The sequence below is a fragment of the Catharus ustulatus genome, chromosome 2 (genome assembly GCF_009819885.2).
Source record: "Catharus ustulatus isolate bCatUst1 chromosome 2, bCatUst1.pri.v2, whole genome shotgun sequence".
NCBI lineage: Eukaryota > Metazoa > Chordata > Aves > Passeriformes > Turdidae > Catharus > Catharus ustulatus.
In genome coordinates, this window is record NC_046222.1 from 41,082,146 (window position 1) to 41,658,861 (window position 576,716).

Here is a 576,716-nt window from a genome sequence, read left to right on the forward strand (position 1 = left end):
GCAGCAAAGGTTCATCTTCTAAAGTTATTTTTATCAGTGCTTTCCTCAGTCTCTCTCACTGGCTTGCAGTTTAATGATGGAGAGTCTTTTTGAGCACAATCCTTATTTTATTAATAAGATGTTGCTTGATTTGATAAAATAATAACCCTTTCTTTATAAAAGACTGGTTGTTGCTTTTCATTTGTGGCTAGTGTGCCAATATGGATATTTTTACTTACTAAGACCAAAATCTGGGATTATTTATTTACTACTGTATATGTTATCAAAGCAGTAGATGAAGATTTTAACACACTTGAAATCACTTGTTCTTATTTTTCTACATATTGGAACTTTACTTATGAGTTTTACACTGGTGTCATTCAGAGTGAAAGGTATTCAGCAACTTGAAAGGTTAGTCAACTACTCAGTGTTAAGCCCTGAATGAGGAAACAATAATTTTTTTTCATTATTTAGTGAGTTGAATACATATGTGAAATACTTTTTTACTAAGTATTGATAGAGAAATACATTCTTCTCGTTAGAAGTTATATTCCTAATGATATCAAATTGCACACATGTTAAAACTTCCCTGAGAATGTAGTAAATTTACGTATGAATGCAAGGCAAACATGATCCTGTTACACTTGCCATCTTGGAATAAGAAATGCAAATTATTGAGGGCACAACTGGAAAGAGAATCTGTGTGAAAGCTCAACCACATATGAGCAGTTTGGGGAGATTTGAAAGCGTTTTTTTTTCCACCTGTTTATTGATTTTTGTTTATCTCACAAGCCAAATCCATGTTCAAGAACAGTCTTGAGCTATATTGTTTCCTCTGAGTTGCACATATTTTGCTGTTCTCTATTGCAAATAATTTTCTCCAATTTTTTCAGATGAGAAAAGATTTATACAGTAGTTTCACGAATACAAGCCGCATGGATTATAAGCCGCACTTCCGGTGCGTCGACAATGTTGCTGTCTTTGTCAATAGATAAACCGCACCCCGAATATTAGCCGCACTTTCGTTCGTCGCGAGAATCCGTGCGCAGCTTTCACAAATTGGCCAATTAGTAACAGGATCGCGGCATAGCGGGGTTTACTGGCTCGGGGCGGGGCCAGGTAGGCTCGGCCCGCTCATGGTTGCCGACGGGGCCGGGTGGCACAGCTCAGCGCCACGGCTCGGCGGGGCTGGCCGGGTGGTGCTGCTGCCGCCGCCGGGCTCGCTGGCCCCCCTCTCCCGTCAGCACCGCTCCGCGCCGCGTTCGCTCGCCCTGCCAGCAGGGCTGCCGCCGCCGGGCTCGCCGGCCGCCCCGCGCCGCGTTCGCTCGCCCGGCCGGCGGGCTGCCGCCACCGCCGCCGGGCTCGCCGGCCGCCCCGCGCCGCATTTGCTAGCCCTGCCGACAGGGCTGCCGCCGCCGCCAGGCTCGCCGGCCGCCCCCTCCCGTCTGCACCGCCGCCACGTTTTCTCGCCCTGGCCGGCACTGCAGGCCCCCGCACCGCCGGGCTCCCCCACGCTGCTGGCCCCGATTCTGCTGGGCTTCCCCCGCTGCCAGGCAGCCCCACCCGCCGGCCTTCCTGCTTCTGCCATGCTCCCCTGCACTGCTAGCCCCAGTTCTCCCGGGCTCCCCCGCCCTGCTGACTCAGGCTCTGCCGCCCGCCCCCCACACTGCTGGCCCCGCCTCTGCCAGGCTTTCCCACCTCTGCCGGGGCCGGCCGGGCTCCAACTTGGCTTGGGGCTGCCGCGGGCTCTCACTTCCGTGTTGGCAGCTTTTAGAATTTTGTTAATGTATTAGCCGCCCCGGAATATTGGCCGCACTTCCGGGTTTCCACCAAAATTTTGGTCAAATTGGTGCGGCTTGTATTCGTGAAATTACTGTATTTTAAATTACTCTAATTTTACCATTAATATCATTAATCATAAATTATCATTTATCATTAATATAAATGAAATAATGTAACCAACCAACAGAGAAGCAGTCCTCTGTTCTGAAGACATTCAAAAGGAAAATTGGGATGACCAATTTCTTTAGGGCCTAGAAGGAGGAGAGGTTGGTACTACGGCATAAAATCCTGTGGATGGACTGTTTCCTGCCTCTGAACAGGTGGTATGTGGAATGTTTCCTTTCTTCCTCCAGATTTCTAGGATGGTTAATTTGCAGGAGGTGATAATACTAGAAGAAACACATGCTGAGAGATCAATTCTTACACCCTCCTTTTGTTACTAATTTGTTGCAACCAAGTTACAGAACAGGGCGTTTAAACTCCCACCCATTTATTGCATTCAAAATCTTGTTATAGGCAGAAATAACATGCTTTGTATGAATAGTTGAGTTTATGATTAGTTTAATTAATGTCTTAAGAGCATAATGAGAGAATTATTATTACAGTAACGCTGACATAAACATTTACAATGCAAATTATATGCAGCTAAAGCTATCTGAACACAAACTGGTATTTACCCCACTGTATGAACTTGCACCCACCTCCTCTGCTGCATCTCTGGGGTTAGAGGTGGAGGGTACTGACAGTCATCATCATCATGACTCCTTCATGGAGAAGAGCACAAAACTGTTGGTGACTGTTTCTTCCTCCTCTCTTTAAGATCTTCTTGGGTTTATTTGTGTGTTTAATAATATGATATGATATGATATGATATGATATGATATAATATAATATAATATAATATAATATAATATAATGTAATGTAATGTAATGTAATGTAATGTAATGTAATGTAATGTAATGTAATGTAATATAATATAATATAATATAATATAATATAATATAATATAATATAATATATAATTAATATAAAATATAATACACCTTGCTCTTTATTCAGTAGTCTGCAAGCCCACATTGCATCTGTATTTGCTGTATATCATGCATGTGTTTTACACACCATGGAGGGTTGTTTGTTCTTTTTGCTACCCCTTTTTCTGCCCACATTCTAGGGTTCACCATTCATATCCTTGGTGCCATCCCATGCCAATACTTTCAAGCCCATCTCATTCTTTTCCTCCTTATGGGCTGTGTTTTGTCCTAGAGCCATGGGTAAGCATTTTTGCAGGCATTGCTTTTTACTGTTATCTGTTAGTTTAAAATTCATAAAAATATTGCAATGCACAGTCTTGCACATAGAAAAAGTAAAAGTAAAAAAAAATATGGTAATCCCTGAACATTTGATAATTGCCATTACTGATTTAAAAAGCTTGTACAAAGCTTGAGGAAGACCAAGACAAGGTCTGACAAGTCACAAAGTCTATTTTGTTAAGCTAATGCAAAGCCTGCAGCTGTTAGAAACAGAAGGAGCCCTACAATTGCCTTGCTGTGTGGATATAGGTTTGTGTAGGGCTTGTGTCCTCTACAACAGACCCTTCAGCACTTTGTCATCTCTCTCTTCAGTAGAAAGTGTCCAGAGGAGCACCCTGGGAAGTAGCAGTCTGTCTCACTGCTGTTCCCAGTAATATGATGGAACAGCTCCTCCTGGGAGATTTGTTGGAGCATACGGGGGACAGGGAGGTAGTTAGAGACATCCATTGTGGCTTCACCAATTCCTACCTGACCTAGTGAGCTAAGATCGAATTGCATCAGTGAGTAAAAAGACACCTATGGATATGCAGATAGACTTCTCTAAGGCTCCGGATGTGGTCCCCCACAGCATCCTTGCCACTAAATTTAAGAGCTATACTTTTAGATACAGATACTTTTAGATGGATAAGGATTTATCATAAGGACTGAAGATGAGGGCAGTGAGACACAGGAGCATATTTTCTAGAGAAGTTGTGGATGAGAAGGCCAGGTTGAGTGGGGCTTTGAGCAACCAAATGTAGTGGAAGGTGTCTTTGGCCATAGCAGGGGTGTAGGACCTAGATGCTCTTGGAAGACCCCTCCAATCCCAACCATTCCATGCTTCTATGAAGGAGCAGTGATCTGGTGCAGGCTCCTCTGTTCCTTTAATGCAGGCAGCTATTGCCTGAGTGCTGCAGGCATAGCCTCTCCTCTGTCTTTCAATATGCTCAGCAGAGCTAAATTTAATTTCCAGTAATAAGAAGCCGAAGTTAGGCTACACAACATAAATGAAAAAGTAGCTTTTGTTTCCTTCATTTCTTTGTCACTTGTATTGAGGGAAGATAAACATATAAGCTGCTCTTCTTTTATATTCCTTGACTTTTACATAACTGAGCTCTGATTGCTGATGTCTGATTAGCTTAGAGTAGGAGCAAATAACTGGTGAGGAAGGATGGTTGCTACAGTGCTGAATGCTAAAGCTTTACGATTCTCAATCCTGAGTAAAAAGAGTATTTTTTTATGAAGGGTTTTGTTTTCTTGTTTGTTTCTTTGAATTTTGTTTCATTTTCTTTTAATTAATGACTCGTATATACACAAAACTTTCCCGTATTTCTCTTGGTCACCGTCTGTTTTTCTCTTTATCCTTTTTTTTCCTTTTCTTCTCTGAATTATCTCTCTCTCTTCTCCCTCAACACCTGTTTGGTTAAGCAGCCATTTTCGTAAAGTTTTGTGACACAAATATGAGCTGACATTACTAGTCCCCTGACAAAGTATTTTTAATGCTTGAAAAACTTCTGGCTGGAGAGTTAAAGCAGGAAAAAAAAAAAAAAAAGAGAAATTGTATTTCCCTTTCTGACAGAGATTCAGTCCCAAACCAGAGAGAAATCACATCTAAATAATTGTTCTGATTATTTAACATACCAGTAATTAGCATGCTGATGATAGACAATACTATTTTGTGCATCTCGCAATGGCTTTATTTGCTAGGGCAATTGTGCTAAATAGTTCTTGCAAAGCATCAGTCCTTGATACTGGTGGGTTTTTTTCCAAAGGACTGGTGTTTATGATAGCTTAGATTCTGACTTCTTCTCTTTTTCTTTAGGCTAAAGTGTATTTGTTCAGGCAGCAAACAGAATCCATTGTGCTTATTAACGCAAAGTAATCTGGAGAGCGTGACCAGTTAGTTAAGCCTATTAGCTATGATCACAGGCATTAGGATTTCATCCGCTGGTATTTCTTCAAACAAGAATGCATCCTGTAAATAGCTCCACTGATGTGAAAGGTTTGGTATCAATTTGTATCAGGTGAGAAGAAGGAGGAATAAAGCAGGAATTGAATTCAGTTAGATATGATGAAATATGACCAAAAAAAAAATAAAAATTGAGCTCCAAGTGTTTTTGTCCTTGTTGCTTTGCCTAAAAGTTGATGATTGCAAAGGTGCTAGGCACCTCTCTTTGTATCCTGACCTTTAACACATGAAGAACTGTCAGACTGAGCAAGCACCAACATGCTTATTTAAACTGTCTAGAGACAAGGATATGACAGATAAAAGTCTGAGGTCTGACTTTGCTTTTAGTGTCTATCTGAAGCTCATTTCCCTAGCAAGGTAAAAATAGCCTTGGGTTCTTTCAAGTATTAATTTCCAGAATTTCTCAAGGTGATCTCTCTTAAAAGGCACCTCAGTTTGTAAGAGTATCTTCTGGACAGTAAAGATTTGTGAATGTCTTTGAAAACATGGAGCAACTGAATGTTTGCTGTTGCAGGGATGTTTTCACATGTTCCTTGGCCAAGAATTTCACCAAGGAGCTGGATCTCCAATTCCAGTGGTCTAAAGTGGTACATTGGCAGTACAGAAAGGATTTTCCTTTCACAGTGGGCAGTTTCTCAGCACATCTGCTGATGGGTTACTCAGGCACATTACAGACAACCAAAATATCCATTTTTGGGACAATTTATCTATTGATTATAGAAGAAGAATATCTTATACCTTAAATGGATAAAATGTATTTAGTTTTAAACAAATAGAACTTGAGTATACTCTTCTAAAAAGCAAAAAACAAAAACAAAAACAAAAACAAAAACAAAAAACCCCAAAAAACCAAAAACCAGAAAAAAAATGCTGTGCTTTTCCTTTGGTGTTTCCTACAATGTGTAAGGGCTTTCCAGTAATGTATGTCACTCAAAATACTGAATGCCATGATCTCTCATTCCTGGGGAAGAACAATGAACATGTGTGTGAAATTATCTTTTTGAGGTTTTGGGGGTTTTTGAGTTTTTTGGTTTGTTTTTTAATTTAGTTACTAATTTTGCTGCTGCAGTACTTAGAATACTCTTACAAAGTCAGGGCCATAGTGGGTTAAATGGAGTTTAAATGAGTAGGTAAATGCTTTTCTGATCCCAGAGAAACCATAACCTAAACATTAAAGGGAGGCAACAGACTCTTGATCATGTTGGTACTTCACTTCCCAGCTCCAACTGTGCTGCTTAACTTGCTCTCAACAATCTGATATTTCATACAGTTTTCTCCCTTCTTGATTCCACTTCTAGTGGTTTATATCCAGCTTTGCTTTTACTGCTGTAATCTGTATTGTTTATGCTATCTTCATTTTCTGTCAGTGCAGCTTTCCCATCCCTGCTTTGCTGTACTGTATTGCCATATAAATAACTAAGGAGGAGGCAGCTGTAGCAAAAACTGAGCTGTGCTGGGTTTTATAAATTCCTCTTGTGAAAATTAGAAATCATTTGACTTATACAAATTGCTTTGCTGGAGGAAGCGAAAGCGCCTGTAAAGGAACAGAAACAGGCACAGAGCTTGGTGGTGTTGTGCCAGGAATATATCTTTCATTATTTTGGAAGGATAAAGCCATAGTTAAACATCTCATCCACAGATGCATACTTCTTTGTCCTAGAAACAAAAGGAAAAAAACAAACATAAACCAAAACCAGGCACCAAGTGAAACAAAGCCAGCCAACAAACAACATAAAATCAGGCTTTTATCACATCAATGTGAAAGATAGACTCAAACAACTCAAGGTAAATTACTGTGAATTAATCACCACTTCAGTGAAGACATTGCACAATAATTCTCTAGGGTCCACTTCTATAGCATGCTTCCCTTTTATAGGAAAGCTTGATGTTTCTGGGAGATGAGCACTTTGTATTGCTCATAAGAAATCAGTGGGATAGATATCAGTGACTGAACTGCTCTTGTTTAGCATTTTCAATACTTGAGCGTTATCATTATAGAGAGACCTGCAGTACTTCAGAAAGCAAAGGGGATATTAAATTGTGGGGAAAGTGGAAGAAATTATGGACCATCCAATGCATACACTTGACAGTACACTGTTGAGCTTGGAGGAGTGAATTTGAAGGATATCCTTGATTGGGAATAGGTCTGGGATTGTAACCCAGATGTGATGATGAGCTGTACCTGAGCTTGTACCACCAGCCTGGACCCCTCACCTTCCTCACCTGAGACAAATGAGATATGTCCAAGGGGGAGCATGAAGCACATCCAGTTCATTCCAATTCATCATGATTCAGGTCTGCCTCACTGTACCAACCCTCTTATGGGCCTCTTTAATTAAGCAGAATACTCCCCCTCAGTATTTAAGATACTTATCTGGATTGCCCCTTACAGGTCTGTCAGATAATATGTAATTATCATTTGTTGGTCTCTGTCTGTTGTGGAAATAATGTGGTATTACTTTAAATATCTCCAGGTGGACATAAAATGGGTAGCAAGGCTGCAAACAAAAAAAATATTAACAAGCCTCAAGGTGCTTAGTGGCAAGGAGGTATAACTATACAACTCCCTGGAAATCCTGGCTTGATTTAACAGAGGTGGTTACAAAGAATTATTGCTCAGGATGTACCTCCTGTTTATTTCCTTGTTAATGCTCTCCCGTTGCTGGTTTGATTTTTATTTTTTCTATGCTTGCCTTTAGAAAACAAGCAAGATGGAACATAAAGTGGGAAATGCTGCATAGAACTCCCCAAATGCTTACAGCCTACAAAAAGAGAAAAAAATATTCTCAGTTTCTGCTTTAATTCTGCATGCAATGCCAGCTTCTGCAGCTTGAAACTTGCAGATAGATGTCTGGCCCAATTAAAGGCACTGAGATTCTCTGCTGTGGAGTCCAATGCCCAAAGTATTGATCCAAGTGTCTGACATACAGGCTGTAGAGTTCATACTTCTTGAGTCAGGATTACTATTCTTTACAGAATGTTTACAAAACATCTTGGAAAAATAGGATGTCTATGTACATATTACCAACTTTTATGAGACAAATCAGATAAACCAGATAAATAAGAATGGTGCACTTTGAATGAAGAGATAATCAGCTTTCTTCTGCTAATGAATTAAAAAAGTATGCTCCTAATATCTCCATAAATAAGAAATTGAAAAACTAAATTTGTTAAATCTAAGATAAAAATTGTTTGGTTTACCTTGTTTTTTTCCCTAGGAAATGAATGAAGAGGAATGATCAATCTTCTCATAGTAGAAATGTAAGTGAAAAGGTTTGATTTGGTCCATAGAGAGATCAAACACAAAAAACACAATAAAGGGAGAACAATTGGAAGAAGCTGAATGAGTCACAGAGCAGTGTAAAATGATTTCCTTTATCTCTACTGTGTGTTTCTGCTAAATAACTCCTTATTTTGCCTTTTATAATACTGTGACAGGTCTTAAATTGTTCATCTATTTTTTTTCAGATTCTAGGAAAGATATAGAAAATGCAGCAGGATGTACCACTACTGTAAATGCAGCTGCTACAAATGAAAGATCTGTTACCAACTCCACTCACATATGTATGCTCTAGACATGAAAATAATCTTAATAGTTTCAATTATACCTACATAAAGATAAGCAAACACATTCTTTCATTGTGGGAAGGATCATTTTTTGCCCAATATCTAGAAGCAAAGTAGAAAGATTAATATTTTTTCAAGGTATTTCACTGAAAGTATTCATTCCAGATATTTCATGTCTTTAAAGAATAAATTTTACTAGTATATTAATATAAGGAAAAAACAGATCTTTATCTTTTAGACTAATCTATTTCATACTAATTTCTATATCATAAGTGTGATATAGATATGGATTCACTGAGCATGCATTGATAGAAATGTGTAATTTTCTGTAGTATGTATTAGGTAAAATTGCATGAAGATTTTCAGTTGATAGCTATAAAAATTCTGTCTGCTTGCTGTCCAAATTCTGTGTGTGCTGGCCAGAAGATGGTGCTTTCAACCATAGATGTGCAAATCAGGAAAAAAACCCATGAATATGAGCTGTGTGAATAATATGAGCTGCAGTGAATAATAGAGGAAAACAGAGAATTCTGTGTATTTTTCTAAGTCAAACACAGATTAATAAGTGCCACAGGCCATAAAGAAACAAGTATGATACAGAATTGTCTTTCTTCTTTTACACTTTTCTTCACCTTACTATCTAAATTAGGTTTCTTTTCTTGTTTGCAGCACAGTGGTAAATGCAGCTTAGAAAGCAAGAGTGACAGCTTCTACCTGTGAGAGCAAAGGGACTTTCACCTGATTTAAGAATCCCTGTCAGTCACACTGTTACACAAGTTAGGTTTAAGAAGCATTGAAAAAAAGCAGAAAACTGATGTGTTTGTGGCCCCTGCCCTTGAAATATCTTCAGTTTTTGAACATCTGCTTTAGCTTTCACTGATGGTCCTCAAAAGCAACAGAGGAAAAAGTTTGCTGTTATTTCAAAATGTGTAGGTTCCACGAAGAAGAGGAGGAAGCAAAGGACAAGTCTCACCCTGTAAATGGTTTTGCTTTCTGTGTAAAGAGAACAATAAGAAGAAACCTTCTAGAGAGAGCTTCTGAATAGCTACAGGATTACACTCACGAGTGTGCACCCCATGCCTCTTTAGACTCGTGTGTGCTGCTGTTCCATTGCCCTCCAATGACTTCCATAGGTCCCAGGGAACTCCCTTGTTCTTTAAATCACTGCTGCTCAATCCCTGCACCCTCTTTACACTTATCACCATATTCTTTTCCGTGAGTAGTTGTATTGCCCCCAACAGCATTATTCGCGTATGTAAAGTTTATTCACATACTCACCTAAATGTTTGCAAATTCAGACCAAGAAAATTATCTTCCAAAGGTTTGATTTGAAATTGCACTCCTTTGATTAGTACTCTGCTCTTAGCCTTTAATATCTCTCATTGAGTTGTTTGACCTCTAGATGATCATCCTAATTATCGTTTCTTTTCACGTTTATTAACTACTTGATGGGAGATTTCAGATAATGATGAAATAGCAGAAAATAGGAAAATTCATAACCAGAAGAATATTCTGGTGAATGTTAATTGTATTAAAAACAATCAAGTAAACGTTTATGAACACGGTTTATGCACAAGTTTTTTTTTGTTTATCTTGGTTAATTAAGCAGTTTTTCTGGAAAAAAACAAACAAACACATGTATTTGACTATCAGTAGCTAGTTTTATTCAGACTTCAATAGAATTAACTTTCTGTTACAGTTATTGAAAATTTCTTTAAATGAGATCTTTAGTTGTGCTCTTAATGAACATGTTAAGTTTTTAGCTCTGTTGATTAAAGCAAATTAATTTAGGGCTTTGCAATTTGGGAAAGCTGTCAAATTTACTCCAGGGATGAAATGAAAACCAGTAAAGATATGATATCTTTTGAAATCTTTGAAGGTTCTTAATCCTTGAGGTTTCTATGTTGCTGTCTTTGGGTATTCTGTGAGTGAATTTTTCCCTTTCTCCCCCTAAAGAAAGTTAGTGTAAGTCTATGAAAATTCAAACACTGTTTTAAAAATGTTGGTATATACATGATGTAGATTTAGCTTACAGTGAATCATAACCCATTGGTCTAGTCACAAAGTCCTTTCTCTCACATCCTTTTCAGGGGACTCTGCCTTTGTAACAGCTTCAGACTGAGATATGTGGTAATAGAAACTTCGGCATTTTCTATTAGTATGGATAAAGAGATTATTACTATAAAGCGATAGAAAGCTAAACAATGTTATCACTTTCTGAAGATTATATAGTTTATTAAATTTATCTAATCCTTATTAATTCCACACCTAGGGGATTTAAATTGATGAGATGCTTTGAAATAGACTTTGGATCCAGGATGAATTGAACTATGTTCAGAACATGCCCAAAAGCCTCTATAGGGAAGATCCCTTATCTTTCCATTTGTAAATTAACACACATGCACACACCTATCTCATACTTTGGACTATTAATAAATAAATTTTAAAACCATGGAATTTGCCTAACAAGAAAAGTCAAACACAGTGAAATCCACACTGTGGATGAAATGGGACTTGCGCAACCATAGCTTTGTAACATAATAACTTACAGCATAAATGCCACACTAACTGTGCCTAATAGAGCTCTATTCCCCATGCTCTTGTTAAAACTGCACCTGTTCGTAAGAGATAGCTCTGTCCTAGGGAAGGATTACCCAGCTTCATAATTTTTCTTCATCTTCTTTCTTGTCACTGTCATAGTTAGTGCTGCAAAGGCTGGAAAAACAAAAGTCTCCAGAGGCTGGCATGGAGATATTTCTGCCTCACGTACAAAGAGCACTGTAAGCCGCTTCAGTTTGTCACCTGTCCAAGCAGGGTCACCCTATCTTCTGCCTATGTTCAAAGGAGGGTACTAGCACCTTTACAGGGTGATTAAGCCCAGCCAAAATTGTCTAATGGAAATGTGTTTTTCTTTTCATTGCCTGTAGTAAACATTGAGGATGAACTATTATTCCCTGTGGTAGCAGAGCTCTGTTAATCACAGGATGAAATTCAGTATGTGAACTCAGAAGCAGGCTGTATGGAAAGCATCAGAAACACATCAGAGGCCAGTAGAACTGAATCAATTTACACTAACAGAGATCAAACCCAGTATGTTTGGCATGGTCTGGTGAATGCAGTTGATGAAGGGCAGCCATTTTAAGGATTTCAGTACAATTGCTCCAGGATTTCCAACAGAATATTTTTTTTCATCTTAAAATTACTTTTTGATCAAACTCAACTATTTTTCCAGGAACTGGTCCATCTAGCTGAAATTCTGAGCTAACATCCAGAAAATGCTCTCAAAATGGAATACAGTAAATTTTGGGGGAGCTTTTTTGCTGATGTTTTGTTTTTTTGTTTTTCCCAGAATGAATTTTCCATGAAGATGTGTACTTGTGTTATAAACGTTACACTTTAAACACAGAAATAAAATAAAAAATTCAAGTTTCTCTGAGTGCAGGCTTCTGAGTGATTAATCAGCTTCTTCCTTTTTCTGGGAACTACCAAATTGCCTTGTTTCATTAAGAAATGAATGAATGAATGAATACAGCTTTCACTGTAACAAGTCTTTCCATGAATAAAAATCTGGGGTCTTCCACAGCCTTGTTACTGTTTTTCCCAGAAGAGAGGCTGATGCAGGCAAGGACTCTCGCAGGACATATGTGCAGATGGGAAAAAGCAGACTCAATCTGCCTTTGCTTCATGGCCATATTTGCACAGGGCTGCTTCCCTGAAGACAACCTTTGGGATCAGGACAGTGGGGCTATAAGCTGCTGAGACTAATCTTGGGAGTTCCCAGCTTGTGCTGCTGCATTTGTATAGGCAAGCCAAATCCCACATCCCAGGTTTCCAGGCAGACGTGCCATGGATTAAATGAGCAGTGAGATTTGGGGCTGAGGTGAAGTGAGATGGCAACAGGGCATGGAAGGAGGAAAAGGAAATTTGAACAATTTTGATATTACTTTACAGTGCCTGGAAAGGTTAAGATTGCCCATGGGAGGAAGCAGAGCTTGGTTTGGTTGCTGGATTTGGAGTCCACTTGTCTGTTTTTGTTATTTTTCCTTTGACAGCAAGTGTTGGGAGCTAATAATAATTTTGTGAGGAGGAAAAAAACATCTAAGTTGCTTATGGAGGAGTTACTGGAGGTACCTGAATGGACACTTTGCACTGCACACTTGCCAGCAGACAGGTATCACCAGTTATTCTCCTGTGGTCAGATGGGAATTATCTTTATGGATCAGCATCACTTACAGTCAGTTGCTGCAAAGCCCTGCAGTGGTTAATTTCTCAGCATTTGCTAAATGCTAGCAGTCAGCTCTCTGCTGTAGTAGATGTGGCATGGGAGAAAGCAGACGTAATCCCCACTGCAAAGGGTTTAGGATCTATATAATCTGCAGCAGTTTATCAGGGACTGAGTGTGATAGCAACGCAATCATCAGCAGCTGAGTAGCTCAGCGATGGTTATCAGCAGATGTTCATCCTCAGCCTTGTGGGATTGAACACTAAATGATTAATAATTCCCATTTTAAAGTAAAACACATTAACTGAGAAATCAGGATTTGCTTAGCTTTTGCTGAGCATTAGTGTAATTCAGATAAAAAGAAATAAATAAAGTAAGTTACAGTGCTGCAAGCAAAGGTTAGCTATGATTCTATTCCCTGCTTGCTGAAGATAAAGAATATTCTTAAATTCAGAAAAAAATAAGAATGTGAATTTAAATCTGGTTGACTGATGAAAGTGGCCATTAGATTAGACCCAAGTTAAAGGATTATCCTTAAATACTAGATCAAGGCAGATGACTGGCAGTTGCTCTTAAAAAGGTATTTAATTCCTGGAAAATTGTTTATTTGATTCAACTAGTGCAAAATGAATATAATACCTTTTACATTAAAGAAAAGTTTTCTGCATTGAACATCACATGAAATTACCTGTGGAATTAGTGAGGGGACGTGACAACTGATGAAACATATTTTTTGGCACAGAGGGAGAAGGGAAACATATTAATCTTTGTGAAAGGACAGACATAAGGTATTCTGCTGTCTTATAGTGCATACTTTTCTGAATGATGAAAAATATAATGCATTGAAAGTGTTGATGGAGCATTAATATAAAGTTAAGGATATCCTTGTCAGGAAGCACAATCAGTCATTATTTTTCCGCCATGGGCCCAGACTAGAGCCATGTGCTTCTAACAATGAAGTTATGAAGTCATCTTACCTTTTCTTAAATCTCCCACATCACCTCTCTCTCCATGAAGCTTGGTACCTTGTTCCCAACACCTGTCAGTATGGCTCCACAACTGCTGGCTGGAGCTGACATTGCAACATCTGCTTGTGGAAATCCATACAAACATCTCTTCAGTGACATATGGCAACAACAAAACACTGATTACACTTGGTTGGATGAAAAGTACACCTGACATAGCATCATCAAGTCTGGCACCCAGAATTCTGCTTTTTCCTGATTTTTCCTATCAACACCATGGTACTACCATGGAGACCCTGGCAAGTTCAAGAATGGTTTTGGGGTGTAGGCATAGAAGCTCAGGTGTAAGCTTTGCCCTTCGTGTTTGGTGTTGCCAAGAGGGTCTATTTGGCATCTTGAATGGAATTGTCTCAAAAAACATGAGGGTTTCTGGGGAGAGGCAGAATCCACCAATGAAGTATTGGTCTCTGGGCAACCTGTTACAGCGGTTTATCAGCCTCATTTCATGACCCCTGTTTTTCAATCTTTCACATATCATGACAGTTGACACAGATTCCTGATGAAAAGAAAAAGCAAACAGCATGCCCACTTTGAGGATGGTCAGCATAGAAGACCTGGGTATCTGCAGGCTGGTCAGCCTTATCTCAGGTACTTGGAAGGTTATGGTGACAATCCTCATGCAAAGGAGTAGAGGATGACAAGGAGAAATTAGCTTGGATTTATAATGGTAAAATTTTGCCTGAACAAATGTATTGCCTTCTACATTTGGAGAGGACTGGTGCGTAAGCTGTGATCAATGGTCTTGGCTTTAACATCTATGTAATCTCCATGAGCCTCAACAAATCTATTGTTGTCTGATGTGTTGTCTAATGAAGGTTCTTCATTTCACTATTCTGAATGTACTCTGTGTTATAAGGCTACTCGTGCTCATTCTCTGAAGCAAGCAGGCAGCTGCCCAACCATCTACTGCTCAGACATGAGAACTATTTACTTTGATGGCATGGATGTGGTCAAAATTGTATGTAGACATCAAAAGCTGGTACACAAAGAAGAGCTTATAAACAACATAATGAGATTTCACCAGAAGAACCTTCTAGCCTTCAGAAACTCACAGTTAGGGACTTCCTGAGTGAGGGTGAGTCCTGGAATTCAGTGTCAGTCAATGGATTCTTTTCTCCCATAGATTTAATCACCTAGATTGGGGTATGAGTCTAGTAATATAAGTGATATAGATTGTATACTCAATTTTCCACTTTGTTCAGAGGTTAAACTTCTGTTCCCTATTAAGAGACTGTGTCTAGAACAAAATGGATAAGACTTTGTAAGTGGATAACCAGTATTTGTCATGCATGTCTTGCTTTCCATCTTTCTGTGATGACAAACACGCTCAGTAGAGCAGTCGTAAATTACTCACAATCCTGAGATTATTTTCTTTAATTCTAACTTTCAAAACCAATGTTTTGTAAAAAAAAATTAAAAAAAATTATGTGATTCCAACCGTGGGATTGCATAACCAAATTATTGCCATAGCAATTTTTAATATTTGCCCATTTACGCTTTGCTGCCACCAAAGAATAGTTGAATGTTGTTAGTTCTGTTACTTTTGTGAACTATAAACAACAGTTAACAATTTATAGTGTGTCCTTGCTCAGAGTTCAAAGTGTTCCACAGTGCTACATAATCTGTTCAGGGGATCCTCATGGATTTTCCCAGTAGAATATATTTTCTTGGCTTGACTCAAAACAAAACAAAATCATCACTGGAGGTTTATTTTTCAATGGTAAGAAAACCATCCTTGAGCCACAATAAAACACATAATTTGTCGCACATTTTGATTACTTTTATCACGCAGTACCAAGCTTGAGGGCTAATTGTATTTTGTAATTCCATTAAAAACATAATCATTTTTGCATGTCAAAAATCTCATATTTATCACAATGCTGAGCTACCAGCTGAGAATTCTGCCATTAGAAGGTAGAGTACTTTACAAAATAGGTGAAGTACCAGTCCTGATTTACTGATGGAGAAGTTGAAGTAGTGAGGACTGAAGAGATTTGCCTGTGCTAAGTCAACAGACAAGTAGCAGCTGAGGGAGTGAAGCAGTGCCAGTAGGGAGCATTCCTCATCAGGTAACAGCATCATGGTGTTTCGGTGGTCATATATTATTTATCTTTTATTTTGATGTTATTTCATCTTAGTGGAGGTGTCATTTAGGATTTTCTCTTCTTGCAGACTGGATGGTTTTTGTGTGTGTGTGTGTATGTTTTGTTTTGTTTTCTGTGCATGTGTGCTTGTTTTTTGTTTTTTGTTTTTTTAAATATATAATGTGATTAAAACAAGATTATCCAGAAGTGGATGAAAACTTTGGATCACAAAAATGTTGGAGAGCCTATCTGGGGAGCACTTGAATTTTCAAATCTTACTGAACGTGCTTCTGAATCTGACTATTTTTACCTAGTGTAATTCAAGAAAATGTTAACAAAAGGTTGATCCTGGCTATATTTTATGATAGGAAATAGTTTTTCTAATATATAGATTTTATTTTCTATTGTAACCTTCCATCTTCTCCAATTCAACCATTCTGATAATCAGTTCCTTGAAGTCTTGCAGCTCTATTGTTTGTGTCCACAACAGTATTTTATAGGATTTATGACAAATATGAGACTTATTGAAAGAAATAAAATATTTCAGCCTCTGAGTCTGGCTTTATATATGACTTTCTTCATGGTAAATTTGTTTTGTTTTGTTCTTCCAAAGTTACAATTGCCCGTTACCTTTATTTACTTCTTCACTTCCTTGCTAATTAATTTGGTTTATTTGAAAATTAATCTCAGACTTGAGTAAAGTTTCAAGGAATAACGTTGTAAAACCACCATGGATAAAAGAAAACCAGACTCCAGATCTTTTCCTAGCAGTTCCTAACCGACTACACCTTCTCATTGTAGCTTTCTTGTTTGCACCTTTAAAAATGCTTATACAGAGATGAAGTTTCCCTTCAGGTTTGGGAAGTTTTTTTAAGTATTACACAATTATTGAATTAACAAGTACTGTTTTAAGAGTCTATGTTTTCAAAACCTACTATGTACTACTAATAGACCTAAATTAATTATTAAACTGAATTTTTCACTTGTATCCAGCTACATAAATGCTATGCACTGAAGCCAAGGTCTATTTAATCTCTTAGAATCATAAAATCATTAAGGTTGGAACAGATCATCAAGTCCAACTTAACCCAGCACTGCCAAGTCCACCACTAAACCCTGTTCCCAAGTGCAACATCTGTATGTCTTAAAAACACCTCCAGGGATGTTGACCTGTTGACTCAACCACTTCCCTGAGCAATCTATTGCAATGCTTGGCAGTCCTCTTGGGGAAGAATTTTATTCATATCACAAAACCTGCACAAGTAGACTGAGCAGTTTACACCTGAATTGGTTTTAAATTTTTGTTAGATTTAACCACACGTTTTCTTCCCAGAGCAGCACTGGAACTTGTGGAAGTTGTCAACACAGTGTGTTCATTTACTGTGCATCAGGGAAGTTGAAAAGCACCCTTTAAGAATAGAAATATTTGTGTTGAAGTTATTAGTAGGGAGAAAATAACCTGGGAAGGTTTCAAGCAAATTTGAAGCCTCAATGTCTGTGAGTATTTGGAATGTTGCTCTATATGTAAGAAAACCTAATTAGTTTGGCTTTATTTACAAAAAATCAAAAGTTTGTATATTTTTATTCTGAAGTGTTAGTCAATTAATTTGCAAGCACTGGACAAAGATTCTGCCTGATTTTTTATTGGTTTTTTCCCCCAAGTATGTGTTCAAAGTGTATTAGTAAGACAGATAACATTTTTCTTCAGAGACCACTGTGGCCCATCAACTAAATTATTTATATTTTGCACTGTATAAATATATTACTGTGTTTTCTGCAGTGAATAATAAAGGATCCAAGTTTTCTCTCCTCTTATTAGCTTTACAAAAACACAAGGAACATCCCTCCAGAGACAAAGGTGAGGGAACACAGAGACTGCATTTAGTTAAACAACGTACATTTTAACTTCTGCTTCTTTCTCTATTTATTGCAGAAAAATACAAGAACAGAAGAGAATATTTTCAAGACTATGATGCCTAGAACTTAAAAGATAGAAAATTATAGAATTAAGATTGTGCATGGGTTTTATACACATGAACTTTCCCCCTCACCCACAGGACTTCCACTTTACCCAAAACCTTCTGTGAACACAGGAATATTAATTCTCTCATCATCTTGGCTACTGCAGTCATTGCAATAGTACCCATGGACTTCAAAATATGAATTAATTTATTCCTATAATAACTTCATGGAGCTAAATTATATCCCAGTGTCACAGTTGAACAGTTGACTTTTATCTGCTGCATAAAATAAGCAAGCACTAAGTTTTCACTAATTTATGTTGAATGATTAGAGGCTCTGAGATATTTTCCTATTTTTTCTCCATAGTAGAGTACTTAGCTCTACTTAGTGTCCACTGTGGTTAAAAACAGCTCCCAATGTCTTTCAGTCCAGCTGTGAAGGATTAATATTTCTACAAATCAGATCCTTGATCACCAATTTTGAAACCCAGAAAATGCAGGGTTTCCCTTAACCAAGTTAAGCCGAGGGGCTCTCAGTTTCCTTTTACATGGAACAACTCATTTTCCCTTCCTTTTCCTCAAGTCCATTTTGTCAGGCCAAAGACTATTATCCAGATGTACTAGCATGATCAAAATTCACAACAGACCCTAAAAAAAGAGAGATTTTAGGTTTCTCAGAGAAAAATCAAATTTTGGCTTTTTTAAACTTGGTCAGAGACAATAGCTTTTCCCTTAGAAACAATGGATTGTTTCCCTTAGAAACACTGAACTTGAATCAGCCCTTACGCATGGAAAATTTCAGCACCTAGGAGCAGCATCTGGAACATTATTTAGCCTTTTACCTGTTGTAAGGATTTACAGAGCAGGGTTGTCTGTGTCTCAAACTCTGTTCTGACCACAGAAGGACTTTGCCATGAAATAAGCCCAGAATGGAGTGACAGGATGGTGCTAACGCCAGGCCTGGTCTGGCTGGCACATCCTGGTAACAAATCCAGACAAAAATTCCCACTGGCAAAATGTGCAGGGAAGCAGCTGTTCATAGACATATATCAGTCAAAGAAAAATCACCCTGAGTTATGGGATAGAGGGCGCCTGTGACCACTCATGCCACCCCCTCACCCCCACCCTCTATCCCTCTGTGCATACCTGGAACTTGGACTGTTCTAAGCCACTCTGACAAGAGCTTCAGATAAGAAAAAGATGGAGCTATTGTTCAAGTGATTACACAGCTGGGGGAAAATAATGCATTACTAATAATGGACATCAAGAATGCAGAATTTAAGGGGCACAAGGAAAGCAAACAAACAACTCTGCTGAAATCACCACCACCTTAGTAAAAAGTAGTTCTGGTAGGGGAAAAGTGCAACCACCAACCACAACCCACTGACTCAAGAAAACTGGGCATTTCCTAGCCTGTTTAGAAAGAGAGAAATTTATAATTATTACTCATGTATTTTATAAATGTCATCCTGTTTATTTGCATGCAAAATCTTTTTTTTTTTCTGAGTACTACTTTGGAGCAAGGAGGGAGAGGAGAAGAAGGTTCAGATTCCTATTTTTTTAACCTGTCTGTTCAAAAAGCATGTTTTTTTCTCTCACAGACTGCAAGCCTGTTTTGTCAGTAAACTCTGCCTCAGAGACCTTTTTGTTCTCATTGTCAGTGCAGGATTACTGAGCTTACTTCCTATGGGTATTCTGTGTCTCTCAAACACCACCATGGCTGCTGCCAGCCACATTTGTAGCCTCTTAACAACCACTCATTTCTTGTTGCAGAGAAAAGAGTAATTTTCATTAAATCAAGTGATGACCTATGGTATTGAACTGTAGCTTGAATAATTGTGTTAGTTGCTCTTCCTTTACTCACCAATGCTGTAACTCCACAAGAAGGCCACCAGATTTGTCAGACATGATTTGCTCTTAGTGAAACCATGTTGGCTGTCACCAGCCACTTCTTCATTTTCACTGTGCCTTAGTTTAGTTTTCAGGAGGATCTAGTCCATGATCTTGCTGTGCAAAGAGGTAGGACTGACTGGCCTGTAGCTACCTGAGTCTTCCTTATTTCCCATTTCAAAACAGGGATTATGCTATATAATGTATTAAGAACCAGAATCTCACTCTGAATATGTCCTGTTGGAATGGAGTGTAGCTCAATTCCTTGCCTTTTCCTTGCCATTAAGATAAAAACACTATTTTTCCTTGCTATGGTTAAACCTTCACCTTTATTAGGCAAATCTGCAATGGCACTTGCACCTGAAAGTAAGTCAAAAACCCAGAGGACCACCCCACTTAGTGTTTTTTTTATGAAAACTACTGTTTTGCCTGGTGGCTTCCCATTCTTTCCAGTTATTACAAAATGAAAAGCATTCCACTACTCATTAATGAACATCAATCAAAAATTCTATCAGTTCTGTCTGCTTTATCAAGGTCTATGATTGACAGCTGCAATTATTATGTTAGAATTGTAGAATCAAATAATTGTTTAGTTTGGAGAAGCCCTTTAAGATGTAGTCCATTAACCCAGCACTGCCACGTCCACCACAGGTGATTGTTTCCAAGCACCATATCTAAGTGCCTCTTACATCTCCAGGAAAACTGGCAATAAACCCAAATTGTGACAACAATGATTATGTGAAGCCGCATATGCATGTAGCATTTCTCTTGGAAATAAGACAAAAAATGAAGGTGTATGTCCAGTGGAAACAAGGTCAGGTGTCATGGGAAGAATATAAAGATGTTGTTTGCCACCATAGGGAGAAAATTGACAAAATTTATCGGTGCATTGTGCAAATGTAATTCCTCTTTCTGACACTCTCCTTTTCTGATGCAGAATATATTCATATTCACTTTCAGGACTGAGAGCTTCTGAGCAAAATATTCAATGACCAGACAATAGGCAGGACACAGAGGAGTTGCCAAATTGGAATTCTAAGTCTAACAAAGGAACAACAGAAATTAACAGTGAATCAATGAGCTATATGTGAATTCAGATAAAGCGTCACTCTTGGCAGAGGAACTAAGAGTAGGAAGATACTTGGAAACCCAATGTCAGATTTGTCCAGATGTCATATCAACCCCTACACCTTCACAAGAGATCTGATTCCAATTTCTAAATGACTCTCTATTACTCCTACACTGCCTAATTTTGCAGGTCTTTTTCATGCCTTTGCTTGAGCATCTATTACCCTTCAAAGAAAAGAAATTAAATTTTGTTCTTATACTTGTCCTAAGAAATCATAAAATTCCTTCAGAAGTGGAAGTCTGTGGCAGCTTTATTTTAAGGACTAATGGGTAGAATGGAAAAAATATTCTTTTTTCCATTCTGTAAAGAGGGTCTTTTTCAGATGTGGAGGGGTTCATATCAAACAAAAAGGTCTCCAAGGCTCAAGAGACAGGAGAAAATATTCTTAGATTACTTTTTGCCATTTTTTCTAAAGAATAACAGGACCATGATACTTCCAGAACCCTTAACTGTTAAGATTTGACATTTATTCCAATTTTTTCAAGTCAAGTTTGTTTCTTTTTTTTTCCGTAGTACTCTCAGATTCTAGAGAGGAAGTGACTCTGCAGAACTTTACTCCTTCAAAGGGGGCCCAGAGACGACAAGTAAGAGTTGTTAACCTCTCCTTTATCACCTTTATCCACTGTTCTTCTTTCATATTTTGATTTCAGCAGTCAGACCAAACACTTTCTGTTTGATTTTGACTTTTTCATTTCAAAAGAGAACTCATTTCTCTGAATACCTTTCTCTATTTTTTTGGAGTAACTTTATATTGAGATTTCAAATTACAGTGACTGCTATTTAAACGAATTCTTACAAGTCCATTGAGAATAAACTAATGACTATTAGTTTGACTCTGCTTTATGAAGCAACTTATGTTTGCCTGACAGAAATTCACATCTTGTAAATGTTAATGAAGTCCTGAGGACATTATATCACAAAGAACATAAATGCCTTCTAGTTCATAGGATGAAGGCTTCAAGTGGTCTGTAGAGCCATTCAAATTCTCCTTTATGTGATGGAAAAATCTCAATTTTTGTGAATGCTTAAATGTAGCAGTTGCTCTGGGTTGAACATTTGAATTATTTGTCAAAACAAAATTGAATACAGAGGTGGTTCAATAGCCCAAATATTTGCCTTTGCCACACTTTGAACATGTGCTCTGGAGACCTAAAACTTAAAATCTCAATGGTAAAAATATGTCTAATAATTTTCTTTTTTTTTTAGTTACAATTATTTAGTTACAACTTAGTTACAATTATTGCTATCACAAGCTGTATCTGTGGAAATATTTTTCAGTGACTAATTCTTTCTTAGGAAGATGACTGACCAAGAATATATTGTAAGAACAGACGAGGTTTTTTCCTCATTCCACCAACTTTTGACACAGAGACTATGGCCACTAGGTGTAATTTTCTGCCATGTCAGGGATACACAAAAGGTCACACTATCACTTTGGGATACTTCATCTAATCCTTAGGAGGTATGTTCCATAATCTTCTTAAAGCTTTGAGTTTTTTAATGTTTAACCAAATGGGGCGTTAAAAATTGTCCTTTAAAATACATTCTCTTCTGGAGGCTGGAGGATTTTTTTTCTGTTGTTGTTAGCCTGGTATTTTGTAGACAACACTTTTGACTTCACTAAATCAGTCAGTTTTCTCCACGGCCTGATTATTGCAGGTTCATCTGTGGCAAAGCCACTCTCCTTCACTCCTGTATTCTCTGTATTTTGTCCTTCTTTTGTATTTCAAACTGATTTAGAGCAGGAACCCTTGGGCTTAGTACCTTGTTTTTCTTTCTTTTCCTATAGCAAAATGTCATTCAGATTGTAGTCTCAAGTTCTCAAGGTCTTCCATTGCTTCCACTGTGTTTATCTTCATCTTTGCTATTGATAATGCCTTTCAAATTTTCTTCAATGAAAATATTCACTAGCATAGTCTTATTTTTGGTGGTAAAGATCATTAACAAAAATACTCATAGGGTGGCAAGATAATTTCTGCACTGGTACTGTTTGCTCAGTAACTCCTACTTTGAAACACTTGTTGCAAAACCTTCTTTATTTATTTCTATGTCTTCTTTCATTCCATCCATTCATGATCATTAGGAATTTTTCATGTGACATTTCTCAAGGATTTTGCTGGAGCCTAACCATGTTCAGCATATTGCACTTTCTTTCCCCCATATCAGTTATTTATCAAAGGTACACAATATGAAATTACAACATGTGAAACTTCAAAGCTATAGTAAGAATGGATGTGTACCACAGAAAGCGAATTAAGTGCAATACGAATGTGTTTTTTTGTGGCACTAAGTAATTAGGTTGTATATTCTCTGAAAATAGCTAGCTTTGGTGCCCAGTATTATATTTACTAGGCTGTTACACCCCCCACAAAAGAAAAAGAAATCTTTATTTTTGCACTTGTCAAGAGAAATTTCACTAAGCATAGCTGTTGGAACACTGAGACATCAGGGGAAGTACTTCTCACTGCCAATAAGCTCTGAGAAGTATTTTAAAGCAAAGCTTTAACTACATTTATCATTTCTGAGTGTCTAACCTGAAAACTAGTTTAGTTTTGATGTTGCAGCATGAACACAATGCAGTTATCATGCTGAGATTTTTACCTTTTAGAAAAAGCAAGCGGGAGGAAAATTAAGTCTAAAAAGCATACCATGTGTAAGTAAATGAACTAGAAATATGCTGATATTGGAGAAACATTATTACTCAGAAGTCTAAATTAGCTTTGTATTTTATCAGAGAAAAACAAAGAAATGTTATTTTTGTTAAGTTGAAACATTTGGTCTATAAATTACAATTAGGTTAGTAAGCTTCCAGAAAATAAAGTTGTAGTAATGAGAGCAGAGCGCTAAGAGTACTGTTTCACTAAGTATAAATGAACGTTTTGTTCCTGCAAGTGTCAGATGCCCTGTGTTAAGCCTGAGCTAGGAAATGTGTGGGGAATATAAACACATCCACCAGTGTGCTGTGCTGGACCTGCAACTTTATGTAATAATTTTTGAGTAACTGGCCTGAGTTAATTTGTGGTGGATTTGTACCATATCTATTGTAGAAGTGGGAGGTGTTAGCAGATGAGGCGCAGTCAAAGAGAAGAGGGAATAATGCCAATGGTGCTGGCAGTAAAAGGAGCGCAGTGTCAAACCCTGGAAACAGGCTCATTTGAGCAGACACTGGGCACCAAAATGGTGATGTGTAAACAGGTAATCCTGCTAGTCCTGAAAAACTGTCAGGTACAAAGGCATGATTGATGGGAGGGCACATCTAAACAGTAAGCGTGTAATGGAGCTGAAAAGTTGCAACTGCTCCAGTGAGTAGATGAAGTTCTTGTTGGAGGTGATTTAAAGGGAAGGAATGTGAGTGCTTAATGTCTAAACCATCTTGAGCACTTTAACTGTTCAGTTTGTGTATTTCAACAGAGGATTGGGCTTGCTTATGCCTACGACCTGAAGGTGACAAAAGTAGATTCACAGTGTCCTAGAGATGGTCCTGTGGCTTCTGCAGGAGGAAGGAATGGCTTTGTCTTTACACAATGTAGGCACTGGGCATAACTCTAGTTCATGTTCTGTGCCATGAAAAGCTTGCATTGATGCTGTTTCTGTGGCAAATCTTGACACAAAAATCTTGACACAAAAAGTGTTTGCTCTGGAGGAGAACTGAGCCCCTTCTTTTTCTTTAATATGTTTTGTATCTTATCTGTTTTGAACAAAATTTTCCTTTCTTTTCCTTTCCAAATTGTCATTCTGCCTAGTTGAATGAAATGAATGAGTTTTGTTTTGGGGAAATTTATATTCCTTTCGCAAGTACACAGTTTTAATCACATAAATAATTCACAACTCTCCATCCAGACCAACTTGTAAGCCTTCTTTATACACACCATTTTAAGCCTACCTAGCAGGGGAGTAAGTCTGTTCTCAACTGCTGTTGAAAGTGAGTGTGTCTGGCCTGCATTAACCTATTGTAAAGATAGTGTTTACCATCTTTGATGTGTGATAGTTCAGGTGTGAGAAGTCTACCACACAGCAGGAAAGAGCTCTTTGCCTGTGTGCCACTTTGATAACTGGACTGCAGTCAGAAAAACAAACTCATGACAAAGGTCCGTGTGAGGCAGTCCTGAAGGGAAAAGAATTGCCGGAAGGCTGGACTTTCTTCAACAAGGAAATTCCAAAGGCTCAGGAGCAGGCCGTCCCCATTGGCAAAAGATGTGCTGGAAGAGAAAAAGATCAGCCTGGCTGAACAGAGAACTTTGGTTTGAACGCAGGAAAAAAAGGGAAGTGTATCACCTTTCAAAGAAGGGGCAGGTGGGTCAGGAGAAATAGTGATTTATATTGTGAGGGTTTAAAGGGAGATAATTGGAGGAAAGTCCAGCTAGAACTTAATGTATCTTCTGCTGAAAATGACAATAAAAAGTACTTCTATAAACACACTAGCAACAAAAAGAGGGCTAAGGAGAATCTCCATCCTTTATGTAATATGGGGGGAAATATAGTAGCAAAGGATGAGGAAAAGAATAAGGTATTTCATGGCTTCTTTGCTTCAGTCTTTGATAATCAGACTGTTCTCCAAGTACCCAGCAACTTGAGATGGAATACAGGGAAGGCAAGCAGAATGAAACCCCCATAATCCAAAGGCAAATGGTTAGTGACACTGTTACACCGCACAGACAAGTCTGTGGAACCAGATGGGATCCACCCAAGGCTACTGAATAAGATGGTAGAAGAGCTTGCCAAGACACTCTATGTCATTTAACAACAGCCACAGCTCACTGGTGTGGTCCCACTTGACCAGAAGTTGGAAATAGGGCACCCATCTACAAGAAGAGCTGAAGGAGGATCTGGGGAACTATATGTCTGTCAGCCTGACCTTGGTTCTAGGGAAAGCCTTGGAATAGAAAATTCTGAGTACCAGCATGCAGTAGGTGCAGGACAACCAGGACATGAGGCCCAGACAGCATGGGGCTGGATGGTCAGGTCCTGAGAGAGGTGGTGAGTGGTTCCACATCCAGCTGGTGGCCAGCCACAAGTGGGGTACGGCTCACAAGTGGCACTTCAGGGCTCAGTATTTAAACTGGTTCTGTTTAATATCTTTATCAATAATCTGGATGAGGAATCAAGTGCACCCTCACTTTGCAGATGCTACTAAATTGGGCAGGAGTGTCAATCTCCCAAAGGATAGGAAGACCATACAGAAGGATCTGGGAAGGCCTTAGGTCTCAGGATACCTCTCAGTTTTAATTTTGTCAATTTTACCAGTCCATTCTCTAGCTATTGTCTCACAAACAGAGAGCCTCAACACCCTCCCTGCCTACCCTCATCACTATTGAAGAAGTCTCTTCCACACATAAGTTCAAGACACTGATTCACATTCTTCCCAGGAGGGCTTAGTATTTTGGTCCTTTCAATTTCCTTGCAAATGAGTTCGGCACTTCCATGAGAAGCTACTTCTTGTTCAAACCTACAGTGACCTTGTATACAGTTGACTTCTGGGCTGGGAGCTTAAAAGTTAGCTTGTCATGGACAATTAAAGCAAAGTCAATATCCTCTCAGAAAGTCTCTAGGAAAGCTTCACTGTGAAATGTACCTTTTGCCTTTAGCTCAGTTATTTAACAAGCTATTAGTAGTTTAGTCAAGCAGAGGAAACAACTGAACTGTTTAAATAACGTTAGCAGTTTCACTGCAAAGGGATGAAGTTCAGGTGATGAAGATTGAATCTGTCTCCTTAAGAATAAATCAGTTCTGGAAGGCAGGAAAAAGGATGAGAGAACTTAAGCAGTAGTGAACCCCTGAACAGACTTTAAGTAGTAGTGGAAGCATAAAATCCAGCGTACTTCCTTTATTTTCTTCTACAAAATCCAGTTGCAGCTGTGGAATGTGGAAAAAAAAAAAAAGCACAAAGATCCTTACTATGTAGACTAATAAACATCTTTAACTTGTCTGCTGAATGCTGGAATGAAATGCCTAATAGACTTAATCTCAGTATCAATAACATATTAAATACATATTTTTTATTCCTTTTTGATATACAATTCCAACAAGCCTTTGGAATCTTCAGGGCCATTCTTCCTGTTTTATTCACTAACTTTTTCAAATTAAAGCTTTTTTTATTGTTTGATTTTACTGACATCTGGATTGAGTGACAGGCACTTTCTGAACAGTAATCTCAAAGGTTATTGGAAGCTTCTTGAATCACTCTCCAGCCTAAGGTGATTCTCCTAGAAAGGTGAAGGTAACAAGAAACACACAGCTGTACAGACTAGTTTAGGAGCTGGTAGTGCAAGTTACTCAGCATATGTGCTTTTCAGGGCCATTACTAGCTTAAAAAATTCTTGGCATGAGCTGTGACAGTGGGAGCAATGCCAGAGTCCTGAGGGTTAGGGAAAGGTTTGTAGAGGTTTGTACTCAGCACTCTCTCTCTCTGTAAAGGTGTCACTTTACTCCTCAAGGACCTGCTACAGCTTTGCTACGAACCAGAGGTAACTCCTGCTTCTGATGGTCTACTGAAGTTAATTTTGAGCTGACAGCAAAGTGCAGTTAGGTCCCCATTCAGTCTGTCTCAACTTTCTCTCAGTTTTGTGTTAGAGACAAGCAATTTTCTTCAGGGAGTAAATTAAAAGAAACTGTGGATTGAAGTGATCCTAAATTATTGAGAGAGGTTTTATTCTCCCCTGATTTCACATGTACTCATATTCTACCCATCTGTGCAATGCAATCTTTTGTCTTCTAGCCAGTGCCACTGAAGAGTAGGTAAGTGTTTTGGATTGCTGCCTTAAAATATGTCAGTCAGATGCAGCCAATCTAGTTCTCTTGTACCTACCTATAAGGCATATTAAGCAACTTTTGTGTCCTGCTTATGTGTAAACAGTTTGGCATTGAGATACATATTTACACATGTTAACCTGGTAATTTCACTAGTTTATAGAATTAAAAATATATGACAATGCATTCTACTTTGGCACCAGGCTAATGATAGGAAATTAAGACAGAGAAGAACTAAAATTCATCTGGACTCTGGAGGTCTTCTTTGGTTCATGCAAAGAGCTTTTTAGTCTTTTCTGACAGTAAAATTTAGATTGAAAGGTGTCATATGTATTGTTGTATCTTGTCTGGTAGTCTGAAATTTGGAAAAACCCTGTTGTATTAAATCTGGATAAACCCACATTGTAACCTACTCATTGCCTGTGCATTCTTCAGATTTGCAAAAGGTCATTGAGATCAGAGTCTGGGCAACAGTATGTCAAAGAAATACCAAGGAATGTCATTTACAGATAGCTTTTATTTTCTGCTTTCAGATGTTTGACCAAAAGGAGCAATAGTTTATCTGATCAGTTTCTGAATACTTTAATATTTATTTTACATTCTTAACCTTCCTAAATTTTGTTTTCAGTTCAACATGAAAAGACAGACCACCAAGTGATACCCTTTTTCTATGAATTAATCATTTGTTCAAATTACAGTAATTTCATGAGTATAAGCTTCACCTGATTATAAGCCGCACTTCCAGGGTGTCGGTAATGTTTCGTTCTTTGTCCATATATAAACTGCACCAGATTATTAGCTGCATTTTCGTTTGCAGCGAGGATCCGCGTGCAACTTTCACAAAGTTGCCAATTAGTAACAGAATCACGGGATCGCGGGGTTTACTGGCTCGGCTTGGGGTCGGGTGGCCTCTGGCTTGGCTTGGGGCTGCTGTGGGCTCTCACTTCCAGGTTGGCAAATTTCTGAACTCTGTCCATATATTGGCCGTTCTGGAGTATAAACTGCACTCCCAGGTTCGGACCAAAATTTTAGTCAAAATGGTGCTGCTTATACTCGTGAAATTACTGTATTAGGAATCTGACAATTAAAAAGTACACCTATTGGCTATTTAAAATATTTGTTTCCTGCTCACTGTTTTTTCACGTTGTTTGTTTTTTGGTTTTTTTCTAAAGGCTTGATTAATGTCTGGAATTTTCTTCTAATGAAGACAGAACTGCACCATAAAAAGCTTACAGCTGAAAAGATTGAAATCATCTATGGTCTCAGAGGAAGAGTTCAGGAGCTACTGACAGCTATTTCCTTTGGTATATCCTGTTGTTTCACATTTTTTCCAAAAGTCAGATATGAAAATACTATGTAGAATTCTCACATAATTTTCATTATTTTTATCTCCATATTTAAATTGATCTCCAAAATACATATTACTTCTTTGCTGAAAAAATTGGAAGAAACAGCAGAATTTGCTTACCTATAAATGTCTTCTGGGACAAGTAGATATGCCTCCTGAAATATCAAAATATTTTCCAGATTAAGAGTGTTCAAGCCATAAATTCTTCCTTCTTAATGTACAGTGTTTCTATGTGTCGAACTCTAAGCCTGGTTGTTTAAAAGAGGTTATTTTAATAAGCCTCACTCAATATGTCTTTCACTCTTTTCTTTGTAATTAACTATGTTTTCAAAGGTCTTTTTTCAATCCACACCTTTTATCAACATTTATTTGTGATCCACTTCTGCATTTTGATAAACGATTTTAACAAGTCCCTAATTCTGATTGTTGCAATATCTCTGCAGATACGTGATCTGTAGATGACAATCTCCCAGCTTTTGGGAACTCTCAGTCTGGTATTGCTGCCTTTCATTTGTAGTGAATTTATATTGCTAATGTGACATCTTTAATCCTAAAGTAATAATTGTAAAAATCAAACAGTTATAAAGCTCTGAGAAAACTCTATACACTTACCTATTATCAAACAACCAGTATTAGCATCAAGGAATTAATTTCTATAGTTGTCATGTTGAAACAATGCTTTTTATGTAATTGTCTCTGGACACAGAGTTCAGACAAAATTCTTCCTTCTCTGAACACACAATAAAAGAATATAATTTCAACCAGTGTGCAAAGCGGTGCATCTGCACATGTAGAACACAATTCTTTCACTGCCCTGTACACAAAGCTGATGCATGATTTCTCATCTGCCTCAGTAACTAAATAGACTTTTGGTGTCTTTTCAGTACATGTTGTCTGACCTCGAAGCTCTCTACCTAAATAAGAAGACTTCAATAGGAGGTACAATTAATCAGTTGGAGCACAGTGCAACCGTTCTAGTTTTCTAAGACCAGTTTTGACATTGAGTTAATATGTTTTGCTAGGAGAATCCTATCTTCTCTGGTCAAGAGCGAAATAGCTTTCACATCTACCTATCTATCCAATATATAATAATGAAGAATCATTCAACATTACAAAGTAGCTTGGGAGACTCAGAAAAAAGACTGAAAATTTAGGTGCAAAATATTATCTAAGATGAACTGCCTCAAGAAATGATGTCCAACATCACTTTCTGAACTAGAGCCTAAAATACACCCATTGAGGTATGTCAATTGCAGAGTGCATATTTAAAAGCAAATGTCATCACATATAACTACAAAAATCAGGAAAAAGGTCCATGTATAAAAATCTGCCTCTAGAGACATGAGAAATTGAATGTGTCATACTCAATATATGTTAATTTTATTGCCTATAAAGATAGCTGTAATCTTTTAGATGTTGTGGTGATGAGTAACATGAAAACAAAGTAGATCAACACATATCAATTTCTTATTGCAGATTTTTTTTCAGTTTGTTGAATTTCTTATTTCAAAATGTTTTGTAAAGTTAAGAGAAATGTTCTTATACACAAGCTAAAATAGGAAGAAAAACGGTTTTAAATTATTTGGAGATTTTTTTTCCCTTTTCTCCTCTTCCTTTCTACAGTGTGATCTTTTTTACATGATTTTTGGGAAAACAACTGAAGTTTGGACATACCTTGCATTTAACATGAAAAAAAGCGTTTTGACGGTGTGTTTAAAATCTGTCAAGTTTCTTCCATATGAATAAAAAAGAACTGAAAAATATATGAGCTGAATTGGAAAGCAAAATGTTTCACATTTTTGTAATTCTTACACACAGTTTTAATGACAAAGGAAACTCAGTTACTGATACTATGAGATAGGCCTGACAAAACTTTCTTCTATGTTTCTATGTTATTGTTCTACAGTAACTACACACAGATGTCTTCTGCTAAATAAGACGAAATTAAAAAGTGCAAAAGTAATTGGACAGAATTAAGAAGGGACAAGAGAAACAAGAACCTCTCTGTCACTCCTCAGAGGGAAAAGGCAGGGAGAAAATAAGAAGGAAAAAACCTCATGGGAGATGATAAGGCAGTTTAATAAAGACAAAACAAAGTTTGAAGTTGTGAAAGCAAAGGAAAACAAAAGATTTTTTTTCCCTACTTCCTATCAACAGGCAATGTCTTGTCACTTCCCAGGAATTAGGGTTTCAGCATGCCTAGTGGTTGTTCTGGAAGACAAGTAGCATCACAAAAAATGCCCTGCCCACACCCCTATTCCTCACATCAGCCTCCTCCTTTCTCCTTATTACTGGACAGATGGCTCATGGTGCGGAATATTGCCTTTGGTCAGTCGGGGTCAGCTCTCCTGGCTGTGTCCCCTCTCAAGATTTTGCCCACCCTCCGCCTAGCGAGAGAGGCTGTTTGAGAGAGCACAGATGCTGTGCTGAAGCCTGCTTGTCCTGACCTTGTGATCGCCAGAATTTTCAAGGGAGTTGGAAAACACATTAGTGGTACTGTACAGAGACAGATCCAAACGAGGTGAATTTTGTAGGGAGACAGATAATCTTTTACTGCAGCCACTGCAAGTGTCAGTGGTACAGTTTCTAAAGTGAAGGGCCCAAACTGTTTAACCCCGTAGATTTGTTGAGATTTTTGCTCATTTTCCAATCTGAAATGTTTATCTGATTTTTATCAATATTTGTTTTTGCAAAAAATATCTATTAAATGTCTGTGACGAGGGACCTTTAGCACACTCAAGTGGTTATTCAATTACTTTCTAAATGGGTAACACTATCCAGGATGGTCTATAAGATCTTTCTGTGAAACAAGAACTTGAATTTATTTTGTATGAAACAATCAGAGAATAAAATTTTAAAAGTATCTGTTAAGTGTGAACTAGAAGATGCCTTCAGCTTTGTGCCTTGTGTACTAACTGTGGTTTTTAAGGGTGCCACCAAGTTTGGGGGCTTTTCATGGGAGGCAGTATCTATTTTCAATTTGCCAAGAACCTTGGAGATTCTGTCAGAGTACTGGAGAGTTGGTGTAGCTACATTCCTCAGTGTTTCTTAATCTTAGAATAATTTCCCATAAACAGAAATGTCATTGCAAGTATCAGTTACAGATTACCTTCTATTCCAGTTAAAATTACTTAGTGAAGAGTATCTTCCCATCTTATTGATGCCTTCCTACTACTTTAGAGTTACTACAGATTGATAAAGATCCTCTGCATCACACTTAAAATCTCTCTAACTCATAAAAGTATGGCAACTGAGCCTTGAGAATATGACAGTGCAGCTCACTCCATAAGTGGTCTCAGACCAGGCAGATAAATGTATTTTCAGGTGTATCTCAAAGCAAATTTTAGTCTCAGTAGTTTCAAAATAACAATTCACCAAATTTTACTATTTTTTTTTTAGACAAAATGAGATTTTTGTTTAGGAAAAAAAAGTTTAGAATGGAATAGAGCTTTTTTCCTGCTTTAAGTAACGAGTAACGACTGATGATTACAGACATTTGAAAAGGTCCCAGAAATTGTTGGCAAGCTGGAAATGTTATTAACAAAACAAGTGGCAAAACATATTTTCATCAAAGCACCACTGTCCTTATAAAAGGACCTTTTTTTGTTCATCTCAATGATGGCATATTGTTTATAGGTTGAGTAAGAAATGAGAAGAAGAAAAAAATATCTCCTGAAGTGCTTTTTTTATACCTCAGAAAATGTTAAATAGGACTTATGTTTTTTTGTTTGTTTTCCTTTATTTTTCTCTCCTAAGAGCAAGGCACTGAGCCTCATATTGGAGAGAGATTTCTGAATAACTGTGGGGAGGATTCCATTTTAAGAAAGAGATAAACGACAAGGATAATTTTTGCCACTTCTGGCTTTTCTGTTTCCCTCAAAGATGTATTTTGGCTTCAAAGCTGAATGTAGAGGACAGTGAGTAGTTTTATTGGCTTGGGATGGGAGCAAAAGGCAGACTATTACTTTGTGATCTGCATCAAGCTCTTCTTAGGTAATTTTCCCCTGCTGACATATATTTTTCCTTTTTTTTCTACAAGTATTCACATTTGCATTCTGTCTGATTGGCTGAAATATAACCAAAATTTGAGTGTGTAATCAGCTCTATTCAGACAGATCTTGCTACCTGTGCATTGCTTGTTTCCTTCTATCTTCTTTGTATGTGCCTTGTTTCTTAACATCCTTACAATATGCATGCCCAGTAGCACTCAGGCTTGATTTAAATGTACAATGCATTTGTGCACCGAGGAGCAATCACAACGAGTTTATACACAAGCCATCATTAATCTGTTCTGCAGTACATTCCCATGTTAGTGTGGAGACACAATGACTTTCCAGAATCACACAAAATTTGCTGTTTTTGCAAGGGCTTAGCACAAGTTTTATCCTCTGTGATATGTGACTAATATCCACTTAACATCAGGAAGCTGTAGCTCTGAAGCTCAACACATTAGCATTTGTAAAATTTATAAAAACTTGAAGTGAAATATGTTATCTGCAGAAAAAAAATGGTTACAAAATACTGACCAAGTGAATTATTCTTTTTCATTAGGAATTGTGCTTCTCTATTTCTGTATGTCTGCCATCCTCACATTTTCTGAATGTTTTTTGGTCTATGACATCTCACATTCGTTTTCTTGTCTCATTTTCTAGAGTCAAGCTCAGAATGTTTTCCTCAAGTCATCAAATAAAACTAAATGGAAGTGGGAAGTGGCTGTAGCTTTAAGCTCAAAGCAGCTATTAGGAAAATCATTACTTTTGTTTGGTAATTGTTCTATCATTCCCCTTCTCAAAAAAAATGTCCCCATTATATTTTTTCCGCAAGCTTTGAGTCAAACTAAGAAACCTTTATCCTGATAAAAATCTTCCAAGTTCTCTTGTCTACTGGAAATGGTAGAATTCCTTGTGTAACAATGCTACTCATAATTCCTTATATGTTAAAGTCTCATAATCTACATTCTTACTTTGCTTTGCTGTTTTAGATGCTTGTGTACATTACAACCAATGCCAAGCTGCTATCAAGCTGTCAGCCATATAAATTTCCTTATATATCCTAAACTTCTCCATAAGTGATGGGTTTTTTAGACAAAAAGGTATGATAATCTTGTGAACCTTAGGGGCACTATCCAAGGGATACACAACAGAGAAGAAATTATATTTTCATGAAGATCCTTAATATGAGGAAGAAACACTGAAACATGTTGCCCAGAGAAGCTGTGAAAACTCCCTCTGGAGATATTCAAGAACCATCTGAATGAAAAGCTGTGTAATGTGCTCAAGGATGACCTTGCTTGAGCAGAGAGATTGGACCAAGTAGACCAAGTAATCCCCTATGGTCCTTTCCAACCTTATTCATTCTGTGATTCCATGATTCTGTGAATCTCTGATCATACTTCCTTGATACGAGACAGTAATCTTGTCCTAAGATTTACAATCCAATTTGCATAAACATTAATTAATTATTTTAAATAATATTAGCTATTTCAGAATGTTTAAATATAGCCTTTTACTTGTCATAATTTTTCACAAGACTTGATTGATCCAGTTTAGAAATCCATTTGTTGAAGTGCTTGCCGCAGTCTCGATCAGTGGTGGTAACCAATGAAATACAAAGTTCAGTGGGTCAATACAGTCTCAGCCTAGGTGGGAGCACTCAGGTACCCCTCTGAGTATGGGGAGTTCTACACTGTCTGTTGCACCTCCTAAGACACAACAGTTGTCTGTCATGTCAGAGCAGCTGAGCTGGTTATGTCCCATTGGAAGGGATGAATTCCTTCAGGACTATGTGTGAATGTGTGAACATCCCAATATCTCCTGCAAGGGGAGTTTTCACACCTGAGCTCAGCCTGTGAGGAAGGACTTTGGCATGACAAAAAACATTATCTTGCCTCACAGGATCCCCTTCTTACTGCTTCCGCAAATGGCTGATTGTGTCGAGTCATTAGCTGTTAATATTCCAGTGTCTCACAGCAAGAGAAAAACTAGCCATAACAAACTCTATGAACTCTGGGAGATTAACATAATGTGTATTTGAAGATGGAATTTCAGTCTGTCTCTTAAAACACTTCAGAAGTTATGTCCATACATTATTATCCTTCTTAGGACACAGAATTCTTATGCGGCCTTTTGTCAAGTCTTAACCTTTCCATAATGATTTTCTTTCATTAAAAATTAACAAGAAGGATAAAATGGTAAAATCAGGTTAAAATAATTTTTGGTTGCTCAAATCCTAGTAAGTAGTCAGGCATTTAAGAACAGATATATTGCCAGATGTAAATATGTCTGTATTTTTTAAGCTTTATCATTACTCATTTCTTAAAAGAAATCGTATTTATATGTCATAATTTGCCACCATTCTCTTAAATTAGATCAGAATGTTTAAAACATTGAGAACCTAACTCTTCTAATATAGCTAATCAATCACAAGCTGTGGCAGTGGGCACCACCGCTTTCCTGCGACCGCCTGGGCCGCGCTGCTGCTGCCCCGATGCCGCCGCCGGGCGGGCTCTGCTCGGCTCGGGGCTGTTGCGGGTTCGCACTTCTCATTCTCCCCGCGTCTGGGCTGGCACCGCCTGGCTTCTCGTTCCTCCTGCGCCCGGAGTGGCACCACCCGGCTTCTTGTTCCGCCCGGGCCCAGGCCGGGGCCAGCGGCAGCTCCCTCCCTTCCCGCATGGCTCCTGCCGGCCGTGGCCGCCCGCTCCTGCCCCCCCTTGCGACTCAGCGCTCCCGCGGCACTGCCCCCCCCATTGCGGCTCACACTTCCGGTTTGGCAAATTTCGCAACTTTGTCCATTATATAAGGTGCACTGTACTATAAGGCACACTTCGGGGTTTGGGGGGAAATTTTAGTCAAAAGGGTGTGCCAAATTACCGTATTTTGAAAAAGGTCACAGAAAATCTCTGACTTCTCCATCATCATCTTCTTTAAGAACTTTGAAACTGCAAGTCTGCAATTCTCATTAAGTCACTTTACCAAACTGCTCCCATGCAGAATTAAAGTCTATAAACTTCAGAAACAATTCTAAATTAATTTTCTAGGCTTTTTTTGCTTGTTTGTTTGCTATAAACGATCCTCTTTGAATGAGTCAGGTCCTTCTCAGATATGTCCATTTCTCTCAGTTCATCTGTGGCAAAGAGATGCTTTGTGCAAGCAGCTGATTGAGGTACACAGGATATTTTCCTTTGCATATCACAGTTTTTTGTGAGTTGAAAGGTCTGGAACAGCTCATGGTTAAGCCACAAACCCTCATACACAAATGTCATTTTAAAAGCAAAGTTTAAGCGCAGTTTTTATGATATTTATTCTGGACAATATTTCTTGAATTTTACTGTGAAGAAAAAATAATAAAAAATAAAATTTATTAGATTTATGTACAGTAAATTCACGAATACAAGCCACACTGAGTATAAGCCGTATCGCCGGGTGTTGGCAAACATTTTGTTTTTTGTCCATAAATAAACCGCACCCGAATATAAGCCGCTCTGTCGTTCGCAGCGAGGACCTGCGTGCAACAAAGTTGCCAAATAGTAACCGAACCGCGGCAGGGCGGGGTTTACTGGCTCGACTCAGGCCATGAGGGCTCAGGGCTGCCGACAGGGCTGGGTGACCCAGCTTGGCGCCGCCGCTCGGCGGGGATGCTCGGGGCCGGCTGCCGCCACCGCTGGGCTCGGTCACCCTGGCCCGGCGCTGCCGCTCGGTGGCAGGGGGGGTACAGAGCCTACCGGCACCTGCGGCGGCCATGGGAGCCGGGGATGTAGCCTGCCTGCTCCTGCGGTGGCGGCACACGGGGACGGGAGCCCCCCAAGTCGCGGGGCCAAGCAGGAGAGAGCTGCCCTGCCTTCCCCCAAGCCGTGGGGCCAGCAGGAGAGAGCCCCTGCCTCCTCCGAGCCGCGGGGCCAGCAGGAGGGAGCTGCCCCGCCTTCCTCACTCGCTGTGCTGCCTGCATAGAGCAGCTCCACCCGCCGCCCAACAGAGTAACCAATTTGTAACAACCGCGTAAATGCAGGGTTTTACTGGCAGGAGCTTGACTTTGCAATTTGCGCTGACTTGGTTTGCACTCCCAGGGTTGAAAATGACAGAAAATTATTCACATATTGGTCACACCTGAATATTAGTCGCATTTCCGGTATGGAAGCAAAATCTTGGTCAAAATAGTGTGGCTTGTATTCGTGAAATTACTGTAATATTAGTGCTAATGTTCCCTTTCACCATATAAGGGACATAAGTTCAAGAAAAAAATGGTCACCTCCCAGGAAAAATAGGAAACATCTATAAAAAGTTTATAATTAAATACTTTGTCCATCTTATAGGATCAAGAGTTAATAAAGAAGGGAATCTTGGATAAGAGTCTTCAATGCCTTTTCCTGTCATTGACCAGGGGGAGACTTAATTGCCATTTTCGACATCCTCATGAGGGGAATTGGAAAGGCAGACACCTGATCACTCATTGATTGGACTCAAAGAAATAGCATGAATTTGTGTCAGGGGAGGTTTAGCTTGGATATTAAAAGTTTGTCACTCAGGGGGTGGTTGAGCATTGGAACAAGCTCCCCAAGGAAGTGTCAAAGCACCAAGCCTGAGAGTCTGGACTGATTAGATGGTGTGATTCTGATGATTACTGATGATTACGTGGTGTGACTCTTGGAGTGGTCTTGTGTAGGGCCGGGAGTTGGACTTGATGATCGTGATGGGTGCCTTCTAACTAGACATATCCTATGATTCTATGATTTTACTTCTTTTATTTTTTTTTTTCTGGTCAAACTTAAGGTATGTTCTCACAAATAACTCCTGGCTTGTTTGTCGGAGGGTTTTCCAATTCAATGGTCATTCAGATATTTTATTTAAAAATTAACATGAAAAACAGAGCATCTATTTCCTTCAAAAAGAAACTGAAACACATAATTTTATTCTGATTTCACTGTTTCATTGGGATTAAATTACCTTAGCTCCTGCTGTATACCCTCAGGACTGTCCCCTGTATACCCTGGCTGTCATTTGCTCTGAATATCAAATTTCACCAATAATTCTTGCCACCAGGAGAGAAAAGAAAATAGAAGCATCACTCATCCATATTCCATACTGTATGAGATCATGGTCAGCATAGAAATTTGGGGGAAGAAGGAGGTGGAGGAGGGGACATTGAGAGTGATGGCGTTTGTCTTCCCAATTCACCATTAAATGTGATGAAACCCTGTTCTCCTGGGCATGGTTGAACTCCTGTGCAAATAGTGAATGAACTCCTTCTTTGATTTACTTAGATGAGTAACATTTGCTTTAGTTCTTAAACTGCCTTTATCTTGATCTATGAGTTTTCTCCCATTCCCCCATCCCAGTGTATTTTCACCATCATACCACTGATTTGTGGGATTTAGCTGCTGCTGGGATTAAAGCATGGCAGTATCCCAGATCATCTCCATCTACTAGACACAACTGGGCAACCATATGTTCTTGAAAGTGAGTGAGGTCACTCCATGTCATTGTTTGTTCATATTAGTTGTAGAAGAGGGAAGACATTTGGTGTATGTGTTGGAACCTATATACATATATCTATATGCAAGTATCCCTATCTAGAACTGACTCCCACATAAACTTTCCCCAAAATAAGATATCCTACAAATTATGGTCTGTGACAACAGCCCTAATTCACCTAATATCTGTTACAACTATTCCAACAGTCACCTTCTTTGTACTTCATCTCATCTGAGTAGGTTAAACATTCTCATACAACATAATAGCAAAAAGATCTTCTGAGGACATTGGCAGACAGTGGATGGGATCACAAAAGAAATTATTTCACCACGACCATGACAATGTCCAACCGAGCAGGCCCAGAACACTGTTGTACTTATGAATATGCAGTTTCTTCACAAAACCTGAAATGCTCTTTAATCTTTAATTAAAGGTTTTAACTCTGTTAGGCAGACTTCTTCCCATTTCAATATTTTTTTATGATTCATACTTTATCCTGCAGTTCTGCCTTTGAAATTATTGATATGATATGATATTATGTTATATTATATTATTATTGTCTTTGAAAGACAACAAGATTCTCCCTGTAGTTTGTCACAATGGATTTAAATGATTGATGCTTTCTATTCTAATTGTATTAATATTGGCTCAATTGACATCCATTCAACTCAGAATGTCACTGGGCCTTCTGCCTCAAGGGAAAAATGGTGGCCAATTTTCTGTGAAAAAGACAAAAACCTAATACATCTACGGAGGACTAATTAAGTACCAATTTTGTTTAGTTTCAGAGTCTGGTTCTTTAAATATAAAGTTTGAAATTTATTCAAAGAGCACTAATAGGATATATTACAATGGCTATTTGATTATCCATTCTAAACGCAAACATCTATCACTAGATGGAGGGAAAAATACATAAGGATACTGAATCCTTGGGTCTAAGAATCAATTACAGTTTTACTCCTGACCTCATTAGGGACAAGATTTTCAGTGCAGCATTTGTTAACAGTAGCAAAGGGACAACATGGAAGGAAAACAGACTTTCCTGGTACCCTATGAATAGCTAACACGGAGCAGCCGTGTATCAGCTTCCTGATAATGACAGATATTTACGTACCCTTTTCAATAACGTCCCAGGCTTGATATTTTTGAACCTACATACTTTTCAAAGCAAGCTGGCAACTTGGTTTGTGCTGGGTGAGAGAAATTCTCTTGGGAAAGGATCTGAAATTAGGGTTTCCATTCATAAGCAAAGGGAAGCAACTACATAAAAATTACATGAAAATAGAAGAGAAAGTGAAAATCTTATTTTCCATTTCTTTTTAAGCTTCTTGAACTTTCCGACCAGCTGTAGATGGCAGGTGTTTTGGGTCACGCTTCATTTCACACTAGTGAGTACGAGAGAAAATGGTTTATTTTCAGGAGTGCTTAGTGGCTGTGGAGCCAATTACTTCAATAGGCTCTCAGCAACCCTGTGAATCAGGCCAATTTTTTAGGCTCTATATCATCAGCTTCATGTCTTGTCCAGATCTCCAAAAGTCTTCAGCTCAGCACATAGTGACCAAGAAAGGATAATAAAGCACACAATCTCCTCAAATAGTCCGTACAATAATACCCTGTAAGAAGGCATTTAGTATATTAAGAATACAGATATGCTTTGTAGTGTCGTTTAAGTGATTCTTCCCCCACATACAGCTCGTTTAGCCACTTCTAATCTCTATTAGATATCTTTTCTATGCTTATAGCAGTTAAAAAGACATTTCAGCTAGGTGCAGTTTTGAAAAGATTTTGCTGATACATTGTTTTTTAACCTTGAAACTCATGGCTTCAGATTTTTGCTTTTAAGTGTGGATCTAGGAAAAGAATAAGTAAAACCATATGTCACAATAAGGAAATCCAAGAAGAAGAGTCAAATGTAAATAAATCCATAAACAGTTTTGATCTGTGCACTCTAGACAGTCTAAAGGACTTGTCTCAAATCACCTGCATTTTCCAGCACGGGGACAGCCTATACTTAACTGGCATTAAGTCGAAATGCCTCTTCCCCGGAGCTTTAGTGTTTGGTTCCAACACACTTAATTGAAAGTGATCTAATGTCAGATGTTTGAGTGTTTGCTGTCAGCAAAACAAGTAATACACTGTACCACAGGGAACGAGATGAGTCTGGAGACAAAAGTGAAAGTGTTCCAATATCATCATCAACTGGTATATGGAATTAAATATTTATTGTTCACTGTTGTGGGTAGCTAAACGGGTACTACATGTAAATTGTCTATATGTAGATATTCTTTCCTAAAAAAAGTTATTTTCATAGTATGTTTATTTGTATGGATGTTTTGTTTTAACTGAATTATTTTTGCAAATGTATGTATGCCTTCAAAAAAATGCAAATAAGCAAAGAGATATAAGCACAGACCTTGTGTGGCAGATGAGAAGCAATGATCACACATAGAAAATTACAACCAGAAAATTTTATTGGGAAATAAGTCGGGAAGGTTGAGACCAAACTTAACAGAGGTCAGCTGGAAATGTATTTCCTTGACAATATTTCAATGTTATTCAAATTACTTTAGAATGCCTTATGATGTAGAAAGAAGGAGTTTAGATAATTTCTGAGGGTTGTCAGCATTTCACCTGTCATCTTTTCATGTCTGACTTCCCTCAGCCATTTTATCTTATATTTTACCCTCTAGTATTCTTGGGAAGCCAAAAGTCAAACAATGTACCTCTTGCTTATTAATTATGTTGATGGGATTTCAATGTCAAGATTTAAGACCTATCATTATTTTGTTCTAAATGACTTTTTGTTAGACTCTTTTCCTTTCTGAGAAAGAAATTATGACATTATGAATTTGTCTTCTAACATTTCAGTACTTGAAAACACTATGCTTGGATATTTGGATACATATTCAAGTACATAACTTGGTCAACCGTGTAAATAAGAAATATTTGAAAACCATACTTAAACATATCACAACTATATTAAAGTAGAAACTTAAGATTGTCATCGACTGATGTATCTATAGAATGTTCTCTTTCTATCTAACAAGTCTCAAAACCAAAGTCTGAATTTGTAAAAAGAGTAAAAAAGTGTACAACTTAAAGAAAAAAGAAGAATAAAAGGCAAGAACAATGAACTGAAATGTTTTGAGATATATAACTTTAATGTATTTTTTATTTCTTGCCACGGTTCTTTATTTCTCTTGTGAATAATTTTTAACAATGGAGGATGCCAAATCATTGAGAATGCAGATTTCTTTTGAACTAAAGTATTCAAAATCCCTAAATTATGGGAGCTATAATGTAAAGAGATTCCAACATTAGTAGATCAAAAGGACTTTGAAGAATCACATGGATAAAGTAGTGTAACATTATTTTGCCCATTCAGAGGATTAACCTGGCATAAACATTTTTTTATTAATATGCGTTACTCTCCATACCATCCATTTTTTTTCGGAGAAAAACTGTCTGCATGCCATAGTTGCATTTTAAAATCAAAATATTTCCTGGCCTGGAACAAGACATCCTTCAGAGAATAACAGAGTTGAAATGAGATGGAACATAGTGTTTCTCCTCTTGTGTCAGCAAACCTGCTCCTCCAAAGTGCACAGATATCTGTGAAAGAGTTCCTAAGGGGCAAATAGCCTGAATGTTTGCACCAGTGTACTGAGGAGTATGCTGCTAGCCCTAATATTTTAATTCCCTGGTCACTTGGATGAGGGAGTTTCTGACTCTGGCCAGCCAAAATTGGGTCCTGAGGGGTACAGATTTGACAGAGTGGCAATAGGAGCTGAGAGGCAGGAACATTCGGTTTGAGGGACTGCAATGAGAACTACTGATGTACTCTATCTAATATCCAGCCCGGCTAGGAGAGCCAAGATTCTTCCATGCATCTTCATTTGTAGGCACAGACTCGTGTACAGACCTGGATGTGACTCACGAGAAAGATGAGACTGACGCATTTGTTGGCTAAGAGTCAGTCATCCTGCAGTTCTTCATCTGGAAACAGGGTTGGGAACCCATTCTGCATGCAAGGTCGCTATGATTTTGGCTGTCAAATTCAGGAAGGGTGCCTCCATTCAGAATGAATGATCTCATCTCTGGTGCTCAGTCCAAAGGATGAAGGACAATTTAGGTCATTTGCAATTGCATTATATTGACAACTCTGAGCAGTGGTTAGCAACATTCCAGCTTGTATTTTGATGGAGGAGATCTCCTTCTCTCTTCTGGACATATTGTGCAGCTCTCTTTACTGTTGCCAAAAGGTTTTGTTCATAAAAGGCAACTGCTGGACATCAATATTTTTTTTCTTCCTGCATGCATAGTCATAAAATGAGAGGGGCATTGAAGATTGGATCTGCATACATACAGAGAACCACTAGAGGCCATCATATATCTCTCTGTATAAGCACTAATGGGTTTGACTTTTAATGAATAACATTAATACAGAGGAACCTGTTATGTCCACAAAGGTAGAATTGCCACTGCTGGGATCTCAGAAATGGAAATGATAAGAGAAAAGGGCAGGTTCCAATGACATAGAAGGAAATAATGCAAATTTTAAAAAATAAAAAATATAGAGAGAGATGAGACAGAAACATTTGTAGAATAATCTTTCAAGGAATTAAGGCTGGAAGTAATGTATGTGTCTTTACCAGCAGTTATAACAGAAGGACAAGCAGTTTCTCTGCATAACAAGAGTGAGGGAGTCCACCGCAATTGCTTGTGAGCAGGTGGTTGCTGAAGAAGTGTTTTTTCACACATTAACAGCAAAGTCAAGTGTCTGTGTGCAGTTTGGTATCCAGGTAACATTACCAGAATAATTTCTTTCCCAGAACTAAGAACCAAACAGTATGGCTTTGACCTCCAAATGTGTTTGATGGCTCACAGCAGGTTTCTAGATTTTTGCATCTATTACAACAAATTACCTGGCATAATTTGTCACATCTATTTGTTTCCCAAGAAAGACATATTAAGGTACAATTAAAATGAAAACTTAAATGCAAACAAGGAAGAGCATTTGTGCTTTCTAATGAATTTATAAATCCTATCATATAGTAATCACACTCTGTCTTTCCATTTGGTCCCATTAAAGTCAGCATGACCGCATTTGACATCAGCAGGAAATTAATCCACACCTTTGCATTATTACTTTCTCATCCGTGGATAATTTTTAATATCTGTATTACTGTAATGCCTTGGAGTCATCTTCTATGGACAGAACTTCCACTGTGCCAGACACGAACATGATCTAATGATTAAACTGTAAATATTGATATATTTGCCTGAGTTAGAACTTCCTTCACTGATTGTGTAATAGCAATTCTGCTCTAATAGGATACAATCATGCCAGACTTATGCTTTGGAATCACTCTTAACACTCATGAAGCCCCACATGGAATAGCACCCTCAGCTCTGGGGCTCCAGCTTGAGAAGGAGATCGACCTGCTCAGGCAAGCCCAGAGGAGGACACAAAGACGATCAGAGGTCTGAAGCTCTGACCTCTCCCGTGAAGACAGGCTAAGAGAGTTGAGGGTGTTCAGTCTGGGGAAGAGAAGGTGCCAGGGACACCTTAGAGCAGGCTTCAAGTACCTGAAGAGAGCTACAACAGAGCAGAAGAGGCACTTTTTACAAGGCTGTAGAGAGATAGGGCAAGGGACAACACCTTAAACTGAAAGAAGGTTTAAATTAGTTATTAGAAAGAATTAGGGTGGTGAGACACTGGCACAGGTTTTCTAAAAAAGCTGTGGATGCCCTGGCACTCTTCAAGGCCTCTGTGGATGGTGTTTTGAATGATCTGGTCTAGTGAAAGGTATCCCTGCCCACATAGGAGGGCTGGAGCTAGTGACATTTAAGGTCCCTGCTACCCAAAACCTTTCTATGATTTTATGATTTGTATATATAAGAGATAGCTAGATACATAGAAGATTGTTATTAATGGTCAAATACACTAAATTCAAATAAATCTCAATACGGAGAAACAGGATCATGAATTTGCACATTTGTGCTAATGCAAGGGCACCCTCTTCCATTCAGTGTTAGCTCACTTCTCTGTCTGCCCATGAGTCTATGAGTGCATCTGCAGCTTACTGTGTGATTACTGTGATGTTTCCTTAAATAAAACGCTGCCTGAGATGTGTCTAACTGAGCTATTTTGTCCTATTAGTGCTTGTATTGACTTGAACTAAAACTACTGCTTTGATTTTTAAAAAAATAAATTAAAAAATCCAAGAATAAACGTAGGCATAATGTACAGATTCTGGTTCTTTAACTTATCAGAAGATTCACCCTGCTCCCATACGAACCACCTCTATAAACTGAATCCACATCAGAAATCCAGATTCTCAGAATCAGTGATTTGGTCTGAGATTGGTATCTTTCATGACTGGGTTGCTCAAAGCCTCATCTGACCAGGCCATGCACACTTCCAGGGATGGGGCATCCACAATTTCTCTGGGCAGCCTGTGCCAGTGCCTCATGGTCTCATAGTGAATTTTTCCTTTAATCTAAATCTACTCTCTTTCAGTTTAAAGCCACTAGCTCTTGTGCAATCACTACACGCCCTTCTCAAAATTCCCTCTCTTTTCTTTCTCATAGGTGCTCTTTAGGTTCTGGGACGTGCTCGAAGGTCTCCCCAGATCCTTCATATCTCCACATGTTTATTGGATGCTGAATTAATTTTCCTACCACAGTATATACTATCTATGCCCATATTAATCCTAGTTATGGCTCTGAAGAAACTCACAGTTAACAGTGATTGACAGTCAAATCTTTGACACACCTGCTCTGCTTGTTCCTTCCAGTGTCTGCAGGGTCCATCCAAGTTCTTGATCTCTTGAAGGCTATTTTCAAATCTTCCTCCTGTCTCTTCCTGTTGTAAAAATATTGCTTGCATGAGAACATGGGCAAGGAAAATCTAACCTTAGAATTAGTACTCGCCATTCATACAAAAAACAGCTTACTTACAAATTGTCTTCTGGATGCAGTGATATCAACTTGAAAAGCAACTTCTGCTTGCTCCTGCTTCTTACTGGAGGTTACCACAGCTCCAATCTGCATGATTTGTCACTTTTTACTCTGTTTCAATTTAAAAAAGTGAGGGGGGAAAAAAAGAAAAATTAAAAGGATGCCAGTAGAGTCCAGAACATGCCATTTAAATTTGCTGAGCAGTTTTAATTTTTTTTTTTTAGTTACTGAGCTAGCAGACTGGAGAGGGTAGCAAGGTCTGCAAGGGGAAGTGACCAGCAACCAGCAGCTGTGAGGGCCAGTAACCTCTCTAGTTACACATCTAAACCAAGGAAAAAATATGTGAAGTTCTTACTCAGCTTGTTTCAAGGACCTCAGTGCACTCATATAAAGAAAGATGTGCTTTTCGGTGCCGTGCTCAGGCCCTCCATTTGCTGTCAAGTTTAAGCAAAGAAAATGATATCCTTCTTCACCATTACAGTACGCAAGTTAAACTAATAAAAATTCAGATGAATATCAGTCCTATGCTTCCATAAAGGGAAAATGTAGTAGGAATCTATTTTGGTAGGTTTCTCTGATCCATTTGTCTTTTGTTTTGCTTAAAGACTTATATTTACTTATCTGTTCAATATATTTTTTATTCCTCACTGCTTCAGAGGCAGCAGAGGGTAGCTGTTGCTTTCTTCTGTGTTTTTCATTTAAAGTTTTGCATATAGCCTTCTTATTTTTTCTTTTTAAACTACTTCAGTTAACATCAATCCGCTTTGATTAAAAGACCTTTAGTATGCCCCTTGTGTGCCCATTCTGCACTTGCTCTGTGTTGGTTTGTAGTACCAGATTTAATTATTGTTCCTTATTGTTCTCTGTACTGGTACTATTTTAATTAAGTTGACTTAAATTACAAGGTTCATAACTTACCCTAGAAGTTAAAGACCATGGGTGGAAATCCTAGTCACTTGATCTGTTCCAGGACTCACCTCTCCAGGCTTCAAAGCCTTGGTTTTGCTCTGTGGGTTTGTACTTTGCCTAAACATTCTTGCAGAGTAAGTGGTGCTGCCATGCACCAAGCAAGCCCAGTGCTGGTGAGAGCAGCCAATGAGGAGCACTAGCAATTTCAGCAGGGCTTGAACAGGCAGAAGGCTTAGGCCACAGCTGATGGGCATGTTGGGTGAGGGGCTGTGAAAGTAACTGGTGAGAAAGCTGCTTTCCTTTACATTATTCCAGTGGCTTGGGAAATTTCTTAGAAAATCAAAGAGCAGCTATTTTAAGCCTGTTTCAATCTGAAGGCTCTCAGCTCATTATTCTTTCCTCCCATACATATCCATTCTGTGCTTCAGGAGGACAATTTGGTTTTCCAAAATTTACAACCCATGTCAGTTGCTTCTTTTTTACAGAGAGACATTTTCTATTTGATTTTTTTGAGACAACGTTTTTCATATTAAAAAAACAGATCACCATTCAAAGGAGTCTCCAAACCTCTAATTCTTCTAGAGCTGCCAGCCCATCAACTTGTACACCTACTTTCTGTCAGTCTTATGCAAATGCTTTTCCAGAGTTATTCAGAAAACAAAGCAGGCAAGCTTACAGCGATTAAAAAGACCTAATATTTTAGCATCTCAGACTAGGTATCAGTCCTGAAGTAATCAAAGATTTAGTCACAACCTAGTATTAAAGACTTTCAAGTTACATTTTACCAATGATAATAGGTTGTTAATAAATCATCCTACCCCCTGACCCCTACAATATTATTATATCATATAAGCCTGAAAGTTTCTGTTTAACACAACAGACTGTTGTGTTACTCTTGGTATTGTAGTAGAACTTGAATTTATTCAGAGAAGTACACTTATGAAGTATTACTCTGTTCCCATACTCCCTATTTATAGTCTTTATATCCCAAATACAAAAGGAAAAATACAGTCTCACAGTCTCTGTTCCTGAGTTAGGGAACTTAAATCATGGAGTCTTGGCACGACCCTCAGTGTCAAAGTGAGAGTCTGAGGCAAGCCCAGTACTGAATACACAACTGAATCCTGTAATTTAATTATCAATTTAATAACTGATACAATGTAAGAGGGTAAACTGGGTAGTTTATTTAAGTATTCCCTTAAATCCAAAATAAAATATTAAAGGAATTTTTTTTTACGCAGGAAACCACATCCCAACCCTCTTGTTTTTCATTTGAAAGACATAAATCTACTATTTGTCCTTGCTCTGCATCTCAAATGATCAGCAGTGGAGCAGTGTTGTTTTCTGTTATCTTAAAACTCACGTTATCATTATAAAGATCAGTTCATGTTAAAAATTGGGTTAACATCCCCAGGAAGCTTTGTAGTTCTGGATTGCTTTAAACATATGTATTGTAGAAGTGATCAACTGGACACTGAACAAAAATTCTTTTCTCAGACACGGCTGTGTATTTTAACTGGTGTTAAATAAATGATTCAACTGATTAAGTTGATGCCAGTAAACAACCTCCACTGACACAATAGGGGAGAAGTGTTACATTGCACTAGGGGAGTATGGGAACAGAGCGTGGAAGGAAAGGTTATTGTCCCACAGTGGTATATTGACTTCTGCAAAGAAGTAAAAATGTTGAACTGTTTCTATTACATGTGTTTCTGAAGTGAATGCAAAATCATTATAGCTGTCTTCCAGCAGTGACTACAGGCTTCATCTGAGATTGGTATCCTCATTACTAAACAAACACAGTGAGATGCTCTGCTCTGCACAGCTCGCAGTCTAGACACACACAATGGTAGTAGGATAAGCAAGAATATAAAGATGGGAGGTAGGAAAATATCATATCAAAGCAGAGGTTTGTAGAAACAACACCAGAATCAGAATGTCCTTGTGATTAAAAGTAAAGCCGTCACCAGCATTTCAAATGCTTCAGGTTCTTTGAATATTCCCATTACCTGTTTTCAAACACATATCACTTCGGGATGATATTTTCTCACTTTCTTTTTTTTTTCTCTTCATGTATGTGCCTGTATCCAATTACTGCTTCAAATATTCTTCATAGTGAAGCAGGATGGTATATTTGTTCCATACATAGGTAAATGTGTCACAGAAAAAAGGGGATGAGCAGATAAATAAACTGCTTATAAGTTGGTTATAATTATGTCAAACCCTTATGATAGCTTCTCATGTAAAAGTAATTTAGTTTCCTGCAGTATAAAAGGCCTTATAAGAAAATAAATATGTGACTATGCATAAGTTCATAACTATGCTTTACATGTCCTTATGCCATCGACTAAAACTCACAGGATGCTATAGGTATTTAGATCCCATCTAATCTTCACTATCTAATCTCCACTATGTGATAGTCAAATGAAAACATAATATTCTCAAACTTCTGCTCTGTGCCCATGAAGATTTACTGGCTATGAAAATCTACAGCACTCAAAGCTTTTCCTTTCACTCCCTGACTGCTCCCAGTGCTGTACCTGCCCAGCAGAGTAGTTCCTTGCTTTCAGAATGTATTCAGCTGTACATGACACATTTTCCCCTGGGAAATAAAAGGTGTATTTGTCTGAAAACATACCTTAGACCAGCTCTGCAAGTCATGAAATATAAGGAAACTTCACCCCACTCTTCAATCCTGGTAAATGAAGTACCTTTTCTTATTATATACATTAATTCTGCTAACTGGATATCAATTTCAAAATAAATATTTGCTTTCTGCTCTAAAATTCTCCAAGGGTCTAACTTAAACTCGCCATTTTGTTTTTTCCAAAATACAACATAATTTTCATGAAGTTGTCTTAATTGGTTAAAATCTACATATGTGATCCCCCAGATAGCCCATCAGGCTGAAAATAATTCCATCATATATAGGAAAAAAATAGGAAAAAACAAAATCCCAAACAAACCGTATTTCTACTGCTTTAGAGAGGAGTGAAATCCTATTCATAATAATTTAGAAGGAACACAGAGAATGACCTTCTGGACTGAAAAATTTTAGCTTTTGATATTGCAGTCAGCCAGGTCATATAATCTTAATCATTAAATAAACTCAGTTTGAGATGCCTGTTTTTCTCCACAGTATCCTCAAGAAGGCTATCCAAAACCTTATTTAACCTATTGCTAAAAACATTTTACCAAACCGATTTGCACTGGACCCACTAAAAGTCAGATATCTGTTTTGGGTCCATGATTTCTCCAAAATCCTATCTAATGAACAGTAATTTCACAACCATAAGGGGCACCGGACTATAAGGCGCACTTCCATGTTTGGGCCAAAATTTTAGTCAAAAGGGTGCGCCTTATAGTCGTGAAATTACTGTATTTAAAATGCCGGATATTGAACTATCAGTTTGACTCTGATGCATTTTTGTTTAAAAGAATTTCACTTACTGCCACAGTTATACCTGTCTACATTCTGTCTTGATGTGTTTTAATGCAAGGATGTCAATATGTCTTAAAGGAATGGGAAAAACCCATGTTACTAAAAGTGTTAATCTTCATTTCAAAGAAAATTTACAAGGAGACTGTCAGGTTTATCCATTGAAGAAAGTAATTGAAAGAAAGTATTGAAAGCCATTGAAGAAAGTATTGAAAATATATAATCTGATCAATAACAAGTTTCTCTGAAAGCAGTTTATCATCTGGTTGTTTATCTATACATTAAAATGAGCTGTAACAACCTGAAACAAGATTTCACAGTCCAGCCACAAATATCTGCTCATTTCTCCTTTTCAGTGAGAGGACAGTGATAGTTCTGATGATAGTATATTGCTTAACATGCCAGGAAAATCTATTTTCTGAATACCTGCTGAGAGATGAATGAATTATTTGCTAGACATTCAAAGCACAAATGATTTAGCTGTGCTAGCTTAAAATGGTGTTGGTCAAAATAATTCATGGAGGTTATTCTTGTGAAGTGGAGCAAACTATAACAAGCTGTATCCGAGCCTGGTATTTATGATTTTCAGCAACTGTGTGAACTTCTTCCACTCCAGGTAAGCAAACACCCTGGGTGTTATGCAGCTCTGCAGGAGCTCTGCTATACTGCCAATCATATGCATGCAGTGAAAAAGAAGGCTGATTAAGGAATTTGGTTTGCCCATATTTATTTTGACACTTTTTCTTGGCACATAGTAGGATAATAAACATATGACAGATACACTACAAAGAATGATTGTAAGTGGTTTAGCCATTCAGAGATACTCAACTAATCCCCTCACTTCCTCAGAGTAGGCTTATCTCTGTTTACTTCTACAAAGATCATTGCTGCAGTTGTATTTTTTAAGGATTAAAGCAAGCCTGACAGGTTAAGCTTTAGTTTTAGACAAGAAACAGCATGGAGTATATGGAAATAGAAGACAGATATTTTTATTTGTAGAGTTGGTTCAGGAGATTACTGGGTTGCTTCTCTTTTCCAGAGAACGCATTTTGAAAAGCCTGCATACAGATACCCACACACAAGCTGCCTAAAAAAAAGAGGCAGGAGAGAAATGCGTATAAGAGATATGCATGGTAAAAAAATGAGAAGAAACTTAAAGGACAGTAAACAGGAAAATGTACTAAACATGTATGGTGATCTATAGCACTTCTTTTATTGTCTAAAAACCAGTCAGTGCCAAAAGATAATTATTTATCATGGAAGCTGGAGGGATGGCTGGGATCATGTAGTAGGCTCTAGACTCATGGAAATGTCTATTTAAGATCACAAATAGGCTAGATTCAAGTTTCCTGGAGGACAACTGCTTAGAACTTTGCAAAGGCTGACAGGCTTCAGTGGATGCTGAGCAGTCACTAGCAGTATCCGTTTCCTTGGATGTAGGAATAAAACTGTTTTCTGCATATAGCAAGACAAAGACCCAGGTACTGACCCAAGAGACTAAGATATTATAGAGGTGTAATTCTTCTGCTGGTTACTCTACTGTATGAGCGAACATGTGATGTCCCCAGGTAAGCACAATGTTCTAACCACCAGCTGATGAAATGTTTAATTAGGACTAAGATCCATCCTTGACACATGCAGAAAGACTATGCGTGTTGGTAGACACTGGAGTTCTGCTTCACAAGATGTGACTGCTCTGTATCTTTTCCACAAGTTACAGTACAGGTCTGTGGTCCAAAACATAAAATATTTTCAGTAACCATGTCAATGGGGGTTGGTGAGTTTGCTCAGTGCATAAGTCAACACATTCAGGTAGAAAAGACTGAGTTTGTTCAGCCAGGAGGATTAAAACCTCTGTGGGGGCTATACTCTTCTTTCTCATAGAATCTTCATACCACTGAGACTCCTAGTCTGAGCCCTGTCACACAGCAGCAGTCAGCTTGTGAGCAGGTGCCAAGGCTTTGCATAGACGTCTGTTTTGCAAGCACCCTCGTGTACACCGGGACTGTGGTCTCCTTAAATTTTCAGACTAGCACCTGTTTGCAGAATGATACATGTTCATGACATGTTAAAGTTCCCTCTTGTTGGTGATCAGGGCATACAGCTCCAGGCAAGAAGACTTGGTGCACCTGCATGTTGTTATGTTCTGACTTGGAGGTGGGCACACACCCATGGAAGGGGGAAATATTTTTCAGTCAGGTATCAAGAAAATTTCACCTGGAAATTACTATCAATAGGAAACAAAAACCCACAGGGAGAACAGGAATATGTCTTGAGTGACCTGCAGTAAAGGTCAAAGAAAGTGCCTTTTCCTCTCCACAGGCATGCTGTAGTGCTGCTCTGCTTCTTGCCATGACACACAGTCTAAGATCAACATGGTAAAAAAGATCCAAGCAAGGCAAGAAAAACTTGAGAGAGCATGGCAGTTGAGTTGTCACTAAATTATGCAGTTTAATTAATTAATATCTTTCAGAGACCAGTTGTTCTTACTGAGGGAATCCAGTGCCACAGCAAACAAATAACAGCAACAACAGCGAATTGGAGAAAAAATGACGGGCAGCTGTTTAAAAAAAAAAAAAAGTTAAAAAGGGCAAATTTGAAAGCACAGCTCAGGGAAAAGAGTTTCACAATTGAACAGAACAGGAGTGGGAGCTGTATCTGTGGGATAGTAAATGAGGTCTCAATATGTCTATGACATAGAAATTTGGAAGGAAATATAGGAATTTCTTGTATTTCTATTAATCCCACATAGTTCTTTCACCCAAGGATTTTGACCCAGAAATGACCTTAATACAGCACTTAAGATTCTTAAAAGTTGAACAATAAATATTCTTTGCAACAGATGGTGGATTTCTGTGGTAGCAGAATAAAAATTTTAACTTGCAGAGAGGATTGTGTGGGCAGAAAACAAAAAGTAATAGAGTACACTTGAATATGAATCATAGAATAAATGCATCAAAGAATCATAGAATGGTTTGGGTTTTAAGGGACCTTAAAGATCATATAGTTCCAACTCCTCTGCCATGGGCAGGGACCCCGGCCCCATCCAACCTGGCCTTGAACATTTCCAGGGATGAGGCAGCCACAATATCTCTGGGCATTTGTGCCAGTGTCTCACCACCCTCATAGTGAGGACTTCTTCCTAATATCTAATTAAATCTTTCTTCTTTCCCTTTAAAGCCTACATGTCCTTTCAAAAGTCCATCTCCATCTTTCTTGGAGGCTTTTTTAGCTACTGAAAAGTCCGCTCTATAGTTTCCTTGGAGCCTTCTCTTACCCAGGCTGAATAACACCAACTCTCTCAGCCTCTATTCATAGGACAGGTGCTTCAGCCCTTTGATCATCTTTGTGGCTTCCTCTGGACATGTCCGTATCCTTGTCATGTTGCCCAGAGCTGGACACAATCCTTGAGATGGGGTTTCACAAGGGTAGAGTAGAGGGGCAGAATCATTCACCTTGACCTGCTGGCCATGCTGTTCTAGATTCAGCCCAGGATGGGACTGGTTTGTTGACAAAAAAATCATCATGTACCTCAGCCATCTCCATGTCCCAGATAACCAGGAACCTTCCAAAGAGGACCCATATTTTCCCCAGCCTTCTTTTTATCACCAACTTCCCTATAGAAACTTTGTTTGATGCCCTTCATAATCTTGGACAGATTTAAGTCTTTCAGAGCTTTAGTTTTACGCAGTGGCTTGACCCTGGTTGGATGCCAGACACTCACCAAAGCTTCTCTGTCTCTCCCCTTCACAGACTGACAAAGAAAAGACAAAAAAGGATTCATGGGTTGACATAAGGACTGGCAGACATCACTCACCAACTACTGTCACAGGCAAAACAGACTCAGCTTGGAGATATTAACTGAGTTTATTACTAACAAATCAGAACAAGAAAATGAGATGTAAAATTTTAAAAACACTTTTTCACTCATCTGCTTGGTCACGTTGCCTTTAGCAGATTCTCACTAATGTCCTGTCCCTTCACCTGTCCCTGTCTTTCCTTTAATTCTGGTCTTGGTCAGCTCCTCATCTGTCCCCAGGCAGAGCTCCATGCATTCCAGATGATTATTGACATAAAGTGTCGGTATCTTTCCATTCCAATGCTCCAGTTTTAGGACTCATCCTCCCATGTCTATGTAGTGTCATTAAGGTCACAGCTCCGTACGGACCTGTGTGTCTACAAATTCTATTTTAACTCTCCAGGTTACATGTATTTGCAGAGAGATACTTATGTCGGCCTGAAGAGGTAGCCAAGCTGGAATTTTTTTATGCTGCTCTTCAGATGCTTTCATGTTTACCTGTCATCCCTTTACAGACTCTGAGCATCTCTTGTTGGTACAGGCATTACACTGGTAGGAGAATGATGTGATGAAGTTTCCCTCTCCTAGCAATTTGTTTAAAGCTTTCCTCACCGTCTCAGCAAGAAAGTGCTCACCCCATTCTCTGACAGATGGAGTCCATCAGCCCCCCTAGATCAGGTTTCTCACAGCAAGTCCCATGGTCTAAGTAGCCAAACCCTGGCTGTGGCACCAGGCCTGCAAATGCTTGTTGATTCACCAGGTTCAACTGACCCTTTCAAACACCTTCCCTTTGCCCAGAAGGACTGATGAAAGACTGTCTCTAGTCCAGAGTACCTTACCACTGCTCTCAGGACTCTGTCACTCTTCTTGATACTGCCCCAGCTGTACTACTGGTGCCCACATGAAACAACAACTTTAAATGTATAATATGCTGATATACATTGTATTGCACTGTACAGAGAAAGACAGTAAATTTGTTTATTTCTATTGGTGGGAAACTAGCTTGAGATCCTAAAATCTACATGTCATGCCTGTTACACCATCTGAAAATCTAGTCCAACATTTTCTGTCACCACATTTTCCTGGGAGCATAGCTTTGAATTCAGACTCCTGAGTTGCAGGCCCCCTCATTTGGATCAATTCCTTGGAAGGTGACCACAGCAGACATAGAACATTGTTGACAATAATTTTTTGATGTTGTTGCTCTACAGATACCAGTGTGATTTAAAATAAACTCCAGCTGCAGCAAGCCCTTCAGCTGATTTCCCTAATGAACTGTGAACCTCCAAAGTTTTTTTAGCAACCTTGTGTGGAATATGCTTTTGGATAGGAAAACAATATCATTTAGAAGTGAAGCTCATTTACTTACTATGTGAACCGTCTGTCACTTACTGGCAGAGCTCAGACAGCTGTCACAGTAAGGACTAGGTCACACCAACACCCTTTCAAAGAGAAAGTGGGAGAGAACCTATGGGAATTCAGAAAATAAAATACCTGAAGTGCTGAAAGTGTGTGATGCGTCTGTTCATGAAAATTACGGTTGAATGGCCCATTCAGGCTTTGGCATTAGGGATTACAACTCTTGTGTCCTATTCTCTTCATGAACTCAATTACTTTAGGAAAGTCTATGAATGATGGGTCCTTACTGTGAGTACTGAGTATTTGTGATTAAATTAACCCCATTCAGAGACAACTTTTGGCAATATTGCAGAAACCATATTGATGACTGGCTTTTTATTAGTTGAAATGGAAGAAAACCAATAAACAAATCTACAACACGCATTTCCCTGAGTATCTCAACACATCAGTAAGAATGAAGTGTATGTTTCCTGGTATTGTCATGTTACAGCTCCAGGCTGAATATATTAAACTAGATAAAAACTGCATGGGAGAAAAAAAACCATACATCATTTAGTAGAGTTCTGCTTTACCTAAGAGTTTTCCAACTGTCTATAAAAGCAGTTTCTAACTTTTTTACATATTACAAGGCCATATCCATTTTAAGACACTCCACCACGGTGACTCGCATCATAATGGGAGCAACATATTTTAAAAGTAATGTCAAAAAGAACAATAGGAATTTTGTCAATAAGAACAATAGGAATTTTCAAACAATAAGGTATTGATTAAAAGGAACACAGATGTCAGACTTTGTTTCCTTTTGCAATAACCTTTTAATAACAAAGTACTGTTCTGCGACCTACTCCCACTTCCTTTTTTTCAAATGAAATTTTCAGAGGCAATTACAGTAATTTAATGATTACAAGCCTCACCGTTTTGACTAAAATTTTGCTCCCACCCCGGAAATGCGGCTTACACTCAGGAGTGGCTAATATGTGAATGATTTTCAGACATTTCCAACCCTAGAAATGCAAACTGAGGTGCCGAGTCGAGCAACGTGCCACTAAAACCCAGTTTTACGCAATTGTTACAAATTGGTTACTCTGTTGCATGGCGGGTGGAGCCAGGCTCCATGCAGGCAGTGCGGCAGTGGGGGGAAGGTGGAGGACTCCCTCCTTCAGGGAGCGCAGCCCGGGGAAGGTGGGAGACTCCCTCCTTAGGCAGCGCAACCCAGGGGGGAGGCGAGGGGCTCTCTCCTGCTGACCCCGCGGCTCAGGGGGCTCCCGTCTCTACCTGCCACCGCCATGGGTGCCAGCGGGCTCCATCCCCGCCTCCCACCACCTCCACGGGTTCTGGCGGGCTCCGTGCCCCACTGCCACCTCGGCGCAGTGCCGGGTCAGGGTGAGCGAGCCCAGCGGCGGTGGCAGCCAGCCCCGAGCAGCCCCACCCAGCGGCAGCGCCGAGCCCTCATGGCTCGAGCGGAGCCAGTAAACCCCACCATCCCACCATTCTGTTACTATTTGGCAACTTTGTTGCACGTGGGTCCTTGCTGCGAATGACAGAGCGGCTTATAATTGGGTGCGGCTTGTGTATGGACAAAGAATGAAATGTTTGCCAACACCCGGAGATGTGGCTTATAGTCTGTGTGGCTTGTAATCGTGAAATTACTGTAAATATAGACATTGCTATATTCCTTTTCACTTCTATTTCTTGAGCTGTTTTTGTGTTTTACAGTATCCCTTATCAAAGCACAAGAATTGAGTTTTAGGGATGCGGGAAGGTACTCACAATCATAAGAGCAATACTCTTAACAAATGTCTTCACTACCCCATTTTATTGTGAGCAGTTTGTCAGTTTACTTTATACTTTCATGTCATAAATGATTCATGGTTGGATGCACAAGCAAAACAGTTTACTGAAACTAATCCCAGCAGTGTGCAAACCTATTTGTATTGCTCTGGCAATGTTCCTTGCAGTAGCACAGTCAGTTGTAAACATAGCAGGAAAGGGATCTGTAACTAATTCTCATAATATTCACATATCACCAGGAGGAGTATCATCTTTGTTAGTATTGAGGTCTGCAGCTGGAATCTCCTTCAGCTGACCAATTTCCCCGTGCTCCAGGAGAGGGATTAATTTCCTCTGAGTATCTATACCACTATGGTGGAGGCAAAATGGTCTAAAAAACCAGGCTTATGTGTAGTTGTTACCATCTTGGAGGTCTTCTTAAGAGTTAGCAAAGAAAGGAAAAAGGAAAAATAAGGAAAAAAAAGACAAACACCCCAAACAAAAACCCCCAAACAGAACAGAGTACAAAGCTCCTAAGTCAGTTTCCATGGAGAATTTTTGTTTTAAAGGAAGATTTCCATCTCTTTATGGAAGAAAAACATATTTTGTCTAGGTTCCAGTTTGAGTGGCATAAAGGCAAAAGTTGGACTAAGTTTTACACTTCATTCACCACTGGTAAATAACGAGGGTTCCTACATAATGAATGGAGAACAACAGCTCTTTGAAAGCCTCCAGAGGGAGAACCTGTTTATCTTAGCACCTAGATGTGAGCAGGCTGAAATTCAGCCTTTGTTTCATAAACAACCGAGAGAACTGGCTTGCAGCTTTTACATCTGTTACCCTCAGGGCTTTTTAACCTAAAAACTTTTTAACCTATTCTGGAGTGAGACTCGCAGAAAGAAGCAAGATTGCTTCCTAAAGAGGTGGGCATGGTGGAAGCAGCCCAATGATGACACAGGATACTTAATAGCTGCAAGACGCCTCTTAACTTTTTTTAGAATCACAAAGGGAGCTTTTAAAAAAACTGTAAGAGAGGAAAAAAATCCCTTCAGAACAACAAATACTCCCAGCAGTTGGCCTGAAATATGAACAGAATACCTAGCTATAGAGCTGAAAGTTCATGAAAAAAAAATTACAATGTTTACAAAATTCACATTTGTCCTGTTTTTATGGACCTCTTATGAAGCTCTTGTCTTACATGCTGAGTGAGAAGCACTGAAAGTATTATCACAGCATGGTCGTTTAGTTGAAATTTTGAGCTTGATACTGAAATAGTTATGCTATCCTCTTAAAACATGAGATATGACTAGAAGTGTCTCATTGATAGTTGTTAATGGGAATTCATTTTTATGTGTTTGCCTTAATTTTGCCCAGCATTTCCTTTCTATAGATCTGTATTTTATCCCTTGTGGTTTCTCCAGAAAATTGTCTGAAGTCTCTTATTTCAATTTTTAAACCAAATTGTTTTTTAAATGTGTATTTTCCCCAGTGAGTTTTATACAAGGCAGATGCTGCAAGAGTCTTGTTAGATTACAAATACCTCTTGTTTTTCAGAGTCTCTGTGCTCTGTATTCAGAACTGCACTCTTTTCCTGATACTAATCGTGCACTAAGGCTAACTAATGCATGGATGAAAAAAAGGTTTTCATGAAGAAAGAAATTTTAGTCAGTATTTTTTCTTAAGTAGAATATAACAAAAGAACTGAAGGAAAAAAATTCCTACTGTACTTCAAACAAATATGAGCTTGACTCTCTGTTCTTTTATGCCTCATCTGTAGTTTCATGAAAAATTGCCTTTCTCAGCAAGTCTGGTTTAAGAAACTCAGAATGCCACCACCTTCAGCCAATTATTCTTACCCCTGTGCAGCACTTTGACACTGCTTAGTTATGCCAACACAGTTGATTCAGGATGCATAGTGTAAATTAAATGGTCCAAGGTAGAAGCAAAAACCAAAGCAAGGATCAGTGAAATCTGATTCTGTCACAGCCTGTAAGGGGTTTGGGGTGCTGCACAGGTGCAGCTACTACAGCATTGCTGGTGTGCTTTGAATGATCACTTCAATTACAGGCATTCTTTGATGTTAAAATGCTACTTTGAACATTGCTGTCGCGCCAGCAGTGACCCTGGCAGTTTGGCTTTTCCAATATATGTCTATTTCAGGAATTAGCTTCCATGAAAGAGAAAAATCTACCATGACAGTAAAATGGTCTCTGCTTGAGAAAATGTTTTGTTCCTTTGAAATATGTTTTACATTTCAGCAAAATTTCAATGGAACATTAAACCTAAGGAGATTCACTTAGATTGCAGAAGCTGTGCTGTCTTTATGCATGAGTGTCAAGCAATAAAGCACATACACCCCCTGTGCATTCTCTTGGTAGGGGGCCCATGGAAACTGCCGCTTTCAATTCTATCTAATGTTTACACGCTAGGCAGTCTTCCCTCAGATATTGAGGGTTGCTTGCTCCTAATGTTCAGGCATATAGACCAATCCATCACACGAAACTGTCAGTGACATTTCTACCCCTTTTCTTGGTTTTGTCATTAAAGTGAGGAAATAAACATGAGACCTCTGCTTTATCCCTTCAGTTTTTCCCTATTAGGGGATTATTCATTCCCTTCTATGTGTAAAGCCACGAATTACAAATGAATGCTGATATATTCATTTTGTACCTAGAGTCTTATAATTCAGCTAAACTGTATTTGAATTTACTATGCATTGGTACTTCCACATGATTTGGACAAAGATTTTTCTTCAATCTATGTTTCCAAAAGTGTCCAGAAACACAAAGACTTCCTCGTCTGTTCCTAGTAGCAGGAAGATTATGATGATTAATTAAACTTTTTGTATTTTTTTTCCCCTGCTTTTTAGCAGAAATTAAAAAGGTACAAGGACATGGATTTCAGCTGTAAAGAGTACCTAATTTTAGATTACCCACTATGAAAGATACCTATACACCTATACATTTCCTGTACTTTTAGATCACAGAATCCCGGAATATTCTGATTTGGAAGAGACTTACAAGGACCATTGACTCCAACTCTTAAGTGAATGGTCTATTCGGGGATCAAGCCCACAGTCTTGGTGTTATTACCACCATGCTCTAACAGATCAGATGGACATTTATAGCACATTAACATTTATACCTAAATCTTCCTGCAATGCTGTCCAGGAAAGAATTCTTTGCTAATACTAAATGGTGAAAAGCAGACGCATATTTCACTCATTTTGAGGTAGGAAAAAAATCAAGTTTTAGAACAGATTTCAGCTAAAGAAGACCTCCTAAAATGGATGCAATTTATAATAGATTCTGGAAGACATAGAAATGTGACCTTCAGAGATGAAGTGTGGACTACGGGACCATGAGTTACTTAGAGAAGAAGCCTAAGTTCTCTACTTGATTAACCAAAAAGAAGCAGAGGCTGATAGGAAGCCCTTTATGTTATTTTTCCAAAGATCTTGGGAGAGTCAGAGACACAAGGTTTGCAGAGAGTTTTAAAATCCTTTACTAGATCAATTGATAAAAAGTCAAATAGACAGGGGTCAGACACACCTCAGGTCTACTCTAGCTCACTCCATAATCCTGAACACGTCACCTGGAAGCGGGAAGCACAAGTTTTCAAGAATAATCTCCTATGTAATTTTTAACTGAGTGACCAGAATTGCAGAGAATAATTTAAATTTTTAACCCAACAGAGTTTTATGTAGCCCCACAGTGACTGTTTTGTTCTCTGTTTTTCTTTTGTAATTTCTAATAATTTCTTAATAATGCATTTTTACTGTGCTGTTTTCCACTGAGCCTTCCAAAAGCTTTTGTCATAAGATAACAGGTAATTTGAAGACTCAAATTGTGCATATGCTATCTTTTTCTTCCCCTCCATTTATGCTGCTTTGCATTTAGTGACATTGAATTTGCCTCATTCAGTTTTGTGAGGTCTTTCTGCAAACCTTTGCAAATAATTTCACTTCGGAATACAGTAAGTAATAATTTTGTAATCAGCAAACTTTTCCATATCATCTTTCCACAGAGTAGCTCTTCCAATGAACATCACAAGTCCTGGTTCAAATCATTCAGACACATCAGTGGCAGTATCCTTCCACTGTGGGAAAACTCTTTATTGTCATCTTGTCATAGATTTCTCTCTTTATTCAGGAATATGTCAGAAGGTTTTTCAAATCCAAACCACTTTGCCAATTACATCAAAGTTATCTTCATGCTTATTGATTCTTTAACAACTCCAAAAGTTTTGTGAACCACAATTTCCCTCTACAAAAGCCCTGATTTCTATCTTATTGCTCCATGTACATTTATGTCTCTGCTAAATCTACCAAGAATTTTTAGCAATTTTCAGACTACGGAAATCCAAATGTGCAGACCTGTAATTTCACATGTCTTCTCGAATGATAAATTTATAAATCTGTAGCTTTTGTCAAATTCAATTCTTTTACTAATGGTGATGTTAGTAATAAATTATATACTACAGTTAACAATTACACAATTTACTACTTGAGCTCCTTCAGAGCTTCCGAATGAATAACATATGGTACTGGAGATATTTTACTCTTTATTTTACTAATTTATTCTAAAACATCCTCCACTGGCACTTCAGTCTGAGGCTGTTTCAGTGACTCACTTGTCACAGGAAAAACTCCTTCCGATTTCCACACTGATGTAAAATATTCAGACAGTTTTCTGCTATGGCCACAACTTTTCCATTCTTGTACTATCTTAATCATCTCTCAACAGGACAGGGAGAAAAATTTGTTTGTGCAATTTCTGGGTCAAAATAAGGACAGGGAGACCACCCACTGACTGTCATCATGGGCAAAACACCATTTACTTTGAGGAAGCAAATTTAATTTATTTATCCAGCAGGGTAAGATAATGACAAATAAGAACAAATATAAAACCACCTTCCACCTACGCCACCACTTCTTCCCAGGCTCATGTTCACTGCTGACTCTTTTACCTTCATCTCTAAGTCATCTCTAAGAAGTTCTGTGGGACTGGGAAATGGGGCTAATGTTGCTCCTCATGGTATTCCTCTGCTCCATTCACATTGGAGACAGTCTTACATGAACTATTTCACCATTGTTCCTTTCCCCAGGGTGCAGATCTTCAGGAACAGACTGCTTCAGCCTGGGTCTCCTGAGTTAGAGGTTCTGCCAGGACCCTGCTCCAGCAAAGGTTTCCCTTGGGGTCACAGCCTCCTTTGGGCATGCACCTTCTGTGGCTGGGATTCTCCAGGGGCTGCCAGAGCTATTTGTTTATTTGCCCCTCCATGGTTCCCCTGGGCTACAAGGCGCAGCTGCCCCACCATGGGCTGCACCAGGGGCTGCAGGGGAATCTCAGCTCAGTGCCTGGAGCACCTCCTGCCCCTCCTTCTGCACTGACCTTGGGGTCTCACTCTTCTCACACCTGCAGTGCAGTTTTTTTAAACTTGTCTCAGATATGTTATCTCAGAGGTGTTACCAGCATTGTTGATGGCCTCAGCTTTGGCCAGCAGTGGGCCCTTTCTGAAGTGTCTGGAATCAGCTGTATTGAACAGAGGGACAACCCCAGTCTTTTTTTTCTCACAGAGACCACCTTTGTAGCCCTTTTTCTACCAAAGTCTTTGCATATAAACCAAATAATATATGCATGTTTTAATACTAGTTTTACTTGTCTATAAGTTTATTCCTTTTTTATCATCCTTTCTTACTTTTACTTTTAAAAAAGGTAGACCTTATGCTTTGGTTTCTTTTCATTTTCCTCATCTGGATACAAATTTCACTTTTAATGGATACTTTATTAATTAGTGATGTGCTCTGTATTGACTGGTATAATTCAGAAATTGTATCTTATGATGAATAGCTCCTTGAAAATGTCAGCTCAGTGTTCAGCAGTGGTCAAAAATAAATTGAATGTGAGGAACCATAAAGAAAAGAGCAGAAAAGAAAACAGAAAATGCAATCATATTGGTAGAAAAAGCTCTTATCCCAAAATCTACAAAAGGATGTAACAGAACTGGAAGTTGTTCACAGAAAGCCACCAAGAATAATCAGAAATATAGAATGGCAGTCAAGGGAATTCATAAATAGCTCAGGACTATTCAGTCTGAAAAGTGACAATTTAGGGAAGGCTTTGACAGAAATCTGTCCTATCATAAGGGAAAAGGAATAGATAAAAAGAGACAGATGGTTCATTTTCTCTTCCAAAGTGAGAATGAGAGTATTGCATGCTGTTAGGTGGTAGGTTCGAAGCAAAAAAAAAAAAAAAAAGAGGAGGTAACTGTCTATATAATATGTAGGTGGGTCACTGTTCTTTCAGTATTGTTTACTTCACACAAAAAGTTACTGCAAGCAGTATATGAACCACTTGCAAGCACACAATGATTTAATGGCTGGTTAGGGCACTCAATGGGGAACAAAAATTACCATTCCTGTGCTTTCATGCCATGTGATCATCTCTGGATCAGCAGTCATATGATGGTGAGAAGTGTCAGTCAGCCCTGTTGTGCTCTGGCATGGGTTGGTCTTAGGTACTGCCAAAAAGCAGATCCTGTGTTTTTTCCATGTAAGTATTTTTCTCCTGAATTTCTAAATTTCTAATTGTTGCCTCTCACTTCAGTTTGTGTATTTTACTTTAGTTACTCTGTAAAGCATTAGCTTACTTATCTCCTGACGTCAGAAAGACAGGTTACTCTAAAACCAAGCCAAACCTGAGTGTTAAGTTGGAGGCAACTGCATCTTCATGGGATACACTTTGAAAGAATTTTGCTTAGGATATTTTGGATGCTAAAAGTTTGCATATATTGAAAAACGAAGTGGGCAAAAATATCAATACCACTATAAGATATTAGATAAAAATATCAGAGACCTGATCTATTAAAGGTCTGTTTCAAGAAGCTCCTGAGTAGTAAATCACTGTGGACCTCAGAGAGCTTTCACAGCATGCTTCATCATTTTGATCTTCCTCAGAAATCTGCTTGTCATCATTGATGGAAGTGGGACATGGGGCTTGGCCAGCCTTTTGCCCGGCTCAACACAGCTGCTCTTGTGCTCTGAAAACCTTTGCTCTGCCATAAGAAGAGTTGTGGTCTGAGTTTAGTCCTTTGATTTTTTTTAACGCCTTTTTGCCAGAAGTTGCATGTTTCTTCTGGCAAAATACTTTCAAGCATTTCAAGCAATGTCTGTAACATTTTTTTTCCGTTTTAGTTCCTCTCAACTTATTTTTACCATGATTTCTTGGAGGTTTTCTTTTCTTCAGAAGTTTCTTTTATATGAAGATGATGGCATATGGAGAGGAAGGAAAACTTTTCAATCAAATTTTGAATGAGTGAAGTTTGAGACAACGTACAGTATTTAAAGAGGATGTCAGTGTAGATTTCCTTTATACAGCTACTTCATATTCTCCTCTTAGATATTTCAAAATGCAGTCATTTTGGTATCTCACTATTTAACTGTTTATTGTAACTCATTATTACAATTTCCCAGATAATGAGTATTAATTAAAGCATCAAATTATGCTTCTCTTTTCATTCCTTGTAGTGACCTTAATGTTAGCATTTCTGAGGCACTATCATGGACACATGATGATATAAAGCAAACCAAATAATATATTCTTTAATCTAAGCATGGCATTTTTGTGCATAAATTGTGATAATTGTTATGGTTAATTCATTTACTGTATTTGACCTTCAGTTTTCTTTAAGCTCTGAAATTTTTCTCTTGCAACCCAATCTACTTGTCAGTGCTATATATTATCTTGTTTCCAAAGGTACATAAATGATTCGTTTCTCAGTTTAAGTTTTTCTATGTTTGCGATGTCCATATCCTCACTTCCAACCAGTCCCTTCAGTTCATTTATCTTACTTTATTGTTTTTCAGCATTTATAGACTTTTACTATGAGAAAAAACACATTTCCCTTTGATCTCATTGTCTATTTTTAGATCCATACTTTGGGGTGAGAAGATTCTTTGATGTTTCTTATCTGATGTTTATTGAATTATATCTTTCTTTGGAGACTGAAATTCTTGCTCTTAGAATATGAATAATCTCAGATTGTTTTCTTTAATTCACTTGTTAGATTCCCCCTAATATTTATTTTAAAAACCCAAATCAACAGCTTCAACTATTTTATATTTTGAAGTCAAATAGCACCAGGCATATTCTGTATTGACCTAGACAGAAATTATCCTAATTTTATGGGACTGATATGTTTCAAAGGTTTCTGAAAATCTTTTCATTGCCTCACATTACTTCCGCGAGCATATTTAAACACTGGTCCTTGTCAACCTGCTTGCCAAATCCTGGAAGCCTTCTAGCGAGTACTATTGTCAAAATTTTATGTCAAAATTGAAAGATCAAATTTTGCATCCTTCCTCTCCTTTGCTAGTTGAGGGCACTTCGTTGACAATGTAAAACAGGTAGAAACGTTGTGAGGTTCCTTGCTTTCAAATGCAACAGAGAGGTTATGGGCATTTAGAGCTGACTGTGCTCAAGTGTTGAAAGGAATCTTAACGGTACACGTTAAAGAACTTCTAAAGACTGCTGCTGGTCCTCTCTCCACATTGCCCTAGGACAGACCTGCAAGGTGTAATTTTTTCCTTCCATTACCTCCTGAGCTCATTAAATAAGGGGTAGGAGGACACAGTCAGCTCTGACTAAAATCTCCATGCGTCTCATGGGGGAATAATGATGTCTCACCCAGCCAATTGCTCCCAGTTTTTATATTGAGCATGACATTCTGTGGTATGGAATAAGATTTTGGCCAGTTTGAGTCAACTGTTCTGGCTGTGCCTCCTCCAGATTCTTGTGCTCCTCCTCACTGACGGAGCTTGAGAGACTGAAAAGTCCTTGGATTAGGATAAGCACAGATCAGCAACAACCAAAACATCAGTGTGTTTTCAACATTATTCTCCCCCTGAGCCCGAAACACAGCGCTGTGCCAGCTACTAAGAAGGAAATGAATTTTATCCCAGCCAAAACCAGGACACCCTCTCAGCATGGTGTTAAGAAAGCAGTAACACCTACAAGGACCCTGAGGGCTAGGCATGAGATAATCTCCTGCTTGAGTAGCTTAGTCTAGAATGAAGTGAGCTTGGCCTCGGTTTAACCTTAAAGCACAGGCTGGAGGGAACAATTGTATAACTGCCATTTATCTGACATGTTGGAAGTCTTACTAATCATGTTGATGTGGTATTTTTTGTGCCAAAGGGGAGCATTGCTGGCAAAAAAAGCAGCCTCAACTAAATAAATGGAAGGTAAATGCTCAAAAACCCCTCCCAAAACCCATAACTAGAAAGCTCCAATTGGGTAAATCCATTCTTCTTATTAACTGAACATTTTCATTACACCTTTTATGGTTGTCATGCTTCATTATTCTTCATGTTTGGTAATGAACTTTATGGTGTTGTCGAAGTGATATTGATCACTCCCTTGAAATGTTTTTAATTTAAAAATGTGCTGTGCTGTTCTATGAGAACATTGCTTTGGTGTCTAAGGCAACTGTCTTTTATTATAGGTCAGCTGGTGTGAATCTCATCACTGGTAATGGAGAGAACTACATTAAGATGAAGGTGATTGTATGAAATCATTACTATTTATTAGAATAAAGATCATTCATTTTCCAGAGTTTACACTAGATGAATATGCATGTACATCTAGTAGAAATCATGCCAGTTCAAATAATTTGAAGTGATTATACTTTTCCCTAGCAATTTTTTGTTAAAAAAATAGAAATTGAACTTGAGACGAAATGTACTTGAAAGATTTTCCACCTTAAAATCAGTCATTGTGGTTTTTTTTTTTTCAGTTTCAATGTCAATTTTTACTTTAGAAACTACATTTGCATGTTAAAAATTCATAGTTAATATGAATACTGATTACATATTATTCTTAATCAGAAGGTAATGAAAGTTATTCTTGATATAAATGACAACAACAAACATACGTAGTTACAGCATTACTCAAATATTGAAATCGTGACACATGGGAACATTTACTGTATTGCTAAAGCACAAGTTTCAGATTGTGTCAAAGACACTAACATGTCAAAAAAAGTTTTCATGTTGAACTTAAAAAGTTTTATAACAAATAGTTTATTCCATTTAACTTGAAAGTCTTGTTCTAGAAATATATACATATTAAAAAATACAATAAATAGAGTCTGTTTTAGTTTTATCTCCTTTGTTTGTTTGTTTTATAGCTGATTCTTATAAATAAATGCATAATATCTTTTTCAGAACCATGCAATTTACTGCTGAGTAAAATAAAAAGAAGCATGGAGGCCAAAGTATATTCAATAATGGATGTCAAAGCTGCTCTCTCACACTCCTGTCAACAAAATGGGCGGAGGAGAGAAAGTTTAATGAAGGGTTCATGAGTTGAGATAAGGACCAGGAGAGAGACCGATCATCAAGTACCATCATGGTCAAAAGAGGCTCAACTTAGAGATATGAAGCAAATTTATTACTAACAAAATCAGAACAGGATAATGAGAAGTAAAACAAGCCCTTAAAACACCTTCCCCCCACCCTTTCCCCTTTCCCAGCTCTGCCTCCATGCCCAGCAGTGCAAGGAGACAGGGAAAGGGGTTTATGGTCAGTTCATCACCTGAGGTTTTCTTCTGGTTCTCAGGGAGAGGAATACTTCCTCTGCTGCATTGTGGGGTCCCTCCCACAGGAAATTGTTCACCCCAAACTTCTCCAGCACAGCTCAATCTCACAAGAATAGCTCCCTGCAAACTCCTACAGTCAGGGTCACTCTTCCATAGCGTAAGGACACCTGCTCCAGCATTGGCCTCTCTCTTCATGGGTCTCCTTTGGGGTCACTGGCTCCTCTCTGGCATCCACCCACTCCAACGTGGGCTCCTTCACAGGCTGCAGGTGGATCTCTGCATCCCCATGTATCTCCAAGAGCTGCAGGGGCACTGCTGCTTCACCATGGTCTTAACCAGGAGCTGGAGATGAATCTCAGCAGTGGTGCCTGGAGCACCTCCTCACCCTCCTTAGTGTCTGCAGACTCTTTCTCACATGTTCTCACTCTGCTCTTCTCTAGTCACAATTAAGACTATGGCACAACTTTTTTTCCCTTTTTTCTTAAATATGTTATCGCAGAGGTGTTACCATCATTTCTAATTGGCCCAGACTTGGCCAGAGTCACAGTGTCCATCTTTGGACCCACCAGGGATTGGCTCTGCCGGACACTGAGGAAGCTTCCAGTAGCTTCTCTCAGAAGCCACCGCTGTAGCAAGTAACCCTCCCATTTCCAAAACCCAAACCATGCAAACCCAATACAGTGTCACTTTGCATTCTTATGGGTTCCAGCCTTTCACCATATCAAGCTATAAATCCATCATCTCTTTGCGGCTATTGAGGGCACTGAAATACCAGGTACAACACTCTCCTACTGAACTCACAAATATCGGCATCAGATTTACTCTCTTAGGGTTTTTTTGGGGGTAGGGAGTGAGTAATGCAATGGACTTTTTTTTAGAACAGATAACTGAAACAAAAAAATTATTTTCCAACTATTTTTCATCTTTTGTTATTTGATAATATTTTGTAAAAAAACTACTTTGTCCTACAGACTTACAATAATTTCACGACTATAAGGTGCACCCTTTTGACTAAATTTTTCCCCTGAACCTGGAAGTGCGCCTTATAGTCGGGTGCGCCTTATATGATGGACAAAGTTGCGAAATTTGCCAAACCGGAAGTGCGAGCCACAATGGAGGGTGATGCCGTGGGAGCACTGAGTCGCAAGGGCGGGACGGGAGCGGGTGGCCAAAGCCAGTAGGAGCTGCGAGGGGAGGGAGGGAGCCAGCGCCAGCCCAGGTCCCGGCAGAACAAGAAGCTGGGCAACGCCACTCCGGGCGCAGGGGCAGGGGGAACTGGAAGTCGGGCGGTGCTGGCCCTGGCCTGGGCGCTGGGGAAACGAGAAGTGCGAGCCCGCAACAGCCCCCAGCAGAGCCCGCTTGGCAGCGGCATCGGAGCAGTTGTGGTGCGGCCCAGGGGGTCAGGGAAAGCCGGGGCAGCAGCGGTGGAGCCCCTGCGACCACGCAAAAGCAGTGAGAGGCGGCGAGAGGCGGCGAGAGGTGGTGAGAGGCGACGCAGCCGCAGTCACCGCTGCCGCCACCACGGGAAAGCAGGAAGAAGCGTTGCTGCCGCAGGCTGGGTGGAAGCCGGGATGCAGCGTGGCCGTGTGGTGGGAGCCGGGAGCCATGCCAGACGGCGCCGGGGGCAGGCAGGAGTGCCGGGGCCCGCTGCCCGGGGAGGGCGCCTGGGGCTGCGTTTAAAGGTTACATTGATCTTTGAAAAATGTTTGCAAATTGAGCACCTGCCAGTAATTCATTACTTTGTTGCGTGCTGCGCGGCTCCTCACTGCAAAAAAAAAGTGCGCCTTATAGTCCGGTGCACCTTATATGATCTACAAAGTTGCGAAATTTACCAACTCCTGGGGGGTGCGGTGCGCCTTATCGTCCGGTGTGCCTTATGGTCATGAAATTACTGTATGTGAAAAAATTAACCAATCACTACATATAGGTTAGCCTAATGACTACACATATATATGAAGCTAGATGTACAGGATCCCCTTGCAGTGAGTGAATGTTTTATGTAACTACAGAAAGGAATCAAACTCCCTTAAGGATTAAATATACTATAAATCCAAATAATATAGTACAATTAAGGTAGTATTGAGGTTTCCAATAAGTAAAATGTCTAAGTTCTCGGTGACAATGGTCCAAAATGGGAATTTTCCTATGCTTTCACTGCAATATTACTATACTGTAATATTATTATCATTGCAAACTTATTTAACTGCAATATTTCAGTTACTCAGAAAAGAGGAAAAAAAAAAAAATTTACATGTGGTGTATTCCACTAATTATGCCAAAGACAATAATGAAAATGGAAACTAATTTCACAGGTGATTTTTCTGGTGGAGGTAGTGGTCCTTGTGCTCAATTCCTTTTCTTCCCCCCTGTATATGCTTATCCTGATCTGGAATTTCATGTCTTACAAAAAAAAAAATATTCTCTACCATACTTTCATATTTGAAAGTGATAATCAACCTATATGTATTATAGATGTGTTTGGTTTATGGTTCACTTGGGAAATCTGTCACGTTCTGAGGTTCATGAAAGGTCATTCTAAAAAGGCAGACTTTCTAAATAGTTTTACTGTCCTGAAAAAGTGTTATGTAGTTATCATACTTAGTAGATCAGATGGTTCGTATCAGCACTTCTGAACCACAACACCAGAAATAACTTGTTCTTTTGAGAAAGCATATCATGTGTCATATTTTCATATGGTGTTTGTAAGAAAATGAACATTCATTATAGTCAAACAATATTTTAAAATCATGCCTCATGAAAAAATGCTCAAGAAGTTTAGCACAAGATTGGTTACTAATACATGAAACCACAAATAAAATTGTGCATATAATCTCTAAAAACTATTTCTGTGTTTTTTTGGTTTTTTTTTCCCAAACATATAAATTATCAATCTGAGTTTTATGGCATATTATGGAATGGACAGAGGCTGCATGTAAAGTGAAAGTTGTGCAGTGTTGAAACAAATCTGTTACAGGCACTGTACAAGTAAAAGAATTTTGTTTCATGTTTTCAACTCTGAAATAATAAAAAAAATGCTCTGTGAACTGGAGAAAACGAGGCCAGACTTCCCATATGTAGACCTATGGAGATATTTTTTCTGTCAGTGTGAACTTCTGCATTCAGGGCAGAGTACTGTTGGGGGAGGTTTGTGAATATCACTGCTGGGTTCGATGTCTCTCATTTGGAACCAAGAGATTAAGAACAATGCCAGCTTCAGGTTTGCTACTAAATTTCCTTTATCTAAAATGAAGGCTTAGCTCCTTCGGTGTCCTGCCAGAAACCAAACTGTTCTTTAAGCTAGGTTCAATGTAGTTGCATGTGTATTCTCTGTAAGTAGTTTTGTTGAGCTGAAGTAATTCTTATGCTAACTGTAGGCAAGATAGAGCAGCGAATCAAAGAGAAATATTATATTTGGGGATTCAAATAACTTGTATCTGGAAAAATTTCTGTTTGTTGATGTTACTTTTGGAAACACACTCTTGTTTTTTAAAACCTGGTCCCCTAGGGTCCTTCATATTTTACGTATGAGGGAAGAAATATTCAAGCGAATCCTTATTTCTTCACTATTTCTCTCCATGAAATGGCATAAATAAATGCAAAAGTGAGAGGAAAGACTTTTTGACAGCAAAGGAAAATGGATGACAGAATAAATGGTGATTGAATGAAATTGCTCATTCTGCATTTGTCAGTCCAACAAAATGTGGGCATGACTAGAGTGCATCTATAAAGTATATATGAGATTTAGTTTAATTATTTGTTATTATATTGTATTAATTCTTTTCTGAGATTGATATTAATAAAATTTTGGAGGATCTGCCTGAAGGCTTTACCTCATACTAATCATGAAAACTCCAGCAATACTCAAAGGAACAGCTTATGTAACTAATTACTACTTGTGAGGCAGTGCCTAGAGGAAGTAAATTTAGTCTGTTACTCTCCAGGTCCAGCTTTAGATTTGTGAGCATGGATGCTGGGTCTGAGCACAGTCATATGAAGAAATGGTTGTATCTCAGTAAATCAGTGTTAGAAAAAGAACTGGTTTCAAAACCTGAATAATAGATAAATAAGGGAAGTGGGGTAATGAAAACACAAATGATGTACACTGGTGCATGAGCATATATCACACAGTTTTGAAGTAAACTTTCACATATTTTCTGTGTCTTCTTTCACTGGTATTAAATCCCATGGTTTTATCATGTGTCACTCAATCCCTCTGCCATGTCTATGTTCCCTTCTGAGTGGTCCAGACTGTGAAACATGCATGCCAACCCACTGGATTTATTATCTACATTTTCATCGCAACTGATGCATTCTGTCATCTGCCTTGGGAAGCTCAGCCATCCAATATTCCACATGGTATTCAACGATACCTTGCAGAGGGATATTGGTCCAGTTAACTTCTGTCCTAAGGTGTTCTCTGTCCTTTCTCTTCATCCACAGTTGAGGAGCTCCAGGAAGAAGAGGTATGGCAGTGAGTCGCCTGATATAATCTACTGTCCTTCCTAAGGGCCCTTCAGGTATGAGCAGGGATTACACATCTTCCCTTGGTTAACTGGATACAGAGTTTTAAATTGGACTTTCCTGCTGTAATGAATTGGATCTCCAAACTAACACGGGTGTACTCTATGACCCTGAGTAATCTACTCAGTCTAACTTTATTTATCTCCTGTGTTTGCTCATGTTTGTTGAAACTATAACATTTTCAAGGTATCTTGCCTCTATCTTACTGTCCAGTATCCAGCATGATGGGGTGTTGATCTCTGGTGGAACCTCTACATACTGTTTGGTTACAGATAATGAATAGAACATATTTGCCATGCAAAGGTAATGAATGTAGAATACTGAGGGAGGAAGACAGGCCTTATTGTTCTTTAATGTTTGTTATATAGATTGAGAAGAAATGAAACATCTTTTGCGTGGGATTGGAAAATAACATTTTTATCCTCAAACAACAGCAGTACCACAATCTGCTGTTTACACAGTAAAGAAGCAGAAGTCCATTCATTTTGTGCCTGGTTACCTGTGCTCCTCTAAATTTCCTCACAACAAATTTTTCTCTCTTGGACTTTTGCTTGTATAGTCTTTAGACAATGGAAGAATGTAAATGTTTTTAAGTGGTTGGGGGGAACCTTATAAATATATAAGGTTGGAGTATTCATAACACTGTTTTTGTGACCCCCATAAATGAAGAGCAGTATATTTTGTGGCTATAGAGCTGTCATGGATTCATGCTGCTGAGTGCATTTTTATACAAGAGATAAAATTGCTTGAGCAGGTACCTAATTTCTTTTATAGACTCTGATTCTCATCTCCACCCTCACCACTACATTGAGCAAACAACTGTCATTCTTGTAAGTCTTTACATACAGTAAATTCACGAATACAAGCCGCACTGAGTATAAGTCGCATCTCTGGGTGTTGGTAAATATTTCGTTCTTTGTCCATAAATAAGCCGCACCTGAACATAAGCCGCTCTGTCATTCGCAGCGAGGACCCGCGTGCAACAAAGTTGCCAAATACTAACAGAACCGCGGCATGGTGGGGGGTTTACTGGCTCAACTAAGGCTGTGCAGGCTTGGCCCACTAGGGGCTGCTGACGGGGCCAGGTGGCCCAGCTCGGTGCTGCCGCTCGGGGTTGGCCACCGCCTCTGGGTTTGCTCACCCCGGTCCCGCTCACGCCGCGGCGCCGGTCGGGCACAGAGCACCCCCTGCTCCCTCCACGGCGGTGGAGGGTGGGGGTAGAGCCCCCCCACTCCTCCCCGAGCCGCGGCAATGGCGGCGCGGGCTCCCCCCCTCCTCCCCGGGCCACAGCAATGGCGGCGCGGGGCTCCCCCGTCTCTCCCCCGGGCTGTGGTAGAGGAGGGAAGAAGAGAGCTCTCCTGCCTCTCTCCCTGCCCCCAGTGCTGCCTGCAGGGAGCCAGGGCAACAGAGTATCACTTTGTAACAATCGCGAAATGCCGGCTTTTACTGGCAGGTGCTTGGCTCGGCACCCTGGCTGGCACGTCTGGGGTTGTAAATGTCAGAAAATTATTCACATATTGGCCGCCCCTGAGTATTAGCCGCACTTCCGGGTTTCCACCAAAATTTTTGTCAAATTGCTGCGGCTTGTATTCGTGAAATTACTGTACTTTTAAAATATATAATTAATAATGAGAAGTAAATGAGGCACAAATCCGACAACTGAATAGCAGAACCTGATGCAGCTTTGACTAGTCATGGATATTTGCAGGAATGCCCCATGTTTCTCACTCTCTTGTGTCCCTAACAGAAGACTGGGGCAAGAAGATCCTGCTGTATTGGGAAATGCAGCCAGGGGACTAAAAAGACTAAATATTCAAAGATATTTGGATATAGACTTCCTATGGAGTTTGATGGTAGACTAAACTGCTTTGAAGATTTGAGATCAACTGCCTCCATCAAATCCATGTCAAACAAAGTTAGGGTATTACTAATAAATTTTCTGTCTGGCTTTCTGTATTTCAGTGGCTCTGAATAAAGAACAGACATTTCATCAGATCTTACCAACGTGAATTGCTTTTTGTTTGGAGTACAGTAATTTCACGACTATAGGGCGCACCCTTTTGACTAAAATTTTCCCTTGAACCCGGAAGTGCGCTTTATAGTCTGGTGCGCCTTATATGATGCACAAAGTTGCGAAATTTGCCAAACCGGAAGTGTGAGCTGTGAGCCATGGGGGGAGCCAGAAGTGCCACGGCAGCCGGCTGGGGGTGGGCCCGGGGGCCCGCAGCACCGCCCTTCCCGGGTCCAGGCAGTCCCTGGGGCCCATGGTTGCCGTGTGAATGAGGGCTAGGGGGCCCGCAGCACCTCCCTTCCTGGGTCCAGGTAGTCCCAGGGGCCCATGGCTGCCGGGTCCAGGGGGGCCTGGTGGCTCACGGCACCACCCCTGCTGGGTACAAGTGGGCCCGGGGGCCAATGGCTGCCGGGTTGAGGCGGGGCCTCGGCCAGCAACCGCGTGGGGTGAGCTGGGGGAAGAGCCTCGCTGCAAAAAAAAAGTGCACCTTATAGTCCAGTGTGCCTTATCTGATCTACAAAGTTGCGAATTTTGTTGACTCCCGGGGGGTGTGCCTTATAGTCCGGTGCGCCTTATGGTTGTGAAATTACTGTAATCCTAGTAACTAGAGGACATGCCAAGTAAGTGGGAATGTATGAAGGCACACAGTCACAGGTCCAGGAGGCCACTGTAGTTTCAAAAATGTATTTTAGTAGAGATAATTCCTAGGCAACCCCAGGTTTCATGTCTTCTCCTTGATTTCTTGCATGAGAAGCCCTTCACAAGGGAATCTTCTGACTATGGCAATGGCATGCTTGTAGAATAGGTACTCTCAGGCATGCATCTTCATAGCAAAAACCCTCATGCAGTTGAGGGGAGAATTTTTCTAATAGAGCAGCTGTGAAGAAAGAAAGAATGAGAAAAACATGAGTAGGTCCAGAAATTGTTCTAAGGGAAGTGTTTAATGAGTGGTGAAAATTGTCTCCTTGCACAAGTGCAGAGCTATATGGTGATCTCAATATACTGCACAAGGGCAGCCTGACTTGAAATTGTTAAATAATGAATTACAGCAAGCAGATATCTAAGCCAAGTTCTTGAATCATGTAAAGTAGCTCCATTCTGTTGATTTGAGTGGAGTTACCTTGGTTTTCACCAGCAAAAAGATATAAAAGCAATATACTTAATTTAGCAAAGAAGCTGAGCTGTATTTACATTTTATTAATTGTTTCACAAAGTCTGTTGATCCCTAAATGAAACATATTGGCCATGATTTAGGTAATATACAGTTTCACAAAGGCATCAACCTGCCCCAAAACATCTAATAAATGAAATGGCCAAAATATATGGTAAGTGGTTCCTGTACCAAAGTATTGGATGACAGATAAAATATGTAAGAGGATTAATGTACACTCTTTTAGTTTGTTCATGCAAGTTTATAATTCTTAGTGACATGTGCCATTTAGGAATGGATTGGGACAATATGGCTTATGATAAATTGGTTACTCAATTGAAATTAATAAAGGCTTATGCACATTAATTTGATTATTTATAACTTCTTGTGAAAGTGCTGGAAAATATTTTGCCCTCTCCTTATAGATGATGTCCAGTCACCTGGTGTTCAAGTTGAATAAATCATCTTTGAATTGGTCTCTTCATTTAACAGTAGTATATACTTTGTCAATCAAAGTATTTTGTTCACTCATGTAGTAAGATGCGGTCCTTCTGTGCAATAATTTTCTTTAACTACTCAGGGAGTACTGATTTCCCTAGAACCCATCACGACACAGTATCATCCCTTTCACAAAAGATTATTTCAGAGAAACAGAAACTCAGGTGTTATCTTTCTAAAGCAAAATATATTGATTAGACAAGCATAATAGAAAATAAATGAAGAATTCCTGCAGCATCATGTGCTTCTAATAATATTGTACCAAAATAAAAAATTGACACTTTATGCAGTATTTTAAAATGGCAATGCAACTCATGTGGCTATTTGAGTATATAATTCAAAACTGAGTGACAGTGACTGGTTAATAGTCAGTCACCCATCCATAGTATAAAAAAATCAAATGGAGGGAAAAATAAAATGAAAGCCTATTAGTAAAATCCAACATGGATGAATGAATACATTTTTGGTTGTTCTATTAGAAAAATGATGGTATTTGTTGAATTATAAAACAGCAACTTTCATATTCATTAAATAAGGAAGAAAAATGAAAAAAACCTACAACTCGTGACATTAAAAGCATGCATCATATCCAGAGTTTAAATTGAAATATGTATTTATATACATACTTCAGGTTGCTCTGATATTTAAAGCCTTTAATTTAGCTGAAAAATTCAGAACTGAGTTTTATCTACTCTTTGTTTTACTAGGATATATTTAAAAAATCTGTTTAATACAAACTCTCTCTCTCTATGTCTCCCTTCATAGAATAAAGATAATTCAGGAAGATACAAAATAATGAATGCCAGGTATACTGACTCTTGTTTGCTTCCCTATCTGCTCCATAGTCTTTAGTTATTACTGTCTTTAAAAAGTTTAGATCAAAATGCCATTGTGTTCACTGATTTAGAAACACAGGTGCATAAAATGTAGATTAATGGAAACAGAGGTGGTTCCTTCTCTGCTTACCCTAAGGAGAAGTAATGCAAACAGAGAATTAACTCTGCTCTTGGACTAATGGTTGTAACAAAATATAAAATTAATTGGCATTGAGTACTTCCATTTCAGGAGTGACAGGGTTTTATTAATTTGGTTACAAGAAGGCTAGGAATTGGAAACTATTTTTTGAATGTTTATGTATTTATGTATGTGTTTGTATTTAAACATGGTTAATTATTTGCAGAATGGAATTTTTACTTTTATTAAATACTTTCCACTTGAAACATTCCTTAACCCATACTATAAATGGAATAGCTCGATGCTGTAGAATTATCTGAAGATGAATAAGAAGCTATATTAATCACCCAAAGCTGAAGTTCCTTCAAAGGGAGGCATGTTTATTATTTTTCCCTTTTAAATAATAGCAAAATAATTTCTAATTTGAAATGTAATATTTTATTAATCAGGTATCCATTTAATCATGCAGTAGATTTTGTATCTCAGGCAAGCTGAAGCAGAAAAACAACATCTGAAAAAATATGAAAGATCACAGTGTTATCACTTAATATACAAAAGTGTTAGGATTGCAAATTGTCACATTGTTGCTAGCACACACCAATGTGTGAATGTATCATGAAAGAAAACTATGCAGCCACTTGAATATGTTGAAAAATATAATTATTAAAGTTTTTAATTTAAGGATCTCAACTGTGAAATATTACAATAAAGGCTTGCTATATTAGTTTTGTTTTATTTAAAAAAAGAATTGTTTTGCTTCAAAAGAGCATTTATACACAAAGAAACAAAGAGTTTGTGCTACCTTTCATTTATCCTCTTGAAACCAGTTACCTAAGTCCTCAGTATTTAGAAATGTAGAAATAAAATATTAGACATAGACAATGAAGTATTTCAGACTCATCAGAATGCAGACCTGTGTCCTAAGTTTATGTGTCACAATTTGCAAGTAGCCTAGAACCTTGTATGTCCAGCTCATTAGCTGCATACACTTTGTTTTCTTCTCATTCAAGAATTAATCTTACAACTCTACAACAAAATTGATAGGTGCAGCCCTCAGAATTTTATTTTCAGTCCTAAAATAATTTCTGCAACAAGTAATAAAACCTTAATGTTGAGATGGAATTGCCTTCCCTCTGTACTATGTGTTTGGATTCAGATATTGTTCCTGTCCCCATGGACCACTCTTGGGTCTTTTGTTTGCAGGTAATGTTTTGCCAGAGTAATCATAAGGGCTGCAGGCATGAGGTATAGCAAGTGGTTTTATCTTGTGTACAGCAGAAGGGTTCCATACCAGAGCTGAATGTAAGACAGATTTAATTAGAAGCCGGGGGGGACTGCAGGTTTGTGACAGGAATAAATCAATGTTTTTGATCATTAGACCTTGTGTAGATTCTGCTGCTATAATGGAAAAGTAGTACATACTATTTCCTGCAAAACCCTTGACATAACTGTGATATATTTCTCTGACGTCCTGTTAGACAGATTTCTTTGACTTTCACCATCCCTTTTTTGATCTCACTTGGAATTATTACTAAGGTATGAAAAAAATTGTATCCTTTTGGTTGCTACAGTAACACGTACTATAACCCCCAGGCATGTGCTAGCTCTTTATCTAATGCTTATGGCAACAGCTAAATGTAAATCCACAAGGAAATAAGATAATTGTCATAGTACACTTAGATTACTGGCCCCTCTGTGTGCCACAGAGGTGATGGACCATGTCCTCCGTGGGAGCTAGACTAATTTGTTTCAGGTGAAGATCTATTCCAGTCATTCTAATTTGCGTCAACATAAACCCATACTGTTTTTGAATGGCAGCTTCTGCCATTAATGTCAGTGAAGATGTTGACAATGACATTGAGTTCATGTTGGGCTAGGACTGACATTTTGTCCATTGTTTGTGTGTCATCTTCTTCTGTGAGATACATGTGTTGGACTCGGGGACAATAAATTATGGATTATTCCTCTCTCTTAGAGACAGCTGTATTGGGATCGACCACATAAAAAATATTTCGTCTCTTCGTTCTCTAATGCTAATTATGCAAAATCAGATGCACTTTGAGAGACAAAGTGGTTGTGTGTCTCAAACTGTGTAACTATAAATGCAACTGTGTGCTGAAAACAGCGTGTGAAGTTCTGTGTCTGTGCTTGTGTGCATTTCTCAGTGAGATGAGTCTGTTCTCCCACCTGGGGCAAATAGCAGATAATACAATTATAGAAACAGTTAACTCCTCACTGCTCATGAGTGGAATATTTGTGTTGACTATTATTTAGGTCAAACTTAAAAAAAAGCTTTTCCTTTTCACAAGCGCAGATTGATTCAGGTATAACTTTCATATTCTCAAAGGTCCTCTTCAATAAGTACTCTCTGATTTTAAAAGCCAATTTATACACATTTTGTATTACACATACTCTTTACTGAATTTACCTTCATTCAGAATGTTTGCAGCTATATTGAAAGCTGTTGTTAGTTTCCTTCTACTGTAATTTTATCCTAATGAGTGTTATGAGGACTGCAAAAATCTCCAGTCACACTTGTTTAGATGAGAAGTGCTAATACAAATAATGTTTTATTTCTGATAGAAACTGCCTTTTGTGCTCACATACATGCCTGCTGGGCCAGATGAATGATAAACTACAGAAAACAGCAAAACTTTAAATCATGAAGGCATCTGGAGGAAACAGGTTTCTCTTCCTTCTCTGTGGTGTTCACTCCACACTTGTTACAGTATTCAGCACTTTTATGGGACAGAGTGTTATGGTTAACCCATAAATAGGACTTTTCCTGCACACTGCACTCTCTCAAGCTTAGGAATTGGTTTTGGAGGTGAAAGGTCCAACTGTGTTCACAGGAAAACACACCTCTACCTACCAGTAAATATGATTGTGGCTTTATAAATTGCTTCATATCATCAGTCTACATTCTAGATTAATGGAGTGAGGAGTATATGGCTCTCTATAGGGAAAATCTTGTAATTGTCATGCAGAATCTTTTCCAATTCAGTAGTGGTGGTTTTTTAATAGTTTTGGTCTGGCACTGACTTGGAGGAACAGATGATATTAGTCCTCCACAGCATCTGCAAGACAGAAAGTGATGATGATGATGAAGCAAACACTATTAAGCAAATCACTAAGTTACATGTACATGCAACTATTGCTAGCTATTAGGAATATTTTTTAATGGAAATATTTAAAGGAAAGCACTTGGAAAACTAATTTTGTCCATATATTAATCTCAGCTTCTACAATATAAAAGCTGCAAAAGGACAGCCATTTTATGCCAATAATTTTCAGTTGACATATGACATTTTTTTAGGTAAAGATGATATCACTCAGAACATACCTCTGTGTCTGGCACCAACTTAGAAACTGCTGGACCTGAGGTTTATCAACATAGTGCTTAAAAATCCATTTATTTCATCATCATTTTTACTGAGGTAAGGCTATTTGATTACTTTTGGTGTGGGGTTTCTGGTTTGGTCTGGTTTCCTTACTTTAGTCAACTTCTTTAAATTCAACATTGTTTTCTGTAGGTACCTTCTTTTTTTTTTACTTTGTGCGTGAATGACCCCTGACTCCCTTTATTTCAATAAGATGTTTGCCAAGAAGCAATGCAAAAACTTTGGGCATTGTGCCAGCTCTACCCCCAGACATTCACCTATATTCTGTTGAGATAATGGAAGTGTCCATAATAAGATCATTTAATGTCCCTGAACTGTTTGATGCATTAGAAAAACAGAAACACATATAAGCATGGAAGACTGAATCAAAATATAAGGAGACATGAACTTTAACCACTTTCCATTTGGCTTATCTTGCACTTAGCTGTGGCATTGTGGTTTTGGGCTGCTGTGGGAGACATGATATTGGACCTGAGTAATAACATCAGTATGTTACTTTTAATGTTTCTGTGATATATATAGCCTCTCAGAAAATAAATAAACAAAATTGCTAAAAAGTATTATTCAGGTAATCAGTGAAATCTTCCTTTCAAAAATGAATGATATTTTACAAATTTAGGTCAGAAGGCTTACTGGGAATTACAACAAAATATAGCCGAATGTGTATTTATCACAGATCCCAGCCACCACCCCCAAGTCCCTCCCAAAAAAAAAAAAAAAAAAAAAAAACAAAAAAAAACAAAAAAACTGATATTAAGGGAAAAATAAAACAAACCACCTGATTTTCAAAGCCTAGGGCTAGTACATTCTTTAGAAGAAAAGAATGCCATGGAAGTGAAAGAGTCACACATATAAAACAGAAAGGAAATGTAGTTCTGTAGTTAGATTGTCTCAAATAAACTTTATGCTTTCTTTGAAGTACATTTTCATAGCTCCTTTCTTGTCTAACAACAGTTTTATATCATAGAAAATCCCCTGACTTTGATAGTGTGATTCCAGGTTATGACCTCCCTGTAGTCTTGCACTGAACCATTTGACTATTGATTTAGAGACATGAACAGAGCCAGCCATTGTGTGGAGGAAAGGAAGCAGAGGTCTGTCCTCCAGCACTCTCAAAGGATAGAGGGCTAAGCAAGTCTGTTCCCAAGACAAGATCACATCACACACAATTACTAGTGCTCCAAAGAAATAATTTAATGCATTAAACTCTGGTATCCCCTTTGTCAATCACTTAAGCTCTTTTAGTTCATATTCATCTCTCTTAACTTTTTCCTTTATTTTCCTTTTCCTTTTCTTTCTTGTTCTTGTTCTTATTCAGATTCCTTTTTTATTTTTTTCTATTTCCATTTCTTTTTGCTTTTCCTAAAAACTAAAAGCCTTAGAAAAAACGAACCTTCAAACAATTCCACAACTGTAACTCAAAAAAATATTTGGGGAGACATTATTTGGTCCTGTTTTAACTTCTTTAAATCAGTTGATTCAAACAAAATAATTCAACTGACACCTTGGTATTTCAAAAGGTCATTTCTGCACCTACTAAATCTATGATGCCATCTTATTTGACTTTTATACAAGGACCTCTCTGTTTTAAATCCTGCTGTCTTTTGGGAGGATGTCTCTGTAAACAGCTGAAAAATGTTTCTTTTATCCTTTTCCAAATTCCTCCTTCACTTTATTACTCCAAGGAGCTCTTTGAAAACAAAGCAAAGTGAAAGCATAAGTCTCCTGATATGGCAAGATCAGCCACGTACCACTGCTTCTTCTCTGTTCCTTGTCTGTCTACACTCATCTTTTGTTTCAGCTTCTATATTTAGATTGTGAGCTCTCTGAGACAGGGGCTGTCTTGTTTTGATCCATGTTCTGTGCCAAGTGTTAAAGCAGTGCAAATAAATAACACTAATGATGTACTGCTCAAGTGTGTCAGGATATTGTAGTGCTGCACTCAGCTAATCTGGCTGGTGAGCCAGGCGATGCAGGTAGGTGCAGTGACAGTGCCTGCCACTATGCACTCTTGCATTTTAACAGCCATGGAATCTATCAAATTTCATACAATTCACTAGTTTCCAGAGCTTGTTCTGAGGTTTAAAAAAATCTTTAACTCTTCTTAATGTGCTGTGGAGGTAAAAGCAGCTTGTAAACAGCAGTATAAAATGCCTAGAGTTTTCAATTTATTTTATTTTTTTTTCTTTTTTTTTTTTTTAAGGAGGAGGAATAAAATCTACATCAGAAGAAACTTTGGGGCAGAAAAAATATTTGGAATGTATTTAACAATTTAGTTTTGATCTTTTTCAAAGCAATTTCTATCTAATTTTGAAATACCCTTTCCTTTTAAAATTATGAAATTGTAGGAGCACCTTTGAAAGAGAGGCAAAGAAATGCAGATAGTACCTGTTAATTAAATTAATTTTACCAAAGCAAATGTTAGAAAAATTACTCAGGTACTGGTATTTGTTTCTAGTTTGGAAGTTTAAACATTACCTTGTGAGAAGGAGATAACTCACCATTTGAATTTAAGAATATTAATATCAAAATCATCATTTGCAACTAAAACTTTTGTTTTAATTCTGTCTACTACATCACTGTCTACTTCCATACTATGATCTGCATGATTCTTTAAAAAGAAATACATACATAAATGTGCATATATGTATATATATGTAATATTTTTTGTTCTGTGATTTTAAGTTAATGTATTGAAATTTTTGCCTAATTATTTTTATGCTTTATAAATTCTTTCTAAGACATACAGAAACCGTTATACCCTTATATTTTGCTGTGTTTCTGTTAATAACATATACGCTTATTGCCAGTTCTTAGCATAACTATTTCCTTACCATTTTAGAAAATAAATGTTTTCTTTCAAATATATTCTCATATTTCCCCCCGTGTTCTCCAGTACATAAAAAACATAAATTCAGTTGCTAATAACTAGTACCTGTAGGGTCTTGCAGTCAATACCAAATTTTCTGTTGTTTTTTAAGAACTTCAAGATGGAAATTTACCTGAGAAAATTGCATATCACTTCATCTACAAGAATGTTAGAAAGAGTGATTAATAGTGATTGCTTTCCAGTGCATTTTCTCCATTTTTTATCCCTAATTATTTTATTATATCCATTTATTTTATTTTATAATAGTTCAGAGTTAATTTCTAGGTTTTTGTGGGGTTTTTTGCTTGCTTTGCTTTTTTTTTTTGTCTGTTTGTTTGGTTTTTTTTGTTGTTTCACTTTTTTCTTTTTCTGTCTATTTTGAGTGAATAGAAGTCTTGGGAGGACTAGAACAGAGAATTCAATACTTAAACATTCTGTATCACTGTATCCTCTTATTTCATTCAGTAGTAGTCTCACTTTCTTCTTAATACCTTCGTAAAAGTCTTTCTTGTCTAAGGAAAGGACTGCCATAGAAAAGCAGGAAGAGATGTGGAAGTATTATGGATGAGACAACAGAAATGTCCTGTTCACTGGTTACAAGAAGGTTAGTTGTCACACACTCACACTGATATTTTTAATCTCTGTCTGTCTGAAAATTCAGTGAGAAATGGATATTTGTCAGATTTCAGCCCTGTTTCTTTGAGGGTATCTCTAAGCATCAATATTCTTGGACAATTCTGTTGCATACAGAATTTTAACAGGACAAATCAATCTCTTTCTGTGGAATTACGGCGCAAATACTAGCGGACGAGATGGACACTGACAAACAAATGTAAATGCAGCTCTGTCTGGATGCACTGGGATCCTTCCACACTAAACAATACTATAAGAGGTCTCTTAACACCTAACTAAGGTGCTAAAACAAACAAAATACCACCTTTGTTCAGCTTCCCACATGTGTCTGTACCAGATGAGGACTCTGGATGCGCTCTGTGCCGTATCAGGACTCTGATACACTCTGGACCACAGCTGGGGCCCCTGGGGCCTGCAAGAGTGGGGTCAAGAGCTGGATGTTCCTCTGGTCCAGAGGTTTTCCAGATGCCTCGATATCATGGCAGAGTTACCAAAAATTGATGCCTTGAGAGGTACCTGGAACAGAGGCTGGACAGAGTTAAGGGGTTAAAGCAGGCATTTATTAAAAGACCTTCAAAGGATACACCTTGGGCAGTGCAAGAGCCTGGCTATGGCTACACCCAGGATGGATGACTGGTCATGAGTTTTCACACTTTTATAAGTTTTGATGCATTTACATAGGGGGTTATTTGTCCAATTACAGCTTCAGGCAATGAAGTCCCATCTTCCCAGACTACTCTCCTCAATTTGCTGTTGTTTACACTTTTGGGGCCTGAAGCTGCAACGGGGCCCTTGGTTCTCAGGCTGGAAAAGGATGGTTTTGTCTAACTAAACTGTGAAGAGAACTTGCTACCATTTTATATGAAGTTTAGAGTTATGTACTATTGCAGTACAGAATCTGGAAAATATGAAAGATAAAAATTAAGGCATCAAAAATAGTACAGTTTATAAATCAATATACAAGTTTTGGTTCCTGTCTAATTACAACAGTAGATCTTCACAGGATTTCTAAATAGTTTAACAAGAAGTATTTATCATCAATTTTTTACAATTCAAAGCCTATCCACTACTCCAAAGTCCCATATTGTCAGTAAATTTATGGTCTACCCAGTTAGCAAGGCACTTTAAACCAAAACTGATCCTGTAGAACATTATGTAAGAGAGGAATTTTCAGGTTGAGATGTATCACTACATAAAAACAATTTTTTTGTATAGAATTTAAAATTATTTATTGAAAAACAGGAAATAGCTTTCAAAAATGTTATTATTTTCTGTCAGGGAAATGTTACACTTATTAAGTTTGGATCGAACTTGACCTTTGAGATGAAGAATAGAATTCTCTTCATAGACTCACAGGACAAGGTTGCAAAACACCTTTAAGGTCAGGGTCCAGCTGTTATCCCAGTGCTGCCAAGTCCACCACGTCCCCAGCTGCCGCATCCACACTTTTAAATATTTTAAATACAAAACTTTTAAAATACAGTAATTTCACGAATACAAGCCGCACCAATTTGACCAAAATTTTGGTGGAAACCCGGAAGTGCGGCCAATATTCCGGGGCGGCTAATCTATTAACAAAATTCTAAAAGCTGCCAACACGGAAGTGAGAGCCCGCGGCAGCCCCAAGCCAAGCTGGAGCCCGGCTGGCCCCGGCAGAGGTGGGAAAGCCTGGCAGAGGCGGGGCCAGCAGTGTGGGGGCGGGCGGCTGAGCCTGAGCCAGCAGGGCGGGGCAGGGAGGGCGGCAGAGCCTGAGCCAGCATGGCGGGGGAGCCCAGGAGAACTGGGGCTAGCAGTGCAGGGGAGCATGGCAGAAGCAGGAAGGCCGGCGGGTGGGGCTGCCTGGCAGCGGGGGAAGCCCAGCAGAATCGGGGCCAGCAGCGTGGGGGAGCCCGGCGGTGCGGGGGCCTGCAGTGCCGGCCAGGGCGAGGAAACGCGGCGGCGGTGCAGACGGGAGGGGGCGGCCAGCGAGCCTGGTGGCGGCGGCGGCAGCCCTGCCGGCGGGGCGAGCGAAAGCGCCGCTCACGAAAGCGCCGCCGCTCGCCGCTCGCGAAAGCGCCGCCGCTCGCGAAAGCGCTGCTGCTCGCGGCTCGTGAAAGCGCCGTCGCTCGCGGCTCGCGAAAGCGCCGCCGCTCGCGAAAGCGCTGCGGGGCGGGGCGGGCGCGGCGCTCGCGAGGCGCGGCGCAGGGCGAGCGAAAGCGGCAACGGGGCGAGCGAAAGCGGCAGCGGGGCGGGCGGCGAGCCCGGCGGCGGCAGCCCTGCCAGCCGGGCGAGCAAACGCGGCAGCGGGGCGGTGCTGACGGGAGAGGGGGGCCAGCGAGCCCGGCGGCGGCGGCGGCAGCACCACCCGGCCAGCCCCGCCGAGCCGTGGCGCTGAGCTGGGCCACCCGGCCCCGTCGGCAACCATGAGCGGGCCAAGCCTTCCTGGCCCCGCCCCGAGCCAGTAAAGCCCGCTATGCCGCGATCCTGTTACTAATTGGCCAATTTGTGAAAGCTGCGGACGGATTCTCGCGACGAACGAAAGTGCGGCTAATATTCGGGGTGCGGCTTATCTATTGACAAAGACAGCAACATTGTCGAGGCACCGGGGGTGCGGCTTATAATCCGTGCGGCTTGTATTCGTGAAACTACTGTACTTCCAGAGATGGTGACTCCACCACTTCCCCAGGCAGGCTGGTCCAGTGTTTGACAACCAGTGTTTCAGTGAAGAAATTTCTCCTAATATCTAATGTAAACCTTTCCTGTAGCTTCCATGCATCAGATATCAGGTGAATGGTCAGAGAAGGAAGAAAGAGTTGAGTGCGAGTACCTCTCTGGATGGTTTTTCTAAAAAATCTTGAACATATGTTCATTGAAATCTTTGTGAGTCAGAGATCACTTTCCTCTGATCTGCTTTAGCTAACTTACCTTGCAGACATTCCTTTTTCATGATATTAGATTTATTTTTGATTCCTCTCTGTCTCAGTAGAGATACCATTTAGCGCCTTGAGTTTACAATGTCTCTTTGACAAATTGCCTGCAAGTTGGACAGTGAAGTGCTGAGCCTAAAATCACCTTGTGAATCTAACACAAACAGCTTTGCTGCTTTTTCCTAGGACCAATCCTGAGAGTTTCAGTGGATTGGAGACTCTGGGTTTATTGTCTGTTGTCTGTCAAATGCACTCTGGCAATAAGAGGCTGTGAGAGTGCTCTTGCAGCTCGGTAAGGGAGCACTCTGCAAACCTTTAAGGACTTTATCTTATTTGTGAGGTGTCATTGCTTGGCAATAGATGTGCCTTAAAAGGTCTTGCCATGCTCTTGGAGTACCTATTGTTTGACATCCCTCCTCAAATCATTATAAAAAGTATAAAAACATAATAGTGAAACTGAAAATGATTTTACTTGCTGAAATGCAAACATTGTGAAGTGATTTACTAGGAAAAATAAGAAGTGAAATAGTAGCATACTCTTAATTAGCTTAGTCTGATTTAAATTTAAGTCTGTTTTCACATCTCAGTTGGAGTGAAGGCTCTGAAGCCTGGGTAATTCTTCAAGTGATTTTCACAGATCACACAGACCCTGTCCTTTAGAAAGGCCAATCCTTAGGCTTTGCTTTCCTCAAAGAGGATCATAACTCGTAGTAAACCTGCCAATCTTTTTCAACTAAAAGTAAATTCATCTCTATCCACTTCCTATAAATCCTACATCCTTACAACTGAGTCAATCAGAACATCACTTCTGTGCTAGCAGAATCCTGCCTGACACTGGATTTATCTTCATTAGAAAAAGATTTCCTTGTCTGTCTCCATGGGATCTGCCAGCTGGATGGGCTCAATTACATTTAGTGTCTAGTTGACTACAAGCAGATCCAGCCTTCAATGAGAACAGAAAAATGGGGTTTGGGCTTGGATATGGAAAGATCATTTAATATCTTAAATGAAATTCATCCTCCTGAATGACTTAAGTTCATGGTGTGTGGTAGAGTGTATGACAGAAAAAACAATTTATATAAAATTGTAGTGAATACAATACACTATGCATATGAAGGAAAGTGTAATGAAACCAAAAATGTGGAGTAACTTTAGATTTCAGTCCAGATACCCTTAGTTATTTAAAAGTCATTTACATATACCGATAATTTTCTATACTTATTCAGGGAAAGAGAGCTAGTTCCAACAGGGTTTTCACTAAATTCTTTAGTAGATATCAAGCTGAATAGAATGGCCCTTCACTTGATGAGTCATTTACTAAATAAAGTTGTTTCTAGATATCTGAGGTTCAGAGAGGGGAAATGCTAAACCCTGAAACTACAGAGGAGTGATTCCAGGCACCAGTACACACTGGGATTCACAAGTGTGAACCTGTGAAAATGTGTTTTATTAAATTGAGAGATTAGTTAACTTGTTCACCATAAAATAAAGATGAGTAAGTGAGATCGTTATTAATCATTAAGGAATGCCAGGTACAAGAAATATTAAGCTTATTTAGGAGTCACAACATGTTTGAAATATATACATTGGTGGAATTGATGGAGGGTAGTGTTTCAGAATGTTTATCAAATGGAAAATAAATAATATTCAGGAGTTAGATTGGGGGTTTTAATTATTATTATTTTCTTTTATTATTTATTTATTTTTGTAATACTCTGTTGAATAATGTAACCTGCAGGCTTTCTTTCCTCCTTGTGTTTTGTTTAAAACCACTGCCTAGGTACTACTAGTTGATGGATAAAAGATTACAAAGCTTTCCTTCACCAAAAGGAGGTTACTAAGTGTAAGGCAACTGATCAGTTTATATTTCTCTTTTTTCTTCTGCCTTTATAGCATTTTGTAGTCATTATAGTGTTTTTACCATCCTTGAGACAAGGCGAGGCAAACAGTCAGTGATTTAGTCTGTGGGGTAGATGTGATTCAGCTGAGCAAAGTCTGTCCTGAAAGAGGGTTGTGTCTAGCTAAAGTGCCATGAGAGAATGTTAAACAAAGTTTAACCACTTCTCTAGGACTGATCTACCCAACAAGCTTCACAGCAAAAACAAAAAAGGTATTAGTGTGAATTTACAATCTGATATTTCACATTATAAGAAAAATGGAAGGAATAAAATCTATAAAAACAAAGAGAACATGTCTCTCACACCCCATAGCTGTGTGAACCCCATCACAGCTGAGCTCCAAGGATAGAAGTGAGCAGAGACATTGGCATAAATAAACTAAATTTTGTGTAGCCTGTAGGCATGGCTGGCTGTAAGACAGAATTTCTACAAAATACTGAGTTGTCTTGTAGAGAAGTGCAACATCACTGTATTTCTGCTTTTGGCTAGTTTTCAAAACAATAATTCTTTCTGAGGAAGTATAGTTTCAGAGAACCTAATGCAGAATTTTATCCTCAGCTTGAGTCTAGCTAGCTAGTCTGTATTGCCCCTTACTCAAAGCGTTAGATAAAGCCTTTTCTTGAACCTCAATAGATAATCAAAATGCTTTGGATGATCTGACTTAGAATTCAACACCTTTCATATGCCTTTGTGTCACCAAATACATTTCTTAAAAAAGGGAAAACCATGCAGGCCTTACTTTAAAAAAAATAGAACAAGATTAATAAGACAAATTCACTGAAAAGTCAATATGTATGCCAAGATAAAAGGAGGAGATAGTAGTAAACATCTGTGTGGAAAATGGAGGGTTTGGTGATTAAAGGCCAGAGCAAGCACACAGCAGGCACATCTATAGGGGTTTAGAGGGTAAAAAAACTAATTAGTGGAATGGATTAAGAAGCCAAGGGCAAAAGCAAAATAGTAGTGCAGACTGCAAGAATAAGGATTAGATCATTAATGTAGTTATACTGTTGTTTCCACCAGTTTTAAACCTGCGCATTTGAAACAGATTTGACACATGCAATATTGTGCTGTATGAAGTAAAAAAAAAAAGCGACATTTTAACTGATAGGATGCTGAACCAGGACCTCAACCTTCTCTTATCCAGGGAAACACAAAAGAAGGAAACATACCTTCTCCAGATAAGCTTATTTTATATTTTGTGTTTTCATTTATAAAATATCCCAGAGAGAGATGAGGTCTGACAAAATACTTGGATATCTTTTATTTATGCAAGGCTCAATACTGAATAAAGTTTTAAAAGATCAGTTTAGTTCCTACTAAAGTATTTAACTAATCTTCTAAGTGGTTATACATGTGTGCTTTTCCTGTTTCCCAGCTGCAGCAGGATGTGGTATGGGCACATGATTATTTATGAAGAGTTGCAGCAAGGCAGACATTCTTAATACTGAGAGTTGTACAAAAACCAGTGCTATGAGTATGGCTAAAAACAAAGACAAGGTATTCACAGGCACTCAGGAAAGCTATCAAATATCTTTACTCTTGCAATTGCTATCATTTTTTCAATATAATCACACAGGAATTGCAATGTTTGAAAAGAAAGAAAAATCTTTGGCTTTATGATATTGAAGCCTTCTACTGTAACATACTTATAACTCTTCATGTATATTCTAAGCTTTTAGTAATACTTATATTAGTTCATTGTCTTTATCCAGAAATAGTTACAGACAACACTCTTTTCAAGTAGCTATAAAAAAATTTGCGGGCTAAATAAAATTGTAGGCAGAAAGCCAAATTTGGGAGAAGGAAATAGATAATGAAAATTTGAGAGGTAACAATGAGTTATTTAAGAATGCTTTGGTGAGTACCAGAAAAGCTACAGTCACTCTGGAGAAAGAAGGTCACACTGGTAAGAAATTATGCAAAAGAGAACAGCTACACGCCACAAAAAAATAAAGTTATTAAATATTTCTTGTATTATAGGAGTCTTAAAAGAAATATATAGAAATCTATGTCATACTGGACTAACTTATGTGTATTATAAAAGTAATAATACAAGGATATACTTTCATGTAGATCCCAGTACAACAAGGTATAATTAAAGAAAAAGGTGTCTTCATCTTGATATTGTATGCAGAATTATCAGTAAATGACTGGATGTTCAATAAATGTAATTGTTCTATTTGAAGAACAAATATGCATCTGAATAATGTCACATGGAGAGATGATGAAAGCAATGAAAGGGTTCACATGTAATTTACAACTAAAAATTTAAAGTGTATGGTTAAGGATCTATCTGGGTTGTTGATGCTGATTTTTCAATAAACTTTGAAATGCTGTAAAAGCTCCAACGTCCTGAAAGAAGAAAATGCTTCACAATTTGTTTTAAAGAGGTTAAATTGGTCAGCTTTTCTCAGTTACAGGTTCGTCACCACAATGTTAGTTCACAGAGAAACAGTGATAAATTTCATATCTAATAAAAGTTTAAAGAACCAATATAATTACAGTAGTTTCACGAATACAAGCCGCACGGATTATAAGCCGCACCCCCGGTGCCTCAACAATGTTGCTGTCTTTGTCAATAGATAAGCCGCACCCCGAATATTAGCCGCACTTTCGTTCGTCGCGAGAATCCGTGCACAGCTTTCACAAATTGGCCAATTAGTAACAGGATCGCGGCATAGCAGGCTTTACTGGCTCGGGGCGGGGCCAGGAAGGCTCGGCCCGCTCATGGTTGCTGACGGGGCCGGCCGGGTGGTGCTGAGGCTGCCGCCGGGCTCACTGGCCCCCCTCTTCCGTCAGCACCGCCCCGCCGCTGCGTTTACGTACTCGCCCTGCCGGCGGGCCAGCCACTGCCGCCGCTGGCAGGCATGCTGGCCACCTCGCCGCTGCGTTGTTTACGTACTCGCCCTACCGGCGGGCCAGCCACTGCCGCCGCTGGCAGGCATACCGGCCGCCTCGCCGCTGCGTTGTTTACGTACTCGCCCTGCCGGCGGGCCAGCCACTGCCGCCACTGGCAGGCATGCCGGCCGCCTCGCCGCTGCGTTGTTTATGTACTCGCCCTGCCGGCGGGCCAGCCACTGCCGCCGCTGGCAGGCATGCCGGCCGCCTCGCCGCTGCGTTGTTTACGTACTCGCCCTACCGGCGGGCCAGTCGCTGCCGCCGCCGCCAGGCTCGCTGGCCCCCCTCTCCTGTCAGCACCACCCTGCTGCCGCGTTCCCTAGCCCTGCCGGCGGGCTGCCGCCGCCCGGCTCGCCCGCCGCGCCGCGTTCCCTAGCTCTGCCGGCGGGCTGCCGCCGCTGCCGCCCGGCTCGCCGGCCGCGCCGCGCCGCGTTCCCTAGCCCTGCCGGCGGGCTGCCGCCGCCGCCGCCCGGCTCGCCGGCCGCGCCGCGCCGCGTTCCCTAGCCCTGCTGGCGGGCTGCCGCCGCCGCCGCCCGGCTCGCCGGCCGCGCCGCGCCGCGTTCCCTAGCCCTGCCGGCGGGCTGCCGCCGCCGCCGCCCGGCTCGCCCGCCGCGCCGCGTTCCCTAGCCCTGCCGGCGGGCTGCCGCCGCCGCCGCCCGGCTCGCTGGCCGCCCCCTCCCTTCTGCACCGCCGCCGCATTTCCTCGCCCTGGCCGGCACTGCAGGCCCCCGCACCGCCGGGCTCCCCCACGCTGCTGGCCCCGATTCTGCTGGGCTTCCCCCGCTGCCAGGCAGCCCCACCCGCCGGCCTTCCTGCTTCTGCCATGCTCCCCTGCACTGCTAGCCCCAGTTCTCCCGGGCTCCCCCGCCCTACTGACCCGGCTCTGCCGCCCCCTTGCCCCGCCCTGCTGGCTCAGGCTCTGCCGCCCGCCCCCCACACTGCTGGCCCTGCCTCTGCCAGGCTTTCCCACCTCAGCTGGGGCCGGCCGGGCTCCAGCTTGGCTTGGGGCTGCCGCGGGCTCTCACTTCCGTGTTGGCAGCTTTTAGAATTTTGTTAATGTATTAGCCGCCCCGGAATACTGGCCGCACTTCCGGGTTTCCACCAAAATTTTGGTCAAATTGGTGCGGCTTGTATTCGTGAAATTACTGTAATCTGGAAAAAACAGAAAAATCTTTGGAGAAGTACACTTGGTAGATAAAGCAAGTACAATCAATTTATTTTGTACAGATTTCTCTAAAGCTTCTGACTTGATTCTGAAGAACAAATTTATGAAGAAATTAGAATGCTATAAGAACAATGTGTCCAAGTTCTGCAAAATAGAAACTAGCTAATCCTGGGCTTTTACTATAGGAGTTACCGTCTATCCAGACATCTTTTTTTAGGGTTCTACTGCTATCCTAGGATGTGTTTTGTACTGTTTTCAGAGACTTGTAAGAATATGATAAATCCTAGCAGCATTTGCAGTGAATTTTGCTGGTCTAATTAGTGAACCTTCTCTTTATTGCAATAAAATGGCGTAATAAAAGAGCACAGAATTTTTCCTTATTTGGTTTTTCACAACACATTAAAAAAAATCAGAATAAATGCAGTGCTTACAGAAAACTATTTTTCCATCACTTTAGTTATTGTGAGGATTTAGATATGTACTCCCAGGTTATGATTGAAATATGGAGAATATACATGCTCTTCAATCTGTTTGCAGAGTATCAATCAAACAATACTTCAAAAAAGTGTTACTATTGCAAGTCTTCAAATTATTTTAGGAATATTTAGGCAAACAGGTTCTTTTCACATCAACCGAGTTATTACCTATTATGTGATAGGAAAGCAACAAGCTCAAAACAACCCAACCAAAAAGTTATATTCACATGCTTAATTTTGTGGGATAGATTTTATATATCTGAACTCAAAATATTTTTATAGTATAATGGAACTTCCTCGTTCAGTTGTAAATGTGTTTTCTTGAGCTCTAATGAAGCAGTTAATCAAGTCTGTTTACTCATCTACAGAACATACATTCCTTATATCCTCACATAGTTTTGTACACATAATTGCATGTATTCCACATTCACTGAATAGTTACTGATATAAACAAAAATATTATGGTAGGGTCTTTTTGGTTTTTTGGTTTTTGTTTGCTTTTTTTGTTGTTATTGTTTTTGGTGGTGTTATTGTTTTTGGTGGTGTTGGTGTTTTTTGATTTTTGGTTTTTTGTTTGGTCCTAGAGGCAATTCAAATTCAAATGCCTAAGAATAGGAAGTGAGTAATAAGTAGAGTTCATATATTAAAAAAGAGCATGTAGTCCTTCATTCTCCATGTACAAATTTGAAATCAACCTCTCCATTTATGTCACTCCAATTGGATGTTTGAAAATCTAGGTATCATTTCACTATTGTACAAAATATCACAAAACTGATTAATGGCAATTTCAAGCTGAGAAGTTGGGTTAGGATGAGAAATGGAGAGTCAAGGATTTTCTTTTGAGGGTAGAGTCCCTTCCTGAGTATTGCTACCATTTTAATGCCCTCAACTCCTGTGACATTTCCTTTGGACTGAAGACAGTATTTTACATGTGAGAAGTTAACATACAATAGGGGGCACAACCAGGACAGTTGACCAAAGGAATATCCCAGTTGTATGTCAGCATGATCAGCGTATAAATTTGGGGAAGAAGAGAGGATGTTCACAGTACATTTGGAGTGATGGTGTGTCTAACAAGTCACCACCAGACATGATGCCCTGCCATTATGGGGATGGCTGAACACCTGCCTTCCCATGGGAAGCACGAATGAATTCCATGTCTTTCTTTGCATATGCATGTGGATTTTGCTTTACCTATTTGGTTGTTTTTATCTAAGCCCATGATTTTTCTCACTTTTAACCTTCTGATGATGTTCCCATAGCACTGTGGGGAGGGAATGTATGGAATTAGCTGGGGTTAAGCCATGGCAAAAAATGTAAGATTAAAGTTAGAATTTCTGGTTAAAAGGTGATACACTCAAATGCACACATGAACATATCTGCAAGTACTTTGGAAGATAATGGCAAAGGGTACAGAGTGCTGTTGTTGGTAGCGGTTGTTGCAGGTGGGCAAAGGGTTTTGGATGCTGGCTGACCCGGGTTTGTGCAAAGTCATAGAATCATTTAGGTTGGGAAAAAACCTTAAGATCATCAAGTCCAATTGTTACCTGAATACTACCAACTCCATCACCAAATCATATCCCTAAGTGCTGCATTAATACTTATTTAAAATACCTCCAGATATGGTGGCACAACCACTTCCCCAGGCAAATGCTTCTAATGCTTCAAAGCCCTCTCAAAGAAGAAATTTTTCATGATAGTCAATCTAAAAATTTAATTTTACAGACTGACAGAAGATCACTTCCACAAAAGCAAATCTCTACAAATATATCATCTCTCAATTACAGTGTGAGCCTAAAATGTGAAGCATGCTTTGCCATTCTTATTGTGTTACCAGTGAGCTTTTCATCTAGTATGAGACAGAGCAGATAAACTTGAGACAGAACCGTTTCTATCACACTTTCTGTCTTGAGGAGGAGGAGGCTCCAGATTTATCTCTACTTGATGTTTTTACCATACTGACACTCTTGGTGACAGAATGTTTGCAAAGGAACAGTGGAGAAAAGGTGTTCAAAATTTGGCTCATTTATTGTAATTTTAATCTTCTGAAACATGTTACATGTTAATGCTTAAATACTCCTTGTATATATATCTGGTTGACCACCTGGACAGCATTACCTAAGAAAATGTGGGGAAAAATAGAGCCATCCCTCTTCTTGTTTTTAGGCTGAGTTTGTAGCATAAAATTTGACTCTATATTATTTTCTTGGAACATCACCAAATGTTACTACAAAGCATTATGACACTGGTATAAATTAGTCACAGGACACACAGTCTGTGATTTAACAGTGTCTGTCACCTCATGGCAAAGAGAGCAAGGCAGAAAGGGTGGTAGAGCCTCAGGCCATGGATGAAAGCAGGCATCTCCCCTCATCCTTCCCCCTGGTAAAACAAATAGCTTGTCTGGTTCTGAAGGCAAAATGGCAAAGGACTCATAAATGAGAGAAACTGACCATAAGAGTATGATAGAGGCCCTGGCACTAGTAATTTCATGAATACAAGCCGCAGCAATTTGACAAAAATTTTGGTGGAAACCCGGAAGTGGGGCTAATAGTCGGGGGCGGCTAATATGTGAATAATTTTCTGACATTTACAACCCCAGACGTGCCAGCCAGGGTGCCGAGCCAAGTACCTGCCAGTAAAAGCCGGCATTCCACGATTGTTACAGTGTTACTGTGTTGCCCTGGCTCCCTGCAGGCAGCACAGGGGGCGGGGAGAGAGGCGGGAGAGCTCTCTTCTTCCCTCCTCTGCCGCGGCCCGGGGAGGTGGCGGGGGGGGGAGCGCGCCGCCATTGCCATGGCCCGGGGAGGAGGGGGGGGGGTGCCGTCATTGCCGTGGTTTGGGGAGGACGGGGTGGGGGGTGCCGTCATTGCCGCAGCTCAGGGAGCCGACGGGAGCCCCGCACAGCCATTGCCGTGGCTCGGGGAGGAGGCGGGGTGCTTTGTCCGCTCCCGCCGCCGGCGCCACGGGCGCGGGAAAGCTCCGTCCCTGCCCGCCGCCGGTGCCACGGGCGCGGGAAAGTTCCGTCCCCGCCCGCCACCGCTGCCGTAGGAGCGGGGGAAGCTCCGTCCCTGCCTGCCACCACGGGGCAGCGCCGACCCGGGGTGACCGAGCCCAGTGGCAGTGGCGGGTGGCCCCGAGCCCAGTGGCAGCGGCGGCCGGCCCCGAGCGGCAGCACCGGGCTGGGCCACCTGGCCCCGTCAGCGGCCCCTAGCGGGCCGAGCCTGCACAGCCTTAGCTCAGCCAGTAAACCCCGCCCTCCCGCAGTTCTGTTACTAATTGCACGCGGGTCCTCGCTGCGAACGACAGAGTGGCTTATATTCGGATGCGGCTTATTTATGGACAAAAACCGAAATATTTGCCAACACCCAGAGATGCGGCTTATACTCAGTGCGGCTTGTATTCGTGAATTTACTGTACATGTTAGCCAGAAAAAAATCTATCTTTATACTTTGAAAGGCTTTTGAAAAGTATTCAATATATATGTTAGGAAAAAGTACTTCTACTGCTACCTGCCCTTTGCCAAACAGGTTTCTCATGATCTCTCTCCTTTTCACTGAAGGAATGTTTAATGAAAATCACAAAAAGGGAAACTGATATTTTTCTCTCACTTATATTTACAGAGAAAATCAGAGACACTACAGAAACTACAGTGCCCTGAGTGAAGCTATTGCCATTGCTGTTCTCTGAAAGTAACAGCCACTGCAGAGTTAAACACTTGATTGACATTTGGAAATGCCTCTCCAGTAAAGCCTATATGGCTTTATTGTAGAACTAGAACCAACCAAAACAGATGCCAGTATTAGCCATGAGCCATTTATTCTTTTTTATACTCGCCCCAGAACAGAGGTAGTTTGCCACCTGCATTTTGGCGGTGTTGCAAGTAAGAAATGGGTAGTGGGCACAGAGCAAGTCTTGGTTTGTGCTTATTTCTTACTATCTAAATATTTACTGAAGCTTCCCAAAGCTAAAGAATAGCTGGAAGTTTTCCAAAATTATTCTCAACTTCTCTGGGTCACAGTTGCAGAGAGGTCAAACCACTCAAGTAATTTTTAAGTCCCAGCTTATTTCTAACAAACAGAAAAGTCATCCATTACTTGCTTCTGTGAACTGCAGGAGCACTACCATATACCTAATTTTCTTGAGTATCACAGTGTTACTTGCAGTAGAAGGGTCCACTCCTAAGCCACAGAAATCACTTTTCAATTTCAGCAATTGTGTGACCATGTTTGGAGTTTTTGGCTCCTATAAGACTTCATCCCTTTTAGAGAATTCAATCTCTGACTAATGTTTGCATTCTCTTCAAATAATTCTGAACAATTTCCTTAGTGATCTGTCTCCTGAAGAGGAATTAGGCACCAAGGTTCAAACAGGGATGTGTCTCTGTCTTTAACTACACTGTGTCAGGATCTGATGCCTAAATTAAAAAATTATGTAATTTAAAATCCAATGCTGTTTTTTCCCCAAAATTTTGTTGTTCTATCTGCTCCTTTCTTTTGTGGAGCTCAGAGATATTAAAAGACAATCAATTCACTGCAGGCACCTACTGATGTTACTACTCGATCAAAAGCAGCCCAACAAAAACCAACAACAAATCCAGACCCAACCCCAAACTAAAAGTAGATAGAGAGATCCTGAAAGTTTTTGTGATGTATTTTCAGTCTTGTTATGCATGCATGCTTCAGGCCCAGGGAGCTGAACATTTAAAGGGCCACAGTATTCAAGAAGCTTTACTCAAGAAAATTGTTTGTATTGACTCCCTCTTTAGTTGATAATTATTCTAAAAAGACAAGATACTCAAGAAGTGTAAATCAGCATAACTTTCAATTTTGCTGAAGAAATCCTATAATAATTTGCAGGAATGGGTATTTGCTTGGGTATGGCTGTTGCTGTTAGTAACAGCCTTTGCATAAACAAGGAAGATAACACATTGTAAAAGGTAGTAAGTTCCACAGACTGTAATATATTCAATCCAAATCTTGCAAATGAACATGGAAAGAAACTGATGAGTCCATCTTCTATTTATCACTAAAGGTGGTCTCCATATTACCTAATACTAATAGTATAGCTGCTAACCTTATCTGTCTAAAAGCTGTCAAGTCTGAGCTAGTCATCAAACTTCCCTCAGTAGCAAATGGAAAGGAATGGTTTCATTCATAGGATGATCTGTGTCAGCTTAAGATAAATGTTTAAGGTGGAAAGATGGAATAAAGTAAGGTGGAAGAGAGGTGAGATGCATCATTCTCTGGAAAAATGTGTCTTCCTTTTAGTATTAAAGGTCATGGAGACAATCTGGTTAGACTTGACCCACAGGCAGATAATACTATGATGAGGGAAATCACACCTGGCACTGTAGCACTTGAGAAATCATATTACTTTCCTGTGACTATTTGCACATCCATAAAATGGGCATATAACATATCCCTACATCAAAAATATCCTGCAAAATTTGATTCATAGTAAATCTTTATGACACTTGAGCAAAATGCAGCATAGGGATTGTACAGTACATTTCTCTAAGGGCAAAAGTGAATATTCAATAAATTTATATTATCATCCTTTTGTAAATACCGAGGTTTTGCATGCATCATTCCACCTTGAGCCTTGTAAACAGGTCTCAAAAAGATGAAAACATACAGAGAAAATGTGCAGAGTTAAATGAGTTTGGTGATTGTCAAACTTTTTCTATTAGGCTGTAATGGGCTTGGTATCTAGGTCATGTTTTGCCCAGAAAAGAATGAGAAAGAGCTTTAAATGCACTTTTCATCTCAGCAGAATGACCCCACATGAATGCAAAATGGAGCCAGGGAAAGCTGTTAATCAGAGATTAAGCTCTAACAAATAAGTTTTTTGCCAATAATGTCTGTGGTCATTCACTGTGATGTGTTCAATGGGATCATGTTTTGAATTAAAATCCAGTCTTTTCCTGTTCTATCTCTTTTAGGAGAATGCTGACATGCCACAGTTAGAAATTGTTCAAGGCATTAGGAAAAAAAATGGGCAAACTCAGAACTTCAGGTATCACATCTTGTTCTTTGCTCATGAGGTACTAATGTTGAGTGGGTTTGTGGAAGCTGTAAAGTGAGAAATGGTCTACAGGAAAAAAGTGGTGAAGTTGGGTTGGGTTTGGGTTGCTGCCTGAAGTCTATCTTCTTACCTAAATATCTGCCTATTTGCTTTAAAAGGAAAAGAAATAGGCTTCAGTTTTTCCCATCTGTTACTACATTATATCATCACTATATGGACACAGAAGAATATAGCATTCAAACCTCAGGAAGTGATGTTTTCTACTCAGTAGAAGGTAAGTGAGATAAAGACAAGCTGTGACTAATCTGTGGTGTTGACCCAGCAAAGCTTGGACCAGTTGCATCGGTGAAGCCCCTTGGTAATTCTCCTTTTCTGGGTCACATAAATCAGGTGACATTTGTTGAATGCACAGAGAATCTGAATGAGGATGCATTCAGAATGCATGTTAATTTTTAACTTAATGATTAATTCAAAGAGGCAGCCCAGTCCAGCAGAGCAGGACCAGTTTACACTCACACTCCTGGAGAGACACCAGTGCACTCAGATATTAGGCAGGAAGAGTCTGTCTTTGTTAACTCACGGATGGGTCTGATCCTTGATGTTTGGAAGCTACCATCCTGGAGAATCTGTAACCACCTTCTTACCTACCTCTCAACCCCTTCTTCTTATAGGGAAATCAAGGTGTTAACTGTTAGAATCTTGAATATTACATTTTTATCTGTATTTTTGCTTTCCTTATATTGCATGGATTTAGCTCATGCGCTCTTGTCACAGCTTGTCACAGTTTTCTTGGTAAAACTGAGTCAAGATCACATAGCTGCATTAAACTAGACATGATCATGGATAGCTGAACTTCAGGGCTGAGAATTATACTTTACGTGATCCTGATTAAAACCAAAATTACTGACTCTTACATGTGTTTTACAGCAATCATGTATCTTAAAAGAAAATGTAAGTAAGTATGTTGTGTATAACGTCATATCTGACTTGCCATGCTTGAGAATAAATGAATTCCTTCCTGTGTTCCTTTTTAATTATTGCCTTGAGCTACTGAAAAGTGTTCCACCCACAGTATTCATTTACCTACTGCATGAGAAATTTCATGGGATACAGGAGACTAAACTGAATCCCTGAAAAGAAAGGTAATTGATATCATGCAATTTGAACATTCTTTGTGTGTGTGTGTACTGGAAATTTGGTCTGAAGAAAGGTAGATATTCTGGAATAGTCTTCCAGTAAGGAAGCTGTTTTTTATAGCATGGATCAATATATAATGTGTCTGTTTGTATGAGCACAGGTCTGCACAGATGTCCTAGGAGAATTCTTTCCAGTCCTACATGATACCTAAAAAAAAATAGCAAAATGCACAAAGTAATAACTTACTGAGGAATACATACGAACATTCATGGAAATGAGTAATAAAGTGCCCCATGTGTATTGGCCACAACATTTCTTCTACTAGTTTTTCAAAGACTCCATTTAAAAGAGCACATTTATTTAGGATAAGTATTTAACAGTTTTATTTCAAGCATGTGCTTAAGGTCAGCTAACAGCTCAGTGTTGAAGGCTACACTGTGTGTTTCAGTTAAGATTATTAGTTTTCCATAGGTTTTATTTTTTATGAAATTTAGCAATGAGAACATATAACAAAAAAAAAAAAAAAAAAAAAAAAAACCAGCAAAAAAGCCCCCCACATTTTGATTAATTTCAGTGCTTTGGAAAATTTGGGTAAAAATTTTTATTTACCAAGTCAGTCAGCATTGTTTTATAGTTAAATTTGCAATTTCTCTTTAATTCTTCCAGAATATCTTTTTAGTAGTAGTCATTTGAACGACGAGAGATCTGTTCTGATTATGCTTGAAGGATTATTTGAGTTACTGTAATATCAGGCATGAGACATACAGATGTTCAGTCTTAACCTGTGTCATCTGTGCCACAGTCAAAACTGTGCCTGTTCTGACACCATTATAAGACTCCTCAAACATTTTATTAATTGTTTCTACTGACTGAAATGATGTTTACTTCATGCAACACAATTCTCAGTATTTATGAAATGATCAGATATTACATATTCTTTGGAAGAATAAAAGGTTCTCAAAGAATAAATGCAGTGCCTGCATATATGATCAGTGGTATAATTCTGGTTTCTAGACAATGGTGCCTTGCAGCCTTCTAGCTTCCATCAGTCTGTTTATCTTCATCTCTGCCTTTCTGGGGCCAGCAGCAGCTGGCTAGTTCCAGCGCTGTGGCACCAGTGGCACAATGGTGTGGCACCAGGACCCTGCCTGGCACACTGAAAAATGGCTATGCAGAAGTCTGGGATGTCCTTGGCTGCTTGTTCATGGACCATGTCCCTGAGAGGAGAGCAATTTACTGGTTGCTCCTTATGTTGTGTTTTTAATGCAAACAAATCTTCAATTTACCTGTTCAAGTTTGCTCTACTGATGTAATTTTATTGCCCAGAGTCTAATCTTGTAGAGTTGAGGAGCAGGTCTTTCTGCTTCCCAGCAGCATAATTTACTTTCATAATGTATTTTTTTTTCAGCTAATGCTAAATAGCTCTATTCTGGCACCCATTTTTTTCATCAGATTGAATCACAAAGGGTAAACTGGAGTTCAGAGTTGCAGGTAAAATGTTCCTTGAAAAATTATCTTGATGTGTGCAAAAGTAAGTTTCAAACTTTCTAATTATAAAAAGTTTGTATGATGTGATAACTTCTTTTTGCTTTAGCATAGGTCATTCCTTTTTGACACTCTTCTCCTATTTTTTGCTTTCTATGAATGACAGTGTGAGCAGAAAAAGAGTAGGCATATTAAATAACACTTAAGATATTTCCTAGTTTATAGCTTCATCTCCCAGAAAGCCTTAATCTCTGACACCAGAGTTATGTTGCTGCACTGAATCACATTCATTAGGAATCTAAACAGGTTAAATAAGCTACCCACAACTAAATTGCATAAATATCCCTTTAACCATCCAAGAATTAAAATTGACTATCCTATGAGATTGTCACACTTGTTTTGAAGCAAATTTCCTTTATTAACTCAGAGGATTTACAGAGAAGAAAGAGGTGGAGAAAAACTTATTTCACACCACAATACAGTTCAGTGTCCCAACTCATGCAGAATGTCGGTGATGATATTAAATATTAGCCCTCTAAACAGCAGATCAAATACTTGTGAAGTTAGAGCATGAATTGATATATTGCCACATACCACTCTGGTCATTGAGTATTATTAAACATCAGCATTTGAAATGATATTTCAGGACACAGTTTGATCCAACCTAGCTGGAAATAAATTGAAAATGGCAAATACTTGACTAAAGATTCCAAGACGATGCATGAAGAACCCTGAGGAAACTTTGTCGTATGATTTCAGAGCTGGAATTTCTTCTCGCTGGTTTTCACTGTACTTGCCATTTTTTTTCTACAAGAAAAATCTGATTGAAGAGAGAGCTGCAAAATCTTTTGATGAGAAAGGAAAATGCTTTCCAGTGATATGCATAACTTATCAAAAGTAGATTGAAAAGTGACTTAATTAAGGTGTATAAAGATCTTCACCAGAGGAAAATAGCAGATGCTAATTGGCTCTTCAATCTTTTGGAAAACAGATATTGTAAAAAAGAAAACCATTGGAAGATAAAGCTAGAACAATTCAAATGAGAAATATGACACAGATTTTTAACTATGGCATAATCAAGCCTTTGCAGGGATGGAGAGGACAAAAGACTGCGAGTGATGGATTTCTTTGTTTCTTTTGTCTTCAAATGAAACTGCCTACCTGTCTAGTAAACATGCTTTAGATAAACTAACATAAATAGACCTGGAGCAATGTAACAGTAAATTATATGGCCTGTGGAAAATTTAAGTGATTAAATCAGGTGATAGATTTGCTTCTGGTTTTAACTGATGTCAAGGGCTGGCCAATTTCTATGTATTTACACTTCCTTATAAAAAGCTGGGGCTCAGATCAATATAGCTACATTTGCACAGTTGTAGCTGATTTTAATAAATCTTTTCAGTCTGCATTGAAGTCTGTCCTTCCCCATTTTCCAGCATCCAAAGTACCCAATTTGGTTGGTTTATCCATCAGATTGCACAACCAAGAAGGGAGAAAAGTGTTCTCTCACCCAGTTCATGCTTGCTGTGGTCCATGGGTTGGTTATCTCTTTCCCAAACTGTAGCACACAGGTTTCCCCAGTGTGCTTTGTTCCCAGATGATTTTTGTGAAGGGCAGATTCTCTTCTGGTATTACTCTGAGTCTACAACTGCAAATGGCTCTAGACACTTGAATTTCTCCAGCAAAGTGAAGTGTGTCATAAGACAAAAATCCAGATCACCATCATTTATTGATTTCTCTCCCTGCTTTATTTCACCTGTTTATAATTGTCTCCGTGCATATTTCTCAGTCTTTGTTTCAAAACTGAGATTCTTCCATAAACCCTCTATCTCTCTACACATGACCACTTTGACAGTAACATTTACACATAGGGGCCAGGGTCCAACAGGCTGGAGAGGATTATGGTTCAAAGAGAGACTGAAGATTGTAAACATTGGGCAAATAATACAGAAAAATTTGGAACTGGGAACACTGAGATCAGATGACAGGAAAATATTACTCCTTCAGCTGGGTGGACTATCTAACTAACTAGCTATCTATGTATCTATCTTAGATTTTCAGTGGCATTTCCAAAATATGTAAATAAGATAAGGATTTTCTCTCAAGTGTAGTTTTGTATATTACTATTTTGTATATTCATTAAAGTTCTAGCACTTAGAGAATTCATTCTTGTAGGCTGTCACTATGAAAATAACAAGGTTTGGAGTCTTTTCAGAAAGTGTTTAGGAGGCACTGTAAATATTTTAAATTATTAATTTGCAGGTTTGAGTCCATGGTGCATTACTCTTTTCTTGTTCCTAGTTATTTTTTACTTTGAGATCAACAGGACTGTTGTTATCAACTACAGTGGGAACTGGGAACATTAGACCAGTTCCCGTTTCGGTTTCTCAAATGTATTCCTGTTGACTCTTAACATATAAGTCATAACATAAGGGAATACAACTTGCTGTTAAACCTGTAAGTGTCCCTTTTCAATGCAACATCCCCTGGACATTTCTAAGCCTTACATGTGATAATTAGCTGTTGCACTATGTACCTCATAGACCCACTCAGATCGCAAGTAGGTCGAGGTCATCTACTACTGTGTCCCAAAGCCAGATCTGCAGAGTCTGTGCCATTCCTCGCAGATGTGCTTCCAAAGTGATTTTAGAGAGCTCCAGTGATGTGGATTGCATGGCTGCTCATGGCAGTCTGATGCTGCACTTTATTGTCCTCAATTTAATAAAGTTTCTTCATTTATCTATCTAGTCTTCCTCATTGCAGTTTAAGGCAAATAATTTTTCTCCTATCCTCCCTGGACATGGAGAGCAAATAGTTCCTGCCCCTCTGCAGTAGCTTTTCTTTAGGTAAGGCTGTGCCATACCTTATTCAGTGCTCTCTATTGGCTGCTAAATAAGTCCAATTATTTTACTTTCCATATTTTGGATTCTCACCGCTCTTTATCCTCCTGCCCCCCTCCTCCAGCTTTAAGCACAAATACAAAAAATGAATAGTACAATCCCATTACACAATGCAACATACATTGCTACTTCGGTTATCCACCTCGTTAATGTTTTCCTTGGCCTGTCTGTGTTCTCATTATTATTTTCTGTGTATTAATTTCTTCATTGATATTGTCTGGAGATTATTTTGACTTAAATGAATATTTGTGTCACAAAATAATTATGAATGTCATTATTAGGTGGAAAAATGTTCTGAATTGACTTTGAACAATAAATTTCCTACATTAAGTCACTGCTACAATATATTTTTTTAGTTTTATTTCCTGGCTGAAAACCTTCTATTGAAAATTAACAGCATGTTTCTCTTTTCTTTGTTTTAAGGATCATAGTAATTCACTGTAGATGTCTCACCTTGAGTGTGTAAGCTTCAGTTTTCTTCTGGAGAATATTGATTGATATCACACAGCCTTAAAACAATCTGTATGTTAAACATTTCATTCTTAAGGTGTCTCTTCTCTCACACATTTGCCTTTAAGTTGTAAGTAGAAGCTTTTCAAGATTTGGCCTGAAAGTTTTAAGCAACTCCTTTGAGGTTGGCAAGATAGATCTAGACATTTGTAGTGTTTAGCACCTCATGGATAGAGAAAACCCATAGGTGGAATAAATTCCATTGATTCAGTGAAATAGCACCAATTTTAGCTATTTAAGTTGCAGGTCAGCAGTCCACAGGTTTTTTTTGGGATCAAGGCTGAAGTCACATTATTGTGAGATAAGGTTTTGCATTCAGTTCTACAGGGAAATTAGAAATGGAATGTGGGAAAACAGGACAGAGGCTACATGTGGACCATGAATCACAATGAGTTTTTGTACACAGACCATTCAAGTGAAAAGAGGAGGGGACTATGCTCCAGTAAGGAAGATGTTCTAAGTGTACATCAAAAGGGTTTGAATACCCCGAAGGGAGACTGGTTCATGGTAAGGCTTTTATCAGAAGCATTCCAGTTAGAAAATAGACCAAACTTTCTTTTCTTTTTCCACTGTTTTCTAAAAGTACAGTTAAAAAGGAATCTCTGGAAAGCTACTGGCTTTTGCTCATTTGTGGGAGGAATCTGGCCTTTGAAGAGTATCAGCCAGGGTGTGAACACAGGACAATAAAGTATTAAATTTGTGTGATGCAAACCCTTTTGTGAACATAGCTCTTAGTGCTGTCATGCTTGTTTTCCAGTCCTTTCAACAGCACTCAAGCTCTCTCATGAAGAAAGACATTGCTCTCAATTTACTCTGCTTTACTAAACAATAAACAAGACTCATTTTATTTGAAGACCTTATTAGGGATACCACTTTGCTCAGATTTGACAGGAATATTTCAACACACAAAGGTTCAGTGAAACAAGCAAAGACTTAGATGCACGGTGAATGCCCGTCCTGTAATGCATGATTAGTCAAGAGTCTGTGATTCTGCTGGGTGTGTGTCTGAATAAAACATTTCTGGAATGAGTTCATAACTGTTTTTGTTGCAAATTTTGAGATAAAACAAATGAAATGGTTGTGACAATGAATTATTTAGATTGTTGCCATAGTATGTGTTTTTTATCTGAAAAAAAACCCCAAATCATTTTGAATGTTAGCATCTCTGACATTTTGTTATGGTGGTTCCTGCTCCAGCATCTTGATTTTAAATTTCCATTACAAGCATGAGTCAGGTTTCCATGGTACTTTCTTTGGCATTTACTTCAATAAGATTTTTGTTCACCCACAATCTTAAATAACAAGGAAGACTGTGATGGTTCATCATTGGTGTCCTTCCATTTTCCTTCTCTTACATGATGATTTCACATAAATGAAATAAATTCCTGAAAATCTACAAAATGTGCTATGGAAAACATTCATTTAAAAACCAATCAAGAGTCTTCAATGGCAAAGATTTATCTATGATAACTTAATATGTCATTATAACCACAGATGTGATGGATGGGAATTTTTAAGTTTTCTTTGAAGGATGATTAATTTCAAATTAGAGTCATTTACAGGGATGGCTCTTGTGATGATTCTGTGTTCCCAAAGGACTGTACCCTGTGGCTGGGACACATTGGAGCCGTTGTGAAGAACTGCAGCTCGTGGGAAGGACTCTCATTGAAGGACTGTGTGGAGGACTGGCTCCTGTTGGAGGGATCCCACACTGGAACAGGGGAAGAGTGTGAGGAGTCCTTCTCCAAGAGGGAGGGAGTGGCAGAGACAACATGTGATGAACAGTCTGCAGACAACATTCCCTTCTTCCCTGGGCTGCTGCATGGGAGGAGGTAGAGAAATATGAAGCTGAGCCCTGGAAAATTGGAGGGGTGATGGAAGGGTGTTTTAAGAATTAGTTTTAATTTCTTGTTGCACTACCCTGATTTGATTTGCAATAAATTAAGCTAATTTCCCAAACCTGAGTCTGGTGGTTTTCGCTGCAGTAATTGCTGAGTGATCTCTCTCTGTTCTTATTTCAGCCCATGAGCCATTCATTTTCCCTTCCAAGCCCAGCTGAGGAGGGAAATGATAGAGCTGCTGTGGTAGGCACCTGGCATCCAACCAGGAACAGCCCACCACAGAGTACTGTGCCTTTCAGCAGGTTATCACTGGCCTGCTCTCTTCACTAGAAGCTTTTTCCTGTCTGCATAAAAAAATGGAGATATTTGTTAGAATGTTTTTAGAGACCCTGATGCCACCAGGCTTGGAAAGGGCACTGTCATGGTGATACTGTCATGGTGATACCATCGTGCTCAATCCACCTGTCCTAAGGGTTCTCCTGATTTCAGAGAAAGGGGCTCCCATTCCCTTCCCTATGCCCCTGACAAAATAAAGAGTTTGGACATGTTTGGTATGAGAGAACGAAAAGTGATTTTATTGTTTTGCTTTAAGTGGTGGTGATCAAGTACAGGGCTGCTGGTATCTACATACAGAAGGAACCAGTCTTAAGATTTGCCTGCCTTACTAATATCCCTTTTCCCATTTCTTACCCCTATCTTCAGCCTTTATCTGTATCTTTCTGTGTCAGTTCCCCTCCAAAAAATCAGTGGAAATATAAGTATTTTTTAGCTTGTCTTGATACATCCATGTTCAAATCTGATATTACTGAGATGTGTTCCTGGCATTGCAAATTCTATTACCCAAAATTTCTGCAGTACTCCCATCCATTATTTATGAAGTAAAATCATTCCTCTTATACATTCCCCTTAACCACCTGTTAAATCTGTCCTTCTGTCAAGGAGCTGTCCTTAATCTTTATCAGCTTCTTTTACTGTTGTCTGTCATACCCAGCAACTTATTGTGTCATATCCAGTAGTTCCTTACATCCTGTCCAGCTAGGTTAATCTTGATCCTCGTTAGGAACATATTCATATGTCTGCAGTCCTAAAATCTTGACTAAAAATCTAAGGATTACAAAAATTATGTTAGAAATTGAAATGTAAAAACTGCATTTGCACGTTTTTGTATAGTATTGTTATATATATGATTGGTTAGAGAGTAGTAATGAAAACTTATTGCATAGTGAAATTTTACCCTACTATGCCAGGAATGCTTGAAAGCATCACTGAAGCTGTGGAGTATGTACTCTGATTAGAAAAGAGAATATCTTATGTAATTTAGGGTATTTGGGACTAGATGAAAGAATGGAACTTGACATTTTTAAGACTAGTGAGATACAAGACCATAACATCTAGATCACATAGACACTCTGATGTCTGAAAATGAATTGTTAAAAGTGTTGACTATCAATAGATAGTGCTGATCAACAGATTTGTGTTCCTAGGAGAAAGAAGTGATGGAAAAGGCATATGGAGTAGGAACAGCAAGAAAATCCAAGACAACTGCATAAATGGCCATAGCATGAATATGGGCTGAGGTTGAGAGAATGCTTTTGCAAGAAGCAATGTTTAAGGAAATGCTTTGTACTGCTAATGAGACAAGATTATTTTATTTGTTGAGTGTATCTCTATTCAAGGTAACAGACCCATTTATCTTTTCTCACGTATTTGAAAACTTGCAATGAAGAAGTTCCTCATCGCTGGGATTTTTCTTTTTCTTAATTTTCATGATTGAGATTGTACAAAGGATCTACATGCCTCGTGGCTTCTTCAGTGAAATTAGTGCCCACTATTTCTTAGATGGAGTGCTGAAATAAAATATTGGGTACTATTAGATGAGCTAATTTATTGATCTGCACTATTGTTAGCTAAGTTTTATCCTTGTTTTATAAGGATGATTATTGATTGCTAAATGACTTTAATTTCAGTAAACAGTACAGAAAGTGAGTTAAATTGAATTATCAATAATTAATTGCTAAATGTTAGGATATGTTTTCATTGATCTTTGGCAGAGGGTTTAAATCCAGAAATGTGACATGCTTCTGTAGTTTCTTCCAAGATAGTAATTGTTATTATATTTTTATTGGATTCCCTAGTAATTTTAAAGATAACAATTAATTTCATTATATCTCGTACCATCTTTTCATCCTGTTGCTATCTTGTGATTAGCAACATAATCTAGTGACAACTTTGAACATCTTTTATAACCACCTGGTCTCCTTGCCATTTCTAATGCAAAATGTTCATAAACACGGCAAGGTTACTAATAGGTGAGAAAAAAAAATGTTCTTAAGTTGTTACAAGTTGGCACTATTTAATTAGTATGGATAGCTTACATGGATAAAGTAGGGAGGATTTGTATTACTTATTAAAGGATTGATTAGTTGTGGTTGTAATGAGTTCCCCCAAGTTCCTGTGTCTCTTCCAGGGGTCAGTGCTTCCTTGTAAGTGAGGGAGAGTGGGAAAATGTCTATGACACTTCTCTTTTCCTTGCACAACGCCAAACACAGTTAACTGACTTTTTAAATACAGCGGGTTGAGCTTGGCTGGATAAGAGACAGACTTGCATTCTGTTCTGCCTCTGCTGCTGCAGGGAGGCTTTAGCAGGAAAGATACTACTTATATACATATATACTTATATATATACTTATATACTATTTATAACTTACTTATTATAAGTGGTAAAATCCCACTGATCTCCCAGCTCCTCTATAATTAAGAATCAGCAAAGTTTGAACTTCTGTCTCTGCACCAAAGTTCCTCAGAAGATGAAAAGGTTAGATGAATAACAGGCAAGCCAAAAGGGGACTATTTTGTCTTGGAAATGCTTGAATATTTGATTTCTGGATTTATGAGATTGAATTCTCCAACTGCTTTTTCAAATTGGATTCACCAGCAAAAATTAGGGGTGAAGAAAATGTTGATGAAGGTACCTACTGCACTGAAACTGATACTCATATGGAAAAGATCTTTCAGTGCCTCTTCCTCTGGTGCTTAGCACTCTGTTTAGTCCCTAAGGTAAGCAACTTGTGCACCAAGGGAATCCCAGAAGTCCCTGGACGCAAAGCAAATTTCAAATCTTTTGTCAGCAGAGTGCTGGACAATGGGATGCCAAAGAACTGTCTGTATGATCACACACTGCATTTGGATCAAGGACATACAGATTAGGACTTTCTTTACTGCTTTTAGTGGTACTACACAAAAGATATGACACTTCTCAGAACATCCCAGTAGTATTTCTTTATTCCACATGAAGTAGATAGCTGTAGTGAATAATTTCCTACTTCCATAAGCCCAGTGTAATTCTTCTATGTTGTTCAGCTGGGTGGTTGTTTGTAATAGAGACCTAGTAAAAGAAACAGGAACAAAATATGACTGAGAAAACTTAACGCCAGTGAATTCAGTTCAGATATTGTGTAGGTATCTGGTATTAAAGCAAAAAAGAAACAACCCTACACAATCAGTGAAAAAATAAGTCAACAAAACAAAAAATGAAGAAACAAAAAAAACCAAAACCCCCCCCAAAACAACAACAACAAAAAAACCCCAAACAACAACAACAACAAAAAAAGAAAAAAACAAAAAAACAAGAATCCAGAGCCATTCATTGTGGAAGAACCATAGGTTTAGCCTAATGGAGAGGACCAGATGGGAGGACAAGATAACTAAATCTGTGCCTGGACTAGGTCTTAATTCTCACTAGCCTCAGAAAGGGATAATCTCCCCAGATCTTTCTCTCTCTTTCTCTCTCTTTCTCACTCTTTCTCTCTCTTTCTCTCTCTTTCTGTCCTTAATTCTGCTTCTTGAAATCACTTTAACAGTGGAGTATTAAGTATGAATGCAAGAAGCAGCTTTCTTCAGAGGATTTTATTATTATTCCTCACATTATAGTTTTATACATCTATCCCGTTCTAAAAGTTATTGAAATAGCAGACTTTTCCATCTACTTCAATAGGTTTTTAATTCATAAATATTAAAATTAATCTTCTTTTTTGGAAGTCATTTCAAGTTAAGTGCTAGAACATGAGTTAGGATAAGACAAGAAGCAATCACACTTTATAACACTGTAACTCTAACTATTATGCAATTAGACAGTTATTGTAGTTTGTGTAATTATACTGTATCTAAGTAATTAGTAGTATTTCTCATAGCAGGAAGTTTAGTCCCATTTCTTGTACTACTTTTTAATACAATTTTATTTCTCAGTCCTACAAATCAATTTTACATGTAGTTATATGATGCAGTTATTTGTACTTCACTTGCAACCATTTATGTACAGAACTTTGCAGTTAAGCTGATGTATTATTAATTACTTGGATGAGAATACATAACTATACTACACCAGTCTTAAAAGCCAACTACCAAGTAACTCTAATGCTTTCTGTAAGTAATACAATGCATATTTACTATCTCGGAACTTCAGATCTAGATAAAGCCAACACATTTCATTGTAGAGAAGGGTATTTTTCAGCAAGACAAAGGGTGGCAGGCTTTTGCCCCACATAGGTAGGAGCTGAATGCCTCCTGTGTAACACCAATACAAATTAAATAGCATAAGGGAATCAAAGGCATCAGTTTGTCACCAGAGCTCAAAAACTGTCCTAGTGAACTTATAAACAGACTGTAGACATGAAAAAATACTAACTGGCTTCTCTATGTTTTTTGATTACCAGAGGATAGAGTTTTCCTAAGCTTTATCCAATATTTTATATACAGTAATTTCACGAATACAAGCCGCACCAATTTGACCAAAATTTTGGTGGAAACCCGGAAGTGCGGCTAATATTCCGGGGCGGCTAATCTATTAACAAAATTCTAAAAGCTGCCAACACGGAAGTGAGAGCCCGCGGCAGCCCCAAGCCAAGCTGGAGCCCGGCCGGCCCCGGCAGAGGTGGGAAAGCCTGGCAGAGGCGGGGCCAGCAGTGTGGGGGCGGGCGGCAGAGCCTGAGCCAGCAGGGTGGGGCAGGGGGGCGGCAGAGCCTGGGCCAGCAGGGCGGGGGAGCCCGGGAGAACTGGGGCTAGCAGTGCAGGGGAGCATGGCAGAAGCAGGAAGGCCGGCGGGTGGGGCTGCCTGGCAGCGGGGGAAGCCCAGCATAATCGGGGCCAGCAGCGTGGGGGAGCCCGGCGGTGCGGGGGCCTGCAGTGCCGGCCAGGGCGAGGAAACGCGGCGGCGGTGCAGACGGGAGGGGGCGGCCGGCGAGCCTGGTGGCGGCGGCGGCAGCCCTGCCGGCGGGGCGAGCGAAAGCGGCGCTCGCGAAAGCGCCGCCGCTCGCCGCTCGCCGCGAACCGCGAGCCGCGAACCGCGAGCCGCGAACCGCGAGCCGCGAGCCGCGAGCCGCGAACCGCGAGCCCGCCGCCGCGAGCCGCGAGCCGCGAACCGCGAGCCGCGAACCGCGAGCCGCGAGCCGCGAGCCGCGAACCGCGAGCCGCGAGCCGCGAACCGCGAGCCCGCCGCCGCGAGCCGCGAGCCGCGAGCCGCGAGCCGCGAGCCGCGAGCCGCGAAAGCGCCGCCGCGAACCGCGAGCCGCGAACCGCGAGCCGCGAACCGCGAGCCGCGAAAGCGCCGCCGCGAGCCGCGAGCCGCGAACCGCGAGCCGCGAGCCGCGAACCGCGAGCCCGCCGCCGCGAGCCGCGAGCCGCGAGCCGCGAGCCGCAAGCCGCGAGCCGCGAGCCGCGAGCCGCGAAAGCGCCGCCGCGAACCGCGAGCCGCGAACCGCGAGCCGCGAACCGCGAGCCGCGAAAGCGCCGCCGCGAGCCGCGAGCCGCGAGCCGCGAGCCGCGAACCGCGAGCCGCGAACCGCGAGCCGCGAACCACGAGCCCGCCGCCGCGAGCCGCGAGCCGCGAACCGCGAGCCGCGAAAGCGCCGCCGCGAACCGCGAGCCGCGAACCGCGAGCCGCGAACCGCGAGCCGCGAACCGCGAGCCGCGAACCGCGAACCGCGAAAGCGCCGCCGCGAGCCGCGAACCGCGAGCCGCGAACCGCGAGCCGCGAAAGCGCCGCCGCGAACCGCGAGCCGCGAACCGCGAGCCGCGAACCGCGAGCCGCGAAAGCGCCGCCGCGAGCCGCGAGCCGCGAGCCGCGAACCGCGAGCCGCGAACCGCGAACCGCGAAAGCGCCGCCGCGAGCCGCGAACCGCGAAAGCGGCAGCGGGGCGGACGGCGAGCCCGGCGGCGGCAGCCCTGCCAGCCGGGCGAGCGAACGCGGCAGCGGGGCGGTGCTGACGGGAGAGGGGGGCCAGCGAGCCCGGCGGCGGCGGCAGCACCACCCGGCCAGCCCCGCCGAGCCGTGGCGCTGAGCTGGGCCACCCGGCCCCGTCGGCAACCATGAGCGGGCCGAGCCTGCCTGGCCCCGCCCCGAGCCAGTAAAGCCCGCTATGCCGCGATCCTGTTACTAATTGGCCAATTTGTGAAAGCTGCGCACGGATTCTCGCGACGAACGAAAGTGCGGCTAATATTCGGGGTGCGGCTTATCTATTGATAAAGACAGCAACATTGTCGAGGCACCGGGGGTGCGGCTTATAATCCGTGCGGCTTGTATTCGTGAAACTACTGTAATGCCAGGTGTAGACTGCCATATGCATGCCTGGTGAAGTCTGGTGATACTGCACCCTGGCCCTCGCCCTGCACCTCAAATACACTGCAGAGCTGGCCTGGGGTTGTATCATGTAGAACAGATGAGATATTAGAGGCTCTTTATCTCAGGGATGGTTCAATTCTTAGGCTTCCATGTAGGCAGAGCGGGAGAGAAGGAGAGCAGGAGAAAAAGAGTAAAGAGTAGAGGGGGAGAGCCAGAGAAGAAGACGAAGTCCAAAGAGGGGCTCAGGTTTTTCGATGGGTCAGGAAAGGGGGAGGGGATAGTCTTGGCTTCTTGCCAATCCCGTCACAGGGATCAGTCCATTGGTCTTGCAGGGGTTACAGGGTTAAAGGGACATACCATTCTTAAAGTAGCAGGGTATAGGGTTACAACAGTCTGGGACATAGATTTCCTTCAAAGTGTTTCAAATAGAGATGGCAGCTTGCAGACAGCGTATAGTGCTTACGTGCCACAACTTGCTTTGGATGAAAGAATAATTTTTTCACCTTAAAACTTTAAAAGGATATTTTTGTCAAGATCTTAAAAGCAAATGAGACTTGAGCCCCTTTGTTTTCTCATATATCAGATTGAATGATGAGCACTATACTGATCCAACAGCATACACCTGAATCAGCAATTCTATATAGCTGATATCAGTGTTGCTAAGTGCTGGTGTTGTCTTTCACTGCCTGTGGTATTTTCTGCACATCACCATACCCTTAAATCTTCATGCTAAGAAGCTACAGTTTTTACCACCCTGACTCAGTCTGTTGCTGTCCAACAGCCTGCCACTCCCTGTCCAGTAATGGGGGAAATAATCCCTTGCAACATTGAAAGGGGGCAACTGAAGGCAAGTCACATCCTCACCTCTCTGCTCCCAGCAAATTGTTAAAGAAGAAAAGTTTTCTTCACAGGTACTGCTAGCAAGGATCTGAAGGTTTTAAGAATTCCTCTGGGGATAGGTATCAGCCCCCAAGGAAAATCAGATCAGCTTACTGCTCTTACTTCAAGTCACAAGTGCTGTCACTTGTGCTCTGCTGATATTTCAGTGATTCTTGTCCATAGCGCTTAGCATTGTTGTGCCACCTGGGGCAGGTGACCACGAAGGACCCTGCTAACCACACCCACCGCCATGCAGAATGTTGGTATGGTTGCACACGCCATTAAACTGAAACACTAATCTTAAAGAAATTAAGATTTTAGTTGAAAGTTGGAAGAAACTGGGCTTGAGATAGTTATCTGAAACTTAAATAATTGATTGCCTGTCAAATTATGTTTGTTTAGCTGTGCTTGCAATGGGAAAGGATGAAACTAGGAAGCAGGTCCAAAGAACATGAACAATTGCAACCAGAAACTCATTCTTTGCAAAATTGAAGTTGCCCCAAAAGCCATTTGTATTGTTATTAATAGAAAAGGCCGAGAGTTCAGGGCAAGGAAGACTCACTTCCTCCTTTTGAGACCCCTCCCCACAAAAACGAACCCAGACTTAATTCAAGAAGCCAACCACACATGCTTAATAGCTATTCAAGCTAATTACCATAGGAAGCAGGGGATGGAGAGGCTGTTACAAGGAATATTTATTTGTTTCAACCTTTTGTCAATAAATAGACTCTGTGACCACCTGTAGTTTTGCAGTGCATATTAGGGGGCTACTCCACACTGTTGCCCAGCGCTGAATAAACATACCCTTTCTAACTTTAAATTGTTAGAGAGGTTTTTGTCTGTCACAGTCGAGTATCGTTATTAGACCAATACTCATATTTTGGTAAATCAAAACCTACAAACAGGGTCTGCAGCAGCAGGATCCAGAGGTCTGTGTAAGGTGTTTAGGGTACTGAGTGATACATCGAAGCTTCTGAGGGGAACTAAAAATAATATTTTATGATACAATAACCTAAAGGATTAAACTCTTATTTAGCCTGTGGTTGAAGACTAACATTTTTTACCTTCCTTCAGTTTATATACAACAGACCCACCAGAATTATTTGGCAAAAGATGGTAACCTCTGCAGGCATCTTAAAATAGGAAGGATCCACATGTCTTTAAATATTTGAAGAGAAAAAAGAAGCACAACTGGGTAACCCAAGTTAAAGACATTTAGAGTAAATGATAACAATAATATTGTATACATATTACAGATATGTTACCTGCCTATCTGACTGTTAATGAATTCAATTACAGTAAATTCACAAATACAAGCCGCACGGAGTATAAGCCGCACTGCTGGTGTGTTGGCAACATTGTTGCCTTTGTTAATAGATAAGCCGCACCCAGAATATTAGCCGCACTTTAGTTCGCAGCGAACTTTCACAAAGTCGTCATTTAGTAACACAATCGCGGATTGCCGGGGTTTACTGGCTTACTGCCGACCTCGGAAACATTGTTTCCAAGTGAAAAAAGACACAGACGATAGCTGCGGCACCGTTCCCTGCAAGTTTTATTTACAAGCCGAAAAAGACACGAACAATAGTGTGGTCATTTTGTGAGCATTCCCAACGGATCCGCGTTGCCTTTAAACAGCTGCTGAGCTGCGCGGGCGGGCAGCCAAGCACCGAGCGGAGCCACATCTCCGCGCCGGCACGGCCACCTACTCAGCCCCTTGGGCGAGCGGCCGAGGTCTCTGAACTCAGCTCTTTCCCCACCACACGCATCGACGCGAACCTGCCTGTCCTGTGAGCTCAGCGAGCGCCGCCCCCCCCGCCCGCTCAGCCACGCCCCCCCTGCCCGCTCAGCCGCCCCTCCCCTGCCCGCTCAACCGCCCCGCCCCCGCCCGCTCAGCCGCCCACCCCCTCCTCCGCGTGAGACCAGCTACCCGCGCAGCCGCACAAGGGCGGCCAACCGCGCAGCCGCAGAAAACTGAAAACACTTAAAAAAATACAGAAAAATATCACACTTTTATTAAACCTTTAAACAGTTTCATTTTTCATTCATCAGCCGCTTCATCAGCGGCTTCATCTTCCATGAAACCGTCGAAGTCTTCGTCCTCCGTATCGGAAACCAGCAGTTGAGCAATTGTGAGATCCAGTGAACATGAGGCGGTTTCACCCGCACCTTCACCATCAGAGTTATCACTTTCGGTACTCCCGATGGCATTGCTGGTCAGTCCAGGAATGATGTCGGCTTTGGCGAACCCTCGGCTGATAGTTCGGGTAGTTACTTTACCCCAGGCATCCAGTATCCACCGGCACACTGTAGCGTAACTTGCCCTGCGCAGCCTCCCGGTGTTGGTATAGGAGTGTTCGCCTTCCAACATCCACTCTTCCCACAGAGATCGCACTTTAGACTTGAAGGAACGAATAATACCTATGTCCAGCGGCTGCAGTTCTTTGGTCAAGCCACCCGGTATTACAGCAAGCTCCGTCTTCTTTTTTCTCACAATTTCTTTCACGATTTCCGTCGTGTGGGCACGCATGGAATCCAAAATTAGCAGTCCCGGTAACTGATTAAAGAACCTATGCAATGTGCCACCGTAAACTTCCGTTAGCCAAATCTGCATTGTGTCCTCATCCATCCAGCCTTTTGAATTAACATGAACCTTTATTCCATTTGGAAATCTATCTTTAGGGAGGGTTTTTCTTTTAAAAATGACCATGGGGCGTAATTTCTGCCCAGCTAGCGAAACGCCGAGGACGACCGTAAACGACGTCTTTTCATTCCCTGTGGTTCTTACCGGCACCGTCGGTGTTCCGCTGTGCTCCACGGTCCTCGTCAGCGGCATATCGAATGTGAGGGGTACTTCGTCCATGTTAATAATACAATGCGGCTGTATACTATTTTCAGAGATCTTGTTTTTGCAGTAACTCCGGAACCTGGCTACCTTTTCTTTGTAGTCCGCCAGCAACTGCTGACACACCGTGGTCCGTGTACGGATAGAGAGCTTCTGTCACTTCATAAAGCGGAAGCACCAAGACGCTCCTGCTTGAAATTCTTCTATATGCAATTGCTTTGCAATTGCTTTGGCTCGTATCCGAATGGCAACAGTAGATACACTTCAGCCAGCTGCCCTTCGCTCAGAAATCCACTGATAAAGTCTTTCTTCCAGCTCTGGCCATTGTGCTCTGCGGCCACGGAAACTTTTCTTTGTCTTCCTTGTGAGACAAAGTTCGTCCTCTTGCTGTCTCCATCTACGTACCATGCATTCGTTAACGTGAAACGCTCTAGCTGCAGGTCTATTCCCATGTTCTTTTGCATAGCTAATTGCTTTCACTTTAAACTCCGCGTCGTACGCTACTCTCTTCTCTGCAACCATGCCGAGGGAAGAAGTCGCCGAGGGGAGAACGAGTCGAGAAGAGAACACGCTGAGTGCAGAGCACGCTGAAAAAGAACGAGGCGCGGGAACTCATCCTGCTAAATACCCCCCCGTCCCCCAGTAATGCCGTCATCCACAGGCAGACAATAAGCTGTTCTCTGATTGGTTCATCGTCGGAACAACGGGAAACCATGGATTTCAGACTGTTTTGGCTCGGGACTGGACCAGTATGATACTAGGTAAGGGCAGATATCACTTTTTTGTCCATAGATTAGTCGCACCGGAATATTGGCCGCATTTCCGGGTTTCCACCAAAATTTTAGTCTTCTTGCTGCGGCTTGTATTCGTGAAATTACTGTAATTTCCCCAATTTGAGGGTCTTTTTGACCATGAAAATAATTGGTGAGAGATCGTTCCTTGTCCTTAGCTCAATGCACAAGTCTGTTTTTATATTTTCTCTCTCCTGTCCAGTTGAGGAGGGCAGTGTGCCTTTGATAGTCACCTGGTGTCTGGCCAAGAACAAACCACCTCACTCTCACACATTCTCACTCCTCTCCCTAGATGCATTGTTCTTCTAGCTTTTTTTCCTCTTCTTAAATATGTTATCCCAGAGGCTGCATCGCTGTTGTTGATATGTTGAGCCTGGAGCCAGACATGGGGCAAGTTTTTGGCAGCTTCTCACAGAAATCATTCCTTTAAACTCCCCCACCCCCACCACCAAATAAATAAACAAATAAATCTATCTATCTATTTGAGTCAAATGAAAACATTAGAAGGTATGATTGCAACCTGAAGTGCATTCTTTAAATACATATGTTTTCTCATTTAATTGAGAGTGGAAATTATTGGTGAAGTATCATTTTAAAGAAACACAACATAATGTCCTGTCAAGTTGAGCATGTTCACACAACTGAAGTTTAATTTTGATTTGGCATGATAGCTATAGTTGTCAGGAACTTGCCCTCTTGTTCAAGATATGCCTAACATTTTCTGAACCTCCTACTAGAGTCAAAGTTAAATTTACAGTCTTGACATTTTCCACTGCCTTTGTGACTAGTTATTAAAACATTTTCATAGTAGCATTGTTCCCTTGTGTTTCTGAAGTTTGTAATGATCTTCAAGTTTGAAGTTCTGAAATAAAGTAAGGGATAATTTGAAGGGGGGAAAGGTATGATTATGACATCAAAATAACTTTTCAAATTTAGTGGGCTGAAGTACTAAGATGAAATCTAAAATAGAGCATTATCATGTTCAGTTAGTGAGGAGAGGAAAGTTTGTGCATGCATGGTTGTGCATATAAAACTGTTAACCAGATCTTCCATTTTGTCAGGCAAAGCACAGGGAAAGTCTGAGATGGTAATTTCTCTAATTTCAAGGAGCAGATCTGTTCCATTAGTATGAAGGCACACAGAGTTTGTCATGTCTTGGTTTCTAGAGCCACACAGAAGAAAGCTGGAGTATAAACAATAGACTCCACTTTTTACTTTACCTTTCTGTGATCATCAGTCTTCTAGGAAAGATTCCCTGGCTATTACTTTGAGTAACCTTTTTCTGATTGAACTCCTTCCTCTCATTTAGTACAGTTCTAATAGGATCTTTGGCTAATTCTCCCTGTGATAAAACTAGATAAAGTTACTCTGATATGAATAATGTCACTGGAGAAATGACGTCTGGAAATTGAGCTTTCTGCACAGGATTAAGCAATAGGATTAGAAAAAGTGGCTCCATATCCCTTGGAAGACCACATTATTGTCTACAGCTTTCCCACATATCGATTATTACTTAGTGTATGTTGCATACAGTTCTTCCACTCCAGAATATTCATATTACCAATTATTTTTTAAATAATAGTTAACATAACAAGATGAAGGAGAAATATAAAGGCAAGATGAAAAACATGAGAGCAAGTTAATCTTTGGCACAATTTGACTCAAGATCATTAAGTCTACAAATTAATAACATGATTTTTCTTTACGCCAGTTGGGTGTAAAAGACTCATTTCTTCTCTCTAATACCTATAAGGTGCTTAGTAAACCCTATGTGCAGCTTTCCAACACTGCTAAATGGAGATGCTCCAGCATTATATTCTTGTTGCTATGCGCTTGAAAAATTTAGAGATTGTGGTAGTAAGTTGTGATGTATATGTTACCATGGTGATGACTTTCTTAATGAACAGAGTATGAAATTGGCTCATAACACATACATACTTTTAGCCTGCAGACTGCAGGGGCTTTGTACGAACCAGTATTCACACTTTCTGGAATGTATGGTTAGTGTTTCACACCAGGCTGATGGTGTATGTTCTAAGGTTCTTATTGTGCCAGCAGATGCTGATCAGCAGAGAATTAAGTATCTTTTCCTGAACCCGAGCCTTCCACTTGTGTATAAAAGATGTAGGAACAGTTGGGTACAGCCAACTCACATTGCATGCAGAGAAGCTACATGCAGACTCCTTTGGGCCTGGAAGCAATATTGCTTTGTTTGCATGGCACCACACTGAAGATAATAAATTCCTTCTCTCAGAACAGTCACAGCACAGCCACTCAGAATCTTCTGTACTATAGGAAAGCATTGCCCAAGGCAGGTGAGTATCTTTAGCCCATTCACTGGGAGGGAATAATACCTGCAGGAAGAGCCAGCTTGCTTAACAGCAATGTTAAGGGTCTGAAGACCTCCACAGTCATCCTAGAACTTCAATAGAAATCAAAACTCTCCAGCTGAGCACTGTGTAGGCACAATGTACTACCAATTCTCCAGTGTACTTCCTATTCCAGCTCATAGTCTCTGCTCCTGCATGCTCTGAGGACAGGCTCAGGGCTAGGGAGTCTGTCAGTGCACTGAGGACACAAAGAAAATATTATCAATGTGCCAGTTTTGGCTGGGTTAGAGTCAATTTTATTCAAAAAAGATTTTAGAAAAGTTACCAGGTTCTGGTGAGGATGTGTGATACTATCCCCAAGGTAAAAGTCTACCCTGCCCTATTTTTGGTCTAGAGAACTAAGATTATTATATTCTTGTTTCTGCAACTGAGCGTCCCCCACTCCACTTTTTGGTCCCCAGATTTCAATAAGGCAGTAGGCAATAGTCCCACATATATAAAAGTGAAAATTATAGTTAAGAACTTATTTTAAGTAATTTGTCAAAGACATCACAAAGGCAGGGTTTAAACAGAGATTATAGAGCTACTCAATCCTCTGGACAAACACTGAAGGAGAGTGATAGAATTGCCTGTGTAAAGAGTGACAAAGAAGTCATACATTTTTACGCAACTAAAAAACAAGTCTGTTAAATAATATTACATAAGGAAACTCTAGTTTGTTGTTTGTTTTTTTTTTTTTTTTTTAACAGACCAGATACAGAACACTTGATTCATTTTCACTATCCCTGGAAAAAGCTGTTGCCAAAGGACAGGCAAGTAAAGGATGACATATGAGGATCTAAGGACACTATTCTCACTTTACCACAACATCACTACTTACACTACAACTACAAGTAATTAGTATTTATCACTTGCAGACTTCAAAGTGCTTTTGTATACACATGATTTGATGGGTTTCTTGAAGGTGTCAGAGATTGATTTTTTCTGGGTCCTCAAACACAGATTCATGCATTATGCTATTGACAGAGTGACAAAATACAGTAATTTAACGAATACAAGCCGCACCATTTTGACCAAAATTTTGGTGGAAACCTGGAAGTGTGGCTAGTACTCTGGGGCGGCTAATATATTAACAAAAATATGATATCTGCCCTTACCTGGTACCGTACCAGTCCTGTCCTGAGCAAAAATGGTTTGAAATCCATGGTTTCCTGGTGTTCCGACGATGAACCAATCAGAGAACAGCTTATTGCCTGCCTGTGGATGACGGCTTTACTGAGAGGTGGGGGGCATTATCACGGTGAGTTACCTCGGTGAGTTACCTTGGCAGTTTGGTAAAAGTGTGTGATATTTCTCTGTACTTTTTAAAGTGTTTTCAGTCTTGTGCAACTGCGCAGCTGACTGGGCTCACGCGGAGAGCGGGGGAGGCGCTGAGCTCACGCGGAGAGCGGGGTGACTGTGCTGGCACGAAGATGCAGCTCCACTCGGAGCTCGGCCACTCGCCCACGCAGCTGAGCAGCTGTTTAAAGGCAATGCGGATCCGTTGGGAATGCTCGCAAAATGACCACACTATTGTTCGTGTCTTTTTCGACTTGTTAATAAAACTTGCAGGGAATGCTACCGCAGCTATGATATGTGTCTTTTTTCACTTGGAAACAATGTTTCCAAGGTCGGCAGTAAACCAGTAAGCCCCGGCGATCCCACGATTGTGTTACTAAATGACAACTTTGTGAAAGTTCACCACGAACAAAAGTGCGGCTAATAATCGGGTGCGGCTTTTTTACTGACAAAGACATCAACGTTGCCGACACACCAGAAATGCGGCTTATACTCCGTGCGGCTTGTATTCGTGAAATTGCTGTAATCCTATGGATGTGCCTTGCACAAAACACAAGGGAAAAACAAATTTATACTACTTATCTTTTCTTCAGTCAACCACACAATGCTTCTTCTCTCAGTTATTGTTTCTTTACTCCAATTCCATCCATTTTGCACAGAAATCCAGAACTTTTTCTTTATAAAACCAGCTTTGAAGAGTTTTTCTTGCAAGTCATACATGACATGTTTATCCAGAAAATTGTTGCATTGTTTTATAGTGTACATGAAATTGCTGTCACAGTATGCATGTAGGAAAGTCCCTTCAAAAGCTTTATTAATATCAGATAAATAGATATTTTCTCAATTTTGAAAAGGTGAAACAGAATTTCAAGAATGCAATAAGATTCCAATAATATTCATAAACATGAATGCATCAAGAATTTCTGTATTTTTTTTAATACCAAAGTACATGGCATACTCAGACATTTAAATTGCTTATCAACTCTGAAAGTGGTGACTCTGTAATGTACATAGAGGGAATTTCCTAGTCCTATAGCATAGTATTTGAGTATATTTACATTATGATTTCTATCATTCAATACACCCACTTCCTCCCAGAATTGTTCCCCTTCCTTTGTAGTCCAGCTAAGATCTGATTTGGTCACCCTCTTTTGTGATACTGACAGTAGAACAAATTCTTTAGGTTCTTATGGACTTCACTGTTCTGGGCAGTAATAAATTCCTAAGCAGCAGCATTTAAAAAAGATAGGTTAAAATGAATAGCTAAACCTGCTCTGGTCAATTCACATGGCACCCCTCAAAACTTTCCCAGCAATACTCAGACAAGGGATCTAAAGCCATTAGAATAATAATTTTTTTATTTAATTAATTTGGTAGGAGGGGATGGTACTATTTTATTGCAATTTCAGTAGAAATTAGATTCTATGCAAAGAAATTTTCATTTTAATATCTAATAATCCATATAGTATAACTTTTGGTGATAGCATCTTTACCAGTGACATAAGACTTTCCATTCCTTCAGGTTAAAGCCCATATTCTGTTCCTCATAATTTTACTAGACTTGGACAAAAAAAAAACTAAGGTCTTTGTCTTAAATTTGTATATCTATTGCACACAAATGCTGAGAAATCTAGTGGATATAATTGTAAGGATACTGCCTATTATCTTTGGAAGGTCACAGGGTGGACATGGGTGCTCCTGAGCAATGGCAGAAAGCAAATGTCACACGTATCTTCGAGAAGGGTAAGGAGAAATTAGGATCAAGGAAACTACAGACTGGTCAGCTTCATCTTCATGTCTGTAAAGGTGATGGAGTAAATTCTCCTGAAATGCTTTTTCAAGCGTATTAAGCAGAGCAAAATGAATAGGAATAGTCAGACTGGATTTTCAAAGCAAGGATTATGCCTGACCGATGCAATAACTTCTATGATGATGTGACTGGCAAGATGAATGAAGTAAGATCAGTAGTTCCTGTTTATCTTGGTTTAAGCAAAGCTTTCCACTCTTCCATCCATGCCATTCTCATAGACAAGCTGTGAGCATACAGTCAATAAGGACAGTGAGATGGATTAGAAAAGTGGCTGAACAAGTGGGTTTAAGTGGTGGGATCAGTGGCATGGCTGGATGCAAGCCTTTAACAGTATATGCCAGGGGATGATTCTGGGACAAATACTACTGAACACCTTAATGAATGATGGGCAGTGTGTCAGAGCATACCCTCAAATAAGTTCACAGAAGACATAAAATGAGGGAAAGTAAGTGCTGCATGAGATGTAAGAGCTACCATCCTGATCACCCTTGGCACAGGCTGGAGAAATGGACCAAAAGAAACTTCATGGTGTTCAGCACAGGGAAATCTCACCTCCTCCCCTGTGGCATTACCACACCAGATAAGTTCAGACAGGGGCTGACTGGAGGCAGCTTGGAGAAGAGGACCAGGAGGTCCTGTTTGCACCACAGTGACCATAACACAGCATTGAGCCCTTTCAGAAAATGATGCCCTGGATGACCCTTCTTTGAGCAGAGATTTGCAATAGGTGACTTCCAGAAGTTCACTCGCTCATCAGCTGTGATGGATGAAAATGTTCTTTTGTCCAGGAGAGTTGCTTACAAAGGACTTCCCAATACACAAAGGTGAAGATGGGTGTCCACAAGGCAGTTGAAAATAGGCAAAACAACTGAAACTTGAGACACTCTGTATTCTTAGTGTAGTCTGCAATACTGCCTATTGACGTGAATGCAGAGTGCTTATAGTCTGGATCTTGCTCTCTATCTTTCTCAGGGGAATATTTGCTTTCCATTCTACTTTTCCTTCCTGCAGTCACACAGCAAAGTTGATGCACCTGATAAGTTTACCATCTGCACAGTAAAATCACTCAGATTTCTTTGATGGGAACTGCGTAGCCTTGTACACATTAGAGATGTCTCAGATTTCCAACTGTCCTTTCACTGTGATGGAGTTTAATATAGCTTCCCAAAATAGACTACTTACTAAATTTCTATCTTCCTGCGAATGTGGTTTCTTTAATTTTTATAACCTTGTCCTTCTGTGCTGCGAAAAACAAACACTTCTTGAATTATTTTAAGCTGAAACATATTGGCCTCTCATGCTCTAATCAAATTAAACAGAAGATCAAGTTAAGCAGTGATCAAATCAGCTAGTTCTGCTATTTGTGAAGTCAGATTAAATTCAGAATATCTACCCAGGCAGGTATTCTCTAGCCACGTATGAGTACTTCTGTAAAAGCTCTGAAAATTGCATTTACTGCTGCCTTTTTTCATGATTTTATTGTGAGGAGTCATTTAGGATATAAAAAAATATTATCTCTACAGCTGTCAGAATCAGGTGATTACTGGAAAAGCTCATCTATATTAAAAAAGGGTAAACAAGTAATCTGCCAACCTTTTTGTTTCCAAAATCCCCTAGACAGGGTGGACATCTGCAAAATATGGATCTGGTCAGTGAGAGGAAAAAAAACAAAAGGGAAGAAAAGCCAAAATTTAATAATTTTAAGCTTCATGTTTTTAGAAAAATGAGTTCGTTATTTTGGAAGTTTTCTTTTCTTACATAGCAAGCACTTGAGATTAACAAAGTTCAATTCAAGAAACAAGCAAATGAAAAAAAAAGTTGAAATGAGATATTGAGAAACCAATTAGGTCAGTTCTCTATGGATTTTTTCTTTTTACAGATCAAGATTGATTGCACTCAGATTGAATTGCAGGAGGCAAACTGAACAATGCTGAAGATAGAGCACTGTGTGCCATGTGCTTCCTGGCATTCTAACATTACCTTTCTGGACAAGTAAATTAAGCAGTGATTTTTCTCTTCCAGATTTGATTTCTTATAACTCTCTGGGCTTCCATGTATACCAGTACAGATGCTCTTTATTAAAATTGTCTGTCTTTATGGTACAGACAAAATAAAAAACTCCAAAGGACTATATTTCATTTTCAGTTGATTTAATGCATTTCAAATTTTTAAATTTCATGACATAAGAAATAGCTGCAATCTCTGAAATCCAAAATTACTGGATGCAGATATTTTTGATCCTTTGTTCAACGGGTATACATTTGGTCGATGCATCAATGCAATACTAAAAAAAATATAAAATAGTGTAATACTACGATGATATTAGGACAACAGTAGGACAACTGAGATACTATAGATTCTTTTAAATTATCTGTTTCCTAATTTTTTTTTGGCAGAATACCTGTATTTTTAGTGTTTAAAAAAATCACTTGTGTCCCATGAGAATCTGTATGTGTCAATAATCAAACTCAGGTAACTTCCCTTTCCACAGGTTTGCTCTTTCTTTTCAAACATCCAGCACCCCAGGGGCATAATAGTAGTTTTTCCACATGCTGGTAAAACTAAACCTTTAGAAATATTCCTGTAGCTGTTTGGAAAACTGCAGGAAACTTCTGTCTCAAGAACTCAGAAAGCTATCCTTCAGAAAAAGGGAAAAGGAGTGGTCTTGTTTCTAGCTTTAGAACCTTTAGGCATTCCCTGTCTGCAGCCACTGTGCTTTGAATTTGTTCCTTCATTAACCTCTCATTCTATAAACATCTTTTGTGCCAAAAGAGGAAAAGTAGATTTCCTGTATAAATCCAAGAGCTCTGCTGTCAAAGCAATCTTAGTCTTCGCTTTGAAATTGGCCTATTGAAAAAAATCTATTCTACAAGCACCTAAAACCATGTGGCCTGAAGGAAACTTAATTTTTCAATAGTAGCAAAGTGGCAAATTGGGAAGATTACTGCAAATGCTCATCTTAATCTAGTTGCAAATTCTGAGGTCTTTCACAATAAACAATCACAGTTTGGGAACCAAATCAAAAAAGTGTTATGGAAATGGATTTTAAGGGACTTAGGGAAATCTATTGTTATTTATAGTAAAGTAAATGAGTGTCTTGAGATCAAGAAATAAACATAAGTACTGAAATGGGAGGCATACATATTCTCATGTGAGAATACTCTCCTTCAATAACAACTGCACGAAACTGACATAAGGAAGTAGCATATGGGTGGGATTAAACCCCTAATTTTAGTGACCTATGTTTTGCATTGGATGTGGGCAATCCATCCTCAGGCATTTCCCTACTTTAAGCGTCTATTTTCATCTGGAGCACTCTAGTACATCTAGGATATTTGCAAATGTGACTCAGGAACTAGAAAAGCCTTGTGCCTTACTGGAATGACCTCTGAGGGTTAGGAAGATATTGCATGGCAATTCAAATGACACTACCTGTCTTTGAATAGGTAGCAGAAAAAAACCCCCTTTAAATACTATCACTCTCTGAAGTCCATTAAGCGTTATGAGCAGACCTCCCTCAGTTATGATGGGAAAAACAGATCTGCAGACCACAAGCAGGGAACAGAACACGCAAGAGAAAAGTTTAACTGTATAAAAATTTAGAGCTGATTGTTGCCTTTTGACAGATATGATATTGGCAGGATTCATCTCCAAGAGAATTAGCCAGATTGTGGAGGGGGTCCTTGCAAACTCTCCAATGAGCACTAGTTTATATCTTCAGCTCTTTGATTATGGGAAACCTTGAGTGAATCAGTAAGGACTTTTGGAACTTTAGCATAAACAATTAAATGGTATAAAATTAATTTATATTTAAATGATTAAAATCTATAAATGTTTAATTATTAAACTGTTTATTAAATAAATTGTATATATGTTTTAGATGTGTGCTTTTCTACAGTTATTTCATTTAAAAAAAAGTTTCAGCAATGAACTTAGTTTTTAATCACATTATTGTCCTGAGTAACAAAAGAAGATATTAATAAGAATCCATCTTGTTTATTTTGAAACAGTGATAAAGATTTTCTTTTCATGGTTCCATATACAGATAAAAAATGTATAGGTCTATATACACATGACAATTCTATGGTTACACATGGCAAAGAACTTGTATTGATTTTTTTTCTTACAGTGTATTGCCAGCAAAATATTTTTGTCCATTTCCAATTAGAACTTTTAAAATGTTTCAATAAGCAATATTTTTGCTGTTTTCACTTAGAATAATGCCCTTCTGACACTGTGTTTGCTGATAACTGTGGTGTGGTTGTGCAGAAAAAGTGATGGGTGTCATTTATTTAAATGGACTACCTGCAAAGTTTGGGAATTTGACTTTGGCACTTATTCCAAATCCAGGTATAGTCGTACCATTTAGATTTAGCTCATTAATCTTCATCTCTTTAATTAGTCACAACTTATTTTGAATCCAAATAATCATCTACTCTTTTCCTTAGTTTATTGGACCAGAGTGCTGCTTTTTAGGCCTGAGGAGAGGATGCAGAACACAAGCTGCGTAGAGTGTAGCAGTGTAACAAGCTCCAAGTTCTGATGTCAGTGGTACTAGAGCTGTGCTGAAGAACATCAGGTGAGGTGGTCTGTTATGGGCATGGTTTTGAAATGTACTTATTATGGGAAATCCCCCAAGGGGTGGAGGGAGAAATAAGAAAAAGAGTCTTAATCCCATTGATAAAGTGTCATCAAATCCCATTCTTTCAAGGATTTAAAGAGATAATCCCAGGCAACCCCATTTACGAGTTTTTCACCACCTAGAGATAATGCTACTAGAAACCTTTTCCAGTGCTGTAGCATTGCAGTTGTGTGTCAGCTTAGCTGCTTGCCTGCTCATATTTATGGAAAGCTATTTGTAAAAAGCACAAAATTCTCTCACCCACTGAATATATAACAGATGCAAAAATACACTTGAGGTTATATATACTAGAAGACTGAACTGTTCAGTTTGACACATTTAGTTTGTTGGCAATGTACTTTGTTTAAATTTAAAAATAACACTTTGCTAAAGACGATGAAGTAGAATGCTGCATTGAAAGAAAGTATTAATCATAATTAGTGTAGTGATTTTCTCTTTATTAACACTGTTGCATCAGTAGCCTCAGGCCCAAATCCAGATTGCTGCCCCATTAAAGCAGACCAATGCATATTAAATTACTAGTGCATTAAAATGCACAATATTTCCTAGACACCTAATAGAACTGTTCCCTTCTCCAGAGAAGATGCCACTGCTTTTTTGTGTTCAGAGGGTGAATGACTGGGTTTCATTGTGTTTGTACAGCAGAGGAACCCTACCACCCATTAAGCATTGGTGCTGCCATTCTTGTGGTTTGGGTTTCACTGGTGGGAGAGGGCTCTGCCTGTGCTTGGTCAGGTCATCCGTGACAGCAACAGAACCACGTGGTTTTGTGTGTTCAAGGGGTCATTGCCACTAGGGGTGGTAGGAACATTTTGTACAGGTAGTGAAAGAAAAGCCAGCCTTCGCATACTCACAAGGGTAAACTGCAACAGAAAATGGTAAATAATATGTTTTACTGTGTATTAGGCATTTTTTCCCTATTTTACATTAATTATTTTGAAACATTGGCTACTCCTGCTGCATATCGCAGAGAATACACATCTAATTATCAGACCACTGTTTTTGTATGACCTTTTGGTGGTTATGAACTAGTGTAAATCCTGCTGATTTACTAATTTTTCTCCTCAGAGGGTCTCAGAGTCACACCTGATTTTATTAACTAATGTCTCTTCACTTCATTTACTATATTTAAGTAGTTTTCTAAGGCTTTTGCAAAAGGCTTGGCTTACTCTGCTAATGCAGTTGTATGAGTCACCTCTACAGTTGCAGTGGGGAGACAGCACTGCTTGGGAGGAATGGATGTGATCCTGGCCGGTGCTTCCTGAAAGTGCTGCTGATTGTGGGAAGAACAGGAAACCTTATGGCTGCAAAACTGTAAAGGTTTCCAATTAATAACAAATCAAAACAAACCAACTAACCAACCAAACAAAAACCCAACAAAGTCCCCCAACCAACCAAAAAAACCCCAAACCGACAGAAGCAAACTCAAATATTTATATTTGTAAAGCAGGATTTAAAAAACCAAAATCATGTGTATCTATATCTAAGGATCTATATGAAGTTAGGTAGGAAATTCCAAGAGAGTATCCCTGTGGGATTTCTGTGCTCTGATTCTGCTTGAGAGAAAAACAATATCAGCAGATTTTATTCTCTTACAGGAAAATGAGGTGTTTCCATCTCAGCGTGAAACGAGAAACCTGCAGGTTAGACAAATACTGCAATTCTGAGAAAAAATAAAACTAAACTTTTATTACCCCAAAACCTCTGGGAAAAAAAACCAAAAGCAATCCTTTTCTCTAAAATGTTGTTTAAGTGGGAAGCGTAGGAGAGTTTCTCTAATGTCTCAGAAAAAAGCAGTATTTATCTCCTTTAAATGAAAACACAAATAGTATTCCTTGTTCTGTAGCTTAGTGATCAGAATTCTACCCTGGGATTTTGGCCTTCTTCCTTGAAAAACAAACTGAAAATTCAAGGGAAAGATGACTAATATCTGTCTCTTTTTTTCCTAGTTTATCTTAAGGTTTTAACTTTTCAACTGAAAATATGTACATGGCTCCACTTTTCTCTCTCTTGGTTTTTGTAAACATCGTACTGGTGAAGTCTTCCATAAAAAAACATGATTCTGATTGAGGTGCAAAGGGAAAAAATGTGAGAGACCAAATACTTCACTGTTGCAGAACCATCTTTCCCAGATGTGCCTGGAACACAGAGAGAGAAAGAGACAAGGTATGCAATCTACAGGGCAATGTATCCAAATGTCTGTAAATCCAACAATAAAGTTGTGTGTTCTAAGTTTGTTGAAGTTCAGAATTTCTTTTCCATGGTGAGTCTTCATGTATTTAGAATAATACATCATAGCAAAGGACAAAATTCATCAAGCTGTTGAGTGGTGGGGGGTGAGAGTTAGAAGAGACAGGGTTGAATAATTGTCAGTGTCAGAATGTGATCTCATAAATCAAATAAGTCTGTGCTAGTTTGGGGATAATGTGGTTCGTGTTAGACAATGAGACATTATTTCGAATAGAAAGGATTTCAAAATGATACCTGAAAAAATCTAAACATTTTATTCCAAAATTTTCCAAATATTCTATTGCCTCAGCTGTGTTTTCAGACCCAATTTTGTCAAAGCTGACATTCCATTCCACTTTAGAAACATTGATGTTGATGAATTGGTATTTTTGAAAGACAAATGTTTGGAAATCTTTAAATTGGTTTCCCTGAGACTGTGTTTTATTTAACTAGTGATCTTTGATCCCCGAGGTCCCAAGCATCAAGAGAAATTAGAAGAGACTTTCCCAATAACTTGCACCAAGTACAGTAATTTCACAATTATAAGCTGCACCTGATTATAAGCCGCACTTTCTGGATGTTGGCAACGTTTTGTTCTTTGTCCATATATAAACCGCACTGGATTATAAGCCGCACTTTTATTCACAGCGACGATCCGTGTGCAACTTTCACAAAGTTGACAATTAGTAACAGAATAGCACAATCACGGGGTTTACTGGCTCTGCATGGGGACATGCAGGCTCAGCGCTGCCCCGCTGCTGGGGCCGGGTGGGCTCCGGCTTGGTTTGGGGCTGCTGCGGGCTCGCACTTCTGGGTTGGCAAATTTCTCAACTTCATCCATATATTGGCTGCACCTGATTATAAGCCGCACTTCCAGGTTCGGACCAAAATTTTAGTCAAAATGTTGTGGCTTATAATCATGAAATTATGATCTTAAGAACTTGCTACTGCACTTTTAATTTTCCATGCACAGCTGTCCTGGTGAAGTCTTCTTCACCCTTGTAACTCATATATCATTTGTGGAGTAGAGAAAGTGACTTTGCATCACAACAGTGAATTTCTGGCATCCAGACGTGTATCAACTTTATACTTGTAGAGGTTTTTACAACTAGTTGATACCTGATGAATCAACACCTTCTGATGTTGAATGCAGTCTAATATCAGTCTTTGGAAACACTTTGGAAGGTTAATCCTTCAGAAATTGTATCATCTCAGTTTCTGATGAGATTAAATGAATTTTTAAGGTAGTTCATTTTGTTAAATTATGTTATTCCAAAATGTAGTAGAATTTGGTCTACAGAAAGGATGTGAGGCATTCAATTTAAAAAGTCACTGTGCCCTGCACAGTGGCTACTTGGAAAATTCAGTGTACTGGATCCATTGCTCCAGACTTCACAGACTCCTCGGGGTTTTGATTTGTCTTTTTATTGTCTATTGAGCTGTCTTTGTCTTGATTCATAAGTTTGATCTTCTGTTTTTCCTGTTCTCCTCCTCAGTCCTGCTGGGGAGTTAAGTGAACATAGGGAGGGTTGTGTGGTGCTGAGCTGCTAGATGGGGTCAGTGCAGAACAACTAAAGATATCCTTTCATTTTTAAGTGCCAAAAGTTTCTCTTTTGCAGCACTTCTGATATTTGCATATCAGTGCTACAAATTTAGCAACAAATTAATAAAATATTTTTTAATTTCCTTGCCTGTTTAAAAAACCCAATAAAGCAGTTAAGCATCTCTGGGAATTTTGTGAAGAGTAAGAAAATGTTTTGTTTCAGAGGCCAGCCTTTGCTATTATTATGCTGTGTGCCAGGGAGGGACCATGGTGGGCTCTGTTGAGGTTGAGTTCAGGTGGGTAAGCATCCCCCAGGGGCAAGGGGATGGGGGTGATAGAGCTTGTGCTGGTGTGTCTGAGATTCTGCAGTGTGGTGCCAGCCAGGGGCTGGGAGGGAGACTGCCAGCTGTCACCTTGCAGGGCATTCCAGCAGGGCTCTGTGACATAGCTGCAACCTCACAACTGCATGTCCTGTGGGAAAATCTGCTCACGGCTCACTATAACATGAAGTGAAAGCACTCAGAGCAAAATCTTCTTAAAAAAAAAAAAATTGCACTTGTTCTTAACAGCAAAATATATTTATCGTGTAAAACTGTAAACATAGATCAGCATAATTCTGTGGAAAATTAACCATGAAGTTACAGTAATTTCACGAATACAAGTCGCACCAATTTGACCAAAATTTTGGTGGAAACCCGGAAGTGCGGCCAATATTCCGGGGCGGCTAATACATGAACAATATTCTAAAAGCTGCCAACACGGAAGTGAGAGCCCGCGGTAGCCCCAAGCCAAGCTGGAGCCCGGCCGGCCCCGACTGAGGTGGGAAAGCCTGGCAGAGGCGGGGCCAGAAGTGCAGGGGGTGGGCGGCTGAGCCTGAGCCAGCAGGGCAGGGCAGGGGGGGCGGCAGAGCCTGGGCCAGCAGGGCGGGGGAGCCCGGGAGAACTGGGGCTAGCAGTGCAGGGGAGCATGGCAGAAGCAGGAAGCCCGGTGGGTGGGGCTGCCTGGCAGCGGGGGAAGCCCAGCAGAATCGGGGCCAGCAGCGTGGGGGAGCCCGGCGGTGCGGGGGCCTGCAGTGCCGGCCGGGCAAGCAAACGCGGTGCGGGGCGACCGGTGTGCCTGGCAGTGGCAGCGGCGGTTGCCCTGCCGGCAGGGCGAGCAAACGCGGCAGCGGGGCGGTGCTGACGGGAGAGGGGGGACAGTGAGCCCGGCGGCGGTGGCAGCACCACCCGGCCAGCCCCGCCGAGCCGTGGCGCTGAGCTGGGCCACCCGGCCCCGTCGGCAACCATGAGCGGGCCGAGCCTTCCTGGCCCCGCCCTGAGCCAGTAAACCCCGCTATGCCGCGATCCTGTTACTAATTGGCCAATTTGTGAAAGCTGCGCACGGATTCTCGCTACGAACGAAAGTGCGGCTAATATTCAGGGTGTGGCTTATTTATTGACAAAGACAGCAACATTGTCGAGGCACCGGAAGTGCGGCTTATACTCTGTGCGACTTGTATTCGTGAAACTACTGTACGTTAATGAATGAGGTCTACCAAATATCATATTGTATATTGTATCACCTCTTATAACATGTACCTTAATTCTTTCTATGAACTGACCCCGCTTATAAAACAAAAAATACCTTTATGAGTTTGAGTATTGTGGATAAAATGTATGTTTTCATAATGAAATTGAACCAGAAAGAAGAATAAATCCTTCCTATTCTTTTATCTCTTGTTATTTATGTTTTTCTTCTAAAATTCTAGAACACAGTATGTTACCATTAATGGGGCTCCCACTCTCTGATGTTCTTACTTGTTACTCATCCAAAAAAAATTAAATCACAAGAGAGAAAATTCTGTTTCTCAAGTTTCAGTCAGCTCTGTTGATATTGATTGAATGCAACAGGTGAAAACAGCCTTTATTTTAGGTGTTTTAAACATAGCTCAGAAAAGTAATGTGTTAATGTCTGGTTCATCATATAGAGAGGGAGTTGAGAATCAAGGTCTCCAAAGCCAGGCATTGCAGTGTCTAAGTGTTTGGTTTTTGTTTTTTGTTTTTGTTTTTTGTTTTGCTTGTGTTTTTTTTGTTTTTTGTTTTTCTTCTTTACAGAAGTCTTTGTAAGGACATAATTACCCACAAAGTTTCAAAAAGTTTTATGAAAATTCTTGGTCAGATAGAGAAGAAAAAGCTTAATAGAACTTATGATATTAAAAGCATCCTTTTACAGATATAAGTATATTTTCATTAGTAAATGTTTGTGAATACTTGTCTTTGAACCAGCTCTTCCTTTCTGTCTTCAAACAGCATCCAGCTCTTCTCAGAAAACAGAAGCCAATGAGGGATATGTTCCTGCTACAGATAGTACAAATTTTAGGTTTAACTATTTAAGATGTGTGCTATCAGAGCAACAAAATGTTCACCAAAGTTTTTAGAGTCTGTCTTACCTCTCAGGATGCTGAAGTCTAAACCCAGCAGTATTAGCAGGGATCTCAACTGATGTAAATTCAGGCCTGACTTACGGGCTATGTACCTGAGAGGTTCCCTTGCTGGCTGTTGATCTGCTCCATACACAAATAAACACCTAAGGGGAGAGTTCACCTTTCCTGCATCCCCAGAGGGCAGGGGACCCTTCGTGACACCATGAGGCGCATGGATGTAGGGGTGGGACAGGACCTGTGTTTTAGAGGGAGAAACCACAGCGACACCTGCATGGCATGACTGGGCCTTAAGTCTGTCCGAAATTCTGAACTTATAAGAAGTGAAATAGCACCCTGTTCTTGGTAATTGTGTTTTTTTTAATTTCCTTTTTGCTTTGTTACTGTCAATTTAAATAATGAGTCTAGCTCAAGAAGGGCTTTCAATGCTTTATGAGGAGATGCATTTCCCTAGTTGAAATAGACACTTAAGAAATAAAAGAGTAGGTGACTTTTACTGGGTATTCTGTTCACGCTTTTCAGAAACACACAGTATTGTATGGATTAGTGGTTGCATTTCATATGCTGTGTAATTGACAAATGAGCCTTAATCTGACATCCATGTAAAGGAATGGAAGGGTTCCTCTTGCTTATCTACAGAGAAAAAGATACGGGTAATAAAACCAATAAGTGTTTGTTTATTTGTCATCTGACAAGCATTTGAATTTTGCTTCAGGGGTGTAGAAAATGTTTCAGATAGATAGAATTTATTGTTTTCTAGAAAATATGTTGAATCCAGGTAGTCATAATCTTTCATTTATTTCTTGATGAGTTTGTTTTTCTCATTGATAGAAATTTTGAGAACCGGTATTAGGATATTATGAGTTCCATTGCATTACATACTGGAAAATTGCATATCCTGAGGAGCAATGGTAGTTGAGGACTTTGGAAGACAAGCAGCCCTCCATCCCATTTTTGTCACTGAGTGTGATGTCATCAATCTACTTGGTTGTTACTGTGGATGATCAGCTCCTGTCTGGGAAGGCGAATGCAACATAAAATCACAGATTATAAAGATAATTTTACATACACAGCATTTGCATTTTAATGAATACAGCAGGTATTTAAAATAATGTTTAGTGTTTTAGCATATGTATTAGGAAAATAAATAAATTACCTAAAAAGAAATATTACTTTTTACTAAACTGGCTTGATTTTATTATCATGTAGCAAAACAGTAAACCATGTTTCCTATCATTCGTGAGGACTGAGTCCACAGTCACTGCCTTATATCTGTGGATAAAGTGCCCTGTCCACAGCACGAATTTGGTGCTTCCATATTGCACTTGCTATTGTGCCCTGTTCCTATGCAGGAAAATACAGTTCAGCATTGAACAGACTTGTGAAAAACAGCTGTATCCACGTTAGGCGCCTTCAGAGATGTGGTGGGTGTGACTACAGTAAACTGGTCCCTATGGGTATGTTTTATAGCCAAACACAGAGGGCTTGGTTGAGGGGAATATGACAATAAAGAGAATAATGAAAACAACAAAATTTAGGCTCTCATTCCGGTGTAGATATTCACAACTAACCAAAGGTACAGTTCCCTAGAATTGCTCAATTCTATCAGCTGCTGAAGGAGCATAAAATGACTCAGATGAAGACTAAAATTAGGCTTAATGAATCCCATCCTAATTTTTACAGGGAATTGGTGTTTGGGGAACGCACAGATTTTTTCATTTTAATTAAAATACCATAATTAGGTTCTTGAAAATAATTTGCATTCGCAAAATGTTTTTGAATTTGCCTCCTCCTTCCTCTTTTGAGACTAAAGTATTGAAATTTTTGTCTTTTAAAAGTTGAATTTCACTTGGTACTGCTAATTATGGTTTCATTATTGTGCAACATCCCCCTATTGATAATCTTTTGAGTCTAGACTATGGTTTTTCCTGGGATTGCTCAGACTGTGGTGGGGCTCCAGTAAAGCTGACTGGAGCAGAGAATACTAAAGATCTGCACTCTGCCAAGGGGCCAGCGAGGACAATTCACCACCCCCAAACAAAATAGTAAAAATGAAAAGCTAAAGTCTGTAATGAACTGTAATATTTTAAGGGAACACAGTAATATCTTATATTTTTCCTTACAAAATAAATAAACAGTTCTGAAATTGTAGTAGTGTGCAAAGTGGATTTCTCATATTTATTTGAGGAATATGAGTTCATGAGCTTTTGTTTTAATTAGAATGAGTCATAGGTTTTTCATTTTCTTTTGTGACAAAGATTTTTCATTCTATTTATAGAATATATTCTTTTAAAATCCCAGTTAGATAAGAAGCAGCATCTCAGCATGGCATGAGTGATCTAGAATTATATTTGACAAAAAAGTTTTTTAATTATAATTATGATCTGATAAATAATTTAAAAACTGTATTTTAAAGTTGTTTGTTTTGGTTTTTCTTAATACAGGAAAATATTTTTCTCTTTATGATCTTTCAAATTATTTGACTTTGTCAGAGGAATGCAGTTTACTCAATAGTTTCTCTGCACCATAAAGACAATAACACTCTCGTCAATTCATTACCTGGGTATCAAAATGGTTGTATGATCTTTTTTTTCCATAGCAGTCTTTATAATATTAAATTTCAGCTTACTATTCATGTTCAGATGAAGAATGTCAGTGCTCACATAAATAGCAACAATTTCCTGTTACCCATCCTAGCTTTAATTCTGGATCACTTTGTGGATCACTCAGTTTTTCTATTGATGAGGGATTTAGGGGTTTTACCCCTGTGTCTGCAGATCAGTGTGTATCTAGGGACTACTCTGAAAGAGATTGGAAGAGGCATCAGAGAAAAGAGGAAGTCAGTTTATATTCCATGTACAGAATAGCACTTAAGTGATTTTCCTCAGTATGTCAAAGACCCCTAAAGAATTATTAGATGCCTACAAACTGTAAAAGGTTGGAAAATATTGGATCAATTAAAAACTAATTCTGATTCTCTTAAACTTACTCCCCATCTATGTTTATAGGCAATATTTATGTGCTCTTTAGAACATGTGTTTTAACATATTTTTTCTTGTCTTGTAAAGTAGTAAATCCAAATGCCTCATCTCCTTTTAGTTTTTTCCTTTGGTTGGTTGCTTGGTTTGTTTCTTTCTTTTTGTTTGTTTCTTATTTTTTTGTTTCTTTATTTCTTTGTTTTTGCTTGTTTGGTTGGTTTGGGGATTTTTTTGTTGCTTTGTTTTGTTTGTGATTTTGGGGGAGATTGTTTTTTGGTTTGTTGGTTTTGTTTGGTTTGGGTTTGGTGGAAGTTTTTTAGGTTTTGGGGTTTGTTTTTTTTGTTTGTTTGTTTTTTTGGGGTTTTTTTGTTTGTTTTTACTATTGGTCTGATTTAATGTTTCTGGAGCCTAAGTGTGTCTATTCTGATGAATAAAAGAAAATAAAGGAGCAGCCCCTGGACCTGATACTAGGTAGAACTCTTTGGTTCACGTCTATGCTATGCCAGGGACAGCTCTTCTCTGGCATGCTGGCTACATCTACAGGCATACAGTAGCCCTTGGCATCCTCAGACTCAGTGCCCCTAAAATAAAAAAAATGCAAAATTATTATCACGTGTTGCACTAGTATTAGTGAGAATAATTTAAAGGTCCCTGAAATAATGGAAGGATTATACTGCAATTTGATAGGGAGAAGTTTTTATAGCATGAAAATGAGACCATGCTTCTGTGCAGTGGCATATGGCATATGTGAGTACTCAAAGGTATGATGCAAGTTTGGGTAGTATTTTAAGGCTAACAAGAATTTCCAGACAGACATCATGCAATTCTATACACACTGCCTTATGGAGAGAGAATCTGTATGGCATTATTCCATGAACTGGAATGGAGATAACTTGTGGAAAATTTGCTGGAGTGATTCAGGAAAGATCTGGAGAGCCAGCTGACAGTTAAGCAGTGTGGAGAACCAAGCCTGACTTGTTTATATCAAGTTTTCCAAGCTTGTTCCTGACTGCAGACAATGTAGATGTATACTGAATACTCCAGATAAAGCCTTGTCTGTGATTGGTGTTCATTTCTAGTGTAGTTTGGGAAAAAAAAAATTAAAATTACGTTACTGGTATAGTCAGGAATCCGTCTTTTTGTTGATTTTGTCGTCATGGTGATTTGCCATTATTCTCCAACTGAGTAAAAATTCAGCATCCTTTCTGTATCTGTCTCCCTCAAATTCTGATAAATTAGAATTATCCCTATGTCAAAGCAATTTAATCAAAGAGACATTCTGAAACTACTGATACTCACACAGCTATTTCTAGGGCATGTATTGTATTTTGTGGTCCTTGAATGGACTTGGGATATGGGGAGTTACAAAGATCCTCTGGACCTTTCCTTGCTTCACTAAATCATATCTGTGGATTTTTACTGAGATAAAACCAATGCTGGAAGACTTCCCATTACGGTCAGATTTGCAAAGAACCCATTAAAGATCACCAAGCAAATGCTGATAAGTTTTCACTTGGAAAAATAATGTATTCCCATTGCTGAGCAGGGCGTGTTTAATATGAATATTAGGATGCTAAGCCATAAAAAGAGGAAAGAATTCACAATTTCAGCAGACATCAGAAGTGCTGCAGCTGTTTAGAGATGACACACAGGGCTAACTACACTTAATTGCTGAAATAGATTAAACATAACTGTACTGTAAATTTTGCAAAGTTCAACTGATGAGCTTACACTTTATGGTCAAAATGTATTTTGTTCATCTTGTAAAACAGGGCTAGTTATAACTAGACACATAACTCTTCAAATGGTATTTATAGTCCCTGGAAGGCTCCCCTAGAAAATGATTTATTCCCTTGGTGTTCTGCATCTCAGTCTAGAGGTACCTGTCTCTCAACTAATTGTAGAAACAACCTACAATAGCTAGCCTCCAGACCTGTTTAAATCAAGACAATTTGAGACATATGTTCATGAATTTATGACTTACATGATTATATTTCACTATTTCACTGCTTTTCTGTATCATGTTTTCCTCTGTAAAATATATTCTGTTCTTTTTGGTGCGTTAACAATACTTCCAAATTTACAATCATCAAGAGTCATCATTAAAGTGCCAGCTATTTTTCTGCCAAAAAACTCCCACCAAACTCTCAACTATCTGCAGGTGGTTTTTTGTAACATTTGCAAGCATGTTAAACAGAATTGGCCCTGGTTTGAAAGCCTGGCACACACCACTAGTGATTGGCCTCCAACTGGAGTGGATGCAACTGATGACCGCTCTCTGATCCTGGAAGCTGAGCTACTTTTGAATTTGTCTCACTAACCACTTATCTAGACTAGACTTTATCAGTTTGCTCATGAGGATTTGATGGGAGACAGTGTCAAAATCTGAGGAGAACATGAACAATGGTAATCTGCTAAGCCAATGATTCCTTTGCAAAAAGTTATCAGGCTATTCAGACATTTGACATGATACATATTATTTATTTGACATGATATACATGATTTATATAAGATGAAAACCCAATACATGCAGTTGATTTTCCTTTTGCAAATTCATGTTGACTAGTCTCAAAAGCCTTATTTTCCTTAATGTGACTGGAAAAGTATTTTGGGATTATATGCTTTCTCACCTTCCCAGGGTTTCAGATGGGCCTGTAGTTTCCCTGATCCTCATTCTTGTCTGTCTTCAACAATTTGCTTTTTTCCATTGTGCAAGAATTTCTTGCGTAACTGCAAGTTACCATGATCTTTCCAAGGTAGTTGAGTTTGGCAATAAGATTTTTCAGTTTCATCAGCACTTGTGAGAGCCAGGTCCCATAGACTTGTGGATATTCAGTTTCTTTAAATATTCCCAAATCTGATCCCCTTCTACTGAGACTAACTCTTCTCTGCTTCAGACTTTCCTACAGAATTTGAGGAATCTGGAATCCCAGAATATAAATCTTAGCAGTAAAAACAAAAGCATTTTCAGTGTTCTGGTTCATCCAGAGCTTCCCTGCACTGTTCAGCAGTAGCTTGATAGTTCTGGTCTCCTTTTGCTGCTAATATTCTTGTTGAAGCCTTGACAGATATAACTCCAAATGAATTTTCGTTTTCCTAACCAAAACCTTGCTCTTGGCGAGTGTCTCTACTCTTTTTATATTATCTTGCTTTCACATTTCACATTCTCACTTTTTTTTTTTTCCATATACAAGCTTGGAAAAAGTGATCCTTGGAAATCAATCTCCCAGAGCCTTATACCTTGCTTCCTCCTTTCAGGATCACAAATGACACCATCTGTCTGGAGTCAAGAGTTCCCCTAGCCTTCACATTCCTGACCAGTTCATCATTTGCTGTAATCGTGATATCCAGCAAAGCAGCTTCCTTCAACTATTTCTCAACCACCTGCGCCAGGAACAATGCACTCCAGAAACCTCCCACATTGCTTGAGCCCTTCTGTGCTTTCCCTCTGCAGATATCAGGCTGGTTTCAGTTACCCATGAGGGCCAGGGCTTCCAGTTGTTTGAAGGAAGCCACACACTAGTAGGCCTCTTTTAATCTACCAAGTCTTTCTTCAAAGAAGTGCTATTGAAAGTAATTAGCTTCTATTTTTACTACCAGAACCAAAAATGAACTAAATCAAGGAATTAACTAGGACAGTTTTCAGTCTGAAATTATTCTTTTAAAACTTGGGAAAGATCCTATGCATTCTGTTAGGAAATAATTTATCACAGTTTCAGATTAATATACAATGGCAGTTCTTTGTTGGGAGTTATTAAAAGCAGTAACAGCCATATGTGCTTACATAAAAAAAAATAAATCCAAAACAACAATGCTGTGCTTCTTTTGTTTTTTAATTCATTCCTGAGTGACATTCAGAAAGAATTATAACAAGATGATAACTGGAAAATGACTTTTCTAATGATGGCTGTTAAATTTTAGAAAATTATACATAGGCAATAAAGACTTTAGAAACCCCTTTCATTGTATAAATTGGTGAATGTGAATGAACATATAGGCCTCTTTAGGAAAGGTCTTTGGAATGTGTGCTTTACCTGACAAGGAACAGAGTTAATTACTGCTAGAGTAATCAATAATCCTTGCTAATGTGTTCAGTTGGCGACGTAGACCAGATCAATAAAACCTGCCACATGCTTTTGTTTTAGGAAATGAAACCTTTTAGTTCTTAATTAAGGGAGAGACCTCACATCCTTAATGATGTTTGCAATGACTGTTGCCACAGAGGACAATAACAACTACATCTGAGGTTTGCTCCAAAAGACTTTGACAAAGTAGCTATAGAGTTGAGCCAAAACTGAACTAAATTTATTTAATTTATTTTAATGCAGCAAAATGAGGGAAAATAATATTCAAGAAGAAGAAGAACTATTCTGATAAATTACTGTGGTTATCAGAGGAAATAACGCTTCCATTACTGTAAATTGTGTCTGCAATCTGGCAACAAAAGTACAGAATCAAACCATGCCAAAGTGCTTTGCGTGCTGATTGTGGATCTTTAGACATGGCCACTGTAAAATGTAAGCTATTATTTTTTGCTTCCTCTCTTTTGCTATTATTCTGACTCTGTATGCTGGTGCGTTTTCTACAAGGCAGTTAAGCTGAGGGAAAGCACGAGTGAAGTGGAGAGCAGGAACAAACTAACAATAATGACTGCGCTGAAAATGGCTCAGCTATTTACAGTTAATAAAAAGAGAAACATATGGGAGGGAAAGGATTACTTTGAATGTTTAATCAAAAAATCCTATTTATATAATACATGAAAGATGTGAATTGATTCATACACATGCATTTTGGTGATGGTGTTATTGTCTTTTCCAATGCTAGTATGCCAGAAACAACTCACATCAAAGGTTTGTATAACTGTGACTAACACTTTCATTTCCGATGTAGTTTCTGTGATAAGATTAGCTGCAATGAAGTCTTAAAGTTTCAAAGAGGGTTTAAGAGAAGCATATCTAAGCATATCTAACCCTATCTAAGGGTTCAGATTTGCAAAGCACTAAACCTTCACGAAAATTTGCTATAAGTTCACCTGTCTAAGAAGGTGTGGGGATATGGAAGGGAATAAAAATGGAAGAAATCAAAGGGAGAATTATTAAGCATTTGCATAGCAACCTAACAATGCCAAAGCTTACATTGTCACTAATCCTGAAAATGCAAATCTATATGCCTAATTTTACTCACAGAAATGATTACAGTAATTTCACGATTACAAGCTGCACTGACTATAAGCCGCATTGCCGGGTGTTGGCAAACATTTCGTTCTTTGTCCATACACAAACTGCACCCAATTATAAGCTGCTCTGTCGTTCGCAGTGAGGACCCGCGTGCAACAAAGTTGCCAAATAGTAACAGAATCGCGCACGGCAGGGTTTACTGGCTCAACTCGGGCTGTGTGGGCATGGGGCTGCCGATGGGGCCAGGTGGCCCAGCTTGGCGCTGCCGCTCAGTGGGGCCGCTCTGGGCCGGCCACTGCCACTGTTGGGCTCGCTCGCCCCGGCCTGGCACTGCGCCACGGTGGCAGTGGGGCACGGAGCCTGCCGGCACCCACGGCGGTGGTGGGAGGTGGGGATGGAGCTCCCCCGCTCCCGCGGTGGTGGTAGGTGGGGACGGGAGCACCCCACCTCCCCTCAAGCCACGGGGCCAGCAGGAGGGAGCTCCCCCACCTCTCCCCCGCACCGTGCTGCCTGCACAGAGCCCAGCTCCACCCGCCATGCAACACAGTAACCGATTTGTAACAATCACATAAATGCCGGGTTTTACTGGCAGGTGCTCGACTTGGCAGTTTGCACTGACTCAGTTTGCACTTCCGGGGTTAGAAACGTCAGAAAATTATTCACATATTAGCCGCTCCTGAGTGTAAGCCGCATTTCCGGCGTGGAAGCAAAATTTTGGTCAAAATGGTGCGGCTTGTAATTGTGAAATTATTGTACTTGCAGGACCAAGCTCAAAGACCATCATTATTAACTGAGAAATACAAGAATCTAAAAGCATGATGATTGACAACCCTTTCATTTACACAGTACAAGACACACACTAAATGTACTGAAAGCAGTAGTCTTACAGCAGTTTAAAACCAAGAAGTTAAATTTAGGCTAAGTATACCTATCAGAACAGTGTGATGTGGCAGAGATCAAGATAGGTAAAAAAGTAAAGACATTCCATTTCATGCTCTTCCTCAAAGTACCTTTTTTTTTTAAAGTATATTTAACAGATGCTTGGGAGCAACACTTGCATCATGAATGCAAAATCTGGCCTGTATAAGGCCTACATTTTCTACAACCAATTTTTTGGGGTTATTTTAGTTTTATTTTTGATGGGTTTTGGTGTGTGTGGGGAGTTTCTTTAGGTTTGATTGTGGGTTTTTTAGGGAGGTTTAGGTTTTGGGTTTTGTTTGGTTTGAGTTTTCTTGGGTTATTTTATCTTGTTTTGTTTTGTTAATCCCCGGCTGAAACCAGGACAGGTGAAAACACCTGAAAACATGTGGCTTTGTTGTTTTGTTTTGGTTTTTTATTGTTGTTGTTGTTTTTCCTTTTTTATTTTGTCACTTGTTTTAAGCTTAAGCAAATTATAAAACAAAGAGCTGCAATTAAAATTTAAATTTTATAATTCCATATGTTGCAAGTGCTTTTTCAGGAGAATAAGTTATTCTCTTGGGAAAAGACTTACCTGTACTCATTACTAAAAGAAGTACAGTGCACAGTTTAATAGCATTTGTTACCTATCTCTAGCCAGCTACAAATGTAAGCATCTAAAGTTGGTTCAATAGCTTAAATGCAGGTATTGGCTGCTCTTCATTTTCCCTACCAGATCTGGGACACCAGAACACAGCTTGCATCTGACAGAAGACCCAAGCTAAACCTCTTACCTTTCTGGCTGAATGCCACATGGCATGTCTGCACCAGATGTTTATAGGCAAACGAGCTACCTCCCATCCAATACTAACTTCCTTTTTTGGCAGCAGAGCAAGGGAGGTGAAATGACCTGACTTAGAGACACCTCCTGAAGATGCCTATGTTGGGGCTGAAATTAAACCTCAAAGAAAAACAAGTTGCTTGTTGATTTGCCCAGGTCACATATTTCACTCCTTAAAAAATGAGTTCTACATGCTATGAAAGTAAGAGCACTTCTGTATGCCTTAATGATATATTCTCTCCGAAGCTGCTGAGGACCTTGCTGCTAACTTGAATGTTATCAAGGCTGCTCCTTTTGTTCATATGAATTAAAGTACTACGATACAATAAGTATTCTCCCACATTTTCTATTTTTGAACGAGGTATTTCAAGTCTAAGATTCCTCATACTTCCAAGTATCTTTAGATGCTCATATAGTACACCATGGGAAAATAGAAAACAGCCTATTTTAGAAGATTAATTTGTATAAAATACAAGGTAACTTTCTCAGAAAATAAAGAGGGGGAAATAGCTTTAAGAGGCTCTATTTCAAGCAGATGAGGAAGCTTAGTAAGGAAATATGATCAAAGCAATGTAATATATGCCTGCCAGAAATAATAGGTACATACTGAAATTTCCGCTTTTAACTTTGGGTATGGTTGGTTGAAGATTTGCATATATCCATAGCTGCTGAACATTTTCTTTCTACAGATTCCATGAAACAAGTTGTAACTCTATGCAATGTGCTCAGAAAAATTCAGGAAAAGGGAAGAAAGGATGCCAGAGAGATGTTTAGGATTAACATGCAGTGCTGAATATTTAATTAGCCCAGGATAACAACAGGTAATTATGAAATCAAGCAAAGTTCTATTATGCATCATTTTATAATTCATGCGGGTGTGTCATAAAATTGCAAGCATTTGTACTTTTAAAGAACTAACCATGTGTTTAATGCAAATGCAATCACGCTAATGTGATTCACATTTTTTAAAGTGCACATTGAGAGAGTGGGTAATAATGAGAGGCTTTGTAAACAAAATCACTGGGAGATACTAATAACGTAGCACTACTAAAGTGTGTTATTTATTGAAAATTTGAAGGAGAGAAAAAAATGACCCATAATCAGCTCCTCATTTCCTGTTTTAAATTCTCAGGTATTTTAGGATTGCACTTTTCATTTGTTCCTCTATTTGTTTGTGCTTCTGGCCTTGGCTATGTAATTCTGGGAGGAGGAGTGAGTGATCAGAAGGGTGAGGACATATTCATACCATTTTACTTTAATTCAGCTGGTTAAATGGAAGGAGATCATCTCTTCCTCTGAACTGCCCCTGGCAGAAACTCTGATGATTCCAAGGGGAACCTTAGCCTATGTTGATAAAATGATATATCAGAGTTTATATATAAATCATAATACATAGAAAATGAAAGGTATTTTGCTGTCTAAGGTTTATTGTTACATCAATGTCTAAACCTAGATTATCCATGGCTTCTAGTAAACCAGAAATTTTCCAAGGTATTCACATAGGATGGCAAATACAATCTGGTGCTTGGCAGCTGGAGGGCATGGGGAATACTCCAGACCTTTTTTAAATAGTACAGAACATCTGTGTTTATACAACTGAATCCTGCCATGGGTATCTATGTTTGGATAAATTGAATAGCTTGTGGTTCCCAACTAGTGGTATTGAATAGAACTAGATGAATTTTGATGTCTGGTGCACTCATAGACTTGAAAGCCCAGTACAAGAGAGACATGAACTTGCTGGAGCAAGTTCAGTGAAGGGCCACAGAGCTGATGAATGCCTTGGAGCATCTTTTGTGTAAGAAGAGACTGACAGAGCTCAGACTGTTCAAACTGCAGAAGTGAAGGCTGAGAAGGACTGAGTCAATGTGTATAAATTGCTGATGAGTGAATAAAGAAGTGAAGCCAGAGTCTTCAGTGGGGCCCAATGAACTGGTTGCCCAGAGGGGCTGAGGAATCTCCTTCCTAGGAGATGTATAAAATCCACCTGACCTGGCCCTGGGCAGCCAGCTCTAGGTGACCTTCCTCTGTGCAGAGCATAGGAGCTCTGGCTCTGGAGCTGCCTTTTCACATCAATTGTTCTGTGATATGTGCAAAAAAGGAAGAGCTTTTGAAGGAAAAGACTTAGAAATACCTCTGCCAGGGAAGAGGAGTTTCTAGTATCTGTATTTGTATCTGTATATGTAAATAAAACCATGCAGAAAACTTAACTGAAATTCCTTGATTTTTACTCACATGCATACAATATCCAGAAGTGCCTACAGTGTGGACACAGAAGTGTCTAATATGATTGCCCATAATACAACCTTAAAAGCATGATAAAGTGTCACTGCAGACCCTCACTTCTCTCCAAAGAAGTACCATTCTGTTTAAAATGTGCCTTTAATGCTTTATAAATGTCCATTGGTGAGAACATGGGCTTCCAATATAGGTTTTATACACATTCCTAGACCTCTACTCATAGGCAAAATATATCCGGAATATTCTTTTTAGTAATTTCAACTACTTGATCTCAAAATAGTGTTCAGATATTGTTCATGCCAGGGTTCCTCACAAAAGTCACAGAATTACAGACTCACTGGATAGTTCAGGTTGGAAGGGACCACAGTGGATTCACGTGGTCCAATGTCCCTGCTCAAGCAGGGCCATCCCAGAGCTCATGGCACAGGACAGCGTTCAGATGGTTCTCGAACATCTCCAAGGAGGGACAATCCACAGCCTCTGGGCTACCTGTTCCAGTGCATGGTCACCCACACTGTAAAGAAGCTTTTCCTCATGTTCAGTGGAACTTCCCAGACATCAGTTTCTGCCTGTTGCCTTCAGTCCTAGTGGCTGGCATCACTGAGCAGAGGCTGGCTCCATCCTCTTGGCACCCACTTTAAATACTTACATATATTAATGAGGTCCCCTCTCAACTGTCTCTTCTTGAGGGTGAACCACAGAAATGTGACTGCCCTGGATTCGTCCAGAGTCCTTCAAGGTTTTCTCAATGCTAATGCTCTCAAACACTACCCCAAGTGCTCACAAAAACATAAGAATGCTATATTTAGTCAACTCAGATCAAGAATGCCTTCAACTCAGCAGTGTGAGTTCAATAGCAATAGAAAACTACTGAGAAAATTCAGATAAAGCTTATAAGGTAATTTCTTTTAATAATATATCTTTCATGCCCCATATTATTACTCATTACTCCATTATTTAGAGAAAATGCATTCTAAATAAGTTGTTAGAAATTATTTTATTAACAAAGCATATTTTCTCTGAATACCTCCCAAGGGAAAGATTTTGCTAAATACTGGTTTAAAAGCTTTAAATGTGTTGTTCTTGCACCATCATTAACTTACATCAATGACTCAGCTACAGATATATTGTCACTTCTTCCTAATGAGCTTAGTTTCAGAACATTTTTCTTTAGAGAACAGTATGTGGGGCAGGTAGTAAAATTTAAAATGACAACACATCTTGTCTCATTCAGACACTTTATAGACGTTCCACCTGAATACTTTGGCTTCAGTTCCATTTTCTTTAAGATGCTGTGGTAAATAATTGAATGATAGGGAAAGAAAGCTAATTTTATATCTCTATCGGCAACTACAATTTCAATCCAAAAATTTTAAATTATGTTTTTAAACTGATACCTTATTTTTCAGCTCAAGACATTTTGTGAAGAATAATTGGTATTTTTCCTCTACACTATTGTAATCAAGACTCTTTCTAGAGCATGATCTTCCAGCATTAGTCTTAAAAAGATTTTTTTTAAAATTTTATAGATGACTCATAAAATTTGAAAAATGGATCTTATAATGAAAGTGCTGACATAACATTAACCATAGCAGCAAGAACAGTGCCAAAGTAATTTATACACATGTTGCTTTTCAATTTCTTTGCATTGTATTGTTATCATTTTTATGGCAAGTGTTATTTTTCAACAAGTTTCTGATTTGCAATTTTATACTGCAATCTTTACTGTTGGCTGGGGTTTTCTTACAAATTAATTACACTCTTCAAGGAAATTGCTTAGACCTAGAAAACTGACACAATTTATTATTGTTTCCAAAGCAAAACCTTAATGTCTTCACTACAGTACGGCTCAGCCCCATTGTAGTTTTCTTTATAGTGACAAGTGTAATAACATAAATAATAATGTAATAATAATTCTTAAAAATCATCAGATGACATCTGTTCAAGTCAGGAAAGACTACTGGTCTAATTTTCTTCTCAATTCCAAAGATTTAATATTGGTACAACTCCAATTTCTGTGAATTTATTACATATTGTAGCACTTAGAAGAGCTAAACTTATCTCTTTTCTAATGGAATCAACTAAAATCTGAAGGAATTTATATAGTCCACTGAATTTAAGCTCGATATTTATGGGGAAGGAGAAGACAAGGACTTTATACAAAAGAGAATTATAGGAAGAATAATGACACTCTCTTAGTTGTCGGTAAACTATCAAAGCACAGGTACAAGGAGATACCTCTAGACTTAATTCATGATCAAAATGATGACTTATCTGTCATCACAGAGACTGTGGGATATGCTGCACATCTGACACAGACATAGAAGAATACACTTTGTACAGAGAGACAAGCAAGGGAAAAATGCAGGAAGTGTGTTTTATATCAAAGGCATAAATACTGGTTTAGATGCTACATGAGAATAGACTGAAAATCTGTGACTAATATTAAAAAGAAAGAAGAAAAAGAAACTGCTATGACTGGGGATTACTCTAAACCACCAAATGCATACAATGACTAAAACCCCAGAGAGAAATCTTTTTGTGACTAATAAAAGAATAAGTGAACTATTTTAATTAGTAATAAGGGGAATATTTAGCTATCAGGAGGCCTATTCGGAGCAGGGAAAAGGAAAATGGATGGCTCAGGAAGATTTTGGAATTAGTTTAGAAGTAATTTAAACTGAAGGTGATAAATTAGGCAAGATCTTCTGTACCAATTCTATTCAAATGGGAAGAAATGGTTGAAATGAAGGTGTGAGTGATAATACCATGATATGATCCTTAACAAAAACATCAGATAGACAACAGCAAAGTGAGAGCAAGGGATTCTAAGGAAAATAACTCTCAGAGTTGGTAAGGAAGAAATATATATATAGATGTGTGTGTGTGTGTGTGTGTGTGTGTGTGTGTGTGTGTGTGTGCACGCGCGTAAAGACGGGGGATAAAAATCACTTCAGAATAGCTGATAGCTTTTAAAAGAAACAACTTCAAATTATTCCATTTCAGATGATGGCTTAGGGGAAGCATCAATAGATTAACTCAGCTAAATCAAGTTATCTTTGCTGTCTCATATTCAACAGGAAAGTTCACAAAATGCTAACATGAACAAATACTGGGAAGTATTAAGGGAAGAATTCACATGGGACTATAGGCCTTGATGACAAAAGAAATGCAGGGGATTTCTTAAAAAAACTCCATTCTATCAGCACATTAACAGTACCAGGAAAGAAGGTGCTATTTTGTTAGAGAGTGGAGACAAATTTGTGTGCTAACAAATAAATGTGCTTCAGCTTTGTTTGTTTCTTTGTTGTTTGTTTGTTTGTTTCCTACCGGGAAGATTCAACCCACATCCCAAATCCCACTGTGTACTTGGAGAAGCTTGCATTTCACATGATCCATTGCATTCCATTTCGCTTCAGTCTTGAGGTGAAATCACAGAAGGGCTTCTCCAATGGCATGCATGAAGTTCAAAGTGTGAGGTCTATTTATTACATAAAGCACTACCTCAAAATTTAGGCATCAATGCCACTACTCATTCTGTTAATTGTTACAGCCTTTATCCACTAAAAACTAGAAATCTAACAGGGAAAAGAGATTGTCTACTCATGTGTCAGCTATATCAAGGTAAAAATATTCTGGTTTATAGCACTGAAGGAGTGTGAGGGAGGATTTGATTTTTTGTGGGTTAGTCAGTTTCTTTCCCCCAATTCATCTTGCCTCACACTTCAGGATAATACAGAAAATGTCAAAATATCCATCTTCAGTCTTGAGATCGTCTTACTTTACCCATATTATTAGTGCTACCTGTCCTATGATAACATTCAGAAGTTGAAGAAATTACAGCAAATGTAGGCAAGGCAGCAAAGAGTGCAAGAAAGCCTTGCAGCATTCCTCTGAAGTAGATATTTTTTACTCATATTGCCTGTCCACACTCTCTACTGCAGCAGTGCCAGGAGATGAATAAAGAAACACAGAAGAAATAGTAATCTTGACATGCAGGGGAGGATTTCAGAGACTTAGCAGCACCAATCCATAATTATCTATGAGAGGGGAGAGAGTATATCTTACATGCATAAACTTGTAATTGTATTTCATCAGGCATTTCCAGGCATTGCAAGATAAGGGGTGTATCTGGGTACATCAATCTAGTGAGGCTGGAAGAAAACAATCTCTCTGCTGGGTCCATATTATCTTAAAAGAGCAGTGACTGCTTCTCCTCTTTGCCCACCTCATTGAGGTGTAGTTTTGTACACAGTGTGCAGCTGCTGACTCTGTAATGTACACTAGCTCATGCCTGCTTTATTTATTTATTACTCACCTTCTGCAGCAAGATCAAGGGAATGGACCTCAGTATGGAGTGCAGGGGAAGGGTACCTGGATTGCACAGGATTGACTATGGCATGTTTTGGGGACAAATCAAAAGTGGGAAAAAGGAGGAAGCAAGGTATCTTGGGGAAGAACAAGTGGAAAAATAGAAGTGTAAATTGATAGATGAGCCAGTTGCATGCAAGCAGGCCCTGGTCAGTGCATCTGCTTGGCTATGCCCTATGTTCCTCATCATTACTGTGTGTCTTAGCCTCTCACTAAATCCCATGTCTAGCCATTTCCCTGAATGGGGGTCTCTGTCCTGTGTGTAAAAGTGTGTGTGTGTGACTCGGTGATAGCCCTGGGGTGGGACCAGGAGTCAGAGCAGTCCTTGTGTCCATGGTGCCAGTGACATGAAGGAGCATGGCAAGAATAGTTAGTGAAGGTTCTTCCAGATAATACAGAGTAGGTGATCTGGGCTGGATGGGGCAGGACACGTGCCTGTGAGGGTGCAGCCACAGGAGGTGGCAAATGAGGGTGCCAGTGTAAAGGATCTACAGTCCAGACCAGCTGCCGGAGAGACAGTGGGATCTGGGGGTGCACTGAGATATACATTTGTGTGTGTGTGTGTGTGTGTGTGTGTGTGTGTGTGTGTGTGTGTGTGTGTGTGTGTGTGAGGGTGTCTGTACTGGCAGGTAATGGGACTATGGCCTTGAGGGTTTGTATGTCCTTATGCCACAATTGGAGAGACTGGGGACAGCTTCTGGTCAGACAGTCAGCATGGAGCTGCTGCAGCCTCCTCCCAAGCAGGCTTCTACATTTGGAAACTCTGTAACATCTGTAAACCAAGGAATTTATTGTTTTACCCAAACCAAGTACTATATGTCAAGCTAAGGAGCCTTACTTGCTTCTGTATTCCCTGAAAATATTTTGGAGTATAAAAACATTTATTGAAATGTATAAAATATAGCCTTATTAAAACTAAGACTAAGTTTATGTGCCTCCTCTCTCTGTGTATTTACACAGACTGTAGCCTTAAACTACAATCTACATTATTTAAAGGAAGGACTAATGTATAACAAGATTCTCCAAGGCATAGAAGCTAAGAAGTTTAGCAGTTCAGCTTGTAAATCTACTATAATGAACAGCTGAAATCCCAGAGTCATAATCGCTGGTTATTCTTCAGGGTCAAAGGCCATTTTGCCAGCACCAGATCTTCTGTTCTTTCTCGCTCTCTCTCTTTTTTTTTTTTGTTTTTAATGACTTTCTTCCTGAGGGATGTTAAGCAAAAATAAATTGTAAGGGGAAGAAAAAAACTTCCCCTCCCCCAAAACCTTTCCTTAGTGTTTGACTAACCTTTAAAATGTTGCTATAGAAATGACCTTCCCATTGATAATATGAAAATCATTGAATTGAGAAGACTTCTAATTTATTTTGTAAAGTCAAATTCTATGCAAATATTCCAATTATATGAAGATCAAATGTAGTCCAAAATTGCATTTTTCACAGTTCTAGAAAATTTCCACTCAAAACACCCAAAAATCTAATGTCATTTACTGAGTGCCATGTCTTAGAGATAAGCTATGTTTATTGCATGCCAACACTCTCTTGTCCTTCAAAAGCTCTGTAGAAAGAGAAGAAAAAAGAAACACAAGTTTTAAGCACTTTGACAACATGTTTGGCATTTGATCTCTTAACTCAATAAGAGTTTCCTTACTTTCATGGACTTTCTGAAAAATAAAATCCTGACCTTTTTCCATGGGAGTCCACTGAAAAAGGTCTTACTGGTAATAAATAATTTTTTCATGGCTTATAATGGTAATGTGAATGTGTGAATGTTGGGAGAAATATTTATGTATAGAAGACCAACATGAGTTTTAGGGAAAACAACATCCTTTCTAAAATAAAGCAAAAAGGATCGAGAGAAATTCATCAGATAAGATTGAGCTAAGGTGGAACCAAAGCAACAGAAACCAGATGACAACACTGGTCCTTCAGTCTGCTGCATACCTGGTACTGGGTCCTTTTTCCTGATTCATAGTTGGAAAAGCAACCAGTGTGGAGCATTTATCTTAGGTAGATCAACAGCGCCACTACTTTGATGTTAATCTAGAACATTTATTGATGTCTGCTTAGCTTGTTTTTGTGTAGCTCATCACAAAGAATACTTTCAAATGGACATTCACAATTTGTTTGCAGAATCTCACTTTTCAGCTGTGAATATATTATTATAGTGACTTTTTGGGACTGATTTAACCCAAGCAGGCAATTAAGTACCATGCAGCTGCTTACTCACTCCACTTCCTCCATGGTGGGATGGGGAGGAGAATCAGAAAAAGAGTAAAACTCATCGGTCAAGACACGAACATTTTAATAATCAAAAAAAGAAGAACAAAACACAGATGATGATGATGAGGAGAAGAAGGATGATGATGAAGATTATAATAATAATTAATAGTAAATGCAATAAAAAAGGGAGGTAGAGAAAGAGAGCTGAGAGAAACAAGTGATGAACAATACAATTTTCACCACCAGCTCAGCACGTCTCCAAATCACAATTGACCCCTACAAGGTAACTTCCCCCAGCTTATATACTGGATAAGATGATCTGCAGTATGGAATATCACTTGGCTACTTTGGGTCATCTGTCTCAGCCATGCTCTCTCTCAGACCTTCTTGTTCTGTTCCTCACTGGCAGACCACAAGACACTGGAAAGTCCTTGACAGGATAAGCATGACTTAGAAACCACCAAAACATCACTGTGTTATCAACTTTATTCTCATAGTGAATCTAAACCACAGCACTGTACAGTTACTAAGAAGAAAATTCTCTCCCAGTTAAAACCAGGAGAGGGGCTTAGAAAACTCTATTTTTTTCCTTCTGTGATTACTTTCATAATATCAACATCTTCACAACATGTAGAGCCTTTTTATAATTGGCAGCTGTACTTTCCAACTAAGCCAACTTTTGTCTGTCATGTAAAATCTAAAGCATGCTATTAAGCGATACAATGTACACAGTGGCCAGCTTTGCTGGTCATGTACTGCACTGTGATTAGTGAATGTTCTTAGCAGCAGAGACCTGAAAACCAACAGAGCACCTAAAAAATAGGTAAGATTTCTTTTCTGGACTTTTCCTGTTATTTTCAGCATTTCAGTGAGAAGAAGAGAAAGTCCACATCGTAATTTCATTTAGAAATATTTTCTTCCCATTTTTAGAGATAATTTGCTTGTCATTAACTTACAATTTTAGTCTAGATTCGGAAAATATCTTATTCTTTACTCTGTTTCACGGAAATCATGGCATGGTTCAATGAGAACGAATTTATCACAAACTAGCCATGCTGGAGAAAACCTTAGGCAAAAAATGTTTTCATACAAACCATTCATTAAATGACTGTGAATAATGAAGAAACAAATATAATTTGCTGTCTATTCACAGACAATTCAGTAACGGGCTGGATTTGACAAACTGCTTGTTACAAATAATTCACACCAGCAATGAATATGATCTCTCCAGCTGTATGTCTATTTGGGATTAATAGAGGTTCTTCCAGACCCGTTTTTCTCCCTCCATCATCTGTTTGTTTTGTTCTGTTTGTACAGTTTGCACAAAATTGCTCAGCTTGTGGTATATAGCCAGCAATTAACACCACTTAGCAGCTGTTAAATAGGGTAATCGCCTGTTGTTATCCTCATTCAGGAACTAATTGCTCTCACTGTGCCACTCATAGACCCACCAGAGCACCAGGTATGATCTGCTGTAGATGCTCTGATGTGAAAGGGCTGTACTTTTCCTCCTCAAGGATCAGTTCCACTGGCTACTAACACCTGCAGAGAGCGGAAGGATGTAGGAGCACCAGTAAGGATTTCCTTCCATGGAAATCAGGGGGTCGGTGAGCCCACAGGTATCCAGGTTTGGTGGATAAAAGAAACTGCAGGTAAAATCACTCTCAGTACTTAGTGCCTGTGAGAATGGCACTGGTTCTATCACGGCTGTGGTTTGAACAGAGCAAACAGCAAAGTGCAGCATCTTCCGTGACAGCATAATTTCTGAATGGATGGTTAATGTTTTCTTCTTCCTTTTTCTGACTACTATCCTGAAGACATTTTTAAAGGCGATGAAACCCATTTTCTTTTTGTTCCTATTAAAGCTGACTGCTCAAAACCAAAACAGTGCTAGTGGTAGAAAGAAATGGAATGAAATTAATTAATTATTGAATTATCAGAATTAAGTAATGTGATTTTGTTACATTTTTTACATAAGGAATACATTTAATATGCTCTTTTTGGTAAAGTATCGTTGAAACACCAGTATTCAATAATGTGAACATATTTCAAATATATTCACGTCTTCTCTTGGTCAGCAGCTACGCATAGAAAAGAAATATGTCTCCTAATACAAATGAAATATGCTTTGTAATTAATGGGGAACTTACAAGGGCACCAGTCGGAAACAGAAGATTTGGATTTTATTGCCTGCACATATCTCTTTGCAGCATATTGAATGTGGTTCTAGAATAAGTAATGTGAAGTGAATCATGGTGTCTTGAATGTACCTCAAATATCCTTCATGACCCTTGTGCTCATCACTTATGCTGAATACTTTAGAAACATATATTGATTTCATGTTTCCTCTATTTAGAAAAATCTACTAGTATTCTAACCAGAAAATGTAATGATGTGTACATCCTTAAGAGCTGGATAAGTACTCTAGGCCTTCCATACCAAGGGAAGATAGTTTTATCCATGCTCTTTGAGAGAACATGATAGCAGAAATACACAAAAATTATTATTCCAGTAAAAATTTCCCTGTACTTACTCTGTATTAAATCATACCCTTGCAAGATAATAGGTACATTGGAAGGAAACAATTTTAATAGTCTGCAGAGTGTTAAAGTAGGATGTTATTTGACTTTCTCTTCAACATAATTGAAATTACTTAGGTAAAGGTCCAGATAAATATCTGGACTGGAGGGCTGAGGTTTATTGACAGGTATGAGCTAACATCAGAAACAAGACAGAAAGCTTTTGTTTACACTGATAATTGCTTTTCTTTATTGCTTTTCTGTTAATCTGACATGGTTTATGGATGCTGTTTGGATGTGTGTACATGTAGTAGGGACAGGACCTATAACTTTTGCATATAATTCATATTACCAAAGAAATATATACAAAAACAAAAAGCCAAAGCCCAGCAAGTCCCAAAACAGAGTAAAGAATGAGAAGCAGCACAAGTGGCTTGCAAGCTGAAATTCACAAATACTGAATGAAATTCAAATGCATCTGTTACAAGTCAATCTCTTTCACTGTATGAATTTATACTATGACTATATGTTTACTTTTGTTAAAATGTTCTGCATCAACAGGAGAGAAATACAGAAGTTTAGCATAAATTCACTGTTTTGACTGTGAAAATGATGTGTCCAAGCATAATGTTTCTTTCTGCAATCCTAGTTCCCAGATATTACAAATCCATGCTAGGTCCTTTTGTTCTCATAGAGCAAAGGGAAAGAATTACAGCTTTAATAACAACCAGCCTGCTGATTAAGAGACCTATACTGCTTTCAACAGCTCATGCTCAGAAAAAATGGTCTGAAACCTGGATTTTGTCCCATAGTATGTGTGCATACATCAGAATTAGGTATGCATATATACATATGAGATGGTGATTTCCAGAATGAAATGCCTCAATGAACCTGCCTTGAGCATCTGTTTACAGATGACTCACACCCACTTTCACTGTTGCCTATTACTACCTACTTGTTTGATTATAAGAATACTCATCCACAGAGGAGAATGGGATTTGAAAGCTTTTCCCTGTACAAGATGGCTCAGATTTACAACTTTATCTCTTTGCAAAGTCTGGGGCCAGGTGAGTAGTTTGATGACAGTTCTTCAGGGTTCACAGAACACCTCCCTTGGTCTAGAAATTTCACACAACAGCCTCATAATTCTTCCCTTGCTCCTTCCAGAAAAGTTCAGTACTTTCACCCTGCTGTCTCTCCACTTTTCTGTGACTTCTGCAGGAACATACTTCAGCAAATACTCTCTCACAGAACTATCAACATAATATTATTTAGTAGCATGAAAACAGCAACATTCCAATTTTTCCAGCAGATGTTGCAACCAAAATACAAAGAACAGCTTTTTCTGAAGTTGTTATGCATCACACAAGAGTCTATTGCTGTAGGCAAATGCTTGATATTCCTATAGCTGTGGGTATAATATATAATCTCACAGGGAAACATGCCAAAGATTTTCCACTAAATGGAATACCTGAAACTCCATGAACTTTCGAAGAACAAAAATCCAGTAATCAACTGAGTTTTGCATAGAATACAGAATTCAGAAAAAGAAAAGGCAACCATTGTAGATCAATTTTCTCATTTGATTTTAGTTTTTTAGTGTTCTATTTTTTTAAATGATCATTTAATAAAATTTCCAGATGTTTTACAACACTGTTTGTGTAAATGCAAGAGACAACTTTCCAAAATTCTACCTATTTTTCACACAACATTGTAAGTCTATTTCATGAAGAGCATTGAAATTTAAGCAGTTATCAACAATTTACATCCAAATGTTAGTTTTATATTTGCAATTGTTATTATTAGTCCTTCTCTCAAAACACATTAAATTATAGGTCAGCCTACTAGGGCAGGATCAGTATCCAGTAGACTAGCAGTAATGCGGACTTTCTACTTCTCTTAACATTAAGTTGAAAGTAAAAAGAGATATTGTTTAAATAATTTCTCTGGAAACTGTAAATTAGGAAAAGGGGCCAAAGGAAAGGTACAAATAGCTTCAGTGAAATGCCTTGCTTGTCTATGGGGGATGACTACAGGTGAGAAATAAATGACTAGCTAAGAAATTAACTTTTCTTTAGGAACCTTTAAGGTTTTGAAAATTTCTCATTTTTTGTTTGTTGCTAAATCAACAGTTTGTTAGAGACATAATTCAGTTTTTCTCTAGACTAATAACTAAATAGGAAATATTTCAATGCACCTTTATTTTCCAAAATATCATAGGCACATACATAGAAAAAATGATGTTTCAGTTCAAATAATAAAAAGGTCATTAAAACCATGCTACGTGCTAGTATAGTGCATTAAGCTTTGATTGGTGTTCTTAGTCTTGTCCTGTAGAAAAATAGAAAGAAATAAATCTAATTATGAACAGCTGAAATGTGTCCTATAGAGGTATATCTGCCTTGCATTAAAAAAACTTCTTTTGGTATACCATATGCAATGGAGACAATTATTCTGTGGCAAATATAGGCATTTCAACTGATCTCTAAACCCGCCATGTTATTATAGTTTAAATCCTCTACCTCTTTTATATCCTGAAACCAAACTGAAGGGAATTTCCATCTGGAAGGTGCCTGTGAGACATGAGACATGGACTTCCCTCTGTAACACCTTGTAGCAAGCAGTCCTGGACCAGATTGTGGTTGAGGCTCATTAATATTCTCTGCTACTGAAGAGCAAGGGCTGCTGGCATTTTAGCAGAAATCATGTTAGCCACTTGACATGTTCTGGCCTTGAGATGCATGAATTGGTTACTGCTGTCTTATTTCCATAGCAAGTGAGCAGATGTAGGATGGGGTGGTAGGGGTATGCTTTCCCTTGCTTTCAGCTGCCAGACTGGCTAGCTCCAGGAATTTCTGTTGTCTAGCTACCTTTTCTTATTCTTGCACTTTCTTTGCAGTCATGTTGGTAATTGTGAAAACAGATTGGAAAAAGCAAGTTGTTACCCTGCATCTGTTTACTGATCTCCCTAATTCCCCAGTTCTTAGAATATCTGTAAAGTCTGAATGCAATAGGCTGTAGAAGTTCTTGTCATTGTGAAATGTGTCTGGAACAGAGACACCAAGCTGCAGTTTTAAAACATCTGTTTAAAGTTCTAAAATGTACTTTAGACAATGGAGAGAGAACTGTTTTTTTCTGAATGAGATCTTTGCTTTAATGAAGAAAGATTTTCACGATATTTCCAAATCCTAAAGCTCTTCTTTTATTTCAAAATAAATAAATGTGGCCCAAGAAATTTGTAATAGCTCTGTACAAGCCTCTGAAGTGAGGTCTGTAGAAACTCATTGAAAGTATTTTTGTTGCTCAGCTACAGAAATATATTCACTGCCTCCTACCACTCTCATTGCACTAAAACACTATAGAGTTATTAGTTTTCATTATTTTCCCATGAAGCATTTCTTCCTTTTTTCTCCTGGCTTATCTTGCATTCAGTTCATGCCTTACACTCCCTAGGTCTAGAAGATGTTGGAAAGGTGTTGAGAAGGAATTAAATTCTTCTCTGCATAGACCACAATTAGAGCATGTAATTTATTGTCACAAGATGTCATGAAGGCCAAAATACAAATAATACAAATGAGTTAAAAAAATGACTGGACCTGTGCAAAAGGGATAGGTCTCTAGTGGATGCTAAACATGATCCTAAGGATGTAACCTCTGGCTTGGAAAAGTTCCTGAGCAGTAATTATGAAAATTTGGGAGTTCTATGAGGAACAGAACTGCTTACTCTAAGCCTTATACTATTCAGGGTTTTTTATTGTTTTGTTTTGTTTCCCTTTTGGACTCTTTAGTAGGGATTAATGTCATTTCTTTATAACTGTATACAGCAGCTCATATTCTGCTTCACATATTTCCTGTGCTAGATACAACCTAGTTAATTTAAAGCTGCAAAACCATACTCTGAGTTAAAGAATGGGAAAAATAAAGGAAAGCACTGGTGTCAGTATACTCTTTGCAGTAAATTTTTTTAAGCACTTCAGTAATTTTTTTTCAGTCCCTTCTTTCTGAAGTCACTTGTGCATTAATCCAGTTGTTAAGCTAATACAGAGCGAAAGAAATTTTGATTCTCTAATTATTATTATTTTCTGGTCAAAGACATTTTAACTGCTTATACTCGGTTTTGTGACACTGAAATAAAATGCCATAGGCATCTAGCAGAAAATTTCTGAACAGACAAATTTGTTTGATTTGGGATTTTTTTTTTTTACCCCAGATTGGGTATTTTCCTAACTAATTTTCTCTTAAAAGTAGTAAATAAAGCACCTATTTTGAGATACTTTGTGCTTGCATTTACTTTATATTATTTTTCATTTGGTGTCTGGATAACCCTTAACTAATATTCATGTTGCTATAGCAGATATAAAAATATTAATAGGATAACTGTTTGGTGGTGACTTACATACAAGGTGACTTTATAACTAATTGCAAACAAGAGAACATGACATCACATCACATCCTTATAATGGACATCCTCTTTGAAATCCACTCTTGTGCATTAATAACTGTTAAATTTAAATGCTTGATATGTTCAGTATATGTTAAGCGTTAAGTGGCACCTTTTTATTTCTTCCTCTTGATTTTAGCCTAGTAGAATGAGATTCCTGCCACACATGTTTGTAGTGATCTGTGCAGATGCATTTTACCAAAATATTTCTATAGGGTTTGAAATGAGACAGTAGGTCTCTTACACTTACATAGAAGCAGCCTAAAGAGACTGATGTTTTAACCATTAAAATCTTGACTAATCTGAGCAGTGAGATATCTGGACTTTTCAGAAATTACCAAGTAGCCATCAACTTTCTCTTCATCCCTATAAGTCAAATCACCATCTTCAAAAAGGATCAGTCCAATGCTTCCTTTAGATCTGCTCTTGCTATTAATGCAGTTTGAAAACTCTTCTTGTTATATGACACAGCAGTGATCAATTTCACTCTAATTGAGCTTTGACCTTTTATCTTCTTCCTGCATCTACAAAATAGAGCCCTGTATTCTTTTTGGAAAGCTTGACCTTGCTTCCAGAGTTCACGCATTTTTTTTTTCTCTTGGTCTCAACAAGGAGTTTCATATTCAGTTAAGCCAGTCTTCTACCCTGTTCGCTTGACTTATGACACAGTGGAATTGTTACTCCCATAGGTCTATAAGATGGTTCTTAAATACCTACCAACATTCTTGAACTCCTAAACCTTCAAAAGCAGATTCTTGTAGTATTCTGCTAAATAACTTCTGAAATAGCTTAAGGTTTGCTCTTCTGGAGTCTAGGGTAACAATTCTGCTGTCCTTTTTCTTCTTATTAGTGACAGCAAACTGGAACAGATTGCCAATAGACATCAGGAGTCTCCTTCACTGGGGATATTCTGGATAGTCTGGAAACAATTCTCTGCCATACGCTCTAGCATAACCCTGTTTCAGCAGGGAGGTTGGACTGTGATCCCTTCCTATGTGACCAATTCTGTGATTCTGTGATTTCACTGAAAATCTTAAACTTGATCATTTCATGATCACTTTGGCCAAAGCAGTTGCCTACCATCACACCTCCCGTGACTGGGTTTCAGATTCACTACAATGAGTACAATATAAGTTTATATAGAATATCCTCTATATCCTCTGGGGAAAATTTCTCTGAAGCACTAATCACCAGGGTCCATCATAAATCAATATTCTTGGAATGCTTATTTATTGCACAGGTCGAGTTCCCTGTTTTCTCACCAGGATCCCATGCTGTATCAGTTTTACAGCACTAAAAGGTTCTCCCTGATGGATTCCTGTTTAAAATAGTGCTGTGTTTATACCACAAGTGATCAGTGTAAATAGCTTTATGATATTATTTCTGCAAAATTGCATAAAATAAACTTATGGTTATTCTGAGTTAGAAATGTAGTTCTAGGAGTAAATCAATCTGGGAGTAAATCCATTTGACACAGAGATACCAAACTAGCCTGAAGAATGCAAGTGGTCTACTGTGGTAGGAGGGAGCTCACTGAAGGCTAGTATACTCTATTGAGAAAAGGTGTTTCAAGTGTTGACTAACTCACTATGTTTGCTTTGATCTTTGTATAACCTTTTTCTTACTCAGTATGAATAGAGATTTGCAGGAAAAGAAGTCCAATTCTTTAGCATTAACACTTTCTATCTCGTGCTTCCTATATTCATAGCTAAAAATCCTTTAAATGCTACCCATTCTGTATTCCGAAACACAACAGAAACAGACAGGCATGGAAATTCAGCATCAGAAAATGGTTTGCCTGTTCAGGGTCAGAATCACTTTTTACTGTGTTGTTTCTGAATGACCTGAATGGAGTGCAGAGCTTGAAAGACCCCAATATACTGCCAGTATAGAAGAGGACTAGAAAATAAGTATTTTCCAGTATTGTCAGTCAATGCTTTGCCTGGTTTTTGCTAGGTTGTGAAGTGGAGAAGAAGTAAGGTGAAATTGCTTGTCACTACAGCTTTTCATTGCTCTCTGATATCTCCGTCAGGAAAAGCTGAGGTATGTAGTCACTGCAATGCATTGTTCACTGTATTTCTAGAATGGATTCAGGGTGTAGCCACTTTCAAGTAATTTATGAAAATTTTTTCACTTCAGCATACTTCTATGGGATTTCAAAGGACAATTTATTTGTTCTTGAGGAGTACTCACAAGGTCTAACTCCAGTGTTTAAGTACAGTATCTTTCAAGTCCTGCTGTCAAAGGAAAGAAACGAGTTCCACTTGTGTGCAGCTGAAATAGTTTCTAGCTTTAGCTCACCCTAAGATAAGCCTTTTTCTCCACTGACTAAAGAGGGAAACTGAAGCAACTCATCTGTTAACGTAGGGCTCTGATGGATGAGTGGTGAGAGCTTGCCTTAGAATGGTACACCCACCTCTCTATCTTGCTCTCATTTGATGGACTCTGGACCTGCTCATTAATCAATTTCTGAACCTCTCAGCTTCTTACAGAAAGATATCACTGATACCACCTTTCCTCAAGACATCCTGCTATAAACTACAGATGCTGATTGACAGGTGGAAATGGTTTAACTCAGATCAGTGGCCAGCCTCCATCTGTGTTCTGCCCTTGCTGCAGGGACATCTGAAATGGACATTAATCAAATCTTGCGTAACAAGAGTTTATGGTGCAATTTTCTGAGGGAAAAAACCTAACTGAATTCAGCCTGCAGTCAGGAGGTGGTTGACAAAGAATTCAGAAATCCCTACAGCAATTAGTTAGAATGGGCAGGACAGACTAGCAGCTGCATTGATTGTCTCAAGAAACAACATTTTGATTGCCAAGAAAACTTTTAGCTACCTAAGACAGATGTCTGACATCAGAGAGTGCAAACAACTTTTTTAACATCTCTCTAATCACTTTCTTTCTAAAATTGCATGCATATGTACTCTCAGTTCCTGTTATGATGTACACGTGTTCTACAGGAGCAGCACTGAACTCTTTGATTTCTTATGCAGAGGTTATGAAAGAGTTATGAGACAATCATGACAAGTGGCAGTCACAGCATGGCTAAAGGACTGCAAATTTTTAAAACCTTGTGCTTTGTATACTTTCATTTGGTACTTTTAAACCAAACATTCAATATCACAAACATGCATTTGCATACCTGATAAATAATTTGCAAGTTTCCAATTTTAAATTTAATTAATATTGAGTAAGCCATGAAATGTGGTGAATTCCAGTGAATAACATTTTAATTTCAATGGGTTTTTTAATATTACCCAAAAAACCACAATGGGGGAAATCAAAGTTTCACATCTGATGACCTAGCCTCAGAATCAAACTTCAAAACTTCATTATCTTTGTCTGAGGCAAAAAATATTTTTTCTGGGTAGTGTTTTACTCAGGAAAAGACTAATGAAAAAATATAATAAAATGAGTATAAAACTAAAATATAAAGAGGGAAAAATCTCATATATCTTGACCTTAGATAATTTTGTAGCATCTATACATGAGGGGGAATAAATGGAGTTGCTTATGAACATGTGATTGTTAGCTGTTAATTTAAAGGCAGGAATGTGAAATTGCCACTTTGATTTAATATTTTAAGAATGTGTTTTAAATGGATTCCATTAAACTTTGTGCTCAGCCACCACTGAGCTGTACAGCTCATGCAGCTTTTTCTGTTTCTGTGAAATATTAAAGCAATTTGAAGACCCATTGTGCTGTGATTGATAGTATTGTACATACATATGCTCATCATGTAATGGTGGAATCATATTCAATAGAGAATTTAGAGATAACAGCATGTTTATTGGTCTGATATCAGGAATTGGTACTGAGATGAAGAGTCTATCAAAAGATATGACGATTAAAAAAAAAAGCCAACAAAAAAGGCCAATGTTTCAGAAAAGTTATGAGATTTGTCTCACTTATTCACTTCTCTCAAGAGCTAGGTTAGTCATTGATCCATCTTTCCTATGCCCTAAATGTCTAACATAATTTGTGTAAACTACTCATACATGATGCCTGTTTCTTTTCTTTACCATGGAAATAATCTAGATGACCAGATAAATCTGAAGATTAAGTTTTTTTCTTTTTTTAATGGTAACAGCTAGATGATCTAAATCCCACGTTTCATGTTACATTTGATCTGAGAAATATTTTCTCTATTTAACAGTACCTCAGTAATTTACAAGTCATTTTTGACTTGTCAAAAACAAAATAAAAGCTACATGAAAAAAAAGGAGAAAGAAAAGTAGAAGAAAGATATTTTCTGTCTTTTCTCAGTATGATGCGGTAAGTTTGAGTTTTTTGCATTTTTTATTTGGTGTTTCACCTTTTCTGAATTATTTAATTTAGTGTTGCTTACTCTACACTATTTAGCTGTATGTTGATACTTCCGAAAAAATGCATATTGAAAGTATTTTGTGCCTGAAGAAAGGATACAAACCAAATACTTTCATTCTATTGTTTTAACTAAACCAAAGTGTGAAATGACAAAACTAAAAACTCTTTCAGAAATGACATTTTCAAGCTGTCGTTTCTTTATCATAGCAGAAGGAGCTATGGCCTCATTTTGGATCCCAGTGCTGGATCCAGCCTTACTCAAAAATGCCGAACTTTCTCAGTGAGCTGCCAACAGTTTGCCCTAACATCTGGGTGATATTCAGAAAACCATTTTTTCTGTCAGTAAAACCTCTAGAAAATAAAGGAAAAATAGAGAAAAATGTTGAATGCTTCTGAAAAAAATTTCAGGCATTGATGGAATCTTATGATGAAAATGGTCCGTTTTATGTTCATTTTAATGTCAGGAGACACAACAACATGTACTACGTACCATAAACCAGTAGCAAGGTGGGACTAAAATTCCCAAAAGACCTGTTCTTTCAAGTTCTCCAGTAGATTTGTGCCTCTATAAGTCAAATCAATATATAATTCCCTAAAGTCAAGTCCAAGTCCACAAACAAGGAAACTAGGAATGAAAAAAATTCAGGTAGAGATTCAGGTAGAATTTAAATGCAAATTACTTATGACTGGTGAAGAACGGCACGCTGCAGTGTTCCTTCTGAACAGCTTTACGATGGCGCTTCATAAATTACAGTAATTTCATTATTATAAACTGCATCATTTTGACTAAAATTTTGCTCCCGAACCGGAAGTGCGGCTTGCATTCAGGAGTGGCCAATATATGAACAAATTTTGGAAATTTCCCAACCCGGAAGTCCGAGCCCACAGCAACCCCAAGCCAAGATGGAGTCTGCCCGGCCCCAGGCGGCAGGGCGGTGGCAGCACAGCGGCGGCACTGCCTGGCCCTGGGAGGCACGGCGGCGGCAGAGGCCAGGCACGTTGCTCTCCCTCTTCTGGCTGCAGCGGCCGGGGACACCACTCTCCTCCTTCCTGGTGCCACCGGTCGGGCATGCTGCTCCCCTGCTTCCTGGTGGCAGTGGCAAATGGGGCTGGGGCTGCTCCCTAGTGGCCACCCCGAGCGGGGCCAAGCCAGTAAACCCCATGATCACATGATTCTGTTACTAATTGGCAACTTTGTGAAAGTTGCACACAGATCCTCACTGTGAATAAAAGTGCGGCTATTAATCCGGTGATGCTTATATATGGACAAAGACCTAAACGTTGCCGACACCTGGAGCTGCGGCTTATAATCAGGTGCAGCTTGTAATCGTGAAATTGCTGTGTATTCTTATATTAGCATTGAAAATGTTTCTAAACAATTCTTTGTGAATCATTTGTTATACTAGGCTAAAATAAATTATTGCCTTCCTTATTTTCTTTTTGGAGTGAATTATATAAGGTAATTGATTACTTAGGTTGTATTTTTATACTGGATCTGGATGTGGTGGAGTTAACTTTCCTTGTAGCAGCCCATAATAATAAATAACAAACTACTTAATAAAGTGCTTTTATCTCAGCTCCTGAGCTTTTCCATCATGTTTTCTTCCTCTGTCCCACTGAGAAGGACGAGTGAGAAAGTCGCTCGTGGGGGTCTGACAGCCAGCCTAGGTCAACCTCCCTGGCTCTAGAGTTTAATAGCTACAGAAGATTTTCAAGTGACTTACAGCTGTTCCATGTGCTATATACATAAAAAACTTGATGCACGTCTCCTTCCTGACTGCTCTTATTTTAACTCTGTGTGGAAATTATATCACTTGCTTTTCTGGATCATGCTTACAAAAAAAAGTACAGGTCATTAAGAAAATTATATACAGTAATTTTACTATTATAAGCCGCACTGAGTACAAGCCGCACTTCCAGGTGCCAGCAACTTTTCCTTCTTTGTCCATATAAAAGCCGCACCTGATTATAAGCCGCACATTACAATACAGAGTGTGATAAAAGGTATCTACACTATCACCATCTGTTGAGGGTGGGGGCAGTGATCCTTATCTCAATGGCAGATAATCTGCTAATGGGCCATCCATCGAAAACAGGCAGGGCATTGTTCTTTATCTTTTCACAACCCATCCTTCCTCCAGGGAGTCATTTTCTGCTAATGGCCCATTGAGTCCCACTGTGTGACTGATAAAAATTACTTCATCCCATTGGAAGTTGCTCCAGCCAGGGGGAAGAGCCCAACATTTCTTACCAAAATAAAAACAGAGGTTTTTGGACACTAAGGTAGCCCCTTTCTCCACTGCACTCCAGAGGAAAACCAGATTTCTCCACATCACCACTGGACCTTTAGAGGGAAACTGCACCTTCTACAGGAGCACTGCTCCAACTGAATCACATCTGTCACTGCAGGAGGATGCAGCCACCATTGAATGGGACTGCTACCAACACCCTGCCTGACGGGGTATCAGGTTGTACCCTGACTTTGTTAGGGTTTGGGGTTTGTTTCTTTGTAGTACTCTATTTCTGTTTTAATTTCCCTAGTACAGAACTGTTATTCCTAATTCCCATATTTTTTGCCTGAAACCCCCTTGATTTCAAAATTCTAATAATTTGGAGGGAGGGGGTTTACATTCTCCATTTCAAAGAGAGGCTCCTGCCTTTCTCAGCAGACATCTGTCTCCAAACTAAAACAGCAACTTTTTACTCTTTGTCCATATATAAACCGCACCTGATTATAAGCCGCACTTTGGGTTCGGACCAAAATTTTAGACAAAATGGTGCGACTTATAATCGTGAAATTACTGTAATTACAGAAAACATGTACATCATGATTGCTGATAAAAGCACAACTGAATATCCATTCAGTAATTAAGAAACCATCAATAAAAATATGCTTTTACAATGGAAAGAAGATAAGCAAGCAGAGGTCGCACTCAGCTATTAAATTTCAGAAGATCAAGAGAGTCTAGCATCTATGTCTTTATTGGGGTTCCTTGAATAGTTTACAGTAAAAATGAAGATGGATTTTCCCTTAGATTATTTAATCACATTTTATCATTATTTTTATTGGATTTATGGTTCTATATTTGATGACTTGTCTTATTTATGTTTAAAAAAATAATCATTATTCTGTGTTTTAAGACTTGTAAATCAGTTTTAAATAGAATAGAATAAAATTTTTAATATATATGTCTACTTAAATGTTTTTCAGTATTAAAAAAATTGTGTAAAATCCACAGAATCTCATAGGTTGATCTAAAAAGGAATTGGGAGCCTATGGCAAAAACTGAGAGACTGAAAACTTTTATTTATCTGGAGGCATCCAAAATACACAGACACTCTTCCTGCCCCCCTGCTTCCCAATTAAGAAGTGATGCAGTTTGCAAATTAATCTTTGGGCACTAAGGTAACTTAGGAAGACTGAAAATTTCACTTTTACATGTAGAACTGCAGGTTGAGTAGCTCATTACAGGTCACAATGAACTCTAGCAGAGCTATTTTGTATGTTGGACAGTTCATAATTATGCTATAGCTAAAACTTTATTATTTTCTTTCTTTGACTAGATAACAGTAGCATTTCTATGGCCTTTATAGTTGGTGCAAAGTTGATAAAAGCAATAATTTCCCATTATAGAGAAGTGCTGCTAAGGTGGAGGAAATATTACCTTTAATTCATGTCTGGACTTCCACAACAGACTTAAACTGAGGATGTCTTTGGAGGTCAAGGAGACGTAAAATCTGACCTTCACTCAGACTGATAAAATTAACTCTATTGCTTTCAGTCTGCTGATGGCAGATGTTAAGAAAAAGCGTTTACATTGCAAGTCTGAGTTCCCTTGTATTTTCCAGTGTATTTCATGTGAAAAACTTTCAACCCTTCCTGTGCCATTGCTGCAACATGTAAGCAATCTGTCAAGCTTCAGAGAACCTTGAGAAACAACTTTTCTTCCTCTGGCCCCTGAATAAGAGATGGACAACAGACATTGCTCTGTACCTCAGGCTGCTGAAAGCCTCAGGTACAACTTTATTTTCACAGAGATCTTCAACAGGGCACTACACTGGCCACTGAGAACTAGAAAGCAGGCCTGCAGGAAAGGTCACACCTCAACATGTCATTCCAGCAGCCTGTTTGAAGCAGGAGTGTGGGTTTTTAAAAAAGTATTTAATCTGCTACGTCTTTTCAACTGAACTACAATTAGAAATGTAGGAACATTCTATTGTCTTTCTGACAGACTGAGAACCTCTTCATTCTCCATCTCTTCACTTTGTCAGAGCAGGCAACCATCAGGAGTGTGGGAAATGGCCAGGTAGGACCTTGCTGCAGTATGCTTTTACAGGTCAGTAATTTGGAACAGTTTCTCTTACAATGCAAGGCTGCAAAATAAGATAGGAGGTAAACCCAAAGTTTTTTTAATATTGCTTTTCACAGTAAACCACATGCACCATCTGTTAACACACATTTTCAGTTATTGCAATTCATATAATTATGGTTAATTTGTTGTGTAAATTATTAATGTAGTAATCACTGCACAATACTAAAACCAACTAATTATTAATTTCTGACTTGTTATTAAATAATCTACAAAATTATTAATGTTTTCTGGAATTTAAATTAACATGAAAATTTAATATTTTTTCATTTTTTTCCTAATCAATAATTACTGTGTTGCCATTTAGGAGGAATTTGAGATTTTACAGGCCACATTTTAGTTCATAATTTCATGTTGTTTGCTTTATTTTACTATTGGAGAATAAGATATGGTAATCAGAACCGGTTTCATACTCGATCAAGACAATGGTTTAACAGTCAAAACAAAAAACCTCCAAAAAAAAAAAAACCAAAACAGATAATTGATTTTTTTAATGCACATGTAGTACACAATCCATTTGAAATCAGATGACAAATTATGGGTTTTTTTCTAGAAGTAGAAACAGCAGACTTAGAGCTGCTATGAAAATATGTGCTTATACATAAGTCAAATGTGATCCAATTTCAGCAATAAAATGTATTTTTATTCTCAGAATGTTGTAGCAGTCTAGTATGAAGCAGCAACATAATCTGGACTCCCCAAAATAGCCAATATCCTCCCTTAGTCATAACTTGGAGCAAAAGGATCAGTTAGTTCTTCAGAGCACTGTGCTATGTATGGTTCTGTTGGATTTTGTCACTACGCTCCTACTGACCCCAGTGGGAATTGCTAAACTGGGATTTGGAAGGTATGACTGTCTGAAAATACTTTATCTCAAAATAAAAACAAATCTTCCTGGTTCTTTCTACAGCATTGTTGAACATTACATAAGGAAGGAGGCACATGGCAATTATGCTAATTCCCTTCTTCCTTCAAACACCTTTCTGAATCGCTTCTTAAACAATGTGATCTTGCAGCAAAGTGCCATTGCTTTTCTTATTTTTAGAATCATTCAAATGTCCTTTGAGAAAAATTAAAAAACAAGAAAATAAAATTACAAACATTTTTTTATTGTCTCTAGACTGCAAATATGAAGACATTTTCATCTAAATGTCATGACTGACCTTCACTAAGAAAATGCTGTGCTTAACGTGACAACACTTTATTTTATTCTAGTATCTGAAAACAGAACACATACAGAAGATCACAATTTCAAGCTTTCAGTTTAATAAAGACAGAGAAAGTTTTTACCCAGTAGCAACTTAAAGGGTAAGAAAAATAGGACTGTGGCTCCAGGAATTTCAGTCATGTTTGAATTGAGTACCAAACTTGTATATGCAAGCTTGGATTCAGACTGTTAAAAATTAATATTGAGTTGTTAGTAAGTTTTTATGAATTTATTAGATTGTGCAACTTGATACTATTTCCTCATATGCTCATAGAAAAAGGTGTGAATAGAAGTTACATTACAGTGTTGAAAATTTGTAGCAGATTTTGGGATAAAAATATCATCTCATTTACCAAGTACAAGTAGGATTTTAGAGATTATATTCATTAGTTCCTTTGCGATATTCAGGCCAGCTTGTTAAGTTGCCAATATATGCACATATCTTTCTGGCAATCAACAAAGAAATTGCAATAGCCCTTTATGAAATTTCAGCATCTGTCAATAGATGCAGGCAATTAATTTACCGACCCTGTTTTCATCTTTAAAACTTTACATCCAGAACTTTTATATTATCCAGCCATTCAAAATACTTATACATAATGTGAAACCTAGTGGTTGTTTAGCTGCAGAAAACAGAGAAGTGAGGAGGGCCAAGTTGAAAAAGTGTCTCTTTTCCCCAAAATAGAGATACATTGAGGAAATCTAGATATTTCCTAGGATTCTGGATTTGTTTTATAATCAGATTGGAAATACAGAAAACAATTTTGTGCTTCACTGCAAATGACTAGAATAGTAAGAATTTCTGGACATGTCACAATCAAGCAGAGAGTCTAAAAGGAATATTAAGAGAGATTACTTTATGCCATGATAATTTCAACTTCCCTGGTCATACTGAATACCATCAGACAGTTCTGTCTGTTCTCTGCAATTTTCAAGGGGTTATGTATAAAATTTCTTGGGATAGCTTACCATAGCACAAGTAGTTATTTATAGGAAAAAAAGCAATGCATTTTTATCTGAAACTGGAATTTTCAATGCCTTACTTCACAGTTATGAAACACTGTATTGAGTGCTTGTGAATGCTATCATTTTTAGCAAATGCATGAATTTTTTTTTTTTTTTTGAAAGCTAAAATTGGAAAGTTTTATTATAATTTACGATTAGTAAAAGAACGAACATCCTTAAACTGATTCTGTCTAAGTACCTGACAGGTAATTCTAACAACAAATTTGAAACTGTCAGTATGCAAATCATTACAGTAAATTCATGAATACAAGCTGCACTGAGTATAAGCCGCATCGCCGGGCATTGGCAAACATTTTGTTTTTTGTCCATAAATAAGCCGCACCTGAGTATAAGCTGCTCTGTGTTCGCAGCAAGGACCCACGTGCAACAAAGTTGCCAAATAGTAACAGAACGGCGGCAGGGCGGGGTTTACTGGCTCGGCTCGGGCCATGAGGGCTCGGGGCTGCCGACAGGGCTGGGTGGCCCAGCTCGGCGCTGCCGCTCAGCGAGGCTGCTCGAGGCCGGCCGCTGCCACCGCTGGGCTCGGTCACCCCGGCCCGGCGCTGCCCCGCAGCGGCAGCGGGGGCACAGAGCCCGCCAGCACCTGCGGCGGCCATGGGAGCCGGGGATGTAGCCTGCCTGCTCCTGCGGCGGGAGCACACGGGGACGGGAGCCCCCAAGCCACGGGGCCAGCAGGAGAGAGCCCCTGCTTCCCCCGAGCTGCAGGGTTAAGCAGAAGAGAGCCCCTGCTTCCCCCGAGCTGCAGGGTTAAGCAGGAGAGAGCTGCCCCGCCTTCCCCACCCCCTGTGCTGCCTGCACGGAGCAGCTCCACCCGCCGCACAACAGAGTAACCAATTTGTAACAACCGCGTAAATGCAGGGTTTTACTGGCAGGAGCTTGACTTTGCAGTTTGCACTGACTTGGTTTGCACTCCTGGGGTTGAAAATGTCAGAAAATTATTCACATATTGGCCACTCCCGAGTAATAGTCGCATTTCTGGTATGGGAGCAAAATTTTGGTCAAAACGGTGCGGCTTGTATTAGTGAAATTACCTTATATAAATTTCTTTCTCTTGAGAGTAGCTTGGACAAAGAGTAAAAATAACTTTCCTGAACCTGGACCTGGTCTTTTCTGAAATAAATTTATTCATTGTAAGAGAATGATATAGCAACTTAAAATTTACTTCAAAAATATGTGAATCCCGTAGGTCTGAACTGAGCTGGGTCTTCAATTCCCATGTGATATAAGAGCAGGAAACACTCCTTATTTTTAACAGTGTAAAAACTAGGGATCCTGAAAAATCTCCATCACTGAGCAGGTTGAAACAAGAGAACAAGAAATATATTTTTACCTGAATACATACACTGTGGAAACTTTGGCAAGCATCATTCCAGATGTCAAAAGTGCAAATCGGTTCAAAAAGCAATTTGACAAACTCATGGAAGAGATACACATTGAGGCTTTAGCAAACAAAAATATCTCTGTCTCCAGAAATCCCTAGACAGTCTGCTGAAAGCTGGGAGGATAGAGCAGAAAAAACATAGGATAAGCCTGTATCTTAAAGGCTTGCCTGGTTCTCACACTCTCTGTCCTGTCAGCTACCATTTCATATTGTTAAAGACCATTCAGCAAACAGACCCTTGGTCTAGCTCAGCATGTTCTTCTTATTTTCTTTTATATTATGACCCCCAAAACCAAGTGAGTCTCCTATTCACTCATTTGATCTAGACATGCAGATTTGTTGACATAGCTGTTGAGTGGGTTCCTGACTCATGCAGATAGATGTAGGAGCCCTAAATTATCACCAAGTTAGTGAACCATTTGCTGTCATTTGCTTATAAGTACACCAAAGAAAAAGCATAGCTGAGAGGGAGGCTATACTCAAAACTTGACTTTTCTTTTGCCATGTCACATGATGAGGATCTTAAGGCTTCTGTCATTATAGTCAGCAGAGAAACAATGAGTGTGTACTAAAAAGAAGAAGATTTGAAGAAGATATGTACACTGAATGAAAGCTCTATTTGTGTCTAAAGTGTAGACACGAAGTAGACTCTAAAGTGTCTGCTTTAGATAAGGGCATACCTTCTGACATGTCCTCTAGCTATTGAGACCTTTTTCCTTAAATAAGACAGGCTGCCAGGGTTTACCAATGCTCCATACTGCGGCAAGTTATTTGTGTCTTTCTGAATCTACATGCTCCGTTATTTCTTGTGCATGTACTTTAGTTTGCCCCAAGGAAAATTTCATCTCCAATTTCTTCGGCAGTATCACAATGAATTTAAGGGGCAGGAATTTAATGAGTAAATTTGTAAAATTAACTAACTTAGTTCTATTTCTTGCAAGAATTACTCTTTGTTTTTCCCTACAGAAACTGCATCTTAAACATTGATTTATTATCTGCTTCAGTCTGACGCTGAAAATCCTGTATGTTAAGAAACAGTTATATTTATTTATAGTTGGTTAATAGAGCATGTGAGCCTTAATTTTTAAGTACAGTAATTTCACGACCATAAGGTGCACCGGACTATAAGATGCACCTCCTGGGAGTTGGCAAAATTCGCAACTTTGTAGATCATATAAGGCACACCGGACTATAAGGCGCACTTTTTTTTTTGCAGCGAGGCTCCGCCCCCAGCTCCCCCTGCGTGGTTGCTGGCCAAGGCCCTGCCTCCATCCGACAGCCATGGGCCCCTGGGCCCGCTTGGACCTGACAGGGACGGTGCTGCGGGCCCCCAGCCTGCCTCCACTTGGCAGCCATAGGCTCCACCCGGCTACCGCGGCACTGTCAGTTTCCCCCACGGCTCACGGCTCACACTTCTGGGTTGGTAAATGTCACAACTTTGTACATCATATAAGGCACACCGGACTATAAGGTACACTTCCGGGTTTGGGGGAAAATTTAGTCAAAAGGGTGCGCCTTATAGTCGTGAAATTACTGTAGTTGACTATAATCTCAGTTTTTATGTACAGTAATTTCACGACCATAAGGCGCACCGGACTATAAGGCGCACTTTTTTTTGCAGCAAGGAGCCGTGCGGCGCGTAATGAAGTAACAAATTATTGGCAGGTGCTCAATTTGCAAACATTTTTCAAATATTGGTGTAGCCTTTAAAGGTAACCCCAGGCGCCCTCCCCGTGCAGCGGGCCCCAGCACTTCCGCCCACCCCTGGCGCCATTTGGCACAGCTTACAGCTCCCACCGCATGGCCGCGCTGCGTCCCGGCTTCCACCCAGTTGGCGATGGCAGTGCTTCTCCCTGTTTTCCTGCGGTGGTGGCTGTGCTGCTTCTCCCCGCTTTCCTGGGGCTGTGCCGCTTGTCGCCATTTTTCTGTGGCGGTGGTGGCGGCGGCGGCTGTGCTGCCTCTCGCCACCTCTCGCCGCCTCTCGCCGCTTTTCCGCGGCCGCAGAGGCTGCACCGCTGCCGCCACCACTTTTCCACAGCCACAGGGGCTGCGCCACCGCCACCGCTGCTTTGCTGCAGCCACACGAGCTGCGCTGCTGCCGCTTTCCCCTGCCGACCAGGGCCATGTCACCGCTGCTCCGATGCCACCACCAAGCGGGCTCTGCTCAGGGCTGTTGCAGGTTCGCACTTCTCGTTCCCCCAGCGCCCGGAGTGGCGCTGCCTGGTTTCTTGTTCCACCCACGCCCGGGTCGGGGCCGGCAGCATCTCCCTCCCTCCCCGCGCAGCTCCTGCCGGCTGCCTGCTCCTGCCCCCACCCTCGCGACTCGGCTCTCCCGCGGCACCACCCCTCCATTGCGGCTCACACTTCTGGTTTGGTAAATTTTGTAACTTTGTCTATCATATAAGGTGCACCAGTCTAAAAGGCGTACTTCCGGGTTCAGGGGAAAAATTTAGTCAAAAGGGTGTGCCTTATAGCCGTGAAATTACTATAAGTAGTAATTTCCAAAATCAAAGGCTGTAATCAACTGATGTGGAGATACCTAGTGCTCTTGCAGATTCAAAGCAAGAATCAGAATACACAAGAGTCCAATGAAAGCAGAATTTCCCATTTTGTCTGGGAAATCTTTCAATTTAAAAATAATATTTTTGTCAAACATGAGTTTAAAATATTTTCTGTGCAGATCTTTGTTGGATCTGGCTGGGATGGAATTAACTTTCCCCATAACAGCCCATCCTTTGGGAGAGGGGACTGAATGAGCTGCTGGGTGAGAGTTTAGCTTTTGGTAAAGTTAATCCAATGCAGTGTGACTCAGTTTTATTTCCCTCAGTTCACTGATGGCTACTCTCCTTTTTATCTAATTCATCAATAGTGATCAGCTGAAAATGAACTGATTTATTTTTCTCACTCTCATCAATGTTCTTTTTATCTGCTACTTCATAGTCCTATTTTAATCCTGCTAATTCTGTAGATCTTTGCCTCCTGATACCACTTTAGCTGCTGCTCTATACAGGATGAACAAAAGAAGCAAGGCCTGTGATACACACCTCGCAATGTCATACACAAATGATCTTTATCTTGGGAAAACAAATAGAAAACCCTAGAATATCTATGATGTATTGAAAAAATATAATGGAAAACAACATGGTGTGTCAAATTTTCAATATTTTAAAATAATTATTTTTGAAAGTGTATGTTTTGTACCTACTCACTTCCTTCTGCTTTTCTCTCGTTTTAGCATTAAATACAATAGATTGAAGGACATCCATAATTCAGTTTTTTATTTAAATTTTTGTGAGTTTGTTTAGATTTGAAATGAATCTTAGTCTGTATTTTTCCATTGCTTTAAGCCAGTTCTTCAAACTATAATTAAAAAGATTGTGAAAAGAATAACTAAATATCAAGTTTATCAGATAATTTCTCTTATTTCCAATGAATAAACAGAATTTGATATCAAGTATTCCAGTGCTTTTTTCTGATAAATGCAAAAAAAACCCAAAATCAAAAGTGAAACAAAACCCAACAAACAAAAACCAACAAACAAGCCAGCAAACAAACAAACAAACAAACACAAAAATACAAAAAACCCCTCCCAGCACCAAACCCCAAACACTCAGTTAAAACTTGAACAGTCTCTTGGGAAATAAAAAGATATCTAGAAAAATCTCATTATGACATTAAAGTTCAGTGAAAATTACAGCATAGACGACACACTTGGTCCTATTAATTAGATATAGTTTATTTTTAGAGGTTTGGTTCTGTGCCCTAAAGTTGCTTCCTCCTCACTGGCAAAGAAGCTCAGATATAAATATATGCCCTGAGGAGAGGGAGTTTGCTGCATACTCTGTAAAAATACATTACCTTTGCAAATGCACCAGCATCTCATCGTTTTAATGGTGAGAAAATGCTAACTTTAAATTCATTTATTGCTTGTTTATATTCATTAATTCTTAAGATGGTGTTCTCCCTGGGCAGTATCTGGTGAAGAACTCTGATCCTGTATGTTAAGAAAGTCTTGGCTGTCTCATTTGAGAATATCATAGTTCCTTGTGGAATTTCTTTTCCTCTAACATTGTAACATCAAAATACACCTATGTCAGGATTTCAGAATGGAGACTTTGTTTTATTTTTTTCTTCGAAACTAAGTTTGGACACAGCAGGTTCTGTTTTATTGCTGTAATTGCTTAGTATTTAACTCAGTGATTTGAAAAACAGTGTAAGTTTGCTTCCTGACAAGAGGCTAAGCAGAGATTGAACTGAAAAAATATTTGCAACTGCCAGTACAAACTCATCTACTCAATAAGACATTTTATTTATTTAAAAATATTATGAAAGAAATATTTCTACATCTGAGCCTTTCAAACTAGGTGAGTTAAATTTTTGACTACTAATCACAAGTCAGTTACCATTATTACTCTAATAATAGCCTTCTGCTTATTACTGTCTGTGGAAGAGAGGTAGCGATTGTGATTCCAAAGCACTGCTCGGTTAACATTTTTCTACATAATTCTACATTATAATTACATAGTACGTTTACCATACTCTAAAATAAAAACTGAAGTTTTCTATCTTGAATTTCTGGATTATTTAGAAATAAATAAAACATGAGTTAAAAGATTCTCACAATGAGATTGGAGAGAAAAAGTTGCAGAGTCATATTAAAAACACTAGTAATAAAAGATATATTGTGACTGGTTGCCAGGGAGGCAAGGTTTTGATGTTTTGACAGGGGACACTGTGGTTCTACCTTCCAGGCTCTGTATGAAAGTAGACCAGTGCCAAAATACACACAAGACTTACTCCAAGCTTGCACTTTAGCAGAATCTTCAGATATTTTCACAGCTCGTTTTTCAATTGAGATGAGGTCTGAGAGACAGCAGGGTGAGCACAGGCAGCTGGAGCAGAAGGAAGCAGCCAATGCACAGCTCAGTAAAGGATGTGCAAGGACCAAGGCCCAGAAGAGTGAGTAAACAATATAAGGCAATAGCAGGGAAAGGAACTTGGATAAGAAAGGGAGAAACAAAGAACTATAGAGACAAAGCAGGGGAAAGAGAGCCTGGTGACAGCCTGGTGACAGCAACAAGAGTACCAAGCCTGGCTTGCTACCAGGCATCCTTAATCACCTTTCAACAACAAATATGTTGGAAAATTCTCAGTGCTGATATGTATTCCAGTTTCTAGTATCTGCCCCACATAAGGGTTACTAATAGTGCCAGGCCTGCCTCGAGCAGGTAGGTCGTCTTGTAGCCTTCTGAATTGTGGTTCTGAAATATTTGACTCAAAAAATCACAGCTTGGCTCCAGAGGAAAGGATTTCTTCTCCTTTTTTTTCCTCTTCTTTTTCTGCCTCAGCAACAGTGGCTGTTTTTCATGTTTTTAAAAGCTAATTATAATTGATACATGTGGAGTGTTAAGATTGCAAGGTCAATTACTCAGAAGTTAGAAAAATGTCAGAATTAAGGTTGCCTATACAACCTTAATTAGTCTGTCTTAGATGTTAGAATTACCATCTATAATTACATTAGCACATGCACTTTTTTCTTAGCATTCTCTACTCATTCAGCTCGCAGACTGCCAATCAAGTTTTATAACGAAAGAGACTGTCAAATGTAGGATACCCATGCAATTTTTTTCCAGAAAATGAAGATACACAGCTGATAAAGCAGGAGCTGTATATAAGATTTAATAATTGTGATTACTGGATACTTGCTGAAGAAACTGGACTTCATCATAGTGTTCCACTGTGATTCTGGAGATGTCACACTCATGCACTGGGGGCTTTCCATCTCTTCTGTGTCTGGTTGTTCTAATCTGGAGCTGGAGAATAACAAAATACAGTGTGATCATGCAAAGGCTGTTCTCATAATGCATAAATGTAGGATGACAAATTGGAATTACATTTGAAACCTTGATTCTGGTATTTATTAGTTTTGGAATACTCATCTGGAAATATTTTCATTTAGTGCTTCTTCTTTGGTGCTTTGCTTGTGTGTTTCTTAAATGTTAAATGTGACTGGGCTATTCGGACCTTGGTGCCAATCTTGATTTTTATCATCCTGACAAAAGAGTCTAGACTTCAAACATTTTAAAACACGACTATGCCTTTAACATTCTGACTGGGTTTAAGTCAGAGTTGTGAACAGTGGTGGTTAATTTCCTTACCCTTATTTGTTTTCTTTGGCCAATTCCTATATTCGCTTATCCTTCTTCCATTCTGTTAAAATGTAAATTTATTGCCATAATAACAACAAAGTTTATGTAAATTGTCTAAATTATCTCAGTTAGTTTTAGCTATCTAGCCATGAAAGTCACAAAGTTTTAGAAAAAGCAGATGTGATAAATCAAACCTGACATGATTTATGTACAGTTGCTTTTGCTGTGTGATGAAGAACCTTGGCTAATATATTCCAGACTAATTTCTCTTCACAATCAAATACCAATGGTTTTATCTCACCAAAGTAAAGAGTTTGTGGGGAGGGGCAGAGTGTGTCCTGTCCCTCACCAATGGAGCATTCCTATGGAAAGTATTGCTACAGAAGTGTTGAGATTCTTCACATAACATCAATTCCTAAGGTTCTCTCCTGCTCTGTCTTCTGGCTCCCTAGTGTGCTCCTCTAAGAAGCCGTGTAACATGTAATCCTTCCATGGATGTTCTTTCTTATGGGTTTCTGTAACATCAGTGACTGGTGAATGTTCACCTTGGGTGGTCAGAACTGTCAGGAGAAAATCTTTGAATGTCACCAGGGTGGAGGATTCTTGTATAGCTCTAATTCTGGGTGCCTGAACAAGGAAGCACTCAGCACTCATCTGCTTCATCTTTCGGCTCAGCTCTCTTTTGGTAAGAATTGCAGTGAATTTCCAGAAATAAGAGAAATGAACAGCATCTCTAAAAAATTCACAATATGTGGTTAGAATAAAAAGATATTAGAGGTTATATCAAAATCCTCCTTCATTACAATAACTAAGATTTTTTTTCCCTGTTTTTTTATCAGTTGATCTCAGGATACTTTACAAAATATTTTTTAACCATATTTTCTTTAGTGTTTTGTCCAGTTTGGATTTAATGTTCAAAAATATGCAACAATGTCAGTATGCTTTCAAAGCCCCAAGACACAGAAAATCAAGAAGTATCTGATTTTCATACAAAACTTAATGATGAAAACATCAGAGGGTGAGGATCAAGGCACACTGAATGTAGTTTCTCTTTGATAATCTCTTTTGCCATGTTAGAACCACAGGAAAACCAACTTAAGCAGAAAGAAAAAGGTAGAATGAAAATAGAAACCTCTGCAAAACTTTTTCAAAATTAAGCATCCTTTTTGTGGACAAAAAAGAGCACTTCATTTCTAAAATTAATTTTAAAAAATGAACCATTAATTTTTAAAATTACATAATGGTAACCATTAATATTATTAGTATTTATTACGTGCTAAACAAAGCCATGCAGTCAAAATCATCTAGATCCATGTCAGAGAAGTTTAATCATCAACAAATCTCATTCTTTTGCTATTATGCTGCACAGTAGTGCTTTGACTGGAGTTACAGTAATTTCACGATTACAAGCCGCACTGAGTATAAGCCACACGTCCGGATGCCAGAAACTTTTCCTTCTTTGTCCGTATATAAGCTGCACCTGATTATAAGCCGCAGGTTACAATATAGAGTGTGATAAAAGGTATCTATTCTATCACCATCTGTTGAGGGTGGGGGCAGTGATCTTTATCTCAACGGCAGATATTCTGCTAATGGGCCATCCATTAAAACCAGGCAGGGCATTGTTCTTTATCTTTTCACAACCCATCCTTCCTACAGCGAGTCATTTTCTGCTAATGGCCCATTGAGTCCCATTGTGGGACTGATAAAATTACTTCATCCAATTGGAAGTTGATCCAGCCACGGCGAAGAGCCCAACATTTCTTACCAAGATAAAACAGAGGGTTTGGGACACCAAGGTAGCCCCTTTCTCCACTGGACTCCAGAGGAAAACCGGATTTCTCCCCATCACCACTGGACGTCCAGAGGGAAACTGCACCTTCTGCAGGAGCACTGCTCCAACTGAATCACATCTGTCACTGCAGGAGGATGCAACCACCATTGAATGGGACTGCTACCAACACCCTCCCTGACAGGGTGTCTGGTTTTGCTCTGACTTTGTCAGGGTTTGGGGTTTGTTTCTTTGTAGTACTGTATTTCTATTTTAATTTCCCTAGAAAAGAACTGTTATTCCTAGTTTCCATATTTTTGCCTGAAAGCCCCTTGATTTCAAAGTTCTAATAATTTGGAAGGAGGGGGTTTTCATTCTCCATTTCAAAGAGAAGCTCCTGCCTTTCTCAGCAGACACCTGTCCTCCAAACTAAAACAGCAACTTTTTGTTCTTTGTCTATATATAAACCGCACCTGATTATAAGCCGTACTTTGGGTTCAGACCAAAATTTTAGTCAAAATGGTGTGGCTTATAATAATGAAATTACTGTACATTCAGCTGCCGGGTTAGCTTTTACAACTTCAGATATAGGGGTAACTTTTGTCTCCAAGGATTTTGCTCATGATATGATTAACTTGTAGCCCAAAATCTTTTTTTCGTTCCTCTTATTTTTTCCCTATTAACCTTAAGTGTAAAATATTGTCTTAGTGCTTGGGTCAAAGAAGAAAAGTGAGTGTAGATTAATAATTTTCTAATTAATTATTTTTAAGCAAAGGTAAATTGGAAGAAAGAATCTGTTTTGAAAGAAATTAAACTACGGTAATTTCATGACTATAAGGTGCACCAGACTTTAAGGCACACTTTTTTTTTGCAGCGAGGATCTGCGCGCAACAAAGTAACGAATTAGTAATGGAATGGTGCGATCGCAGGGTTTACTGGCAGGTGCTCAATTTGCAAACGTTTTTCACAGATTTGCGTAGCCTTTAAATGCAGCCCCAGGCGCCCTCCCTATGCTGCGGGCCCCGGCACTCCTGCCCGTCCGTGGCACTGGCTGGCACGGCTGCTGTGGCTCTCACAGTTGGCGTGGCTCGACTCGCGCTGTGCCTCGTGGTTCAGCTCCCGTGGGATTGCTGCACCTCGCAGCTCAGGGCTCCCGTGCCACTGCTGCAGCTCGGGGCTCCTGCAGGGCTGCTGCGCCTCGTGGCTTGGGGCTCCCGCAGCTGCCGCGCCTTGCGGCACGCACTTCTGGGTTGGAAAATTTTGGAACTTTGTCTGTATATAAGGTGCACTGGATTATAAGGCGCACTTCCAGGTTTCGATCAAAATTTTAGTCAAAAGGGTGCGCCTTATAGTTGTGAAATTACTGTACTTTATTTCTTGCATTTCAGAAATTTTGATAAGGTAGTTGCAACACTTTTGAAGTTTCATTAATTTGAATTTCAGTTTTAAAAACTATTTTTGCATAATTTATTCATAAACTTACTAAATAATTAAAAATGGAATTCAATATATTTTCAATATAAAATGTTTCTGCTTCTCTCATACTGTACCATTATAATTATATTTATGTAGATAAAAATTAGATAAAATTTTCATATTTTGTGTAAAAAGAAAGAAGGCTGCTAATGAGACAAAATAAGATTTTCTACACAGGTTTATTAAGCATGAATTTTACCCTAGGCAAAATTTATACATTATATATTTGATAGGCAAAATTAAATCAGATTTCAAACTCATTAATTATACTTTCCAAGTCTTTTGCTATTTTTTTTTTTAAATGCTATTCCACAACAGCACCACAGCAAGCAGCCATGATACCTAGAGATGGGCTGCTTTAGTCATATTTCAACTTAAATAATTTTGAAGCATCAGAACTTAGGTAGCATAAAACTTATGAAATATTAAAACATATAATATAAACATAGAACAGTCAATTAAAATAACTACATTATTAGATCAGATTCAATAGAGTGAATATTTCATAAAAAATATAAATCATCATCGTCTGCATCAGAGTTCCTAGCTAAAGTTTTGTGTTTATGCTGACACATGCTCTCTCCTTTTTAGAGACATACCAACTCTGTTTCATAAAAAAACATCAAACCAAGAGACGAGAAGCAAAAGAGCAGAAAACAGTTTTTACCCACCTGGTTTCTGCTCAGTTTACCCTGGCTAGAAGTCCTCCCTGTTTCTTGATTAGAAACAGGGTTTCCCTGGAGCTGTTTTGCTCATTATTCTTAGAAAACTCTTTTTCTCCTTTCTTCTATTGCCTTCTTTTTTTAAAATATATATCCATATGGTTTAAAAGACATAAGAAAAACCTTATATCTTGGTGGATATTGCACCAGTTGAGAAGATCATTTCCAATCCATGTTTCAATGAGTGTGTAGACAATTATACGGTTATGTACAGACTAATAAAGACTGTAGTTTATTATGTACCTGAACTAACTGCTCAGTGCCTAGGCTGCTTGCTTAGAAGCCTTTAGATACGTAAACATGTGTTTTTTGATATAAAGGTGGATATGCTGATTTATTTATCATCTGTCATGGAAGCAGCAGTACTAAAAAAAAATCTCCAATTTCAATTTCAATGGTGTGTGAGTAGATCTTTCAGAGATGCTACTATTAAAGAAAGAATTTTAATTGTCCTTTAAAATTAGCTTGATGAGAACCAAACAATCTCACTAGGCTCCTGTCTGACAGTCAGTCTAAGATTATTGAAGGCAATCAGAGATCTAATTCATCAGAAGTAGGGATCTGAATTAACATTCTTTTATCACTAAAATTAAAGCATCTGTTTTCCAGTAGGGTTTCAGCTTGTTATCTTCTTTCCTTTTCACATGGTCTAGTAGAAGCAGGTGGTCTGGCATTAGTAAAAACCACCCTGGGGAAAATTCTGAAGAATCACTCCTTTAAATATGCCTCATTATGTCTACTTTACATACTCATTCTCCAAGAGATCCTTACACACATCGAGATCAATACATTAGAGTGTCTAATTCTTATTACCTACACAAATCACTCTTTTCATTAATATCATGCTTACACTAGCAATTATTAGCATATTACCATAATTACATCATTATTATAATTTAAACCTGCAGATAATTTATTGCCCAAAACCAATTCTATTAAGCAACTCAGATGTTGAAACTTGTTATAAATAACATGCCTCTGTTCTCCTTTCTAGCCAACAAAGTTACTTTCTATTGCAACTTACATGCTGAGTATTAGGAAAGCTTTCTCTAATGCCATACCCCTTATTCTGTTTTCATATCAAACAAGGTGGAATTTTGCTCTACTTGGGGAACTTCTACTGGGATAGAAGACTTCTGACCTGTTTCCTTCTGGAGCAGATGCATTCATCATACCAAAACCTTATGAAGAAGATGGAGTTGCCACCTCAGCTGTGGTGACTCACTCAAAGAAGAAAAGAAGAGGTATAATCAATCTAAACAAAAGAGGGGAAAATTGTGACTAGCAAAGGAGACCTCCTCTTTGTAGGAAAACTAGAAATTAGATCTTCAAAATCATAGGATTATCTTAATTCCTGGAAAGTACATTAAGCCAATTTCTCTTTGAGTTCAGTTCCAAATGCATGAAGGAGAAAGCATCCATCAGGAATAATTAAGATAGATTCAAAAAGGGATCATTCATGCTTGTCCAATGTAAATGGCTAAAATGAAATGACTAACTGCATAGTCAGATAAGAGTGGTGTAAAATACATTTAATGAGGATGTATATAATTGAATTTACTAAAGCTTTGAACATCTCCTCCATACCCTCATTGGGAAGTTGAGGAAGTGGTAAGTAGATGGAAGATTGTCTGGTCAGCTGTATTCAAAGGAGAAAGCACATGTGTTTCCAATCTGACTTTCATCCTCCGATAAATGTTTGATTTAACAACTCCAGGGACAGAAACTTGACAGAAACCTTAATAAGTTCATCAGGCAGCAGTGACAAGTTCTACACCTGGAGTGCAGTAATTCTGTGGTATAGGACAGACTACTGGCAAGGAACAGCCATCATTAAAAGCTTCAGGGGATCACATAGGTTAGAGCCAGTTTGGGCTGGGATAGGGTTAGTTTTCTTCATAGTAACAAGTTGTATTTTGGACTTGTTCTGGAAACAAACTTGATAACACAGGTATGTTTTGGTCACTGCTGAGCAGAGCTCACACAGAGCCAAGGCCTTTTCTGCCTCGCACCCCACCAGAGAGGAGGCTGGGGGTGCACGGGGAGGTGGGACAGCTGACCCCAGCTGATCACAGGAATATTCTGTGCCATATGGCATCATTATCAGAATATAAATCTGGGGGAAGAAAGAGAAAGCACAAGACATCTCAGATTATGACAGTTGTCATCCCTGGTCACTGTCACATGGGATGGAACTGTCCTGGAGATGGCTGCACCCCTGCCTGCTGATAGGAAGTGGTGCATTAATTGTTTGCTTTGATTTGCTTTTGCTTAATGTATTAAACTGCCTTTATCTCAATTGATGAGTTTTCTCACTTTTACCCTGTTAAAGTCTTTCCTGTCCCAAAGGTGGGAGACAGTGAGTTTGTGGTGCTTAGCTGGGGTTAAACTGCAACAAGATCCAGCTCTACGGTGAAATTCCGTTGAAAATATCAATATAGTTGTAATATATTGGGCTATATTAGAAGAAATATGGATAGTATATGGAGAGAAGTTATGATTCACCAGTTGCTGACACTGCTCAGGCAAAATCTGATCTACTACAGCCAGTATTGACACAATAATGGCTCTTTTTTGACACAAATGTTGAAAACCTGTTGGACCACCAACAGAGTAGAAATGCCAGAAACTCTGCACAGGGGAGAAATAAGAAGAGGTTCAAGAAACCAAGCTTTATTAATCTGGTGTAGAGGTGATTAAGAGGTGACCTAAGAGATGTCTGAAGTAAATCTTTATAACTGGCACTTGAATGGCAGTTATAAAGAAGATAAGATCAAATTATTTTTGTTGGTAGCAAACAAGAGAAGAATGGACAAAGGTCACAAAATCTGACTTAGTGGTTCATGTTGGGCATTCTGAAAAGCAAAATTGGTAAAGTAGCAGGGCAACACTGTGCCAGATTATTCAGAGAACTGGTAGTATATCAAATGTTGACAATCCTGTAACAGAAATTTTTACAAGACAGAGATAATCATCACACCATCACATATGTGTTTTACTCCTACTAGTAAAGAGCTTGATGACCATTAGATAGAATGATGACATTCTAAACTCCTAGGTAAATGTCTACAATTAGTTTTTCTGTGGAGAATTGAAAAGAACATTTATGCTTTTAACAGGGAAATGCAAAATTCCCAAAACGCACTATTTTAGAACCAAAAATTCCTCCAGTGCAAGATATTATCTGTATATAATTTGGTTTGGTGCACTCAGCTTTGGGTTATTGCAAGATGCCATATTATTGAAATGAGAAAGGAAAAATGTTCACAGCCTTAAGTTAAACAAGGAAAATAAAATTTAAAAAACACATTAGGATAACAAGGATTTTTTTTTCACATCTGTTTGACTTGCATTCAGTTGTTTGTCTGTTTTCAGCAGTAATTATAGAATTTTTTGTTACTGATAATTGGAATATAATCATAGGCTAGTCCCTTAATTTGTCAATTATGCTTTCAGTTAGTTTTATATGAAGTCTTATTTTGTATTAAAAAAGTCACAGAAAAATGAGAAACACACGCTCTGAATTAATGACAGTCCAGTTCCCAGAGGTTTCCAATTCAAATGTTTGTCGAGGTCATAAATCAGTTACAAAAGATTCTGGCCTAATGAAGCAGGTTGCCACTGTCTTCTATTTTTTACCTCATCTGTGCAAAGCAGATAATGCCCACTACATCATTGGGAATATTAGCAACACATTCTAAGATATCTGAGAAAGGTTCTCTTATGTCTTTTTGGCTCCTTTTAATTGTTCAGCTATAATGGAAATGATAATTTGGCATCCCAGTCTTCAGAATACATACTTTCAACTAAAATATCCCACTGGGATCAAGAAATAATATAGCAGCTTTTAATTAGGATATTTTGTATGAAATGTTTTGCACAGTTAACTAATATAAATAATCCTTTATTGCATAAACTATGGAAATCAGAGTATTAATTCAACTAATGCATTAAAAATTACATTTTGAAGGACACATTAGGAAAAGCCAAATAAGCATATAAAACCCTCAAAAGAAATGTCTTCCTTTTTCTTCCTTTAAAAAAAAAATCTGATAATTGTTCCTATTTTCCATTCCAGTATAACCTGTAGCAGGATATCCCAAATTGAGGTCATTAAGACAATTGATATAATGAGCAACTATCCTCAATGTCAGAGATTGTATCATAGGGCAAAATAATTTAAAATAAATTATGATCTGTGATTACCTTTAGAATTGATTAATAAAACAGCTATGATGTTTCTGAAGTTAGGGTAACGAGAAGACAATAAAAAAGAAAAGTATACCCCATGAAAGACAAGTGATGCTCCCCACCAACTGACTAATGCCCAGCCAGTCTCCAAGCAGAGTCCCTCTGCCACCTCTCATATCATTTTATTGCTAAACATGATGACCTATGGTGTCCAATAACCCTTGAGCCCCTACAGCTGTCGTGCCGGTATCTCATCCCAACTCCTTGTGCTCCCATCCTCCTCACTGGTGATGTGGGGTGAGAAGCAGAAAAGACCCTGGTGCTGTTTTAGCAGCCACTAAAACATCCCTGAATTAGCAAGACTGTTTCCAACACAGATCCAAATCTCAGCCCCACACAACTGACTGAGAAGAAAATTAGCTCTATGCCAGACAGAACCAGCACATGGATATTGTCACGTTTATATTCTGCATTCATTATTTCTTTTCCAGTAAAAGGAAGCCTGGGTAATAGCAGTATGCAGGAAACAATATTCTACAATGGGCTCAAGTCTGGATATCTAGGCACTGGGAACTGCAGTCTTGTTCATCATATATTTGCAGAGCTGGTAGTAAGTTACTGAAAATCTCTTTTCCAATGGTCAAGAACTCTCTTTTATTATCTTCAAACTGTCTCCGTATGTGCAAATTGTCTATTCATAGTCACATTTCCATTTGTATTTGAGATTACTTGCTGTCTTTTCATGAGATAAGTACATGTATTCAATAAAAACTCCCTTTCATATGCAGCATGACCAGTAAAAGAAATTTGCTTTGTTGTACAAATTCCATTTTCACTTTCACATTTACATTGATGTGGAAACATTCCAGCTAAATCAATGTTGCAACTTCTGCATTATAACAACTTCTGCATTATAACACCGTAACATATCACTATTTAGTTTTTTATATCCTTGCAAATCAAATCTTCAGAATATCCTAAAGACATAAGAAAGGGCATTAAAGATTGTGCCTGTGCCTCAGTGTTTTGTCTCCAAGGTGAGTGTGTGTAACACCTGATGCAGAAAATATGTACACTCACACATACATATATATGTACATACATACACATAAATTTTCAGACTATTTTTATTCTGCTGTTTCTGTTCCCTCAAAACTTTCACTGAGAATGGTTTGCACATGTGTGTAGCAACACAGAACCATTAATGTTGGAAAACACCTTTAAGGTCATGAGGATCAGCACTGCCAAATCCACCACTAAGCCATGTGCTGTAGTGCCTGTCTTTTAAATACTCCCAGGAATGGGCACTCCACATCTTCAGTGTTGGGCTTCTCACTATAAGAAAAGCACTGAGGGTCTGGAGCATTTGGAGCATCTTCAGAAAAGAGTATCAAAAATGTGAAGGCTCTGGAGCACAAGCCTTACGAGGAATAGCTGAGGGAGCTGGAGTGTTTAGCCTGGAGAAAAGGAGGCTCTAGGCAGACTTCCTCTCTCTCTTGTCAACCAACTCCAGTCATACAACCATATTTACTGTGTCATGTTTTAGTCTCATGTTTAACTGTGTTCCAGCAGATTATATGTACAGACCTAGAAATTCTCAAGTGCAAGTTGAAGGATGACTAGATATCAAAAACAGAATTGGGGAATAGAAGCTGGTCTACCTAATCCTACCACACATCTTTATAACACAGAAGAACATTGACTGTTTTTTGAGGGCTGGTCTGCAGACAGGAAACCTTTCTTGTGAAAACGTCATTGCATTTGATATGTTTGAGTGGTGACATAAAGAAGCTCAGAGTGCCAATGCAGATCCCATAGCAAACTTCTTGTCTCTGTAGGACAAAAATCAGACAAAACATTCTGGAACTGGGTTGCCAGAAAATCTAATAAATACAATTTTCTATCTATGTAGTTATCTTAAATGTATCTAATGTAAATATCATAGTGGAATTCTAGGCATATATAACCATTTGGGAATATGCTATGAGAGAAAATTACCCCATTTAATAGAGAGATCATGAATCTTAGTTTTTCCATGTCTTATCTGTATATTAGATGCTTGGAAACGTGTAATGAATATCTATAATTCTAGGCAGGTGCTCTCAGTTAAAATACACAAAAATTTTAGCAACTGTAGATCTGTTTAATTATGAATTATGAATCCATAACTTAGATGTTGAGCTACCTTTTTTAAAATTTTATTAATTCCTGTGTAGATTAGGAATAACTACACTGAAGTAAAATGTCCCAGTTCACATCAGTTCACATCTGGTTTACATTATTGCAGTGAATTTCCACCTATTTAACAAAGATATATGTATGGTAGTTTTGAATCCCTGTTACACACATACTGACAAGCTTCCAAGACAGGTAATTGTTAGCTAGAACAAAGCTATTATCATGGACTACAGCACCCATGCTGTGACATTTCACAGTGATTGATGTGTTAGGCTGAGATATTTTCTCTCAGCATCTATATTTCTTGGCCGGTTGAGGAAGATCTTTGGAGGATATTACTTGTTTATGTGCCTTTGTTTTTAAGAAGCATCTGCCAAAGCCCAAATGAATAGTGATGGTTCGGTTGGAACTTCTCCGTTGTAGGAGGTGAAGGTTTATAGATGAGTTTATAGAATGTCAAGTCATATTATCAACTACATGGACATATGGCCTGATGGGAGGAAATCAGATCTTCAAAGTGTCATCCCAGTACATTAGAGACTGAGACCAACTGCCCTACCCTAAAGTTGTTTTTAGTGATACAAAAATAGCTTCTGCTCTGGATACAAAAAGACTACAGCTTGAAACGTCAAGAAATTTCTAATAATTCTTGAATAGAAGATCTTAAGCATGAGGTGCAATGCTCTGCAATTCCTTTTGTTTGTTCTATTATACTAAACATAATTGTATTTTGCTGGGTTAGTAGGATGGGCATTATTTCAATAATGACACAAGGCTGTTTCTGCAAAGACAACAGCAGAATCAAACTTCTATTTAAAGCCTCTGAGCTCAAAATTAAGGAATCTGAGTTCAGACAGCTTTCATGTAGTGTTTGGGGGTGAAGACTGAGGGAGTTGGGTAAGGCATTGCTTTCACCCAGCTACTGTCCTACATTCATCTGGTGGCTTTATTTTAGCTGTACATTCTTCATCTGTGCATTCAAAAATGTAGTTCTAGTCACACACCTAGTCAATGCCTAACCTTGGAGGCACTTCAAGCATTTAGAGGACTGCTGTCAACAGTGACATTTTCCAGGAAAGTGAAATTGGACATCTGAGCAGTCCTGGCTTCTTATTCAGTTGTTTCCCTGGGGTCCATGATGTGGATGTGAATCTGTCAATGTTACTCATGCCATACTTACTGCAGCAAGCCTTGCACACACCATACATGACACTTGTACCACTGTTTCCTGTTTAGATACTGTCCCAGAAATAAGAGAGTCAGATCTATTCCTTCCTTTCTTTGAAGGAATTACAGGTAATCTCGATTCTGATATGCTTTTTGCCACTTTTCTTTGAAGTTTCCCTGCTTAGAATGAAATCGAACGGTCACACAACTGCTTTTTTAAAGGCTTTGAATTAAGAAGGATTTGGGTCAGCATGCTGTACTTTATCAGGGTTGCTTTTTTCAATTAGTTTTTAATTCAAGGCATTAAATAGCACTTAAAAAGCCTGCAAAGGCACCCACACTCCTTTCTCTGCCTCCACCACCCTCTGCCCCTATGAGAACAACAGTGCTGAATCAGACCAGAAGCTCACCTTCAGTTGTGCTGAGCAGCAGATGTTCAGGGAACAAATATTAAGAGCAGGGTATGCACAGAGTTGTAATTTTCTTTCTTCTGTCCTTGCAGCTCCTGGTTCTCTCTGGTTCAGGGACCTCCTGAACTAAAGCCAGAGGCTGTAATCAGACCACCATGTTTAGCAGTCCTTGGTGGAGTTTTCCTCCATTACCTTGCCTAATCATCTTTTAAATGCATTTATACTCTTGGCAACCAAAGCATCATGTAGCCACACGTTCAACAATCCATTTAAGTATAGGATGACAAAAGTATTTCCTTTGAGTATTTGAGAAAATTTTCTGTCATTACATTTGATGCTCTCCCATTTCCATGTCATCAAAACCAAAATATAATTACCCATTCCACATTAGTTATGTTCTTGCAGATCTCTGTTATATCTCAATCATTTCTTGTTACAGTTGAAGCATCTCAATCATTTTAGTATTTTTGTGGGCACTCTTCACATGTCTTTTAGCCTACTAGTGGCACTATGTTTCTTTTCACGTGAGATGACCAGAATACCAGGAGGTTTTCAAAATGTAAGTGCACCAGTTATTTCATATATTTGTAGAATTGTAGAATTATAGAATTTTCATTTCTATTTCAATTCTGCTTTCTGTCCTTCAGTCAGGTGCTCTTGACATTGTCTTTTACACCACAGTTAAGTATCAGACTTTCAGGAAGTTATTAAAAATAATTTTAGTTTCTGTGGGTTTTTTTTTTTTTAATCTGGGAAGTTTATAGGAATTTCAGTGCATACAAAATTTAATGTGTAGTTAAATGAATAAATTCTAATGGAACATATGAAATAAATTATTATAGAATGTTCACATGAACTAAACTGAATTTGATGCATTGTATCTGTTTCATATGATTCTAAGGTACATAAAATCATATCGCTACTCAGAAGATACTTTCTTGCAAGACTCTACAGTAGAAACTAAGACAAATATACCCACCTGGAACCTGAGAGAGATGTATTGATGGCTGGAAGTAAACATTCAAGAGAATCTGGAGCCAATTCACTAGGGTTGTAGAATTTTCTATGGAAAATTTAAAGGCCACAACATCAGGGGCACTCAGCTTTGATTTTCTCTGCGGGGGAAAAAAAAATCCCAACACCATCACCTGTAGCACTCCATCCCATGGCACTAGGATGGGACACTGGATTATTTATGATTTGTGGTGCAAGAATACTACTCTCTAAAATGCTAACATTGCTTCCTGCATTCTTGATACACCTCTGGAGGACACATTTCTGACCTAGTCATAATATCTGCAAATGTCATAATCCATGACAGGAATTCTAGTGAGGGCATTAACAACAGCATGGAGGTTTTGTGGAAAGATTTATCACATTGTATATTTTACTTGTTGTGAATTTTATCCTAGTGTTCTCTTTGTCTTCACTCCAACCTTTCATTGGCAATATTGGAAATTCACGAGTTCTGTGAGGCTTTGTTTTCCTCTTTCTGATTGACACATATACTCAGTTTGAAGAGCAAACAGCACAAAACGTAATTTTGGGATCAATATAAATAAAACTGACACTTTTGTGATGGCAAGTTCTTTGTTACTGCTCTGAGTAGAAGCAGCAGTGGACAGGCTTGGAACACGGTGCGGCATGTGATGAATCACTTCTCCTGCGTCGATATTTTCTCTCTGTTATTTATCATATTTCCAAGATTAAGAAATAGATGTTCTATGTAATATGGTGCTCTGCATAGATGGTTGCAAAAACATGACATAGTAAATCCATTTATAATTCACCTCTGAACTTTAGATCACATGATCTCTTCCACTAATTAAGCAACTTCAGACTTATTCTACTATTACAAAGCAATGAAAAGACACCATCCTTCAGGAGTAGGCAAAAGTCTAATATCTCATTTTCTTCTCAGATGTAGAATTCTCTGTTTTACAAAGCACACCAGGTTTATGATGGAAAAGGTAGAACAGAATATTAATTAATTTGTCCTAGCATAAAGATTTCACGCATTTTAAGTAATGTAAAATCTCTGAGAAGATCTAGTTTTAGGTAGACAAAACGGAATATTATGATGGGGGATTTTTTGCATTTTAAAGTTGAAGGTAGATTGAGGGCATTCTGCTTATCCTTGAAGCTGGTAGTCTCCGAGATCCAGATTCAGTCTGAAGCTCAAATCTGAGTGACTGCAAAGCTGAAGCCAATGAACCCCATCTCTCAGTGGGACGGCGCTCAGTGTCATATTGCAGTGGACATGCATTTCTGATTTTCTGTTAACAGGGTGGATAACAAGCCTGTGACCATCTGCATGTCCACGTGAAACATTCTCCATGTATTCTAAATGGATCAAGTACTAAAGGAAAACATGGAATAATACAGAGAGCAAGATAAATAAAGGCTTAATTAGTGGACCCACACTATGATAAAGGGAAAAGATGTTCCTACAAAATGTGGATTTTCAGGATTTTAAGAAGAAGGGGAAAACTACTTTTTGCAGTTGTGCTTCTGCAAGTGATACAGAAAATCTGCTTTTCCAATTATCAGCTAGGGACTGAGGAATATATGCTAGAGTCAAAAGAAGAAACACTGTAATATTCTTACCAAGAAATGCTAAATGTGTGTGCTTTCCACACAATAAGTTCACTCATTGCCACCTAACTTCTAGGCAATTCAAAGGGTGTTGCTCACTTTAATGTTGCAGAGCTACTGTGGAACTTTTCAACCAGAAAAAGCATACTAGAAACATCATGTTCCCATAGGAGGCTGCTAAGATCATTCAGACCACAGACAGCAAGAAGAAATTTGCAGTTTTATGAGGAGTCTCTTGAGAAGGCTATAACAGTTTCATTGACATTTATAGCTAATTAGTATTAGATATAAAGGGTATCTTAAATTTCTTCTTCTACCACCAACAAAATGATGAGACAGCTTGCTGGACAACTGTAAAAAAAACTATACAATGGATTCTGTCTCAGCCTAGTAGACCTTGGCGGGACCTAATATTTCCTAGGTATCTTTGTCTCCTCAGGGAACAAACAATTTCTGAAATTAATAGAATGCTAGTTTTCCTATATATTAGTTGTATGAAAGCTATATGAAAAACCAGGAAGTTGATGGACTCAAACAGAACCAAGATGTACAATGGTGGATATGCGGTGCTGTCAAAAAGCAGCTAGAGCAAAAGCCTACAACTCAAGCAGAAGCATAACTCCTACACAGACAGGAAAAAGTTCACTGGCTAATGGTTTCATTTGGTAAAAGTTAAGCAGGAAATGAATGTAGAAAAAGCAGTTACACACAAAAAACCATTGCATATTTATTCACAGTCATATTATGTATCTGCAGAGCTCAACAGACTAATAAACAGCACAATGAGTTTATTCATTGTGAATCACTGATGGAATTTACTTGGGTTTTTTTTGTTTTGTTTTGTTTTGGTTTGGTTTTTTTTGTCGTGTGAATTACTAGCAGACACATCAAGGCTTCCATGATTTTTTTTGTTATTCAAAATAATTCAGTAAATGTATTGAATAAATGGTATTCAGTGCACAGATTTTCATATTTATGAATATTCATGTATTATTTACTGTTTTCTAGCTTATTTGGAAATTCAAATTTCATCTATTTTTTGACATGTTTACTCATGTTAATATATCCCTGTACCCTGTCTAATATTGACAATACTTACAGTTGTATTTTTGGGGTGAATATTTGCATTATTATTCTGAAATAACATACTTGAAAATCTCTGGATACTGTTTTCAGAATATATATTTGAGTAATTTTCTCTTTTTGATGGTTTATTTACAGAAAATAAGTAGAAGCACTCCAAGTAAAACTGGATGAAAACTTTCCCATCATATCTCCCTTCAGCAGTCTTATTCAAAGGTTAACACATGCAGTGCATTATGGATGGATTGTATTAGGACTCTTATTAACACATGCAGTTAAGAAACCAAAAAGAAGAATTAAAATACAATATAAACTTCATTACTTTTCCTTGAAAAGGTTTTCTTTGAGCTTTTTCCATGTACCATTTCATACTTTAAATTAGTATTTTTATGTATTCACCCTAGTCAATGTATCCAGTCCTTAAGAACTTTAGGATCCACTCTTAAATTTATGTCTCTTAAAATTTCTGGTAGTTATCCTTAATTCAACCCTGATCACTGTGTTGTGACCATAGATTTTGATGTGGGCAAAATAAAGAAAAGTGTGAGAAACTTAAATATGAGCATTTTCACCACACTGAGATCAGGGAATAAGAGATCTCATAGGTGTGTATGTTAATATAGGTGGGGTAAATACAATTAGTCTGCTATTACAGTAATTTCACAAATACAAGCCGCAGCAATTTGACAAAAATTTTAGTGGAAACCCGGGAGTGCGGCTAATAGTCGGGGGCGGCTAATATGTGAATAATTTTCTGATATTTACAACCCCAGACGTGCCAGCCAGGGCGCCGAGCCAAGCACCTGACAGTAAAAGCCGGAATTTCGCAATTGTTACAGTGTTACCGTGTTGCCCTGGCTCCCTGCAGACAGCACGGGGGGCGGGGAGAGAGGCGGGAGAGCTCTCTTTCCTCCTCTGCCACAGCCCAGGGGAGGGGGGGGGGGGGGCGCCGCCATTGCCGCTGTTTGGGGAGGACACGGGGGGGGCGCCACCGTTGCCGCGGCCCGGGAAGCCGACGGGAGCCCTGCGCAGCCATTGCCGTGGCCCGGGGAGGGGGGTGGAAGCGCGCGCAGCCATTGCCGCGGCCCGGGGAGGAGGCGGGGTGCTTTGTCCGCGCCCGCCACCGGCGCCACGGGCGCGGGAAAGCTCCGTCCCCGCCCGCCGCCGCTGCCGTAGGAGCGGGGGAAGCTCCGTCCCTGCATGCCACCGCGGGGCAGCGCCGACCCGGGGTGACCGAGCCCAGTGGCAGCGGCGACCGGCCCCGAGCGGCAGCACCGGGCTGGGCCACCTGGCCCCGTCAGCGGCCCCTAGCGGGCCGAGCCTGCACAGCCTTAGCTCAGCCAGTAAACCCCGCCCTCCCGCGGTTCTGTTACTAATTGCACGCGGGTCCTCGCTGCGAACGACAGAGTGGCTTATATTCGGGTGCGGCTTATCTATGGACAAAAACCAAAATATTTGCCAACACCCAGAGATGCGGCTTATACTCAGTGCAGCTTGTATTCGTGAATTTACTGTAATCTATATGTTGTTGATGATTTATCACGGGACAAAATTACACAAGGCAACAGTTGGAAGGCATGTCTCAAGTACTGTTGTCTAACAAAGCTTGAGGAGCACCATGGGACTTCATGTTTGACTTTTCTATATCAAACATTTGTCTAAACTCCTTTTAATTTACAGTGTAGCAGTACTATAAGTAAGAAAAACTAGAGAAACCAATAGTTGGAATTTAGATACAGGAATTTATTTTTGCAGAAATGTGATGGCCTATTCAGAAATCTACAAGGAAAACTTAATGCAAGTATCACAGTAGCAAATGTATATCAGAGAAGCTTCTGTCCTGGTTTTTGGTCTTATGTGTTGAAGAAAAATGTATGAATGAAAGGAAGATGAAATTCAAATTTAGACCAAATGTAACACTTAATTCTCTAGATGGATTCCCATGTATAGATTTATTTTTTTAAAGCTTTCTGTCAGCAAGAACAAAATTGCTGTCATATAACATATTGAACGCAAACAATAATATAAAATTAGTTCTACCTCCATCAGGCAAGAAGTCTACCTTGGTCAAAAACCTGTCTCACACATATCAGTCCATATTTTAAAAATATATATAGTATTATGGAGCATATATTATCTACTGTCAGCACAGCACTTGATTCCCTGACAGGTACAGAAGTCTTACAAATGGGGAACCCACAAATGGTTAGGGTTGGGTCTTGTGACTGGAATAATTTTTGGCCAGGAAGGCACAATTGTCCCAAATCTCAAATGACAGCCACTCCTCTTCAGGTATCATCTGTCTTCATATCAAAATGTGTTTAAGAAAACATTTTGCAATTTATGACAAAAGCAATCTCACTGATTGTCTTGCTGACATCTTGCTTGGGTGTTTACATCTCTTCTGATACTGCTATGCTCAGCTGAAGTAGCAGCACACAGAATATGAATAATAGGTTTTTTTGCATCCTACAAATATTATTATAGTTGTACATGTTGTTTTATTTTTAGATTCGCATATTCATAGACCTTTTTGTCTCAGATAGTTTTCTGTATTTAACTTCCTATCATTAAGTCCACTTATCTTTAAGGGAACAGTTGTTTACATTGAGTTTTATTCCGTTTTTTTCTGTGGAATTATTCTTGGTGTAATTGCTTTTAATTTTTTAACTGACATGGGTCTTGTATTCTAAATGTCTTCTCATTTATGATTTCATTTATAGAAGCTCTGTTTTACATAGTCCCACCTCTCAGCAGATGACTGCTTATCAGTAGAACATACCTTCTTGTCCCTTCTTTTTGATACCAATATCAAGATAATGTTAGCCTTATGCTTTTCCTTTTTTATCGCCTTGTCCTTTCCAGCTGCCTTCCTCCCCCTCTTCATCATTTTTATTTTGGCACATTAATTACATTTTCTAAGCCAATAGTTCTTAAAATGGAGTAAAGGAAAAGGTAAAAAATCAGCTCCAAAAGTTCCAGGTCTGTATTATGAGAAAAAAAATGTTTAAAAAAGTAAATGTATAGGTATAAGTAATCAAATTAAAAGAAAAAGGTTTTTTGTCTATATTAGCATATTTTTAACACTGTTAACTACAAAGCCAAACATGTGCAAACAGAAAATACAAATAACAAACATTTTCAATTGTGTTTAAGGAAAAAAAGCTCTGAAAAGGATTGATTATTTTTGTCGATAACTAGTTGAGTTTCAGCTGCTGTGTGTTATGCCATAGCTAAGAGAAAAAGTGCCTATGGTAGAATGATTTGACCTCTTGGTGTTTCAGTTCATTTTGGCCAAATTGCAGAAAACAGTGTGGAGAAAACAAAACTTAGATAGATAGATAGATAGATAGATAGATAGATAGATAGATAGATAGATAGATAGATAGATAGATAGATAGATAGACTTATTTATTTATTTATTTCTACAGGAAAGCAAACATGCTCCTCTAGAAAAGACTCTCAATAGCAGGTTTTGACCTGAAAAGTTTAGCCTTTTAAGAGTTTCAAAACTTAAATGCAAGCATTATTGCATATTAAGAATTATATTTTTCAATTTGTGTTGGTTATCAAAATTAACCCCAAATTCTGGATGGTTGCAACAGAAAGGAAATTAGACTCCCCGATAAACAAATTATTCCTCAAAAATGTTTCTTCTGTTTTTTTTACAGACATAAAATCCAAGAACATCTCCAATAACAGACCATTATATAATTAAAATAAAAAAATAAAAAGAAAAGAAAACAAAACAAAACGGATAATGATATCCACTAGATGGGAATTGTAATCAGGCAAATTCAATCCAGGAAATAACCTTCCCTTTCCTCTTTTTCCTTTTCCCTTCTCTCATTACCTCAATTAAATATCAGAATAGTGAATCACAAAATATTAGAGGGAAGGAAAGGTGCTCTGAAGTCTCCCCAGAACCTTGTTTTCTCCAGGCTAAACAATCCCAACTCCCTTGTCCTGTCTTAATTGGAGAGGAGCTCCAGGCTTCTTTGTGGCCCTGCTTTGATCTTGCTGCAACAGGTCCCTGTCCTTCTTGTGCTGGGCCCCCAGAGCTAGACTCAGCACTGCAGGCTGGGTCTCACCAGAGCAGAGCAGAGGGTCAGAGTTCCCTCCCTCTCCTGCTACCCACGCTGCTTTGGGAGCAGCCCAGGACACATTTGGCTCTCTGGGCTGGGAGTGCACATGGCTGGGTCATGTCCAGCCTCTCATGAACAAGTTGTTTCTTACAGTATGACTACGTGGAAGAAACATACTAGGGAAAAGCAAGGTAGAATAAAGCCAAAATGATATGCCATGGAGAGAGAGGTAAGAGATGCAAAAGGATAAGAGAGAACTTGTGACTGAGTAATGAGGTTGGAGGGGACCCTCTTGCTTTCTAATTTCCTGATGGAGCTTGGCTAGATCCAATTTTTATCTCAGACTTGGACAACACTTTAAACTTAACAGAATCAGGTATATGTATTTAATTAGATACTTATCAAGGATCTACTGTGATTAAGAGGTTTGCCTGTCCTGGGTAAGGAAGGATGTCCTAGTCTCAAGCAAGGAATCTCAAACCATGAGAGGCGTCTCATGTTCAAGGGAAGAGTCACTTGGTATGCAGTCCAGATGCAATTTACAGAGAACCCAAATTAGACTCATCCAAAGAAGATTGTCATTATTAGAAGATCTTTTTGCATTGAGGAGCACTTTGAGAGGTGTCCCACCTCAAGAGATCACTGCCATACCAACCACACTGCCTACCAGGAAGGGTTCAAAGAAGACTCACTTTATCATATTTATGAAATAAAGTGGTCTGTTCACAGTCAAATTGCATATGGGAAGGTGTGCATGAGATTCCTGGTACCCACAACTTTCTGTGTTTTTTGATAAACAAGTCTTGGAAAAGCACATGGTTGGTATTCCCAGCTCACATACATCAGTGACCACTGGGTCACGCTACTCTTTTGGGGATTTCCTGGAGGACTGCCTGGCCCTGCTATGGCTCAGACTCTATCGCCTTTGAAGGCAGCACCACAGCACTGATGCTTGGGTTAGGGGACTGCATCCATCACAAAAGTTTACAAAATCATTAACTCCCCAGTGCCTTTTATAATGAAAGTAATGGAAATTTTATACTAATGACAATCTGTTCTAATTAATCATACCTAAATTTTTGTGACACATAACTTAAAAACTTGTCAGATTTTGCAGCTTTCTCTCCTAAATATACTTTTGTTTCTCCTTTGCAGAATCTCACTGGTAGATGCTCCTTTTTTTCCCAGAAAAAATCCTGCAAAATTCCAGAAAATCTCACTCAACTATCAAGTGGAACTCCAGCTGTCATTACCACAACTGCATGTGGCAGAACATTGTGGAAATGGGGCTGTGACACATGTAAGTTCCCCTTTTCTAGAACAGGCAATAACTACACTAGTGAGTAGAGTAGAACAATCAGAACAAAGTTTTCTGAGGATTGTGTACTGATTTGATTTTATTTCAGACTAGCTTCTCTCTTATACAGTGCACTAAATGCATTGCAGTTGTCTGATGTAGATGCAATTCCAGAGTGAATCTTCTAGGTTAGTCTTACTATAAACAAGTTCTAATTTATTAGGTCAAAGATTACTTGAAGATATAAATTTTAACATTATAAATGAGTACCATCAGGAGATTTCTTTCAAAAACACTCAACTGCTCTGACCTAAAGTTCTGACATAAATGTACTCTGCAACATATCTTTTTTTTCCCCTCCTAGCCTTTTAGCAAAAGATTGGGAGTTCAGAGATCTGTTTAACAGACTTAACTTCAGACTTCTTTCCTTTAAGAAACAAGCAAGCAATGCAATCCTCTAAAGCAACTTAAACCTGTTAGGATTTAAAAATTAGACCTGAAAGGAACACACCTTTCTTCTCTTCTGAGATATTGAGACTGGCAGTGCTCAAGATGGTAATGAGAGAACTGCTTTTGTTCACTTGCTGCTGCAGAATATAACAGTGAAGAGGCAGGGTGATTAATTGTATGCTTTACACTGTCACAGCTCTTCCAGATGCTGGTAGACATTTCCCTACGAAATGCCTCTCGATGCAGATCAAAAATACAGATTACCACAACTTAAAAAATTTTACCCATCAAAAACAATAAACAATTTACTTGTATAACAAAGTAAACAAGAAAAAAAAATTGTGAATCAAAAGCACCTGAAACAATAGATATATTAAGGGTATTTTAATTCCTTAAATGATTATGAGATATTTTCACATTTTCCTCAGGGACACTTGCACCTCTTCTTTCATAGTTGCCTTGATTCCAAATTTGACTGGAATTCTACCTCTTTTCTAAAAATCCTCCTCTGGCTTCCTACCCTTTAGTCTTATCTTTAGTAAAGGGATGTCTGAAGCTATTGTGGCGCCTTCTTCCAGAAGTACTTTTGCATTTATTTCAGAGCAGACCTGTACTATATATGGTATGTGCACCATATAATTCATGTAATTTGCACCCATCTCCATAATCCTGTTTCTTTCCCGGTGTCCCTCAAGTGTAAGCATGCATGTGTAATATCACAGAGGCAGTCAGTGTCTGAAACACGGTCACGATCGACTGTGGAACAGAGTGTAGAACAACTGCTCCCTGAGTTGTGTGATGGTGCCATGACAAGTGTACAGATGGTGACATGATAGGATGGGACTGGAGGGTAAGGTCCTTATGAGACTAAATTAGGCCCACTCTAGGAAATATGGTGCTTTAAAAATAATTGCATGAAGTGCTACCAGCAGAAGAACAAAAACTCCATAATCCCATATAAATGCTCGTAACACAAGGCTCCTGTTTAATTCTCTCATTTTTTTCTCCCTCTGCAAATTCAAAAACAAGAAGAAAGGAGGCTGATGCTTTCTGACAAGGCTACTTACAAAATAAAAAAAATCCAGGAGAGCTGAAAGACTTCTGGAAATTGTCTAGTCCAACCTGTGCTGAGCAACTCCTGGAGACCCCACAACCTACCTGCTACAGTGTCTGACCACCCTCATAGTATTTTTTCCTTTTCTTTAAGTAGAATTTCTAGTTCTAGAATTTCAGTTTATGTTCAAATCATTGTCTAGGTTCTATTGATTTAATCGATCAGCTTTACAGTGATTTAAACAAGAGCTTAGATATTCAGCGCACACAAAGACACCTACATATAACCATCTAAATGCAAATGTCTAATCTTGAACAGATTACTATTTCATATATCTGTTATTTAAGATCTGTAAAGCTTAAGGGCATGAAACTTTAACAGCTTGAGAAAATCAAACAAGTAGGTAAACAAAAATATGGCACAGTGCACAGGAGAACATATTAGCAATGGTTACTTAGCAATGTTACTTGCTTAACTGCTTAAATAGCAAACCCTTATAAAGACTTAATTGGAACTTTAACTGGAAGGCAGCATTAAGTCATGTTACTGATAGTTATTCATTAAAGCAAATTAAATGGGTTTATTACCAAAATTATGAATGTAAGGTAGTTTCTCAGAACCTGCTCTGAAAGATTTCCAGATGGTGTATTTCTTCAGGTAGTAAAAGAAAACATATGTTTTCTGTCTTAACTGCTTTCTACTTTAAACAAAGAAAATAATAGCAGAATGTAACATAATTAAGGGGAAAGGTCTTCACCTTCATCAGTTTCATGCAGTGTAAGGATGTGCATGAGTTCCAGGGACACACAACATCCTTCTAAATAGACAAGTGTAAGTAAAACTCTCATCTTTGCATCTCTTGACAGTGATTAGGGAGTGATTAGGGACCCCAATGCCAGCAGAAACCATCAGAGGCTATGTGGGTATTTCTGACAAGGCAGTAGGTTTTCAGACTAAGAGACTTGAATTAGTGTATTAGGTTTTCACAGCCAAGCTTTGGTAGTGGAGGGCTACAGGGGTGGTTTCTGTGAGAAGCTGCCAGAAGCTTCCTCCCTGTCTAGCAGAGCCAGTGCCAGGTGGCTCCAAGATGGATGTGCCACTGGCCAGGGTTGGGCCGATTAGAAATGACTAATAACACTCTGTGATAACAGATTTAAGAACAAAGAAAGAAAAAAAAGTTATTGCACAGATGTGATTGTGGCCAGAGAAGAGTGGAGTGAGAATATGTGAGAGGAGCAGCCCTGCAGACCCAAGGTCAGTGCAGAAGGAGGGCAGGAGGTGCTCCAGGCACTGAGCTGAGATTCCCCTGCAGCCCCTGGTGCAGCCCCTGGTGGGGCAGCTGTGCCCCTGCAGCCCATGGGGGTCCATGGTGGAGCAGAGATCCACCTGCAGCTCCTGGAGGAGCTGGACCCCACACCAGAGCAAGTAGATGCTTGAAAGGAGGCTGTGAACCCATGAAATGCATGACAGGGATCTATGTGGAAAGAGGAGGCCAATGCTGGAGCAGGTTTCCTGGTAGGACTTGTGACCACATGGGGGATCCATGCTGCAGCAACCTGTCGTTGAAGGAGTGCATGAAAAAGTGATCCAACGTTTCATGGAGAACTGTTGCCCATGGGATGGAGTCATGTTGGAAAAACTCATGGAGAATTGTCTACCAAGAGAGGGACCCCACACTGGAGCAGCAGCAGAAACAATGTGTGAACTGATGCATGAACTAATTGTAAACTCCCTTCTCCACCTCCCTGCACTGCTGGGGGTGAGGAGATAGAGCTGGGAAGGAGAAGAGGGGAGAAGGTGGGTTTGATATCTGTTTCTATTTCTCATTATCATGCTCTGACTTTGTTAGTAATAAATCCAATAAATATATCTAATTTGAGCCTGTTTTCCCCATGACAATATTTGGTCAGTGATCTCTCCTACTCCTTATCTCAACTCATGAATCCTTCATTATGTTTTCTCTTCCCTGTCCAGCTGCAGAAGGGAGTGATAAGAGAGGCTTTGGTGGGTGCCAGGCATCCAGCCAGGGTCAAAGCACTACAACTGGTTTGTATCATCATTTCTCAGGATTAGTTGCATTTAGAGAAAATCCTTCATTTCTCAGAGAGCTGCAGTAGTCCAAAATAGTGTGAGGGAGCAAGATTATGATTAAGCATAATTGTCAATCAGGTCCTGATTTTACACCTTGAAGCCTTTTTGTTCGAAGATGTAGATTTTATGACCTTTTTTGTGGCTCAGTTGGTACTTAAGGAACAGCAGTATGAATGAGAATATGGTTCATTATCACCTTTAAAGGTGTTGGGATTTTTTTTGGACATAATGCAATCCACCAATATTAGGGATTCCCAAGCAGTCTCCAAGTGAGATACCAGGTCTCTGCAGAGGTATTAGTTTGAGGAGTACAGTCATTTTAGAGCAGTGATTTGTCCATTCTAATTAGCCCTGCTTAGGCAAATGAATCCAGTAATTCAGTTGTACTTCTTCTAATAGTGATACTTTGTTCAAATTATTCCATTCAGATTTCATTGCTGGTAATATTTTAGTAAAATATATGATGTATGTGGGGACAACTTCTCAGTAGGTTATAGTAAGTCTAAAACCAAAAATGAAGATTTTCTGTGTGAAGTAAATCATTTTGCAAATGGGCATCAAAGAAAGCACCATTTTAAGCCCCAATTAGTACAGAATTTCATAGAAATGAGAGCATACTTTGCATCCTGCAGAGATATAAAGCTCAGATCCATTCCAATTATAAAACACAATGATCTGTATCTCTGCAGCATAGCACACATCCAGTGATTATATGATAATACTGTCACTAGGAACTGTTTAACCAATACAGACCAAACATCTGTCTTTGTCCAAAAAAATCCATAAAACCCCTCCCTTATAAACCAAGCAATTATTCAATAAATAATATTTGAAGGTACTTTTTAATGCACGGGATTTAGGAACCATGTATGAAACTCTCAGTGACCAGATCCACTGTCAAATTCCATAGTAGATTCCAAATTGTGTTGGTGACTTGTTCTGTTAGAGCCTCACCCGTTTGTGTTCATTTAACAGCAGCTGCCAAAGGGAATCCACAGGTAATGTAGCACAGCCTATAAGCTGTAATTAACCTCCCATGGCAGTTCAGCAGACACAGAGAGTCTTGCGTTTCATTCCTATTCTGTGCCACTGTCAAAGACTCTTCCAAAATGACCTAGACACAGGAACATCTGATGAAAAGGCTACCTAGAATCAGAATGTGCTATAAGCAGCCTGCTTGCTACTGCTATTGTAATGGGCCCTGAGGCACACCGAAAAGTCACTTGTCTTCTCAAAAGAAGACAAATGTAAGATTCTATTTAAATTCTTCTTGCTTCAGTTTCCATTTTGCCTTTAGTGATATCTTTTACAAAAGATAATTAGTGCCATGAATGAGCCATCTGCATCACTCATGTTGATTTTCTACTCCTGCTGGAGCTGAACCTTTAGCCTTTAGCTTAGCCATTTGGTGCCTGTGAGACTAGCCGTATGTCATGGTCATTGACAAAGATAAATAATGATGTCTTCCTGAAGTAAAGAGAAGCTATTAATAAAAATAATGTGAAATGGGCTGATCTGAATGCTTCTCACTGGTAACATGCTTAAACAAAAGCTTCATCTTTTATTAGCACTAGAACTTAATCTATAGGATCTCAAAAATAAAAAGAGAAAAAAGAAAAGAAAGAAATTATTTAAACACAATATAGTCTGCTTCTATCTCTGCATAGACTTTAGCTACAGCATTCATGACAGGATGTATAGTCAGATTAAGAGAATGTTGCCGAATTTTTCATGACGTCAGTCAAGGTGAAAACTTTATCTTTACTGATTTCAGAGAAAAATGCCAGCTAAATGAGAAGAGATTTTCTTGTCGTCTGCCACTATGAGAACCATATAGAAAAGGGTTCAAAACAACTCTTCTGCCAAGTCTGTTGTCATTAAATCAGTTGCCTTTTAGTCGGAAGAGAGAAACACCAAAAACATCATTCAAGGATGATTCTGTATCAACATGCCTTGCCATCCAATAATTTAGTTCATTTTTTTAACCTTTGTCAAGGCTCCAATATTTCATATCCTGAAGTTTGTATCAGAAATTCTCCTGAAATCTTTAGCAGGACGGTTTGGTCTTCATATGCCTTTTCTTTCCCAAACACCCTGGAGAGTTGATAGCTGTTAAAGGAACAACTCCTCAGGGTCCAGCCCAAGTAGGTTCTTAATTTAACTGGAAACAACTGCACCAATGCCAATAGAGTTTGACCAAAAAAAAAAAAATTAAAAAAAAAAAATCACACTGATGCCTAATATTCCATACTGGAAGAGAATATTAATTGGATGGTTATAGAGATGTGTTGAGATTTGTCACAATATTATCACAAAAGAGATCTTCTCAGTGGAAGAATAGAGCTTGGATGAAAAGAATGACAATAAATTTCTGATCACTGAGAAAAAAAATCTTATGGTACTCAATGTTAAAGGCTGTGCTACACTGATGTTAAGTCTGACAGGCAATATCGACATGTAATCTTTTGACAAAAGAGAAATAAGATACTCACCCAATAATATTTTCATTGATATTTATTTTTCAGATATAGTAAATTAATGTAATTTACTTGTTACAGTAGCCATTGCATCTGAAGTCAGAAGATCAGTGAACAACGTTTGACATTTGAGGTTGCCAATGTGGTGTTCAACCCAATCAGTGGGTACAATCAACATGGTAACATAGAAAGCCAAGACTTTGGAGCTACCACAAATTCTGTCTTACCATAGACAAGTTCTGCAGTGGTTATTTTCCTGCTGATAACATTCTTATGACTTTAGGGTGAACCACTCAGACCTTTACTGGAAAGCAGGCTTAACTTTCCATTCATGTTTTTTCTTTATTTGTTTATTATTTGTGGCTGTTGAAACATCAGCTATCAGAACAAGCAATCAAATGTGTTGTATTTTAAGTCAACTTCGGTAGCACAAATTTCATCTCTTGTATACAAACTGCGGTTTTGGGAGATTAAAGACACATTGAAATTGAAGCCTGCAAAACTTAAATAAATAAAATGTCAAAATGTCTGGGTTAGGACATAAGTTAATAAAAGAACAAGGAAATAAGTGCTACCATTTCTGACAGTTCCAGCCTCAGCATCCTCATTAACGGAGCAGAGCATGATTTTTTCAAACACATTCATAATCACCTCTGAACTACTCTGAAACTGAAACCGTTTTTGCTTCCTCAGTGGTTGACATTACCTTCCTGGATGTTTTGATGCCTCACAGTAGAGACTTTGTGATGTGCCTTGGGTTTAGGTTTTAAGCTTTTTGTGAAAGGCACATCAAAATACAACAAAATCAAAGTGTCAGAACATCAGAAAGATATTACCTGATGCTTTAATTAAAGTGAGAGTGTAGAGAGGGAACTAAAGTTTAGATTTTTTTTTTCCCTACTGAAGGCTAATTTAGTCCACATTATTTATTTTTTTTAATTTCTGAATCTTCAGAAAGCATGTCTTATGCAAAACATATAAACAGCCAGGGAAACATCAGAGCTCATATTTGAAAAAATTGTGTTCACTTTTCTGAGTACATAAAAATCTTAGCCTTCTTCAAAAGGTAATAGGGTACAAGGACAAATTCAGAGTTAAAGATTACTTAACAAAGCTTGAAATTTAGCATTGTCAGAATTTCAGTAATGGTACATCTACAGATGTACATCTGTAGAACTGAAGCAATATATCAACTAAAATGGGAAATGTCCCTAAGTATGTTCTAAGTAGAGTAACATCGGTTATTAAAATATATACCAACAAATGCATTGTGCTAATACCTTATGAAAAGCCAGGAAATTTGGCAACTTTGGTTTATCCATCAGTAAATAACAGTAAAACGAGATAAATGAAATTTGTGTGTGTACCTAAATCATCTCTCTATCAAACCCAGATTATTTTGAACAGATCATTGTCTAGTCCATTTTACAGTGACTTACACAAAATGTCTTCCAAAAATAAGTCACAATTTCATGACATAATAAATCATATAGGACTGGTTTAGGATATTTCATTCCACTGTAAAATAGAAATTAGGATACAACTCAATCCATTAACAGAGTTTTTCTCTATGAGTTCTCTAATTTTTTTCCTGTTTTGTTAAGTGCCAACTTATCGCCTCATCACTGCAGCCTTTAATTACTCTTTATTTTGAATTCCCTCCAAACCTAAAGTCATTGTATTCATTGTTATACCACTCATTAATGTCATTCAGCATTTCTGCATATTCTTTATTTCAAACTGACCTTTAAATACGTTACTGGTTTTGAATAATTTATTCTGTCCACTTTTAGAAGTTTAGTATCCTAAGCAAAATTATTTTATGAGAAAGGTTTTGTTCAGCTATGTTTTGGGAGAGGTTGCTGCAGAAAAACAAAGAAAAAAAATCATACCACTAACCAGCAAATAAACAAAAACCTTAGAAAAAGCCTAGATTATTTTCTGTCAGATGTCCAGGCTTTCCAGATGGAAGAAAGATATGTAAGAAATTTGGAAGTAAGAAATTTGGATAACATCTTTTGTTTATCTTCATAGAGTTTGGATGGTATTCCTCTTCATGAATGCTTGATACTACTTTACAACAGTATTTGAAAAAATTTTTCTTGTTCTAATCTTACTTATACCAAGGAAAATTCTTTCCCTAAAATAAGGAAAATACCTTTCCCTTCCTTTTTCAATACTAAATCTGTGCTTCATAATCTCCAGTGAAAATTTGGTACATCTTTTTACTCCAAGGTCTTTCCAGATTAACCTTGGTGGATGACATCTAAAACTAGTGGAACAGGAATTTAGAATTAATTTTATAATATCTTTAAATTTTAAATACTTGTCTAAACCACATCATTATCATTATATAGTTGATCAGTAACAAATGGTTGTTCACTGTTTAGTCTATCTACACATCTATTATTCTATGAATGCTTTGTATCATTGATTACATAAGCTCATTACATAATGATTCATGTCATTGGTTATCTAAACCATGCAGTAATTGTCTGAGTAGACAATCTAAGTTTCCTAAACAGGAAGACTTTTTTTCCTACTTCACTTAGCCTTGAAATATTCAAGACTAATTTGTGCAGATTGAAAGAACTCTGTGCATTTTCTTTTCCCTATTCCTTCCAACAGAAATTCCATCAGTGGTATTCCACAAACCTTCAGGTAACTCTGGTAACATTTGACTCATTAAATCAACCATAATTCACATGTGCTGAGGCTTATTTGTCACATACAAAAGGCTTTATTTATTGAGGAGTTTAAGGGTTTGTTAGTGATGAGAAATGCACTTATTTTGTTGAGAAAACATACCCTGGGACACATAACATATTCAGGTTGCTATATGCAGTCTTGGACAACCTGTTGGCAGGTCAAAAGAGTGTTGGGACATTGGAGCTCATGATACAGCTGGAAGGAACTGAGATTCTCATTTTAACAACAACCTTCCTTCCTTCCTTCCTTCCTTCCTTCCTTCCTTCCTTCCTTCCTTCCTTCCTTCCTTCCTTCCTTCCTTCCTTCCTTCCTTCCTTCCTTCCTTCCTTCCTTCCTTCCTTCCTTCCTTCCTTCCTTCCTTCCTTCCTTCCTTCCTCCCAGAGCCTGAATGGGAACAAGTGGGAATGAGTTATGGAAGTTTTCTTGAGAAAAATAAAAAAAAAAAAATCACAAAGCAAAAAGGATAGAGCTAGGAGCATGGCTGGGAGATGCTCTTGCACAAACTGGTGCCTCCACCTTTTATTCCCCTGGTATTGCATCAGCTTTTTGCATATTTATTTTGATTTTACATAGGCTCACTCCATGTCACTCTTTTTGGCACCCATGTAGTTTCTTAGTAAAATGCCTGCAGCCTTTTACTTACAATGGCTGTCTGTTTTTTATTGAGCCATAACAAAACAAAATCCAAATATGATGGAAGTTGGAGTACTACATGAAAACAGCGGGCAACACAGTGCCTGCAATTCTATGCAACAAGACCAGTGAGTTCCTTAACAGGACCTATCAAGATCTATGTTCCGAGATTAATATGTAGATTTTGATTAAACATTTCTGTACAATTCCATTTTCTCCTTAGCATAAAACTCAGCCTTGGTAAAAGTGTTATTGAAGTTTTTAAGTTGTTAAATTTCTGACAGACATCAAACTGTAGCAATTAAGCTTTTTGTTTAAAATTTTCTGTTTTAGTACTTACAAACTGTATTAACTCTTTGCAATGATCATTCCAGACAGATTAATGCCAGAGGGATAAGGTATATGAAAGTCTAACTCAGACAGTAAAGCTTTTAATTGATAATTACTGCCCTTTTTTATCGTCATTATAAGCTTTTAGACCCTGTTGACTTTTAAGTCTTCTCTAGCTTTACTGCTTGGTTTGATACTTAGCCTGAGTCTGTCTGCTGACTTCCTAAGAGTTATTCCAAGGAGTTATTATACAAATTATTCCTACTTTGACCTTTATAAAAGCACTGTGATAATTGCATGTTTTCCTACTGTAAATCCTCATCTAAACCAGCATCATCTGCCGCAATAAGGAAACAGCTCTTCACGGGGAGGGATGGGCAATTTAGTGTGGTTCATGTGCAATTTAACTTGGTGTGTCACTTACTATAAAAGAGTTCACATCCTGGCTCCACTAAAGGAGGGTGGATGTTTGAAGCCTGGGCTTCTATGCCTGTGCCAGAGCCATTGAACGACAGTGTGCTCTAGTGCAACAGTTTTATTTGTAGCAAACTTCTATCACTTTTGTCCAGAAACCTGGAATTCTTCATCAAAATTTATATTCGCTATAAAATGTTGCAAATAAGGTGAAAAATATGTCATTTCCACAATTTTTCAATTTTTAAAGGAAAGCTGGTAGAATTTTGTATTTAAAAATTTTGTCAAGAATGGGATTGAAGGGTGCCATGCAATTAAAAAAGATAGTAAAATGAACTGTAAAACTGATTCCTAAATTAATAGATAAAGTTTTTTGCTAGATGTACACCTCATGCAGAGACTGTTATGCTACCTCTTGAGCATGTTGGTTACCAAAGGTAAGTGCAAAGAATAAAGGAGTTTGAGGGCCCAAAAGGAATCAACTTTATGATTTAAAGAATTTATGGTCCTCATATAGAGGTCTCTCATATAGAAGAATATTTTCTGCTTGGAACAAAATACTTAGAGATAATATTCAACTCCAAAATTCTAATCATAAGCGCATAAAGAAAAGGACAATTGAAATTGGTGGCACTATGTAGGTTGGGCTTTGGTTGGTTGGTAAGTTGGTTGGTTGATTGGTTTCTTGTTGTTTTTTTAACTCACTTTGCAGAAAGCTTCTATGTATATAACCATTTCTAAATTAAACCCCAAGAATGTTACATAGCTGTATTGCTATGCATAAATGAGCATGAAAAAACCTGTTTATAGTTCTGCATAGCACACTACACAATAAACATTGAGTCAAATCCTTGCTGAAATCAACAAAGATTTTCATTCAATGGTCATTGGGTTGCCTTGAGCTTGTCAGCATTAGAGATTTTCCACTTCCACAAAAGCTGAGCCACAATGTGTAGGACACTATGGATGGTGGTGAGGAGGCAGAGGGTGGGACCTGTGAATAGGTGAGAGGGGAGAATTAAGAAAGCAGCTGGACGGTGCTTAATTTCCATTTTAAAAGTGGAAGTGGCTTAAACCATGGCAATTATACATTCTGTATTATATTTTGAGTCAAGAAGAATTTTTTCCACATAAACTAGATGCTTACTTCCACAAACAAGTAGCCAAATCAAAAAGTTTCCAATAAAAATACAGTTGGTTTGACTGTCGCCTAGCAACAATGTAGGAAATAATACACTGTTTTAAAACTTCTAGTTATAGATTTCTTTTGCCCTTGAAAAAGCTGGCAGGCATTTTACTAGAAGTTATAGTGGCACTGTAAATGAGACAGCAAAGGATCATATATGAATTATGGGTTTCAGAATAATTTCCAGGACACATGTTATGTTAGTTGAAAATAATGTGTTTACTCCTTCACTGTCTTGCACCTTTTGTATCCATTTTCCCTCTGGTACGGGAAAGTTAATTGTATTAGTAGCACCTTATATTCTGTGTACACAAGAGAAATAAGAAACCACAATATTCTGACTATTTACAGTATTTTCACGACCATAAGGCACACCGGACTATAAGGCGCACTTTTTTTTTGCAGCGAGGCTCCGCCCCCAGCTGCCCCCACGCGTTTGCTGGCCAAGGCCCTGCCTCCACTCGGCAGCCCCGACTCCGCCTCCAGCCAGGAGCCCCGGCCTCGCAGCCCCACAGGCACCCAGCAGCCCTGGTCCTGCAGGCACCTGGAAGGCCCAGCACCGCCTCCAGCCAGCAGCCCTGGCCCCACGGGCACCCGGAAGCCCCGGTCCCGCGGCCCTGCGGGCACCTGGAAGCCCTGGTCCCACGGGCACCCAGCAGCCCCTGTCCCATGGCCCCGTGGGCACCCAGCAGGCCTGGCCCCGCAGGCAGCCGGCAGTCCTGGCCCTGTGGGCTCCTGGCAGTCCCAGCCCTGCAGGCACCTGGCAGCCCCGGCCCCACAGCCCCGCCTCCACCCCGCAGCTGCAGCCCTGCGGCCCCGCCTCTACCCAGCAGCCGTGACCCTGCCGGCTCTCCCCGCAGCTCGCAGCTCTCACTTCTGGGTTTGAAAATTTCCAAACATTGTCCATCAGATAAGGCGCACCAGATTATAAAGCGCACTTCCGGGTTTGGGGGAAAATTTTAGTCAAAAAGGTACACCTTATAGTCGTGAAATTACTGTAATTTTTATTTTAGTAAGTCTAAATTTGTTTTATTTTTATTTTTATTATGAACAAGGGAATCTAAAGTGAAGTCAAAGTAAAATAGTTCTTCAGCTGTTTCTACTTGATGACCAAAAGATTTATTGTGAATATAAAAACTGCTTTACTATCCTTACTATACATGTTTCTACCCAGGAAAGCTCACAGTTGAATGTTTCCTGAAAGGATTTTAATTCAATGGTCTTCTTTATTGCATAATACTAATATAGTATCAAGAAGAGAAATTTCGTTTTTATCTTAGCCTGTGATTTTATTCTTCTGTGTGAGAAAGAATACCACTCTTGATTTTAGTGAGTGTACCGACCAAGTGTACTTCAACTTACAAATTATTGTAGACACATATATATAATTGAAAAGCATTTTACACAGAAATCAAAAGTGAAAGACACTTATTAGAATGAAGGTTGACAAAAAATCAACAGCATACAACACCATTCCTTTCAAAACAAGAATTGCTTTTATACTGATTTATGTCTTCATCACAAGCAACATTTACATGGCAAAAGTATTTTGGTACTAACATTCTTTGGTGTTTATAAACTTTGTAGCCACAGGACATTGCATTCACAACAAATAATTTACCTCCAGCTAGCATACAGCATCACAGAGGTTTAGTCTCATGCCAAAGATATAATACAAATTACAGTAATTTCACAAATACAAGCCGCAGCAATTTGACAAAAATTTTGGTGGAAACCCGGAAGTGCGGCTAATAGTCGGGGGCGGCTAATATGTGAATAATTTTCTGACATTTACAACCCCAGACGTACCAGCCAGGGTGCCGAGCCAAGCACCTACCAGTAAAAGCCGGCATTCCGCAATTGTTACAGTGTTACTGTGTTGCCCTGACTCCCTGCAGGCAGCACGGGGGGCGGGGAGAGAGGTGGGAGACCTCTCTTCCCTCCTCTGCCGCAGCCCAGGGGAGAGACGGGGGGACCCCGCGCCGCCATTGCCGCGGTTCGGGGAGCCGATGGGGGGGGGCGCCGCCGTTGCCGCGGCCCAGGGAGGGGGGGGGGAAGTGCGCTCCGCCATTGCCGCGGCTCGGGGAGCCGATGGGAGCCCCGCGCAGCCATTGCTGTGGCCCAGAGAGGCAGGTGGAAGCGCGCGCCGCCATTGCCGCGTCTCGGGGAGGAGGCGGGGTGCCGCCGGCGCCACGGGCGCGGGAAAGCTCCGTCCCCGCCCGCCGCCACTGCCGTAGGAGCGGGGGAAGGTCCGTCCCTGCCTGCCACCGCGGGGCAGCGCCGACCCGGGGGGACCGAGTCCAGTGGCAACGGCGGGTGGCCCCGAGCAACAGCGCCGGACTGGGCCACCTGGCCCCGTCAGCAGCCCCTAGCGGGCCAAGCCTGCACAGGCTTAGCTCAGCCAGTAAACCCCGCCCTCCCGCGGTTCTGTTACTAATTGCACGCGGGTCCTCGCTGCGAACGACAGAGCGGCTTATATTCGGGTGCGGCTTATTTATTTATTTCAGACAAAAACCGAAATATTTGCCAACACCCAGAGATGCGACTTATACTCAGTGCGGCTTGTATTCGTGAATTTACTGTAATCTGCTCTTCCTGTGTCTCCTGTTTTCATGAAAGCTTTGTCACAGGCTGATTCTCATAGTAACTGTATTTTTTAGAGTATTTTGTGATATTAATAAGTGCCATAGAGTAGGTGTACTTCGTGTGAGAAAACAGAGAAGCAGCATGGTAAACACACTGGAAAGATCAAAGCAGTTTTCAATGTAGAGGATAAACCACAAACATTGTAATACAAATGTGGGGGACTTACAAATAATATGTTAATAAAAGGTTGTGATAAAGTAGCAAACTAGAAGTAGAAATCAGCTGAAATCTCATGTTCTTTTAATAAATTCAAGAAGAAAAGCACATAAGGAGCACAGTTGATTCCATCATGAAGAAAACAAAAAGAAAGCTAAGAGTGTGGTAAAAAATAAAACCCAAAGTAGAATCATAGAAGAATAATATTATTTCAAGTCTGAATATTGACAAACCATTACTATGAGATCTACTCTGAGATGCATTTAGTCAGATTCACGCTGCAACACAAAAGTCAGTGTGATTCCCTAATATTTAAGTCACACAGGATTTTTTGTTCACTGATAAGTGAAAAAAACCTAAAGCCCACAAAATCTGGGAATCAGTGAGGATGCTGAAACATAAGGATTCTGTATAGAGTGCCTAGAACAAACACAAGAGCATTTTTTTGTTATCTCTGTGTGTGTCTCATGGCAACAGGCATGACAGAAAACGAGAAAGTGATTGAAATGATTCAGTAGACTCTGCTTGTGCCTAGACTTGGTGCTGAGTCTCAGAGCTGTGGCTCCAAAGTCAGAGGCTGCACTAATTACTCATTGATCCAAACATTTTAAGGGTATGCTTTTGTCTGACCATCTGCATACAGAGACCAAGATATCTTGTCAAGTACTTGTTTTTAACAATCCTTCTGCCTGTACTACAAGAGGACTAGTAATGACAAAGAACTTGCTGAATCCCCATTCTAAAATATAGGTCTTTGTTATTTAGGAGATTTTTTTTTTCTACCTATAAATCTATCCAAGTCAGTATGCAATTATTGACTTCCTCTTTTAATGAAAACATTCTACAGAATCAACTAAAAATGTCAGTAATAATGGTTTTAAGTTTTCTTTTAGGGAACTGGCAAAACCAGAAACAGCTTAAGAAAAGATAGACAAATGGTAGAATTTGTTATTTCAAAAATAGTTGGAAATTGTTTTCAAAAATACACCAGCTGTTAGAAGTATTGGAGCAGTCATCAAAGCAAAAGCCTTGAAATGCAGTATCTCATATGTGATGATGGCTAATAACAGATGTATAGGTGAATGTGTGAGGAAGAACCCAGCTAAAGCAGAAGTTTTTTACTGGAATGGTCTCCAGTACACCCATGAATTTGCAGACCATGAAATTTTTGAAGAAGAGGTGTATTTTCATGTGTAATAGCACTCAATGGGGTAGTTTCCTATTAATTTCTGTGAGTTTCAAATTGCTTTCAGAAGCCTTTGGTGCCTCTTGAAATTCAAAGTAAGTTGTGCCAGACAGTTCCTCTGACAGTTTAACCTGATGCCCCCAAATGTTTATATTTGAAAAGACAGTGACAAATATTTCCCCATTCATAATCTCCATGTCATTTATGGGTTTGTATATCTCTGATGCATCTCCTTGCCCATTTTCCCCCGTACCAATTTAGCAGAATGAATATTATCATTTATTTAGTGTTTCCTTTCATGGGGAATGGTTCCTTACTGTCTAAAAGTAAATTGTTCCTCTCACTTCTTGCCTTTTCCTTTGAAAACTACTATATCCTTTTCTTAATAGGGGAAACAGATATCTTATTATCTTTCAAGGTGAGGGCCTTTGAATTGAATAGTGGGACAAGTTTTCTTTTCTCTGAAAAAAACTCCAAGATTACCCCACTCTGTTCTTTTAATTCTTCTCAAGAACTCCTAATATTTTTAGTTTTGCCTTGTTACTGATCACTGAGCTGACATTTTCACAGTGAAATCAAGGTCTCTTTCCCGAGTTCCAATTGCACACTTGGAGCCATGAATGTGTATGAAAAGTTGGGATTGCTTTTCCCTAAGGGTATGGTTTTTACATATATATGCATTCAATTGTTCTGTGTAGATGTTCAGTGATATTAGGAGACTTTATCACCTCACTGTCTCTTTTTCCTGGAGTGTTTATTAATAGCATAGGCACCAGCACAGATCTGTGGATCTCTGTGGAACCTTTCTCCATTAGTGATCACTCTCCACTGGGAAAATAGATCATTACCTCTTACTTTTGTTTCTCTTTTTTTTCCCCACATCACTTCTGTCTGTGTGCTGACTCTTACAAAAACACTAATGAGTTTGTCAAGAATTATATTCCTTTGCAAAGAGAGGGAAGACTCTTTTCTTTAATTTCACATTTGTCCTCTAATCTTGCCTTACAATCTCTTTTACAAATCAGAAAACTACAAACAGCTCTTGGGATTCGCCATAGACACCCCTAGTAAAAGTGGTAAAAGTAACTAAAAAAGTCAGATCAATCAGTGGCATCTTAGGAGCAAGTCAGCTGCCTGCCAATAGACAAGATTTGGTGCTTCTAGAAAGGGAGGGTAAACATCTAGCTTTATGCATAGACAGCTACTATTGATACCTACTTTTTCAGGAGACAAAGTCTGGAGCTGAATCTCACACTTTAAGCAGTTGAAATCTAATATCTTTGGCTAATGTCACTGCTGGCCTACCTTTGTAGTTTTTAAAAGGTGGTGAAGATGATGCAAGGTCCCTGGTGGCTGAAGAAAGGCCTTTACTGCTCCCATCTCCAAAAAATATAGGAGGGAAAATCCATGGAGCTATAGGTTCCATGATAGCTACAGCTGTCAGTTGGGTCCCTAGGAAAATCAAGAAGTTACAGCCCTTGCTGTAAACATAAAGGTGGAGAAGGCAAATGGGAGCAGTACACACAGATTCAACCAGAAGTCTGGACTAAAGACTTACTGATGTCCTTTCCAGCCTGAGAAAGTCCACAATACTAATTCTGTGGTTAAAATCTTTTATTGCACATAGTGAATTTATTTAGGAATTGTTAGAATGTTAATGACATACATTTCAGAGATTTATCCTACTGGAGCTAAATCACTGGAATATGATGTATCATAGCCTTACAGTGTCTAAAGTGTTCTGGAAATTTTATAGAATAACAGTGTTCTTGCCTCATAGACCTGAAAAACAGGTAGAAAAAGAAAAAGCACAATACATCAAAGGAACTGGGAGAAAATGTGAAATAGTTGAACTTTGATCATGTTTGCAGCTAATATATATCACATTGTTATATCATAATCAAGTAAAATAAACAGACCACATATCTAATCTTTTTACTGAATCCAATTTAATTTTGTTTAATTTTGTTTAATTTTGTTTAATTACTAATTTAATTTCCAGATTGGGCACGCAGCTATAAAGCTAGATAACCAAGAAGATTTTGTACTTTACAAAACTGGACACAAACAAATTCCAGAAAATTTCAGTATGATGAATAGTTATAATAATCTCCAAAAGAAATCAGTTCCATAATTTTTTTTCAGAATAATACCCACACTAAGAAACCTTGATGATGTTTACTCATCATATTGAGCACTGATAATAGTAATCTTTTTTTTCAGGACAGGTAGTCAGAGTACTAGAAGGTATACAGTATCTACATACTTGCTGAAGGAAAATATTTCTGCAATAGATACCTGTTCAATTCAACATTAAAATTTATAAGTGCCACACTTAAAAATGTCATTCCACTGAAAAATGATGAGTTATGGAAATATCTCAGTAAAATTTTAAAATTAAATATAATTTGTAAAAGGCAGAGATTTCTAATCTCCCCTACTTACACTCTGACAGATAATATAAGAAGATTTTCTTCTAATTAAATATAGATGAGACAAGCAGACAACATCCATTTCATTTAGTCACCTTAAATGCCCAGAGGAGTTAACAAATATCCCTAGGGAATTGTCAGTCTGGGGAAAGCAGGTAAACCACAGGTTCACAAAATGACTTACAGAAGTTTTCTGGTTTTTCTTCCATCCTGTGTTGGAAGACAGTACATGAGCACTGTTCTAGTCTGCTTATCTTCATGATGTGGATTTTATGGCTGCCATCACTAAGAGCTCACATCTACTCATAGAACAAAAAACACTCAAAAAAAATTTCTTTGGCTGAAATTAGAGATGTTAATTTTTCATGCTGTTTTCAAAAGACACATAGAATTAGATGCCTTTTTATTCCATGAATGGTTAATTCTCAGCATATCTGTCAATGGTAAATTCTCAGCATGTCCTTCCTCAGTTGAAGAAAACCTGTCTGTCAGCACTACCAACTTTTTCTTTCTCTTAGTTTTGTAAAAGTCATAGTTTTACGTGCTGTTCTATCTTGGTCTATAACATTAAGCTACAAGAAGCAGAATTAAGAAATCATCTCTGATGTCTCTCAGTGCTGTTTATTGATCCCTTCCAAGATGGGAGATGGGCACTGCCTCTCTCATTTTCACATTCACTGATTTATTTCAAGATTCCACTTACAATGAACATTTATAATTAATAAAATATTGGCTATTATAGGACTTAGAACATTTGAATCCTTCTTAAAAATGTTAAATAAGTACTGCATCTTTCTAAATGTTTTTCTCCAATTTGTCTATAATAACTCTGTTGTAATATGGTCATCTCTGTTACAATTTCCCATTGGAGCCGTACAAATCAGTGCAAAAATACTTATCAGATTTTTAATCAGAATTCTGAATTCTTGATTTTCTACATCAGTTACTACTTCACAGAGGTCTAACAACATGCTTTGATACAAATGTGTGTCAAGATATTTATTCTATTATCATCTTGTTACTTCTTAAATGATTACAAATTACTCAGTACTTTCCTTGATATATTTATAGGATCCAGAATTAATATGTATATGGTTCTGTTCACAAAGGTTTTCTTTGCAAGGCAATTACACTCATCTATGCCTTCCGGTCTTGTGGGAGTTCTTAAAGATAATTGCTAATGGGTTAGAAATTGATTGGCACATTTTTTGAGTACTTCAGTGTGGTCTCTTAGAACTTGTGGCCTGTGGACTATTGGAGATCTGTAAGACATTAGATAATAGTTATTTGTTTGCTAGGCAGAACAGGCTTCAAAACAGAAGAGTATGGGAAAGAAGACAATTCATCAGCAAAGTTTCTATTAAAGACTTAACCCCCTCACCAAAAGACACCCTAAAACCCCCAAAAAAACCAGCAAAAAAAGAGTACATAAATAAAATACATAAGAAGTTAGAGATAAGTACTCAAACCATAGTGGCAATACTATGGAAGATGTGCTATTAAAGTTTTTTCAGAAATATTGGGAGGGATAAGGAGGAGCAGGAAATATCTTCCAACTATGCCCAGTAGTATTGGTAACAGTAACTTACAAGAGTGAAAGCCGTAGCTGAGAAAGCTTCAGATACCAAAAAAAATGTATTTGCTCAGCACAGTGAATCACTTCACGGATTCAACACAAAAAATTTCTACCAAGGAATTCTGAAATGAAACAGCAGATGACAATGGTACATTTCCAGAGTTCTAAGATTGTAGGGCAAAGAATCTACTACATAAAATAACATTAAAAATCTGTCATTTATTCATCTGCCAGCTCTCTTCATGGTGCACGGTGGGATTAGATAATTTTCCTTTCAGAGATAAATATATATCTGCAGGTAATTAGGTTGACAGAGGAAAATGTGCAAAAGGGTAAGACACAGAGCCAAGTGCCACAGTTCTCTCTGCTTCCTTGGCCAAAATTCAAATTTAAGCAGAGGAATATAAAAAAAATGCACACTACCACTCAGCGTAGAGAGAGTAGAAAAAACCTAGAAAAGCGGTCTCAATTTTATTTCCTTTGTTCTTCTTAATAATATATTTACCTCAAGGAGAATCAAGACTTCTTAAGAGTTTATATTCAATCCCTCTATGCTTTTTCTCCAAATATCTGCAAGACTTCCTTCTTCAGATTTCTGCAAATATCAAATACATTAATATCTAATTTAACAGTGGGATAATTTCTCTGCCCCATTTCTCAGCTATTTAAGAATCTAGAAAAACCTTTTCTAAGTGGTATGTTCTGTTGTATTTGTGAAGAACTATGAATTATATAGCATAAAAACTTGAAATGCCATAAAACATTGACCAGCCTGAAGTGAGAATTGATGCTATGCACAATATGCACAGTTATAAAAAAGTATAATTTTGATATACTTAATTACAAAAAAGTAAAATAACTCTGATTAACTGATGTCTAAATTTCCCATAGTATATTCTTATTTGAATAACAATTTTCCAAATAAAGGCACCAAAAATTTTGCTTAAGAACATATCCAGGCCATGTCTGGATGCTGTGTGTTTTGATGATCCATATCCTGTATAGAGTTCCCAAGTCACTTGAAATTCTGTTTCAGTACACCTACAGGTGTGCTGAATTACGCAGGTAATTCTGCTTTAATAAACAACTAAGAATTATAGTGACTTGAACTAATTTAACGCTAATTTACTTTCACACCGTGGCTTGGATGTTAGATGAAGATGAAAATCCAATTTCAGGTTTCTCTTTAGCCCAACAAAGTTCAGACTGAAAACTTTACAAAACGGTGAACAAATAACTCTGACATACATTTAGATATCAAAGAAAACCTAATGCATCTATACCTCTTCTCAACACTGAAGCAAAAAATATTAGTTTAACTGAAGAAGATAAAATGATGCAGTGTGAACTTATGCTAGTTTAGCCACTCAGCAAGGAATAGGGTTTATTTCCTAAAGTTTGCAAAGGCCTCTTGACCATTTTGATACCACAATGATTCTGAGAGATAAATCAAGGAGAACTCAGGCTTTCTGGACAGATAAGATGTGGTTTTTGACTACAGCAGAGAGAAGAATGGATGCCTGTTCTACCTCTTCAATGGAAAGAAATATGCTATTTTGCTTCAGACTGGTATTATTTCACTTAATTTTAGGCAGCAAAAAAGAGGGGAATATCACAATTTGTATTCATGGCATTATAGTAAAGTCAAACATGATAAGATACTGTGGAAAGACAGTGAAATTGTCGCAGGCTCTGATCATATAAAGAGTGCTGAGCACGAGCTGCATGCAGAGCATTTCCTTGGAGTACTTGTCAAGGATGAGGTAACTGTGCTCTTTCTCAGAAATCAAGAAATCCCAAAGTATTTCCATTGAATACCACTTTTTTTTTTTTTTTTTCCTGGATAGCCAAGATCAAGTGTCTTCCAACATGAGAAAAAAAAAGACTTAACAAAGAGGCAATATTTCAACTCACTTCCCTATCCTTCTCCTGAAATTAATACTTATTTCCTTCAAAGCACACACAGATGTGATGCTCAGATTCCTGGAACAGAATTTTCCTCTCTTGCATGTGTTTGTGGATCATCTTGCATAGTAGAGAGCTAGTCAGTGTTTTGGATCCTACAGTCTTAGTTCTTTGCCAATTTTTTCCAGATAGTTGGATGTCTATCCATATTTCTTCTCTGTATGACAAGAACATTAAAAGCATATTTTTTCTGGACCCTATAGATAAAGAATACCAGAAATGACAGACAACTTGTCATAAAATACATCATACTGGAAAATGAAGATGAAAAAACACAGACCTTACCAAAGTGAAGTAGTAATACATACCTAGAAAAAAACTTCATTTGGATTTTATAATAGTATTTCTTTCCAGCAAATCTTCTGAAGGATGGCATAGAAGAGAGGAATGAAATGAGCATTAGAATCATTAACCATAATCTACAGTTGGTTTTTCCAAGCATAATTTCCATAGCATTGTGTTGATATGAGAGAAAGCAAACACAATTACTATAATTTTCCCTGTTTATTTGAAAGATTCAGAATTCTAAAGTAGTTACATGGCTCTCTCTTCAATGTGTAAATTTATCCCTTATGTCTTGGGAAGTCTAATGTTACTAAAGAATGATGAAACAAAAACCCAATGTGTTTAAAACATTTGGTCTTTTACTAATTAGCAAGTTCATATATTAAACACCCCCCGTCACCTAAAGTGAACAACTTGTTTCATTAATTGAAATTTTCCTGTCTAACTTTTCCTGAGATCAAGAATATTATATCATAAAATCAGGTTTTTTAGTGATGTTCCCCTGTTGAGGGCAGTCTCTAGGGACATAAATTGACTAAAAGCTTTAGTCGCAGTGAGATAGATATTATTTATGTATCTGGTCCAATCGACTGGGACCTGACTGAATCTTCATTTTACCAGAAAAAAAGTATGCTGACTCAGGATGTATAAATTAAATTACCTACAACTGTGCAAAATTTAATTCAACAAGAAGAAAAATGTCAAGATTTCTTTTTTCTCATTAAATACTACTTATATTTTTGATAATTCCATACTCGAGTTATAGACAAAGATAAATAATCCATGAAAACAAATTAGATAGACATCAGCAGGACAGAAATTTGTTTTTACACAATAATATTTATGACTTGTTTAGTGTCTGGAAGAAAGTAATGATAAGATGTGTTGTCTGTGCATATATTAGGTACTGAAATAGTCACACAACTGCTCCTATTTAGCTTATCACAGGATAAGCTAGGCAAAAGATATTCAACGGCAACTGACAAAGAAGGAAATATCTAACTAGCCTGTGAAATTCATTGTTACCTCATTTTACTCTTCCCAGTGAATTACAAAATTACACAGAAGAAAGTATAATGACTATCAGAGGTGCAATATTCTAATACTTCTTTGTATACAGAGTTTGCCTGAGCTTAGGAAAAAACATCATTTATTTTGAAATTTTTAGAAGAAATTCTTATATGCAAATCATAGGGGGACTTCTGACTGTCTCTGAAATTTCCAACACCTGACTACTGTCACAAAATTGACTGTCTGAATCCTAAAAACTCTTCTATCACTGAAAAAGTGTGTGGTGAAACCAAACTGAAGTGCGCAAGACAACTGCATGTCCATGGACTGAAAGATTGGACTGTAACACACGAGCCAGATCAAACTCTAAAAACTGACCTTGCACAACGTGAAGAAATTTTTCTTGACTGTGTCAAGCAGAATAAACAATTGTCATGATACAATTTTTTCTCAAAATTTATGGAATGTACAAAATTGCCATTTTGTAACTTCGTCTCTTCATCCATCTGACATAGTTAAAAGGAAGGTTCTTCCTCCCCAAAATTATCAACTGTTCTTTACTATATTTGGTCCCAATGGACTCCTTCTACAGTAAATTATTATTCATCAAATATGAGTGTCTAGCCAAAAGTGACTATCTGACTAATTCCCTCTCCTTGAAAAAGCTTCAGTATGATCAGATCTTTCAGGAGTAATAAATCCACTCAGAATAAAAAAAAAAAAAAAAATAAAAAAATTATATTGTTTGTGACATCACAAAGATCATAAAGCTACTTCCTAAAATTGGCATATTCCAGCAAAATATTTATAATATTTATGTTGTTGAACATTATTTACTTTCTTTCTCTGAACTTCCCTAGAAGGGAATAATTTTAATGCAGTTGTACAGAAAACACAAATAAAAATTACCAAGTCTGGAAGAAATAATTAAAAATTTCTTTCTCTTGATAATTATAAGCACAAAAACAAAACAGAGGTAGACACAATATTTAACTTGTTTTTATTCTTAATTTTATTCTTTATTTTCTTGTTTTTATTCAACAACAAATTATATTTGATTTACATTAATATATTTATTTTTAAAACAAAAAAATCTCCTGACTTTAAAAAGATTCTGTTATGCAAGCTCGGTCACAATAAGTATACATATAAGAAAAGATTTTTAAAGTAATTTTTGCACTTAATTGCCAATATTTTACGACATCTTCTCACAATTTCCACATCTGAAACATGAAATTGTCTAGTTTATTTAAAGTCTTAAGTTCTTAAACTGAAGTACTTAAAAGTACTTAAGTACTTAAAAATAGCTAAAATTACGGTTCATGGAAGTTTAGAACTATTTTTAAAGTTTGGGGATTAATGATCTCTAGTTGTTTAAGCTTTCAGTTGTAGATCACTGATTTTTAACCTAGTTAAATTGTGTCCAGTGCCTCAAACTTGTTACCATTTCAAGGCTCTTTGGCAGTTCCGTTAAGGCCATTTGTTAGGCATAGATTTCTACAGAAAAATTATTCACATAAAGAAAATCAGTCCAACAAAAAGAAACTTTGTTTCTTCAACTGAGGCTATGGGATAAAATAGCGTGAAGATCATTAAGGGATTGTTTACCTTGCTGAGATTAAATCCATTGAAGTGTTTATAGATCGTAGAAATAAAAGAGGTAAGATGGAGGAAAAGAGGAGGAAATACTCCACGATATACAGTTTACAGCTTCAGAAAGAAACCTTATCCAGCATACTTTTAGCAATATAAGATTTGTAAACAAAACATGTGGAAGCAATACTATATACAAAGTTACAATAAAGTATATTGAGATGTCCTGATTTACTTAGCCCACTTAGATGTTTTCTGGAATGTCTCCAGCAGCATACTGTAGGTAAATTGCAGAAATGTTCTGGTTTTTGCTACTGATATTGTCATGACAAAAAAAGCTTATTCTCTTCTTGGATTTGGAAGGATTTCCATCTGGACTTGTCCTGAAAGACACCTGTGACAAATATTCCATCCCTAGAACATTAAATTATAACGGAGTGAAAAAAGCAATGCATTGTTACTTCCCACACTATGAAGTGTTAATGAAAAGCTTGCAGAGTTCTTATGCTTGAGGCCAGTTCTAAATTACTCAGTGTTTTCCAACCAGTTTCCTGGTATTACTGTAATTAGATTTAGGAATATTGAATTAATGTGAGTGGGAAAAAATGCGTCTCTCCTGCTGAGAGAAAGAGAGAAAAAGAGACCAGAAAGAAAGAAAGAAAAGGAAAGTTCAGGAAAGTTCAGGAAAGGAAAGTTCAGTCCAGGAAGGAAGGAAGGAAGGAAGGAAGGAAGGAAGGAAGGAAGGAAGGAAGGAAGGAAGGAAAGAAGAAAGAAAGAAAGAACGAAAGAAACAAAGAGACAAAGAAAGAAAGAAAGAAAAAGAAAGAAAGAAAGAAAGAAAAAGAAAGAAAGAAAGAAACAAAGAAAGAAAGAAAAAGAAAGAGGAGTAAGCTTTTTGAAACCTTGTTTTCTTAGTGAAATGAATGTAGGAGGATTCTTTATTCTATTCTGCACAAACTCTTAACAGAATTTGCAGTAATTCAAAGCTATTCAACAGCACAACTTTCATCCTTCCAATTTCCATCCTGTGAGTTTTGTTCCTTACCACAATTATTTCATCAGCATGTAGGTTTGATTTAACCCTTCTTTCTGTCCGTTCTTGGTTTGTAAAAGAAGGATGATGTATTTAATTATTATACTCACACTTTTCTTCAGGTAGATATTATCCAGTGTTTGAATCAGAATCCTTTGCTCTCCTTATTTAAAAATCCTCACTTTCTGTTATGGACTATCAAAGAATTTGCATTTGATCCTTTAAAATATCTGTGTAGGGCTGAAAAAAGGCAAAAATCTGAGAAATAAGGCTAGAGCATTTCCACATTGCAACAAGGTATTAAATACTGGAGAAGAAAAAGAAGAATCTCGATTTTGAGTCAGAAATTAAAATTACTGGCCACCGCTTTCCTTACAGGTCCTTGAAAAGAACAGAAGAAAATAGTTCATTAATAAGATCCTGTACTCTTACTCACTATCTGTGGTAGCTATTCTAAATTTGTAGTATCCATACTACATTTGTTGGTTTTATGGGATATAGCACAAAAGTTAAACAATTTCTGCAACAAAGATTAATTTCTAAAATTCCTCAAATGTTTCTCTGCTGTTTTCTTTTTCATATATCATATTGGATCTAGGTGCTTTTCAAGTTACAGTTTACTTTTCTGAGTACAGAGGAATCTGATGAACAACAAATGGCTTAGGATTTCCTCAATGGAGTGACAGTGCATCCTCACTGAGAATCACAGCTCCACATAGATCAGTTTTGTTTAATTCATTGTATTTTTCCAGCAGAGGCTCTGACAACACAGCCTCATGCTCAGCCAATTTATGTCTGGGTGTTCTTTACATTCAGGTAGCATTCACCTGTAACCAAGATCAGAATCTTTTTTCTCTGGAATCAAGCTTTTGATGCAACAGAGCTCTGCAATTGTTGACCTTGAATTACTGATACCAGATAACAACATAATAAACCTACTTTTTCAATTTTCTTCATTTCAGTGGATCTACTGTTATCCCCATCCGAATCTTCACAGAAAAAAAAAAAAATGCCACAAGATGCTGCTTCTCTCTTATTAAAATACAATGATCTCACTATATTTTGATGATTTTATGTCATGTAGATATCAGTCCTGCTATCCACCCAAGAGAGAGATCCTTACACAACTATTGGTAACATGTTATTGACCAATGACTAGTTAATTTGGGGTTTTGTTTTTAAATCAATCCATTCAATAACAGTGCTTATCAACTGTTTTGAAAAAGGGTATGATTCAAGAAAGAGGAATAAGTTCATTTCATACTGCAGTCTTTACAGCACTTAACCTAAAATTTGGGTTTATTCAGACTCAGTAAAGAGCAGAGCACTCACTTGTTATCTAATCCAGGTGTGATCTTAGTCTATGTTGCAGATTTGAAGCCCACAAAACTTTTGCTTAGACCTGCATGCAGGAAATAAAGTGATTTAGGAAGACAATCTTAATTGTGCTCTTAGTTTATATTTAAAGTCAATACAAATTAAACTAAGTGAAATATTATTCCACTTGTGCTAAACTTTCTGAGTTTCCAGTTTTGATCTAGAAATTCTGAATGAACTTTCCAGAACATAGACCAGATTCCAAACCAGTTTGGTAGCTATGGCTCAATTCTGGAAGAACCGTGTTTACATTTATAATAAGAGTCCAACAGAATAGAAAATTGAGCTTCAATCTCCTGCAAAACCAGTAAATATACTTAGCACCATGCTGTTACTCTCTGTGAGTGTAATAGATAATAGTGCCCCTAAAATGTGCACAGACAGTTATGCGAGCAAAAATCTGCCATTAAACTCTGACACCATCCCCAGAAATTCAGAAGTTCATTAAAATATTTCTAATAGTCATTAGTTATCCCTCTCTAAGGGATACTAGTTTTCTTGCAGTGTAGACATATTAAAGATAGAACTTCCACACCAGACAAGCAATTAGAAGTGTGCAGACAGATCACCTAGCTGTTCGTTTATTTGTTAATTGATTTGAATTAAATAGGTATTTTTAAAAGGACCCAGTGACTAAGAAAAATAGTCTGAGACTATAGAAGGACCTGCAATTTTATCTTGCTGCCTATACTCTCATCCCAGATGAGTAGAAACAATAATGCACATAGTTTCCATCTTGTGCTTTAAATCCATGGAGGCTTGTAGCTTTGCCTCTAGAAATTTGTGCTGTACACGTAAAAAATTTTCAAACCCCATAGTATAGAATGACCACAAGGAATAAAATCACAGTGTCTTATGTTGTCTACTTATCCAGCACATTTGGAGAATCAAAACAATAAGAAGCTGAAGAACACGTTCTAATAAGGAATGAGTTTAACCCCATGATGATACTAAAGGGCAACAATAGCTATTCTGAATTGATGCTACTTATTATTTTGCATTTACATTTTCTTGTGTGCAGGTTCTCTTTTTTCATATCACTAGGGATTGCTTTTTCCAAATGCTGACCTGTCTTATCAAAGATAGATAATGCCAGATAATGCTATTTTAAAACAGACTTCTAATGTAGATTTTAAAAAAAATGTTTAAAGACAGCAGCTTTTGAAAATTTCATTGGCTAAAGATTTCCCTTCCATATGCAGACAGCCATCTAACTGTGCCATCAAAAATGTATTGACAACTAGATTTATAAAACATTTAACCTTGATGAAAATTCCTTAAGTTTCACTGTAATATGACTTAAGATTAATTCTGTAACTCATAAATTCGGTTTACTCAAATTGGTTTTCATATGGTTCATATATGGTGAAATCTGAGTTCAGAAAAAAAGCTGTGGTAGAGGTGCCATCCCTTCACCTATATGTCAAAGAAATCTGAACATTTTCTTTCCTTTCAGAAACATTTTTCAAACTGAAGATATATGACGTAGTGAAAAGTTATGTCTACAGGAATTTATTACTATTATCCAAGTAGTGATGTTGCTCAGTCTTTTTCACAGATTTTTCTTTAACAGATGGAATTCAGAATGATTCTTATTACTCATCTGAATGGATGGACTCTTTCATCCACACATGGGTGCATTGAATATCTAAGCTGGACTCTGGTTCCTTCATTTACAGTACTGGTATTTTTTACCAACTAGAAGATGCACATGGAAGTGGAAATGTGTATGACATAAAAAGTAAAGCAAGTAATTTTTTTTGTTTGTGCTTGAAAATGGGTCTGATAGTCAGAAAAAACCTGAAAGAAATAAATTGTTTGGTAATATCCTCACTTCCTGTGGTACTTTAACTAGGAATCCCTGGAGTAATACCAGCAATTATTTAACATTGAATCTTTGGGCAATACCTGAGGATGTCCTGTCAGCAGTTGGCAATATAACAGAGCACAACTGGACACTTATGTAAAGGGTGCAGGAAATCAAGTAAAATAAAAAAGGGCAATTAAAACCTCAGCACAAGGTGTGTTTTATACACCCTTTTCTGTTATGCAAGGATTGGTTTTGGAAGATATTTAGGGAAACTTTTTTACAATAATTTGTGTTTTCTTTAATACCTTCAATTACAGTCATATTAATGAAAGTATTTAAAGTTTGTGTTGGAATTCCGATGAGCCCCATGTCAGATATCCAAAACCTTGTAATTATTCACCATAAAACTACGTTCCTAAGTCATTAAGCTTGTGACCAAAGTAATCAAATACTGAACCACTTTAATAAGTTTTTTTCTAATTGTTCAATTAAAAAAACACATCAGCTTAAATATGTGTCTCTTGAAAACAGTGTTATTTCTCATGAACTGGAGCAGTGATTGGTAGAATTTATCTACAAAATATGCTAAGTAAAGTGGGCTCAAGATGAAAGCAGGTTATCTCACAGGTAAAGAGATGTGTCCTCTGGTTTTTTGATTGTGTAATTATCCATGTTGATGACCTGTTCATCACTGCTTGTTTACCAAATTTCCTTTTATTGCTGCCATTTTGGTCTGGATTTACCAGGGAGTGGCTAGGGAAACTATCTTGATTTAGGTACAATGTGAGTGGCTACCCCAGCATCACATGCTGGGCTAGCTGGTTAACAGAATCCAGCTGTCCTGAATCCATAGTACACTACATCCGTCAAGACCATCTCCTAGAGAGCTGAACTATTGGTACAACCACTGGTGTTATTTAGGCCCACTCTTATATGAAGTGACCAGACACAATTTAGAGCCTGTAACAGGAAGTGTAAAGGCAAACATCTATTTTAGATCTATGGGCTCAGTCTATGTTCTACCAGGTAGCCTCAAGGTCAGGTAACAATTCTGGTTTTGTGTGCAGTAATAACCCCATCAGGGTGGCTTTTACTCATTTCCTAAATTCATATTTATACATCAATTTTATAGATATACATTTTCACAAGAAACTATATTTCTGTAGATTCTATCTCAAGTTTGAATAATTTTCACTGATTTTCAGAAATAAATAAATAAGTTTAGGACAAACAGATCCTATACACAACTACTAAACTGCTGAGCTAAAGTGACCACTCATGTGTACAGTAATTTCATGAATACAAGCCGCAGTAATTAGACAAAAATTTTGGTGGAAACCCGGAAGTGCGGCTAATATTTGGGTGCGGCTAATCTATGAACAAAAATGTGATATCTACCCTTACCTAGTATCATACCAGTCCAGTCCCGAGCCGAAACAGTTTGAAATCCATGGTTTCCCGTTGTTCCGACGATGAACCAATCAGAGAACAGCTTATTGCCTGCCTGTGGATGGCGGCATTACTGAGGGGCGGAGGTTGTTATCGGAGTGAGTTACCTCGGCGAGTTACCTCGGCAGTTCGATAAAAGTGTGTGATATTTCTCTGTACTTTTTAAAGTGTTTTGAGTCTTGTGCGGCTACGGGGCTGGCTGGGCTCGCAGGGAGAGGGCTGGGGGAGCCTCTCTCCCCGCAGGGAGAGGGATGAAGTGGGCGATCGGCTCACAGGGAGAGGGCTGGGGGAGCCGCTCAGCCCGCAGGGAGAGGGGTAGAACGACCACTCGGCTCGCAGGGAGAGGGCTACAACGGCCGCTCGCCCCGCGGGCCGCGAGGGCTACAACGAGGCCGCTCCCCCCGCGGGGCTGCGAGGGCCAGAGCGGCCGCTCCTGTGCCAGCACGGAGATGTGGCTCTGCTCGGAGCTCAGCTGCCTGCCCACGTGGCTGAGCGGCTGTTTAAAGGCAACGCGGATCCATTGGGAATGCTCGCAAAATGACCACACTATTGTTCCTGTCTTTTTCGGCTTGTAAATAAAGGGTGTGTCTTTTTTCACTTGGAAACAATGTTTCTGAGGTCGGCAGTAAGCCAGTAAGCCCCAGCGATCCCGCGATTGTGTTACTAAATGACGACTTTGTGAAAGTTCACGGCGAACTAAAGTGCGGCTAATATTCTGGGTGCGGCTTTTTTACTGACAAAGACATCAATGTTGCCAACACACCGGATATGCGGCTTATACTCCGTGCGGCTTGTATTCGTGAATTTACTGTAAACTCTTTGCCTAAAGTAAATGTGTCATAATTTGGATCAATTTTAGCCTTTGTTTTTGTGAGTTATAAGTTAATTTCTTTGTACTTTTATTAAGCCAAGATTATAAATGCATATGGTTAAAAGGGATTTGCCAAGGAATCATTACTTTTCTTCACTGGATGTCTCTTGAAAATATTTCATAGTGATCTGTCTTTCAATGTTATTCTCAAGAGATTTTGGATTTGTTCTCACTGAGTCATCAGTTGTTGGTGGTACTGTATGAGTACAATACAGAATTTTTTAGATTCATAGATAGGTTCTATTAAAAAATTCTGGTCTGTCTCTATTTGTTTTTATGGTAAAGAAGGGCAGAGAATGAGATTAAGTAGTAAAATTACTAATAACACAGCTTCTAAGGGCAGAAATCATGCAGATTTTGCAAAGAAAACCAAATGTTTTACTGAGTTGTGTTCAGTCACACTAAATTCAAACATATTGAACACAACAAAAAATCAAAATTTCAATCAACAGAAGTCATCATTATGTACTTTTCTGATGTTTTCATTTAAAAAGGGTATGTATGAACATATATATACATATATGTATGAACATAGGCCTATGGGTTTTTTGTGATCAGATAATAAAAATTTAAAAAAAATTTTTTCTTATAAGGAAAACTAACATAACTCTTAGTTTTACACCTATCACATTAAATTGTCCTTGTTTTTCTTTCATTATCTTTGCCCATCTGTGCTGCTGCCCATACACTCAATGATCTCATTTTTCATATTTATCTTCCATTTTCCACCTCTCTTGTTTCCATTCTTTATTATATTTTTTTTTTTCAAACTGACCAGTACAATTAGAGAACAACTTTTTGTCCTCTAATAGTCCAGATTAAATACTGTGAGTCTACTGGTGTTCGTGAGCATGAAAAGCCAGCCACGAGTGAATGAAACTAGCAGATATGAAGACATATGCCACATATGGACATATTCCATTCAGGGTTCAACAAAATTTTTACTTCAGAACTACTGAGCATTATTGTAAGGAATCAAGTGTACTAGTTTTTCTTAGTGTAGGATTTCTGCTTCAAATTTGTTCACTTTTTTAAGCAATTTAATTTATACCCATATTCTCTAATGGGGCAGATATGCAGAGGAACATATTTTACTTTGCTCACTGTTGTAGTTGGTTATGTTAACATTTTACTTTGCTGCCCAACTTGTTCTGTGTTTCTGGTTTCATCAAAAAAAGATAGTAATTTTAGAACATGCTGACAGTTATTTGTAACCTTGTAGTCGCTGTTTAGAGCAACTCTTGACATATCCTTTTCTTGAAGCAGAGTATTGCAAGGAGGAAAATATTTAAATGTAACACTCAGGGGCTGGTTTTGGAATATGGACATAATCAGTGGAATTAACTGCATATATAAATTGTCAGTACTTTTTTATATTTTATGATGCTCTGGAGTTCTGCTCAGACTATTTAGAGAGAATTTTCAGCTCAGAAAGCTTCATGACAGATTCCCTGTTAAGGACGGTATAATAAATGGAAAATAAATCACTGGATGGAAAAATTTTATGTCAAAAATATATGTCTATACTAAAATAACCATTATCCTTAGGGTAATATGAAGGGAAAATACAATGCTAGTTTTCCTTTTTCTTTTTCTTTCTTGAACTCCCTCTGTTCGTAACATCCCATTTTGTTGTGGCATGCATCAATCTTGCAACATTTCTATGCAGGCTACTTACATGATGACTGTTTACCTAGTATCTGAAAAAGGCACCATCCATTTACTCTTATTGCGTACCTCTGAATCACAAGATGATAATATTCCTGTCTAAAAGAAATGTGTGTGTGGTGGTGTAGGGGAAGTAAAGACAAGGAGATAATAGGCAATAAATAGGATATAAACCCACAGTTACCTGATAAACCAAGGGGTCTTTCTTTTGTTACACACAAATTAAACTGATGCTTCATAACAATTTTGTACTGCATATCCCACAAACACAGGGTGAAAAGGCGCAATTAGCTTTGTAGTGAAAAAGAAAAAAAATATAACAGATGTGGTTGTGATCGTGGTATCACATTTACAGCACTCCATTGTGCAACCAGTAGCTTGTAACACAGTACTGTCCCCATGCTAATGTATTTGTGCTCTAGTGTGTTAGGTGTGGGTGCCAAGGTTTTGGTAGCATGGAGGATACAGGAGTGGATTCTGTGAGGTGATCTGGAAGGTTCCCCTAAGTCTGACAGAGCCAATACCAGCCAGCTGCAAGACAGACCCACCACTGTCAAACACTGAACCCATCAGTGATGGTGGTAACACCTCTGGGATAACAGAGTCCAGAAGGGAAAAAAAAACAGCTACCCAACAGCAGCTGAAGAGAGGACTGAGAATATGTGACAGCAACAGTCCTGAAGAAATCAAAGTCAGTGCAGAAGGAGGAGAGGAAGTGCTCCAGATGCTGGAACAGAAATTCCCCTGCAGCCCATGGTGAGGCAGCTATGCCTCTGCAGCCCATGGAAGTCCCTGGTGGAGCAGAGATCCACCTGCAACCCATGCAGAATCCCACACTGGACAGGTGAATGCCCAAAGGAGTCTATGACCCCACGGGAAGCCCGTGCTGGAGCAAACATCTGACAAGACTTGTGGCCCTGTGGGGAGAAGAGCCCACACTGGAGAAAGTTTGCTGCCAGAACTTGTGATCCCACGAGGAACCCATGCTGGAGCAACCTGTTCCCAAAGGATTGCACCCCATGAAGGGATGCATGCTGGAGCAGATTGTGAGGAAGTGCAGCCCCTGGGATGCAGTCACACAAGAGTTCATGTCAGACTATGTCCTGTGGTAGGGACCTCATACTGACCACAACCCCCATTTCCTGTTGCTGCTGGCAGGGAGAAGATAAAGAAAGCTGGAGTGAAACTGAGCCTGGGGAGAAGGGAGGGGTGGGTGGAAAGGTTTTTTCAGAATTGGTTTTATTTCTCATTATTCTATTTTGATTTGATCAGTTATATATCTGGCCAATTTCTCCAAGCTGAGACTGTTTTGCCCATGAGAGTAACTGGTGACCTCTTCCTTTCCTTGTCTCATCCTTGTGTGGGGGGGCTAAAGCATCTGTCCTGTTAGGAGAGGCTGGGGGAACTGGGCTTATTCAGCTGGGAGCAAAGATGACTTCATGGGATCCTAACTGTTGTTCCCTGAGACCACAGGGAGGTTGAAGTTGCTCAAGCTGGAGGTGTTCAAGAATCAACTGCATAAAGCTCTGAGAAACGTGATCTCACCGTACAGGTCACCCTGCTGTGAGCAAAATATGTTTTGGACTGGAGACATTCTGATGTCTCTTCTGGCCCATGTTACTCATTTTGATACAGTGGTTCCATGTTCTGAAAAACCTGAATGTAGCAGAAATTTGATTGACTGTCAGATGAACGCAAAATGAATTGACTTTTTCAGTTAAGAAAGCAGGTGCTTGGCATCACAAAGTGTTAGATATCATACAATTTTATTTTCTTCAGCCTGAAAAGGCTCTCAGTAAGTATAACAAAACCAAAGATTCACAGAGCTTAGATAATGAATCATGAATAAGTGAAATAGACAGATCACAGTAATACATATAAATAAACTCCCATGAATGTTGTGGAAACTATCTAACAACAACTAAGTTACAGAAATATGAATAAATTTGAAAATAATTTCCAACAAGCCTGATTAATTAGATGACTTATTAATGAGAATATTTGATTGTCTTTCTATATACAAGTTGTGTATGGTAAACAGTTCAAGTTCACATGTGCAAGTGAAATGTCATTTCTGCTGTGAATGATTTGTATTCACCTGAAACTGTTTTAGAGTGTGAGTTTCTATGAAAACAGATTGCTATGCCTTGTCGACTTTTATTGCATTTTTAATTGGTGCCCAAAGTTACAGAGTAACACTCATCTCTGCTTTTCTACTAAATCTACATCATCTGCCATGACAATCTTGTCTAGCAATAGTTTAGATATTCCAGGAACACAACAAACTCACATTAATTTCATGATTATAAGCCGCACCATTTTGACTAAAATTTTGGTTCAAACCCGGAAGTGCAGCTTATAATCAGGTGCGGCTTATATATATGGACAAAGAACAAAAAGTTGCTGCTTTATTTTGGAGGACAGGTGTCCGCTGAGAAAGGCAGGAGCTTCTCTTTGAAATGGAGAACGCAAATCCCCTCCCTCCAAATTATTATAATTTTGAAATCAAGCGGCTTTCAGGCAAAGGTATGGGAATTAGGAATAACAGTTCTTTTCTAGGGAAATTAAAATAGAAATACAGTACTACAAAGAAACAAACACCAAACCCTGACAAAGTCAGAGTACAACCGGACACCCCGTCAGGCAGGGTGTTGGTCGCAGTCCCATTAAATGGTGGCTGCATCCTCCTGCAGTGACAGATGTGATTCAGTTGAAGTAGTGCTCCTGCAGAAGGTGCAGTTTCCCTCTAAAGGTCCAGTGGTGATGTGGAGGAGTCCCATTTCCCTCTGGAGCCCAGTGGAGAAAGGGGCTACCTTAGTGTCCCAAAAGCTCTGTTTTTATCTTGGTGAAATGTTGGGCTCTTCCCCCTGGCTGGAGCAACTTCCAATGGGATGCAGTAATTTTATCAGTCACACAGTGGGACTCAATGGGCCATTAGCAGAAAATGACTCGCTGGAGGAAGGATGGGTTGTGAAAAGATAAAGAACAATACCCCACCTGGTTTCAATGGTTGACCCATTAGCAGAATATCTGCCGTTGAGATAAGGATCACTGCCCCCACCCTCAACAGATGGTGATAGAATAGATACCTTTTATCACACTCTGTATTGTAACCCAAGACAGTTACCAACACCTGGACATGCGGCTTATAATCGTGAAATTACTGTACTTTTTACGGATTACTTTCTAATAAAGAAAAGTTATCTAGCACAATTTGTTTGCTTTTCTTATAAGGCAGAATCATGTATGCTCAGATGTTATATTGTTTCAACTTTTCTCATCAGCAAATAATGTGTATCAGTTCTCTTAACTGTTCCACATCAGAAAAGTAACCATCAAAATTTAACCCTTGGAGAAGTAATAATGAAAATAATTGTCCTTTTAACCATGAAAACAATGAGCCCAAAACCATAAGTACTAACAGAGAGAAAAGATCCTCCAGTTCTTCATTCTTTAGCTATTTCTACCTAGGCAAATGTTTTCTCTATTTGACATTACGGTAATTTCACAATTGCAAGCCACACTGAGTATAAGTCACACTTCTGGGGTGTCGGCAATGTTGAGGTCTTTGTCCATATATAAGCCACCCCGGATTATTAGCTGCACTTTCGTTTGCAACTTTCACAAAGTTGCCAATTAGTAGCAGAATCGTGTGATCACGGAGTTTACTGGCTCAGCCCTGCTCGGGGCAGCCACCAGGGAGCGGCCCCAGCCCCACTCGCACTGACGCCGGGGGGCAGGGGAGCGGCGTGCCCGGCTGGTGCCACCGGGAAGAGGGAGAGGGGCTTGCCCGGCTGGTGCCGCTGGGAGTAGGGAGAGGGGCGTCCCTGACTGCTACCGCTGGGAGGAGGGAGAGGGGCGTCCCTGAGCTGCTGCTGCCGGGAAGAGGGAGAGGGGCGTGCCTGACCGGTGCCACCGCTGCGCCCCCCGGGGCCGGGCAGCGCTGCCGCTGCACTGCCACTGCCCGCCGCCTGGGGCTGGGTTGGCTCTGCCTCGGCTTGGGGCTGCTCCTGGCTTGGACTTCAGGGTTGGGAAATTTCCAAAATTTGTCCATATATAAGCCGCACTTCCGGTTTGGGAGCAAAATTTTAGTCAAAATGGTGCAGCTTATAATCGTGAAATTACTAATTCTAAAGAATTTAGTGTTCTCTGTCCTCTGCTTTTTCAGATAATATCTAAATAATATCTAAAATATATCCAGTCACAGTCTGAGCCCATGAGTATTCTAAAAAACTTCTAATTCAGAATATCTTTTCATCTTTCATAGTCTCTGAAGTTTGCATGGTTATTTATTTTTTTCCTTTATTATTTATTATTTGTTAGATTTTTCAGATTTATTTGGCCTTTTTTCACTAGTGATATTCTGCAGGGCTCCATCTTAATCTCTGTGCTCTTCAATGTCTTCATAAAGGACTTTGATACAAGACTTAAGGAACACTAAGTTTGCTGATGACACTAAATTGTGGGGAGTTATTGACTCCCTCAAAGACCGAGAGGTGCTACAGAGAGACCTTGAGAAGTTAGAGGGCTGAACAGCCACCAACCATATGGAGTTCAGCAAGGAAAAGTGCTGGATTCTGCACATGGGATGGTTCAACCCTGGATGTAAGGACAGATCGGGGAATGAGATGCTGGAGAGCAGTGCTGCACAAAGGGACCTGGGGGTCCTGGTCAATGGCAAGTTGGGCATGAGGCAGCAGTACCCTGGCAGCCAGGAGGGCCAGCCCTGTCCTGGGGGGCATCAGAACAGCATGGCCAGCTGGGCAAGGGAGGGAATTGTCCTGCTCTGCTCTGAGCTGGGGCAGCCTCACCTCCAGTGCTGGGGGCGGCTTTGGGCGCCACAATAGAAAAAAGGCATTAAATTATTAGAGAGTGTCCAAAGGAGGTCACGGGGAAGGTGAAGGGCCTTGAGGGGAAATAATATGAGGAGTGGCTGAGGTCACTTGGTCTGTTCAGCTTGGAGGAGACTGAGGGGAGACCTCACTGCAGTTACAGCTTCTTAGGAGGGGAAGAGGAGGGGCAGTCACTGATCTCTGCTCTGGGGTGACAGGGACGGGACCTGAGGGAATGGCCTGACGTTGTGTCAGGAGAGGTTTTATGTTGGATATTAGAAAAATTGTTGCTGAGGGTGTTTGGGCAGTGGAACAGGTTCCCCAGGGAAGTGGTAACAGCACCAAACCTGACAGAGTTCAAGAAGCATTTTGACAATGCTCTATTTGGAAAATGCAGGGCTGAAAATTGAACTCAACAGTCATTGTGGGTCTCTTCCAAACCAGGATATTTTGTGATTCTGATGTAAAAATAATGAAATAATGACTCAGAGATCAACACAGCATTACAGAGACCATTAATGAAACCTCTACTCTCCTCTATAAAATCTATAGTTTAAGAAAACCCAAATACCCAGTAAATGCAGGCTGTGTGAATTGACTCTTAACAGTCAAAACTGCCTGGAGAACAAAATGCTATTCACTATGGAAAAGTAAATGTTAAAATTAAAAATGAGAATGCTAGAATAGTTCTTAACTATTCTTGAGGTTGGTTGATTGGTTTGGGGGTTCTGGGGGCTTAGGGGAGGATAGGGGGTTTTGGAGGTTTGTGGGGGTTTGATAATTTTGTGGTTTGGTTTTGTTAATGAGCTTATTTTTCCATTCAGAACGAGAAATGGCTAACATCAGACTTCTTAAAAACTTGAGGAATCGCTGTGTGCAATTAAGCAGTTCTAATATAAAAACTAAGTCAACATAAAATAAGGTAAATACCAGTGACCTACTAGCCAAGGAAACTGAGTCAGTGGATGAGGAACATGAACAAGAACTCTTGTTATTTCTGTAGTATATTGCACAGCATGCAGCTCAAAGTTCTCATTGTGACAAAAGCCTCTATCCTGAAGATATTCAGCATATACTGATGAAAATCCAAGATGCTGAGTTTTAAAAGGGCTGGTATGAATGTGGATACTCTCAGAGGCAGGAAAGGACTAAGTTTGCATCTTTCAAAGATCTAGGGAGTTTTATAAAGACCAGACAGCTCTCACAATATGTCTATGTCCTCTTCTGGCTTCTTTGAAAGAAATTGGTATCTGAAAACACATTTTATGAAGATTTCAAACCTACAACTTCATTAAGATTTGGACAACACCTGGAAGATCAAAACACTTAAGGAGATAAAGGGTCACGTTCTGCAAACTGATTTGTTCAGTGAGAGCTGAGATTACATTTTGCCTAAACTGTGACATTATTATGGTTTTGCTGGTTCCAGAGAACTCTAAAAATCTGCAGAGGTTTATGTTATAAATGTTTATGGGATGTGAAATTTGTTAGGATTTGACAGCATTTGCATAGCAGCTTTCACAATCAGAAATTTCAAATTCACAGCCTAAGATTCTGAATAATTTCTACACTTTCCATCTTATATTGTCAGAGGAACCCTCTTGTCTTATTTTTTTTTTTTTTAAATCAAACAAAACTACCTAAATATACATCAAAGCCCAAAAAATGTTCTGTGAGAACATATTACCAATAGAGGCAAAAGAAGAGAACAGACAATCTTCCCAGAAATATATCCAATAGAAAAGATGAATCAAGACCAATTTAATATTGTCCTAAAAATGGACACTACAATTTTTTCAGTAGCAAACGTCCAAAGACACACAAATGCTTAGTTTCACTCTAGTAGCAATTGATCCCAGGATATCCCAGGGCATTTAACACTAAGTTTATGGAAATGTACATTAAATCAATGTCCTATGACAATTCAATTATCCAGACACAGTCTACCAGAAAAAGAGTAAAATTTTCAATTATCAACCAGTAGGAAGTGGAAACCATTTTTAGATAGGCCTTGGTTTTCTTGCTTTTTTTCTCCCCATTTTTGCTGTGGAAAATAATGACAGGCTAAAGGTTTCCAGGTTTCTACATTAGTAGGAACATACAATTTACTACCAGTTTTTGAAAGAAGATTGTGAATACGTATGAAGAGAGGTTGATCTTGGTAAATATGGTTCATAACTAATAAAATAGAAAATATTTTCTAGTGTCATCATGTTCATTAATCGAAAAGTCAAATTTTGCATATGTGCTTTCTCTTGCATTTGCAGAGCATTTCAACTTTATCTTGGTGACTCTGGTCACCAAGCTGAGTGAATCTGATTTCGTTTCAATTCACAGACAATTGCATATTTGTTTCATTTGCTGCTGAATAGCACATCAACACATTATGTTATTGTGAACCACTCACTGGTGTGATAATCATCTTCAAACCACTGTCACTGTTCAAACCACAGTATTAAGTGTAAGTACAACTTTTAAAAGCAATTATCAAAGGAGAAATGTGAAAATTCTTAATAAATGAATGAATATTCTGTAATAAGCATCTTGTTTTTGAAAGGCTAGATTAGAGCCAGTTTTCTACAAGCAGGAGCAACTTGTTCCAGTGTTATGCGCAGAAAGAGGGATCATGGCAGCCTTTGCCATCTTTCCATTACAAATGATGCTCAATGCTAAGGTCAGTTTATAGTATGATAATAAAATGTACTGTAACAAATTCCTGTTTGTCATAGGGGAAGATGAAGCAAAGGGGAGGGCAACAGAGCTTTCAGTTCTTGGAGGTATGGAACTAAAGCCAAGGAAGGACAGAAGCCCTTCACTGTGTCTCATCAGGTTTCCTTAAGTCTTTCTCAGGTCTTTCTCTTTTGAAATCTATAACCCTGAGATAAATGAGCAGTCTCTCTCTGATACATTGCAAAGTATTCACAGTTCACAGCAAGCAGAGATTTTACAGGAGACAGCACACAGGGAGTTCATGAACGTTACTAAACAACCCATCCAAACAAATGTTCAGATAGTTGGAATCATTTGTCTTTTCCAAAGGCCTACGTTTCAATGGGGAAAGTAGTCCAATTTTATACTAGTAAAAATGGAATTACAGGAGTATTTTTTGGTATAAATCTAAAATAGTTTTTCAGTAGCCAGTAAAAAATCTGTTCCTCGACATCATCTTCCTTGAGAATATTATAATTCACAGAGCAAAATATGTACAGGAATAAACACACTTTTCATCAGTATACTACATGATTTCTAATCTAAGATAAATTACTCAATGCAAAAGAACATAAAAGCAACAATTTCCTCTTTCTTATAACCTTGATAGGGAGAAATACTCATCAAGGAGTAAGTCAACAGCCCAAAGAAAGCCTATCCTAACACCAACCTATGGAGACAACTACACTGTGAACAGGCAGTTGCCTGCAGACTGTCTGCTAAAACTGTTCTGAAATTACCAGAGATAAAAATAACCCACTTGTAAAATTTCTCTCTTTTATTACTGCAGGAAGGTTTTTAGTATTACGCAGTATTCATTCAAAATTATGGAAATCATATTTAGTCACTGAATCCTCACTAAGGTATTGCAAAATTCTTTTCACCATCTGTTGCATTGTAAACACAACTGTAATCTAAACCTATGTTCATCATCTTCATCATCATCATCAGAAATAAAAAATAAATTAATTTTGGATGGAAAGTAAATACTTTTTAAAGTATGCCCAAAGTCCTCTTTTCCCAATTTAATGAGCATACTTCCACTTTCAGTTTTCCCAACCTGGCACAATTTAGGTGAGTTCCTTTTTTCTTTTTTTTTCTTTTCTTTTTTTTTTTTTTTTTTTACTTACAGGAACATATCAAAGTGATAATTTTACATGTATTTGTGTGATTTAATCTGACAAAAAATTAATTTGTAAAAATTTTATTAAAGATTAAAATTCAAAGAGGACTCTTAGTTTATTAATTTCTCTGCCAGCTGTGTATTGCGATTTAAATGACAGATCCTCTGTAACTAATCTGATGTAAGAAATGACTGCTTCTTTCACAAAGGTCCTGTTACTTCTCAGGTTGGAAACAGGCTGTGACCATGCTAACATCTGAAACTCTATAGGAGAAGAGATGTAATCTCTGCCAGGAGGTAGGGGTGATAGGCAGAAAATCATGCCTGAAAAGCAGACAGGAAAATATATTTTATACTACACCAAGTGGCATACAGGAAACAAGGCATGTTTTCTGACTCCTGACTTCTTTTGCTCTGTACTCTTCTTAATTATCATCATCCCATTGAATCAACACCATTGACTCAAGAATGAATCACATTCTTAATCACAGTGTTTATGATTTTCTCCTGCATACAACATTTTATCACATCATAAGAATTTTCCAAACTCTTTCTGATTATATTCTTCTGTGCAGAGATAACTGCTGCAAATAGCAATTCCCTTTAGGATTTACTGGAATATTACTTGCAATTGTGAATGTTACACAAGAACTCTAAATGCAGTCTTTGAAATGTGACAGAAACTACAGTCAGGATCCATTCCAGTTAAGCTCTTTCATTAACTTTATTGTATTTGTAGCCACTGTTACCTTTAATATTTTGCTTCACCATTTAGTCCTTGGAGGTTGTTTTTTAAATGTCTTTAAACTCTAATACTCTGAATTGTGAATACACTTATCTTTGAAATTGCGAATGTTTTTTGCAGAAAATAAATAATAAAAAATATCCTATTGTGTCATTTTGATACTTATATTTCTAGATTTTCATCCGAGTTTCCTATATTATGTTTCCTATACTACAGCAAAAACGGTTTTCTGCACTACAACAGTGAACTTTAATTTAATTGCCATCATGTGCTGATCACTGTCGTATTTAAGACACTTGCATTCTCCTAGGAGTTTTTCTCAGCATTTGCTATTATGTGCTTCAACAGTTTGAAAGTTTTTACACTTAAATGAGCATTTTCAGTTCTCATCCTGCCTTAGAAATAAATGCATTTTTTATTTTCATTATTTTAACCTTCATAAGTAAGTTAATTACAATCATAGTTTGAAATCCCAGCTTACTGTGTTTTTGTCAGGAAGTTAACACAAAAAAAACCTTCTGCACACAAATCGCTTGGAGGTGCTTATCCACCATAGATAGTCCAGAACTTTATGGTAGTAAATAATTTAAACAGAAATGTCAAAAAAAACATAAAGAATTAGACTGATATATGCACCTATGTGAAAAGTCATTTGCAGATGACACAAAAGTAGGAGGAATGTCTCACCAGCAGCTTGTGTTGCCATTCAGTGACACCACAATATGATGGTCAATTTCACAGGGAGGATTCTTGTGAAGTTCAAAAAAAGAGAAATGTCAAGTTCTGCACCTGGGGAGGAATAATCTCCATGCACCAGGAAGGACTGTGGGAAGCAGCTCTGCAGAAAAGGACCTGGGTGAACTGGAGTACAATCGAGCTGACTATAAACCAACAAAGCTTTCTTGTGACAAAGCAGCCTCCTGGATTCCATAAAGAAAAGTTGACAGATGCTCAAGGGATGTGATCTCCGCACTCTGCTCAGCCCCGGTGAGACTCATTTGGAGTGCTGTGTCCAGTGCTGAAGCACAAAAACATTGAAAGGCTTGAAGCATCATTGCTCTGAGGGAGGCTGAGAAAGAACAGATTGTTCAGTGTGGAAAGGAGAAGGCTTTCATTGACGAGAGGGTGCCTCTCACTGGTGTGTGTAAATAGCTGATGGATATAGCAAAGAATATTATGCCAGTGGTGCCCAGATCACAGGACAAGAGACAAGGGACCCAAACAAATATAGAAAAACACTGGAAAACACAATCATCAGAGAGACGTGTCTAAGTGTCAGATCATGTGCCTGAGAGTGCTGTTCACCAAGATTTGAGTGAACTTAGCCCCCGCTTAAGCACTGAATGGTGACTGAAATAAGGGATTGAGACACATTCTCCAAGAGTAAAGAACAGAGAAAGAGTCTTGTCAGCTTAAAAGAAGCTTTAGATCTAGACCCATTTCAATGAACACCTTGTTAATTCTGTATTTTTTATAAAAATACGCATATACTACATTATATCAGGACCAGAGGACTGAAGCACTTCTCTTACGAGGATATGCTGAGAGACTCAGGGCTGTTCAGCCTAGAGAATAGAAGACTTCAGGGAAAACTTAGAGCAACCTTCCAGTACTCAAAGTGGGCCTGGAGATAATGAGGGACTGTGCATCAGGGAGCGTGTGACAGGACAAGAACTAATGGCTTTAATCTGAAAGAGGGTAGATTTAAACCAAATGTTAGGTAGAAATTTACTCAAAGGATAGCAAAGTACTGGAGCAACTTGCCCACTGGATGGGGCCCTGAAAAACCTGGTCTAGTGGCATCCCTGCCTGTGTCAGGGGCTTTGGAATCAGATGATCTTTAAGGACTCTTTCACAATTCTATGATTATATTGTGTACAGAATATTGTCTTCAGAGTTATATTAAAAAAAAAATTGCAACCTTAAGTATGAATGCAACGTTTGAAAGGAGAGACTAGTAAAACAATTTATAAGTTGTTGTGAGAGAAATAGGTTGTTTAAGACCTGATCCATATCACTCACATCCAATGCTTACTTTAGCTTCAGGTGAATCATGCCCTAAAATATCTACTTCTCACCACAGACTGTAAAGAGAGATTCAATGACAAGCTCAGATATGGGTGTCGACACTATAAATACCAGAAAAAGTATCCATTCAAAAAAATGTTCCCTCTTTTTGATATATTCATAGTTTATACAGCACAGAATTCGGATCCTCAGTGAAACTTGCAGAGAGAGAAGAATACCGCATACAGCAATCATTGCTTAATGTTTCACTTAGGAGAAAAAACAGAATCTGGAAAACTTCCAAAATTATACATCTGTTCCTTTTAATTTACTGCTCAGAGGAATGAGCACATCAAAAAACAGGGGAAATGAATACATTTATTATTAATTAATGTTCTCTCTATCTAAAACATTTAAATGATCTTTTCTGATAGAGAAAACCTCTGGCTACACTTTTAGTGCTAGGAAATATGGTGAAAACACTACATGTTTGAGCCAGAAAAACACTGACATAAATGGAAATTCTTCCAGTGCTTCTGAAGTATTAATTTGGAATTCCAGTGTGGATCCAATGTGGAAAAACAGGATATAATTACGCAGCAGACATAGTTAAATATACTTTATTCCATTTACCCTATTTTTGGTTGGTTTGGAATATTGTTTAGTAGTAAAATATATGTGAAAATGGGTATGATCATTTATTTTGGATCTGAAGGGGTAGAAAGGAAAAAAACACATCAAAATAACTTTGTAAATAATGTTTTGATGTAAGTATAATCTCATAAAGCAAAAAAGCCATATGCTGCACCTATAATTCATTAGTGCACAGTGAAGGGAAAAAAAAAAAGGAAGAAGAAGAAGAAGAAGAAGAAGAAGAATGAGGAGAAGAATGTGCACACTGCATTTACTGACTGTGGTACTGATAATGATGCTAAGCATGCCCAGAGATTTGATTGGAGCAACCTGCAGTGGTAAGGCAAAGTTGGTGAGGTTCATAAGGTTGTCAATAAAGAAATAAAACTCCTTTTCCTGGAGTACAATTTGTATTGCTATTGCTACTCTAACAAACAATGTAAGATTGTTTTGTTTTCCTGAGCTGAACACATTCTGGTAGTATTTCCTCATAAAATCTTGAGGTTCTTTGGAAACATAATGCCTTTCATCGCACAATCTGCATTGGTTAGAAGCTGTGTTTTTTTCTTTTTGACCTTTGGGGAATTAATTAAAAATTATGCCATCACCACTCATTCTGACAGTAAAAATTATTAGGCAAGACTTTTTTATTGTTTAGAGTGTTTTAAGAAGTACACCTTGGAATAATGCCCAGTTTATTCTCAATATTGAAGTGCCCTTCCAATAGGATTCAAATTTCTTACAGTTAATTTCCTAAGATTTTTCTCTTCTTAATTTGCTAGAATCAGTGTTTTTAACTTCTGTATTGATAGTCATCATGATTTAATTATTACCTACCATAGCTCTATGTGCTTGTGTCTAATTCATCTGGGACATTTCATAGATAGTAAATATTCATTCTTTTCAGCAGATTATTTCTACTTAATGTAATTTATATGTAACTGTGATAAGCATTTATGAATAGAAAGTTATCAGGATGACAGGGGTGGGATAGGCAGCCTGTTAAATGTATCAGATGTGGTTTTCTACCACAGCTCTCATTTTGTGGAAAGTGAATCATGTGGTCTTTTCAAAGAGCTGGTATTATACCAGACACCAAGTCAGCCTCAGCATGTTTATTATTCAGCATAGTGAGGTTCCAGCTGGGATAAGGGAATTAATTACAGTAATTTCACGACTATAAGGTGCACCTTTTTGACTAAAATCTTCCCTCGAACCCGGGAGTGCGCCTTATAGTCCGGTGCGCCTTATCTGATGTACAAAGTTGCGAAATTTGCCAAACCAGAAGTGTGAGCTGTGAGCCGTGGGGGGAGCCAGGAGTGCCACGGCAGCCGGGTGGGGGTGGGCCCGGAGACTCACGGCACCGCCCCTGTCAGGTGGAGGCGGGCCAGGGGGCCCACGGCACCCGCCTTCCCAGGTCCAGGCAGTCCCGGGAGCCCATGGCTGCCGGTTGAATGCCGCCCAGGGGGCCCGCGGCACCCCCCTTCCCGGGTCCAGGCAGTCCCGGGATCCCATGGCTGCCGGGTTGAGGCGGGGCCTCGGCCAGCAACTGCGCGGGGTGAGCTGGGGGCGGAGCCTCGCTGCAAAAAAAAGGTGCGCCTTATGGTCCGGTGTGCCTTATATGATCTACAAAGTTGCGAATTTTGTCGACTCCGGGGGGGGGGTGCGCCTTATAGTCCGGTGTGCCTTATGGTTGTGAAATTACTGTAAATAGCCCATGCTTGACTAAGGTAGCTGAATATCAGTCTGAGTAGGTGTGACCCAAATATAATAACCTGTAAGTGTCCAATGCATTCAGCCCAAGAGAAGACCAGCAAGGATAGCTGCACAGATATCTAAAAATTAGGTTTGAAAGACAGAGGAAGTGGAGGGAGAGAAAAGAGCAAAGCTGTACCTCTTTTGAAAATAGAGGTTAAACACCAGAAAAAAAAATTGGATAGATTGTTCCCAGAGGATGAGGTGTTTAAAAAAAAAAAAAAAAATCCCAATACGTAGAAATTTGGGGAAACTGCTAAAGGAGAGCTCCCAACAAAGTTCTGCGGGATTCAAGGCTATATAAGCTTTATGTTTTAGGGCCACCTGCAAAACTATGCTTCTGATTGCACAGAACAAGGGGCTTGTTCCCAGACCATTTAACTAAAGGGGTGCCAAGTTTTTCCCTGAGGACAAGACAGTTTTAAGTGACGCTTAATAAATATATTCTTCATCTTGAAGTCTGCCCCATCTTGAGAGGAGGAGGTGAACAAAGAATGCAGCTGAGATACCAAAATAGCTTTCCCAGTAAAATATAAATATTACAGGGGTACACATACCTTTGAGGAAATAAACACACCAAACATCTTTAAGGAACCTGGGAAGTGAAGAGTGTTTTCTGCCAAACCTGCAGGAACCTAAACGGGAGCGAGTGCTGTGCAATGCCAAGTTCTGCTAAAGGATTCTCTGGCATTTACAGACCAATATTTTTTCTGCATTTTAAGAGAGTCAACAGGCCTCTTATTGTTCTGAATAAACCTACAGCATCACAATATTGTCTTTTTCTCTCAGACTGAAGATCTTTAACTGCAGTTAGGATGTCATGGAAATATTTCCCATTCGTATCATAAAGAGACCTATACTGTCATGTTATGCAATGTGTTAATTAGAAAAAAGATTTCACATTGTGTTATGAAGAGAGGGAAGAAATCTTTCTAGCAGTAAACTGTACTATCATCGATGCACTGTAGTAAACAGTGGGTATGGTAGATGTGAGAATGCATCTACTGGCTTCCTGAATTTTTAATGTGATGAAAGTTTGACCTTAGTATACCAAGTTTGAGAAACCAGTAAAGGTAGCATATAGAACCTTTTGAAAATCTTCTTCATAGAAAATATAGAAAATACTCATAATTGTTTATATATGTTTATATATTTCCCTGTTTATTTGCATTTTGTTTGTCTTTTTAATGACATTCTTACTTTTGAGAAAGTAGATTTGCGTCACTCTTCAGTAAACACATGGTTGTTCTATGACATATGACAATGCTATATAACTGCTAATACAGACAGTGTGAGAAGAAATTTTAAGATGAATATCACTTCTTTTAGAGAGGATATTAGTAATATCATATCAGGAAAATAAAGGTACTGATAAATGACTTAGAAATAGTTCAGGCTTTAAAAGAAAAGAACTACTACAGTAATTTCATGATTACAAATCGCACTGATTATAAGCCGCACTTCTGGGGTGTCAGCAATGTTTTGTTTTTCCTCCATATATAAGCCACACTGGATTGTAAGCCGCCCTTTCGTTCGCAGCGAGGATCCGCGTGCAACTTTCACAAAGTTACCAATTAGTAACAGAATCGTGTGATCATGGGGTTTACTGGCTCGGCCCCGCTTGGGACGGCTGTCAGGGAGCGGCCCCAGCCCCGCTCGCCGCTGCCAACGGGAGGCAGGGGAGTGGTGTGCCCCGCCGGTGCCACTGGGAGGAGAGGGGCGTGCCCAGCCAGTGCTGCTGGGAAGAGGGGCGTGCCCAGCCAGTGCCACTGGGAGGAGGGAGAGGGGCGTGCCCAGCTGCTGCCACCAGGAGGCAGGGGAATGGCGTGCCCGGCTAATGCCACCGGGAGGTGGGAGAGGGGGTTGCCCGGTGGGCTCCAACTTGACTTGGGGCTGCTGCTGGCTCGGACTTCCAGGTTGGGAAATTTCCAAAATTTGTTCATACATAAGCCGCTCCCAAATGTAAGCCACACTTCCGGTTTGGGAGCAAAATTTTAGTCAAAATAGTGTGGCTTGAAACTACTGTAAGAATTTTTTCAGATCCTTTACTTAGTTCTTGTCCATAAAAAAAAAAAAAATCAAACACTTCAGTAAAACTTAGCAGCAAATTAAATATTTTTCTAGGTGAGAGAAGGTGCAGCAATGAAGTTAATTAATTAAATAAAAGTTTGATGGAACTAAAAATGGACATGTTTGTCCAACCATAGACATGTCCTATTTAAGCAATGCCAGACATCTGATAGCAAAATAATGAAAAGTAGGATCATGTTTCAAAATGTTTTTTCCACTTACATGCTGTGAGCACTAGTCTTTGAATTCTGGGAATACAAATGGTGGCTGTATGGCACGAAGTGAAATTAATTTTGTAGGATCACTCCATCTCTGAAAATAGTGTATGACTAAAACCTTGATGGTTTAATTCAACAAAACTAACAGGCCCTGTTCGCTAAGTCCTAACCAGGAAATTCCCTTCAGTAAAGATTATTTATTAGACATCAGGGTCAGAGAAAATTATAAAAATGCAACAAGTTCCTTGACCTTTGTTAGCTCAAACACATTCTCCTTTCTATAAAATGATCATATCTGCTGTGTGACTTAGTAGTATCAGCACATCCATTTGCCATTCAGAACAGCTGAAGGTTCACATTCCCCTTGTCAGTGGACATGGAATACTTACTGCTACTGACACAGAAAGTCAATGATTACATGGGACTGTGGGTCCCCCTTATGCTGTGACCCACAGAACTACATTTGTCTTTACACATGAGCTTTCCTTGCCTTTGATACATCTCTTGAGTCAAGATACCTTTTAAACACAAAGTAAAAGGGGAGATCAACTAAACTGAACTCTAGTTGCTATCAGTTCACCAGATTTATGTTCTGAAGCATAAGAGTAGGTGGATTTTCAGGTGTGCTCCAGAAGCAGTGCTTTCTGCACACATGAAACACTGAAAATAGCCCCAGATCTTCTCTAATTATGAAAGCTACATGACAATTAACAGAGTACACTAAACGAGACTAGAACTGTGCCGTGTCCCTAAGCCTCACAAACGTGCTATGCCAGATGAGCTCATGATGCAGCTGTGGCAGCTCGTGCTGGCAGACATGCTTTTATAGATTGCCAATGCATTCCCTTGCCTAAAGTGCAGACAGAACAAAGACTTTCAATTTAAAGGAAAAACACTTTTTTGAAAACTCCTGATCTCTTTAAGAGAAGGAAACTCAGGAGAAACAGTTTATTTCAGAGGCACCAGGAGGATTGTATCCCTAGAGCTTGTTTCTAGAAGCTGTTGACAAGCTCAGGGGAGCAATTACTTCCAACAGATATGTCAGTATTTGTGAGACAAGAAAGCTTCTGTAGAGAGAGCACAGGTGTAGTAATCAGAAGCTGCAGTGAAACCTTTTGATAAAGTTCATTCTTCTCATGGTTCCTGCTCAAGACTCCTGTGTTTGACATGTATTTGAATAATTGTAGGCAGTCAGACACATACAACTGTCAAGTGAAGCACAGACTAACAAACAAGAAGTACTGCACAGTCACTTCATCTCTTGACACTCTAGTTTTACCTTTATAAAGGTGTATTTGACCACAAAAACCGGAATTTTTATTTTGATAAGACTACCATTAACCTTGAGAAAGTCAATGAAAAATATCCATCTACCTCAATAGTGTTCGCTTCAGAGTGGAGAAGATTCAGTAACATCTGAAAAACAAGAAAATACACAAACATTTATGTCAAATATTATTGAAAGATGGTTTAGAAGAGGGGAAGAAGGTGCTTAAATTACTTTCGGAGCCTGGTTTATTTGCTTCAAAAATTAGTCAAGGCCCATACTCTCCCATGGGGCATTTTGATACTGTAGATTTTCACTTGTGTATCTCCCTTCATGAATAGTTTAAACTTTGCTCTGAATTACACCTATATATCAGCTGTCCTTTTTTGCTTCATTAATTCAATGTCTACATGAGAGAACGATGTGTCCACTCCAAATGTTATGTTAAAAAAACTTCTATATTCAAATGAAAAAAAATTTGGCTGGCAAAGTCAGGGCTGATCTGACTAGTGTTGGTGGCAGCTGTGGCAGGCTGACTTTGCCAGGCTACCATACCCCCTCTCAGTTGTTCTCTCCCTATACCTTCTCAACAGGAAAAGGAGAGAAATTAAAGTAGACAAACTCATGATTTGTGATAAATGTATTTAATAAAAGAAAAACCTGTGAATGAAGACAGAATATGAAAAGAAATTTATCCACCAATTCCTATTGGCAAGCAGATGTACAGACGCTTTCTGGGGAGCAGGGCCTCAGTATTTGTAATGACTGCTTTTGAAGACAAATGTCATAACATGTTGTCATATGGTCTGCAGTGTCCCCTTCATCAATTTGGATTAGTGTCCCCTCCCAGGCTCACACATTTCCAGCCAACTGGCCTCTGGGTGTGGAGAGGCAGCTGTGATGCTGAGCAAGCAGCAAAACATGATGTCTTATCAATACTGCTCTAGCAAATGCACAAATGTAAAGCATGGCACAGTATGGGCCACTTTGATGATGGTAGTTTCACAACAGCCACACTCAGTGTAGAAGTTTATCTCTGAATTGACAGCTGGGCTAAATTACCTGCAGAGGTCAATATTTCCATAATTCTAGAATTCTTTTCATGTATCCCAAACTCTTGTGCTATATGTGATCAAACTGGTTGTAGCAATTGACTTTTACCCTTTTATTACTGCATGAAAGTCATATAATTACTGAACATTCTCCTCATGACACCAAAAATCTCTTATTCGTTGTTTCATTTACAGACTTGTGCAACAGCAAAGACTACAAGCTGAAATAATGAACATAAACTACACCACAATTATTGTGAGTCACCTTCAAACATCAAAACCCATTTGACAGTATCCAGGTCAGCAGACAATTTTAACCAAAAGATAATCATACATTGACTGCTATCTTGCTTTGTAACCTGACAATACTTTGGCCTAAATTCCTGTCTCTATTTCTTCAACATGCCGTGGGGGACACTATCTCAGTTTTATCTTTGCAGAGGAAATGAGAAAACTGTCTTTATTTGTCTTATGGATCATGGAATTAATAAAAAAGAAACTAAAAAAACTGCTCATCCCCTGACTTGCAAGAAAATCTTTCCTTTTAGTTTAAGACAAATAGGCTTTTAGGAATTGTACACCATAATGCTCATGAAGGAAAAAATAAATCTGAAAGACTTCTGAAGCTTTTTAAGTCATTACTACCACATTGTCATCACCTTTTCATTTTCTATTCAAGTCACTCCTTAGTTGGTGAAAAGCTAGAAATTGCATGACCCATTTTCTATACAGTTGGAAAACCCAGTTAGTGTTTCTTTCTTCAGATTCATTTCACTGAAGCTGTCTGAATTCTTCTAGAGAATGAATGTCACTGCAGTTAGATTTGCATCTAGGAAACCTAGGAGATAAAAGGTCATTTGTGGCAGAAATCCAAAGAATTGTTTACTGATGGCAAAAAAACACTTAAAGGTATTATGTAAAACCATCATATTAAGTTTTGAAAAATAAAGTGTTTCAGTCATTCCCTGAAAAGTACTTTCCAAAATTAGATGAGGTGCTTTTTGCAACTCAAAAATTGTCTGTTTTCATCTTTTCTTCTGTCTTCTCAAATAATTCCTAGGTGAGTGGAATCCATATGTCCCTGCAGGAGAACAGATTCTTTAATTCCTTTCAAGAGTGTTAGAGCCTCCTGAGCTATCATGTTGCTGTATGTATTCATGATGTAGGAAGCTGAGGATGAAGACAACTGTTTTTAACTTGTTTTCAGCTGTAATCTGATCTTTGAGGCAGAGATGTCCTGCTTATTTGTTTCAATTCTAAACTTCATTGCAAGAAAAACGTAGGATTTTACTTCCCTTTCCACAGCACTGGAGAGTGAGTGTCAGTGTGTAGAAGACACAAAAAGAAAATCGGTAGTTATTTCTTTTTCCTGCAAAAAAGAGAATATCAAGGACCCTTTGAGGAAGACCTTGATTGTAGAAATCGAATTTCACATTATCAAGCTCATTTTCTTTTGTTTCCTAAATAAACTCATGAGATTTTTTATTTTCTTTTATTTTTTTTTACCAAATAATTAATATCACTTTTAACCACATTTAACAGTTACAGAGCACACAAAAATGTTACTTAAATGAAACTTGGGTAAAGGACAGTATGCTAACAACTAGAGAAAAGCAACTTATTCAGTGTTAAACATCAATTTCAAACTTAAGGTGTGAATTTACAAGTAATGGTATGGCTGACTTAGTTGCTCATGCATATATTTGTTTATCTGTAAGAGATTCTTTCCTTTTGCATCTAGACTTTTTTTTCACATGTGGGTGGTTGTTTCTTTTTTTAAGTAGCCATTATTACAAAACTCTTCCTGATCAGGGAAAAAGTCTTGACTTCACACTACGAAAGGTACTAATTAGAACAGAAGCATTATTTAATGAACTGCAAAAACTTCTCCTAGGGAAAAAAAAGGCTAGAATTTAGTTCTGGACAACAAAGTTTGTCTGCAACTGAAGTGCCTAGAAGTATTCTTACTCCCTTTTTGATGAGCTGGTCATGAAAGTTATCAATTATGAGTCTTGCTTATTATTGAAATAGTTGAATGTTTCTCTTCCATGTAGCTTGACATGACCTTATATCATGGAAAAATTGGTGAACAGGCTTTTAACATATAGCTTTTTTCTCCTGATCTCTCCTGTACACTTATGCCACAATTCTATTCCTTATTAGCATCATAGCTGAGCAAATGCATAGTCCCTGAATATTTGGTACATTTCATGAGTAACACTATGAAGATAGATCACTGGCAGGTGTTTTCCACCTGATTTCTAGAGTCAGATTTCAGGAATTGGTTCAGCCTTTTTTATTTTTTTTTTTTTTGTGTGTGTGTGTGGTTTTTTGGTTGGGTTTTTTGGTTGTTTTTTTTGGGTTTTTTTTTGTTATCTGAGAATAAAATGTTCTCAGTGCAACATGAGACTTGATAACTAGATATTTCAATGATTGGCACTACAAGTCCTGCAAGTCAACCTGGTCTCTAAAGTAAATATAAACATATTATATACTCATCAGAATTAAAAATTCCCAGTTACATTTATAAGTATTTAATTCCTTCAGGATTCTCTCCAAATAATGAAGTGCTATGATAGTTATTGCCTGCCAGATTTTTAATATAGTTTCCTTAATTCTACTTCAGAGAACCAGACAGCTTATTCAGAGTAGTTCTTGCATCTTTTTTAAAAATGGCAAGTCAATCTTCATCTGCAGTAGGTTACACAAAGTTCTTCATGATCCCTGTTATTGAAATAACAACTACATTTAGACTCCTACTTAAACATGGCTTCTAACAGAGACTTTCCATAAACTACAAGAATTTAGGAGTATACCACCTGTACCTTTATCTTCCTCACCTTCAAATGTTTTCTGTTGCAAACTGTTCTGGAAAGTAGGCATATAGATGACTCTAAACCCCGCTAGTTTGTTTTTCTTTCCATTGTTCTCATGCCTCTTAAGGCTTGTTCACACAATGAAATAATACTGAGGAGTCTAAGATACTACTGAAAATGCTAGTAATCTCCCTGGTTCTGTGCTCCTGGTTCTGAGATCTCAGCAACTAAACTACAGTAATTTCATGATTATAAGTCGCACCATTTTGACTAAAATTTTGGCCCGGACTCTTAAGTGCAGCTTATAATCAGGTGCAGCTTATATACGGACAAATAACGAAAAATTGCTGTTTTAGTTTGGAGGACAGGTGTTTGCTGAGAAAGGCAGGAGCCTCTCTTTAAAATGGAGAATGTAAACCCCCTTCCTCCAAATCATTATAATTTTGAAATCAAGGGGCTTTCAGGCAAAAATATGGGAATTAGGAATAACAGTTCTTTTCTAGGGAAATTAAAATAGAAATACAGTACTACAAAGAAACAAACTCCAAACCCTGACAAAGTCAGAGTACAACCTGACACCCCATAAGGCAGGGTGTTGGTAGCAGTCCCATTAAATAGTGGTTACAGTCCTCTTGCAGTGACAGATGTGATTCAGTTGGAGCAGTGCTCCTGTAGAAGGTGCAGTTTCCCTCCGGAGGTCCAGTGGTGATGTGGAGAAATCCAGTTTTCTTCTGGAGCCCAGTGGAGAAAGGGGCTCCCTTAGTGTCCCAAAACCTCTGGTTTTATCTTGGTGAAAAATGTTGGGCTCTTCCCCCTGGCTGGAGCAACTTCCAATGAGATGCAGTAATTTTATCAGTCCCACAGTGGGACTCAATGGGCCATTAGCAGAAAATGACTCACTGGAGGAAGAGTGGGTTGTGAAAAGATAATGAACAATACCCTGCCTGGTTTCAATGAATGGCCCATTAGCAGAATATCTGCCATGGAGATAAGGATCACTGCCCCCACCCTCAACAGATGGTGATAGAATAGATACCTTTTATCACATCCTGTATTGTAATGTGGGGCTTATAATCAGGTGCGGCTTATACATGGACAAAGAACGAAAAGTTGCTGGCACCCGGAAGTGCGGTTTATATTCAGTGCGGCTTATAATAATGAAATTACTGTAATTGATGCTGTCTTTCCTCCAGGCTACCTGGTGTGACTGCTGCTTCCAGTCTGGTTGAGCTACATATCAACACAGATTTGCGCATTGACAACTTATGCCCTGCAACACCTGTGGTAGACCTTGATGCATAAACCACCTTCTTCCTGCTAAGTTTCCCCACTGTTATATTGCCTTGGTTAAAGTAAAGGATCTCCAGACCTTAGCCTATGCATATGCCCAACTGGACGTCCCCCATGCTCCTCACACATATCCCATATTTAACAACTTGACAAATACTGGCCGTAGATACTCATACTCTCAGTTCTATAGACACTGAATATGACCCTTATGTTCAATAGACAGAAAGGAAAAGAGATTGGACTCTGTGTTGGTTTCAGGTGGAGTAGAGTTAATTTTTTTCATAACTGTTAGTACTGGGCTGTGTTTTGGATTCATGCTAATCACAGGGTTAGTATAGAGGAGTTTTTGGTGTTGCTGAGCAGGGCTTGCACAGAGCCCTGGAAAGAAGTTAGAAGTGCATGTAAGGCTGGGAGGAAATGCAACCAGGATGGGTGACCCCAGCTGACCAGAAGGATATTCCAGACCATGTGGCATCCTGCTCAGTACATAAACTGGGGAAAAAAAGGAGGAAGGGGGCAGTATTTGGAGTGATGGTGTTTGTCTTCCAAAACCACCATTACATGTGATGGATTCCTTCTGTCCTAGAGATGGCTGAACTCCTGCCTGCCCGTGGGAAGCAGTGATTTAATTCCTTGTTTTGCTTTGCTCTGTGTGTGGCTTTTGCTTTCCCTATTAAACTATCTCAACCCACGAGTTTTCTGTCTTTTACCCTTCTGATTCTCTGCCTGGTCCCACCAGTAGGGGAGAGAGTGAGCAACTCGTGGGGCTTGGCTGCTGACTGGGCTTAAACCATGACAGACACAAGGAGCTGAGTAAAATGTTTAATTTTGGAAATAATATGATAAGTCCACATTAAAAATATTTCCTGAATGTAGAATTTGAATTCAGTAAATCTGGTAGAGAAGGATTTCAGTTTTCTTTTAGGATTAAAATTTAATTTTAAAAAATTATAATTTTATGTGTATATATAACTACTCCTTTATGTATTTATGTATTTGTATTTATATTTATATTTAGGAAACAGAGACATTCTTTCCCATATTTCTCCCATTCTGATTTACTTGTAGTCTCATTGTTCTGGTTCTTTTGGTCAGTAAATCTATTCTAAAATTGTTCTCAAATTCATTCTCCTTGTTTTAGCAGATATCCTTCCTAATTATTGAATGCTTCCAGGTTGTTTACATCCTTCCCTAGATAGGTCTGAATGCCTCATTCTCTCTCTCACTACTTAAACATATTATCTTGGTCATTTTTTTCTCCTTCTTTTCTCTACTCTCCCCACTGCCTTTCTTTACTATCAGTTTTATTCTGTATTTTGAGCTCAGGAAAGATTTCCCCAGAGTAGAAGCAAAAATGGTATTATGAATATTCATAGATTGCTATGATCTTGGAGTTTTAAAATAGAACTGACTATTGTCATACCAATTCCTATTCTTACTATTATAAAATATTCACTCTTGACTCTAGTTGATCTTCAATATCTAGGGCACTGGGCCTTTCTTTTATTTTCTTTTTTTTTTTCTGCAACACTTTTTCAAGTCTAACTTATTAATTGCTACCTGTCATACCAAGACATTGTAATTTAGCACTTTAATAGCCTTTTTCCTCTTTACTCTAGATGATATTCTAGGGGAAAAATATTGAAGTGATTTGGTCTGCTTGTGGATGAAAATTGGAATGGTCATTCACTTCATAGTCCACATTGAGTTTTTTTCACAATAATTTCTATCACCTTTATTAACCAGAGCCACCTTTTTTCTAAACTTTTCTGTCTTTTGAAACTTTCATTTCTAAAATGGAATCCGTGAAAAATGCTCTATCTTATTCATAAATTTAAGTTCTAAAAAGAGAAAGCAACTTTCGTATTTGAAATAATGTACTAAGCTATAGAGGTCACATGTTGCTCCTTAAACATCCCTGAAATTCCTCCTTTTTCTTCCTTCTTCCTCACTTATCAACTGCTATGAGTTATGCAATATTAGTACTGGAACATCTTTTGCTAATAAAAACTACAGTAGTTTCACGAATACAAGCCGCACGGATTATAAGCCGCACCCCCGGTGCCTCGACAATGTTGCTGTCTTTGTCAATAGATAAGCCGCACCCCGAATATTAGCCGCACTTTCGTTCGTCGCGAGAATCCGTGCGCAGCTTTCACAAATTGGCCAATTAGTAACAGGATCGCGGCATAGCGGGCTTTACTGGCTCGGGGCGGGGCCAGGCAGGCTCGGCCCGCTCATGGTTGCCGACGGGGCCGGGTGGCCCAGCTCAGCACCACGGCTCGGCGGGGCTGGCCGGGTGGTGCTGCCGCCACCGCCGGGCTCGCTGGCCCCCCTCTCCCGTCAGCACCGCCCCGCTGCCGCGTTCGCTCACCCGGTTGGCAGGGCTGCCGCCGCCGCCGCCGGGCTCGCCGCTCGCCCCGCGCTGCGTTCGCTCGCCCCGCGCCGCGCCTCGCTCGCCCCGCGCCGCGCCTCACTCGCCCCGCGCCGCGTTCGCTTGCCCCGCGCCTCGCTCGCCCTGCGCCGCGCCTCGCTCGCCCCGCCGGCAGGGCTGCCGCCGCCGCCAGGCTCGCCGGTCGCCCCCTCCCGTCTGCACCGCCGCCGCGTTTCCTCGCCCTGACCGGCACTGCAGGCCCCCACACCGCTGGGCTCCCCCATGCTGCTGGCCCCGATTCTGCTGGGCTTCCCCCGCTGCCAGGCAGCCCCACCCGCTGGCTTTCCTGCTTCTGCCATGCTCCCCTGCACTGCTAGCCCCAGTTCTTCCGGGCTCCCCCGCCCTGCTGGCCCGGGCTCTGCCGCCCCCCTGCCCCGCCCTGCTGGCTCAGGCTCTGCCGCCCGCCCCCCACACTGCTGACCCCGCCTCTACCAGGCTTTCCCACCTCTGCCGGGGCCGGCCGGTCTCCAGCTTGGCTTGGGGCTGCTGCGGGCTCTCACTTCCGTGTTGGCAGCTTTTAGAATTTTGTTAATGTATTAGCCGCCCCGGAATATTGGCCGCACTTGTGGGTTTCCACCAAAATTTTGGTCAAATTGGTGCGGCTTGTATTCGTGAAATTACTGTAATGTCTGTCTCCCAAAGAGATAACAGGAAGGCAGAATAATGAATAAACATACATCAAGTGAGCAAAATAACACTGAAATATTGTGCTTAATGTAACTCAAAGCAATATGGCAGAACCACTGTCTAGATGCTTTTACAGTCTGACCTTCCAACAAGTTTTGGAAACCTTTATTAGAGTCCTCTCACAACGGTCTCTAAAGGACTCTTTTTCCCATACCTAAATATGAGTTCAACTACCTACTCACATGGCATGTATTATTTGAGATTTCTTGTCTCTTCTTTAGGTCTAGAACTCCAGCAAGTAAGTGTAGCCACAGCAGACAACAAAATTCAGTTGAAGGAGAAACTCTGTGTTATAACATTTTGTTAGATGCAGTATTTGTTTACATCAGTTTCTCTAGAAAGTTTCGATTTGTATAACAGTGACTTTTTTTGCCAAAATTGTTTTTACCTGTATCTGTGACCAGTTTTGCTTCTGGGACTTTGATTTGTCTATAAGTCATGCAGAGTGTAGTAACTTGCACTTCAGACATAGCAAGTGAAGACATTTCAGGCACCTAATTTAGCAGATAGAAATATCTTTTCAATTTAAGTTGCACTACGGGGAGAAGGACTGTCCTAGAAAACAAAGTAATGAGCCCAAGGTAGAAAGGGTTATTGAAGTCATTGGGATGAATAGTGTCTGCAAGAGAAAGGGAAGAATAAGCACAGAGATCTATGATGCTAATAAATAAGCAATGTGTAGAGTGCTATTTTATAACAGAGAACCATGCTGATATACAAAGATTAAACTTTTTCTGCTGCACTGTGGTCTCACTAATCGACATGGACATACAGAATTATTCTAGGAAAGCCAGAGACAAATTTCAATTAAAGTTATCATCTAACTGATAAATAGTAGTTTGGAATGAAAATAATTTATAGCTACAGTTAGCAGATCTGCATGTTGGTGTTTTCAACTCCTGGTTGCCACTTTGGCATTGACCCATCAACTGTAACTCTGTAGATGCAGTCATGCAAGGTGTTATTCAACTAACAGTCCACTTTTCAAACTTATATCTCTCCAATTTAGGGGCAAGAATGTTGTAGGGGACCAATAAAAAGCCAATCAGAAATATAGGTATGCAATATATGTGGCTATCTCTATGTCTCTGACTCGTATGTTTCAACTTTTCTTCCAGGATGACCTGTTCCATGATCTTACAGAGGTGAGACGGGTCAGTAGTTCTCCATGTTCATCCTATTTTCCTTTCTGAAAATAGACAAGGTGTTTCAATTTTTCTAATCACTAGAGACTACCACGACTTTTGAGGTATGATGGAGAGTGGTTTGGCAACTGAATCAGTCAGTTCCTTTAGGACCATGGGATATATCATCTCAGGTTCCATGGACATACATATATTTCTTATGTGGTGTCTAACTTGGTCTTCACTTATGATGGAAAGGACTTCACTGCCAATTCCCTGACTAAAGATTCAGTGGCTTAGGAGATGTGAGAAGAGCGATTACCATTGAAAACTGAGGCAAAAGTGCTATTGAGCATATCAGTCTTTTTCATACCTGTTGTCACTGTTTCTCCTGCTGTTATAAGGTAGTAGGAAATATACTTCACTATACAAAAATAAAATTTTAGATGTCATGGAAAGTTGCAACCATTGAATGCTCTTATTCATCGAATGTATCGGATTTAGAGATTTTTCCAGCATTTTTATATAGTTGGGAGGAAAGGGTTAAAATGTGGAGATTTGGTGGGGAGGAGGGAATAGTTTCAAAGTGACCTTGCAGCTGGGAATGGTAAAAATGTCAGTGGGAGAAAACTGCATTTATTATGCCTAGTGTTGTTCATCCTTTGCCTGTTTTAAGAAGTAGAATTCCTGTGAAGAGATAACACATTCTCAGACACATTTTGTTACAGTGAGGCAGGTGAGCCCCTGCCCTTGCTGTCAGCTAAAATTAACTGAGTCAAATGGAACTTGTGTGCCTGTGTGTTGTTAGTGAGGTAATGAAGTAAATCTGTTCTTTGCATTTTGGCTGTGGTTTGATGGTTGCCCTTGGTTATCTGTATGTCAACTCACAACACATACGTACACAAAAAATATTTTATTTCATTCTACAAATACTTTATTTGATAAACATTTACTCTTTTTATTTAAAAAGCACACTTATTTAAGGTGATTACCTTTTTCTATACTGTGTCTTACATGAATGTATCATAGAATCATAGAATCATGGAATGACAGAATGATTTGGGTTGGAAAGGACTTTCAAGATAATCTAGTTCCAGATGTCCCCTGCCATGGGCAGGGGCATTTTCACTAGACTCTTGAAGCCTGTCTTGTTTGGAGAGGAACTCCAGCCCTCTGGTCATCTTTGTGGCCCTCCTCTGGACATACTCCAACAGGTTCACAACTTTCCTACGGTGGGATGCAGCACTCCAGCTGGGGTCTCACAAGAGCTGAGTAGAGGGAGAGAATGACCTCTCTTGACGTGCTGGCCATGCTGCTTTTGTTGCAGCTGGGATACAACCAGTTTTCTGGGCTGTGAGCACACATTCCTAGGTCATGTTGAGTTTCTTGTCAGCCAACACTCCCAAATCATTGTGCTTTAAATCCATTCTCCACCTAATCTGTATTTGTGCTTGGGATTGCCCTGTCCCAGGTGGGGCATTTGGCCTTGTTGAACATCATGAGGTTCACACAGTCGCACTCCTCAAGCCTGTCAAGGTCTCTCTGAATTTCATCCCTTCCTTCCAGCCTGTCAATGCACCCCCCAGCTTGGTGTCATCAGGAAACTTGTTGAGGGTGCACTTGATCCCACTGTCCACTGACAAAGATGCTGAACAGCACTGGCCCTAGTGCAAATCAATCCCTGAGGAACTCCACTCCCCACTGGTCTCTCCTTGAACATCAAATCATTCACCATAGATTTTTGAGTGTGGCCATCCAGACAATTCCTTATCCACTGAGTGGTCCAACTTCCAAATCCAGGTCTTTCTAGTTTAGATACAAGGATGTATTGCACCATACTGTCAGATGCTTTGCACAAGTCTAGGTAGATTATGTCAGTTGCTCTTCCCTTCACCAATGCCTTAGTCCCTTTATAGAAGGCCAGCAAATTTATTAAGCATGATTTGCCCTTGATGAAGTCATATTAGCTGTAACTAACCATCTCCTTATTTTACATGCGCCTTAGCATAGCTTCCAGGAGGATTTGCTTCATGATCTTCCCAGGCAAAGAGATGAGACTGGCCTGTTCCAGCCCTCAAACCTCTGCAGCCCTACAGATGTGATTGTTGCAGGAATCATTGAGACATTGAAGATGACACCCAACCAAGTAGGAAGGAGTAACAGTTTCTCTCCCAGCTATTCTGGCAGGGAGTGTAAAAAGAAAGTTTGTGACTACTTCTAATTTGCTTGTAAATATTGAATTTAAAATCCTTTAAGGTCAACCAGAAACAGGATGTTTTCACACAGAAATGCCTAAGAAAGCACACATGTATAAAACTGAACGATGACAGCAGTAACTGCTAGTGATGGGGCAAATCATAAGAGACTGAGAGGTTTTTTTCTAAAGCTGTGGCTGCCAATTCTGAACACAATGCAGGTACCATCACAGTGGGTGCAATTGACTGTACTATCGCCCTACATCCATTTCTACCTACTTGCATAAAGGGCTTTCATGTAAACAGATACTAAGAAACATAAAACTAGATTAATTTGGGTGCCATGATCTTAACTGGTATAAGATTTCTTTGCTAATAATAGTGCTGGTAAATCAACCCAAAAGGATGCCACAAGATTATGTCTCTAAACAACATTTAGGTGAAGAGGATCCTTTGAAAGTAAAACTTAAGTTTATACAGAAAATGTCCTACAAGCTGCTATCACAGCTGGAAGCTTTCTCAAGCAGAAATACAAAAGGCTGTGGCTTAGCTCCTAGGTTTCAATTTTTTGTTGTTTGGACTTTTTTTGTTGTTGTTGTTGTAGCTTTTGTTTCATTTGTAGAGAGAATTATTCAATATTTTAATTGATTAACCAATTCTCATGATTGCGTACATCTTGATACACCTTAGGCATAAAGAAAATCTCTGCAATGTACTGCAGAGCAGTATCCTTGAATTGCTATCAGAAAGAACAATTACCAATACCTTAGATTACAGTCTTTATTTTGCTAAAATGGAATTTTAATTAGGTAGGGATAAAAGCGTATAATTTTCTATGAGAAAGTTTTATCCATAAAACACTTTTTTAAGCTGCAATATTCACTTCCATGCTAGCTGTTTAGCGTCTTATGACTCCAAAGCATCAAAATCCTTGCTTGCTTCAGGTGGATTTTTCTGTTATCGCTGCTCCCAGAGTGGCCTGTTAAGCTGGATAAATATGCTATCTTTTTTCCAGAACATAATAGAGCTGTTAAAGGCAATACATAAAAATTGCTATCTACAAATCATCCATTTTTGCAAAGTATGTGAAGAAGAAAAGACATCAACAGCATTTGCAAGTAATTAAAGTGGTTTGTGGGGTTTTATTCTTTTTTTCTTTTTTTTTTTTTTCCCCACTAAAATTCACTGTGTTTTCTGGTTGGTAACTATGTGTCTGCAATGACAACGTACTGCTTACATATCTGTAAAACTGCAGTAATTCTCTTCTTGCTTATTCTTCTGCATCCAGTTAGTCAGGATTGTCAGAAAATGTTTAACATATATTCTAATAAAGTCTATCCCTTTTTATGAAAATGCAATTTTTTTTTTTATTCTGTATACATGCATTTCTTTCAATCTTCTTTTTCTTCCATTACCTGGTCGAATAGCTGGTATTCACTGAAACAAATTCATCTTGGAATGAGTCTAAATATTTCATAAGCTTGATTTAATTGCTGTCATTTCCAATAGCTTCTCTACTCGGGGGACATCACTTTTATAAGAACCCTACTGGATTTTTTACTGTCAATAATTTTTTTTAGACATCATTAAGTTATATTTTAAGGGTGAATGAACCTCTAGAGTTTTTCTCCTGATGGCTGGTTAATTTTAAATCTGCAATATTTATTTCTCTTTCAAATCTTAGATTCACTTCAGGCTTAATAAAACAAACAATGGTAAAGGAATATGTAAACCTTTCATAGATTTTATTAGTGTGTCAATCACCATTTTGTAGATAATCTTCTATAAATAATTTTATTTTCCTTAGCATTTTTCAAACATATGGAACTGAGAATAGAATAACATTTCAAGAGATTCGACAACCTAATATTAAAATCATACCATAGTATCATTTGATTACGTCTTTCTGCCTATTATTTCTCTAATTGTATTATAAACTCTTTACCAAAATAAAGTTTAAAAATGCATTCACTTATTGCATACCATATTTGTGACATACAATCTTGTAAGATTTTTCAGCCAGAAAATAACAAATGGTATTAAGAGTTGCAATAGTCTAAGATTCTATACCTGCTTCGGAAATTATTAAATGAAGTATCACTTCTAATATTTCCTTGTTTTCCCTGTGTATGTGTATCTATGTTTATGTGTTCAGATAATACATTGAACTATAAATATATGTAGTCATAAAGTCACTCAACCACATGAAATACGTGTCCACACATGCAACAATATGGAGAGCATATATGATTGGCCAAAAAGTAAATACCTGAACTAGCACTTTAAGAAGAGCACTAAACTTACTTTAGCTTAGAAAAAGGAAGGATGATCACAGGGAAAAGGAAAAGTAAAGGTAAGGAGCATATTTAAAGATCCCAGATGTTACTCCTCTGAAATAGCTCTCTTTCAACATTGTAGAGATAGCTCTAAACAACATCATGTTTCATGTCCTATGAAAAAGCACAGCATTGTAACAAACATCAGTGGATGTGTTAATCAGGAAAATCAAAAGGATGCTTGATGGGTAATGTAAGGATCATGTGATCTAAATGACTGAAGTTCCCTGTGGTTATACCCATGTTTTGTTGTGTCTGGACCTTTTTTGACACAACAGAGAAAAAAAGCCCAACAGATCAAATGTCTTTTTTTGTTAGCATGGACGTGAAAAATACTGGGCGAAAACTTCTTAATAGGACAGCTTGAGGCTCTCTTTGCTGCAGCAAGTTGTGTGGTCCAACAAGGTTGTGTTTGTAGAGAAAAACATTCTCACTGAGGATGTGACGTCTACATTATGTGCCTTGCATAAGAATTGAGTTTGGATTGGCTTTAACTGTGCTTGGCTGAGTTCAGTTGACCACCCTTTAGCAGTTGAAATGCATTAAGTACTCTTTCGGAGAGAACCTTTTAATTTTGTCAGAAATAATCTGGTTTCTAGTCTGAAACATCTGTAGTTTTCATGAAATAGAATTTTCTTGTGGACTCATCTCTCAAGGTTCATTTTAGCATCTAGCAGAAGCTGTGAATTTCAAAAGCACTTCATATGCACATGTATAACTTCTCCATTTCCCCCGCTTTGTGCTCTGAGAAAATGTTGTAAAAATTTTTTAATAGTATAACAATTCTCACAGGTATATATAGGTTGCCATGTAAAAATAGGAACCAAAATTTTACATACAGACAAATTCTCTGTGCCAAACATTCAACAAATAAATATTGTGTTCATGAAAAAATATGTCTTTTTTTTATACACTTTGCTTCAAGTCACATCTGGAATTGCAGGAAATTATGTAAAGCCATAACAATAATAGAAAGACATTTTATGTTATGGTGTCAAGTACAAATAAATTAAAAAATCATGATAAAATTTAAAAACAATCAACTTGACCAATGCGTGAAAAATGGGTAATTAAAGTCAAAACAAGCAAACAAACTAGCAAAAAAACAAAAAGAAACCTAGCCCAAAAAAATCCCAAACAATAACAACAACAAAAATCGAAGGTTTATTTACTTCCAATGCAATAATAGTGAGGTTTTCAAAAGCAGTTTAAAAATACCTTTCATGACTTATATCTACAGTCCCAAGATTCCCTCTTCTTCCTTCCCCTCCCTTCCACTCCTGCTATCTTTCCTTTCCCTTTTCCTCCCATTTTCACTATATGTGTTCTGTGTACCAGTTCATCAATACAGTATTTGAGAACCTTTGTGAGACCTTTTCAAATCTCAGTGCTTATTTTAAATTATTTTGGGCATTAAGATAAAAAAGGAAAATTTAAAAAATAGTGGTTCAAAACAATTATCATTGGGAGAAACTATGCATACTATATAAATTGTACTAAAATTAATTGCAGCAAACATTTCCAATATGGATAACTACTGAAATAGTAAATATTTTAAGGAAAGAAGAATGTGAGACACAGATTGTATCTTGTAACACAACATGTGCTATGTAAATCATACACCACTTCAGATAATTACTCCCACATTATTAAACATAAACTGTAGTTTACCTCAAGTTTTACCCTGATGTGATATTCCAAATGATATGGAGGCTAAACACTGTATTTAAAATGCGTGAGTTTAATATGTTTTAATTAAACAAATAATTGAAAAAATTAAGCTTTCTAATTTATTCCAATAGAGAGAATTTGATGATGGGTTTCATGGTGTAACAAAAATTTTTACTGTCTCAATGGCCAGCTATTAATTCTTTTCATGTTGTTTTAGGGTTTGCTCCTTGGATTTTTCCACAGAGGTGGTTTAAATTCAAACTGTCCTTATACCTGTGTCTGCATGATACCAAAGTACCAATGTCTATCACAGACTTACAGATGTTTCACAAAGTAAAGTTCATGGACGTGCAGAAGCATAAGTCACAGGAAAAAATGGATTTGAGGAGACATCAGAAGGACAGATTTTGTACACATGCCTTGAACCCTTAATGCAATACTTCTTTAAATTGTTAAAGCGTAGCTAATATTGTTAGGGAAATGCGACATCATCTTACTTTGATATTCAATTCTGTGATAGGTTAAAAAACTAATTGGGTTTGGGACATAAGTTTTTACTGCCCTGACTAATTCATTCATATATAATTCCAATGTAATTTTAATATTATATTTCCAAAACTGAAGATGTTAAACATACCCATCTAAATAGCCACTCCTGACAATACTTCATTCCAACTCTGTCTGTTATTGGGCCCAAAATAACAATTTATACTGCTCCAGGCAGAAGGAAACGAAGTATTTCACTCAAGAGAAATCTTGTGAAAATGCTGATTCAGGGCTGAAATATGGTGATAGTCTTGTATTGGGTTTGCATTGCCAAGTTTTGGTAGCAGAGAGCTACAAGGGTGGTTTCTGTGAGAAGCTGGCAGAAGTTTCCTCAGTGTCTAGCAGAGTCAGTCTCCAGAGGCTCCAAAGACAGATGTGAGTCTGGTCAAGGCTGGGCCAATTAGAAATTGTGGTAATGCCAATGTGATAACATGTTTAAGAAGAAGGAAGAAAAAGAAGTTGCTGTGCAGATGTCATTGCAGCCAGAGAAGAGCAGGGGGAGAATATGTGAGAGCAATGGCCCGGCAGACACAAAGGTCAGGGGAAAAGGAATAAGAGGAGGTGCTCCAGGTCCTGGAGCTGAGATTTCTCTGCAGCCAATAGTCCAAAAGATGGTGAAGTAGCTGTGCCCCTGCAACCCCTGGAGGACCTCAGGGATGGAGAGATCCACCTGCAGCTCCTGGAGGAAACCAGAGTGGATAGTTGCCTGAGAGGAGGCTGTGAACTCATGGGAGGTCCATGGAGAGAGAAGCCCATGCTGGAGCAGCCTGTCCTTGAAGAACTGCAGCCCTTGGAAGTGTGGCCCACGCTGCAGCAGTCTGGGGAGGTCTCTTGCCTGTGGGATGGACTCCTGTTGTGGCAGTTCTGAGACATCTGTTGCTTGTGAGATGGATTCATGTTGTAGAAGTTCATGGAGAACTGTCTCCTGTGGGAGAGACCTCATGGAGCAGCAGGAGAAACAATGAGTGATGAACTGACCATAAACCCCATTCCCTGTCTCCTCTGGGGAGAAGGCAGATTTGGGAAGGAGAGAGAGGTGATGGGAAAGTGTTTTTGAGGTCTTATTTATCTTCTCATTGTCCTGCTCTGACCTTGTTAGTAGTAAATTCAATTAATATTTCTAATTCAAGTAGCCCATGATAATATTTGGTCAGGGATCTCTCTCTGTCCTTACCTCAACTCACGAACCCTGAGTTATGTTTGCTTTCCTTTGTCCAGTTGTGGAGAGGAATTAGAAATGGGCTTTGACATCCACTCTGGGCTTTGTCAACCCACTAGAATAACACATTCCCAGAGGTTTCTAAGTTCAACAGCGCATCACACTGAGTTTTAGGAATTAATACAAGATTTCTTCCAATCACCAGTTTAGTCAGAATTATTCTGTCTCTCAACTTCTCTATGGGAACAAACCCAAATCCTTGTCTGTTTGTTCCTGTTTTCTGAAAACCAATTCATACACAAATACCACAAAACCAATCAAATGCTAACTTCAACTGCTGTGAAAGTTTGTGAAATTATTTGTATAGTGAAGCTTATCTTGTTGTGTTTTTTAGTTTTGTGCATTCATGATGGTTTTTCTATTTTCTCCATCTCAAAAGTAATTTGTTTTTGGTTACTTGCTTTTGTTTGGTTTTTAATCTATATTTATCATTAATGTGGCCAGCATTTTACTTCACAGCTTGATTATAGTTTTATTCAATCCCCAGCCCCAGAATAACTACAGAAGTATATACATTAAAGAAAAAGATATTTTATAAATTTAAGGGAGGACACATATCAACAGAAGCATAGCAAAAGGACAGAAGACTGAAGCACTTGGACATTGGGGTTTATTCTTGTCATACTTCTCTGTTAAAATGTATTAAGACTATTTTTGAGGAGGTATGAAATTCCCAAGAGGCTGACTTGTAGTTTCAATAACAACGCAGTTAATGGTATGACAAAAAAGACAATTATATTTATGGGTCAAAATCCATTCAGACAATAACTACCTTTAAAACATATTATACCATTCAGAGTCAGTGTTCAATGTGATTCATATTAATGAGGGTATGAGCAGACAGGTTAAACAGATCCTGTATTAGATCAATTTATACAATTGGAAATAAAAAACAGGTGGCTTCCTAGGTTCACATGTTTGTAGTCTGCTTTGAAATACAAGCAGTGACTTTTGAATGGACATAAACACTTAGGATAGTTGCTCCACATGTAATATGCTGCTTTTCTACTGAACATTTGAGTAGAAGGGATGATAGGCAGTCGTAAGGCAGGGGATTACAGGAAAACAGATTAAAGATATGTTAAGTTTATATACAAGAGAGAAGCAGCCATAAACTGGCTCTGTTTGCAGTGCTGCTGGGTTGAGACAAGTAGAGAAGTTCCTATATCCTGAGTCCATGACTGAGGGTACTGGACAGATCTGTGCAGCTGGAAAGGAGCTTTGAAGTCGCCCCTTAAGAATCTGGATTGTGAGATCTTGGGAAGTAGTTGCCTTGTGAAAAAAATACCAACTTAGGCCTAGTTATTTGTTTTATGCTTTATCACGGGTCTGTTTGAGCTCACTTCAGTGTATTGTAGTTGGTCAGCTTCACACATATAGGAATTCCATTTTACTCTGGAGGGTTGCCATTTGAAAAACAGTAGAGGAATACTGAAAATGTATTTCAGGGCATGAATAGCATTTCTTTGCTAATTTTAGCTTTTACTTTAGGTTGTGGTGATATTTGATTACTAGCAGTTTACTATCAGTGACGTTTTCCTTTTTGTATTAGGTTTCCATATATTTCTTTCTGAGGTCATTCAAAGATACAATCTGGAAAATAGTTTGGTGGTGCAGTTTTCTTTACTCAGATAAGCTTGGTATATCAAGCAAATCTTTAATGGTTGGCTGTATATCACAGACTTTTTTATGTGTTTTTCAGGTGTTTACTGACTTTTCTGATCTGTGAGATATGTAGCAGTTTGTAGTAGCAACTTGTAGTTTATCATCTCATGCTGCCTCTGGTGTCTGAATTAATAGCAAGGAAGCTGTAGCTGGGGTTGATGCAGGAGCATGTCAGAACTGGGAGATGGAGAAATGGTTGATATGGAATTTGTGATAAAAATTGGCAAGTCAAGGTTAATACAGATATTACTGTTGTCATCTATGTATGTTAGCTATACTAAAACATAGTTATTTAGATTCAGTTCCTTTAAATTGCTAATGAAACTGTACATTTATTATGAACTACTTATTTGCACTATCTTGACAGTAGTAGCTGTGCACTCTGTTGAAAGTGTCATTTATTTAAGGCAATTTTTCTTGTGGATAAGAACACAGTAGATGTTGGATAGTGTCTCACTGTCCAAATTAGAATCCCAAGAACTTGTTCTTAGTTGTTGCTGTGCTGGTCATGGGATAGACCAAATTACTAATCACACTACTTTTTCTTCTACTCAAAGAAATGGGACATTTTACCACTCTTGTAATAAAACTATACTTTGACTTTTCATAAATATCCAGTTCTCCATTGATACAGTTCTGGTATGGGGACATTTCAAGCTATCAAGAATTGTGAATCCAGTCTGGAAATTGTTTGGTCCTTTTTCACAAAGCAAATCATTGCACCAAAACCAGAGTCATGAATTTCTTACCAAAGTTAGACATGTGCTTTTGCAGTCAGATCTGAGACCAATAAAAAGGTTTAAAACATCACTAGCAGCCACAGAACTTTTCTGAATAGTTTCATGGAATAGAACAGAGTACTTGGGATAATATTCATAAATTCTTTTACTTAGAGCCAACACTGCTCCCATTAAAGTGGACACCAATGTCTCAGAGTTTAGAAATCTCACAGTTGCAGTCAAAATAATGACAACTACATCTAAGGCTGCTTTATTTCTCTCCTTCTATTACTGAGTTCTATATTTGCTGGTTCTGTAGCTTGTACTTTTCACACAAATGTAATCAAGTAGGGTAACCATGATACGATTATGAAAAATACTAGAAAAAAAATTAACTATATTTATTTATTTATATCTCAATGAGAGAGCAAAAGAGAATAAATTGTTTGTAGAACACCAACAGAGTTTAGATAACAAAGCAGTTGCACGGATATGTAATCACTATTCAGAGTAAGAAAGGATGTCAAAAGCACTATTAGTACTGATAGTTTTGTAACTGGCAACCAATAGAAAACTCTTTCACCTCCAGGTTGAAAGGGTCAAAGTAATTCTAGATCCCACGCTGCAATAAACTGTCTATTTTACATCAACTAATATCTGTCCTGCATTAGGGACTGTTATATCACTGAAGGATTTGTCCTTTGAATAAAACATTAAATCAAAGTCTTTTCTGCTCTGTAGGCATTATGGAAAACATGACATGACTAATAGGAGAGTAATAATGATTTGAAATCTCTAAAGACTACTGACTTGATGTTTATCAAATATACATAGTGGATAATGAAAGCAGTTTATAAAGACTTGAGGATAAAAATGTCTAATACACAAAAAACTTCTCAGGGACAAGTATCCCACTCTTCCAAACACAGACGCAAATTATTGTGCAGATATGGGATAAACCAGGAAATTTCTAAAGCAACTGACTTTTTGTATTCACTGTGTTCTATTGACTTTAAAAAGGATATTTTTATGACTATTTAAGTCTTTTTACCTAGCAGAAGGAGGTGAAAAAAATGTTGAAAATAGACAGATTTTAGCAACCGAAAAAGAGATTAAATGAGTCATTTTTCTTGCCAATCTATCGCATAAACAGAAGATGAATGATTTTCCTGTGTTCCCTTGTCATATGGAATGCTCTGTGTATTCATATACATTCCAAAGCTGTAGTTAATTAAGCATATTTTATTTTTCCAAAATTAAATATCAAAATTGCAAATGAAGTGATGTGCTTTGGTTATTATGATTCTGTGAAATTCTGTGGAAATTTCAGTAGGGTTGTATATGGTTATGAAAATGGACACCACAAATAAAGTTGCTACTTACTAGTTTTTAATGGAAAAATTATTTCAATCTTAAACCCTAATTTTCAGGCATGACGGAGTCTGTGACATAGCTTGAAGTCATCTACATCAGTGAAGTGAGGACTGCATCAGTTAAACGGATCAAGTGGTTATTCACACAGACTTCCTTGAGTTAATTACTAAAGATAATGCTTTTCTGAAACTGGTCCAGCCCCCTGCTGTGGAAGAGGGGAGTGGCCATGTCCGAGTGAATTTTTAATATCTCCAGGGTTGGAGGTTGTACCACCTCACTGAGTAACCTGTTCTAGTGCTCCATTATCCTTACAGTAAAAAAGTGCTTCTAATGGTCGGATCGAACCTCCTGTGTTTCAGTTTATGCCCTTTGCCTCTGGTCCTGTCACTGGGCATCATGGAAAAGAGTCTGTCTCCAAGCATTTTGAACCCTTCTTTCAAGAGTTTATGTACACTGATAAGATCCTCCATGAGCCTTCTTCTCTCTAGGCTTATCAGGCCCAATTCTTCCAGTCCTTCCTTATAGAAGGAAACCCTCTTCATCATCTTCATGGCCCTTCTATTCTCTCAGTCTATCCATGTCTCTGGCACTGAGGAGCTCAGAGCTGGACACAGTCCTTCAGCTGTGGCCTGCTAGTGCTGAGCAGGGGAGAAGGATCACTTCCCTCTACATGCTGACTAAGCTTTGCCTAGTGCCTGCCCAGGGAATCATTGACCTTCTTTGCAGCAGGGGCTTGACGTTGGCTCATGTTCAAATCAGTGTCTACAAGAAAATTCAGGCATTTTCTGCCAAAGTTATTCCCAACTGGGTGGCAGCATGTGTTGATGCCTGGGGTTGTTCCTTTTCATGCATTCCTCCTTCACTGCAGGTGGATCCTGTCATCCCATTTCTCCAGCCTGTTGAGGTCCTTCTGAGGTATCAACCACTCCTCCTGGTTGTGTGTCATCTGGAAAGTTCCTGAGGGTACTCTCTGCCCCATCATACAAATCATTAATGAAGGCATTAAGCAGGACTGGACCCAGTAGAAATACACCAATAGTTCCTGGCCTCTAGCTAGACTTTTAACCATCCTCAGAGCCTGGTCATTCAGACAGTTTTCAATATGTGTGTTCAAACTATGCATATACACATGAAGTATGTAAGAAATATTTTCTAGAAATAGTGCCTTCTTTCCTGAAGCCATTGAATTGGATGATAAAAAAAGACTTTGTAATTAGCAGGTCAGTACAGAAAGAAATATATTATTTCCTGACTACCTTTGTGTATGGAATAATCAGAAAATGAAATGAGAACTTGTGGGAACAGAGATCTTCTACTGGTGTAATATTCATATTTATCTAGTGTAGTAAGAAGATATCTCATGTGCTTCCTTTGTTCTGATAGATAAAAACACCTAACAAAGGGGGGAAAAATGAACAGAACAGTGAAAAAATAAAATTCATTTAAATATACTGTCTTCTTTTGCCAAGCATGGTTGCATCATCTACAAACTCATTCCCACTGAATTTATTTAGTCATGATTGGTTTCAATACAAATCATTAGCACCACAGTTTTAGAAGCACTTATCCAAATACTAGTACTAGACAGCATATTCTAGGCTTTTAAAGGCAATATAATGAATTCAAGACTGTGGCTTTTCTAGGATGAGCAGTGAGGAAGAGATTTCAGGAACAGTAAATGCTACATGACTCTGGAGAGGATGTGCCACTGGTTGAAAACAGTTTAAATGTACAGTGTAAGTCTCCCACAGAAATATTGATATATCAGATGTAACTGTGAAACAGAAAAGCAAGCAAATGCCTAATGAAAATAGATAAAAACAATGTAGGAAAACAAACAAAGGTTCAAAGCCCAGACCTTTAGGCTATGTGGTTTAACCCCAGCTTGCAAATAAGTGCCATGCAGGCTCTCCTGGGGAGAAATTTGGAAGGGTGAAAGTGATTAAACTTGTGGGCTGAGATAAATACAGGTAAAACATAGGTAAAGCAAAAGCTAAGGAAAGAAAAACAAGGAATTCACAAAGAAATGCACAAGGAAAGAAAAACAAGGAATTCAATCACCACTTCCCATGGACAGACAGGTGTTCAGCCATCCCTAGGAAAGCAGGGCTCCATCCTGCATAATGGTGGCTTGGGACGACAACCACCATCCTGCAGAACATCCTCCCCTTTCTCCTTTCTCCCCCAGATTCATATACTGACCATGATGCCATATGGTATGAAATATCATTTTGGACCAGCAGTCCCAGTTGTGTCCTCTCCCAACCTCTTGTCCACTTTCAGCCTTTTTTTTGTTGGGTTGGCATGTGGAGCAGAAAGCTGTTCTGTACAAGCACAGCGGAGTAGTAACTAAAACATTCCTGAGTTTTCAAAATTGTTTCCATCACAAATCCAAAACATAGCACCATACCAGCTACTGAGAAAAAAATTAACTCTGACTTTATTAGAGATGGGAGTGTGTTCACTGTTTACCAAATTAGATCTTACATTTTAATTTCCTCAGAAAATAATATCGTTTGTACACACCAAAACTACTCTTCTGAATAAACTATCAAATGATAAATGACAATCATGTGTCTTCCTGCACCAGTACTGTGCTGCAGACCTGAGCTAGTTTTTCACAGATTTCTATCCAAGGCTTATGAAGAACAAAAGCATATGTCTTAACCAATTACAGTAATTTCACGACTATAAGGCGCACCCTTTTGACTAAAATTTTCCCTCAAACACGGAAGTGCGCCTTATAGTCCGGTGCGCCTTATCTGATGTGCAAAGTTGAGAAATTTGCCAAACCGGAAGTGTGAGCTGTGAGTCGTGGGGGGAGCCAGAAGTGCCACGGCAGCCGGCTGGGGGCAGGCCTGGAGGCCCGCGGCACCACCCCTGCCGGGTGGAGGCGGGCCAGGGGGCCCACGGCACCGCCCCTTCCCGGGTCCAGGTAGTCCCGGGAACCCATGGCTGCCAGGTGAATGCAGGCTAGGGGGCCTGCGGCACCTGCCTTCCCGTGTCCAGGCAGTCCCGGGGGCCCATGGCTGCCAGGTCCAGGGGAGCCTGGTGGCTTGCGGCACCGCCCCTGCCGGGTGGAGGTGGGCCTGGGGGCCAATGGCTGCCGGGTTGAGGCGGTGCCTTGGCCAGCAACCGTGCGGGGTGAGTTGGGGGCGGAGCCTCGCTGCAAAAAAAAAGTGCGCCTTATAGTCTGGTGCGCCTTATCTGATCTACAAAGTTGCGGATTTTGCCGACTCCGGGAGGGTGTGCCTTATAGTCCAGTGCGCCTTATGGTCGTGAAATTACTGTACTTTAAAACAAACATAGTGGGATGCTTCAGACGAATTCTCAGTGATATCAGATTCATTTTGAATTTTCTTTTTTCCTGCTTTCTATTTTTATCTCTGTTTTTTTTTTTAATTCACTTTATAAAAAGCCCTGTGATTATAATTTAAACTGTTAATCTATAATTCACTCTTGCAACAAATAGACTGACTTAAGAATCTATTTGATGTCTTTATTTCTAATCATTCTTGCAATATGATTTTTAGTAATGCAAGTTTTTCTTCCGCTTCTCATTTTCAAACAAATTCCTAGAAGTAAAGACACCTGGGATCTGTCAATATTTTTTGCATAACTAGAAGCAGTGTAATATGATCTTGCACCAAATTTAAATCAGCACATTTCATCTTGCAAATATTAATGTCAGAAGGGTTTTGCATTCTACCAGCCCACATGTTTTTCGCAGTTTTTTATTAACCTTATTTTTTCTTGTGACCCTTACATTTTGCTTTTGTTGATTTTTTTTTCCTCAGTGGCCATTTTCTTCTCCAGATTCAGTAAGACTCATTTGAGGCAATGATAATGTTCTCTGGATGAAATATGCTATTTCTTCTTTTTTTTTTTTTTTTCAGGTCAAGTGAAATTTTTTCGGTGAAGATGAAAGAAAATTATGTTGTAGTGATTTAACTTGAACATATTTTATATAAAATTTCAGAAAGATGGATATTTTTTAAGAAAAAAAGTCATTTTTTTAAGACCAAGAGACTACTGAGGTAAATGAAAGTAATATTTTAACTCCTGAAATATCAAACTGATGCAGCAGATTATCACAAACACACAGTAGCATATGTAATTTTTTTAGGGATATATAGATATATTTTACTACAATTACAGTAAAAACTTGAAAGTACATAATCTACCATGAACTTGTCCCATATTTTCCTGTTATTCAAGTCCTAATTTGATTGAATCACAATGAATACTAAACAATCACAAGTAATACAGCAGAAATAAAGGTTTTAAATCACATGTGCGTTTTTGAAAATTGAGCACATTAACTAATATGAGAAACAGAAAGCAAATTACAAGTTTTAAAGCAGGGATCATTATGTAATATATCAAGTCTAATTATTCATTCTCAAACAGTAAGGAAGAAAAATGTAAAAAATGCTTTTATGTGGCAAGTAGATTTTATAGTGTCATTGTTCTTCATGTTTAAGCCAGACAAACTCAAATGACAATTAAACCACAATTCAGAGTGACTAAGTAATAAAAGGAGCAGACAAAGATGGATTCAATGCAAAGGTTAGAAGCAAGTAAAATAGAAAGCTAACATCAGTTTTATTACCTGTTTCTTGAATCTTCTGGACTATTTTTCATTTTAGATTTACTCTGAGTGATTGTTTCTGACATAATGATTTATGGATGGTTTACTAAATTTGAAGCCAAATTTAAAATGCTAAAATTTCATAAGAAACCCTTATTTCAGCTTTTGAGTGTTCAAACATAAAGGAGACTTAGTGATGATTACGAACTGCTAATAATATAATTCAGTTCATGTGTGACAAGTAAAACTAAACTGTAATATCTCATCATAATGTTGTCTCTTAATCTATGATGAATGAAATGGAGAGAGATTATTATAGAATTACAGAATCATTTAGGTTGGAAAAGACCTCTGAGGTCATTGAGTCATTTATATTGATATAAGTTCTGTTACTGAAAATTGCATACATGTTTAGCTTCATGAAATATTAACACATGGTACTTTTTTAGGATGTAAAATTATTTAAATAATTGCAGAAATAACACCAATTATTCAGGAAGCAGCAGGACAGTGGAGCTCATCTACTTCTTTTACAAATTAATCTAAAAATAATTCATCTGTTCTCAGTGAAATCTACTATGCAGAAGAACATTTTCTTGCTTTGGCTTATTGGACTTTTAAAATTTGTTTAAGTCCTGCCCAGCCATCAGTTGGGGTTATACATTACACAATCACAATAGTATTACGTAATGCATATGGATCTTTCTGGTTGCCATTGTATTTCCTGTTAGGTGGCAACAGTCCACTTCCTTGTCACTAGTGACTAATTCACAAAAGACATTTCCTTTTTTTTTATGGAGAAAGAGAACCTTACTGAGACTAAAGGATTAAAGAACAAATGTAGAATTACAATAATTTGAAGATTATAAACTGCACCATTTTGACTAAAATTTTGGTCCGAACCTGGAAGTGCGGCTTATATATGGACAAAGAACAAAAAGTTGCTGTTTTAGTTTGGAGGACAGGTGTCTGCTGAGAAAGGCAGGAGCTTCTCTTTGAAATGGAGAATGTAAACCCCCTCTCTCCAAATTATTATAATTTTGAAATCAAGGGGTTTTCAGGCAAAGATATGGGAAATTAGGAATAACAGTTTTTACTAGAGAAATTAAAATAGAAATACAGTACTACAAAGAAACAAACTCCAAACCCTGACAAAGTCAGAGTACAACCTGACACTCTGTCAGGCAGGGTGTTGGTAGCAGTCCCATTAAATGGTGGCTGCGTCCTCTTGCAGTGACAGATGTGATTCAGTTGGAGCAGTGCTCCTGCAGAAGGTGCAGTTTCCCTCTAAAGGTCCAGTGGTGATGGGGAGAAATCTGGCTTTCCTCTGGAGTCCAGTGGAGAAAGGGGCTCCCTTAGTGTCCCAAAACCTCTGTTTTTATCTTGGTAAGAAATGTTGGGCTCTTCCCCCTGGCTGGAGCAACTTCCAATGGGATGCAGTAATTTTATCAGTCACACAGTGGGACTCAATGGGCCATTAGCAGAAAATGACTCCCTGGAGGAAGTATGAGTTGTGAAAAGATAAAGAACAATGCCCTGCCTGGTTTCAATTGATGGCCCATTAGCAGAATAGCTGCCATTGAGATAAGGATCACTGTCCCCACCCTCAACAGATGGTGATAGAATAGATACCTTTTATCACACTCTGTATTGTAAGCCAAGACAGTTGCTGACACCTGGACGAGCAGCTTATAATCAGGTGTCACTTATAATCGTGAAATTACTGTACTTTTTTTTCTAAAATTGCAAAGCACTAGCATCTTCTTTTTCAATCATATGTGGCATTTTCACAGACTGTGTAGGATCATTGAGCTGATACACAACTTATGAAAAATAAATTTCTTAATGTTTATAAAGGACTCCTAGACTGATCACAGCATTAATACTCTACATTGAAGTAATTTGAATTTTGCTTTCAACCTACACACAGTTATATTTTTGTTTTGGGTTCCAAAACTGATAGGTGAGTCTGGTCTGTGAAGTGCAACTAAGGTTTTGCTAGCATTTTTTCCCATGTTTCTAACTGCTACTGTTGTGTTTGAGCTAAAACCTTATTTTTCATTTGTTTCCTTATAAGTGAAACTGGGACCAGTGTCCATTTTATGGATTATAATTCGTGTTGAAAAACCTACTAGAAGGGCTATACATAAGGCAGCAGACAGTCTACCTTTGTTCTCTGTGCAGGAAACAGCTCTGAAAATTGAAGAGCTGCTGAAAAATAATCTGAAGAATGAAGAGAAACAGAAGTACAAATCCAAAGGCTTTCTCCTCTTTATGTAACACACTAGAAGAGCAGAAAACATTTTTGCTGCCATAAATATCCAACATTGTTATTATAATCTTAGTCCATAACAGTTAAAGATAATCAGAAGACTCAGTACAACACAAACAGGAATGAACACTGAGCTGAATGGAGATTGTCATTCTTGTGACAGGTTATAAACTGACATTTTCCAGTAGCAAAAAAGAAGCGTTGCATGCTGATTGCCACAGAATTTGAATAAAGGATGGATAAAATAGCATAGACAAGTTGAGGAGAAGTCTGGACAGCTGCCTAAATGATAAGACCAAACTGAACTAAAAAATTAACTTTTTCTAAACTAATAGGAAATCTAATGTCAAATTACATTATCTCATCATTAAGTCCAGATATCTTTTCCACTTACCACTGTTAAACAATATTTCATCTGCCCAGAATAAGAATTAATTTCCAGAAATATCAAATTTTTCTCTCAGTCAGTCAAGCACTTGGCTAAATTACAATGGAGATAATGAGAAGTCCACAACTTACTCAAGTGTCTAATGAATCAGGGCATGATTCACCTCATCTGACTTTAGACACCTACAAAGCATTTATTCATCTGAACCTACTTTAGGCAAGGACTTTGAAAAGAGATAAATGCCTCCTTTGACATATTCTTTTCCCCAATTAAACGATAAAAGTTTATTTCCAATCAGAATGTAAAGGACATAATTCACTCAGACATAGGAATTCACGTTATAGACTTTGCACCTGGCCATGTGATTCCCAGCCAGGTGTCTGATTCTGCTTTGGTTCATGGAATCCTTGGGTCTACCAAATTACATGTCAGTATTTGACCCAAGTGACCTATCGCACAGAACCTAGAAAAACAAAATCTGGATTTTTGGGAAAAGTATCTTTGACTCAGCTTGACTTAATGTTACACTGTACCTATTATTACTGAAGAATTTAATTTTTCTGAACACTGCTAAGAAGAGTATTGGTCGAATATTGGGTTTGATATGATACAAATCTCATGGAATATCGAGTTGTGAACTGGGTACCACAGTGATTTAACATTAAAAAATATACTTATGATGAAACTTCAGTAAACAATATAAAAATATGTATATGAAATCTAAAAAAATCCCCAACCACAACCAAAAAAACCCCATTGAAGTGCCATGGATATTGTCTTGCACTTGACTACAAAATCTGGATTATTTCAAGAGGTATTTCATGATGCTAAATAAATATCTGCTACTATACATTCTGGACTCACTGAATGTGAGAAAACAAATTGCTGAAGCCACAGGCTCAGATTTAAAGTCTCATGGAGAGTTAATTAGCAAAACATGGAAGGTCTGGAAGTCCAAGGGAATAGAGAAGAAACCTTCAGATTACAAATGGCACTGGGTCAGGATAAAACAGCTGAACTTCATTTCGTAGGGACAACATGAGAAATGTATGGGACTGTGTCTAGAGCTAAAGCTAGAGGAGAACACATGCAGATGGTCTGTTTTGAAGGTGTGGATCTTATTTTGTGATAACAGCCAGAATACCTATTCCAGCTTAAGGCACTTTGCAAAACAGAGGTGGAACGTGGTATTGGAGCAGTCATAGTACACTTTTCTTTCCCTGTAGATTGATAACAAGATTAATATCTCTAACGAGGATTGATCACATTTCCCAGGACTTGTAAAATTGCAGTTGTAATTGTTACAAGAATTGGAGAAAGCTCATTTTCACTTGGCAGACTCTTCTCCAGTAATGTTACTGCTTCCACTGTAGTTAAGATTTTGTCTTCTCATTTTTCACACGTTTCTACTTTTAAGCTTCTTAGAGAAGAAATTCTTCACATTTTCTTCATATTTTTGTACATCAAGCATTCATACTCTTCCTTTAAATGATTTACTGCCTAAATATACAGTAACTTAGATTAGACTAGAATGTAAAAAATCCAGCTTTTATTATATTTATAGAATATATTTCTATTTATTATATAATTGAAAAAGTATGTAAGAATGGCTAAAAAGAAACAGTTAAAAGGAAGGATTAAGTCTGAGAAAATGAATCAAAATTAATTACTTATACCATAAGAGCCATATTAGTGTCACCAAACTTGATGTAGCATCAGACAGCAACATCATTCTCCACAAATCAGGCAACTCCTCAGTAAAAGAGGTAAAAGTTTTATAGTATTGGATGAATTCTGATGATAAGAGACTATTACTAAAAAAAGACTGTTAGTCCAGTCCAGTCAGGACTGGGAGGAAACATAAAAAAGTAATAATATTTATCTGTGCTAGGAAAGTTCTTTCTTTAATAGATGAATTCTACAAAAAGTCTGAGTTTTTTACTCATCAATATACAAAAATGTAATACACGCAGCTTCATAAACCAAAAAGTTCAGGAGTCTCTTATTTAGTATCTGTTTGAAAAAATTAAAAACACTTTCCCTCTTTCATATTCTCCTATGTCCCTTGTGGTTTTCTCTTTTCTATTCATTGGTGTTTCCTTATCAGCCAGAAAATCTTGGTTTGAGTAATCGACAGGCCACCTGAGGCAGCTTTTGCTCAAAACACTGCCACTGAACAGGTTCAGTGCTCATATGAAACATGGACTTAATTCTCTTTTTGAGTGGTGACAGCAGGTTTTTAAAGAGAGGAAGATCAGGGAACTTGTTTGGCAGAGGTAAAATATCATGGCTGAAAAGAACAATGGAGTTTGAGAAATTACAAGGATAAAGGAAGCTGAGAGGGGTCTCTGAGAGATCTGAAAAAGAAGGGATGGGGACAGTAGTGAGAGAGTAACTGGGGGAAAAATAACTGTGAGAGTAACAATAAGAAAAAATTGGGAGGAGACGGGTAGAAGCTGATGATGGCGTATAATTTTTTTCTGACACAAAAAGTGTTAGTGCTTTGATTTTATTTCTTAATTTTTCAATTGTAAGAATTTTTAGAATAGTTAATTAAACTATTTGGGTCAGAAACGATCCAGAAACATGCTTAGGGACACAAATTAGCTAGGCTCTTAGGCATATGAAGAACCTCAACCATGTGTGAATATTCAAGGGCTTATGATTTTATATACTTAAGTCCAGTGATAGAACATATTTTAAGTGATGTAAACAGAACTATTAATATATATTTTTATCCTTGAAAGAAACCTACTTTCGCTAGATACAGCTCGGGGTCAATTTAATTATGTCTCATAGGAAGTATGGTTTATTCTGATTGCTGGAACTAGATCTCCAACCTCTTTAACATGTCACAGTATCAGATGTGGAAGAAATTTGCCTTTCCTATGTTTCTTTTGTTCTCAGGAAAAAGAACAGCATTTTCTGTGAGTGTTAACAGCTAGAGACTACATCTCACTTTATTGACCTGTCCTGCAGAATGTGGAATGTCTCTCTACATATTTCCAAGTCTCTTAGCGGAGAGAATGTTCCACACTGCAAAGTACCTGTACAGCATTGTAAACCCACTGGGAAGTATAATCATGTTATTGTTATCACTATCACATTTTAACAGCTTCTGAAGCTTTCATTATTTTTCCACACATCTATATGCAGAGAGTCATCTGGTTCAGCTGCTTACTTGATACTAAATCAGCTCTGAAAAAGCATGCTTTTGCGTCTCTGCTTTCAAAGGTATTGCTTAAACATAGCAGAGAGGCGGCTGCTGGGCTTAGCAAAGGTAGGAAGAATTAAAAACACCATCTGCACCCCCATCAATGTGTTCCATAAACATAAAAATATGTTATGAAGGAAGATGGGAGAGAGAATGTTCAGATCTTGAAAACAGAAAGATAAAGAGGTCATAGTTTAAATGTACTCATCTGAGGGAGGAAATAACTCTCGAAATTTCAGCAAGCAGTAAAGGAATGCACAGATACAGGTGACACCTGCTCCATGGAAATTAATTACTGTATTAAAAAACCCAAAACAACAAAGCCAAAAAAGCCCATATATAAAATAACTGCATGTCCATGTAAAAATTTTAAATTCAAATACAAAATCTCTAGGGAAGAAAATAATGAATATGCTGCAAAGGAACATGAATTCAAGAATTGACTGGTTTGCAGTATTTGGGTTTGGTTGATTGCTTTGCTGATTGAATTTTTGGTGGGTTTTTTTTGGTTGTTTTTTGGTGTTGTTTTTTGTTTGGGTTTTTTTTATCAGTTTTTTTTTGTTTTTTGTTTTTTGGGGGAAGGGGGTTGGGAGGGGAGGTGGTTTTGGTTGGTTTTGGTTTTTTCTCTTTTCAAGAAAGTAGGATTGGTTAAACATATAGAAAATACCAAAAGCCCCAAGCCTGTATCTAAATCCTAAAATAAAATGTTCTGTATTTCTAGATATATTTGAACAGTTTTGAGAACTGAGTACAGTAATTTCACAGCTATAAGGCGCACCCTTTTGACTAAAATTTTCCCCCAAACCCGGAAGTGCGCCTAATAGTCCGGTGCGCCTTATATGATGGAGAAAGTTGTGACATTTGCCACCTCGGAAGTGTGAGCCGCAATGGGGGGGTGGTACCGTGAGTCGTGAGCGGGTATGGGAGCGAGCGGCCACGGCCGGCAGGAGCTGCGTGAGGAGGGAGGGAGCCAGCGCTGGCCCTGGCCCCGGTGCGGGGGGAGTGAAGCGCCACCGGGTGTGGGAAAGCAGCGGCGCTGCCCCCATGGCCATGGAGCTGCGAGGGGGAACAGCATGGCGGCACAATGGAGCCGCGAGGGGGAACGGCACGGCAGGAGCGCCGAGCCGAGCGAGGGACAGGCGGCAGGAGCACCGAGCTGAGCAAGGGAATGGCACTGCGGCTCCACGGAGCCATGAGGGGGAACAGCACCGCGGCAGCAGGGAGTCACAAGGGGGAGGCGGCCCCGCGGCTGCACCGAGCAGCGCCTGCTGGCACCGGGGGCAGGTGGGAGTGCCAGGGCCCACTGCACGGGGAGGGTGCCTGGAGCTGCCTTTGAAAGCCTATGCTGATCTGTGAAAAATGTTTCCAAATTGTGCATCTGCCAGTAAACTCCACGATCGCGGGTTTCCGTTACTAATTCGTTACTTTGTTGCGCGCATCACGGATCTTCATGGCAAAAAAAAGTACACCTTATAGTCTGGTGCGCCTTATGGTCATGAAATTACTGTAATAATGATTATGCCAGTTTAAAAGAAACTGCAGGGACACATTGGTAACATATAAACCAATAAACTTAATTTTATTATGGTGAAAATCTTGAGGACTACTTTTAATGATCAGCCAGAGAAATATTTAAAATGAATGCAGTTTGATTAAGCTCTTCATTTCAGTTCTGAAGAAAATGGTAATCTTCTAATCTTATTTGAAATCTATGAATTTACTGTTGTATTTCCAACAGTGAAATCTGGAAAATGAAAGGGCTGGGAGGAGGTATTAGGTACATTAGGTAAAAATTCTTAAATAGTCAGGAAATATAACAGATTATAGGAGGATTTTGAATTCAATTCAATTCCAGTGGAAACCCACCTAGTGGGCTTTTTTTTTTTTTTTTTTTAATGCAGAGGTTCCTATCTTATGCCAATTGCCAATTTTCCAGCTAATGGCAGCTTAGCTAAAAAATGACAGTGTAAACTATTTCCTCTGCATAATGAAAGCACTCTGAAAGCACTCTTCCCTGGAATACAAGAAGGTAAAACAGCAAAGTTGAATTTGAACTTGTTTATTCAACTTTTCTCCCATAACTTAAATGATAAAAGAGTCAGTTAATTCTTCAAAGAGCAGAATGAAAGAATCTAGATATATTGAACTGCAAGCTACAAAACACACACTGCTTCATGATTTATCTCATATTCTTTGCAATTTACTTCTAAAATTTGAAAATGAGAACAGTTGAAAGGGATTAGATATACTTCAAGAATAAACACTTATTTGCTTTACAAGGAGAGGGAGTAAGACAACTTTCAAGATTTATACTCATGCTTCATTCAGAGCACTGTAAATTAAGCTTGTAAAGTAGTCAATGATATTGTTCAAATTCCATAAACCGAAAGTATGTTTATAAGTCTTTCCAGGATTATGAAAAGCTCTTACACTTATGTGCAGAATTCTGAAAATAAACTTGATTGTGATTTTGATGATCTCAATTCCATGTACCTTAAGACATCAGAGAATCATGGCACCATGAAGGTTGAAAGGGTCATCCAGAGGTCACATAGTCCAGCAACGACTCAGAGTAGGTCTACCTGAAGCAGCTGGCTCAGATCCTTCTCCTGAATAACTCCAAGGGTGGACGTTCCTGTGAAACCTCTGTCTGTGAAAAACTATACTCACAACAAAACCATTCTTCCACATATCAAATCAGTTTCCAAATTTTCTACTTGGATTCATTGCCACTCCTCCTATCATTGAGCACCGCTTAGAAGAATCCTTCTCTATAACCTCTCATCAGGGCTTAAGAAAGGAGTAACCTCTTTCCTTTACTTTTCTCCTTAAGGCTGAAGAAAATAATTTCTGTCAAACACTTCTTATATTTCACACTCTCCTAACAATCTTGACAGCCCTCTCTACTGGACTTGTTGGTCATTACCTTGATAAGAGTAGTCAAAGTTGTTTAGCAAGGCCAGATTGGTGAGATAAGGACTGGATAAGTTATGACAAAGCAGGTATGGTATTGGCCAGACAGCAGTTTATAGGGTGGCCATCAGCCATACTGTTCTGCTGACAAACAGTGACTCATGGCATCACACAAATGTGATTTTCATGAAAACTGTCCCAGCAACAGAAATGTGCTCTTGCCTCTTTCTAGACAGGCCACAGCTTTGCCTATATAGAAACTTCCCTGTGTTAGGAAGGAGGTTGGCCTGCGTCAGGGGTGGGCACTTCAGCTATGCCTGCACAGACAGATGGAGCTCTAGGTGTAAGATCAAGGACCTGAAGCCTGCCTGGCTCAGAGCTGTGTTTCTCTGTACAACAGAGATGGCCATTGACTCTTGCTGCTTGTAGAGAGGATGCAGTGGCTTTCCGCAGCTGAATATGGGTCCATGCCCTGAAAATCACAATTTTTTGTGTGCAGGGGACAGTCTTTATGACAGAACAAGGACCACTAAAGGTCTCTGACAGGTTTCCAGAACAGTAGAATAGGTTTATCAGAGAAGCTGTAGAGTGTCTATTTCCCCTGAATCATTGAGGGCCTCAGCAACTTGTTCCAGCTGACACTCTTTTGCACAGGAGTGATGCAATAAACCACCTTAGAGATCCCTTGTAATATCATCCATTCTGTAATTCTGTGATTCTGTGTGGTTACCTTGGATATAATTCCCTAATAGGGATTTGGGAGGTTTTTTTCACCCATGATGAATAAAGTTCTAATACTTTAATCATTTGCATTATAGTGAAAGGCACATGTCTTGCACATAATTTGTCATACTAGAGCTACACAGAAATGGATTTCAGTGCAGGAATAAAAGCTTGAGGAAGACACCAGAACCGATGTATGCTGCTGTTATGGAATCAACTAAGCCAAAAATAAACTTTTTTCTCTTTAGAGAATAGTATATTAAAAAAAATAAAATGGCTGTATGAGTGCCTGTAGTGAACCTTTGGCTTTGCCTGAAATAGTGATGATATTGCAAGTATTTGATTCTACATTATCATTATTTCACAGGTGAGAAAATAATAATGCAATCAAATTGATTCAGTTATAAGAAAGAATCACTAATTATTTTACTGATCATCACAAAAGTTTATTATAGAAAACTTAAAAAGACTATTTGACAGATTGTTTTCTGCATGCTGTGTAACAAGAGGAGTTCCGGCTATTTCAAAAATAGGACAAAAGTTCTGGTTATGTAAAAAATGTAGACAATTGTCATGAAGTTGTCAGAACTAAAGGAGGAATGCTAATCAGACCAGAGCAAAAACATTAATGTGAAAAGATTATGATTGCCTATTACAAAAGTAGAACCTGCATGTGACCATGAAACTGAAAATGGTGAAAGGTTAATACCTCAAGAATATGCTCATTCCCTTCAGTTCTATAAATAATTACAGAACAGGCAGAACTTTAGTTTTCTATCCCTGTAGAATATGGTAAATCAGCACCATGCAAACATTAGGTCTAATTTATTACAGCTGTGCAACTGAAGACATTAGGTGCTAGCTAATAGTACTAAAAAATCAAGTCCTATTACATATTCAGAAATGCATAGATTTTGCTGAATGCAAGGCACTGCTAATAACTTTAACCTGATTATGTGATTAGGATACACACTGAGGAACTAGCCAATTAAAATAACCAGGCAGAAAAATTCATTATAGTGTATGCAAAAGGTAAATTCAATATATAAAAATAGCAGCTTATAATTTTTATAATAGTAGGTTTTCTTTTTGCATTTTGGTTGTTGGATTTTCAGGCATAAAGGGATACAGTTCACTATTTATAAGAAATATGGAGACATTTGATATTATCAAAAACGAAAAGAGCCTCACCTGAAAAAGTCAAATATAATTACCTAATGACAAATTCAATCCTGGAACAAGGTCCATGGCCAGACCAGGACTTTCAGAGAATGACTGTTGATCAGTCAATACTATTACAAACTGGGAAACAATGACCCAGAGTTGACAACCCTGTGAAATCCACCAGCAATTGCAGAGAACATCTGCTTGGAGAAGGAAAATATATTAGTTTCCTATATTACATCTACTGACAAGTACTGTTGAATCGTTATTGAGGTTCCATTTCTAAATATCAAGTTACAATCCATCAATTTATTCTTCTTTAGATTTTTATTGACTTAGTCTATAAAACTATCCATTGTGGATTTATTTTTGTTAACTAGGGATATGGAAAAAAAAAATTAGCATTTCAGCTATGAAGTTATTGCCAGAAGTTGTTTAAACATTCTAAAATGACAAGGATAAAGAGTAGTTCAGTTACCAGTCACTGTCACCAGAAAACTTCATAATGAGAGTATTTATTAAAAAAAAACAAGACCAAACATAATAATTTCAGTTCATAAAGATTCTTCTTATCTAACAAAGATGTGCATCTAAATTATGTGATATCAAGAACTAGTCAGAGCATTTAAAATTTGTAGAAATATAATGTTGCAATATTTCTCAATGCAAATACAACCAGAGTGAGGGAATGGTCTCAGAGGCTTGTTAACATCTTGGTCAGAGGCAATGTACAAACCCAAGTGGTTTATCCTCTTCAGTGAAAAAAAATAGGAAACTGTTGCTTGTGCAGAAAGACTAAGACTGTATAAAGGTGTTTCATCCTGTTCACAAGAAGGCACATTTGAAGTGCTGGAAAACATATGTGTATCAAGTTGACTATGTTAGAAATAGTTGACTATATTAGAAATTAATCCCATATTTTCCCAAAGCTCAGATGAATGACTAGTAATTTTCTGTAGGGACCAGAGAACATTTGTCTCTTATCATTAAATAGAAGAGTCGGTGAATAAGAAATACAAGAAATAAATGCACAGCGATTATCTAAAATTTATCTGAAATACTGCATAGAATCACAAAATCATAGTATATACAATATTAATTTCAGGGAGTCACACAATCCCAGAATCACAGAAAAGCTAAAATTGTAAAGGACCTCCAGAAGTCATCTGTTCCAACTCCCCACATACATCAGGGTCACCTAGAGTTGGGTGTCCAGAACTGCATTCAGAAGCTTTTGAATGTCTCCAAAGAGGGAGACTCCAAAACTTCTCTGGGACACCTGTGCCAGTGCTCAGTCACCCTCACAGTGTTTTCAGATGATCAGAGAGAATCTTCTCTGTTTCAGGTGGTGCCCATTACTTCTGGTCCTGTTACAGGGAGCCATTAAAACAACCTGGTTCCCTCCTCAATAACCAGGCCCCACTTTCTTGAAAAATGAGCCCACGATCATATGGGCTTCCTTTTGTCATCTCTATTTTTCTTTTTATATTTGACACCCCTTAGAAGGTTCAGCTCAATTTGGTATTTGACATTCCTAACCTTATCTCTGGACTCAACCCACTAATCCTAGACAGAGCTTCCACGCACTACAGCTGCCCTCTCACATCAAGGGCAAATATCCCCCTTGTATTCCTTTTCTGTCCTTCTAAATGAGCCTTTATCCCTTCATTGAAGCACTCCAGTAATGGGAACCATCCTGCAAAGTCTCCAAGATCCCAACATGATCAAAGCCCTGCTTTATCTCCCATGCTGCCTGCATTGTACACAGGCACCTCAGTGAACCACCCCATGTTGAGTTCCTGGAAAGGGTTGGAGATCTCCCCAGGATGGTGCCTTTTGGGCACTTCCTTGCTGATGTGCAAGTGCTTTCTTGTCATGCCACCCCCTGCCCTTTACCCACTCACACTGTCCATAGGTGTCTTGCAGTGCTGCTAGTTGTTCTTGCCTTCCCTCCTCATTCTTAAATTAAGTGGTTAACTCTTTCTGCCTGGCTGCACAAAGAAATCTCCATGCATAGTCATAGTTAAAATAAGGAGGTAGGATATTTGTAGTCAGAATATCTGATAGTTGGATACTTGAACAGATGAAATATTATGAATTCAATGCGAAAAAAGTGATGATGTGATTTTTACAAACTTTCCCGTTACATATCACTATAGTTCCTGCAGCATAATTTAATTCAAATTACAGTAATTTCATGATTATAAGCTGCACCATTTTGACTAAAATTTTGGTCCAAACCTGGAAGTGCGGCTTATAATCAGTTGCGGTTTATAATCATGAAATTACTGTAATTAAAATCAACCCTTCCATTAGAATAACTTAAATAAATCCTTTCTCTGATATTCTTTCAAGATTATTTTCTGTAGATATGTTTTAGTTCTACAAGCTGTCTTTGAATCACGAAGCTGGGATCAAAACTGGTAAAACAGAACAATAATGAACCTGACGTTTAGTCTCAGTTAATTTTCAAACTTTGTAGGATCTGACAACACACAGACTGAGAGTCAGTTCATATAATTCCAGCCACTTGGCTAGACTTTCACTGGTCTTCAAGATAAAGTCCACTTTCTAATATGCAACAATTTTTGGGATTTTAAGGACAGCTTAAAAAAAATAATAAATAAAAAACAAAAAAAACCCCAACCAACCAAAAAAAAAAAACAAAAAAAAAACAAAACAAAAAAAACCCCAAACCCAACCAACCAACCAACCAATCAAACAAACAAAAAAAACCAACCAAAAAACCAAAAAAACCTGCAAAAAAAACAAACCACAGACATATCCTTGCCTTATATGGGTCTTTATTTGGCTTCCACTTTCTAGTAAATCCTAAGCAACTTCAAATCTCTGTTAAATTCAGAACATATTTAAGACCTTTAGAACTTAGCTGTCGGCCTGTCCTCCTTTAAAATATGACAGAATAATAGTTTACAACAATCTAGATTGTGCAGAGGCTGGAGTTATTCCATTTCCAATATCCATCACAGGTCCCCAACCTCTCTCTGATTAATTACTGAATTAATGACTAAAAGTAGCTCCTACTAAATAAATTCAAAGTGTGTTCACCTCTACCTAACCAAAATATCATGTAGCAGCAAAAAAAAATTGGAAAGAGAAGCAAAGACTCACAGTTAACAGGAGAAAATATTCTTCACAAATAATTAGTGCAGCTATTTTTAAATTCTCTATTTATGATCTTTTCCCTTTCGCACACAGCATGAAGACTATTTTCCAGCCATATTGCCTAAAAAGGTATGTTCTTATATAAGTTTGTACACAACTACTTACACCTTCTTTCGGTGCCTACTCATGGAATGTCTTTGTTCCAAGCTCTCCAAGCCAACTAAATTGAACAGCATTTCAGCCCAAACTGTGTCTCAAACCAAGAGTTTCAACAACAGCTGACCACTGATTCTCTCCTGTTCAAGGCAGATGTCATAGTAAACATCATGGGAATCAAACAAGCACACAGCAGTAGAGCACTGATCATCCAGGCCTAATAGTTCTGTCATTCAACAACAGTAAAGCTTGAGAAATCCCACATGTGAGCATTTAGACAATATCAAGCTGTTTACCAGAAGTGCACATGTAATTCTGAGATGGTGCTGAGGGCCACTGTCAGGGATACATAAACACTGAATCTGACTAGCAAAGTCAGAGTCTCTGTAAATCTCCTGGGCTGGGAGACATTGATATTTTTGAACCACTGTGACAATAATCTCCCTTTCAATACTTCAACCCCGCCTGGGAGTGAAGTACAACTAACACTTTGAGTAATTAAAAAAGTGTCCACATTTCTCTGTCTCACCCTCAGACACAAGCGGACAGAATCACTATACAAGGATAAACAGTAGATTGTCTGATAAAGAACAGAGGAGAAAATGTTAATCACTTCAGTAGGCTACATATTCAGACATAAAAACTCTTTGAGTACACAGGTTTCTTCTTACATTCTTCCCATTCTAGAATTGATCACACATACTTCTTGTTACAATTAGTGGATATCAACCTCTAAATACTGTATACAGTAATTTCACGAATACAAGCCACACCAATTTGACCAAAAGTTTGGTGGAAACCCGGAAGTGCGGCTAATATTCGAGGGCGGCTAATACATGAACAATATTCTAAAAGCTGCCAACACGGAAGTGAGAGCCCGCGGCAGCCCCAAGCCAAGCTGGAGCCCGGCCGGCCCCGGCTGAGGTGGGAAAGCCTGGCAGAGGCGGGGCCAGCAGTGTGGGGGGCGGGCAGCAGAGCCTGGGCCAGCAGGGTGGGGCAGAGGGTGCGGCAGAGCCTGGGCCAGCAGGGCGGGGGAGCCCGGGAGAACTGGGGCTAGCAGTGCAGGGGAGCATGGCAGAAGCAGGAAGCCCGGCAGGTGGGGCTGCCTGGCAGCGGGGGAAGCCCAGCAGAATCGGGGCCAGCAGCGTGGGGGAGCCCGGCGGTGCGGGGGCCTGCAGTGCCGGCCAGGGCGAGGAAACGCGGCGGCGGTGCAGACGGGAGGGGGCGGCCGGCGAGCCTGGCGGCGGCCGCCCCACTGGCAGAGCCTGGCAGCGGCGGCAGCCCTGCTGGCCGGGCAAGCTAACATGGTGCAGGGCGGCCGGCGTGCCTGCCAGTGGCGGCGGCGGCTGGCCCGCCGGCAGGGCGAGTAAACGCAGCAGCGGGGTGGCCGGCGTGCCTGGCAGCGGCGGTGGCGGCTGACCTGCCGGCAGGGCGAGTAAACGCAGCAGCGGGGCGGCCGGCGTGCCTGCCAGCGGCGGCGGTGGCTGGCCCGCCGGCAGGGCGAGTAAACGCAGCAGCGGGGTGGCCGGCGTGCCTGCCAGCGGCGGCGGCTGGCCCGCCGGCAGGGCGAGTAAACGCGGCAGCGGGGCGGTGCTGACGGGAGAGGGGGGCCAGTGAGCCCGGCGGCGGCTGCAGCACCACCCGGCCGGCCCTGTCGGCAACCATGAGCGGGCCGAGCCTGCCTGGCCCCGCCCCGAGCCAGTAAAGCCCGCTATGCCGCGATCCTGTTACTAATTGGCCAATTTGTGAAAGCTGCGCACGGATTCTCGCTACGAACGAAAGTGCGGCTAATATTCGGGGTGCGGCTTATCTATTGACAAAGACAGCAACATTGTCGAGGCACTGGAAGTGCGGCTTATAATCCGTGCGGCTTGTATTCGTGAAACTACTGTACTTTTTTTTTTTTGGTCATTAAAATCTGTCCTGTAGTATTGATGCACTCATTAGAGGAGTGTTATTCTGCTATAGAAGTTGCAAACTTTTTCTATCCAATATTTTATCTCTTCTATTCTAGAATATCTTTAAATTTATAGTAAATAAATATAATATAAATTTAACTTTATATTTTTATATATAAAAACTATTCCTTAAAAAACGTTCACTTTAAGTCCTTTGCTAGTACATGAACATGTTCATTACAAAGCTTTAAAAAGAACAGCTGTGGGGTTTTGCTACTGAACATGAACGACCTTACCTTAAGAATAGGATAATGTATTACAAGCAAGTTGAAGCATTCATATTTCAATGGCTAAAGGAGCCAGATCCAAAATACAAGGGAAATTAAAAATAGCTTGTGATATATGTGTACTGCTTCACTGCTGGTCACCTTTTGTATAAATATAATCTCCATATGATTAAATCAAATCCACACTGGTCTAAAAAATCTACATAAATAGCTGTAAAAGAGAGTTACTGAAAATGGCTATTTCCTTTAGCACAGTTCTTTATTTCAGATTGGTTAAAGCCATTGTAAGAAGCAGTAATCAGATAATTTTTATTTGTAAGTAATTTATATATGCAACCTGTTAGAAATAAAACTTTTGGGTGATGCCCATAAAAGTTGAATTAGTAACAGATAGCACTGCACTAATGTCTGCGATTTAAGCAGCTCCTTAATTGGATACTACTCTAACAGCTGACATTCTGAAATCCCCAGAATTCAAATTACTTTGGCACCATTTCAACTCCATGAGCTCATTATTTAGACTGTACACATAATCTGTATACTGCTGCAAATCTAAAAGTCAAAGAACTTCCACTCTTAGAAGTGCTTTTAAATAAATATACTTTATCACAAACTTCTGTTTTTATTAAAGAAATAGCTTTATCATTTTGGAAATTTGCATTGTCAACATTACTACCATGAAAATGTCATCAAATTGCATTGTAAATCAAGGATTATATTTCAGACTAAGTAAACAGTTAATGCCAAATCATTTACATTTGCTTGTATTTCAATAGTTCCTCCCTATATAATCTCTAAATAATTGTATTTGTTAATTTTTGATAGTTTGTGGATAATTATTCACTTTCATGGCTAGGTAAAAACTAAAAAAAGAAGTTAAAACAATTTTTCAAACATTTTTCTCTTGTTGTTAATGCAGGTAACTTCTGGTATTATAGGTTAGAGACATCAATCAGTTTATGAAAATCTTAGTGAGAAATTGTGGACACAAAATTACGTTTGGTAAAATTTACTGATGCTTTAATCAGCAACAATCATCAAGGAAGATGAAAACTACAAATGTAAATATTGCATTTTTCTGGAAAACTCTGAAAAGCTGACCAAATATAAACCTACACAGCACTGGAAGAAAGATGGGTGGGGTCTCAGGTAATGGAATAATTTCTTCTCAGGTGTAACTTCCATGACGCCTCTTATCAATTCTTTGGTAGAGATAGCAACAGATTGCAGCCAAAATAAAAACATGTCAAAGGCTTAGATTTAGGCCCAAATGAGTAGCATAAAATATAGTATAAAAAATGTAGTATATAAAAAATCACAAGCAGAAAAGTTGAGAAACTTGTGAGGAAATAGCAATCTATTAGCTCTGTTAGAAAAGTTTGGAGGGTGAAGAATTGTGGTGACCATATTAAGATGTAAGACCTCTGGAAACAGCTCTTTATAAGCGTGGGTTTAACTGAATAGAAAATGAAGTGGGTTGTACAATGAATTCTGAACATGAAATCATGGAGTAATTTACTTTAGAAAAGACCCCTAAGATCACTGAGTACAACTGTTGACCCAGTACGAACATGTTCACCACTTGACCTCGTCCCTTACTGCCACATTCACAAGTTATTTTTTATTTCCAGGGATAATGACTCCACCTCTTTGTTGGGCAGACTGCTCCAATACTCAAACACCCTTTTTCAGTGAAGAATTTTTTTCCAAATATCCAATCTAACCTCCCCTAGCACAGTTAAAGACCATTTTGTTGGTCCTGTCGCTGCCTGGGAGAAGAGACTGACTACACCCTAAGGGATCTATTAATAACATCCTGAGTTACTCTTCCCTTCTAGGGTGGTTTGTAACAAATCCAAGCCTCCTTTCTAGAGGGGACAATAGTCTCCCCTTCAGTGTTCTTATTTTTTCAACTAGTATTCCTCTCTGACTTTACAGAGTGTAGCTAATATTATTTAGTACCTCTACATACACCTCATTATAGTAATAACATGGAACTGACACAGCTATAAACACATACTCATAGAATTCAGATTATCATCTCTTAGACCATTGCTCAGAATTCAGACACCATTCCCCATGAATGATTAAAACAGATGAAAAGAGGCATGCTTTTAATCACTGTAGCACAAGATGCAGTATTGTCGATGTTTCAACCATTTGTCATGGGAAGTCATCTTAAAAAGAGGGAGGAAAAAACCCTTCTACATTGTCACATGTCCAGTGGATGTAAATATCAAGCTGTACTTCAAGAGGCATAAAGAAAAAAAAATTAAAATCACAACATGCTTATTATTTTTTTCAAGAATGGATTGAACAAGGATCCCAGGGGAAGGATTTTAGGATCTGTGAAAAATGATGGTCATGTTTTAAATGCCTGTTAAGTTTGGGATTAGTTTTCATTTATGGAATAGGTTTTTGGGTATGTTAAAATTGAGAGAGATAGGGGGGGCAGGGTGGGGGAAAAAGAAAGAGGAAGAGCAGAAGGAACTTCAGAACAGAAGGGATGGCAGCATATAAAACTTCTATGGACTAGGTAGCACTCAGGTCCTTATGTCAATCCTAAAAGAGGAAAACGAAACTGTCCCTGGTTACCCAGGTGCTGGGGCAAAAAACAGACATAACAAAAATAATTAAAATAGTTCCTTTGGAAAATATTCCACTATTAAGAAATTAAAACCCTGTAACATCCAGGAAAGTGCATAGTGCATAAAAGAGATAATTGTTTAATAAAGTTCTCATTAAAATTAATGCAAGTGAAGCCCTATTACGTGTGATACAGACCTGGCAATTGTAGCGTAATAACTTGATATTTACACTCTCTATGTTATCTATGTCTGAGGATTGGATCCATGACAAACACAGGGAAACATTACCAAAACAAGTATTGTGAGCTTGCCTTTGCCTTTGCTTGCCCTAGCCTTTGCTTGCCCTATGCATACTGTACACCATGACAGCTATACAACAATGTAAATTTCCTTTACCCCACTGATTTGGTAATTTCATTATAAAGCTGAGCCTTAAAACAAGGATTTTGCAAGATGTAGAATCTTCTTTGTGTTTCGAAATTTTTGGGTTTTGCCCCATAACAAAAATGCAGACAAAATTACTCTCTCCCAACTCCTACCTCCATTTCCATCCTCCCACCTCCCACCTCCCCCTCCCCATTTCCCAAAGAGTAATGGAAAGATATAGAGAGTTGTCAGAAAGATGAAATATACTTGCAAAATGATCAGAAGTTAGTTCTCTTTCCTGACAATTATAGCCTGAACAGATTTTCTCGGTCAGCTCTGACAAATGTCATGCCCTGTTGTTGAGTACTTTTGTCCTTGAGAACTATCTGGTCACAGGTCAGATTTGCTTGTGTTAGACCAAATAGGATGGGTTCCCCAGGGCTATGCATGCTTTTAAAGGCTCAAAATTCAAGTTTCCTCATTCACTGCATTCATGAGATTCAGGTTATTGCTATTTGGTTTAATTTCTTTCTTAAGGACATGATTTCTTCTATCTAAAATAGAATATCTTTTTGAAAATATTATCTCTTTGTAGTTATATCATGATTGCTGAAATTGGTTATTGTGTCCCCATAAGTGTATTGTAGTAAGACCAGGAAACTGCTCAGATAGTATGTATTATAGCTACAGAGTTCCAGTATTCCTCTTAAACTGCTAGGTTTGAAATAAATTTATTGAAATAAATTTAATTGAAATTAATTTATTGATTTAATTGAAATTAATTTATTCCAATCTAAATTTTGTCATAAATTGTGCTGAGAACATGTTTCCTTCACCACGTCTTGGAAGATCTGGCTTCAAAAAAGTTATCTAATACCTTGAGGCTCGATCCACAGTAGGAATTAAGTTTTAAAATTCAAAAACTTGAGTTTTAGATGTCCTGTTGTTTAAAGGTTTTTTTAACCACAAATATTAGGACTGGATCTCACAAGGAATGTAAGAATTTTAACATACCTTCAGGCAAGTGCTCCCCAGGGTGTAGTTCAAATGCCTAAACTAAGCAATTAAGGTTTTTTATATCGTGCATGTTACACAGACAGAATCCAAGGAATGGGATTTATTCAGTATGATTACAGATTTTATCAAAGCTAACCTAAAAAAGACAAAGACTGAAAATAAATATATTCAAGGAAAAGATGGTAGAAGTGGGATTTATACACATGATAAGAAGAGGAATGGATTCAAAAACTTTTCATTGACCGTGCTTCTTTGCGCAGCTTTGCTTTGTTTATAAAACTTCATCTTGATCCATAAGTTTTCAGTTTTTGTTCTTCCAACTCCCTTTACCACCCCACTAATGAGGAAAAGAGCAAACAACTTGGTAGGTGCTTAGCTTCTGGCCAGGGTGAACCCACCACAGTGATTCATTAAAATTGCACTCAATAATAAAGAACTAAGGCATGCATATATTCAATGCATATGAACTAGGAAAAAAAAAAAAAAAAGAAAAACAAAAATACCCCAGATCTGTATAAGAAAACCCTGTCAAAATTACTGGTAGTGTCACATAAGCTATTACTGAAAATAAGATTATATTGGGCAGCATGTAACTTTTCCTGCAGGAAAGGAAAAGCCTTCTAGAGGATAGCATGATATCACATGCAAATTCTATTTGACTTTGAAGAGTTATGAGCAAGGACACGTTCTAAAAACACTGGACAAATCAACTTGTTTAATCATTTGAGAACTTTATTGATTAAGGCACAAAGACAAGTCAGATACCTCTGAAGAAAAGTGACCGATATATTTGTACAGGTCTGTCAGATGCAGGGCTCTTTGTTTGTATTTATCTCTTGCTATTTCAGGGTCATAAATGATTATCACCTGTGTACAGCCAGATCCACTGGTCACATACTTGGATTAGCTAAATAAATATAATCTGAAAGAGATTTTTTCATTTATCTGTTTGATGACATCAATAAATCCAAATGACACGAGAACACTCCTAAGTTATTTAAATAATGGTATTTTTAATTTCCAAAGTTGTCTGTCTCCAGAGGGTAATTAATCTCATTTTAAAATGACTGTGTAGAATAAGTGGATTAGGGAGCCCTCTAAAAATGTACGCATTCTTCTTTTGTGACTACAGAAGAGTCTGTCAGAGGAGGAAAGTTCCTCCAGCAGGTAGACAGACCACTGCCTAGAAACCTACCTCTCAGCTTTGATTGTTTGAAAAGCTTACAGTTATAACAGAGGTTTCTAAATTAGTTTCTTTGAACAGTCAGTTTGAGTAATGCTTTGAATGTGACTCTTCTAACTTGCTCCCATACAGTCACAGAAATGCCTTTCTTACCATTCAGCTCCAACAGGAGCCAACAGGAGAAAGACACCGTGGAGAAGGCCAAGTCTAAAGAAAGAGGACTAAGAGCAAGGATATTCCAGCCAGATTTCTTGAAGCACTGCTGAAATGCTTTAGAAAGAATCTTTTAATATTTTTTGCCATAAAACTGCTTTAATCATTTTACAAAAAACAAATATTATTTTTCACCTTGTCAAAGCAGTTGTTCTGTGGGTGACTTATTACTGCAAATGAAACAGGGAGATCTCAAAGTCTTCTTTTTCCTACCTCTGGCTGTTGGAGGTGAAGAAAAAGATTTAACCACTAGACTGTGAATTTCCTGTTTGTTTTCCAACAGGTTTAATAAAGAAGTAACAGATGTGGTTCAGAAAAAAAAAAAAAAACAAAAAAAAACCAACCCATGCAGCCAAGTTATGCAGAGACAAGTTAAATCTCAAATGTGTTGCTGTCCATTGTTAGACTTGTCTCTTCCTGTTTTGTTTCCTGTGTGTCTTTAAGATTAGCACTTTCTCATGCAGTGATCACTTCCAATCTATGTCAATAAAACACTGCAAACTAAGGTCCTTTCTGCTGATGTAAATAACTACTCCAGGAATCATTTGAAGATTTCCTAAAGGACCATCCTTCATTCAAGATTGCTGCTCCATCAGCATCAAAACTACCTCAGGGAGCTTAGTTTTGCTGAAATATGGATTGAAATTTAAAAGAACATTAAATTTTTCAAAACCAACAAAGTTTCATTTCTTAACTGAAATGGAGCATTTTGACCTCTCATTTCTTTATGACAAAAAACATGTCTTTTTATTTCACATTATGAATTAGAGAATCATAGAACCACAATATAATGCATGTTGGAAGAGACCTCAGGAGGTTTCTAGAACAACCTTTTGCTCTGACCATGGTCCCCAAGAGATCTGACTAGATCTCATGGCTTCATATATAGCCAAGACCTTAAAACCTTCAGGGGTGGAGACTACAAAACATCTCTGGGTTACTGATGCCAGTGCTGATCTGTCCTCACGGGCAAAATGTTTCTCCAGTCTGTACCTCTGCTTCTGTTTTTACGCTCTGTCTCTTGTCCGTCAGTGCACTGCAGAGAAGAGCTCAGCTACAGCTCCTAGAGAGCTTCCCCTTGGTCAGTGGGGGCTGCTGTTGGGTTCTTCCAAAACTGTCTCTGCTTCAGGCTGAACAAACCCAGCTTTCCAAGTTTCTCCTGAGGAATGTTCCCGCTCCAATCATCTTGGTGTCCTCCACCAAACTATCTGCAGTTTAAAAGTGTCTTCCTTATAGTGAGCAGCCCCATATTGGGCACTGTGTTTGTGACTTAACAAACATGGAACAGAGGAGAATAGTTACTTCCCTGGATCTTCAGGCTCTACCCTGTGCCTACAGTCCAGGTTGCTGTTGGCCCCTTTGCTTTCAGGGAAACATATGGGCCCGTGACTAGCTCTGGTCCAGCTGATCAGGACACACAGCAGCTTCCTAGGCAGTCAGTGCCCAGTTTGTGCTGTTGCAGGGGTTTTTCCTTCCCAGGTAAAAAGCTTTAAATTTATCCTTATGATCTTCTTTACGTTCATGCTATCTCACACCTCCAACAAGTCTTGGATGCTTTTGAATGGCAGGGGAGCCCTAGAGCCCACCTAATACTCTCCCTAGAGTAATGTCATCTGAAACTTGATGGGAATACACTCTGATCCCTCACAAAGATATTGAATAAGACAGTCCCAGCATTGTTACCAAAGTCCACGTAGAGAATTTCCCTTTAATTACCACCCTCCAAGCATGATTACACAATAATATTTTTAGCTGATCTGGTTGTCCACCCATTCAAACAGTACATATTTGAAATAGGAATATTGTGGGATACATTGTCAAATCACTTTCTTCTCCTTCACTTTCCTTGAAATCATAATATATATTTCTCAAGACAAAACGAGAAGAGATTTTGACTTTTGCAAATAAGATTATTCTCTACAGTTCAAACGGTTTCTGCCTTTAAATTTCTCGGGAAATTGAAAATTTTTGCACACTGAATTGCAACCAAACCAATTCTGAGCTTTGAATGGACATACTCGGTAGTGGTGCCTTTGCTGGTCTGTGGCACAGTTCTTACTGTTCCGGTAAGATGCACTGGGAATACTTTATTTCTTTCTAAGAATGCCTCAACAACACAGCCCTGCTGGTAACATTATAATTTGTACTGGAATTTTACTTACATCAATGAATGTGATTAATGTTATTGTTCTAGCATTTCATTTCTGAATTACTGCCATTCCCAGTAAGATTGGGCACATCCAGGCTCTGACCACAATTTTTTTTCACATTATGTATGAGGCAATATATGCTGAAGTAAAAAAAGTAAAAAAATAAAGTGTTGAAGTAGCTGCATACAGATGAAGATGAGGCCATGTCCACTTATAATAAAATATGTGAAATTGTTAAACCAAAGCAAATATACTCCATGGATTTACGGAACTTCAGGGCTGCCTTTGGGCAGGCACTGGAACAAGAACTTCTCCATTGTCCACTTTCACTTCAGCCTGTATTTTGATCCTTCATTTCACCAGTCACTAAATATTTAAATAATCTTTGGGCACAAGAACAGCAGAAAATGGAACACAGCTCAGAGAAAGATGGTTGCAGCTCTGGAATCAGTAGAAAAAAATTAGTGGAATATTGATGTTATTTAGCCTTACTGAGGACAAGGGCTGGATCACAGCTGAACAGTGACTTGGCTGGATCTATCTGAGGACAGACCCCTCTACCCTTAATGCCTTGTGCTCTTCAGAAGGATCCCCTGAAAGTTCAGGATATGTGACACTGTGCACCATATACCCACCAATTTAGTAGGATTTGGTAGCTGTTGTTTATCACTGTCCACTGCTCACCTCTTGTTTGTAATTCACAGGTGACTGAGTTCAGAGATGGGTGAATTCTTTATTTCTCTGACATATCTTGGTTCTACAAAAGTCAAGGTACAGTATTTTTGTAAGTTCATATCATTTCACCTGCATTGGATAAAAGCAGATTGTACAATTGAAATGGTGATTGCTGTCAAGTCATTTAGTTTTTGAAGATATTTACTGGTTATTTAGTTCCTTCAACAAATGGGCCCTGCTAGGGAATACAGTTATCCCTAGCCCCCAGGCATCCTTATAGGGGGAAAAAAAAATGTTTGACTCTTATAACTGTTTTTACAGTATTATATATGTATTATTTTAACAGTATTTACTTACTACGTTCATGGGACATCAAGAACACTTGAGTCCTGTCCAAGCCCTGTGCTCAAAAATTTAGTGCTGTCTCTCTGTGTGTTAGGGATAAATTTGATGAAAGCTCTGGTGAGGTCTGCTTATCAGTGCCAGTGGGTCTGCAAAGGGATTTTACTCTTAGAAGTCAGGAATGTAGCTTTGCACAGTGGTGATATGCTCCGCTGATTTCTCATATTCCTCTTGTAATTTCCTCCCTAACAATGTTTACTTCCTTCTGAAGATAAAGGCTTTGGAGGGTTTTCTGAAATTGTGAAGTCCTATTCCTTTGTCAGGAGCATTTCTTTTATAATAGATAAGCTTTGTTTATCTATTGCTTCAAAACATATTTATTTCAGTTTCACCTGTTCAGGCTACATTTTCTCTTTATTAGACCAGACACTTAAATTAATGTAAGTCCTTCTGTACTTAGATTAATAGTTAATTACTTCTTCAGTTCCTGCCAATTCAACCTTGTCTGGACAATCTTTCTTCCACTTTCAAGGTACTGACAAATATGCTGAAGGCTGGCAATGCTACACTTAGCAGAACTGAGTAAAGAAAAAGAGAAACAGGAAAAATTTTTCTTGCTGGAATTGCAAGCCACTAATTTCTCCCTAGGAAGAAAACTTTACAACGATGATTTTTCTTCTTTTCAGATTAAGCTTAGTGAAACTGTGTTTCTTAAATTTTTAAAAACTTTTGCCACCTGGAAAATAATAAGAAAATATTTACCTCTTAGTTATGCTTCATATACTTTCTGTAGAAAAGAGAAAAAATAAATAAGGAAAGGAAAAATAAAAATAAGAAGAAAATGAAAAGAAAAATTTCTATAAACTGTATGCAAAGCAATTAAAGGTTTACTTAACATAAGAAAATCTTGACCCCCAGAAAAGTCTGAAATCTTCTGATTAGTGATCTAATCCTTGTAAAATGAAATATGTGAATTTGACTCATTTTGAGACTACAGAGGAGTTGAGTTTAGCTCTCTAGTTAGTACAAGTGACACATAAGGATATCTTCATGGATGTGATGGGACTTCAAATTCTTTTAAAACATAACAACCCAATTTTTTAGAAAGGGCTTAACCAAATGTCCTGTTTGGGACACCTAGGCTTCTTGCCCCCTTTTGAGTTACAGTTGAGTCTAAAGGTTGTATACAATTAAATAAAGGTGTGGAGTTTTAGAAACAACTTGTCCTCATCATTCCCTGTGGAAATACATGTTAAATGACTCAGGATCTACCTGATGGACCTCAACAGTCAAGAGCAGATAATTACCAGGCAGATAAGAGTGATGGGTTAGGAACTTTTCCACCACCATCACAGGAAGGCTGTACATCCACTATGTAATGCTTTTATGGCTTTTTCTACAACTTCAGAGCTTCTTTATGTCACAGTGTGAGGCTGGAGCCACATGCCCATCCTGACAATGACTATTCACTTAACATTAAGAAAGGTCCTACTCGTATTTCATGGTGTTTCTGCAAAGTATACTTACTGGAATAACTGCAGTGATCCAGATGTTCACAAAGATAAGCAAGTCTAAGTGTGAGAGTAATCTATCATTCTTTGATCCCCTGTTGTTTTTAGATTATTTTGAGGATGTAAGCCAAACTAACACATTTAATGAATGTGAACAAGGGGGGTTTTTGCGTGTTTGGTTGGTTGGTTGGGGTTTTTTTGTTTGTTTTTTGTTTATTTCCCCAGATATTGGTTGTGCTTAAATTGCTTCCTGTTTTGGATATTCATTCTACTTTCATTTTAGTATCTAATTTAGTGGTCCAATTAGAAAACTGCCTTCTCTGAACACCTTTATTATCTATGGGGAAAAAAAAAAAAGTAGATACCTCATCCTAGATTAATTCCATGTAACTAGGGTAGGTTAATTGCTGGGTTTCCCAACTTTTTAAAAAGACAGTAAGAGTTAAGCTCTGCCTTCAGCAGACCCTCTCCTTCTGGAGGTGTCACCCTCCCTCAACTGAAGGACAAAAGGAGCCCAGAGGGGATTGGCCTCTGAAAATAGGCACATAAATTTGATTTTTCTTAATTTACAGTACAGTAATTTCACGAATACAAGCCGCACCAATTTGACTAAGATTTTGCTCCTAAACCGGAAATGCAGCTAATAATCAGGAGCGGCTAATATGTGAATAATTTTCTGACATTTACAACCTCAGAAGTGCCTGCCAGAGTGCCAACCCGAGCAACTGCAAAGTCGGCATTTTGCGATTGTTACAAATCGCTACTCTGTTGCACTGTGGGTGGAGCCTGGCTCCCTGCAGGCAGCACGGGGGGCGGGGAGAGAGGTGGGAGAGTTCCCTCCTTCACCACAGCCCGGGGGAGAGACGGGGGGGGGCCCGGCGCCGCCATTGCCGCGACTCGGGGAGGAGATGGGGGACCCGGGCCGCCCCTACCGCGGCCCAGGGAGGTGGGGGGAAGCCCGCGCCGCCATTGCTGCGGCCTGGAGAGCCGACGGGAGCCCTGCGCAGCCATTGCCACGGCTCGGGGAGCCGACAGGAGCCCCGCGCAGCCATTGCCGCGGCTCGGGGAGCCGACGGGGTGCTTTGTCCCCGCCCGCCGCCGCCGCGGCAGGAGTGGGGAAACTCCGTCCCTGCTCATCGCTGGCGCCACGGGCGCGGGAAAGCTCCGTCCCCGCCCGCCGCCGCTGCCGTAGGAGCAGGGGAAGTTCCGTCCCTGCCTGCCACCGCGGGGCAGCGCCGACCCGGGGTGACCGAGCCCAGTGGCAGCGGCGGGTGGCCCTGAGCCCAGTGGCAGCGGTCCCGCTGAGCGGCAGCACCGGGCTGGGCCACCTGGCCCCGTCAGCGGCCCCTAGCGGGCCGAGCCTGCACAGCCTTAGCTCAGCCAGTAAACCCCGCCCTCCCGCGGTTCTGTTACTAATTGCACGCGGGTCCTCGCTGCGAACGACAGAGCGGCTTATATTCGGGTGCGGCTTATCTATGGACAAAACCCGAAATGTTTGCCAACACCCAGAGATGCGGCTTATACTCAGTGTGGCTTGTATTCGTGAATTTACTGTAATTTCACGAATACAAGCCGCAGCAATTAGACAAAAATTTCGGTGGAAACCCGGAAATGCGGCTAATATTTGGGTGAGGCTAATTTATGAACAAAAATGTGATATCTGCCCTTACCTAGTATCATACCAGTCCAGTCCCGAGCCGAAACAGTTTGAAATCCACGGTTTCTTGTTGTTCCGACGATGAACCAATCAGAGAACAGTTTATTGCCTGCCTGTGGATGGCGGCGTTACTGAGGGGCAGGGGTTGTTATCGGGGTGATTTACCTCGGTGAGTTACCTCGGCAGTTCAATAAAAGTGTGTGATATTTCTCTGTACTTTTTAAAGTGTTTTCAGTCTTGTGTGGCTGCGGGGCTGGCTGGGCTCGCAGGGAGAGGGCTGGGGGAGCCACTCAGCCCACAGGGAGAGGGTTAGAGCGGCCGCTAGGCCCGAGGGGCTGCAAGGACCAGAGCGGCCACTCGCCCCGCGGGGCTGCGAGAGCTACAGCGGCCACTCGGCCTGCGGGGCTGCAAGGGCTGCAGCGACCGCTCGCCCCGCGGGGCTGCGAGGGCTAGAGCGGCCGCTCCTGTGCCAGCACAGAGATGTGGCTCCGCTTGGAGCTCAGCTGCCTGCCCGTGCGGCTGAGCGGCTGTTTAAAGGCAACGCGGATCCATTGGGAATGCTTGCAAAATGACCACACTATTGTTCCTGTCTTTTTCGGTTTGTAAATAAAGGGTGTGTCTTTTTTCACTTGGAAACAATGTTTCCGAGGTCGGCAGTAAGCCAGTAAGCCCCGGCGATCCCGCGATTGTGTTACTAAATGACGACTTTGTGAAAGTTCACGGCGAACTAAAGTGCGGCTAATATTCCGGGTGCGGCTTATTTATTGACAATGACATCAATGTTGCCAACACACCGGATATGCGGCTTATACTCTGTGTGGCTTGTATTCGTGAATTTACTGTACTTGATACAATTAAATTTGATCATGTGTGAGTTTTATCTTCATTTGGACTCTTAATACAACATTCTTTTATTTTTTCTGAAATAACTCACTGGGAAAACATTTAGGGTTTTTGCTATTTTGAATGCTATGCTTCCCTAAAGTGTGTCAGCCAAGGGCTCCATAAGTTTACCTATGCAAACAATAGAGGTCCAAGGAGAGGAGTCAGAGTGTCTCTGACCACAAAATCCTGGGACTTACATTCTGAACAGTAAACTTGACCACAATCAATAATTAAAATACATAACAGAGTTAAATGAGGAGGACTATGACTTCTCTGCCACTGCTAGAAATTGCTGGTTTTCACATAAATTGTCTTTGTCACAGAGTATTTTTGAAGTGTGATTGGAATGTACATACAATTGGATGCAATTACCTCAGAAGTCAGGTACTTAACAAATGCCTCCCTTGGGAAAATACTCTGAGATTTGTCTGTTTACAAGGAGAAGCCAGACGCTAATTCTCTCCATCCTTCCACACACACGCACTCTAACATTTAGGTTAACACTCCAGTCCTTGTCATAACCATTCAAGGCCATTTTAACAGTTTAGGCTGTTGATACAGCACTCTTTATAGCCCTAAAACTCAACACTCAGGTTTGGTAGACTGGATAAAAAAAAAAAAAAAAAAAAGATTTTGGACAAAGTCTTCATTTCTGCTTGCAGCAAATACAAACCAGACAAACTCTTCACTGCCATTACATTGCATGGAAATGTATTCAGGAAAGAAGCCATGTGGCTACACATTCCTGCTCTCCTCAGATTCTCATCAGTGGTTTCTGTATTATACCATGCTCATGGGCAGCCTCCTTCCTTCAGCCTGCTGTGGCCGCCCACCCAACTTATCCCAGCTCTGTTTCACTTTCAGGGACAAACACAGAGTGAATGTTAAGTGGATGTTGAAAGCAATGGCAACTTGCTTTATATTTGTGGAAACACTTCTTCTCAACGGTTCAATGCAAATATATTTCATTCAAGATCAAGAAATGCCCTTATGTTTGTGGCACAGAAGCATTTATCACTTCAAGAGCTGTCCAGAAAGGGAGATGATTGTTCTGCCTTGGAAAAATATTCAGCATGTAACATTTTCCCTCCAATTCTGTCTTTCTGCCTCTGTTTCTATCTCTACCTATCTCATGGTTATGTCTTTTTGTCTTTAATTCTCTTAAGAAACTATATAGAAATATATATGCATATTTACTAACTGGCAATTAAAAGAATATTCTAGTTCAGCTGTTATCATGTCACCAAAATCTTTATTTCTGAAAAATTATGCTATGCATTTTGAAACTAACTTTTTTTTCATTTTCAAAACGTTTAAACAAGATAATTGAAATTTTTGCTGTTTTGAGTTTTGTTTTGTTTTCTTTTCTTTAGCTAGAAATTCATCAAATCTATTCCCTTAAAAAACACTGCATTCAATTAAATGGCATTTTTCAACCAGAAAAAACTTTCCTTCAAAATATGCCCAGTAGTTCTACAGTTTTTTTTCAAGAAAATGTTGCAGTAGCCGTGTGAGGGTGATTGTGGTGAATCCTAGTAAGTCTTCTAGAATTTCTGTGCAACCACAAATGTGACAAGAATAGCAATTCTTACTGCACCAGTATCAGAGGAGCTGAGATTGCAACCCAACTACTGACATTGAGGATGACACTTTTTGATCTAGGTCTTCTTTCTTGTATAAATAATAAGCTGTATTTTTGGGTTTTGTTGTTTATTCACCAAAGCAAGAGGCTGCTGCATCACTCCTTTGTCGGTGAAATGAAGGAAGCTGCTTCTTCATTACATGCTGTAAACATATTAGAGTTATTTTTATAGATGGGGAATATCATGTGACCACTTTCCCATTGCTGTAATTGCTTTATAAATATGATAATAAAGAATAGTTTTACACCAAGTGAGGAAATTGCCCCTCTTTCCTCTGCTTTCTGATACAAACTGGAAGTAAGGAAGAAAAATTACACTTTATTTGACAACTCTGGTCATAATGAGAACTGGCCTTGTAATACAAACACATCACTGGTATCCTGACTTAAATTTGATTTACAGTTTTCATAATGTCTTCCCTTACTTATGTCTTCCTTCCTTTCCTTTTTCCCTCTTTTTCTTTTATTTTTTTTTCCCTCTGGAGAGTTTCAGTTTTATATTGCAGTCTTGGACTCTGTCAGGCTCTTCCTAAGACTTATTGCAGACCTTCACTTTTTCTTCCTTTAACTTTTACCTCTCTAAATACTCAGGAAAAGTTTTGGCTTTCTTGGTAATTTATCATGCATAACATAAAGAAACTGCATCTAGTCAGCACAAAGATCAAGTATCCCACTGTAGAGAACAATATTTCTAAGAGAGGATCCACAGTCATGCAAACATACACTGTGAAAGAAATGTTCAGGGGGACAGCCAGAGGAAAGATGTCTGCACCAGTTCAGAGCTGCCCTGAAGAGCAGCTCTGCTGTGTACACTGAACTCATGCTCTATGTTCAAGTTTTGGAAAAGGCAAAAAATGTGATTAAATCTATTGTGATTGGAGGTTTGAACTCCTTCTCTGAACCTAAGGGAAAAAAGAAACACACTGAGTTCTTTTTTTTTATAGGAAGTGAACTGTTTTGCCTAAGTAATCAAACTGAGATCTGTGTGGTTCAAAGGCAATATTAGTGGTTCGTATGGAGTACCCTCTGTAGTGACTGAGAGATAGTAAAGAATGAACCTCTTAATGTGTGGTCATGAGGAGTGACGTATACACAGGATAAAAATATTAAAGGTATCCAACTGATTAACAAATCTATGTTTATTAAAATACAACTCTTTTCTTAGTAAGTACTGATGTAAATTGAGAATAAAAGGAATGTAGAATCCTAAGTAACTTCTGGGCATTCAGACAATTTTTGATGATAAAAATATATTTTCTTCATAATAAAGACAAGGGGAGTAGCTTTTGTCTAATTTCTCTGGTCGCGTATCTTAGGTCATGAATTGTAGGTAAATGAAGTTACACTGTTACAAAGGTGGTAAAATCAAGAGCAGCTCTCTCCCATTTTCACCAAACATATTTATTAAAATCTATATTTTATTATTTAAGTTTCAGAAGCAAGGTGCTTTATGCACATTCTCACCTGTTTAAGTCCTAAAGTCCTTATACTGTGCCTGGTTTTTTTTTACCACCTGATGGTTAAAAGGAAGAAAAGGAAAAAAACACATAAAAATAAGTCTCTATAAAGACGAATGGGGATCCTGAAATGGAGACTAATTCTCAGCAATTTAAACCCAGAAATTTTGAATTGCTATTGCTTCTGCCGGAATATTGCCATCTTTATATCCTCATTTTAATGGATTGGGATAGAGAAGGGGTGACTGCATCACATTTATTAATTTTGTTGTTTAGATACGGACAATCCCGAACTGTTTTTTGATTTTAGACTGTTCTGATTAGTTTTTAAATTACTTTATGCCTTCAACATTGTGCTCAATCACTATGATTCCACTTAAAGATTGAAGAAAATCCTAGAAATCAATCTATTTTATTAGAAGCACAAAATCATGATGTAAAGATGCATTTCAATCAGAAATGTAGTCACAGTACAATATTTTTAGAAAAATGAAACACTTTCTCTTACAAATAAATTATTTAAAAAAGAAACTTTCCTTTTCTATTTATCTGTGGAGCCTAATCTTGTAGATTGTAGGTAAAAGGGAAGTAGGAGGTGGTCTAGTGTAATGATATTAAATTGCCCACTTTTTTTTCTAGGCTAAGGAGCCTGAAGTGCCCCAACCATAAACCAGGGGTACTGAAATGTGTTCAACTCTGGGGACTACAACCCATTTTCAAATTACTACGGTTTAGCAATTTTTCATATACCACGTTTCAAGTACCTGTACCTTTATCACTATGGCAAGTGCATAGTAATGCAGTTCACCTTCACTCTTTTTCATTGACAGCTTGCCTAAGTTGAGTGACCTTTCTTTGCCATGGGCTCAGAGTGTGAGCAGTGTTAGAGCTGCTCTGTAATGTGAAAAGCTGGGATGGATTTGATTATAAATGCAAGCTTTAGAATAGTGAACTGCAAATCTATCCATATTAGCTGAGAAAGGCACATATGAAGATGTGTTCATAAAGAAACTACTCTAGACATTGAAGTTGCACTTAGTACAACATTATCCTTTCAGGTTTTTACTAGGACATAAACAGAAGTACCAAAACATCAGAAAAAAATTTATACCTGAATTCCATATCTGATTTTCACAGCTGTTTTAAAATTTTAAAACCCTCTATGCTGCTAAGAGTCCTGCCTTTCCTGTGGGATGATGAACAAAGTTCTGCAACTGCCTTTTCCTGACAATAATGGAAGATAATAAGGATGCTATTAGAAGAGTCCCTGAAGTCATAAAAAGCAAAAAGCACAGAAGCCTTAAAAGATGGCAACATAAGCAATTGAAAACAGTATGTGGTGTGAACAGCCCACAAATGTCAGTCCGTGCAACTTTGTGCTGAAGACAACAAAATTCAGACTAGGAGAAAACACTAATTCTGCAGATACTACCTTTAAAAAGACTAGTCAACATCAAAAAACAACAAAAAAAAATTGCATGAAAGAGAAAAAATGCTACTCTTGTCTGCACTTTCAAGCACATCCATTTAGCTAGGTACATTTTGTTGCAGTGATAGTGACTTTTGTGGAAGGCATTAAGCTACTATGGCCAGGTGTGAATTCAACAAAAAACTAAATGGAGCCTTACTTCTTTTCAAAGTAACAGCATGAGTATTCAGGGAGCAGCAGTCATTTGGGTTAGTAATGCAAATCCCAAGAGCACAGTCTAGAATAATTCCATTTTACCAAAAACAGAAAAAAAAAAATAAAAACTTCATCATGACATAGGAGATTGTTTCACCTCTCTATTTACTGGTTAAAGCTGAGACAGCAGTATAAGGAGATCATATACTGCAAGAACCACAGAGATATTTTGTGATGAAACAGCATTTCTTTGGAAAATACAAACTGGTGGAGTATAAAATATTTCACTGAAAACCTCCTGAGCTTTAGGCAAGTAAACCTACACTGAAAGCTCAGGAAAGCTCCACATTACTCTGTCCAGATTCCTGGCATATTATTCGTCGTGCAGCAGCTCTGGGACACCCAATGTGCTAATTGCCTGCATTCTCAAAATTGATGTCTGATCTGATCCATTGGGGGAACAAACCTGATTCTGACAATAAACCCAGTTCTTGTCATGGAACCTGTAAATGTATAATTCACAGTTTTGAGTTAGCCTGCTTGCAGGTTTTCTTTCAGACTGTGGACAAGAAGAGTACCTCTGTACACTGCGTAATGTACAGGGAGCCTGGAAGCACAGGCTGGAGACGACGATTTTCAGGACAGGTAGCCTTTGCAAAAGACAGAAGCTCTGGGACTTGCAGCTCCACCCAGATCTCATTTCTGGCTCTGTGGAAAGGAAGCCCTGGAAAGACTAATGAAGCAACAACAACCTGAAGCACAGTCCCCAAGAGCTCAGTATTTTAGGACTAATGCATTGACTTTGGCAGAGTGCGTGCATCACATGCAACAGCTCTGAGATAAAGAGGGCAGGCGTCTCTGGAGAGCTGTGCAGCTGTTCCTCAGTTCTGGTTTTGGCTGGGATAGAGTTAATTTTCCTCTCGGTAGCTCCTATGTGGCTGTGTTTTGGACTTGTGCTGGAAACTGTGTTGCTAATGCAGGAATGTTTTCTGGCTGCTGAGCAGCTCTAACACAGTGCCCAGGTCTCTTCTGCTCAACCCACTGCAACAGTGAGGATCCTGCAGGTGCACAAGGAGCTGGAAGGGAGCATAGCTAGGACAGCTGACCCCAAGTCGCTCAAAGAATATTCCAGACCCCATGCCATCAGCATCAGCAGTAAAAAGCTAGTGGAAGAGGGAAGAGAGAGGGATATCACAAGATAAGTGATTTGTCTTCCTGAGTAACATGGGATGGAGTCCTGCTTTCTTGAGGATGGCTGAACACCACTGGGAAGTGGTGAATTTTTTTTTTTTTTTTTAATTTTTTCTTTGTTTGTATGTGCAGCTTTTGCTTTACCTATTAAACTCTTTTTATCTCAACCCAGGATTTTTCTTTTACACTTTGGATTCTCTCTGTCATCCCATGGTGAGGCAGTGAGTAAACAGGTGTCTGGGGCTGAGTTGATGGATATGGTTAAACCATGACAATTCCTCACACTCATGTTTCTTTAGAATCACATCTAGTTTCTCATCTCCAACTGTATTCTTCAACAGAATAAGAAAATGTTTGAATTCCCTAGAAAAGAAAAATAAAGCAAGTGGTTTTCCTGTCAGCTGCACTTGTCACACATTTTCTGTAGGGTAATAAGTATTCTTACATCTCAGACTTCATCTAGCACTCCTAGAATATACTTCATGAAGGTGTAATTCTTCTGTCAAATAAAGGTTACAGGCACAGCTCAGTCTTTGTCTGGCTTTGTCTATCGCAAGAGTATTGTGCTGAAGTTGATTAGGATAGAAACAGATCAGGTTAGATCAACTCAATCCTACTATACTGAACCAAGATGGGTTTTATTCTCCAAAACCAATCTATAAATTACCGGTTTTGGGGTTATTTTAAGTTTAATATTACCTAACTTTTGCTATTTAAAAGAATGAGGCAGATGTAATATAAACTTATTTTCTAGAGTCTATCTACAGGTTATATTAAAAGCTTAGAATAGACAATTATTCAAAAAATCTTAGGCTTATCCTTAGGAACAGTCTTGTTCTCTTTGTTTTAAAATTTAATCTCTCATGGAATATGTATGAGTTCATTGGATAGCCAAGAAGCAAAGCAGTGAGCAGTACTAAGCAGAGGGGAACCATGTGGAGAACCCTGCTCCTGCTAAGCTCAGTCTAAGACCTGATGTGTGGGCTGCTGGGGAGCTTCCTTGGTGTGTTATCTATGTTATTAGTCTATCCAGGGCTGGAAACAGTTCCTGTAGAATTTTCTGCTGAACACACAGCTGGAAAGACAATGTTCATGCTGTAATAGTTTGCTTTTTGACGGTATTTCATTAATTTTTCTGTTGTTTCCTGCACTATCATCTCTCTGCATCTTGTATCAATTATAGCAACTCACAAGCAAAGCTCTGTGAAGTTCTAAGCAGTACACATGCTTTTACAGGAGATTTAAAGGAGAGTTTCTATGATAGGCTGCAGTTCCCTGTTGACATCAATGAGATTCAAAGTTAGATAGAATTATAGCAAGTGAATTATGAAAATGAGTAGATTTGTTCAATAGCTTCTCTTTCATATCAAGGTATTAGTAATATTTACTTTTTTACTTGGAGTTCTGTTTCAACATAATTTCCTGCAAAGGAACATATTCTTCAGCAATTTTCATGGCCTGGGAATCGAATATTAACAAGAATTAGACAATGTATAATAAAGATCCTTTTTGCCTTCATTGCAGGTGTTATAAAGATTATTTAAGGCATAATAGAACAAGGTTCTTTATTTTCTTTTAAGGTTCATTATGGAAGGTTACACTGCATGTCAATAATGGACATTCCACAGAGCTATGCATGGCACACAATCACATAATTACACATGATAAAATGAAATATTATTTCAGGCTATTTATACAACATTTCCCTTATGTAATGGAAAGGGACTTCTAAGCTTTTCAAGAGTGGACAAGTTATGTTTTTCTGGGATCAGGCAAAGCATCAGGAAACCTTGCAATCAATAATTCAATTTACCATTTCTCAGAATTAATCCTTTTCTTAATGACTTTTCCCCCCTTGTATTGATATGGAGTCTAGATAGAACTGCAAAGCTGCAAAGTCAAAAAATATATTGTTTCCATTTTGGAAATGATAATGGTGAAAATAATTCAGACTGACTGAAGACAGAGACAATACCACAAACTAGGGCAGTCCATGGCTATTATCATTATTTTTAAATACTTGGTGTGAGATGAGCAAGGTAGAGTATACCAGCAGTCAAGTTTCTATACGGTGATTTAGTGATCATTTTGCAAGGCAGAAATGATGGATAAAACAGATTTGTTGACTCTGCAGGAGATTATTCAGAATGCTTAGAGTTGAAGGTAAATCTATGAGCAGAGAAATTTATAATCACAATTTCAGTATTGGTAAGACAGGGTAGGAACTGAGTGCTCTGCTACATTAGGACACTTCCAAGAAAAAACATATATTGGGCAGGATTAATCCTTCCTTCCTTGGAATCAGCTTTTGGGCTCCTCAGAGCAGAGAGTGCAGTGATACTGTGCTTTGTATGAAACATCTATGGATGGTGGTGAGCACTGGGTGGCAGGTGCCATGTAAGCACAGATTAAGGGGTTGTTGGTTTCTGTGTAAGGATGTCAATGATCAAGAACACTAGAAAGAACTAAGCTCTGAGTTCTCTAACAAGGGAGAACCATCTGCAAAAGCTCAGTGGAACAGAGAGAGATGAGGGGCAAAAAATTAATTAATAGATATTTACAATACCAGTAGCCTAAAAAGAAAAAAGGATATAGAATCCTACTTCTATGAAGGTTCCATGTGCCTTGTCCACAGAGCTAGATATAGTCTTCAATTGTTGGCAATTTGGTTCCCAAAATTAATTTAATAATGATGGAAATTATTAGGACATATAGAAGAAAAAAAGGATTTTCAAATTTTTAAAATATACTTATTTTTAAAAAATGTGGATTCAAACACTCATTTTGACAGCTTGAATGTAATATTTAAATTTGTTTTAAAATGTGTTTTTTAATCGAAGGAAAAGTGTTTCCATATTTTAGAGACAAATTAATCAACTTCAGACTGATAAAACACAGTTTCTTTTCATTTATTTTATTTAATAATTATAGAAATAAAATACATTCCCCCTCTCAAAATTATAAATAAACTGGATATGATTTTAAGGAAAACCAATTCATTATTTTTTGATATTTCAAATACTGGAGTTGTCAGGAATGTCTGCCCTGGCTCAGGGTCCTGCATTTTTTCAAAGTCCCAGACCTGCAAAAAATCTAAGTAAATTCCAGTGAAAAACAGCCATCAGCTCAGCAGAAGTTAGTTGAACATTTTCTTTTCAATTAGCTATAGTTGCCAAGCAAAACTCATTTCTCCACCTTTGGGATTACTATTCAATGCCAGTTGTTACAAGAGGGCTGCTTCTTAATTGCTCTTACAGTCAGGAAGGAGCAAAACAAGTATACTCCTAGACTTAGGACTTGGAGAGTTGAAGTGTTACCTAAAAACATTCTTGCACCCTTTTTCCCTGCATTCTTTTATAGGTATGATGGAACAACTCATAGAAACAACATTTCATGGATGAAAAATCATCATCACAGGACTTATTAAGTTAATTAAGTCTAGTGAACTCAATGACCCTGGCAGAAAACCTGGCTGTTTTTCCTTAAAAATGAAAAGTGGTCAATGTCCTCGGCATACTGTAGCATCCAAAAAAAGTAATTAAGCCTCAGTGGTACTTTTGTCAAGTTTTCCTCATTTATGGATCTGTTTGTAGAAAAAAGGAGTAGGTCTCACTTGAATTAGTGGACTTTTCTGCCTTTTTATAAACTGATGTCTTTTTGCCATTGTGCACCAATTCTGTTGAAGTAATGTGAGTACTCCAGAAATGCAAACATAATGGTGTAGATATTCATGAACTAAATTTTGTCAGGTGCTAGATTTAACATATATTGTTTTAGCTGGATCAAGCTAATTAGGTAAACATCTGCTAGCTATGAGGTACCTGAGAGTCTCGAACTTAAAGTAAGACTAGGACTCAGAGATCTTGGCTTGGTTTCTGTTTGTGCCCAAGACTCTTACTCTGTATGCCAGGTTTTCCCACTGCAACTTTTCTGACAGGTCATGAGTGACAGCAACAGGTTGATTCATATTTGAGGAGATGATTGCAAAAACTCTTCAGAGGGTTATACTGAAATTCCTGGTGTTGTGGGAGATAATTTTTCACACTCATAAATGGGAGTAAAGTTGTTTAAAAACAATTTTATTTAAAGATGTAAAGAATACTCTTACAACACAAATGAACATGATCAGTCTATGCAGTTGTTAAGAATATTATTTTAGAGCATCTTCTCTAAAGAAAATCTTACACTTTATGCTAGACCTAATGCCAGTTTGTGTCTTTTTACTCATTTCCAAAAGCTGTGCCTTGTGCTCACTTGTATTTCACAGACTGATTAAGGTAACTTTGGCAGCTTTTCTTTAGCCCACCAGAAAAGCCTAAAGTTTCTTCATAAAGGTTGCATACAGTCCCCTCCTTCTTACTCTCTCTACCAGCCTTTAGCCTTTGTGTTTTTGTAGAGAAAGTAAAATTTTATCTCTCTCTCTTTTACTCCACCAGGTGTCAAAACCGTGACCTTCCCTTCCTGCAATTCACTCCCTCCCTGTTTTTTGGGTGAAGGTTTGTGACTGTTTTACTTTCTGCCTCAACATCAGGAGTGTATGTGCTTTACTCAGGTGCTTCATCTGCCTAGTTTTATTCTGGATACTTTGGTTGCCAAAAAACAGCTCAGTTTTGCACAAAGTTTTTTTTTTACTTGTTCTTTGCGAAGGAAAACACAGTGCTTGAATTTTTTTATATTCAGGAAGGGGAGGAGGAAGAGGACCAATGTGAGATGTTACTCCTGAAGAGGATTCATCCTTCAATACCTGCCTGTTTCTGAACTGTAGTATTGCTATGCATATTTCTCCTCGACTACAATGAAAGTACATTCAGCTTGGAACAAAATCAGGTCTCCTCAGCTCTGGGCATTTTGCAAGACAGAAGCCACAGGGCAATGGTCTGAGAGCACACCTCAAGTTGTCCTATATCTCTCCTCAAGTAGGGCCTGGCACTTTTATTCCTTATTTTCACGCAAAATCAGAAAAATTATTGCACCCTCAGGACCTGATTTTTCGGCACCTTTGTGGTTCTTGGGGATTTTTCCTGTTAGCCATTCAGGTAGTCTGGGCAGAGCATGATCCTAGTTATGACATGTAAAGAACCTAGCAGGACATTTTTGTAATAGCTAAGCCTCACATTTTTGCATTTCTTTTTATTGTCAACCCAATTTAATGTTAGTTTGACCCATTTATATGTTATTTTGTTCTACATCCTCTTTCTGAAATTCATCCTATTTTCAGATACATTCTGACTGCAACACTTAGACCTTTTATTTTCCTTATTATTACTTTTTCCAACCTTATGTGTTAAATATTCATGCTTTTCATATTTATGTATGATTCATAACAATCAGTATTTCTCCATGTCCTGAAAGTAAAATAAGTCTACAGAGGTAATACATGACACTGGCCAAGTCTAGAACTGTGACTTGATATCCAGGACAAGGATGGACTAATGAAAAGTTAGTGATCGAAACTAGCACACCCCAGGGAAAAAAATAAAAACAAAATAATAAAAAAACCCCAGAAACACTACCCTAAAAAACACCTAAACAAACAAATAAACAAAGAGCTTGCTTCATTTGAAGCATCTGATGAGAGGTCAGGAAAAAAAGTAATGTTCAGCAAAACTTCAGGGAGTTTTTTGTTTACTGTGTTTGTGGAAAGCAAACAATTTTTTTTTTTTTTTGTGGGCTTGGGATTTTTTAAAATCAGAAGTAAATTAGTAAATTTTGTCTGCAACTAGCTAACAGATTTAATCAGTAGTTGAAATTTCTATGGACCTTGAAAGATCCATTTTCAAGTTCTCACTGTCTCCTTATCATAGGATTTCTCTGAATGCATTCAAATGACAGAAATAGAAAAATATTCTCAAACTTTGTTTTGTTAGTAAGGAACAGTCTTTTTGTACAGAAGGACTGAGCATCACATAGCATATAAAACCTCCCAGTTCAAATCCCACAACAGAGTCAAAAGAGCAGGAATTTAAATCTTAGCCTCTTAATGCTAGGAGAAATCCTCAACTCTTGAAATAGTTCTACTTTTCAAAAAGATTCCTTTTTCTGTGTAGAGAAAAAAATGTATCTGGGACTGAAGTTACTTATTCAACACAAGTTTTCCTAAACCAACTGCTTTTGTATTGTCTTAATCCTCCAAAAACATTAATAAATCTCAAAGTACTATAAACAAGGAAAGAATTTCTGGTTTTATCAGCTCTCTGACAGCTGCAGTGCATATTGCAAACTAGCTACTGCTTGCTAAATAAAGTATCACTGCCATACTGGTTCAGGTCCCACTTCTGTGAGAATGAAAATCGTACACACAAAACCTTTTCACAAAAATTCTTGTATTTCTATTTACCATGCATTCTTTTACATTCCTAAACTGCAGATTCTGAGGGTGTGTCATTCTTTAAATGTTTCTATTTCAGTAGCATCAGGTGAATTACTTTCAAAGTAGGGAACTGACACATATGTGCTATCAGCTGCCATTTTTGTGATGCTCAATACAGAATAACTTTTTAGAAGGTAATTTTTTTCCTTTCTTTGAGGAAGATTTCTGTCTAAAAAAATGCAAACATGATATAAATAATAGGTACTAGATTGTCATCTAAGGTAAGGTGATTTATGTTATCCTGGTAATTTTCAAAAGTGCATGTGTATGAATGGACTGGTAGAATTTATTTTATATGGATTTTCATTCATAGATGGTGCAATATGTCATTAACGTAAGCCAAGAAAAAGCTCTTGACACACCAAAAGTACAAATAAAAGAAAATATAGGATTATAAGGTATCAGTGGCCTTATTACTGCCAAAAAAACAACAAAAAAAATAAACTTCTCAATAACATGCCAGATTATGTCACCTAAAAGTTACTTACTAATACATGAAGAACAAAAGTTATATTCTACGAAGATAATATAAGAATTACATATAATAAGATCTATAACAATTTTCTTTGTTTGAAGATATAAATAGAATTTTGCCTTTCTTCCCTGCAGAAAGCAATATTATTGAGCAGGAGAATTGAAGGAATAAAATCCTTAGAAACAGAGTTATATAAAAATCAAATATGTTTCATCGGAAAGACATTATTTCATCCAAGTCAGAATGCTGTATAGGTCAGAAACTTAATTGTGCAAAGACAGAACTCTGAGCATTTTGACTTGAAAAAATAATTTTTGTATATATAACAGAGTTGTACATGGTTAATGCCTAAAATAATTTGTTCTTAACAAAAAAAATGGGTTTTTTAAAAGTTTTTATAGCTAAACATTGCTCCATTGCAATAATATGTTATTTCCTAATGATTAGGTTTCCAATCTTGACCCTCATTGAATTTAAGCAATTTAGTCTTCACAATATGAGTCTTACTTGCTATTTTTAATTGTCCTTTATAAAACAAGTCTTTACTCTCACAAGGCACACTGCTTGTTATATGCATTTTTAGGTATACCCCTTAAATGGGCAAACACACTTTTAATCAGTGTAGATTTTATATTGTCTGGCAAGAGAACAAAATGCTATATTTGAGAAGTTCTAGGCAAAGACACAGTTTGATTCAAAAATATTTTTTTCTTTACAGAGGAAATATAAAGGCTTCTTTGTATTAAAGGCTTCTTTGTATGAATAATTCCTGTTACAGATCAGAAAGTGGCAGACATAAGAACACAATCTCTGTTCAAAAGAATTTAGCATCAAAATAGCACCTTAGTAACTAAACTACATAATAACAGCTTATCAAGTTGCACATCTTTTGTCTATGTATTCGTTTTTGCTTCCCTGAGTGGTCCAAACTAGGCTTCAACCCTACCATTTACTCACCTGCCTGACTTTACCAGCTAATTCAAGGAATCTATTAAAATTCACAGAGTTAAGCAGCAGCTGTGGAAGTATTTGCAGGGTCAAGGCCTTGTAGTTTAAATCTTTACTACATGTGTATGCAGAACCTAGCCGTGGGGGGCCTTGAAGGCTCATTTGCATCTCCTTGGCAGAAACCTGAAAGCAATTCCTTTGCAAACTCCAAACTCCACCCTGGAAGCTCTTTGAGGAAAAGGAAAAAAGAGGGGTACAAACCTTCCTGGAAAGAGAACATTTTTGCAGTCAAGCTACATGGAAACGACATCAAAAGAGCTTTTCAGGTAGTAAGACTTTTACACTCTGTCATTCAAAATACATTTCTTAGTTTGGTATTAATGGGAAAATTTTGGATTCTCTGAGTATATATTTTCTTCTAATTGATATGAACTAATTTAAGAATATATATATATAATTTTTTCCTTTTACTTTTCACTGCATATGTGTAAGCCAAATTAATTTTGCTACACAGCATATTTGCATTTCATTAGTATTCATTTTCACTGTATTTTACTAGAAAGTTACCTAGAGGATTGTAGGCTCTGGAGAAACCAAGCAAACTCAAAAAGATCCCTAAGGGTCTGTGTGGAAGAGTGGCTGAGAAAAGGCTGGGGTTATATACCAGTTGTAGAGACTTGGTTTAGAAAAAAAATATAGCTTGGAAATGACCTAGCTGTAATCCTTCAGGAATCTTTCTAGCCATATTATAAATGGATTTTTTTTAACTGAAATTTCATTTTTATCGTAGATAGACATTTTCCTTTTATCCTCTCGCCTTTTAAACCTTAGTTATAGATATAACTGAGGAAGAAGGCATTTTTCTCCTTGTAGGAAACTTCTCATCTGAACCACAAATCAAGATGGAAATTTTAAGTGCCGACTCAGAAATATACTGACTTTGTGTCTTCGTTTCAGAGCTAAATAAATTTTCCCCAGATTTGAAACATTTATTTTATTCTTCTGAGTCACAGTTAGGGCATCATCATCACAGAGGCTGGAACATTTCCCTGCGCACCAGGGTGATGGCCCCAGCCACAGTCCTCAGGCACCTCCAGGGGAGCAGAACATCAGCCCCTGGGTTGACACCAGGAAAAGCAGAGCCATCATGAGTCCAGGCATGGCTGTGTCATGATGGGGATTTTGAAATTATGTGATCTCTCCTATGTGCATCTCCACTATCTCCCCAAAGCAGGTGGAGAACCTCACACATGGTCACCATGGGCCACAGCAGACTTGTGCTACACCTCATCTAGAAAATTAATGTGGGAACATCCTTGCAGTTAACAAAACTACTGTCCACCCTCGTGGTTTGCTGGGCCATACTCTAGTATATATTTGGTCTGTTCAATCCATCACTTTTTCTAACAATTTCCAGTCACTTGTGATGGGTAAAACACCTCAGGGATCACCCTCAATGGGATAGTAGGCATGCAGCCTACTTGGGGAGTGAAAGAATTTACTCCTACAGCCATGTGGACCTTTATTGGTCATCCTCAGTGCCCAGGAATATTCCTGGTCAGAGTTCATTTTACTGGCATGTATGTAGTCCGTGAAACTTATGTCTGCTCTAAAAGCCCCCACTGGATCAGCAGAACTTGGAAATGCAGTCTCTTTGAAGCTCTCTAGAAGATGATGAAAGCACTGACTATCCTACCATAGGGTAAGGCAGCAGAGGAGATACCTAACATAGTATTTTACTGAACTAACTCAATATCAAAAAATAAGATATTATACTTTGTATTGATTTTTACCCTACCTTGAATCATGTTGTGGCTTGCAGCATGAACTTCATAATTTACTAGCTACCTCTTATATCACTGTTCAGGCAATTCTAACTTAAAACACACAGATCTTCCATTACAGCTCTTTTATTCTGTTTTATTAACCTGTTTGTTTTAATATAGACTCATAGACTGTGTTAAAGGTGCTCCAAATTCTCCTTAGTAATCACCAAAGTGTAAGAGCCCCAACAGATACCATTAAAAGTCATCACTCTTTACATTTTATGAGTCGTGGTAGCCATGCCTTTCAGCAAGACACAGTGTGGTATGCTTACATTTCTCTGCTTCTCATTTATATGTTAATAACTCTCAAATTATTCTATTTGATTCACATTCGATATTTTCTAGTGAATTGAGGTAGGGCTACCTTGTCTGAGAATAGAATCTGTTATTTTCTTTTGGCCAATCCTATTAATGGTAATATTGTAATTAATCACATCGCAAAAAAAAATTAAAAAATAAAGAAAATTTAAAATGAAAAAATAATGATGCAAAATTTGTAGTTGTTGAAGGCACATCATTGACCCAGAGGGAAATCATAAGAGTATATTAGAAGAACTGTATTGCTGAAATTCTAATTCTAAAAATTCTATGATGTGCTACAGTACAGAATGTAAGATTATCTACTTGAGTTCTAATAATAATAATAATAATTTCTTCTATAAAAGGTGATAACTGGAAATTAGTAAAGAAGAAAAACACATGTTGGCATTAACCATACACTGTATGTATGAAAATGGTGCACACAAGACAAAAGACTTTACTTGTGACAGCCATTAACAGTCAAGATTATTTAAATAGTTTGTTGCATGAAGGACCATTACCAAAATGCAGTTTTCAGGATAGGTGTAGTTCTGATCCCATTCACCACACAGTGGTGTATAACTAGTGTCAATAAGGTTATTAGGAGAAGACAAATGGGGTGTCTCCATTACGAGGCAGAATCCAAGTATAGTAATTTCAAGGTGCACCCTTTTGACTAAAATTTTGGTCCGAACCCAGAAGAGTGCCTTATATATGGACAAAGTTTGGAAATTTGCCAACCCGGAAGTTTGGGCCTGCAGCAGCCCCAAGCCAAACCTGCCCGGCTGCGAGCCAGGCAAGGGCCACTGGCGGCTGCCAGGGAGGAGCAGCCGGGCCGCCGCCGCTGGTTGAGGGGTGGCCGGGCCGGGGCCGGCGGCCGAGAGGGAACGGGGCCGGGACCGGGGCCAGGGCTGGTGGCTGCGGGGAGTGGGACTGAGCCCGTCCAGCCCCAAGCCGAGCCAGTAAACCCCGCAACTGTGCGATTCCATTACTAATTTGTTACTTGGTTGCACACGGATCCTCGCTGCAAAAAAAAAAGTGTGCCTTATATGCTGGTGCACCTTATAAAAGGACAAAGTTCAGAAATTTGCCGACATCTGGAAGTGTGCCTTATACTCCAGTGTGCCTTATACTCGTGAAATTACTGTAATTTATTTCTTTTGTTAAACTGAATGTCAAATGTAGAGAGGGCATTGTCAGTGCCCACCTAAAAAGGCAACTATGTGCCAAGAGAAATAAATAAAATACCAGTATTTTCAGTTTTTGTCTTCTTGGAATATTACTAGAGCACTATCTACTCTTTGACTGGACAAGTCTTCTGTGATGACAGTAAAGGAAATACTTGAGTTGTGTAAATTGCTTTGACACCTTAGGCAACTCTCCATAAAATATTTAGATGAGGGAGAGAAAGGAGAAAGGTTGGAATGGAAATGAAGGCACAAGAAGAACCTACTGAGAAATGAGACAGGGTCACAGAGAACATAGGACAGGTCTTTTGCTAGGGATAAGTATATGTGGTTGCATGTGAAGTGTGGTCATATCTCAAATGTGTCTGTAACAGTAATTTCATGATTACAAGCCGCACCTGATTATAAACCGCAGCTCTGGGTGTCGGCAACATTTAGGTCTTTGTCCATATATAAACCGCACTGGATTATTAGCTGCACTTTTGTTCACAGCGAGGATCTGCATGCAACTTTCACTAAGCTGCCAATTAGTAACAGAATTGCATGATCATGGGGTTTACTGGCTTGGCCCTGCTCGGGGTGGCTGCCAGGGAGCTGCCACACACCCGCTTGCCGCTACCACCAGGAAGTGGGAGATCAGCGTCCCTGGCCACTGCCGCCGAGAAGCGGGAGAGGGGCTTGCCTGGCCGGTGCCACTGGGAAGACGGAGAGCGGCGTCCCTGGCCCCTGCTTCCGGGAAGCAGGAGAGCAGCGTGCCCAACCACTGCCGCTGGGAAGTAGGAGAGCGGCATTCCCGGCCACCGCCGCTGCTCCGCCCCCCGGGGCCGCAGAGCACCGCCGCCGCGCTTCCCGGGGGCAGGCAGCACCACCACGGCCCCACTTCCTGGGGCTGGGCAGTGCCACCGCGCCCCCCGGGGCTTGGCAGTGCTACTGCTGTGCTACCACTGCCCTGGCACCTGGGGCCGGGTGGGCTCCAGCTCAGCTCGGGGCTGCTGCAGACTCGGACTTCCAGGTTGGGAAATTTCCAAAATTTGTTCATATATTGACCGCTTCTGAGTGTAAGCCGCACTTCAGGGTTAGGAGCAAACTTTTAGTCAAAATGGTGCGGCTTATAATCTTGAAATTACTGTATACTGTGTGTCTTCTGCTGGAGGAAAAAAGGAAAATAAGAAAAAAAACCAAAACCAACAACAACAAAAAAAAATCCCCAAGAAATGTTAAGTTATAAAACCTAGAATATGCAACATTCAAAAGAACAGATGTGCTCTTAAATTTAAGCTAAAAGTTGAAATAAAATATCTGGCCTTTCTAGACCTGAGAATCCATACATCCATTTAGAGATGCTTGTGGGACAATGTACTTTCATACAGAGATGTCTCAATTTATAGGAGGTATTGTGTAACATGCTTCTTCTCAATAACAAATGATGTTACTGAGGCTTGGGTCCATTGTTCTTTTTTATATTTCTGCAGGTCTTTATTCATCTTTCTGTCCATGTCAAAGCAAAAATAGGTGAATCTGGGTTTAAAACGGACTTGCTCTTTTGAAACTTCAGACTTCTGTGTTGCTAGGGGCAGACCACATATCGCATCATCTAATTAATTCAAAAATCTTTATGCAAGTTCTTCCACTAAAAAAAACCAAACAAAAATAGAAAAAAAATGAGAAGAAAATAGGATGACAAGGAAACACAAAATGGCTTGGAGGCACATAATGCAAAACTAAAGAAAAAAGATCAGCATTTCTAACCTAAAAGTTATATTGTTTAAGTTAAAAACATTCCATTATTCAAATAAGATTGCTTAAAGTTAACAAGTTCTTGTGGTTTCTGTGGAAACAGGGTCAGAAAGCTATAGGTAGTCAGCGTGCTGCCGTTAGCTGAGAAGGAGATCTCTCACTTGCAGATTTCAGGAGTTGCCTGCCTGCTGGGAAACATATAAAAAGGCAGCTTCTAAAAGTAATCTGCAGGGTTTCAGACTGGTGGAAAGGATGTCAGGTTTAAAAAAGGAGATAATAGTAAAAAATTATGGAAAATTGTGTATATCTATAGAAAAAATCTGTACAAAAATATCAAATAATATTAAAAAGTATAATAAGTTTAATTTACTAAATATAAAAATTTTTGATTTGCTGTATTTAAAAAATGAGGATTTCAGATAATTTGGTATTTTTGGGAGAAATTTAATTGCAGTCATAGCAGCATCTACTAAGGAATCTACGGATAGCTATTCAAACAGTAAACCAGTAGTTCTGGGGTTAGTCAGAGGCAGGACAAAATAAGAGGCAACCCATAGTACTTCTGGATATTGGGATTTATTTAAGAATTAATGAGAAGAGAGCTTTTATTTGTCTACTTCATATACTCCCTGGCTCACTGTCCTTAATGCTATTTTCTCTAGATCTTAACTTCCCTTCTCAGCACGATTGTCACTGGGAAGTTTCTGGTCTCAGAAATCATGTCAGTCCACATTCATAGTTCATTCCCAGAAGTATTTGTCATCATAGGCATCCCCTAGGGTTTGTCTCTATGCATGTCCCACATCTCCAGGATCCTGCCACTTCTAGGATCTTTCCTCTAATCTTTTCACCTTTTTCTTTCCTGGTCCCCTTCCTACTTCTAAGACCACTTCTTTGGGAACCCTTCTTTTCCACCACTCACCCTCAGTTTTTCTTATCTATACAGTTTGTCTGCAGAAGCACAACATGAGATCAGATGCCTCAGTCATATGTCTCTTCATTAATTGGACGATTAATGAAGGAGGATTAATGATGGAGGATAGTGACAGCAATATTTTTTTTGGTACAATAAGGAAATGGAAAACACATGGCAGTAGACAGAAATATAATTTTGTGGAGGGTCAGGACATTGTCATTTGCTCTCAGAAAGAATCTACTGTGTTACTGCCATGCAGCTTCTGGTTGAAGACACATTGCAAATTCTCTAGGTATGTGAACCAAGTAATGAGCTCAAGAATATACGTATTGCCTTTTAGGAAAGCATAAACCAGCTTCTTCTACATTTTTAAAATCTCATTCTGAAGAAAAACTTGTTAGACTTTATTACAAAACAATATTTTGACTTGCCGGGGTTTGAAAACATAATAAAACAAACAACAAAACACAACAAAATAATGAGCAACATCCTTTTTTTGTGCTCTTCTTTATATACTCCTTCCCTATAATTTGCTTTTCAAAGACCACTCTGATGCAGGAACTTGTCTGACTGATTGCTCCATACTGCTCTATTTAAACTCTCCTTCTTTTTCTGTGACCTTAATTCCCATGGGTGTTCTTAATGTTGCTCTCCTCTTAGTCCCTGCCTCCTTGATATTCATCTTGGATGCTACTATCACTGCAGCTTTGCTTTGGCCTTTTATATAGTGAAAGGGTGAATGAATCACAAGAGACCTCAAACAGATAGATGCTAAAAGGTGTGATAAGGGTGCAGAGAGCTGTCTTTTCATTTTTCACCCCTACTTATGTATTTTCTCTGTTCCTTGCAGGTTTTATGCAGGTGTATTTTTCAGGGTAGTCAGGCCTGCTGAGATGTAAAATGAAGCCATGATAAAAGTAGACAGATGCATAAAAATGAGATTGTGACATTCTGTTTAAGATGTTTCTGTAGGAAACAAAAGGAAGGGGGAGAAGTCTGTGAAGATTACTCTTTTAGAGCTGTGTTTTACCTAGCTATTTTGTTTTTCCTTAAATCTCTTGGAATTCCATAATTATTAAGGAACCTGAAGAGTCATTAAAAAGAGATCCACAAGAAGAATAATTTTCTCATCTGTATACTGAAGATGATGCCAAATACAATCTCCTCTAAAAGCTTAAAAATGGATTGCATTTTGAAAAATATCAGGATTTCTTAATCAATCTTTTTTGTAGGTAGAATAAAGATGATCATGAATGATGAAAAGTCTTCTCTTATGAGTGGATAGCGAAGGGCATCTTTGTGTTACATTGGAAGTTCAAATGTTCACCTGGTCCAGTTTTTTTTTTTTACAGTATAAAATTTTATCTATCAGAAAAAGTCAGTCAAACTGAAGTGTTTTTTAAAAAGTATAACAGATTTTTTTTTTTTTTTAATTAAGGTATTCAGGTCCAGATACTATTCTCAACAAAATGGGAAAATAGGCCATGAAAATGAAGTTCTGTTTTCAAATTGTGCAGAGAAGAGGTTTAGGTCAAGGGTTTCTTTTCTATGGTCAGACTTTGGTACTTGTTTATTGATTTCCTCATGTGGGGCTAATAAACTCTGAATGTTTGGGATTCCATCCTGATAAATACCACAACCCAGATATACAGGCTTCACAATGTCTTGGGGGACTGAAACAGAAAACAGAATAAGAAACTGTTGCAAAAGTAATTTCTCCAATATCCAATACAACATCCATGTTGTTTTCAAAAAGTTTCTCATACTTTGAGCTTGCAATGCTGCACCTATATTAACCACTTTTATATGGCTAGTGAAATTGCACAGGGCACAAAACATAGCCTTATTCCACTGTACAGTCTTTCACTTTGATTGCTTTGATTGAGGAAAAAGTTATTTCTAACTGTTACAAAGATAAATTTACTGATTTCCTAGTGATACTTTCAGAAAATATAATATGAAATCCCAGTTAGGATCTAAATATATACTTCAATCTAAGATAACAAATAAATTTTCTCTTCTAATTTGTGCAATTTTGTTGTCTGATCCAAAGTTTCCATCACATTGCATTTTGCAGAAATCACAGAGTAATCGTGATAACTCCAAAATATGTGTGTTCCACTACATTTCAGAAGTGCCAGGTATATTAATAGCTTGATACTTACCTAAGTCAAAGCCTGGGAAATGCAAATCAGACTAAGTTTGATCTATGTCTATAGGCACACAGATATATATATGCCTATGCCTATGCACACACAGATACACATATCTACACAAAATTCCATAAAAGCACAAAGGTTGTTAGTACTCTTAGGATTTTCTAGCAACAATATGGCTTCAGAATTCTAGCTGCAAGTGGTTTTTTTTTTCAATTTATCTTTCGCAGTTTTTTTTGTAATCTATGTGCCATTACTAATAATATTAAACCTGTGAGAAATTATGAACGAGTTCTACCAGGGAATAGCTAAACTACCCTATGCTTGGCAGAAATCAAAACGATGGAAGCAACTAGCCCTCAATGAGGCTAAATGGAAATGGTAAACTGACAGCTTAAGAACATAACTTTGTGCAGCCTTTTGGCTCCAAAACTGCCCTAAAGGTGGTAAAAGATGAAAAGATGAGAAGGGCAACGTTTGTTTTGTTACCTAGGGTGCTGGCAATTAACAGAGATAGTTGGAAAGAGTTCTGACTAAAAAGGCAATTTGGTGTGTAAATTGACTTGAACACAAGCAGCTCATTTGCAAATGCTGCTGAAGTTTCTTGTTCAAAGAGACCAGAGACTCGTTCTGGCTCTCTGCAGTTCCCTCCCTCTCTGCACCTCTAAGTTTCCTTTTGATGGACAAAGTGTGTGTGAGAAGGCCATAAGCAGTTTTCAGACACAGCAGCAAAGAAATGCTCTGAATGTCCCAGCCAGCACACATCCACATTGCTCAGAGAAACAGCCCTCTGGGGAAAGGGAAATAGGAAAAAAAAGGAAGAGGGAAAAACAAAAAAGAAAAAAGCAGCAATGAAATACCCTTTAAGATTCTGTGGAAAAAATCTAAACAGGTGAGGAGAAGGGCTGTAAGTGACAAAAAATTATTTTGTACCATAGTTGGTGCATTTCCTTATTTCTCTTTAGCTAACCCTGAGGCCAAACTCAGCTAACAAAAGATAGCTATGAACTAATCTTGCCATTCACATATATCAGGACCAATTTCAAGACTAAGGACTATACTCTCTACAATAATTTATTTTGTTTCTAGTTAATCATTGTTTAAACCATAGAATGAGATCTTCCCTGTAAGAACATGTGTATAAGAAAGTTCCTTACATTTCAGCTGACTTAAAATAAAGAGGCCCCTCAATACTTATCAGTTCCAAAATTTCTTTACGGGGATTGATACTTGCACTTAAAGATGATCTTTGATCTCAGATGAACAAAGAACTTTAGAAATGCTGCAGAGTTCATCATTGAAATACCTTTGCAAAACTAAAAAAAAGTATTTTGCCACTAAAAAAAAAGCCAAACCCACTAATTAACCAACCAACCACAAAAAAAAAAAAAACCAAAACCAAAACAAAAAAACCAAACTACAACCAAACATAAACTGCAGAAAAAGCAACCAAAAAAAAACCAACCAAGCAAAAAAAACCCAATCAAAACCACTCACCAAAAAACAAAATACAAAACCTAAACAACCAAACCAAAACCAAAAAATGCAATGGAAAAAACCCCAAGTTTTTGCATACAAGACACATACCACAGATTGGGATCAGAACATGAGTTTCTTCCCTTGTTATTTGTAGTCCAAATGTGTGAACTAATTTTAAATTCTTCTACTCCATGCAGAACTTTTCCAGCACTTCCTCAAAACTTGCCTACTGTTATTCTAGCCATGTGCTTTAGTCAAATGAAATACTCTCCCTGGTCTCTTGAACCTCACAGTGATCATATGCCTTTCTGTCCCTGGTTATAGTAACGTGAGATGGTGGAGTTCAGAATCCTGAGAGGATGGAGAAGGGCAAAAAGCAAGATCTCAGTGTTAGATTTCAGAAGAACTGACTGTGTGCCCTTCAGAGATTTGCTTGAAAAGGTTTTATGGCATAAGGCTCTGGAGGGAAAAGGGATACAAGGAAGCTGTTTGACAGTCAAGGATCACCTCCTCCAGCTAATGAACAATCCATCCCAACAACCAAGAAGTTAGACAAAAATCCACAGAAGACTGACCAAGACAAAAATGGATTTTCTGGCAAAACTTAAGACTAGAAGGTGGATGTAGTTAGAGGTAATTCAGAATATAGACACTGTCTAATAATGTAGAGACATGCTTAGGGAAGTCATAACTCACACAGAGTTGAGTGTCATAGATTTGTTGAAGGAAGAAAATACTTCTCTAAGGATATTAGTAACAAACTTAGGCTAGTGAAAATGTTGATCCACTGCTGAATGAGCCGCCCAGTTAAAAATGACAGAACATTCTGAGGTGTCTTTTTCAGTTCAGTTTTGTCAGACCCACTTCCAGAATTCTGAGGCAGAGACCAGGGGAAAAGTCTGGAGCAAGGAAGCTATACCCCTGGTGCAAAAGGATCACTCAAGTGAACTACATAAAGCCAGAGGCCATGGTGCAGTGCACCTGTGAGCTTGAGGGGTCTGGAAGGTGTCTCATGTAAAAATTGCCTAACCACTATTAACAAACTTTCATTGACCAGTGTGCCTGGGACAAGCACCTGAAAACCAGAGGAAAGCAAACATCACTCCTAAACATCTGAGATAAATTTGGAATAAGTTACTGGCCTAGTAGATGAGCAGGAAGCAGTGATATTACCTACCCAGTCTCCAAGAAGGGACACAGTGTTTCCTGTAAGAGCATCAGAAGCAAACCTGTGATATGTGGGCTGGATGAGAGGAGACTGAGGTGAATTTAAAGCTGCCTGAATGGCTAGACCTGGAGAGTGGTGGTCAGGAGTGTAAAGTCTGGTTGGAGGGCAGTAACTGCACTTGTACCCAGGGATAAATACTAGCTCCAGTCCTGTTTAACACCTTCATTAATGATTTGTAGGATGATTTACAGGTTGCACAAAATGGGGAGTCACTGATACACCAGAAAGTCATGCTGTCATCCATACAGGCCTCAGCAGGATCACAGAATCACAAAGTTTTGGGATGAAGGGGACTTCTAAATGTTATCTATTTCAACACCCTTGCAAAGATCACGGAGAACCTAGACTAGATCAAGTCACTCAAAACCCTGCTCAGACTGGCCTTTCCAGGGATGGGTCATCTACAGCCTCACTGAACAAATTTTACCAGGGTTTCACTACCTTCCTTGAACAAATTTATTATTATTTCTAGTTTGGATCAGCACTCCTTTATCCCTTGTCCAAACTCTTATGCCTTGTCCAATCACTACAGATTCTGCTAAATACTCTTATCTCCACCTTTCTTATAAGCCCCCTTTAACTATTGAAAAACCTCAATAAGATCTTCCTGGAATCCCCTCTTCTCCAGACAGAGTAATCTCTGCCCTGTCAGCCTTGAACACAGGAAAGGTTTCATTCCTCTGATCATTTTGGTGCCTCCTCTGGACCTGCTCCAAAAGGTTTGTGTCTCCCCTGTACTACGGGCTCCAGAGCTGGAGACGTGTCCTATGAAGAAAGAACTAGAGGACAGGACTAAGAGAACCTGGAGAAGAGAAGGCTAATAGGGGATCTTGTCCATATCTGTAAATGTCTTATGGGAGGGTGCAAAGGAGAAATGTAGAATCTCTGTCCTTGGAGACCTTCAAAAGTTATCTGGACCTAGTCCTGGACAGCCAGCTCTAGGTGGTCTTGCTTGAGCATGGGTGTTGAGGACAATATGACCTCCGAAGTCTTCTTCCAACCTCAACCATTCTGGGATTCTTTGAGTCTGTGGTATAGTTTGAGTGCCATGGCAGTAGCACTTCCTCTACTGAAGCTCTGGTTAGGGCAGAGCAGGAAGCCTGTGATAAAGGAATCTATGAAGAGTTTTTGGAGCTTCATGATACATACTCTTCATAATTCTTCTCAATGCGTCAAAATGTTCTTAGTTGCAAAATAAAAGGAACCTCACAAGGAAATGATAGAAAAACATATATAAAAAAAAATCTTCCAAATACATGCCCCTGCCAAAGAAATGTTGCAGCTGCTGCTGTAGGAACACTGAGGGCAATAACAGGACTTAATGGCCCTGGCCATTGAGTCCCTTGCTCATGGGATCAAGGTCCCCATTTCAGTGTAGGCCTTGGCAGACCTGTCTTGAATCACATTCTAGTTATCTGTGGTCCTGTCTACTACTGCACTTAGTGGGCTTCCTGAGTCCATCCTGGCTCCAATTACCTTTGATAGATAATTACAGGACAACTGGCACAATATATTGCCACACAAACCTTCCTTTGCTGCTGTGTGGCTGTGCCCCATCAGTGGGGCCACTGCCCATGCCAGGGTCACTGACAGCTCCTGGCTCTCCCTCACTCGTGGGGAAGTGCTGCTTCTCTGCTCCCAGATAACTGGAGAGCCTCTATGACTTCTCTACTTCCCCTGTTACTGCTGACACTCTCACTCTCTCAAGACAGATTTTTCCCCTAAACCTTTCTGTACCTTTGGTTTTTTAACTAGTTTCCCCCTTTAGGGAGTAGCTAATTTCCAAACTATTGCCATGTCTGATTGACATCCCAACCAAGTCCTCATGAAATTTAGAGTACTATCTTGCCTTCAGAGTAAATTCTCTCCTAGGTGATACTCTTGAAAGAGCTTTTGATCTCCTACTGCAGAGTTCTAAAACCTTGCTGTTGACTTCTCCTTTCGCCCAGAATTAAAAATACAGCTGAAATGTTTAACATTTTTTTCCATTAGAAATGAGCAGAATAGTAAAAGGGATAAAGATGTGGAATGCATATGACATAAAAAAGAAATTATACATGATGCGTGTGTGTAACCCATGCATGTAATTACATTTTGACATGAAAAAATCTAAGGGCAAAGCAAGTGCTGTTAAGAAAACCCAGATTCTGATTCTACAAAGAGAGTGCAGTGTGAGACATGTGAAGCCTGCCTAGGTTTTTCATGTTTAGCGTTCATTGACAATAATAGTAACAAAATAAAAAAATATATAGTCACTGCTTACCATAGAATTTTTTCTCCCTCTTTTTTAGCTTTTGCCTTTTCAAAATATGTATTCTAAGTACAGGACTAACTTACATAACTAGTGAGTGCAAAACATGAAATTCTGAAAAGCCAAGATTTCAAGAAGATTGTATCCCATAACTATTTCTAGACAATACCAAAACTGCATATATTTTAGAAGATAGTGGGAACATGAGCTATCCGTGAATCTTATCACTTCATGCAGAAATATGCAAATGAAGAACCATTGTGACAAAAATCATCACGGCCAGTAATGCATATTATTCCCCTTTCATTTTCTGTTTCCCAAGTCAGAACACTAGTAATTTTCTATCCTAGCTTGATGTTTTGACCACATACCATAGTACTGGGGATTCCCCACAAGCTCTGTAGAGAACATTTACTTTCTTCCTAATTTTTACCTATTTAATCTGGAACACTGAAAAGACATTAAAAAAGCCCAAAACAACAACTTGCCAGTAATAAGAGTGACACTTTAAATCAGTCGATTAGAGGAGAATTGGACCTTACCAAATATATAACAACAGGCTTTTAAATATTTTAATATTAGAAACTGTTGATTTGCCAGTTATTGATGATGTTTGTGCTGCTCAGAAGAACAATTGCATTACCTTGTTCTTTAACTGATCAATAGGTTGCTTATAACAAAATCCTAAAATTTCCATTAGCAATTTCTCATAAAGTGCTTCTGACCACACGAGATGCTACCTATGAGAATAACTGTGTTTTGCATATGTTAACAAATTATTTCAGTGGTGAAAAGCAGCAGTTTGGTATTACTCATGACCAGTTGCTAGAGTGTTGTTTCTTTGCTACAGTTGTTAGCAGAATGAGAGCACTGGAGCAGAATTCAATTCCCCTGTATCATAGAGAAAAGCAACTCTTTCCTGTGCTTCTAGATTCTAATCCAATAATTACCTCTGAAAGGAACTGCATCCACCAATTACATCCATTATATCACACATGCCTTGCCAGTGCTGGTGGCTTAGAACTGCTGTAATTCGCTTGCAGAACTCAACCCCCAGTGAACTCAGACTGTGCATCCTTATATTCCCCTTGGAACTCTAAGATTATCCTTGGTCATCCAATAACATCTGTGTATTACACCTACTTTTTCATACAATCTCAAAACACAGGTTAAGTCTGTCCTGACAGATTGTGTGAAAAAGTCTGTAGAACTGAATAATTACAAAACTACTCCTTACCAGAGGGCAGAGTTGATTTTTACTTCTTGAAAGAAATCTTTACTTAAATTGAAATGTAGAAACAAAAAATGGTAGGATAACAACCATAGAATTTTTAAAATCATACTCTTCATGGGTAATGCAAGAGTAATTTTTTTATAAACAGTGAAACTTCTTGTTATTCTCTACCTCTTTTATCTCTTGTAATATGGCAAGAAACTTTAAATGAATAGAGATGTGAGTAAATAGATGGTTGAAATGTGATTATGAGCCATCTTAGAGCAGGACAGTACATGAATGGATTTAACACCGGTAGTATGTGTTTTCATTAAGGCTCCTTGTTATCTGGGAATAGAGAAATAAGACTGTATTGCTATCTATACTGACTGCTATATTGAACTGATTATTAAAGTTGATGTACTGTTATTACTGTTCTTTTAAACAATTGGTGAATGGTTCAATATAGTATTTTTTTTTTGTGCTTTGGAGACAAGTGAAACTAATTTTAATTGCTAAAACAGCTGGATTACAATTACAGTAAATTCACTAATACAAGCCGCACTGAGTATAAGCCGCATCTCTGGGTGTTGGCAAACATTTCGGTTTTTGTCCATAAATAAGCTGCACCCGAATATAAGCCGCTCTGTCGTTCGCAGTGAGGACCCGCGTGCAATTAGTAACAGAACCGCGGGAGGGCGGGGTTTACTGGCTGAGCTAAGGCTGTGCAGGCTTGGCCCGCTAGGGGCCGCTGACGGGGCCAGGTGGCCTAGCCCGGTGCTGCCGCTCGGGGCCGGCCGCCGCTACCACTGGGCTCGGTCACTCCGGGTCGGCGCTGCCCCATGGTGGCAGGCAGGGACGGAGCTTCCCCCGCTCCTACGGCAGCGGCGGCGGGCGGGGACGGAGCTTTCCCACGCCCGTGGCGCCGGCAGCGGGCGCGGACAAAGCACCCTGCCTCCTCCCCGGGCCGCGGCAATGGCTGCGCGGGGCTCCCGTCGGCTCCCCGAAACGCGGCAATGGCGGCGCGCACTTCCCCCCCGCTCCCCGGGCCGCGGCAATGGCTGCACAGGGCTCCCGTCAGCTCCCAGAGCCGCGGCAACAGCGGCACCTCCCCCCCGTCGGCTCCCCGGGCCGTGGCAATGGCGGCGCCCCCCGTCCCCCCCACCCCGTCCTCCCCGGGCCGCGGCAATGGCGGTGCCCCCCCCCTCCTCCCCTGGGCTGCAGCAGAGAAGGGAAGAAGAGAGCTCTCCCGCCTCTCTCCCCGCCCCCCAAGCTGCCTGCAGGGAGCCAGGGCAACACGGTAACACTGTAACAATTGCGAAATGCCGGCTTTTACTGGCAGGTGCTTGGCTCGGCACTCTGGCTGGCGGGTCTGGGGTTGTAAATGTCAGAAAATTATTCACAGATTAGCCGCCCCCGACTATTAGCCGCACTTCCGGGTTTCCACCAAAATTTTTGTCAAATTGCTGCGGCTTGTATTCATGAAATTACTGTATCATGACAACAATCAAACCCCTAAAATAGAGTTTCATGGAAAGTAGCTACATCATTTGGCTAAATAGTTTTTCTTTATTGTTAAGATATTTAATAGCTTGAACATCATGTGACACCCGTTTTAATACTGTAGAATTATTAGTTTAATGTCTGCAACAAAACCAAATTGCTCTGCCATTTCTGTCAAGATGGCACCAAAAACCTTCCCCAGAAATTGTGCCTTGATAGGGGTGAAGATCCATGCTCTGAGTGCTGCTCAGCATCTCATCATCTCCTTTGAAATTCCATTGTCAGAAACTCAACAGAGATCAATCTAATTTCCTAGCATCAGCAGAGGATTTGCAATGTGTTTTCACTAGAACTGCACTGAGTGCATCAAAACCATTTAATGATATCTATCAAAGAACCTTTGTTTTCTTTGTTTGTTTGGGATATTTTTTGATGTGGGTTTGTTGGGGTTTTTTGGTTATTGAATTTCATTACTATGTCTTTAACATGCACTTTTCCTAGTAAGCTATTCTGTTTCCTCTGTTTGGTCTTTGCTTGATCTGCTTGCACTTTTGAGATTAAATGACATGTGCTGTTATGGAACACAGGTGACACAAGCATACAAACAAACATAAATGTATAAACACAGTGAATAAAAAAAATCTTTTAATGGATGTTTTAATTTGCACCACATAAATTAGGTACAGAGATCTAAAAGTTAATTAAAAATGCCAATTGGTGAAACTAGGAGTTATAATATATTATAATTATAACTGTCTTTCCTGGGTGGCCTAGTTAAGAAATTTTACTGTAACAGTTTCTACTACTTTTTGTATAAGATGTATTGCAGTATGCAAATCACTTGAAACTAAATATTAGCGGACTACAAGAATAAGGATTATGTAACCCTGATTTTATAACTTTATAAGCACTATAGAAAAGCGTGACAATTTATGTATTTAATCCACTAATATACAATTCTAAACTGTAAGTATAAAAGCTGTTGTTATGGTGTTCTCAGCATTTTAGGCAAAATAATATCTCCATTCCATAGAATTCCAAATTCTGTAATGTCCTGTATCATCTAAAATGGTGATGAAATAAGCACATTAACTGATAATATGGCATCTGTCTTTGAAACCTCTACTCTGCATTGCATACACCAGAGCATAATGTGCTCTTGTTTATAGAAGTCTATACAAGGTAGACAAATATTTCCAGACATATGTATTTTATTTTTTTTTAATTTGTAGTCATCCCTAGTCTCATTCCTGTTTTTAATTTTTGGATCAGGGCCATAAAGTGTTAAATAACCTGAGGGTAAGCATGCAATTTCTCAAAAGAAAAACATGTCTGTAAAAAATTAATAATAAAACCAATCAACAAGAACCATAGAAATCTTAAGCCAGCCCAAAAATTGCACAATGTATTAAAAAGAAGTATCTTATATAAAAAGTTGTTCACTGAAATGTTATGGGGTTGCAAAGTCTACTATACATCTTAATTAATGGACCTTCAACCAAACACTCTAGTCTGAATACCTTTGGAATTTGAAAAAATATAGATTTCAGACTGGTTGGATCCCAAAAGTCCAGTTGTGCAGTTAAAAATTCTGCATCATTTATCTTAGCATTTCACCTTTTAAGAGTAAAAAAAAATGCAGATATATATTCTAGTTTCTGCTCAGACTGAGTTAATTTTTTCAGTTTCCTTGATGGAGGTGGAGCCTGCAGCCCTCTGGGTGCATTTAGGTTGTTATTCTGTGCCAGGCACATCAACCCTGGGAAGAATGGCTTTGGGTGAAATTATAATAGAATGTGCAGCAGAACCATGGCTGGTTTTCCTCGTTATACACAGGAGAAAAGCAGTAAGAAGAATGGTGGGGTTGCATGTATGCAACCTTGAGAGGGTTTGGCTGTCACTGTTTTTCATTGGCTTGGGAAAAATGAGAACTGTGGCAGTGCTTGCCATTTTCTTCTTTGTCTTGGGAAGCTGCATGTTACTGGCCATGGCAGCACTGGGTGAGTTAGACCTCTGTAAGATTTTATTTTTTTAATGCAATCACCCTCTTTGACATGCTGTTGTCATTAGTATTGCTGCTGTTACTGTTTGTTTTCCTTATTTTATTGCTCTTTTTTCCAGTGAATTTTTCCAGTGAATCGTTACCTCAAGCCCTAACTGTCCTCTCTCTCTTTTTCACTGGAGAGGGAGAGGGGAAGGGAAGTGGCTGCTTGGAGCTTAATTTTCAACTGATTTTAAACAATAGCAGAAATTTATTCCTTCTTTAGCCATCTTTTACTGGTATGGGTGATGTCTCTCAAAAGCTTGCCTCACCATCTACCCTGGAGTAAGGAAACATTATCAAGTGTAGTTCTTACAGGATTTGCTATGATGACAAATTGCCCATGACCACCCTTGTGGAAAATATAAAGTTCCCTAAGTAAATCAGACTTACAGAAGGTTATATGCTCACCCTGCTAATCCTGTTTTGGCCCAACAGAATTGCTTCACATAATCCACTTCTATTGTAATTGTGCAAGCATGAACGAAATGCAGGTTCGGAAGAGTCTGAAGAAAAATGCAGCTGTGAACTTATGTATTTTTGCCTCAGAAAGTGACAATGCCTTACTGTTAGGATGAGTATTATAATTTCCCTTTTTTTTGCACTTTCTTTCTCCCTCAAGTTCTTAACAAAATATAATAATCTGTCCAAGAAGATAATTTGTTTAGGAGTAATTTATAGGGGGAGAATAACACTGATAGGTTGTTATTTCTCCATGGCATGTGAGTTAATTTGTTATTAGCACTCTGCAGTGACAGATCCTGTTTAACTGGAATATAAATGCAGGAGTTTAGTGAACGAAACAATCACTAAGTGCCATCCTTATTCAAAGACATTAATTTGCTTGGGTAATTGTTACAGTGTATAAGCAATCATTCATTGAATGAAATGTTTTGGCCTAAGAACAATGTGATTTACAAATGTGCTTATAATACAGTATTTAAATGGGAAAAGAAAAATTAAACCAATAGGAGGCTAATTAAATCAAGTCTATTAAGAAGAGGTTTCAAAATCTGCTCAGTAAGTATCTGAAAGAGATTGTATTAAAGGGCATTTTTGTCCTTCTGCACAATCATCAAGTATCAGATTATTAACTGATAGAACAGCCCAACCACTCTATTTTATGGCTTTATACAATACACAGATCTGTTACTTGAATTGCAGAATCATAAGAACATAGCATGGCTTGGCTTGGAAGGGATATTTGAGATCATCTTGTTCCAACCCCCCTGCCATGGGCAGGGACACCTTTCACTAGACCAAGCTGCTCAGAGCCCCATCCAGCCTGGCCTCCAGGGATTTCATGCCACAGCTTCTCTGGGCAACCTCTGTCACTGTCTCACTATCCTCACAGTAAAGAATTTCTCTGCTGGCCAAATCAGAGATAATGTGCCATCAGACTTTGGTCCCCAAATTTTGCTCAAGAGCATCTGAAAGTAGCACACTGTGAACAACCTGATCGTTCTCTTTTAGTCTGCTGTTTAACTTTTTGATATTCACAAAGCAGCATCAAAATAATAGTTCATGAACCACAGACTAGTAGACATAACCTAAAAGCTTTCTGAAAGGGAAAATAAAGGGTGCTAGTTTGTGGTTTTCTCCTATAATTTTACCTTTTTTTTTTTTTTTTCCCTTGAAAAATTAATTAATAAACACTACTTTCATAGAAGAACCCATTCAGTATTTTGAGGCATGCATAAATAAATCAGCTGTGAGGACTGGCTGTGAGTGTACCAGATGAATTTTGTCTCTTTGGTTTAGTCAGTATTAAAAACTTTGAAGTTGTTTATAAATGATAAAAGTGGCAAAACAGATGGGATATTCTGCATTCTTTTAATGGTCAAGCACTAGACCCACTGCTTACACTAGTGCTTTTAGGCAAGAAACACTGAGAATACAGTCTTACAGAAGTCTGAATTTAGTAATTAGGAAGGACGTTGAGACACTTGAGTGTGTCCAAACAAGGGCAACGAGGCTGGGGAGGGACTGGGAACACAAACCCTGTGAGGAACGGCTGAGGGAGCTGGGCTTGTTCAGCCTGGAGAAAAGGAGACTCAGGGGTGACCTTATCACTCTCTACAGCTCCCTGAAAGGTGTTTGCAGTCAGGTGGGGTTGGTCTCTTTCTCCAGGCAGCAGCTGACAGAACCAGAGGACACACGAGAGTCTCAAGCTACGCCAAGGGAAATACAGGTTGGATATTAGGAAAAAGTTTTTCACAGAAAGAGTGATAAAGCACTGGAATGGTCTGCCCAGGGAGGCGGTGGAGTCACCATCCCTGGATGTGTTTAAAAGAAGACTGGATGTGGCACTCAGTGCCATGATCTAGTGGAGATGTTAGGGCATGGATTGGACTCGATGATCTTGAAGGTCTCTTCCAATCTAGTCATTCTGTGATTCTGTGATTCCGTGATTCTGTGAAAAAGGAGCTATTTATCAAATTATTTTATGAATTAAACAAAATTGCTGTCATTGTAAATATCATCTAATCTAAAAGTACTGGCAACTGCTAGAGAAAAAAATATTTTTTTCTAAGGTTCACTGGATGTCATATTTCACTATGTTTTCTATCTTTCCTGTTAAGAAAGGAAAAAAAGAGTAAAGAAGCCTGGAACTTGGAGTTCTCACATAGCTAAGACTAAATAACACAGAATCAACATTCTCTTCTATAAAGAATACATAAATAAATAAGACACCTGGTCTTCTTTAAAAAACACACAGAATCAGTAAAGGGCTCAAGCAAAGGAATTTTTCCCCTTTGAAGTTCACATTTAATATATCCACTTTTCCAAACTTGTGTATCTCTACTGTATTTAGCTATTTGATCTTGGAGAAAAAAATTCTATTTATCACATAGATATTAGTCATGCCACATAATGCTTCACTAGAATTTGCTTTGATACTGCATTGAGTAGCGCACTATCCCAAGCTACATAGACTAAAATTAATTTTGATCTCCACAAACTATCAACGAGAGTGCTATTTTCTCCCGAGTATTCATTGCATAGTGACTTCAGTGAAAAAAAAACTTCTCTAGAGCTAAAGCCAGTACATGGCTTTGTGGCTGCTTGTTAGTTTTCATGGTCTACAGCGCAGTATCTTGTAGTAGATAATTCAGAATATATGTTAAGACTTCATGTCACAGAGCAGCAGAGTTTGCAGATAACCAAGTTGCAGGCTTGGAAAAGGTAAATTAGACAAGACATTGGGTCAGGCTAACTTTACTCATTCCTATACTAATTGACCCAGAGCTCCTGTGATTCTCTGTACATGTACAAAATACCTAGGTAAACCTAAGTTACAATGCATGTTAGTATTAACAATATTTATGTTCAGTTATATAGCATAGCAAATTGTCTTTGTTGTTTGATGTCTGTTAACACTGAAGTGTTTAATGTTTATGTTCAATTTTTTTTCTTTTTTTCCCTGCAAGAAACTGTTGCACTTTGCATTTGGAACTCTAAAGTTCATTCTGCTCAGGTAGTTCATACCACCACTGTGTTAAACTTTAGCTAGTCGTGAATAACAATTTATTGTCATTTCTGAAATGTTCATTTTGGTCTTTACTTGAATTAATAGTCCTATTTTTCTGTTTTACAGAATTAAACATTGGTGTGATATTAAAAGCTTCTCTTTTAAAGTTTGGAAGCTATAATAAACTTTCACTTCTAGAAGATATGAATTTTCTGGTCATATGTTTTAAAAGAATTCTTCCTCATGTTTATGCACGCAAACAGGTTTTAGCGTGTTTGCAACACCGAAGCACACACTGTTAAGTGCATGTTTACTTCTGCCAATGAACTGAGGAAAGTTCTAAAAAATAAAAATCTGTAACAATAGACAGTGTGTAAACGTATTGAAAGTATGATGAGCAACTTGATTTACCTAGAATGTGTAAGGGGATCTCAGATGGAATAGTTAATCAATGGTGCACCATGCAGTGGAGATCCAGCCCAATCAAATTTTAATCAAAACTGTGGCCTATATGCTTGTAATCAAAACCCTATTCATTGCTGAATAATTTTAATAGAGCTAGAACAAATGTAGTCATTAGGGAACATTTCAAATTTTCTTAAAATTGCTTCTCTCAAAGGTAGTTAATTGAACTAATTAATAGAGTTATTTTCAGATTTAGTCTTTGCTTTTAATCTGCCACTGCGAAATTTTTGTTAGTTTTGTTTTTCTTCATGTTTGTTATCAATCCTCTCTAACACATATAACCTTGTAATGCCTTTGAAGACTTTGTTACAATCTTCTATATGAAACCAGATTGTTGTGATTGTATAAAACTGTTAAATCCTATTTCTTTTTATATTGAAAATTTGGTTCCTTTTTGGTTTTGGTTTGCTTTTTGTTTAGGTGTCATTTTTCACAAAAAGTTGGCAATTTTTAAAAAAAATTCTGTCAAGTGGTACAGTCAGTAAAAGGGCAAAAACTCTGCTTCTTACTGTCCCATAGGAACTGAGATGTTTTCCATAACATTATAGACAGAGTAGTACATTTGTGGCCTACAAAACTCTTGTTAGAAAGAAAATGTATTCAAAACATGGAGCATGGAAATGTTAATTTTCTATTTAATGAACAAGATTACCTGTTAAAAAATTGATGTGGAGTTTACACCAAACCTGATTTTTCTGATTGTCAGAATATTCTATACTCTGATAAGGTCAACACAGAAATTTTTTTGTATGGAAAAACATCAGCTATTACGTTGGTCTCTCTGGTGCAACTGGACTTGATGCTTTCACCCATGAATTGCCTCAGCTAAGAGGCTGAGAATTCAAAGTGTCCCAAGGAAATAACCGCATATTGCCCCAGTAAAACATAGATCAAAATTAGCCATCAGGGCAGGACTGTACTAGGAATTTTATACTTTCAATTTTCCTTCTGCCCTTCATTGGTAAGCTAAAAAAGAAGTCTAGTCCCAAGCCAAATTATACCTTTGATAAAATGAAAATAATTTTTTTTGTGAGTACTGCTAGGTAATGTTTTAAATCTATTTGTCTAGTGTAAGCAGTGATACCTTAGAAACCAGTTACCTAATTAAAAAATAAAAGGACATTAAATACTCGATTTCAGGTAAATGAAGATCATAGTTTATTTGTAAATAATGTAATGATAGCAGTTTTTACAGACTCCTCTGCTGTGAAGCAACAGCAAAATATTTTCATGTATCTGTTTTATGGCTCCCATTCAATAGCATGAAAAAATATTTTATTAATACTATGTTGACATAGAATTCATCATAAAAGCTTGAAATGCAGTAATTGGTTTAGTAAAATGTAACTGCATAGATGAATCTAAATAAATCATGCTATATATTATATGCTGAGATGAGCTAAATGATTTCATGTTTTGTGACCCTTTAAAGTAAATTGATTTTTTTTTTTTTTTTTTTTGCCACGGCAGTGATGTTTATAGCATTTTCTTTCACAAGGAAGTGTCATCTTAAAATTTTCTTGTTCATCAAGTTTACTTCAACGATATTTCCTCATAAAATCAAGTCAGACCCAGTCTAAAGGTATTTTTTCATTTCCTTCCAAAATAGTAGATTGTATTATTACTTTACATTTTACACTTTTTTCACTAGAAAGTTTTCTTAAAGGAAGGATTTAAGAACTGTTTTGATTATGTTATTGCACTTTTAGGTGATGAATTAAACTGAAGTTAAGGACTTCAATGTAGGCATAAATTTCTGTCATTGAGGTAGAAAAAAATCAAGATACTTATAAAAATATATATATGTACAAAGTCCTAACTCTCTGACTAGTATTAAAAATCAATTTTTTTCTGAGTTCAGAAGAAAAGTTGTTCAATAGAAATATATGCAAAGATTGTAGCAGTTGGTACAAAAAATAAAGTGTGAAATTAAAATCTATGGCTCATTATGGAAAGATGGCTGGGGGTGTAATTAGAAGAAACTGAGAAGTTATATTCACATCCTAACAGAATTATAACAGCATGGAAGTTACAGGGTAAAATGCAACTGCTACTCCCTGGATAGAATATGGTTGACATATTCAAAGCCTATTCCATGATGATTCCCTACATCCACAATGTGCAACCATAGCACCTGCTAAGGGGGATGGAATGGAGAGTGGAGCAGAGTGCAGACACCGCAGCCAGGCTCAGTTGGAATCCCTGCAGGGAAGGGAACTCTGGCATTTTGCAGCTGATAAACTGCATAGCAGCTGTCAACCAAGAGAGACAGGGGAAGATGTCCTGTTGCTGAGGCAGTAACTGTGGCAAAATTGCTCTCCTCAGCTTGACTTGGTTCATTATAGCCTAATTGTAACATTAATGCACACCTCCATCCCAAAGGCATCCCCACTCTGGGAATGCACTCTATATTTTCTTTGACTGTATCTGTAAAATGAGGTGAGAGAATTTAACACCAATCAGTAATAAAGGTATCCATGGCAAGAATCACTCAAGCTCCACCTAAACATAAAGTAATACTATAAAAGTAAGTTAAGAATGGGGAAAAGTTAGAGCTCCACCATAACTACTTAAGTCAATTGAAGGGCTAAACTTGTTTTCTCCCCATAGGGATATCTGTTGGATAAGAACCACTTTATGCATGCTGAAAACTTTTATTTGGGATTAGTGTTTGTCTGTGTATTGGTTTAAATATGTTTTTATTTTTAAAATTAATTTTTATAAATGGAAGACCATTGATGAGTCAGGCTGGAGGTCTAGGTTGTGCTGCTATCCCTGTTACTTTCTGTCAGAGGTCTCAGATGATATCTGCCACTCGATTCTCTCTTCCAGGCTAGTTTGGATTGTCGATTTAAGTCATTTGACTCTTTAGGACGGTAAAGGGTGAAAACAAATTCCATAACTCCAAACCAAGCATCCGAAATCAGACAGATTGCTGACAGACGCATTGTCACGTTTAAAGTTATGTGAATCCTTGCAGGTGAAGCCTGAAACGCCTGTGAGCTTCACAAGTGGATCTTATAGGTCTGAGCACCCTGTTTCTCCCTGTGGGATAGATGCCCACACTGCCCTAATTTTGCCACATGAAGTTACCCGTCTCAACTCACACCTTAAAGCACTCTTGAGTGCCAACAAACAGTAGTTAAAGTTGGTAAAGCACCATAAACTGGGTAGAGGAATGTATAATATTCTGAGGAGATATTAACTAAAAATAAGAACATTCTTTATGTTTTAGATGTGAATAAATGTAGCTGGGCCAGGTTAGGTGAAGAAAGAATGGGATTAAGAGACACAATGGATGGTATGTAAAAATGTCTGAAGGAATAGTTATACCACATAGGCTCAGTAAAGGATATATTTTTCTTCCCCTATCTTGTGTATGCTTTATTTTCAGTTTTAGACAAAGGGAAAGGACAAGTTCACTCTTTGCTTTTTCACATAATTTGTATATTTATGACTTCCTTTCCTCATTCCATACAATATTTATGTTCAATTATATAGCATAGCAATTGTCTTTTTTGTTTGATGTCTGTTAACATTAACGTGTTTAATGTTTATGTTCAACTTTCTTTTTTTGCAGTAAGAAATTCTTTGTGTGTTAGGCAGATAGACTGAATAAAATGAATCATTTTTTTTTCATGCAAGATGGCCTCTTAGTTTGCTTCTTTGAATTTATGACCTGCAAAGCATTGAAATCACGGAGCTGTGACCTCTTCCAGAGGCTTATTTTAAACATGGGCATTATGTTTCCTTATGAGCACCTCTCATTTCTCTTTACTGCTAATATCCTGTTCACATAAAAAGGTTTCCTCTTCCTGCTGCTATTTACTGGAGCCTTCCACAATTCCTCCACTCATAACTTATAAAATTTAATATTATGTTAATCAGAGTTTGGGAAGAAGTCGTTGACACATATATGCTATTATGAAGCTTCAATCACTGATATCTACTGCTACATAGTCTGGACACAAGTCTGCAAAACAATTACCAAATACAGAGCTTGCAACTCAGAAGTCTGTAATCCAGGCTAAAATTCTGACTACACTACATCTATCAGTCATCTATCTAGCTGAAATAAAAATATTTAAGCCAATCCACCAATTTTTTTTTTTTCTCTAATATTTTCAGGTTTACATAGCCTTCACTTTTCTTACTAGGAGTTCAAACTCAATAAATGTGTTGGTCCTGAATTTAGTAAACTCTCTGAAATAACTAGTAGAAGAACCATGACATTGAATAGAAGCTCACAAATTTATGCAGTGCAGGAGAACTTTATTTCTGAAAATGAGGGTAGTTCAAAACTGGTATTTGAATAAACAGTATGAGGCTTGCAATTCCTATTGAATACCTATCAGTGATTGTAACTTTTGTATATATATAAAATATTCATGTCATTCCGTACTTATCATAGTAAGGATAACCGAACACATGAAACTTGTAGAGACCCAAAGATTTCTTCATGATACACCAGATCATCAGAATGTAACCCAATAAATTGCCCAACCAGCAGTGGCAACATCCAATTGAAGCATTCTGAAAAGTCACCTACAGAAGTTGCTGCCGATGTTTGGAAAATTTTTTACTCACCCTGCCTTAGATTTGTTGCACAGCATTTTTGTGCTAAAAAACCTGTCTTTTTGAAAAGACATGTAATTATGACTTGTGCACAGAGAAAGGTGAAAGCAAAATAACTTAAAAGTCATGAATAATGACATGAGAACTATTTTCTGTATGTCTATGGCCAAGTGCACTGGACATTACGACTACAGCCCTATGGTGAGTGGTCTTGTGTGATAGGGATCACAACATAGTGGCTGTGCAAGTGGGTCAGACAACCAGAGCTGCAGCACTCAAGATGGTTTGTGCCAGAGAAAATATTTACTCATTCCTCATCTGGGAGTCTGATCATTTCAGAGAGTCAGAAAATGCCTTATTCTCCCTTATTCATTATCTTCCTTTCAATGACATGACATGCATGTCAAAGCATGTGTGTGCAATTACCAAAATTAAAAATAATTTATAAAGGTAAATAATTGTGCTGCAAAAATTAAAACACCACTTTCAATAAATGTTCTCACTAATGCCAGTGGAAGTAGCATTGAATAGCTAACCTCCACACAGGATTTATAATCCTAAAAATCTGCCATACCCTGCTAGCAATCCTAAACAGAGGGATGAATGTTGTTAAGATTATCATTATTATATATTAATGCATGGGAGTGTGACAACCTGCACATCCATTTCTGGAAATCAGAAATGTGGTATAATGTTTCTTAAAGCACAAGTCATATGAAGAGCAGCTGAGGGACCTGAGGTTGTTTCACCTGAAGAAAAGGAGGCTGAGGTGAGACATTATTGCTCTCTGTGACTGTCTAAAAGAAGGTTGTAGCCAGGTGGGGGTTGATGTTTTCTGCCAGGTAACAGACAATAGAACAAGAGGAATTGACCTCAAGTTGCACCAGGGGAGGTTTAGTTGGATATTAGGAAAAATTTATTAATTGAAAATGTGGTCAAGCATAGGAACAGACTGCCCAGGGAAGTGTTGGAATTACTGTCCCTGCCACTGTTGAAAAGGAGCGTAGATGTGGTGCTTAGGGACACAGCTTACTGGGGGATCTGGCAGTGCTGGGTTAACAACTGTTCTCAATAATATTAAAAGTACTTTCCAAAGTAAATGATTCTATTATTCTGTGTCCAGTCATTGGGTACATACCAAATCCATTGAACATGTTCTGCTACATATATTGATTAACTGTCAAGAGTATCTAGCTATCAGATTCCAAATTGTAGTTGGCTGAGCACTTGTCAATATGTAGCCTTAAGATAAATGTGGGAATGCTACTTTATGAATGGCATATTACACATGGTTAGACAAATGCAGAAGCCTTTCCAGCACACTGCATTCAACTGCAGCAAGGCTGGTTTCATAAGTTCTGAAAGTTTTTGTTTCTCTTAGAGAAAATTCTCTTTTCCTCAGCACTGTTGGAATCTTAACTTCCTCCAACCTCTTGCACCATAAGGAATGAGATGAGGAAACAGCTGCCTAAAAGACACTGACCCTCTTTAACCTACTGCTTTCTGAATCTTTCAGTGTCTCAAGACTGTTTCCCTACTCAGCCTTTTATTCATCTACAATGAACTTCTGACCCCTCCATATGAAAATCAATACTTATATTGGGAAAGCATAAAAAAATAAGAATAAAAAAAAAATCAGAAACATTCACTTTGCTTTAGTTTTTCTTGTTGGGGCACAATATGAATGTATGGACAGGTTTTATTAAATAAACAGTTTCAAACAAATAGTAGCTGATCTGTTTATAAGCTTGTTGAACACTAGCTCTGCTTAAATGCACATAGAAATACAAGATAAAAATATTGTGCTGCACGTGCTAATTGGGATCAATTTACATTTGCATGAAGTATAGCATTATCATTTCTTCTCAAATATTGAGGCAGATGACTTAGAAAAAAAAAAAAGAGGAGTTCTGGTGGGCAGGTGTGAACATAAACAGCCAAGAAAAAAACAAATAGGCAAACACACAAACACCAAAGGGATTTTTTTGTTTTGTTTTGTTTTGTTTTTGTCTTTTTTTTAGCTGCCCTTGTTAGCACCTGCTAAGTGAAACTGTAGAAAGTAAATGATTTTCTCATCCCTGGAGCTGAACTCTGAGCAGAAGTTTGTTGTTTTAGGCACGAGGTGACAATTTTCTTATCCCTTCTGGAGTTACAAAAGATGTAAATGAAATTTTTAGTGAAAGAAAAAAGCCCTCAAATACCACACATATGACTGTTTCAAAGATTAGACTCCTGTAACCTAATGCCGACAGGTTAATGACAAAACCCAGGTTGCTTGGAGCATTATACTCCTTTTATCTATCCCATTGATGTGAATGTCTGGATTTGTGAGCATAGAGTTAAAATTTTATCTTTAACAGAAAAATGGTATTTTTTAAATGTCTCTACACATCTGTTATTCCTCTGGCAAAGAAGAATACAAATAACAATCTATTGCAGTCTGAGCATTAAATTGAATAGGTTTTGTAGTTACGAGAGGAAACAGGCTTCTGTTAAACCTTATTGTGTCTATTTCTCACGCAAAAAGAATATAAAGTACATTTTTATGTATTAATTATTAAGAAAAAAATATCTTATTTTTAGTTTTGAAATTTCCCAATAAACATAACAGGAATTCATCTCAGATTGCACTTTGTGGAGATATTAGCCATTTGAGTGAAGTTTTGAAAGCTCTAAAATTTGTTACACTGCCATGATAATAAAAAAACTGTAAAAGCTTTTTTAATATGATGAAATCTTCAGTGAAACACATCTGTTTCTTTCTCATCCTCTCCAAACACTCGTTTACTTTTTTTCTGTCTTTATTTTCTTAACTGTTTTAACATTGAGTTTTCTGACAGTGCCTTTTAGGATACACTAGCAAAAAAACAAGAATGCAATTTTTGTTTCCATTTAAAAATGCCTTTTTAAAAATTAATATATGAACTTTGTAGTAGCTTACCAAATAAAAAGTTGTTTGAATAAAACAATACTAAATGAAAGCACTGACCTAAAAAAAATGTTCTCCTATACCCACCCAAGGAGTAGTCCAGTGGACTCCACAGGAGCAGGCCAGTAGAAGAATCAGATGATTATTGCTGTAATTTTCTTAGCTTTGTCTATGTTGTGTTTACAAAACCATAATAAAACCCTACATCGGAAAGTAAATTTCAGTTTAACATGTGATGTGATTCTATTTTCTTTTTCTACTGGGTTGATTGGATGTTTATCTTTTCTCTCTAGTTTTCCATCATTCATCATTTAATCAGGACTTCTTAAAGATGATGTGAGAAAGAACGAGCCTGAAGAGCAATTAGTGATTTCCAAGCCAAAAACCACCCCAACTTCTCAACTTTTCTGCCATTTCTGTCTGTTCTGAAAGAGAAAATGGCTTTGGTTCCTGAGATGAAATGAAAAAACTTATGCATAAGCTAACAATTCCATGGGTTTGGACCAATCCATCTTACATTAGGGATTCAGCTCAAAATTAAATCATCCTGTTTTAAAAGTCTATTTGTAGTTCATACATGTGAGCTGGTTTTCTAAGTTCCCAGCATAGTCATTGATGATTAACCATTACAGGTAATTTCTAAATGAGCTTACCAGGCACTAAGTGTGGAATTCATAATTGCCTAGCATTGTCCAAAGCATGCAAGCACATTAGAGATAAGTATCTGTGATCTGGGAGATCACAGATCTGAATCCCAAATGAAAGCAGCTGGAGGCTAGGTATTTACATTTTGTGATATTAATCACTTTCTTAGTCTTTCATTTAAGGTGAACTGAAGTAGTCTCAAGGTTCCACTGCTGGTACAGACCAGGAATTAAATTCAGGTTTTTAATGCAAACATTTATTGTAATTTAAGGCAGCCTTGTTTGACTTACAACTACAGTTTTAGAAGGACACTGGTCTTCTCTAGCATCTGTGCTGGATCTTGTTGCTCCATGAGGAAGTCTTGGATATTTAGAGCTTGTGTTTTGCTGTCTTTTAGTACCAGCTGCATGATTTTTACACCAAGAAACAAAGGAAAACCATCTATGAACTACATTAGTAAAGGTTATTGAGAAAGGCTATTGACTTCTGAATAAATCTGGAACAGGAGGCTTGGAGAACACTTGTGAGGCATTTGCTATTGAACAGGAAAGATAGATGTCATCTGGTTTCTTTGGTTTTTATTGTACAGGACTAGTGCAAGTGAGTGAAATGTTCCCAATAAGGAAGATCTAAACACTTTCTTGGATTGATACTACAAAACTTAAACTTTAAAACTTCCCTATAGGAAGCACAAGGGTAAGAGGGGAAATGCACTTTTAGTATCATAGAGGTACAAGCATTGTTGAAGAAATGAAAAAATGAAAATACATGGCTAAGAAAAGTAGAAAATTGAGCTACAGAACTACTTGGAGGAGAAATCACAGTCATAGAAGCTTCAGGTTGCAGTCTTTGTTGCGTACACCGAGACAGGGAAAATGTGTATCTTGAGTTATAAAATATTAGATTTTTTTATAGATCTAGAAGTCTTATTAGTTGAATTGAAAAACAGAAATGGTACCTAAAACTCATTGACAGACCTCTACTTATTCACTTTTCGTCCTCATAAGCCTGGTGTACCCACAACACATGACGTGATTAAAAGATGGAGAGGTGAGACAGGTATCAGTACCTGTTCTGTGGGGTGAGGCCACCTGGTTCACATAATTGTATTTCTGTGGCAAAATATCAGAAGCATTTGTGCTGTGAATTTGCCAGAGAAACTCCCAGGCCAAAGGAATCACAGGAACACCTGTGTAGAGTAGCAAGAGGCAAATACAGCAACCAATGGAGTGTCCAGCAGCAAGGTGGTCTAACAGGACTGCACTAAAACTGCAGTAGTTCTGAAAGGTCTCTTTCAGCGTCTACATGGATAATTGTCTAATTTAAATCATTCCCCCCTTTATCACAGTATAATTTTCTTTGCTATGGTAATCTTTCCCCTTTCTTAACAGATAAAATCCATCTGATCTGAAGCGAGCTGTCTTTTTCTGAGGAAATAAGATTGCATTTCCTTAGTTGAATTTCAGTGTGGAGTCTACCAAGAACATATTATTTTTCTGAGCAGTGTATAATTACCTGTTATCTTGAAGACTGCAGTTTTTTTACATCGGATATTGCAATTTTAATTGCTTTAGAGCCTGAATTTCTTATAGAGGAACAGGTATTCACTGTAATTCTGCTACTGAGTCTTAGTGGACTATACAGTAAGAACACTTTTAGATGATTGATACTGACACATCTGCTGAAAAAAATGGGTAGAGGTGGCCAGTTTAGGGTTTGTGGGAGTCTAGAGTTCCTCTGAAGGTGGTAATAAATCTTTGAAATTTGCCAGGGAATTTTCAGTGATCATTACAATGAGACAAATTCAAACTTAGCTTACATGTGTAGTTTCTTTTCCATCCCATATAGTTGTGTTTCCTTCAAAATTGAGATTCAGGATTTAGTGTTTCTGAATTATCTTGCATGCACACATTGAAGCCCAAGTGAAATATTACTATATATATTGACCATTTGTGTTTTTCCCTTTTCTTCTCTGTCTTTGTGAGGTTTTTCGGTTGGTTGTTTTGTTTGTTTGTTTGTTTGTTTGTTTTGGGGTTTTTTTTGAGTTTATTTTGTTGTTGAGATTTTTTGGGGTTTTTTTGTTTTGTTTTTTTTGGGGTTTTTTTTGGGGGGTGGAGTTTATTTAGTTGGTTAGTGTTTACGGTTTTTTACAGAGACTCGTTTTAATTAATTGTTCTCTTTCACAGTCTTTTTAGACACCTGAAAAGGCCACTCCAAGTGATGATGACCCGGGTTCATGCCAGAGCAGAGACGGAGCTGATAAGCTGGTACCTTACGAGTGGGCTGAGAACACAAGGCATGAGAGCCAGCTGAACAGCTTCACTTAAGCGAACTCTGGGGCTAAAAGCTGTCATTTAGAGAGGGTTCCCATAGCCCCGATGAATGATGCAGGTTAATGAAAGGCATAGACCAAAGAGCAAATTGAGATTTAAAAGCAAATGCTTACAAAAGATGCTTGAGGCTGATGCCTTGAAATGAAGGGATGACAGATTTTGAAGTCACATGAGCAGAAAACCCCACTCCCATTATGGAAAGGTGGGTGGCTGTTGAAGTTGGGAGGCCTGGAATACACCAGGGATGGTTAATCCACCTGTCTAAGTGTTCCCTTACTGGAGAGGTAGATAACCTGCCCCACACGCATCCCAAACCCACTGACTTAGACACAGGGTGAACTTGCTTCAGGGTCAGACTAGTGGATTTGATTTTGTGCCCAAAACCAGCCAGAACAGGTCTTGTGGCTGGCCCCCCATACACCACCTTCACAGTATTTCCACACCTAAGGGTCTATTTCCCCTTCCTGGCCTTCCTTTCCACCATTCTTCTATCTACTTTTCACCTCCTCCTTTTTCCTCAGGTAAACACCTGAACCTATAATTTTTTCTCAGTTAGTACTGGTTTTGATAACTAACACATTATTTCTCTTCCCGTTTACTCGGCAAACTCGGCATTATACGGTATTGCTGATGGTTACCTGAGAGCTGTTTGCCTTACAGCACTGTACTCCCACAAACGTTCCCAATACTCCCCTCCAACTATCTGCAAAGTCTGGCATTTTTTCACATCCTCCCACTTAACCACCTGTGAGATTCGGGCACCTGCCACAGCTCTGACTTTTGCTTGCTTCTTACACAGGTAGTTGTTATGTTCATCAGCTTCTGGTGTCCTGTCCAGCAGATTTTCACTTCAAGTTCCATCACTTATTCTGAGCCAGGACCTCCTCATCATCCTAAGAGTTCACTTGCAGTCTTGACAACATGTCCACAGTGACTGATGTGGGCTGTCCTTGCCCAGTCCATCTGCCATGGCCTGAAGAAGGCACATAGTTATGATGAGCTGAGACAGTGTCTTGCTGAAATCCTCAGAACCTTTCTTCAACTTCAGCCCCCAGGTTAAGAATATATCCTTTCAAAGGGGTTGGTGCGGAAAGCCATGTCATCACCTCCTTGGTTTAGGGAAGCAATTGTAAGATGACTTTTAATATCAATGGTCTTCTTAGTACTTACCTTCCCAGAGATTGATTGTGATGGGTTTGTAGCCTTCATATCTCTGGAAGGCTAGATTCCCACATCTTTCACTCATCTGCCTGTGACTGAGACTCTGAATTTCTGCTCTTCCCTGCAATCACACACATCTTAGAGACAGAAAGGCCACAAACCATATCTTCCACCTATTTATGATGAGGCTTTGTACATCACTGAAAATCATACTCTCGGGCTGCAAAACAAAACAGGAGGTGAGTGAAATACATTGTCTAGTTATACCCCTGCTTTACAGCAATAAGTAAAAAGGCAGAAAGTGTTTATTTATGACCAATATCAGTGCAGTTACCAAAACAGGCCAGATTTTTCTGAATTTAAGAGTCCCCAGACACTGCCCACTCATTGCTTCTGCTTGCACTGGCCTCCTGTGAGATAGAAGTAAACAACATATCTCTCAGGCCAATAGTCTCAGGTGAACACCTTTCAATAACTTGGATTGAAACAAACTTTTCCTTAATACTGTAGAAAACTGAGATAGCTGAGTGAACTCTATGTACTCATAAACAATTAGACAAGGGCCATATAGTGATATTAAAATGAGGTGACAAGAGCTATATCTAATGGTGAAAGACATCATCCCATAGTATGGTCTTGTACTGTAGCAGTTCTGGTGAGAAGCTGTGTGGCAGGTCAACAACATGGACATTCATACTGATTTATCTTTACTAGCTCAACTGTCTGATACATTGTCATAGTAATTTTTTTTTTATCACAACAGTTTAATTTTTAAATAAAGATGGCTAAATGAACATTGTTGCGTCACTTATTCTGTCTTTTCTCTTTCTGGCGTCTTTTAGTGCACTCTTCTGTGCTTTATAGAAAAATTCCAGCATCTCTTGTATCCTTGATGGATAAAATGTAAGCACTCAGTAAAGATATCTCTGAATCTCTAGAGCGTTCAAACATCTGGCACCAGGATGATTCATTCGAGGAGTGCTATATCCCTAAATCTAATCACACAATCTGTCATTTTTGACATTAAGCAATTAGAGAATGTTCAAAGGAAGACCATGAGGACACTGAAGGGTCTGGAGGGGAAGCTGTGTGAGGAGTGACTGAGGTCACTTGGTGTTCTCAGCTGGAGACTGAGGGGAGACCTCACTGTGGTCTTCAGCATCCTCAGGAGGTGAAGCAGAGGGGCAGGTACACATCTCTTCACCCTTGTGATCAGTGACAAGACTAAAAGAAACTTCATGAAGTTCAGTCAGGGGAGGCTTAGGCTAGATATCAGGAAATTGTTCTTCACCCAGTGGGTATTTAGGCACTGGAACAGCTCCCCATGGCAGTGGTCACAGCACCAGCCTGACAGAGTTCAAGAAGTGTTTGGACGATGCTCTCAGGCACATGGTGTGACTCTTGGGGGATTCTGTGCAGGGCCAGGAGCTGGACTTCATGACCTTGATGGGTGCCTTCCAACACAGTATATTCTGTGATTACATGATTCAACTAAAACAACTCGTGATAATTGTGTGAGAACTCCACCAGTTACGGCCAAAATTGCCTAACCCACAGATTTTCACAAAAAATAGAGTAATCTACCTGTCTCATATGCCTTACAGTGAACTCCACAAAAATATGAGATACGAAACCTCCCCTTCATCACTGACAGAGCACTACACACCCAAACTTTCTGGAAGGCTCACCAACCCCATGGCTTGACTTAATCCCACATTTTCTTCCCAGTTTTTTATTAGGCATTGACACACAGTTCCCTGAGAGCAGCCAGACAAATCTACTGTTGAAAACTGCATCCTTCTTAGCCTATAAATACATCAGAAGAAGTGGCATAACAGATAAATAAATTGCTCCCTGTGCTCACTTGAAGATAGGGCAAAAAAAGCAATAGGCTTATAATACAGCAAAAGATACTTAGGGGTGTGAGAGGCTTGTGGCAGAAGATTAAAATCAGACATCTAGTTTTCATTTAGCCTAATATACAGGACTGAATGCTGTGATAAGTCAGCAGGTGATGACTTGTGGTATCAGGCATCCCTGCATTAATGGACAGCAGAAGAGACAAACACTTTACTGCTTTAACAGTCTCATCTGCCTGATTTTGACTGCCAAGAAAAATCTGCCACAGCCCTTTGTTTAACTATTAAAGTACGATTTAGCATTAAGTATAGCCAACCTTGGAATAATTTCTGAAAGATATTTGCAGAAAATATATATTAAACCTCTGTAAGAAACAACTCAGGCAAAAATCACTTAGAAGACTTTGATCCTGCATGTGATATAGGCAGAGGAAGACAGGGTTTGACTCAGTGAACTCACAGACACCCTTTCCTTCTTCTCCCTGTGATTTTGTGAGCAAATCATGTCATTCTGACAATTATCTGTATCATCTGAGCCAGCAGGAGTCTGTAGTTCTTTTTGCACTTTGACTTCTTATTTTGAGTCATTCAGACTTGAGGCACACTGAAAAGTAATGTGAAGCATTCAAAATTATTGGATGACTTATAAAAATTATCTCTGTAAGTTTTTTGATGTTTCATTGATGTACTCCAACTTGTTCATACTGTTTTTTTTTCTAGAAATAGTTAGAGATCATCAGTCTCTTAAGTCAAGGTATCTTTTAAAAATTTGAAACCTTTAAACAATTACATTTCATTTCCTTTTATTCATTTTTTATATCTTTCTGAGAAAACAGTATTTTGTTTTGAATTTTATAAAAAAATTCAGAAATCAATGTTAAGGAGTGAAATAAGTGATGCAAAAGTAATTTAAACTTCTCTTTATATTTAAAATTTTAAGAGTTTATTCTTGATTTCAATTCTAAATGTAGTTATTTTCTTATCAGATTGGAAGGGTAAAATTAATCCAAATTTTTTTCCAATTTCAGTTGTAAACCATTACACCTTCCATTTTTTCTTTCCCTTCCAAGATTCTTTTGTATCAAAATATGAAAATACTAACTCAGAAGTTTTTACCAAAATAATTGTAACAGAGGATAAGTTTATATTTTTTTTATTGAACTCCCAAAAAGATAAGATGTTTTTTCTAGTCCATCTAACCTTATCTAATAAATATTTTAAATCCAGAATTTTGAAGTAAAAGCATTCAAAGTTAATTTTAAGTCTTTTTTAGGACTGTATTTTCTTTTCTGTATAAATAATTACATTACTTTTTCCATTAAAAGTTTTGAATCAGAGAGGAAAAAAAGACAGGAAAAAATTTCTGGTTTTTCAGTCTAGAACTGATATACACATATATCTTATTAATAGCGTATAATATTTTATTCACTGCTATTTGAAGGGCCATATAAATAATGCCATTATTTCAGCAATTCCAAAATCTAATCTAGAAGTAAAACAATTGGTGACCAGTGAGATACCAAAACAAATGAAGAATGAACTCTCAAACTGAACAATCAATAACTACAGGGGTGAAAATTCACTTCAGACTGTTATTGTGGTGTTGTTGTGCATGAAATACATTTTACATAAATTAAGGTTGGTTCACTTTGCAGTGTATGAAGAATCAGGTCAGATTTGTAAATGGCTTTGCTATTACCAGTTGACTATCTGTATGTCTAAGGACATAATTATATTCATAATGACCTCACATCTAACACTAAACATGATTTTTTAAAAATAAATATATTGCTGGTTGTTGGGGTTTTTTTTGTTTTTTGTTTGGGCTTTTTGTTTGATATTTGTCACGCGTGTGTGTGTGTGTATGTGTGTGTGTGCATGTGTATGTGCACATATCTATCTATATCATATGTATCTATATCTATATCTATATCATCATCTGTCTATATCAATATCTATCTATCTATCTATCTATCTATGTATATAGATATATATATCTATATATGTATATAGATATATATCTATATATCTATATGTATACTGCACATGGTATATTTAGCTTTGTCTGTAGTCTTGTTTTGGAAAGTACCAAGTTTTATTTTCGTAGCTGTTTACATGAATACCGTAGGCAGAAGATAAAGGGCTTGCCAAGCTGATATGCTTCAAACCACTGTTATTATTGCCAATGCTGTTAATGCAATTAGTGGAGTAAAAGCTAAAAGCAAAACTTTAAAAGCAATCTCCACAGACATACCCAAATTCCTTTAAAATATCCCATAATTAATAATTACATAAATGTACAATTTGGTTTTTGACTTATGCAAAGTAGTTCTTCCTGACACTTCAGTTTATTAATTCAGCCTGAGTTTCCCTGCTGAAATTTGTGGTTGTATATTTCTATGGTAACCCTGGAGGAGGGAAGGGAAGGATGCCCAGGGAAAAGAAAGTAAGGATGCTACAAGAAGGAAAACAACATGAAACTGAGAAACAAAGCCAATGGGAAAAAAAAAATTGCAAAACAGCTTTTGGAGGAGAATAGAACTTCACAATCCATCCGCTCCCCCCCAAAATAAAACCTCAACCAGAAAAAAAAAAACACAATAAAAAAACCCCACACAAACCAAAATACAAACCAAACCAGAAAACATTCCATGGCCAAATATTAAATAATAATTTTAAAAAAACCCAAAAACCAACAAAAGAACAACAAAAAAAAACCCAAACAAACAAACAAACAAACAAAAAAAACCCATATATTTTGAATGGAAGGTCTGAATGCCCCTATTCTGAATAAGCCATGTTTTTTATCATCAATACACATTTAATCTGGGGACAGTACAAAAAGAGGTAGTGAGAGATGCTGGGATTAACAGGTAATTTTGAGTAACCTAAGGTAATATATATGCTCCCTGTGTAGTTTACAGTGAATTGAAAGTTTTGTCTGAATTTATACATCAGACTAAAAGCACTTAAGTTTTCAGTATTATCCTATATAGATAAAGGAGATACAGTCAGCTCCAAAAGATGATTTCATCCCATTAGATATGTCCATTTCTCAACCCTGATTGTTAGAGGTGACTGGTTCTTAATTCATATAGGTAAATCAGGCAGGCAGGCAGGGGTTTTTTTTTGTTTGTTTGTTTTGGTGTGGGGTTTTTTGTTTTTGTTTTTGTTTGTTTTGTTTTTATTTTTTTTTGTGCTGGTGGGAGTGTCCCTATCTGAATGAATCAATTTGCTAGTTATTACCTATCTACAACTTTTAAATAATTTAAGCATCCAAACTTTTTTAATGCATGTTGATATAATTTAGGGTGGAGAAAGTGAAGAAAACAGAATAATCTTTGGAGTGACGTATGGAGTTTTTGATTTTGAACAAACTGTTCATTTGAGCATTGAAGTACTTAAGATAAATTTCAGACTCTCGGCTTGGTAGCAGATATTTAAAACTCGCTAGATTCTTAGAAAGGAAGGATAATCTCCACAAGAACATATTCTCTGTTTTCAATCCCCTTGCTATATAGTTAAGGTCAGATAGGGGCTGAGTTTGACACACTGTGACACATGGAGTTAAATGAAATTGTGCACTTCTTATATATGCCATCACAGCTCAGCACCTCCATGTTATTTTAGTCCCAAATGTTCATGAGGTGGGAGGATAATAGAAGGCAAGTACTTGCCAATATCTTAAAAGAGAGAGTAAATATTTTTTTAAATAATTAATTATCTTGTATATGTTCTACTCTGGTTAATTTTACCCTTTTCTTCCAATGACTATTTGACAGTTTGGATATTTATATTTTTTTGCTGTATGTAGGAGATCATCAGGGGATGTTACATGTGGCTCCCAAGATGTAAATAACGGACAACTCTTTCTCCCCCTCTACCTTCTCACATTTTTCTCAATTAATAATTTAAATGAAGCTGTTTTTGCACTGCTAATTAAGTTGACTAGTGATTTGCTTTTCAGAAAGAGTGAACTTCATGTTTTGAAAGCAGTGAATATTCTGGCAAAGTCCACCTTCTTCCTGATACCAAAGTCATTGCTTATGTGCATTAATGCTGTGTTAAAATGTGTAAAGAGGTGGAATCAGGTTTGAAGTCATTGTCATTCATCAACATCAGTGCCTGACTACTTGTCTTCTTACTATCTTGTGTATAAAATCTCAATGACATGCAAGGTAGGGTGGAAGGGAGGAAGACTGTGTCAAACTATTCCCTATATTACCTATTTCATAACGAAAAAAAAGGTGGAAAATAGAGACAGAAGAGTTCCAAAATTATTTAGACAAGATTTCTCAGTAAATAAATAAACAAAATCCTGAAAGTATACATACTTTAAGTGCTCAGCTTAATTATCTTTTTTTTCTTCATCAGACACAAAAGTACAGATTCAGATTCAGATTTTCTGCTTGTACTTCTAAATATAAAAATAAAACAAGGAGAAAAAAATCAAACAAGGTTTTCAAGACAAAAATAAAGTTTGCGTATCTCCTTTAAAACAGATTACAGTAATTTCACGAATACAAGCCGCACCAATTTGACCAAAATTTTGGTGGAAACCCACAAGTGCGGCCAATATTCCGGGGCGGCTAACACATTAACAAAATTCTAAAAGCTGCCAACACGGAAGTGAGAGCCCGCGGCAGCCCCAAGCCAAGCTGGAGCCCGGCCGGCCCCGGCAGAGGTGGGAAAGCCTGGCAGAGGCGGGGCCAGCAGTGTGGGGGGTGGGCGGCAGAGCCTGAGCCAGCAGGGCGGGGCAGGGGGTGCGGCAGAGCCCGGGCCAGCAGGGCAGGGGAGCCTGGGAGAACTGGGGCTAGCAGTGCAGGGGAGCATGGCAGAAGCAGGAAGGCCGATGGGTGGGGCTGCCTGGCAGCGGGGAAGCCCAGCAGAATCGGGGCCAGCAGCGTGGGGAAGCCCAGCGGTGCGGGGGCCTGCAGTGCCGGCCAGGGCGAGGAAACGCGGCGGCGGTGCAGACGGGAGGGGGCAGCCAGCGAGCCCGGCGGCAGCGGTGGCAGCCCGCCGGCCGGGCGAGTGAACGCGGCAGCAGGGCGGTGCTGACGGGAGAGGGGGGCCAGCGAGCCCGGCGGCGGCGGCAGCACCACCCGACCAGCCCCGCCGAGCCGTGGCGCTGAGCTGGGCCACCCGACCCCGTCAGCAACCATGAGCGGGCCGAGCCTTCCTGGCCCTGCCCCGAGCCAGTAAACCCCGCTATGCCGCGATCCTGTTACTAATTGGCCAATTTGTGAAAACTGCGCACGGATTCTCGCTACGAACGAAAGTGCGGCTAATATTCGGGGTGCGGCTTATCTATTGACAAAGACAGCAAGATTGTCGAGGCACCGGAAGTGCGGCTTATAATCCGTGCGGCTTGTATTCGTGAAACTACTGTAAAAAAAATCTGTTTTATATGAATAGAACTCACATCACCCACTACCCCATAAAATCAGTACAGATCATTGTGAACAAAAGCATTCAAGTGTGTTAAGAAGACACGGTCGCTAGAGTAAAAGAATTTACAAAACCATAGATACCATCCTTTCTAATCAAGTCCTTCATTAATAAAGTAATGTGGCTGCTTCTGTTCTTTTCATAAGCTTCTGCAAGACAAAAACATATACAGAAAAACTGGGTGCTCATCTATTATCAGCTGGAAAGATCAGAAAAGCCAAAACCAAAAAGCAGATATAATGAAATCTTCAGGGTATCAAATTTCTGAAGCCTTGTTTTATTTAAAAAAAAAAAAAGAAAAAAAAAGTATCATAATCATGTCAGGAGTACAGTCTAGTTATCTGTCACATCCCCACCTCTGTGGAGGTGAAGTGCCATGTGCTTTCATGTCCTCTTGCTGCCTTTCACATGTGCACTTGACCCGCTGCAGCCCATGAGTTTCACAGTAATTGACACTGCCTGCAAGAGTTAGGCAGGAGCACAAGCCGGAGTTTCCCAGCTGATGATCTCTCTGTCACTAATGGCTTGGCAGGTCGGGCTGGACTTTTGTACTGTTCATCCCAAGCCTCAAAGCGAGGTCACTGGATGCTGTATTCCTCCTGCTGCTGCTCAGTGTCAGCAACTCTGCACTTCATTTCTGGAACATGGTACTTGATGCACCACGCATGACAGATGTCTGCATTAGTGCCCACGACACATCAAGAATGAAATGTAGGATGCACTGATAGAGATAGCAGCACCTTAGGAGCATGTAGGCTTTTGATTCTCTCTGACTTTGTGGCTTACTAAGATACTGGTATGAAGGCTCAGAAAGGAATCTCTGTATGCAGCTCAAAACCTCTTAAATTTTAAGATGGATATTTTTCTTTATTGTGATTTATTTTGTTTGGATTTTGAGGCTTTTTTTTTGGTTGGTTGGTTTTGACGCAGTTATGTGTCCATCATAAATTATTTTTTTTTAAAGTCTAAGAAGATCGAAATCAGGTCTTTATTTAAAATTAGAACATTGTTTTCATTTTCACTTTGTAGATTTTCTTTTGGTACAAATATCCTGAGTCATATCAGGTGCAACATTTTTCTGTTTCCTCTTGCTAAGAATTACAACAAAGTACAAAGCACTTTTTTTTTTTTTCAAACAGGCATATTTTTTGAATTCCAAATACGTATAGATATGAAAAGCTTAGTAACAAAGTCTCTGCAGACTTTGTACCTACTCGACCATTGTGTCACAAGCACTTTCATGAGTTACCAGAGCAGTTTTTAATTAAAGTTCAGTGACAAAGCCGTGCATACTCCGTTTATACCTTTCTGCACTCTGTGCACTTATGCTTTTTGAAGTATACCCAATTCAAATGTTATGTTCCTGTCCCTCTAAAACAATTAGCTACTTTTAGATGCTTTCAGGCTTCAGAACTTCTTGTGTTCACTGATGAAAAACTTACATTTCTGGAGTGAAGCACAAGGACTGTTCAATACAGTATAAACTATGCTCCATCCTGCACCGTACTACACATTACTCACCAGGGCACAACAGTGCACAGAAAAATATAAGGCAGAAAGTGAAGGATGCAGTTCTGTTGATAACATTTTGATGGAATACCAGCACTCAAAATAAAATACCTACTCAGCTCAACAGTGACTCATACATTTGAAAGTGAATAGGAAATTTGGGTAGGCAGAAAGTATTGATCAATGTGAGAATTTTACAGGAGGAAGGAACTTTGCTGTTAAGCCCTGCCTAAAGTCTGAAAAGGCTTTGAAAAGTTGTGTGAATTATGAAACAAATTATATTCTCCCACTTTTTAGGTTAATAAACAGGAAGGGCAGTTAGCATCCTGTTGCTTTTTTCTAGTTGCAGAAATTCACAATTTCACCAAGTGGCAAGATAGAAAATCCTAGCAGGAGAAATAGAAAATAAAAGATTTATTCCCAGACTATGGTCAATGGTGATGCAATGCTATTTGTGCAGCGTTGATGGTCTGTGAAACCACACTAACAGATCATAAAGTACCCAGAATTCCATGATTAAGGGGGAACTTGCAGATGGTCCATCTGTGTACTGATTCATAACACTGATTCATAACAACAACCTAAGAAAAACAGTATTCAGGCCAGAACACATCAGAGGCCACCACACTGTGCTTCACTTGGGTCTTGATTTCCCACTTAAGTTCACAGCATGCACTCCTCTTTTCCTCAAAACAGGAGAATGATCTGTTCCTCACCATCTTCTTAAGCATAAATTCCTGGTAATCTGTCTGTACCACCCCCGTATCTTGCATGAAATTTTGGCAAGGTTGGGTGGGGCTTTGAGCAGCCTGGCCTAGGGAAAGGTGTCCCTGCCCACTGCAGGGTGGTTGGAACTCGATGATCCCTGATGTCCATCCCTTCCAGCCCAATCCAATATATGATTCAAAAAAACACCTTCACCCAAACCCAAGAAAACAAGAAACAGAAGCAACCAAACCAAAAATCCACAAAACAATGAAATAACCATTTCATAACACTAAAGATTCTGGATTTAGGATTCATATTTAAAGCTTTGATAAGAAAATGGATGTCTTTTGAAAACAGAATATATGGAAGTACTCTGCAAATACAAACGATTATACAAGCGAAAAGCTATTGCTCATTGACTCTACATTTGGATGTCACTTTCTCTGATTTCAATGCACTGAACCATTTTCTAGACTAATGATAAATTAAGAGAAAAAGCATAAAAAAATATTCACTTAGAGAAATGGAGCCCTCAACCTTTTTTTCCCAACAGAAAAAATCTGCTTTAGAGAATAAAATATCTTTGTGTATTTTTCACTTTCACAGTTTTTTACTGACACACAAAAATTCAGAGGTTAGAGAAAGAACATGGTTTATTCAATGCAACTGGGCTTAGATCATGTCAAGCATAAAGGTATTGTAACATAAAAGTAGAGGACCACTGGAAATATGACCCCTGAAAAAATAATGTTCAAACTGGGGAAAGAGACAGTGAGACTGCATCTCTCTTCATTCTTTTGTCCTGCCATGAAAATATAAAGAAGGTAAAATAAAAGTTTTTCCAGAACAAAAATCTTCCATAGCATTTCCTGCATATTTTAGTGGATAATTGTAGCCAGAGAATTGCAACTGCCATTAGAATATCCACAAAGACAGATCAAACTAGCAAGGAAAGGATAGAAGGGTTTGTTTGGTTCTTTATGTCTCATTGTGCCAAACAATAAAGGTACAAAGAGAATTTTATCATGAGTTCAATGGTTTAAGTCCCTGCAATAACAAAAAATTATTTGTATTAAAAATCAAGATTTTCTTAGAAACGGAACATCTAAGACAAGAGAAAAGCCTATAATGGAGCCTGTTAATGTAACTCCTAGGAATCAACCTCCCCCTCAAACCACGGACAACCTCCAATCTATATTTCGTTTCAAATTTAAATCACAGTGAAGTACACAATATCTCTGACCTGTCTTCACAATTTGTTACAGTCTTTGATTACTCTTATTGTCATTTTCTTTTCCTAAAATCTATTAACTATTTGTCTTATTGTATCTCATGTTCATAGCCTATAATATCTTTATGGTGCACCTCTGAGAAGAATTTAGCTCTACCTTTTCTGCACTTTGCTCCTGAATGTTTGAAACCAGCTTCCTTTCATTTTCTCTCTTCCATACTGACAAAGTCAGGTCCCTTTTATTCCTTTTCCTTGAATATCTTGTGTTGCAGACCCCTAAAACAGCTCAGTGGCGGTTCACTGACTAATTCCTTTATTCCAGTATATCTTGAGTACTGGGGAGATCAAAATGGGAATGTTACTTTGGATGCTGCATTCTTAGTGCCAGATGAAGAAGAATGACTCTGGCCTATTGGTTACACTTGTTCTCATAGAGCTTATATTCTTCATGTCTGCCAGGACACACTCCTGAGAAAGGTTTCACTTGGCCACTGGGACATCTCAAAACCTTTTTTTGAAACTGGTGACTAGCCAGTATGTCCCCAGGTTTTGCAGGATGTTGCATTCAGCTTTGTTAAACTTCATAAAATCTCTGCCAGCTTCCCTCAGTTCGATACCTTCTGAATATGGTATTGCACTTCATCCCGTTTTACAGCCAGCAATGAAGACATTAAACAACATCAGTCTCAATATCAGCCCTTGAAAACTACTAAGATTCATTCATTTTTTCCCAACCTGAATGTTACCATACCCCACATATGGGATCATGACATACTGTGGCTGCGCTGCCTCTTCAAGATGAAAATTAAGACAAAGATTATTTTATAAGAAATCATTGAATACACGCAGAAGAGTTATTCATTTGGTCTCTAATTTGTCCCTGCTATAACAAATACAGATTTTCTCAGTACTGTTCAACATCCTTCCACCAATAAGAAATTACAATTAATTTTTTAATCACTTGTTTCAGGAGTTTGATGTTTCATTGTTCCATATGCCTTTTATTGACAAAGTTCAAGGACCTTAGTTAGTGAATAGACTTGACCAAATGGAACCATTATCCTTTCATGTGAATGTTTACTGTGTGTGATACGGGAAGACAGTTATTCCTATTGTATTCATATCCTAAGCATAAATAGGCATCCTGTACCTTTCACTGGTGATGAAAAAAGGCAACAGAATAAGTCTGAGCTGATAAATATCCACTAATGGTGTCACAGGAATTTGGGGTATCACAGTTTGAAGGCAGAGTACTTTCAAAAATGTTGTGTACAGACATGATTTATACAGTCAAGACTGGTTAACCACAGCATTCAATCCATTATCATGTTCTAGAGAAGTCAAGACTTCAGGCACAGAAATTCTAATTAGAGTTAGGAACACTTCGTCGTGGGAAATTAATACCGAGAACACTCATGGCTAACTTACGTTGCTGTTGGTAAAATAAAATGACTCCTCTGATGCAGAATAAGCTACGAATATGAAAATACACTTTGTCAATATGACTGAAATTCCTTTAGAAAATTCTGTTGAATTAACTGTGCTACTTGTAAGGAGCAGTGTAGGCTGGACTTAGGGATGGATACATTTTAGTTGCTGCCTTTTTGTGTGTGTGAGTTTGTGCGTGTATACCTGCACGTGTATGCTCTATTCAGACCAATATTGTATCGTTTATCATTTGTAAAGTACTAAAAGATTTTGAAAACTACATTGTCAAATTAGAAAGCGCCTTCAGCATGATGTAGTGATAGCAGTTGCAAGTCAAGCATGGAAAATTCCTGTGACTCCAGTATCTAACATGTTTTTAAAGTGAAGAAATGTTTAAAATTCATTTTAACTGATGCTCAGGTAAGAAACTATATTAAAATTACAAAAACATTGAACCTTTTTTTTTTTTTCTCCTTTGTTCAGAAAGCTTTGTTACATTTTGTGGCCTATTTAATTTTCTGTGTCTGGTTAATCCAGTCATGTTTCATTACTCTATTGACACAGCAGAACACAATGTTACTGGTACAACTGAATGTTCAAAAATATTTTTCAAGAGCCTAGGAAATTAAACAATTTCTTTTTCTTTCATGTTAAAAAAGGCAGAGATTTAATAAAGCTCTGAAAACATTCAGTTAAAATTACATTTAAAAGTTTAAATTTGTAATCTGTTATGGTTTATGTGCAAAACATTACATCTCCAGGCAAACACAGAGGAAAAGTGCAGTTTCTGCTTTGTTGTTAATAAGGGAAATGCACAGAAGTCTGGCAGGCTTCCCATGCTTGGGAATATGTGACTTAAATGTGATCGATTCAGTAGGTCCCTGTTCAACATCTACTGAAGTCATTCAGCTCCATGTGATGGCAAAGGGAAGAGAATGCCACTTCACACAAAAATCTGCCTCAGCTGCTCTCACTTAAAGGCAGATGTGCCGAATGAGCTACATGCAAAATTTAACAAAAATAAAGAAATTATGTCACTGTAGGGATACAGTGATTTAAAGATAAAGCCCAAAAGGGCACATCTATACTGTTACCTATGTTGTGGAAGGCTCTTTGTCTTTTATCTTCAGGAAAAGCTGAAGAGTTGCAGAAACAAGGGAGATGGTGAATTACTTTCTTGATGGCAGCACAACAAAGAATAAAACAAAAAATGTTTTATTCAGTACACAATATTTGAGTTTTGTGAAAATTGGCCTTTGGGAACTTTCTGCTTTTCTTTCCTGTCTGGCTATTGTTACATTTTTGAGAGACAAGTAAAAAATTATGCTGATGGCAGAAGTACTTAATATAAATGTCCAAGAGGAATAATGTACCAAAAGGTGGCAGAGTCACGGTTACAACAATGTTGCATTTTCTTGTGTGACTGTAAAGTGACCTTATATATGTGGGAGTCTGTGTTGACATCAATGCTGAAAACCTGCTGTTTCTATTTTTTTCTGAATAAATCTCTAAACTAAGGCACTTTTGACTTCAAAAATGTGCCTCAACAACGTTTTTACTCTATTTACTGACACAATCCCAATCATATCTTCTTAGCTAGCACTTTGGAATCTAGTGAAACAGTAGAAATTCAGTCAGGATTCTTTTCTCATTTAAATTCTACTTATTGTAGAGTTGATGTTTCGCCTTTTTTCCATAAAGACTCTCTAGTATTTGCAGTTTTCTCTTCATCTTTTCTTTTGGAAGCAAGCAAACAACAAACCTCAAGTATTTTACCAAACAATGAGGAAATTCATTTTTCTAGTAAATACTCTTCAACAAGAGTTGGCTTTCTTTAGCTTTACTCTATTGCAACCACTGTTAAAGTTACAGCCAATATTGGGGTTTTGCTGGAGCCACAAATCTTCTTCCCAAGTTATTAATTTATATTTATCAGCAATCCTACTGACCTCAAGACACTTTCTTGCCTGGGATTCATCCTGTGGAGTTTATATTGTCGAAATTCTGTTTGAATATGGATGTCATAAAAAATTAAAACTTTGAAGAATATGACTTTCATAAATGCCAAGGTAACTAGTTGAAAGATACTGTCTCTAAGATGTAGTACCACTCTAGAAGATTTCTGTCTTGATAAGTTAGCAGCATGAGCCATATGCTGTGAAGATAATGGGAGAGTATATTCCAAAAAGATGGTGAAGATACACAGATTTGTCTGTATGGTATTTTCAATAAAACTGTGAAACATGATCCAAGGTTCATATTAATTCATTTGTGTCTCACAGACAGAGATACTAAGCTCACTGTCCAAAAAGTGTGTTTGTTGAGAATACAGCAGCCAAAAATACAGAGTCACACACTAAATGCTGGTGTATTAAATATAATAAGAAATTCTATTATAAAAATCATTAGGTTATTTGGATTTCAAGACCATTATTTTAAAGTGATTTCTCTACCAGGTTATCTATCATACATCTGTGTTGTGGAAAAGGAAAAAAAAAGGTAACTAAAATATGAAAAAGTGTCATATTAGCTAAGAAGTCAAATCTGGACTGTTATTTGGCAAAAAACTTCATGCTATTTAAAATGTGTTATGAAGATGCAGCTCAATAGGAAGATTATATAGCTGAATAACTGTATATGTCACTGCTTATGTTAAAAGTGGGGATATAATAAACTGAAAAAATCCCAAGTAAACATACTATTCTAGAAATTCACGTACAGACTGGGGAGCTTAAGTTGGTTTATTGTATGTATCCAGGTGCAAAAAGCCTTTCATGAAATGACAGTGCCCTATTGTGACAAATGGACAATAAAGGAACAAGAAAGAAAATGCATCTGCAACTTCCACAAGCACTGTGCACTCAACACATCTAGAAGTAGAATATTAAGAAGCAATGGATGGTATCTGTGAAACAGGTTGAGCAAAATGATGCACGGGTTCATGTCCAGAAGACAGAATAAGGGTAGGTAGCCTTGTGAAGCAGGTCTAGACCACAAAAGAGCTAACACTCTCTGACCATCTCTTGCCTCTCCTGCTCTTTTCCTTAAAACTTCAAGAACTTAACCACTAAACTGCTTTTTGAAGTGAAATTTAAAATAATAATAGCTGCAGATGACATTTGGAAAGATTAGATCTAAATTAATTGAGGAAGAAATTATTCTTTTGTTTTAAATCTGAGGGTTTTAATTTACATAAACCTTCTAAAAAATCACCTTTTGGCACTCTTTTTGATGTAAAGGATGACTGTGCTATAGTCCAGCTCAACCTACAGTGAATTCAGATCTTATCTCAGTACTCTCCTTCCCCTCTAACTAATATAAAAACTCCACATCAAATGTATACACTGTAAATACCAGATTAGAACATTCTTTTATTCCCTGTGATTTATAAGAAAGAATAACATTCTAATTCTATGACCTGCTTCTGAAGGTGAAGGTGCTTGTTAATAGATCCCTTGGGGTGGATTAGAGCGAAACAACACTGAATGAATGGTGTTTATTTATACATGGCAGGTTTATTTCGGAACAATGCAATGGAAAGGAGGTACGTGGTCATTTTTGGTTATTATATAGTTATATTGTATGGTTATTATATATCAAAGACATATAGCAACATAAAAGCATAAAAATATTGCTTAAATACATACAGAAAAGAAAGAATGGACAAGAGCACATAGCAGAGAGGAAATGGATCCAGGGACAAGACTTGATTGTTGCAATTTCAGTGTCTGTTGGTTAAGGTGATGATTGCAGTCTTGGTCCATCAGGGTTGAGGGAAGACAGTGAAACACAAAGTTCAGTGGGTTACAAACACTCAGGATCAGGTGGGAATGCCCAGAAACTTCCAATAGTGGGGGAAGTTTTACAGTGTCTGATGTAACACTGTGGATCATTCACTCTCTTCTTGTGGAAGGCTCCAGACATGAGGGGTCTTTGATGGATTGTGAATCCTTCTAAGACACGGAGCTTCCTCTCGTGTCAGTGCGGCCAGTTATGCCCCATCTGAAGGGATTAACACCTTCAGGCCTTTGTGGGAATGGGAATGTCCTGATCCTTTCCCTGGAGGGGGAACTTTTACAAGAGGCAGTTGTGTAAGGGAAGACATTGGTATGGTAAAAAACCCTTGAGCTGGGACATGCAAACCTGGCTCCATCAAAGCACCCTCTGCTGTTGCAAATGGCCAATTTTTTGAGTCATTAACCTTTAACATTTCAATCTCGCAAACCTGACGCACCTCAGAATAAATGATACCCACATAATATCTGTAAGATGGTTGTAGCTGGATGTGTACTGTGGACAAGACATATCCTAGTCAGTCACTTTCCATTTTTTCACTAAAAAGAAGGAAATTATACAGGATAAGGATAACCCATGCATTTACAGGAATGCTTTCCAAATCTTAGTAGCTACAAAATGCTATTCAAAAACCATTTACCAAAGGACTCTGTCCCTTTATCATCTCTTAGATCAATTTTTCTACGACTAATTGGTAGTTATTGCTTTATTATTTGAATTAATTGTTTCATTATTCTTCTTCAGTTAATTAGATGTCAATTTAAAATCAATTTGGCTGGAAACAAAATGCTTCAGCATAGAAAATATTAGATAATTTTTTTATCTTTTATTAAAAAGTTATAAAAGTTGACCCTTCTCATTACAGGCCAATAAAAATTTGGTGGGCTGGGTTGTTTACAAGTTGTTCATATTCTTCCAAAGTTAATTACAAATTAAAGCTTTGGTCAAGACAACATTTTAAACAGATAAGAACGACCTTTGAAGATTGTCCACTTTTTTGTACTTTTCTCATGAAAGTCTTCTTTCTGTACTCCTTTCCTTCCCACCAAAAAAACTTTTGAGAATTGACTGGTGAATGGAAAGATTGTATAGGTAAAATTCTGCTTATTCTTATCCTTATATTTTAGGCTTTCACAATGATAAAGTCAAATTAGGGAGGTGGGAGCAGAATTCCTGTCTTCTGTTCCCTCACAGTGGTGGTGGAATGAGTAACAGAAGATGTCCAACCTCTTCAGAACTTCATACCACCTCTCCCTGTGAATGTTTCTGTCAATTTTGAATAGGTGATTTAAGGCTGTGAATAACAAGGCTTGACTTTTTCATCCACATACTGGCTATTGTAAAGTACAGTGATTTCACGAATACAAGCCGCACCATTTTGACTTAGATTTTGCTCTCAAACCGGAAATGCGGCGAATATACAGGAGCGGCTAATATGTGAATAATTTTCTGACGTTTCCACCCCCAGAACTGGAAACCGAGGTACCGAGTCGAGCAACTTGCCAGTAAAATCCGGCATTTCGCGATTGTTACAAACTGATACTTTGTAGCACCGCGGGTGGAGCTGGCTCCCTGCAGGCAGCACGAGGGACAGGGAGAGAGGCGGGAGAACTCTCTTCTTCCCTCCTCTGCCGCAGCCCAGGGGAGAGACAGGGGGCCCCGTGCTGCCATCCCTGTGGCCTAGGGGGAAGGCAGGGGCTACGTGCTGCCATCCCTGCAGCCCGTGGGGTAAGCGGGAGGCTCCTGCCCCCGCCCGCCGCGGCAGGAGCAGGCAGGCTCCGTCCCGGCCCGCCGCCACCGTGGCAGAGGCAGGGAAACTCTGTCCCTGCCCGCTGCGCCGCCACGGTCACGGGGAAGCTCCGTCCCTGCCCACCGCTGCTGCCGTGGGAGCAGGGGGAGCTCTGTCCCTGCCTGCCACCGCAGGGCAGTGCTGGGCTGGGGTGACCAAGCCCAGTGGCAGCGGCGGCCAGCCCCCAGCGGCCCCGCTGAGCGGCAGCGCCGAGCTGGGCCACCTGACCCCGTCGGCAGCCCCTAGCGGGCTGAGCCTGCACAGCCTTAGCTGAGCCGGTAAACCCGGCCCTCCCGCGGTTCTGTTACTAATTGGTAACTTTGTTGCACGTGGGTCCTCGCTGCGAACGACAGAGCAGCTTATACTCGAGTGCGGCTTATTTATGGACAAAAACCAAAATATTTGCCAACACCCGTAGATGCGGCTTATACTCAGTGCGGTTTGTATTTGTGAATTTACTGTATTTGTCAGGTGTCCTGTGAGAAGGCTTTCAGGGCTGTATATTATTTGTATAGTGATTTTGATTATCAGTTCTGATAAATTCTGATTACCTGTGTGATTTACTTTTCTCTGTTGACTTTTCTGATATAAAAAGGTGCTTTTTAAGCTATCAAATAAAAAAAATAGTAATAGTCAAATTCTACTTTTCAGAGAAGTCTGCAAAAAAAATCAGTATGTTTAGGAAGAAGAAAGTCCTAAGTGCTGAAATATTCAGAATTACAGTAATTTCATGACCATAAGGTGCACCAGACTATAAGGCGCACATTTTTTGCAGTAAGGATCGGCCCCCAACTTCTCCCACGAAGTTGCTGGCCAATGCCAGCGGCTTTGCCCCCCCTCCCGGGCTCTTTCCCACCCCCACACAGCCACCACCCCAATGCCGGTGGGCTCGCCCCGTGCTGCAGCTGCCCCGATTCTGGTAGCTTTCCCCCCTCCGCGCGGCCACTACCCCGATGCTGCTGAGCTCGCCCCGGCCCAGTGCTGGCCTGATGCCGCCACCGGGTGGGCTCTGCTCGGCTGGGGACTGTTGTGGGTTCGCACTTCCAGGGTGGCAAGTGTCGCAACTCTGTACATCATATAAGGCGCACTGGACTATAAGGCACACTTACGGGTTCGGGGGAAAATTTTAGTCAAAAGGGTGCGCCTTATAGTCGTGAAATTACTGTACCCATCCTGACATTATTGCAAGATACTGCAAAGATACTGCAACTCAGATCTTTTACCAGCAGTAGTTATGTGCGTAACTAAAGACATTTAAATTTTTTTTGGTGGGAAAAAAAAAAAAAGAGTAGGATTTTAGAGAATAACCAGCAAGGAGTTAAGAAAAATAGAAGTTGTATTGTCTAGTACCTAAAATGAGAAATTCCAAGTCACCCTTTTTTTAAGCACTAGCCTTCTATCTAGGAATATATTTTGGGTTCTAAATATTGGAAGAGAAAGAAGTTTAAACTTGTGGTTGTGAAAAAATTGCACAATTTTCAAGTTGTTTCAGATATTGTTTGATACTATCGAGGGGTTGAAGACCTGCCAACTCAAAAATTGTAGCACTAATTCACCTGTCAAAATTGTATAAACTATTGAGATCTTTAACAAAGAAATACAATCCATTTTTTTTTCTTTGGGTTAAATGCACTGTGAAATTTATGAGCTGTGCAAAATTTTGCATTACAAGCATTATAATCCAACAAAGACATTTCATGTACAGTTCTATTTGAAGTAGATAATAGCATCTGCCATGATATATACTGCTGAAGAGAAATGTGTGCTTTTAAACATCAGGAAGAAAATTAATTTTCCTGCCTACAAGAGCTTTGGGGAAACATAAATGACACTTCATCATGTTTGGTTGTATTTTTTTTTTTAATGAAATTCAAGCATTTTCATGACTAAAAATCAGGTCTATGGTTTTTTAATGTACATTTTCTAAGGTCATTTTATCCCCATTAGAGATATCTGGCATTCACAAAAGAATGTTTTCAGTTAAAATCCTTGTGAAAACATGTATTTCAATTTCAAAATAAAATCAAGATTCTCATGTGATTTCTCTCTAAATATTAGAGTATAAGTTTATTGTGACAATTGAAAGTTTCAGAAGTCCGAAGGCAAATACAGATCTCCTAAATTGTTACTTTAATATCTATTTTCTGTTGCTTTCATTTCAGTTTACATTCTTTAGATTTCTGTAGCCTAAAATTGATGCTCTCATTATGTCATGGGTGACTGCACAATAGACATCTAAACAGAATGTGATCTTCTGTTCATACAATTCAAAATAAATTTTAATAATTAATTGGAGGATTTCTTCCTACCTGAATTTATTAAACGCATGTACAGAATAAAGCAAGGAAACATCTGTTTTCTGTTTAGGGTCCAATTAATTTTTGATAGCTAAAGTCTTCCTGTCAGAAAAATGTATGGAGTTAAATTGAATTAGGAGTATCCTGATGAAGACAAGACCATTTCTAGTTTTAATATGAGTAACAAATCTTATTAAAAGAACCTGGAGGCTGTCAAACATATTATGTACTCTTGTATTAGATATAATGACCATTTCTAGTACTGAAACATACAGTCTGAGTTAACTCATTTAATGCCTTAGAAATAGATTCCATGTCATAAACTTATTCCTCTTACCTTGGACATTTTGACATGATATTTTCTTGTGCTCTGTTTGAGAAGACCAACTTTGAAAATTTTATTGTTTTAAAAAGTCCTCTCACTTTCTTTGTGGAAAAGAGATGAAGTACACTGTAATGAAGAGAAAGCTGCAGTCCCTGAGTTTCAGACTGGCAATTGTAAAACAAAACTAAAAGTGATATTTCACAGGAGTGGTTCTTCTAGCATCTGTAAAGGCATTGATTAACTTCTTTCCATTAACTTGTGACCTCAACATTCAGCACAAATAATGCAGGGATAGCTGTTGACCACTAAAATGTGCTCATTTTTCTTCCTTACCTTTCATTCTCCAACTTGAAGCTTTCATAAAAGATTTGTAAAGGAAATGTACGGTCTAGTCATGCATATAGTCTAAAGGCAAGTTTGCATGGAGTATGAATGAGCATGTGTGTGCATGTGTGCTTAAAAATAGCAGAAGGAATGTTACAGCAGGGTCTAGGCAAGTGGTGAAGGTGCAACTTTCAGTCAAGAGATGAAAGCAACCACCCATGGATAACAGCAAGGTATGGAGCTGAGTGTTGAAAATAAGCTACACAAGAGCTAAATCCACAGCAGAGTTGCGGAGTAATCTCAAAGTGATACTGCTCAGCATGCTTCCCCGCCTTTGTGAAAAGCCTTGAAGGCTGAAAGAGCAATGCTACTCAAGATGAGCCTAGAAGATATCAAGAGGAATCAATGTGAATAATTTCTTGTCCTTCATTCCATCCAATGTAATAGTGATCAAAACATTAGAACATACATGTCACATATTTTTGAATGTGAGTATGAAACTGAGTGTCAATTTGGTATTTTGTGTGATAAAAATACTGTAATTCCTCTGCACTATCTCTTTTAAATTTTGCACATTATTTAAGCTACACACAGCATAAGACTGATAAACCTGATGAGTTGTGATATAAAAGGGATTTTTTTGCTGTCTTCATTGAGTTCTTTGTCACATGCCCAGAGGAATTTACTTCTGCATAAACTGCACTTGCCAAATTAATTCATGCAGTCCTTGCTTCTCTGGACTGGAAAGAGTAGAGAACAATTCTATGACAGGAAGAGAACAATGCTTAAAATGCAGATTCCCACACCAAGTAAGAAGAACTGTTAGAAGAGTGGAGCTTTTTTGCTTGTGGTTCCAATTCACACAGAATTCTCATGCCCATGCACAGTAACTAAATAAACTTTTTATAGTTACTCCAAAATTCTTGAGTAATTCATCATCAAAATATATGGCTAAACCTTAAATGTTTAAAGCTTTGTGAACTGAGTTGTTTAGGAATGAAAATGAATCAAATTTAAAAGCTGTTCAGCACTTAAAGGCCACAGGACTTTTCTTAATAACATAACATTACTGAGTCAGCTGCTCCACAGAGAGTTTTAAGTGCTCTTTTTAAGCATCATCTGTAGATTATTGTCAAATAAAAAATACTTTACTAGAAAGTATTAGAAAGATCACTGATCTGTCAGGCAAAATGATTGAGTTTCATCACTTCTTCCTGTCTCAGTGTTTGGTACTAGTTTTCCTCCTACAACAACAAGATCAATGTTTCTCCTTTTAGTAAAGTTTACTGTTTCTTACTTGGGAGTGATGCATGTTTCTGTCTATGGAAACAATTCTTTAGAATCATAAACCTACTAAACAATTTTTAAACAAATCCAATAACTGATAGAGGACCCACAGGGAAAAATAAAATACCAAGGAACAATAAAAACTGATGATACAAAGATAATCAGAAGCAGAAACATACATACTTATGAGTATTCTTACCACTTCAGTAGAAACTCATGGAGTGCTATGAATTACAGGAGAAGAAAGCAAAGAAATCTCAGCTTACTGCCATGGAAAATGCATTAATAACAAAATCTTCTGAAGAAAATACATTTTTTTCAGGTTTTTTGTGTTAACTTTTCCCAAATTACCTGTGAAAATCTCACTCCTAAATGAACATTCTTGACAAGTAAAAATGACCTGGTCTGCTTTAATAACACAACAGTTAAACCATTGGATCTGCATTCATGTAATAGAAGAAAGAATTTTGTCCAAATGTATACCTAAGGTTTTGTACTTCTAAAAGTTGTGGAATCTTTTCTTACAAAAAATTTGATAATGGTTAGTATATTTATTTCCTTATATTTACGGCAGTCATTTAAAAATGGGCAAGAATATTGTTTCAAGCATTGCTGCAGTGAAGCTTTCACTCAATCACACATCTGATAAATAGCTTTATAAATCTCTCAATATACTCAAGGAAATAAAAGTTCTTCAGAGACCTCTTCTTACAAGCATTACCGCTACATCTAGGAGGACAGGAATAGATGTTTGATGTGACTCAATAATATTTATATGACAGCTTCCAACAGGAAGTGCAAGAAAACAGTTTCTGTGAATGATGAAGGTAAAAGAGTTTAAGATATTGTCAGAGCAGCAAGAGCAACATCTTTTTTCATGAAACTGCATAAGATCAAACCTTGCACAGTCAAAGTGGATCAGAACATCTAGTGTATGACATATCTTGATTCAAAGGAATGATTCCAAGCTGGCAGTTTCATAAAATGAAGCAGGTATGAATAATGCAGACAGCAAATGAGTAATTAACATGTATTTTATGTCTGTTAATCCCTCCTCTGACACATCATTAGGGACATTCTTGAGCTTTTGCTTTTTTGATTTTACAAAGTCCTGTCAGAAAGTATGTTCCCTGGGAAGTTCCGTCTCATCTAGAGAATCTGATTGGATCATCTACACAATCCACAATACAAAACCAGCATCTCCTCCTCAGCCAGCCTTACTCTGTATATGCTTCATGATTGGTGCTTTGGAACTTCTCATGTTATGCACCCTAAATCTTTCATTCAAGTTTTCACTTTCTGCAGACTGATGCTTCCTCTTAAATAATCCTCTTATTCCCTGCCATTTCCTGCCTTAGTCTATCTTCACCCCTACCTTTCAACTTCAGTCTCATCACAGCATTACTTTTTTTTTTACAAGGTTTTTTGCCAAGCTTCTTATCTGTTCTCCCTTCTGAACTGCTCTCTGCTCACCAGCACACCCACAGAGGCACTGGATGGCCTTTGATCTGCCTGCTTTGTAAAACATAATTTAAACAGCGTATTTGTATTTTAAACCCACAAACTGAGAGTTTATGAAGTAACTATATTGATTACAATGGTATTTCTGCTAGCTTTTTTAAAGATGCACTTCTTTCACAATGTTCAAAGTTCTCACTAAAAATCCCACTGGAGTTATTAAGACAGATTTTTATAAATTTGACCTCATTTGACTGTTCTTAAGGAAATTAAAAGGAAATACTAATCCTGAAGAAAAACATTAAATATGTATCACATTCTGCAGAATGCATTTATTGTTACACTTATTTTTGTAAAAATATAAGCATACTGCTAGTTCATCTGAAGGTTATCAGTATCAGTAACACAAATGTGTCACACGTTTTATAAATCTCTAAGTTACCAAGGTGCTTCTGCAATACACAGAAAAATTATTGACCCTCATAAGGCAAACAATTTGGCAATCAGTTTCAAGTCATAACCTGTAAATATTGCCAAATATGTATGTCTTATAATTATCAGAGTTTTAAGACTTAAAAAATCATTCCCAAAGAATAGAGAAGAGCTGACCAAATAAAGTAGTTTTCATCAGAACAGTCATGGAGTACAGAGAAGTACAAGCCTATCTTAATTACACAAATATTTCTACTATCCATCTATTCTTTAACAGACCAGTTCTTACATTACACTTTTATTTCCTCTGGCCGAGTCACAGGGGTAGAAAAGTAAAACATAAAGAGGTAGAGATTGGAGAGAAAACTGTGGATGCTAGAGGATGTGCCACAAGATCCACAAAGAGAAAACAATTAAAAGAAACAGTCCCTCAGCCATAATACTGCACTGGATTTCGTGGTGTGTTCTGTGTCCTTGTCCTGCTCTCTGTCACAGCCCATAATCAGCTCACTAAGATATTTACTACATTCAACACTAGAGGAGCCTCTCTGATTTGATAGACTCCTTGCTTTTCAAGGAGAGCACAATGTGACTCAAGGTAGCTTCAGCTTTCTATTTCCCCTCACAAGCATTTAGTCCACACGCCTCATATGAAATGAGTTGGTATTTGATATCCACTGTCACTGGAGCTACCTCTCCCTACATTAATATCAGGTTTTGTTGCCTATCTTCTCTTTCAGTTATGATTCCTGTATCATTTTCCACCCCTCACACGTTTTATCAGCATCTTTAACAACTATCAGCAACCTGGTCTAGTGAAAGGTACCTTACCTATGGCAGTGGGGTTTGAAAGATTATATTTAAGATCCTTTCCAACCCAAGCTTTCTACGGTTCTATGATCTTCATTTTTGAAATTTCCCCAGAAATCTGTTTTGCTAATTTCAGAAAAAGAGCTCAGTTTTAGCGAAACACCCAACTTTTGTTCAGATTGTTCAGATCATTACTCAAGACTTTCATCAGAGACCACCGTACTTGTTCAGACTTCCTGCACTCCATAAACTAGCGCTTTATGGTCTGGGCTTCTGAGATTGTCATTAAAATAATAATGCTTTATTGATCCCTTGATTCCTTTATTTATCTTGCTGTTTCCTGTTTTTAATTACAACAATTGAGAAACTGTCTGATGTGTTTCATTTGTCAGACTAAATAAGACCAGCTGTTCAGAATTAAAAGATTCAGAAGATAGGTGGACTAGACTGCACTTAGATAAAAAGTGTAGCCTAGTGTTTTCCCACTAAATGTTTCCAGTGGATAAAGATTTTATATTGAAAATTGCTATTTGCAACAAAACAAACAAAAAAACCCAAACAAACAAAACCGAACAAAATAAATACAACCCCTCCCTCACAAAATCAAAACAACAATAGCAACAACTGAACCTCTAAATAATGCTAATGAATGTATAAGTGTAATATAATTTAAGAGGAATAATTTAATATTGAACCATAACTGCCAGTGCATATGATACATAGAAATGTTGTTTTTGTTGTCACCTTTCACTGTGGTTTCTTGGCATTGCAGTTTCTCTTGGTTTTTTTTTTTTTTTATTTTTTTTTTATTTTTTATTTTTCAGGCAAGACTTTTCTTGACAATGATAAATTATACACAAGAAATAATGATAAATCTGTCATTTCTTTTCATTTCCCCCTTCTTTAAAATGACAGAAAACAGGGAGCTGCTTGAAACCTCAAGAGGATGCAGCTGGCAGATAGCTGAGCAAGATGTTTCTGAAGAGTTGCTTCTTTTCTGAACAATAGCCTCAGGTCAACTGAAATTACTTAAATTAATCTGAAAAAGAAGACTCTTCAAAATTCTAAAATGATTATTTTAAAAATTCCAAATGAATTTGAATGATGAACAATTTTTGCAGTATTGTGTTCTGATAGTTCTCTTTTGAAGTGTTCCCGAATTATTTTTGTAAGGGTGGTGAGGCAGGGAAGAAATCTTGATCTACATTAAATTTATTCATTTATTTATTTAAACTGGAAGAATATGCCATTCTATTTGTTTGGGTGTACTATAAACAAATAACTGAATGATATTTATTCACCAGTCTCTATAATGGTTTGTGCAAATCCACAGGAGTGAGGAGACATATGAGAGAGGCAAGAGCTGGCAGCAAGTTTCTCCAGAGCTGAGCCTATATCTCACCCCATCACCCAGCAAGGAGTGAACAAAGGAAAGAGGTGTAAGTGCTTAGAGAGGTTTAGCTGCAGGTGTTCTGTTCCCTGTGTTTTCAAAACCATTTCATGTGACTTCTGAAAAATCATCATGATAGTTTTCCAAAATTACCTAAGTGATTGAGTAAAATATTTGTCTCACAAATATTTTTCAGTTATTGTATAAACAAATTGGTACCTAGGGTTATGTTCTGTCTTGTTACATTTTCTGTACAATAAAGTCACACAGATTCAAATATTTTGTTGGTCTGGCACTGTCAGTTTCAGTCATGGCAGAGCATGACTTACATGAACCCCATTTCATGCTGAGTACCTTTATATTGTCAGCATGTTGTATGTTCTTCTTGTGCAGTACCTTGCTTTTCCCTTAAAGTTATTCCCTCTTCCTATATTAAATTCCACATAGATGCCAGATGGTATTATAGAAATAACCAACATACTATTTTAACTCTCTGGAGAGTATCTTACTCACAGGTCCACTCCTAAAGACTGCTTCAGATGCATTGAGCCCTCCTACAAAAATTGACCTCTGGTCATGGAATTCCTAAAGATTGACTAGGTTGAAGAGGAGTGCTAAAGACAATATGACTCTGATTCAGCAATCAGCACTTTCACTTAGATGGAGATTCTGGGATAAATTGGTTACTAATGGCTGTGTCTGAGTATGGGAAACAGTTCCTGCAGTGAATACATCAACATTTCTTAGCGAAATGAATAGAAATGAAGACCATTCTCTTTTGGTGGGGCATAAGAAACACTCGTTAGCTTTCTAACTTAATTCCTGTTTAACATATTTTTAAAATCCCTCTCTGAAATGCCTAATTCTCCCTGCTCACTCTGTGAGGAACACTGATGTGTCACCTGCAGGTTCATCCAGGCAGGTTCCAAGAAACAGTTCTGAGCTGTACTGATGATCATGAAAATATTCCCACTGTTTGTTCAACGTGCCGCAGAACTTCACAGTTCTTTTATGTATTTACTTCATTTAATTGTGGTTTCCTTAAAATGACTAGTATCTACCTAATTCCTACTTAAATAGATGCTCAGAAAGGGCTCCTCTCAAAACAGGTTACTTTCTCAATCGATTGTCTATTAAAACAAATGTAAAAGGGTTGAAGTTTGAAAGTCAGTTGGGGCAGGGAGGAGAAAGTAGTATGCAAATAACATACAACAAAACCAGGGGTTTTTTCATATGTAATTATCTGAAATAGTTGAAATACAAAAAAACATTTAAATTAAACTATGACTGATCTCTTCAACATGATTGTGTGGTGTTAGTCACAGCATGGATCAGCACTAAAAACTTGAAATTTTTGTTCCTTCCTTTCAGTCTTTATTATGTTTTGTGAAAGGTAGACTCTCACTTGACTCAAGCCATTAAAGAAAATTGTGCATGGATTTTCTCCATCCCTTTCAATCAGCTGAGTATGTTCACATCAGTTTTGAAAGAGAAAATTAGTTTTGTAGTACAAGGGTAATGATATGATAATTGTTTCTTATGAGTATATGACCTTGAAATGTATAATAATAGAGGAATCTCTGTGTTCTTAAAACCAATTTTGTGTCAAGTTTTTCTTGGCAAACACTGCTGTTATCCCATGTAATACAATATTTCTTTTGTTTAAGCATGTTTTCAGATACCATTAGACATAATTTCCTTACTTCCCATTAAGATTTTTGTTTTATTTCAAGCTTTAAATTTACAGTTCCCTCTGAATATTCAACAAGTTTCTCCTGAAATGATATAAGCAAGCCTTACACAAAATATTTTCATGCTTTCTCTCAGTTTATCTTTCATATCCTTTATTTAATTTATCCTTACACTTGAAAAAAGACACAGCAAAGATGACCATTCAAACAACTTATTTATTTACATATATCCTTGTTTTCTCTGACAGATTGGATTTATGTTTCTGATAAAATGTTTATTAAGCTACACATCTACAATCATTCTGAATCATAGAAGATACTTGGATTTCCAGAAGTAGTTAAATAAAACATCTAGCTCACACTATGTGTATCTCTTGATACACATTGAGAAGTGCATTATTTTTAGAAAGAAAGGTGACAAAAAGCCCTAGAAATAGCACATGTAATTCACATGGGACTTTTTTTTAAATTTAATAATTAAAAAAAAAAATTTGTATGTTTCACAAGGTACAAAATTAATATATTCACAGTGCTTGGTAGAATTATTATTCCTACCTGTGAATAGGATTGTAGTTCATATAGATAAGGCTTTTTTCATACAGGTAAGTTCTGTTTGAGTAAATCAGAATGAACCAACATGAAAGTGCTATAATTTGCATCTGTTTACTTTAGAAATTAATAATCATAAAGGCCAAAATTGTAGTTCAGAAATTGCAGTTGTCTGGTTTTCAAATCTTCACGGAGTCCTACTTAATTAAATAACTGTGTCTTCTTATCTTTAGCAGGCTAGTCATTTAATACAATAATTTAGCAGAAAGTTAAGTGAGAGTACAAATATTTGGTGGAATTTACATATCTATTTAACCTAAAATTGGCTCCTACAGGTAATCAAATTAGGTGTTTTTCCTAGTCATATTCCTGCTGTGCTTAGGTGTAAAAAGACTAGGGAACTTCTTTGTGAAGTGGAGCTTATGAATTTTAACAACGTAGTGTGTTGCAAAGAGACATGCTAGATTATTGGCATGAGAAAGATTAGGTTTATTCATATACCCTCCTTTTTCAAATAGATCAGCCACAGCTGAAAGAAATGCAGCTTATTGTCAACCTATGCTGTAATCACTGAAGGTATTGAAATGAGCTGAGTCCATAGTCAGTTTCTTTAAAAGCAGGAATAAACTAATTCATTCTGTCAAAAATAAGGATATTAATTACTTTGACCTCTCAGTATGAAGCAGGTAGTGAAAGTAATGGAGGAATAAAAGAGGAGAAAAAAATGACACAGGACCGAAGCATAGAATTGCCACTGGATTTTGATTTAGGACCCAGGAAGCTCTGAGCTTTGCAATTGGTGCATCTGCAGAACATAAGCTGGTTCCCAGAACCATGCCCACTCTTTCCTGGGGCACTTAACACGTATACACGTGTGCAGCTTCATGTGACATCAAGACAAAGGCCTGAATTTAATGCAGCTCCCAAGCAAAGGCAGTCCATGGTCCACACCCTTACATAAATTATCATCTGCCATTAAATCTTGATTTTCATAATGTAGGAAGGTCATGTATTTTAACTTTTCAAATGTAATGCCATTCTGCCATTTTTCTAGCAGAACCTATTATCTTAGCTCATCCTGAGGTATAAGATGTTCCAGGAAACATTCCATAACTCCCTTTGTATTGTGCTACAAGAAATTTCTGTTCCTTTGAAAATAATTGGTTCTATTTATTTATTCAAATCACGATGTAACACCTAATTTTTAAACTTGTTTTCTATGTCATGTACAACTAATCTATTATAAATTTTGACATCTAAACTCTCATATTGTGCCAAAACAAAAACCAAAGTTTGTTAAAAGATATGTCACTAAAATGGAGTTCAGAATAGCAAAGCCACAATAATGTCTTAGGGTCTTAAAGCCAGATCTCACAATTAATCTGTACTTTCTGGGGTTATATATTATCATAACTTGCAATAGCTTCCTGCTGGACTACAGAATGAAAGGAAGCCAAATGGTTCTGGACTTTTTTACAGGCTGCTAGGTTTGGAAACATTGATAAAATTAAAATAATTATTAACTAACTCAAAACCCCCCCATCTTTGTTAAGATTATAGAGAACAAGCTTACTCTTCAAGGTGTAGGTCCAAAGACAACATTGCCAGCTGGGGATGAAAGAGAAGAAAATTAAGTGTTAAAATATATTTTCTCAGAAAGATTTTCAGTTTTGCTACAAATATGATTTACATTAAAAAATATATGAACCCAGAAAGACATTTAGCCTTGAAAATAGAATTTCTTGCTTCTTTCTGTTAAGAATTATTTTTATCCGTGAAGTATACTGACATAAATAGAATACACAATAACTCTACCAATTACAGATTTTTATCAAATATAAGCACAGTCCATCTATCAAAATATAAAATATTGATACTAGTGGATTTTTTTTCTCTTCTTCTTTTCTCAGTTATTCTTGAAAAGATTATTTATATTCCTGTGATTTAGTTAGCAGTGCCTCAACACAAAACTATGTCTCAGCACAATTTAGAATTAAAAGTCAATGAAATACTAAATGCCTAGATATTCTGGATCAGTAACAACAGGTGATTAGAGTGAGCTTGAAGAGAAGCCAGGATGTAGATGACACTGGGAACAAATCTTGAATAACCTTATATTTCAACAGGACAACATATGGTTTGACATGGATTTCAGGAAAACAAAAAAAAAAGTGGCCTATGAAATTATCATTACGTGGCAAGGTGCCTTTTTGTGATCACACTTTATCTGGTACATGTGTGATGCAGGATTCACCTAAATTATTCATGAGCTCAGAGAAGGTAGGTGTACAAGTATTTATTGCTTTAGAGGATTTGTGTGCACTACATGAGTGAATGACCTGGAGTATCCTGAATCCAGTGAATTTGTCCTGCTCTTTGGGCTTAGAGATGGCAACTGACACATCACCAGAAGCGATAAGATAAGGGATAAGATAAGAAATAGATAAGCAGGAATACTGTTACTAATCTAAACAATTTTGCTGGTAGTTAGGATATTACCAGTGAAAACCCATGTGTTCTTTTATACATATTTAACAAAATAGTTTCAACTTTAAGCCAAAGTTGTTTTTCACATGCATGTTCTTTCCTCATTGAGCACTGCCTCATTATCAACTGTGATCACATTTCAAAATAACTTTTATTATTAAAGATCTTATTAACATGGGAAATGATCGCTGCACAAGGAGATCGCAGCTAGAAATGTTCTAGCTTCAAAAGGAAGAAGTGTGCAACTGCAAGTGTTAAATGTAGATGTGTGGACAGATGATTTATCAGTTTAATCAATCTCAAACCAAGAGGTATCAGGTGCTTTATGTCAAATAAGTTAATATAGGACATAATTTTTTAAATACTGGCTAATATCTCTAATACTACTATAATAGCATGGTAGTATCTATGTCTCCAATTCAAAGAACTTCAAGGGAAAATAAAATAAAATAAAATGAGATGCTTATAACACAGGCAACAAGAACAGCTGATGCACATAGTCTCTATTACCAACCCTGACATGGAATATGGAATATTCCATGAATATAGAATATGGAATATATACAAGTATATGGAATATCTTATTAAAAAAACTTGGACGTTTTTAAGAGTAAAGAGAAAAACTGAACTATTTCAAATATCCTGTCCTTGATGTGATTCTGTAACCAAGACCTTGTGAATAGTTTAGAGTGGGACAGTCGCACAACAAAGTGCTGAACTTTGCATTTGAGCTTCAATATATCAAGCAGGTGATTTGTTGTGAACAATGAAATAGGTAACAGCAAAAAAAACCCAACTAAAACCAAACCAAACCAAACCAAACCCCTACAACACAAAAACTGCTCTGCAGTAGCCTTCTCAGATTAAAACTTCCATGACAGAAAAGCAGAACTTATTTCAGAAATCAGTGAAGACTCATGAGAAAGTGAGGTGTCTCTGCAGAATAATTAGCTACGTTAAAATAGTAATTATTTTAAAAGTCTTTCTTTACAATTTATTGGAGTTTTAAACAACTTGTTTTTCTTTTGTCCTTTTTGACAGAACTTGGATTAGTTCTTTTTGTGTTATGCTTCTTCATTTAATAGAAAGTATTTTTTACTGGTAAGTGTTCAACTGAAAAAAAAATACTCAAATGTCTGGTTTTTCAGATTCTTTTTTCATTTTTAGCAAAGCACACATCCTATTCAATATTTCTTATGAGAAGCATATATGACTGCTTAGTGCACTGCAGGAATCTTGATGAGAATTGAAACACATTTACAGAGAAAATATGAAAATTATATTAATAATGACAACTAACAGTGTCATCTGCAAGTATTGATATTACTTAGATAAAATTTCTATTTTGCTCTGGAGCAGTGCAAATACCAATTTAAACAACCAGAAGGATTCATGTATGCCAGAGAAACTGACCATTGTCTCTGCCTTTCTGATAGGTGAGGAACATCAAACTTGACCTGTATTCTAAATAGGGAGCAGGTCCATGAATTTAAAGCCATGAATGAAAATACTATGTATGTATACTTTTCTTTAAGCAATTAATTAATCACTACAGCACATAAAGCACAGAAAAATGTGTTATTTTTCTCATTAAAATGTGTGCAAAAGATTAAAAAACCCACCCTGGTAGGCTTACAGTGATTTTAATGAATACATAAAACTTCAATATTATTTTAGGAAAAATGTATCTTTGACAGTTATCTATTTCTTGCCAAATTTGCTGTAAAGCAATTTTTAATATCTACCCTCTCCCCCTAAAAAAAAGTTTTTAACAAAAACAAGGTATTACCATTAAAATACAGAGTATTGGTCAGTATGTTTGGTGTCCGTTTCTTGTAAAGTCTGAAATCTGATGTAGCAAAGGGATCAAATACGCTCTATACATTCCCAAGAATATTAGTACAGAATTTTTCAGTAGCTTATTATGTGTGCTAATATCACAGCAATCAAAAAAGTGTAATGAGAAATTCTTTGGAGATAATCTTTAAGGCCTAATCTTCTATCTCTAATAAGGAGAAAAGACTAAATTAAACCAAATTTCCACATCCTCTACAGGCTTAGAGGCCCTGGACAAGGTTGAAAACTCCAATTGTTACATTCCTGCTACAGATTTGTGCTCTGATTGGAGGGAATTTTCAATCATCGTTGGGGAGTAATTGATTTTTAAATGTAGATACTCCACTGTCCATTTTCCAATGTATGTAAAAAAATGTTGCCATAATAAATCACAGTAACAATAACTGTCTAAAAAAAATCATTACTGTAGTTAATATTACATTTTTAAATTATAGTTCTTCCTTTACTTTAAAATGTGAGTTTAAAAAATCAAATAATTAGCAATCAATTAATTTCATTTAGAAAGTTAATTTTATTAAATATACTGAAAGTAATAAAATGATGTAGATGTATTTATCATACAGAATACTCTAAGAAAATCTATTTATTCTGTTGATGGTACCTTGCTACACCTCTTTATCCTTTGGTTTAATTAGTGATGCACTGATGCAAAGAAAATAAATCTATGGCATTAAAAACTTGTATGCATCTTGATTATTTGCAATACTATAAATCATTAACCAGTAATGCAATGTAATTTAAAAAATCTTAGGCCAGACCCTCAAAGGAATTTAGGTCCTTGAGGTAGGTAGGATTCTACTACAATTTTCAGGAATTTAAGCATCAATTCCACAGAAGAGTCAGTGACATTTCGGATTCTGCATGGTTTTGAAATACCAGTAGGCATTATTTTACATGTTTTGGTACCTACATGGTTTTAAAATATCTGATGGCTTATCAATCCCTCTTTAAGTAGAGAAGAGTAGCTTGATTTTGTGGCCATGGACCCACAAAATGTTATTATAAAATAATGAAGATGGACATACATAGTGTTGCAGCTATACCATGGAAAAAAACAATGCCTGACTTTTTGCTTACAGTCAATAATGAACTGACTTACTACAGAGGTATATGTGAACCACTCTACACTCTACAGACACATGAATAGATGTTGAGAACTGCACAGGGTAGTAATTTGTGTTAATGACTTTTATTGTAATACTGAGTAATGGGGGCATTGATTATGGAGTATGTTAACAAACACAGCAGTCAGCTTCACATACATAAAAAACAGATTCAGGCATTAAATATAACTTAAATGAGTTACAAACCTGTCTCATAAACAGCTTCAAGAAATCAAAAATAGTCCTTTTTACTCTATTGAGACAGAAAAATAGCAAGCCAAAGCATATGCCCTCTCCCAAGTGTCCAATGTCTTCCTGTTAAACTTACTCTACCCATTTATTCTCTTTTTGTTTCTGCCTTGTTTTTTCACAAATTTTGGCTGCACAGCATTCAAATGAAACTTCATGTGGTCAGGAAAACGGAGTTTTAAAGGTAGCCTCAGTCTCCTGCTCCTTGCCCATAAGAAAAACTTAAAAGCTGTAAACTGCCACTCTTTCGCTGCATTGCAGACATCTTTAAAACATGATGCAATTGCCCCTCTTCCATGAAAAGATGGATACTACGTGGAGAGTCAGATTGGGAAACAGACTCTCTGGCAAAAAAAAAAATCCATTAGGCCTCTTAAAATCCCTCTTTTCCCATAAGCTCAAAGTAATTTTTCTGCAGCAAAGTACTCCTGAAGCTGCAGTGAAAATATTCTGTATTCTAATGGCATTTTGAAGGGGTGATGGTGATGATATGGAAATCAAAGCATAAACTGCAAGGAAAAATACACATATGGTTTATTTCCAGGGTAATGTTTGTACCAGGATGCTCTAAAAAAACTCATGTTAATAAGTAGCTCCATTTTAATATACAATACTCTTATAATATAGAGTTTTTGCTTTTGTAAACATACCATGATGCTTTGGATGTAATTCACGGGTTCAATGTCCTTCACTAATTGAACCTGGATGAAATAGAGAGAACACTAATCAGAACTGATTTCAAGTGCTGCTCACTTGAGGGAGTGAAAATGGTCTTTTCTCCAAAGAGGAAATGTTGATACTGCTTTAAAAAGACAAGCCCTGTGATATCCTGTGTCTCTCAGGAGAAACAGGAGTCTAATAAACTGCAAAGTATTTCCCTGTTGAGGTAGAACACCAGGAATAAGGAGCAAATTTTAATGAAACCACTTGACTGTGGATGTGCGGGATAATGGCTCTCTTCCCACAGCACTCAGTGTCATTCTCCCAGCCTTCCCACTACAGAAAGGCTGGTTGCCCATCTTTACTCAGTTACATAAAGGCTGAATTAGGTGCTTTGGATCCAAGTCTGCAGAAACAAGTCTACGACTTTATTTCAGAGATGATTTTTGATATAAGATCTTTATTGTCAGATAATTCACTTTATTTGTTAGAAAGCAGTGTCAGAGTGTCTAGGAAAACTTTATCAATACATAAGTATATAAATAATAGACATTATTTCTAGAATGACTGGAAAAGTATATTTACCAAAGAAAAAAATGTATTTGAAAGAACAGAGAGTCCGAAAGGAGACATAAGGGAAGACAGTAGCAGATTTTTGGAGGCAGATGTAATGCAGTGACAGTAAAGGTGAAGAACAAACCAGAGAGTAGTCAAGCTGAGAAGGCAGCTTTGGGACTTTCTTTCAGAAGGCAGAGACAAATTTCACCTCCAAAAAGAGTGAAAACTCTTACAAAACAAAACAAGAAAAGAAATGTAGAGTAAATTGTAAAATGTGCTATTTTTTCACAAATGATGATTAGGATAGAGATGGAATGTGAAGCCCTGAAAATTGTGTAGGAAGCAAAACCAATAATATTGAACTAACAGGATTAAAATAAATATCTTTCTTTGGGGTTTTCTAGCTAAAAAAAGGTCATCTCTTTCAGATGATTAGGAACAATTCGACACAAACCATCAGATAATAAAACAAAATTGCAATGGATACTTTATAAATTGATATCAAACTAGTATTCCATTCAAGATTAAGATACTTAGATTTATTGTCCATTAAAAAGGGTTCAATTATGATTAAGATACATAAACTGCTCTCACAGTTAATGAACATCAGGGGCAGATCCACAGGTAATAATTTATTTTGTTTTCCTAAGGTATCCTGGACATTTACATGGGGCTAGTATGTAAATGCAGAATAGGAGGTTGGATCTTTGGAAGACTTGTACATTCTAGAATGTTAAATAGAGATCAGCTACAAAACTGTTCCATTATGGCACACTGCAATTGAGTTTTTGAGAGAAAACTCAATTAATGGTCACATTATCCATTTTATTCATTTATGTAGCAACAACGTAATTCTATTCTTTTAAATGGTTGAAGATTAATATGAAATTCTTTAACTCAAACTGAAAATTCCTTCAGTGGTCAAAAAAAAGTGAATTACTGCCCTGTAAAACAAAGTTCCAAGAAAATTGAAAAACATTAAAATAAAATTAATTTCTAATTACTCCTACCTGCAATAGCTTAATTAACCTGATCAAAACACCCTGGTCTGTTCTGTACATGTGTCTTACATCCCATTCACCATTTATTTGTAAAGAGAGGGTTTGCTATATCCTGAATGCTTCAGAGAGTCGTTCAGTCCATTATCCGTTTTTTTTCAGAAATCTGACAAACAGTTTAAAAAGAGGTCTGGCATTTCACTCTTCTCTCAATACTTTTACCAATAATGACTCATTTTCTTTTTACCTATTGTTATTAATAGATATTGTTAAGATCAATAACTACTAGTTATAATTTCATTGTTTTTGGGTACTTTAGACTAAACAAGGAGTCTATTGTCCTGGGCTAGGTCATTTTGCACATCATTTAGCAGTGTGACCAAATCTCAACATTGACATTTTACAAAAATAATTTTGAAGAAATGTCTTGGCTGAAAATGAACCTGAGAAAAGATGCCCATTTCCTCAGAAAGACAGCTCACCTACAACTTTCAAGACCCATTTAATGAGGTTTCTTTCATTTATTTTTGTTTTCTTCATATCATTATTTGAATCTCAAATCTTCTAAGAGTCTTGCTATTAAAAAACCACATTTTTGTTAGAAAAACTGCAAGGAAGAATCTATTATCTTAGGTTGATTTTAAGATAATTTCCATTGCAATTACTTCATAGATAAACTTTTTTTAAAAGTATTAACAAGAAATGAGAATTTAGCACAAATGCTACATTAAGATCAAAGTAATGTACTCAAAGATAAATAAGAAATCTGTCCTGAGACAGATACCTGAGGCAAAGGGTACCCTACTCTACTTTTTTTTTTCTCTAAGCTGACCAAAGTACCTGCTTTGTAAAAAGTGAAATGGAAGTTTTCTTTTGGTTGCAGAACTTTTAATTTTATTCATTAAAGAGAGAGTTTTGTTTTTGAAACTGAATTCATAGCATGAAAAAAAAAATTCTAATCATTCTCTAATCTCTCAATTGAATGGCTACTTATCAGAAGGCCTTGAAATTATTTTAAAATAAAGTGACCTTTTGAGAAAGAAAAAAATATTCATTCTTCAGAGAACTTATTCACCAAAATATTTTTTTGTTTGGAAATGGATAGTATAGTTTTTCCATTTTGACAGATTCCGAAGAAGTCTTCAGTTTGAAAATTGCCTGAATCTGGGAGGTCTCTGCAGAATATTAATGTCCTGGTTTAAAGGGACAGTATTGCCAGGAAAAGGAAATTCAGGAACTCTCAGGCAAAAAGGTATGGGTTGGGAATAACAGTTCTTTACTGATATTTTTATAAGACAAACAAAACCAGCATCAGCTATATGAAAGAAAAAAAAAACAATGACAGAACAGAACGGAACTCAGTCCCAGTCCCTTTTTTTCCAGTCACCGATGGCTCTCCGATGGAGCAGGGCAGGCGGCCTCTCAGTCGCGGTTGCTGCAGGAGCAGGGGGCGAGGTGGCGGCACCACCCCAGGTGGAAGAAAGGGTGAGGGAAGAACTCTGCTCACCGTGAGCGTCCCAGTTCCCAGTTGTTCAGAGGAAGCAGGAAGCTTTAGCAGTCCGAATCCAAGAAGCCTGATCCCAACCACGGAGAAAGGAACCTCTCTCCTCGAGTTCGGCCGGCGAGCTGCGAGAGTTCTCCTACTCGTGCCGAAGGACAAAAGCAGGACTCCACCTTTCCCTAATGGAGCCATCAGGCTGCTCCAGCCATTCCTTTGTCTTCAGCTCTTAACGGCTAATAGGAGAGCCATCCTGGCTAGCTTAACATAATAATGGGGAAAATTTCTAAACCTCGTCAACCCACAACAATTAACAAAATAATTTGTGATGTGGTAATGTCCTTTTAATTCACATGTGTTGTTTAAAAGGTTCCAATCAACATGTTAGGTATTTGCAGGGACATGTCAGTATTTACGGAATTCTTATCAACAACAGCACTAAAAATATACAAATGACCTAAATCACACAAAAATCTTTCCATAGACATGTGGGAATGTACTTGTTAGAAAAACATAGAGATGAAGTTCGATAAATGTTGGATAAATTAATGGTTGTCCTTCAACATGTAGAGTAAGTAGGGATGAGTGATGACTCAATTGCTTCAGTTTCCCTTTCTAAAATTTATTTAGATTACAAAGATCTACAGGCTATGTGGTGAAACAGGGTAATAAAATAAGTGTCATGCTTAGGAAAGATCTTGTAAGTAATTTCACGATTATAAACCATACTGTTTTGACTAAAATTTTGGTCCAAACCCGGAAGTAAGGCTTATAATTTTGTGCGGCTTATATATGGACAAAGAATGAAAAGTTGCTGTTTTAGTTTGGAGGACAGGTGTCTGCTGAGAAAGGCAGGAACTTCTCTTTGAAATGGAGAATGTAAACCCCCTCCCTCCAAAGTATTATAATTTGGAAATCAAACGTCTCTCAGGCAAAAATATGGGAATTAGGAATAACAGTTCTTTTCTAGGAAAATTAAAATAGAAATACAGTACTACAAAGAAACAAACTCCAAACCCTGACAAAGTCAGAGTACAACCTGACGCCCCGTCAGGCAGGGTGTTGGTAGCAGTCCCATTAAATGGTGGCTGCATCCTCCTGCAGTGACAGATGTGATTCAGTTGAAGCAGTGCTCCTGTAGAAGGTGCAGTTTCCCTCCAGAGGTCCAGTGGTGATGTGGAGAAATCTGATTTTCCTCTGGAGTCCAGTGGAGAAAGGGGCTACCTCAGTGTCCCAAAACCTCTGTTTTTGTTTTGGTAAGAAAGGCTTGGCTTTTCCCCTGGCTGGAGCAACTTCCAATGGGATGAAGTAATTTTATCAGTCCCACAGTGGGACTCAGTGGGCCATTAGCAGAAAATGACTCCCTGGAGGAGAGATAGGTTGTGAAAAGATAAAGAACAATGCCCTGCCTGGTTTCAATGCATGGCCCATTAGCAGAATATCTGCCGTGGAGATAAGGATCACTGCTCCCACCCTCAACAGATGGTGATAGAATAGAAACCTTTTATTGCACTCTGTGTTGTAACCCAAGACAGTTGCCGACACCTGGACGTGCGGCTTATAATCAGGTGTGGTTTATAATCGTGAAATTACTGTAATTACTTTTCTCAATCAATGGGGAGAATATCAGTATCTGAACTATGTCTTGAGCATCATCTTTGACCCCTCGCTTGTCTTTATAGTCTGGCTATGTGTGTGTGTAAAATAATAACTACACAAAGAAATGAAAAATTTCAATTTGTTATAATCTTTCTGTTTGCTGTACCACACTCTGGTTCTATCAGCTAAAGCTTTTCTTCTATTCATTAAGTCTGCTTCAAAGATAATCTCCCTAGACTATCACTTTGTCTGTATCATGTCTCTACTGCATGTCCTAGTTGCTTGTTACATTGGTTGAGCACCACAGCTGCACGTGGTTTGTGGTTTCTCAGGACAGAGATTGACAGTGTTTCCATTTCTGTGAAGTTCCCAACATGAGATGTTCTTATAAAATATAAATTACTATTACTTTTGACATAATTTTAGAAGTTACTTTTAAAATGAAACTTCATAGAAGCTGTGTGCCTATCACTTTCAGAGAAGATTTACAGTAGTTTCACGAATACAAGCCGCACGGATTATAAGCCGCACCCCCGGTGCCTCGACAATGTTGCTGTCTTTGTCAATAGATAAGCCGCACCCCGAATATTAGCCGCACTTTCGTTCGTCGCGAGAATCCGTGCGCAGCTTTCACAAATTGGCCAATAGCGGGCTTTACTGGCTCGGGGCGGGGCCAGGCAGGCTCGGCCCGCTCATGGTTGCCGACGGGGCCGGGTGGCCCAGCTCAGCGCCACGGCTCGGCGGGGCTGGCCGGGTGGTGCTGCCGCCGCCGCCGGGCTCGCTGGCCCCCCTCTCCCGTCAGCACCGCCCCGCTGCCGCGTTCGCTCGCCCGGCTGGCAGGGCTGCCGCCGCCGGGCTCGCCGTCCGCCCCGCTGCCGCTTTCGCTCGCCCCGCGCCGCGCCTCGCGAGCGCCGCGCCCGCCCCGCGCCGCGCCCGCCCCGCGGCGCTTTCGCGGCTCGCGGCGGCGCTTTCGCGGCGGCGCTTTCGCGGCTCGCGGTTCGCGGCTCGCGGTTCGCGGCTCGCGGTTCGCGGCGGCGCTTTCGCGGCTCGCGGCTCGCGGTTCGCGGCTCGCGGTTCGCGGTTCGCGGCTCGCGGTTCGCGGCTCGCGGCTCGCGGTTCGCGGCGGCGCTTTCGCGGCTCGCGGCTCGCGGTTCGCGGCGGCGCTTTCGCGGCTCGCGGCTCGCGGCTCGCGGCTCGCGGTTCGCGGCTCGCGGCTCGCGGCTCGCGGTTCGCGGCTCGCGGTTCGCGGCTCGCGGCTCGCGGCGGCGCTTTCGCGGCTCGCGGTTCGCGGCTCGCGGTTCGCGGCTCGCGGTTCGCGGCTCGAGGCTCGCGGTTCGCGGCTCGCGGTTCGCGGCGGCGCTTTCGCGGCTCGCGGTTCGCGGTTCGCGGTTCGCGGTTCGCGGCTCGAGGCTCGCGGTTCGCGGCTCGCGGTTCGCGGCTCGCGGTTCGCGGCGGCGCTTTCGCGGCTCGCGGTTCGCGGCTCGCGGTTCGCGGCTCGCGGTTCGCGGCGGCGCTTTCGCGGCTTGCGGCTCGCGGCTCGCGGCTCGCGGTTCGCGGCGGCGCTTTCGCGGCTCGCGGCTCGCGGCGGCGCTTTCGCGAGCGCCGCTTTCGCTCGCCCCGCCGGCAGGGCTGCCACCGCCGGGCTCGCCGGCCGCCCCCTCCCGTCTGCACCGCCGCCGCGTTTCCTCGCCCTGGCCGGCACTGCAGGCCCCCGCACCGCCGGGCTCCCCCACGCTGCTGTCCCCGATTATGCTGGGCTTCCCCCGCTGCCAGGCAGCCCCACCCGCCGGCCTTCCTGCTTCTGCCATGCTCCCCTGCGCTGCTAGCCCCAGTTCTCCCGGGCTCCCCCGCCCTGCTGGCTCAGGCTCTGCCGCCCGCCCCCGACACTGCTGGCCCCGCCTCTGCCAGGCTTTCCCACCTCTGCCGGGGCCGGCCGGGCTCCACCTTGGCTTGGGGCTGCCGCGGGCTCTCACTTCCGTGTTGGCAGCTTTTAGAATTTTGTTAATGTGTTAGCCGCCCCGGAATATTAGCCGCACTTCCGGGTTTCCACCAAAATTTTGGTCAAATTGGTGCGGCTTGTATTCGTGAAATTACTGTAATGATCTCAAAAGGATCTGGAGTGAGTAATCTATCCTCAGATTGTTGGTTATCTGATGAAACTCTCACTGACAAAATTGCTTCTCACCCTGTTCTGTTGCATTCTTGTGTGCTTTTTTCCTCTGCATGTGAATAGCATATCTAACTAAACATCACCCCCTTCATTTCATTTTCCAGGTTTATCTTAGGTTTTATAAATCTGATCTTATCAACACAGAAGGAAGTGTAAATAATTTTAAAGTGAAAGTTCATCTTATTTAGATTAATTTCATGCTACTTAGAAGCTGACATTCAGCATATTATATGATATTTTGGACTTTCTGTTGGGCTCATTGCTATTACACTAATGATCCGTTTCTAAACCATGTCAATTTTAAAAAAATTTTTTGTTCCAAGCAGCGTAAATGAAAAGTATTTACACATCTGTCTTTGAGACTATTGCTACAGGCTGGATTCAAACTTTGTGCTCAACCTGGAGAACAATGTGATGAAGCTCAGAAGTCACTGTAAGACAGAAAGAAAATAACTTCTACAGCTTTTGGTTGATTTTCAGGTTGTTTGTTGGCAGAATAAATTAATGACGGCCTATTACAGCTTTCATTTTCTTAGGTTATGACTTACTAGACAAACACAAAATGTGTTTTCTTTGCCCACAAACAAAAAGTTCCTCACTTTATGAACAGTTTTGATGACACATATAGATCCAAGATGTGAAAGTATATACCGTGGAGTGAGTGTATTTCTTCCTTCTCCAAGAGGTAGAGGAGTGCTTCAACTCAGGCCTCTGCCACTTATTTTTACTCTGACATACAATCAATCTTTTTTTTTCCAGTTCTGGGTTTCATTTGAAAAGAAGTGTGTAATTTTTCATCCTGAATAGATCTGACCTTCATAAAGTGTAAACAATTGTGTGGTTCTCACATCAGTCAAATTTCTACACTGGAATTCCTACTCACCAAATTCCTACACACCACCAAAGCCCAGACACAAGAAAAACGCAAAAGGGCAGCATCAACAAAACTGTAAGATGATCATTTGAAGATAATGTGTTGGAAACCACAGATAATATCATGATTTAGCTTCCAAAGCGATACTTAAGAATGCTCACATTAATCTGCAATGAAGAAACAATTGAGCTTAAGCAGAATTGTTTAAAGTTGAGGGGGAGTTTTTTCTTTGTTGCCATCTTCCATGTTTTCCTACCATTTGATTTCATATGAGTCACTTTATCTCAATGGAATGAAATTCAGGAAGGAATATGCCTAATCCCAGTAAAAGTCTGCAAAACCCAGAGAGAGATTTCATATTTGTTTTTAAAGCATTCATACAGGACCAGAAATAACAGTTTGGGAAATTAAAACAAACCTCTCTATCATTCATCCTCTTCAGTAGAGCAAAGGGAGAAAGATGAAAAAACCTCCTGGGGCAAGAAAAGGACAGCCACTTACTCACTACTTACTATCCTGGGTAAAATAGGTTTGACGTTGGGGAAATGTATTTGCTGTATTGCAAATGAGTAATGGAGTAGGATAGTTATACATAAGACCAAAAGTAATATCATCTTCTTTTCACCCCTCTTATTTTCTCAAGCTGAACCTCACTTACTATCCTTTTTCCCTGTCCCCCATGAAGGCATGCAGTCCTTCATAAGCAGACTGCTGCAGTGTAAGTCCCTCACAGGGCACAGCTCTTGCCAGAAAATATACTTTTTGCATGAGCTCCTCTCCACATGTTGCAAAGTCCTGTCCAGAGCTGGGTTCTTTTGGAGTTCTTCATGAGTCACAGCTTCCTTTGTGGCATCTCCATCTGCTCTGGTGTGGGTCGTCAATGGCCTGCATGGTAAATGTCTGAGACACTGTGGTTTTCTATGGGCTCATAGAAGTGAGGAAATTCTGCTCTGGAGCCTGGCACACCTCCTCCCTCCTCCCTTTTTCCCTCTGGCCTTGGTGTCTGCAGAATTTTCTTTCTCTCACAGGTGTTGCTCAGTGTTTTTTACATTTTCTTAAATAGGTTATCACAGAGGTGCCACCAAAATCTTTGATGAGCTCAACTTTGGGCAGAGGCAGGTCTGACAAGGAGCCTGCTGATGTTGGCTCTGTCAGACTTGGGGGTAACTCCTGGTGTCCTCCCAGAGGCCAACCTACAACATATCCTGGCTACCTAGAGCTTGCTTCATAAAACTGACATGCAGTCACACTTCAGTCCCTCTTCAGTTTACTATTCTATCAATTTAAACAGAGAAGGGTTTTCAAATATGACATATTTTATTACTAGAAACAAAAAAACAGACGAAATAAATAATTTTTGTCAACTACAGAACCAAACCTGTTTGGAAGAGTAAAGGCCAAGTTTCTGCCTCAATTAGATCTGTTACTCTGTCACATGAATTCTATTCCTGGATTTCTATTCTTAGCTTTCTATTTCTGTATGAACTTGTACAATTCACTTGTCTTCTCTCTGCTTAGCGCTTGACAGAAGTTCTTCTGAGGTTAATATCATTATTTTAATACATGCTAAGATCTCTATGTGGAAGGTCACCACACAAGAATTACAATAATTATTTTTCATCGTGAATTGAAATATGTTTGCATTTTTAAATGAAAAGGAATTAATTAACATTAAATAATGCAATGCATAGAAATATTATGTTATGCATGCTTAAGAGAAAATAATCTTAGTATACTTGGCTGGTTGAGTAAAATTTGATGAAGCATTTCAATTAAATGTATAGATACGCACACACATTCTCCTGGCACCTGTTTCACTGTTAAAGAAAAAGCTGCTGCCTCCTCACACTATTCAAGGAGTCACACACACCACCTGAAACTTTTAACTACTGAGACCAGAGTGCCTTCACAGCAGGAGGCTCCAGGGAGCCAACTCCTTGCTCACATGCATACTCACTCATGGACATTCTTCCTCCTTTTTTGGGCTTGATCTTAGGTTTTCCATAGCAGAGTCTCAGGTAATGGATTTATAAATATAAATACAGTAATTTCACGACTATAAGGTGCATTTCTGGGTGTTGGCAAATTTCCAAATTTTTTCCATATATAAGGTACACCAGATTATAAGGCGCACTTTTTTTTTTTTTTTTTTTTTAGCGAGGATCTGCACTCAACAAAATAACCAATAAGTAACGGAATCGCGTGAACACCACTGAGCCCCGCCAAGCCACGCAGCCCCACGTGGCCCTGCGCAGCTCGGCTCACTGCTCACACTTCCGGGTTGGTAAATTTCCGAACTTTGTCCATGTATAAGGTGCACCGGATTGTAAGGCGCACTTCCAGGTTTTGATCAATGTTGTAACCCTGTACCCTGATATTAAACCTGATACAACACCCTGGCCTTGCCTCGCTCCTCAAATACAGTAATTTCACGAATACAAACAGCACGGATTATAAGGCGCATCTCTGGGTGTTGGCAAATATTTAGTTCTTTGTCCATAAATAAGCTGCACCTGAGTATAAGCCGCGCTGTCGTTCGCAGCGAGGACCCGCGTGCAACAAAGTTGCCAATTAGTAACAGAACTGCGTCAGGGCAGGGTTTACTGGCTCGGCTCGGGCTGTGCAGGCTCAGCCCACTCGGGGCTGGCCACCGCCTCTGAGCTCGCTCACCCTGGCCTGGCGCTGCCCCGTGGTGGCAGGTAGGGACGGACTCCCCCCCCCCACTCCCGCGGCGGTGGAGGTAGGCAGGGATGGAGCACCCCACCTCCTCCCCAAACCGCGGCCATGGCGGCACGGGGCCCCCACCTCCACCCTGAGCCGCGGCCATGGTGGCACGGGGCCCCCCCCCCTCCTCCCCGGGCAGTGGCAATGGCAGCACGGGCCCCCCCGTCTCTCCCCCAGGCTGCAGCAGAGGAGGGAAGGAGGGAGCTCTCCCTCCTCTCTCCCTGTCCTCTGTGCTGCCTGCAGGGAGCCAGGCTCCACCCGTGGTGCAAAACAGAGTAACAATTTGTAACAATCACGAAATGCCGGCTTTTACTGGTAGGTGCTTGGCTCGGCGCCCTGGCTGGCACTTCTGAGGTTGTAAGTGTCAGAAAATTATTCACATATTAACCGCTCCTGAGTATAAGCCGCATTTCTGGTTTAGGAGCAAAATCTTAGTCAAAATGGTGCGGTTTGTATTCGTGAAATTATTGTAGTACTCTGCAGAGCTGGCCTGGGGTGCTATCATGTAGAACAGATGAGATATTAGAGGCTCTTAATCTCAGCAGTTTAATTCTTAGGCTTCCATGAGGGCAGAGCAGGAGAAAAAGAGAGAGATCTTCAAGGTCTGAGGGTTTTCCTATGGGTCAGGAAAAAGGGAGGGAATAGCTTCTTGGCTTCTTTCCAATAGGAATTCAGGGGGATCAGTCCATAGGTCTTGCAGGGGTTACAGGGTTAAAGGGACATACCGTTCTTAAAGCATCAGGGTATAGGGTTACAACAGATCAAAATTTTAGACTTTATGGTACACCTTATAGTAGTGAAATTACTGTAATTTAATAGAGTGCTACAGCAGCAGATCATCTCAAGCTGGGTATCTCCAGAGAGGAGCACAGAACAAAGAAATCCCCAGGCAATTATACCCTTATGAATTCAGCACCCACCCCTCACACAGTCTTCCCATGCCTTGCATGCTTTCCTTGTTCTAATGGTGATTTTGGGATCTTTAAATAACTTATTGAATTCTTTCAATTTGTCCATGCAGGCAGATTGTGCAGTACTCTCACCTCATGGAGTCACAGCTTCTGCTACCAGCTGTAGTGTCTTGCTTGCACTGCTGCTGCACATGCTCTCTGGTAGAACATGGGAAACTGAAAGAGCCATGGGTCTGGGCTAAACACTACTTATCAACAAAACCTGCTTATCAACAACCTAACCATCAGTGAGTTTCAGTGTTTTTCTCCTACTAAAGACAAAGTAAATCCCTGTACTAGCTACTAGGAAACATACTATGAATATATATTTCTATAATCTATTCCAGCCAAAAGCATGTCTAGGTGTAAGTTCACAACTTGCAGCCAAAGGCTTCACCAAACCAAGTTACTCATGGTAAGGCAGACAAAAATACTAAACACGCTGTATTTTAATTGTGTAATTTGTTCCATAGAACATTTATTTGAACTAAACAACTAATAATTCTCAAATATCACTTGCTGATCATTGTACATTCCACTCACTCCTCAATAAGTACATTGCATAAAATGGACAAATAACAACTGGTTTCAACAGAAGAGGCTTTTTGTTGCTTTTCTAGCTTATGTTTGTGGTATGCAGACCTATAGCATGTCATGGAATCTGCAGAGTTAGAAGGCTGGAACTGTCTGCCTACCTTCTCAGGTAAAACAGGAACAGGAAAGATGTGATATATCTTCTTTGGTTATATTTTATAGTTTCTGCACCATTTGCCTTTTCTCAAAACCCAACCAACAACAAATCAAAACAATCCAAAACAAGAGAAAAACAAAACAAAGCAAAACACATGGACCATAATATTGTCTACTTTGAATAACAAATTTTCTGAACAGACTGTCATTGTGCTGGTAAGAATTGCAAGAAAGCAGTTTTTTGCATAAACACACTCAAGCAATGCTTATGAAGCACTTTGCATTTCAAAAGAGAAGTCAAGACCAAAGAGCCATAAGATACCTCCGGTTTTCTGGAGTAACTTTGCAAATACTATGTTTGAAAAAAATATTTCAATTTACTACTTTTCATTGATCTGAGGGGTTTTTGTTTATATGTTATGAATCCACTTTTACTCAGGTTTCACTTCTAGAGCTATCCTTCCTGTTTTCCTGATTTCCCAATTTTTTGTTTCCAAACCTTATCATTCTTCTACTGATAAGAGAGCTGTTGCAAACTTAGTCACTATCTTCAATGGACTTCTCGTCTGAAGGTCACTGACATCAGCAATTACATCAGAGGCTGAAACAGTTGCTCAGTTGTCTCGTGCCTTTGAGAGTACAAAGATCTCCTGTAAATCGCTGGATTTTGTTAGCAGAATGAAGAGATACACACTAAAGCCACATCACCTGTGGTATTATACAGTTGATCATCTGGTTACTGTTCAGCTCCAAATTTAGATTTAGACTGGTGATATTAGAGTTTAAAAAATACATTATCAGAAAATGATATGTATTTATATCATATATCATGTATATGAGAGATATTTATATACAGGAGATTCCTACTGTAAATTCTTTCTTGAGCTTGCATTGATTGCTGTTAGAAGTAAAAAATTGTCTGGATTTACGTTCTCACTGTATCATGTGATGGAAAACTGTATCTTTACTTGCACAGATGCTAAAGTGAATGAACAGACAGATGACAGACAGGAAGACAGTCATTGCACTCAAAATGTAGATAGAAAATGAACTCTATGAATAACAATACTGTAAGACAGTTGTTTACAAAAAGAAGAAAAATGAAAGCATTAATAAAGGTTAATTCAAATGTGTGAGGACATTCTTCAGAAATGAATTTGATCAGGCATCATTAGAATTCATCAGCTTTTGAAAAAGCTTCTTTGCTAATGTTTAGGAACTTATTTTTTTTATTACAAAGACAGTGGTAACTTTGAGAAAACTGATCAGATGAAATCTTAACTTTACTTAGTATCTGTTCCTTTTCTGGACCAGGGTTTCAGATGTTGTGCCCTTTACTTGGAAGTCTTTCATCCATGTACTAATCAGCTATTTCACAGGTGAGATCTAGTGTAAGTTGTAGCCATCCACTTCTTTAAAGAAAAACAACTAATGTTTTAATACTACCAGCAAAATTGTACAAGTCATCTTTTTTTTTAATCTATGGTATTCATGTGTCAATAAAATATTTTACTAACTTAAAATAAAAGCAAGTATTTTGTGTACCCTGGATTGACAGGCTAAAAGCCAAAGTAATATACCATGATCCCAACTTTCTTACTGAATAAGTTATGCATTGAAAAATAAGTTTCCATTAATTCAATCAAAAAAAGCCCACCTTCATTATTTAATTTGCAGTGATCAGTCTTTTCTACTAGTCCTTAATGGTGTGGAGGTTCTAAGGCAATATTGTTGTGTGAAGATCTTAGTGTCCTGAAACCAGAACAGAAGACCATAACCCTGAGGAAAGACTAATGAAGGTGGCATTTGTTTCCATGTCTAGTGAAGTGATATTAGTTTTCAGGTACAGTGAGTAGCTATTGAACAGAAAGAATGACTCCAGGAAATAAATATGTAAAACTTTCAGTCATCCAATCACTTACATGGCTCTAACTTCCAATACAACAAGAGGATGACAGGTGTATGCATTTGAGTTTCCTTCCTGAAGCAGTCCTCTGCCAAAATCTTTCTTTCCCAAATGCTAGTCTACACTCTTTTTCTACTTTAAAAAAGTATAATTTTGGGAAGGGTTGCTAATTGCATTTCTCGTAATTAGCTGTGTCATATGTATATTTATTAGAAAAGGAAAAACAGAAAATATTACAGTAGCCTGGAGTCTGCACTGGTTTGTAATATGTGCTTACAATGTGTGATGTAAAATGGTTGGGGTTTTTAACCTCTCCTTTAAGCATGGTTTTGAATTTTTGCAAGTGGATTAATCTATCTACATGACAAAGTGCTCAGGCATGTAAATACCTGTGACCTGAGCTGAATTAATCAACTGTGATTCAATACCAAAACCAGACTGCAACTAATAAAGATTGACGACAGAATGAAAGTTTCTCATCCACCTAATGAGCTTATTGGTGCATTTAGAACTATTCACATAGCAAATCTTTTAACGTTTACATTGGGATTTGCAAACAGCAATTCTGATGTTTACAATTGCAATTAAAAATATTTTAGATTTTTTTTTCTGCAAATTCTGTTATTTGCTTGAAATGGTCTGATATTTTTTCATGACAATTTTATTCACTTTTTCCTAAAATGTTTGGTTTACTTAAAAAGGAGATGATAAGGGTAAAATATATGCTTATAGACATAATTGAATAAAAAATTGTTCCCATAACTTTATGTAGATCATTTTAGTTGGTATTAATTACAGAGAAATTGACATGCACAGTTCTCATGTTTAACTAAAGAACAGAGCAGGAATTGCATGCCTATTGCTTTCTTATGCATAAGTGTGATTGGAACTGAATTTGCTCAATTGCAGCAGAAATATTCCTGCATATTTCAAACTGCCAGATGTGGTAAAAATCTTTATCAAAGTGATGTGTGATAAAATGTCATGTATCTGGCACAACCTGCCTTTTTTTTTTTTTCCTGAGCTGCTAATCACATAAGAATTTGGAGTGAAAAAGTTTTTAGCAAACCATTAGTTCCAGGAGGACAGATGGAGGAGGAGCAGGAACCACTTATGGAAATGATTGAAGATGTTAGGACTCTGAGGAAAAAGAAGTTGCATGGGGGAGAAGACATTTCAGGAGCCAGAAGTTAACATAAAACAGTACAATAGGGGTCAAAGCTCTGATTCTTGAAGCAGTAGCTGCCAACGTGCACTTGTGCAACCTCCTGTTAAAGTCAATGGTGATAAGACAAGCAGTAGACCTTAATTCAGCTGACATGTACAGATTTAGTTCCTGTTCTTAAAGGTAGGCAGCAGACAGTATTTCAGATTTCCATCTGCACAGGCATGAATGTTATGACTTAAGGAACTGGGGACACCTGGGTCAAGCTTTTCAGGCTGGAAGCTGAAGGCCAGGTGGGTGAAGAAGCCTGGGCAGCTAAGCTGGTTTGTATCTGTCTAACCCAAACCAATTTTTTCACCCTGTTTGTAAAGTTCACATTCCTTCTACACATTAAAGGCACAATGGATGTTTAAAAGTTGTCTTTTTATGACAAAAAAGTCTGTGAAGTGGGGGACCTTATATAAAGGCAGTGCCCTTATGGATTGAACCTGGTCAGATGCCAGGTTCCTACAAAAGCTGCTCCACCACATCCCTCCTCAACTGGGCAAAGGAGAAAAAATTTAACAAAAGACTAGTGCTTTTCATTGCAGATTCAGCAACAGTATATGAAAATCCAAGTACATACTGTAGTTGTCCAAGCTAACAAAATTTGGAATATTATATTTAGTTTTGTTTTGTTTTTTTTCTGAGAAATTTGATCACTGTTTCTTCTGTTTCATTCATAAATCACAGATCATTTTAGTATATAAAGATGCATATTTTGGTCTTATGTGCAGATATGATATAGATGTGTAAATAACTTGTGTGTATTAGTGCATTAGCTCAGTTTGTTAGTGCACAGTGTTAATAATGCCTGGGTTGAGGGTTTGATCCCCATTTAGGCCATTCACTGAAGCATTGGACTTGATCTCTGTGAGTCCCTTCCAACTCATAATATTCTGTGATTCTGTGAAATTCCAAAGTATTAATCTCATCTCTTTCCTTTATTTCTCCTGAGAATCAAACCTTAGAGGTTTCTCTTCTCCTTTATCCCACTGCTTTAAGAAATCTGTTCAGCATTTTACCTTATACAAAGAGAGTGAAGAGCCACGAGCCTGCAGCAATCAAAACTGTGATTGCAGCAGTGGTAAGATAGATCAAAAATAACTCAAGCACTAAGGGCAGATTATATGGGCTAACCCCAAAACCAACTGCATTAGGGGTTATGCAGCCTGTAGGGACGATGTGGCTCAGGCAGGTGACCACAACTGCCATGTGGACTGACCAAAGGTGGCTTGAGAACTTGTACAGGCATGCAAAGATACCACAGCTGGCCTGACCAAAAGCTCCACATGCCCCCTGGTTTGCTCTTGAACGCAGTGATGTGGGAACAAAGCAATGGGTTCTACATCAAAGCTACTGATGATTTAGCTGAAAGGAGAAGTTTTCATAAAATGTGCTGTAATGTATATGGTGTAGTGTGTCTGTTTACCTCACTCTCCTTTGTCTCAATAGATATTTGCATATAAATTGCTTGGAAGAATATATTAACAACCAAGGATGGTGGAAAGAGAAATCTGACCGTAAATTGTAAATCTGAATTGTAAATCCATCAGAGGGTTTTTACAAGACATAGAAATTTATATATAAAATGAAATCTCTTCACAAAATGCAGTTCCTTTAAGTTGCCACTGCTCCTGCATTGGAAAATTTTATCACTGTTGTAGAAATAAAATACCACTGGAAGCAGCATAATTAATAAAATGGAAAAGTTCTTCTCCTCATTCTGACTTGGTAACTCAGTATTTATAAGCATAGTAGTCTTTGAAGGGTAAAGCCGGTTGCTGCCATATTGATTCAGTTAAAAACTAAACAAATGAGTGGAAAAGCAGCATGCAACAGCAAAATGTTGAGAAAAAAATGAAACTGAGTTAAGAGAGAATCTAAGGAGGAATCTAAACTGAGGTAGCACAGTCTGAATAAAAAAAAACCTCTTGAGGCAAAAAATACTGAGGCAAAAGCAAAGTTGTGCATGATCATATATAATGACATACTGTTTTTCAAGCAGTATTTCCAAACTTTTTCAGGTTTTTTTTTATGTATACCAAAGAAAATCAGATTTGTTAAAAGAGATGTTAGAAGACTTAATTAGAGTGAGATAGAGATGAACAATTCCAGATAATTTCCATAGTCAGTCAAACAGTGAAGAAAGCAAAAGAGATACATAGATAAGCAGCAATTTAAAAAAATAATGATTTACAAAAAACAAAATAAAGAGAGGAGGACATGCTTTATAGGGTCTTGATTTTTGTTTCATGTACTACATAAAAGGATTGATAATTTTTTTCAATGACCAGTCTTAAATATATATATATAAATATGTATATATTTATATAAAACATATATTGATAATAGACCCCTGCTATTTATTTGTAATATATATTAACATATATGCCTAGCTATATAAAAATAAATCAATCCTAAATTTCTTTCCTGCTTGTTTGTCTTTTTGCAATTTTGGAATGCATTTGAAATTACATAGTTCAGTATTAGCCCATTGAAAGACCTGAACTCTTTTCTTTGAATGAAATCCAAGCATCTGCACTAAAGTGCCTAAAATTCAAATAGAAAAGAATCTCTTGTCATTTTAAAACTGAACGAAAAGTGAGAATACTGAGCGTGTTTTATTTAATTAGAAGAAAACAGAGATGTGTTACCTGGATAATTAGAGTTTTGTTAGCCAGCATTCATCGGAGGTTGATGGCTCACTTGGACTTGACTGGTAAAGAAATAAAGTAAAAAAACAAAACAATCCCTAAAAAAGCAACCAAACAAAAAAAAAGACCAAAAAACCACAAAACAAAACAAAACAACAAAAACTCCAAACAACAAGAACAACAAAAAAAAGAGGAAAAAAAAACCCGGACTACTAAACAAAAATCCCCCCAAAATATATGAAATGGATTGTGACAAGGTGGATTTATCTGCTGCTTCCTTCTGCCTATTTTTTGAAGATGAAGATCACCTGGAAAGAGTAATAGTGTTTACAGACTATAGTGGCAACTGCAGGACATTTGGTTTGGGACCACAAAACATTTTGGCAATATTGTGTATATTTTGAGTTGTACTTGTCATACACCAAAAGTAATTTTGTAACCTGAGATCCTTAAGCAATAAGATCTCTAATCAGTTGTTTCAGGGCCTGGTTATACTTACCTGACCATTTTTATAAATAAAATAAATACATGTATATGTACATGTAGCAATACAAAGAATCATGCCTTACTAAAGATATGCTCCCAAATAGCTAATGGATAGAGGGAATACACACCCCTCACTCTCTCTTCTCTTCAAGAAGACTGAGGAGGGACATTTTATGAGGGCAGTGACAGGACGAGAACGAATGGCTTTAAACTGAAGGAAGCTAATTTTAAATTAGATATTTGGAAGAAATTATTTTCAGTGAGCGTCATGAGACACTGACACAAGCTGCCCAGAGAAGTTGTGGATGCCCCATACCTGGAAATGTTCAAGGCAGGTTGGATGGAGATCTGAGCAACCTGGTCTAGTGGATGGTGTCCCTGCCCATGGCAGTGGTGCTTGGAAACAAATGTGCTTTAAGATCCCTTCCAACCCAAACCAATCTATTATTTTGTGATTCAATCCCTGGTCAGTACATTGGTGTCACCAAGGAAAGTAGACACAAATTATTTTTGATCAGGGACTTCTCTTGTAGAATATAATTTTTCGTAATCTGGTTATCACAGGTATCATATAAAAAATATGGTCCTATTTTACTACAGCATTAAACAGACAAGATTCAGATTTCTGGTTGAGATGGTAAGCATACATGTGCATTTATGGAAGTTTGGAAAATTACAGAGTAAGTGTACATGTGTTTGGTAGATCAGATTAAAAAAAAATGTCAAAAGGCAGCATTGCAGCATTGAACATGTTGAGATAGCTGTGATGAGCAATAAATCAAAATATATCAGAATTCCCTTTATTGGTTGAGGATTTCAGTTATACTTTCTATCATTGTATCAGGTAAGAATACAATAGTTCTGCTACTTTGATTCATTTTTCCTATTTATCAAGACAGTCAAAGACAAAATCAAAGAGGAAATAAGGGACAAAATGAAATACAGAAGACATAGAAGGATGTATGTGTTTATATTTGTATCTTCAGATATCAGGACCTTGACAACAGGCTGGGAACAGATTTTGCTTTTATACTTTTATGCATTTTCTTCCATCTGAGATACTCTGTTTGAGCTTTTTTCTTCTTATAGTGAGACAAAATCCATCTACTCCTGTGCTGTTGATTTAATGGTCAGACTTCTTTTTTCCTAGTGAAGAAGAAGCAGAAGAACAGAAAATAATTCACAAGTGGAGCAAGGCAAAGTAGATCCCGTGGGAGTCTCAGCAGGGCTTCAATTAGTTCAGGACTACTGTGTGCTGCCCATTTTTAGTTCTGTTAGAGCATCAAACTGGTGGTCATGGAGGTCTTTAAATCATAAAGCTAGAATGTGCAAAGAAATGCAGAAGCCTAATAACCTTCCTCTTCTCAGAAGAATTTCCCCTAAATTTTCTCCATACTCTGACCAAATCTAAGGGGCCTTTTTTCAACCTGTTTAAGAGGTGATGGATGAGACATGAGCCCTAAACTTGTATTATAGCTGTAGGTCTTTTGTTCCAGTTAATGCAGTCAGTTACCTTTCTTTTGTATCTGTTCCACATCACTGCATTGTTGCATGGTTGTCAAAATGAACGTTTTATATGACAAAATTCATAAGCATTTGTTTAGTTTCTTCCTCTATGCATGGCAAACTAGTTTTTGGCATAGGCTGTTAGACTCCCTTAATAAAAGGCATTTCTGTATTCTGTGCAAGAATAACTCTGGCCCTGAGACTTACTCTCCATGTACCTTGCCAGCAGGAAGGAGGAGACTGTGTGCTGACATGCTGCATGATCTCCCACATAATGAAAATGCAGCAAACGTTCTTGAATTGAAAGAAAATGGAGAATGACAATAGGGCTCCTGTTATGTAAAATCCTCTTAGCTTTTGAAATGCCGCTTTCAGTTGTCATGATGAAACTCTGAATAAAGAAGACAAACAAAAGATCTCTAATGAGGGCATACAGAAAGTATCACACACTGGGAGTGGGTTTCTGCAGTGTTATGCCAAGGTCCAGCATTAGGAGGGCAGTTCCACTACTGGGAGATGCTATCCTCCAGATAAGATATTAAAATTATTTCCCATCTGCTTATTTTTAAAATCACTTTGAGATGATAAAGATCACATGATACTCTCTTGAGGGACATGTTGGTAGTGGTGTTAGGGAGGATAGGGAACAGGGAATAACTTTGCTTCCAGCTGGAAAAATCATCCTTTGTTAAATATCATTACAGTGTAACAAACATTCATGACTATACAGCATGCAAGGTGTTATACAGGACAGACCCGTGGCCATTCTGGTCTGTATAATAGAATGCACTAAAGTTGTTTAATTGTGAAGTTGCCTGTGAAAGTGAGAAGAAAACAATGTGCTGGTATACTTGCAGAAGCACCTTTCTTTGAGTACACTTCTGCTTGCTTTAACAACAAATTCTACATTAAATCAGTTGAGTTTAGGAAGACCAAAGAAAAGTTTTGATGATAAGGTGTGAATTTAAATGCCTAGTGATGAACTTCTGTGAATATTGCCAGACAGATATTTCAGTCATCTGCTTTTTTAATACATTTCTGTAAAATGATACCAATTTAACATTTGAGCTGTAACTTTCAAGTATAAGCCATAATAACTGCAACAGAAATATAATTCATCATAGTCCCAAAAGATTATTTCCGTGGTCTACCCAGGACTTAATTAAGTAGCATGCAAAGCTTCTGAAACTATACCTGCCACCTGCAGATGCAGTCCAGTGGGTAGGTGGCGAGACAGTGTGTCAGAACTCTGTTAGTTAGGCACAGGCTCTGAGACAGTAAGGATACAGAAATGTTTTGATTATTCTGCCTGGAGAGGCACATGCTGCTTTTCAAGTCCCCAGTTAACAAAGCCACATTCTCTTGTCTCAAAGTTCAGGAGAGAGGATGACAGAAGGGAGAACATGCAGTAAATGACATGAAACCATGCACCAGAATCAGATGATGTAGAAATACAGAGGGAGGCTTTAATATCCAAAGGGAGACAAAGTAAGAACAAATCATCATATACTGGAAACAGGAAAGCAGACAGAAATAGCAGTAGCGTACTTTCCACAAAAAGTATTTTTTAAATCATTATTGTCATCTCTTGGAGCTCAAGCAAGAATTGCAATTTAGTAGTAATTCTCGTTCTAATAAAGTTAGTATCTTCACTTTTAGCTTGCTGCCTCTAAGAAACCATAAAGTTAAAGAAAAGATGTATTAAACATGTCCAAAGAAGAGAAAGTTGGTTGTTCAATTCTAATATTTTATGCATTTTGATGATTCAAGCTAGGTTTTTAATCTTTGGTTTTGCATATTTGAGGTGAATTTTAGCAATGCTGCCATTACATGTACGTGTGCTATCTAGATACAGTATGACCATACACTTATACACTGTACAATGAAAACAGTGAATATTTAGTTATACAGTGGTCTAAGTAGTTATAAAAACCTAATACTTTAAACGGTTTTCTATTATAATTTCAGGTTATTAAGTGTACTTATTACATTTTGATTAATGTTCACAGTGAAGTTAGGTTAAGTTAGTTAAGGCAGACACTTGAAACAGATCTCCCACTAAACCCTAGCAAAACTGAATCACTATTTGGGAAAGCATATAAAATGAATGAAAGAGTTGATTCTGTCTTTAAATATATTCTGAAATACTCAAAGTGGTAATTATCAGCGTATACTAAAATTATAATCAAAAACCTGAAGAAGTATAATTCTTCTGTACATGCAATAGCAAAGTGTCTATTCAAAATGTCACTGTGAGCCATGAACTATAAATAACAGCTGAAATGTCAATCTATCCAAATACATGATCGTGAAAGACTAGATTTGTAGGATCATGGAATATCCTGAGCTGGAAAGGACACAAGAGTTATCAAGACCAATTCAAAACTTCACACAGGAATATCTAAAAGTTAAACCATATCCCTAAGAGTGTTGTCCAAGTGCTTCTTGAACAGTGAGTGGCTAGGGGCGATGGCTGGTTACCTGGGAGCTTTTTCTGATTGTTCATACTTTCAGTAGAAGAACTTTTTCTTAATGTCCTATTTGAATTCTTCCTGATACAGTTTGCAGCCTTCCCCTTGCAGCCTATCACCAAACACCAGAAAGAACAGCACTTCCCACTCTTCTACATCAACATCTTGATGTTGTAGACAGCAAAAGGATGACCCCTCAGTCCCCCCTCCTCTGAGCTGAATAAATCTGTGTTCACAACCACCCCTTGAGTCCTTTCACCATCTTTGTTGATATTCTTAGGAGAGAACTATAACATAAAGTTTGTGAACTGCGAATTGAGGGTTTATGTGGTTTTTTTTTCCTTATGAATATTTATTTTCTTACACAATCTTTCTCAGCACTCATCTCACACAACTTAAGATTCTTACTTAGCTGTGTACATATCAACTCCCAAATCATTCACCTGTGTTCTTTTTCCTGATCTGTGGATAGGAGAAGGCACTTTGAGGCAAAATTAATCTCACCAAAATTAATCTGAGCCTCTGGTTCATGATATTTTTATTTTTTTTACTAGAAATATTTTTTTCTCTCTTCATTGATTAAAACAACTATTCAGTGTCTGGAAAAGGTATGAACGTCTGTCTTATAGACATATATAGGAAGGTAAATACCATCCCAACATTATGCTTCAAGCCTATAATTTAATCTCCATAACACTGTAATACCAGTACCAAGGTAACTAAATATGAGTCCAAATCAATAGTGAATCTATGAGCTCAACACTTTTGGGAAAATGAAGAGCATCACTAATAGGACAGGGAAGGACTTTATTCCCTTGCTATCCAGAAACATTTTAGTTCTGTTAATTACACAACCAGACTATTTTTGCAATTGATTGACTTCATAGCATCATGAGTTTAATGTCTAGCATGAACTTTTACAGTAAATCAAAACTTAATTTAGCTAAATTAAATTGTAAGAATCACAGAATCTTATCCAGCAACTCTTGCATCTCGCTCATGATTTATACGAAACTTACACTTCTTGGAAACCCCATCCATAGCACTTGTGAAATAGAGGTATTTTCTTTTTTTCTTTTCACCAAATCACATTTAATTTTAAATTATGATAGTACGAAATATATACCTAAATTCTCTTTTTAATATGTACAGAAAATAAAAAAAATATGGAACCAGTCTCGACTCAGTGCTACACAATCTACAGATGACAAGCAAAAGCTATAAGCCATGGAAATTTTCAGTTGGATTTAAGAAGAAAAATTGCAGAGTAAATGGATAGGGGCCTCAATTAGATGCTTGACAATCTAGTGAAACCTTCACCCTTAGGGACTTTCAAATTTGAGTGTTCAACACCTTGCACAAAGTGATCTGAATTTAAAGATAGAACTGGTCTGAGCAGGAGAACAGTCTGGATAACCTCTAGAGGTACCAACCTAAATGCATGAATCTCTGATTTTAAGAGGTGATTCTTGTTTGTTTTCTGAATTGGCTATTTTCCATCACTGACCATTTTAATGCGTTAAAGCTCTGTTTCCTATCATGGCTTTTTTCCCAATATGAACTTGCAGACAACAACTTAATAATGTTATCTTGGGTATATCTTGCTAGTCTCCCAAATCTTGACCTTTCCTAGTAATTTTTCTCTGTAATATTTTAATATATCAATATCCCTTCAAAAGACAATCACCAAAAAATGCAGGTAGGCATGGCAGCAAAAGTAAAAAAAATGTTGTACACAAATTGTTGTACACCTCCTCATTTCTATTTAATATTTTTCTAGTCATGCATTTAAAAATGTTCACCTAATTAGTTGTAGTGTTGTTCAGGGAACTCATGCTCACTTAATTATTATTTCCTCTAAATCCATCAGTTTTGCTGAACACCAGGATGCTATTTCTCATCCTGCAAGTGTGAGCTACACACTTTATTCCTTGTTCGATGCCCTTTCATTTGGCTTTGTTAAACTTATGCTGTCCAAAGAAAAGTAATTTCCTTCAGCAGTATAATTTAGTTGAGTTGGTCTTTGCCATTATTTCTTGCTCACTAATTATCCATTATCAGCAAATTTGATCAGATAATTGATGAAGAGGTTTAAAAGCAAGAACTTACATTTCAATTGTCTGATTATGCATCCTGTTGACACTGATACTTCATTTGTAATTACTTTCTAAAACATCTTTCATAGCTGATATTTAAGCTTCATTGATTTTGCATAGGAGTATCTTCACCAGAAGGAGGAAAGACAAGGAAAACTGCTTTACAGATGTATAACTGCATTATGTCAATGAAGTTATCTGCTGCAGTTATCAACCAAACCTACTGTGCAAAACAATCCCACATTTGTTTGGCAAAGTACATTTTCCATGAAGCCATGCTGTTTACCATTTTAATCTTTACAGACAAAATCCCTTGTCAAAGTGCCTTCACTGTCAAAAACCCCAGTTTAATCATATTATTTACCTTCCCTGAATATTGTTAAGCCAGGTAATAAGCTTAAAAAAGAAAAAATTCCCCTCCTCAGTATCTCACAGAGACAGCTACCAAAGTAAATATGGAAACATTATTGTCATAAACATGAGTTTTTCTCACATTCTTTCGATACTATTTTTAATGATGAATGAGCTGAACATTTTTTGTACCTCCTAAAATGTAGAGGCTTAATAAACATGTATCTATAATGGTGATGCTACTTATGTTTTTGGTTTTGGTTTCGGGGATTTTTTGTGTGTTTTTAGTGATTTTGTCTCTTTTCCATTCATTCATTTATTCATTCATTGGCATGATAAGCAACGTACAAAGAACACAACTTTTTCTATTTTTTGAAAACATACAGCAACATTGCTTTTATTATGCAAAATACAATTAATAGAGATTATTTAAATACCATACATACTAAACCCAGAAATGTTTATTTGAGATCATTATTCATTTCTAGATTACTGAAACTGAAATTAATGATTTCTTGATTCACAGGGATAAGAGGGATGACCTATCCTTCCCTTATAACTTTTCCATACCTGCTAACATGTAAAATAAAAAAGAATATAGTTTCTGCAGTATAGTGCCCAGTATTTCTGTCTGGGATTATTTGGGTCTGCGTTAAAGCACGTCAGCCTAAGTGATACTTGTGTGAATCCACTGCAGAGACTCTGACTAGCTCACATCCTTCTTTTGGTCATGAAATGTAAAATGGATTTGCATGTGTCCAGCAGCCATTTGATAATGGTGAAAAGAAACCTAGACAGTAGTCTGAAAATTCTAGAAAAAAGGGGCAGACTCACAATAAAAAGGACAGACATGGCATGAATTTTCAGTTATTTAGAATTTCAATTTTAAAAATTTATTTCTTGTCTTACATACAAACTTGGTTTTGTTATTTAATATCTGGAGTCACAAAATGCAAATTTTACAGGACTGTCTAAACTCCCTTTATTCTATGTTTTGTGAGCACCTCTGCTAATTAATATTTATATATTGGAATAGAATGATTATCAAAGATAAGTAAGATATAAATGAACCAGTTAGCCTAACAATCAAGGTATGAGTAAATAAATTTTTTTAAAAAAATGTTGTATTATAATGAGTGTTTTTATTAGGTTTCCAGCATTTTTAAAGACAGGCCTTTAAAAGGTTATGGTGTCAAAACCAAATTAGGTACATAAAATGAAGTATTCTAATTAGCAACATATAAAGATGAATGTCAATATACGTCTAATTATTTTATCCCTTTAAGTTCTGAGTAGTTTAAAAAAAAAAAAAAAAGCAAAATCAACTGTATAATTTTATTGATGCTCTTTTCCATAAAGGGATAATTTGAATGGATTGCTGAGTTGGTGTATTAAGACACAACTGAAATAGAAAGCAGCCAGCTGACATTCTGATAAGTTCATGTAATAGTATACATTAGGCTAAAGCAGTTACCAGATATATTATCCCAAAGCCTCTTGAAGTTCTTGAAACTGGGTCTGCTGGGAATATGCAGCAGAAAATCAGGTATTTTCAGGAATCTACCTGGAATTTCAGTTTAAATCTTGCTTAAATCTCCCTGATTCTTTATTTTTCTTTTCATTATTGCTTGACTATACCAGTAAATCAGTCTAATCTCACTGAAGATATAATATTTAAACTTTCTGGCCAGCATAGTAAATGACCATCAAAAGGCTGTTTTTAACTAGTGAAACGAGTAAACCTGATTGCCAAGGGACAAGTCTGAGCACATTGTTAATTTGTTTTATGTGTATTCAATGCTGCATAAAAGATGGTTTTACTCCAGAGTTACTCGTAATCGGAACAGACTAACATGGCAATCAAATCCAATGTTCTGTTTCAAATCAAAGAATTTATTGGAGTGACTTATAAGTATATGACTTATTTTAAACCGGTCAATAACTTAGGGTCAATTTCATGGCCTAATTCCAGTAGGGAGGTGTCCAGATTTTGAATGGGTTAGAGTTAGGTTTTTTCCTGGTGACTGGTACAGAGTCATGTTTTGGATTCAGTATGGGAATAATGATTATGACACACTGGTGTCTTGGTTACTGCTGAGCAGTGATTGCCATTTATCAAGGACTTTTCAGTACTCTGCCAGTGAGGGGGGGGCACAGGAACCTGGGAAGGGGCACAGGCAGGGCAGCTGACCTGACGGCCCAAAGTCATATTGCACACTACAGAATGCCATGCTCACCTTATAAACTGGGGAAAGTGGGCCGGGAGGCAAGAATCACTGCTGGGCATCAACTGGCAAGTAGTGAGCTGTACTGGGCATCACTCAGTCTTGTGCTTTACTTTCCTCTCTCCTTTTTGTTGCAAATATTATTATTAGTATTATTGCTCTTATACTTTTTTTTTTTTTTTTTTTTTTTAATCAAACTGTTCACATCTCAACCCATGGCTTTTATTTTTTTTTCCTGGTTCTGCTGAACCTCCCTCCAGGGCAGGGAAGAAGTGAGTGAGCAGCTGTCTGGTACTTAGTTCTGGGGTTAAAACATGGCAACAACTAATCCCTGCACAGCCACTTCCTTGCTCCCCCATAGCAATATGGGGATAGATTTGGAAGGGTAAAAATGAGAAAAATTGTGGGTTGAGATCATAAAGACAGTTAATAATTTTAAAAAATAAAAGCCTGAATGAAAAAAGAAAACAGAGAGGGGAAGGGAAGGAAACTACAAAGAAAATGGGTGATGCAAAAGAAAATTGCTCTGCACTAATCAACAGATGCCCAGCTAGTTCCAGATCACTGCCAACCCAACAGTCTCTTCTCCCCAGTTTTATTGCTAAGCACGGTGTCATACATTATAGGGCATCCCCTGAGTCAGTTGGAATTGTCTGTCCCATCTGTGTCTCTCCCAATTCCTTGTGCACCCTCAGCCTCCATGCTGGTGGGGTGAGCAGCAGAAAAGGCCTTGGCTCTGTGTAAGCCCTACTCAGCTCTGTTATCAACACTGTGTTCAGCACAAATCATATCCCCACATCAGCTACTATAAATATATTTAACTCTGTCCCAGTCAAAACCAGTACAGTCACTAAGTGCTTTAAGAGTACAGTATTATTTAAGTATTCATATTAGGAAGAACCATCGCACTGACAGTTTCCAGGAAAGGATCCCACTGACATTGAGATAAGAAAGAAAAGCTGTACTAAAACAAGATTTTTTTTTTTTTTTTCCTGCACAAAAAAAACAAAGCAAGAGGAATTTTACCTTTGAATTTCTAATGTGCACGCCAGGTTTGTGCTGCTCTAGTATTAAAATCCACTCAGCAATGCCTGTCTGCAGGAACTGCACATTTATAATTAAAAGGAGATTAAGGTAATTTACTACTCTCTTGTCTGCTGCCCAGTAATTTCCCTTCAAAAGGAATAGCAGCACACTTCAGAGATCCAAGCACACGAACCACTTGGATGAAATAAGCGCTCAGTAAATAGTATAAGTGAATGTTATCATATCTTTTCATACTAATCGAGTAATTGGATTGATCTGTTTCTTTCTAACAGTGACAAGGAAGCTAAAGCTTTCTGAGATTAGAGTTTCTCTGGGTTTTCTTTTCAATCAAGAAGTAGATCTAAATTGCCAATGCCTTAATATTTTCAGCAGGCACTTTTCATTTACTTGTAAAAAATTCAGGGATTCATCTGACCATGTGTAAATCTGTATCTGAGCTGAGCACTAAGCTCCTCATACAGAAAAGAACAATAAGCATTTTAACAGGCAGATCACCACAGAGCACAGTAATAAAAATCATGGCCTAACATTTTTTTGTCTTCCTTCTTCCATGAATAGCAAAACAGGATGGCTAGGTCAAGTGCAGATATGTATACTGAGGTTGTCTAAATCAACATTCATGAGTTGATAGCTCTGTAACGTGATGTAAGGTGCCCTAGCACACCTAAGGCGTTTACACAAGGCTAAAAAACATGATACAAGGTCTGTAGGAGATTCATGTTATTCTCTAGTGATGGATGAAGGCTGTAGTGGGAAGTACCCTTGACTTTGTATAAAATCCCCAATTGTCTTAAGTTAGGTAGTCAAGTTCCACCTTTAGACACAGTGAATCCCATTCAAGTGACTGAATGTGTCATATTCTGAGCAAGTGTCTTCCTCTTCAGAGTGTCATAGCTCCTGTTACTTGTTAAACCACACAGCTGAAAAACACTGATTCAATAGCAGCAGTATGTAAATACTATGAATTGTACGGTATAACATACTAACAGGATTATTGTTTCAATTTTCAAAAAATCTAATTTTCCTATTGAAATAAACTGTTGAGCTTTGAAGTTTATTCATTGTGCATTTGTTTAAAACTATGTGACATTGCTACTATTTCTTCATTATGAATGGCATTTGTGTTTTGTGTGACATTGACAGAAACTGTGGGATAAATATTTTACTTTTCCATTGGGATTTATCAGCTACTTAACAACTGAAAAAACAGGAAGTAATCTGCGTTCCACAGCCCATGCTTATTGTTCAGCCTATTGGATAAATGAATGCATCTCTCGAAACCTGTTAAAAAATTAATCACTTTTAGGATGCACGAGATAATACTAGCTCCAGTAATTCACGCATTTCTTTGGCATGGATTACTGTATAATATTTAAAGACAGCTGTTTCTCCAAAAGCCAGAGATGGTAGGACAGATGGATAAGCAGAGGGGTGGCAAATTCCTCAGAGGGCTTTATTAACTGCTTCCCGTATTCAAAAGGTAGAAGACAATAATTTACAGTGTAGCAGAGCTTACATATATAGTCAGTGTAAATAGTTTGACTTGTTAAGCTGATCAAGTTTTTAAATACTTGCATCAATTCACTTGCTGTCCTCTTCTGCTGAGGGAACTAATTTCAACATACATACTTTAACATCCGAAAAATGCTATTTCAAGGGCACCAGCCTCCACCTCTATAATAAAAACCAATAACGTAATCATGTAAAAAATTCCACATGACAGCACAAGACCCTGTAAATAGCACAAGTCCATCCTTTCATATCATTTCTATTTATGCCCACATGGCAAATCTTTTGCAATTTATCAGTTGCTATTATGAATGGGCCAGGCTTTTTGTGCCAAGAGTTCTGTCACCAAAGACTGGGGTTTCAATATAAAATTGTAGTTTATAAGCAAGAAAACAAGCAAATGTGATAATATGCAAAATTACAGAGTATTTATTTGTGACATAAATTTATTATTGTGCAGCTATATACAAAATAGATACTTCTTTATTCAGTGTCTCCCTATTAAAGCAGCTCAGTGTGTTCTCCGTCTTACTTAAACTATGATTCATGAAGTCACCCTAGTTACTGCATAGAGGTAAATAAAGCTGTGCACAGAGGATGTAAGATACAAAGCACACACAAGAATCCAAACAATAGAGTAAATGCACATTACTACACTAGCACAGCGTCCCAGCACTCCATGCACTCATAAGTGTTTAAAATGACTGACTTGCTTTCAAAAGCAAGCTATTTGAGACTAAATATAGAGCATAGATACATCTATGCATGATACCAATTCAGTCTCAAAAAATTGAAATAATTCAGTTTTATTCCAGCTGTCCCTCAATATTTACACCTGAGAACAGATTTTTATTCCTTAAAATGTACATCTACCATATTTTTTAAATAATTCAGTTATATTATTTCTTTAGAAATTGTAAGCATTAAGAAATTTTTGCTTGTCAGTTATTGATTCAATGTTCCAATCTTCCAGCCCATGTTCATAGTGGGTGTATTTGTAGCAGGATTTCCACTATATCTCTTCAAACAAAGGATCTGGAAATATATTTTAAAATAAAAAGAAGAATTATTTTGCATTATATTTCAGTAACGAAGGACTAAAAAATGTCCAAACTGTGACAAATACTCCTTCTTTTTCAAGAACTGTCAATATTGAGACAGGAAAATCTGTCGTTGTGGTAGAAAGAAGAAATCTACATACATTTTTGCAGTAGAGGTGCAAGAACCAAGTATAGGTGAAGAAACCCACCAGAAGGTTGAAATTGATTTATATTTTAAAGCCATTTCATACTTTTTGGCGGATGTGAAAATGAACTCAGAGTTCTCCAGCACTGGCACTTGACAGTTGCAGAGTACAGATGAAAGTTCCTAAATACCCTTTGAGACACAGAACAGTTAATGTAGCCTGGAATGAGGACACAGGGGAAAAGAAACACTAAGAAAGAGGAAAGAAGAACAACAGATGGCATAGCTGAAGTATAGTCAGCAACATAAACTGCAAGGGAAACAAACAAATCCCAAAGGCTGCAAGTAATAAATTTGCACAGTGGGGAACACACAGTTCTGGAGAAACTTCAGTCAGAAAATAAACTGTGCATCAATCCAAAGCTTCCTGTTTAGTGCTAGTTGTCCTAGTAGATTTTCAACAAGCTTTAGAAATTTTTCCCCTGACAAGTCTGTTTAGAGATTGCAAGGACCTGCATGAGGAAAAGACTTTCCCTAGAGCCTGGGGTACCCTTGCAGAATCATGTCAATGCCCTGCAGACTGAAGAATAAAGACCCATCTGTAGGGACTTAAAACACACTGTTGCCTGTCCCAAACGCTGTTTAGGCACTTTGCCATGAGAAAAGCATAGAATGGAGCTGCAGGATGGTGCTAACCCTGGGCTGGGCAGAGGCAATGTCTGGCTGGCACATCCTGGGTAATGCATCCACAAAAAAATTCCCACTGCAGCAAACAGTGTGAGGAAGCAACTGCTCATACACATATCACAGTCAAATAAAGATCACCCCAGGTTATGGGACAGAGGGCACCTGCGGCCACTGAAGTTCCTTCAAATATGCCTCCATGGAACTTGGACTGTTGTAACCAGTGTGACAGGAACTTCAGATAAGATAAAGGTGGAACTATTGTCCTTGTGCTTACAGAGGTGCCGGAAAAGAATGCATTACTGATAATGGACACAAAAATACAGAATTTATGGGCCACAAGGAAAACCAACACAGAAACTGTGTTGAAATCAACTCCCATTCAATAAAAGGTAATTCTGACAGGAGCAGAAGTGCAAGCACCAACCACAGCCCATGGACTAAAGAAAGCCACTGATTCAAAACAAGAGGAAAACTCATAACAGGACCAATTAGCATTAGAAGTGAGGGAATCCTTTAACCAACAGAATAAGAAAAATGTGTGGCCAAGGAGCATTAATTTCTTTGTTAAAATATATAAATAGTGACAAGCTTTGAACAGCCTTGTGACCCCCACCAACAAGAATCACAGAAGCACAGAACCATGGAATAAACTGAGGTGGAAGACACCCACAAGGACCATGAATTCCAACTCATGGCCCTGCACAGCATCATCCCCAAGGATCACACTTTGCCTGGGAGTATTCTCCAAACGCTTCTTGAACTCTGTGAGGCTAGTGTGGTGACCACTTCCCTGAGGAGCCTGTTCCAGAGCCCAACCATCCTTTTCCTAATATTCAAAAATAACCTCTCCTGACACAGCTTCAGGTCAACTTCCCCACACCCTGTCACTGTCATCGCAGAGAAGGGATCCATGCCTGCCCTTCCTCTTCCCCTTTTGAGGCCCAGGGTGAAGAAGAACCAGTGACATACCACGTATTCTGCTTTATCTGTCTCTCTTTCCCTCTCTCGCCCCACTGTTGTCTTTGTTTCTTTCTTAAAGCCTGAAGAAGAGAAGGATCTTACAACATTCTCCAGCATCTAACAAGGGACTTTTTACAAGGGTATGGACAGGGACTGATGTCTTTAAACTGAAGGAAACTAGGCTTTGATTACATATTTGGAAGAAATGTCTTGCTGTGATGGTGGTGGGAAACTGGAACGGTTTTCCAAGAGAAGTTGTGGAAGTCCTCTTCCCAGACACATTCAAGACTAGGCTGCATGGAGCTCTGAGCAATCTGACCTAGGGGAAGACAACCCTATCCATGGTGGGCGGGATAGAACTTGATTTTTAAGATCTCTTCCAACCTAAATAATTCTATGATTCCATGATTTTCAAGAAATACAGTAAGGTGGAGACAATGTGTTGGTTCAGGCTCTGCTGAGGATAGCTGTGCTTGGCACAAATGTCTGTTTTCTGCTAAACTCTGAGGCAATGGTCTGGTACCACATAAGGTCACATATCATCAACAATTTTTAAAAAAAGGAGTTGCAAAGTTTAATCTAATTTCATGATGAGGGGATTCTTATGAGAAACCTGTTTTTCACTAGTGTCAGAAAAGACCCAGAGCAGGAATCTGACTGTACTGGAATATTTTTTCCATTGTGGTAAGGTAATGGCTCCCCTGTTTGTAGCTTATACTTCAGTGCTAAGTAAAACACTCTAATGATGTAAAACTGCAGATGTCAGGGATATACACATAGACAAAATTTAGGCTGTGATTGTGGAGCTGTTGAGTGAGGTGACTGCATCTCAGTCACCTCATGCTCATAGCATGATTAGGAAATGTGCCCCAGAAGTAAAAAGAACATCATTGCTACTGCTGGCATTATCTCAGGTTTCAGAGTTCACTTCTGAAGATAACTAAGAATAAGCCTGGAGCAGGAAATACAGCTCAGGTAAAAAATAAACTGAGACCACTGGAAAATCTTACATTACTCTGACTGCACTGACCTGATTAATATAAACAAGGACAAAAAAACATATTAAAAGGAAGTAAAGACAGAATAATGGACCAGGCCATTAGGTGAAAGAGCATAGATTTAGACATTAAGAAAAAAAAAAGCAAAATCACAACTAATTTTGATTGCACAAATTAGAGTGAGATTTATATGTTTTCTTCCAGAAAGAGAATTCACAGAAGAATAGTTTTACTACATAGTATTCCAGTGAGGACAAAGGGCATTAGCTAGACTATGCAGTACACCTGCACCAGAGTGGCAGCTGGGGCACAGGACCTGAAAGAGACCAAACATTTCCGGATCAGTTTCCAATGGTCAAACAAGATTCCCTAACGACCTTCAACTTGCACTAGATGAATGTGCTGAAGCAATTGATTCGAGCCCTAATATCAACTCCAAGAGGAGCTGAACATCTTCCTCCAACCTTTGTCGTGTTAAATAAGTTTGGTCCCAGCTGATGCCTGCAATTTAGACTACTTCACATGCAAACATCTGCATGTAGACATGTAGATCTCTCAACATGGAGCTGAAGCCACTCCTGCAGGACAGACAGACATGAGAGTAGAGCATAATTTAGTTATCTAAAACATCCATCTAGGGATCTACAGAGTAGTTGAGCCATTGGTAAGGTACTGACATATGACAAAGTAAAAGAGATTTTCACCATTCTGGACTGGCAGCTGGAGACCAGGTGAATACCTTGGTACATTCCATTTGGTACTAAATACCTATTTAGAAAATTGAATTGACTGTGAGGGTCTATGACATTGATACCTACATCTCACCTAATCTCGTGGATTGCTCTAGTGAACAGAGCCTGACATTTCTCAAGTGAAATTTATTCTTCTGAAGCAATGTCTAAATTGCCCACTGGTCTAAATTGGTCACTGCTCTGTGCTATGAATTCTTATATCTTCCTACTGGCTATAAAGCAAATTAAGATGATTTAGGCTAAAAGTAGATATTGAAAAAGAGATTAGCTGAATTGCAAGTTTTTAGCCCTGTCTACAAGGGAAGCACTGCTAAAGTTTTCGAAGAAATGAAGCATTTAGGGTCTAGCTTCTGCACTGTTGAAAACAGAGAAGTTTTGGAGACTTAGCTGAAGAGGAACAAAATTGGAGTTTTGTTTTAAATCAATATGAAAAGCTGATAGGTTTTGGCATTTTTATTTGCCAAAATGGCAAATAGTAAAACTTTTCTATAAATGCCAGTATACATATGCATATTTAGAAGATTATATCAAATATGTTGTGGTTACACACTTTTAATATCTTTGAAAAACAGGCTTGAATAGCAGCATCGTGGGCTTTGAACTGGAATGTCTAGCAGTAGATGACAGTTGTACAAGTTCACTAAGTGGCAGAAAAGACCCTTATGCCTGCAAATAGCTGTACTGCTGTTATGTAGAGATGGAAAAGCCATGAGCACAGTGGGAAACTACACATCACTTGATTTAGCTCCAAAAAATGTGGTAAACACTTCAGTGTTCAAGAGGATTTGAAGAAAAACTACATAGTAAAACAAAAAAAAACCCCAAGGTAATGTAGTGACAGGACAAGAAGTGATGGTTTTAAACTGAAAGAGAATAGGCTTAGATTAGATATTTGGAAGAAATTCTTTACCTTTGTGAGTGGTGAGGCGCTGGGACAAGTTTCCCAGAGAAGCTCTGGAAGCCCCATTCCTGGACATGTTCAAGACCAGGTTGGATGGGGTTTGAAGAAGTCTGGTCTAGTGAAGGGTGTACAGGCTCATGGAGTAGTATTTGGAGCTAGATGATCTTTAAGGGTATATAAAATATTCTAGGATTCCATGGGTTTAAAGTGAATCAGTTTAAATTCAAGATCAACTAATCAAAACTAAAAACAAATATTATAAAATATTATAGTATATATTTCATGTGCCATTTAGAACTAGTCCACAGTCCTCCATCAAATTTTTCTTCACGGTAATTAGTGCTTTGACTAAATCAAAATTATTTCTCAAAACTCTTGTTTTTCTTGAAAAATCTAGGAAAATAAAGTTTTCAAAAATGTAACATGAGATTCATCTCACTGAGTTTTCAAAGCTTATAACATAAATGTGTTCACCTAAGCTAATTAGCTTTCCTTTTAACAAATTTTAGACATCTACTGTAGAAGGAGATGAACTACATCTCAGAAAACCCGTTTTTCTCTATTATTCAATTAAAGGCAGCATATGGCAAGCTTCCCTTGGGAAGAACATGTTTTCTGTCTCAGTTTAACTGACCATCTTTATGTTCAGAATAGCTCACTTTCTATTTTTTTAGCATGATTTTGTATTTCTGTATAATTCCACTGCTCAGTAAGAGGAATGAAAAGAAAAAAAGAAAAACAGCCCTGAATTTCCTTCCTTGCATTCCTAAAATCAGAGCTGTACCTATTGGCAACACTAGTTCTTGGAAACATTAGTGCTGCTGTTGAGTTGTTTGTGAACCCGTAGAACAATTTGACAAGAGAAAATGAGATCTTGAAAGACAAGCTGAAGGTAGAGACTTTCTCTTAGTTATGAGATGCAGAAATAGTTGTCTCTGAGAGACATATATTTAAACTTTTATGGAAGTGTCAGAAATTACTTTTTCTTCAGTCACTGTCAAGCAGTCAAACGAGGAAGTCTGTATAAGACTGAAGCAAAGGAGAGCCAAACATATAAAGCAAATATACCTAACATTTACACTTCTGCTTTGAAGTCAAAATCAGGAGAAGCCTGCACAGCTCATTTCCAAACAAATAGCATCACTGCTAGCTGTTTTATTACCATTACAAGGAAAGTCTCATGGGAGAGACACAGTATTTCCAGGAATAAAATTTATGATCAGAAGTTACTTCATGAACGTGATTCCACCATGAGACTTCCATATATAAACAGCAGAGAAAAATAACTCTCTAGCTCATCAAAAACACCTGTGCAGTCATGATAAAAATAGAAGGAGTTTTTTCAGGCATATACTGAAGAAATTTTTATACTTTTCCAAGTACACTTTTTTTTTTTTTTTTTTTTTTTTTTCAGAAATGCATGTTTGAATGTGTTTCAAAGTTTGGAAGAATACTATCAATGAACATTTCTCACAGATGTTTTTAGTGTCACTCTCGCTCATTTCATGACCTGTAATCTCAAACTGTTCAAATGAAACTGTACCTGACATTACAGAATTGTGCCAAATAAATGATCATATTTTATTTGTCCACAGAACCTTGTATCTCACACACTGATGTTGCTGATCCAACTTTGGTAGTTGTGGCTTGATGTTAAATAGCAGGGACACCAGTACAGTTTGAGAATAATGATTTTAAGCTGGTATATAGTTGAGGCGTTATAGGAGTCTATAAAATTTTGCCAATGGTTCAAAATGGTTTGAGGAAGGTGAAGTAATGGTCTTGCAACCTATTTACACTTACAATACCTGCTAGTAGGCTTAGAATAATATTTCAGTCTTTGTCAGCTTTGTGTGTGGTTAATTAGAATTAATTTCTGTCAAAGAAAAAAACCAACACCCCTCCCACCCCCTATCAATCAGTTATTGTATTTCATAAGAAGGTAAGCACCGAATAGAAGACATGGTTTGTTTTAACACTTCAGACTGAAGTAGTGATGTTTTACCACACTGTAGATCCTGACCTTACAAAAACATACAACTGACTTTGGATTAAGATTTTCTCTTCTTTTAAATTAAGCCTTCTGTCAGGGATGGTCCCACAGCAAAAAATTATTGGATAAATCAACATGTCTTAGAGATAACTATTATGAGCAAGCTGACATGACCAATATGTGTATGATTTGCGATATTACTACTGCTTTCCATTCAAAACAATATAATTTTAAACATGGAAAGCCAAAATATTCCACCATACTTAAAATGCAGCTTCGTAGAAAAGGAATATTTTCCTAAGTTAGCAAGGAGAAGAAAAAAAACCATAAGCAACCTCTAACATCTGAAACTCGTGCCCAGTAACTCTGCAAAACTAGACACAGGTCCTCTTGAAAGAACATACATGAAGATTGTAGTCATTTTATACTTCCTGAGCTGCTAAACCAAATAAATTATAACATTCATATCTATAAAAGCCTGCAGCAAGATCTTTTTCTTGCCATAATAACACCTTACAGGCCTACATTTCTAATTTAGGCACCTTGTTTAAAATTTACTGGGATAAAATCAATGCTCAAGCAAGAGATTTTGCAGCAGATACTTTGTGCTATGTATCTCTAGGTTCTCTTTTCACTTCCATTTACCTATCTGGGTACACCACTCTTTTAGAGACTTGTCCATTTTTCACCTTGCATTGCAGTATATTGTGTGTATCATGCAAGTTGCATATTTTTTTCACATCAAAAAGTGCATTTTAAAAATGCACCCTGCAGACATGCTCTTGGCTTGCACTGTAAAAGTCTGTAGTTAACACCATAAATGTCTGGTAATGTCAGTAAATGTACGTTCAGAAAAAAAAAAAAAAACAACAATTAATTAGTCATTAAATTTCTGTGTCCATACCAGAGGAGAACTGGGTGCAAATGAGATTAAAACCTCTCTGAATGACCGCATAAAATGGATTTATTTGAGACTGCTTGTCCCGTGCCCTCGTTCTCCCTATGAGAAATTCCAACAAGTGCAGCAGTAGTAAAAGAATAGTGGAATGAAGACCTGAGATTGCAACACTGAATGAACAATGACCTATGATAGATAATTAGAAGTTTGGTATCTACTGCTTTTTTTTCGGTCTGTTATTTAGTTTTCTTTATTGTCTTCTGCAATGATTAAAAAAAAAAAAAAAACAAAGAAAAAGAAAAGTGAGAAAAGTGAATGCCCAAATGCCCAAACCAAGCTCTCTGAAGTTCTCTAAAATTTCAGATGTGGTTCTTCTGATAAGAATATACCATGTGACCAGTAAGAAAGTCTGTCTCTGGGTGTAGGGAGAAGCAAGGTAGTAATGCCAGAAGGCTGATGTCAATGGGCTATGTGGGAGCAGTGCTCTACAAAGGAGTAACAGGATACCTGTTGGGCTTTATGCAGATGCTTCTTCTCTTAGCCTTTCTCAGTTAATGCCTTGTAACTCTTGCCCATGGGATGATGTTGTGGGGTGTTGTGTTTTTGTCACCCAAGAACCTGAGATGAATGCTGGTTGGACGGAGCTCAAGTCTGGAGGGTGTCTGGCAGTGCACTTGGCTTGGCTGCACCAAATCACTGGAATGCTAATTGGAGCTTGTCTCTGTTAACCATGCATTCATATTTGGGTGGGAAAGTACGAAAACCTTTTGCTGACATGGTCTATCCATCATTTGCTCATTTTGACAAACAACTTTTTAATGTCATGTTATTTGGTGCCTTTTCCCTCCATTGGATCATGAAACGTAATGTTGACATAGAAAGAACTTGGATTTTTTTAAATGGAATATTTGTCATTACACTCAGTGATGCAATCTGTAGAGAAAAGTGTGATCTAGACAACATCCTGAGCATCTGATAAATACCAAATGGTCAATGCCTATGGCCATTTCATTTTCCATGCTAAACTGCAAACACTGTTTCACCCCCTTCTTTTAAGAGAGATCAGTAAGGGCTTATCCACTATAAAAGCTCAAATGTGTAGACTTTCTGGTCTCTGTCTCATGTCTCACATATTTTAGGATATCTAAAGACTGTGTCCATCCTAGACTCAGATCTTCAAATAGGCTGTAATTAAAGAAATGGGACTGAGTGTGGCTAAAATCAATGCCTGGACATACATAAAGGGTTGGTTTTTTACTCCCAACATACCCTCTTAAATATTTTTAGAGCTAAAGGGAACACTCATGGAAACTGATTGTTTTTCTTTGCTGCCCCAAAGGTAATATGAAAGATGAGAGTAAGAAGAATGAACCAGGATGACTATTTAAATCTTACATCTTTCCCATGGAGGAACTAGAAAGTTAGGATGAATTTAAGTGACATAAATTTAAAAAAAAAAATGAGTGGACATTTCAAACTCTGTGATGAGTTGATGCTCATTTGAGGCAGAGTGATGGGCGCAACAGTTGAAGAGCAATGAGGAACTCTGGCTTCCCTACAAAAAAGGACTGTGCCTACAAACATATAACTTTGGTTATAATAATACTTCAGTATTATTTTGTCATAATGAAGATAAAAATACCCCTTCACATTTTTATAACTGCTGTGTGCATGCTAAAAATCAGAAGAAAAAGGCTAAATTTTGCTACAAATTGTATAGGTATCTGTAAGTGTTTATACATCTGTAAATATGCTGTGTATTTTCAGAAAGAGTTTCTATGATAAAGTAGATAGTATCTCATGTTAATAGGTGACATAGTGAGACTAATGCAAAAGTAATGTAGGACAAAGCTTGTCAATTGCATCTCAAAAGTGGAAGCCACAGTAAGAAATGAGTCCTGAAAGAATTTGGTTTTCTACCTTTCAGTATTTAAAGGCAAAGCCCAGCCTCTAGGCTCAGATGTCTTAGAAACAGCATTTAAAATTATGAAAGATACCTAGATTTCTTCTGCCACCTTGGATTTGACTTGTAAGAGCAGGAAATTCAATTAACATTTTAGTGTCTTGGTTTATTATTCTGTGACTCTGCATCTTCTCTTTATATTGAGATTGTATCACACATTCCAATACAGTTAATTTTCTGAAAAAAATTCCTCATGTATTTGCCTAGTTACCAATAGATTTGGCCTGTGCAGGTAATGAAGGCAAAAAAGTTTTCATAGTTATTTGCAAAAATATATCAAGAAGATCACATTTATTTGAATTTCTTAGATTATAGCTCACCTTCTTTTTCCCCTAGATTCAAATTAATCTTGATATGAATAATTAATTTTCACGTTCAAGATTTAATAATATATTAGGGTCAAATTACCATTGGATAATTACATTTCATATTTTGGAAATCTGTAAAGCAAGTTCCATGATTTGTTGTTTCTTGAAGCACTGATGCTCTGAGGCTATTCTTTACTTTCCATTTTATGGTTGGCTAATTATTGTTTTAAAAATGTGCCGTATGTTCATTCCAATGGAAGATCCGTTTGGATAAAACAAGACCATTATTTTTTTTCTCCCAGAGGTTTTACAAACTTTTCATTATGCAGTAATAAGGAAATGAGTTTCTGTTGAGAGAGGCTTGGGAAATCTTCACCTGTAGCTATTACCAATGTTACTGGAGCATGGCCAGGTAACACTGTATTATTGTGGTTAAAGAGATTAGCAAGAAATTCATAGTGTGTGATCTGTCAAAATACATTTTCCCACTTGAGACACATCACCATGTGGACCCAATTCTGGGAAAAGTTGCACTAGCATTGACATTTCTCTGAGAGCAGTATAAAAATTCTGAGATTTCTGATTATATCTGCTCATATCTGGTCCCAGTCTAGATTTGTGGAAATACAAATCTGCATTTACCCCAGCTCCTCAGCTGCTGTAAACATTTCAGCAGTTTCACTGTGCTGCCAGCATACTCTTCCATGGTGGAATCACAACATCCTTAAGTAGATGGGGTGAGTAGCAAGGTAACTCTAAAGCAAATGTAGCTCTATGTTTTGAATTAGGAAAACAGCCTTCATGGTACTGCAAGACAAATTCAGAGTGGCCTCAGTGGGAGTACTGAGTAGCAGAGATAAACACTGCAGACAAATAATGCTGAAATGCTAGTAAATTCCTCACAGAATGAAATACAGCAGAACTGAAAAGTGGTTTTACCGATGTTTAGAGTCTTAGCATCTCTTCAGATGTTTTTGTCTCATCAGGTCCACTGTTCAGAGAAGGTGAAACCTTTTTAAGTGGTGATTCTAGACTGGAACAAATACTGCAGAGGCATACTGGGTAAAGCAGCTAAGCACAAGAGTTTGGCAAACGCTGACCTTTATATTTTATTAAATTTAATGCTATGCTGGTTTAAAATTTTCCTCTTAAAAGTTTAATTGGAGATTAAACGTTCACAGTTGGAAATGTTTCCTTATCCAGTAGAACTTCAGTCATTATTTATTTATGATATATCTGACTGAGGCTGCAAAATCTTGCCTTGAGTTTGGGGAGAATCAGTTAGAGTCTTGCAAAGGCACTTGCTGCTTCATCAGATTCTCTGGCACTAAAGATTTTCTTTTCAGCTCTTTTAACTTAACTATGTTGAAATATTTGTCAGGCTTCCATTAGCATGCTGTACTCATGACTACTTAGATATTGTGAAAGTTGTCTTTTGTGTATATCATTGAAAGTAGGGTTATATTGCAAACACGTTAAATATTGGTTTTAACTTATTCCACATCACCACATGAGGAAAAAATACTGACCTAAAAAACATGAAACCATTAATTACATGTTAAATGGCAATTTCCTGTAATTATTCAACATTCTGTGATGCATTGACATTATTTAGCTATTTACGAGCCTTTAGTGCAGTAGGCCTGAAGCCTGAAGACTCAGTTTAAACATATATAAAAAATAACTAAGAGCTGGAGAAAAAAGGAAAATTGTGATAACAATGCTCAGCTTGATGCCGTTGAATTTAGGTACTTGTTGTAAGTATAGATTCTTGCTATGCTTTATAGATAAAAAGCAGAGAGTGAGGCTACTTACTCAGGACAAGTCAAAATTTTAGTGAATGGGTAGCTTTCTGCACATCACTTTTTCTCTCCACCATCAATACAATGATCTACAAGGACCATATTCTGCTAGCTGCTAAAGGTTAAGTGTGGTGAATGGGGTTTAACATCTGTCATTCGAGAGGGGAAGGGGAGAAGGTGATACGACAACCGAAGAAGTCCTCTAGAGCTTATGTTTTCTCTTTTGTTTCAGTTGATTGCATAAAAGAGTCTCATAAATGGATTTCACTTCATCTTAACAATAGCTAATATTCTGTATGCCTACTTATCTTAGCTGCCAGAAAGCTATTCTGGACCTTGTTGCTGGCTGGAAAATCTGTCCTCATTTGGAGTCTAAACTCATTCAAGGATATTTAAACAAGCTTGCTCTTGTGCCAGCACTGTCCTTTAGCTTAAACTGTTCTGATTTGTTTCCTTCTTTGGCATTTATCTCCCTCATATATTTATGGCAAGCAATCTTGATCTCTCTTGACCTCTGGTAGAACAAACAAACCCAATTCTTTTGGGGCCTACCCAGATGACAAACTGCAGTGCAATGTAGATCCCTACACTTCCATCAAACCAAGTAGTTCTGGGCCAAAAGACACAGAGTATAAAACAACACCCAGGACAATTATTCTACTTCTTCCAGATCTGACTCAAAAGAATAGATGCTACTGGAAACCACATAGGTTGTGTCATTTAGAAATGTCAGCTCATGCTATTACAGCACTCAAGCACAGTGCTTCAAATAGATTCACTTAAATTTGTCATAAAATAGGGTCCCACTTGCCTTACTCATCTTTGTAGATCATCTCATGGTTGCTGTGCTGTGAACAGATCTGCATCGAACAAATACAATTTAAAATTTTATATGTGGTTTGGGCATGATTAAAAGTTTGATGTCATGTGCATGTGTACCATTGATCTAGAATTATAAGACAATCTAATGTTAAAAATGTTTTCCTTGTGGGAAAAATAAGAAATGCAAAAAAAAAAAAAAAAAAAAAAAAAAGGGCAATATCAGTTTTTTGACTTTTTATTAAGAATTTTAATATTTGTACTAAGAAATATGTTTCAGCACCCCTGATTACAGTAATTTCACGAATACAAGCCCCACCAATTTGACCAAAATTTTGGTGGAAACCCGGAAGTGCGGCCAATATTCGGGGGCGGCTAATACATTAACAAAATTCTAAAAGCTGCCAACACGGAAGTGAGAGCCCGCGGCAGCCCCAAGCCAAGCTGGAGCCCGGCCGGCCCCGGCAGAGGTAGGAAAGCCTGGCAGAGGCGGGGCCTGCAGTGTGGGGGGCGGGCGGCAGAGCCTGAGCCAGCAGGGCGGGGCAGGGGGGGCGGCAGAGCCCGGGCCAGCAGGGCGGGGGAGCCCGGGAGAACTGGGGCTAGCAGTGCAGGGGAGCATGGCAGAAGCAGGAAGGCCGGCGGGTGGGGCTGCCTGGCAGCGGGGGAAGCCCAGCAGAATCGGGGCCAGCAGCGTGGGGGAGCCCGGCGGTGCGGGGGCCTGCAGTGCCAGCCAGGGCGAGGAAACGCGGCGGCAGTGCAGACGGGAGGGGGCGGCCGGCGAGCCTGGCGGCGGCGGCGGCAGCCCTGCCGGCAGGGCTAGGGAACGCGGCGCGGCCGGCGAGCCGGGCGGCGGCAGCCCGCCGGCAGGGCTAGGGAACGCGGCAGCGGGGCGGTGCTGACGGGAGAGGGGGGCCAGCGAGCCCGGCGGCGGCGGCAGCACCACCCGGCCAACCCTGCCGAGCCGTGGCGCTGAGCTGGGCTACCCGGCCCCGTCGGCAACCATGAGCGGGCCGAGCCTTCCTGGCCCCGCCCCGAGCCAGTAAAACCCGCTATGCCGCGATCCTGTTACTAATTGGCCAATTTGTGAAAGCTGCGCACGGATTCTCGCGACGAACGAAAGTGCGGCTAATATTCGGGGTGCGGCTTATCTATTGACAAAGACAGCAACATTGTCGAGGCACCGGAAGTGCGGCTTATAATCCGTGCGGCTTGTATTCATGAAACTACTGTACTCTTATTTATGTAGCATCAGAAGTTTATTAAATTTATGGGGTATTTTTTCTGCCTCAGTTGGTCAAAAAAGGTTTAGACTGATTAGTCTAGCATTTTCAAATGTCAAGAAGATGGCTCCAACTTTACTGCATTTAGAAATATATATATATGTTCTTATATATGTATATTCTTGCTAACTATTGAAGCATACCTTCTCTACTCCAATGTATGGAAGCAACTACTCGTGTTTTACGCCAACACACACGCATGCATGCACATACCCCACCCAAGCCAGTGATTTTCCCTATGATATGAAAATGTTCCCCAGAACACATCAATAAAAAATCCATGGGAATTCCCTTAAAGTAACAAAGACTTAGAGATAGGGAAATTATTAATTCTCAGCAGCAAGCACTGGTGACAATCTCAATCACAATGATTAAAATTTTTGATGTGAAAAAAGTGACCTCTTCCACTAGTCTCCAGAGGAAGATGATTCTCTCTAGTTAAATGAATTAAGAAAATTTGAGTTTAAGAAAGAGTGCATAATGCTCTGTGGCATTCAAAGATAAATGATTTTAAAATTACAGAGACAGTGAATGATCTCTAAGTAGGAGAAGCAAAATTATAAGTACAGCTGAGTTACTAAATGAAAATAAGCCACACCAGTTCCATGGTATTTTCCACTGTCTGTTAAAAAGAATAGGTGGCTATTGAGCTGCTTTGTCAAAGCATGGTTCCAGGGTTTTGTTTTGTCCACATACTTATTGATCTTAGCAACACAAGATCGTGCTGCACTGTCAGTGCCAGAACTGCAGTTCTCAGGTCCAAAAGTGCAAAGCAGCCACTCAACCTATTCCTAGCCTTTTAACAGTTCTCAAGTGGGACACCAACCTGAATTTGAAAAAGTTAGTTCAAATTCTTCGAGTTATGTGTTTTAATACTTTTGCAGCAAAGTTGGGACTGGGTTTGAAAAGGTGATATTAGGTGGCCCACTCCTAAGGTGTGTGCAAAGGGACACCTTCATCATTTTTCTAATATGTGTGTAGGGGCATAATCAAAAGAGAGGCAGTGCCAAGAAGGCAGCTGGTTTTGTCCCTCCTACTCTGGGACTTTTGCACCACACTCTTACAGCTTTGTTTTCATAGAATTCAGCTAGGCATGCAGGTTTTTTCTCTGTTGCCATAAATGGGCACAGTGTGACCTTCACATATAGTAGACGTACGAAGATGCTTATACTCTCAGAAAGAAACAGGCATGTAAAATTTTCTACTATATATAATCTCTAACCCAAACAAAGTTGAATTGTAACCCTAGATGAGAATTTGAATGGCAGTCTGAAAATCTTATAGTGAGGAGTTTTAAAATACCAGTATGGAGAAAATTTGAAAGGGAAAAATTTAAAACAAGTATATAATCCAAACGGTTTGAACTAGATACTGGGAATAACCCCCAGAAATTTAAAAAAGAAGGATCTTCTTGAACAAAAAACCCTCCACCTGCTGTGTAGTTTCACTGGTTCATTGTGAGGTAACAACTCAGTAACGAAGAGCACAAGTTCAGACCTGCGGAGCAGTGATGTCTGGTATGCTGATACGTCAGCCTGGCTACCGGGAGCTGTGCATGCAGCTATTTGGCATGAGCAAGAGGCCAACAGACAAGCTATTAGCAAACACTGCAGTGCTTCCTGAAGATAAAAAAAAAAAAAAAACCCAAAAAAAAAACCGCTTTAAATTTCAGGCTTCTTGCTTCTTGCCTACTGATTTCCTCCCCATTCATAAAATTTATGTTTAAACACTATATGTTTTAGTATTTTCCAGTTTTTACCCCAAGAACTTCAAACTTGAATATCAAGAAAACAATTGTTTGAGAATGTGGCAATACTAATTGTTACTATTACATCTTGTTCTTATATTTGCCTTATCTAAAGTACTTGCAAAAGTGATAGGTGTGCATTCAGCCAGTTAAATTCAATAATATAATTTCTTCTTGAAAACAATTTGACTTTTAAAGAGAACATCTTGTTAATAGCCTTCACCAACACTATTTTGTGAGTGTCATTAAGTTTATTTGGCTAGTGACAATGTGTATTTTTGGCAATCAGTAGCATCTTTAAAACTATACTATCATTACAATGCATCTATGTTTCCTACTTTAATTTCATTCTGCCATAAGAGCAAATTGACAATGCATTAATTTAAGTATCCAATTTAAACCAGCTGAAAATGAATGTATTCCAACTAGTAAAAACAAAGACAACAACAGGCTAAAATGTTATGGAAATTGAAATACTATAAAGCAATCTGAACAAATTTGGTACTTCTAAATGTGGTACTGCAGCTCTTTCTAAATATTCTGATTGCAACAGTTGATTTATATTGTTATTATTAAAGTAGATATTTCCTGTTTTGTTGGTCAGTAAACTTTTAAGGACTCAGTTTAGAAGTGTATGTTTTCATCTTTTCACATTTGAATGAATGGAGTATGTGATTCCAATAGCACCGGCATACGATAATAAAACTAAAGATGTAAAAAGAATTTGAAAATGTTAGGTTTTAATCCTAATTGTGTACATATTTTTCCTGAAAATAATTACCTAATAAAAATATTTCACTTAATACTTGAGGTAGAGTGTGTTTTTCACCAAAATTCTTTTTCCATATAAAAATCTTAAATTTTAATTTTTTTTTTCTTCTTTATAACTGCTTGACTTGGGAAAAAAGTAATGCAATTTTTAAATTATATTTTTATTACTCTAATTAGGAAATAGATTTCTGAGAATTAAAACTGTAATTTAAAAAGATCAATCAAACAAACAAACAAACAACCCAAACAAATAAACAAAAAAACCTGAAAAAACAGCGGGAAGTTCTACAAAAGTTCTCCTGGTCTCTTCAGATTTTCAAACAAAGGAAGAAAACAGAACTACTTTAAAACAAAATAATTACACTTATTCAAATTTAACTTTTTAGCTCTTTAGGTAGTAAGTCAAACATCATTTTTTATCGAAAAGAATCATAGAATTGTTACGGTTGAAGACCTTTAAGATCAAGTCCAACCATCAACACTGCACCACCACCATGTTCACCATTAAACCATGTCCTCAAATGCTATATCTTCATGGTTTTTGTACACTTCCAGGAAGCTTGGTTTCACTTTTTCCATGGGGAGCCTGTTTCAACACTTAAGAATTTCAGTGAAGAAATTTTTTTCCTAATACACAATGCAATCTCTAATCTTAACCTCCCCATGTGCATCTTGAGGCCATTTGCTCTGTCCTGTCACCATCCCTGACGGTATTTGGTTAAGTGTTAGGCTCAAAGATCTTTAGGGTCTTTTCTAACCAAGATGATTTTCTGGCTCTATGTGCAAAGCAAGGTGTATCAATCTGGCTTTGCATACTTTCATAAGACCTTCTGGAGCAAGGATTGCACAAGCCTTTTTTCAATGACAGTAATTTCCTTATTATAAGCCGCACCTGATTATAAGCCGCACGTCCGGGTGTCGACAACTGTCTTGGGTTACAATACAGAGTGTGATAAAAGGTATCTATTCTATCACCATCTGTTGAGGGTGGGGGCAGTGATCCTTATCTCCGTGGGAGATGTTCTGCTAACGGACCATCCACTGAAACCAGGTGGGACATTGTTCTTTATCTTTTCACAACCCATCCTTCCTCCAGGGAGTCATTGTCTGCTAATGGCCCCTTGAGTCCTACTGTGTGACTGATAAAATTACTGCATCCCATTGGGAGTTGCTCCAGCCAGGGGGAAGAGCCCAACATTTCTTACCAAGACAAAACAGAGGGTTTGGGATACTAAGGGAGCCCCTTTCTCCACTGGACTCCAGAGGAAAATCAGATTTCTCCACATCACCACTGGACCTCCGGAGGGAAACGGGTTCTATAGAACCACTGCTTCAACTGAACCTCATCTGTTGCTGCAAGAGGACTGCAGCCACCATTTAATGGGACTGCTACCAACACCCTACCTGACGGGGTGTCAGGTTGTACTCTGACTTTGTCAGGGTTTGGAGTTTGTTTGTTTCTTTGTAGCACTGTATTTCTATTTTAACTTCCCTAGTAAAGCACTGTTATTCCTAATTCCCATATCTTTGCCTGAGAGACGTGTGATTTCAAAATTATAATAATTTGGAGGGAGGGGGTTTACATTCTCCATTTCAAAGAGAAGTTCCTGCCTTTCTCAGCAGACACCTGTCCTCCAAACTAAAACAGCAACTTTTCATTCTTTGTCCATATATAAGCCGCACAAAATTATAAGCCACACTTTGGGTTTGGACTAAAATTTTTGTCAAAATGGTGCAGTTTATAATAATGAAATTACTGTACTAGTAACAACCTCTCTGATAACCAGCCATTTCTCTATCACCACTTGCTAGTGATAAATAAAATAATCTACAAAAACCCTCCTAACCACCTAACTCCCACACTACCTGACTCAGAGTGCTGAACTAAGTGAAACAATGTGCAGTTTCATAAGGGGCTTATGGGCCAAAACCTCTGATTGTCAACCAGTGTTTGTTTTCAGGTGGGTTCATCTTGATAAAAGCAAGTATAAGTATTAATGTTAACAAAAATCTACCCTAACATTTACTTTCAAGGTAATGGTAATAAAATGGATCAGCAAGCATGTTCATAAGCAGTACCATGTTCCTCACATTGCAGTCCAAGAACTTGGGGAAGACCATGCCCCAACATTCACTTTTCATTATATTCTTCTAATTTCTACAACAGTTTTTTCCTGAAACACTCTATAGCTCATCACTTCACCATCCATGTTTGCTGTTTTTTCCTTTTAGAAGGCTGAAGCTGGTTAAGGAAGGAACTAGAAGTGAAATTTTCTACATATAGGTCTCAACATGCAGCCAAGATGGACAACCACAGTTTGGAGTTAAGTAGAACGAACCCACATGTTTTCCATGCAGCCAGAGAAACCCTGAAAGAAAGAGACATTCAAGAGATAGGAAAGTCAGATTTTCTTTCTATTAAAATATAAAATATTTTTATCTACTTCCACAGTATCTTCTCTAATTCTTTTCTCTGAATTGTGACTTCTTAGTTCAGAAGACAAAGTCTTAAAAGGAAGTTTAGAAAAGGGGAAAGAACTGACTTCTTATCCCCTACAAAGGGACAACCCACCAGCGATAATATCATAACAAGAAGGAATCTCTGCTTATTTGTCTTGGAAGTATGTGTTGATTTCATAGGCTTATATGGTTATATACTGTATTAATGAAGTTATTTATCAGTCCATAAAATTATTAAAAAAGGAGGACAATTTCTCACAAAGATGGAAATTCAAATAAAACAAGTGCGCAGATAGAGTGAAATATCAGACTAGGAAAGAGCTGTGGTCACCTGGAGACTTGATGAATATGGATGAATTCAGGAACTTTGATAAGCACTGTGTGGCGCTTCAAGTGACAACCCTTACAGAAAATTCAGAAAATGCCAAAGATGCTGAGGGGGTAGGGTGGGAGTTGGGAAGTGGATGAGAAATACCTAGAGTTCTCCACTGGCACAAAAATTATAAGCAGATGTGGAGAACAGCATACAATCAAGGGCAGGAAAACAGCCACAAGCCTGCTGCCTAGCTTGTTTATGCCAGAGTCCTGAAAACTTGGGGTTTCAGAGACTACTGCTAATGAGGCAAGAGCCGGGGCTCTACAGCTGTCACTATGGCAGGCAATGGAGAGAAGCACAATGACATTCCAGTACTGTTATTTTAGCTTATTATGCTAGTTAATCTCTCTCTCGTGGCTAGGATAAAAATATTCTTTCCCCCTACATTTCTTAGGATATTTGGAGCCACCTATAATAGTCTTACCCGCAAAACATGGTGAAAAATTGATGTTTGCCCTACATTAACACATTTATGATAGTAACATTTCAAGGGCGGAAAAATCCTAAAAAAACCTAACAATTAATTATAATTTCTATTAAAATGCAACTAAAAATCATTTGCATAAATTTTTGAATAGCAGTCCCTTTCTTTTGTACTCATCCTTCCTTTCTGTTTTTATACAAGCTTATCAAAACAAGTCCTTCACTGGGAGTAGTATGACTTGAAGGTGAAGGGTTCTTTCTCTTTGAGTACAAATGGTGATTTTTAAATTTTCATATGATCTATTTTTAATGCTTCTTTCCCTATTATTCCACACATCAGTTACCAGTAAACACTGCAATAGTCTGTATAAATTTTAGGGTAAAACTCTGCAATCACAAAAAAACGCCTAAAATAAAACTAAAAAAGTCTCATATTGATCATGTCACAGATAAAAGGTCTGCTATTTCAGAGTAGGTAGCCTAATACTAACTCGAGACCATACAGGTCCAGACGGGGATCAGCAGTTTCTGAGACATATACTGTTAAATTAATTCAAAACCTCTGGCTTCCTGCTAAAATGATAACCATATGCTTTGTGGCTTTAAATGTTCCAGAGGATTAATTTATGTTTAACCACAAAATAGTATTTAGCAACACGCAATTCATGAGCATGAAGAAATTTTTTCACTAAACCAACTCAGAATTAACTAATGTTTGAGTAACAACACAGATAAATCCATAAAATCAGATTTGTAACCACTGAAGATTTTTAATTATGATTTTTTTTTTCAGAGATGAGTGCTGACAAGAGAATAAAATATTATTTAAGAAGCTCCCACATTGTAAATAGATGTCAACTGCAAAAAGGGTCACAATAAACAGAGTTGAAGGACTGATACCTGGAGTGAGTTATAGAAGATACTTTTTGTGGAGTTTTGTGTATCTACAGCTTCTGATTCATGGTATTTATTCAATTGGATCATACCAGGGTTTATTGCAAACCTGAGACAAAAATTAGAAAAATATATTCAAACCTACAGTTCCAATAGGTCATGTAATTTTTCCATTTTCTTCAATCGATTTAATTCACTCACACTCATATGAACCAAGTCTATATTAATAGGTAATAAATAGCAAAAATTTTTAAAAATGGGAAATTTAACAAGTGAAATAACACAACCTGCTAGTGGAAAGTACATTTTTTGAAAGATACGACTAGTTAGAGATAGTAAGAGTGATCTGTGGGAGTACTATGTGTGATTACCGGGAATAAAACTGATATTAAAGAGAGAAAAAATACTATATTTGAAGAAAACTGCTTGCCAGTGATAGATTTAAATTTATTTAACAAATTTGCAAGGGAAATATTCCAACTCTGTCACTTCAGACATTTATAATGAGAAGATGTAGCATGAGATATAGTGTAGGCAACAATCCTGAATTTGTCCCGAGGGTTTGAAGTACTTGAACTGATCTATCTTCTCCATTTCTTATTCTTTTGATCTATGGCCAGGAGAGAAATAAAAGGTGAATGAAACTCAGAAGACTGATATTTCTGATTTGGGTGAAAAATAAAGCTCTGGCTACAATATACTTGTATATGCAAATCCACATATACATATTCATGTTGAATTACACACCTACATACTCCCACATACAAATTTTACATTCTATCACAGAGAAATTACTAGATGAGCCAAGACAGAAGCTCCAGGCTTAGTGTATGCATGAAAGATGCAATTTGAAACACAATATCCTAGTTAGTTCACATCCACCTTGTTACTTAAAAAAGGGAGATACAGTGACATGCATTAATATATCTGATCCAAGGCTTGTATTAGATGCTTAATGACTTTTAAAAATGTGTATAAAATTAAGCATTGCCTACAATACTTATTCACATGTCCTGACTGGAAACATTTTTAACATATGACTTATCGACATACCAAATAGAACATGTAACCACAATTGTGAAAAATAAAAATGTGACCTTCATTTAATATTTAGATAATAAAATGTAAATTGTATTTACATTAATATATTAGTGTACTAATAGCTACTTTAAGAGGATGTTACCAAAAATGTTGGACTTTGCTGAAAGCAAGACCTAGCAGTGAGTTTTCTTAACGTAGGAACACTGTGTATGGAGTGCAGTGTTGCTTCTATGAAATGGAAGTCGTATTAGAAAAAAAATACAGGCCTATTATTTAAACATAATTATTTGAGCATGACATAACTTACAAACCACTTTGTGTCAATTTTTTTAGAAATAAGGAAATAGATGATATTCAATTTTTCCCTTAAACACAAATCTGATTTTATTTTGTTTTTACTTATATATTTTATAAGACATTTCATTTATTTATACTGCCCACTAAGATCAACCTATTCACTCTTAAAAGCACTAAGATCCAACCAACGCTAGTGAAGGAATTATTCCCCTGTACTCAGCCCTACTGTGGCTGCATCTTGAGTCCTGCATTCAATTTTGTGTATTCCTCATCAGGAAAGACTTTGAGGTGCTGGGGAGTGTCCAGAGAAGGGCAATGGAGCTGGGGAGGGTTCTGAAGCACAAGTCTGATGAGGAGCAGCTGAGACAGCAAAGGTTGTTCAGCCTGGAGCAAAGCACATTTGGAGAGATCTTATTGTTGTCCCCAACCTTCTGAAAGGAGGTGTTAGCCAAGTGGGTGTTGGTCTTTTGTGACAAGACAAGTGGACAACGCCAAGTGGAAATGGCCTCAAGTTGTGCTGAAGGAGGTTTAGGCTGGATATTAGAAATAATTTCTTCACTGAAAGGGTGGTCAAGCACCAGAACAGGCTGGCCAGGGAGTTGATGGATTCACCATCCCTGAAGATGTTTAGGAAAAGGCTTGATGTGGTACCTGTTGCTGTGGTTTGGTTGATATGGCGGTATTCATTCCAGGGTTAGACTTGATGATCTTGAAGGTCTTTTCCAACCTTGATGATTCTATTACGAAACTACTTTAGGATCTTGTCACCATCTGTGACCAGACCCTAGAGTTTTTATTCAGCGGTCCAAAAGTAAGTGTTCACAGTGTTCAAGCTGGACAGACTCTGCAGGCATTCCTGCCAGGGGTGGATCCACACAGGAATACTGTCTACAACCTCAGGAGACCAGTTTGTGCCATTGCTCCAGACTTTAGCAACCTTTAATATCCTTTTGCAGACCAGTGTGTACCAAAGTCAGTGCCAATCATTACAACTCACCATCTCTGGCATGTACTAATTATGCGTTTTCTTCATAATTGATGTATTAATATTAGCATCATTCTGAACTGATGTTCTTTATTGGGCAAATCATGTTGCTCAAGAGAGACACTTGAAAGGAAGAGAGGGTGTGTGTGAGGGGAAGCACGCATTTGAACACTTTAGTATCTTTCGTTGGATGTGGGTGAGACAGTAAGATTTATACTTCAAAACACAGCTGACACAATAAAGAAAGAAGCCTTGCAGGTTTTTCGTCATGTGTAGGTCCTTTGAGAAATTAGGAAAGAAATGGCTCATTGTAAGGTTTGTTTTTCTCACATTGGTTCCTGATTTGTTTCATAAATTTTATATGTATATTGAGTCTCTTGGGTGTAGAGATGAATGTTTTTGAAACAATAATTTCTGTTTTCTGGAAGGAGACTAAAGAATGTTTTTCCATGCAATCTGTGGAACCTGGAAATTCACATATGGTTGTTGGAAACAAGAATGAAAGAGTGATCACGTGTAAGTCTGAATATAGATATCCAATATAAATGAAACTTATAATAATATAACAGCAAAGAGATTGCATCTTGATCTGGCAGTAAGACATTCTGTAGCTATTAGAGAACATGAATAACCTTATTACCCAGGCAAAACCCATATCTATCAGATGGGAGGTCATAATATCTCTGCCAAGTAGTGGAGGAAATTGAATTTTGGACACATTCAGTTTGTGGCCCATAAGTTTTACTAAGAAATATAGAAACCCTTTTACTGTAAAACATTGGTGTTACTAGGTTTTATCACTTTGGAATGAGTGAATACTTAGAAGAATTTCAGTTCTTGCTTTAGTTTAATTATCCTCATAATATTTGATGTGACCAAGGAACTTAGTTGGCACTCAGAGGATTTTGTGATTAGAGAGATTAATGAAAAGGAAAATCTTCTTGATGAATACCTGATGATTCTTAATTCAACTTGTTAATTAGGTCAGTAGTATTTGATTTCAGGGTACAATTTAATCCGTTGCAGTTTTAGTTTCCTGTGTTTCTGAAATGCACTTCACATGTCAGAACACTTCCTTCTATTAAAAGTAGGCATTGAAAGAATCCCTTTCAATGTCTTCATGGTAGAGTGAACATGAAGAAATTAGAGGGCATGGTAAGTAAGCTTGCACTCTTTTCTTAGTGTATGTATTTTTAGAGCTATTCATTGAGAGATACAATACATAAAAAATCAGCTATTGCAATGCTCTCACTTCCCTTTCAATTATTTAAGATTGGAAACCAGGAGAAAAATGCAATCCACTTGTCTACCTATCAAATAGTACATTTTCTTGCTCTCACACCTCCACTCTTCTGCATTTGATCAAAGATCAGATTAATACAAATTTTATGGAAATGTTGTCTAATATAAATATATGGGATTTAAGAGAGCTCTGTTGACTTATATTAACTTATGATGCACAAATTTTCTACTATTAGGTCAATCTTCTTCCTCTTCTAAACCCAAAGATTTGTTTATAAAAATCACAAATAGAAATGCATGTTGCTGCCCAAAACAAAATTATTGTGGTTTTATGTAATGGTTGCTTATGTTATCAAATCATCTTCCTGATACAGCAGATGGTTCCCTTTAATACATTTACAGTAACACAGTGTTCACTACTTCTCCTAAGAAATTTTATCACAGTTTAATAGTAGAGGAAATCAGGCTTGACCCAACAGCCTGAGAGAGGTGAAGTGTCCCAACTCCCTGCCCTCAGATCGAAAAAGCCATGAAGCTGAGCATGGACATCCAGCTGGAGCGGCAGGGCCCAGCCAGCCTGGAGCAGAGCTGGCTTTAGGGATTCCTAGCTACACCCCAGTGCCAACAGGGATGTCACTGGGGAGACAGTGGACTCTACACAGCTGTGCAGGTAGCCAGAGTGACAATGGGCATAAGCTGAAACAAGAGAGGTTCAGGCTGGAAAAAAAGCTATGTTTTCCTGCCCCATAAGGGCAGTGCTGAAAGTGGGCCTGACACTTTGGGCAGTATCCCTTTTTGGAGGTTTCAAGTACTGACCAGATGAAACCCTGAGCAATCTGCTATGGTCACCTGTGTGACCCTGTTGTGAGCAGGAAATTGGACTTGTCTCAGGTTCCCTGAGAACTCTTCCAAGAGAAATTATCCTGTGATCCTAAAATTTTCTGTTTAGTCAGGGTTTTGAATATTTACTCCGTTTTATTGTCTCTCTCGTGTCCATGCCCCTTGCAATTCATTTGGTTTAATTATAATAGCAAATAAAAATAGACTAGAGCTTCCTACTTAAAAAAACAGGAATCTCTTAAAGTTCCAGAAATCTTAGCTGACTCCACCAAATAGCCCCATAATATACAATATTATTTGTCCTACCACAAACTGAAGGACACAGGGCTTTCTGAATTTATCTGTGGTGGGTCAGACTGATCTATTAAACCTATACCATATACACTGTAATTAAAAAGTGGAAATCCAGCAGAATGAGGATTTGTATGCACTTTCTGAAGCCTACTATTACTCTAATATCTGAAATTTGCTCTGATGTTATTTATTTTTTTTTTGTTTATATCTGACTAACAATTTAGACCCTGTTACTGAAGGGTCAAAATTCTGATTCAGGTTTCTGATAACTGACGCTTTCAGGATAGCTCACAGGACAGCAGTTATGTAAAGGTGACTGTGCTATCAAGCAAAATGTCTAAAGACACTGTACCATCTCAGTTCATTAAAATATTTGCATAATATGGGATTACTTTGTCAGAGAAGAGAAGCAGAATCATGCTCCCTTCCAACACTGGAAAAATGTGCTCCCAGTTGACAAAGATGTGCCAGTGGAAGGGATTACTTCCAGTTCTTCACGATTTCCAGGAGAATAGCAAGCCTCTTTCATTTACTTCAGGCAAAAATCAGACAGGCTTCCCTAAACACTGAATTTTGGTGGTTCCAGCTTGCCTGACTGTTCTTGCCTGAAGCGCATTAGAGAGTATTCTTATGAACCAGCTCCTGACAGACCAGTGGTGGCAGTAATTTCCAGCAGGGCACTGGGGGACAGCAGCTAGATTAGTGATTTATTATCAATGCTTGGTCTAGAAGAAACCATCCTTGGACTGGTTAAACTTTAAGTTAATTAGTTAAAAGTTCCCTTTTCTGGAAATACCAGAAGTTGCTTTATGGGGATTTTTTTCTCCATAATTTTCTCCAAGTTATAAGGTAGGATTTGCTTGTTCTTCCATAGTTTGCTCTATTATTTCAAATGTTGTAGGAAAAGATTGTCAACTTCATTTTTGTTTTTAAACTTCTTCTGGAATTGTTCCACAATGTAAAAAGTAAAAAATAAAACAACCTCCAAAAAGCAACAGAAAATCCTTTTACATCTGCCTGGTTCACCTCACTTGACTCCTAAACCTCAAGTGTGTTACTATCAAGAAAAGTATTTTTTAAGTTGTAAATTGTCTTCTGATGTTATCACTTGTCTAAATTCCCGTGCTGATATAACTGTATGAAAATCAATTCATCTGTGTCATCTTGGATTCCATTGTAATTTACTGTCTAAGATTAGATATTGCTTCCAAAATGTCTAATCCCGAAATTGTTTTAATGATTCTTTGCTTATCTATTTGTAACATGGGAGAACTTTGTCGAATGTTTTCTATCTCTCAGTTGAAATCTCTATCTCTTTTAGAAAAGGCAAATAGTAAAAGTTCCTGACAGATGTACTCAAAACAACCTCAGAGAAGGCATTCAGCCTGTAGGTTGGGCTGTTATTTTGTCAAATACTCAATACAGGTTTATGGCCAAAGGAGCTCTAGTCATTCTTCAAGAGAAAGTATTATGAAAGGATATGAGATCCTGGGGGATGGTATAAGACACCCAGAAGAATGGTTAAGTAAAGAGAAAAAGCCACACTGGGAGAAGGATGGTAAATGAACAACTGAGCACGGTGCTTATGTCTTCCTGTGACTGCTGAGCTTGAGTGGACCTGTAAAATGAAGTCTATTTTAAGTGCAGGTTAAATCACACTAGTCTGAGATGGTGGAACATTATTCCTGGCTGCACAGCAGAGTTCAGTATCATTACTAGGGGGAAGAGTTTCATGCACAGTCAGATCTTCAGGCAAAACTTTCATACAGATTAAAACTAACTATGGATCTGGTTTTAACTGTTTCAGTGAAAAAAGGTGACTAATTGAGAATTCCTGTTGCTTGATGCAATGGATAAGTCAGAAAAAAACCCAAACCAAATCAAAACAAAAATGGATGAGAGGGAAAAAGTAAAATGCTTCTTTTCAACACAGTGATTTTTTTTCTCCCCAATTAAAAATAAAGAGTGCTGTACCTGTGTTGCAACTGTACAATTGAAAAAAATTTACTGCGCTATAAAGAAATGTCTCTTTTTCTTGTTGCTATCGTAATAAGAAAAACATTGCGTTTTACTAGTCACAAATATTTCTTTTTCACTAGTATTGTTAGACAAGGAATCTTCAAAATCAGTAAATGCAATGCTGTATTGCTGTTTTGCTTCAACTCCTGAATTTCTTCTGCTTCATATAGTAAAGCATAAGGTAGAGCACACTGTAAAGATGCCCTGTGTGTTTCCATCTCTCAGCTATTGAGGACTGAATTCATCATGAGATGAAAACTTCATAATAACTATGTCTGGGAAAGGTGACCCAGAGAAAAGTAAACTTGAATCAGGCATCTAATTATTATCCAAAATGGAAATGTAAGCTGTTTCTAAAAGGTCTTGTCAGTTGAGATAAAACATATAACTGTGATTCAAAAGATAAGACAGCAATGCAGGGAGCTACAGGGCCATGGAATGATATCATCTGAGCACTGACAAAGGAAAATTATTTTAGTGACAGTTGCCAGATGAAGGTGAGGGCTGCAATAACAGAAACAAAAGGTTATAAAGTTGCCGCAGTAGTCAAGGTAACAAAATTTGACATGCCCAGCAATTTATTAATCATACTGAAGCATTGTATTTACCCATAGAAGAGGAAAAAAAAAGGAAAATAAAAATATGTATGGTGGGGGAGAAAATAATAACCCAATCATTCATGGTCACCTTCAACCTGCATGTGTTCTGTTTAATTAGTGATAAAAGCTTTAGAGCTGGTATGAACTTGGTCAGTCTTATAAAAAGCTTTTTATTCAGTGCTTAGTGAACGATTCCTAAAAGTCTGAATGCTATGAAAATTAATGATTCTTGAAAGAACTGGTTTGCATCTCATGTGATAGACAGAAAATCTATTCTGACTAGGCACTTGCATCAAATAATCTTCTGTTACAGCTATTAGAAGATTGCCTCAAACTCTGTCCTGTGAATACTTGTGTTATTCCTCAGCACTCTCCAGGCAGCTAACCAGCAGGATAGCCAGAATACCTTTCATAATTAGTCCTCATAACACCTTTTCTTAAGAATAAAGAAAAATTCCCCCTCCTCCATAAGAAAACTGTAAACCAAACATGAAAGTTAATTCAGTTATATGAGACAGTTAATGTACTTTCCATAAAAGCAAACCTGCAGTGGGCACCTTCCTGACCAGTAGGATTTCATAACTGTGGTGTGCAACTTTTAAGTATTCACAGAGGAATGAGGCTATGAACTGAGGCTACGAACTAAGTCTACGAGTATCTTTTGAAACCGAGGGACAAGGCAAGCCCAGAAAACCTTTGATCCACTGTTGGATAGTGTTACATTTTATTATCCTGAGCTCTTAGATTGCCTAAAGAAGACCCCCAAAGGTCTTTAGATTTCAGGACTCTCCAATAAATTTCTACAGATTTATTTCAGAGTGATTTGAGCTAAGAAAACAAGAAAAATAAAGGAAAGAAAAGGGCATGTTATTGCCATTATAATCATAGTTTCTATGACATTGACCAGCAAAAGACAGGCTGACATGAAAGAGTCTAAAACCTACTTTCAACTTCTAAAACCAGTTTTTAGAGGTTTTTATGTTTAACAAGCTTGACTTCTTAAGAAAAAAATTACTTTTTCTTGAATATGCATCAACAGTACCTACTGTTATTTTATTGTTTCATATTTCAATATTCTGCTACCTCGGCTTATAAAAAGCCTTTCCCCTGTTGTTAGGTTTGTTCAGAGCCATAGTTTCATTCTACACTCACCACATAAAGGTCCAGTTCTCAATGCAATTCTCCTGTACATACCTACTATGATTGTGCCAAAAGTGGATTCTTTGTTTTTACTACATACTTACAATGCAGACATATCTGTATTGCCATATTCCCTTTAGCATGGTTAATGTGTAACTCCACTAAGAAATTTGTGGTTTATTGCTATTTACATTTATTTATTATTACCATTTTCCTTTAAAGACATATGCAGAATAATCAGTTTTACTTTGGTCATCATTCCTTTTAGTTTTCATTCTTCTATTGTAGCTTTGATGAGAGTAGATAAAATTGGGATTGTAAATGAGATAGTAAATCCTTCTGAACAGGAATTACTCATACAAGTACATACATTTTTGTTTTGCCAACTCACCATCCCCTTATTCTCAGAGTAGATGCTTTGGCCTGCTACTTTTCATATATTTTTCCTCCTTTCTTCCTTTTTCATTCTTTTTCTGATATCACATTATTAAAGCTATTCTTACACCATTGTAAAAAAAAAAATTAAAATAAAGAAAATAATACTAAAAATAAATTTTGTATTAAAAATTTATATAAAATTTCTATATATTGAATCAAAAAACATTTAAATTTATATAAATTTTTTGTAGTAGGTATGGAAATTTTCCCTGCCTGAGTAGTGTAATTGTAACTACCAAATTCAATATTCAACAGAAAAAAAGTGTCACAAATTTAATTAAAATATATTTCATGAATGCAATGATTGACATCATCAGGCATATAGTAAAAATGTCTCCAACAAACAAATAGAATAAGAAAAAAAATGTACTCATCCACATTATTAATTTTATTTTGTAAAATGGTATGAGTTAGAGTTCTCTGTGAAAATTCAGAAAATTATCTATATCAATAAAGTTTATACAATTTTACTACAACTTCATTGAAATACTTCATGAACTGAGAGTACATTTGTCTTAAACATATGCAAGTCATTAATATATACTATAAGATGAAGACATGTAGCACTGTCAAGAAAACCAGTTTTAATCAACACATCCAGTTAAACAATTAAACAACTTTAACACAGAAGGAACAGTTGGTAGAAACTTGTCCTCATTCAACATGTCATAAGAAGTTTGAAGCAGAGACCAGGAATCTCTGCATGTACTGCACTGAAAATTAAACAAGACTAAACAGGAATCCTGCAGACCTGTTCACAGATGAGGAACCTTTGTTTGAAGACTCCCCACCTCCAAAGGAGAGCACAAATGGTCCACACATGCCACAGATCTTTAAGACTCTGAAAAACTATTCTTGGTTTGCAGTAGATATTACCTTAAAAAAATCTTTAAATCGCTGTAATAGGTTTCAGAGGGTAAGAATGCTGTCTCTATGAATAGGTATGTGATTTCTAGATCTGAAGCTTTTTATTTGAATTTTCTCAGGAAATCAGTTTCTAGTGATTACATGGACAGCGATATCTGTTCATGAGTGATAATACATTCAGATATAATTTCCACATTGAAATTCCCTACTTCAAGCCAAGTAAAATGTAATTTAGATGGACAAATAAGAAGCCATTTAAAGAAATAGAATATTTTAAAAAATCATAAATATATGCATTACCTAAAAGCAAAATTAGAACTAATGATTTTAATTTGGAATTAAAGAAGAATTTAATAACTTTTTCTCAAAATTTAGCACTAATTTATTACTCATCACGCACTTGTGAAATACTCCAAAGTCAGCTTGCAATGGTGATCTAATTTCCTGAGGTGCTGGGCCAAGTCCATTACGTAGTGTCATCAATGTAGGGATGACATCTGGTATCTAGAATGTAAGTGCCTCTGCAACTATCACTGCTGTAAAATGTATGTGTGTGGAGAGAGGGGACGAAAACAACAGGCCAAATGACTTATGATTTTTCATTTGCATGGTAAATCAGTTGGAGTTAATTTGATATTGTAAATGAAAATCTACTTCTTAGCAATTCTACCAGTCGCTGAACATCCATTAACAGTTGATGTAGAACATTTGGAGTCCAAAATGACTTTTTGGGAAAGCTGCAAAGATCATTCCTGTATTCATGCAGAACTAATAAGAGATTAATAACGTCTAAACAACTCTTTTATAAATACCTGAGTTTTGATTTTTTGCTCATTCACCTGGTTCATGTTCAGCTTGAATAATACTAGGCTTAAGAACCTATCATTTCAGCCAAGATGACAATCTCTGATATTGGGTTCCATGAGCCCGTATAAGTAAAGACTCCTCAGTAGTGAACAGACTAGATGGCATAAATGAAGCCTGGAAATTCTGGAGAAAGACATTGAGAGATTGAGAACTGTATAGCAGCTGTCTCTTAAGAATATGCATCTGAAGAGGAAGAAAATAAAATATACCAGATGGCAGTGTAGGCTCCACAGCAAGAGAGACAGAAAATGAATTTTGATGAGACTAGGGCTTATCATTACTCAGTTCTCTCTGTGACTGAAATAGAAACAATGTTTGTTTTCAGACAAATTCAAGATTCATAACTCAGCTTTTATGAAATCCCTAACTCTTTGTAGGAAACATTAGTTACTGCAGACCCATATTATTTCCACAGTACCTGATACATACTAAGTACGGGCTCTACAGAGTAAGACCCATGACTCTAAAAGGAACATGCAAGTATATTTCATCTTTATCTTGATGATAGCCCCCCAAAACAGTATCAAGGATCTGAACTCGGTTTCCTTAAGTCTCATTTTTGCAGATCATGGTATGGTGCTGTGTTGGGTCACAAAGCACACTGCAATCCTCTGCAAGACACACCTCTAATGAAGAAGACACATCAGGAGGGAAGTAGATTTAAGTTTCAAGTTCAGCAAAAAAATATACAAATCTGTATATGATTACAAACATTAAACAAGTTGAGAGAAAACCAAAGGAAAAGAAAGGAAGCAGACAATTAAAATCCTTAAGATTTTAATTTATATACACAGAATCACAGAATCACTAGGTTGGAAGAGACCTTCAAGATCATCGAGTCCAAGCCATACCATAACACCTCAATTAGACCATGGCACCAAGTGCCACATCCAGTCTTTTTTAAAACACATCCAGGGATGGTGACTCCACCGCCTCCCTGGGCAGACCATTATCACTCTTTCTGTGAAAATCTTTTTCCTAATATCCATTCTGTATTTCCCTTGGTGCAGTTTAAGACTCTCGTGTGTCCTCTGGTTCTGTCAGCTGCTGCCTGGAGAAAGAGACCAACCCCACCTGACTGCAAACACCTTTCAGGGAGCTGTAGAGAGTGATAAAGTCACCCCTGAGTCTCCTTTTCTCCTGGATGAACAAGCCCAGCTCCCTCAGCCGTTCCTCACAGGGTTTGTGTTCCCAGCCCCTCCCCAGCCTCGTTGCCTCCTCTGGACGTGCTCAAGCATCTCCATGTCCTCCCTGAATGAGGGGCCAGAACTGGACACAGCACTCAAGGCGTGGCCTCACCAATGCTGAGTACAGGGGAAAAATGACCTCCCTGCTCCTGCTGGCCACACTATTCCTGACACAGGCCAGGATGCCCTTGGCCTTCTTGGCTATGTGGGCACACTGCTGGCTCATGTTCAGTCGGCTGTACCAGCATCCCCAGGTCCCTTTCTCCCTGGGCACCGTCCAGCCACACCATCCCCAGCCTATAACTCTGCAGGGGGTTATTGTGGCCAAAATGCAGGACTCAGCACTTGGACTTGTTAAACTTCATCTTATTGGACTCTGCCCATCCATCCAACTGGTCCACATCTCTCTGCAGATGCCTCATATATTCTAGCAGATTGACACACGTTCCCAGCTTAGTGTCATCTGCAAATTTACTGATGAAAGACTCAGTACCCTCATCCATGTTGGTAAAAATATTGAACAGGACTGACCCCAGCACAGAGCCCTGGGGGACACCACTGGTGACTGATCCCCAGCTGGATGCAGAACCATTCATCAGCACTCTCTGGGTCCATCCATCCAACCAGTTCCCAACCCAGCACAGAGTGCTCCTGTCCAAGCCACGGGCTGCCGGCTTTTCCAGGGAATGCTGTGGGAGACAGTGACAAAGGCCTTGCTGAAATCCAGGTACACAACATCCACAGCCCTTCCTGCATCCACCAGGTGGGTCACTTGGTCATAAAAGGAGACCGGGCTGGTCAAACACGACCTACCCCTCCTAAACCCCTGCTGACTGAGTCGGATCCCTCGGCCATCCTGTGAGTGCTGCATGATGAACTGAATATAAACCGTTCCGTTACCTTACCATTTATTAAATAGGTAAGGTGATGAAGCAATTTTACTGTTTATGTTTTAGGCTGTATGTTGTGAAAAAGTCATCTTCAGGTGGTGGATTTCTATGAAGACATCACAGAAGTACTCAGGGTTCTTGTCTAAATCATTTGGTGGTAGCTGGACACATTAGGATGAAATCTTGCCTCCCTCTTACCACTAGCAAAGACCGTATTTCATTTAAAAGAAGCTGCATTTCATCTTGAATGCAAGATACTCCCTTAATTATATATAATTTTACTTGGTAATTCAGTCCCATGTTTCTAAATCAATCTAACATTTTTCAATGAGCAACTTTCTAGTTATGTAAAAACACTGTCAACTGAATAATCAGCAGTTTTTTTCTCTACCTTTGCAATGACAGCAGACCTTCTAAAAGTGTTATGCTTTTCTGTCAGCAACAGACACAGACTTCATTTTATTGACAGTAACTGAAAAATTACAGTAACATAGATGTAATAAAAAATTTTTCTTTCTCTTAATCTCCTAGAAGGTGTGCACTTATCACAGAAATATCAAAAACATACTTGCCAAATGTAACCAGAACTCTAAGGCAATGGGATCAATTCACTGTTTTTCTCATTTATAATAGATCAGATAAACCCATGTTAAATGCTTTTGGGTCAAAACATTTAAAAACTGACAACATTCCTTGTTGTTATTATTGTTCTAATTCTTTTTTAAAGAGAGTTGGCTCAGTAAAAGATATTGCAAAAAATCCAGATCCATATGGTAGTGTTTTTTTGAAGGCAGTTTATAAAAAATTATATTCGGCCTGTGCAAGCTGCTTTATGTATTTAAAAATATTTTAATTTTAAGAAATGTTGTATAACTAAGGGATAGTTCCAAATGTGGCAGATAAGCAAAGAAATTAATATTTGGATCTGCATATTTTGTGAATTTACTCCAACTTTTGAAATACCCAGTGCCAGTACTAATTTTATTAACCCTTTCAGAGTGCAAAACAGACTTTGATATTTTTGCTTTTGATTCTTCTTTCCTTATTATAGTATAAACCTATCTAAATCTTCTATCAGAAAAATGAACCAAATTAAGTTCTTAGAAACCTCCCAAACAAAAGTGAGAAAGACTTAATTTGGTTGAAGAGACATTCACAGACCATCCCTGGAGTCAGGTTGCCCACGTTAAGAATATACCACTGAATCTGGACTGCACTCCTATGGCTGCAGAACTCACGTTGACAGAAGAGGCAATGGGATCCTGTTTGCAGGTCAGCTTCTACTTGTGAGGCAGAATCCACCTCTCTATTTTTGCCAATGACATGTCCAATCTCATTAAGAGGGCTTTGTAAGAATGCTGAGTGGCAGGGGAAGAGTAACAAGCAGTTCTTTGAAAGAGTGACAAACAGGACATGGAATCATGGAGCAGCTAAATTCGCAAATGATAAATATCCTAAAATATCTTCTATTCCAACCTGTTACTAAAAGGGAAGTCTAGATTATGTCATTTAGCATGCTGTCCAGTTGGTTCTTGAAAATCCCAAAAAATGAGGACTGTGCCACCTTCCTGTGAAGGTTACTCCACTGAATGACTGTTCTCACCATAAAGTAAATTCTTTCTTATACTAAGATGAGCAAAGGGTATGGGGGAATATGTCAGGAAGGGATGACAAAATTAACAAAAGATGTTTAAATGAGGTCACCTCTAGGCCCAGTAAGGACAATAAAATGAACAGAAGTAGCCAGAATGGATGAAGCCATGCTTGACCACCTTAACAAACATCTACACTGAAATGACTAGCTTGGTAGATGGGGGAAGAGCAGCGGATATTGCGTGCCCAGAATTTGGGAATTCTGACACTGCCTCCTATATGTTCACCACAGATAAGCTGCTATATATCACCTGCATTGAGATCGCACTGAGGTAGATTGAAAACTGATTGCATGGTCAGGCTCAGAGAGTGGTGACCAGCAGTGCAAACTGTAGTTGGAGGCCACTAATTAGTGATGTAGCCCAGGGATCTCTACTGAGCCTAGTCCTGTTCAAGATCTTTAATCATCTAGGTAATGGGGAAGTGCATATTCTCAGCAAGACTTCATAATGCACCAAACTAAGAGGAGTGACTTTTAGGCCAGAGGGTCATGCTGACATCCAGAGGGATCAATTTTCTATTAAACTGAATGTAGAATGCTATTTCATTTCAGTCTGTAGTCACAGAAAAGTCTTTTCCTTTATTGCCTTATCTTAAATATCCAAGGTTTGTGACTCTATAGCAGATTAGACTAGCTGAGTATCCCAAGAATGGAAACCATCAGTTTAACAGATCTGTGCTCACCAGAGTTCTTTTCCTAATAAATCTCAGAGCTTCCTTAATTATTATCAAAGTTTCTTCCCAGTTTTAGGCTCTGTCCTAGTTAGTAATCTATGAAGTTGTCTGCTGGCACTAGGAAGTGTATAGACTCCAGGCATTAGAAGGAACATCTGTTGTTTCAGGACTAAAAATCTGTCTCTTGAAACAATATAATTTCTCTGAATCATATTTCACAGAATTTGCCCCCATGTTGCAGCTTTTATTTTTCTATATTTTAATTCATATTGGCAATTCAAAAGAGAAAATAATTTTTTCAGGAGTGGACATTCTTATTTCAATGTTCTGAGCTTATCTGTGAATACAGTTGAAAAAACACCAAAAAAATATAGGGAAAAGAAACTATTTGAAAGACATTCTATGAGAAGAAATTACTAAAATTCAGATTCTCTAAAGAACTTAAACATGTTCTTACAATGGGAAACTTGGAGTTGAATTATCTTTAAGGTAAATCCTGGGAGCAGCACTAAGCCATACCAAGCCAGAAATAATCTAATTTTGTATCTCTATCTTTAGCATGTTTTTCTAGAGCAAAAAGTTTATATGATCACATTGCCTGTGTCTGTCAATTCTCCTCTACTAGCCTTGAAATCATCAATGCTTTCAAGTTGGCTTTCAAGTACATTGAAAATAACAGATGAGATCTTACAGAGACAAAATTTTTTCAGGTTTCATGAATACCATTAATAATAAATTGCCATTTTTTTTCCATCAGCACTATCTGACAAAAGGAGAAAAGCAGTTATAACTGCTTGTCTCACCTGCTCCAAAAGCGAGCAGCTGCCTGGCCAATCTGAGAGAGAGCTTGTTGTGAACCTTTAAACCAGTCAGGGCATGTGCTCTCCCTGACCCAGGAAAACATACAGTGGATGGGAGACAGCAACAGGTGTTTTGAGAATGAAGACATGAAAAGGAGATGAGAATGGGCAGATGGGGGATGAACACAGAGGGGAACTGGACTAGTCCCAGGTTCTTAGAAACAGTTCTGTGGACAACCAGGGGTCATTAATTCTAATTACAGTAATTTCATGATTACAAGCCGCACCTGATTACAAACTGCACTTCTGGGTGTTGGGAGCTTTTCGTTCTTTGTCCATGTATGAACTGCACTGGATTATAAGCTGCACTTTTGATTGCAGTGAGGATCCATGTGCAACTTTCACAAAGTTGCCAATTTGTAACAGAATTGTGGGATCACAGGGTTTACTGACTAGGCTTGGGGCTGGGCAGGCTCCGGCTCAGCTTGGGGTTGCTGCAGGGTCGCACTTCGGGGTTGGCAAATTTCTGAACTATGTCCATATATTGGCCGCTCAGGAGTATAAACCTCACTTCTTGGTTCAGACCAAAATTTTAGTCAAAATGGTACAGCTTATGATCATTAAATTACTGTATTTCAGGATCAACTTGATTGTGTGGCGTTTTTAAACTGCCTGTAATTCTTAATCATCATTAAATAATTATGAACTATTTCATTGTTGTTCTCTGTGCTTATTTTAAGACACTTTTATGATTTAGTTACAAGTCAAATAGTTTCAAATAATTTTTTGTAAATATTACTATAACTACATAACAATATAACTATAACTAACTATAACTACAACTAACTATAACTAACTATAACTACAGTAATTTCACGAATACAAGCCACAGCAATTTGACAAAAATTTTGGTGGAAACCCGGAAGTGCGGCTAATACTCGGGGGCGGTTAATATGTGAATAATTTTCTGACATTTACAACCCCAGACGTGCCAGCCAGGGCGCCGAGCCAAGCACCTGCCAGTAAAAGCCGGCATTTCGCGATTGTTACAGTGTTACTCTGTTGCCCTGGCTCCCTGCAGGCAGCACAGAGGGCGGGGAGAGAGGCGGGAGAGCTCTCTTCTTCCCTCCTCTGCCGCAGCCCGGGGGAGAGACGGGGGGGCCCCGCACCACCATTACCCTAGCTTGGGGAGGAGGGGGGGAGCCCGCGCCACCATTGCCGCGGCTCGGGGAGGAGCGTGGGGGCTCTGCCCCCGCCCTCCACCGCCGTGGTGGGAGCAGGGGGTGTTCCGTGCCCGGCCAGCGCTGCGGCGGGAGCGGGACTGGGGTGAGCGAACCCAGAGGCGGCGGCCAGCCCCTAGCGGCACCACCGAGCTGGACCACCTGGCCCCGTCAGCAACGCCTAGCGGGCTGAGCCTGCACAACCTTAGTTGAGCCAGTAAACACCGCCATGCCGCGGTTCTGTTAGTATTTGGTAACTTTGTTGCACGCGGGTCCTCGCTGCAAACGACAGAGCGGCTTATATTCAGGTGCGGCTTATTTATGGACAAAGAACGAAATATTTGCCAACACCCAGAGATGCGGCTTATACTCAGTGTGGCTTGTATTCGTGAATTTACTGTAACTATAACTATATAACTATAATTATATAATTATAAATATATATAACTACATAGGGTTTGACAAGAATAAAAATAGCAATTCAGAAATCTATTTCTCTGCTCTTGTGCAGGAGATAAAAAGGAGGGAAAATAAAAAAAAATAAATAAAAGAAAATGCCTGATGTTTTTAAACTATGCTTAGCAGATGTATCTCTAAATCACTTAATCTTATTAAGTGCCTTGTTATCCTCATTTTTTCCCCAAATAAAAATCAGTGTCATGGCACCCCTGGTGCAAACCAGCTCCAAATCAAAGACTAACTGCTGAGCTGTGAATGCTGGGCTTTCATGAACAAAGCAGGGTTCTGTTTGCTTTCCTTCTAAAGGGAAACGGGATGAATAACATTCATTTTAGCTTCTTTTTACTGTTGGTTACCTCTGAGTTTAAACTATGTGTGGTACACACAAGCTAAGGCTTCTAAGAGAAACCTAATAGACCTCAGTTGTGTGGTAAAAAAACATTCTTATTTAATCTTGTAACATGTGAGGGGAAAAATCCTCAGTTAGTGTAAATGCAAGGGATCCACTTGGGGAAAAAAAAATCTGCATTTATTACATCAGCAGAAATTCATGGCTGGAAGTCTGTGCCCCAAAGGGGATTTGTACAAATAAAAGCTTTTATGATTTCTTTCAGCAAGATGAGCATTAAACCAATGTTAAGTCCACCAATTTTATATATTTCTCCATTTGACTTTTAAGATCTTGTCTAATAGCCAACATTCACATAACATTTCTGTGCAGTAACTGCTCTTCCTGTCTGTGCCATAACTTTGTGTTGCCATTTATCAGTGTGCTTATGAGGTCTTTACTGTGGTAATAGCAAAGTTCTTAATAGGTGACAAGGTCTTGTGGAAGGAAGTGCATCAAATATTGCATTGACCAGTACAGTTTTATTGCTATTGTGTGCATCAGTATGGTTTGTGCCAAGCAAAATGGGTTGGTGCATCCAACCCACAGAGGATTACTTTTGAATCTGAATAGAGTGGGTTGCTATTTCAAGATAATAATTTCGGATTACTGAGAAAGGAAAATAATGAGGGAATATGTGTTGGAATTTATCTGTTTGCCATTCTGAGCTACAAAATGCTGAAAGATGTAAAATTGTTCTCCTGATCCTTTTCTTAATCTGGAGAACCAAAAGGAGAAATTACGAAAGGAAAATTTATCTCCTTGGACAATTAATCTACCTCCATTTGCATCAAAGTCTTGATATAAACACATACAACTTCATTTTTTTTTCAAAATGCTGTTTGTCCAGCAATAACAAAGTGTAGAATGTCACATGAGTTACTTTGCTGTTGTTATCAGACCAGTCTCTTTCTCAATGATTTTAACGGAAAGAAGAATCAGTAGCTCTTTTTTCAACTCTAGTTATTTGCCAGGCATTACTGTCTGTTTCTTACAAAAAGGAGATGGGGTAATTCCTACCACAGAACTTTGTATTATTGCACTTAATAAGGGCTTTCTTTTTTGTGATATAAAGAATATCTGAAATTTTGGAGCCTAACACTGAAAAGCTCCCATTCTTTATTAGTTGTATTTCCAGTAAATATAAAGGTTATAGTAATCAGTGTCCTTCAGCCTATCACCTGCAGCATTTCTTTAATATTTTCAGTAAATTTCTTGTCCATAAATACAACAAGATGGGAAAAAAGAAAAAAAAAATCAGTGGTCCCATCAGGCTTTTTCAAATAAGTGTTAACGCATATCCACACACTTATGGAGGTTGTGTCTGAACATCTCTTACAAATGTAGCATTGTGTCAAACATTTTAAATTCTTTTAGTTAGTCATAACACTTTGCAACCCACTTATTAAGAATATAGTAAACAATAATAACCAAAGCAACAATAGCAATAGTTGGGGTTTTTTTTACTATTACTGTTGCAATTATTAAAATATCCCAAACTGTGAAGAGGCTTGCTTTTGGACTGTACTTATGATCTCGTCCATCAACATTGTCACTTTACTCACCAGTATTACATCAACACAAACAGAAGGAAGAATAAGATTCAGTAGTGCATACTGAGTATGGTACATATCAGAAATTTACAGGATCAACTTGTGGGTTGGATCAACTACTAAGTGTCCCAGGCTATTAACATCTTAACACCTTTAGAGGCTTTTGATCTTAGCTGTTAGATCCTTGTGACCTTGTATGCAGGAGTGGTTTCAGTCCTCTGGGTCCTACATGGTTTTAAAGAACTTATTAAGAATTACAACCATTGTGAGAAGAGCTGCCATGTCTGGCAAAATGCCATTGACTGTGACACATCTTTTTGCTGGCTTTGGTGTTTTATGGATGCAGAACTACGGTAGGCACAAACAATTCTCACTGTTACCCGTGGTTTGCTTGAAATTCGTGCATCTTAGGGTTTGGTTTGATTTAGATCAATCTTTCCAAGCAACAAAGTACATATATACATTGCTAAACACATCTATGACACCCAACAGTCTGGTCCTCAGTGAACACAAGCAATGGCCCACACAAACAGTTCACAGAGCCAGATGCCTCTGTGGCAGATGAGCCACAGTCATACAACACTTGGCCCCAGATCTGTGTCATGTGCAGGGCTCCCACAGTTTCTTCTTAGCCTGAGTGTGTCTCTGATATAATGAAAAGTCTTGGTTTAGTCCCAGGGGGAGAGACCCTGAGAAACACCATGACAATCAGGATGCCTATTGCTTGCCCCAAGGCAAGGAACATGAAGTTGTGCTAATCGTGAAGAATCAAGACTCACCACGTAGTGTTGGAGAATGTTACAAAGTAGAAAAAAAACTAATTGACTTCAACCTTCATCCGCTCTCTCAATTAAAAACAATGTCTTTGGAAAACTCACTCCTTAACAGATGGATTTTGCGTCATGTGGACCTGATTGATAGTAGTACAAAAGAGAGTTCAGTAACAAATTAACATTTATGCAGTGTTGAAGACCAAGGGATCAGGGTTTGGGTTTTAACTCAGAAGCTAGATTATTTGACAAGCCTGGCAGATCTCAATTTTCCCACAAGTTAGAGCACTGATTTTCAACCAGGTTTATTTGTCAGACCAATGTGTGCCTGGATTTTGGATATTCCCTCCAAAATTCACTAAATTCATACAAATGGAAATTGAAAAGTGTTCTACTTTGGTCATTGCAAGTATTCTGTTTACTCATGGAACATCTCTAGAAGAATTTCTATGCTTCCTAGGATTTTTTTCTTTTACCACTTTTCTTTCTTTATAAATATCTCTATTATCTGTGGATAAGAAACTTTGCATGTTTGCTAGATATTATATTAACTCTTCATATGAAAGATGTCTGTAGAATTTATCTCTTCTGAAAAATATGCTTTTGATAGGGTTTGGTTTTTTTGTTTATAGTTTTTGTGGTTTTGTTTTTTATTTTGTTGTTTTTGGTTTCTTTTTTAATTAAGACATGAAATTACATCGGGTGGAATAGTGGAGGGATGTGAGGACAAGCCAATGTGAATATATTTTCCAGACAAATACATTTCAGCAAATCTTTAATCAGTTTAACAATGTTATCAATTAGTGAAGAACATTGATTAGGTAAATCAATACAATTCTTGTTTAACAGTCCAGACTTTTTCTCTGGTTACCCCTGGGTGCTACTGCTTTTGACAGGTACTGATATTTGGTTTCCTTATAGAATTTGCATTTTTATAAATTAAATGAAGGGAAACTATATGTTAGCATTTCTAGGGACTTACATTCATATTTTTTTTGTTTCTGACTCTTTCAGATATAGAAAAAATGCTAGTCTCAGTCTTTCTCTTAACCATCTTTTGCATAATTTGTTTAATTATATATTAACATATTTATTAGATACTTTAATAAGATTTTCAGGTTTCTAGAGTACATGTTTTATTTCTGTTTTGCTGGATTTTAAGGACACAACTACATTTTTTACACTACAAACAATGGCAGGTGTTGATCTATATGTATGTGGAAATCATTCAGTAACAACTAAAAAAAAATGTTATTATCAGCTTTGTGTTATGCAAGATTTGAGATGTTCCCAATATAAATACTACAAACATATTTTTAAATATTACAGTAATTTCATGACCATAAGGCGCATTGGACTATAAGGCGCACCCCCCGGGAGTCGGTAAATTTCGCAACTTTGTAGATCATATAAGACGCATCGGACTATAAGGCGCACTTTTTTTTTGCCACGAGGAACTGCACAGCGCGCGACAAAGTAACGAATTACTGGCAGGTGCTCAATTTGCATACATTTTTCAAAGATCAGTGTAGCCTTTAAACGCAGCCCCAGGCGCCTTCCCTGTGCAGTGGCCCCCGGCACTCCTACCCGTCCCCGGTGCTGGCTGGTACGGTTCATGGTTCCCGGTTCCCACCGCACGGCCGTGCTGCGTCCCGGTTTCCACCCGGTCGGCAGTGGCAGCGCTTCTCCCCGTTTTCCCACAGTGGTGGGCTTTCCACTTCTCCCTGCCTCCCCAGGGCTACGCTGCCTCTTGCCGCTTTCCCGTGGTGGCAGCACCAGTAGCAGCAATGGTCGTGTTGCCTCTTGTTGCCTCTCGTCGCCTCTTGCCGCCTTTCCGCATCGGCGCCGGCGGCCGTGCCGCCTCTCGCCACTTTTCCGCAGCCGCAGGGGCTGCGCGGCCACCACCGTTGCTTTGCCACGGCTGCAGGGGCTGCACTGCGGTTGCTCTGATGCCACTGCCGAGCGGACTCAGCTTGGGGTTGTTTCGGGCTCGCACTTCTCGTTTCCCCCGCACTCGGGCCGGGGCCAGCACCACCTGACTTCTTGTTCCCCCCGCTCCCGCGCCCGGAGTGGCACCACCCGGCTTCTTGTTCCATCCGTGCCAGGGCTGGGGCCGGTAGCAACTCCCTCCGCTCACAGCTCCTGCCAGCCATGGTCGCCTGCTCCTGCCCCCTCCTCGCGACTCAGCGCTCTCGCGGTACCGCCCCCCCATTGCGGCTCACACTTCCGGTTTGGCAAATTTCGCAACTTTGTCCATCATATAAGGTGTACTGGACTATAAGGCGCATTTCCGGGTTTGGGGGAAAAATTTAGTCAAAAGGGTGTGTCTTATAGTCGTGAAATTACTGTACCCTAGAGTATTTCTGCCAGCTTTATGACTTTTCTACAGGGTCTTCTCTTTTTCTATTCATTCCTCTCCTCCCCCACAAAACAGAGGATTTTAATTTTGGGGATTTTTTCCATTCACACACTAATGAGAACATACATTTCCAAACCAAAGCTAATTTTATTTTTAGATGTCTGTTTTTATTGTTTAGAACAGGGATTTTTAATGTATTTTCTATCTTCAGCATTGTCTGAAGCTTAAATATCATATGGGACTTTCATCAATGTACCACTTTATTACCATCCTAGACTGTCAAAGAGATTAAGTCTTGTTTTTCACTTTAGAGAGGCCAAAGCTCCATGTAAATTTATTAATGAAAATGTTAAAATAGGCCTCATCAAACAAGGATCATCCTTCATCAAAACTTGAAATACTCTTATTCATCATTACTATGTTTTACAGCCCTGCAGTTAGATCCTGTCAATATGAAAGAATAATTTTCCATTTGATTTTAATTCATGTTGAGAGTAAGATCATTTTCTAGCTTTGTAATAACATCAAAAAGCAATCAGACTTGTCTGGCAAGATTTAGTGCTTAAAAACCTATAGAGGATCCTCAGTTCTCCAGGTGACAGGGACAGGCACATTCCCCTTATTCACAGTCAACAAACAAGACTGTTTCACCTGATATTTTGTGTGCCTTTTCTGAAGGAGTAAAAGGCTCTCTGTGCTGTGTGAGCTCAGGAGGGGAGTGTTGAACTCAAGTCTTCACAGGGCTTTCAGCAGATTAGCAGGACCTTTCTTTGTGCCTCAAAAGTGGGGCAAATGAGATGGTAATGATGTATGTTAAACCTAAACCACAAACTGCATCTCCATACAGAATCACATCACCCTGCCGCGAGATAGACTGAAAATCTCATAGGGCATTTAAAAATTGTCGGCGAGGTTAAAAAAACAGTAATTAATACAGAATTTTTAAAATAGATGTGAAACAAATATTTTTAACAGGTGTTTTGAAAAAAAAAAAGAAATAAAGTATTTATATAAGAAACTTCATTGGTTTTGTTAAAGGCAAGGTGATTGCAAGTGCTCATGGATTGATTTTTGTTTCCTATGTTCAACAAGATAGAGACACAAGGCTTTTTTTCAACTGTGCATCCAAAGCAACTAATTCCCATTATTTCAGTCAGGGTTAAGAATCCAAAAATCTTTAAGGATCTGTGTTATAATACATTAAAAGGATTTATCTCCTATGCCAAACATGGTCATGAACAAAACTCAGTTGGAAGAAAGAAAACCAAAACCAGCACACTGATGGAAACCATGAATGACTGGTAAATGTTTAAAAAAATATTTATTGGGTTTTGTTACAATTATAAATTTTTCAGTCACCTAAAGGGCTTCTTTTAAAAAATCTGAGTCAAAAGGGCCAGTGAAAGTAGTAGTTCTCCTCTCAGACTTACAATGGAAATGAATTTCTTATTTTAAATAAATATTAAAAAAAAAAGGTTATAAAACACAGGCGAACAGGAACATGGAACACAGCTGTATGAAAATATGAAGGACAATTAAAAAAAAAAAATTACAGTTTCCATAAAATTGTAAACTTTTTTTCATAATGCAGACAAGAAAAGCAGCATCTGTTTTATCAGAAGACTTAAATAACTCTGCTCCCAGAGATACCAACATACCTTTAAAAGAACTAGAAACACTGCATTTAGCCACGCACACATCTACTTGCAGATGACACAAAACTGGGACAAGTGGTCATAAACTGGTGGTGATGATGCCATTCAGAAAGAGCTCAAAAGGTTGGAGAAATGGGCTGACAGGAGCCTCATGAAGTTCAACAATAGAAAATACCAAGTCCTTATATAGGGGAGGAGCAAACCTCAGCACTAACTCTGTTGTTTCAGCTGGAAAGCAGCTTAGCAGGAAAAGACCTGGGGGTTGGGGTGGACATGAAGTTGAACATGACTCAACAACATGTCCTTGCCACAGAAAAACCCTAATATGTTGCACTAACAAGCTATTACTTAAAGTTTGATAAAGGTGATCCATCCCCTCAGCCCTGGTGAAACCACAAGTGGAATTTTGAGTCCAGTTCTGAGCAACCTGGTACAAGAAAGACATGGATATTAGATATTTTTTATGTAGAATACATTTGCGTTATTTGAGGTAATTTGAGTGCTGGAAAAGGAAAAAACACTATACAGAAGGGCACAATGTACATCCAGGAAATGCAGGAAAATTCACTTGGAAGAGAAACACTTTTATGGTGAGATTGGCCAAAGACTGGAACAGGTGGCACAGAGAGGTTGCGGAGTCTTTGTCCTTGGAGATATACAGAACCTAACAGAAATGGTTGTGTTTGAACATGCTGGTGTTACATCTTCTGAAGTTCCTTCCCCCACCAGCTGCTCCTTTATGTGTTTTTGTGACATATTTACATGATGGCATCCATAGATTATGAAAGAAAATTGCATACTTCTTGAATAGAGCTAAGACATGAATCTCAACATTCATGTGGAAATTATGGTTTAGTTTTGTCCCTTGTATTGTGCAAATGATGCAAATGTCTCTTTCTATGCAAATGGTCTCTTTCTATACCAGGGTTGCACATGCTGCGTCTCTTGAGATTTCCCTTTCCTTTTTCAAACACTGCAATATTTTGCAAACGTCAAAATCACCCTCAAGAAGAGTAAAAGGCCTCTCTCCTGAGTTTTGGCACTGCCTCAGTCTGATACCTAGAGTGCAAAAAACAGCAATGAACAGCAACTAGGAGTTAGGTAGGAAACACAGCTTAAACTATGGGCAAGAATAAGACGGAAACAAGGCAAACTGCTCTAAACAAAAATCTTCACAAAGGCATTATGTGAAAAAAAGGAATTCCTAAAGTGCCACTTCTGTTGTCTGCTACTGGTGTTAATGAATAGCACAGTCATAAACAAAAAAGACTGATGGCCAAGAGGAGGCTGTCTGCTGTAGACTCAGATCAATATAACATGAGCCAAACACAAGATGTATGTCCAGGAGATATACATCTGAGTAAAATAAAATTCAACCTAAAAATTTCAACATATTTTCAGCTGGAGAACTGGCACCAACACCCTGGAAACTTTACATAGATACCTGGGAAGAATTTGGCCTTTTGTGAATAGAATCCATATTTTTAAGGAAGCCTGCTTGAAGGAAAGACTGTATCTCCTTTCAGAATGAATGTAATGTTTTATGCCTTGTGACAAGTGCAAAATCACATCCACTGCATACAGGGCACTTATTTAAATCAAAGATGTTAAAGTTAGCACTGCATCATTTAATGAAAAGTGTTAAACAAAAAGGTTAACTAATCCTGAGTAGGTCACAGAGTTAATAACCTACGAATACTCATTGAATTAGCTTTCCAAATTTATCATGTCATCCCCTGAGTAAAATTTCAAAGTAAAGATAATGAGGCTGTGAGGAAGAATAACAGATGTGGAGTATTAGAAGCTAGTAAATTGTATTTCATGCGCTCATAAAGGGAATATACCATCACACTTACTGAATTCCACATAGCTTCTTATGCAGCAACAACTTGAGCTAGACAAACAATCTTGAAATTATTATTTTTTTTAATCTTGTTTTCTACCTTACAGGATGCATGTGTTCTTGAAGCAACTTAGATTACAAACAAGCTTACAAGGTGGTCAACATCAAGTAGAGATGTAATTTTCATTTTTCTGCCCTTAGAAGTCGAGTCTTTCTCATCAAAAGTAGGTTAAAAATTTTGTGTGCCTATCTACAAAGTTTTGAATTTCTGAGCTAATACCTATATACTGCCAAACTATGTACAAAAATCCTGTTTCTGAATTCCATCCTACTCTATGTTTCTTCTGCATATGTTGCCACAGATACTTATGGCTGAAAAACATCTGGTACTCAAAGCTTGCAATCAAGGGAGGCTCTTCTACAGTTTTGGAAACTGGCAAAGCTTTCATGACAATAAATGAAACTGGAAGATATAAATGAAAGTAGAACAGAATTTAAAATTCCAGCATTTATCATACCATGACTGTAAGATTATACCAGATTGTAAAGATTGAGAACTTTAGGAAAAGACCTAGAAGAAGGAAATGTTTGATTAACACGAAATGTCAAGAGTGCAACCCCAAACATGAGCAATGTTTTAGATGTCATTGTGGGTTGCCATATAATTCTGAATTCAACATTAGAGTTCTGGTCACAATTGCTGAACTCATTTCATTCTTTTAATTTTAATTCCACTAAAATGGGGGGAAAAATATTAATTCATTTAGGTCCCAGTGATAATTGTTGGCATGGAAGTCAAACACACTTTCCCATAAAGCGTTAGCAGAAATTTAAGAGCCAGCAGTGAAAGCATGATAAGTCACTTCATCAATTTTTAACCCACAGGAGATGCAAGGTCACTCACCACAGATCAACAATTTCTACTGTGAGCATAGCTGAGTGAATTACCTGATACTTGCAAAAGATAGGACCATACAAAAGGAGAATCATGGCAGCTGATCAGTCAAGCAGTAAATTGACTGATTTACAGTAACTTGTCTGTCTTCTTTAAATTAGTGTATGCTTTGAATAAAGACAGGCATTTTATGGCACTGAAATGTAAGGTGGGAAAGTGTGGAGACTAGAGTAAGAGAAGCACATGCCAAGTATCTTGGGGCACAAAGAAATACAGCAAAGATATGCAGGTTCAAGAAGGCATAGACAAATACTTCAGTTTAGACTTGATGTGAAAAACAGGTGTCAGGGACAGAACAAGAGGAGCAGGTAGAAAAGGATCCCCAGTGGCAAAGGAGAAAGATGGTTACAAGTGGATTGATATTTTAAAAAAAAGGAAAGTTTTGTTTGTCTCTTTTGCTAACTTTGTATCATATAAGTTTGTTTTTATCTCTATTTGAAATAAATTTAAAACTTTTTTTTTTTCTAAAAGGAAGGCATCTGAAACAAACTCATCCGCTGTAGAAACATATTCCCTGAACTGCAATGTCAAAAGTATGATTTGTCTGAGAAAATATTCCAGGAATAAAACTGCAGCAAAAAAAATTAGCAAGTAACTCATTTATCTCATTTACAGATTTGTTTGCTATTAGTAAATATCTTGCAGTTCTAGCAGTGCTTGTATTATGCTCATTTTTCTTATGTATCTCTTTGTCATGGAAATTAATTTTTTACATTGATTTCTCTAAAATCTATGATTATTTCAATACACTTCAAGTCTTTTTTAATATGAATACAACATATCTTGTAACCCTAAAAGCTTTAATTGAATTTCCTAACTGCTATGATCTACATTCTGTCTCTACTCTGCTGTTTCAACATGCATCTGGTTTCTGCTTTTTTTACTACATACTAAAACCAGAGCTCTCTGTACAACCCGTTTCATTCAGAATGTTAAGAGGTGATTATCCCAGGCAGAATTATGTTTAGCAGTAAAAAAGTAGAAGCTCAGGTAAATTTGTGAACTATACTCTCTAGTAATTTTGTCCTGTTCTGACTGGAAGATGGACATAAATTTCTATCTGTTTATTCCAAATTTTGAGCTCCTAGGCTAAAAATGTTGTTGCTGGAGATATTAAGAGAAGCCTGTCATAACTTCTAATTTATTCTAAAAATGTCAGAGCTGGATTTTACTCTAACTTTTCAGTCATTTTGTAGTTTCTAAGACTATCCTTGACACTTAAATTCTCAAAAATTAAAAGCGGTGATAAACCATGAGCAACAAATGGAATGGAAACAGTCATAAGCATAGGAATTAAAGTCAAATCAGTATTCAGGAGAGTGTCTCTGCCCCTAATATCTAGGCTATTCCCCTACAATATTTTCCTAACCTGTTCTGAAGCCTTAAATTCTAAACATTACAATCACTTCTCTGGTTGTCGCCTGTTAAAACAATCAGAAATTTTTCCCTAGAGTCCAGTATTTTTTTTTTTTAATATATTATTTCATATTGTACTCACACTGAAAAGAGTAGAATAAAAAATTATTCCTTTCATGTTTTATTTGGATTTGAAGACTGCAACTATATCTTTCTTCACTGCCTTCTGCCTAGATGAAATGTCCTTTATTTTTCAACCTTACTATATCTTCTAAACCTCTTAACATTCTTGCAAAGCCCTGGATTTTTTCTGTCTTGTCCATATCTTTCTTGGTATTCTAAAGAAATAATTAATTTTATGGAGAATTTGCATGGTATTTGGCCAACACCTGGGAAAATAGTACCTTGTTATTCTTTCATTGAAACCACTGTAGTAGAAATTACCATGCATTCTAGAAGAACAAATTCTAGCTAGTCAAATAGGCTTTACAGACTGGACTACATACTATCAGTAAGGAAATAGTTATTGGAAAGCCATAGAGCACACCAGACAATTGACACAGACAACCAAAATCTGTATCACAACACAACACAAAATCCTGTATCAGTGCCACAAAGTCCAGATGAAGACTGGTCACTAGCAGTGTGCCCCAGAGGTTAATGCTGTAGCTGTTAGTGTTCAACATCTTCCTTGATGACCTGTAACATGGGATGGAGTTCACCCTAGGCAAATTCGTGGATGTTTCAATACCAAGAGCCCTTGTTTATAGACTAGGTGAGTGGAAAAACTTTTAGTTTATAGACTAGGAAAAGTGAGCAGAGAATTATCTCATGAAGCTCAGTGAAGGGAAGTGCCAGTTCCAGCCTATGGAGAAAAAAATAAAATCATAGACTGGTTTGGAAGGGACCTTTAAAGAACCTTTTTAGTGAGATCTCCAAGGAATTGAACAGGTTGGGCTTTACCGGCTGGAAAAGAGGCTGAGAGAGATGGATGAGATGGACAACAAGCAGAGCAACCACCAGCAGTGTGTTTTGTGGCGAAGAATCCCAACAGCTCTCTGGGCTGCTTAGGCAGAATTGTCATCTGTTCAAGTGAGGGGACCCTCCCTCTCTGTTGAGTCCTGGTGAGACATGTCTGAAGAGCTGTGTGCAGTGATGGACTGTCCAGTATAAGACAGGTATGGACCTGTTGGAACAAGTCCAGCACATGATTACTAAGGACTTGGAACACTTTCATGTGATGACAAATAGAGATATAAGAGGGTTGGGAATGTTAGTGTTGAGAAGAGATGGTTTAGGCATCTCATCCATGTGTTGAAGAATCTGATGTGAGCAGTGTAAAAAACAGATTCAGCAGCATCTACTCACAGGAGAATAGGCAGCAAGAGCACATTAAAAAAAAAGGAGATCCCATCTGGACACTTGTTTTTCTTTTGAGAATGTTTGAACACTGACCCAGGTTGCCCAGGGAGACTGTGAAGTCTTTAATAATGAAATATTTAAAACTTGAATAGTTCGGGCTAACCTGCTGTGGGTTAAAAAAAATCTCAAGAGGTTTCTTGTATCATAATGATTCTGTATTTCTGTGAAATAGGATTCAAAAGAATGAACATATTCTTTTCCGAGAAGTCTGATTAAGGGAAAGTAGTCTAGTGAAGGAAACAAGAGAAGCATTAAAAAGAGTAGCAGTGGAGAAGGGTGGAAAGGGTAAATGAGCCCAAGAGCAAGACTGTTGCCCAGCAGAAGCTCCTTGGAGATTTAGATTCAGCTTGAGACAATTTATTTTTAGATCATCTACTCCTACAATCTGTAATGCCCCAAAGCAGCAACTATCACCAATGCCGATATTGCAAATAACAGTAACGTAGAAGATAAATATAACATGATATTTTTTTTTTTGCTACTTACAGCACTTTGTCCTTTCCCCCTCCCCGATTACATCAGTAAGATAAGATTAAATGCCACTAAATATTTTTTCCAGTCTTATCAATATTTTTAATCCAGAATTATTTCCTTTTATTCAAGAGTTAAAGTGAGGCTGGTAAGACACATATATATTTTTAATATTAATATTTTTAAAATAAAATAATAAAAAAAATTACACAAGGTAAACACATAATAAAACCTGCAATTTGAGAAAGAAGACACAGTTGCAGAAGCAAATCATATCAAACCCCATGTTGCCAACTGTCCTCACTTTATTCTCTACAGCAAATGGAGTGTGAATGGAGAAGAACAAATCTTTGGACAGCCACAAATGCATCAAAAACTGATGAGTTTCTGTGAAGTAAATGTTCCACAGCAGATTAGAAATGGATAATACGCACCTCAAATTTACATAGGGAAAGAAATAGAAAAGAAAGAGAGAAGAAAGGAAGAAATACTGGAAAGTGCATTCACACTTATGAAATCTCTTTGAAACAGAACAAAAGGTTTAAGTGAACTCCCTGCATTTCTGATTAAAAAAGGAGGCATACTAACCCTTTTCTGACAGTGATGAAAAACCACAACTGATGTGACCTAAAATACAATGAACCCTATTTTCATTTTGCTTGGTTCACTCCCTATATTTTTCAGTTTCTTACCTTTAAGTAAAACCCTGCAGTACCTTCTTTGAAATGGTAAATTTGAAGAATGGTTGTCTGTCAGACACAGATTCACTTAAAAAATAAAAATTAAAGAATTAGTGTTGGTGGTTGGATTTATTCTTCATAACTTGGTATAATTCTCCCCTTCCCCTAGTTTCTAAATTAAACTCCTTAAATTGTCATTTTTATTATGTACATTGTTTGGCTTCTTGGAACCTAGACAGTTAAAACAATTAAATCCAACGTACAGTTCCAAATAAAAAATGTGAACTGCTGCAAATGTCATGTACACTGATACATATATTTGAGTAACTCTTGGCAAGGCAGTTTGAAATGCTGATTTTCTTAGGTGTCCTTTTACCGTTATCAAATACAGTCACTGTCCTGAAGTGGAGTCACATCAGAAGGAACATGAGTGCCCTAACTAGTGATTAAGTGTATTGCCTTTTGCTGCCACTAATAAAAAGGGCTTTCTTTGCCTGTTGAAAATTTCCTAGAACAAATCTGTTAGACTATTAACCATTTAATCATCTATTGTAGATTAGATATAGATTAATCATCTATTAGCAATTCAATCACCATCTAATGTATCCACACAGAAATCCAGTTTCTTCCTTGTACTTTCGTCATTGATCATAAGATTATGAAGCCAGGTTTTGTGTTGCTTTGAGTCTGTCAGAGACCAGGAGAAAAGTTCATGACTACTCAAGAATCATCTACAGAGAACATCAGACACATGAGACTACAAACTGTTATCTTATGCCTCTCTATTAAACACTGGGAGTGAAAGTCTAAGAAAGAAAACATCTTACAGAAATCCGTGAAGAAAATAATTGCAAACAAATATTTAATTTTCTATTTGGAAACAAAATAATCTGTTGAACTTCTTGTAGTTGAGGTGTTCATGTGTCTTGATAACAAAAGCTGCTTGCACATGCTCATATACAAAGGAATCTCTGCAGCTACCTTGTCATCCCGCTAGCCATTCCATCCAGAGATTTCAGAAACAAAAACAATGTGGCATGGTGCATGGAGAACAAATGCTTGCAGTCTGCATATGAGCACAGATGGGAAAAGATATTGGAAATTATTATATTTTAGTCAGTGAGGGTATTTGCATTATTTATTCAAGATAGCAAATCATTATTTTTCTTTAAGAAAGAACTAGGTCAGTTGAAACAATAAAAGAGTGGAAGTATACTGCAGTTCACATTGTGAACACCAGAAGACATTGGAAAGGGAATTTCCTAGAGTCTACAGGACATTTCAGACATGGATGAAAAGAATTACAAAGAATACAGGTAGGAGCCTGAACTTCATGGGGGGAGGCCTAGAGATGAGCTGAAAATGGGAGAGCAAGAACCAGACCACCAGGGGAGCAGACAGCACTTCCTGAGGACCAGAGGTACCCGTGAAGATATTTCTGATACCCAGTAAATTCTGGGTCAATTGCAAGAAAAGGCCACAAGCAAGAATTAGCATTCAGTGATATAGTGAGTAAAAGACAATTTTCCAGTTACTTATTTTTAAGTATTTTTGGTTTATACTCAAATAAAATCTCGTTCAGTACTGTTTTGAGGTAGGCGTGTTTAAAACACTTTCTGATTTTTGGTGAATGAAGAGAAGGTCCAGAAACTTCTGTCTCAAAGCTATACTGCTGACTCAGAGTCCTCTGAAAACAAATTCTTTTTCTCTATTCATGGCAATCTGGAAGATATTAATGATGGCATATGGTCCATTGTTCAGCACTATGACAGATTTTTTCCAGATTATGACTTTGCATCAAAGCATGATTTACATGCTGAGTAAAGTACTTGTTATTAAGTCATTAATTTGTATGGGTCTGAAAGAATCTAGTGTTTTTTGTAACTGTTTAGAAAATCCAGAAATATAATGGCCTTACATAAAACCATTTCCTTTTATTCTGATTTTCGAAAACACAAGGTAAAAATTTCAATGGCTGACTCAAAAGAATAAAATCAATTCTGAGAAAAATATTATCCTTTATTACCCTTTTTCTTTTTTCCCCTCAATTAGGTCTTATGTGAAACATGTCATGATGCACCCCGGCATAAATCTATTAAACATCTGAATTAATTGTCATTTCTGCAACACTCATCATGAGGGGAGACCAGAGCTTGTGTCTCTGTCAATTTTACTTTTTTCCATAAAATTTCTTATTCCTGCAATTTTTGGAATTTTTTGGGAAAAAACCAAAAAAAACCAAAAAAAGCAGCAATATTGACAGGTGAGACAGTTTGAAGAAATATCATTACAAATATATTCCAAAAGAATGAGAGAAAATTAAGAGAAATTTTATTTCAGTGTTTCTGCAATTGAGAAAAAGGTGATGCAGAGTAATACCTGTTTTTGCTCACAGGAGATACCAACAAGTACTCTAGGATTGGCAAAACATGATTATTGCATTTTACAGATGAAAAAAGAATTGGTTTTCTCTTCTTTTTTTTTTTGTCTAATGTCTGAGAATTTCCCTCCAGAAAGCCACTGAGTGTCACACACTTATTTATGTCAGGCATTCTTCTAGAAGACAGATACCCTAATTCCATCTGCTTGGCTGAAAAGTTGGAGAACAAATACAAAAGCCACCAAACATCAATACATGAAAGAATATGGTAATTTTTATAGTTACAATTTTGACAAGTGTTTTTATTTTCATTTAGGATTTCCACAAGGATAGAAATTAATGATGTGAACATTAAAGTCGTTGAAACAAATATGTCTGGAAACAGATGTATTACTGATGAATGCAAATAAAACTATTTTTCAAAGGACTTCCCATCTGGAGAAGACAATTATTGCATGTTCTATATTATGTCAACATCTACAATAGGCAGAATTTGCAACAAGATAGAGACACTATTATCACTCAACATTTCTTTGAGTTTGAGTGCATTATGATTTAAGAACCAGTTATGTCCCAATCCGGAAAATCGCTGCACTTATATTACAGCTGCAGAGAGTTACATTGAAATCTATGAACACCATAAAAATCACACTCAAAACTGAGTCTTTAATTTCTGTCTCTGGACTTGTGAAATTCAAATAACAATTCAGAATATAAAGAAGCTGCATTTTCTAAACACCTGAGTAGTTTATCTTGTTCATGTCACTGAGCTACAGCAGACTCAGTAAAAGCATTCTACTGTAACAGGTAGAGCAGACCAAACTGAGGTACTGCAGAGGATTGAACAGAGAAGGCTTACTCTTTCTTGGTTTCATGACCACTGGAAAGCAGACCAGTTATAAAGTTCTGTTTTTCCAGGATTGGTAAATTGTTCTTCATTATAAAATAACCTTTGGTTTGGTTTGAATTTTTTATTTACTTTTTTCTTTAAATTTCCTGCAAAGACACAGAAGAAAGATTTCATATTATCTGAGCTAACTTTTTATGGAGATGTTGTCACACTGATGTCAAATTATTGTAGATGGACTGTTACACATTGCTGAATTATGTTTTCTGACTCAGATCAGTGGACTAGATACTCAGGTGATTTAAATCCATGTAGTTTTAGTAAAGCTTATGGCCCAAGGCCTATTTAAAATAGTTAAGAATACTCCCTGAATTTTGTATCCTCCTTCCCTTGAAACCCACTATAAGCCTCCCCTTAGTCACCTCAGGATTTGGATCCATGTGTTTCCAGGATCTAAGGGACAGCTCTGATATAACCCCATTGCTTTGCTGACAAAGTGTCTAACCCATGAGATAATGCCATGTGACAAACAAAGTCTGTGGAAAGATATACAATGTAAAATTACAGAGAGACAAAGACATACTGAGACAAGTATTGTTAATAGCTCTGTATTCAAGACAGGAAACATCAACATGAAGAGGTTTAAAATACTAAGAGAAAATAAAAGGAGTTCGATGAGGATTTGTAGTCCTGTCGGGTTGAGTTGATGTTTCAGTGTTAATGGGGATGAGAAGATGGTTGAGAAATAAGTATAGGAACCTATGGAAGTGAACTGTTCTCTCCACAAGAAAGGCCAACCAAAGTCTTTGGGATGGTGATCACATGGAGCTCATTAAGTCCCAGTTACCATGTCTTTGTGTTAGGCAATGTGTAGCTGTTATATGCATTTAAATGGAATATGTCCTGAGAGCAGGTTCTTCTCACATAAAGCTAGAGATTTCCAAATAAAGTGTCTTAGAAGAATAACAGCAAAAAGTTTTAACATCTCGAGAAACTATTCAATTCTGGGTACAGTAATTTCACGATTATAAGCCGCACTGAGTATAAGCCGCACTTCTGGGTTTCAGCAACTTTTTGTTTTTTTGTCCATATATAAGCCGCACCTGATTATAAGCCGCATGTTACAATACCGAGTGTGATAAAAGGTATCTATTCTATCACCATCTGTTGAGGGTGGGGACAGTGATCCTTATCTCAATGGCAGATATTCTGCTAATGGGCCATCCATTGAAACCAGGCAGGGCATTGTTCTTTATCTTTTCACACCCCATCCTTCCTCCAGTGAGTCATTTTCTGCTAATGGCCCATTGAGTCCCACTGTGTGACTGATAAAATTACTGCATCCCATTGGAAGTTGCTCCAACCAGGGGGAAGAGGCCAACATTTCTTACCAAGATAAAAACAGAGGCTTTGGGACACTAAGGGAGCCCCTTTCTCCACTGCACTCCAGAGGAAAACTGGATTTCTCCACATCACCACTGGACCTCCAGAGGGAAACTGCACCTTGTACAGGAGCACTGCTTCAACTGAGCCACATCTGTCACTGCAGGAGGATGCAGCCACCATTTAATGGGACTGTTACCAACACCCTGCCTGACAGGGTGTCAGGTTGTACTCTGACTTTGTCAGGGTTTGGAGTTTGTTTCTTTGTAGTACTGTATTTCTATTTTAATTTCCCTAGAAAAGAACTGTTATTCCTAATTTCCATATTTTTGCCTGAAAGCCCCTTGATTTCCAAATGATAATAATTTGGAGGGAGGAGGTTTACATTCTCCATTTCAAAGAGAAGTTCCTGCCTTTCTCTGCAGACACCTATCCTCCAAACTAAAACAGCAACTTTTTGTTCTTTGTCCATATATAAGCCGCACCTGATTATAAGCCGCACTTTGGGTTCGGACCAAAATTTTAGTCAAAATGGTGCGGCTTATAACCGTGAAATTACTGTAATTCTGGAATCAAGCTTCTTTCCTTCCTCCCTCCCTCCCTCCCTCCCTCTCTCTCTCCCTCCCTCTCTCCCTCCCTCCCTCTCTCCCTTCCTCCCTCTCTTTCTCCTTTACTATTTCCTTCCTTCTCCTTCCTTCTTTCTTCCCTTCCTTTATTTATCTTTTTTGTAGAAAACCATATTATCAATGTGGTGTTAATTCTGATGTTATTTCAGTGGGATTACATAATAGTTATTGTATTGTAAAATACTAGTTTTGTGATTTTTCCCACATTTTATACATCCTTGATATCTTTTACTTCATCATCCCAACCAAAGGCTCTGCATCATTTACTTCATTGTTTGGTGTTTGGGTTAATATTGTGTGATGTTTCAGTCAATAGAAAATTATTTTTTAGTTCCTTACCACTTAAGTGTTTTGTATGTGAAGTTTAGATTTTGCACCTTCAAACTCAGAATGCAGTGAAGAGGCCAAGATCACTCTGATTATATTAAAGCAAATTGCTGCATTAATGGATTAACTCTCTTCTTTTGCTGTTGCCAATCCTCAAAAACTGAAATAGAATGAACCTTTATTTGTAGGGGAAATAAAGAGGTAACCAAAAAATTCCTGATAAAGAAATAGCAGTGCTGTCTTAGGAAATGTCTTCTGGCCAACGTTACATCAGTGAGCATACTGAAATGATACACTGAAAGATACAGGCTGAAAGAATGGTGGGCTTACTAATTTTTCTTAATATTTCCCAGTTTATACTTTAAATCTTCATTTAATGAACCTGAAGAGTCACCATAAAGATTCCAATGAAAGATGAGGGGCAAATGTAACGTAATTAGAAAATCTATCCTAAATTTTATTCACAGATCGGAAAGTGCAGATTTAAAAAAAAAAATTATACTTCTTTTTAAAATATAAAGTAATAGAACCCATTACCTGTTCCACAGCCGGCAAAAAGCTACTCAATTAAAAGAGGTGAGATAATCATTAGAGGAGGGACACGATATCTAAAAAATGAGAATAATAAACTAAAAATCTACTGAAACTACCTGTTTCTGCACATTAGCAAATTTCCCTTTTTAAATTATTATTTATTTTATTTATTTTATCCTATTTTTAAATTTTTATTTTATGAATTCTTTTCTCTCATGAAAGGGGTGGAAAATATGCAGCATGAAGAAAACGATTTCATTTGACTCTAGTTTCCTTTGCAGATTGTAACCTCCTAGGTCAGAGTGTCTGAGTTAAGACATAAATCATAGAAAAGACATCAGAAAATTTTACATGTAGCTTCAGGACGGCTACTGTACCAACAACTTCTTTTTGAGATCGGTTCAATTTGGAAGGTATTTACTTTTTGGACTCTAGTTAAAGTGTGTTTGGGTAGTTATCTAACTGGTAGACTTGGAAATGAGGAGCATTTAACCCTGTTTAAAACTTTCTGTGGTGGTCTCACAATTTATTCAGACACGTTTCTTTCATTTTTATCTGAAGTTTGTTCCTCTTCTCTACCATTCCTCTGTCTTCTTCTCCAAGGCATGTAGTACCCTTCTGATAAAATATATAAGCCTCCAGTTTTGCCCATCAAGTTGGAATCTTCACTATCACTTTCCAGGACCCATCTACTTTCCTAGTTTTTCAACCACTCCCAAAATTTTTGTTGCATTTCTTTCCTCTCCCACTGTAGATATTTCAGTAATGTATTTCTATTCCTGAACTCTGATTCTTTGCTGCCCCTTAATTTAATCAAATAATGTCTTTCTTTCTTTCATGTTGCAAATGTTTGTGCCCAAGGTTCTCCTTAAACCAAATTTTGAGCATCTAATGGAGAAATCATATTAACTCACCCACTGTTTGTGATTACACTTACCTAGTACTTGTATCAGATGATTGTGTTTATCCATAGAGGGCAAAGTGTGTATGGCAGAATGTCAATTTGACAAATTGCCTCTATTCACTTCCACTCTCTCTGCTGCTACACCCCTGTTCTCAATTGATTTTCTGCTCACAGGTCAATTTCTTCACATGTTTCTTACATGCCAGTACTTTTAAGGCACATCTCTCTACCCAGAGGTCTGTCTCACTGCCTCACAGACATTCTTTCAAATATTAAGACCTTTAAAAAAATGTGGAGGTACAACAAGATCTGTTAGAACACAGTATCATAAGCAGTAGTGAACTTCTAAATGCCATTCTGGCTGATGAGTTAATTTCTTTGTTTTGGCTCATATACTGAATACTCCCCTTACTAATATTCCCATCAAAGTATAGAAAAGAACAGCAAACACTTCTGACTTGAAATTGATAGGATGCATACTCTTCTGCATGGAAGCAATATTATCAGTTTTTGAAAGAGATAATGATCATGTAGATAGTCAGAAGAGCGTACAGTAATTTCACGAATACAAGCCGCACTGTTTTGACCAAAATTTTGCTCCCATACCGGGAATGTGGCTAATATTCAGGTGCGGCCAATATGTGAATAATTTTCTGACATTTTCAACCCTGGGAGTGCAAACCAAGTCAGTGCAAACTGCAAAGTCGAGCTCCTGCCAGTAAAACCCTGATTTACGCGGTTGTTACATACTCTGTTGCGCGGCGGGCGGAGCTGCTCCGTGCAGGCAGCACAGGGGGTGGGGAAGGTGGGGTAGCTCTCTCCTGCTTGTCCACGCGGCTCGGGGAAGGCGGGCAGCTCTCTCCGGCTGGCCCGTGGCTCGGGGGAAGGTGGGCAGCTCTCTCCGGCTGGCCCCGCAGCTCAGAGGGCTCCCGTCCCCGTGTGCTGCCGCCGCAGGAGCAGGCAGGCTACATCCCCGGCTCCCATGGTCGCCGTATGTGCCGGCGGGCTCTGTGTCCCCCCTGCCGTCGCGGGGCAGCGCCGGGCCGGGGTGACCGAGCCCAGCGGTGGCGGTGGCCGGCCCCGAGCGGCGCCGCCGAGCGGCAGCGCCGAGCTGGGCCACCCAGCCCTGTCGGCAGCCCCGAGCCCTCATGGCCCTATCTGAGCCAGTAAACCCCGCCCTGCCGCCGTTCTGTTACTATTTGGCAACTTTGTTGCACGCGGGTCCTCGCTGCGAACACAGAGCGACTTATACTTGGGTGCGGCTTATTTATGGACAAAAACCAAAATGTTTACCAACACCCAGTGATGCGGCTTATACTCAGTGCGGCTTGTATTCGTGAATTTACTGTACTTGGATTTTTCAGAACTTTTAACAAAACATTAACCCAGATCTTCACCAGAGGCTCTTAAAAAAACCATGAATGACTGAAGGTAGGTATTTTGTAGGTCAGTTGAGTGGCTAAAAATATCAGAAATAAAGAATAGAAATTTATGTCCAATTTTCACAACAGGTGAAGGCTTCTGGTAGGATACCATGGAACATAAGGCATTTAACAGATATTCTAGAATCATCAATAAATGACCTGGAAAAGGAGGTAAATAATGATGCGATACATTTTACAGATTATATAAATTTAGGAATTTTTGCACTAACTATAAGGGGAATGTTTTGGAAGCATTTTCCACTGTCATAATTTGTTTTAATTTGGGCAAAATGCAAAGAGGTTTACTAAGAAGATGAACCTGACAAGAACAGTCAGTTCTTTGGATAAACATAAACTTCTTAAATTCTAAATATGTGGGTTTTAAGAACAAATTGTACCTGACATTGGTAAACTTCCAGATTAAGGAAAAATATGCTCTTCCCAAACTCCTTGCAAAAAAAGAGCACTTGAAAATGTACTAGGACTGAGTTTAGAAAAGCTTAAAAAATGGTGCGATACCATTAAATGTCCCTTTCTCCTATTCACCTTTGGTTTCAACTTTCTTTAGAACTCTCATCATATTTTTTCTTAAAAAATATTAAATTACTATGATTTCTTACTATTCATAAATGCTAAAATGCACTACAAGCCCCATAGTTAGGTTTACTTTGTTAAAAAATGTCAAAGGCAGTTTTCTGCAGAGGTGCACTTTGCCTAAGCCGGAGTTTCAATTGCTATTCTCTGAATGCCTGCACGTTAACATTGTTACTGTGATTTGAGGAGCCAGACCAACATTGCCGGGTCTCACATAGCTGCCGATTTCAGCTAGCTCAAAGGCAAATTGAGAATTTCTCGCATGACACGACACTGTGCTAAATAAAAATGTTTCTTGAGTATTGCAGTCAAACTGAAGAATTAAATAGAAAATGACTGGGTATGATTGAAAAACGAAATAATTGTGATTAGGTGGCAGTTAAAGCTTATTTTCTATAGCATCTTCTGTTTTTTGGTGGTTTTTGGGTCAATTAAGTGGCAATAATGGAAACGAGGACTTCAATGATACAAGGACTTAGTGCTGTCCCTCCTCCTGGGAGTGACACGAATGCAGAAAACACCAACTGGAGTGGCCTTCGCCCTCCCCTCTGGAGGGAAAGCTTCCTTAGGCTGACACTGGACACAGGACAGATGGCAGGTCATGGGTAGAAGATTACAGGTCCCTAGAATTGAATGACAGGTTTTATTCCCAGTGCCACTGTAGTTATAAAGAGTTTTCAAAGTTCAATAAGCAGAAGCCACATAACTTGTGACCTAATCTTGCCAATTAGGAAAGAAAACCTTTAAGGATAGTAAGATTGGTCAGAAACATGCAGGCTTCCAGGGTTAATGGGATCATATTGCACAAATTGACAGCATCGCCTTATTTTACTTCAAAAAGAATAAACATATGGTGTGTTTTGTTCCCATTTTTTATGAGACATTTCAGCAATGTAATATATCAGCTAATGATAACAGATGAAGGAAAAAGCAAAGTTCTTCATTGAGCAGACAATCTTCCTGGTATCTGTCAACGCTCTGTAGATGCAAAGTCACCCACAAAACTGATAACTGTATCACACGAAACATTATTTATATAATCATTAAAAAAAAAAAGAAAATCAGAAGTGGCTACATCATTTTTTATGAAAGACAAAGGAAAATCAGGTGTATGCTGCTTTACTGACAGATCAGCAACGTGTTAAAGGCCTGCAAGGGTATCTTCACATACAGAAATTTATATACTTAGTCATAAAAGACATAATCAGAGTTAAAAAACAATTAAAGTTTATATAACATTAGCTGTTTATTTTGCAGATTTATAATGTGTATTTAAAATAATATATTTGTTAAATATGAATAGTTAACAAAAACTGAATTTCATGTATGATATGAGAAAATATATGTTGTCTTCAGAATTTGTACCATTAACTTTAACGAAAATGTCTTTTTAATGTAAGGCAAGATGTAATCAAAGTAACCTGAACCCCTAACTATTCTTCATAAACAAGTTGTTACCTTCCTCCAAGTTCAATGAAATTTTCAGAATTTTCCTGGTAGCATGCCAGTGTTTAGCTTAATTCAAAGTATAGTTACCAATAAATCATAACATAGTCTTCAGTCTTCTGTCTTCACGTTTCGTGATCCATAACACTTCCAATTTATTGATTTAGAAATCAAGCTAAAATCCAAATTGCAGAAAAGGTGATGAAATCCAAGTCAGGAAGATAAAGACACATATATGAAAAGTTTCTTAAATTGACTCAATAAATGTATGCTTACATCATTTCAATATATAAACACTATATTTGAAGGAAACTAAAAAACACTCCGACAATCTCTAGGAGGAAAAAAAAAGAGAGGAAAATCATAAGCAGGCAAGACTAATTATCAAATAAAACCTATAAGCACTAGGAGGGAAACTGACAACTGTTTTACTACATTATTACGCAATAATTATAGAAATAAATTTATTATATTACAGATAGCAAACAAAAAAAAAAAGAGGGAAAGGGAAGGGAAAAACAGGCAGGGCAACAAAATGGTTCAGAGGCTAAAATTTTTCATACTTCACTTTAATGCAATGAAAAATTACTAAAACAAATTACTTGAATAGTTCAGACTGTCACAAGATGGAAAAACCAAGCAGCAGCACAGATGCAGAAATCTGAGCACTAAATTGACATTGCAGAGGAATCAGTAAAATGCCAACAAGCCTTCCTTGGAATTTTACAGAAGAAAATGAGAAATGGCAATGCAGTATGATAGATTCATCTTAACACCACTAGAGAAGTCTAATGTACAGCCCAAATTCCAGAGACCAGAGCATGGAAAACAGAAAGTATGTAAAACTAAGCCCCTACTTTTGTCTAAAATTAGTAAATACAAGAATAATGGATCTATTTTCCAGAACAAATATCCACAAGCAAAGCAACGATACCTGGCATTGGTGGTTCAACTTTTGTTGAAGCCTGTAGAAAATTCTTGAGATTCCTTGAATATCTGAATATGTGGATTCTTTGCTCATAATATTTGGGTGAAAAAATAAAGCAATTCACCCTGTGCAACATCTGCCTCATGAAGTGTTTCAATTATTACTGCCAAGCATGTTTAAACCCTTAGCTACTCTCACAGTTTTATTCCACCTGTTCTGTCAGGATTATTATTTCTCTTGTTAAATCTCACACTGAGAATTTTTATATAGTTTGCTCATTATCTTTTTTTTGTTTTTTTTTTTTCTTTTTCCTTCAAAAGACAAATAATTAATCTACCCTTTTCACTGTAATCATATGTTCTGCCTATTGATGTTGTTGCCATATCACAATGTTTATTTTATTTGGATGTTTGTAGACTTCTCACAATTACTTATTAGATTTTCTTTTTCTTTTCCTGGCCCTATAATCTGTCACAGTATTTTATTTTCAGAAGCATTTATCTATCTCACTTTTCAGTAATAAGATCCCAGAGCTCACATCTATATGAAAAATAACAGGTATAATGACCTGAAATGTAGATTTGAAACACATCCTTCTCACTGAGGAATTCCTGCAGAAGAAAATCCAGTATTTCTATGTACTGTCAGCTTGGCTTTGTATTAGACAGAAGTAAATGTTATAACTTTTTAATAAAATTTCCCTGACATGTTCAAATAAAAAGAAATCTATTGGTTTTGCTTTTTTTTTTTGCCATTTTCTCTATTTGCACTAGATGCAAAGGTTCACCATTATGATTTTTTTTTTCTTTAAACATGGCAATTTGCTGTCTAAGAGCTGTCTAAGACATGACCACTTCTTATACTCTTCATGTCAGCTTGTTCTGTCTCCACCCAAGACTCCAGTTCCTTCTTGAAGTTGGTGAGAGATTGCTCCCAGATATTCAAACTGGGTAGAGAAATAAATTCAAATCTGCTTTTCATATTTCTTGGTTTATCATTATGAACTTCCAGCACATTATTTCCTAACTCCATTTCTCTCACCATCTTTATAACTCTCTGTTCAGTTCTTTCAGTAATAAGTCAAATCAAGGTATTTCTACCTCAGTTATATAACTAAATCCTATATTGACATCATAAACAGCACAAATTTTACTCTGTTAATGTTAGACTTTACGAGTACAAATACAACATTGAATTAGCACAAAGATTCAAAGAGGTACTTATAGCACAGAGATATTATACTATAATGAACATTCGTGTATCCTGTATCCTGTACATGCGAACTATTTCCTAAAATCTGCAAAAATGTAAAAGTATAAATGACGCTTATTCCACAATAAGTGTATTGTGTTACTGAACTTTTTAACTAAAAAAGGTGATTTTCTCTTATTATACCCTCATCATAAATGGCAACATTTATGTATTAAATATTATATTTTATAAGCTGTAATAACATAGGATGCACCACGTTGTTTTATTTTCCAAATGGGGCATGTGATTTTTGCATTTTGTTGTGTTGTTTTAATTCTCCATACGAAGTTATTTTGTACCGTGCCTAAGTTAATTGTGCATTCCTTATTAATTCACCACTACAATATTTCATACTTTATTGCTTTGAGTTTTCTTCCTGAATCTTTTCAAAATTGGCATGCCCAGACATTTTATGTGACTGAAAATTGCATACTTGGACTATGGTACTTCCTGTCCATTTAATATCATACAATTTGGGAAAGGAAGGGGGTGGAACAGTGTGAAAAATAGAAGTCTTTAGAGAAGAGCAGCACATATTGAATTGAAGACTAATTGATGACTGGAAGAAAGAGAAACAGGAATAGGATGGTAGTGAAGAAGAAAGGGAAACAGAAAAACCAGCTCAGTCTTCACAGCTCCTGGAACTGGAGATGCAAGGAGAAAGAGCAGAGTGGGGACACTAAAGATTACTGCGCTGGTTTCACAAACCCATTGCAACTTTGGCAAATAGTTTAATCAAACCAGCCTCGATTTCTTGTTTTTTTCCAGTTCAATGTTACAGTGGACTTTTAAAATTACTATTTAAAATTACTATTTAAAATTACTATTTTTGCTTTTTATTCATTTTCACATTGGTTTTTATCCTATCACAAAACTCACAGAATAACAATAACACTGCCTGGATACAGGTTTTCTGACAGGTCAAACAGGAAAATTTATTTAACAATATTTTACCAAAGCCTGGGCTATGTTTTTGACTTTATCATGCTTTTCACCACAAATGATTGAAAGTTCTTATTCTTAGTTTTTAAATATTCAAATGATTCTGTATTTTTGGTCACTTTACCAAAGACATGATTATTTAATCGTATGTCCATTTCTATTTTTCCAAAATTTATTTGCTGTTTTTGAATATAATGTTATTTTAATATTTTAATATAACTGTGAGATCCAGTAGTCTGCTAGCTTAACTTCCAAGGTCATGAGAGCTCACAGTTCATTCCATGTGCTGAAATCATTCCTCTCACATACTGTCCCTGCAGCATTGTTTAAAAAATAATAGCCAGAAAAAAAATGACAAGTGAAGTCATTGCTTGTTACTTCATTGAACTCTTTGATTGAATAAAAAGGCTGATTGCAGTTGAAATGCATTAAAATATTCTCCAGTTCTTGGTGCCAATTGTCTTCATGCTGTATAAGAAAAAAAACCAAAACTACTCACTAAAAATTTGTCAAATAAAGAGAAATTAACTGAAATAATAAGAGACAAATTTTATTTGATGGTAAAATTTTATTTGATGGCAAAATTGTATTTGATGGCAAAATTGTAACTTGGCCCATGCTATGGGAAAAAAATAAAGTACCTCCCCACATCTGGCACACCAGCAAGTAGTTGTAGCTTAAAAATGCTAGTAGGGAATAAAACTGCAGCAGAAAAAACAGTGGCAGAACACACCAGCAGACTCTCAGGTTTCAGTGTCAGTCTGGTGTATGGGTGCAGGCACAGCATTGTCAGTGCTTTGGAGATCATGAACACAACTCATTTCTCTGCTAAAACAGAGCCAGGAGACAAAGAGGAGATCCTATGAGTCTATGACTGATGCAAGATCAGACAAGGTGTGCTGGCAGGTCACCCAAAAGTTGCAAATCTGACTCTTAGAATCTAAAGCTGTACATACCATCCTCGTCTCCATGTGTTCTGAATAATAAAAAGCCTTATGAAACTTCTGTTCATTTCTGCTGGTGCACTGACACTGTGTGAAAAGCCTTGGAGACATAGAAATTACCTTAGCTGTTTCAACATGCTGTCTTCATCAGCTGTGGCCTTCAAATTATTAGGAATGTATAAAGATTCATACAAAATAGTGGAAAGAGAAGACTTACCCATGTTCCTCAGTAAGGATAACAAAAAATAACTTTAATCATGGCAATTGTTGCCATTAGAAAACAATATGCCCATACAGAAAATAAGCATTTGCCATAGTGCTCACATTTATAAAGTTTTATCAGCATGCCTAAATTCACAGACCTGCTTTGGAGGACAGTGCCTTTAGAAATATACTGTATACTATTCCAAAATGCCTTCACTGAATTTGTACTGCTACTGTTTTGATGTGTATACCAAGAAAGGGATGGAGATAAACATATTTGACTTGTCTAAACATAGCATAAAAACGGCAACTGCACAAAAAAAGAGATCTTCAACCCAATGGTAGCATAGAGCAAAAGACCTTCAGTCAACTCAGTTATGTTCAGTTTTCAAAGAAAGGACCACAAAGGGTCTGAGAACAAAGTAAAAAAAAAAAAAAAAAAAAAAAAATTCAGCTGAATTCAGCTGCTCATTTTCATCATCTTGTCAGTACTTCCAGACACCAGAGGAGAAGCCATACATGTCTCTCAAGAACACAGCAATAGCAACTTAAACTTTAAAAGAGCCAACAATAATGTCAAGAAAATAAAAAACCTTCTAAAAAACCACTTTGAGGTATTTTATTTTAACCAGAAGGCCAGATCTGCATGAATGTCATGGTTTAACCATGGTGGGTGGCTCAGGTCCACATAGCTGAATAGAGGGGAGAATCAGATGAATAACAGTAAAAAGACTCTTAGGCTGAGGTAGAGGCAATTTAACAGGTAAAGTAAAAGCTGTGCACACAAGCAAAGCAAAACAAGGAGTTCACTCACCACTTCCCACAGGCAGGCACATTTTCAGCTATCTAGGAAAACAGGGCTTCATTAACAGTGAAAATAAAGGTCATCACTTCAAAAGTCCCAACTTTGTCCTTTTCCCCCCTGCTTTCAATGGTGAGCATTATGTCATATGGTATGGGACACTCCTGGAGTCACTTGGGCTCATATGTTCTGGGTGTGCTCCTCCTGAACTCCTTGTACACCCTCATCCTCCTCACTGAGGAGGTGAGAGGCAGAAAAGGCCTTGACTTTGTGCAAGCCCTGCTTTGCAGTGACTAAAACTTCCCTTTGCTATCAACACTCTTTCCAGCACAAATCCGAAATACCAACTACTATGAAGACAATTAACTCTATCCCAGAAAAAACAGGTCAGTGGGTGGGGATAAATATGAAAAGTCTGGTAAGCCAATGTATATGAAAGACAAAATCAGACCACCCAGCAAAAGATAATGAAGATACTCAACACCATTTACAGACGTAGAAATATTCTTTTAGAAAGTGCTGCTTATAGGTTGTATTTATATGAACTACAATTCATATGTATTCATACAATCACTACAGAAAGACAATAATGTGTTCCATCAAATATGCTGTTGTTTGCTGGGATAATTACATCAGTGATCCTTACTTTATATCTTTAAGGGTTTCCATGTGTTTCATCTTGGAGACAGGAGAGAAATTTCATCATTTCTCATCTTATTACATCCTTCATAGCAACATCTGGATACAAACAACCTATTTAAGCTAGAACTCTTAACATCATATTGGAACTTGCACTATTTCTTTCTTCATTAAATATTTATATTCAGAGCACATTCAATGAGCCAAAAGAAATTAGTACAAAAGTACAATTGCCATGTTTTTTTTAGAAAATATAACGAGAGCACAAAAATGTTGTGATATGCTTTGATCGGGTGATAAAACAACTTGATAAAAGCAATTACACGCTTCAAATAAATCAAAGATTTTGACATGATGCTATATAACACTATATTCTGAGAAGGCATGCAGTGTATGTAATCAATTGGTCATATACTTTAGTTGGTATTCAGAGGAAGAAAATGCAGATAAGGGTGAAAAAATCAATGCCATGAGATTTGGGAGCATTGAGAATTCTTCAGGATCTGATACTACTCAATGTTTTAATCAGTAATGATATTGTGTATATCTGGATGACCAATTAAAATCTTTGCTAATATGTTGTACAGCTCAATAGAAGCATTAAACAACGAGAAGAGGATCAGTGTTCCAGATCCCAGATACAAGGTCATAACTGAGCAAAATACATTTCAATGTAGCATTGAGACTGTAAGTTATTACACGTGGGAAGCATGACAGGCTTCAGAAGCAGAATGAAAGATTATTTCCTGCAAAGCAGCAATTTAACAAAAAATGTTAACAGAGAGAACAGGGTCAGTGTGGAAACTCAGTATAAAGTTCAGTGAATGTTGTCACTGATTTTCTAAAAGAATATCAGGAAGGGAGTCAGATAACATCTGTATGCAGTATTTGTATGAATTTGAAGATTGCTTAATCCAGTTTGAAGCCTGTAGTTCATGGAAGTTATGAATTTAATGAAGACAATACAAAGGACTCCATAAAGGGCTCACTTGTACCTAAACTAATCCCTGAAGTGGGATGCTTATAGAATTAGGTTATCGAAGAGAAAAAGAAGTTACTTGATCGTGCTACATACAGACTCTACCATAGAGTTTATATTTTATAGGAAAATGTGTCAAAATCTTGCAGAAGAAACCATAAGAAGATGCACTGTATGGCAACTAAAGTTAGACTTATTCAGCCTTGAAACAAGATGCAGTAAAACACATTGGTGAAGCTTTTAAGTGTTTGAACTGATTTACCAAAATATGAGTATTGGTCTAATACCGATACTCAACTGTGACAGACAAAAGACTCTCTAACAATTTAAAGTCAGAAAGGGTATGTTTATTCAGCACTGGTGAGCAGTGTGGGGCAGCCTCCTAATATGCACTGCAAGATTACAGGTGGTCACAGAGTCTATTTATTGACAAAAGGTTCAAACAAATACATATTCATAATACCAGCCTCTCCCATCCCCTGCTTCCTATGGTAATTAGCTTGAATGGCTATTAAGTATGAGTGGTTGGCTTCTTGAATTAAGTCTGGGGTCGTTTTTTGTGGGGAGGGGTCTTAAAAGGCCCTGACCTTTTCTATTAATGACAATACAAATGGCTTTTGGGGCAACTCCAGTTTTGCAAAGAATGAGTTTCTGGTTGCAATTGCTTGTGTTGTTTGGACCTAACTACTAGTTTCATCCTTTCCCATTGCAAGCATAGCTAAGCAAACAGGCAATCGATTATTTAAATTACAGGTAACTATCACAAGACCAGTTTTTTCTAACTTTTAACTAAAATCCTAATTTCTTTAAGATTAGTGTTTCAGAACAACTTACCAGAAGCAGCCCGTGGACTTACTAGTGTTTAGAGTCTTTAAAACCTGATTAGATAGTTCTCTAAGAAGCATATTTTAATCCACTTTCTGGAAGTAATTCTGCAGCTTATAGAGGCAGAGTATAGTGCCAGATGGTCCCTTCAAAAGGGAATGCTTGTCCCTTCTGTTCTCAGTGTCCTTGAGCGAGAAAAATGTATCTTTTATTGTTGTCGTTTTCAGAGAAGCACTCCGAGTAAGCATTTCTAGGATTAGTGAGCTGGAGGATACTCCCATGGCAGAGCTGCATCTCCAGACTCATGCAATGTGTAACCAGCAGGCAATAAAGTTGTCTGGTTGCTCCCAGAAGACCAAGCTTTGCTTACAGAACCTACATTTTGGGGGTTGATGAAAAAAAAAAAAAAAAAACAGAAAAAGCAAGATATGATTTTGTTGCTAAGTCAAGACCTATTTTGGGAGAAAAACAAACAACTTCTACTTAAAAATAAACCACAACCTTTTAGATTGGCAAATATTTTATTTAGAGCACATCAAGTCTTTTCATTGTGGAAGTCTAACGAAACCATTTTTCCAAGTATAAACATATTTTGATTTGTTATGTCTATGTGTTTCAATTCCCAGATAGTTGTAATTACAATTTATAGTATACCAAAGAAGGCTCAGTAAATATAGAGGTTAAAAAACTCAACTAAGCAATACTCCAACAGTCTATCGACTATTCTTTCAATTATTAATTAATATTAATTGAGATATTTGATTTTCTGCTAAATCCTACATTCAAATTCCTTTTTTTCTTTTTTTTTTTTTTTTTTAATTATTGGATTACCATAAGCTAAAAGGAACTCCTGCAGTGCTTCTTCCAGAATTGTATGTGCTTTTTATCAGACTTTGTTCATCAGCACTGGCAGCATGTTAATTAACCAAGCTGTGAATGACCCCCTATTATTTTACCAGGTTTTCTATTGTAAAATTAGAGAAGGACCAGAAGAATAGAGAAAACACTCCTTTTGGAGCCAACAGCTAATGGGAAAGTTCTCCTCTCATTATATTCTTTTCAGAGATGGCCTCTCTGTAGTCCCCATACTGTAATTTTTTTTAATGTCAAGCAGTGGCATCGATTGCAAGAAGATAATATGAAGCAATATCATTTCATACAGACATAAAACCTCCTTAATATTGGAAAGCAACCCACTGGTCTGTGATTACTTTCTTTTTTGTACTCCTCAAGTGAAAATTCCTCTCTGAAGAAACCTGAGGAACATTTGTTAATGGAAGTGTAGTAGAAACTCTGTTGCTATACACTCTCACCTTACGATTATCATAGTGTTAATTTTGCCTGTGTTGCTACATTGATCCATTGTACAAAATGGAATCAAAACCTTGTCATTGGGGACTAAGGATACTCACAGAAAGACCAACACCCTGGCAATAACTAGGACAAGCAAAAAAATCCAAGGAAGTTTTTCTGAAGGTTTTAGAAACCATCTTCCACTTTTTAATGCATATTGTCCCATGTAGTGAACTCTTTCTCATGTAAGCGGATTCTAAGAACTATCATCATAATGTGCTGCATTCTGCAATGTTACATTTATCTCATTATTCTACTGAAAACCCCCTAAGATATCCTAAGTAATCTTGTTTGTTTTTTGGAGTGTTTTTGTTTTATCTCTGTTTGCTTTGTTTCTTTGTTTATTAGTGTGTTTTATTTTGCCTGTGCATGTTTAGAAACCTGCTCTTGGAACTCCCAGCTGAAAACCTTGTGAATCCACATGTTTTTCATACTATAACAAGCTAAAATATTTATGATTCAAAGATACTAATATAGATTGATATAAAGAGGAACTAGAAAAACTTTGTATCAAGAGAAGCTACATTTCTGTTTCTTAATTTTAGTATGAATTGATACTCTTGAAAGACATTCCAGCCCACAGGAAAAATTCCAGCACCATGGAGTTAATAGCCAACCTCCCTTCCTGGTTTGAATCCTTGATTTGAAGAATTTCACTAGTAAACCCAATTAATCTCTCATTTACTCTGCTTTTAAACTGATACAGCAATGTTCTTGGCAATGCTAGTAATTCATCCTAAAGGGACTTGATGTAATTTTTTTAGGTTTTCCTCCCCCCACCTCACAGTCTTGAGGAGTACCAAAGCAGCTCAGCTCACTTGTTTTTCCATTCACAAGTCCTTCACACAGCAAAAAATAGCAAAAAAAATGCTGAATGTGAAAAGTAGTAACTAATTCTCACACTGCTATTCTGAAAACCTGCTAATTGCCTCACAAAGCCCAGTTGTCTCACTGGTTTTCAGTGAAGACTTGACAAAAGATAACAAGTTTCAGTAAAATAATTGTATTACATTAATTGGGATACTAAGGCGAATTAAACTCTGCTTTTGCATTGTTTTCAACAGTAAAAGGCAAAAAATTTCAGTATCATAGTTCATACATGACAAGCAGAGACAATGGACTATGTTTTTAATGTAATTATTTAGGATCCATTGTACAATGGGAAGCTGTAAAGATTTAAAGAGCACAAATTCTCTAAACACGATCAAAGAAGGATCTTCCCAAAAGATAAGTCACCACAACAGAAACTTGACATAAGCATTGTAAGGCAGACACGAAGGTGTCAATTCCAGGCCTAATGGAGGTAAAGGTTTGGAATTAGGATATCAGACAAAAATTTCACAGTGAAGACTATGGGAAAGGAAACAACTGCTTACACCCATGCCAACCCAAGTTGTGGGGACATCTGGGACTACCCTGTGGATACCCAAAACTTGGGCTGTATAAAGGTGGTACTTGCAGAAGAATGACCCTGGATCCTTCACTACTAAGAAGATCAGGGTGAAGAAGGAGCAGCAGGATACCACAGGATCCACTGGGTGGATAATTTTCTGCTTTATCTGTTTATCTGTCTTTCTGTCTCTTTCTACCCCCTTCTTTCCTGCTTCTTTCCTGCTTCTTTCCTGTTTCTTTCCAACTGTTTAAATCACATTCACTGTTAAATAAAAGCCATTCTATTGACTTTGGGATATGGTTTTTTTGCATCTTCATTTGAGCAGAAGCATCTCTTAATCAGTTCTAAACAGAAGCTTAAGGAGAATGGAATCTTCTCAAACCATTGCACGAGTATGATAGTGAATAGTCACATCATATATACCTTCAGTGTCTTGTAGGTAGCACTGTGTGGTGTCTAACATGAGGAGTGGTCTTCTAACCCTAACAATGTGACTTACAGCTTGTCTATACAACAACAGGAGAGAGAGTGCATTTGGTTGAAAAGTGTTTAGAAATAAGACTGATCTCTTAACTGATCAACTATAACTTGGTTAGTCATAATCATGATGACCATTAGGCAGTGGCCTTTTCACAAATTGAAGATTTTTGTATAAACTACTTACATCAAATAAGTCACATTTTTTTTTTCAATGTCTCCCCACAGATAGCTGTCAAACTAGTGGGAAATTATTTAATGAAATAGAGACTGAAATTAATTTTTCCTAAATCTCTATATTTTCAGCAGTCAGAAAAAACCTAATTCCTTTAAATAAGACCTTCCTCCTCTCCCCCCACCAAGGTTTTGATTTAGCTAAGATTTTGATTTGCCACTAAGAGTAGGACATACTTGATGAGGTTATTTTCTTTTCTGTAATGTCACTTGCTGAGCCTGATGCAGTCAGTGTGCATTCAGACTACCTCAGCCTATACAGAACAAGAATGGTATATGATCAGTTCATTCTCAAAGTATGGAGGGAGAAAAGACTCATCATCTCCCTGAGACTGTTTGAATTTCTTTCTAACAAAGGTTCATTTCTCATTTGTCTGAGACTATTTGAACTTCTTTTAGTGAACAAACTTAAATTGCTGCTCTATACGGTGTTCTGCCATGGACTGATGAGATAGCTCTTGATCCCTCCTGAAGCAGCCGATCAATTTCACATAAAAAGTTTCAGAATACTTACTTCTATGAGACTTGGAAAAGTTATCACTTAAGGCCTTCAGTTTGAAGGAATCAGAGAATAAATGTGCCTCCCATCACCATCTCAGAAAAATATAACACTGTCAAATGCAAAACAGAATTTCTTTCATGTGGAAGAGACACGGAAGACTATCATGAGCTATGACTACCATGATAGTTAGGTTTCTAGTTTCGACGAAATAAGTTTCAGTGTGCACAAAGAAAAGAAATTTGAACAAAATTTTATCAGCCACTGAGTAAAACATTTTTTTACTTCTACCTTTCCCTATTTTAAAAGATTTTTTTTCTTTTAACCTCACAGAAGAAATACTGTTTTTTCGTAACTTCAGAATACTGAATTTTATCTTTTGCCATTTATCTTACTGAGAGGCTGAAGCCTATATCCACCCTCCTAAGAAACTATTTTACAATTATCTCAGTGGAACTGAGTTTCCTGTGAGCCTCAACTCTTAACTTGTAACTGTGAGAAATAACTTTCCTTTTTCAAATTAAACTTTTTGCTTGTTCTAAACAGGAATATTGAACAGAGATAATTTCACAACTTTTAGAGTAAGTGGGTTGCTGTGCATATATGAAACAATAACACTTCTGCTCATGGTTTCTAAAAAATGTGTAAAAACTAGAAGATTTTGGGCAACTGATGTTAATTTTGCTAATTTAGCTTTAAGTAACTGGTGAAGTTTACTGGTGAAGTCTAAGCATGTCTTTCTGAGAAGAGTCTTGTGTGAGGTGTCAGCCAAAGGACAAATTTCACACACTACATAAAAAATTCCTGAACTGAATCACATCCATATTTTAATGAACCATAACTTTTTCAGAAGAATATATTTGAAGAAGGAACCTGATGTGCAAATTTTCAGTGAGATTATAACAAGTATGTACATAGAGGGACAGGCAGAAATCACAGATATAGATATATATGTGTGTGTGTGTTTATTTACATTTTATTCCTCTTCAACACGAGCTAAGTAATTTTTTAAAATATTGGTTGGTTGGTTGGTTGGTTGGTTGGTTGGTTGGTTGGTTGGTTGGTTGGTTGGTTGGTTTTTTTGCCATGGGAAAAAGGAAAGATCAAAGGATAGGCAATCTATAATTCCCACTACTTTACAGTATTGAAATACAGGATCTGCTGAGAATATTACATATATCTAACAGTACTGTTGTTATTTTCATTTGGCATTTCTTTCAGAACCCATAGAATTATTTCATCCAACCCACATGCATCACAGTCCTTGTGCTTATTTATTCACTTGCATCATACAGATGTGTTGTACAATCCTGCAGTAGAAATATTATAAAAGTTATGAGAGGAAGCACTATTTTTAGACCTGCAATAATTTTACTGTGGAACTGTGTGTCATACACCAAACTGGGTGCAGTTAATAACTGAAATTTATGTGGCACAGGGCTGTCACTAATTAGGTTAGTTATCATGAAATACAAGGGTTTTTAAAATGTTTTTTCATATGTGTTTGCTTAGTATATATAAATTTTAGGGTTCTTTGTTACAATGAAAATTTTGCTTCTAGGAAGATAATCTGAGTAAAATTAGGCTTTAAAAAAGGGATACTTTCTGCAATGAAACACGTAACTGGGTATCAATGACAAATACAGTAAATTCACGAATACAAGCCGCACTGAGTATAAGCCGCATCTCTGGGTGTTGGCAAATATTTCGGTTTTTGTCCATAAATAAGCTGCACCCTAATATAAGCCGCTCTGTCGTTCGCAGCGAGGACCCGCGTGCAATTAGTAACAGAACCGCGGGAGGGCGGGATTTACTGGCTGAGCTAAGGCTGTGCAGGCTCGGCCCGCTAGGGGCTGCTGACGGGGCCAGGTGGTCCAGCCCAGTGCTGCCGCTCGGGGCCACCCGCTGCTGCCACTGGGCTCGGGGCCACCCACCGCTGCCACTGGGCTCGGTCACCCCGGGTCGGCGCTGCCCCGCGGTGGCAGGCAGGGACGGAGCTTCCCCCACTCCTACAGCAGCGGTGGCAGGCGGGGACGGAGCTTTCCCTTGCCCGTGGCGCCGGCGGCGGGCGCGGACAAAGCACCCTGCCTCCTCCCTGAACCGCGGCAATGGCTACGCGGGGCTCCCGTCGGCTCCCCGAGCCGCGGCAATGGTGGCGCACCCCCCCCGTCCTCCCCGGGCCGCGGCAATGGCGGCGTAGGGCCCCTGTCGGCTCCCCGAACCGCCGCAATTCCGGCGCAGGGCCCCCGTCGGCTCCCCGGGCCGCGGCAATGGTGGCGTGCCCCCCCCCACCGTCCTCCCCTGGGCTGCGGCAGAGGAGGGAAGAAGAGAGCTCTCCCGCCTCTCTCCCCGCCCCCCGTGCTGCCTGCAGGGAGTCAGGGCAACACAGTAACACTGTAACAATCGCGGAATGCCGGCTTTTACTGGCAGGTGCTTGGCTCGGCGCCCTGGCTGGCACGTCTGGGGTTGTAAATGTCAGAAAATTATTCACAGATTAGCCGCCCCCGACTATTAGCCGCACTTCCGGGTTTCCACCAAAATTTTTGTCAAATTGCTGCGGCTTGTATTCGTGAAATTACTGTAATTTATAGTAAAGTCCTGAAAAGAACACCCTCTTGATTCCTCCTGGATTCATATTTTAATCAACAACTCAAAAGACATTAAATAGCCACTGATGTAGTTTTTAGAGGGCATCAAAACAGAAAGAAAAACAAATAATAGAAAAATCAGGTCTGAAACAGTTCATACCATGATGGATGCATGTTTTGTTACAGAGACATATAGATATGCACACCTGAGTAAGTAGGGCAAAGACATAAGACTTTGAGAAACAGTTGTCTAGGGAGTGGAGGAGGCACAGGGTGGGTTCTGAAGTACCATAGTTGGTAAATAACTAAACACAGTATTCCAAGTGGATATTTTGAACAGCTGAATTAATACGCCATTGAAATATGTGAAGAGCTAAACACTGAGTTTCTTTAAACATTCTATTTTTTTCCTTATTTGATCATGCTATGACACTCCAGAAATCCATAGCCATTTCTACATACATTGTGAAAGGTTACTGAAAAACTGAAGACTCAGAGGAGAACTAAAATACATGAAGGATCATAAAATACATTCCAATGAAACACTCAGGTAGTTCAGTCTATTATATTATCAGAGAAATGATTATGACTGTTACGGTCTATAAGTGCTTACACTTGTTAATAGAGAAAAAATAGGCACTTGCTAATAAAAAGCCCTTAAATTCAGAACCTAATACAATGCAGTCATGGCAAAAATTTGCAGCTAACTTCAAAATGGAATAAATTGCTCATTTCTTTTAAAAGTTAACATATTTGACCACTTAAACACCTTATCAAGAGCTGACTCTCTCTCATTAGTCTCTCTTTTCAAATCAGGAAAGGATTTTTTTTTTTTTAAGGCAAATTAGCCATAGATTTGGAACTTCTGTCAGGATTTAACTCAGGGAATATAAAATATATTGGAAAACAGACTAGCAACGAAATCCACCCTTTGTTGCCTTTTCCCAACTGGAAAGTTAAACTTAACCAATCAATGTAGAGTTCTTCAGTTTCTTCATTCTAGAAAGAGCTTCAATCTCATGATGTCCAGATGTCATGCAATAGCCAGTATATTGTCATAACTGATTCACAGAAATGTGGGTTCCTGATACATTAGAACATTATAAGTTTGCTTAAGTCTAATAATAGTCCATCCTAGTTTTAGAGTGTTGTACTCATAAGTAAACTACACCATTAAACAAGGATTAGTAATTTGTATATATTATGCATTATATTGTAGAATAAATGTAAATCACTTTTAAAAACCCTACAAGAAGTAACTAGTATTACTTCCCAGATTTCTCTCTTAACCAGGATAATTCAGCATGTGATATCAGAGATAAAGATTCTCAGAGGATAAAAATCCTCAGAGGATAAAATCCGTCCTTCTCCCTACTGGGCACTATTTTGTCTCCAAAAATTTTGATCATATTGTAAAGACACATTCTCAGTTGAAAGTTTGGTTTTTTTTAACATAAACTGATTCTGAAAAAGCAGGATTTTCTATGATAATGTTTTCTGTACATCAGACAATAAGTTTTCCTCATGTTTAACAAAGGTTTTTACAGTGTACCCACTCTCATCATATTTGAGGATTTTTCTTTTGGTACTCATTCTCATGGTATTGAATCATTATTTTTTTGGTATTTTTAGTTTCCTAAATACAGGCAATATACTGTGAAATATGCTGTGATTAGAGGTATCTCTAAAGCTATTAGTGAAGATATTTTTATGGGCAAATATAATACACTTTACTCAAATAAACAGTCAAACTTTGAAAGGACTGAAAATATTTTAGTGTAGTGCATTTCAAAAAGATCCATTCAACACAAAATCATATTCCAATTTACCTGATTGTCTGTGATTTGGTTTTATTTTGTATCTATACAAAGAATCACATTGGTTTTACACAAAATCATTCACCCATCTCAAAAGTTCCCTTACAGATATGCACAGTAATTTCACAACCATAAGGCGCACCGGACTGTAAGGCGCACTTTTTTTTTGCAGCGAGGTTCCGCCCCCAGCTCCCCCCACTCGGTTGCTGGCCGAGGTCCTGCCTCAACCTGGCAGCCATGGGCCCCCGGGACTGCCTGGACCCGGGAGGAGGGGTGCCACGAGCCCCCTGGCCCGCCTCCACCCAGCAGGGGCGGTGCCGCGGGCCCCTGGGCCCGACTCCAGCCGGTTGCCATGGCACTTCCGGCTCCCCCCACGGTTCACAGCTCACACTTCCGGTTTGGCAAATTTCACAACTTTGTCCATCAGATAAGGCGCACCGGACTATAAGGCACATTTCTGGGTTCGAGGGAAAATTCTAGTAAAAAGGGTGCACCTTATAGTCGTGAAATTACTGTAAATGAGAAAAAGAAAATTGTTGTTTCAAGACAGCTGAAAAAACATACTTGATATCCTTCAATATGTTTTGTTTCACATATTTCCTTTTCTACATTTCCAATGTATCTGTCTAGTTCTGTTTCAATATCTAAAAAATTCCCCATCCAACTGGACAATTCAATTCAGGAACATCTGTTGTAGGTGTTATTTTTATTATAGCACCATCCTTTGTCCATTTTCCAACTTCTTCTAATTTTTCTTTCCTGAAATTCAAACATATCCACTCGTACTAAGTATCTGCATTCTTTCACCAGCCATCTGTTAATTCACCATCAACCACCAAAAAACCCATCGCATTTGTTTTTTAAATTTTACATATTTTCATCCTGCTTTGACTTTTTCAGAGAGCTGACAATCTTGAAAATATCCTTGTAAACTGGTGAAATTATCAGTGCAAGTTGTGTTTCTTAAAATATTTCAAGTTTGTCAAAATTTTATAAGGACATATAAAGTAGTTTTTTTGTGACAACTTCAAAGAATGATGGACTTATACAATGTTAGACTTACAGAAACGTATTTAAAGGTAATCCAGTCCAACTCTCATGGACAAGAATATCTTTCACTGCAACAGGTTGCTCAGTCTTGTCCAACCTCACCTTGAACACTTCCAAAGATGAGACATCCACAAGTTGTTTGGGAAACCTGTTCCTGTGTTATCATAAAAGAAAAAAAAAAAAAAAAATCTTTCTTATATCCAACCTAAACCCAACCATGTTTTGGTTTAACCAGAGCCAGCAATTAAATCCCATGCAGTCATTCACTATCTCTTCCACCGCTGGGATGGGGGAGACAGCTGGGATGATAAAAGTGAGAAAACTCGTACACTGAAGTAAAGACAGTTCAGTAGATAAAGCAAAAGTCATGCACACATGGAAAGCAAAACAGGAATTTCACTCACCACTTCCCATGGGTAGGCAGGTGTTCAGTCATCTCCAGCACATCAGGGCTCCATCGCACACACTGCTGACTTGGGAAGACGAACATCCCCACTCTGACCATCACCCCCTCCGTCCTTCTTCTCCCTAGCTTTATGTATTGAGCATGATGTCACATGATGTGAAATATCTCTGTGGTCATTTGGAACCACCTGTGCCAGTTGTCTCCCCTCCCAATGTCTTGAGCACCTCGAAACATAATATTAGAGAAATTAAGATTTTAGTTAAACTTAAATAATTGATTGATCGTCTGTCATCTCATGTTTGCTCAGGTGTGCTTACAATGGGAAAAGACGAAACTGGTAAGCAAGCCTGAAAAAGCACGAACAATCGCAACCAGAAACCCATTCTTTGAAAAATTGGAATATCCCCAGAAATCATTTGTATTGTCATTAATAGAAAAGGGTCAAAAGTTCAGGGCGAGGAAGACTCGCCTTACTTCCTCCTTTTAGGACCCCTCCCCACAAAAACGACCCCAGACTTAATTCAAGAAGCCAACCATGCATGCTTAATAGCCATTCAAGATAATTACCATAGGAAGCAGGGGATGGGAGGGGCTGGTATTATGAATATGTATTTATTTAAACCTTTTGTTAATAAATAGACTCTGTGACCACCTGTAATTTCGCAGTACGTATTAGGGGGCTACCCCACGCTGCTGCCCAGCGCTGAATAAACATACCCTTTCTAACTTTAAATTGTTAGAGAGTCTTTTGTCCGTCACAGTTGAGTATCAGTACTAGACCAATACTCATATTTTGGTAAATCAACCTCAACCTCCTTGCTGGTGAGGCAGTACAAGTAGAAAGGTCCGTGATGCTGTGTAAGTGTTGCTCAGCACTAACAAAATTATTGCAATATTATTAACACTATTATCAGCCCAAATTCAAAACACTGATCCATACTAGCTACTACGAAGAATAATCAACCAGCACATTCCATCAAAACCATAAGTCTTTAATTTGAAGATAGGTACATTGAGATGGACTGCATCAAAGTCCTTGCAGAAATCTAGGTAGATGACATCCATAGCTGTTCTCCTTTCAAGGGAAGCAGAGACTCCCTCATGGGCCACTAGATTTGTCAGGGACAATTTGACCTTGGTGAAGTCATTTTGGCAGTTTCTAATCACCTCCCTATCTTCCATATGTTTTGACAAATCTCAGGGGGGATCTGTTCCTTGGTCTTACCAGTAGGTGAGGTAAGGTTGACTGGTCCCTTATTTTCTGGGTATCCATTTTTAGCCTTTTTAAGAATGGGGGCAATAGTCTGCCTTGTCCTGTCACTGGGGATTTCACTTGAATGCCACAGTTTTTGAAAGATGATGGAAAATGATTCAGCACCTACATCATCCTGTTCCCTCAGGATCCTGGGATGTATCTCCTCTAGTCCCATAGACTTAGGTATGTTCAAATCTCATAGGTGATCTCAAATCTGACTTTCATTCATGATGGGAGGACCATTTCTAATGGCACTTTAGACCACATTAGGCTGGGCATTTAAAAATATTTTGCTAATATTATGACTATTTTATTGTTCTCAGCAGAAGAACAATGTCAATAATTATGTAAAATAATTTTAATAATTATTTTCATCCCAATTGCTTAAGATGGTTGCATAAACAGAAAGAATAAAAGTAACCATTTCTGATAAAGTCAACATATAATAGATAATCTATTATCTATTATTTAACTTACCTGAGATAATCTAAAAACTTTAAATATTTAATCCATATGATTGAGAGCTTTGACTCAGTTTCATATTGCTTTAAACAAAAAAAAAGAAAAATAAAAGAAAGATAAAACAAATATTTGACTATAAGTAAATTCTGAATACTACACAACAAATGCAATTTAATACCAGAGAACATGACCAAGTTATCCTAAGTAAGAACACACATTGACTAATCTGCAAAAAATATCAATAATACACAAATAATAAATAAATATTTGTGTTCCTAGTTCATGACAAACACAGGACAATTGAATTCAGGGTATTCTTTTCCTATTAGCAGTTCTGTTAGCTTGAATTACATCATATTTGCTTTAGGTTGTGTTGAATCTACCTAATAAGTTACCACAAATCAGCAGATGTATGTCAACTTTCTACTCACCAACGTGTGATTAATATTCAGTGTCCTTCATGTATTACTAGTTCTAGCAATTGAACAACTTTTAATTGAAATTGCAATTCTCACTGAAAACCAGTATTTTCAATATATTCATACTTTTGGTAGCTATTGCTGTGTTTTGTGAGGTACAGTCAATATTTAATTTTATCTTTTTTCTTTTTTATCTTTCTAATACATACTGATTTATGTTTCAAAATTCCATCATGCTAATTTACTAATTATTTTCTGTGTGTTCCTCTACTACATCAATTGCCTGCTATGCTAATCAAACTTCAGGGAATATCTTTCTTTCTAGTCATTGCCAATGTCAAAGTATTCTAGAGGGGAGATGATTAGTGATGTAGCTTCATTGGATTTGAAATGTACTGAGGTCTGATCTCCCATTCAGGCACTAAACCTTTGAAATTTTGCTTCATGTCAGAACAGTGCACCTGCTCCTGCTCAGGGGCATGGATTGAATGAAGGATTTACAAACCCCCAGAGAAGTTCATCTGCTTTATCAAGCAATCCTGTCAGTTTTTCTGCAGAGTCCAACTTCTAGTTATACAATTCCTGTTTCATCCCTCTGGTTCACCAGTGGGTAAACTAATTTCCTACCTAATGGAAGGATTTGTGACAGCTTAAATGTGACATGAGGCTAATGAATTGAACTAGGTTGATTTCAAAACTCATTTCAACAAGAAAGGCTTTATGACCTATGAATTGTTTTCGCAGCTACAATTCATTTTTAAAAGCGTATTTAGCTTAGCTCAGAAAAAGTCTTTGAATTGCCATATCCAAGCCTGAAGTGACTATTTTTATTTTTTTATTCTCTCCCCATCCCTCCATCCTCACTCCCACTGATATCTGGACTGCCTTTCCCTGGTTTCCTTTCACACTTTGCAAATATTGTCTTCTGCTGTACTCCAGCTGGCAGGAATTCAACAGCTCTCAGTGTTCACATTTGGAATCCATCCTGAGTTGAGGAGGGATTGAAGGCAAAGAAAGGAGAATTGGACTATTTTCCCTACAAGCTTCTGCAGCTGATCCCACACTTCTCAAACTAATTCAGTGACTGGTTTCTGAAAGTGTCATTGCTAGTGTTATGAGTATAGACATGCAAAGACAGACCATGTGAGGATATTTCACAATTCTAAGAGATGTCACCAGCAAAATGTTTGCATGGAGAAATATAGCTACTAGGAAGAATTTTGTATTTGCTCTTACCAAGGTGAGAGTTACTTTGCTGAGCTTAAGGATAGTACAATAAAACCTGACTGTGAAATTATAGTTAGCTAATAAAAATAAAGAACTGTATTAAATATTTCTTGCCAGCTGCTCAGCTAAAGTCTTGTTAGTGTATGGTTTTCCTGTAAAATCACTTTCTGTTGAGAACAGACTAAAAAAATATATAATCACTGTTCCTGATAGAAACCAAACTAAGGATTGGATGAGAAACTCAGTATCTGCAGCCAGATAGTTGTAGTCAGTGGCTCTACGTTGTGGTGGAGGCCAGTGATCAGTGGTGTCCCTCGGGGCTCTGTCTTGGAATCAGTGGTCTTAAATATTCCTTGGTATATCCTTGATTAATATCAATGTCACAGACAACTGGATCAAGTGCACAGTGATATTGGGTGCAGCCTTGCAAGTTTTCAGATGACACCAAGCTGAGCAGTGCAGCTGACACGCCTGAAGGATAGGACGCCATTCAGAAGAACCTGAACAGACTTGAGAAGTGGGCCCATGGGAACCTCACAAAGTTCAACAAGGCCAAGTGCCAGGTCCTGCACATGGGGTGGGAAAACCCCAGAGGTGAGTACTGGGTGATAAACTTGCTGAGAACAGCCCTGAGGAGAAGGACTTGAGGGTTCTGGTCAATGAATGGTTGTACATGAGCCAACAGTGTGTGCTCAGAGCCCAGAAAGCCAACCCTATAGTGGGTTACACCAAAATAGGACCGGTAACGAGGTGAAAGAGCTGATTCTCCTCTATTCTGTCCTCATGAGAGCCCACTTGGAGCACAGTATCCAAGTCTAGGGTCCTCAGCACAGAAAAAATATAGACCTGTTGGAGTGGGTTCATAGGAGGGCCAAAAAGATGATCAGAGGGCCAAAAGGACGATCATAGAGCTGAAGCATCTCTCATGTGGAGACAGGCTGAGAGACCTGAGGCAGTTTCGTTTGGAGAAGAGAAGGTTCAGGGCACACCTCATTGCAGCTTTTCAGTGCCTAAAGGGGCTTTATAAAAAAGGTAGAAAGGAACTTTTTGCATAGGCAGATAGTGATAGAACAAGCAAGGTGTTTTTAAACTAGAGGAGACATTTAGATTGGATATTAGGAAGAAATTATTTACTGAGATTTTGGTGAGGCACTGGAAGAAGTTGTGCAGGGAAGCTGTTGGATGCCCCATCCCTGGAAGTATTCAGTGCTAAATTGGATGGGACTCTGAGAAACCTGATCTAGAGGGTTTATCTGTGCCCATGGCAAGGGGGTTGGATCTGCATGGTCTTTAAGGTCTTTTTCCTCTCTCAAATCACTTATTGCTGAGCTCAATGTCACACCACATGGTATATTTCTTTTGGTCAGTTGTTTTGGCCATGCATCCTCAAAATTTTTTGCTCATTCCCAGCTGACCCATCAAAGAGAAACAGGAGGAAGGGTGGAGTGAGGAATAAAAAAAAGTTTTGATGCTGTGCAAGCACTACAACTTTAGCCAAAACACTGTTGAGTTCTCCACACTGTTCTAGTCATTAATTGAAAGCACAGGACAATTGAGGCTGCTATGCTGAAAGTTAACTTCATCCCAGCCAGACCCTGTACTCAAAATACATTTGTTATGTACCAGATGAAAAAAAAAAATAACGCACTCTTCTCCTCTAGCTAAATTCCCTTTAAATACTTAAATTCTACTTAAATTGTGAAATTAGAAAACTAATCCATTTATTACATACGTTTCTGACAGGTGCAACTACATAAAACTCTGTCACACATTACAAGCTCAGTTCTACCCTTCTGTCTGCAATCTGAAAAAAGCAAATACTTTACAGAAGATTATCACATTCCCTCTGAGGTGAAATTCTGGCAGAGTTCCCACTCAGTTTAGTATCTATGTCAGTATTATTTTTGTGTCAGGACTTGAGCGCTGTTTACTGAGCCCATGAGTGCATCTTGGACAACACCTGCACTACTAAAACCAGAGGCTACATCAGATCTTGTGCATTCATATTGTGTCCACTTTGACATGGAAGATACCCCATTCCTCACACTGTGAATGTACAACACCACAGGGATGAGATTCAAGCCTAAGTTCAGAAATGTGAAGTAAAATATATTTGTGTGCTATGTGTCTTAGTTGTCAGTATAGGCAGTAGAGATCCAGGGATGAATTAACTTGCTTAGTGTCATATGAGAGAACTACATGTATCTGAAAGGCCCCAGTGAGACCCAGAACATATGAGACCTGCATCCTTTGTGACTGGCAGATGGAGATCAGCATGAAGCATCTGGAATGATGCTAGATGCTATATTTAAGCCACTGACTCAAGTTCTTACCATCGATGGAGACAGGACAGCTATTCTGGGTTTGGGAACTGAGTTATTTCCTAAACTTTCATGGCTGGAATGTAATTTTTGGTACTCTAGGGTATCTGAAATACCTGAAGTAGGCTGATATATTTGACCTACAAATCGAGAGATGCAGTAGATGTAAACAAATCTGTGAGAAACACAGGTGCTTCTTCAAGTACCAAAGACCTAATAAAACACAAATCTCAGGCCATGGTAGACTGATGTGCCTACAAAAGAACTTAATCTAAACTCTGCTATTTGTTCATTACATTCAAAATCTTGTAATGTGAGAAAAGAAACACACGTGATTGTTTATTCAGCACATTGTCAGGGAATACCTGCAGGTGCCCAGAGTGATGGCCAAGGACTTGGTGGTTCAGGTGTATTTAACTCGGTTGTGCTTGTGAGGGTAAATGGCTTGAGATGAAATAGATTGATAGTGATGGTCAAAATTAATAGTGAAATAGGTATCAGACCCAAGTATTTGGTTATTGCAGTCACAGAACCTCCTTTGAAGACTGAGGGTTGTTAGGTAGCAATAAAATTCTCTTGATCAGGATGGACAAGATCTTCTTTGCAAGTAGGGAGGTCAAACTGGTAAAAGAACTTTAAAATAAGAACATTAGAGGAGGGAGATCATGACATAGAGTCAAGGGAGGAAGTGGTGACCTAAGCTGGAAAGCACAGGATATTGGGTGATGTGGACAGGAGAAAATTTGTAATCAATGAAACAAGACCCATCTCAAGCACATGCACAAATATACAAGTGCCAAAAAACATGGTGGTGCTGACTCTCATGCTTCTTGTTCCTGGAAATGTGCACATGACTATCTCTCTGAAGTGTGTGTGTGCTAACACACAGAATGTGAGGACAGTCAGGAGGAATTAGATGTTTGTGTACACGGAATGCATGGAGTTCTGCTAGGGATGAATGCAGAGCCAAAACAGATCTTATGGGTTAAGCTTAGCATAAATGGCAACACTAAGGTTGGTTTCCACTACGGCTCACATGATCAGAAAGAAGAATCAAATGACATTTTCTTCAGGCAAATGAAAGAAATCTTATGTTTACAGGGACTGTGTTAAATGATCTCCAGAGGTCTGTTCTAATGTCTACATTTCTGTGATTCTGTGATTCTATGAAGGCAAGAATTTATTGCTAATGCAGAAAAAGTCTTTACAACTTATCAAAATGTAAAAATCACCATAAGTGTCATACTAAAAAAAAGTCATACTAACAGTCCTACTCAATACTATTTAATTTAGGAATCAAAATAGGGACTGGTGTTACGAAGAGTTACGAACACCGTGTCTTTTGCTGGAAGACTGACAATACCCATGGTAGGCTGTCTTCTCTGTTTACTTGGGGGTATCACTGTCATGCCATGAACAAAAAAGAATTATGTGGGAACCTCAACCAATCCTAGAATTCCTGCAATGTTATACATACATGGAGTCTAAGACTAGTATGTGCACTACTGAGAAAAAAAATAAAATAAAGCACATTTAAGTATGTATGAGTGGAAATGCTTGAAAAAAAAAGTGAAAAATCTTGATGACTGCTTAGAAGTGTTACTCACACTGCAAAAATAATGGGGATGTCCTTACTACACAAGATAGAACTATAGCTAAAAAATATCTTTCCCTGTCCTGTCTAGCAGCACAGATACAAACATTTAATCTCTCTTATTGTAGAAAAGGTTGTCTTACTTTGAATGGTTTATCTCACTGGACAGACAGTCGTGTCTTCACTGTGTGTATGTCTGCTCCAAACCTTGAACTCCTGACAAATTCTGCATGTTGTAGGGAGCTACACTTCACCTGTATTTCTGTATTCAAACAGATCAATCCCATTTCTTCCTTAGACTGAGCGACCCCATGGTGGAAGATTCAGTATAAGAAGCACGGAGTAGCATAAATGTTTTGATATTTCTGCTTGTCTTGATATAGACAGAAATTTCATTGACTGAAGAAGGAGGAGGGAAACATGCATCTCTAAGCACCTTTTCATTTACCACAGAAAATGGTAGGAATAAAAAGGCTATGTAGCTATTTTTAAACTTGGGTGGAGCAATAGAAGTACAGAACACAAGGTACAGGTCTACCACTGAAGCCATTTCCTTGCTTCAGAGCTCTAGCATTTAGCAGGACTTTTTTTAATCTGTATGAAAGAATCACAATTTTCCCAAGATATAGAAACATACCCAATCATTTTTATTTTAGAATATTTCACCTCCTACATACAGCTACTCTTATCTCATTAGTTAAAAGTTTGCAATATGTTCTTCTCCTCACTGTATAGTAAAAAACTTCTACACCTAAATGTGCAAGCTCTTTAGCTTCCTTCAACATTAACTTGTCAATTTTCCTGTGAGTTACTTTACAAAGAAGCAATCATCACACAGTATTTAATGTTGGCCTTATTTCTATCCCCCAGGAGTTCTCTGATCCTATAAATTCCATAAAAACTTAGGGTATAATTTCTGCAAACAATTTTACCAAAAGCTATCATCAGTCCTCTTTTTACCTCTACAAATATAACTATATCTCATGTTAGTCAAATACCTCATAGGTCCTGTTTTGGTTTTTAAGATTGTGGGGCTTTATGTTTTTTCTTGATTTGGCTTAGTTTTTACCAGTTAGATTCTGCTTTGCTCCTATTCTGGCACAAGTGAAAAAATACAAGGGTTGTGGTAACTGACTTTTATACAAAGAAGGCCATTTCTTATTCTATCAATATTTCAACATCTTTTGCTTTTCTGTTTTGGCAGAGTTGACATATTCTCCTTCAGACAGGAAATTAGGTCTTTGGATTCATGTGATGAAATTCCAGGTAATTGTTAAGACATGTCACAGTGCAGATTAAACCTTCTGTTTGATAAAAGTCAATCTAAAGGTCTTGCCTGCTCAGTTCAGTATGCTCATGATGCTTTCCTTCATTTTATACTGCCAGGAGGGATGCATTATGCTTCCTAAACTTAGGTCTTGATCAAGGGACCCTTTATAGAGGTCATGCAATCTTATAAATTATATCTTACAAATTCTTTGTGATCCTCTTTATTTATCTGATGTCCTTTAAGAATGAAAGATTTCAAGTAAAAATATGAGCGAAGAAGGAAAATTCTGAGTATATTTTGAAAGCTTCATTCCTGCATCAATTCTCAGCAAAGCCAGCTGGAATAATGAAGATGCGAACATAAATGCAGACACATGAGATTTCTTAAAAAAAAAACCAATCCAACTGAAGCCCATTTACCTTTGACTTTTGCAATCTGGTTTCTGAAATATTTTCTTTTATAAAAGATATGTTAATTTGTTTCTTTTATAAACTTTTTTCTGTTGGTTGAACAAAACGTAGCAGCTACACAGATTTTGAAGAACCATATAATGAACATGCGGAACAAACAAGAATTGGATGAACAAACACTAGTTTGTACAGGAGTTTAATTCTCTCCTGAATCTACAAGAATGTGACATTTTTGCCCAGGTACCTTGAAAGTCAATAATTTTATAAAAAATAATAACTGCAGTTAATGAATAGCCACCATAACTATACAGAATAACCATTCACAATAATGATTCTCACTGCTGTAGCTAAACCAATAGCAATGTGGAAAGCATTTTCAGAAGGCTTTAGGAAAATGAAATCCACAAAGCAAATGGGAGATCAAGCACCACTGAAATAAAAAGATAAAACAACATGAAGGGAAGTTCTTTTGGAAGTCTTGTTAAATTTCTTCTTCCAGCATCAATAAGATAGTCAGTGATCCTACACAACATTACTGTCTTAGCAACAAGTTGATTACTATCCAAACTTCAGTGTGGTGTGGGACACAGTGAGGTCATAGCAACACCTGAAAAATCTGTCTTGGCCTCTCTTTATGTCCTGTCCCACCAAAATGATCACAAATCTGTCCAATGTAGAAATCTGTTCATCTCTTGAGATTGCCTGGGTGAAACAGATCACATTGCTTTGAAAACAACATTTGCAATGTTGTCATCCTCTCATTAGTAGATAAGTACAAAATTTTGCTAATTCACAGCTTAAAGCTTTTTTCAAGAGATTTCTCCAATCTTTCATTTTGAGCTCATTTCTTATGCAGTTACTGCTGCTAATTACCATGAATTCCTATGGTATTCATTATAATAGCACTAATTATAACTGAATTGTTTGGTATCCATTTTAATAGCACTGATCATAAAAAATTCATTTGACGTTTATAAGGACGTCATGTGTATTGTCTCAACATGCAATCATAATTTAGCATCTCTAAAGTTAAACTTCAGCTACACTTTGGAAGAATTACATATGTACCAACTACAGCTGAAGAGATGGAGGACTCAATCCAGTTGTTTGGGATTTAATTTTTTTCACAGTCAGCCATATTAAGAAAGTGAAACCAATTTTGATGGTTGTGTTGGTATCTAGTATAAGTTTTTAGTACAAAATTCAAACAGATTTTCATGACTCCTTAGTGATCAACACTCTCTGTACTTGTACATAGAGTTGTATCATTGGATGTAGAAGTTTCACATATGAATTTTAATGAAGAGTCAGCTTTATGCTATTCACTAAGAATTCAGACTCAGGAAATGAAATAAGCTTTTCTAAATCTTTCCAGCTGAAAGTCAATTCTGTATACAATGATAAAACATTCACAACTTTTCTTTAACTAATATATAGTAGTTTAAATGTAGATCTAATGCTTTCATCAGGTTGAAAATCTCTTCACAGAATAATGTCTCATTACTTTTCCAGATTGGTTAATTGGTGTACATCAGCTTAGTTATATTAATATCTATGGAAATATGGCAACACAAGAAAAATACATAGTGATCAATATCATGATATGATACAATATGATATGATATGATGTATTAACAGTGGAAATTGCAGTTAAATATAAGAAAACCTTCTTGACTGTGAGAGTATTTAAACATTGGAATAAGTTTCCCAGAAGTATGGTGATGTCTCCATCCTTAGTGATATTCAAAATCTCACTGGATTTTGGCTCAGAGTAGACAGTTTCACTTGAGGAAATTTTGGACAAGCAGGTTGAACTAAAAATTTCAGGGATCCCTAGCAGCCCCAGTGATTTTCTCTTTTTTAATATGTAGAGAATTTGCACCTTCTCCTGCACAAAATCAATTTATTTGTACATGAAAATCAAAAGAAACAGGCTGTCTTCCAAACCAATTAGCTAAATGGAACATGCCACATGTTAAGTACTCCGTCACTATTTTCCCTTTTGTGAAAGTTCCTGTTGCAAATTTAGAATCAAGCTGCTCAACCCCCCCAGTTTATTTACAGAAAGCAATATTTTGAAGAGTACACTTATAAACAGGTTGTAAGGCATGTTTTGGAGCGCTTAATTGATCTTGGAGTGTTTCAGAGGTACTCTACTAAGACTGAAGAGGGAAAGAGAATAACATATTAGCCAAATGTTCACGTGAACACCCTCTAATCATTTCTTTATTGGATATCATAAACAAATGTAATACCAGTAATCAGTCACTCTGAAGAGACCTCAATGCAATATATTTTACATGTGTAAACAAGGAAATCACTCAATACTGATGATATTTATGATACTGATAATACAGAAAACGTACTACAATAACATTTTATAGAAAAGCTGATAAGAAGATATTGACCTACTGGATGAACTGAATGTTAATCTAAATTTATTTTGAAAATGAGGGGATATTAATGAGTACAATCACATATCTGTTTAAAGAAAAAAATGAAAAAAAAATTAATCACTTTGTCTATGATATTTATCTGATGATCTAATCCCAGCAAGAAAGGAATGGAATCTATCTTCTATCCCTATTAACATTCCAAGAGGCCTATTATACTAAATATCAAATGAAACTCCAAAATAAGTTCTTCACTTTTTCTATATGCCTCTATACCTTCCCCTAGGGTATAGAGGCATCTGGATTTTCAAAATTACCTGCATCAAGCCTGACTCATTTAAAGCATTCTACTAGTCAATAATGACAGTGATGGGACTGTTATTAAATAGTTGTTCTCTCTTAATAGTCAACATATGATTACACACAGTGTGATGTCCATGTTTTTTCATGAAACTATAAACAAGGATTTTCAATTGTCTTTTCAACAACCAGCTGCCCTACTGCTGTCATAGGTGAATCATCAGGCCAAGCACAACTCCTGTTTATGAATTTTGAATGTCATAAACTCAAGCATAACCTATGATTCTAGGAAAAAAATGTCATTGTCACACACATACTTTAACATTAGCTATAATTATTCTTTTTGCAGGCATAAATATCCTTGTGTTTCTAGAACATGTGAAATCTATCATGTATATAAAGATCAGGTTCAAATATATAGAGGTTTTGAGAAAACACCAGATCATTCTTACATTTTCAGAAATATTTTCCGGTGTGTCTCAATATTAACTTTGGTATTGCTGACTCATATGATGTGGCTTATCGTTTCAATAGATCAACTATTACAATGGTCACAAGACCATAAGGGAGTCACAGTATGTATAAATTTCAGTTCTTTTTAACTGACTGAGTTTTCTAGTACTGAGTTTTCTTTCTACATGTTCTGTTCTTTTCATAATTGTGGGTTGACTTGGCTGGACACTGTCATCTACCAAGCCACTCTATCACTCCTCAGCAGGACAAGGAAGGGAGAAAATAAGATGAAAAAAACCCAAGATAAAAGCAATGTAATAAAGCAAAGAAAAAGGTTGTAAGTAAAAACAAAGGAAAACAAAATATTTTTTTAGTTATTATCAAACAGCAGACAGTGTTTTGCCACTTCCCAGGAAACATAGCTTTAGGACATGTAGAAGTTGCCCTAAAAGAAAAACAATGTCGTAACAAATACCCTGGCTTTTTCCTTTCTTGTAACTTTTATTGCTGAGCACACATCATATGGTATGGAATATCTCTTTGGTCAGTTTGGGTCAGCTATCTTGCTTATGGCCCTGTTCAACATCTTACCCACCCCCAGCCTACTGGCGAGGGAATGTTGGAGAGATAGCCCTAGTATTTTACCAGCACTGCTCAGCAGGACCAAATCGGTGGGGTGTTATCAGCTCCTTTCAATGCAAAGCACAGCACTGTGGGGGTTGCTGTGGGGAAAATGAACTTCATCTCAGCCAGACCCAATACAATGCTCTCTGTTATTGATTTCCCCTAATGTTAGTGAGAAAGTGAAATAATCAAAATATAGGAAAGCATTGTAGTCAGCTATATAATGCTAAAAACAGCACAGGGAAAACAGGGTGTAATTAAAACACTGAATTCCCCTTACACTGGCAAGTGATTAAGAGCTGTGTTGTGGAAAGAGTAAAGATAAAGGTATTTCTAAGAAAGAGAGCAAAAGATGGTTCTGGTTATTACACTAGAGAATTTTTTATCCGTAAGTAAAAACTATCCTGCTAGTAAAGCCATGCTGTCAGGGTTGCCTGGATTTTTTAAGCAGTCCCTAGAAATGGATGTTAGATGTGTGAAAATATAAATATTGATCTACCTGTCCCAGTTCTTGTACTAATATTTCAAGGTGGTATTATTTCCTTTTGGAAGGCTTCTGGATGGTTTCTTAAGTTGCAATGCAAGACATAATCAACAATATGTATTCTACTACCAGTTGTTAAAACCAAGAAGGGCAGTGTTCTTTATCTCTTCTATGACCCACCCTCATAAATTGGGGGGAATATCCTGTGTTAATGGGCCAGCTGTTAAAACCAGGTGGGGCAGTGTTCCTCAGCTCTTCCATGACCCATCCTCCCTCCAGGGAGGTATCTTCTGTTAATGAGCCACTCAGTCCCACTGCATGACTGTCAAAATTACATCATCTCATTGGGAGATGTTCCAGCCAGGGGGAGGAGCTAAGGATTCCTACCTGTATATAATCTGAGATTTGGAACACCACAGTCAGTCTTTTTTCTACTGGATTCCCAGAGGAAGACCAGACTCATCTACACCACCACTAGACCTTCAGAAGAAAACAACACCCTTCTGGAGAACCTCTGTTGCAGCAGAACACAACAGTGACACATCTGTAACTCCAGGAGGACTGCAGCCACCATTTAATGAGATTGCTACCAACACCCTGATTGATGGGGTGTGAGGCTATATTCTGTCATTATCTTTGTGCTACTACCATTTTTTTATTTTTAAATTTCTCTACTGTAGGTGTTTTTATTTTTGCATATTAGTAAATAACTGTTATTCCTAGTCTCATATCTTTGCCTAAGAGTCCCTTAATTTCAAAATTATGATAATTCAGAGGGAAGGGGTTTATATTTTCCATTCCAAGGAAAACTCCTACCTGCCTTCCAAACACTTGTCTTTCAAACTAACACAGATGGCTAGTCAGAAATCAGCACCCTTCATTAAAAAATATAGTTCTTCATTTGGTGTGTAATCACTGGGATTTGGTCTTAATGCCTGAAATTCAAGTTTGACATTTCAATAAAGAAATCTGAAGTTTGATATCCAAATACACTCAAATATTCCGATCTCATAATTGGTGATCTGGTATAGAGTTCCCTTTTGGATTTTGTTAAGGTAAAATTCTAGTTTCAAATTTCCCTTTATCCATTACTATGCAATGGAGTCTGACTGAAAGTACTGCTAAGGTAATTGAGGTTTCTAATTATACTTGCCCGACACTGCTTTGAAATAGAATGTTATCCACCTTCTATGTTTATGATCTTTACTAAATAAAAGCCCCAAATTTATACAAGTTAGTGAAATATTCTAATTTTTTCTACTAACTCAACCTAAATTACCCCATGATGTATATCATAAAGAAAGAAACAAATCTCCACAGGAAAACTCAGGGACCCACAGTCAACATATCAGCTAATTTCTTTGCTAAAGTACAAACATAAAACTAAATAAATACTTATATTGGACCATGGAGTATTTAACATTAAAATCAGCTCCTGAATTTGCAGGAGAAAACAAAATGGAAGCCAGCATGTAACATGACCGTGGATGAAATCTACACTTCATCCTTAAATTCCACTAAGCCAGCACAAAGATAGCTAGTGTGCATTTGCTAAACAATATAATGTGTTAATTGATGTTGCGTATATTTCAGGAGCACATTCTGAAGTTTCCAAAGGAGGGGATTGCTTTCATAAAGTCCACACTTAAAAGAAATGTCACTTGGATTAGGTCACTTTGTTTCATTTGATGGTAGTTTTGAGGATCTCAGCTTCATATTTCATAGCTTTTTTATCATTCCTGTTGAAGGGTCTGGCATACTTTCTAAAACAGCAAGCTTCCTAAACATGGAGTTGCAAAATGAAAATAAATAAAAATAATTTTAAAAAGGATAATAAGAGCAAACCAAAATATGAAGACAGGGCAACGCTTCTATTCAAAACATTATATGCCTGTTATCTCTGAAAGAATAGCTACCATTTTTCCTCACTGCCTTTTCCTCCATCTTTTTCTTCAATTGCAGTTTGATTACAGTCAATTTTACTACCGGGAAATAAAAATACTACATCACAAATCAGGTGCACCTGCATTATGCAATTTTAGGGTGTTCCAATGACCTGCAGTGACTAAAAGCAGTTGCTATCATCTTTCCAATATCCTAAAATGAATTCACACATGGAAGTATTTGACAGAAAGCAAAGACCTTTGGCCTGAGTGCTCCAGCGGGCAATCAGAAAACCATTCAGTATTGCCACCAGATCGCTTTTCAGCATAAGAACAATGTTAATCACTTGTGGGTTTATGTGTTTAAACTACAACACCTTCCAAAGTATATAAACCTCTGCAATTTCTGTTTGGATTGACCTTGTACAACCTGTCTCTTTAATCATCTTCCATTAAAAGAAATAAGCTTCCAGTATGCACTAATTTCAGCTTTCTGAGACCTCTAACACTCAAACTGGATAAGAAAACAGATGTTATGTTTGTATGTGTCACATTGCTTAATTTTTTTAAAAACTAACACATTTAATTGTTTACCTTTCCTTCAATTTATTCTTAGGAACCTTAGTTGATTTAAGATGTCAATAGTTCAAATGAATCACATTTGTTTTTTCACAATTTGTGTTGTGATTTCGTCAGGATTTTCATTTTTACACAATATCTCAGAACTTAGCCTGAACTGATGCCTCCACGTCTTGAGATTTCAAAAAACTACTCTTCCTTTATAATCCTCTTTTGGGACTAAAGATGAAATAGTGACCATTATCGAGTTTTGGGAAAAAAAAAAATAAAATTCTTTAGCCTGTTCGTTGTCTACAGATATAACATGGAGAAAATCTAATATCCAGTGCCCCTTGTTATGTTAAATGCTTTTCTTTTTTGACTCGGTTGCCTGAACCTGAGCAGTTTATGCCCTCCGCAAGTATTTTGACTCTATATCTTCTTTAATTTCTGTGACCACATCAAAAGATTGTAGGTCTCCAGAAGATCTTCTACTACTCTACTGAATACAAAATTCAGTGATTAAAACACTGTAAACACCAAGGGTAGGGTTCTTTTGATATCACAGAACAGATCCATAAAATAAGTACAACATTTTCTTCACTCAAATTTGCATCAGGTAGAGTTTTACCCTCCATATGAGTGTCTTCAAAAATGGAATTGAAAATGCAAATGTATTTATAACAGAAAATAGCAAGGAAAAACAGAGAGAATTATGTTTCATTTAATACTGCAAGAAAATAAGACTCTTCATTAGTATTTGGAATTTTCAGTGGCTTTCTGCAATAGCTAATATATAAGATATCATGGTCATGTATTGTATTTGTGATTTTTCGTGTCCATGCTTAACAGCAGTGGAATATGCAGAGGGACATGAGGAGATGAATTGAATTCATTCATTCCTGAAAGAGGGAACATACAAATAATAACACTTGCTAATATTAAAACTACTGGGAAGGGCACTGAGGGATATTAGGAAGGTAGATGATAACCATATTTACTATTGAAGGAAAAAGTGCAAGGAAATATGAGAACCATTCTCAAAGAAAAATGGCACAGTTCCAGGTTCAGTGATATCTTCAGCTTCTGTCTGTATCTTTTTGAGTATCCTTCCAAGTAACATGTCTGGCACCTGCATGTCTTGGAATGGTATCTTATGTTCCAATCCATTTGTAGAAAGTGTTTTATATTTGTAAAATGTCTCTAAAAATTTGTTTCGTCAGCCGTTTGGGTTTGAAACTCCAAACTCCTGGAAACTCCAAAGAGCATGAAAAACAACACTCGTGATGATTTTAATTTTTTTTTCCCCTAAATTGTATGTATTTCACTACTAGAGATAAATACTGAAATAATATATACAAAATTGGTATGAATCATGAAGGCATACTATATGAGTATTATATTTTATATTTCTTTCATATAAACAAATAAATAAAGTATATACTTTCTGGATATGATCTGTTTTATTTCAGTATCTCTAGTTAGATGAATAGAATCTCACATACTCAACTTTGCACTGCCATAAGGTCCCTGGTGAGAGTTCCAGACTGCTGAGAAAACAGCTACACTCCAATTCTTTGCAGTTATTAGCTTGCATTACCCTCGTCAATCTTTTGTTTTACCTGATTGTATCAGCTATTCTGACTTGTCAGAAAATAAAAACAAAACAAAACAAAAAAACCCGCCAACAAACAGCATACAGATTAAAAAAAAAAAGCCAGCCACAAGATAAGTCCTAAAATAAGCTGACTCTTTGATTCAAAGCACCTAACAGATATGTATGTGCCAAATAAAGAAATGTACACAGTGAAAATAACTATCAGGACTATACGGCCATTAAAAGCAAAGCTGGAAAGTTTTTTACAATTGACCTCACAAATATTCCTAACGAAGTCAGAGTCATGCAGGGAACAGAATTAATAAATGAATGAGCAAGAATGAACAATAAGGTTCATATAGTCATGATGAATTTAAAAAGAAAAATCCACCCCTCATGTGGATTTCGAAAGGAATTATTTAAGACTTCTGAATGTTAAATATTTCTGACAACCAGGTTGTTTACTCAGGATGCTATTTAGAAATTACCTTTTGTACTGATTCCATTTTTAAACAGTTCCTCAAGCACTCATATTTGCTATCGTTGTCATAGCATTTATAAATTACTCTGCTTTTTTCAACTCTGTGGCTGATGCATAGGCAACAATAGCATCATCAGAATCTCTGATGTCCTCCATTTCTCTGCTCACATAGTGAAGTATATGAAGAACCAAATTTATTTGTTTTCTGCTCATATTGTTGTTAAGGCTTGCTTTAGGAGGTTAGAATTCACAAATATATTTTCATCTAGATGTAAATAAAGTTATTTTGATTTTATTTTTTAAAGGTGGTATTTTCAAATGCTTTCTATAAAAATGAAAATTGTCAAATTGTTATTTATATTTTAAAAGTTAGACTTAGCTACAAAACAACTCCATAAAGTAGCACACTTAGGTTTTGGACTTCCTGCTGTAAATTTAATGCGGTTTCTGAAAGGAAGAGTTGCAGTAATCCAGTCACAGGTTCCTTGTCCTCAAAACTTCAAACTTTCAGCACCTGAATGGAGCCTAGAACTTCACAGAAATCAGAAAGAATTTAAACATTTCTGACAGCCCTTTCCTTACAAATGTTGTTCTACTGCAATTTCCTCTATGTTGAAACTAGTACATACACAGAAAAATACATAAAAGATTTAGTAAATATCTACTTTCCAACTCAGCAAATTCTGTGATTCAGGGATTCTGGGATCCAGACTTTAAGCTAGATGTTTTTCAATGTCATGAATAATGACTCAGACCTTATAATGAAATAATGAAAGCCTTACTAAGGAAAAAAATGCAGATTTTAAAATCTTAACTGAATCTTTAAAAATTTCAAAGTTATCTTGGATTCTGAGGTTTTATTAAACACATTTAACAGAAAAAATATTGTCACTTATAACACTTAAGATTCAAACCAAGATTCAGTCAACTGAAATGAATACTGATATCAGGCAAAGGGGATGTTTCTAACAATATACTGAACTTAGAAAAGCATAGAATTCAAATGTTTTGGACCCCATTGTAAAATATTTTTTTTTCTTAAGCCTGAAGAAGCACAAAAATTATACTTAATGATCTGGAGTCACATGACACTATCTATACAGACAATATTTATGCAGTATAAAGACAGGGTGGAAAAGCAAAACCTCTAAGAGTTTGCTCATAAAATTAATGCATATACAATAAGAACAAGATTTTGAATTTTCTTTTAATTTAGTAATCCAGAATAGTCATTAAATTTGACCTGAATATTTCAAATTTGTACAAATAAAGAATTTACTGTGTGGAAGCATTATGTCTTTCTCTCTGTCATGTGGAAATTAAGAGTAATTTTGAAACTGACAACTAAGAATTATTTTGAATTTCCTTCATCTATAGCACAAATCCATTATACACAATGGAAGCGTAGTAACTAGATCTCAATGGAGATGAACAAAAAAGCCAAGTTTTTCTACAAATATCATCCAGGTTTGAATCATTCACTGCTGCAGATTACTCAGTAGGATATTTTGAAGAATGGTGAATTTTAATTCAGTAAGAATATTTAATGTACCCTTTCAACATGGGTTTTTGCTTTAGATACTGTGTGCACAGCCTCACCTTTTCCACAAATTGATCTTGCTAACCATTTTAAATGGCAATAAAATGTACTATGAAAATTTATACGACAAAACAAAAATAACCCTTTACCTTTTATCTTTTTAATTCATGAATAGAGTCAATTTCTAGATCAATGGTGTTTCCAAACCTGGTCTCTTTTTCTTCTCTTCCTTTTATTTTTTTCAATTTGGAGTTGCTCTTTTTTGAACAAGAGCCATGGAAGTTGTGTATAATAAGTGATGCTTGGTTCTGAATTTCTTCATAAAACTGAAGCAGTTATGCCAAACATTTTCTGAGGACTTCTGGGATAAATGAGCAATGTTACACAAAAGTTTCCACAGTGTGAAGTCTTCCTGACTTCTTCTCCTATTAATAAGTGCACTTAGCTATGACATTGCTATATACAAAACATATTTCTAAGCAAACTTTTTTTTTTTCTTTTAAGCCAAGGTGTAAAAATTCATCACAGGACTGTTTATTCAAAGTTCTGAATGAAAGACTCTGGCTATGTGTGAGTGGATGTTGTTGAAGTTTCAGAAGACATTACAATTTCTGTTTTATGTAGGGAACCATCTCTCAAGGAAATGAAACTGCAGTCCAAAATAGACAGAATATAATTTGGGTTCTTTAAGTTCAGGAGTGTCTGGGGAACAAAAGATATATGTAGACCTCCTTAAAAATATGTAATGTATTTTAAAATAAAGTATGATTTTTTAAAAATATATCTCCCAGGTACTGGAATTTAATTTAAAATAAACTGTACAGAATTGCTCTAAATGATGCAAATTTAACTTTTATAAAGAGAAGATTTGGACAACTAATTTATCTGCCTTGAAGATGAGATTTCAACATTTTTGATGATTAATTTTACAGCTTTTTTGCTTTTAGGACTGGAAAAATGTTTTCTAATCTCAAGTCTAGCCTATAATACCAGTAACATTCAATAAAATAATACACTATAAAATTAAACACAACATATTGTAGATATGGCTAACATGATTAAATGTTCCTATCAATCATTAAAAAGTAACTGTTTTTTTTTTCAGGGTCTTGTCAATGTCAAAGGAATATTCAGAATAATTATGTCCTTAATAGAATAATGCAAGTGACAAAAATATTGGATAAAATATTCTAATGTGACAGGTACATAGTAAATAAATTTTGTATTCTTAAAACAATTTTACATCTGAATAAGATTCATAGGTGTTATTTGGTTTGACATTGGGTTTTTCTCCTTTTTTACGTAAACCACAGTAATCATTCTCATGTCCATGGTTGAGTGAAAGAATCTAAAATTTGGATCTAAAATTTCAGCTAGACAACCTCCAGCAACAGTCAGAGGATTTATTCTCGGAATCCTTTTCCATTCAGACTCAGTTGGGTCTTAAATATCTGGGAATGTGTAGGCTATAAATGAAGTAAAGCTCCAAAGTTCAGATTTAGATCAAGTTCTAAATCAATCTCTACTAATATTTGTAGGTTTTTTTCTTGAGATCATTTGATGGAGAAAGCAATATGGTTTCAGTGGAAATGTAGAATTCTAGGCGATCTACAAAGGTGCATTCTACCTCTTTGCATAAGATGAAAATACAAGGATGTAATATTAACATAGGAAATTGGCATATCTTCTTTCTATCTGAAACAAAAAGAGGTGCAGAAAAATTTGTGACTTCCCCAGTATGGAGCCTGCAAATTTAACTCTATCAAATATACCTTTAAATCAGGAATGAAAAGAAGGGTCACCTCAGGCATAAAGTTGATACACATGAAGGTTGGTACCATGTAAATTGAAGTTTCCTATGAACGTTCTCAATTGCCCTGTACATCATGAAGATATGTGCAGTTCCCTTCTGAAGACAAGTGGTTCACAAAATCTTTTCAGTTGGCTTCTGATATAGCTGTTACTCTAACTGTTTGTAAGTGCTACAAGTCACCTATTTCCACAAGTAGCAGTATTTAACCTTCCTCTGATTTTCTATGGATCCTGACAACCACAGTGTTTGTATGTCTGCCATAAGCAGTTATTTTTATGCAAAAATATAGACCACCTGACAGATACTAAATTTTAACAAACCACTTTGTTCTAATTTTTTTTATGTTTCCACTTCAGCAAAATTCATGCTTGAATAAGGTAAAAGAGCAAGAAATTAAATTCCAAAAGAAATTTAAAAAACCCCAAATACCAAAAACCACAACCCCTCAAAAGACCAACAACAGAATAACCCACAGCAACCTCTAAACAATAACAAGGGAAACAGTTCATTAAGGAAGAACTTTTGGTGGATTCCTGTTCTTTATCTATCTACTATGATATATATCAAAAAGAATATTGCTTTCCTAAAGTTATTTGCTTTCTAGCTTCCATTTCCTATAAAGGCCATTAAAGAAAGATAAATAATTTGTCTAAATAAAGAGTCCCAGTTCTATACTCTACAGGAATAGGAAGTCATAAGCCATTTCAGGAATTACAAGAAAAGGTCAGAGCATTTTCTTGGAAACTCAGTCATAAAGAAGTAGTCTTAATAAGAGTTGCACATAAATTACTGCAGAATTATGCCAATGCTAAAATGTATTTGTAAAAGTGTATGCAATATGTACTGCATATCTAATGAAATAAATGTTATTGCATGCAAGCTCTCTGCTTATGAAAATATATTTATTACTCTGCTGAAGAAAGCTAAGTGTTCTGGGCATTGATTGCTGCAGAACTTCATTGTCTTGAACAGCTTTCCTTTAAAAACAATTCTGGTTTTTCAAATGTAAGCATTAATGACAAATGCTAAATGCATAACTAGTCAATAACTAAGACAGCATTGCAGACTTGAGAGAGAAATGTTAGTGCAGCTTCTGAATTACCATTACATAGTATTAAGAAATATCCTTTCAAAACTTTTGCTGAAGAGTCTCGCGAAAAAAAATTTCTGAGGCAAAACTAAGCTCACCTGGGAAAAACATGGTCTCACTTAAGGGAAAAAATGGTATTGAACATAACACTGGTATGACACAATTCTCTCAGACCATGCATCTTTATAAAGAATTGTTTGGGCTGGAAGGGACTTAAATGGTTGTCTAGTTCCATATTGCAAGAACTATTAATAGTCATAATATTAGTGTAAAATGATCAGAACTTGGCAAAATTCTATTAGGAATTGTAGTTCTATTAATTATAAGAAATAAGAAAAACCATTTAATGATCAGCTGCATGCATATAGTTACATCATAAATCTCATAAATATTCCTTTCTGTTTAACTTGTTTTATTAAAATCAATGCTTTTTTATACCTGTATCAGTGAATTTGAACAATCTCCAGAACAGGAGGCACGACTGATTTTCAGATGAAGACAGTAAAATCTAGGTCTATGGACAAAAGGATTTAGTCCAAATAATCCCTAGTGCCTTCTTGGCTATTCAACTGACCTTGTACCAGGAACAAAATTTAATTTCTTGTGAATAAGTTGAGTGGTGGCATGGTATCTCAAAGATCCGCTCATGAGTAGTAAATACAGTGCAGAAATTGTACTTATACATTAGGTATCTATAGTTAGGTATCTAAATTCTCTCCTGGAAAAAATCTTGATTCAGCTGGCTAAAGACAACATTTAGAGACATTTAATTTCTGTGGTGCATCCTATCTGGTCTTCAATTTGTAGTCTGGAATGGCACAGGGCCTTTCAAATTTCTTGTGTGGTATTTAAAATTAAAAATACATTTGCAAATTCTCCATACAGGCACTGGACATGTATGTTAACAAGTGCATATATTCCTAATAATGTGCTTTACCATGAGTCAAATCATTTCATATCTCCATTCTAGCTTGAGCTCAGAATTAGCTTCATCTTCACCACCTACACTATGGGAACTTACCCTCCTATATAGAAATGCTGACACTGATATACATGTATTTCATAGTCTAGAAGCAAGTCCCACTTGAACAATAAAACATAATTTAAACCTCATCTCCTATTTTTCCCCTATTCTGTGATAATTTATAGTATGATAGGTATGATAAGCTATTTATGATTATATTCAAAATTCAATGAACTCCTATAACAGTCCATAAATAAGACTGGTATAAATTCTCAATTTTTTTTTAATTTTAATTTTTAATAGTCTACATGAAATACACAGAACTGTGAAGAAGTTCATCCTGTCCAAAGGAATCACTATAATTTGGAACTTCAGCGCAGCAACACATGATCACAAAAGGTAAAATGATTGCCGAAAATAGTTCTCTCTCCTTTTGTTACCAGTTTATTTTTTTGCTCTCCGGGTTACTAGAACTCAGTTCAAATAAAGAAAATTTATGAACTTCAGTAATTTGTGCAAGCATAAATAGTCCTCCTTTAAGTCCAAAAATGAGTAACACCTAATTTCAATCTTTCTGCAGTATGTTATGCTAGGTTGAAAATATTCGTCGCAAAGTTTATTTTTAAAAGGAGTATGACTAATCAGAAAGATTTAATGTCACTTGAGATGAAGAATGATCTTAAACATTGTTGGTTTTTGTTTTCACATTATAATGAGAATATAAAATTTGCTCAAAGTGCTGCTCTTGCACATAATCAACTCTGTTCTTTCACAACTGTGTTAGTAATCTTTCTAATCAGAATCAATCACAAAGTTCCATGCTTAGAAGTAGACATAAACATCCTGTTTCTCACATGTGTTGGAACTCCTGAGTTCAGTGGATGTTATGAGTGTGTGACGCCTCTATGAATCAGTCCTTGAAACACATACTTAAGTACCTAACGAAAGGTGACCTTACTCTCATAGCAGACTGAGCACCCATATTGAAGCTAATGAAGCAGCAGTACTTACTACATCTGAAAATTAGATTAAATTTAGCTGCATAACTTTAAACTTAGAAGCAGACCAATTTCTGATTAACATCTTGCCCTGTCTTTGCTCTCTTAACATCCATCTACTTTTTTTCTTTCCTGGGTGTGGATCACAAGGAAGGGTGTCTGTGTGTATGTATAGATTTTGCTTCCATGGATTTTTTTGTCTTTTAAGCTTTTCCAGCCTTCACAATTTTGTGATAGTTTGACTTTTAACAATATTTTTTTGTTGAGTAATTTAAGAAGACAAGACTGGTTCCCTCAAATGACCTGACAGTATACTTAAAGTCAGAAAAAGATGGTACATATCCCCTCTGGTGAATGTCTCACCAAACTCTGTTCAAAGCAGAATCATCTAGAGTAGGTTACTTGAAGCCCAGGTTTTGAGAGCCTGCAAGGATGAAGGATCCACAACCATTCTGGGCAAACTCTTTTGTTTTTCAGTCTCTTTCGAAATTGGTGGTTTGTTTTTGGTTTTTTTTATTTTTTGGCTTTTTTTCTGGTTAAGTTCAAATGGAATTTCCTGTATTTGAGTTTGTGCCAACTGCCTCTTATTGTGTTACTATACATTTAATGAAAGTGTGCTTGAAGATATGTAAAATCAAGGGTTCCATGGAATATGCTACACAATGGGTCAAACAATAAAAGCAGGTAAAGAAATTCCTGGAAATATTTCTTAAAAAAATGCCTCCAAACAGCCTGTACAAAGGGAAAAAGGTACATTTATTTTGGGCTGCTGTTGTGCCTGAATACATGAAGTCTCAAACTGTGTGGCAGTGTACAAGTTTAAAAAAATTCTTTGATCCTTACCTAGTAATGTATGCTCCTTTTCCTTTTGATCCTTTCCTATGTGATGATCTTAAGAAATTGTATTTAAAACTCCACAATTGTCAAAAAACAGTGTCTTACCTAAATCTGTAGCTAGATCTCCTTCATGCACTATAGATAACTCAATGCTCTCTGGATGGAGTGTTCCATAAACATCTAACAGATTTCTGCACACATTTGCTGTTCTGTTATATCTGCAGTTTGTATTTTTAGTGTACTGGGACACCGTCAAGCACCTAGTGTGTTGGAATCTAAAGACTCTGTTCACATGAGATAAAAGATAGCTCTGAGTTCATGCTGATATTCAATCTTAAGAAAATCCATTTTGGGGGAAAAACATTTTTCTTTCACTGTAGCTGTGAAGTCTCCATTTGGAGCTGAAGAAAAAGTGCAAAGATTTCATATTTATTGTTCCATGTCCCCCTCTTGGACATCAAAAAGGCCATCAAATTCTACTTCACCGTTCATAATTAAGAATCTAATACAAAATAATGGTTTACTAACAAAATGGTGCAGAAAATCTCAGTCTATTTATACAGAACCTGGTAATGAAACCTAGTGTTACAACTGATGTAATGATTTAAATGGAAATATATTATAAAATTATGTCATACAGTGAAGTACTACACAGTGACTCTAGAGAAACTAAATTATTTGTATGGTGGTCCTGTGCAATTTTGATTTTGGATGGCACATATCACAGGAACTTGGTGCAAGAGCCTCTCTAGAAAATCTCAATTATTTGTGTAAGAATACACAAGATTATTAACTATGAAAATTACTGACGTGAGGAATTCTTTTTCCTCGTCTATAATGCAGAAGAAACTAAATTTATGTTTGTTCTGTTATAAAGTCTTTGAGACACAGCTCCTAAGGCACTGTTAGAGAGCCAGGAAAAAAACAAACAAACAACAATAACACAAGCAAAAATAAAACCAAACAAAACCAAAAATAAACAAAAAGCACAAACTGAAAACAAAAAAACAACAAGGCAACAAAACTTCCCAAAATAAATAAACCCCAAAAGATTTGTCTTCAAATTCTTAAACACACTCCACCCTGAAGCCCTCACACTACCAAAATCTTGCTGCTTAACCCAATATATTCAATTTCTCATCTCTGTGAATCACAATTTAAGACTTATAATTACAATCCACATTTATTACACAATCATCACAATTTTCACAAACTTCACTCACATTAAAAAAAACAACAAACTCCCACCCCAAAATCAAAACAGCATTATCACATTGATTGAGAGTGGAAAATTTATTCACAATCCACCCCTTTCTTCACCACAATTACAACAACCAAAATTCCCCATCATCATTCCACTGTTCACTCACTAGCTGTGTCCTGTCCATGTTTTACCCATTGGTTCTCCCAATCACTGTGCTTATCTCAAACTCCTCATGGCCTGCATTGTGCACCAATTGTGGTGTGCTGACCTTGGCTGGACACCAGGTGCCCATCAAGCTGCTCTATCAGCTTCATCTCCGCAGCAGAAGAGAGAGGCAGAATATAAGGGGAGAAGAACCTCGTGGGTCAAGGTAAAGGCAGCTCAATAATGCAAAAACAAAGGCTGTGCACAGTCTGGATGTTGACCGTAAAAGTTAAAAAAACTCTGTTGCAATCCTTTTCTATGGAAAATTGGAATTATTGTTTCAATTTAAATGCGGATACAACTTCTAACAATCTAAGTGCTTTGTTTCCCTAGGCCGAAGGGACTTTACGAGTTAAAGAGTACAAGAGCATGTGAATCAAATATGTATCTTTGGTCTATTTTATATCCAAAGAAAATACTTATCTCTTGACCTGGCTCACACAGGCCTGGGAAAGTTCCCTTCAAATATATTTATCTGAATGTACAATTATCTATTTTCAACTGCAGAGAATAATGAGTCCCATTTTAACTTATGCAAGTCTAAATTGCAAGGGCATTAAAAGGTCACATCTTGTCCCTCAAGATAAGATAATTAACGATGTTCTTGTACTTGTGATACAGTCTAAGAAGCATGTCATGCCTCAGTATTGTGATTCCACATTTGAGCATTTGCAAGGCAGTTTCCATATTGACCCATATGGCTTTTCCAGTGTTGAATACTTTGAAAACAAGTGTGGTTTATATGATATCACAACAGTTCAAGTTCTCTGAGAATATCTGGATCAAGAATTGGTTTTTTTTTCTGGTGCAAAACTCTGGCATCACTGACAAGCAACAGTATTTTCACCCTTTGCTGTTTTTATCATCCTTGGTGACAAGCACTAGAACAGGTTTCCCTGATATATTGTGGAGTCTGTATATTCAAAAGTTGTCTGGACTCAGTCCTGGTCAACTACTGTAGTTATGCTGCTCAGTCAGCAGGGTTGGACTAAAGGTCTGTTCCACCATCAAACATTCAGTGGTACTGTGATTCTCCACTACTATTACATTCCACTTCCGTTTGCTCATTCAGTCAAGGCCATTGAGAATATAGAGGGCATATCCATCTGCTTGGTTTTGGGGTCTTTCTTGGGCTGAAATGTGAATATTTGCTCAGACAGGTATCACAACAGATTTCCCCACAGGTTACAGAAGAATTGTTGCTCTTGCACCTGGAGCACTTCCTCCTTTCCTTCTTCACAGACCTTGAGATCTTGAGGGCTGTTTCCCATATTTTTTCTTACTCCTTTCTTGGCTCCTGTGCAGCATTTTTTATAATTTCTTAAATATGTCACCACAGAGGGACCATCAGCATCACTGATGGTCTCAGCTTTGGCCAGTAGTGGGTCTGGTTTGGAGCTATATGTGAGGTGGGGCACAGGACAGTCCCTGGTCTTTTCTCACAGAAGTCATCCTTGCACCCTCCTGGCTACCAAAACCTTGCCACAAAAAACAAACAAGAGGGAGTTGTTTCAAACCTACTCTTCATTCTTCTATACTCTTCATGGTACAGTGAGTGAGCTCTTATACCTGGACATCACAAAGAGTATCCTGTTTTCTAGCCAGCTTGTGGATATATTTAAGAATGTATAATGATATTTTTCCCACCTGATTTTGGCTCATGCTATCACAAATGCATATAGAGTCTCTTTGCCTTAGGTCAGATAGATTTTATTCTTTTTACTATTTAACCTCTAGTTTATTACTAAGTAAAAACTATTTTCTACTGGCATTTGACCTTCATTTGTCTCTTTTCTTTGTTGTGGAGCCTGGGGTAGTAGTACATTCATGTTTTTGTGCAAAGCTGATCTGTTTCTTCACTCTTGCTTTTATTGTGATGTCACTTAATTATTCTCTGTCTTCAAATCCTATGTGATTTTGTTCTGTTTTCTTTCCTAAACAATCAGGCTCAATGGTAATTTGTTTCTTTTTTGCTTGATCTAGTTATTGTTTTATGCTAATATCCTGAAAGAATTTTTGCACAACACAAATAAATGGAAAACATACAACACAAAAATGTAATTTCTTTTCATACAGAGAGGTTTTAATACATTTCAAATACAGCCATTAAAAAAATTTCTATATAGAGATCTATATGCTGTTATGCTAATAAGGTGATAGAGCAAATAATTTTGGAAATTTTTTCAAGCATACTAAGATTAAGAAGTTGTTGGCCTGGATTTATAAAAGAGGAATTCAACCAACCTGACAGTCTTCTACAATAAAATGACCATCTCAGTGGAGATCAATGCCTTTAGTTATACTTCCATAACATTTTCACGGACAAAATTATGAACTACAAACAAGATAAACGGACAGTGAAGACCTGGAAGTAGGTTGGGCATCTAAGAGTAGTAAACTGTTCACTCTAAGGGTTGTGATCAAACACAAGGTTCAGCTGGGGGCCAGTTATTAATGCTTTGTCCCAAGGGTTAATATCGTAGCCAGCAATCTTTAACACCTTCACTGATCACCTGGATACTGGGACAGACTGCACCCTCAGCATGTTTGTAGATATTACAGAAGCATGAAAGTGTCAGATTCATCAGAGCAGTGCACTGACATTCACTGGAGCCTCCAGAGGTTACATGCAGGAATCTCATTAAATTCAAAAAAGGGAAATACATCAGAGGAAGAACAATCCCAAGCACCAGGACAGGCTGGGGTCAACCAGCTGAAAAACATCTTGGCAGGGGAGGACCTGGAAGTCAGGGCTGCCAGCAAACTGACCATGAGCCAGCAATATACCCTTGGAGCAAAAAAGGCTGACGGGCTCCAGAGCTCCATCAGGCAGTGTTGCCAGCAGGTTGAGGGAGAGGAACTTCCCCTACCGTGTTGCTTTACTCAGCCTTGGTGAGAAACATCTGCAGTGAAAACATCTGCACTGCTGCACCCGGTGCTGGATGCGATCTGTGATTCAGTGAGGAACAGAATTCTAGAGAAAGTCTGGCACAACACCAAAAAAATGACTAAGATCTTGAAACACCTAACACACAAGGAGGGGCTGAGAGACCTGGGAGTGTTCAGCCTGGGGAAGAGAAAGTTCAGGGGGATCTTAACATTGCGTTCAAATATTTGATGGCAGTGGGGATTAAAGAAGATGGAATCAGGCATGTTTCATGATGTAGAGTGGCAAGATCAGAGACAATGGGGCCTAAACTAAAACACAGGAAATTGCATTTAAGCATGAAGAAAAGCTTTTTTTTTGTTGTTTTCATTTTCCATGAGTATTGGAGCAGGTTTCACAGGGGGATTGGTGTCTCCATCCTTGAAGACAATGAAAATCTGATTGGGCATGGCCCCAAACAACCTGCTGTAGGTGACCCCGATCCACCAAGCTGGTTGAACTAGATGGTCTCCGCAGGTGCCTGACAACATCAACCACCCTGTGATTCTATACACAAATACTTCTAATTGGCTAATACTTCGGGTTTGAAAACACTGTGATTGGAAGGCATTTCATGTTCACTTTAAAAAGTCACAGTTACCAATGTCTTCAATACAGGAGGAGTGTTTTCTTTATACTATACTTCATATTATAGTTTATACTATTGCAAAACAACCTTGCCTTACAGACCAATGATTTACTTGGAAGACTCATATATTGCTATTATGTTATAACTTCTTTGATTTTTTTGTTAGCAAAAATGCCCAAAGAGAATTAACTTTTCACTTAAGTCCCATGTAAGACTTCATACTCTGGAGGCAGTTGCTGTGATAGAAGAATCACTCATAAGCAAATAAAATGGAAGACAAAAGGAGAAATAATAATAATCAGACCCAACTAACTAGGAAAAAAATATTTTTTGAAACTCTGTTTTAGGTTGATTCTCTTGTGAAGCTCCCCACTCAGCAAACTAAGCAACCACTCACTAATGTCACTATTTTTTCTACATTGATCCAATAATTTTATTGTTATTCTTCTCAGTTCCTTGTTATTAATAATTTCACCATGCTACTTCAGGCCTAATATCTTCACCCTAATGATGCAGATGTTGTTGATTCCTAGTCATCTTTCAAGTTTATCTACTTGTACAACTCATTTGCACAGAAGCAGCAAATTAGCAATGCTCCACTACAGTAGTTTATTGGAGTTTAATGTACTAGTTCCTCTACATTGGCTTAGTGAAACTATTTCAGATAATATTTAGCAATAGCTTTACTTTTGCAGTATCAGTCACTTTGCATCTGTTGTACTGTTCTGTGTGGTGTTTCAGTAGACATTATTTACTGAAGTTTCATAATGTTCCATTTAAAATCTACTGAAGTGACATTATTTTTCTTCTTTTTCTTTCTTTTTTAAACTGTGAGAATCAAAGTGCTAAAGTTGAGAGCAGCAGCAGTTGTGATTTTTTTCTTACAGACTGATACAATTTCTTCTGATTAGTCCTGCACTAGAGCTCACAGGGGACGTTGTGATGCCTAATGACTAGAGAAAGACTGTAAATCAAAATTAAACATATGGATTTAAACTGCTGAATATTCAGATAGCATTTTGTCTTGTCCTGCTTTCCATGTCCAAAAATTCAAATAATGAGAAACAACTTCATCTTGACTTAGGCTGAGATTAAACCATGACATCTTGATCATAATCATGAACTGATCAGCAATATTCTTTCAAATTCAGTTTCCCCTTGTCCATTTCATTGAAAACATGACAAGTTTTTGCAGTCTTGCATACTGTCAGTGTTGCTTGTAAGGAAATATATCAAGGTCTGGATTAATCACATTAACATTAGAAATCTATCACAGAAACATCTTTGTCTATGGTTTTCCCTGTAGGCTGTCTTTATAATCAATGGGAAAAGAGCAGCATTTTTCAGAGTATGACTCATTTGACCTATTTTAGCTGTCTATTTTAGGTCAAGATGAATAATGATCTAGAATTGCTTTTTTTTTTATTCACTGACCAACTAAAAATGGAGATATGGATGGGACCAAATGAGTCCTTGCAATGTGTTTGATTTACAGTAATTTCACGATTATAAGCCCCATCTGATTATAAGCCGCACCTCCGGGTATCTTGGGTTACAATACAGAGTGTGATAAAAAGTATCTATTTTATCACCATCTGTTGAGGGTGGGGGCAGTGATCCTTATCTCAACGGCAGATATTCTGCTAATGGTCCATCCATTGAAACCAGGCGGGGCATCGTTCTTTATCTTTTCACAACCCATCCTTCCTCCAGCGAGTCATTTTCTGCTAATGGCCCATTGAGTCCCACTGTGGGACTGATAAAATTACTTCATCCCATTGGAAGTTGCTCCAGCCAGGGGGAAGAGCCCAACATTTCTTACCAAGATCAAAACAGAGGTTTTGGGACACTAAGGGAGCCCCTTTCTCCACCTGGACTCCAGAGGAAAACCAGATTTCTCCACATCACCATTGGATCTCCGGAGGGAAACTGCAGCTTGTACAGGAGCACTGCCTCAACTGAATCACATCTGTCACTGCAAGAGGATGCAGCCACCATTTAATGGGACTGCTACCAACACCCTGCCTGATGGGGTATCAGGTTGTACTCTGACTTTGTCAGGGTTTGGGGTTTGTTTCTTTGTAGTGTTGTATTTCTATTTTAATTTCCCTAGTAAAGAACTGTTATTCCTAATTCCCATATCTTTGCCTGAAAGCCCCTTGATTTCAAAATTATAATACTTTGGAGGGAGGGGGTTTACATTCTTCATTTCAAAGAGAAGTTCCTGCCTTTCTCAGCAGACACCTGTCCTCCAAACTAAAACAGTAACTTTTTGTTCTTTGTCCATATATAAGCTGCACCTGATTATAAGCCACACTTAGGGTTCGGACCAAAATTTTAGTCAAAATGGTGTGGCTTATAATCGTAAATTACTGTAAATTTATCTGAGATTACTTCACTGCATAAAGGCAAGACATTACAGATCAAAATATTTCTTAGCTAAATGGGCAAAATAATTCACACTGGTCATACAACTCCATGCAGAAAGTCTGTATAGAAACCTGAAATTCTAGTTGAATGTTCAGGATGTACCAAAGGTCCAAATTTCATAACTTTATTGTGTTAAACAAATGCATCCTGCATTTTAGGATGGTGGATTGCTATAGACTTAAGGAAAGTTATGAGTTTGATTTTCTAACCATGAACGCTAGACTAAAAAGGTGAAATCTTTCCACTATATCAGGAAGATGCTATAAGCAGTAGATGTTATCAAATTGCCAGACCCAGAACGAGTTAGCAGGAAGGAGAACATGGAGTTTATTCAAGATGAGAAACAGACTGAGAATAACATCAGAGAAATGTTGTGAAGAAATATTATATCTTTAAAAAGATCTTTATTAATTAAAATACTTTCAAGTATTCAATATATTTTTCACATTTTTCTGCTCTATATCTTTGAAAAACATGAAGCTTCTTTTATTTGAACAGTCTTTCCCCTCATAATGTGTTTTTTTGTTAATGATCTGTTTGGGTACAAGACAACACACACTTGCCCTTCTACAAGATACAAAGAATTTTTAAAACACTTTTAAAAACATCTTTTTAATGTATAATTGATAAAGAATTCATTTTGCTTTCTTTTTCTGTACTTTTCTTTGACAGTTTTACTGGCTGCCTAAAATAGTCTAGCTACCTCCAAACTAGTAATCCAGTGTTTTACAATTCAAATATTTTTCAGTTCCTGGTATTTGCAAAAATAGGTGTGCCTGCTTATCTGTGCATGTTTGTCCACCTGCACACAGACACACATAGGGCTGAACTACCCCAAACAGGACTCTAGGAGCAATATTTCAGTTTATTTGTTCTTCTGTGGAGCCTGAACTTCCCACAAATAATGCAATTAAAAAAAAAATTTGTTTGCCAAAAAAATCTGTGACAAAATAAAAAATGTGAGATGTGTTAAGAAAAAGAAGAAATTCTTCCTATTGAGGGCATTTTATCAGGATTAAGAGGCATATTCAGTCCCTTTCCAGAAGAAAGAGAATTTTTAAGAAGTGTCTTGACTGTTGCAGTAGGGATATAATGACAAAGGTGATCCTTTTCCATTGCTATAGACACTCATCCACCTGAGCACCAAAAATCTGCTTAGATAATGAAATATAGATGAACATGTTGAAATAGTGTCAAAAGGAATATAACTGCATAAAATTTTAAAGGTTGGAAATGCAATTTAGATCAAAAAAATATTCCTAATATCTGTGATGTAGGAAGGAGACCATTCTTGTAAAAGGGGAAAAGAAGAAAAGATTATCACAATCAACACAACTAAAGATTATCCTAATTCTTGTGGTTAGAGCAGTCATCTGGGAAATTAAATATTTGTGATCCATTATTCTACATAAGGACATTTTTCCAATGAATTTAAGAAAAGTAGGGTGCTTGTACAGGCAGGTCAGAAGATGGCTTTTGAAACCAGAATGTGTGTGCTTTTCTTCACCAAACTTTCAAGTCTTGGTAACTCATGTATGTGCAGCCTTTAATTTAAGATAAAAATAAAAATTAGCACAAGGACTTGGATAAGTTAGATAATGAAATTTTACTTTTTTTCTCAGAGTCAATTTCCCTTCTCAGTCTACACTATACAGTAGAAGATCTTTCTGAACTACATTAAAGATTTTCTCTGTAATTAAATCCTAATCCACCTGTTATTAATAATATATTGTGCCTTTTCCTAATTGTTTTATGCAAGATATTTATCCTGCATTAATTTTTTTTAAGAGCTTTTTGGTTTTTTGTACAGGTCTTTTTTCCTCACACTCATTTAATTTTTCCTGAGGAACAGATTGTTTCAGTTTTACTATATTCAAAAATTCATTTGTCTTTTACACTGAGTTCAATTATTTGGTCGCTTTTAGTTCACTTTACATGGCTATATTATTCTTAACCATAAGATTGTATCCCAAAGTGTGTGAAATTTTGATTATTTCATTTTAGTATTTTCTACTCTCAGTACTCTTATGTATTTTGAATGAGATGTTACACGCATATTTTAAAAACCTCTTAGCACAGGTTATAACTTCCTTTCCATGTTCTAGATAAGTTTCAAGATTGAGGAAAGCAGAGAGGACTTGGATCTTTAGGAGAGATATTCAAGTAATGTTTTTTCAGTGTCGCAGGTGGATCATGCACTTCACTCCTAAGATGGAGGAAACAATATTGTTATAACAAAAATCAGTAGTAAATGTAATGGTAGTACAATGAGATTTGATGGCAAGTTACACAGGCATTTACTGCACAGAGGACAAGGTGAGACAAAACTGTGATTCTCCTGTTGAGTCATGAGGTTCTGAAAGGACTCCCTTGCATTCTAAACTCCTTCTCAGAGTGCAGCTGGAGTCACTCCAAGTCCTAGACTTTCAATGTATTTTGTGTAAAGGATGATATATGCACAATCTGTCCTTTACATCATTTAGCAAAGATTACAAAATTTCAGATTGCTTATTCCCATTTCAGTTACTGAGTATGTGCTGCAGTAAGGAATCTATCACACTGGGTGAATAACCTTGAGAGGTATCCCTGCTCCAGGGGAGATCCTGGCATGCAGCCTTAGCCATGAAGGACAGTTAAAGAGACCCTGGGCCCTTACTGTTTATGGAGTAAGATGATTATCTAATATTTGCATACAAGCCATATTTTATTTGGCACATGTTCAAATTAGCCTTTGGTTGTTGTATTTCGTGTCTCCCCCGAATCCACTTCAAGAGAGATTCAGCCATCATGGCAAGTCACATCCTTTAGGATTGCCACTGCTAGTTATCATTGAGTAGGGTTATGGGAAATAAAGGCTTGGCAGTGGGACACCGTCACACTCAACAGCTGCAGACTGTGTGGTACAAAGTCTTTCCAGACTCTGAATCTGTGCACCAAAGGTGAGACCAGGATGTGCAAAGTAAGAATTATTGAAGCCTATTTAATAGTTACTGTAATACTTCAGCTTACAGAATCTACTGTCACAGCACAATTGCTGAAGAAAAAAAGAAAAATTCATTACACAAGGAATTTCAAAGAAGGAAGCATGATGGTTTTACTAAGTGTCTGCACTTCTAGATGAAAAAGGATATTTGTATTACAAGGAGGGGAAAAAAATCTCAATTTCTTCAAATCTAAAAGGAAAGCATTAAAGTATGGAAAACAACAGCATTTTTTCTACTGAAATAAATCTAAAGCAGATCTTTAGTCAAATATGAAAACACTTTTTTCTGTAATACTCGACCCCCTTTATTTTCTCATGGAGTTGTAATATTTCATGTAATGCAGATGTATTTTGTTATATCATTGATCTCTTTACAAAATTCTCAACAGGAACCAAAAAACTCAAACCAACCAAAGAAACAAAAAACAAAACAAAACAATCCCCTAAACCCAAGGCAGAAAGAAACAATTTTCCTAAATGTTTGCATCTTTCCCATAGGATAAGGGCTGAAGAGAAATGAAGAAATGGGTGTCAGAGATTTATTGGTTCCTCATCTTGTCAGCCTTGAGCCTGGAAGCAGAGAGCATCATATCTTGATGATTCTTGTTTTGAACTACTGTGATTTTTATTTTGTTTTTGTCTTGTAATTCTCAGTCACTTTTAGAGAAGGGGTTATAGAAAGGTTTGCTTTGTCTTCTCTCTTTCTGAATCTAGACAGACTGTCTCCATCTTCACTCAAAGACTCTATACATTATCTTTTATGTAGATTTAAGAATTCTTAAAAATAAGCTGAATTCTTTTTGCTTTTCTATTTTTACTCCTGGTATTTTGCCCTCCAGTCTCCTCAAAATTGCCCAGAGGAGCACAAAAGGGATGTAGGGAGCAATAGATTTCTCTAAAAAAGCATTTTTCATAACCTATAAGTATCAGTTTGGAACCAAGACCAATGCATAAATAATCTTTATTTTAAGGTATTGCTAGATTCTAACTGGAAATTATTTTCATGTTCTTCTTGAAATGAAGCTTTCAATTTTCACACTGAAGGGAGTTTAAAACCAGCAAGCCTATTTCTTTTCAGAGCTCTGAAACCATGTATCAAGCAACACAGGAATGTAAATGAAAGGCAAATTAAAGACTAATTTCCTGATTTTTTAAATCTAACTAGGAAACTGCTTCAGCAAGAAAGAACTGGAGCTACATTAATAAAATATGAAGGAAGAAAGCAAGGCGGAAATATTAAAACTTTTTTCCTGATATAGGCTTGAAAAATAGTGATTTTAATGATCTTGCAGTTTTGCAGTCACTCTGGCTGCATATTGCTACAGAAGAATATACATCAAAATTTACATGTAAACTCCAATTTTGAGTGCATTGAGTGGCCTAAAATATATGATTTATCTTAGCTCATTGTCATTGTTTCAGGGCTCCATTGGTAAAGCTCACAGGGACTGATGACTACTGTTAATGCAGGTAGATGTCTGTAACTGTTCTACACAGGAACGTGCTCTCCTCATAAAATTAAAAATATGAAAAACAGTGAGAAAGAAAGAAGGGATTTCTTTTGCTAAATCTGTCCGACCCATTCCTAATTAGTTATGGTATATTTCTGGACTAGTCAACCCATATATAATGTTTCAGGAGAAAAAAAAAAAAGAGAGAGGGAGAGTGGTTAGAATGACATCTATGAATTTACTGATCTCAGAATGACACTGAAGGTTTTACAAGATTGCTGGAAACAACATTCATCAAAGGCAATTAAGAATAAAGTTGTCACTGCTGGTTCAGATAGTCCATAGTAGCATATTACCTGGTGTTTGGGGAGGGAAGAAGGAACACTTCTGTTTGCTTATCATCATATTTTTCTCCAGGACATGTATTAAGCGTTACTGGAAGCTATTGGGCCAAGTGAACCTTTAATCTGACCTGTTACACAGACATCCTTATGTTCTTATGTCTTCAGAAACCTATAAGAAGAAGATACCGGAAGCCAGGAAGGTGCTAATTAGTATTTATAATTACAGAGATTAAGAAAAGGGATGTAAAGAAGTGATAAAAACCTCAAAAGTGTCATGGTACAGCCCTGGATGATGATGCAATATTGAATTGCAAAGAAATAAAAGTAGGAAGGAAAGGAGGATGTTCTGCATAGCAAAAATTAGAGCCTTTACTCAATCTCTTATGCAACATCAGAAGAAGGGGAAAGAAGGAGAAATAGCATCCATTAGAAAATAAAAGAGAAAGGGGAAAAAAAAGGAAAAATAAATCCATTTTAAGTTAGAACTGAAATATATTCAAAGAGAATAAAAACATCTATGATTCGAGGTCTAATCTTAACAAGGTATTTAATTGTTTTCTCTCTTTTGTGGCTTTATCCCAATGCTGAATAAGGTTTTTTGAATTTGTTGTAAAATAACAATATATTTAAATATAATGTAACAATAAAACTAGCTCCTTGAATGATGATCTAGAGATCCAGCATTTATCTTCTGCTGGTGTGACCAGTAAAATCAAACATATTGAGATGCTCTAGTGGGGACATTTCCTGACTAAATGGACTAATTTCTACTTATGGTTCTGTGTCAGAGTTAGGGTCATGAGATCTTGAAAGGAACAAAAAAAAAAAAAAGGGAAATGTTTTATTTGTACAAATGATAACTACATAACTTCCATAGAATTAACCAAACAAATTTTGAAGGACAAATCAGAGTGTGGCATTCATGATGGAAAATGTTTCAGACAGGGTGAAAAGGGAAAACTAAACAAAGGGATGCTGGTGGCCAAGAATATCACAACAAAGTTGCTTTTTTCCTTTTTTCACTTACTTCACTCCCACAAGTTAAACTTCAAAATTTAGTTTAAAGGCTTATTTACTTCTTTTTAGCATTGATTACTTTGACTTCATTGTTCCTAATTTTTTCCATGGTTCATAAATGGAATTTTAATTAAGTTCTGTGCTTGTTAAGCCCTTGTTGTTGACCATATTGCCATCCACTTAATTGTAAGGAAATGTGAAGAGACAGGTATACCAGAAGCTTTTATTAAGGTATCAAAAACCAGCAAGCTATCTGCACAAGCCAATTAAATGGCACTGCATGTCCCCAAAGTAGAAAGCACACAGTGTTACACATAAGTTGATATTTCATTCAGCAAATAAATCAACCCTTACACAACACACTCCATAAAACTAATCAAGCACAATATACTCCATATGGATTAGCAGTCCCTTCACCCCAGGTATATTAAAAAGCTTGTGGAAAACTGCTTTAGCACTCTATAAGCTAACACTGAAAGATGTTCCTTGGTATTTCACAATCCAATAAACCATGTGGGCACTAGTAATCCACCACTCATTGGAACTACAATGTGTGTGATGTATTCAAGCACTTCCTACTTTCCAACCTCCCTTGACCATGGATCCGTGTGATTTCACAGAACACTTTCCGTCTGTATGAATTGGTAAAGAAGTCCATGAATGTGTAAGAAACTCTGGTGGATCAAACACTTCAACTTTATAACTTCAACTGAATAACACACATATATTCCATTTACATATATTCCATTTACATATAGAGTTGACAAAAAAATACAGTTTCTGTTACACAGAATATAATTTTTAATTCAGTTTTTGCCCATGAAGTATTATTTGATATCAGGAATCCTGCTTGTGATTGTAAACTAAAACCAAATTGCTTTAGGGAGTCAGATGCAAAGGCTCCAGAGAGTCATCAGGAGTACAGGCTGAGTCCTGCTCTGTTGTGGGCTTGGGAAAGCTCTTGAAACATGAGGTGCTTTGAATGATATATATTGGATATAAAAAACTAGCATTTTCTTTATTGGACTATAACATTCAAGTATTTTGTCCTGTCTTATTATAACAAAAGATATTTTGGATGCAATTCCAACTTCAGTTGTCTAAATAAGCACTCTACCATCACTCTGCAGCTGAGGAGAGGAGAAAACAGTTCTCACTGGGGCTTTTATATCTGTATATTCTATATTAGATAAAGAGAGGAAGGATTCTCCTGTATAAAGAGAAGAAGCAATGGTTACAGTACAATTTTGAAAAGAAAAAAGGACCAGGAAGAACTTGTGCATGCTGACTCTCAGAGCATTGTGATGATGTGGTGAGTATTGTCAGCAGCTTTCACATTAACATAAAAAGTTTAAAAAAGGGTCTACTGCCCCTTCAAATGAAGGCAGATGGACAAATAAACCTTTTCTTCAGAGGCAGGATGGTGCAGAGAGATGATGGTTAACACAATGGCTGTATCCCAGCTTGGAAATCTCATTCCCTGCAGGATTCTGTCAGGATTCTGAGAGCACCAAGGACCCTGACTGTCCTACACCGCCTTCTCATCACCCTGCTAACTTCAGGCCTGTCCCCTGCCACAGTCACAGAGAGGAATGGTCATCCCCAGCTCATCCCAGCCCTGTTCTGCCTGGCCAGCCACAGGTCCCACCAAGGCCTTCATCATGCCCAGATGATGGCCAATGCCCAGGGCTGTGGCTGCCTCTGGCACCCTCCTGGCTGCCCCGCTCTTGGCTGAAGCAATGAAGCAATCCTGGCTGCCAGGCCCTGCCATTATGGGGAGACCCTGATCCTCCCAGGAAGCCACCAGCCCACAAGGAGTCACTGTCTTCTCCTTGTGAAAAATACTATTTCTCACATATGACCACAATAACAGGTAAAAAATTCTCAGCAGACCATGACAATCCTCCAGTACTGCCAGGCAGAGTTGATTTTCCAATGTCAGAATTATTATCCCATGTTTGTGACAGTGAGAGGTGATAAGTTTCTGTGGAAGGAGTGCAACTTCTTCATTTGGGTGTGCTGGCATCCCACTCACATTGGAGGCACAAGGGTAGAGGAAACTAAGATAGCATGGAAGTATCAGCTCATGCAGAAGTTCTGGAGCACTGCCCGTCCTTGCAAATGTGGGAAATAATATGATTGCATATTAATTATCCTGTTTCAGAAACCCTGGAGGTTCTGTCACATAAATTTATTTGATATACATCTTTGCATGCAGCATCCTTTGATACGGCAGTGACCAGGGAGCCTTCTTTTGCAAAGGTCCAGAGACCTTTTCCTGCTCCCTTAGCAGCAATGCTGTAGTTCAATCTATCTGTCTACTTCCATAAAAAACAAAAGTGAACTACAACATAGGCTAGGCAAGCCTGCATTGGCAGGAGTTGAATTTTGAATCTGAGACTCTTTGCTAAGTGTTCTTTGTTTTGTGTGACATTAAGGAAGCCAATTTGCCTCCCTATATCCTAGCATAAGGGCTTGAATACCAGTAAGGTCAGCACAGGCACAGGTCAGCCACACTTGGAAGGTCTAACAGGTAATTTTCCTGCTATGATTTGATGGGCTGAACTCCAGAGCTTAAAGCTCCTTTATGGTACAGAAAATTACTGCCCCAGCCAACATTTCTCCAGCCAGATTGCTGCCTTTTACAGAACATCCTGCTGCAATGCCAAGTACTTGCTAAATGCCCCAGCAGTGGAAACAAAACCACTTCAGGATACCATTTTAGGTACAGCCTCTCTATTTTTCCAAGTCGTAGATCTCTCCAAGTGTTTTGCACAGAAAACTGTTTGAAAGACTACAGAATCTTCCTAGAGCCAGAAGCAAGTAAAGTCAGTGTAACTGTCAATAAAAACGTATGCTATTGCATTTTTATTAGCTTCTCCTATGCTTTGTTTTCTCCTATTTTTCTAAGTAATACACTTGTAGCCTCACCTGACTGAAACAGGTGATCCATTAATGGTTGCATTCATTTATTTAAATGCAATGCCAAGAGGATGCAGAGCACACAAGGCAGCAGAAGATCACTAGGCTGGCAGCTTTTGCAAATCATTCTGTCTAGAGTAATAAATAGGCTTTGTTTCTTCCAACCTTTAAAGATCACAGCTTTTGACTTCACACAGAAAAAGAGTTGGTCCTTCAGTTTGTGAATAACTACCATCCTTCCACAGAGAGCAGTCAGAACCTACTGGAACATGGAGTTTTACAGCAGGATTTACTTGTGCACTTTGGCAATCACAGGAACACTAGAAAAGAGCTGCTGGGATTAAAGCTATGAATACAGAAGTAGCAGATGTGAAGAAAATAGCATGTAAATGTATGATGGGTCAAGATGTAAGAACATGCTGCCAGCAATGAAAAGATGCTGTAGGAGAAGAGAAATAGTTTACCCTCTGCATATATTACACAGACCGTGGTGAATTAATCATTCTGTGAGAGAAATGATGCTTGAGGAAACTTGCTTGGCTCTGAAATTTGGATTCCATTTTGGCACAGTAGTTTGATATGAATATTTGCAAGGTAATTTATATGGACAAGATTGAGTGACTTTCACTTAAAAAAAAAAAAAGAAAAGGAAGTAGCACCTGCTATATACAGGTTTTTACTGTGTGAAAACATGAATAGGAATCAAAAGAATACAAAACTGCATGTTTTTCAGGTTGTAGCTAGTTTGGGTACCTCATATGTAACTTGATAAACAAGCAATGGCCACGCTGCTTTATTCACTGAAGAATAATTAACTTTGCTGAAGTGTGTGTGCTTCTGGGTTAATGATGTATTCAACATCATAGCTAAAGACAGCTCTTGCCCAGCTGCTTGGTGTTCAAAACACTCGAATGGATGAACATGCTCGGTGTAATCTATTTCTAGTTGTTTGCAATCTGAGTTGAGCACTACAAATGCTGAGCTTTCTTAAACTGCTCAACCTCCTGGATGAAAAATTGCTGTCTTATTTACTCTCTGTGCCATCTCTTCCCCATCTTTAAAAAAGGGACAACTGTCCTGCAGCTAGAAATGAAAGGCTCTGCTCTATTTTATTATTAACAGAAATTAGCAGCGCCTCTCAAGAAGAGAAGTGAAATGCTTCTTGCAGCTACAGGGTCTATATTTTATTTTTCTATGGCTTGTCAGTACCCCCTTTCTTATACTGCTATATAAATGCTGCTCTAAAAGTTGTGAATGTAAGTGTTGCTTTAGCTCACCCAATCCAACACCCTTTTCAGGGTGAAACAACAATGCCATTAATGAATGGTTTGCAGCTCAGTGCTAATGCTTAACATGACATCTTTCTAGCTTCTATTAGCTCTCTGAAGACTGAATAATAAAAAAAAAAGAGTTGGTTTTGCCTGTAAAAAATGCAGAAAAAAATAAAAGAGTCATAGATATTCCTCTTAGCTGCATATTTATATATTTTAACTTCTCAAGTTAGAAGTCTGTCAGTACATTTTTTTTTCCTAGAGCACAAAGTAAACTAATACAGAAATGTAGAGGAATTAGATACAATTTCAAATATTTATGCCTGAATTATTAAATACCAAGACCAGCGAAATGGCAACATAGAACAAAGAAAGATTCCAAAAAGTATGCCTTTGGAGAATTGAAAATTTGGATGGAAAAAGAAGGAACGTGATTGCAACTAAAAAGTGAACAAATAGCAGCCACTTATTCAACGGATCTACCACTTATATTTTCCCCTGACCTGGAGGTTACACTTACTAAATCCACTGAGAAAATCATCCTCACTTGAGCTTAATATCTGACATATGTACTGCACCAGAGTATTTGAAAGTCAATTATCAATGAACAATGTTTTGTTTGGCCTTGATGAGCAAGGCATGTTAGCCTCTAAAAAGCATCTGGTGCAAAGTGATATCTGTTTCATGAAAAACTGAGGTCATTAAATGCGTTTTCTGCTAAACACACTTGATCTCAAGTACTGTGATCACTGTTTCTTCTGCCATCAACAGTTTTGTTGCAATGTCACCATCAATTTAATTAGAGATTTTCAAATTTGTAACACTGTGAAAGTGCAATAGTGTGAAATTCAATTAGAGGTGAGCTGGAAGTTCATTGCTTAATTAATTATATTTATTGAATTTATTAATTACCCTTGAGTTGATGCGCTAAAAAGAGGGGTTTTTTAAAAGCACTTCCAAATCTACGGCTTTTATTGAATTGCCACCTGCACAGTATGAAACATCGAGGAGAGGCTCCTGTACTACAGATGGATTGAATGGATTGCAGTATGGCTTTCTCTTGTCCATCAACCATGACAAGAATACAAGAAAAGGGCTTGTAGAATCAAGACCAATAATCCAGGGAAAACTATTGAGGAAACAGAAAAATATCAATGTATGATGGATCATACTGAGAAAACATGCTGTTTTCAAGAAAACAAAGCATAATAAGGTTGTCTGGGGGAATAAAAACCAATAAACCAAACAAAATCAATAAAAAGAACAAAGAAAATCCACTACTATTATTTCTTAAAATTGCACAAAACACATGGATAGCTTAATTATGGGAGAGAGAGCAAGATCAAAGGTTTGTTTAAATATTCTGGATGAGATGAGTTGTCATAAGGCAAAAGAAGATCAAACTTGAAATTGGAAAGCAAAAGACAACTAAGAAAGGGAAAAACACTTAATACAATTTTTAAAAAAATAATCTCTTAGTAACTACACTATGTTAAACAATCATCAGAAATCCGTGTTTTTTGAGCAAACTCTTAAAGAGGAGTTAAGCAGAAAGTCTTACTAAGTTTTTTGCCCAGAACTTTCACATCTGATTTCCCTATTGCAGAATAGCATAGTGATTGACCAGCTGAAAATACTGTAGCTTACATAAATCTATGTTGTAGAAGTTTATGACTGAAACAGTCCAGGTAAAGTGAAACACTCTTGTACAATTTGTTTATACTTATCTCAAAATTAGTTGCATTCAGATTAAGAGTTTTTACTCACGTATCTATTTTGGTTACAATAAACTAATTTTGTATTGCCTTTGTATGAATCACTTTTCTATTTTATTTATATTATGAAATGAATAAATTTATATTTATAAACATATTTATTTTCTATTCTAGATAAAAATGTAGAATAAATTCATATTTTATATATTATATTTCTATCTAATGTATATTTATATATATTTATTTTAAATGCCTTTATTTTACATTTATATTTGTGGAATAAAGAATGTTTTTTTCCAGTTCAGGTTAATGTTTTTTCAACTCATACAGCATATAAATCCATACATCTGTATGTTAACGCTAGCAGTTACTCTGTACTTCTGAGCTGGTGGTGCTCAAACCTTCTCAACAGACTTACTGTTTACTGTAGTTGCTTATTCATAGAAGAGATTTTTTTGATTTTCTTTTTTTCATTGTCAAACTTAGTTTTGATTGAAATACAGAACCTAAAAGAAAGGAGGAACAATTAATATAACTTTCTACAACCCCTGTTCTTTTCAAGTGGCATTAAATAAATTATGATATACTCCAAGATTTAAAACCCAGCAAGAATCCAAAGCCTTCTACAGTCCTTGTAATGTTGCAGTTTAAAGGCAAGCAGCTCTGTCTCCATAGGCAACACTTTTGAAGCTTTTCATCTCAAAGAGAATTTAGCCTTTTAATTGAAAAGGCAAGTTTTATTAAAATATTTTTGATCAAACTGAGGTAAAAGCAGAGCTTTACAAACTGGCCTCTTGTAAGTGGACACCTATCTTTGTGTATGGTTATGCTTGAGTAATTAGAAATAAAAAAGAAACAGTTTTATAAAGGCAACCACTATATTTGAACCATATAAAAAAAAATCATATGACATATGTTTTGAAGCTGTCCTACATGTTTTCTTTAATTGGGTAAATCTCTGACCGCTGCATGCACCATCTGAGTGTATCCACACATAAATATTCAAAAAATGTGTGCTTGTTGGCACTTGGGGACATGGCTTAGTGGTAACATGGCAGTGCTGGGGTAACAATTGGACTTGATCTTGAAAGCCCTTAATGATTCTACGATTCTCACACTCCGTATCTAACATTCAAAGGGAAGTTTTCTCTGTTGCTGTTTGTAATATATAGTTTTAGTTACAATTCAGAACTGTTACTGGTTTCAGAGAATAAGCTTATCAGGCAACAATATGTTTTAGGTGTTTTAAATGTATCATATTCTGAAGGAAATCTAAAGAAGTAACTTTTGCATCAAGGAACAGTGCCTTAACCACAGACTTTTTCTTGGCTGGGGTCAAATTAGATATTATTGTATTTTCCAGAGGAAACTTTCACCTTTTGGCAAAAGAAGTAAATAGGAACTGATTTGATGGCAGTACATCAGCCTTGTTCAGTTTGGTACACAGTAGAATGGCTGAGCTTGGCAAGCACCTCTGGAGATCAGTCTAATCACCTTTTTTCAAGCAGAGTTACCCACTGAAGTTTGTTCAGAGTTGTATCTGATCAGGTTTTAAATTTCTTCATATTTAGAGACTCTACAACCTCTCTGCGAAACCTCTTTTAAAAAAACCTAGAAAATACTTTTCTTATGTTTAAATGGAATTTCCCATTTTTCAGTTTGTGCCCACTACCTTCTATTTCATCATTGGAGACCATTGAGAAGAGTCTGGCTCCATCTTTTTTCTTTTTCTCATAAAGAGTTCAAAAGCATTTATAAGATCACTCTGAGCTTTCTCTTCTCCAGCTGAATAGTCCCAGCTCTCTCAGCCACTCCACATATGACAGCTGTTCCAAGCTCTGAATCATCTTCGTGTCCTTTGAGTGAACCCTTTCTGGTATGTCCATGTTTCTTTTTTACTGAGGACCCCAGATCTGGACACAGCTTTTGAAATGTTTCTCACCAATGCTGAGCAGAAGGTGACAATAATCTCCCAGTGATCCATAAAGTTGCCATCTAGGGTTTTTAAGAATCTTCTTGACTGGGTTTTATCAGCTGTTTGATGCTCCTATGATCTTTAAGGTTTCTTCCAGCCAAAACCATTCTATAATTGCTTTATCAAGTACAGTAAATGCAACTGTACTTAAAGTATAGAACTATTGCATGTCCAATTTCTAAATCCATGGCATTGGGCATTTACGTAAATCTATGTGATTTAGGTGGGTTCTCCTTTCTTATTCTGTTTTAATTCACACATCTTGGAAGTTCTCATGGAAAGAATTAAATTGAAGAACAAATCGAAAATAAATTAAGGACAAAATCATAGGTGATTGAAAGTCTAATAATGTAAAGGAGATTAAACATCAATAGGATCATTAATAGGGAGTAATACGAATAGAAGCAAAATCAGAATTCAGTGCATCATCTTTACTATATACCTAAGCGAATTTCAGATTTTTGTCTGAATTTTACATGTAAGAGAGAACATAGGGAATTACTGCAGAAATCACCCACTTCCAGAGCAGCTGCAGATTCCTTCTTGCATTATTTATTAATCCCCCAAAAATGTGTTTTTATGTTTTTTTTGTTTCAGTGATTATTTTCTTCACATGCTTCAGAAGTCAGTAAAATAAATTCAGTCTCTTCTTCTCCATGGGAGTGGCATCGCTAGCTGCATAAGATTTCCTGAGACTAGAAAAATTGTAACGAAGGTTTATCTCAATAATATCTTTTTAATTCAGGTAGAACAGAGTCGAAACGGTTCCAAGAGAGCCATAAGCATTTTATTATCATACAAAATGGAGGACTGGAATTGTCAGTGGGGGAAATGAGAGCAATATTCTGCTCAGGAGTCAGTTTTTAAGGAGAGACAATTGCTTGCGAAAGTTACTAATTCGATCTATGAGTCCTCTTTCAATCCCAGTTTAGGCAACCCTTTGACTCTAATGTATATTGGATGAAAATGCCCATTCTGCAATGCAATGAGTCTGAGAATAATTATTTTGTGAATACTCTTCTTTATAATTTCTAATATATCTTTTTCTTCATATCACTTGTACGAGGATTTATGGAAAAGGATGTTATCGGAGAAGTATTTCTCCCTTCTCTGGATATTTTCCTCGGTTGAAGAGTCAGTACCTGAGGAGTTCAAGATTAATGCTACTTTCTTAGAGCAGAATATAGAATCAGAGGGACAGATCTTTTGTATCTGTGACCAGTGTATGACATTATATGGGTTATGTGTGGCAACGAAGGAATGGAGTTTATAATTTCCAAGTGTTCACCCAGGCCTTATGTTCTTACATGACCACTACTTGATTACTGGCATACAGTTCTTAATTTAGAACTTCTCAAGTGAATCTTTTAATGATGCAGAATGAACTTTGAATTTCTATGGGTGTAGTATCTCAAGACCCAATCAGTCTTATTTTGATACAGCTAAAAAATAGCAGCATTCCAATCTTTTTTAATGATATACACCTATCTCCATTTTGGTCCTCAATTCAGTTTATGTGACAGCAGAGACTTACCATGGAATGCTGCAAAGATAGCTCACTAACTCCCCAAAGATTCTAAGCATGTAAAAACCCAAATCAACAACATTTGTATGTACCTGTCACCCTGGCAAGTTCCATTCAGCTCATCGACATTCTGTTTAGGCCACTTGCCTCTGGTGCTTTGTGACTTAATCCACTGCATTCTTACTGACACTTAGAGCAATATCAGATCCTTAACATTCTCTTTTATTCCAAACCTGAGTTTTCAGCGCGATGAATTATGCCGTAGAAGAGGGAGTTGGACAGTTTTACCTCTCCCGTGTTGATGGTCAAGTCTCTACGGAGAGCCTTGCATTTGACAGTTGGTCACATTCCTCTTTAAAAGGTTCACCCTGATTTAATTTTGAAAATCAATCATTTTAAAATGAAGCAACTTTGAAGTGTTTACAAAGGAAAGAAAAATTGGGCAGAGGAAAGAGGACAAGAGTCAACTTCAGAAATTATATTTCAGCTTGGGTTACTGATGTTATGAGGAGCTAGCATAGCTTTCTCTGCAAATGTCTCTGGTTTATGATATGTGAAATTCACTGCTTAGCTGCTAAAGTGATGGATATTAACTTACTAATACTGATTATCTAATAGATATTAGAATGATTTATGTTCTAACTGTAGTACAATATTTTTAACGTGTATCTCTACAGGTTCTAGTACAGTGAATAACAACTGTGATTGAAATCACAATTTTAATACTACTAATAATGATGCAGATACATTTAATGGACTATCAAATGGGGATGAGCCTCTTATTTCTGTGGAATGTTATTATCACACTAATGCTTACACCTGAAAAGTTTTAATGGTATGTTAATCCTGAAGATCTTTTTCACTATTAAATACAGATCTAAAAATCCTAACTACAGTTCTAAATAACGGGCTTCATAAGATACAGCTTCACTTTTATAAAATGAGATCATTCTGGGTTCACTAACGATAGACAACTAACAGAGAGAATGCAGAGAGTGTTGCAGTACTCCACTCGAGCAGCTCACAAAATAAATCCTTGGCAATTTAATCTCAAGAAAGAGAGGAGGTTGGTGATAAGTTCAAAGGGGATCATTTTGACCTTATGAGAAATAGACCCATAATTTATGAAATAGATGGAAACTCTTCACTGCAAAATTAGTGTGAATGAATTACTAGATCTAACCCATTTGCAGTCTTGCACCTCTGTACCTCTATGGAATTCAATTCTACCACCACAAATGGCTGTGAAAGTGGAGTAGCCACACTCTTAGTGCTTTATCGCTGCATTTGCAATAATGTCAAGCAGTTTTGTACTAGTAAATAAGAAAATATGTGGATTATTAAGAATCATAGGTTAAGTTGAGCAGGCCTTTTAGTGTATAATTTCAAAATTATTTTTACTTTTTGGACAATCCTTGCTTTTCCAAAGGCTTTCAGGTTTTGTGGTTGTTTTTTTCAGGGGGGTTGCTTGGTGTTTTTTTATTTTGGTTTTATTGTTTTGTTTTGTTTTATTTGTATTAAAATGTAGCTCCTTGGTAAAAAAAATATCTCCAAGATTTTCTGAAAAATTGCAATTCAAATTTTCAATAAACATTCTTACATTTGTGATGAGAATTTTAGCTTTTTATAAAAGGTTTCTATTGAAAAGGAAAAGAAAGTACACAGAAATCATAAAAAACATCTGAAAGTGGAAATAGAAAACATGCAATTATTTTTTGATTATGATGGCAAAAATACTCAATATAAATGTTTCCAAAAACAAATGTAGTTAAAGTCATTTCATAGCTAAAATTACTCACTATGTTCTAACTCTCAGATACTAACTGGAATTCTTTGGAAAACTTGGCTCTGTGAGCTTTTGTCTTGTGCAGCCATGTGACACCACTCAGTTGTCATCAGGGACACACTTGCTCCCGAGACAGAAATATATAAAGCAGGATAGTGTGATGTGCTGTCATATATAGTAATCTTGAGGTATAAGGTTATCATAGAGTAATTTGTGGCATAAATTGTTAGAAGCAGGAGATAAGCATTTCTAATTTAACTGCATATGACTAGTGTGATAATCAATTGTATTTTTATTTTGTGACAACCTAAAAAGAAAGGCTTTAAAGGGCATTTTGGGGGCTTGTTGGTTTGTTTTTTTTTCTGACTCTGTTAACAAATCTGTCACTTCTTCAAAACATGAAATATACAATCATAAATCATTTAAGTTGCAAAAGACCTCTGAAACCATTGAACCAAATCATTATCCTAACACTGCCAAGTCCACCACTGAACCACATCTCTGAGCAACACATCTACAAACCTTTCACATATTTCCAGGGACAGTGACTTCACCATTTTTCTGGGAAGTCTGTTCTAATGTTTGACAACCATTTTAGGGAATAAATTTTTTTCCAATATACAATGTAAATTTCCCCTGGCACAACTTGGGACCATTTCGTTTTGTCCTGTTGCTTGGTACATGGCAGAAGAGACTGACCCACACCTTACTGCAGCCTCCTGTCAAGTAGCTGGAGAGAGACATAAGATTTCCCCTGAGCTTCCTTTCCTCCAGGATGAACAATCTCAGCTCCCTCAGCTGCTCCTCATAAGACATGTGCTGTAGATCTTCCCTCAGCTTCATTGTTCTTTTCTGGACAGGCAGCCATGATCCCACTTCTTAAGTAATGTTAGGATCTGATTATTAAAATATGCCTCTGTCTAAATTAGGTGCAAAGAAGACCATATTCCAAAGTCATTAGCAGGGATTTAAGTAAGGAGGGAGAGAGAACTAGGAAGAGATTAGGGGAAGAAATAGAAGGATAGAAAGAGAAAAATATTATAGTCATCATCACATGGATCCATCTGGCCCTTTTCTTCTGGTCTGCTCAGTCATAGGGGTCCCCAGAGTGTTCTTCTGGAGGTACCACTTTTATACAGTCCAAGACCTGGGTTTCCAGAGACATACGTGCTGTTTCCACAACTTGGGATGGTATGTGTACAAAGACTTGCTTCCTTTCTGGCAATTCGCTGTGGTGGGAATTTTTTTCCAAATAGGTTACCTAGATCTGTCTCACCATGCCTGGCATCTTCCTATTGTTACCTCCTGTGCTTTTCCCACTCTCTGCACAGCGGTATTATGTCCAATGTGCTTATTCCAAACCTTTCACCTTGCTTAGGCCTGAAACTAGCACCTTCCTTTTTTCCATCTGTGCCTGTTGCGGTGGCTTATTTTACACAAGCTTGCCTCTTTGACAGTGTTTCAAGACATTTTAATTGAGTTATTTAAGTCGTGACACTCGCTCCAGCCCCTCAATGTCTCTCTTGCGGTGAGAGGCCCAGAACTGAACACAGAATACAAGAGGGTGGCCTCACCTCGTGCAGAGGTACAAGGGGACAGTCACTGCCCTGGTTCTGATGGTCACACTATTGTTGATCCAAGGCCAAGATGCCATTGGCCTTCCATTCTGACTCATATTCAGCCCCCATCAAACAGCAGCTCCAGGTCCTTTTCCATTGGGCAGCTTTCCCAGCCACTCTTTTTCCAGCCCATAGCATTGCATGAGGTTGTTGTGAAGAGGTGAAACCCAACTCTTTACTTTGTTGAACATCACAACCGGTGGCCTCAGTCCATTGATCCAACCTGTTCAGATCTCTCCTGCAGAACCTTCGTGCCCTCCAACAGATCAACTCTTCTGGACAGTTTGGTGCTGTCTGCAAGCTGTCTGAAGGAACACTCAATCCCCTTGTGCAAATCATAGATAAAAATATTAGACTTGACTGGGCCAATACTGATCCTAGGGAACATGTTATATATTCTATAACAAGGGAATATGTGCCCTACCTAGCCTTATAGTGCATCACTTACCTCTTTTCTGTCTGAGGAAGTAAAAATGTTCCTCTCCTTTTCCTTTCAGCAGATACCATCCAGTAAGAATGGACCAGAGAGATAGAACTGGAGGTCAACTATTTCAGGTTTTCCTACTTTGACATACATATTTACTCAAGTCAATAATGCTGGAGTCCTGATCTGTTTCTTCTTTTACAAAGTAGACTAGCAGAACTGACAGAAAAATGTGCCTTAAAAAAGCTGCAGTATGTTTAGTCTGAGAGGTTTTTGGTTTGGTTTGGATTGGTTTTGAGGTTTTTTTTAAGTTTTTTTTTTTTTTTTTTTCTTGATAAACATGAGTCTTTGCATGGCATAGAGGTATTGTGCCAAGCATGGACATTAATCTACCTCTTGTCAACATACCCGTGATTATAGTACACAGGGGTAAGTCTACCTTATCATTTAATTCTCAAACAAACCATCAAGTAGGAAGAGCATAAACTCATTCAGCTATAGCAAAGGAAGTATTGAAAACCATTAGCAGAAATTTGTTTGTTTACCAAGTGAAAAGCATGATATAAACATGCTGCCTTTAAATGTACAGTAATTTATGTATTTTTATAATATTTATATATATATATATTTCTATATTATTGATTATAAGCTGCACTTTCGTTCGGAGCGAGGATCCTGAGTGCAACTTTCACAAAGTTGCCAAATTAGTAACAGAATCGCAGGGTTTACTTGGCTCGGCTCGGGCCGGGCGGACTCGGCCCGGCCCGCTCGGGGCTGCTGAGGGGGCTGGTAGCCCAGCTCGGCGCTGTTGCTTGGCGGGGCTGCCGCTGCCACTGGGCTCTCGCTCGCCCCCGCCTGCCACCTGCACTGCCGGCACTGTGTTTGCTTGCCCTGGCCCGGCACTGCTGGCCTTGGCTCTGCCAGGCTTCCCTGCACCAGCCCCGCCCTGCCGGGCTTCCCCGCCTCTGCCGGCCACGCCGCTGCTGGGGCTGGCCGGGCTCCAGCTCAGCTTGGGGCTGCTGCGGGCTCACACTTCCAGGTTGGCAACTTCCAGAACATTGTTCATATATAAAACCACTCGGGATTACAAGCCGCACTTCTGGTTTTGGACCAAAATTTAGTCAAAATGGTGCAGCTTACAGTCGTAAAATTACTGTAATTTTTGTCTGAAAGGATAAAAATAAACAATAAATATTGTTTGTCTTTTTTTTCTTTATATTAATTTTTTGACCATTGGGTTATTGCAGTAATTTGTTTGCTCTTAGATTGCACTGTGTTCTCATGCTAGGACTGCTGAGAAAATCTCCTGTACACGTACAATGAACAGGCTCAAAATTGCCCTCTAATGTGACACATCATTGTTTTCTTCTCCTTTACCAACTGAAAGTGGGAGCATTAATACGTTTAAGATAGGCTGAGAAGACCTACCGGCAACTCAAATGCCTTTAGATCAAACCCTTCCCCCACACTTCCCGACATCAAATATTACTGCAGCTGAGTAAAATAAAGAACTATTCTTGCTCTTATTACATGGCTCTCTAGAGGTATTGAGTGCAAGGCACACTGTGCTGCCCCTGTGAGATTTACAGACTAGGAAAGAAACGCATCTCCAGAAACAGCAACTGAAGCTAGATCGATTCAAGCTGGAAATGAGACATTTATTTTTAATCAAAAAGCTATCAGAGAAGACAGACTTTATGTCTTATAGTCTTCCAAGAAAGTTTGGGCCTTTTTTTTTTTTTTTCTTTTAAGAGCCAACTATTTATTCAGATGTCAATTATTAAGCTAAATTCAAGCATAATTAATGAAATTTTTGCATACAAAAATATCAGATATGCTGAACTGTTTCAGCCTCTGGACGTAAAATCTCTGATCAGGAATTTCACTGTGTAGATAGTGGGTGACAGGGTAAGATTATCATTCCTATTTTGCAGATTAGGAAAATAGACTAAGGAGACAATGCACTGCAGAAGTACATTTTAGTCCAACAAAATTTTAGTCCAAACAAATTTTTTCTTCTACATAACATTATTTCAGTTCACCCATATATGGAGAGAGTATTAGATGCGTCCTCATACAGATTTTTATCTCTCTGGTATTTGAACATGTAATACTCCGACATGTAATGTATAAAAAAGGATACTGAACAGTCACATCTGTGATTTAACCCTTGCTCTTTTTCTTCCCAGGTATCTTGAGATTAGTGCTTACTGTCGCATCATTACTGCCTAACTTCTCCTTCCTGTAGTGATAGAATCTCATTTGTTTGTGGATTTTAACTACACTGTAAGTCAGCAGACTCCCTGAGCTCATTTCTTTTTGGATGAATTAGTGTCAACATTCGTCCCTGAAAAAGAAATATAATATTCATGTATAATTGTTCCTGCTGTGTTGAAAGATGTGTATGCAACATTTGTTGGAAGGTTCGTCTTAGGAATTTAAACAACCACGTGTGAATCCTGGCCTAATCCCCACAGTCCCTGCTGATACAGCAACTACAAGTCAAGCATTTGCAAGTGTACAGCTGTCCAGCAGATAAGATGATACCCTCTGGGTAGCTACTACTGCCACTAGGGATACTGGCAAGTTGAAATCAGCATTATCTCAGAGACCAGGAAGCTGAAGTCTTAGACTAATGCATGCATTTTTCTTCCCCTGCATTTTTTTAATTTATACAAAGACCCAAGGCAGTCCTATTGTTCCTGCTACCATACTCTCCTGCTGCTTCTCTGAATCATTTAGTATTTGGTTACCCCTACTCCCTGCAGGTGTAAAACTGATCTACATTGACCCTAATTGGCTTAGAAAGTCCTGCCAGGATCACAGCACAATATCACCTACCTATTTGCTTACACTGTGCTATTATATTAGATTGTAGCACAGAGCAAAAACTAATCAAGTCTAAAAATTTTCTCTTCAGGTAATGTAAAAAAAGGAGAAAAAAAAAAAAAAAAGAGAGCAGCAATGCTAAATCTAATTTAAGAAAAAGTCCCAGATGGATCCTGATTGACCCAATTAACTGAGGACCTAATTTGGGAGCCTGATTGCTGTAGGCACTGGCTGTTGTCAGAGGACAAAGACAAGTCTCTATAATGGGTTGAGACTGTCTTAATTCTGAATTGTTATCTTCACATCTGTGGAGGTGCCTTTCTCTCTCCTTAGCTGTTAAGGTACACTTACATTTCCAACTAAAGTGCCTCTATTAGGTACATAAACATAGGTGAGACTAATCAGGGCTTAAACAGAGGTGAAAAATTGTGTGGAAGTAATTGCGTAAAGAACATGAACAACAGCAGTATGACTGGATTCTGTTTCATGTGTAGCTGATTCTTAAGTTTTTGATGATGCCGAACAGGGACAACAATTCCATTGACCTCTTCACTGTGTCCTCACCGAGGCTGATGTAACGATCCATGCTACTGACTCCCAGGTATTTCAGCAAAAACTGAGTCTTCAGTTAAACAGAGATTTTTTAAAATTTGTTTTTCTTTTTTTGTCAGAGAATGTGAGAGAATGAGATGCTAAATGTTAATGACTCAAATAATCAGCTATTTGCAAAAACAGCAGGGGTACTTTGCTGAGGTCAGGTTTGCACCTCCTGTGACTGAAAGGGATGAGGAGAATTTTTGGTTGTCTGGCGAATGAAACATCTGATCTGCATAAGAACAGCCCAGGTGTAGAAGGGGTGCTCTCCCACCCCTGGGAGACAACCATGATAAACTGACCTTTAATTTTAACAAAGCTAGGTTTTGAACCAGACTAGGGAAAAGGACAATAAGAAGTGCATCCTGTAACGTGAAGTACTGCTTTTCATTATGCTGATATCCTCCCAATAAGGCTCAGGTGCAAAATTAATCTCTGGAGGAAGTATTGGATATTCACATGTAGGCCTGAAGTTTTTATCTCTTCTGATGGGGCCATAACTGGTTCCACTACACTGGCATAAGAGGGCAGTTGTCATGTCTTAGAAGGACTCAGAAACTACAAAGACCTCTCAAATCTCCCCAAACTCACTTTCCTCTGGAGCCTTCCACCAGAGGACTATGGATGATCCACAGTGTTACATCAGGCAGTGTAAAACTCCACTGCCATGGGAGGCACCTTGGCATTCCCACCTGAACCTGAGCGTGTGTAACCCATCAAAACTTTGTATTTTGTGGTCCTCCTCCATCCCAATGGCATCAGCTCAACCAACAGATGCTGAAATTACAACAATCAAGCCCTGTCACTACATTCCATAGATGTGATATCTTTCCACTATATGCTCTTAATCCTTTCCTTTACATTCTTTCTTTTCCTTATATTCTTAATATTTTATACTTTTATATATTTATATTTCTATAGATAATAATCAAAATGGCTGCATAGATCCTTTCAACCTGCAACTGAATTGTTCTAAATTAGCCAGCCATACATATATAGATGATATAGATATAGCTATAAAACAACCAGTCACTCAGTGTAGTTTCACTTTAATCTGCCCCAACTAATCTATTAGAAAGGACTTGCAGTTACCTCATTTCTGGGGCAGATCGTAACAGAAGATGTGCCTCCATGTACGTCTGAACTGAAAATGTTGGGCTAAAGATTATTTTTGTTATATGGGTTCAGTTCTCTGGTTACCCCACACTGGGAAAACACAGGCAGGAATAGGTCTCCAAATTTTCACATTGTGTAGGTTTTCAGGACTCAGAATTTGTGAGTGAGACAGAAACCATCTGTATAAGTTTTGCTTTGGTTTAGGAAATCAGACAAGATTTGAACCAGAGGCCATGTCACACACCAGAAGTCCAGGTGTTAACTGTGCCAACCCATGCAGGGACAATCTTCCACAGAGTATTAATCAAGGCACAGATTCATAAAGAAGCCAACCAAAGGTCATCCTTCAATTGACGCCCCCCCCATTTGGGGTCAAATAGGAATACTGTTAAATAGGAGGGCAAGACATTAGGATTCAAGAAAAAGAGAGGCAAATTTCTAGGTGAGTGGGAAGACTGGAGCTATTTTAAGGGCAGATATAACTGTCACGTAATATTGATTTCCCACTGGTTGCTCTACTAACCTGGCTTCCATACGCTGTTCTCTCATGTTAGATTCATAATGGAATACAGTAGTTTCACGAATACAAGCCGCACGGATTATAAGCCGCACTTCCGGTGCCTCGACAATGTTGTTGTCTTTGTCAAGAGATAAGCCGCACCCCGAATATTAGCCGCACTTTTGTTCGTCGCGAGAATCCGTGCGCAGCTTTCACAAATTGGCCAATTAGTAACAGGATCGCGGCATAGCGGGGTTTACTGGCTCGGGGTGGGGCCAGGCAGGCTCGGCCCGCTCATGGTTGCCGACGGGGCCGGGTGGCCCAGCTCAGCGCCACGGTTCGGCGGGGCTGGCCGGGTGGTGCTGCCGCCGCCGCCGGGCTCACCGCCCGCCCCGCGCCGCGTTTGCTAGCCCTGCCGGCAGGGCTGCCGCCGCCGCCACCGCCGGGCTCGCCGCCCGCTCCGCGCCGTGTTCGCTCACCCGGCCGGCAGGGCTGCCGCCGCCGCCAGGCTCGCCGGCCGCCCCCTCCCGTCTGCACCGCCACCGCGTTTCCTCGCCCTGGCCGGCACTGCAGGCCCCCGCACCGCCGGGCTCCCCCACACTGCTGGCCCCGATTCTGCTGGGCTTCCCCCGCTGCCAGGCAGCCCCACCCGTCGGCCTTCCTGCTTCTGCCATGCTCCCCTGCACTGCTAGCCCCAGTTCTCCCGGGCTCCCCTGCCCTGCTGGCCCGGGCTCTGCCGCCCCCCTGCCCCGCCCTGCTGGCTCAGGCTCTGCCGCCCGCCCCCCACACTGCTGGCCCCGCCTCTGCCAGGCTTTCCCACCTCTGCCGGGGCCGGCCAGGCTCCAGCTTGGCTTAGGGCTGCCGCGGGCTCTCACTTCCGTGTTGGCAGCTTTTAGAATTTTGTTAATGTATTAGCCGTCCCGGAATATTGGCCGCACTTCCGGGTTTCCACCAAAATTTTGGTCAAATTGGTGCGGCTTGTATTCGTGAAATTACTGTAATTGTGCTAAGGTGGCTTATGATCCAAAGATGTGCTGCTTATGCTCCTGCCTGTGAAAACTGCCTTCACTTAATTACAGACTTATGTTACTTAAACACTTTAATTTTACGGTTTTTTGAACACTTTGAGGATTGGTTTCACACAACTGAAAATGACTTGTACCTCTAGAAGTTCAAATGGGATAAAAGACAGGATCTTAAAATAGCTGGATATTGTTTCCTTGGAAAGTGTATTTTCCTGATCCATCAACTAACTAGTGAGAAGTTGGAGAAATGACTTATTATGAGCTACCATGCTAAGGGCTGTTTTATGGGCTAACAACATATTGGGAGAAAAAAGCCTTATTTTTAACTCAATGCTGGGATAAGATCGGAGATACCTTTATCTCACATTCTTTCTCTGTGGAAGAAAACCCAGAACTATGGGGTAGACCAGAAGTAGGATGCCTTTGAAAGTTTCTGCATAGGTATTCTGACAGGTTATTTTGGGAGTCTTCCCTAACTATAGGGAGAACCTCATCACTGTGCTAGGTGCAAGATGGTTCTGGATCTCTGCTCAAGAGTGGACAGTGCTTAGAAGCAGCTACCTCAGAATATGTGATATGAGGAATGTGTCTGCATAGGTCTTCTAATCACTCAAAGCTTCATAGTAGATGTAGATTCCTCTGACGTCTCACACTGCAGTTTTCTTTTTTGAGGTGAAGGTAGGATTTTTTTTTTTTTTTGAGAGAGCCTTTTGGCTGCCATTACCTATAGACATCATCTTCTTTCACTCCATTTCAATGAAACAAATCTTTTTCTACAGTTTGCATGTGGTTTGTCAAGTTTATCTGTCAGCTAAGAGCAGCTTCAAGAACACTTGAGCAGAAGAATATTACGAGACTGTGTGATCAGACATACCAAATGATGCTCATTTAGCAAACGACGTTTAAAAATAAGCAAAAGAACCCAAACGACTACAACCAAATCAAACTCACAAAACCCCAAAAAACCTCCAATCCAGGTTTCAGCATGCCGTAGTTTCCAGAATTGAAATATTTGATTTCACAACTTGAAAGTTCTTTTACTGTGTTCATGTGTGTGTGATAGGAAGGATGTTACATAAATATAGATTATTCTATAAACACATTGAATGCACTAAAACAAATGCAAGTTAATGCAAAACTATCTTTAACAGAATGCTTTTTCAGTTCACACAAAACATAAAACCCTATATTTGGACACAAAGTGTCTTCTGCTACAAGTTACACTGTAATTTAGAAAGAACATAATTTTGTGATTTAGAATTGGGAAATCTATTATAGCCTCAAGTACTGAATCTCAAAAATAAATATTCAGCAATGAAATGTGATTTAACACCATTGATCATGTGGTACAAAATGCAATCAGTTGGCTTTTAATAGGCAAAAATATAATTAAAGGAAATTATATACAATCTTTCTGTTTAGTTCATCTATACATGCACACACACAATAGGCAGACTGATAACTCTTTAACTTATAGCTATCTCAAAAATTATGGCATAAATAACTTCTTATTTTTCATATAATGAGAAAACTTTGTGCTTATACAGTGATTTCAGTCCAAAACCTTTCTAAGCTGTGCCAGGCAGTGTCTCTATTTTGTGTCCTTTAGATGTCAAGGATTTTATAAGACACAGAAAGGCTCGAGGTAAGAAGCAAGCAAATGCACACCCCAAAGTAATGTCAGAAGCTGTGACAGAGCCAAGGAGAAACAAAGTAGTGAAGACATCATCAAGGCGCAGGAGCATCAAACATCTGTCTAGTCACATCCATCCACTGAATTTAACAAAACCTATCCCCAGCACACAATAGTCTAACTCTAAAATGCCTCTAATGACAATGACTCAACAAACTCCCTAGAAAGCCTTTCTTGTTCTACCAATTAATTAATTATTCAATCTATTAATTATACTAGTACCAGCTTCTGGTAGTCATTTTCTAATTGGTTTTACATTGTTGTTAATTATATTGGTTGATTTTACTGAAAAACTCTCCTGATCTGATGTTCTCCATCAGGCAGTGATGGAGTTCAGCTTTTCAAACTGTTTTGCAGCCTCCATGTGACAATTTCCACTGGACTGTGTTTCTCTGGAATTTGGTTATGACAGTGCCAAATGGGACTGTGTGAAAATGCTTACTAATGTCAAGATATATCAAATCTTTAGCTTCTCCCTTGTCCACTGGGCAATTACCCTGCCACAAGAAGAACTTGGATTGATTTGATATGACTTTTATTTTTTTTCCTTGACAAATCCATGTCAGCTATTTCCTATCACCTTGCCCGCAGGGTGCATCCAAACTAATTAACAAGTTGTTCCAGAATATTTCTGGTATCAAGGCTAAGCTGATGCACCTAAGTCCTACCACCTGATTTTTAAAAATAGGTACAATGTCTGTCCTTCCTCTTTCCTTAGGGAATTCACCTCTTTTTCACGTGTTTTTTTAATCACCGTCTCCTAGATTTTGTCTGCTTCTTTGTAGACATAATAATAAGCGATATGAAAAAATATTAATTAATCTAACTTACTTTAATATTGAATTATGTAAGTCTGTCTATAATTAGAATTTCCAAACCTCATTTTAAAAACAATCTGAGTTTAGATTTAAAAATCCACTAGCAAATTTTTGTTTAACATTAATATACAGAGCACATAGTATTTTCCATAAACTATTGAATGCTTTGAATGTTGCATTTAAATGACATTCAGTTTTCTAATTGTTAAAGGAAGTTGAGGACTCCTTTCTTGTCTGTTTGCTCCTGCCCCCATGTGTGTGTGCCAGCACAAGGCTAAGTACATACTGTACAGATGCAGATACACAAGCAATGCACAAATACACGTGCATCCAGCCACACCAATCAACAGAGACAGCAGTGCCTTTACTGGAAGCCATAAATGTGCCACCAGCCATCTCATCACTGTGAACAGCACTCAGGGCTGACCCTGAAGCTGCTCCTCAGGTGATATGGGTTGGAGCTCGCTTGCAAACATACAGATGCCTTCACTTTCACAACTCATGGACATATCTGAGGGTCCCTTGGGCCCTGGCTCTGTGGGCATGTCCAGGAAAAATGCCGAGACATACATTGGGGAAATTTCATATAGGATTGTGTCCTGTGGGAGGGACCATGGAGGAGGAGTGTGAGGAGTCCTTCCTCTGAGGAGGAAGGAGTGGCAGAGACAGTATGTGCTGAACTGACCACACCACAGCACCCATTCCAGGTACCCCTGTGCCATGAGGGAAAGGAAGTAAAGAAATTGAGAATGAAGTTATACCTGGGAAGAAGGGAGGAGTGGGGGGAAGTTGTACTTCCCATTATCTTAGTCTAATATTAGTGGCAATAAAATAAATTTATTTCCCCAAGTTGAGGCTATTACCCCCATGACAGTATCTGGTGAGTGACCTCTCCCTGTCCTTCATCTCAACTCATGAGCCACTTGTTGCATTTTCTGTCCCCTGGCCAGTTGGGGAGGGAAGCAACAGAGCAGTTTTTGTTGGCACCTGGTATCAAGCCAGGGTCAAACCACTACAATCAAATGGAAATAGGGGCCAAGATCCTGCTTTAATGAAACTGGCCTCTTTTATCTTCTCCTTTCCATTATCCCACACCCACTTTGGATAGATTTTCCTATCCACTTTGATCTTTTCATTTATCCCCTCCCCTAATCCTCTCATGGAAAGGTTCATAGTCTCAGTTTCTTCTGAATATTCCACATTTTTTATCTTGCCTGTGAGACTCATGATGATCTTGTTTCCACAGTGTTATCAGCCTTAAGGCTATGCTCCAGTGGTCTGTTTACTGATTTGTGAGCTCTGGGATTTGGTATTGTCTCTCTTATCTCCCATTTCTTAATGTTTCTGCGTCTAAGTATTTCATTTAATATTTTTGTTCTCTCTACTGAGGAAGTTTGTTTGTTTGTTTGTTTGTTTATATGGAATAGGTTTTAATAGATACCCTCATAAGCCAGATGTCCCTCAATTCCACGTATCCAGAAATCTTTTGTCCTATAACTTTATATTAATGTAATGCCAGAGTTACTAGTTCTTCAGGACCTTAGTTTTTGATTCTTTGCTCTGTGAGGGTTGCACTAATTACTTTCTTTCTACAAGGACATAATTAGCTCTAACAATTAAAGTTTTTTATACTTTATGTGATTATATTAAATATTTGGGATCAGAAATAATTTTTTTTAAAAACTGTATTTGGAAGATTTGATATAAGATAACCTGTCTATTTTATTAAATCTAACTATCTATTTAATTTTCTTAATTTGTTTACAGTTTTTTTCTGAAGTTGTCAGAGGTAATTGGTTAGCTATTGTTTCAAAACATCTTGGTGAACTTGATGTGGGCTATGATTTTATTTCCTTTCTATTTATTTGACACTAAGAGTCATATTGCTTCAGGAGATACCAGATCTCCATTTTGAGTAACTTTATCATAGAAATGCAAAATTTTCAAGCACATTAAATGAACAGATAAATAGAGACAGCAGCATGTCAGAGCCTATCTGTGAGAAATATTATTTCTCACTAGGATGTGGTTTCTCAGACTAAAGGCACACTAATGATCAGCCCTTAAGTGTGCAACTCCAACCATCACAGTCAACTAAACAGACTTGATGCATCTCTTCAACCACTCTGTTTCCTGAGATATGTCAAAATGTGATTCCATTATATTAGTTCTATTTACAGTATATTTTTTGGTAATAAAGGCATTTCATGAAGAAATTTTAGGGCACCATGAAGACCTGCATAGAAGGCAGGATGCGTAGGAAGGTTTATCACCGCTTTATTCTCAGAGACAGATTGGGTCTGCAGTTGAGATGCAGCCCACACTGAACAGAGTTAATGTGGTGCCAGAGAAGTCTATAATCCCTTCCTAGGTATCTTCTTTATCATCTCAATAGCCATCTTTGACTCACCATCTCTGGAGACATCTAGGGAAATGGTTTCATTTGGACCAGGCAAAGTTAGGTTAATGGTTGGACTCCATGAATGTAAGGGTCTTTTCCAACCAAAATGTTTCTGTGATTCTATTCTTCTAGTCAGTAAATCCTCTTGAAGCATAGTAGATTTCTTTTAGATCAAAAATAATTTTTCTGTCAAAAACCTATAGGCAACGAGGATTCACTACAAAGAAAGCATTAATAAATTTGTGATTTCTGGTGTCTGCAACTGTTTTGATTCTTTATACACTAAATACATGAGAGGGCCTGAAATAAGAGTCTTATAAATATAGGAATGTTAGGAAGTTCTCATGTCATGTATAGCTATTCTTTATAAAATTCCACTAATTATTTCTTATATCCATACTGGGTGATTCACCTTCTGGTCCAACAGAGCTCTGTGTTTAGTCAGTATGAAACCTCTGCAGTCCCTTGTAGCCCAAAACCCCTTGGGGACCTTAGGGCAGGATGCAACTTACCTAACATTAACCATTCAGACATCAGGTATCACACCTAAGAGATTTGTGCAGGTTTTCTCAATTGCCAAGTGCTAAGGACATCTTGTCCTGGGTATCTCAGACAGAATCTCAGCAGTTGATAAATTACTTTCTAGGGGTGTCTGTCTCCTCGCATGGGCTACAGATGGAGTCTTGTCACTAGCCCAGACAAGTAGCTTAACTTTCCTAAGGTTAAATTTAAGGAAAATCAAACCAGTCTTTGTGACTAGAAATCCTACTTTTTTTTTTTTTTTTTTTTTTTTTTTTTTTTTTTTTACTGGATTACTTCATACATTGTGAGGTTTGTTCTAGGGAGCAGTGAGATTCATTAAAAAAAAAAAAAGGGTACTTAAGCAAGTTATTTTGTTAGACTTTTAATATGAATGTTATCCAGTTCAGATTTTGGAGACCTAATTATTAGTTTTCTAATATGACACCATATAAATCCTTAATATACAAGTTTGGGTGCATCATACTGTTAATATTAGTGGTGCTTTGAGAGTCTAAATAAAGAATAACTAATCATAATTTCAGTATCAGAGGCATCAAAATAATTCAGTTCTTACTCCTTATGCTGTCAGCTTTGACACTTATTTACTTACCTCACTCCTTACTGTTCTCCAGGCTGTCATTCTATTTGAAGAAATTTATAATTTTTCTATTACACCATGAAAAGGATAAACAGAGAAGGTTGATGGAAAAGAAGTTCACTGCTTTCTACTAAGATTTACTTGGTTGCAGTAACTATGACCTCATGGTGTTCTGCATGGCCTTCCTGATGGCAAACTTGTTCAACCTGGTATTCTGGTGTTAACACGTCATCAGCATTGGCATTTATTGAAGATGCACCTGACAGTCAAAAGTTATTCCTCTGTCAGTGGACTTGTTTCAAGTGAGATCAGCATTGTCAATATTAATTTAATTTTCATTTTTTTCTTAGCAATCATGAGTTGATTTGAACACACAGAAATGACAGATTGAAACACTTGTTTAAAAGTTTTATTGTTTCATATCCTTTCAAATATTTGGTATAAGCATAATTTCCATGTGTCTATTACTTCAAAAAAATGCAGAATGATCTTGACAAGAAGTGTATGAATTTACCTGATTAAAAAAACCCCTAACATATCACTAGATTATAAATCCATCTAATTTGATAACTCACTGTGGGGTTAGGTTTGGAAATGCCTCCCAATAATCATTCTTATCCTTTTAAGAGTATACTGTCTGTTACCGTTGTCATTTTTCCACACAACTTTCCATTCTACATCACCTGAATTTACAAATAATGAACCAAATCATCTTACACTGTAAATGAGAGCAGCTCCACTGCTCTCCAAGGGGAAACATACAGTAATTTCACGAATACAAGCCGCAGCATTTGACAAAAATTTTGGTGGAAACCCGGAAGTGCGGCTAATACTCGGGGGCCTAATATGTGAATAATTTTGTGACATTTACAACCCCAGACGTGCCAGCCAGGGCGCCGAGCCAAGCACCTGCCAGTAAAAGCCGGCATTTCACGATTGTTACAAAGTGTTACTCTGTTGCCCTGGATCCCTGCAGGCAGCACGGGGGGGGGAGAGAGGCAGGAGAGCTCTCTTCTTCCCTCCTCTGCCGCAGCCCGGGGGAGAGACGGGGGACCCCGCGCTACCATTGCCGCGGCTCGGGGAGCCGAAAGGGGCCCCGCACTGCCATTGCCGCGGCTCGGGGAGGAGGGGGGCTCTGCCCCTCCGCCGCCGCCGTGGCGGGAACAGGGGGTGCTCCGTGCCCGGCCGGTGCTGCGGCGTGAGCGGGACGCGCTCTCCATGCCCGGCCGGCGCCGCGGCGGGAGTAGGGCCGGGGCGAGCAAACCAGAGGCGCGGCCAGCCCCGAGCCGCACCACCGAGCTGGGCCACCTGGCCCCGTCAGCAGCCCCTAGTGGACCGAGCCTGCACAGCCTTAGTTGAGCCAGTAAACCCCCCGCCATGCCGTGTTCTGTTAGTATTTGGCAACTTTGTTGCACGCGGGTCCTTGCTGCGAACGACAGAGCGACTTATATTCAGGTGTGGCTTACTTTGGACAAAGAACAAAACATTTGCCAACACCCAGAGATGCGGCTTATACTCAGTGCGGCTTGTATTCGTGAATTTACTGTAATTTATAATAATATTATAAGCATTTAAAGAGACTTCATGGACCTACAAGGATGAAATGTAGTCTTAGAATTGACAAGGTGACTTCAAAAATCTGCTAGTTTTCTGTTTCAAGATGGTGCAATGCATGATTTTGATGTCATTAAATGATGGTGAAAGGGGATATTATGTACAGACAGTGGACACATCCATTGATGGGTACTGGGACTCAGAACAGAACATTGCAGAATGACTCAGAAATAAACATTACAAATTGTTGAATATTTATTATCAAATGGTCCTTTGGGGCTGTTTCACAGCAGTGGTCACTCTCATCAAAACGAATTATTAATGATTCACCTGCTAGAAAACCTGCATGACTGATGGCCTTGTGAATCTTTTCTTTAGGAAGAAAATCAGCCACAAATTACAGCCATGGGAAGAAGTACAGGAGATCCTAAACAAAGGGGGAAGAAAATCCTGTACAGATTGAGTTTCTTGCATAATAATGTGTAATGAAGTGTTGAACTAGATGACTATTTGTTACTGCAGATGCTCAGAAGATGTTTACTCCTAAAAACCAGCTCCTCACCTGACTGAATAATGGTAAACCTGAGAAGTTCCAGATCTAATTCATGTTTTAGTCATGTTCCAGATCATAATCTAAATTTCTGCCTATGTCACCAGGGCTGGTTTCTGTTTGCTTTCTCAGAGAATACTCAGCATGATTTGATTCCAGAAAAAACAAAGCTGGGAACATCCTATCCCTTACTTGGTCATCTTTTATTTAGAAACACATGGAAAAAGTGTGTGTTACGTGAGTTAGCTGTTCTGGTCCTGGAATACATGTATCCTGTGGAGGTGTGTTCCCTAATGGCCACACAGAGATGAAGTCTAGGGATAGGGAGTGCTTTTGCCTTTATTTTTTTTTTTTTTATTTTCCCTTAAGCCAAATCATTCCACTTTACATGGGATCGATGCACATTCATTTGGCACAGAAGACAAAATGAGTGTGATTATAATGTCTGATGGATTCATCTGGAGAGAAAAATGACCAGGTGCTCCCCTTTATGAACACTTTAATATTCAGTATTGATTAGATTAATGAAGGGACTCCAGGTCTCTGTTTTCCTTCCCGAAGGCTTTAAATACCAGGCTCTAGAGAGAGGTTCAAGCTTCCAGTTTATAAGTGAAAAAAAGAAAGCACATTAACCACATGGAATAAGATGACATCTGTTTCATCCTTCTAAAATCAAAAGTCTTGTGAATGACACATACTGGTCTTCCCAACTACTTTTAGCTAATTATTTACGTATGAATGAAGAATCTTTATTTTTTTTATCTATTCTAAAGAATAAATATTATTTTAGTGCATGAGAGAGACCATACATGAATGTGAATCCCAACTGAAGACAAAGTCCTGCTTCCCGATGAAGACGTAGCACTTGCACTTGTAGGTAGGATTAGGGACATGCTGCTGCTTCCAGTGTTAGCTGTGATCTTGGTGATGAAACAGTTGGCTTCCCCAGCATTCAGGTGACTAACTCACAGTATGAGCTCTCTCTGAGCTGCAGAAATAGCCAAAACACCTCAAACTATGCTGACACTAAGCACTTAACTTTAAAATTAAGCACAGAACTGGCCTTTAGTTGATCCACTCCAATTTGAACTTTGTGAAAAGGGGAGAGGGAACAGTCTTCTGTATTTGATTACAAAACCTTTTTATTTTCCCTCCTGTTTTTAAATACTACAGAATTTAATTTATAGAAAATCCCTTGAAAGTTACTTTCTGATCATCCATCATGTTTTTAAAGTGCACCTAGCTGTGACCTCAAGAAAAAAAAGTCACAAAGAAAATATATCTAATATGATATGGAAAACTCTAATCATATTGTAACCTCCAGTTATCCTTTCCTGGAGAAGACAGAAAAAGTTATTCCACTATAAATTTGTCAAATATAAATTTCATCTTTAAAAGCTAGAAGATAGATAACTGAATGGAAAAGGATAACATCCTTAATGCTTTGCTTATGCACAGGGAAACAATAACGTTCAGCTTGATCCCTGAAATAATTGACTGCAACGATACAAAACAACCACAAGGTGGAGAGAGACAGATCAGAATTGCAAAGATGAGTCCTGATATAGAAGCACATTTAAAATTATACAACATTCCCACTGGATTTTTCTTCTGAAGGAGAAGGCATTGGCTTAGTCAACAATTGTTACATGATGGTTATTGATTTGAATGGATGATTTTGTCTTAAGGCCAACCTCTGTCAAAAACAAATGCATGGTCTGCTTAAAGAAACTGCTCCAAGCCTGCAATGGCAGCTGGAAATATGCTAACAGGCAGATTTAGCTAAAGAAATGATTAATGGAGACTGCAAAGACCTTGTAGAAAATAGCTTTTAGTTTTAGAAATACAACAGCTCTTCAAAGAGCACACCAAGAGTCTGTCCGTTACTCTTCACTGTATTTATTTTCTCTTTCTCTTATTTTCCAGCACAGAAAATATGTCAGAGGCCTTTTATTGTTAGAGAAAGACCAAAAGGTGCAAGTTGTATAGCTGACTCAGGACCATCTAGATCTTCCTTCATTCTGGAAGTCTCAAATTCTGTGTGAAAAATAATCATCATTAAAAGTGCAAAGATGTTTTAATGCAAGTATACCAAAGGATTTTCTGTATTCAGTCCTAACAAAGAAACAAAAGTGCCTAGGGAAATGTTTCAAATCCTCCAAGGAGTATGCTTACTTGTCGTATATTTGTATATCGTTCTCCAGATTTCTGTTATGACAATTAATTTGGGGTGTTGGATATGTAGTTATATGTACTTATTTTGCAGTATACTGCGTATTCAGATGGTTGCCAAAATGCATGTATTATTTAATCCATGAACAGCATGAATGTTCCAAGTAAAGCAGAATCATATAATCTCTATTTTAATAAAATTGCTTAGTAGATCCATGATCTACATGCATTTTAATTTCTAACACATATGAGTTTGTATCTTCCAGAGACAGTTGCTACCTCATTAAAAAAAAAAATGTATTTTGTGATTTTGATTCCTGTGGGAATAAGGATCATATATGATCCTGTTGTTTCAGTAAGTGTCGGTGTTAAGTCTGTAAGTTCTCAGCAATTCTCAAACACATTGTCAATTCCAGGTACGTCAGCATTCAAATGTGTTGGTATTTACAAACCTCATGAAAATGGGTACCCAAACACACAAGTTTCCATGGGAAAAAAGTCTGGCATGAGCACTCGACATGCAAGACATTGGAGAATCAATATGGGACAGCTCTATTACAAATGACCTAGCTTTAGAGAAAAAATCAGGTTAGCCTCACACCTTATGAAAAGAGAGAATCTATTCCTCAGTCTAGGTTCTTCTGTCATGAACATCTTTACTGTCAAAAAAAAAAAAGACTCCTAGCTTTCAGTACTCCTGAAATTTTACAAAGCCATTGCTTTCGTCCTGCCACACCATTTTGTGGTGCCTAAGAATATGTGGATTACAGTGGAGTATTTTATTTTAATTAAATTAATTAAATTAATTAATTTATTTAATTTAATTTAATCTTTAATTCATTTATAAATGGAGACAGACAGAAGATACAGGTTTATGGAACGCAAGGCTTCCTTAGCTGATGACAGAACTTTTTGTTTAGGGCATAAGTTTGGTTTTCAGTGCATACAACTTTGTCAGGCTATTTCAGTAGCAGCTAACATCTGAGGGGAGTTTATCAAAACTACCGCAAAACTGTCATAGATTTTGCTAAAAGCAGTAAAAGCAGATAGAATCAGCAAAACGCAACAAGCAACTCTCAGATCAGCTAAGGAGAGAGGATATTTCAAAGAGTATTTTAACATTGAAAAAAAGGAGTATACACAACATCCTAAACATCATCAAACTATATATTTACTTGATCTGTAGAAGGACAGCTGTGCTGTATCCTGCACTGACTTTGTTATCCTTCCCACTAAAAAGCTCTTTCTCAACCATTGTTGCAATAATAATTCCTTCCAATGTTTTCCATGCATCTAAAACTCAGAGGAATGGTCTTTCAGTTAAATCCTTGGAAGGACCTAGATCTTAGGCTGTCTCTTTCCTAATAAGAAATTAATTTTCAATTACTTGCTTACTTCAAAAATAAGATCTTAAATATTATTTCTATTTGGCAGAAATCTTAAAGAAATTTTAAAAATTTATTCATGGACACAGTTATTCTGAGATTAGGATATTTTTTGCTTTTTCTGGACAGTATTTATTATTTGGTGGGTGTTTTATAGGTTTCCTTGAAATGTATATTTTAGAAATGCAAAAAGTTTCTATCACCTTCTCAGCTGACCCTATGACAAGCAAATTGTCAGTGAATTTCACTCACTCCCGTTCAGATCACTTTATACATTTCAAGTTTACAAGTTAGACAGTCTTTGGTATGTAGTACAATGTTCATTATTTCTAATTGCCACTCCCTTTAATCGTCTTGGAATGTGTTTCTCTATCTAATCACATGCTGCTTAGTATTTCTTTCTACCCAAAAGATTTATGCAATCATTCCTTTAAAACATAGTAATATTTGAGCAAGTGGGGTATAATGAAAAGCTCTAGGACAGATACTCTTCTAAGTTTCAGTCCCTCTCTCCTTTCTTTGCTGATTTCCAGGACCTTTCCATCACTCCTCTGACCTCTTTCCTCCCCCCTCTCCCATGTGTGCAAAGAACTGCAGGAAATGTGTGCAAAGAAATTTCAGGAAAATTACCTGTGACCTAAACTTTTAAGAGCTAACCTTGTCCCAGAAAGTGAGTTTGGTGTCCTCCGGAGAGAGAAAATGCTGTTGTTACAGATGTTTTCCCTGCATCCATCTGAATTAGCTCTATGCACCTTTTTGCAGGGTGGAACTCAAGGGAGAAGACAAGAAGCAAATTCCTCCCAAACATGAGGGACAAGCACAAACCAGGTAGATAAACAGGCTTTCATGCTGTCAAAAGAATTCTGCTCTTCACATTATAGTCAGAGAAAAAAAAGACAGAAAGAAGTAGACAGGCAAGAAAGAGAGAAAAAGAAAAAAAAAAGACGAGGGACTAATCACATTTTTCTGAGTTTTTTTTCCTGTAACAAAGTGTCTGCCCTGGCACCAGCACCAAACTAAGTACTGATAGAACTAAATTTTCAAAGAAAAAGAGAGAACTATTAACTAAGGAAAAATCCCAGTATTCTTGGTCTATGCAAGTCTAGGCTTAGCCTTTTTGTTGTAGGGATTGATTCTTAAAAATGCTATGGACTTGTGAAATACTTCCCTATAGGCCAGATTTCTGTTTTTCATGTAAACCAGATACCTTTTTCCTAAACAAATGCAAATAAACTTTAATGTTTACAGATATGCTTTCATTCACTTTCCTTCCCAAGTCAAGTTTCAAACAAACATCGCTTTTTCCAAGACTTAAAAAATAAAGAGTTACTACTTAAGTTCAGTGTATTTCCTAGGTATATCTAGGTTTAGCCAGTCACATTTAGAGGTATTTATTGTACCTTTTATTTGTGTATTATATGTGTCCATCTCATTATACCCTTGGTGTCTGATCCACAGAAACTATAATCATGTTCTGCTCTGCAAAGAGAGGAGACATGGTGCAGAAAAAACAATTGCCTAAGATCACTTGCAGGTATATAAATGCATTACTACAGCATTTTTTATATATTTAGCACATTTTGAAACTAGTTAGCTTGTGTCCTGGCAGCAAGGAGCTGCTGCAGCAACAACAGATCAAAGCAGGTTTCAAATGATTTCAAGAGGTAACACAGATTATTTCACTCTAATTTTTCAATGTCTTCATCTGACTATTTAGTCCTATGATTCTGTAAATCTTCTTGAAAAATTCATTATCTTTTACTCCATTTCAGATCACATATGTTCAGGGTTTAAAGTGTGAGCCTGCCTAAAATGAAACCTCTGTAAATTACAACAAAAATGAAATGGATTAGATTTTATTATTATAATTTTAGTGGTTTGAGAAAGAAAATAATCATGTGGGCTGTGTGTTTGCATCTCTTTTAACCTTCATGAAAAAGTGAAATTGCAACAGCATTAAAGGTAGGCTGTTGCAGATTCTTTTTTAAAATTATTTTTAGATGTAAAGATAAACAATAGTTGAACTGACATTTAAGGAAGATGTTATTAAGGCATTTATTAATCTGGATAGCAGGAAAATTCAATTTCCAATGGCCTTTCTCTTGTGTAGCCTTTGCAGACATTGAAGTCCATAAAGAAGAAATTATAGAGCAATTTGGGAATTCAGGAGCAATAGCCCAGCAGAACTGAATGATATTTACCAAGAGATCAGAAGAAATGCAGTGAAACTGGCACTAACACAAAGCCTTACAGATCAGAAGTACTCCTGGCTGTAGAAAGGTCTTTCTGAGCTCTCTCTTTTCTAGGAAAGACAGTCCATTGAGGATGGAGAAGCAGAACCTGGGCATTTTAGTGTTGTATTTTCTAGTTTTCTTGTATCTGGGTTGAGTTGTAGCTTGAATTTGAAAAACCCATGTTCTTTAATGTTTTCTCTAAAGTTGGAGCAAAATCCAAAGTTAGACAGACACAACTAGACATTGAAGTGAAAAAGACAACATGGTAATTCTCTTCCTGGATCATGTATTGTACCATGGTGGTGTTTTGCACACCTAATTAGTTGTTTGTATGAAGTTTCTTCTGTCTTCACTCAGAGTCGGATTAAAAAACACATGAAGGAAATGAATTTTCTCATGTTTGGATTTGGTTGTTTATTAAATCTCATCTATTTCTTGCCACCAGCTAAAAGAGAGCAAAATGGAGGTGAGCCTAGCTCGCTACAAGCTCTCTTAAAGCTAAACAGTCCAATAGAAAAATAACACCCATATTATTTGTACTTTAAACCCAATAACCAAACTCCCGTGACCCTCAGGGCAGCACTGACTGTCCAACCAGAAACTACTGCCTGAAACCATGAACAACAAGGAAGATGAGTGCTGAAAAATGACACCACCCAAATTCCTCCATATTGTCCCATACATATTACCATATTATAAAAACCTCAAATTTAAAATCCTTCACCATGTGAAAGCACACACTTCTATTTAACTACACACTCATGACTTTAACTCCATCACTCAAATTTGGAAGCCTTCTCCAAGGCTCTCCAGGGGGTCAGTGCAGAATGCACAGAAAGCACAAAAAACACAGGTTTCTGGGATCCAACAATGTACTGTAATTCTATAAAATTTGGTGATTTAATACGGAAGTGGAGGTCAGTGAACAGGATGTATTTATTCCTTTGCTCTGAACAGACTGGGTGTATTTAGACCTATGTAGCTGAAGTCGCAAGAGTATTTTGCCAAAAGTGGACAAATTTAAGGGTAAGTGCATGGCATAACAGCAGAAAAAACAGAAAGGCTATTCCATATTCCTGATTCATGGTATATGGATGTTTATCTGACTGTGTTTCTGAGAGTGCCTCTGGAAATGTTGGAGTATCCTGGAGTGGAGCAGGCCTGGCTGCTGTAGGTATATCTGCCCCATGAAAAAGACAGGATACTCAGCATCATCAGGAAAAACTGAGTTTGGGATTTGCATTTTTATCAACGTTTTCCAGTTTTCATATAATTTCGGTGGCAAATATTGGTAATACTGAATGAAATTCTTCAAATTATACCAAATTTTAAAGGCTTTTGACACAGTCTCCCACAGTTTGTGAAGAAGTTCTACTCCTAATTAACTTCATTGTTGACACAACTCATCAATGGAGAAGCCAGACACAGAGAGTTGGTTCATACAGGAGACTGCTGTAGCAGAGCATTTACATATATGCTTAGTTTTAACCCCCATAATTTTAACCCACATATAAGTCAACACTTTTAAAAGGAGAAGTTTCCTGGATCAGAGAAAGATTACTAGTAGCTTGAAGAACCTGGAAAACGTAGAGATTTCACAGGATTCTCTCTCAAAAAAGAACTATATTTACACCCTGATAAACCATATACACTGGCAGAAAAACTTAAACATCATGTCTATGATATTATCCTCTTAATTATTATTAGCAACTAGGATGGATGCAGACCTTAACATCTCTGCTTTCTTGACTGCAATGGTATCTGGCATATTTTCTTAAAATTGGTATTCATAATCCAAAAAATCATCTGATTCATACAACCACAAGTTTACAGAGCTTGTAGAGTAAAGGGAATTTTTCTCTCCACCTCTTTGCCATTTAGACCACACAGCATGGTGCTGCTACATTACATTTTTTGGTTGTTACTGATCTACTCAGACATTTCTGTGTCTGCCATTGCTGTGTAAACTAAGGGCAGAATTGAAGTTTCTGGTTGTTTATTTAAAATTTGTTTACCCTGTCAAAGGTGAGATCTAAAAATGTAATTTTTTTTGTTCTATTCAGCAATTTCCTGCCAAGAATATGTGAGTGCAAGTATTTTATGAATATAACAATACTAAAAACTTTCAAAAAAAGTTTTCTATTGAGAAGTCTAATATTAAAGGTAGTCTACGACCTCTAAACTCATCTAAATCCTATATTGTCTAGGAAGAAATATGTCTACAATTACAGCCACAAGTTTAACCCTATTAAATCTAAACTGAAAATCTCATGCCAGGTAATTCTAATTCTTAACACTAAATTCTAGTTTAAATCTAATTCAGACTTTCTTGATTCATCCATTCTGTCATAACCTCTAGAAAGTAAAGAAACAATAAACATTAGAGGATTAATATTGAAAGCCTATTAAGAAAGCTGGCTCACACTTAAAAAACAATTTAGTGTTTCATAACTGGAATTGGATTTAGTAATATTTGCCATTGGGAATGAGCTTTTGCTTCTACAAATCTAATTGCAGCATACAAAATATGCATCTCTTTTTATCTCAAATGCAAATAAATTGCACAATTTAAGTTCTGAATTTAATGAAAAAGATGTTTTGAAGTCTTAATCATAACTAAATTCCAGAACTCCAAATAAAGCTTTATGTGTGCAACTTTGTGGAGAACTTGACTCAGAGACTGATTCAGATTTGTTTCTGGTCATCAACTGTTTTTTTCATGGGGAAGGGCTGTTTTATTTTGTTTTTGTCCATTTGTTTGTTTGTTTGCTTGCTTGTTTTGCTGTAGTGTGAAAGTCAACCAAGATTTGACATTTGGTATGGGGTAAAGTCTCTTGAAACTGACAATTCCTCTGGCTCCCTTCAAATCAGTCTCACTTTATGAGCTTACCCTTTTTCCAGATGGAACAATTCTGGAAACAAAAGATGAGTAATGCTAAAAAAGCCTGGCTAGATACAGAGATTAGTAACCAGTTCACCACTTTTCTAAAGCATTTTTACTACCATGACCTCACATATACGATCCATTCCCTGGGGCTTCCTAGTAGAGTCTATATTGGTAAGGTTAAAGCTTTTTTTTCAGGCACGGAAGAGAGCCCTAGATAGGTGGTAGGAAAGCAATCAGTTAATAACTTTTTCTGGTAATTCTGTCCAGAACTTTGTCTAAAAACAAATTCCTGGAGCTAAAACCTGGCTTTTTGTGGAGCTTTTTGTTGGTTTTATTTTACGGGTTTTTTTTGTTGGTTTTTTTTTTTTGTTTTGTTTTTTGTTTTTTTTTTTTTTTAATCTGATTCTATTTAATTTGAAACTAACTCTGCAGAACTATGGGCGGGGACTGCTCATTTCTACCTGAAAACATTGACAATTAGGACTTCAGTGAGAGTTTCACTCATTCTTTATCATTTCTTTGCTACATGCTATGTACATATTGGTTCAAGACAAAGGAAATTAGTCGTATGATTTATGCTTGTACAGGACAGATTGTCCTCTGGTGTAACTCTATGGTTACTGACAGAGAGATGCCAATTTAGCCTGCTGAGGATGTGACTTCCTGCAGTCAGCATGGAGGTAACTGTAAGCAAGATGACTTTCAGGAAGAATTGTAAGCATTCATCTTTTAAGAATGTCTTTGTAAGATTAAAACAGGAAGAATGTATCATTTTAATGTTTATGTTTTCTTCAGTCCCTAATATCTGTACTTCTCAAGATTGTCTCTCTGCATATAAACACATATCCATGTATACATATCCAAATACACTTATAAACAAATATCTTGTCTGCAGTGATCTAAAAATACTGACACGAGTGACAACCCCAGAGGGAAAATAACAAAGAGACTGAAGAAGTCTATATCCTGAATCACTATATAATCTCATTATAGCAAAATAGAAAACACTGAAGGAGAATCTCTCTGGAGAATAACGGCAGAGTAGGCAATGGGCAGGTTATACAATAGGTTTTTCACTTCTTTAATGTGCTACGCTGTCTTAGCATCTGCATGCCATTTTTCTTGTGTGTTTCCTCAAGCAAGTGATTATTTAAAGAATGTAGAAAATAACAACAAATGTTGCAGACGATTATGGAACAATAAAAAAGAAGCAACTCATAATTATGTTTTCTTTTACATGTGTAAGAAAAACAAGATGACCTTACAAACCTGTCTTTTTCCTAATTGTGATTTTAGTTTTTTCTTTTTTTATGCAAGTAATATACCCTATAGGTGGAGAGAAGCCAAAGCAATTAATCAGAGAACTGTCTGATAGCAAAAGAAAGATCAGTCACTAGAGAAAGAAAGATACAAAATCAAAAAGTGTTTGATGAAGAGAGGCCAAGTCTTCATCCTTTTCTTTTTTCTCAATATGAAACAGAAAAAGGAATATTTTTGTTCAATGCTTAAATAAATCACTTAGCAACCAAAGGGTATAAAGATAGAAAGTCTTAAAGTAAATTATATAATTACAAAGTGTTAAACAGTCATTCTCTTGCCTGGTAAGAAAAAATAATAGTATTAGAAAAATAATTATTTGAGGTATATATGCAAAATCCCATGCTCAGATTAAAACACAGGGCCATGTGAAAAAGCATTCAGTCGTTTTAAGCAAGTTTAGTAGGCATATATCCCTTTCACAAAAGGCACACAATAGCTGGCATCCCCTGGTGATTCCTGCTTTGCTAAGAATGAGAACAGATTGAATGCAGATGAAGATCAAACCAGCCTCACATCTCTAGAAGTGGTGGGTGAAGGTTAGAAAATGTAGACAGAGCAATGCAGGAGAGCAACAAAGCTGTTGTACGTGCTGCCAGGAAAAGGTTTTATAAGCTCGGCGTGAGACTTATTGGTATTTACTTCACAAGCAGAGTTGTGAATTGCAAAACAAAGCATGCCCCAGAGATGCTCTAGAGGAAAACTTTCAAACTTGAGAATGCTTGGAAAGGAAAAAGAAGTATGATTCAATAGGGAAAGCACTAAGTTTGATATATCTGATCACAGTTCTGTGCTCAGTCACAGGCTTTCTGCTTCATCAGGTCAAATATAAGGATTAGATTCTTGAGACAGACATGCAGGTATGGAGTCTGCATATAAAACCTGCACTATCTAAATTTCTCTTACTGGATGTGCGTAACGATGCCTAAATCCTTAGAACAAGTTCTGCATGTCTTTCCTTGTAGCAGTCAAATTTTCAAAACTTTTGCCTAGTTGGCCTTCATATGTAGAAACACTAACAATTATCACAACCACACTTCTTGTATTCCTCCTCCTCTACCTTCACCCACTCCAAAACACCACTGTAGTAGAGGTCACCTTCATTGTCTCCCTGGAGGTCTGAAGTCCAATTCCATGCCTCTTCCCCTCACAAAAGGATGTACTTCTGACTCTCAGCTGAGTGCTTTAGCTAACAGCCTTCTTGTTACACCAGTGACAAACCAACATTTATTATGCAGATGATTCTAGAAATTAAAACACTTGTTTTAAAAAGCAGATGGAGGGAAGATATGCAATTCTGGGTGTGAGACAGATAGACTTGGGGTTAGTCTTTCCCTTTTCCTGCTGACTCTTTTCCACATTTCACACACCGTCTTAGAACCAGATAAAAACTGAAAACATATTACATTTATATGTAGAGCCTAATCACTTAGTATCACTTAGACCCCATCATCTTGCAATTCAGTTTCATCACATTTTCACTCTGAGGACCTTTAAATCTTATGTCTCCTATATATTTTTCCTTTGCTGTACCCAGTAAAAATGTTGGTGTACAAGCAAATAAATTTTTTCCACCTATTATTGTGGGGTTTTGTTTGGTTTATTTTGTTGTTGTTGTTGTTGTTTGTTGTTTTCTTTTCCGTAGGTTTACTGCTGAGATTCATGGGAAAATACCTATTGCTTTTATTACATGAATTCCTGGATTAACATAACTTTCTGTCCCAGTTCCTGAAATTTCTGTGTATCCATCAACAAGAGTTTTTGTGATCTCAATTGACAGCGATTATCTTGGTGAATTTCTACAATCTTCAAAAGCAAGGAACATCTTAAAATGACTGTGATATGGCGAATATTATACATTAAATCTACACCTACCTCTGTATTGCTTTTGATTTTTCACAATATGAAGAAGTTTTGATGTTCTACTGTTGTATTTCTGTTATATGTTTGTGCTGTTTTCCCAATCTCAGGATTTTGTTCAGTGTGTCAATCTGTCAGTTAACATATAAAGATGTATTTTGTGAACCTGTAAAATTGTAAACTACACCTCTGAAGATTTTGAATAATTACAGGCACTGTGTCTTTTTTCTGCTTTCTGTTAGATCTGTTTTGGTTTTTATTTGACACTTGTTTATTTCAGTATTAGGAACCATAATGTTCTAACATATATTCTAGATTTTACTCTGCAATAAAAAAAAATCACTTTCCATATCACAAAAGCTTGCATCCAAAGACACGCAGTAATTTTCCAAAGACAGTATGCTTACTAAACGATTTTATAAATGTGGAACTCTAGAGCACAGGATTTTCTATTCCCAAAAAGGGTTTTCAAATTTTTTGGTCAGAAAAAGTACCACTTTTGGTAAGATACCTAGATCCAGTTTCAATCTAGGAAATTTTAGATAAAGGCTTTCATTTTTAGCACATTTCAGAATTTATTGAGAATGTGTTGAGAAAAGATTTGGTGATAACTCTCAGAATGTTCTGGGTGTAACAGTATGGTCTAACCAGAGGAATATAACCATGTAAGCAACTAGCCAGGATGATTGCAGATAAGCAGTTGCTCTTGACACTAAGCAGATTAAAATAATTATGGGATATATTTATCTCAGTGAAAGAATTTAATTCAGACTGTTTACAAAAAAATGTCTGTTGTAACCACTTATATAGTCTTCACCTCTCCTTCAGTATCTGGATATACTTTGTGCTGTGTGACTCAAGAGTTTTGACTTATTGCATTGGTCTGTGTCACAAAGAGAAAGAGTGGTGCTTCTCCACAGGGACAAACCTTCCCAGAAATAAATACACCAAGAACTACTTGTTCTGGAATGGTTACCTGGGAGGGAGCACCATAATGATCTTGCTGTGACTGGAATCCAAATTCTCAAATGAAGTTTCTTGCAAAGAAAGGCAGAAAATGTTCTGTAAGGGAAAGAGAGAGCACAACCAGCAGCAAACTGGGTCTGCTGTGGTGCTTTTATGGCAGCATCCAACATGAGATGGATAGGGACCCAGCTAGAAGTGTGGGGTGAGACCATCAGTGCATGGCTACAGCATTATTCCAGCTTGTGAAGAAATGCACAAATAAAAACTTTTGCAATCGCTATTTCATGTCAAAGTTCATCTTACAAAACTTACTTAAAATTGAGATAAGCTGGACAAAGAAAACCTACCAGCCTTTTCAGTTCTAAGTGATATTTAATAACAGAAAGTTGTTAATTTCTTTGGGTAGATCTCCACTTCTCTTGTGCTGTCTCACAGGAAAATGGTTGATTTTCTCAGTCTTTGACCAGCTCTTGGATTTTTAAAATTTTCTTGCTTTATGGTGCTCAAATAATTAAACTCAGAATCATTATCTGCAACCGCCTGGGGTTCTGGGAGCTAATTAATAAAAATCAAGCAGTCTTGGGAGTGTCTTCAGTGAGCTTGGTCTCCAAAACAATTGGCCTCTTGTCCAAAGCTTTTGGGTCCAAGATAATATGAATTTTCCTATGCCAAAAGAAGAGATCTTTTTACAAGGTTGGCAGTTCCAAAAATTTGATCCACTTAAGTTGTCACAAAGGAGTATTGTTCAGTAATAACATTTGCAGCAAGTAATGAAGGACTACTCTCTTTATTTCCACTTATTGCTTTGGGGGTTTTAAATTCTTTTTTCCCTTCAATATTTGAGACACCCAAAACATGTACTAAACAAAACAACTACTGTATTTCTGAAGAGAAATATCAAGATCTTTAGTTGAAATATTAATTAGGAAAATCTCTGTCCCTATTTTTGAGCAATTATGTCTAGCAGATCACTCAGGAAAGTAGGTGTAAACTTGCATTGTAGATATTTAAGAGTTTTCTTTTTTGTTAATGAAGCAAAAGCCATCAAACATATTCTAAAGGTTTTCATGATCTAAGAGGAAAAATCCTTGTGATGAGAGGCTATCTAAATTAGATGTAATTCTTCTCTTTTAGTGATTAACAAAGTAGTATCAAAATGCAGATTTCATTAAGAGAAGTGTGTTGTTTTGTTTTTTTTAACAGAAGCAAGCCAGTAAAACTTAGAATACTTAGTCTTCTTGGAAGCTGTAACAATATACAATTGCAGCAAGTTCAGGAGTTGTAAGGTTCACCAGCTAAGCTGAAAGTAAAATGGTTTTGTTTGGCTCTAAAAATAGTGTCTTAATGACCAGTTTGGGTTTTAAAGTACTGATATTTATGTTTTAGATAGAAAAGGTTTTAAAAGACAAAACAAAACACAACATTCTTGGAAATAATTTTCAGAATGCTGCCTCCCATATAAAGCACTAGAAACAAATCAATTTGTAGCACACAATTATATTTATGACCACCCGTTAATAGAGAAGCACTGCTTTAAGTTTTCAGGTGTTTTAAAGGAACTGGTATTTGCTGCACATGTTGGTAAATGCTTTGCAATAGTTTTTTGTGATTATTCTGCATTTGTTGTACCTAGTGGCACCACTGTACCTCGTACTCCTAAGCAGCTGTCATGATAAGATCAGTTCAAATACTTCCCAGCTGCTTTGTACTCTGCTTCCTGGGCAGGGAGCACAGTAGAGCTGAAATGAATGTCCGCATTAGTCTTGCATTAGTGTGACCTGGCTACACCACAAAGCATGAAATCTCTTTACTGTTTTGTTATGGGTAAAGGTAAAAAATATTGATTTTTGGTACTATGTAGATATTAAAAAACCTTAAACATAGAAAAGTGTTATTCTAAAATGGCGCTTTTGATATCAATTTGCTGGCCATTTGATTATATTGGTTGTTGGAGTTTCCTTTCCTAAAGACAATCCTAGTTTTGGCAAGTATTTAAAGCATGGGCAAAAATAGTTTTCTCAAAAACCCAAATTTTTGGGGTTATTTTGTGAAGCTGCTAAACAGTAAATACACAGTTTTCTTAGTGTTTTGTTTTAAAAAGGTGGAATTTACATTGTAGACTATTTAATGGACAAAAAAATAGATTAAATATACTGGTTTTGAAGAAGAAAAAGATCTGTACAGATATTATCTGACAAATTATTGCAATTGCCACTTGTTTTCCTGGCAGCAAATTACGCATTACAGAATATAAATAATGCCCTTGCAGAGTTATTCTGACCATGGTAGCAATCTCCACACTGAATGCCAGATCAAGAGCAAATCATTAGATTAATGTTAATGTAAAAATGATGCAACATGAAATTGAACTCACAGTCCCATTGTTTACATTTCACACATTCGTGAGAGTAAAAAAATTGTCTCTTTTCTTACTATATCTGCCAAATCTATCTCTTAGTATGCTAAAAAGAAGAAAAAGAATAACCCTAGCTTTTTGCAATTTATTTGTTATACTACAGGTTGAAAATCAGCTTTTATGAACAATAGCAACAAAATTACAAAATGTTGACAATCCCAACACCCAAGTGTTTTCTATGAACTTAAATTTTGTTTACATTGTTCCCTTTGATTTGTTTTGTGGGATAGCTTTAGAGTAAACATGAAATCAAACAATGAGAACTACATAACTTCAGGAAACACTAGATGATTATAACAATATATTTCCTTCATGCATTTTTATAGATAAACCATATTTTGTGAGACAATAAATGTCCTCAAGTCATGATAACTTCCAGTATATACTTAATTGCAATGCAAAGATCAAATGGAAAGCAAAATTTAGCCCATAGTGTATATATTTATGTTATTTTTCACTTAAGAAGACAAAATTCCCTTTTTAAGGTTCTACTTCATAAACTTTAATGGTGGCAACAAATACCTATCCCTTTCAAAAACTGTAATTAATTTTCAAACACACAGACCTTGATATGATAAAAAAAGTCAGGAAATAAGTTGGAAAATTTGCAGATATGACAAGAATTTTAATCCTTGATTCTGCTGAAAATAAATATTATTTTAGGTTCTCTGGAGAACAACAACCATAACTGCATTCCCCTGTCTCCACTTTTTTATGTTTAAGAGAGTTTTAAAAGTGGCTTAAATTAGGACCAAGTGGATTATGGCAGAGAAATGGATTAAATATATTAAAATTTATTTTAAAGCAAACAAACAAAAGGACAAAAACTAAACAACAAAAGCAAAACTAATTTTTTTAAAGAAAGAAACTTTGGACACAAGTTTGAGATTTTCTGTTAAGGGTTTTGAGGGCATGGTACCAATATGTTCAGTGTTGGGTAGCCAGTATAGGAAAAATATTGATGAACTGGAGGGAGTTCAGGGAACACCGTGGAGACTGTGAGGGGTGGGGCACTTTTTGAGTGAGGAGAGAGTAGGTGAACTGGGCTTTGTCAGCCAGGAGCAGGATGGCTTTATCCAACATAACAACAGCCCCCAGTAACCTACTGTGAGTAACCAAGACATCAGACCCACACTCTTCATAAAAGACAATGGATACAAGGGTACGTGAGTACCTCAGAGTGGACATGCAGAGAAGATTGCTCCCCATGGGAAGGGCCAAGCCATGGCACAGATTGCCAAGGGATGTAGTGCAGC